The sequence below is a fragment of the Scyliorhinus canicula genome, chromosome 3, assembly GCF_902713615.1.
Source record: "Scyliorhinus canicula chromosome 3, sScyCan1.1, whole genome shotgun sequence".
Classification (NCBI taxonomy): Eukaryota; Metazoa; Chordata; class Chondrichthyes; order Carcharhiniformes; family Scyliorhinidae; genus Scyliorhinus; species Scyliorhinus canicula.
In genome coordinates, this window is record NC_052148.1 from 247,982,919 (window position 1) to 248,559,634 (window position 576,716).

Here is a 576,716-nt window from a genome sequence, read left to right on the forward strand (position 1 = left end):
ACACTGCCACCTAGCTTAGCATCGTCTGCACATTTGGAGATATTGCATGCAATTACTTCGGATAATCATTAATGTATATTGTGAGCAGCTGGGGTCCCCATGGTACACCACTAGTCACTGCCGATGCACCTAAACTTCACGGGCGGGACTGTCATGGGCGGGTCGCGTTTTATGGCATGGCACGCACCCACCTGCAGCGAGATTCTCCGTTCCCACAACCGACCAATGGTGTTTCCCATTGTGGCCACCTCATGCGGTTGGGCGTGGGTGCGCTGCCAGTGGACCAGAGGATCCCACTGAAGGAGAATTCTGTTGCACATCTTTGGACTGTGGGAGGAAACCGGGGCACCTGGAGGAAAGCACGAGGCAGCAGGATAGCAGTGGTTAGCACAGTTGCTTCACAGCTCCAGGGTCCCAGGTTCGATTCCTGGCTTGGGTCACTGTCTGTGTGGAGTCTGCACATTCTCCCCGTGTCTGCGTGGGTTTCCTCCGGGTGCTCCGGTGTCCTCCCACAGTCCAAAGATGTGCAGGTTAGGTGGATTGGCCATGCTAAATTGCCTTTAGGTTACGTGGGGTTACTGGTTTACGGGGATAGGGTGGAGGTGTGGGCTTAAGTGGGATGCTCTTTCCAAGAGTCGGTGCAGACTCGATGGGCCGAATGGCCTCCTTCTGCACTGTGGATTCTATGAATTCTATGAAACCCACGCAAACATGGGAAGAAACAGCAAATTCCACACAGACGGTCACCCAAGGCTGGAATTGAACCCGGGTCCCTGACTCTGTGAGGTAGCAGTGCTAACCACTCTGCCACCGTGCTGCCCATCTGCCATGGTGCCACCCTACACCCTTCATACTGAAGGTCTTCTACAGTATTTCTCATATATACTTCTCATATTTTGTCAGATTATCCATTGACAACACAGATTAATCCTCAGCAGCTACAGTTGGCAATGAAGACTATAGAAATGGGGCATTGAATTTGGGGAATGCTGCTACTTGTGGGAAGAAAGAAGGGAAATGTCCAAATTCTAAATGATCTGACTGATGCACCAGCATTGAATCAAATATCAGCTTTCAGTCTTAGTTTGTCTTCTACCAGGAGGAGCTTTAAATTTCCTTTTCATCTGAAGTGGCTGAAAGTGTTCTGGCCATTTTACTAACCCCAGTCAACCTCAAAACATAACAAATAATTATATAGAATTACATAGCCTTGAAAGCACATTCTGCCCAAATGGTCCATGCTGGAGTCTATACGCCACACGAGCCTCCTCCCACTCTAATTATCTTTGCCTCCCCCCTCCCCCACCCGTATCCCCCCTTTGTCCTTCTCCTATATGCATCAAGCCTCTCTTTCAATGCATCACTGCTTTTGTGTTTCAAACACTCCATTTATCCATTTAAAAGGATGACATAAGATTGCATTTCTGGAGATGAAAATTATTTTTAGTTGAGGCTCACATGAAAAAAAAAGAACTAAGATTGCACTTAACTGGGAGAAACAAGAGGATAACATTTATGAGGTACGTGCAGAAGCAGCATTACATACAAAAAGCACGTAACATTTAAACTGGCTCCAGATTAACTCATTGCAGTAAATTTACTGTTTTACAGCATTTCTCCCAATAGAAAGGGCAAATGATGAATTGTTTCAAGCCAAAAAGATTGCTGCCTCATAATAAAACAAAACGGCCTGACCTTACAAATGCCCAACGATCTGATCTCATTGAGCAGAAAGACTGGCTAGCTTTCATTGGGTGATTGAATTTGCTTTCCAATATGCCCACTTAGTGCAAATAACCCCATTAGCATGCCTGCATTTTAAATTCTCTCAGAGTCCGCTGTAGTCAGATTGGCCCTGCTTTAGATTTTTATTGCAGCCTTGTACTTGGACAGAACTGCTTAATGTTTTATGGAATCACATTAACTATACCGCCCTTTCTTTATTTACACATCAAATCTATTCCCCAAACGCTATCGCGTTTTATTACAAAGGTCAGAAGTAGAGCGCAAAGCAATCAATTAGTGCCCGCTAAGTGAATGTAGGTCTCAGGCACATGCAAAAGCAATGGATGACATATTGCACTCACCCTTTGACTGAGAAGGAAGAGTGTGAGCAGGCCTTGTGAAAAGCTCACGATTTGCACACACCCCCACCAGGCCATTGGGCAAACACAAAGGACTCCTATCTGAAGCAGGTGGCAGCTCATTTTACGGAAATGGGAGAGGGAAGGGCAAGAAGATCTTTTGTGGTCCATGAGTCATCTTAACACTGAGTTCCCATGGAAACCAAGCCAAGGAGGAGGTTTCTGGCAGACAGAAGGGTCACTGAAATATAGGTCCAAATAACTCAAAGCCAAGTGTTCCTGGCTTGTAAATATCTTTCTTGTTTCTTCCTGGAACTGTCATTATTTGTTTATTTTATTGCCCTGATCTGCGTGCGATGGCATTGACGGGTTTTCCAGCCAGGGTTTCTCTGAGATGATGCACTGGCTGAAAACTGTAAAGTGTGAAAACAGTGACAGGCACTTCCCAGGGAGCCCTCCATGCTCTCCCACTAAAACCAGCATCCTTGCACCTGCAGCCATAGTTAGTATTGTTCATACCAGCTCATATTGTGGTGAGACCTCTTCTTGAAGAAAGCTGCAACAACAGATGTTTGGCGGCATTTCTCGGCTGCCTGACCAGCCATTCTGCTGGAAGGCTCTTCAGAAGCACTCACACCACAGCTTGTCATGCACTGCATAAGACATAAAGCATAATAAGACATGAAGTAAGAAATACACATTGTCCACTTGACAACACCTGTCAAGGTGACAACTAGTTTCGTGGGCCTTGGCAATTCGATCTGACTCTAAACCATGGAGAACATGGTCTAAATCAGCAGATGAGATTTTGGACACGTGTAGTGGCAGTAACCATCCACTGTGGCCTGGAACTTGGCTACCTCATCTTGCAAATCACAGGGCAAGTGCTTACCCAAACCAAGGTGCTCTGGAATATCATTTCATGTAGCATTAGCCCAACTTCTGTGGTCATAAAACAAAGTGGTCAGGTGCCTGTTTGCTTCACCATTTCTCTGTGCCTCGGTGAAGTTTGTCATAATATCCACTCATGTATATAATGAGGTGCAGACAGGCAGTGATTGACACATAGGATGACCAGTAAGCACACAACACAGTGCAGCCAATCACCAGACAGGACACTACCACTATACAGCCAGAGGGCACTAGATTTCCCGCTCTCTCTGGACCCAGCCACTGAGACAGTCAGAGTCCATGAGCTAGCCAGTGCAAACACCATGCGGTAGCTAGTAAGTCTGGTCAGGCTACTACTAGGTCTCCAGTCAGTTCAGTATAGTGTCGAGCCACAGCTGAACATGTTTATCAGTTCTATCATTGAATAAAACAGTGTTGGATCTTCTCCAGTGTTAGACGTCTATTTCTAGCTTCCCTGCATCGAGTGCAGTCCACATCAAACCAACCTGCCTAACACATAATGGTACCAGAGTGCTCCTGATCTTGACGAACTTACCTCGAGTCAATGAGCATTGACCAGCAAGCAGCCATCCGGTTAAATGGAAAACATCCAGCCTCCTCCGCAACTCCGCATCTCCGCCAACCTCGGCGCCAATTGGAAGATCTTCAAGCAAAAAGTTCCTCCAATACATCGAGGCCTCCGACCTCGAAGCAGCATCCGATGCCAGGAAGATCGCGCTATTTCTCTCCACCGTGGGGGACCACGCCATCCACATCTACAACTCCCTTACATTCGCTGAAGGCAAAGACAAAACGAAATTCAAAACAGTCCTGCTGATGTTCGACAGCCACTGCGACATGAGAGCTTTGAACGGTAAATTTTCCAGCAGAGGATTCAGGGTAAGGATGAACCTTTTCAGTCCTTCTTCACCCATCTCCGCCTCCTAGCACAGTCATGTAACTATGACTCGACGGCTGATTCCATGATCCAGGATCAGATTGTTTTCGGGGTCCACTCCAACTCCCTTCGACAGCAGCTCCTGAAAGTCAAACAGTTGACCCTCCCTATCGCTATCGAGACGTGCGTTGTCCACGAGCATGCTAAGAATCGTTACTCCTACATTAGGGCGGCAGAGACTGCAAAGCTGGCCTCCCACGAGGCGGAACGGGTGCAGGCCATCACACAGATGCAGGGCCTGAGCATCGAGGAGAGTGGTCGTTTTGCATGCTTTTCCCGGGTCCCTCCGCATGCGCGCCAGACCGAGTGGACGACGAGACCCTCAACCCGACTGCACAGGTGCATACGTCAACCGACCGCACTGCGCATGCATGATGGCGCGCGGAACGCGCTGATGTCGGCATCATAACATGTCCGAATTGTGGCCCCGCCCACTTAAAGTGGCACTGTCCGGCAAAAGGACACCGGTGTCTACAGTGTGGCAAGCTTGTTCTCTATGCAGCCCTTTGCAGATCTGCTCCACTGCTCAGCAGCCAGCGGTCCCAGCTGCGGCGCAGAAGTGTCCGCTCAATAAAACAAGGCATGTCAGATTCCGATCTCGACAGCCCAACAGACCCTGATGCTGACTGCCTCAAGTCCCCATACCGGGTGGGCATCATAACTACACACGCCCTGCCTTCCACCACAACGGCGAAACGCCTCTTGATCCTCAATGTGGATTCCGACGACAAGTGGTGTGCTGTCCTCATAGTTAACAAGGCTCGCATCCGATTTAAACTGGACACCGGCGCATCGGCGAACCTCATCTCAAAATCCGACCTCGACACCATCTGCGCCAGATCAAGCATTCTTCTTCCGGCCTGACAGCTCCTTGACTACAATGGCAATGCCATAGCTGCCAGTGGCTCGTGTCACCTAGGGGTATCCAATAAGGCGATCAAGGCAACACTGTGGTTTGAAATCGTCGGACCTGACAGAGCATCCCTGCTCGGTGCTCGCGCCTGCAAGCTCCTGAACCTGGTTCAGCGAGTCCACACCATGTCATCATCACCGGCGATGGCCTCGCTTGATGGAAACTTGCAAGCCGACATAGATGACATTATCACCAGTACCACAGCATATTCGATGGAATGGTCACACTCCCATACTGATATAAAATCCTGCTCAAGCCGAATGCCACCCCTGTAATTCATGCAGCACGCCGGGTGCTGGCACCCCTCAAGGATCGTCTGAAGAAGCAATTACAGGACCTCCAAGACCAGGGCATCATATCAAAGGTCACAGAGCCAACAGACTGGGTCAGCTCCATGGTCTGCGTAAAGAAGCCATGAGGGGAGCTTCGCATTTGCATTGACCCTAAGGATCTAAACCGCAACACCATGCGGGAGCATTACCCGATACCAAAACGTGAAGAGTTGACCAGTGAGATGGCTCATGCCAAATTCTTTACTAAGCTGGATGCCTCCAAGGCTTTTTGGCAAATACAGCTGGACACGTCCAGTCTCAAGCTGTGCACGTTCAACACCCCGTTCGGTCGTTACTGCTACAACCGGATGCCTTTTGGTATCATATCCGCCTTCGAAGTATTTCCCCGCATCATGGAGCAGATGATGGAGTTCATCGAGTGGGTGCGAGTATACATTGACGATGTAATTATCTGGTCCACAATGCCCCAGGAACACATCAGGAAGGTATTCCAGAGAATACATGAACATTGCCTCTAGCTCAAAAGGGCCAAGTGCTCATTTGGTCAATTGGATATTAAGTTCCAGGTGACCACATCTCACAGCAGGGCGTGCGGCCAGATGCCGACAAGATCTCGGCGATCAACGGCATGAAGACTTCGGAGAACAAGAAGGCGGTCCTCCGCTTCCTCGGGATGGTCAACTTCTTTGGGAAATTTATTCCCAATATGGCATCCCACACTACGGCCCTCCGCCATCTCGTCAAGAAGTCGACGGAATTCCAGTGGCTGCCCACGCATGAAGAGGAATGGCGTGAGCTGAAAGCAAAGCTCACCACAGCCCCGGTTCCAGCGTTCTTCAACCCAACCAAGGAAACCAAGATATCAACTGATGCAAGCCAGGACGGCATTGGGGCGGTGCTCCTTCAGGTAGATGACTCTCGTCCTGGGCTCCAGTGGCGTATGCCTCCAGGGCCATGCCGCCCACTGAGCAACGGTACACTCAGATTGAGAAGGAGTGTCCAGGCCTCCTGACAGGGATAGTCAAGTTTCACGACTACTTTTATGGCCTGCCAAAATTCATGGTAGAAACGGACCACAGGCCTCTAGTCCACATAATCCAGAAGGATTTAAATGACATGACATGATATGACACCTCGGACACAGCAAATTCTTCTTAAGCTACGCTGCTATGCCTTCGAACTTGTCTACATGCCAGGCAAAGAGCTGATCATTGCAGATGCCCTATCCAGGTCCATTACCACAGTGTGAACAAAGTGACTTCATCTGCCACATAGAAGCGCAAGTGCAGTTGTGTGCCACCAACCTTCCGACATTTGACGAATGGGTGGACCGAATTCGTGAGGAGACGGCCAAGGATCCTCTGCTGCAGCGTATGATGCAGCACCTTACCAATGGCTGGCAGAAGGGACAATGTCCCCAGTTCTACAACGTAAAAGACGACCTGACGGTGGTGGAGGGAATCCTTCTGAAACTCGACAGGATCGTTATTCCTCAGAGCATGCAGGCCATGGTGCTGGGCCAACTCCATGAGGGTCACCTTGGGGTCGAGAAATGCTGACGCAGAGATCGGAAGGCGGTCTATTGGCCGGGCATCAGCCAGGACATTGCCGACACAGTCTTCAACTGCCCCACCTGTCAGAAGTTTCAACAAGCACAACCCAAGGAAACGCTACAACATCACGAGATCGTGACCTCTCCGTGGTCCAAAGTAGGTGTAGACCATTTCCACGCCAAGGGGCGTGACTACGTACTCCTGGTTGACTACTTCTCCAGTTACCCAGAAATGGTGAAACTGTCCGACCTCACGTCGAAGGCGGTAATCAAAGCCTGCAAAAAAACGTTCGCCAGGCATGGAATACCGCTCACGGTAATGAGCGACAACGGTCCTTGCTTTTACAGCCAGGAATGGTCTGATTTTGCACAGTCCTACAACTTCTGTCACGTTACCTCTAGTCCCCACTACCCGCAGTCAAACGGGAAAGCTGAGAAAGGGGTCCATATTGTAATGTGGTTGCTGTGCAAAGTTGCAGACTCGGGGTCCGACTTCAACCTGGCAATGCTGGCATACAGGGCAACCCCACTGTCCACTGGGTTGTCTCCAGCGCAGATGCTCACGAATCGCACTCTGAGGACCACAGTTCCAGCCATCCATGTTCCAGACCTTGACCACCTCACGGTCTTACAGAAAATGCAGCAGTCACGGGCCCAACAGAAGGCCACATATGATGCTCATGCCACGGATCTACCCGAGCTGGCCCCAACTGATCATGTTCGTGTCCTGTTGCCTGAGGGCGGCTGGTCAGCCACAGCTGTGGTGATCAAACAACCTGACCGAAGTGCCCCACCGCCTACGATGCTTCCTCCGGACGTACCCTGCCACGAGGCCACCGATCTACCAGCAATCCTGCCGGCCCCCGCGACCACCGCGATGGCAGCGATCCCGTCTATCCACGTGCAGGTGGCTCCTGATCCACCTCTGCGTCGATCGACAAGAATTCATCGCCCACCACAAAGACTGAATCTGTAGACTGAACTTTTGTACATTTTGTGACTTCATCGATTTAACCTCTGTAAATATTGTTTCAGTTGCCATGTATCTGCACTATCGACACCTTCCTATGTATATACGTTCATTGAGACATTTTGTATATAGTCAGGCATATGTATATATATATATACGTAGGCACACCTTAGTATTTATTTATCTAAAAAAAAGGGGGAGATGTCATAATATCGGCTCATGTATCTAATGAGATGCAGACAGGCAGTGATTGACACACAGGATGACCAGTAAGCATACAACACAGTGCAGCCAATCACCAGACAGGACACTACCACTATAAAGCCAGAGGGCACTAGGTTTCCCGCTCTCTCAGGACCCAGCCACTGAGACAGTCAGAGTCCACGAGGTAGCAAGTGCAAACACCATGCCATGCTGTAGCTAGTAAGTCTGGTCAGGCTACTACAAGGTCTCCAGTCAGATCAGTATAGTGTCGACCCACAGCTGAATATGTTTATCAGTTCTCTCATTGATTAAAACAGTGTTGGATCTTCCCCAGTGTTAGACATCTGTTTCTAGCTTCCCTGCATCGAGTGCAGTCCACATCGAACCAACCTGCCTAACACATCAACGTTTGCAGTTTATCTTGGGCTGCCGCATCTTAATGATATCACTTATCTGAAAGCTGTGGGGAAGCTTCCTCAATATTTGTTCTCCTTCTTGTGACACTCTTGTTTAATTGTTCCAATTCCTTTAATTTTGACTGACACATAACTGTTCTGTTCTAATAAAGGGTCGATCTGAGGTTGTAACCATTATTGTGACTAATTATGCAAAGGCATTCAGACGAGAGAATTGAGTGCTGATTGTATTGTTCCCAGACTGGATTGGGCAGGATCCAGCTTAAATGCGAGAATATCATTAAAGTTAAGAATGAAATTACAAAGAACTTGAAATCATTGGGTGAGTTTTAATGCTGAGGAAGAAACCAAATTACAAGGCTTGGGTGAGAAACATGCTGAAAAGGGGAGAAAGAAAGCTTTATGCATGGGGATAAAGCTCTGCAGCACAGGCGAAACCCTGATGCCTGTGTTTCCCAAACGAACCTCCTCTCTCCTGGTCACACAGCCTGCTTCCATCGGCATCAGGGCCCAGAACTCTCATCTCTACTTGCTGGGACTGTCTGGAGTGAGGTTTAAACACAAACCTTCCAACTTAGTGGTGCTGAGCCCAGGGCTGAATCCTCTGAATAGAACTGTAATGAACTGATAGCCTTGGAGTGAAGAATCATAATTATGAATATACTATTGATATGATGCTAATGAAAATGAATTGGTAAACCAGATGTCTGCAGGAGCTTTCCTGAGCCCAGACATGCAGTGTTTAGGGTTATCAGGTCAGCTCAAGCTAATCATACACAACCAGGAAACAATTAAGCCAGCAATGTAAAGCTATTCCAATACTTCCACAAGCCATTTCATTTACTTCCATAAATTTAAGTAACATGCCAACTAATTGTTCCACTATTTTTTCACAAAATGACTAGAATAATTTGATACAAAATTTTCTCATAATTACTTTAAAATGATAGATTCCTCTTTGAAATTTTATTGCTGTTACAGTAATTTGCTTAATACTGCTTTCTCTCCCTACTTCCATTAACCTTATCTTCTGAAATGATAAGTAATTTAAATGACAAATCAACCATGTTGTATCCTAAAAGTAGCAAGAAATGCATTTTTCCAAATGAAATTTGCATGATTACCAATTACCACTTCCATAATTAAAATATTAAAAACAGATAACCATGGTAACATGACAGTTTTGCACCATGTAAACTCTTGAACCTTGGTAGTGAAATACAATAGAGTGCTGCGCTATTGATATAGCTTAATAATGATATAAAAGTGAAGTACTAACCCTTTCATGATACCATAATAATAATGACAACAGGGCAGTACTGTAGTAATCATTGAATAGGTAATAGAGACCACATCACTTTGAGTGCTTATTGTGAACAATCAGTTTTATCAGTCAAATGTTGTTAACCATTTTTAGTCAAATACAAAGACACAACTTAAAACATACTAAACATGATGGCTACTTTGTGCAGTGACTTTTTTATGGTAGCATTCAATCATAAGAAACTGACAGACAGTTAGAACTATGAAGACAGAGCATCGTCTCACGTTATATGTATTAGCTGATTCAAGCTGTCTAAAATCACCTGTGCCGCCCAATGTTAACGCCCACAGGACCTAGTGACTCGGGGAAACTTTATCCAGCTGATACCTTTAATGTAACATCAGTTTACCTTCTATTGCAATGCCTTCGCTCTTTTAGATGGATTTACCATCCATTTGGTATGGTGGGAAAATCTTGCTAGAATGAATGTGCTTGCTGCATGTGGCGGGGACAATGCAAAAATTGCCTAGGCAACATTCATGTGAAGACAGAGACGATTTTAGTATTTTAGCGGAGTGGAAACTGAGCAAGTGGACAACTCAAATCATCAAGTACCTGTGCTAGTGATGTCAGGAGATAATGATTATTTTAATTTGCTCAATTGAGCAGGGACAATTATATTGTCCCAAAGCTGGCAGGATACTGATTTACATATATTCATGTCAGCTCTTAAAGGCGCTATTGGGGTTTGACTCCAAACCTAACATGGTGGCCTGAAGAGGAAGTTGGTGAGTTTCCTGCCTGGCTAACTCAATGAGGAAGGGAGTCTAGAGCAGAAAAAAAACAAGAAAGGTACCTTTTAAAACATTATTTTGTAAGTTTCCTTGTGAGCTGAAGAGGCGAAAGGAGAAATCTAAGCCTCCCCTTCCAAAGACACACAATTCCCTTCCAGATCGCAGGAACTGGATCAATTGGAGCTGTTGTTAAGTTCAGTTGGAGGGACTAGCAAGGAGACCATTTGAAAAATCAATCCTCTACTTGATGAGGCATGGAGAAGTATTTTGAGCAGCGGAGGTTAGTGAAGAAAATCGTGAAGTTGGAAAATTCTGGAGGTGGAAGGGAATGGCTTTGGTGATGGAGTAAGTTATTATAGATTTTGCCAGTCAACTTAGGGTCTTACAAGGAGCCAAGGTGGTAGAGATGTCAATCTGAGAAATAAGCTGTGGAGAAAGAGGGAGTTAGTGCCTAAGGCCTAAAGTGTCTGGCACAAATTGAACATGTTGTTATTACTGATCTGCCGAAATATCTGGCTCATCCAAGATTTCAGACTGAACAGACAGCTAGGGAAGCACGGTATGTAATAATCATGGAATCAAGACAGGGATTGAGAGGGAGACCAGGTGGTATTGCACAAATGGAAACTAATTTATTGGGCGAGATTTTCTGGCCCTTCCCAACAGCGGGGCTTTCCGTCCCGCTGAAGGTGACACCCCCACAGCGGGATGGGTGAGCCATGCAAAACGGCATCGATATCGGGGTAACCGGAAGACCCCACTGGCGGCCAATGGCGAACCACCTCTGCCGCCAGAAGAAATGCTGCGAGGGGTTGGAAAATCCCACCCATTGCTTGCTGATTATTCACCAAGTGACAGTGTGTGGCTGAGAAATAGGATGGAGGCAAGGATCAAGCCTTGCAACACAGAAGACTTGGCGATGTGGCCACCTGGAAGAGGAGTAATTTAAGCTTTGTAAAATAGGTATTGGTGTAGATAGAAAAGGAACCAGGAGAAGCTAGTCGCATGGAGATGAACCACGAGGGAAAAGAGTCGAGGTGAAAAGATGATTGCCCCCATTGAAGCTGTTGGAAAAGGTTAGGAGAAATTAAGTGCAATACTTTGATGGAGGTGATCTGAATGCTGTAGTCAAGATGGAAACCACAATGGATGGTCTAAAATGGCATAGAGGTAGATCATTGCCATAGACTATTTGAGTGGTGGGGTGGATGCAATGGGCCGAGAGTTCTTTTCCTGCTCTTATTCTCCTATTTTCCTATGAGTAGCTTAAGAGAATAGATGGCGAGGATGGTGGGGAGGGGGTTGTTTGTGTGGTTGTACCTCAGGGCGGGCCTTTACAAAGGAACATTACAAAATCAGTCTGAATAGGGAATATTACCAATTTGATAAGATAGCTAGGAAACAAGGCATTAAGAAAGATGATACCGAGTGTTGGCTGTTGAACAGTGTGCGGCTGGAATGGGAGTTGGATCACTGAAGCTGGCGATGGGTATCAGAATAAAAATTGATGGAATTCAAGGGTGGAGCCTGGTGTGTACGGGGTGGAAATATATAATTGTGGTACGGGTTAACTGCTACAACTTGATAATTATGCTGGATTCCAGATAATTTGGAATTTATCAGTAAAACAAGAATATACAGAAGAACCTGAAATGGACAATATTACACGACCACCACCTTCTCAAGGCCTTTATGATAGCCACTGCATTGCATAATAATTCAACAAGCTTAGGAATATTTCTGGTGCCAGCTTTTAAGTACTGTTGCCCTATGGTGATTTTTTTCAAGCAGGCGGTTTCTCGGGAGGAGGGCTAATTTTCCACCTGACAACATTTAAGATTCTTCAAACAGTTATCTGTTAATTCAACTTAATTGCCACTCATGCAGATGTATGATGCTCTCCAATTATCACTCAGCTCTAATAACCATAGTTTAGTGCCTTAATAAGTTGAAAAGGAAGCTCTTGACATATACAAGACACCAGGTGGATGGTAAATGTTGATGCAGTACACATGCACCTGCATTTGTGGAACTGCTGGGCCTCTCACGGCACATAATAAAGAGACGGTTCTGCTCTTAGTAAATTTGGTCCTAAAAGTACAATCCGGTTGCAGGTAGTTAGTGATGTTTGACAAGACAGAATGAGGGACTTCTAAATAATAGTCAAATATGAGAAGCTAGTCTAGTTAGCTGCCTTTTTTGAAAGGTTTTATTCATCATGTTTAATTCCGCTTCAAATTTGTGTGCGGAGCTGATCTTCAATGAGTCTATCATTAGATTACGCCAATAAAAATTAAAGAAAACGAAATTAAAGGTCTGTAATTTGTGGTTGAGGTAATGTTCTTTTAATTTTCTATATTCTGGAATGTGGCCCTGGAGAAACACGGCCTTCTAAACGTGTTTCATCTGTCTATGACGTGCTGTGAATCGATTATTAGCAAGAACCATTCAAAGTCGCTTTTGTGCTAAATACCCTTGAGTACATTTTATCGGTACACCAGAGTATAATCAGTATGCCACAGTCTATCATCTGGAATCAATAGCGAGCTGAAACACTGGCGTGGCCACGTAAAATGGTGTCCGGCAAGAGATGCTGGGAAAAGTGGCCTACATCGAGGACAAGCAGGCTGCAGCTCAGAATGAACATTAAAAGCTGCAGCCCAGACTTTGCAAATAACTCAGGAAAAAGGCCATCTCCAGGCCATCCCAGGACAATAGGATTTTCAGGTAAATTGCATCTAAGTAACAGACTCAACGGCGTTTACTTTTCTTATTTGGAAAGGCATACATGCCTTGGACATTAACGGGCATGGCCGGGAAGAGCACGCCCCACCATCAAGGTGGCGGGCGGACCTTGATTGGACTTTATCGATCAGGGTGATCGAGCTCTGATCGATTGATTGGCAGCCCACCTGAGACCGCCCAAAAGGACGGCAAATCCCCAGGGATAAAAGGTGCTCCCGCAACCAACAACGGTGACCACTCACTGGCCACCAGCGGAAAGAAGACCAGAGCCAGGAACAGACCAGACCAACAACCAACCATCGAGGACTACAAGACTGTGGATCACAGATAAAGGCCAATATCTGTCCCGTACTTGTCAGTCACTTGAAGTTAAGTTAAGGTCTTGTGCGAACTTGCTTTGCAGTTTAACTTATGTTGAATGTATATGTGATTGATTAACTCTTAACAATTGTGTGCTAATAAATAAATATTGCATTTTCCACACAGAGAATTGTAGTCATTTATCCACCACGTACGGGTTAAGGCACACTGTGGTTTAGGTACAACGCTGGAAATGTTTGATACTAAAGTATTTTCTTCAGCCTGTAAAAGTGGTCGCAATTCTCCGATCCCGCACCGACTCGCCATGCCGCTCCGACGCTGGGCCGCTAATTCCCCGGCGACCGGAAAATTGGCGCCCAATCGAGTGTCCGCCGAGTTCGGCCGAGTCCTGCCGGTGTCGTTCGTGTGTGGTCCTACCTGGCGGAACCTAGGCGTTCTGGCTGCAGGGGCCGTCCTGGGGGGGGGGGGGGGGGGGGGGGGGGGGCGGGGGGGGGGGGGGGGATCCGACTCCCGGGGGGGGGGGGGCAACGGTGGCCAGGCCCACGTTTGCCGGCTACCGATCGGCAGGCTGGCTCATTCCGGGGGGGCCTATATTCCTCCCTGCCAGTCCCCTGTAGGGCTCCGCCATGTTCTGTGGGGGCCAGCATGGAGACGGCCATGGCTCGTGTGGTAGTATGACTAGGAAGATCATATTACCTTAGAACCAAGCTGCCATTGGTACAGCAGACTCGCTGCCCATTGGCCCAGGCAAGTCATGTGCCTCTCTGCCAATTGGCTGTGGCTAGTCATGTGACTCCCCGCCGATTGGCTGAGAGGTTGGTAGCTCCGCCTACAAGGAGGGGTATGAACTTGTACCGGCTGGCAGTCGGCCTTTCTCTGTACGACCACTGGCGGGCACACATCTAGCGTATTAAAGCCTGTTGTTTGGAACCTCTCTACGATTCAAATCCAATTGATGGTGCATCAATTTAGTACGCTAGACTTTTGAAAATGGAACCACGGATCAAGCCAGAATGCCTCCAAATCAGCCGCATGCTGCAAACGCGTCAGCAACCTTTAAACATTGGCTGGCGTGTTTCAACAGTTACCTCACTACTGCAGAAAACCACCCGACAAAGGAACAGAAGCTCCACATCCTCCACTCGTGCGTGGGCACCGCCGTTTATTCTATGATAGAGGACGAACTGGACTATGATGTCGCTATGGATCTACTAAAAGGACACTTCATCAGGCCAGTGAATAAGGCGCGGCACCTCCTGGCTACAAGGCAACAATTCCCCAGTAAGTCCCTCGACGAATTCTATCGGGCCCTCATTGTCCTGGGGAGAAATTGCGTCTGCCCGCAAGTCACTGCGGAGCCCTTCGAACGTCTTAGCATGGACTTCAAAGGTCCCCTCCCCTCCAACAACCGCAACACATATTTCTTTTTTAAAAATAAATTTAGAGTACCCAATTATTTTTTACCAATTAAGGGGCAATTCAGCGTGGCCAATCCACCTAACATGCACATCTTTGGGTTGTGGGGGTGAAACCCACGCAGGCACAGGGAGAACGTGCAGCAACACATATTTCTTAAAAGTGATTGACGAGTACTCCCGCTTCCCGTTCGCTATCCCCTGCCCCGACATGACCACGACAACCATCATCAAAGCCCTCCACTCCATTTTCTCCCTGTTCAGTTACCCCGCGTACATCCACAGCGACCGGGGGTCCTCCTTTATGAGCGACGAGCTGCGTCAATTCCTGCTCAGCAGGGGCATCGCCTCTAACAGGATAATCAGTTATAACCCCCGGGGTAACGGTCAGGTCGAGAGGAAGAACGGTACGGTTTGGAAGACCGTCTTACTGGCCCTGCGGTCCAGGTGTCTCCCGGTCTCCCACTGGCAAGAGGTCCTCCCAGACGCCCTCCACTCTATCCGGCCTCTCCCCTGTACTGCCACGAATCAAACACCTCACAAACGTCTTCTTGTTTTCCCCAGGAAGTCTTCCTCTGGGACCCCACTCCCGACCTGGCTGGCCACCCCCGGGCCCATCCTGCTCGGGAAGCATGTGCGGGTGCACAAGTCCGACCCATTGGTTGAAAGAGTCCAGTTACTCCACACGAACCCGCAGCACGCGTACGTGGAGTATCCCGACGGACGACAGGACACGGTCTCCCTTCGGGACCTGGCACCCGCCGGATTGTGGCCACACCCCCCAGCACCAACACCCTCCCCCCCCAGTCCCGACCACCCCCAGTACCCCCAGCGCCCCGCAATCCAGCGCACAGGAACCCCCTCTCCCGGCCCATCTACCACTAGCTCCGACCAGGAGTACGAACACAGGACCACTACCGCCGCTCCCGGAGTCACGGACGACCTCTGCTCCAACGTCACCGGCGCCACTGCGCAGGTCTGGCAGGACACCGAAGGCACCCATCCGGCTGATCGAGTCAATTTGATGGACCTTATGGACTTTCATGTTCTGCATATGTTCCTTGCCTGTTTTTAAAATTATTATTGTTGTTTTTTTTCTGTACACTGTATACAGTACATTGGTTTTCTTACTCGTTCGTCGCGGGCTAGTGGGCAGCCATAGTTACCATGGTACTACTTGAAAAGGTCTCTAGTCATACTACCAGTCTTATGGGACACACACCCCCCCCATCACTCCTTCCCACCCACCCCCCCGCTTCTTTCTCAACAAGGGGTGAATGTGGTAGTATGACTAGGGAGATCATATTACCTTAGAACCAAGCTGCCATTGGTACAGCAGACTCGCTGCCCATTGGCCCAGGCAAGTCATGTGCCTCTCTGCCAATTGGCTGTGGCTAGTCATGTGACTCCCCACCGATTGGCTGTGTGGTTGATAGCTCCGCCTACAAGGTGGGGTATAAGAACTTGTACCGGCTGGCAGTCGGCCTTTCTCTGTACGACCACTGCCGATAACACATCTAGCGTATTAAAGCCTGTTGTTTGGAACCTCTCTCCGACTCGAGTCCAATTAATGGTGCATCAGCGCGCATGCGCGGACCCACGTGGCAGTGCTGGGGCCCATATCGGAAGCTGGAGCTGCGGGAGGCGCTCCAATGCCATGCTGGCCCCCTGTGGGTTGGGGGATCGCTAGTCCTAGTGGCCAGATGATGCCATCGTAAAACGCTCCAGCGTTTCCGACGGCATCAACACTCTGCCGCTGAAACGGAGAATCCCGCCCAGCAAGTATGAATTGAATATTGTTTTCTTAATTTAGAATTTGTTTCATATTGGAGGAGAAGAAGCTGCATGAGGGATGTCAACCCATCAACAGTAATTTAAATCTGATTACTTTGAAGGTTTTTCTGAAATCAAGCCTTATTTTCACATGTAAAAAAATTTCCAAAATGCATAGGGGAAACAAAGACTCAGTTAGCTAAAAGAGAAGAATGGACAAAGGAAGTAACTGCAGCTCAGTGAATTTAATGTCAACAGGGGGAAAATTGCTATAATTATTGTCGAGGATGGAAAAGTATAAACCAATGAAGTAAAGGAAGAAAGTGCCTTTATATAGCACGATTCATAACCAAAAGTGCTTTGCAGCTAATGAAGTACCCTTGACGTACATTCACTGTGGTGTAAGGAAACACTGCATTCAATTTTTACACAAGATGCTCCAACCAGCAAAAGTCTACAAATGAATAAATAATCTGTTTTTGTCCTATTATTTGGTCTGGATCCCAGAGAGAATATCCTTTCTCTTTTTTAAAAAATGAATTCATTACATCCATCTGAAATCAAGGAAACAGGCCTGAGTTTATCCTATCTGAATGGTGGCACCTTCAACAAACAGTAAAGGAACCTGTATTCCAATTAGGGAAGATAAGTGTAGGTTATGATTCATAGGTCTGTTCTTTGACAGATTCACCGTGATGATTTGGGCAGCACGGTCGCATAGTGGTTAGCACAATTGCTTCACCGCTCCAGGATCCCACGTTCGATTCCCGGCTTGGGTCACTGTCTGTGCGGAGTCTGCATGTTCTTCCCGTGTGTGCGTGGGTTTCCTCCGGGTGCTCCGGTTTCATCCCACATTCCAAAGACGTGCAGGTTAGGTGGATTGGCCATGCTAAATTGCCCTTAGTGTCCAAAATTCTCCTTAGTGTTGGGTGGGGTTACTGGGTTATGGGGATAGGGTGGAAGTGTGGACTTGGGTAGGGTGCTCTTTCCAAGAGCCGGTGCAGACTCGATGGGCTGAATGGCCTCCTTCTGCACTGTAAATTCTATGAAATCTGTGATAGACATAAAGAAAGCCCTGCACAAGAGATTGGTGAATGAAATTATTATATTGTGTATTGAATTTGAGGCAATCCTATGGCAGGAATAGGAAATTGGCTGGGAAGCAGGAGACAATAAAGAAGTTGGGATAACAAAGCTCAGATTGGAAGGCAGGTGCAAATTAATGTTCCACCAGGATCAGTCCAAGTCTTCCAGCTTTCCATTCTATGGATCGATAATTGGATTTGGGACTGTCGAATCATAGAGCCACGTATGCAGATGAAACTAGATGGTTAAACTGGATTGTTCAAAGGGTTTAAAATTAGAAAAGACCATTATTAAGCAAATTTTCCAAACAACAGCAGATGTGGGTTGACATCTGGGGATATAAGTGGCAGATGGGAAATAATTTAAATAGGAAAGCATTTGAGCAGATAAGCAAAGGTATTTGAAGATCCAGATGTATTGATCACTAAAAGGTGCAAAATGTAAATAAAAAGCCTGATGTTACTTAATTAAAAGGGGTTCCAAATTTAATGGCAAACTGTAAATTTCGCTAAACGGCAGTTTATCAGTCCCACTTGTTAATACAGTAAAACAGCAGTTTATCAATCCCACTTGTTAATATAGTAGTTAAACAGCAGTTTATCAATCCCACTTGTTAATATAGTTAAACAGCAGTTTATCAGTCCCACTTGTTAATATAGTTAAACAGCAGTTTATCAATCCCACTTGTTAATATAGTTAAACAGCAGTTTGTCAGTCCCACTTGTTAATATAGTAGTTAAACAGCAGTTTATCAATCCCACTTGTTAATATAGTAGTTAAAAAGCAGTTTGTCAGTCCCACTTGTTAATATAGTTAAACAACAGTTAATCAGTCCCACTTGTTAATATAGTTAAACAGCAGTTTGTCAGTCCCGCTTTGAATAATGTCGCAAGTGAGCTGCAATGGCAAGATTGCGACAGGCACCATCCATTTAGCCATTTTGCAGTCGTATCATAAATAAGTTGCAAAGTATTTTCCTCTTTTTTTAATTGGAATATGCAACAGCAAACTGATGGCAATTTGGAAGTGGGTCTGCAATCTCAACCAACAATTTGATGAAAAGTAAACAGTGTGGCAATACAAAGTCTTAAAGTCGGCGTTAAGACCAATGGGTAGCACTCAGCACAAGTCCCACAAGGCCAATTTCTACTCAGTGACATCAGCCAAACCGCTTTCCATTAGTCCACATTGTTAGAAGTGACAAGTGTATGGAGATTCCACTATTGTCTATCTTGAGATGGACCTAAGTTTAACTCAGCAAAGTTTCAATGCAAAAACCTGTCAACTCTGAACCACACCAGCACCAAACCACCAAAACCATCATTTTAAATCCTAAGTGGTAATGGAACGGAGACAGGTGAGGATTCAGGAAATGTTGGTTGCATTGTTTTCATTGGGGGAGGGGGTGACATTATGACCATAATGACCATTCCGACTGTTTCTGGCGAGAGATGATGTTGGTGCAGTTCAAAAGAATGGGGAAAATATGATGTGCCGTAAGTCATGGCTCAAGGAGTTGGAGGCAATATATTAGTATGGATAGTGGATTGGTTAATGGATAGAGAGCAGAGAGTGGGTATAAATGGGTCCTTTTAAAGTTGGCAGGCAGTAATAGTGGAGTGCAGCAAGGATCAGGACTGAGGCCTCAGCTATTTACAGTTAATGACTGAGATGAAGAGACAGAGAGTAACCGGGATTTGCTGATGATATTAAGCTAGTTGGAAAGGTAAACCATTGGGAGGACACAGCGAGACTGCAAAGAGATAGTGACCAGGTAAAGTGAGTGGGCAACTCGATGGCAGAGGAAGAATACCACAGGGAAGTGTGAAATTACTTCTTCGCTTTCATCATTTGAATAGAAAAGCAGAATATTTTTAAAGGCTGGGAAACTTTGCACAAGGAATTGACTCAGTCGATGAAAATTATTAAAAATCCTATGAGGAACTTATACACATTAGTTTCATACACACAGACGCAAAGGCCTTGAGAACAAGGAGCCTTATTTAAGCTGATAACATTGCAGCTATGTTACAGAAATAAATGTTTTTTTATCATTTTCAAAAATTCTCACTCAGACAAAGAGGTCCAACAGTAAAACAGACAAATAATAGTAATCTTTATTAATGTCACCGTAGGCTTACATTAACACTGCAATGAAGTTACTGTGACCGTTGCGACCGGTGGCCGTTTGGGTATACTGAGGGAGAATTCAGAATATATCCAATTCATCTAACAAACACGTCTTTCAGAACTTGTGGGAGGAAACCGTCCACATGTTCCAAAAGACGTGCTTGTTTGGTGAATTGGACATTCTGAATTCTCCCTCAGTGTACCCAAACAGGCGCCAGAGTGTGGCGACTCGGGGATTTACACAATAACTTTATTACAATGTGAATGGAATGTACTAATAACGATTATTATTATGCCAAAGACAGCAGAAATTATGCTTCACACTTTTGATTGTAAGTGGAAAACTAGTCTGTTACATGTTTGAATATCCTACTCTTATTTTCTAAATGGATTTGAAGTGTGCATTTACTATTTATAAATTAATTAGTTTATCTTGCAATTACATTCTGTAATCTTCAAAACATTGAATTCCAAGACTTACGTATTAGAAGTTATAAATTTACTCTATTAACCTTAGACTCTTCCTCATAGGATTCAAAGGTTCTTAGATAGGTAAACACTGCAGTGAGTTAATTTCTGCCACAATGTACCTGCAAATTGTAGGTTTTTTCGGAGATATCTTTGTTTCATCGAAATACTCCTGGGAGAGAGGATACTTTAGCTTAAGCCCAAGTCCATGGCCAGCATAACTGATTTAAGCTCTTATGCTGACTTAATTTGTAAAAAATAATTAATTAATTAAGACTGGCAGTGCCTCGGCACCCTGACACTGCCACCTGTACACCCTAGCCCTGCCAGGCTGGCAGTGCCAAGATGCCAGGTGCCAGGGGAGTGTCAGGGTACCACCCTGCCCTGCCCTCGATCACCCAGGGGCCCCTAAAGGCCTGCAAGACCCCCCCCCCCCCGAGGTCAAATCAGGCCTGTTCCATGTTTGTGAAAACCAATGCTCAACGGTGCCTGATCGAGGTCTCACAGGCACGGCCGTTGACCCCCGGGTGCCTGCTGAAATCAACGTCTCGGTATTTAAATGAGCCGAATGGCTCATTCAAATCTGCTGATCTGGATCACGCCCAGTGAGTTTTGTGTGCAGTTTTGGTCTCCACATTTTAAGGAAGGATATGCTTGCGTTGGAGGTGGTAAAGTGAAGATTCGCTAAACTGGTCCCTGGGATAAGGGGGTTACTTTAGAATGCGATGCTGAGTACGTTGCCCTTTTATTCTCTGAGGTTCAGAAGAATGAGAGGCAATCTCGGATGAATACCCGGCAGCATTTTATAAGGAATTACCAGCTATTTGTTTTACCAGTTTGAAGGCTGGATGTTAAGAATTAGGATATGGATACAATTGCTTTATATTTTCTGGAGGTTAGGACGTTAAGTGATGATTTAATTTAGGTGTTTGCTCTCATGATGGCAAATTGCGGAATATTTGAAGGATAATCCTGTGGGGACTGAAAAGATGCACTGTTGGTTTCCAGCTGCCTCAGTTTGTACAATTCTAGAAGATTGTGGGCGCGACCTAACGAAAAACAAGAGTCCTGTTCTGGGCAGGATTGCGGGGGTCGTGCCTGACGCTAGTAGTGGTGGGAACGACCCCGCTATCGAATGACACTCTTTTGTTTTGCACCTTAGCGGATAATGCCCCGTCGAGGCTGCACTCAGTCACATTTCCTGCATTAAGGAGCTCCGGTCGTGCAGGAAGGGATTCTCTATCTCTTGACCGCCTGACATGACCCTTGGACCCTCCCAATATCCCAAATCACCTGTTGGGGGATCACCGAGACTTCTGCACCCCACCTCAGATGGGCGGGGTGCCCCCAAGCCCGGACCCCGATGCGGGCAAAATGCCCCCTTGACACAGCCAGCCTGCACCCATGCAGCGCCCATCAGCCTGAGTGCCACCTGGGCACCCTGGCAACACTAGGGTGGCAGCCAGCTGGCACGGCCAGATGCCAGGTTGGCAGTGTCACAGTGCCAGGGTCATGGCAGAATGCCAGGGTGACACCCTGCCCAGAGGACAACCACCCAGGGGTCTACAATCGTCTGGGAGACACCCACCCCCAAGTGCCATTCCACCTGGACCCCATTTCTGGGTCCAGTGCTAAATGGCGCCCGGCTGGGTCCTCCTCAGCAAGGCTGCTAGATCCTGAGTGCTGGTTACATTCAGTGTCGGCATGTACCCAAATATTTTTATATAACTAAGCGACAATCCACCTATCCTGTACAAGGCATTGGCATAGGTAAGTGAGCAGTTGAGCTCACTTAACGAGGCAAGTCTGGATCCCGCCTATTGTGGACATCTCACGAGATCTCATTAGATCTCCCATGGCATAACGACCATTGGGAATCCCATAAGAGGCCTCTTGCGGAATCTTCCGGCCGTGTACCTCCCCGAATCTGGCGGGGTGCAGCTGGTAGGTCGTGCCTTGTGAGTTCAAGTCCCTCTTCAGGACTTAAGTAGCACATAAATGGTACAATGTTGAAGGTGCTCCCTTTCAGATGTATTGTTAAAGCAAGGCCCTGGCTATCCTGTCAAGTGGATGTAAAAGATCTCATAGTGCAACTTTGAACAGGAGGAGGAGTGTTCTCCTCAGTATTTTAGCCAGTAGTTATTATTGACATAATACAGAAGGAGATAATCTGATCATTCTCACATTGCTGTTTGTGGAACCTTTCTGTGTGCTAATTGGTTGCACGATTTCCTATATCAAAACACTATTACAATTTGGAAAGCATTTCATTGATTGTAGAGTGCTTTGGGATGTCCAGTGGTAATTTAATGCACGATATAATTGCAAGTTTTCTTGACTTAACTTTTTTTACAACCGGAAAAAAAATCTATATCTGATTTTGGGCACGTTTAGTGGGTTTTTTCTTGCTAGCTGCAGTACCGAGAAACATCCCGCTATCCGTAGGCACTTTGTCATTTTTGTTTTGGCCTCTGGAAGTTTCTCTCCGCGAAGACTGCACTTAAGAGTCATTTCCTGCTTGTGAGCCCAGCTGGAAAGGCTCCTCACAGATTGGCGCACCATTTTGTCTGGCTGCTCCAATCATTCCCCCCCCTCCTTTTTCAGCCAGCCGACCCCCATTTTCAACCCCCGCCACCAATCTCGTGGGAGGTCCACGGGAACATCCCCTCACCCCAACTCCACCTGGTAAGGCTCCCCAAGGCCTGATCCCTGACAGTGCCAACCTGCCACCCTTGCCGTGGCCACAGGGTCTCCCAGGCGCGGCCATTAGGCCCCGGGTGAATTTCCCAAACATGTATTTTAAATTAACCTAATGCCTCTTTTAAATATGCTGATCTGGGTCACCCTGTGCTCAGGGTGCAGTACTCAGAAGTACCAATGTCAGGACTCTGTGGGGATTGCCTGGGAAGTTTCAACTTCCAATAGACAATCCTTCTGTGACCATAATCCTCCAAAATGTCTCCAACTCTGAGTTAGAGACAGAAACGTTGGAGAGTTCTGACTCATTTACCGGAATAGTTACCCAGGAAATGTTGGACTATCTAACTCCCAGATAACTATACAACTGATCCCCTCCCGACATCCACCACTAACTCCCTCACTGAAACCCTCCAGCACCCTGATGCTCCAATACGCTGACCCTCTGGCTCCTCCTCAACCTGAACTTCCTACTACCCTAGCCAACATGTCACCTTATCGCCCTGCCACCTACTAACTTTTCACTCTACCCACCCTGTCACATTTATTTTTTATTTGCTGATTCTAGTGGATCAGTAGACTTTTCCTGTCTGAAAATAGGTTTCATTCAGTCAGCATTATGCACGTAACAGATTGTCACTTGTGGACTTCCTCTTGTGACCATGGAGTGATTGGTCACATTGGCTGTTCCTGTTCAAAGTCACAGAAAAGGGCTCTTTTTACTCAGATCCAGGTGGAATTTTTATGAGAAGGCATAGGTGAATGTTAGAGGAGTAGTTTACCTCTGGAGTGATATGTCTTCTGATCACCGGACCTGGCAGAAAACAGTGACAGGTTTGGCTGGAAAGCTGAAACAGTCTTGTGCGTCACAGACAGTCTCTTCCAGCATGCAGGCGGGGGAGGGGCAAGCTGTAAGGCCCCAGTTACAGAAACTGATGACTTTTATCAAGGAGGAATTCCATAAACAGAGGAAAGAAATGCAAGATGATCATGCAAAGGCCATTGCAGAAGCTGTGGCACCCCGGAGTACTTTGGAGTGGTTGGAGAGGTGTTTGGAGGTGCAGGGGTCTCGAGAAGACAGAACCTGCGAATAGTAGGTCTGCCTGAAGGAGTGGAAGGAGTGAGTGCTACGAGGTTTGTCTCGAGGATGCTGGCGAGACTGGTGACAGAAGGGGTGCTAGATAAGGCACCTGAATTTGAACGAGCGCATAGGTCACTGAGGCAAAAGCCTAGAGCTGGGGAGCCACCGCAGGCGGTGATTGTGAGACTCCATAAATTTGTGGAGAAAGAGAAAATTCTATGGTGGGCCAGGGAGAAGCGTAGCTGCGACTGGGAGGGAAATAACGTCCGGATTTATCAGGACATCGGAGCCGAGTTGGCAAAATGGCGGGCAGGTTTCAACAAGGCCAAGGCAGTGCTGTAGCAGCAGCAGATCAGGTTTGAGGTCCCCTACCCGGCGAAATTATGGATGACATTCGGAGGCCGAGATCCCAGAAGCAGCCGAAGAATTCATTAAGTGGGGGGGGGGACAAAGAAGAGGAAGGGGAAAAGCGGGGGGGAGGGGGGTGTTCTGGGACGTGGCAGGGGGTGAGAGATGACATGGTCAAGGGTGAAGAAAGGCGCCACCTGAGATGGGCTAGGTAGAGAGTACAATTAAAGGGGCAGGAGTTAAGTGGGAAGATGACGGACGGTAGAGGGGATTGGAGGCGCAAGCCTCCAGAAAGGTTGGTAACGTGGAACATCCAGGGGCTGAATGGGCCGGTTAAAAGGTCGAGGGTGTTTGCGCACCTCAGCAGCTTGAAAGCGGGGGTTGGCTTTTTGCAGGAGACACACCTCCATGTGAAGGACCAGGTTAGGTTAAGGAAGGGATGGGCCGGGCAGGTTTTTCACTCGGGGTTTGATTTGAAATCGAGGGGTGTGGCGAGTTTAATGAACAAAAAAATGGGATTTGTGAGTGCGAAGGAGGTGAGGGTTCCAGGTGGGAGATCCAGGTGGGAGATATGTGATTGTGAGTGGGGTATTGGAAGGGGCACTGGTGGTGTTGGTAAAGGTGTATGCCCCAAATTGGGATGATGTGGGTTTTGATGAAGGGTTGCTGGCAGCAATCCCAGATTTGGCCATGCACCAGTTGATCATGGGAGGAGATTTTAACTGTGACCTGGAGCCGTGGGTGGATAGATCGAGCCCCAGGTCGATGGGTAGGGTACGAATAGCAGGGGAACTGGGGGGGGGGGGGGGGGGGGGGGTTAGGGGGAGGATGGGTATGGTGGATCCATGGTGCTTTCAGAACCCAGGGGGAAGGGAGTATTCCTTCTTTTCACACTTCTATAAGGTGTACTCGAGGATTGATTACTTTGTAGTGAGTTGGGAGATTTTGGTTGGAGTGGAGGGGGCAGAGAATGCGGGGATAGTTATCTCTGGCCATGCACCCCACTGGCTGGATATTCGGTTCAGTCCGTGACGAGAGCAGAGGCTGGGGTGGAGATTTGACTAGGTTGTTGGCGGATGGAGATTTTTGTGATGAGGTGCAGTTGGCGATTAGGGATTATGTGGAGTTCAATCAGAATGTGGATGTGTCGGCGGACATTTTTTGGGAAGCACTGGAGGCAGTGGTCAGGGGAGAAATTATCTCATTTACGGTTTTTGCGAATAAGGAAAGGAGGGCGGAACATGACCGTCTAGTGAGCAAGATAGTGGAGGTGGACAGGGAATATTCGAGGGTGCCCACCATAGAGATATTGGAGAGGAGGAAAAAGTTGCAGGGGCAATTGGACAGGCTGACAATGGGGAAGGCGTTAGGGCAACTGCGTTGGGCAAGCTGGGTGAAATATGAGTATGGGTAGAAGGCGAACTGCATGCTGGCGCACCAGCTGCGGAGGCAGGCTGCGTCCAGGGAAATATTGAAGATCCAGACTGGGGCTGGGGATGTGGTGTCAGAGCTAGGGAAGATAAATGAGTCATTTGGAGAGTGTTAGCAGGGACTTTATGAGGCACACCCAGGAGGAGAGGAGGGGGGACATGGGTGATTTCTGGACGAGCTGGAATTTCCCCAGGTGGAGGAAGCAAAGAGACAGGCATTGGAGAAGCCCCTGGGGCTGAGGGAGGTGCTGGATAGTAACAGGGGTATGAAGTCGGGGAAGGCCCCTGGGCCGGATGGGTACCCGGCAGCATTTTATAAGGAATTTGCGGCGGACCTGGCACCACACCTGTTGGAGGTGTTTAATGAAACACTGGAGAAGGAGGAGTTGCCGGAGACTATGAAGCAGGCAGTAATCACACTAATCCCAAAAAAAGGGAAGGATCCGGAGGAATGTGGGTCATATAGACCCATATCACTATTGAACACGGATGTGAAAGTATTGGCTAAGTTGTTGGTGGGGAGGATGGAGGATTGTGTCCCGGGGGTGGTTGCAGAAGATCAAACAGGCCTCGTGAAGGGCAGGCAGCTCGCGAGTAATATAAGACGGCTGTTGAATGTGGTGATGAATCCATCAAGAACTCTGGTACCGGAGGTGGTGGTGTCCATGGACGCGGAGAAAGCATTTGATCGGGTGGAGTGGCGGTACTTGTTCGAAGTTTTGGGAAAGTTTGAGTTTGGGCTGAGATTTGTGGCATGGGTGCGGTTGCTGTATGTGGCGCCAAGAACGAGGGTGAGGACGAATGATATGAGCTCACGAAGCTTTGACATACACAGGGGTACGAGGCAGGGGTGCCCGCTGTCGCCGCTGCTGTTTGCGCTGGCCATCGAGCCATTGGCAATGGCTCTCAGGGGGTCGGCAGAGTGGCAAGGGATAAGGAGGGGACGGGGGAGCATCAGATATCGCTCTGTGCCGATGACCTCTTGCTGTATGTTTCCGATCCGTTGGATAATATGGGAAGGATTATGGGCCTGCTGGAGAGGTTTGGAGGGTTCTTGGGATACAAGGTGAATGTAGGGAAAAGCGAGGTATTCCTGGTGAATGAGCTGGCACAGCTGGCTAATTTAGGGGGGATGCCATTTACGGTAGCGAGGGATAGGTTTAGGTACTTGGGGCTTCAGGTAGCGAGGAAATGGGGCTCCATAAGTGGAACTTAACAAAGCTGGTGGAGAAGGCCTGGGAGGATCTTAAGAGGTGGGATACACTGCACTTAACGTTGGTGGGGAGTGTCCAAGTGGTGAAAATGAATATTCTGCCAAGGTTCTTGTTTATCTTTCAGGCTCTCCCGATCTTTATACCAAAGACCTTTTTACGGAAAGTGGACACAATCATCTCTGACTTTGTATGGGCGGCGAAGGTACTGAGGGTGGGGAGGACCCTGCTACAGAGTGAGAGGCAGCAGGGGAGGTTGGCGTTGCCAAACTTGCTTCATTATTATTGGGCGGCGAATGTGGACAAGGTGCGGCAGTGGCGGGAAGGAGAAGGGGTAGAGTGGGTTAGGATGGAGGAGGAATCTTGTAAGGAGTCTAATTTGAGGGCTATGGTGACAGCAGCATTGCCAACGGCTCCGAGTAGGTATTCAGGGAGCCCTGTGGTGCAGTCCACGATGAAGATATGGAATCAGCTGAGGAGGCATTTGAGGGTGGAAGGGATGTCGGTGCTAACGCCGCTTTGCGAGAATCATGGGTTTGAGCCGGGGGAGGGTGGATAGTGTATACAGGAGGTAGAGGGAAGTGGGGCTGGTCAAGGTGAGGGATTTGTATTTGGAGGAAGGGTGCGTCAGTCTGGAAGAGCTAAGGGAGAGGGTAGAGCTGCCGAGGGGTAGTGAGTTCAGATATCTACAGCTTAGGCACTTTGCACGAAAAGTCTGGAAGAGGTTTCCTAGATTGCCAGGATACACCCTGCTGGTGCAACTGCTGCTTCCAGATGTGGAAGGGGAGGGAAGAATTGGGGATATATATAAGTGGCTGGGGAAGCAGGGAGGCGAGCGGGTGGTGAAGATCAAGGAGAAATGGGAAGCGGAATTGGGAATGGAGATCAATTGGGGAGTATGGAGTGAGGCACTGCAAAGGGTAACCGGGACCTCCTCTTGTGCAAGGATGAGCCTGGTACAGTTTAATGTGGTGCACAGGGTGCAAATGACTTGGGTGAGAATGAGTGGGTTCTTCCAGGGGGTAGCAGATGAGTGTGAGAGGTGTGGGCGGGGGCCAGCGAATCATGCGTACATGTTTTGGGGTTGTGAAAAATTGGGAAGATTCTGGGCGGGAGTGTTCACGGTCTTAGCCAGGAAAGTGGAGGAGGGAGTGGACCCGGACCCTTTGGTGGCAATATTTGGGGCTTCAGAGAAGCTGGAGCTCATGGAGAGGAGGAAGGCCGATGTCTTGGCCCTCGTCTCTGATGCACAGCGACGAATTTTGCTGGAGTGGCAGTCGGCATCACCACCGGGGGTAGCAGCATGGTTGGGTGACCTGTATGATTTCCTGCGGTTAGAGAAGATAAAGTATGAGTTAAGGGGCTCAGCTGGGGAGTTTGAGAAAAGGTGGGGGATGTTTGTGATCATGTTTGAGGAGCTGTTCGTCGTTCGTCGCAGGGGGGTGGGAGGGGGGTGAAAAAGGAGAAAAATCTGTGCAAACTGTATAGTTGATTGTTGGGAAGAATGTTTCCCGGTGTGTTTATTTGCTGTAACCTGCTTTGATACAAGTTTGAATAAAATGCGTTTGAAAAATAAAATTTGTCACTTGTGACTGTTGGCTCATTTATCAATATGATATTGAAAACAATGCACAACATCTTGTGAGGATGATGCCTTCAAATATGATAGCCTACTGATGTATGCTATATGGATGATGTTTATAAATATAGATAGATTGCCCAAAATATCACACGCGATGGTGATTCCAATAAATACATCTCCTTTCATAGGGTGTCTCAATTCTTATGAAAATGCATTTTTCTGCAATGTGTCACATGAAAGGTGTGTTCAGGCGTATGCGAGAGATGTGTCAATAATATTATGGGATCTAATGAGCACTTCCAGATAAAATAGATGCAGCACTACCATTGTAAGGATCCTCCTGTTAATCCCTGTTTGCCCCTCTTTTATTCCCATTATTTTCTTTTGTTTTGGCTTTTATAATCTTTGCACCTGGACAATTACTGGGCCCTACCTCTTTTAGGTGGAGTTTACCTTTAATTTAAAGAAAAAAGGAATCTAGCAAGATGTGCTGGCACAGGTGATGACTCACCTTGATGGACTTGGATGTTGGCCATGGGCTGTTTACTTTGTTGGGCTTATCGCTGATAGTCTGTGCTGCTTGGTGCTGACCATTCTGGAATGTTCTGCCAGGGACAGGAAGGCTTAATCTGTTTTTTTAGTTTTGATTTGATCAAGAAGCTAGAGGACCACATCCCTGATCTCTCTCTCTCTCTTACCTGATGGACTCTGTACAAAGGATCAAAGTAAAGATGTTTCTTTCTCTCTACAGACAGATTAAATTGTAAGGAAGTTCAGTTCAGCCACAGCTGCAGATAGGACCAGGTTTTTAAAGAACCCTCTTTAAAACCTCTTGAGAGGAATTCAGTTTTACCTCAGTAAAGCTCGGGGACATTCTAGGGGATATGGAAGCAAATAAGAATTGCACAGATGTGAGGTAGATCTTCTGAGTGAAGGCCCATGTTAATAAGTGAAAGTGACTCCCAGTGGGATCCCACAGTCTGGGAATTTAGACTGAATGTTTCAGACCGAAGATCCTCGTTAGCCATTCAACCGGTGGTTCTCAATCACTCTGCGTAAAAAGCAATTTCATTACCCAAAGCAAGGGCACTCCTCTTCCATCTCACATCGATACTCTTTTATTTTTCCCTTCCCTTTCCCTCTGCATGTGTATGTCTAGTCTGTGTTTAGGTAGAGGGTGGGATGGTAAAAGCGAGGGGGAGTAGTAGATTAACTGACCATTATTCTAGGATAATTATTACATGCCTTATCGCTTTTATTGTACAGAGTTGTTGTGTTTCACTAACAAATATGGTGCCTGTAAGTCATTGGAGCAGTCATAGGTCAAAGGTCTCATATCTTTACACAAATTATTGGTCAATTCACTTGTGTTTGGACTCCAGGGCCTGAGGGGCTAGAATTGACCGTGCCATAGCACAGGGTGTTATAACAACACCAACACAACCAGAAAAATGTATTGGGCTTCTTGCCTGGAATTTTCTGATGTTGCTGATATCAGTTGAAGCAGAAAATAGGGCAGTAAAATCCTACTTGGTGACCCTGGGTAAAGGAGGGTAAAAAACAGAAACATTGTCCTCCCATTGGGTTTGAGTAGGGTGATCATGGCTCGGCACAACATCGAGGGCCGAAGGGCCTGTTCTGTGCTGTACTGTTCTATGTTCTATGTTCTATTGCGACCTGCTGATATGTAGATGTGTGTACTCTTGGCAAGGATGGGATTACTCTGAATTGCGACCTTCCTTTGGTAACGTAGCTGCCAACACTCACTGATTAGGTACAAGCATAATGTGCACTTACAATAATGCATTTGAGAGAGATCAGCACTGGTGAGCTGATAACATAACATTTATTGAGGGAACGGAGGAGTAAAAGGGAGGAAAATGAAAGAAATATTGTCCTTGTTTGCTTTTGTAACAGAAGTACACAGCCGAGCACCACTGTGCGACTGACGTTGCCTCAATCTATGTTCCTCCTCTGCACCTCATCAGTGAACCTAGACTGTGTTACAGCTATGATTCTCTGCGGAAACACTGCATGACTTTGTAAACGAGCACCCATTTTTCCATCTCGTATTTTTCCAAATGTTCATACTTCCTATGCCTCCCCCTTCTCATCCATTCACTATGAGTTTGAGCTGCAGAATCAACTCTCAGGGGGTATTGCGATGGGCATTGATGTTGGTCTCTGTAATGGAACAAATTACTGAGTATTTGCAAAGATACATTATGCTTACAGTTCATGTATTAAATTCAATGGCATTAGCTTTAAACCCACTGACGATTACAGATAAATACAGTTGCAGTTTTCACTTGAGTGCGTTTAAGGAATAAACTGTTCCTTTTTGTGTCAAATGGCAATGTTAAAGTGTGGCTCCACTATGAGAAAATCAAGATAACTTTGTCCACATTATTTAGATGTGTTAAACATCATTAAAGGATCAAATTAAACAGAAACTTAAGGTACTTTGAGGTGCACAAATACAGGATATCTGGGAATGCAACACAATGGTACAGAATGGAACTAGTAAGTCTGAATCATTGGTATGTGTGCAAGATTTGTGTTGTGTATCTGTTCCCAGCTGGAACAAAGTTACTTTAAGAGTTTGATCATGTGATGCATTGATGACATCATCGGCAGTTTGGGCAGGCTAACAGTCAGTCTGGTCTGACAGCCTGTAGAGAAGGTATCTTTCCAATAAAGCTCTTGTTTGTTTGTACCTTGGATGCTGCCGGCCTATACTTTAAAATTACCACAAAGAAACTAGCAACAGGGTGGGCGATCCATACTGCAAACACCAGAAAAAGAACTCCAGAAATCCGGTGGAGTAAGAAAAATCATCGATCAACGCTGCAACCATCCAAGAAGGGATTAAAAAGATAAAAGCATCGCCCTACAAAGCTGGCAACAGAGGGGTGCCAAAAAATAACAGCAACCATCGAAGGAACCTAAATTTAGACAAAGATTTTGGTGACAACAGCAACAAAAGAAGCTTGCTATGTGCTCTGCCCGGAAAGTTCTGGAGCAGTGCTCCCTGTACTGTGAGTAGCAAGTAAAGTGACAAAATACACTGCAACAGTTGATTTGGAGCGAGGGGAGTTTTGCAACACCTCTTGCAAAACCCGGAAAGGCACACTCTGAGCTCACAGTTACCTGGTTTGAAAGCAAAAAACAGAATTGGGGTAGTGCTCTGGACTTTGTCGCACAAAAGCTCACAGAAGCTTTCCAATAGTAAAATGCTGGGAGTTTTTGGCAACATGGGTCCGTTTGGTGAAAACACTGAGTCCTGGAGCTCATACACTGAAAGGTTCTAATACTTTGCCCAGGCGAACAAAATAGTGGCGGACATATTAGTTCCGAATTTGCTAAGCATAGTGAGGGGGATAACTTTCAACCTCCTGCAAAGTCTGGTGCAACCAGAAAAAACGGGCTTGAAAACTAATGGTGAGATTGGAGAGGTGTTGCAGGGCCATTTTTCACATAAACCCGTGGTGATAGCTGAGGTTCAGGGTCCACAAGCGTAACCAGCAAGAAGGTGAATCAATTACCTTCGGAGCTACTTTGAAGAAACTAGCTGAATACTGTGAATTTGGAGATGTCTTGAATGACACCATGAGAGACAAACTTGTGTTTGGGTTAAGAAGTGAAGCTATCTAGAAAAGGCTGGCAACAGAGAGGAACTTCAACCTAAAGAAGGCTTTAGAAGTTGCGATCTCCATGGAACCTGCAGCTACAGAAGTGCAACAATTAAACTTGAGCAATAAAATCCATAAAACATTGGCCAAACACAGGTTTGAAATTGCTATCGATGTGCAAAGACTGGGCACACAGCAACTGATTGTTGGAGTAAGGATGCAAAGGAATTGTGATTAAAAGGGGGCACATTGAATGTGACGTCAGTGACAGAAAAATGCTTCAACCAAGAATTCTAAAAAAGGAAGAAACAAATATATAAAGTGAAAAATCAAATAAAGGGAAGAGTATCCATGTGTTGCAAAAAGAGTGTGGAAAGGGTACAGATCACAGTCAGGTGATGAACTGGCATTGAACATACTGGCCATTGCTGACGCAACTTCTTTATTGGACAGACAACAGCCAAAACGAGGTGGACGCCGGTGCAGCAGTTTTGTTGGTTCTGGAAACAGTTTACCAAGAGAAACAACACATTGTTTTGAAACCTTCAAAGATAATACTCAAAACCTATACTGGATGAGTGGGTACGATGGGAGGTTGTATCGAGGTAAATGTGCAGCTTGAAAGGACAGGCAGCAGACTTATCCCTGTACTTTATTGAAGGTAACTATCCATCCCTAATGGGGAGAACCTAGCTGGAGAGAATCAAGCTAAACTGGGATGAGATCAATCTCATGTCGGAGTTGGAGGCAGGCTCCACCAAAAGCTTAAATGAATAGAAACTAGCAGCCGCTGAACAAGCTCTAAAAGCAGCTGTGGTCAAGGCTCAAGCTAGCAGTACAGGAACCAAGACGGCAAAGGTTCAGCATACTGTCACAAACATTGTTCAGGCTCGAGAAACAGAGGATGAAGAGCTTACGGAAGATACATATGAATGCTTTGATGAAAAATTAAGGTGAAAATTGCACTGAAACATTCAGCGAGGATGTACGGAATTCGGTGATATGCTCCCTTTGTTAATTCCAAACCACAGAGCAAGAAGTAATTGAGGCGCATCTCGAAATGCTTGACCATAAGTAAACTTTTGCATTCATTGGAACAAACATTCAGTTTGGGGAAAGAGCTGCTGACTCCCTTGATGCACCAAGGGTCAACAACAATAAAACGATTGCTGATCTCAAATAGTGGCAAAAACAGGAGCAAAAGGAGCCAGGACAAATTCAGGAAAGATGTTTGGATGGGCGTTGCTCCAGATGACCAAATGAAAAGAGTTGGAGCTGCTCAGAGTGCAGTCTACAACACCAACATTCCTTTCCTATTTCACTCTGTACAACACCTGCGGCGAAATTCTCCCCTACCCGGCGGGGCGGGGGGTCCTGGCGTAGCGGAGTGGCGCCAACCACTTCGGCGTCGGGCCTCCCCAAAGGTGCGGAAATCTCCGCACGTTTAGGGGCTAGGCGCACGCCGGAGTGGCTCCCACAACTGGCACCAACGGCCTTTGGGGCTATGCCGCCCGGCGTCGGGGCTGGCCGAAAGGCCTTCGCTGGTCTGCGCATGCGCCGGAGCGTCAGCGGCCGCTGATGTCACCACCGGCGCATGCGCAGTGGAGGGGGTCTCTTCCGCCTCCGCCATGGTGGAGGCCGTGGCAGCGGCGGAAGAAAAAGAGTGCCCCCCACGGCACTGACCCGCCCGCCGATCGGTGGGCCCCGATTGCGGGCCAGGCCACCGTGGGGGCACCCCCCAGGGTCCGATCGCCCCGCACCCTCCCTAGGACCCTGGGGGGCCCACTCACGCCGCCAATTCCGCCGGCACAGAGGTGGTTTAAACCACGTCGGCGGAATTGGCCTGTCAGCAGTGGGACTTCGGGCCATCGCGGGCCGGAGAATTCCGGCCACGGCGGGGGCGGGAATTACGCCGGCCTCGCGCGATTCCCCGATCCTGCGGGTGGTCGGAGAATTCCGCCCCTGAAGTCCAATAAACATTGGTGACACGGTAGCGCAGTGGTTAGCACGGTTGCTTCACAGATCCAGGATCACAGGTTCAAATCCCGGCTTGGGGCACTGTCTGTGCGGAGTCTGCACATTCACCCCTTGTCTGTGTGGGTTTCCTCCAGGTGCTCCGATTTTCTCCCACAGTCTAAAGATGTGCAGGTTAGATGGATTAGCCCTGCTAAATTGTCTTTAGTGTCCAAAAAGGTTTGGTGGGGTTGCAGGGATAGGGTGAAGGTGTGGGCTTGAGTGGGGTGCTCATTCCAAGGGCCAGTGCAGATTCGATGGGCCGAATGGCCTGCTTCTGCACTGTAAATTCTATGATTCTATAATAGGAACAGCAAGAAGAATGAATGTAACCTGACTTTGCTTAACAAACAAACCCTATCCATTTGGAAATCCACAGGAACAACAACTTCAACAGGAGATGTTAGAAGTTGCATTGCAGAAACACGACCTAAAAAGTGAGAGTGAATGCAGCGAGAATGAAACCTCGAGGGAAGAAATGCAGGGTCTGATGGAGTCAGGCCACAATCTAGAGATGGCGCTACAGAGGCTCTGCCGTGAGATACAGGTCTCGGAGGCCCTGACATGTACCCTGGAGGGGCAGCAGTTGGCAACAAAAAAAACAGACCCTGAAAGTTGCCACTCAGGTTAATAGGGCTGTTAAGAAGGCATATGGTGTGCTAGCCTTTATCAGCAGGGGGATTGAGTTTCGGAGCCACAAGGTCATGCTGCAGCTGTATATAACTCTGGTGCGGCCGCACCTGGAGTACTGCGTGCAGTTCTGGTCACCACATTATAGGAAGGATGTGGAAGCTTTGGAAAAGGTTCAGAGGAGATTTACTAGGATGTTGCCTGGTATGGAGGGAAGGTCTTACGAGGAAAGGCTCAGGGACTTGAAGTTGTTTTCGTTAGAGAGGAGAAGGCTGAGAGGTGACTTAATAGAGACATATAAGATAGTCAGAGGGTTAGATAGGGTGGACAGTGAGAGTCTTTTTCCTCGGATGGTGATGACCAACACGAGGGGACATAGCTTTAAATTGAGGAGTGGTAGATATAGGACAGATGTCAGAGGCAGTTTCTTTACTCAGAGAGTAGTAGGGATGTGGAACGCCCTGCCTGCAACAGTAGTAGACTCGCCAACTTTAAGGGCATTTAAGTGGTCACTGGATAGACATATGGATGAAAACGGAATAGTGTAGGTCAGATAGGCTTCAGATGGTTTCACAGGTCGGCGCAACATCGAGGGCCGAAGGGCCCGTACCGCGCTGTAATGTTCTATGTTCTATGTTAACTGCTTGGGGCATTAACTAAGAAGACTGGGAACTGAGTTTGGGCGAAGTTGGTGAACTCCAACACCCGCTGAATGCCAGCTCAACCTTACTCCAGCTAAGATCTATCCTAGGTGTGCCACGCTCAGCAGTGCAAATGGAAGTACAAATGGAATGAACTGCAAAGGAAATACAACAGGGTGGTAGAGGAGAAGGAGAAGCGGCTAGCCTCTGAAGTGAAATCTCTAAATAAGCACCCTGATTAGGTTGTGCGACGAGAGAACAGAGCTTAACGCAATGTTTTTATTAAGGTCAAGATGTTGGACAAGGAACTGTACCACCAGTGAGAAGTGGAGATTTGCCAACATATTAGCACAAACAGGGCAGGTCTCCTGCACCATTCAAACTCAAGACAATGTTGTGTGGAGAAGAGACGCTGACCGACCTTTTAGCAGCTAGAACAAGGTTACCAAGGGTCTGCAACAAATTGCGTCAAGTGAATACCTGTACATGCCTGAGAACTGGACAATACCTGAGAACCTGACAGTACCTGAAATAACTGTGGACAGTTGAGGACATATCAACACCGAGTGAACCTCCAAATCCTACATCGACTTCATTTGAGACGACTGCAGATGATGACCAAACTCAACCAAAAACGCTCGAGGTTACAGTCAACATGAAAAAGCAGACCCTGAGGTTCACCGAAAATGACACAGGAATCAACATCCTCTGAAACGTGTAACTTATTGACTGTTGTGTTTGTTAATTGTTCATATTGTACATTTTGATTGTTTTTGTCTTTGTCGACAGGAATAGTGCCGGAAGACTGGAGGATAGCAAATGTTGTCCCCTTGTTCAAGAAGGGGAGTAGAGACAACCCTGGTAATTATAGACCTGTGAGCCTTACTTCGGTTGTGGGTAAATGTTGGAAAAGGTTATAAGAGATAGGGTTTATAATCATCTTGAAAAGAACAAGTTGATTAGCGATACTCAACACGGTTTTGTGAAGGGTAGGTCATGTCTCACAAACCTTATTGAGTTTTTTGAGAAGGTGACCAAACAGGTGGATCAGGGTAAAGCTGTTGATGTGGTGTATATGGATTTCAGTAAGGCGTTTGATAAGGTTCCCCACGGTAGGCTATTGCAGAAAATAAGGAAGTATGGAATTGAAGGTGATTTAGCGGTTTGGATCAGTAATTGGCTAGCTGAAAGAAGACAGAGGGTGGTGGTTGATGGCAAATGTTCATCCTGGAGTTCAGTTACTAGTGGTGTACCGCAAGGATCTGTTTTGGGGCCACTGCTGTTTGTCATTTTTATAAATGACCTGGAAGAGGGTGTAGAAGGATGGGTTAGTAAATTTGCAGATGACACGAAGGTCGGTGGAGTTGTGGATAGTGCTGAAGGATGTTATAGGATACAGAGGGACATAGATAAGCTGCAGAGCTGGGCTGAGAGGTGGGAGATGGAGTTTAATGCGGAAAAGTGTGAGGTGGTTCACTTTGGAAGGAGTAACAGGAATGCAGAGTACTGGGCTAATGGCAAGATTCTTGGTAGTGTAGATGAACAGAGAGATCTCGGCATCCAGGTACATAAATCCCTGAAAGTTGCCACCCAGGTTAATAGGGCTGTTAAGAAGGCATATGGTGTGCTAGCCTTTATAAGCAGGGGGATTGAGTTTCGGAACCACAAGGTCATGCTGCAGCTGTACATAACTCTGGTGCGGCCACACCTGGAGTACTGCGTGCAGTTCTGGTCACCACATTATAGGAAGGATGTGGAAGCTTTGGAAAGGGTTCAGAGGAGATTTACTAGGATGTTGCCTGGTATGGAGGGAAGGTCTTACGAGGAAAGGCTCAGGAAATTGAGGTTGTTTTCGTTAGAGAGGAGAAGGCTGAGAGGTGACTTAATAGAGACATATAAGATAGTCAGAGGGTTAGATCGGGTGGACAGTGAGAGTCTTTTTCCTCGGATGGTGATGACCAACACGAGGGGACATAGCTTTAAATTGAGGGGTGAGAGATATAGGACAGATGTCAGAGGCAGTTTCTTTACTCAGAGAGTAGTAGGGGTGTGGAACGCCCTGCCTGCAATAGTAGTAGACTCGCCAACTTTAAGGGTATTTAAGTGGTCACTGGATAGACATATGGATGAATATGGAATAGTGTAGGTCAGATAGGCTTCAGATGGTTTCACAGGTCGGCGCAACATCGAGGGCCAAAGGGCCCGTACTGCGCTGTAGTGTTCTATGTTCTATGTTCTATGTTATGTTGTATTTCATTACAGGAACCTCTCATGCAAAGGGGGAGGAAAGTGTTGTGTATTCATGTTTGTCCTCAGTTGGAGCAAGGTCACTTTAAGTGTTTGATCACATGATGTATTGATGGTGTCATCAGTAGTTTGGGCAGGCTAACAGTCAGTCTAGTCTGCAAAGGAGACACCTTTCCAATAAAGCTCTTGTTTGTTTGTACCTTCATGGTCTGCAAGCCTATCTTTTTAAAAAGACCACAATTTGGAAAATATTTTATTTGAAAATTAGTGAGGTCTCAGGCTTAGGAATTTGGCTGGAGGCTCTGCAGGTGAGTGTGAACTGGTAAGAGAGGCATCATGAGTCAACAGCAGCCTTTGTGTAACAATGTGGAGATAAATTAATTTGTCACTATGTCTTGCGGTAACAATTACAATGCTACAGTGATTACATGTCATGTTACACATTTTCATTTTGTAAATGAGCAATTTAAGTGCCTTCTATATATTATTTATTGTGTTCTTCTAATAACGTGATTAGTATTTTCACTTCCCTGCAGCATTAATGGGTGAAAAATGGAAAATATTTTGCACACATGAAACAACGCTTAATGGCAGCAAATGGCAATGTTATGCTCCAGGGTTCACTTGAAGATTATTTAGGAGCTACCTTCAATGCTTCAGATGTAAAACTTCCATGTATGATTTGAACATATTAGGAAGCCTAGAAATTCCACATTTTTTCTAGAAAGTGTGGAAGGATGCCTGGGCCAGGTGCATATTCGCACTGTTTCATTTGGTAAGTCCTTGTCCTCATTCCAACTCATTCAGAATTGCCGGCTTGACCGGCATGTGCTGACTATAACGCTGAGAAGCCGGGTTCGAATCCTGGCCCTGGGTCACTGTCCGTATGGAGTTTGTACATTCTCCCCATGCCTGCATGGGTTTCACCCCCACAGCCCAAAGTTGTGTAGGTTAAGTGGATTGGCCACGCTAAATTGTCCCTTAATTGGAAAAAAAAATAATTGGGGACTTTAATTTAAAAAAAAAGATTTGCTGGCCTGAGGAGGCAGGAGAGGAAACAGCAGCTTGCTGGGACCAGGAAAGTCCACAAGCTACAGAGAAGAAAAATATTTTACAATCTTCCTCAGGAAGCAGGGAGGTTATACAATAAATGGCACATCATATATTGCCATTTGGCTGTGCTATCCATTTTGAGTCACAAGGTTCTGCGTTCAAAGCCCACTCCAGGGTGCGAGTACAAACGTCTACGCCAGGGGTGGGCAAACTTTTCCGTGCAAGGGCCACATTCAGAAATTCACAATTTTAAAGGGCCGCATAGTATATTAAGTAAAATAATTACTTCACCCGGTTATGATTCTGGGCGCCTCATGTAGAACATAGAACAGTACAGCACAGAACAGGCCCTTCGGCCCTCGACGTTGTGCCGAGCAATGATCACCCTACTCAAGTCAACGTATCCACCCTATACCAGTAAGTAACCCAACAGCCCCCCCCCCCCCATTAACCTTAAAAAAATAATTAAAAATTAAAAAAAAAAAATTTAAATTTTTTTTTTTAATGACTTGGTGGGCCGCATAAAAACCTTTGGCGGGCCGCATGCGGCCCGCGGGCTGCAGTTTGCCCACCCCTGGTCTATGCCATCACTTCAGTGCAGTAATGAGAAGAGTGTTGCATTGTGAGAGGTGATGCCTTTTGAGTCAGATGTAACACTGAGGCCCCATCTGCCTGCTCAGGTGTATGTGAAAGACCTCCTGGTACTACTTTGAAGAAGAGCAGGGATGTCATGGCCAATCTTTATCCCTCAATCAAAATAACAAAACAAAACAGATTTTTTGGTCATTATCATATTTTTGCTTGTGAGTGTTTGCTGTACATAAATTGGCTACACACCTCCTGCATGACAACAGTGACTATTCTTCAGAATTACTTCACTCAGAGCTCTAGTGGTCCTGAAAAGCACAATCTAAGAACAAGTCTTTTACTAGATTTCCGGAAAGACTGAACACTTTTTTTTGAGAAATGAGAGGACTGTGATGTGGCTAGGTGTGGTCTTCAAAATGATAAAAAGGTGGTAGACATAGGGAAGCTGCTTCCACTGGTAGGAGATTCAAAATGCAGGGGACATAAATACAAGTTTAATGAGCAATAGATTCAATGTGAATACAGAAGAAACATCATGACACAGAGAATGATAAGAGGAACTCGCTACCATACGGAGTGAATGAGGCAATATCATTGAAGCTGCAACTGGTGAGGGGCTGGTGAGGGATGAACTGGTTTGTAACCCTGGAATAGTTGGGATCTACCGAATAATATATTCCTCAACTTCGAATTTGACACAGTGCTGGATGGACCCATGATTCATTCTTGCCTCTGGAGTGCAACCTGCCAAAGAGTTTGCGAGATGCAGAATCCCAATTTATTCTGAATTCCATAAAACTGGTGGCCCTCCTAATATTGTTTTTGAACACAATTACACCATTGCCTCTCCACAATTTTGAAAGAATTTCCACACTGGTATGTCCACTCTGTGCTGTTTTCCAGTGATACTGCAGGGTACTAAACAATCGGTTAGAGAAGAGGAAATCAGCAAGTTCCCTCACTTGATCAACATAGAGTGGCCCCTACTACTGGAAGCAAATAAAGATACCAAACTCTTTATCCGGCAACCCGATATCCAGAAGAACTCAAAAACTGGGTTCCGCCTTGGGAACTACAACCCCCATCAGGCATTGCTGTCCACCATATCGACAGCATCTGCTCTTTGTACTGTACCATTTAAAATGTGATTAGAAATAGTCCTTATTTTTGGTGACTATACAGTAAGCCAAGTAAGATTTTTAGTATTTTGTTCAAATGCGAATGAAGGTTTGAAAATCCCCATATCCTGCACATGTCCAATCCCGAGCTTCCCAGGTACGGATTCCAATAACTGGATGTGGATGCTGAATGGAGGTAGGAGTGGCTGTAGCCACCATTTGCATTGTTCACTCTCAAACATCCTGCATAAACAATGAATATTTGGGTGCCTATTAGTCAAAGGTTAATGGAGATAATTGAATTAATTCATAAGAAAAATGTAAAAGGATGCTTAATGTGGAAAATCCGGCTGACGTGTATCAAAAATAAAATAAGAAATTATGTAAGGTGGCACGTGGTAAGCAGTCTGCACTCCAATAAATTGTGTTATCAACAGCTCTCTAAGATTATACATGGGCTATCTAATCTTCATGACTCACATTTGAGTTAGAAATCTTGGAATCTATTGTGCAGAAGGAGGTCTTTCAGTCCATCGAGTCTGCACCGTTCCTTGGAAAGAGCACGCTATTTAAGCCTATGTCTCCACCCTATCCCTGTAAACCTTTTGGACACTAAGGGCCAATTTAGTATGGCCAATCCACATAACCTGCATATCTTTGGACTGTGAGGGGAAACCAGAGCACCCGGAGGAAACCCACACAGACACAGGGAGAAAGTGCAAACTCCACACTGTCACCCGAGGCCGGATTTCAACCCGGGTCCCCGGCACTGTGATGCAGCAGTGCTAACCACTGCGCCGCCGTGCCGCCTCCCATTCGAGTAGTCAATAGGTTTATGTTCAGTGGAAAGACCATAAAAAGAACAATGGAGGTATGCAGCCTCCGTAAGGAGACTTACCTGCCTCGTGAGAACAGGGAGCTTGCTTGCTCTTTGCCCTGTCTCTGTTAATACCACAGGAGGATGGGTCAGGTAGCTGGAGTCCAGGATTGAAATTATTCTCATTTTACCTTCCGACCTGAACGCAAATTATTTTTTTTTGTGTGGGGTGAGAGGATGGGTGTGGGGTGAGAGGATAGGTGGGATATGTAATCACACTCCAAGACCCTGGCGAGCCTGTTTGCTCAAGTACAATAGTCTCGCAATCAAAATCTAGATTTAATATATGCGAATGAAGATTTCAGAAGATGAAATGAAGGAGCGGAGGGCGCAGAGCATCATTGTCAGATTCAGTCCCCAATTGCTTCTATTTCTGCCAGAACAGATAATGACTCACACTTTTATCCTGACAAATCTGCTGTCTCTCCTGAACAGTGGTTAAACCTGGTATTAAGTCCCATTTCCTCAGCTCTGTGATCAGATCCCCTGCTGATTGCTCAACTAAATTGTTCATCTCACCGTTTGGAGGGATTATGTGGTTCAGGGGCAATGACCAGCTGCCTTTTCAGTCCCTGCAGACTCGAAAATGTTAACTGTGTGCAAGGAAGAATTAGAAGAGAAGAGAAGGATAGGAGTATTTCAGTAGTGTGACCTGTCAGGCACTAATAAAATCACTAGAACAGTGCTCAAAACACTGTCATGAAATGAAGGAAATTGGGCAGGAGGAGGACGAGAAGTTAATATCAGCAATTTCACAGCAGACAGAGGCTGGAAAGCAGTTGAGTAAAAAAAAAACAAAGTCATGCCAAGTGCCGTAAACAAATTAGGGAAAAGGGAGGGAAATAATGGGCGGGATTGTCCGACACCCCGCCTGGTCGGAGAATCGCCGGAGGGCCGGCGTAAATCCCGCCCCTGCCTGCTGCTGAATACTCCAGCGGCGGAGGTTTGGCGGGGGTGGGACTCGCGGCGCACTGGTCGGTAGCCGCTGGCAGCGGCCCTCCCTGGCGATTCTCTGGCCCGTGATGGGCCGAGTGGCCGCCCGTTTTCGGTGAGTCCCGCCGGCGGATATTACACCAGGTATTTGCCGGCAGGACCTGGCTGCGCGAGTGGCCTCCGGGGTCCTCAGAAGGGGGGGGCTCCGGGGGATCTGGCCCAGGGGACCTGGACCATGATCGGGGCCCACCTATCCGCAGGCGCGCCTGTGCCGTGGGGACACTCTATTGTTCCGCGTTGGCTGCTGTGGTCCTCCACGATGGCCAACGTGGAGATGAATCCCCCCTGCTCATGCGCTGGGATGATGCCAGCACACGCTGGTGCTTCCATGCATGCGCCAACTCGCTTGTCCGGCGGAGGCCCTTCGGCGCCGGTTGGCGTGGCGCAAAGCCCCTTCCCCGCCGGCCGGCGCAGCGCAAACCACTCCGGGGCCGGTCTAGCCCCTGAAGGTGAGGCGGATTCCACACCTTTGGGGCGGCTCGACGCCAGAGTGGTTCACACCACTTCCCGGCGCCGGGAGCCCCCACTTCACCGGGTAGAGGAGAATCCCCCCCAATATGTCTACACGTGTGTTAGCTGGACCCATACCACTCCACGATTTGGTGTAGTTTTAACGGGACTTCCCATTTCCAGAAAGGGGACTAGTAATGGGCTAGGAACCTGATCATTGCAGTAATGGACTTTGCTATGGCTCTGACATTAACATCCCACCTCCAGCACTCTATATCCTGTAATGTTTTTGTCGGATGGCCTGATTTATATTACAAGAACACTTGTAGCTAAAGATCTAAATTATTTATTAACATTAACTGTGGGTCAAATATATACAAAACAACAGATGAATTACAGTATGAACATACACAGACAACCTCTCTCCCAGCTCCCTCGTCAGTCTGAGGTCACCTAACTCTAACATTCACTTATATACTAATGACACTCTTCGTGGTCAGTCAGTTAATGACAACACAACCATGACATCACTACATAGCCAACCACAGAACAGGCATGTGAGGATGACCCGCACCTATCAATGAAAAACTTTCAGTTTAAAGGGTCACCAACAGGAATAAAAACCCTCACATCCTGTGTTGCATCTGGACAATTCTGGATGGAAGGCAATGGAAGTGAGACATGGGCAATCTGTCAATGCCCCTCCCACCAGTTTTCTTACACTTCCCTGGACGTGATGCTGAGGCTGAAGACCTGTAGATAGCGCTATTTCATGCTGATGAAAGAAAGAGGCCAGCTTTGGAAATCAAACAGGTATTTATCATCCCTAAGACATGGATACAATGCTGAAAGAAGTTCAATTACTTAACAGCGGCATGAAAGTATGACACCACTTTCAGGTGGCTAGCCCCACACTGACTTTCCCAGCATTTTCCAGCACAGTGCTGCTCAGAACAACATACCTTACAGCTCCACTCATTCTTGTCCTCGAGGCACCTTCTCATAATCTATCGGAACAGCCAACACTCATAGTCACCCTTATCTTGGCACTATCTCACACCCCAATCCCTCACACTCACCCTGCACAACTGTTCTCATTCTAGCCTCTCCACACATTTCATTCCTCACAGTCCTATCTTTCAGCTTTCTGTCCTTGTACAAGGGGTCAGTGCATAACTCCAGTGAACGTCAGAGAACTGAGGGGTGATTCTCCAGCCAAAGCCACCTTGGCCACTGCAGAGAGACTTTGGAAATCAGCGGGCTGACTGAGTCCAATGGCACAGGTGATGGAAACTTGGGAATCTTTCCCTTTCCTTACATTTCTGTGGTGGCTCGAGACAATGCACTGGAAACTTCCAGTAAAACTAAAATGGGGTTTATTAACAGTAGGTGAAGGTACTTAAATGCAGGCACAGAGGTCTTTCCCCTCCAGCTCCAGGGTCCACACTGCCCGCACCTTGCTCCCAGGTTCCCATGCTTTCTCTCTATTGACTAGGGTTTATGCGCTCCTGCATAATTGCTCCCAAGCTGGTCACGTGGACTGCAAAGACAGCCCCCGTAAAGAGGCCACGCTACTACAGTTTAATTGAGTGTCAGAGTCTCGCCATGAATTTTGGGGATTATCTGTTTTCCAAAAGAATGCTGCTCAAATCAGTAGTTTCTCAATACCATGGCTAGAACTTTTAGGATGGTGTATGTCCCTTCCTGCCACCCGAATAGTCAACAGGGAACACGACAACATTGTCTGTCCTGCGGTGATTTCATGCTCTAACAAGCATTCATTGGCAGGAAATGGGACCTCAGCCCCTTACTCGGGAGGAAGTATCACTTTTGAGAGCTGCCAGTCAATCTGATTGGTGAATAGCTCTCTTCTGTGTGCAACACCAATAGCTTCAGTGGCAGGGCCAGGATTACAAGCAAGCCACCGAGCCAAAGTCCTGAAATTCCAGGAACTGGTAAATTTTGGAAGTCTCAGAGTGGGGAGAGTAAGGGAGGTCTGGTGAGGTGGACAGACTGCGATTGGGATGTTTTTGGAGAAGCTGAAGGAGAGGGATGAGGGGGTGGGGGGGACGGTGTTGGACTTACAGAACCTATAAGAGCACAATGTTCAAAGGGAGCTGCTGATGAAGGTACACCCCCTCTCTCCGTACCCCCCACCCTCCAAACCCTCCCACCCCAAACAGGCTGGGGGCTGAACTCGACTCATTGTAAGGCTTCCCCTCCAACCCTCCTCCCCCCCCCCCCCCCCCCCCCCCCGCCCTGAAACCTCTCCTGCTAGGTTTTGATGGGCAATGGCCCTTAAGTGGGCAATAATTGGTAATTTCAAGACCTCAGTTGGGGCAAGGGTGTGTAGGTCTCTTGTGTCCCAGAGTCAAATTGTGGTGAGGCCATAGCAGGAGGGAAGCCGTGGGGACATTTTATGCTTAAACAATCTCTGGTGGGGGAATAGGAAATCCCGCCCCTGACTCTTTATTTATAGCTAGTACGTACAATATTTGCACCTCTACATGTGGTTTGAGCCCCTCTTTCCCAATCAGATCTGACATCCGATCATGCATGTGTCTGATGTTAATCCTTTACTCTACATCCACAACTCCGCCACCCCTCTCCCAGCCAACGTTTTTATTTCTGTCATGGTTACGTCCTCCTACATCTCCCCGCAAAACTTAGACATCACAGGGTTAGTCTTTGAAGTGCCTTGACCAATTCCCCCAATCTCGCCCTGATTTCCCTTGAGGTGACGGATATTCTTCATTCTCCCTACTGTCAACCCAAGCGTTCTTCTCTTGAGTGGCTGAAGATGGAAGTAAGTTTTTGTTCATCATCATTAGTATCTGATTAGAAAGCCCAGGTTTCTATTGTCTTTCTCTCCAAGGATATTAAGTCACTGCAGTTTCTCCTTATGGCACCCTTGTCTGTCTCAATCCTGTCTGATTTAGGTTGTGGAGTTTTTTACAATGATTTTGCCTACCTTCTGTTGGTCTCCCTCCAGGCTTCAGCACTAGTAACTGATGGGCTCTATGTCTGTGACTGAAGTTCCAAGCTTGATTACATACCTGTTTTCCCCACAGTCTTTTACCCCCTCGCTGTCGTTTGTGGTGTTCTTCAGTTTGAGTTGTTGTTCTTAGTTGTTTATGGCATAGGTAAGACAGTTGGACAACATTTTCTCTGTGGAGTGAGTGATGCCTGGCCACCAGACAAAGGTCCATTGACTTTCACTGTCACTGAAAAACATTAGCCAGTCTTGTAGTAGACTCTCTAAGAGAGTGAGAGAGAGTTTGGAATGATGTCTGGCAGCTAGGTGTGTACTCTGTAACTTGTTCCAATGTAATATTAATAAACAAATGTTCAGCAGATACCAGCGTATGTCAGCAGTCTATCTAAGAACCAGGCCTCATGCCTAGAGTCCAAAACAGAAAGACCAATCTCAGAACATCATCAACCACCTGCCTTGCTATCATCAGCAATAGATTCTACTACATAAAGCATTGTACTGATCTGGTCCAGTAGATCATTTTTAAATTATCCTGAAGTAGTTTGTGCACCTTATGAACCTTTTTCTCCAGGTATCCCAGTTCTGAGCCTGCTGCAAGTCTTTTGCATTTTGAACTGGCACCGGGAGTACTGGTGTGGATTCCATACCTCTGCTGAGCTTTGGAACACTTCCTGCTACTCTGCTGCTGTTTGCTGCTTCAGGTATGGGATCATTGATGTGTGGTCTCCGGGTCTGTGTTTCAATTTGCCTCTGCTGCTTGCACGATGTTCTGACGTCTTGGTGAGTCTTTCTTTTTCTTTTCCCCTTCCTTTGAGGATCTCTTTTCTTGCCAGCTCTGTATCTTATTTTTAAGGTCTGCTGGGACTTTTATTCGCCGCCACCATGTTTTGTTTTGTGGTCAGGGTCCAGACAAAGCTTTTGGGATTGTCTATTTGCCCAAAGTGTGCTGCTTGAGTCTACTGTTTCTCAGAGCCATTGCTCTTTATTTACAGCAAGTGTTTATATATTTGGACCTCTGCTCGAGTTTAGAGCTTCTCCTTCTTCCAGACTTCTCTTAATGCTCAGTCATGTGATCTGACAGCATTATTACACCAGTACCATGTATGCTCCTGATGTTAACTCTTTACTCTGCATCTAACAAGAAAATTACATATCACGCTGCCATTCAGCACATAAATATCATTCACATTAAATTGCTATCACTCCTCATGATTTACACAATGTATACTTTGAAACCTTTCCCAATGTCAGTCTTAAAATGATATCCTTAATTTCCTACAGGTCCCTCAATTGTGACAGAGGAATTGGAGTGTAAGGAAGTTGAGAAGTCCTCAGAGGAAGATGGCATTCCGAAGAAGGAAGGGCACAACTCCAACACAGGAACACACACCTTGCTGAAACTCCAATAAGGACAGCTAGGTCATTGCATGGTGAGGTGTGCACTACATGCAATCAGGAACAGCTGCTGGCGACAGGGATGTCATTAGGGAGCGTTCATCAGAGGGAACTGGGAGCAGTTACTGAGTCTTCGGGTTTATTCATGAAAAAAAGACTTATGGGGTAGAAATGGCAAATGTCTAAGGTTCTGTCAGTATTTCCGAGCGTTTAGGGTAGCACGGTGGCGCAGTGGTAACACTGCAGTCTCACAGCGCCAAGGTCCCAGGTTCGATTCCGGCTCTGGGTCTCTGTCGGTGTGGAGTTTGCACATTCTCCCTGTGTTTGCATGGGTTTCACCCCCACAACGCAAAGATATGCAAGGTAGGTGGATTGAACATGCTAAATTGCCCCTTAATTGGAACAAATGAATTGGGTACTCTAAGTTTATTTTTTTTAAAGTATTTCCGAGCATTCGTGAAGAGAAACAGGAGGCGTCCACTCCTGGCATGAGTCCCATGAAATCTGTGGCATTTTCGCTGTCCATCTCTATGTTAAGGATGGCCACCAACAGGGAGAATCTGATGCATACCTACCCCAACCAACATCTGTTGAATGTTGAGTTCATGGAGTTATAATTTTACAGTTGATATATATGAAAGCCCAGTTAAGCACAAGGCATTAATGAAGTCCAGCTTAAAGCTGTGTCCCAACACAGAATTTTGAGCTTGTTTTGCACTATTCAATTTGCTCATTCATCATGACATTGGTATCAGCAACAATTCAGCAGTTTAACCCCCCCCCCCCCCCAAGTTATGTGATGATGTATTGCGAGTCCTTCATTATAGATGAAACTGCTGTAGTAGACATGGACACATTTAAAAGTACACAGAGTGTGTTTTCTGACTTTTCAAATCTAAACCTGAATCCAAGTTCATATTTACTCTAGTATTATAAGTGAGTGGCAAAGGATCATTCCGGCACCCAGCAAACTAGATATGACAAATATATATACATCTTGATTAATAGAAAATCGACCAACATGTTGTAGATTTTTAACATGCCACTTGGGTATGAAACTAATTGTGGATCAGCCGCCTGTTACAAATGCTGCCTGATTTTCTATCCTCGGATTACCAAAGAGTAAAATGCTCTGGAGACATTGGTCTCAGTACCACAAGAATCAAATGCTTAGACGTTTGGACTGTCACAAGAGCATCACATAAAATATCGTACGTGGGATAGGATGAATCCTTTTCTATTCCTGTGGGAAGAAAGCCTCATATCAACATGATGATGACGTCTTGGGGGAGTTGAGAGAGAGGTAGGGGAGTGTTAACTCGGTTCAGTGCATTGGTTTGGCTGCAGCTTGCAAGCAAAATCCTGGAAAAATGGAAGCACATCAAGAAGCGAGCAATATTCATGGGATGTGGGTGGCACTGGCTAAACCAGCATTTACTACCCATACCTAATTGTCCTTGGGAAGGTGGGTGTGAGCCACCTCCTTAAACTGCTATGGTCCATGTGAGTCAAGTACACCTGCAATGCTTTGGGGAGGGAGTTCCAGGATTTTGACCCAGTACCAGTGAAGTAACAGCGATATATTCCCAAGTCAGGATGGTGTGTGGCTAATGGGGAGGGGGGAGGTGCGGGGGGGGGGGGGGGGGGGGGGGAGTTTGCTGCAGCTGATGTTGTTCTCAAACATGTTCTGCCCTTTTCCTGCCAGGTAGTAGAGTTTACAGGTTTGGAAGGTTCTATTGAAGGAGTCTCAGTGAGTTGCTGCAGTGCATCTTGTAGATGGTGCACACTGCTGTGCGTCAGTGGTAGAGGGAGTGAATTGTCAAGGTAGTTGGATGGAGTGTCAATCAAGCGGGCTGCTTTGTCAGGCTGCGGGCAGGCAACGTCTTCAGGAGAGACAGGTTATCAATTTTAATTAGAGCGCTATTGATGTTGTTTTTGCATTTTAAGTTTGATCCATGGATTTCCTGGAACTCACCAGTAAAATCACACTGAGAAAACAGGCAAATGAAGAGGTTTGAGATGTGACAGGGACATATGTCAATCTGTACTTAGTGTTCACAATTGTTTTCCCCCCTGCTTGTGTGAAAGGCCTTATCCACTACACTTGCAATAACAGGATACTTTAAACACATTTGGTTTGCCATCTACACTATGGAAATCTGTCTGCAATTAGAAAATCTGTTATATCAGCATGAGTGCCACTTATACTTTGTTACTTTGGAATTCAGGTCAGGCCCATGGTGACCACTGGGTCACCAGCTTCATCAGGACCAGAGTTGTTGTACACCTGTAAGGGACAGCAGTATGTTGAAACAGCAGTATGTCATCAGGTTAAAGGAATTACATCATGTGATTCAGCTTCAGTTTCACTTTAGCCTGGAGCAGAGCACCACACTCACAACCCAGCACCTGATGTCTCCAAGCTTTCTGTCCATATATGTTTGTTCACATGTGCCGATAATTAATAAAATGACCCCACAACATGTCTGCGCAATCCCTAATGAGCAATTAGTGCCTCTTTATTATTATAACACACACAACAACCAGCAGCAGCAGAGTTGTGCTTGCAACACCCTGCATCTCAGATCCGCAGCTCCACAGGAGGAAAGGGTTCAACAATGGCAGCAGTGGTGGGTGCCATCGACAAGATGCACTGCAGAAACTCACCAAAGTTCCTTGGGCAGCACCTTCCAAACACACTGCCCCTACCATCCAGAAGGACAAGGCCAGCTGACACATGGGGACATCACCAACTGGAAGTTCCCCTCCAAACCACACACCGCTTTGACTTGGAAATATAGTGCCGTTTCTTCACTGTCTCTGGGTCAAATTCTGGGTATTCCCTCCTTAACAGCACTGTAGGTGTACCTAAATCACGTGGACTGCAATGGTTCAAGAGGCAGCCACATCCCGGGCTGGATTTGCCATTCTGGAAACTAAGTCCCAACGCCTGCGTGAAAACGGTGGTGTTTTACGCCAGGAAAACTGGCGCAAAACGACAACCGATTCCCTGCTTGGGGTGGGGGGATGGGGGCGAGCAGTAAGGCACCATAGATCTCCCAACTCTAACTGCTGATACGACCCAGAGCATTGCTGGGTCTATGGCCACACATGTGCACAGCGGCCGCCTGCAGTGACCGCGCCATGCTTCATGGCGGAAGCTACCTGGCCCACTAAAATAATACCCCACTTCGGCCGGCTCACAGCCCCGGACTGCTCCTCTGCCCACAGTGCTCCTAGCCCCGAATAATGCCCCCCCCCCCCCCCCGCCGCCCGCAGATCGACCCTCTCCTGACTGTGTGCGCCGTGGACTGAGTCCGCAGCCGCAACGCTGAGTTCCCGATGGATGAAACCACACGTACCCCACGCCGAACGCCATTTTGGCGCCGGGGATCGTTGAATCCAGCCCCCATATATGATTTTTTTTTTTAAATAGGTGGATCCAGCACACCAAGGCCACAAAAAAAGAGGATACACTTCCTCAACATTTCAGAACAACGGTGTCTGAGGAAGGTCACCTTGTTAAACCAAATGTTGGCAGCGACTTGCAACCTGCTGGAAAATCCTGATTGGCATGTTTACCAATGACTGTCAAAGTCACTATCACCTTTGTTCTTTTGTCTCCGGATACCTTCAATGCATTGACAGGGGCATATGCATAGCAAAGGAGGAACAAGATTTCATTCAGACAATTTTGAAAAAAAAGAGACAAAGAAACTATTACAAAGGCTTGCTGCATTGTATCACACATTTGAGATGGACCACTCCAACCTCTCAACAATCATGCACAGTGTGCCAGATGTACATCACATATTCGCTGATATTGCCCCAGAAATATCCTGTTCATTGACTGCAAAAAATGCTTTGGGCATGGTCTGCATAAATACTTTGGTGCTGCATCCTCAGGGGAAGTGTACAAGGAGTTGTCATCATTGTGGGAAACCGCAACCAACTTCTGCTGCTTTTCTGATATCTCTGTAGGAAATAAAATACATAAGACCATAAGACATAGGAGCGGAAGTAAGGCCATTCGGCCCATCGAGTCCACTCCACCATTCAATCATGGTTGATTTCAACTCCATTTACCCGCTCTCTCCCCATAGCCCTTAATTCCTCGAGAAATCAAGAATTTATCAATTTCTGTCTTATAGACACTCAACGTCCCGGCCTCCACCGCCCTCTGTGGCAATGAATTCCACAGACCTACCACTCTCTGGCTGAAGAAATTTCTCCTCATCTCTGTTCTAAAGTGACTCCCTTTTATTCTAAGGCTGTGCCCCCGCGTCCTAGTCTCCCCTGCTAATGGAAACAACTTCCCTACGTCCATCCTATCCAAGCCATTCATTATCTTATAAGTTTCTATTAGATCTCCCCTCAACCTCCTAAACTCCAATGAATATAATCCCACGATCCTCAGACGTTCATCGTATGTTAGGCCTACCATTCCTGGGATCATCCGTGTGAATCTCCGCTGGACCCGCTCCAGTGCCAGTATGTCCTTCCTGAGGTGTGGGGCCCAAAATTGCTCACAGTATTCTAAATGGGGCCTAACTAGTGCTTTATAAAGCTTCAGAAGTACATCCCTGCTTTTATATTCCAAGCCTTTTGAGATACATGAACGAATACTCTGAAGGTAAAAGGGCTTGAAATTCTTATTGTCTACATGGTCACATTTCTGTGACTGTTTTACTGTCTGTCATGTGGATGGCTGATATTTAATTCTGTCAGCATAAAATTGAGAGGATCCCAATTCCCCATCCCTAATGGCCAGGCATATGGAAACTTCTGATCGTCAGCGCCTTCCCCCCCCCCCCCCCCCCCCACAATTGTCAACTGTGCAAACACTGGAGTGCCACTCTATGTCTCCCTGGCATTCTCTGCTCTCCTCTTCTACATGGAGGGAAAGAAGAGACCACTAAGTGACATTAATGGCATGTGTTCACCCAGTGGATGGACAGCATTTGTTGCGGTTGATTGGCAGGGATAAGAACAACATTGCATAAGAATGAAAGTGAATGTTAATGTTGGATGGAGAGATTATATAAATGTATGGACTGATTTGTACGGGTTCACCAGAAAAGTAACCTGGGCCGGGGTTCTCCCCTACCCAGCGGAACGGGTGGTCCCGGCGTTTTGGAGTGGCGTGAACCACTCCGGCGTCGGGCCGCCCCAAAGCTGCGGAAGTCTCCACGCCTTTAGGGGCCAAGCCCTCATATTGAGGCCCCCCCCACCCCCCCCAGGACCCCGGCGCCCACCCCCGGCGCCAATCCCGCCAGTTAGGAAGGTGTTTTGATTCCCATCGGCGGGAGAGGCTTGTCAGCGGCGGGACTTCGGCCTATCGCGGGCCGGAGAATCGTTGCGGGGGGCCCGTCGACCGGCGTGGCACGATTCCCGGCCCCGCCGAATATCGGGTAGCGGAGAATACGGGACATGGCGGGGGCGGGATTGAAGCCGGCCCTGGGTGATTCTCCGACCCTGCGGTGGGGGGGGGGGAGGGGGGGGGGGGGGGGGGTCGGAGAATCCCGCCCCTGGTGTGAGGAGTGATGCGCTCAAATAATCTTGACAATGAAGAATGAAGGATCTGGGTGATATCCACATCAGTGTGTAGGGAAATGGGGCACTGTGACTCACCTGTCCTCCCTCCTTAGGTAATTCAACTACTTTCTGCATTGAACCCAACAGTGTGGTGCAATCCTCCTGCTGCTGACCTCTTCAGCACCCTCCAACCACACCTCATTGTGTTACCTGCAATATTCTTCGCCCTGTCAATAGTAAAGTATGAAGTCTTACAACACCAGGTTAATGTCCAACAGATTTGTTTGTATCGTGGAAATCATAATAAAGACAAATTCCTCAATTGAAGGAAATTTATTTACACAAATATATTTGCGTAGATAGAGTGTTCCAGCTGCAAAAGCTAGTGTACTGCACTCTGAGATTCGATTGAAGACAGCATGTTTTATAGTCTGAAATCACAGTTTGAAGTAAACAGCCATGTTTATATTAAATAGACCTTGGAAAGTACGTAAGCTGAAATACGTAGGATGTATGTTCTTGCCCTTGGCTAAAAACAACTCGAGTACACATTTTGTTATTTTCGAAGGCCAATGTGTTTTCATAATAAGGCCAAAACCAGAATATTTCAGCAGTATTTCATTGATGTTAATTTCTCTTCCGCAGTTTGGAATCACTAGCTTTCGGAGTGCAGCTCCTTCATCAGGTGAGTGAAGATGTGGTGTGGCCCCCAAACAAAAGAACCTATCTGGTAGTTTTGGGGATGACCAATGACCCGCTGTGGACTGCACGGCCCAAATTCAAAATGAGCTATACAAAGGCCATCTGCATTTATTAACCCAGGCTGGCCAGAAGGAGATGTATTGTCTGCGAAGACAAAAGCCCTGCAACCTTCCTTTCAGTTCATAATAGCTAAGATATTTAACACTCTTTAGAATCCAGGTGGTGGATAAATGGCATTTATGAAAGAGGTGGGAGTCATGTGACATGGACCTCTGGCTTGTGGAACAAGTAATATTGCCTTGTTGAACATAGTTCAGTCTACCTTTTACCACCTAACTAGCAGCCTCATAGATAAGGAGCTCTGCCCAGGCAGAGTACCTGGCCCCAATCTATACTGTTTCTGTTGGAAATTCTGTATCATCACCAGCAAGACTGATTCACCTCCACATGCCTATCTCATCGTGTGAAGTTAAGACCACTAGAACAGTGAATTATCCAGCATCAATTTTCAACCCACCAACTCCAATGGAGGTTTTTCATTAGGTTTTTACTTTGAATTCTGCAACTCACACAAACAAATATGTATTTTCTCTGTGGTATATACTATACTATTTTATACTATAAAACCAACTTTTCTATCTCCCACTCTTTCCTGTCTGCAAGTGGATGCAACTTTACAAACCTCCTTTCGCATTTGATTCTGTGAAAATAAACTAACCCTTTGAGTTTATCCTATCTCAAGTTTGCGATGGGATTATTAATTGAAAATGGGATCGCACTTAAACCGAGGGGTTAGGAAATTGGCTACTGCTTTTAAAGGAGGGAAATAATTCAAAACATGTTTATGAATGAGAAATTAAATTAACCGCTTCCTCTCCATCACAGCCACTGATGCGAACAGGTCTGGATTCCCAAAAATGAAGGCCGTGATTCTCCATTCTGAAATCACCCCACTACCGCTGCCAACGAGAATGGAAACTTTGGTGCTCAGTCAAAACTCCATTCACTGCAGCAGGAACGGAGAATCCCGCCGGCATGAATAAATGGAGAATCCCACCCAATATCTCAATTGAGTGGCTGCGTTTAAAAGTCACCGACAAACTCACTTCACAATACCTCCAGGTTTCCCACACATTATTGAGTCTCTCTGCAAGTAACCTGTTTGCACATTAAAAATTGACGCAATGCTCTGCCCCGTCCAAAGCGGTGTACTCACAGAGCATGCCGCGCCATGTATCGACAGTCTCAGAACATTTCCTAAGGCCCACTCCCCAATGCACTGCCCCCGACCAGCTGAGTTCCCGATGGCACAGGACACGTGTGGTCTCATCAATTGGGAACTCGGCATGGTAGCTGCGGACTCAGTCCAGCGCCACCACAGTCGGGGGAGGACCAATCCGCGGGCAGGGGGGACTTCTTCAGGAGCTGGGTCACTGTGGGGGGGGGGGGGGTGGTTCAGGATGCGCGAGTCGGCCGAAAGGATTTTGCATGCCGGCTCTGCGAGTGGCTGCCGTCATGTAGCACAGCGTGGCCGCTGTAGGCCGTCACTGTGCGCATGCGCGGCCACGGACCCGGCAATTCTCTGGGCCGTATCTGGGCCGTTTCGGCAGCTAGAGCCAGGTGCTCGACGCTGCCTTCTTGCTAGTCCCTAGCAAAATGGGGAACCGCTGTGTGGACTTAGCCCCAGAATCGGAGAATCAAGCCCCACATTTTTCAAAAGGTCAAATGTTTTAACTTAATTTGGACAATTTAGATAAATGCTTGAAATAGGTGCAGATTATGTTGGTGCTTTCAGTCAGGGATATATCCTAAGGGTGTGCACATGTGCTAGGGAAGTTTTACATATAGCCACTCGGGTTTTTCCAGATATTTCTGATGTGTTGGGTGCTCTGTATCCGTGAAACACATACAGGCCACCAACACTTAAAATAGTACAACACTATTTATTAAACTACTGTGGGTTACACGATGTTAGATTAACTAAAGACTTGTGCCTCTCCTAACCAGTCCCGAACCACTCAGTCAGTGGTGAGAATCTGTGCTGTAAACTATAAGCTCTTGTGCTTCTGAAAGGCTGTATCCCGAATGAGCGGGAAAAGTGATGCCCTCTGTCTTTATAGTGAGTGGTTGCGGTGATTTGGCTGCGGTGTTTGTGCATGTTGATTGGGTCCTAGTGTATGTCCATCAGTGTGTGTGTCTGCACCATGATATACTGGTGTATATTATGACATCCACCCCTCTCTCACCCCCCCCCTTTTGTAAATAATTTGTATGTATTTGTCAATAAATAATGTGAGTGCGGGACAACGTTCCTAACTGTATGCATGGTGCAAGACGTATTTACAGGACTATGTACAGGAAAATTAAGCTATATACAAGGGAAGGTGCCTGGTGCAGAGAAACTAGTATGCAACAAAATGAACGAGAACAATACTATATACAAACCATGAAAAAATGATTAAACAAGGCAGGGAAACAACTTAGAGAGTCCCTAAATTTGCAAAGTCATAAATTCAGTCTCTGAGGTGGGCGACGAATTCTGGTTGACCGCCTCAAGGGTGGGTCGAGAGCCGCCAGGTCAGGAGCAGGGTGGGCTGCAGCACAGTCAGGGGGAGGCAGAGTGATCCGGAAGCTCTGCACAGTCCATTGCAGGGTCAGCAGGGGAGCGATCCGGAGGATCCCGTGACGATCGTGGAACAAGCGAAGGGCATGCCGATTGCGGGCAGACTGGATCCATCTGGTAGCCGAACCAAGAAGGAGCGGGGGGCCACCTGCCTAAGGACAACAGCAGTTGCAGACCAGCCACCAGCCGGGAGATGGACGCGAACATTGTCGTTCGGCGCGATAGCAGGGAGATCAGCAGCACGTGAATCATGTGTCGCCTTTTGCTGCTACCGAGATTTCTGCATTTGCGAAGAACTGGAACATGGTCGAGATTTGGTACATGGATAGACGACACCATCGTCCTCAGGGTGCGATTCATTAACAACTGTGCGGGGCGACAGACCAGTGGAGAGCGGGGGGTGGAGCGATAGGCCGCAAAGCAAGATAGAAGTCAGATCCGGCATCGGCAGCCTTGCAGAGTAGCCTCTTGACTATGTTCTGCTTTGCCCATTGGACTGAGGGTACAGGGGACTGGATGTCACATGGGCAAAATTGTACCACCGGGCGAAGCTGGCCCATTCCTGGCTGGTGAAGCAGGGGCCATTGTCCGACATCACCGTGAGCGGGATGGCGTGCAGAGCAAATGTCTCTTTGCACGCCCTAATGACTGCGGACGAAGTGAGGTAGTGCAATCGGATTACTCTCGGTAGTTTGAAAAGTAGTCAACAATCAGGACATAGTCCCTACCCAATGCGTGGAACAGGTCGATGCCCACCTTGGTCCAAGAGGACGTGACCAACTCATGGGGCAGCAGAGTCTCCGTGGTTGGGCCTGCTGAAAGCGCTGGCAGGTGGGGCAGTTGAGTACTGCGATAGCAATGTCGTCATTGATACCGGGCCAGTACACAGCTTCAGGGCCTGTCAGCGACACTTTTCAATGCCCAGATGGCCCTCGTGTAACCAGTTCCAGGACAAGCTGGCGCTGCTATGCTGGATCACAATGCAGTTCTAGTTTCAGGGAGAACCCCATCACGACTGCCTTACCGTCTCGTACGTTATAAAACTGCGGGCATTGGCCCTTGAGCCACCCGTCCGTCATGTGGCGCATGACACGCTGTAGCAGGGGAGTCAGCTGCCGTTTCGCGGCGGAATTTGGATCAGGCGTTCATCCGATGCAGGTAAATGGGAGGCTGCAAAATCAACCCTGGCGTCGACCTGCCTAAACGAACCCCTCAGTGTCACATGGATTGGTGACTGACCTGGAGAGGGCGTCCGCAACTTTGGGGGTCCTTGCCTGGGTGTGTACACCAGTTGGAAATCATACCGCCGGAGCTTGAGCTAGGACTGCGCTGGAGGCGAGGCGTCATATTGTTCGAGTCCTTCTGTATTATATTGACGAGCGCGCGATGGTCAGTCTCGACAGTGAATTGGGGAAGCCCATAAACATAGTCGTGAAACTTCACAACACCGGTCAGAAGGCCCAGGCACTCCTTTTCTATCTGTGCATAGCGCTGCTCCGTGGGGGTCATTGCCCGTGACGCCATACGCAACGGGGGGCCCATGACGATGGCATCATCATGCTGCAAAAGCACGGCTCCAATGCCAGACTGACTGGCGTCCGCCTAAATTTTTGTCTCCTTTGCCGGATCAAGAAGGCCAGAACTGGGGCCGTGGTTAGTTTGGCCTTTAGTTCCCTCCATTCGAGCTCATGACCAGGGAGCCACTGGAAGTCCGTCGTCTTCCTGACCAGGTTCTTGAGAGTCGTAGTATGAGAGACGAGGTTAGGGGTGAACTTCCCTAAAACGTTTACCATCCCCCAAGAACCGAAGGACCGCTTTCTTGTCGTCTGGCGTTTTCACAGCAGTGATTGCAGCAACTTTGTCCTCATCCAGCCGCACACCCAATGGGATATGTGGTCCCTAGGAATGACCAAAAGAGCATTTAGCTCTATGAGGCGGAGGCCATGTTCGTGTATGCGTTTGAAAACGCGCTTAAGGCGATTGATGTGGACCAGATTATTATGTCATCGACGTAGACGCGAAAACCTTCGATTCCCTCCATCATTTGTTCTATGATTCTGTGAAACACCTCGGATCCGAGATGATCCCAAATGGCATTCTGTTGTAGCAATATCTTTCAAAGGGTGTATTGAGTATGCATAGCTTTCTGCTAGATTCATCTAGCTAGATTTGCCAGAGCCTTTTGAGGCATCGAGCTTTGTGCAGAGCTTGGCGTGAGCCATTTCACATTTGAGTTCTTCACGCTTGGGAATTGGGAAGTGCTCCCTCATGATATTGCGATTTAAGATCCTTGGGATCTATACAAATTCTTAATTCGCCGGACGGCTTCTTTACACATACCATGGAACTAATCCAGTCGGTTGGTTCCGTGACCCTAGAGATCACTCCTTGGTCCTGGAGGTCGTGGAGCTGTTGTTTGAGGCGGCCCTTAAGGGGCGCTGGGACCCCTGCGAGGTGCGGTGTACCACAGGCGTGGAGTTCGGCTTGAGTAGAATCTTGTATGTATACGGGAGCGTTGCCCATGCCCAATAGTACAACACTATTTTATTAAACTATAAACTGCTGAACATACTATTACTGTGGGTTACACAATGTTAGATTAACTAAAGACCTGTGCCTGTCCTAACCAGTCGAATCACTCAGCACGTGGTGAGAATCTGTGCTGTAAACTATAAGCTCTTGTGCTTCTGAAAGGCTGTATTCCGAATGAGCGGGAAAAATTATGCCCTCTGTCTTTATCGTGAGTGTTTCCTAACTGGTGATTGGCTGCGGTGTTTGTGCATGTTGATTGGTCCTAGTGTATGTCCATCAGTGTGTGTGTCTGCACCATGATATACTGGTGTATATTATGACAATTCCACCGACGGGATCCTCTCTGATGGCGAGCGCCTGTCACTGGATCCCTGGCGATGGAGGATGTGAACAATGGAAATTCCGTTGACAGCAGAGGAACTGGAAATTCCTGCCACCAGCCAATGTTCTGTCATCTCCGCCACTGCATCACATACCACGGATGAAGGGGGGGGGGAGGGGGCAGAAAATCTGCCCACACCTGCATCTCCCTCCCAATGATCAAGGGCATATTTCCACTTCCTTAACTTTCTCTGTTACGATAAACTCTCTGAAATAATATTGATGAATTGGTTCTATCCTGATAAACATCCAATTTATTCATTCTCGAGGCTTCAGATTCATGCTTAGATCAGGAATTCTAGAAACTAACAATAAAAATACTCAATTTGCAAATTTTGAATAGCAATCTTGTAAATCATTTCAATTCAATGATCCAATTAAAACAGTAGAACAATTGAAAACACTTAATAGGTTTTGCAGAAAAGAGATTTGACTGCATAAATGTACTGCAGTGTGAATTGATAATGGCTCTGACTGTGCATTGTCCAGAGAGAACGATAGAATTGAGAAATTAAGTTGTGCAAAGGCCACTATTTACTTTGCACTTTTGTGACAAAATCACGACGGTTTAAAATTGAATCGATGTTTTCCGAATTAATTTAATAGAATTGTCCTATTAGGTCTCAGACACTTAGGGACTGGGTTAGTTTCATCAAGACAATGACTGGAATTTCTCCGATATCGGCAAAGATGATGCTCAGGTGGAAAGAACTGCTTTTGAAGCCGCTGAGAGTAATGGCGGCTCCTCCACCATACAGTGCGGGCACTTTGAAAAAACTGAATTCAGAGACTAAGTGCTGATGCGGGGCAGAATCAACGAACTTCCACGACAAGATTGGCACAGTCCTCGACCAATTCATCAACTGTTGATGGGTTATCACCAGCACCACATGGACCACGAGCGATTCCAATGAAAAAGGCGCTTTGTCCGATTCGCCGGGGTTGGGATTCACACTCGAGATGCTGAAAATCTGCAAGGCCGTATATTAGCATCCAGTCCCCACACACAATCTTCAGCAACAAGATGACAGAACGGAAGCAGCACTCCATTTTGCAGCAGATGCATGAGCTCGGAGGCATGCTGGATGCTGTGGAGGAGAGGAGGGCTACCCTGCACCCTGGCGTGGGAAGGAGGTGCCAGCCGCCACCATACGCCGGGCCTGGGCGCAGATGACAGACGTCGTGAAGTGCTGTGGGCCCCACGCCAGGACTAGATAGCAGTGCAGCAAAAAGCTGCACAACCTCCTCAGTGCGACCACAGTGAGTAGGCAGCACTGTGCTCCTGGAACCAACCCCCGTCCCACACACCCATAACCCTCCCCACCCCACTGAGGTGACCAGGCCCCAACCGATGGCAGTGTCCATGCTCCCCACCCTGCACCACGCCACCGGCTGCCATGGTTGCATGCCCTGGTCACGGAGCGCACAGCTGCCCACCCATTGTGCTGGCATGCATCCTCTGCCTAATACTTTGCCCCTTTCTGTATCCCAACCCCACCAGGAGAAGGCGGCACATTAACCACCGCCTCCACACCTCCCCGCACCATTCCTCTACCACTCCAATGCCACCCCCAGACCATCTCTACATCTGCACTTCACCACTCCACACACCACCACCCACCCACCCAATGCGTGACACACTCATGCGTCATGTCTTGTGTCTTGGAAGAACACCTGGCGACTGAGGCAGGCCCCCACCCCCAACCCCAATCGCCAGCAGCACTTCCCAGAGATGGCGGACGAGGAAATGGGCATTGAAGGGACGCCCCCAAACCACAGCCCAAGACACCCCAGAGCACCAACTCTAGGGATGACGTTGACTTCCCATCACTGCTGTCCCCAACACCCTCCAGCGTCCCAGAGACACTCACCTCAGTTAGGCACGTTTAGTGAAGAGGCTCTGGGGCATACTGATGCGCACACACAGGTTGCTGTAGTTACAGCAGGTGGAGGTTCGGAACCCCCAAGAGGGCAGACAGTTGGAGGATGGCCTGACCCCAGGGACTAGCTGCCATCAAGATAGGTTTTCGGGCTTCTGGAAAGGGCGGTTCCCATCGATAGTAGAGATGCAGTCACAGAGGCCAGAGACTACATGGTGGTTGGCAGCAACCATCCAACGTCTCTGCAGGTGCAATTGGAGGAGTCCAACCACCAGCAGGGGCAGGCCGAGCAAGAGCGGTGCTGGCCATGTTGCCACCCAGGCCAACACTGCATGGGTGGCATCAAACCGTGGAGGTCTTGGGGCACAAACGTTTCAGCCATGGGCCAGCATATCCAAGGCCTGGGCACTCTCTGTGGCATTGGCCCGAGACACAGGACAGGGCCTGCCCTGCTCCAGGCAGTATGTACCAGAGCCATCTAGACACTGTGGCGGCGCTCCAGAGCTTGGCCCAGTCACAGCGGGTCATAGCTGAGGGTTGTCATCGGGCATTGCCCGTGGGCTGACCAACATGAGGACAGACACAGAGGAGGTGGCAGAGTCACTGCGTGATGTGGCAACCCAGTCACAGAAGGAGGTTTTCAAGTCCAAGAAGGCGTGATACAGTCACTGGGTGTTATGGTACAGTCCCAGAGGGAGGTGGCAGTCCCTGTGCTCAATGAGCATTAAGACCCTGATTGAGACGGGAGCAGGCCGACAGGACGGCTAGCATCAGGTGGTGGGGGGAGCTTCGCAGTTTAACCCCGGTTGCACACCCATCCCAAGGAATACCCCAGGGTTCATTGGGCACCCCGGGGGAGGAGGAGGTGGGGGGGGGGCCCGAGTTGGTGATACCCACAAGAGTGGTGTTGGAATACTACAGTGCCTCAGACCCACCCTCTCTTGTCCCTAGCACATCTGATGGGCAGCGGGCAGAACAGGGCGAAAGCACGCCACCTGGGACACCTGAACGACTGCCAGACTCATCCAGGCCCGGTCTTTCCAGAGGACAACCCCATAGGGGATGCAGGGGAAAGGGCGGGAACCACAGCAGGCCGCCTCCACTCCTGATGTACTGCCTTTGGATCCACATTGATGTAGCATTGGCGCCCATAAGGCCAGAAAGATACACACCTGTTAAGTCAGCATGGATGCAGCACACAGTGCAGTGTTAGGGCTGGGGAATTAACCAGTACATAAATGTTCACCATTTCACACTAAACTTTGAACTTGACCTTGAAACTTGTGGCGGTATCTTAACGATACCTGGCGACTCCAACGCTAAGTAACGAAACAGAGCCACATCGAGTGTTAAGCACACTCACCCAGAACATGCAACACCCCCCCGCAGAACCCCGGAGCCCGCCCGCGCTGCCAATCCCGCCGGTAAGAGAGGTGGTTTGAACCACGCCGGCGGGAGAGGCCTGTCAACAGCGGGACTTTGGCCCATCGCGGGCCGGAGAATCGCCGCTGGGGTACATCCATTCGGCGCAGGGGACCCGCCGACCGGCACGGCGCAATTCCCGCCCCCGCCGAATCTCGGGGCGCGGAGAATTCGGGACATGCCATGGTTGGAGAATTCCGCCCCCGTTTACAACGTTGCAATCGGCCTCGGTGCTCTGTCAGAAAGATTTGAGGGATGCTTTGGGCTAGGCATGGCTAGGCTGAGCTGGAGAGTGTACTTGGGGGCTGAGGAGGGGGGGATGATTGATGGATGTTAGGGGCGGGCTCGATCAGGGATCCCAGTGCATCCATTGCTCACTACCCCGGTATTCCACCCCATCCCCATCTCTCTCCACCCCGTTCCCACCTCCACCACCCCAAGGTATTGGTGGGACCATGTGGTGGAACGGCCAGTTCACATGCAGGGTTGATCCAGGTGGATAGTGGAAATGCTAACATTAAATGAAAATCGCTTATTGTCACGAGTAGGCTTCAAATGAAATTACTGTGAAAAGCCCCTAGTTGCCACATTCCGGCGCCTGTTCGGGGAGGCTGTTACGGGAATCGAACTGTGCTGCTGGCCTGCTTGGTCTGCTTTCAAAGCCAGCGATTTAGCCCTGTGCTAATCCATGGGCAGGAGTCAGACATTGTCAAATGATGCAGAGCACCAGGGCTCATAGCACAGCGGGTTGTCATCATCCTCCAGTGGCAGGACCGGCAGCCCACAGTCGCACCTCTGGGTACATGCCCCACCTCCTCTCTCTCCCTCAGCAGCCACAGTGCCCGTTTCGGGATTTTTAAAACCATAAGTGAAACTCGCCATCACTAATTCCTCCCCGACAGAGGCAGAGCATCACGGAGGCCACGGAGAATACCGGGTCAGGCACTAATGATATGCCAACGGCGTTTACTGTACGTGAGGAGTAGAACGCATTTTCGCCACTGTCGAGGCACCAGAGCATGTCGTTCTGTCGGGTGCCCGGCACCAGTCACGATTTTCACGTCACGCGTGATTCTCCATCCAATCCCGTTTCTCAACTCCGGTGTCACTGGACAGAGTTCCTGGCCCAGACTGTTCGGATTGGGAGAGGGGGAATTAAAGCTGTACATCAAATGGGAGCACCTGTTATGATTTGAACCAGACGAATGTCACCTGGCAATTTTATTACTTAAAAATGGATGGCCATTTTAAAAAATTACACTACTTTACCTTGCCTTTAATTCAAGAGAGGGAATTTCCAGGCGTTCCTGCCAGCGGGATGTTCCAGTCATGCCGATGGCAACCCCAGCCGCCGTTCCTCGGCGCTGGAGGGTATGAGCAATGGGAAAGCCCATTGTCAGCGGTAGGACCAGAAGATCCCACCGCTGGTCAATGTTGGGTTTCCTCTGCCTCCACAAACTTGCTGCAAACTGGCGGGGGGGGGGCAGGGGAGGGGGAAGGGGATGGTGGAGGGGGGGGGGACCCACTTCAAACACAATTTCAAACCCAACATCAACAAATCAATCTGTCTGGCAGCATCTCCAGAGAAAGTAAAAGCTCTTCTTCAAAGTTATATTGGACTAGACATGTGGGGCGCGATTCTCCGCTCCCCACGCCGGGTGGGAGAATCGCGGGAGGGTCAACACATGGAGGCCATTTCACGACAGCGGCAGACACACCTGGTCGCTGCCGTCGTGAAACGGGAGTGAGAAGCCCGTTTGGGGCTTGTAGGTGGCCTAGAAAGGAAAGAGCACCACGACTGTGCTTGGGAGGGGACAGGCCCGCGATCGGTGCCCACCGATCATCGGGCCGGCGTCCAAATAGGACGCACTATTTCCCCTCCGCTGCCCCGTAAGATCAAGCCGCCACGTCTTGCGGGGCGGCTGAGGGGAAAGACGGCCACCGCGCATGCGCGGGTTCGTGCCATCAGCGTCATGACGTCAGCCGCTCATTGGTTGGTTGAGCCGGCCAACCTGCGCATGCGTGGCTGACGTCATTAGGCATGTCGGCCGCGTCATTCTTGGAGCGATGCCCCCTCGGCAGAGAGTTACAGAGCGCCGCTCCTAGCTCCGCTGGGAGGGGAGAATAGGGGGCGAGGAGCGGCCTCCGAGGCCGTCGTGAAACTCGGCCGAGTTCATGATGGCCCTCCCGATTTTTCTCGGGAGCGGAGAATTCCGCCCATTCTGTTTCACTCTCAACGGATCATGCCTGAACTGCTGATTTTTTTCCCACACTTTCTGTTTTTATTTCAGATCTCCAGCATCTGAAGTGCTTTGCCTTTACTGTACATAAAAAATCAATCCTCATCAAAGTCATTTTTACCAATGTGGTGAGGTTTGCGGCACGGGGAGGGAAGGAGAGCAGGTGGTGCTACCCATATGGTGGTGAATGCAACTTTACCTCTTTGGCAAAATGATGAATATATTTGCAATGATTTTATTGTAAAGTACAAAGTGAGCCGCCATACGCTGTTTCCCCATTTCCCGAGTTTAACTGGACTCTGGTGGAGCCTCCAATCATCAGCGACATTAATAAAAAGTCAAAAGCCCTCAAACTGACAGATTTGAACCATCTATGGCTAAAAATCATCTATGAATTTAAAGAACACCTTTCACGGCCTCAGAACTCCAATTTTATCATGGCAAGCTCTTACAAATAACCATGTGATGATGATCCGATGATCCAGTTGAGGATGTCAAGGGATAATTATTGCTCAAGGCCTTCTTGCTCTTCTTTGAAATCGGTCCATGGAATCTTTCATTCCACCAAAGTGAACAAGACAAGGTTCTGCTTCAACACCTCATCTGAAAAAAGGCACCTTTGACATTGCAGCACTCCTCAGTCCTGTCAGCCCTCCATATTGTGCTTATATTTTGAACCTTGTGACTCAGAGGGAAGGGGATGCAATCACTCAGTCACATCCAATGAAATAAATGCACAATGGCACAAAGTTGAAGTGAATGTCAAATAATAATAGCAAATGTGATTGATCGAGTTAATCTATAACTGTAAGGGAGACATTTTTTTGGAGAAAAGGTGCCTACTACTTGTTTCATTGCGGGGTATATAGGTATGTGTGAGCATACTATCATTTAGAATTGTATTTGCCAATTAGTGAAAAAGAGGATAAAAAATTGGAATCCCTATTGCATTGTTTCAGTAGCTCCTGCCGGAGGTTGAATTTTTTTGTGGTATATGTGCACAATGGCACAACCTTGACGGCGAAATTACTTTGTGTCACAAAGTCAGCAAGTTGCACTAGATTAGAGTAAGTTTCCATCACAGGCAGATGTCTTCAAGGAGCTGCACGATTGTAATCTGCTTGCTCCAATTTCTAGCATGTGAGATTTTCAAGGTCTGACTCTAACTCTAAGGTGCCCGGGATCAGTTCAAATTAAATTGAACCACAGCAGAGTCCCTCACCGCTGGACCAGAATTAACATTCAGTCTGATTTGTGCAATTACACACAGATGGAAAAAAAGAATAGAATACAGTGACTCAGCTAGTTCCTAGATTAGCCTTCGGGTTAATCAGAAGACAATTTTTGTTTGAAATGTCAGCACTCTTGAGTCACACAGTAAATAATTATTTCTGATGGCAAATAAATCTGTCGTTTAATCACAGTTAAATCGGGGTACCGGCAGATTTCTATACACCAATCAGAAATTATTCAAGGATTGCATGGAAAAGGCCAAGTACTGGTGCCGACCCTTGACATTACCAAATCAGTTATAATAGGAGAAGCCAGGAGTCAGGCTCCAGTGGGCACATAGTGAGATTAGCCCAGGCTTTAATTTTTGACATAATAAAAATTGACATTCGCTTCTTTCAGACACAGTGAAATTGGCCATTGGATGCTTATAACACTTAGTAGAGCACACAGTTGTGTCTTTAGAGTATACACACAATTATTTGTTCTGATCCTATCTTAAATATTAATTATCATTGCAGACCTATCACGAGCCATATCTGGCATTGTGTCGCATGTTAGAATTTATGTTATTCCATTTCCTTAACCAAAGTTCATTTGATCAAATTGCAATAGTCAAATTTTGAGCTGTGACTCTGTTTTTGAATGTATGTTGAGGTTTCACCTTTAATCTTGCATCGTTTTGTTTTTGCAAACATTTCTGACGGTATTTATGTGCAGCCATCACTGTGTTCAACCTGTTACACTGGGGAGGAACATACACAAGGCAAAGATGTCATAGCCTATTTTTCTCCTCCTTCCTCTCCAACAAAAGGAGGCTGGGCAGCTTATAGACTTATTAGCACAGTACAGCACAGAACAGGCCCTTCGGCCCTCGATGTTGTGCCGAGCAATGATCACCCTACTCAAACCCACGTATCCACCCTGTACCCGTAACCCAACAACCCTCCCCCCCCTTAACCTTACTTTTAGGACACTACGGGCATGTTGGGCATGGCGGACCCATGCGTGTCTGCGCCCCTACCCCAGGCTTGTGTTGATGATACGAGAACACATGGTCCATGGGTTGGCATGGCGGACCCATGCATGTCTGTGCCCAGACCCCACCGCACCGCATGCACCCCCAACCCCAATTCCCCCCAGTCCCCCATGGTGGCCAACCCCCAACTGGGGCTGCACGCTCCGGTTGCCCCTTTCACGAATTCCTCCCCCCCTCATACTAGCCCCCTCCCCCACACGAGCACAGGGGCAGCACTGCCAGTGCCCCCAGGCTCAATGCCTGTGTGCAAAGATGGCTGCTCATCTCCTCAGCTCCCCGCAGCAGCCCTTTCGCCAGGTTCAAGATTTTCAAAAGGAGCACTAATCAGCACTAATCAGCGCCAGAGTGACCACTTGCTGGGGAGGCTGCTGAATCACAGGAGGCCATTGGATATAGGTTGGCTCCTTTTAATTGCATGGAAATAGGGTTTATGTAGTGATAACTGGTTTCTTGCCATGATATGGCGGGATCCCGATTTGCCTACGGGAGTAGGCCGGTTGCATCGGTTTGGTGCCAGGCGCAGATCTCATTTTCTGCCTCATTCACTATTCACCGGCCTCATTTCGCTCGGGCAAGAGCGAAACAAGGCCAAAAAATTGCGACCTTGATGTCTGTCTTCAAAGTAGAAGACACAACTTCCATATTAGGAATAAGCGATAATCTTAAAAATAATGTGGAAATTGGGGAAGTTAATATCTGCAGCAATGAAGTATTGGATGCACTTAAGGGACTAAAATATGATAAATACCCAGGACCTTATGGCCTACACCCTCGGGTTCTACAAGAGAGAGATGCAGAAATAGTGGATCTGTAATTTATGATTTCCCAAAATTCCTGAGGTTCAGGAATTATTCCTTTATTTGGAAATTGGCGAATGTTACGTTGCTTTCCAATGACGACGGTATAGAAAGCAGCTAACTACAAGCCAACTAGCCTCACATCCATTGATGGAAATCATTGAGGAAGTCTTACCAATACAATTAGAAAAGTACAGTATGATGATGATGTAACTAGTAGGGTGGATGTAGAATTTGTAAAAGGTATTCAGTCAGATGCTGCACAAAATGTTAATTGGCAAGGAAAGGGCCCATGGAGCTGTGGGTAATATGTTAGCATGGATAGAGGACTGGTTGTAGATAGAAAACAGAGAGTAGGCATGAACAGGGCTGCTTCAAATTGGGAGGCAGTGAATAATGGATCATTACTGGGCCTTAGCTATTTATAATCTATGTTAGTGAATTGGATGACGAGACCGACAGCAATGTATCCACGTTTGCTGATGGTACCAAGCTAGGTGAAAAGTTAACCTGTGGAGAGAACACAGAGAGGCTGCAAAGAGATTTAAACAGGATAGGTGAATGGGCAACAAGATGGCATCTGGAGTATAATGTAGGGAAATGTGAAGTTATTCACTTTTTTTAAAAATTGGAATATTTTTTTAAAAGATGAGAAATAATTGTTGATGTTCAAAGACCTTAGGTGGGACTCGCCCGAATCAGTTTATACGGCGGCGTATAAAACAGCGCGAATCTCTCCGGCGTCGGGCCGACCGGAAGTTGCAGAATTCTCTGCACTTCCGGGGCTAGGTCGGCGGCGGTGGGGTTGTTGCCGCGCCAGCCGGCGCCGAAGGGACTGCGCATGTTTGCGCATGCGCAGAACCTCTGCCATGGTTCAGCGCATGCGCAGACCGGCCGACGTATTCTGCCGCATGCACAGAGGGGTGTCATCTCCATGCCGGCCATTCCAGAGCCCTACAGGGGCCGGAGTGGAAGGAAGAAGTTCCCCCATGGCACAGGCCTGCCCGCAGATCGGTGGGCCTCGATCGCGGGCCAGGCTACCGTGGGGGCACCCCCGGGGGCGGATCCCCGCGGACCTCCCCGAGGACCGCACCAGCCAACTTACCTACCAGGTGGGACCATGTCCAATCCACGCCGACAGGACTGTCCACAAACCGCCGGCTGCTCAGCCCATTGGGGCCCGGAGAATTGCCGGGGTAGCGGCTGCCAACGGCCCCCAACCCGAAAACCGGCGCCGGAGAATACGGCAGCCAGCCTCGGAGCGGCGGGGCGGGATTCGCGCTGCCCCTGGGGGATTCTGCGACCTGGCGGGGGGTCGGAGAATCCAGCCCCTTGTGTGGGTTTCGTCCAGGTGCTCCGATTTCCTCCCACAGTCCAAATATGTGCAGTTTAGGTGGATTGGCTATGCTAAATTGTCCCTCAGTGTTTAAAAAAGGTGAGGTGGGGTTACGGGGATATGGTGGGGGTGTGGGGTTAGGGTGGACGTGTGGGCTTAGGTCAGGTGCTCTTTCCAAGGGCCCGCGCAGACACGATGGTCCAAATGGCCTCCTTCTGCACTCTAAATTCTATGTGATGGTAGGAGGAACACAAAGAGTTAGCATGCAGGTGCAGCAAACAATTAGTAAGGCATATTGCATGTTAGCCATTATTGCAAAGGGGATTGGACTACAAGCTTTCAAAAGTCTTCCCAAAATTGTACAGGGTTTTGGTAAGACCACACCTGGAATACTGTGTGAAGTTTTGGCCTCCTTACTTAAGAAATTATATGAGCGGTACATTGGCACAGTGACTAGCACTGCTGCCTCACAACGCCATGGACATGGGTTTGCTTCTAACCTTGGGTGACTTTGTCGCGTTTGTACATTCCCCCCATATCTGTGTGGTGTTCCTCTGGGTGCTCTGGTTTCCTCCCACAACCCAAAGATGTGCAGATTAGGTGGACTGGCCATGCTAACTTACCCTTTTGTCCAAAGGGACAGATTATGTGAGGTTACGGGGAAAGGACTGATGAGTGGGCCTAAGTAGGTTGCTCTTTCAAAGGGTCGATGCAGACTTGATGGCCGAATGGCCCTTCTGCACTGTAGGGATTCTATGGATATTTGAGGCGGTACAGTGAAGGTTTACTAAACGGGTCCTTGGGATGAGGGGGTTGTCCTATGATGAGAGGCTGAGTAAATTGGGCTTATATCCTCTGGCATCTGGAGGAATGAGAGGTGATCTCACTGAAACTTATGACATTCTGAAGGGGCTTGACAGAGTGGACGCTGAGATTTATTTTCCATTCGTCGGGGAATCTTAAACATGGGGGCACGTTCTCGGGATAGGGCGTTCACTTAGGACTGAGAGGCGGAGAAATAATTCATTCAAAGGGTTGTGAATCTTTGAAATTCTCTTCTCCACAGAGTTGTGGATGCTCCATCATTGAATACATTTAAGGCTGAGGTAGACAGATTATGTTCTCTCAGGAAATTAAGGGGTATGTGGAGCAAGCAGGAAAATGAAGTTGGAGCCCAGGATAAGCCAAGATCATGTCAACAAGTGGAGCAGTTTCAATGGGCCTTGTGGTCTATTCCTGTTGCTATTTCTTATTTTCCTACAGGCCTCACCCATTCCACATAAAATTGTAGCAGGTTGGAGCAATCGGGGGGGGGGGGGGGGGGGGGGGAAAGGAACATGACACCCCAGGAAATTTTACAGGCTTCCCCCTCTGCAAAACCACAAGTGGAAGCCTATGCAATTTTGCCTCATGTCCCTGCTCTTGAATTGTGAGTAAAGAATGAATTAAAAATAGTCTCAGCTGCCTAAACTCACCTGTTCATGAATCTCATCATCTCTTCAGTTGTAGGGGCGGCATGGTGGCGCAGTGGTTAGCATTGTTGCCTCACGGCACCGAAGACCCAGTTTCGAACCCGGGCCTGGGTCACTGTCCGTGTGGAGTTTGCGAGTTTGCACATTCTCCCCGTATCTGCGTGGGTCTCACTTCCACAATCCAAAAAGATGTGCAGGGTAGGTGAATTGGCCACGCTTAATTGCCCCTTAATTGGGAAAAAAAAAGAATTGGGTACTCTAAATTTAAAAAAAATCTCTTCAGTTGCAAACAGCCATTAATCATAGGTGTTAGGCCACATCCTCCTCCACATGTTGCATGCCTCATAAATGTTTAAACTGTGTGGGTTGCACTGTCAGAGTTTCAATCTGCACTTGAATAATGAGCTCACCAGTAAATTGTTTCGTAGACTTTCTTCATTCCGTTGGAATGAAAGCCAAATTATGGTGTAATTCCATTATTACATCACCAAATTCATGGATTACCACTATCAGACCAGAACGTTCCCGAAGGTGATACTTCAACAAAATATTATTGGCCCGTAACTTCCTGACTCCCCAATGTTGGATTTGTGCTCGGGAATCCCTTTTGGAAGTTTCCAGGTTAGTGTTTACGTGGCAATTGTCTGGAAGCAATTTCCCCTGGACAATTGCGCTGTGCTGGGAAACATCCAACAAAGTGATTTAAATCGGTAATTTTGGATGGTCCTACCAGTTTTACACCAGTAGTTACTCTGAAAGAGTTAAAAGAAATAAAACCACTTCTAACTTCGGCGTAACGATTCTGAACACCCAGACTGAGCCCCGCATGGGACAGCCCCACACCCCAGAACCCCCACCCCTGACTAATCAACCCCCAGGGCATTCCCAAGTTCCCACACGACACCTGCACGTGAATCCCTCCCACCCTTAAACCCCAGTGGCATGGGATTCACCTGCCTCCCCTCCCCCACTCATGAGTAGACACCCCCCCACCCCCACCACCGGGTGGCCCTCTCATGAGTGGACTTGACCCACCCCACCCTAAGCGAACCTGACCTCCCCTGTGCCCCCCTCCTGAACCTCTCCCACAGATCCCCAACCACCTCACAAACCCCCCGACCCTTCCCCTCACCCCGGATCCCAGCCAAATTCCATTCACTTATCTCAACATTTACCTTCTCCCTGGCATGTCAGTTGCACTGGGCCCATTAAACCTGGTTTAGCACAGTGGGCTAAATAGTTGGCTTGTAAAGCAGACCAAGGCCAGCAGCGCGGGTTCAATTTCCGAACCAGCCTCCCCGAACAGGCACCGGAATGTGGTGACTAGGGGCTTTTCACAGTTACTTCATTTGAAGCCAACTTGTGACAACAAGCGATTTTCATTTTGTTGCTGAAAACAGCGGATCTGGTGGCCTGAAGTGCATATATTTTAATGCAAGAAGTATTACGGGTAAGGCAGATGAACTTAGAGCTTGGATTAGTATTTGGAACTATGATGTTGTTGCCATTAAAGAGACCTGGTTGCGGGAAGGACAGGATTGGCAACTAAACGTTCCAGGATTTAGATGTTTCAGGTGGGATAGAGGGGGATGTAAAGGGATAGCGGAGTTGTGCTACTGGTTAGGGAGAATGTCATAGCTGTACTACGGGAGGACACCTCAGAGGGCAGCGAGGCTATATGGGTAGAGATCAGGAATAAGAAGGGTGCAGTCACAATGTTGGGGGTTTACTACTGGCCTCCCAACAGCCAGCGGGAGATAGAGGAGCAGATAGGTAGACAGATTTTGGAAACGAGTAAAAACAACAGGGTTGTTTTGATGGGAGATTTCAACTTCCCCAATATTGACTGGGACTCACTTAGTGCCAGGGGCCTGAACGGGCAGAGTTTGTAAGGAGCATCCAGGAGGACTTCTTAAAACAATATGTAGACAGTCCAACTAGGGAAGGGGCTGTACTGGACCTGGTATTGGGGAATGAGCCCAGTCAGGTGGTAGAAGTTTCAGTAGGGGAGCATTTTGGGAACAGTGACCACAATTCTGTAAGTTTTAAAGTGCTGGTGGACAAGGATAAGAGTGGTCCTAGGGTGAATGTGCTAAATTGGGGGAAGGCTAATTATAACAATATTAGGCGGGAACTGAAGAACCTAGATTGGGGGAGGATGTTTGAGGGTAAATCAACATCTGACATGTGGGAGGCTTTCACATGTCAGTTGAAAGGAATTCAGGACCGGCATGTTCCTGTGCGGAAGAAGGATAAATACGGCAAATTTCGGGAACCTTGGATAACGAGAGATATTGTAGGCCTCTTCAAAAAGAAAAAGGAGGCATTTGTCAGGGCTAGAAGGCTGGGAACAGACGAAGCCTGTATGGAATATAAGGAAAGTAGGAAGGAACTTAAGCATGGCTAGAAGAGGTCACAAAAAGTCATTGGCAAATAGGTTAAATGAAAATCCCAAGGCTTTTTACACCTACTTAAAATGCAAGAGGGTAGCCAGGGAAAGGGTTGGCCCACTGAAGGATAGGCAAGGGAATCTATGTGTGGAGCCAGAGGAAATGGGCGAGATACTAAATGAATACTTTGCACCAGTATTCACCAAAGAGAAGGTATTGGTGGATGTTGAGTCTGGAGAAGGGTGTGTAGATAGACTGGGTCACATTGAGATCCAAAAAGACGAGGTGTTGGGTGTCTTGAAAATATTATGGTAGATAAGTCCCCAGGGCCGGATGGGATCTACCCCAGAATACTGAAGGAGGCTAGAGAGGAAATTGCTGAGGCCTTGACAGAAATCTTTGGATCCTCACTGTCTTCAGGTGATGTCTCGGAGGACTTTGGGCAGCACGGTAGCATGGTGGTTAGCATAAATGCTTCACAGCTCCAGGGTCCCAGGTTCGATTCCCGGCTGGGTCACTGTCTGTGCGGAGTCTGCACGTCCTCCCCGTGTGTGCGTGGGTTTCCTCCGGGTGCTCCGGTTTTCCTCCCACAGTCCAAAGATGTGCGGGTTAGGTGGATTGGCCATGATAAATTGCCCGTAGTGTCCTAAAAAGTAAGGTTGGGGGGGGGGGGTTGTTGGGTTACGGGTATAGGGTGGATACGTGGGTTTGAGTAGGGTGATCATTGCTCGGCACAACATCGAGGGCCGAAGGGCCTGTTCTGTGCTGTACTGTTCTATGTTCTATGTTCTATGACTGGCGAATAGACAATGTTGTTCCTTTGTTTAAGAAGTGTAGCAAGGATAATCCAGGGAACTACAGGCCGGTGAGCCTTACGTCAGTGGTAGGGAAATTACCGGAGAGAATTCTTCAAGACAGGATCTATTCCCATTTGGAAGCAAATGGAAGTATTAGTGAGAGGCAGCATGGTTTTGTGATTGGGAGGTCGTGTCTCACTAACTTGACAGAGTTTTTCGAAAAGGTCACAAATATGATTGATGCAGGTAGGGCAGTGGATGTTGTCTATATGGACTTCAGTAAGGCCTTTCCAAAGTCCCTCATGATAGACTGGTACAAAAGGTGTATTCACACAGGATCAGGGGTAAGCTGGCAAGATGGATACAGAACTGGATCGGTCATAGAAGGCAGAGAGTAGCAATGGAAGGGTGCTTTTCTAATTGGAGGGCTGTGACTAGTGGTGTTCTGCAGGGATCAGTGCTGGGACCTTTGCTGTTCGTAGTATATATAAATGATTTGGAGGAAAATGTAACTGGTCTGATTAGTAAGTTTGCAGACAACACAAAGGTAGGTGGAATTGTGGATAGTGATGAGGACTGTCAGAGGATACAGCAGGATTTAGATCGTTTGGAGACTTAGGCGGAGAGATGGCAGATGGACTTTAATCCGGACAAATGTGAGGTAATGCATTTTGAAGGTCTAATGCAGGTAGGGAATATACAGTGAATGGTAGAACCCTCAAGATTATTGAAAGTCAGAGAGATCTCGGTGCACAGGTCCGCAGGTCACTGAAAGGGGCAACACAGGTGGAGAATGTCGTCAAGAAGGCATCCGGCATGCTTGCCTTCATTGGCCGGGGCATTGAGTATAAGAATTGGCAGGTCACATTGCAGATGTATGGCACCTTTGGCCACACTTGGAGTATCGTGTTCAATTCTGGTCGCCACACTACCAGAAGGATGCGGAGGCTTTAGAGAGGGTGCAGAAGAGATTTACCAGGATGTTGCCTGGTATGGAGGGCATTAGCTATGAGGAGCGGTTGAAAAACTCGGTTCTCACTGGAACAACGGAGGTTGAGGGGCGACCTGATAGAGGTCTACAAAATTATGAGGGGCATAAACAGAATGGATAATCAGAGCTTTTTTCCCAGGGTAGAGGGGTCAATTACTGGGGTGCATAGGTTTAAGGTGCGAGGGGCAAGGTTTAGACAAGATGTATGAGGCAAGTTTTTTACACAGAGGGTAGTGGGTGCCTGGAACTCGCGGCCGGAGGAGGTGGTGGAAGCAGGGACAATAGTGACATTTAAGGGGCATCTTGACAAATACATGAATAGGATGGGAATAGAGGGATATGGACCCAGGAAGTGTCGAAGATTTTAGTTTAGACGGGCAGCATGGTCGGCACGGGCTTGGAGGGCCGAAGGGCCTGTTCCTGTGCTGTACTTTTCTTTGTTCTTTTTACCTGCTTTATGGCAGCCAGTGCAGTAAAAAGGGTGTGTGGCCAGCCTGAGCTCACTGGAAATGCACTGCGCTGGGGCCAATGGGGACTCTTTTGCTGACGGCCCTAATTAGCTCCAGCCGGCAGAGGTTTGAACAGACCTTTCTATAACAGGGCAGTGGACTTTAAACTCTTGTAATTCCAGCGGTCCATCAGGTTATGCCGCTGGGTGCAAGTTATGACGGATAATAGTGTCATTGGATATGTCGTTTATTTCTTAACATCCTATCTTTGTGCCACACAATGAGCAGTGGTCCACAACGCCTAATGATAATAAAAACTTATTGTGCCATTCCTTTGGTTTCAAGCCAGTGGACTGAATATTGATGTAACCCTCCTCATAACCCAGTCCAAGCTGTAATTCGCTTTACTGAGAATCCCAAAGGCACTGTTCAAGATAGTGCTTACTGTATAATGGATCAAAAGATTTTGTTGTTCATCTCTCCTGCACTGTGTTTTCCACAGCAAAGAATTCAGACACTTAAAATATGATAGACTAATTTCACATTTAATTCCTGCCTCTGCGTTATTGCAGAATATGTCAGCAATGTCAATTTATAAAGATGTTGATTTTTTTTTTCCCAACAACTTCAGCAGTAATAGAGACATTGGGGTATTACGTGTGTGAATCTGTTATGCAGCAGTTCAGCAGCTATAATGTGGCTATAATGGCTGTTCCTCGGTCAATGTGAAATGTAGAAAACTGTGTAAGTATGAACCTGGGAGTCCGAGTTATGCAGAGCACACTGTTTTCTTCCCAAACAGCTTCTTATTATGAAAAGATGCACCATAATAATGTTAATGTCACTCTTTATTTCCCCTGCCCTGCTTTGCTTTCTTTCTTTTATCCCTTTCTTGTCCATCTCTCTCTGCTGACACATTTGGAAATTGAAATTATCACCTCACCAGTTCCTCATGGTTGATATGAGTTGCCAGGTGAGTGCTCCTACCAGCAGAGCATAATATATTTCTTAGTACTGCACGTTGAATTTCTTGAGGCACAGTGGGGCTGATTTCCTCTCTGGTGGGGGCTGGTCAGTTCCCAGGCACCATGTAAAAGGAAATGGGAGTGAATAGCTGTGATATTAAAGGGCCAGAACCACCTGTTCTATTCTCTGCACTTAAGACATGTTCAGGCAAACAACAACAACGGTAATCGGGACAAATCAAAGTCCCTGGTGCTCTCACACTATTTCCCACATACCCAGGACAAAAACGCTCCCCACTTTGAAGAACATGCCAGCATTCCCATGGCTTTGAGCCACAAGGGACAAAACGAGGGGGGTAGCTAACAGCAGAAGTTCTGAGATGAATCCTATTTTATTTCAGGAACAAGAACAGTGCTCAAGGCCAAGTATCATAGCCAGAAGACTCCAACCGCAGTGACTATTTGTTATGCTACAGGCTTCTTTATTCTCCTGATTCCAGGCACACAATTTTATCTGGCCCAGAGATACTGCGGGAGGTAAAATAATCTGAAAATACAGGCAGGTTCAAACAATTGCTGGTGGGGGGTACTTTCTGTGTTGCCTTTAGGGGGAGGGAAGAGAAAGTTCAGACATTTATAATGACAATATAACCATGGTCTTGCTGATTAAAACTGTAAACTGGTACTCATATTAAAACCAGGGCAGGTTAATGAAAAACTGACCAGGTAGGGATCCTGACTGCTAACACCTTCAGCGTTTGCTGACAATTGAAAATAAGCAATAAAAAATGTCATATTTCTCCACCAATTGTTCAATGTCAAGATACTTAAACAGGAGAGGTACTCAACTCATAGCTTACCCATCTGTACAAGAATACCTTTGCCACCCAGACGATGCCAGGTACCATATTCAGGTGGACCTGTAAATGGATGAGCACTCCGCACAAAGGATATGGGCTTAAGGGTGTTTAAATATGCAAATTGGTATTCTACACTAATTGTTACTCTTCATTTAAAAATTTGGATACAAATGGGCAAAACTCGAATAGCGCTTGCACCACTTCATTGTGCCGGGTGCTAAACACCCTCTCCAGTGGTCGGGATCATACAAGGATTGTGCTTGAAAGAACCCCAGGAGATTTTGAATGGGCCAAGGAGGAGCAGCAATGTAAATTTTACTTGGGGCTCACGGACAAAACATAAATCGAGGAGATGACAATCCAGTCCTTGACCCTGTTCCACACTTCAATTAGCCCATTATAAAAATAGGTGAGACAGTAAGTTGCAATGAGGAAATAAGAACCTTCCAAATGGATATAGATAGGTTAGGCGAGTGGGCCAAAATGTGGCAGATAGAGTTTAACGTGGATCAGTGAGAGGACGTGCATTTTGGTCGTAAAAATGGGACGGTGACTTATTATCTAAATGGAGAGACTTTGGGGTGGTCCATCGCAGAGGGATCTGGGGATCCTCATTCATGAGTCATGGAAAACTAGCATGCAGGTACAGCAAATAATAAAGAAAGCAAGTGGAATGCTGGCATTTATCACCAAAAGAATAAAAGTATAAAGGCAAGGAAGTGTTGCTACAACTGTACAAGGCATTGGAGAGACCATATCTGGAGTATTGTGCACAATTTTGGCCCCCTTATTTGAGGAAAGGTGTAGTGGTATTGGCGGCAGTTCAGAGGAGGTTCACTGGATTGATTCCTGAGATGAGGCATTTGTCATATGAACAGTTCAGGCTCTCTAGAGTTTAGAAGAATGAGGGGAGATCAAATTGAGGGATACAAGATGATAAAAGGGATGGATAAAGTAGATGTGGAGGGGATGCTTTCTCTTGTGGGGCATTCTAGAATGAGAAGTCATGGTCTTAGGATAAGAGGTAGCAAATTTATAAAGGAGTTGAGGAGAAACCACTTCTCCCAAAGGGTTGTGAATCTGTGGAATTTGCTACCCCAGAGTGCGGAGGATACTGGAACAGTGAGTAAATTTAAAGAGGAGTTAGACAGAGTTTTACTAGGTAATGGGTTGGAGGGTTATGGAGAATGGGGAGAACGATGGAGTTAAGGCCATGATGAGATCAGCCATGATTCGATGGACTAAATGGCTAAATTTCTGCTCTTATATCTTATGAACTAATGGATTGGCAGTCAGCGTCAGAATACAATATTAATTTAATTTCAAAAGTACTTAACTGGTTGTAAAGCACTCTTGGATCTCCTGAGGTCGTGAAAGGTGCTAAATAAATGCAAATCTTTCAAATCTTTTACTTTGCTAATGTTTCAATTTGACCCATCTTCCTGAGGTTAAATGTAAAGCTAAACTGAAACCCAATCCACAAGGAACATTGAATTTCCAACGTCACGTATTGGTTTACCTCCAGTTCATGATCTTAGTTTCGACTGTACTTTGTTTGCTTTAATCCTTACTTACGCGCTGAACGCTTCCTTAATTACTTGTTTGTGGTTGCAGCTTGTGCTATGAGCTTGTGCTTGTGTTAATCCTTCTTTACATACTTAGTACTTTAACTACCTATTTCTGGTTCTAGCTTATGATCAACCAGACATTAATCCTTCTTTACACAGAAGCAGGAGAACTACTTAATGCCTGCGAATCCAATTTGTTATGTTCAATATTCATTGCAACCCCCTAATGCTATAAATGTGATTTTCTTTTGGTATAAAAAATACAACATTGCAAAAAATAAGTTAAGCTGTGAAATAAAGATTTTTTTTTGCTTTAATTGCTTTAAATTAGTTTCATATTTGGCATCAGAAACCAATTATTTCACTAAGGGATTTTGATGACGATCAAGCAACTTATATTGCCACCTATTCATTTATTTGCACACTTCAATTTAACAAGCTGGATTCTCTGATCACCGATGCTGAAGTTGCATTCGACAATCAACAAGAGAGTGCGTTTTTACGCTGGAATCGGGACGGCGCCGTTTTTCTGATGCTGCACCCCCTGAAAAATGCTGTACTCGAGGAGTACGTCGCATGCCATTGGGACAGTCTCAGGACGTCACCTGAGGCCCTCCCCCGATGCTCCTCCCCTGATGGGCCGAGCGTGGGACACGTGTCTTCACAGCTTTCGGGGACCTTGCGTGGCGGCTGCGGACTGTGTCCAGTGCCGCCAAAGTCGTGGGGGGGGGGGGGGGGAGCTGTTCCGCTGGCAGGGAAGCCTGATGGACTGGTGAGGGGTGGTCAGGGGTGGCGAGGGACATTACAGGGGGCAGTTTTTGGAGGGCTGCCGCAGGCTGCCACCGTGCGTATGTGTGGTCACGGAACCAGCCATTCTGAGGCCGTATCCACAGGTAAAGCCATGTGGCCCGGCTGCTGGACACCACCGGGCGAACGATCGGTGTAGGGACGGCGCTGACGTTTTGGTCGTAAGACCAGATGGATCCTGCGGACATAGCCATTGAATCAGAGAATGAAGCCCAATGTCTCTCCCTTGTCTATTCTCATCCCTCTGCATTACACCATTTCTCATCAGTCAGACATTCTGCTATTCAAATGTCTGACTATATTTCACCTTTACAGTTACATGCTGGCTCAGTTTAGTTAATCCACCTATACCAAGCCCTCTGCCATCACTCCTCAATTTTCACCATTTGCTGTACCAAGATTTCTCACATCCATTCAGCGATTTGTCCTGGAATGCCTGTCCTGATTCGGAAAGGTGTGAGAATCTGAGACAGTGCAACCGACTGCATCACCTGGATGCCTATTGTAGTAAGTTTTTCGTTTAAAGTAGAGAGTAGAATGTCCAGGAAAATAACACCATTTCAGATAATGCATGACTAATACTGACTAATATTGACCTACAATTTTGTAATTCAATTTGACACAGAAGAACAAGATTTCTACATTTTGTAAATGTCAGCAAAATGCCAATTGTTGAGATTGGGTGAGGAGGAGTTGAATGCCTCCTAGCTTCCTTCAAATGCAAAAGGCTTTTTATTTGTTTTGAAAAACATATATATCTGCCACTTTACTGAGTACGAAACTGTTTATTCTGTTATAGTCCCAGTTGGTGTTACAGCTGGACAGATAGAGAGCTGGATAACCCGCCCCGTATTTCTGCCCCAACCCACCGGCAAGATTCTCCTTTACTTTGGCCGATCAATGGGATTTCCCAATGTGGGGCAACCCCATGCCATAGGGAAACCCCCGGGCCCCAGTAAAATGGAGAGTCCCACCCATGGTCTCAGAATTGAACCCTAGTTCAGAAGACCGTCACATTTTTCTTCTTAAAGGAAGTGTGGAGGAAATGTGTCACAAGAATACCGATTAGCATTTAACAATGAGAAAAAAAACATTTATTATGCATGAATGTTTAATTATAACACAATGCACCCCCAATTCCTTCTTTTTTCACAAACATGCACAGATTTCAAGGCTAGCACCTCACTCTGAAACCAAATCCCCCAGATGATTGTCACATCCATATTTCCACACTCAAAAAGACACACTTTAAAATATTCTTTCAAACTATACTTTCCATCAGCTGTTGTCATCAAGAATCCCCCTCCAGGTTTTCCAATTCTTCCAGGGTTCTTTTGTTTTGAAAGCTTTTGCACAAATCCAGGGATCCAGCCACCAATTGCTCCAAAATTATTTCAACTAATATTTCACAGGCTGTAGTAAGATATCACAAACCTTACAATCACGTCAGGTGTCTTTCTGGCTTCTCACTAGATAACTCATTCTCAGCTCCGGCTGTTGTTTCAATCAAAAGCATTAATTGTGCTCATTCTAGTTCCAGTTTCCTCAGTTCCTTTAATTTCAGATTTCCTGGGAACTTCTCTTCATTTCTCAAGTTTCCTTAACTAGCTGTGATTTGTTTTTCTGCCACTTGCCTGCTGTGCCCCTCACTCCATGCTATCAATTTTCTCCTGGCAAAGCTGTAAGAGATGCTCCCTCTGGAGCTTTTTCTATTCTGGCATCCAGACAAAACTAAACTCGAGAAGGTATATTCCTTAAAAGTGCCCCTGATTACTAAGCAACATCTCAATCCTCCTTCCAGCTTGTTTACTGTACAGACTTGAACTGAAACCAAAACCCCCATGCATGCAAACACCTTTAAACATAAATCTAACTGGTGATTTACCTTTTTTTGCACAAAACCACTGAATTAAACCCATTTAAATCAATACCAGAATTCAAATATTTAACAATACAAATATAGTTCATTTAAACTGCCTCTGCTTTACTAATAACACTCATAAAATAATTAATCTATCAGATTTTCTTGTGTTTAACAAAGAAAAGTGCTTATCTTACTTATACTCAAACCAATTTAAGAACACATACACAAATAGATCACAATGTTGAAGGTTAGCTTGACCAAACTACAATCCAGGAGAACAATAGTTTGTTAACACTACTCGATATCAGTGACCTTGCAGCTTTCCTGGTGGACCCTGTGCCTCCATTTCAAGATGTAAGTAGTTAATTATAACTGTTCTCCTGGAGATGGTAATGCTAGGTTCAATTATTTCAAGAAACCACTGTCTCAATCAGGGACGACCCTGGATGGTCAGGGTCAGAAACCAGGGCTCAAAGCTTGCAAAGAGGGTTGGAGAGAGAAGGAAGAAGGAGACACCCTACTCAAGTCTTGACTTGTCAGTGTCTCAGCTGCTTGTTCTCTCACTGCAGAAAATGCTGAAGCATAAAACAGACAAAGGGTGGACCTGTCACATGAACATCACTCAAACGCGGTTGTCACCAGTGTATTCTCCCTTGCATCTTCAGTCATGTCCGGGAATCCCCTTCTCACATTGAGGGTTCTATTGTGTATGTGATTGGGTTTAAGGCATTCCTTTTCTCGTTTAATGAATTCATGTCTGGGGGCCTCCTCTGAGCTAGGGTCTTATTGTCCGAATGATGAGACTTAATGGTCCATATCCACGAGTTGAATACCTTAGGTTATACCCTTGATGCCATGCAAATGGGGGACAGGATATGTGGTTCATTTATATTCCGGGTGATTTCCCTTGGTGGATGTTTGCAGACATGCGGCGTGATTTAACGGAGCAAACACAGCGACCTATTTTGGGCGCATTTGGAGGGTGTTTCTCGGCACCTGCAGCAAGGATAACAGCACTGCAATTTCACAGCATTTTGCCATTTTTTTCAGCCTTGGCGAGGAACGCTCTCCAGAGGCTGCACAAACCTACAGTGCAGGAAGAGAATTCAAGGATTAAGAACAAAGAACAAAGAACAAAGAAAATTACAGCTCAGGAACAGGCCCTTCGGCCCTCCCAACCTGCACCGATCCAGATCCTTTATCTAAACCTGTCTCCTATTTTCCAAGGTCTACTTCCCTCTGTTCCCGCCCGTTCATATATCTGTCTAGATGCATCTTAAATGATGCTATCGTGCCCACCTCTACCACCTCCGCTGGTAAAGCGTTCCAGGCACCCACCATCCTCTGCGTAAACACTTTCCACGCACATCTCCCTTAAACTTTCCCCCTCTCACCTTGAAATCGTGACCCCTTGTAACTGACACCCCCACTCTTGGAAAAAGCTTGTTGCTATCCACCCTGTCCATACCTCTCATAATTTTGTAGACCTCAATCAGGTCCCCCCTCAACCTCCGTCTTTCCAACAAAAACAATCCTAAGCTACTCAACCTTTCTTCATAGCTAGCACCCTCCATACCAGGCAACATCCTGGTGAACCTCCTCTGCACCCTCTCCAAAGCATCCACATCCTTCTGGTAATGTGGCGACCAGAACTGCACGCAGTATTCCAAATGTGGCCGAACCAAAGTCCTATACAACTGTAACATGACCTGCCGACTCTTGTACTCAATACCCTGTCAGATGAAGGCAAGCATGCTGTATGCCTTCTTGACCACTCTATCAACCTGCGTTGCCACCTTCAGGGTACAATGGACCTGAACTCCCAGATCTCTCTGTACATCAATTTAAACCCAGGACCCTTCCATTGACCATAAAGTCCGCTCTTGAATTTGATCTTCCAAAATGCATCACCTCGCATTTGCCTGGATTGAACTCCATCTGCCATTTCTCCGCCCAACTCTCCAATCTATTTATATTTTGCTGTATTCTCTGACAGTCCTCCTCGCTAACTGCAACTCCACTTGGGGCGCCACTTTTAAAAACCGCCCAATCTTTCAACCTCCCTCAGGGACTCCAACATGGCCACCTAATTGACACCTGACTGAGCCTAATGAGAGCATCCTCGAGCCCCCCTCTCTCCCGACTTCTTAAGAGCAAGATACCCTGGGCCTGACCCCAAGCATGGGCAACCTGGCACCTGGGCACCTTGCCACTGCCAGCCTAGCACCCTGGCCACCCCAGGGTGGCACTGCTAGTGTCAGGCTGACACTGTAAAGGGTTCCGGTGTCAGCGGGAGTGCAAGGGGACCACCTTCCCCAGAACCCGACCACCTGGGGCATCTTCGATGGCCTGGGTGCCCACCCCCCCACCCCCCCATCTCCTGGGTGCCGTTATGCTTGGTCCATGTTTCTGTGGAGCAGTGCTAAACTGCGCCATGGCGCGGTCTCACAGGCGAGATTGGTTAGTTCCCAGGCCCTGGCAGAATACGATTCAGGTATATTTAAATCAGCTTAATGGGTCATTTAAATATGTATTCCTGGATTTTGTCCTTCATGCATTGCGAGTCTTATCAGAAGCGTCTCGCATGATTCAATTACCTTATCGCGTCGTCAAGTTGGGCGCGCCGAGGCCATTAAATCGCACCCATGCTACCTTCAACCCAATAGATTGGAATGTGGAATAATAGCGGGAATAGACCATTAAGGTCCACTCAGCTTGCTCTGCCATTCAATAAATTCACGGTTGATCTGATGGTTGCCATAACTCCATTTTGTTCCATATCCCCCACAACCCTTGACATTCCTGTCGATCAAAAATCTGTAAAATATATTCACGGATTGAATATATCCAATGAGCCAGCTTCCTTTAGTCTCTGCGTTAAAAATTAATTTCAAGATTCCAGCCAGTAGGTTATCATATTTTCAAGATGCCCGTGTCATTTCTAATTTTTCATACAGATTATGGAGTAGGAAGAAAATAGGTGATTGAGGGGTTACAGGGAGAAGGCAGGAGAATGGGGATGAGAACCATATTAGCCATGATTGAATGGTGTGGAGCAGATTTGATGGGTCGAATGGCCTAATTCTTCTCCTATGTCTTATGGAACAAACATATTTTAGGAATTTTATCAGAAATTACTGCTTGGCTCCTCGGAAAGGGCATGAGACTGTTTTCGGATGGCATGTTAACATTTTAAGTGCATCGGTGATAATATTTTTCAAATTGATCCCTTTTCACCCAGTTCATTTTATTCCCACATTTGAAACGGGAGAGAGAACAGGACGAGTGAACAATAAACAAGTTAGCTTTATGTCAATGGTAGGAAAGTAATCGAATCTATGCTCAAAGGCGCACTGGAAAACAATCAAGTAACTGAAAGAATTTAACAAAGAACAGTGAGTACAGATTTCAAAAGGGAAGTTCATGCTTGACCAACCTTATTCAATTCTTCGAGAGAAGTAAGAGAAAGAATAGACAGGGTTTATTCAGTGGATATATATATCTATGGATTTTCAAAGGGACTTTGTAAAGTAGACGTGTGGCTAAAATAAAGGCATGTAGAATCAGAGATAGGTAACTACAAGCTGGCCACAAAGGAAAAATAAAAGAGTCTGAAAGAAGGGCAAATATACCCAGGCTGGCAAAAGTTAGGAATGATGTTCAAAAGGAATCTGTGCTGGCGATGACAGCTATTCAAAAATTACATTACTGATTTGCAGTTGCAATCATAATTACATGCCGGGGTTCTTTGTTCCTGCAAATCCAAATCAGGCAGAGATGGAGCGTCTCCTGAAAAACGGGTTTAGCTGTGATGGTCCAATCCCCCGAGGCGGTAGCCTCAGCGGATGCACGCCCTGCGCCAACGGGAGAATGCAAAATCATCAAAGTGGTTTCACATCCTCTTTCTCATAGCAGAAAGCATTTCGTTACTTTTGATGCGGTGAGGAGCTGTCAATCAAAGCCAGAGTGTTTATAAACATTGTGGTTAGCATCAAAGCAGGGTACTTGAGATGCATTCAAGCTTGAAGGTAAAGATAGATGAGCAATCCATCAAGCGCCTGTCTCTGGAGTACTAAAACTGTCAATCACTGGTTAAAGCAATGTATTGCTGTGTGAAAATGAATGGTAGTTTTGCATTTCATAGGCTGTCAGGGGATTTGAAGCCCTTTGAACCTACGCACTCCACCACCCACCCTCCACCCCATCACCCCACCTCCCTACAGCCAGGCACCACCCTGCCGGCAGGGCACCACACGGCCCACTCAAGGGGGACGCCCAAAGTACCTCCTACAGGAAGGAGCTGGACAGGGGACATAGACTGTTCCACCAGTATGGGGAGAGCCTGCCAGCAGTACACCTGTTGGCAGAGACGGATGCCGGGCCAGAGTTTCATGCAGTGTCGGGCACCAACTGCGCCAGGGGTGCCGTGCGGAGGGCAGAGTCCCAGGAGGAATGGCTTGGAGTGGGTGTGGGGGATGGGTGAGGAGGGATGGCAGGAGAGGGTCATTCAGGGGCAGGAACTGTTGTGCAGGCAGGGGCCAGCGGGTAGCCTGGTGGAACTTGTTGGGCATACGGCTGCACACCATATTAACATATCTGCCTTCCACACCCTACAGGCAGTGGGCTACGGAATCCAACCATGAATGGCGGCCTTCATCCTGGCCGCCGTAGCCTTGAGGGACACATTGAGGCTGTATGAGCAGGAGCTGCTCGAGGAGGATCCTAAAGCAATGGAACCTGCCAAAGAGGAATGGAGCCAGGCGGTGATGATGGAGCACCAGTCCTAGCAGGTTGAGGAGGTGGAGGTGGGAAGGAGGTGCTGTGTGAGGCCTCATGTATGAGGTGCTGTATGAGGCAGCGCCTGTCATTCTAGGACCTACCAGACCAGACATGCCAATTCCGGCTGATTACGGAACAGTGCGACATATTTGCCATATAATGGTGCACCTGAAACTGCTGGGTGAGGACATCCGCTTCTGGTGTCCTTCAAGATGATGGTCGCCCCAACCTTTTACGTGTGGCAGGATGAGAAAATGTGAGAGCCGATGCTTTGTCACGAAAGTGATGAAGAGAACCAGGTTCGATGGCGGAAAACAAAGAACTAAAATGGACTGTATTATTGTCAATGTTTACCTGTTTTGATGTTTTAAAATGTACGTATGTTTCTTGCCAAGTGTTAGGACTGGGCAAGTTAAAAGGTGAAAAATGAAACCATCGTTAAAGTTGATGGTTTATTTTATTTTCTTGGGGGGAGGTGTCATGGGAGTGACCCTTTAAGGAAGGTTTTTGTCTTATCACATGGCTTCAGTGATATAATTGTGTGGGTGGAGCTGGGCTGTGGCTCTGTGAGGTGTTTTTGCTTTTGCTTTCAGATTTGGCTGCTGTGGACTCAGACAGAGAACAGAAGGGTCTTGACCTGTCTCTCTCTATTTGCAATTTTAAGTATCTGTTTCAGCAAAAATGAACTTGGTGGTGGCTTTTAAAATATAGTTTGCTTTCCGTAAGGGTTTAAACCCGTTGGTGAGACGGTTTCAGAATCTCAGGAAAAGCCAGTCTTATTCAAGCGAGAATGAAGAGTGCTGGGCCATGCCTTTGAAATGGGGTTTATGTTTATAGGATTTTGTTTTTGAATTGGAACAGTTAAGGGGGAATTCATTAAGTGTTATACATAGATTTTTGGAGCTGTGTGGGGGGTTTTATGTTCGTAATTGATAAAAATTATTGCTGTGTGTTTATTTAAATGTTAACTAAGTTCTTAGAATAAAGCTTATTTTCATTAAAGTGTTCAGGAAGACTACTGAATCCCACTTCAAGTGAAGGCTCTTGTGTTCATCCTAGCCAAATTCAACAAAAAGTTAGAGGTCAGGCGAACTCCATAATATAAGTTGGAGATTTTAAAACCCGCCCATAACACATGTCACTCAGTAACTGTGCCACCACAATCTGGGACTGGCTCATGTCCATTGGCGCCTAGCAATGCGGACAATGCCTTCAGCTATAGACCCTTGTGGCTGGGTCAAGCTCTAGAGCTCCACTACAGTGTCCAGGTGATCCTGGTACATAGCTGCCTGCGACATGGCAATCCTGTTCTGTGCCTCAGCCAGCGCCTGCACAGAGTGCCCCAGGCCTTGGACATTCTGATCAATGGCTGGTACCTTCAACCCAAGGTCCACCACCGCCGACACTACCCGTGCGGGGTTGGCCTAGTTGGCATGCATTGCCAGCACTGTCTCCTACCCCTGCAAGTGGCTAGACTCCTCCAACAGCACCTGCAGGCGCTCACTAGTAGCTGACACCCCTTCATGTAGTCCCTAGCTCTGAGATAACATCTCCATTATCGATGGGACTGTCCTTTCCAGAAGTCCGAGACCAATCCGGATGGCAGGTAGTGTCTGGGATCGGGTTGCCCTCCGACCATCCTCCCCCTCGGGGTTACTACCTCCACCTACTGTACTGCAGCATGTGCATGGTGCACACCAGATAGTGTCCCAGGAGCCTCTTCGTTAAAGTGCCTAACCGAGGTGAGTGTTTCTGGGATGGTGGAGGCTGTTTGAGACAGCTGTGCTGGGAAGTCAGTGTGGTCCCCAGACTGCTGTTCCGGGATGTTTTGGGCTGGTATTTGGGGCACTCTTCAGAGTCTGTGTGCTCATCATTGCTGGTATCCATTTGTTGTTGAGGTCGGGGGCAGGGGACACCAGAAGGGCCCATCTTTTCGCCAGGTGATCCTGCAAGACACAAGACATAACACACAATTGGATCGAGGGTTGGGGTTGTGGTGTTTGGGATGGTGAAGGGGATGGAGTTGGGGCGGGTGGGGGTGGTGCAGGAGTGGTGAGGGGTGGTGTGGAGGTGGGGTAGGGGTGATGCGGAGATTGGGTGTGGGTGGTGAGGAGGGTGGTGGTGATGAAGGTGCATGCGGCGGTCAGGGGATGGTGAGAGGGTTATGGGTGCTGGTGGTGCCATTCATGCCATGTAACGCAGCGGGGTCAAACTTGGTTGTCCAATGTCGACCTCCGCCTCGGCTACTGCCCTCTCTCCTGTCCCACCGACCAGGTCCAGTGGCTGCTATTCCATTGCAGTGAGGGGCCGCAAAAGGGGTGACACAATGGTACAGTAGTTAGGACTGCTGCCTCACAGCGCTAGTGACCCGGGTTCAATTCCGACCTTGGGTCACTATCTGTGTGGAGTTTGCACTCTCTCCCGTGTCTGCTTGGGTTTCCTCTGGGTGCTCTGGTTTCCTCCCACAGTCTAAAGATATGCAGGTTAGGTGATTGGCCATGTTGAATTGCCCCTTAGTGTCCAAAGGTTGGATGTGGATACAGGCCTAGAACAGGGATTGGGACTTTCGAATGGTTGGTGCTGGCCCGATGGGCCGAGTGGCCTCCTTCTGCACTGTAGGAATTCTATGACATCCGGCGGACCTCTCCCATTTTCTCTTGCTCCCTGCGATTATGTGCCGTCTTCTCCTGGCGGGAGATAGAAAGCGCACAGTGTTAGACAGTCGGATGCGTGCGGCACAGGGCGGGGGGGGGGGGGGGGGGTGCGCAGCTGGTAGCCTTTATGGCCAGGGAACCTGTTCATGGCGACCGGTATGGGTGCTGGCATGTGGGGAAAGGTGAGAGGCATACTCACTGCCGGCGGGTTCGGTCCGGTCACCCTACGGGTGGTTGTGGGGGGGGGGGGGGGCTGGGGGAAATTACTGGTGCATGAAGCAGGAGTTGGTCACAGTGCTGCCGACTCACCCTGGTCACACTGAGGAAGTTGTGCAGCTTCTTCCTGCACTGCTGTCTGATCCTAGTGGTGGGGCCCACGGCGCTTGTGAACTCTGTCACCTCTGCCCCGGCCTGGTGTACATGGTGGGTGGCAGCCTTCATCACACCCCGGGGTACAGGGTTGCCCGCTTCTCCTCCACAGAATCCAGTGAGGTCTGTAGCTCCATGTTTGCAACCGGGGTGCCGCTCTCTGTGCTGCACTCCTTTTGGCTGGAATGAATGTGTGTGGGGAGTGGGGCGCTAATATGTGGCTGCAGCTTGTCAGCCACCCAAGTGTCAGTCCCGACCCCGGAAAATCAGACACTTTTTCATTAAAATCGCTCGTGTTCCACGTGGCACCGTGTTATCCAATCGATGGCTGATGAATTGCTCCAGGGCTGGCGGAAAATTTAGTTGTTGTGTCAACCGAATCAGTCCTGCCCGGGCGTCAACACTTAGGGTTGGATTCTCCGATTTTGAGGCTATGTCCAGAGAACCTGTGGCGTTTTACGTGGGAAAAATCGGTGCCGCCCCAGCACCGATCCTCCGACCACTGAGGGGCTAGCACCCCGCCACGTAAACCACCAGCCTCCAGGAAATAAATGGCCTTAAAATTTCCGGGTGCATGGCTGTGCTTGCGCACGCCGATGACCTGCGGCTATCGTGCTGTACAACATGATGCCGCTGTGCACGGACCCGACCTGTCAGATACCGCACCCTTAGACACCCACTAGCCAACCCCTGGCCACCCCCAACAAGCCCCCCAGCCCTCGCTGAAGCCCGCGTGGCCAGCAGCACGGCTCCCGCCTGACTGGCAGCGCAGGATACAGTCTGCAGCCGCCATGCCGCATTCCTGACCCCTGAGACTATACATCAACCGCGCGGTCGGGAACTTGGCCGATCGGGTGTGGAGCATCGGGGGAGGGATTTAAGGTGACTTCCTGAGACTTTCCCAACGGTGTGCGGTGAGCGCCACGATGACATCATTTTGGAGGGGGTGAAGCATGCGCAACTTGCATAGAACAGGCATCCCCGATTCGGTCATAAAAATGGATTCTCTGCCCGATCGGCGATTACAAAATCGGAGTCGGGAAATGGAGAATCCTGCCCCATGTTTCCGAAACGAAGAATCCCGCCATGTATGTTTTCAAGAAGCAGTTAGATACAGCACTTGGGGAGAAAGCGGGTTTAAGCTATTGAATTCGATGATCAGCCAAGATCATAATGAATGGTGGAGCAGGCTCGATGGGCTGAATGGCCTCCTCATGGTCCTCTTTTCTGTTTCTATGTGGACACGCATCACCAAACATAGTGCGAGAGGATTTTAAAAGAAAGCAAACTAAACCAATGGGCTTAATTTCCAGAGACATTGGGCGGGATTTTCAGAGCCCGGACCAGGTCGGAGAATCGCCGGGGGCTCGGGAAATTTCCCGGCATGCCACTCATACGCCAGGACGCGATTTTCCAGCGACCGGAGAATCGCCGCCAATCACGCCCACGCCGCTGAAATAGACCCCCGCGGCGATTCACCGCGTGTTCTGCCGAGTCCCATCGGCATGGTTCCAACCTGGTACAACCGGTGGGAGCTCGGACCTGTGGCCGTGGTGGACCTCCTGGTGGGGGGGAGGGTGGGGCGATCTGACTCTGTGGGAGGGTCTCCACGGGGTCCAGACTCACGATCGGCGGACGGCTGTGATTTGGAGGGGGTCTACCTCCTTCCGCGCGGCCCGCTGTAAGGTTCCCGACATGTTGCTCCGCGCCGGTGAGGAGACGGCAACCACAAGCATGTGTCGGCATGGAGATGGCCTTCGCGCGCATGCACAGACCGGGCCGGGCGGGCAGGGCCGCCTTTTGGCGCCGAAGCAGTTCGCAGCACTCCGGTGCCATGTTCGGAGACCGATGAATTGCTGGGCCAGGAGGCCCGTTGACGTCGGCGTACACCACTCTGGGGTTTACACCGACGTCAACACGGGATTTTGGAGAATTCCGGCCATTCAATTGAACAGCAGGTAAGTTAAACTTGTATTGAACCTTCACTAGACCATACTTGGAGCATTGCGCATATTTCTGGGTTCCAGAGGATGCAGAAGCATTGGCAAAACTCCAAATCAAAAGATTCAAAAGGAGGATACCAGGACTAAGAGGATGTAATTGTCAGGAAAGACTGAACAAGCTGGGACTTTATTCTCTGGAGAGGTAAAGTCTGTGGGGTGATGTGACAGACGACGTTAAGATGAATAAAGGTATTTGTGAAGATGCACATTCAGCGACTTCTTTAGTGAACATGAAAGGTATGAATAGGAATTGTATAGCTGTCTCATGGCTGTAACTAGCTTCCAAAGTACCTTTGCCTCGAAGCCTCTCTCACCATGGGATGATTCCCCCCCTCTGAGTCCCAATTGGTCATGGGACCCTTACTCTGCTGTGTTGCCCTTAAAGGGACAATAGCTACAATTTTATAGCAGAGACTTCAAGAAAATGTTTCAACTTGTGGATGTCCAGAAATGGAGGTCATAAATATAATATAATTACTAGTGAATCCAGTGGAGAACTCAGGGGAAATGTCTTTCCTCAAAGACTTGTACATGCTCTGACATGGAATGCTCGAATCAATTGGCAGAGATGGACTCTGGAGAAGCTCGGTGAACACACATGGGAAAATGGAGTCGATGGACACGCTGATGGAGTTAGATAATGAGGGGGTGGGAGGATGCATGAGTGCAGCATAAATGCTGGCAGCACCAGTTGGGCCGAATTGCCTGATTTTGTGGTGCATGCTTAGTGCAACTCAGCGTAGCCCTCAGGGTGGAATTTTCCAGCCCTTCCCACTGGCAGGATCTTCCGGTCCCGCCAAAGTCAACAGAAATTTGAAATTAGCCAGTATCAAAAGATAAGATGCAAGAAAAGCCCTTCACTAAATCGGGGAAATTATGTATAAAAAGAGGAGCAGTTTCACAGAGCTGTTTCACTCCCTCTCCAGGTGGCGCGCAGTCAAAGTTCTGGGCTGGGGTTCTCCGATCCGGCGCCGGGTCGGAGAATCGCCGGTGGGGGGGGGGGGGGGGGGGGGGAGGTGGTTCACGAATCCCGCCACGCCGCTCTGAAGCCTGCCGAGTACCCATCGAGTTCCGCCAAGTCCCGCCCGCGTCGTTTAGGTATGGTCCTACCAGGCGAGACCTCGGCTTTCTGGCTGCGGGAGCCGTCCTGGTGAGGGGGCGGGGGAAGCTGACTCCAGGGGGGCCTCCACGGTGGCCAGGCCCACGATCAGGGGCAACTGGTCTGTGGGCAGGTTCATTCCATGGGGGCCTATATTCCTCCATGCCGGGACCCTGTAGGGCTCCGCCATGTTGCCCGTGGGTCGGCACGGAGACATCCATGGCGTGCATGCGCGGACCCGCGCCGGCCGTGGTGCGTGTGCGCGGACCCGCACTGGCCGTGGCACGCCGGCTTTCAGCGCCGGAGCAGCGGACAGCATCCGCCTCCGCTCTAGCCCCCTAGGAAGGGGTGAATGCCTGGGCCAGGAGTCCCGTTGATGCCGGCGTCACTCGCGCCGGTTTTGACGGCATCAACACTTGGCCAGGATTTCGGAAAATCCTGACCCTGTTCTTCAGCCTGCTTCGTCAAACAATGACCATCGTGGTTTTTGTAAGTATGTTTCTATTAAACTTCTTAGAAATGTATTAGAAATTGATATGAGATACTTTAGGATTTTCCATGTTTAGATATATCCTTCTCTTAGAGAAGTTAGTTTGTTCGCGGATAACAAAGAACTATTAACTGATTTATATTTTTAACAGATAGCAAGACTGTTAATCAATTTATATTTTATCTCTGCAATTCTATATGTATCAATAGACAGTATTTTATCATAAAAATACTATTATAAATTGAACTGTGCAGTCTTACTCTTTAAAATTAAACCCTAAAATTACCCTTTATAAATAAAGCCCAGAATCTTCTTTTTTTTTAAATTGACCTCTCAGCCTGCTTGGCCAACTTCAATGATTTGTTCACATACACCCTCAGCTCCATTTGTTTCTGTACCCCATTTGTAATTATACATTTTAGTTTTCAATGCCTCTTCCGCTTTGTTCTGCCAAACTGAAACACTTCGGGCGCGATTCTCCCAGAGGGGGAGAAATCGTAAGACTGGCGTCAAATCCGGGCGGGTTTGACGCCAGCCCCCCCCCTCCCCGACCGGGAACCGATTCTGGTCCCCGGTCGGGGCTAGCATGCCGCCGCCGTAAACTCCGGCATCGCGGGCTTAACGAATTTCGTTAAGCCCGCTTGCCAGAGTTTGCGCCAGCTGACGCGTCATATGACGTCAGCCGCGCATGCGCGGATTGGAAGACTCCAACCCGCGCATGCGCAGATGACGTCATCGCGCATTTGCGTGAAACCCGCGCATGCGCGGGCCGGGATGCCCCTCAGCCGCCCCGCGAAGTGATACAGCGGGGCGGCGGAGGGACAAAGAGTGCGCGGGCATCGGACCCGCTGCCATGGTACTGCCGTGCAAATCGGTGCCATGGTTTTAAAAATCGGCACTTTACGGCCGTTTTTATGAACGGCCAGACCAGGTGTGTTTGCCGTTCGTAAAAACAGCCGTAAAGGGCTGGGAACTCGGCCCATCGGACAGCTGAGAATCGCTGCTGGCCGTAAAAAAACGGCGGCAGAGATTCGTATCGGGAGTCGGGCGTGGGGGGGGGGAGAATAGCGGGAGGGCGTCGGACGAGCGTGGCCGTAAAATTTTACGAGCCACGCTATTCTCCGCACCGTCGTGAATGCGGAGAATTGCGCCCTTCATATTTCTCTGCATTCAATTTTGTCACTTCTCTGCTGATGTCTTCTTGACATTTAACACCATTCTCCTCATACTTCAAAATACTTCTAGGTTTTGTGTACTTTGTAAATTTTGAAATTGTGCAATTTACACCAAAGTCGAGGTCATTAACATATGTGAGGAAGAGCATGGGTCATGACATTGACCCCTGGGGACCCCAAACATAAACTTTCCTCCTGTTTGAAAAGCATGCATTCACCACAATTCTTTCTCTCTTTTCACTCAAACAATTTCCTATCTATGGAAATACTAGGCAGAATTCATCAGATTCAAGTTAAAATCCGCCGAACGGCACGCTTAGCGGGCTGTTTCTCAGCGCCTGAGGCCTCGGTGAGGAACTCCCAATCGAGGCTACTCTTTAAGTTATTTCCTGCATTCGAGAGTTCAGTTTGCCAGTGCAGGAAGTCTACTCGCGGATGGGAGCAGCCCCAATCTTTCAACACCCCCTCTGCACCTGAACCGTAGCTTTAGGACTCCCCTACTTCGCCCAACTTAGCTCTTCTGAGGTATTTGAGCCACCCATCACCCCACCTCTTATGGGCAAAGTCCCCCAGGTCCGATCCCTGGCATGGGAAACCTGGCACCTGGGCACTTTAGCATTCCCAGCCTCGAACCCTGGTAGTGCCCTGCCAGCCTGGCATTGCCACCCAGGCACCCTGACAGTTCCAGGATGGTACTGATAGGGTGCCAGACTGGCAGTGGCAAGGTGCCCCTGTTCCAGGGGGTATGCCAGCATGCCACCCGGCCCTGCACCCGAGCACCCAGAGGCCTCAATTCCCCGTGAATCTCCCGACATGGCAGCATGACTGGTTCACAACTTTGTGAAACTGTACCAAATGGCGCCAGGTTGAGACCTTGCTGGGGACGCCGGTGAATCCCAGGCCCCAGGTGAATTGGGTGAGTGCATATTTAAATGAGCCTAATGAACCATTTAAATATGCACCCCGAATCTCGCTGGGTGAGAACCAGATCGTGACGTGCTATGAGATTCTGCTGAGCTCTTCCCCCCCCCCCCCCCCCCCCCCCCCCCCCCCCCCCCCCCCCCCGCCCCAGGTGACCCATCACTCTACCAGTTCAAAACGAAGTACTGGTCCCCGGGTGAGATGCACTTAGGACAGTCCTTCATTACCTGCATTGTCCTCCTTGACTGTCTGATGGTTATCCGTTCCCCCTCTCCCTGAAAAACTCAAGGCTATGTGGAAAGGATGTTTCCTCTTGTGGGAGAATCATTGGCCAGGGTTTAACAATAGGGGGCAGCTCATTAAGGACAGAGATGAGGAGAATTCACTTATCTCAGAGGGTTGTGAGTCTTTACATGCTCTCCCTCAAATAACAATGAAAGCAGAGTATTTAAATATTTTTTAGGCGGAGGTAGATGGACTTTTGGTCAGCAAGAAAGTGAAAGATTATCAGCTGTAGGCAAGAATGTGAAGTTGCGGTTATAATCATATCAGCCATGATCTCATTGATGATGAAGCAGATTGAAGGATCGAGTGGCCTTCTTCTACTCCTAATTTGTATGTTTGCATGTTCATTTGCAGGGTGGCCACAGCTATGAAGCTCTCAAGCTCACAAATGCAGCACAATGATGCCAGCTGCAGATCAAGCCACAAAATCTTGCGCTAAAGCTGCTGCAGTTGACAATATTTCCTGCACATGTGGTCATCCAGGACATGAGAAGCATCCTAAAGTTCCACGTCGAGCAGGATGCACCACCCCATGGGTCCAAGCTACACTGCCATGGATGTATTTATTAGAAAATAAACTTTCTTGGGAAAAAAAGACTCACCAATCAGCTGGCTCTCAATTTATTTCAATTTATTTTGCAGGAGATTAAATTAAACATTTTACTTAATTCTTATTTTTAAAAAACCTTAACTGAAAAATTCTGAATTCTTTAGTGTTGCTATCCCTTGTTATTTCATTATATCTCTATCCTCTAGCGCTGGCTAATTGATTGAGCACTGATTGTAATTATATATGATAAAGCGTAAAATTGGCTTCAGGTTTTAGTATCTGCACTAATTAATTATTCAATCAATTAATCCTGATTTTATATTTGATTAATTTGGATGAAATCTAAAACTTAAAAGAAACTCACCACACATGACTCCTCGTCCTGTGACATGACTCCTCGTCCTGTGACATGACTCCTCGTCCTGTGGCATGACTTTATTTCTGGGACAGTCTGACCTTACACAGCTCTGGCTTGCAGTCCTGTTCTTTTTAAACATCCTGCTCCTGCTCATTTTCAAGCACTGGTTAATTTAAATTTCCAAGATCCTATCATCTGGCGGTGATTATGCAGGACCATCAATGGAGATCCTCACAATGGAAAGGATCCTATCTCGGTGTATTACTGCATTGATTCTGAGGTACACAGTGGAGTGAATTTGTATCTGGATTTCGCTTAGGCCATTATTATGTCCTGGGTGGCAGAAAGCATAGGCGCTGCGTCTGCCAGGTGCACTCTCCCTTTCCTAGTGCATGCACACTGAGAGACCTTGGGCGGGATTCTCCCGTACCCGGCGGGGCGGAGGATCCCGGCAGGATGGAGTGGCGTGAACCACTCCGGCGTTGGCCCGCCCCAAAGGTGTGGATTCCTCAACACCTTCAGGGGCTAGGCCGGCGCCAGAGTGGTTTGCGCCTCGCCGACTGGCGTAGAAGGCCTTTGGCGCCGCGCCAGCCGGTGACGAAGGGGCTCCACCGGCTGGCGAGAGTCCCCACATGCGCGGGAGTGTCAGCAGCTGCTGACGACATCCCCGCGCATGCGCGGGGGTGGGGTTTCACCCAAGCGTCGGCCACCGTGGAGGCTGACACGGCCGACGCGTAGGAAAAGAGTGCCCCACGGCACAGGCCTGCCTGCGGATCCGTGGGCCCCGATCGCGGGCCAGGACACCGTGGGGGCACCCCCCGGGGCCAGATCACCCCACCGGATCCCCCAGGACCCCGTCCACATCGCCAGGTCCCGCCGGTAAGAGACCTAGTCTAATCTACGCCGGCGGCACTGGCAAAGAACCAGCCAGACTTTGGCCCATCGCGGGCCGGAGAATCGCCGGGGGGGGGGGGGCGCTGCTAGCAGCCGCCGACCGGCGCGGCACGATTCCCGCCCCCGCCGAATCCCCAGTGCCGGAGAATTCGGCGGACGGCGGGGGCAGGATTCACGCCACCCCCGGCAATACTTCGACCCAGCGGGGGGGAGTCAGAGACTCCCACCCCTTGACTAAAATCCCCCTTCCCACCAGCAAACTGTCCAATAATCTGTCAACACTTATAAATGTAAGAGACTTCCAGTGACGGCGGGCGGGAGGCAGCCGCACATTGGAGGAGTCCCGTTCGGGAACGGCATTTTCGAGGTTTAACGCCCGGTCCCGGGGCAACAGAGGCAGCAAAAGTAGGGAGAAGGCACAGTGAAGGGAAATGTCAAAAATAAGTTAAAAAATGGCAATGAAAAAAGCAGCTGAAAGTCCGTCGGGGAGTGGAAAGGTCACCACGGGGATGGCAAGGAAAGTGGAGGCTGGGGCACCAGGAGAGGCCGCATTGCCCACGGCTGAAGAAAATGAAAATAAATGAAAATCACTTATTGTCACGCGTAGGCTTCAATGACGTTACTGTGAAATGACGAAGGTGATGGCCGCGGAACTCGAAAGGCAGTTCACAAAACACATGGAGGCAATGAGGAAGGAGATGGGGCGGTATTGAAAGTGCTGGTGGAGGAGGCGATTGCCCCGGTGAGGGCGGCGGTATTGAGCGTAGTGGCAGAGGTACGGGATCAAGGTGAGGCGCTGAAGGAAGTGGAAGAGACATTATTGCAGTACAGCAACCAACTCACCTCGATGGGGAAGGAGATGCGGAAGGTGATAGAGATCAACAAGGGTCTGCGAGCCAAAATGGGCGACGTGGAAAACAGATCCAGGCGACAAAATTTGAGGATTGTGGGTCTGCCCGAAGGAGTGGAAGGCCCGAGACTGACTGAATATTTTGCCACGATGTTGGCGAAGCGATTGGGGAAAGGGGGATGACCCCTTCCGATATGAACTGGATCGGGCTCATTGGTCGTGGGGGCCTGTACCAAAGGAGAGTGAGCCTCCAAGAATAGTGACTCTGTATTTTCGTAGGTACAGTGTGAAGGAGAAGGTTTTCTGCTGGGCAAAGCAGAAGTGGGTGGTGCAGTGGGCTGGAGCTGGTATACGCATATATCAGTACTTTACGGTGGAGCTGGCGAGGAGGCAGGCTGCCTTCAGCTGGGTGAAGAAGGCACTGTACATCAGCAAGGTGCAGTGCAGCATAGTATCTGCAGCTAAGTTGAGGGTGACCTACAAATCCGAGGACTTTTATTTTGGGACAGCAGAAGCAATGGAGGAGTTTGCGAAGGCAGAAGGACTGTGGCTGAATTGAGCAATGTCACGTACTGATGTAGCCTCATGTAACTGTATTTTTTCACTGCGGGCTGGTGTATGTGCTAAATGAGCCAATGTTGTATATATTTGGACAAGGGAAGAGATGGGACTTTCACTTGCAATGATGGCTCTTTGGGGCTTGGGTGCGTATGTGGGGTTTGTGTGCTAAAGGAGATTTCTTGGTTTTCCTGGGACCGGGCAAGGGAGAAAGAGACCCAGGCGGGGGTCTCCACGCTGGCCGGTTTAAGCCGGCCAGTGAACGGGAGTGAGATGGGGGGAGGGGTTGCGGCCATCGGAGGCTGGCAGAACAGGTTCCGATGAGTCTAGCCAGGATGGAAAGTTGGGGAGGGAAGGAACAAAGTTGGGGGGAGGAGTTTTGTAAGATAAAGTGGAGGAGAGGAGTTGGGGGGTGGGTTTACAATTCATGGGTGTAATTTACAGTACTCTTCCGGGGGTTGGATGGCGTTGAATGTTGGGTGGGGGGGCGTGGTCAATGGTGACCATCGGCGGTTCCTGATTCCTTTTTCGTTGTTTTTTTTCCTTCGTTTTTCCCACCATGGGAGGGTTTGTTTTATTTGATGCTTACGTTGTCAGGTGGGCCGTTGTTTGGGGGTGGTGGGAGAATGGGATCGTTGTTGTTGATAAGGGATTGACTTTGTATTTGGTACCGTTTACTGCTTGTTGGTGGGGTGTAAATTCTGAAGAAAATGTGAAAATGGAGAATAAAAATATTTTACAAACACTTATATATGTAAAATGGTTACATAGGTGAGGTACTATACGATAGAAGACACCAATAGAACTCTTTCTCAGCACAACTCAGTGCATTCAGGAAAGAGCTGGAGAAATATGCACATGGATAGTATCTCAGAGCATTCACGGTGATTGATATTACAGTTTGAGGTTAGCACTTGGGCACAACTGAAATACGGATGAAAAACCTGAACTGACAATTGTAACTGATTAATTTTCAGCTGCGTTTTATGACTGTGACAAAGTAGACAAGTCAGATTGAGCATGCTCGCTTGATCTTTGCGGAAACACAAGAGTTAAGTGATTCGAAATAGTAATGGTCAATTTACCTTTGCCAACCAGCATTTAAATGGAATGTCTTAAGGCAGGATATATGCAGTAAAATGACCAAAAATTCTGTAATTATAAGGGGTCAGAAAGCATGTCACTGGTACCAATGCCTACGATTATCAAGACGCTCACAGGAAGAACCTGATTCAGAACATTTCAAAGCTTTTATAGGGGGCATTGTTGTGGTGAGGGGGAGGGAAAATATTGCAACAGTTTCAGATACATTTGTTTGATGCTTATCAACATATGGAGTGTTTGGGGGTCTTGAAACAATCAAAAAAGGCATTTTGAAAATGTCCTTAGGGAATCTGCCCATGAGGGGTGACATAATCACTGATAAAGCTGACCATGCAGGGAGTAACCAATCTCTGTTCACCAGAGGTTTGAATACATGAGGTTTGAGAGATATACAAAATGCATACCTTTCCTTTGCTCCACACTGTGCTGTCAGGTAAAGGTCAACCTGTGGGTAACATACATTTACATTTTCTTCCCCTGGGCATCATATCAGTTCTCCAGGTGTGACCAGGGACTAAGAAGGAACTAGCTGGGCTGGGTAAGGGTATCATTCAGGGGGCGTGTAAATGTTTCAGTCTCCTGGGTGAGTGCAGTACAGAAGGCATAGATGAAGGAGAACATTAGTGTTTCTGTGAGATAAAGTAAAGGCAGCGTGATGGTCTGCACTGCTGCCTCACAGTGCCAGGGGCCCGGGTTCAATTCCACCTTTGGGTGACTCTCTGTGTGGAGTTTGCATGTTCTCCCCGTGTCTGCATGGAATTCCTCTTGGTGCTCTGGTTTCCTCCCACAGTCCAAGGATGTGCAGGTTTGGTGGATTGGCCATAATAAATTATTCCTTAGTGTCCAAAGATGTGCAGGTTAGATGGGCTTACAGGGTTACAGGGATAGGATGGGGTAATGGGCCTAGGTAGGATGCTCTTTCAGAGGGCCAGGACAGACTCGATGGGCTGAATGGCCTCTTTCTGCATTGTAGGAATTGTATGGTTCTATAGAAGAGCAGGTTTGAGGACTGTGCAGAAGATTGTTTTGTGATATCTGGACGCATAAACCTTTGATCTCAGAGTTGAAAGTAGGACAGTAAGCTGGATGAAAGAGACTAGCTGTTCTATAGTTTAAAAGATGAAATATAAATTGCGGAATTCAGATTCTGTGGAGCATTAGAATACAACTGAATAGAAAGAAATCAGTTTGTTTGTTTTGTATTCCCGTTGATAGGTCCTGCATGATGTTATTCACCTGTTCATCAGCTGTGAGTTCTGATTAAATTTGACCTTGCCAAATGGCGGAGGCTCTCCAGCCACTGGGCGAGATCCCCGTCACCCGGATTAAATTCCGTCCCATGTGATATATTTCAAAGTTATCAACTTTCATATCTACTTGGCCCCACCAAACAAATACACATCTAACTTGCGTTCCTCATTTTTACCCGGAAGGCAGTGGTGGTACCTATTGTAGGCTCAAGGACGTTTTTCTTTAAAATCCTCGTGCTTATGAGCAGCTTCGAATTCGTATGGCATCTGTTTGCTTGTTTGCTAGAAGCGAGAAACAGACATCAATTTTTTTTGCTCTCAGCAAGGAAGCAGACGGCAGTTGACATCAAGGAAGCATCGCTGTTTAATGAGCGGCATATTTTGCTCATTTTGAACAGTGTGGCACAGCATCAAATCACTCGCGAAGTTTTGGAATGAACTTTGATTTAGACAGTTGTAGGATATCTGAAAAATCTCGCTCGGATAAATCCATCACTATTGACGCTCCTTAAAGCAAAGTTCATTGTCCAATCAGATTTAATCTGGCTTCTCCCATATTTAAATTGCTCAATTACCTCATCTGGGGAAAAATAAAATCATTAGTAGTGTGAATGAATAAAGTCTCTCAATTTAATTTTTATTTATGTAGAAGACATCAACCATTTATATTGCAGTGTTGTTGAAGCCTGGTGGTGATACATGTGTCAGGGAAGAGAACTTCTCCGGGCTTCTTCTGATGTCTTGTTGTAACTTTAGTGGGAGAATGGCACAGCCATCCATTTTTCGCCATTTTTTAGTGTTTCTCCAGGGTCCTGTCAATCTCCTGCAGGACAATCTGAAAATTCCAGCTGAACGATAGTGGCAACAACAACTAGCATAATGAAATAATCCAAAGTTGCTTGACAAGAGCGTGATCAAATAAAGGTTGATACCGAACCACTGTAAGGAGATATTAGGGCGGATCACCGAAAGCCATGGTCAGAGAAATTAGTTTTAAGAAGCATCTTAAAGAGGGATAGAGAGGCAGAGAGGTTTATGGAAGGAATTTCAGAGTTTAGGAGCTCATCAGCTGAAGACATTCTCAAGGGGCCAGAGTAGGAGGAGTGTGGATACATTGACATCTCAGAGGATTGTTGGGCCGGAGAAGATGACGGAAGTTTCATTATAATCATTATAATCTTTATTGGTGTCACAAGTAAGCTTACATTAACATGAAGTTACTGTGAAAATTCCCTTGTCTCGACACCACAGTGCCTGTTCGGGTACACTGAGGGAGAATTCAGAATGTCCAGTTCACTGAACAAGCATGTCTTTTGTGACTTGTGGGAGGAAACAGGAGCACCTGGAGGAAACCCACGCAGACACAGGGAGAACGTGCAGACTCCGCACAGATAGTGACCCAAGTCGGGACTCGAATCCGGATCCCTGGTGCTGTGAAGCAAAAGTGCTAACCACTGTGTCACCCCCAGAGATCGGGAAGGGTGAAGTCATGAGCACAAGGCTAAGAATTTTAAGATGGAGGCACATTACAGAGGCTTGGCATTAGAACCGCATCTTTTGAAATCATTTGGCACAACATTTTGGGCACAGCATACAGTACTATCAGAAGAGTGTTTTGATGAATGTAGGAAATGGTTATATTTTCAATGTTGTTGCAGTACTGTCATTAAAAATATTGGTTTCAAATACATACAGGCAGTATGTCTGCTAAAGCTGTGATTAAGGCATCATAAAGGTGAGATAATCATTGGTTTTAACCATTTACTTGTTTACAACGATGAACAATGGAATACTGTTTATGATTTTGGAGGTTTCCTGGAGTGTAGATAATAATTGAGGGATGATGTTTAGTGTTAGTTAAGTAGGTCGTAGGACATTTTAGTGGATTACAGATTAGGTAATTAATAGGAGGCGCAAGGTTTATTGTGGTTTTGGCAATTTGGCTCTTGGATTTGAGTCTGACAAGACAGAAGGATTTTCAGGTTGTTTCTGAAAGGGTCTCTCTACAAAGGCCTACACAGAGAACAGCAAATAACCACAATTTCTGACTTTATTTATGAGTAGATTTTGAACTGTATTGGGTTGCTTTGTTGGAAGACATATAGTGGCAGGTGTAGATAGTGAGTTAAAGACTTTCCCTTTTATCTAAGAAGTGTTTAATTGTTAATTGTAATGCTGTTTCTTTGATGTTGGTGTGGCTAGTTCTATGTTTAAATTGAAGCTTGTTTTAACAGTAAAGGCACCTATTGGTCAAAGTCATCATTCCTGGGGTGAAGTATCCTTTCCTCACAGTTTTATACATTGCGAATTGTTTGGGGTTCGTTTGGTATCCGAACAAAAATTGGAGTCTGGCCCCGCATCCTAACTGGGTCTTAACTTCAGAAAGCGCTGTATTAGGCATTTCAACCTTGAATTTCCACAAAGACTTGTCCTAATCTCCTGTCACTAATCTGACATGGGATCAGCAAAGCTCTTGGAGATCCAATGTACGCAACCATTTTCAGTTATTTGCACCATTTCTCTGGAGGGTTCTGACATTCTCCTGCTGGAGTTGACAGCGGGAGATTGCATTGGAGGAAAAATAGAAACAGCTCCATCAAAATTTCAAAGCAAAACACTGCACTAAGCTAACCCACTCAAAGAGAGCAATTAAGCTCAGTATTGAACTATTTTTCATGCTGCAGGTAGCTCTGGCGCTGCATAATGGAGTACGTGTGTACACATTTTTGATATGAAGCGTTGATGCAGGTTTAAATGCATGCATAGTAAAGTCCGTCATAAAAGTGTAGAGCACAGGTTATGATGTCCCAAGGCTTGAACTTCTGGATATGGTAAGCAGCAGGATGGGCTACCCCACCAGTACTATTTAAACAAATCATCCAGCTCCTTCTAAGCTGGAACTGAAGATAGTGTTAACATCTTGCATTTTATCATTTGCTATTTCATAACAGACATCACTGAAGCTCCCTATTGAAAGGGAGCGAAGTGCATTGTATTTTTTGTAGAGAAAAGCACGATGTGTGTGGAACGGTAACAAAGTGGTGAGCACTGTTGCTTCACAGCGCAAGGGACCTGGGTTCAATTCCCGGCTTGGGTCACTCTCTGTGTGGAATCTGCACGTTCTCCCTGTGTCTGGGTGGGTTTCCTCAGGGTGCTCCGGTGTCCTCCTGCAAGTCCCGAAAGACGAGCTTGTTAGGTGAATTGCACATTCGAAGTTCTCCCTCAGTGTACCCGAATAGGCGCCGGGGTATGCTGACTCAGGAGTTTTCACAGTAACTTCATTGCAGTGTAAATATAAGCGTACTTGTGACACTAATAAAGATTATTATCAGTGGAACAAGCAGGCGGCACATGGCGCAGTGGTTAGCACTGAGTCTACGGTGCTGAGGACCCGGGTTCGAATTCTACCCCGGGTCACTATCCGTGTGGAGTTTGCACATTCTTCCCGTGTCATCCCCACAACCCAAAGATGTGCAGGGTAGGTGGATTGGCCATGCTAAATTGTTCCTTAATTGAAAAAAAAAAGAATTGCATACTCTAAATTATTTAAAAAAATAAGTGGAACAAGCAGAATTGCAGCTTGGATTGCAGGCTTCTGCATGGAGCAAAGTGTGCTTGTCTGCTCGCACAGTGCTCTCTTGGAGCTGCATGTTAACTCTGCCATGTTATCCCTCAACATCAACAAGCTGAGCACCTTGCAGGACAATGTACGGGGTGCCCACTGCCACGCGGAGAGAGCATCTGGTCAACTAGGGCAGGCTTTCTGCAGTCTCATAGAGGAGGCCTCATAATTGGGAATGAATGGTCGCTCCCTCAGCAACACACCCCCTACCCTCACCAACCGACATCCTTCCCTCACAGGGCTCTGCCTCCAAGCTACCAAGAGCCCCCAACTCCACTCATCTTACTGCGAGAGTGGCACACTACCGCTGCATCTCTCAGCTGGTTGCAGTCCCAGCAGTGGCCATTGCTTCCGACGGCACTTCTGGGATGAGAGAACTGCCAGCCATCCGACCGGTCGGCAGCTCTAGGGAGCAGGTTTCCATCCCTCCAAAAGATGGGAGCCTCGCCTGCAGCTTACCGGCTGCAAGGCAGACAGAAAATACATCACCAGCAGAGAATAAACTTTCTACTTCCCCTATGAGGGTCCCTCAAATCAGTGGCACTGGTCAGTTCTCCTTGCCGCTTGAGCAGCAGCCTTGGTGGCACTGCCAGACCTACAGGGCTGTCAGCCCTCTGATTAGGCCGGCACGGTGGAGTTCCAACCCACTAGCCTTCATTTGACCACAGATCAAGTGATGGTCAATCAAGAGGCTGCTGGGGGAAGGCTTAGATTTTTTTGGACTTGAATTTACTGTCACGTGTACCGAGGTACAGTGAAAAATATTGTTCTGTGTACAGTCTGGGCAGATCTTTCCATACATGAAAAACATAGGACATATGATAAATACACCATGTAAACACATAGATATGGACATTTCTAATGAGCGTACGGAGTGTAGTGCTACACAGTAGAGACGATATGTGGAGAGATCAGTTCAGTCTATAAGAGGGTCATTCAGGAGTCTGGTAACAACGGGGAAGAAGCTGTTTTTTGAATCTATTGCTTTTTCTCAAACTTTTGCGTCTTCTGCTGCCCGCGGGAGGTGCATACCGAGTCAATGGATGGGAGGCGGGTTCGCATGATGGACTGGGCTGTGTTCATGACTCAGTAGTTTCCTACGGTCTTGGGCCGAGCAAAGACGATAGGTTGGAGATTGCCACTGATATTGCCCAAGGGATTAATGTTGGTCTGGGAACCATGAGAATATCATGGTGTATTTTACTTCCACTTCAGAGGTAAATTGGGCTGGATGAACTGTAATGTGCCACTGCTTGGTAGATGTACCGCCTTTCTGAAAACAATCCAGGCCCTCTGTGTCAAACTGAAAGACTTTGATAGAAAATTGGGCCATTTGTCACATTAAATAAAGTTCCTACTCAAGTGACAGCATTTAATAAAGTATGCCATTTCGCAACAGGCACATTGTGCTGAGGAATATGTTAATAACACTTGCCTATTTTGCACCTTGCTATTTTGAGCATTTCTGCTTGAAATGGCTGTTAGCTGTGCGGCATTGTTTCAATGTCACCAGCTAAAAAGTGCTCAAAATCCACAGGTAACGTAAACCAATCTCCATTGTTAATTAAGATGCAATGAAAAATACCCTAGCTTGATGTCATGCTCATCATTTATTCAAATGTTTCATACTTGGAAGGATCACTGAGGGATCAATATGTTCCTGATGCATCTTAATGCTTTGAAGTTTAAGCACAGCTTCTCATTTCGGGGGCCTGCCAAAACACACGCTGAGACAAATTCGAACATCGAACAGTCACTTGGTAATCGTTAATAGAATCTGAATTCGTGTTTGCGGGAACACAGCAGGTTGTCCGACACCTTCTCTCGGCAGAACATGGTTCGACTTTGGTTTCACTAAACTTTCAGATGTATAGAGGTGTATTCCTCCTTCATTGTTCATGACAGCAGACGACTGTCGACTTCACTAGCAATGCCTGTGAGGTAAATGAGGTGGTACTGCTGCCTCCGAGATCAACCTGAAGAGATTGTTTTTTTTTCAGTTGCTCATCTCGGAAGCCAGGAGCAATATAAATGCTGTCACTCGAGCTGTTGGCTATTATCTTCCCCAGCTGCCCAGCAGGTTGAGAGACCCAACCCAAATGTCCGGATCAACAAAGAGATTCCTCACTCGCTGACCTGTGCCCACCTCCTTCCCCAGCTACTGAGAAAGAGACCGCCAGCCTGAAAATAAAGTTGTGGCTTTGAAGCAACAGCAAACGCATACTCCGCACTGATGGAGTTATTTGTTTGTTGCCATGGTACTGTAGACGTCTGACCTGTATTTATTAAAGAATGGATTCCGCCGTGCTGACAGCATTGGGATTTAGCACAAAAAGTGCTCCTTCAAACATGACCAGAATATAACTACAGGGGCGCAAGGCACATTTGGACATCAAAAACCTCTTTCGGATAGCGACTTGATAAAAACATTTTTTTTTTGCAGAAATCTTACTGCCACTGCGAGGCCTTGTCACTGACAGTAATACTGTGCTGTTTTACCACATGGAATGGGCAATATACTGTGAACACCCCAGATTTAAGGAGGAAGAAAGTCGTCCTCTTGTATATGTTTCCAAAATTCCTACGTCTTCCAGCCAGAGCTGCAGACCTGAAAGGCTGAAATAGATTGGAACCTGGTCAGGCTAAAGCTTCCGATTTATTTACAGCTGACATGTCATTGATTTGCTAGGTGGCTGCCTCCGGCCTTCAGGCAAATTCATGGTTCCCATTTGTTTTTTTTATTTAAAAGCACGCCGGAAAACCGTGAAACTGCCAGAAGGTAAGCATCATGTCGCACAGTAGCTGTCAAGAAAGTGTTCTCAAAAACGTTCAGTGAAATCTCTGCAAACGTAGCATCAATTGCATGCTTTGTGTGTTTGAGGTGGGAGGGGGAGGGGTTGGGGAATTTGGAGGGATGAGGGTTGTTTGGGAAAAGTTGGAGGGGGTGTTGAGGAGGTTGTGGGAGATTGGTCCGGGTGATTAGGTGGGGCACAGTATCATAGTGGTTAGCACTGTTGCTTCACAGCAGCAGGGTCCCAGGTTCGATTCCCGGCTTGGGTCACTGTCTGTGCGGAGTCTCCACATTCTCCCCATGTCTGCGTGGGTTTCCTCCGGTTGCCCCGGTTTCCTCCCACAGTCCAAAAATGTGCAGGTTAGGTGGACTGCCCATGCTAAATTGCCCTTAGTGTTAGGTGGGGTTACTGGGCTGCAGGGATAGGGTGGGGTGAGGGCTTAAGTGGAGTGTTCTTTCCATCCTCGATTCGATGGGCCAAATGGCCTCCTTCTTTGATTCTATGATTTAGGTTAGCGATTGGGTGGTGGGGATTGTGCGGGTTGGGAGGAAGTTGGTTGGAGGTGGAGTGTAAGTTGGGGTGTGGGTGGGAGCTTTGAGGGGTTGGGGTGGTTGTACGGAGTTAGGAGAGGTTGGAGGCTTGAGGGGAGGCTGGCGGAGGTCAGAGGAGATTGGAAGGGTGGGCATGCTTGAGGAGGTTGGGGGGAGTTTAAGGATAGGGGGAAGTTTGGAAATTGGGAACGTTGGGGGTTGGGAGTGGTTGAAGGGGGATGGGGATTTAGCACCACAAAATTAAATACTGTACCTTTCTCAAAATTCACCTTTGAATTTAAGCCAGTATTTAAATAAGTCGAAATTTCTGATGCTCTAATTCTGATAACATGCCGTGTTGATGACTTAAGAATCTTGTGCCTTATCAAATTAAATGGAAGTAACAAAAAATCGGAGTGATGAAAAATAGGGTGGTGACTCACTATCACCTCTTGTGTTATTCCAGTAAAGTCTGTGAATTAAATTTCTATTTGTCACTGAGACATTGTTTAAAGGAAGCTTTTAAAATCTCTAATCCACCCTAGGTTCACCCCACCCTGCAACACCATTTAAAATCTAGCAAAAGGTGGCCACACTATGGGACTAAAATTTCTCTGGGGCTGAGGATTTCTGATCATCGATTGTAATTTTGGCAAAAATAGCTATTGAAATCTCAGAAAAACACCACAAAAGACTTTTACCATTAAGGGTCTTTATAGAAAGCCAATTCTATGACTTTATCAAAACATTTGGCTGGATTCTCCATTCCTCAGACGAAGCGTCTACGACAGCAAAACTAGAGCCACACCTGGACTGATTCAGCTACTATTCAGGGGCTGACACTGGAGCCACGTATAACACTATCCATTCTAATGAGAAACGGTGCGGGATTTGCCGGGTCCATTATTGACACTTGGGAGGCTGTCAAGTTGCACCTGCATATACAAACTTCACTCCCCACACACATTCATCCCAGCCAACAAGATGACAGTGGTTGCACTGGAATGCACACATCCCGCTGATAGGTTGACTGACGTCAGAGGGCAACCGGGGGGTGTCCTGGGTGGAGACAATATGAACCGTGGGCCTAAGTTCACAGGGTAGTCAGTGACCTGCGCAGCTGCATGGCTGCCTTGCCAGGCCGCAGCGATGGAGTTCAGTGCTCATCCACCCCAACTCCATATCACATCTCCTGGCCAACCCCCCGCTGCTCCCCCCGGCCCTGGCAGAAGCCCCCCGATCAGCGGCACGACTGTAAGGAAACTATGGAATTGTTGGACATTTTCCGTGCCCCCTCTCTCCCATCTCAGCAGTGATAGCGCCTGGTTCACGATTTTTAAAAGCATAAATGAACCTCGCCATCAGGAATTCGGACTAGTGGAGGCGGAGAATCACGGAGGGTCTGGAGAATACTGGGTCAGGCCTGCTTCTGATATGCCAATGGCGTTTACTGTACATTTGTTCTGGAATGCAGTGACGCCACTGTCAAGGCACCGGAGAATTGCGATTTGGCGTGAAAACGGCGCACACCATGATTTTGGCATCAAAAACGATTTTCCACCCAATCGCGTTTCCCTATTCCGGCATCAGTAACATCGAATCTCACCCATTATTTCTCCCAGGATTTTGCTGTCGCACTATTTTTTAATGTTGGAGTTTCTTATTTAATAAATATATTCTTCCACTGAATTTTCTTGTTTCTTTCATACATAAAACAATAGTTAGAGTTTCAAAAATGCTTCTTTTTCATTTATAATGTACAAATGTAATGCAACACTAAATGGGATCTGTGGATTGGTTGTAAATTTATGTGCACAACACAATTGCACAACGAGGGGCTAGTGCCATGGAAATCAGAATGGTTAGGTTGTATTAATTACAAAGTTGAACTGTTTTGTAAATGAAGTTATTTCCTTGCAGCCACTTTCCTGGCATCAGTTAATTGCTTGTGATTGATCATCCTTAGAGACTGAGCTTTGGGCCTCCAATTTCACCATCACCAGAATCACTCTTCCTAATGCACGCAGGTGTAATGAAAGAAAGACAAAACCTACATTTATACAACACCTTTCACAATATCCCAAATCGCTTTACACCCAGTTAATTGCTTCTGAGTTGCAGTCACTGGTTTAACGTAGCCAATATTATCAATTGCCAGAGCAGGCTCGAAGGGCTGAATAGCCTTCTCCTGGTCCGAATACATATGTTTGTATATGATTCTGGATGGATGAGGCAAGCAGGACTAGATGATCTTTGTCATCCATTGTTATCTTGTGAACAGAGGGTGGAATCATGGCTGGAGCTCTGCCTCTTTTGTTGCTGTGAGCAGGCTTTAAGGGGTATAATTGCGAGGACAGGAGTCTATAATGGGCTCATAGTGAATCAGTGACCTGTTCCCAACATGGTTCTGAAGTGTCTTTTCCATTGACTTCAATCTTGTTCTTTTATCTACTTATTATCCCAGTGTATCTTGGTGCTTATGAGTTTTTTGAGATGTTGTGATAATGTGTTGCACAGTAGATATTGAAAATATGCCACCATAGTCAGCACCCGAGAAGAGACGGTTGGGTTCTTGACCAGGAAGCACCAAGACTGGTTCGATAAGAATGATCAGGAGATCTAGGATGTCCTTTACTACAAGCACAAGGCGTTCCTGAACTGGCAGCTCCACCAAATCTGGAGTGAGTGGAACACAAGCCTACAGGCAACTGAAGGCCTAGGTGCAACAAAGAACTTGGACATAAACAACGGATTGTGGGTGAAAAGAGCGCAGTAGAATCAGTAACTAGTTGACAACCATGATGTGTGCGGCTTATTTAGCACAATCAAAACCATCTACGGTCCGAATACTCAGAGGCCCACCCCACTGAGAGCCAAAAAGCAGAGATGCACTCATCAAAGACAGAGAAACAGTCACATGCCGCTGGAGAGAGCACTTCGAGGACCTCCTCAACCAAGATACAGCCTTCGACACAAGTGTCCTTGACACCATCAAGCAACATGCTACCCACCAACACCTCAGCGCAATCCCAGCTCGCCATGAGGTCCAAAAAGCCATCCGACAACTGAAGAACAACCTGTGGCACAGATGGAATCCCCGCAGAAGTGTTAAAATGCAGAAGAGAGGCACTCTTGACAAGAATCCACAACTTCATCACTCTTGTCTGGAAGGAAGAGAGCATGCCAGATGATGTCCGAGATGCCTTAGTGGTGACCAACTTCAAGAAAGACAATAGGTCCGACTGCCAAAATTACAGAGGGATTTCCCCACTTTTCTCCACGGGAAAGGTCATCATGAGAATACTACCCAACTGTCTCCTTCTACAGGCTGAAGAGCTCCTCCCTGAGTTTCAGTGCAGCTTCTGCCCATCGAGAGGCACAATGGACATAATCTTCAGTGCGTGACAAATCCAGGAAACGTGCATGGAGCAGCATCAACCTCTTTACAGGACCTTCTTCGATCTTGCAAAGGCCTTCGACTCTGTCAACACTGAGGGATTGTGGAGCATCTTCTATGATTTTTGCTGCCTGCAGAAATCTGTTACCATTCTTCACCTGCTCCACAATGACATGCAAGTCATGATTCTCACCAACAGATCCAATATGTGTGCAAACTGGGATCAAAAAGGCCTTCATCATCGCACCAATGCTTTTCTCCATCTTCCTTGCTACAACACTCCATCCCATCACTCTGAAGTTCTCCGTTGGAGTGGAGCTAACCTACTGGACAAGCGGGAAACTGTTCAACTTCCAACCCCTCCTGGCCAGAACCAAGACCTGTCATTGAATGCAGTACACAGATGATGCCTGTGTGTGTGCACACTCAAGAGGCCGAGCTGCAGACCATCATAGACGCATTCGCCAAGGCATATGAGAGAATGGGTCTCAGACTAAACATCCGGAAAACAAAGATTCTCTACCAGTCTGCTCTTGCCATACAAATCTGCCTCCTGACAATCAAGATCCATGGTGAATCCTTGGACAATGTGGATCATTTCCCATACCTTGGGAGCCTCTTCTTGGTGTGAGTAGACATTGGCGACAAAATTCAACATTGACTCCAATGCACCAGTGCATTCTTCGGATCCTGAGGAACAAGAGTGTTCAAAGACTGAGATCGCAAACCCAGCACCAAACTCATGGTCTACAGAGCAGCCATGGTCACTGCCCTCCTGTACGCATCAGAAACATGACAACAAACAGCAGACACCTCAAATGCTTGGAGAGATATCACCAACAGTGCCTCTGCAAAATTCTGCAAATCCACTGGCATGATGGTATACCAACATGAGTGTCCTCTCCCAGGCCAATACCCCTGATATCGAGACACTGGTCCCACTTGACCAGCTGCAATGGGTGGGGCACATTGCCAGCATGCCCGACACAAGACTCCCAAAACAAGTGCTGTACTCCAAGCTTCACAATGGCAAGCAATCACTAGGAAGGCACTACAAGGGCACTCTGAAAGCCTCTCTAAATAAATGCAACATCCACACTGACATGAGGGCATCCCTTGCCTTAGAGCACGCAAACTGGAGAAGAAGCATCCACAAAGGTGGCAATCATCTTGAGTGTCACCAGGTGGAGCATGTGGAGGCCAAGTGTAAACAGCGAAGGAGAGGAGAGCGCAGAATTTAGGGCGTCCCACCCACCTCATCAAATACCACCTGCCAAACCTGTGGGAGAGTTTGCGGATCCAGGACCGGACTATTCAGCACCGGAGAACCCACCTCCCCGGAGTGGACGCAAGTCATCCTCGATGCTGAGGGACTGCCCAAAAAGAAGTAGTGGATACTGGAAATATATTGTCGAAGCAAGCAACAATCAGCAGAATAACCAGAATTGCTGATCAAGAAAACGCATGCAGTTGTAAAACCTTCAGTCTTTGTCCTCTGGCCTCTTAAAGGTCACATCACCTTTCAGAGGCCAGAGGACTCAAATGCTTCCCACTGGCAATGAAAACCTATGTTGTTCAATCATTCCACTTTGTTGCTCATGGTCTACAAAGTTGGATCTTTCTACCCTGCGAGATTACTGACAAAATGGAATCCAATTATATCCCTTGTATGAAATTATAATATTGAGTAATACCATATGCCAGGCAGGAAAAAGTCTTCTTCTACTTCGACAGAATGGAAAAGATCTTGTGCAGCTGATCTGCATTGCAGGTATTGAATCTTTCCCCAAATATGAATTTACTGTCACTGTGTCCATACCGGTGCCATGTGCAGAACATGGTAATGAGAGCTGAGACAGTCACCAAAATCAGTGCTATTGTCCGTAAAGTGTTAGAACTAACTAACGGGATATTTTCCTGTCAAATTAATAATATTACGCAATTCTGTTAAAGTAAAAATCTGTGCCTTCTGCTTTGTTTAATAGTCGTGGTGGAGTCACCAATAGGCTGCACTCCAACAAACTGCATTATATAGTCGTTACTCTTAATACTAATGACCCATGCTTCATGAATATCAGATAATACTTTAAAGCAGGGCCACACGATTCTCTGTTCTCACTGGCAATGCGCCCCCGCCCATGGGTTTCCCAGTGGCTTGGGGTGGCTTCAAACAGTGGCGGGAGCAGAGAATCCCACGGCTAGTGATCAGTGTGCTGCCTCTCGCCGCTGGGACACACGTGGCTAAGAGACTGGAGAATCCAGCCCCAGATGTCAACAATGCAGGTCATCACTTGACTTTGATTTGTTTTGATTTGATTTGATTTCCTGTCACATGTACCGAAGTACAGTGAAAAGTATTTTTCTGCGGCCGAGGGACCGTATACAGTATGTACATAGTAGACAAAAGAATAGTCAACAGAGAACATTGACAAACGGTACATCGACAAACAGTAATTGGTTACAGTGCGGAACAAGGGGGCAAATAAAGCAAATACATGAGCAAGAGCAACATAGGGCGTCGTGAATAGTATTCTTACAGGGAACAGATAAGTCCGAGGGGGAGTCGTTGAGGAGTCTTGTAGCTGTGGGGAAGAAGGTGTTCCTATGTCTGGATGTGCGAGTCTTCAGACTTCCGTACCTTCTGCCTGATGGAAGGGTCTGGAAGAAGGCAATGCCTGCTATTTCTATACTCACGGGTGCAAAGTATTGGGAAGAATCCAGAGGAAGGAAACGTGCACTTTTAAAGTGCCTTTCACAATCTCTAGAAGGTAAAAAGTGCAACAAAGTGCATTTGAAATGTACTAATTATTGTAATTCAGAAAACACAGCAGCCAATTAATGTGTAACAAACTCCCAAAACAGAAACTTTACAGTGATCAGATAATCTGTTTTGATGATATGGATTGAGAGATAGCTATTGGCCAGGAAACCAGGGATAATTCTCCTGCTATTCTTCATTGGATCTTTTACATCCAACTGAGGCTAGAGCAGACTGAGCCACAGTTTGCCATCTGATCCGAGAGTTAGGCAGCACTGCCATACCACTGCACTAGACTGTCAGGACACCAGAGGTTTTTTTTAAGTTCAAGTCTCGAGAATTGGACTTGAACCCACAACCTTCGGAGTTAAAGGCAAGAGTGCTGCCAACTAGGCCATGACCTTTGATGAGCTCCTCTTTACTTTCAACCTCAGCTCCTGAAACTCTGCAAGACTGCAACCTATTTTCTTCCTATTTCATTGGTTATTTCATAGGCCATGAGTTCTGGATGTCATCCCCACCCCCAATTGTTCTGCATCCTCCCAATGATGTCCCTCACCTTGCCTCCAGGGAGACAACATATCACACAGGAGCCACGTTGCAGAAAGGGATATTTATTCTTCAATTATCAAATCTACTATGACCACTGCATTTTAAGAATTTATCAAGCAGTAATTTATCTCATGGTCGTGTTGATTTGGTCGAAGATGCATTAGCTCAAACTCCTTTATCTGTATTCATTTGCAAGGTGAACTGCAGCAACTCACCAAGGGTCCCTTTGCAGCACCTTCCAAACCCATGACCTCGACCACTGAGAAGGAAGAGGGCAGCAGGTTCAGGGAACACCACAACCTGTACGTTTCCCACTAAGCCACACACCACCCTGACTTGGAATGATATCTACATCCCTTTATTACCACTGCGGTCAAAAGCCTGGAATTTCCTCCTGAGCAGCATGTTAGTGTACCTACACCACATGAGCTAGCAGTTCAAAATAGTGGCTCTCCGCCACCTTCTCAAGAGTAATTAAGAAAGGGTGAGAAATGCTGGCCTCACCAGTGACGCCCACATGCTGTAAACCATTTTCTTTTTAGAAGCAGTGCTAAAAGCAGGTTTGCAATTTCCATGGACCCAGACGGTTCCTGCTGTGTCCGATTCTTCCCCTACAGCTGGATTACAATCCGCTCCCTGTCTTTCGGAGCTTTCTGTAGCTGCAATGTGGCGACCTCCCGAAATGTGGGTTCCAGGAAATGCTCGGCACAACCTATGGCCTGCAGTGACTCCAACCACCCCTGAACAACCCTGGTTTTGAGTTCACGAAATTGGAGACACTTCGCTCACATGTGGCTATCCAAGGCATATGAAACTTCCCAGACTCCCCACATGACACAGGAGCTGCAGGCAATGGGTCTCACCCGTCCCATCGCTTTGCTTGCAATTATTTTTCTTTTATATGTTATGATAATAATAATCCTTATTAGTGTCACAAGTAGGCTTACATTAACACTGCAATGAAGTAACTGTGAAAATCCCCAGTCGCCATACAATGGCACCTGTTCAGGTACACTGAGGGAATTCAGAATGTCCAAGCCACCTGAAAAGCCCGCCTTTCGGGACTTGTGGGAGGAAACCGTAGCACCAGGAGGAAACCCACGCAGACACAGGGAGAACGTGCATACTCCGCACAGACAGTGACCCAAGACGGGAATCGGAACCGGGACCTGGCGCTGTGAAGCAACAGTGCGAACCACTGTGTTACCATGCCGCCCATATATATTCATATGTATGTAATATATATGTGTGTGTATTTGTTTAGTTTTTCCTATCTCCTGTTGTTCAATTAATTATGCGTACCAGATTTTTATTTAACACAATTTTAATCCCTTTATTTTTAATATTGTCTATTTGTCTGCTCAATCCCAATGAATAACGCTGATGATTTCCGTATTTCATTTGCCCCTCGGGTTGAGTCACTTAACACCACCTTGCCCCTAATTGCCACTCTCATCCTGATCCCGTCTGCTTCGTGAACCACTCCATTCAGCCGATTCGCTAAATTCTGTTGTTAACAGATATCCAATCAGTCAAGTGCTAGCCATAAAAATGAACATCTAATCAGACTCCACTTGTAGCTGTGATAAAAAGCAGAAAATGCTGGAGATAACCAGCAGGTCAGGAAGCACCTCGAGAGACAGAAACAGAGTAAGCATTTCACTCTCACCAAATTCCTGTTGCCACTCGTTTTGCAACAGATTCGTCCAGCTCTGTGCTCACATCTAATTGACTGTGCCAAACCTTTTGAGAAAATCCCACTTTACAAATTTGAAAATCAAAAGCTTACAGATGTGAGGAGAAGTGGCTTCAAGCAATTTTTAAAACACCAATAACTTTACAATGTTCAGAAGCCCTGAAAGCCAACAATGGGAACTTAGTTAAGTGTACCAAGCCAAACGTCCTTCAAGTCGAGTAGATTTTTGCACAATGACACCTACCTTGGAGCTTGGAGGATTGAATCAAAGTATCTGAATAGGCTGTAGAAATCAGTTCATTTCAAAAGTGTTGATCGTACATGATGAAAATAAATTGGCACGAAGAAGCAATTAAGCGTGATTCCCTGGAAGTGCAGGAATTGCATGCTATGTGCAAGACACAAAATTACAAAGAATTGCACAGAATCCTGCATCACAGAAATACCCCATTCTTCACCATAGACCCAGGCTCTGCTTTATATGAACCTCTTCACATCTTACATTGTCCCATCCAAATAACTTACTTATCTATTTCTCTCTTTCATTTACTTATTTAACTCCCTTTTAAATTAATCTATGCTGATGGACTCCATGACTTATGATGGTATTGAGTTTCACAGGTGGTATTTTTCCATTTCTACACAGAGTGCTGGTGGAGGTGAGAACACAGGCACGCAGCTCGCCTGCTGCACAATCAGCTTTTTTCACCACATTGCACAGCACTCTGTGTAAAATAAATGGAAGTGTCGCCCACATCGTGCACCGACGGGGCGGGCGGGAAAAGGCAGCAACGCCAGGAATCCTGAGATCGGGCTGCCGTTTTCAAAGGGTACCCGATCTCCGATAAAGAAAAACAGGAATCCCAAGTTCCCCACACACACATAGAAACCCCCCAACTCCCTTGTGCACACGAGCAATTCCTTTCAACGATTAAGGGAACCCTCCCCCCACAAAAATGCTCCCCGGGGGGCCCCCCGACAGTGCTCTTGGCACTGTCGCCTGGTGCTGCCGGGGGAAATGCCAGGGTCCCAGGGGCCATCAAAGATGCCAGGAGCAGTGCCAGGATGTCAGGTGCAGAGCCAGGGGACAAGGCCGTGGCGCTAGGGGGAGTGTTAGGGTGGCAGGGGCAGTGGCAGAGCATCAGGGGATATACTAGGGATGCTGCCAGGATGCCAGGGGACATGCCCATCACTCCCTGGCGGCTATACTTTCTGTGTGACCCATCGGATTCCCTTCACTTGTCCCTGTTGTGATATGCATCACTGTATATACACATGGGTTTAAGGTAAATACGATACAACTAAGTAACCACTAGAGGGAGCACCAGAGATGTGTATAGACAGACAGGAAGTAGTCTCTCTCCCTTCACAGGAATGGCAGCTGGTGAGCAGGACACAGTCAGGCAGCTCAGATGTAACATAGTATAAGCGCTGGAGAGACAACAAACTCATAGAAATAAAGCATCTACTTCAACTGTAAGACTATGAGCTTTATTCAGACGCAAGGAATAATACATGGTACCAGGTGACTTCAGAACACTTACTGGAAAAGTTACACAAGATGCAGACAAAGCACGATCAAAACAGAAGAAAACACGGACGTGGGGAAACTTCGCTGAGTCGATACAACTCGTTGGAACTTCACCGCAGCTGAAAAAAAACGTTAATTTAAGTCATAGATAGAAAATCTTTAAACAAGTGTTCGATCTGTATATCATAGCTAATGAGTTGAGCGCGGCCTGGGAAGAAATGAAAATAGCACTTCTCTGAGCAGGACATGAAGCTAGAGAAATCTTTAACTGCTTTAATTATTTGAAAGGTGAAGGCAACACCAAATTAGAAGTAATAGTTTAAAAATTTGAAGATTACTGTAACACCAGTAACAATACTGCTTTAAGACATTCAATGCTCAGAGACCAAATTGCACAGGGAAGAGTGTTGCAAAAATTAAACAATCATCAGAACAGAAAGGGTTAATGCTGGAAATCGTGATTGACAACTGCAGATCGCAAGAAAAAAATAACTTCAAGTTTTTAACAAGATAAAACGATGAAAAAGTTCATTTTAAACTCCCCGGGGACCAAAAGATGCAAATCTGGGTCTGCGCATGCGCACAAAATGGCAGCCACACATGGTCAATTGAAAAAGGACGTTTTCGATTCAGATTGTTCTTCGCATGCGCAATTGAAAAAAAGTTTTGGGTGCAAATCGTTCTGTGCATGCGCATACGCAGTTGAACAAAAAGAGTGCACAGCTTGAAGAGGGATCTGCACATGTGCAGTTTACGAAAAAGCACACAGTAAAGGAAAAGTGATTTGCATAAGTGATTTGCAATCCATTCCTATGCTTTATGTCAAGAGCGTCATGACGTCAGAGGCCCCGGACCACGCCCACTTAAAGGGGAAATGTCCGAAAATTGAAAAAAAGAGTTTTAAAGCTACAAAACACAATCTTTTCACCTCTAAAAAATGCCTGAACTTCTACCAGTAGTTGAAAATAACCTCCGTAGCACTCTGGAACAAGCAGTTTGCACCACCCGAAGTTAAGAGCACAATGACAAATCCGAAACCAAAGAAGATGATTTTTTCATTGAACATGAAGAGCACGATGACAAATCCGAAACAAAAGAAGATGATTTGTTTATCGAAGGGTACTACTCAGACATGGCTGACTTATTCGGATATGATGATCATAAAAGCATCAGCGCCACGGTTGAAAAGCTCAATGCGACTCTACTCCTGGTAGATGAATCCAATACCATGATGCAATGACAGATCATCGATGCATTGGATGACAGCAACCTGTTAAATAGCCAAGAAGAAAACGATGCCACACAGCGAGTACTGAATGACCCCATTGAGAGAGCACAGATTGACTCCACAGCAAGACCACTGCACAACTCCACACAGAGAGCGATGAAAGACTCCACAGCGAGACCGCTGCATGACTCCACACAGAGGGCAATGAATGGCTCCACAGCGAGACCACTGCACGACTCTACACAGAGAGCGATGAAAGACTCCACAGAGAGCCCATTGACCAACTCCACATTGGAAGCAACTCAAGACTCCATAGCGAAGTCCATGCATGGACAAGACCATGAAGGTCTATCAACCTTATCTGAGCAACCAGCAGCAGACTATGAAAGTCTACCAAGCTCACGTGAACAACAAAAAGACTATGACAGTCTACCCAGCTTATTTGAGCCACCAGAAGAAGACTATGAAAGTCTACCCAACTTATTTGAGCCACCAGAAGAAGACAATGAAAGTCTACCCAGCTCAGTTAACCACCAAGAAGACACTGAATGTCTAACCACTGTATGTGAGACAAGTGACGAAGAAATCACAATTCCCATACAAGATGTGCAAGATCACAACGAGACTCATAGATCTCAGCTTGTATGTACAGAAGTACTCAACAATCAAAGTGAAACTACTCTTGAGTCCAGTGAGATCACGTCAATTAAAACCTCATCTTCTCTAACCTATCCACAAGAAAATGAAATCTTGAAGATTTTGACACCAGAAGAGGAGCATCAAGAACTCAATGATGATTCAAGTGAACCTGAAATGACTTCAAAAGAGGAGCACCAAGAAATCAATGATGATTCAAGTAAACCAGAAATGACTCCAGAAGAGGAGCACCAAGGAATCAAAGAGGAATCACATCAACGTCAAAGGAGTGATGTCACCAAGATAAATGCAACATCAGGTCATTCTCACAATCCTCAAGAAGAAATGTTCAATGAAACATCAGATACCACAAAGGACACTGACACAAATAACTTTGAAAATGACTTGAATTATCCACACGGAACGGTCATTGAGCGCAACAAGAACAACAAAAACCACAAGAAGCACAACAGAAACAAGAACAACAGCAACAACAAAAACGACAAGAAGCACAACAAGAACAACAACAAAAACTACAACGGAAACAACAAAGAAAAGAGAAAGACAACAATCAAACACCAACTTGTACGACATGGTACAACTCCGCACATGAAGGACAATGTAACAGCGCAGCTCAAAACAATGGCAAGCGTTCAAACATGCCATGGCATGACAACAAATCTCACAAATTCACATTTGCTCCACTACAAACAGGCAAACCAGTTTTCAAGGCAGATGGCACACAGAATCAATACCGCAAACACAGGATAAAGTCCAGGTCAGACAACAAAGATGCCATGCAGAATCAATACTGCAAGCACAGGAAAAAGTCCAGGTCAGACAACAAAGATGATATCCAGAGTCAATACCGCAAGCACAGGAAAAGTCCAGGCCCAGGCAACAAAGAGGACAGACAGAATTGCTACCACAAGCATAGAAAAAAAAGTCTAAATCAGACAACAAAGTGATTCGACCATTCGAACACCTCATGATGACTTCTTGGTGACTGAAACACAAGAACACTGAGTATGTTCACAAAGAAATGACAGCATCAACATCACCACTTCAACAACAGAAGAAGAAAGCAACTCAACCGAACAAATTCGTAAAGTTTGGACTCATAAATTTATTTTATTAAGGTTTGTCTCATAAATATTAATTGGCTTTGTATAATCATCAATATCATCAAAACTTGTAGATATCATCATTTATCTACCTGTTTTTGTAGAATTTTCTTTAACAAAGTACAGAAAATATGTAACAAGATAAAAGGGGGGATGTAGTGATATGCATCACTGTATATACACAAGGAGTTAAGGCAGGGGTGCGCAAACTACGGCCCAAGGGCCGCATGCGGCCCGCCAAAGGTCTTTATGCGGCCCACCAAGATCAAGTCATTAAAAAAAACACAATTTTTTTTTTAATTTTAAGGTTAATGGGGGGGGGGGGGCTGCTGGGTTACTGGTATAGGGTGGATACGTTGACTTGAGTAGGGTGATCATTGCTCAGCACAACATGTGTTTCATGTGAAGTTTCTACTTTAAAATATTAATTAATAAAAATTAATTGCTTTTTTTTCTTTAAACGGAGTTACTTTGTTTTTCAAATAAATGTGTTTCATGTAAAGTTTCTACTTTAAAATATTAATTAATAAAAATTAATTGCTTTTTTTTTCTTTAAAAAACCTTTTATTTTGGCTATTTTAAATATTAATTATTTTACTTAATATACTATGCGGCCCTTTAAAATTGTGAATTTCTGAATGTGGCCCTTGCACAGAAAAGTTTGCCCATCCCTGGGTTAAGGTAAATATACTACAACTAAGTAACCACTAGAGGGAGCACCAGAAATGTGTATATATACAAAGGCAAACAGGAAGTAGTCTCTCTCTCTTCACAGGAACAGCAGCTGGTGAGCAGGACACAGACAGGAAGCTCAGATGTAACATAGTCTAAGTGCTGGAGAGAGAACAAACTCATAGAAATAAAGCATCTACTTCAACTGTAAGACTGTAAGAGTTTTATTCAGACACAAGGAATAATACAGTCCCCATTTGTAAAAATCTATTGTAAACCTCACCAGGGTGATATCAGGTCGGCGAGTGGGGAAGATCCCAATATGGGAGAAGCCCTTTAATGTATAATAATTTATTTAAATGAGGTTCTTGACATTTCTCAATTAAAACTTTGTCATGTTACTGATTGGGGGGAGGAGTCTCCTAGTTTTGAACTTTCTCACAAGTGTCTCTATGTCCATATTAAAACCATAATTTTAAAGACCGTTATCTCTCTCTTCACAATGTGGATTAATTATTTCCTGACAATAGTACCCTCCCAGTTCTGGAATTATCTTTGGATATCTTAGAATCTCTGGAATCCTCACAGTGAAAGACCATTTGGCTCATTGAGTTTGGACCGGTTCTCCGAAAGATCGTTCTACCGAGGCCAACATCCCCCCCCCCCCCCCCCATATCCACAACCCTACGCATTGATCATGACACTAAGGAGCAATTTAGCATGTCCAATCCACCTAACCTGCCATCTTTGGACTGTGGGAGGAAACCAGAGATAACTGATGTGCCACCGTGTTGACCCACTTGCTGACACTTTCTCGAATGCTTACATATCCTTTTTTTTTAATTTAGAGTATCCATTTTCCAATTAAGCGGCCATTTAGTGTGGCCAATCCACCTTCCCTGCACATCCTTGGGTTGTGGGTCGAAACCCACGCAAACAAGGGGAGAATGTGCAAACTCCACATGGACAGTGACCCAGAGCCGGGATTGAACCTCGGACCTCTGCGCTGTGAAGCAGCAATGCTAACCACTGTGCCACCGTGCTGCCCTACTATTCCTTTTCTAATATGGTCGCAGAACAGTGCGCATTGGAGGAAGTGAAGTCTAATTCCATTTGAGTGTGATTTAACAAAGGTTCTATATAAGTTCAACTCAATTTCTCTGTTGTGAATTATGTTTCTCTTGTAATAAACCCAGTGCTTTTTTTATACTTTTGATGGATTTAATTGTTATGCTGCATTTTTACTTTTAATGATTTGTTCACCTGCACTTTGATTGAATTTCAGATTTCTTTGCATTTTCACTCCAATTGACTTTGATTTTCCGCAGAATATGTGACTTCCTCATACTTTCCACCATTGATTGGCAACTTAAGAGCCTCAATAGCCCAAGAGGCTTCTGGCTCTCCATTGCCTCCACTGCCTTCCTGCCCAGCTCGGATCTGCTAAAAATGGGAGGCAAATCAGGGCTGGGCAGGAAGGCAGAAGGCAGGCCACACATTGCATTTTATGAGCGTAAAATCCAGCTCATGCTTTTATATTGAATTTACAATCCATCATATTGACACCAATGCACAGAAAGAGACCACATGGATTGCATTATCTCCCATCTCATTTTCTAAATTATAATTTCTTCTTAAAATAAGCTGTTCTGGTAAAGCACTTCAAGCTTGGCTTGGTTCTTCCTGCAGTTCACCAAGACTAAAGGTTATGCGATTTCACTGTTCAGCTGAACATAGGACCAAGAAGTGACAGCACATTAATGTACTTAGCTGAAGTGCCCATCAGAGCATCCTCGGTAAAGATTTATTACTACAGTCCTGATATTAACTAATTCTCCATAACTCGTAAATACAATAAGGCCAATTTTAACTTCCCTCTCTGGAATGTTAGTCATGAGCCTGGCAGATTTTGTCTGCTGGCACTTATTTGCATTTCACTGGTAAGCTGCTTGAACCTGAGGCAGCTGATGGATGGTGGGGAAAGATGGCGACGGCAGAAGTGCGCTTGCCCCTGAGGTCTCCACGAATGAAAGTTTTCTTTCATTTTGTTTCGCGACCCTCACTAACATTCAACTCCATGGGCGTTCTCGGCTGAGGAACTAGTTAAAATTCCACCGGCGTATGGGAATTGTGACAGGACCCTGTTCGGCATTTATTAATGAAGTTTCCGCAGGATGCTTGTGAGCTGTTGGAAGCTGAGGTGCTAATATCAGTGGCAAAGTGGAGGAGAATGGAGCAACCACTCTGTTCCAATCAGAAAGTGTGAAAATTGTCCAGATTTAATATTTCCATATTTTCTCAGACTTTATTTGGGCAAACCATGGAAAATATATGGATATTTAAAACATTCCTTCACTGAGTATAATTCTACCATTTCCCTTCAGGTCCTTTCGCAAAATAGAACTCGTGTTTTGAAGAATTAGTCAAATTGGTCCTTTGGAACATTGGTTTGATTGAAATCATTGACATCACTTAAACATTTAAAAGGTTCCTGCAGTTTTTATCCAACATTAGGCAAGGAGCCAACAGCAAATTTAGTTGCACAATATTAATGTTGTCACTGGGATGTCAGTTAGTGAAACATAGTGCTCTGCTTTACTGTTCCACCTACTCCAACCAGGTATTGCGCGCTGCATAATGAGAAGTGTACATCACTCCTATTGACTTAAACTACTCCAAAACTGATGTTCCCAAACTGAAACTTGCCGTCACAGAACAGCAGAACATGAGTGGATGAGAAGGATCTGCAGGCAGTTACCAGGCAGAATTAGTATTCATTTAATTCCCCCCCACCCCCTCCCAAAGCAAATTGAAATCAAACTTCCTTCTCACCTTCAGAGTGTTTTCAGAAGACTTGTAAGAACAGTAACTAACAGTTAGTAGGTCATTACATCATGAGGGAGATCACTGCAATATTGCACTCACATTAATTGTAAAGAAAAGGCAAAGTAAAATTCTTGGTGGAAAAATTGCTGAGGACTATCATAAAATGGCCGATGAGAGGAGAACAAGAATTCCTCCAGTGACCGTGACACTAGTGTTTATAGAGAATAGCTAAACTTACTGATCAAACACTCCAAATGTGCAGTATCAGTTGTGGCTCAGTTGGTAGTGAACTCACCTCTGGGTTGTCAAGTTTGGAAATTCAAGTCCTACTCCAGACACCTGGGGTGGGATTCTCCAAGCCTCCGCGCCGTAATCGCGATTGGCGCTGGGGCGGAGTATGGTCGTCGACACCAAAATCCGGTGCGACTCTGTTCCCACGATTCTCCAGGAGAATCGCCGCGAATCGCACGCGGTAGGGGGCCATTGACAGAGGCCCCTGCGGCGATTCTCCAACGACAACTGGCAGAGCTCCCTACGGTGTGGGTCTCTCATGGTCCCGCCCGTCAGGAACTCGGCATGGCGTCTCTGGACTCAGCCCGCAGCTGCCCTGGTGGGGGGCGGGGGCATCCTTCACCGGGAACGGGGTCTCAAGGCTGCCAGGCTATCGATGGGGGGCCACCGATCTGCGGGCATGTGCAATCTCGGGGGAGGGGGATGGGCTTATCTTTTTGGTGCCGGTTCGCGGTGTGGGTCCACCATGTCGCACGAGGCAGCTGAATCAGGCTGCAGCCGTGCACATGCGCTGATCCCCGACCGGAAGTGCAGGGCCCCGCAACAGCAGCCAGAGCTGCGAGTAACACTCCGGGGCCCTGCTGGGCCCCCTTCAGGTAGGAGAATTCACCGGCGTTTTCACAATGGAGTGGGGACATAGCCCCATTATTGGAGAATACCGCCCCCGATCACAAATCCGGGCAGAATTCTCATGCCGCTGGGATTCTCTGTTCTCGCCAATAATGCACCCCCTCCTGTGGGTTTCCCGGTGGCGTGGAGTGTCCTCAATGGGAAATCCCATTGACAAGCGGCGGGAGTAGAGAATCCCACCACCAGTGACTGGCACTTTACCATACATCGGGCGGGATTCTCCGACCCCACGCAGGGTCGGAGAATCGGCCGGCAGCGGCGTTATTCCCGCTCCCGCAGGGTTTTCAAATCTCTGACCGGCCAAAAACCGGCGCTGTGCAAATCCCGCCGGCAGCCTCTGAAAACAGCTGGCGCCGGCGGGATTTCATTTTTTTTTTAGATTCCACAAATCTCCGGCCCGTATGGGCCGAAGTCCCGCCGACGTGGCCACGGGTCACGTCGGCGAAAATCACAGTTGCTTTAAAACGGCGTCAACCATTCATGATGGTTGACGCGTTCAGTGTCGGGGGTTGGGTAGCGGCATCGGGGGGAGGGGTGGGTTGCGGCATCGGGGGGGATGGGTTGCGGCATCGGGGGGGTGGGTTGCGGCATCGGGGGGGTTGCGGCATCCGGAGGGGGTTGCGGCATCGGGGGGGGGCATCGGGGGGGGGGGGGTTGCAGCATCGGGGGGTTGCGGCATCGGGGGGCAATCGGGGGGGTTGCGGCAGCGGGGGGGGCATTGGGGGGGGTTGCGGCATCGGGGGGTGGGTTGCGGCATCGGGGGGGGGGTTGCAGCATCGGGGGGTGGGTTGCGGCATCGGGGGGGTTTGGGGGCAGCGGCGTGCAGAGAGGGGGGCGACGGATGCCCTGGGCCAACGCACCGTCGCCCCCCCCCTCTGTACGCCGCTGCCCCCTACCCCAACCAACCCCCCCTCACCACCCCTACCTCCCTCCAACGCCCCTACCCCCCTCCCCACCACCCCTACCCCCCTCCCCACCACCCCTACCCCCCTCCAACGCCGCCCCCCCCATCTCTCGCAACGCCGCAACCCCCCACCCTCAACGCCGCAACCCCCCCTCATCGCCGCAACCCCCCCCTCTCAACGCCGGGTCCTCCCCCTCAATGCCGGTACCCACACCCCGTCCCCCTCCCTCTGAAGGCCGGTACCCACACACCCCCCCCTCTCTCCTCCTCCCCCCCTTCCTTCCTCCTCCCCCCTTCTTCCTCCTCCTCCCCTTCCTTCCTCCGTCCCCCCTCCTTCCTCATCCCCCCCTTCCTTCCTCTGTTAGTAGGGGGGGGGGTGCGGCGTTAGTGGGGGGTGGGGGGTGGGGGGGTGCGGCGTTGGAGGGGGGTAGGGGTGGTGAAGGGGGTAGGGGTGGTGAGGGGAGGGGGTTGGGGTAGGGGCAGCTGCGTGCAGAGGGGGGGCGACGGTGCGTTGGCCCCGGGCATCCGTCGCCCCCCCTCTCTGCACGCCGCTGCCCCCAACCCCCCCCGATGCCGCAACCCCCCCCGATGCCGCAACCCCCCCGATGCCGCAACCCCCCCCGATGCCGCAAACCCCCCCGATGCCGCAACCCCCCCCGATGCCGCAACCCCCCCCCGATGCCGCAACCCCCCCCGATGCCGCAACCCCCCCTCCGATGCCGCAACCCCCCCCGATGCCGCAACCCCCCCCGAATGCCGGACCCCCCCCCCCATGCCGCAACCCCCCCCCCCCCACAAAAGCCGGAACCCCCCCCAAATGCCGGGTCTGTCTCTCTCCTCCCCCCCCCCAAATGCCGGGTCTGTCTCTCTCCTCCTCCCCCCCCCCCCCAAACGCCGGGTCAGTCTCTCTCCTCCTCCTCCAAAAAACGCCGGGTCTCACCACTTCCGCAGCTGGTGAAACTGACGCGTATCACGTCAGTCAGCTGCTGGCCCCTCCGGGAACGGAGAATAGCGGCCTCAAAGAAGGCCCCGACGCCGGAGTCATGTACACCAATTTTTCTCGCCGGAAATCGGCGTTACGACGGTCTGCAGAGAATTTTGCCCCTCACGTGGCCACGAGACCGGAGAATTCCGTCCCTCGTGTGATTTTGGCTGAATGTGGCATGGTTAGAATTGTTATCTTTCGAGTTAGATGAGACTGGCTGCCTAAGGTAGATGTGGAAGATCCCAAAGCACTATTTTGTAGAAAAACAATGCAGTTATCCTTTGCGCACTGACCAATCTTCACTCCTCAATCAGCATGACTAATCTGGTCATTGCCAGGTTGCTGTTTGCCGAGCTCAAGTTATCCGCTGCATTTTCTACAGTGCAACGGTGACTATGGTACAAAAAAAAGCTTCATTGGCTCTCAATCTCTTTGCAGCATCCTGAGTTTGTGAAAGGTGCCTGAAAAATGTGAGCTTTTTTTTATTAAGTGTGAAAGTAATGTAATAGGGGTTTAAAAACCAATTGTAATGGAAATTTAGAACATAATTTCAGATGTAATTTGGTTTGACTTTCAACACTGCATACAAATATTCTTACTTCTTGCAGAAAAATATAGGCACATTATAATCCGAGGTATTGAGGCGTCAATAAATATCAAATACTTTGACTCCATAGACACAAGTACTATGAGTAATCCAAAAGTCTAATAAAGACTTATCCCAAGGGGCTAAAACAAAAGGGGAGGAATTATTCTTCTGTAGTGTAAAGCCTTGTCAAATTCCATCTAGAATACAGTACTCTGTTTTGAATATTGTACCTCAGGAAGGCAATATCGTCATTGGATTAAGTTCAGCACAGATTTTCTAAAATTCTTCTGGAATTTAAGAGTGCAGATTCAAAAGTGCTAGGACAGCCTTGACAGGTTGAATGACCCTCTTCTGTGTTCGAGACATAGAGAGTCATAGAGCCGTACAGTTCTCCGGCCCATCGAATCTGTACTGACATTAACTACCTCTATTTCGCGCTAGTCCACTTTCCAGCACCAGTCCCATAAGATCATAAGATATCAGAGCATAATTCGGCCACTCAGCCCAGTGTGTCAGCTCCGCGATTCAATCATGGCTGATAGTTTTCTCATCGCCATTCTCCTGCCTTCTCCCCATAACCCAATCCCCTTATTAATCAAGAACCTATCTACCTATGTCTTAAAGACACTCAGTGATTTGGCCTCCACAGCTTCTGCAGCAAAGAGTTCCACAGATTCACACCCTCTGGCTGAAGAAATCCATCCTCATCTCTGTTCCAAAGGATTGTCCCTTTAGTCTGAGATTGTGTCCTCTGCTTCTCGGTTTTCTTACAAGTGGAAACATCCTCTCCACGTCCACTCTATCCAGGCCTCGCAGTATCCTGTAAGTTTCAATAAGATCGCCCCTCCTCCTTCTAAACTCAACAAGTACAGATCCAGAGTCCTCAACTATTCCTCTTACGACAAGCTCGTCATTCCAGGAATCATTCTTGTGAACCTCCTCTGGACCCTTTCCAAGGCGAATACATTCTTCCTTAGATACCGGGCCCAAAACTGCTCACAATACTCCAAATGGGGTCTGACCAGAGCCTTATATAGCCTCAGAAGTACATCCCTGCTCTTCTATTCTAGCCCTCTCGACATGAATACATGAATATACATGAATGTATTTGCCTTTCTAACTGTCGACTGAACTGACTGCCTTCCTAACTGTCGACTTAACCTTAAGAGAATCGTGAATAAGGACTCCCAAGTCCCTTTGTGTTTCTAATTTTCTAAGCATTTCCCCATTTAGAAAATAGTCACTGCCTCCATTTATCCTTCCAAAGTACATAACCTCAGACTTTTCCACATTGTATTCCATCTGCCAGTTCTTTGCCCACTTTCCTAGCTTGTCCAAGATCTTCTGCAGCCCACCTGCTTTCTCAATGCTACCTGTCCCTCTACAGATTTTTCTATCATCTGCAAACTTACGAATAGTGACTTCAGTTCCTTCTTCCAGATCATTAATGTATATTGTGAAAAGGTGTGGTCCCAGCATCGACCCCTGAGGCACACCACTAGTCACCGGCTGCCATCCTGAAAAGGACCTCTTTACCCTCTCTCTCTGCCTTCTGCCAGCCAGCCAAACCTCTAACCATGCCAGGATCTTACTCTTAACATCATGGGCTCTTAACTTATTTCACAGTCTCCTTTGCGGCATCTTGTCAAAGGCCTTCTGGAAATCTATCTAAATCACGTTCACTGGTCCCATATTCTTGAATGTGATGGTGTTTCAAGTGCTCATTCGAGTACTTTTCAAAGGTTGTGAGGTTTCTAGTCTCCACTACCTTCCCTGGCAGTGCAATCCAGATGCTCGCCACCCTCTGAGGAGAAAAAAAGGACTCGCATTTTTATCGCGCTTTTCACCGCCTCAGGAGATCCCACAGCACTTTAGAGCCAATTAAATACATTTAATGTGTAGTCGCTGTTGTAATATAAGAAACATGGTCCACAAAGAGCAAAGTCCCTCTTTGCTGATGTTGAGGGAGAAATATTTACAATGGGATATGACATGATCCAAAGATGTGCAGGTTAGGTGGATTGGCCATGATAAATTGCCCCTAGTGTCCAAAATTGTCCTTAGTGTTGGGTGGGGTTACTGGGTTATGGGGATAGGGTGGAGGTGTTAACCTTGGGTAGGGTGCTCTTTCCAGGAGCCGGTGCAGCCTCGATGGGCCGAATGGCCTCCTCTGCACTGTAAATTCTATGATTATTCACCTAAAAGAGGCGAGAGGAACCTCCAACTCATCTGAAAGACAGCACCTCACACAGTGCAGCACTCCTTCAATGGTGGACTGGAATGTCAGAGAAGATATTGTGTTCAGTTCTCTGGTGTGGGGTTTACACCCACAATTCAGTTGCAAGTGCTCACAACTGATCCATGGCCGACTCCTAATCTGAACACGTGTGCAATGCTCAACAGGTATCTTGTGTTGTGTATGGGTGGAAAAAATACATTCAAGAATCCATAGATACCATTTGACTTTGCAATTAAACAAATAAGTGAAACAAATTTTAATCGTGATTAAGTGTGCATAGTTATCATTTTGCACATGGTGATTTTAATAGCCAGACTGAGAGGCAACATCACTTAACTGCATTAGCATTGACCGCAGATTTTTAAAAAACTCCTGGGCGCATTTCAAGAAGAAGAGATAAAGGAGGAAACTGAGGTTCCTTCAAGGACACTTTGATTAAAAAGTCCAATCTTCATGACGCTAATGATATGACTGTGATAACAGATAAACTGTAAAATGATTTTATGGTTCTCTCACTGCACATTCTAATCCTATTCCCATCCTGGGAGCCAATTAGAAGAGACAAAGGATTAAAGGGTTTGTTTCAAGGCTGAGAAATCATGTGGAACGTTGAGCAGAGGCAATTTCTTTGAGGTCTGTTGGAAGGGATTTTGTTCATAATTCTGTTACCCTCTGCATTTTGTAGCAATGTGCTGGGACATTTCCCATTAATATTTCACAACAAAAAGTTGAATCAATGCTCGCAGCATCTCTTCAGGAAATGGTTCATCATCCAATCAATAAACTGACATGTGCTTGCCAATGTATAAATGCATATTGGATCTCTGCCGAACTTTGTGTGGCACTTGCACACACTTCTGGTGCAGGCAACACTTGAGTTTATTTTGTGTCAGTTTCTTGTGGGCACTGGGATTGTGCATGTTATGTTTGCAGAGTAGGAAGATTGTGACATGCTTGTAACACCCACGCCTGCGGTGCCATTTTCTGTCTCAAGGCTTCAGATAGCATCATCCCTTAAATTCACACTAGCTGAAGAAGTATTCACCAGTGCCATTTAAAGGGACCATCAACCACGTTTACATATATTGTTGATTTATTTCACCGGCAATTATGGAGTTATGAGAAGTGCTTGCAGGTCTTAAAGTTAGCAAATTCTACAGGGAGTGTGCTGCACATTGTGAAGGCTCGAGATCTTGGGTCAAGGGTTCTGTTCAGAACACTTCCTCCCCGGAAATGGTTACAGTAGTTTCCATCCCCCTCAGCATACGGTATGATGAGGGAGAACGAGAGGTGTTGGTTGAGAGGGGATATGTTGCTTGCGGAGTGGGAAGGAGAATGGGACGAAGGGTTCTCAGCGAGATGCCATATCAGCCCAGGGCCTTCACAGAACAATTCTCCTCGCTCATGTGACATCTCAGAGTTTGCCATCCACCATCTTATCAAGGAGGTCATTGATCTTCAGAATGCGGAGAGAGGGGGCAACATTGCATTCCCTCAGTCCAGAGTGCAGCAGATGGAGTGAGCATGTGATTCCACCAGAATAGTGGGCTAGCTGGGCTAGGGTTCCATTGACTGCACAAACGATGCTTTTGCCGGCACTATTCATCAATTCAGAAATGTACCACACTGGCAAAGCGTTCCAATCCGCTAAAATTCCAGCTGGTTTGCAACCAGAATCAATGGATCATGCCAGTCAAAGCCTTGCATCCTGGCAGCAGCCATTATTCTGTGTTAGTCTGCTACGCCATCTGCATATGAACTACCATAAGAAACCAGAGGATGGCTACTGGGTGACATGGGCACTCAGTGCACTGAAAATTTTGGGGTGTTATTTATGCCGTCAGAAGGCGGGATGGGGCCTGAGAGAGCCATCTTTAAAGGGTGCCCCGATCTGGACTGAAAATATACTTTCCCGCACCACCCATGGACATCGAGAACCATCTCTACAAGAATCAAGTGACCACGCACCCCCCTTCCCCCACAAAACCAGGGCAGAATCAAAAGCACTCCCCCCCACTTCCCCACCCCACCATCATGGCAGTATCGGGGGCACTCCCCTCACTCACAGGCATCAGCCACTCCCTGCAACAAATGTAAGGGGATTCCCTGCCTGTCCCATGAGACTCCCCAGGTTGGTGCTGCCAGGGTGGCACTACCAGGGGCCAATGTCATCCTGTGCCAGGGAGCAGTGCCAACCAGTGCCAGGACCATTGCTGGGGCATCAGTGACACAAAGCATTTTTTTTATATGTCTCTGCTACTTCCTATTCCCCATTATAATTTCCTCTTTCTGTCTCGGGCAGACCCACATTTGCTTTCACTATTCGCTTCCCTTTGACTTTGCTGGTCCAGTCAAGGGGCACATGTTCTTGGTCATTGTGGACGCACCCTTAAAGTGGACTGAGGCGGTTATAATGAAGTCAACCACTGCAAAACAAATCATTGAGAAACTCGATGAGATATTTGCAAGATTCGAAGAACCAGAGGAGATTGTAGGTGACAATGGGCTACAGTTTACAGACCAAGAATCCAAAGTCTACTTAAAGTTGTGTGAAGCAGGGTAGCAGGGCAGCAGGGTAGCATGGTGGTTAGCATAAATGCTTCACAGCTCCAGGGTCCCAGGTTCGATTCCTGGCTGGGTCACTGTCTGTGTGGAGTCTGCACGTCCTCCCCCTGTGTGCGTGGGTTTCCTCCGGGTGCTCCGGTTTCCTCCCACAGTCCAAAGATGTGCGGGTTAGGTGGATTGGCCATGCTAAATTGCCCGTAGTGTCCTAATAAATGTAAGGTTGGGGGGGGGGGGTTGTTGGGTTACGGGTATAGGGTGGATATGTGGGTTTGAGTAGGGTGATCATGGTTCGGCACAACATTGAGGGCCGAAGGGCCTGTTCTGTGCTGTACTGTTCTATGTTTTATAAGTTCAACAAATTAAGTCAGCAGCTTACCACCCTTTTATTGAATGGTTTTAGCCCAAAAGATCTGTCCAGTCCTTGAAGGCTTCAAAAGGCTATTTCAGTGCCATGTGAACATGTTTCTAGCAACATACCAAAATGCAATACATGCAACTGCACAACCGTCACCAGCTTTGCTGTTGACGAGAAGGAAGCTGAGGGCTACCTTTGATTTACTCTTGCCAGAGGAGACGTCTGATATAATAATGCAAAACCAACAGATACAGATCTTGAGATGAGACAGTAACTTAAGGAAGTGGTTGTTTCAACCAGGTGAACCAATGTTAACGTGCAGTACACCACTCATGAGAAGTGTGTCCATGTGCCGTTATTGGCTCAGACTGGTCCCATATCCTACACGTTCCAAATGACAGATGGAATTGTGTGGTGAAGCCATGTGGATCCATTATTGTCAACACATGTTTGTGTGCCAGTACCAGGACCACCTCAAGAGGTAATGGGCTGCGTTCCATCTGACTCTTTAAGTGCGCGATCATCTACAGAGGAAGAAAATGCACCAGAAGTACCTAGTACTACTCGTCTTCCCTCGGGAAAAAAAGTCTGCAACACCTTCCAGGATGGAGACATCTACTAGAGAATTTGAACAACATCTAAGTTCAAGATCAAGGCCTTGGAAGTGTGCAGGCCACCAATGAGAGGTAGATGCCCACCTGTGTCTTTGCAATGTAAATATATGGTGCCTTCATTAGTAAATGACTTTGTTAATCTGCTAGTTAGGGCAGCACGGTAGCATAGTGGTTAGCACAATTGCTTCACAGCTCCACGGTCCCAGGTTCGATTCCCGCCTTGGGTCACAGTCTGTGCGGAGTCTGCATGTCCTCCCCGTGTGTGCGTGGGTTTCCTCTGGATGCTCTGGTTTCCTCCCACAGTCCAAAGATGTGCAGGTTAGGTGGATTGGCCGTGATAAATTGTCCTTAGAGTCCGAAATTGCCCTTGGTGTTGGGTGGGGTTAATGGGTTATGGGGATAGGGTGGAGGTGTGGGCATGGGTAGGGTGCTCTTTCCAAGAGCCAGTGTAGACCCGATGGCCGAATGGCCTCCTTCTGCACTGTAAATTCTATGATTCTATGATTATTGGTCATGTTGGACCTGCAAAATAAATGGGGAGATGTTACATATGTGGGTTATTGTAGATTTGTGCAAACTCTCTGTAAAAATGGAGTCACATGACTTACGTGATGCCATTGGCTACTTTGCAGGTTTTTGGGGAGTCTCGTGTCAAACTTTGTACAGTTAAGACCTATTCAATCAACCTCTAGCAATCTTGCATTAAACCCACTTTTTTTTATTTTATTCTGTTAGTCTAAAGATACAAGATATAGCTGCTTCATTAATGGCCAGCACCACATCTTGCATTGTGGTAAGGTAGTTCAGCCAGACCAGGGCACGCTCCCTAGATGTTGCTGCCTGTGGCTGATTGCCATTTTTTCCCTGAGAAACAGAAACAGTGTCGGTGATTGTGGTCCAATATAGTTCACTGATGTGCTGTCATGCTTGAACAGCTGGTAATGTTTTCAAACTGTGAGGTATGGGCGTGAGGTTTGCAGCACTGCTAAGTATGTGATGCTGAATTGAAAGCATATGAATATGGGATCATAAAAGATAGGACCAAGAGTGGGCTGAGGGTCGAGTGGGTCTTCTGCTCCGTCATTCAATAAGATCAGGACTGATCTAATTGTGACCTTAACTCTGCACTCCTGCCTGTCCCTATAACTCTCAGTTACCTTTCTTTGCACTGACCAGCCCAAGCCTGAATGTTGTCCAGATCTTTCTGCCCATGGGGATAGATTTTGTCCTCACTTTATTCTTGTAATAGTTACCACCGCAGACCTGCCAAAATGTATCCTTTTTAGAATTAATATAGGGTTGATGTGTCTTAGTGGTTTGATCGAAAATAATTCAATGCATTTAGATATAATAGAAAGTAGTAATTATATAGTACATGAACGCATTGTCAAAATAATTCAAAGTGCTTCATACAAGGAGCTACCTTCAATTCGCAGTGACTGACATGCAGGAGGGAAGGTACTCTGTTTTCTTCTTTACCTCTCTCAGTCAGTTTTCTTCTCATATAAAGGGAAACATCTTTGAAAAACAGATCCCTAACACAAGCAAGATTATGTATGGAAAATTACATTTCTCTGTAATCAACAGTGCAGATTTTGGGACAATTTTTATGTGCAGTTTTGTTGCCGCCTTAAGAGGTTTTTGTGGCTTGATTCATAATAGGTCAACAGATTACATGCAAAAAATTGTAAAGGGATCATGCAATAAATAATGTATTCGCTTATCATTTCTGATATTCGCATTCTTCACATTCACAGCAATTCATTTATGCAAGCAGTGAAATCATCTATTTCAGCACACTGATTGCACATCAATTATCTGCATAACATTTATTAAAATGATTACCTGACTAATAAATTCAGAAATATCACTTGATTTATAAAGCATAGAACAGTAGATAATGCTTTTTGAGGTTACTAAATCATAGTGGGGAAAGTATTGAGAGTGCACACTCAATTTGAGATTGGAAAATGGCAAGTGGAGTACTTTCAGCACTAAATTGAGTGTGCATCCCCGTTTCACTTCGACCAATAAATGATACCCTGTTAGCCAGACACTTGATGGGTTCGGTGGGACATTACATTTTTAACATCGGATTCTATTCACAGAACAGAAAAGGTTGGAAGTCAACGGTTAGTGTGTTTACAGAAAACTATTTTCATAAGTAGGCAAACAGTTATAAGATGATGTCCATGTGGTGACCCTTTATAAAGCTTGGGTTGGGCCTTAACTGGTATATTGTTTCCAATTCTGGACGCTGCACTTCAAGAAAGATTTGAAGGCTTTAGAGAGGGCACTGAAAAGGGTTTCTAGAATGGTTCCAGGGAAGAAGGTGTTCAGTTAAATGAATAGGTTAAAGAAGCAGGGGTTGTCTGCCTTGGAGAAAAGAAGGGTTTAGAGGAGATTAGGTTGAAGTATTCAACAACGTGAGGTATTTGGACAGGGTAGTCGAGAGAAATTGTCCTCTTTAATGGAAGGTAGAGAATCCGAGGTCACCAATTTTTAGATGGCTGGGCAATAGAAACAATGGCAACATAAGGAAAATCTTTTCTCTACCAGCAAATGGTTAGGATCTGGAATGCACTGTCTGAAAGTATGGTGAAGTGGGAGAATACATGAAGAGGAAACACTTGCAGAGCTATGAGAAAAGAGCAGGGTAGGATTAGCTAAGTTGCACTTGCAGGGAGCTGTTATGCACACAGCAGGCCAAACAGGGGCTGGTTTAGCTCACCAGGCTAAATCGCTGGCTTTTAAAGCAGACCAAGCAGGCCAGCAGCACGGTTCGATTCCCTACCAGCCTCCCCGGACAGGCGCCGGAATGTGGCGACTAGGGGCTTTTCACAGTAACTTCATTGAAGCCTACTTGTGACAATAAGCGATTTTCATTTCATTTTTCATTTTCAAACAGCCTCTGTCCATGCTGCAATTATTCTATAATTCCACGAAGACCACCCATTTTTACCTTGTTTACGTTGACTGACTTTGCCTTGTCTCCGCTCTTCTTCTGCTGAAGCCCTTATTCATGTATTTGTTATCTCTAAACCTGAAGGATAAGGGCTTTAGTTCAGACGGACAACATGGTCGGTACAGGCTTGGAGGGCCAAAGGGCCTGTTCCTATGCTGTAAATTTATTTGTTCTTTGTTCTTACTATTCCAAAGCACCCCTGACTGGTTTCCACATTCCACCCTTTGTAAACATAATAATAATTAACATACTATTTTCTACTGTCACAAGTAGGCATACATTAACACTGCAATGAAGTTACTGTGAAAAGCCCCCAGTTGCCACACTCTGGCACCTGTTCGGGTACACAGAGGAGAATTCAGAATGTCCAATTCCCCTAACAGCACATCTTTTGGGACTTGTGGGAGGAAACCGCAGCACCCGGAGGAAATCCACGCAGACACAGGGAGAACGTGCAGACTCCACACAGACAGTGACCCAAGCCGGGAATCGAACCTGGGACCCTGGATCTGTGAAGCAACAGTGCTACCCACTGTGCTACTGTGCCACCAACTATCTTGAGGTTATCCAAAACTCTGCCGCCCGTGTGTTACCTCGCACTAGACCACCGATCATCCTGTGCTCACTGGCCGTTGGTCCCCAGTCATTCAAATATTTTTCACATTCCATAGAATTCCTACAGTGCAGAAGGAGGCCATTCGGCCCATTGAATCTGCACTGGTGCCCTGAAAGAGCCCCTTCCTAGGCCGACTCCCTCATCCAATTCCTGTAACCCCATAACCTCACCTAACCTACACATCCCTGGACACTAAGGGGCAATTTAGCTTGGCCACTCCACCTAATCTGCACTTCTTTGAACTGTAGGAGGAAACCGGAGCATCCGGAGGATGCCCGTGCAGAGAAGGGGGAAAGTGCAAACTCCATGTAGACAGTCACCCAAGGCCGGAACTAAACCAAGGTCCTCGGCGCTGTCAGGCAGCAGTGCTAACCACATTCAATGGATGTGAGCGTCTCTGGCAGCATTTATTACCCATTGGTAATTGTTGTTTAGAAGGTGGTTGAAAGACTGCACTGCAACCATCCATGTGGTATAGGTACACCCACAGTGCTGGTAGGGAGGGAATTACAGGAATTTGATGCAATGACAGTGAATGAATGTTGCATACCAAATCAGGATGATTTGTGTCATAACGGGGAAAGTCTGCTCTTACTTTACTTTTAGATCAGGCTTGTCCAATTTTTTTTGAATGGCGGGGGGAAGGTGGGTGTTGGGGGGGGGGGGAGGTGGGTGTTGGGGGGGGGGGGAGGTGGTTGTGAGGGGGGCATATTTCAAAATCTTTCTCACTCAAGTGGCCAGTGAAAAAAATTTCACTCGTGAGCCTATCAGCAGGAAATGCAGGAGAGAAATGGCCTGTGATGGGATGCTCCATTCAGATTCAAATCTAACTGTTTGACCGTCATTTTGAAAACTGGCTCGAGGGGCTGCAGAGTGAGTTTTGTGGGTCGAAACCAGCCCGCGGGGCATACGACAAGCCTGTTCTAAATCATAAAGGTCTTTATGACTTTTCATTATGTTGGAGCCTCAATACAAATGTAAATTGCTGTTGTGATTCTAAGGTATATCAAGATATATACAATGTTCAATGCAATCTCTGCACCATGGGTAAACCGTAGACTGTCCGGGCATTTAAACATTTGCTGATGTGCAGTGAATATCATGGATATGTCCATCCATATGTGGGCACATGAATATGTGGAGACATAAGGTTCTCTGACTTCATTTGACAGGATATGTGTTTCAATGTGTCTTGGACATCTGTGCTTGAATTTATTTGTCATTCACTGCATAAATTCTTTGGGAAAGGTACAGGGGGAATGATATTTATAGTTTCTGATGACAACCAATTTGATACATGGAAATAACATGAAGACGAATGTAAGATAGTGCAGGAGAACATGGGAAGGGCAGTGGAGAAGGGCAGCCAAGTGGCAGAGAACATTCAGTACAGAGAAAAATGATTGTGTACATTTTGCAAAAAAAGACTCATGAAGGAAAGTATACTCTATTGAGTAAGATTCTTTAAAGTGTGGAGTAACTAAGCTATCTAGGGGTGCTGAATATTGCTGAAAGGAGACATGTTGCACTCACCAAGACAAATGCAGGAATACCAAATTGCAAACGATTGCGAAGCAAAGGGTGCTGAATCATTGGCAAGTCAATTCTGATTGGCCAGGGCATTGCCATGGAGAAAGCAAGGGGGAACCTTTGGTTCCCAAAGCTCCCAAGTAATTAGAAGAAGGTGCAAGGCTTGAACATGTTCCTTTTTTTGCATAACAAGCAACATAGAACTATTTGTTTAACCTGTTGGCCAAATTTTGAGCTATTTTGCTTTTTCACAATAATCTAAGGTAGGCTGAGCACTTATTATATCCGCAATGAAGCCAGCCAATTAATGCTGCTATTATACAGTGGCTACACAAGTGGTATTTTTCACTAACAAAATGCTGTTGTCGGTCCATAAATATGTTCTTCCTACCACTCAGTGTTGGGTATCAATTTCAGTTGACTGCACAATGCAGAACTTGACTGGTCGATTTGACAGGTATGTTCCTTCGGTTGTTTGTAATATGTAGAATATAGGCTGTACTCAACCAGTCCACACTTGCAAAACCCAAAACAAAATGTCAACTATTAGATGTGATTCCTTGATTGGGCAGCCCTTGCTGAACAATTCTGTGTGTGCTAAACCTACAATAGCAACCGAGTTAAGATAATCAGTCAAACTGGTAACAAGGCTAATTTACGCTAGTTAGAAGTGGCATTAATTTTGTACACAGGGATCGGTATTTGCAAACAAAAGGAATGTGTTCAAGCCTTCTGTCTTTTTTCAATTCTGAGAGAGCCAATCAGAGTCAACTTACAAACCAATCAACACACTTTTCTCCTGTCGTGTAAATTGTTATGATTGTTTAAAATTTGGTATTCTGTTGTTTGTCTTGATGAGTGCAAAAAAATCATCATCAGCAACATGTCTCTCTTTTCACCAGCATCCAGAGGTGTGAATATGTAGATGCTTAAAACCAAAGAGGCAGGCAGAAATCGCCATAAAATTGGGGAATGACATTGCAGATAATATATGTAGATCCATTTGCTGGGACTTTCCTTGGAATTTCCCTTGCTTTCCCTCAAAGATGTTGGTTATGTCACAGCTGGAATACTCCAGGAAAAGGCGGGAAAAATAGGAGGAAAATGGGTACCTCCAGTTGAAGAGCTGGGACCAATACAGAGGTGGTCAGTCAAATGACTTCCTGTTTTAATATAAGTCCATGATTCACTGAAATGTGTAGGCCATGAGAAAAGACAGTGCCGGAAGGTAATTTTATTTGTTAGAAGTGGAGATCATGAAATCTCTTTGTTTCATTGCGTTTGCTTGTAGAATGTGCTACCAGGCCTAATCTTTTGTATATTGTCCAACTGCCATGGGTGAAGCTCTTGTTTTCGGTGGGAAAGCACTATTTGGAAAGAATGCAGGAGGATGAGGGCGGACTTGTCTCTGACCGTTCAGCGGTGCACTGATAAGGGTTTCAATGGACATATAAAAATAAGGATCCGTAAGTTTATCTGCAGGTTCAAGATCACTACTCTCACAAACTATATGAACATAAATTCTTCAAAATATGATACTTTAAAATCTGTAACTAAAAGTCCATTCATCTGTTTCACAAAAATACAAAATGCTGACCTCCTCTATCAGTAAGTGCACTGTCTGATGTTACATGTAAAAATGATCAATTTTCTTCATTTTCAAAATGCACTCTGAAGGGTGTTATGAATGGATGACACACTTTGTGAGTAAGGTAATAGTTATGGACAGCTTCTTAGCTCTTCCCAGAGAGATTATATTACTTCCTCTGGACAAAAAAAATGTTCTTACCCATTTTAACAGGCAGGGGTTATGACACACAATCTGCTCAAGTTCCCATTACCCATTGAGACAGGCAGATGCACACATTTTGCTGTCATCTTTTCCTTCTGATTTCAGTGTGCAGCCCAATGTGACCAATACTGCTGCCTAGTTCCAGGACTGTAAGAGCATGCGGGGCCAGCACACATTCCAGACCACCCCCAGCTTGTAAAGGCAGTGCTTTTGCTCTCAAAGACACAATGTCCATTGGAAGGAGACTTGCTGACTGTCAGTGCTGCAGCTGGAGAGAAGAAAGGGCATCACAGTTCACAGATGCAGCGCTGGAAGCCTAAGTCATGGAAGTGAACAGAAGGAGAAACACAATAATGTTTTCTGGGGCATCAGTAGGCCTTCAAGGCAAACCCGCAGAAAGTAATGGAAGTAGATAACCAGAGAGTTCCATTCCTGGAGTCCAGCCATCAAGACCCGACAGCAGTGACGAAGTGACCAACTTGTACAAGTGACCAAGATCACTGAATGCACCTTTATGGAACATCTTGTATCAACCTCTCCTACTGCTCATTACACCAGATTGCCATCACTCGCCCACCAACAGTCTTTAGAACACAGGATGCAAGCCTAATATTCAGATCATCCTCGCATACCTTGGCACTGGCAAGGTGCCACGTTGGTATTTCTCGTGTGGTGGTGATCGGGCCTAGGTACCCTGCGTGGGTGTTGGGGGTGGCACCTAGGGACCCTCCCATAGTGCATTGCGGCTTGGGGGGGGGGATCAGGGTCGCTTTGGGGTTCCAGAGATCGGGACATCATATTTAAATGGCATCCTGATCTCTCGCTAACTGAAGAGTTCTGGTGAGCGGAGCTCCTCTGTGAAAAAAACGTCTTTGTGCGGCCTCAGCTGTGCATTCCCCGCTGAGGCCCCCTATCTAACCCAGGGACCGTTTTCTAGCATTGTGTTTCTCAGTGCTGCAAGCGCTGGGAAACACGCAGCTAAATGTACTCGCTATGGGACTTTGGTCCCATTTAGTTAAATCACGCTCAGACTGTCAACACAGTCTACAGAACTGAAGAGAAGCCTATTGGTTGATACGCCTCCATGAAATTTTGAACGAGCAATTAAATATTTCCAAGCAGTACATCAAGCTCAAAAATGTCTGAAATCAAAGAGTTCATAACCACAACGTGCTTCCTTTGCTCATCCCCTCTCCACCCCCCCACAAATAACAATCAAGGACTAGATTGATCTTCCACAAACTCCCATGCCCTCCAAATATTAATTTGAGGAAAACCTATTGTAATGTTTAATTAATCTGGCCACTGGCTGCACTCATTGAGCACTTCCTGTGACAAGTTCCTGGTGGAAGATTGCGAAAGGAAACCTTACCAAGTGCCAAGTACGAAGAATTTCAACATCATGTTTTCAGCAACATTCAAGTTCGGTGCTACCAAGTGAAGCTTGTAAAGTGTTGCATTTCGGTTGGAAGAATTAGAAGCAATGGGGACTAAATGGAACAATTTAAAATGAGGTGCAGTGATAGAGAGATTTCGGGGCATGTGCATGCAAATCTTTGAAGGTGGCAAGAGATATTAGATAGATAGAACAGTACAGCACAGAACAGGCCCTTCGGCCCTCAATGTTGTGCCGAGCAATGATCACCCTACTCAAACCCACCCTATACCCGTAACCCAACAACCCCCCCCCCCCCCCCCCCCCCCCCTAACCTTACTTTTTAGGACACTACGGGCAATTTAGCATGGCCAATCCACCTAACCCGCACATATTGGATTGGATTGGATTGGATTTGTTTATTGTCACGTGTACCGAGGTACAGTGAAAAGTATTTTTCTGCAAGCAGCTCAACAGATCATTCAGTACATGGGAAGAAAAGGGAATTAAACAAAATTCAAGACAATATAAGAAAATACATAATAGGGCAACACAAGATATACAATGTAACTACTTAAACACTGGCATCGGATGAAGCATACAGGGTGTAGTGGTTGTTAGACGAAGGAATGTGCAATCCTTGGCTTTTTTGATAGAGGATTTGTATAAAAAAACAAGGAAGTTATGCTAAACATTTGTAACTGGTTCAGGTTCAGCTAAAGTATCGTGGGCTGGATTCTCCGTTCCTGAGACTAAGTGCTGACGCCGGGGCATGAATTGTGGACTTTCACGACAGCAAAACTGCTGCCGAACCTGGACCAATTCAGTGACTGCAGAGGGGCTAGCACCGGTGCCACGTGGAACGTGATCGATTCTAATGAGAAACGGTGCAGGATTCGTCATGTCCGTGATGGACACTGGGAGGCTGACAACTGCAGCCTCATGTACACAGTACCATCCCCACACTCTCATCCCAGCCAACAAGATGGCACTAGTTGTGCTGGAGCGTGCCCTTACAGCTGGTGGGCCAGCTGGGGCCAGAGGGCTCCTAGGAGGTTGGCCTGTGGGGACACCTATACGACCAGTGGCCCTAAATTCACAGTGGGCTGTCAGCGGCGTGCGCAGCTAAATGGCTGCCTTTCCGGTTGCGCAATGGTGCCCGTCCACCACACTCAGATGCCCGTCCACCCCAACACCATAGCCCACCTCCCAGCCATGCCCTGGTACTCCCCATGGCCCTGGCAGAAGTGCTCCAGCCAGCGACACAACTATCAGCAGACTATGGCAATTTTGGACACTTTCCGTACACCCTCTTTCTCCCTCAGCAGCCATGACAATGGTTTCACGATTTTTAAAAGCACAAGTGAACCGTGTCATCGGGAACTCGGCCCATTGGAGATGGAGAATCGCAGAGGCACTGGAGAATACCGGGTCACGCCCGCAAATGATATGCAAATGGATTTTACTGTATGTGAATTCCAGAATGCATTGACGCCGCTGTCGAGTTGATTAAGAATTTGAATTTGGCATCAAAACGCCGCCCACCACGATTATGGCGTCGGAACCTTTTCTCCGCCTAATCACGTTTCCCGATTTTGGCATCAGCCAAAAGAGAGTCCCATCCCATATTCATTCAGCATCGGAGTTTAAACGGGTTTCTAAGGTACCCGCTTCACAAAGATATCAGGGATGAGGGTTACATATCTTGTATCCTTCTCCATACAGCAGTGATGGTTAAAGGGGAGATTTGACAGAGGTGTTTAAAAATTCAGTAACGCTGTCGATTGAGTAATTAAAGACAAATTGTTTCCAGTAGCAAAATTGGTGGTTTCCAAAGGGCACAGATTTAAGGTGATGAGAAAGTGGACCAGAGGCGATGTGGAGAAACATCTTCATTTTTTGCACAGAGAGCTGCTGTGGTTTGGTGAGCATTGCCGAAAAGGATGGGAGCCGATCCCATGGTTACATACAAAGAATTGGACAAATCTGGCACCTGAATAGGGAAAGAAAATGTTACAGGGCCATGAGGAAAGAACCAAGGGGTGGGAGCTGACACAGGCACAAAGATCGCCTTCTATGTTGTATCATTCTCTGATTCTAGAGCACAGAAAAGGAAAAGACCATTTGGTTCACCAAGCCTACCTCCGAAATTGATTGTTGTACATTATATCTGGCTCTATTTTACATCTCTTTTAGCACTTTTATTCTGAGTCAGAAGGCAGTCAATCTTAATCCTGAATTTAATACTCTGCCATATCTTGGTACAGTCAGGACTGAGGAATGCGCATTGTTGGATGTGATGTCATTCAATGAGATAATGATTTGAGATCCCATCTGTCTCTTTAGGTGGATGCAAAGGATCCCATGACACTATTCGAGAAGGAGAAGGAAGTTCCAGGTCTCTTATTCAAAACATGCCAGCCAAAGTAAACAGAATGTAATTCATATCTGCTGTTTGTCTGCTTTTTTAATTCATTTACGGGATGTGGGCATCACTCACTCAGACAGCAATAATGCTCATCCCGAATTTCCCTTGAGAAGATGGTGGTGAGTTCACTTCATGAATCGCTGCAGTTGGCAGCATGGTGGCGCAATGGTTAGCACTGCTGCCTCACGGCACCGAGGTCCCAGGTTCGATCCCGGCTCTGGGTCACTGTCCGTGTGGAGTTTTCACATTCTCCCCGTGTTTGCATGGGTTTCGCCCCCACGGCTGAAAGATGTGAAGGGTAGATGGGTGGATTGGCCACGCTAAATTGCCCCTTAATTGGAAAAAAATATATTGGGTACTCTAAATTTATTATTTTAAAAATGAATCGCTGCAGTCCCTGTGGTGTAGGTACACCAACAGTGCTGTTAGGGCGGGTGATCCAAGCAACAGTGAAGGAACGGCGATATGTTTCCAAGTCAGGACAGTGACTGATTTGGAGGTGATCTAAGTGGCGATATTCCTAAGGGCGGGATTCTCCAGCCGCGTCCACCCAGCAAACAGAGAATCCCGCCCGAGGTCAATGGACTTCTCTATTGTCCGCGGCTTGCCCGTGGCGTTCTTGCGGCAGACGGGGCAGAAGAATCCAGCCCTATGTGTGTTGCCCTTGTCACTCTAGGTAGTGGTCATGGGTTTGGAAGATGCTGCCTCAGAAGCCCCGATGAGGTCCTGAAGTGTATCTCTTGGATGGCACATACTGCTGCCACTGTTGGTCGATAATGGAGGGAGTGAATGTTTGTGGAAGGGGCGGCAATCAGTAGGTTACTCTGCTCTGGATGATGTTTAGCTTCATGAGTGTTGTTGGAGTTGCACTCATCCAGGCAAGTGGAGAGTATTCCATTACACTCCTGACTTGTGCCTTGTCGATGGTGGATAGGCTTTGTGGAGTCAGGAGGGAGTTACCACAGGATACTGAGTCTGTGACCTTCCCCTGTAGCTACAGGATTTATATGGCTAGCCCAGTTCAGTTTCTGGTCAATGGTAACTCTCAGCATGTTGATACTGGGGATTTAGCAATGGCAATGCTATTGAATTTCAAGTGGCGATAGTTAGATTATCTCTTGGTGAAGATAGTTATTGCCTAGCACTTGTGTGGCATGAATGTTACTTGCCACTCGTCAACCCAAACCTGGATCTTGTCCAGGTCTTTCTGCATTTTGACAGGGACTGTAATAATTCTAGGCCTTCAAATATATGAACCAAATGGAGTTTCATAAAGTAATTTACATCCCATCACGAAGCAGACCTGATAACTCTCAAAAGTCAAAGCCATAAATGAATTATCGGTAGTGCTGAGTGAGTTATAAATCATGTGTCATGGCCATCATTGGTATTCTGTCTATAGCACACTGAAATTATAATTAAAATAATATTTCAACATAAATATTTCATTTTAAATTAGACTTCAATATTAACTTTCATTGATGTAGAAGAATAGTGTAATTTTGATGCCAATGTTGCAAGAAATAGAAAAAATTAAAATTGGAGATTTTGAAGGAACCCAAAATTAAAGGATTGCAGATATATTGCAGAATTGTAGGTCCGGAGAGATTACAGAGATATGGATATATGGGACCATTGAGGGGTTTGAAAACAAGGATGATAGATTTAAGCGCAAGGAGGATGAACCAGGAGTTCACAAGGTATCATATTTGACCCAAGAGGGTGTCCAATCACATATTTGCACGATCCGCTCATTTCAACCTCTGTATTATCCTCTGAATCCCGCTCTGCATCAACTCATTTGCTGCTAAAATGCTCATCCATGTCTTTGTCACCTCGAGGCGTAACTATTCCAACATATTCGGGGCCTCACGGTAGCATGGTGGTTAGCATCAATGCTTCACAGCTCCAGGGTCCCAGGTTCGATTCCCGGCTGGGTCACTGTCTGTGTGGAGTCTGCACGTCCTCCCTGTGTGTGCGTGGGTTTCCTCCGGGTGCTCCGGTTTCCTCCCACAGTCCAAAGATGTGCGGGTTAGGTGGATTGGCCATGCTAAATTGCCCGTAGTGTAAGGTTAATGGGGGGATTGTTGGGTTACGGGTATACGGGTTACGTGGGTTTAAGTAGGGTGATCATTGCTCGGCACAACATCGAGGGCCGAAGGGCCTGTTCTGTGCTGTACTGTTCTATGTTCTATATTCCTGGCTAGCTTCTCGAATGTATGTTTGAGGTGGCACAATGTTCTTGCTGTACTGCAGTCAGGTGCCAAGCAATAAGGCATTAACCCACCAGCCACATGCAGGTCTGTAAGAAATACCTCACTGAAGCTCCCAGCATGTTGAGTCTAAAACTGTGATTATTTCGAATCTCTGGGCCGACAAGCACAACTAGCAGCTACAGTGAAAGCTATAGATTTGTCAAGAGGTGTTCCATCTCTTGTGATGGGTTCTGCTGCAACACACATCCCACATGGAAAATGATGGTATCTATGCTCTGCGCAAAGTTTTGTGTCAAATTGAAGCTGGGTTGCTCTGAGTTCTGCAATTTTATACACAGGTTCTCCCAGTTTGTCAAACTTTTTCTGATGTATGCCCATGAACCTTCTTCAGTTGCCTGGTTCATCAAAGTCTAAAGCTAAATCCTCTAGAGTGGAACTAGTATGTGACGTTGCCCTCCAGTGAGTTGGCAGATCTGTTGTTTTATCCCTCTGCCCCAGCTCTAGCTCCGGCAGACTTGTGCCAGGTGAGTCACCGCATGCAAATCCCTTCTCTGACCTAACCTCTATGCGTTCTGTCAGTATCTCAGCTGGTTGCGGTGTGAGGTAGGTCAAGTTACACTGCATCTTCAGGACAACTCTGTTCACCTTCCTCCACTGGTTGATTTGATTCCATGTTCTGAGGAGCTAAAACGAAATAAAGACAAGTGTTAAGTTGCAGTGTAAGGGAGAGTAAAGAGGAAGAATTATGCATTGGAAGCATCTGCAGCTTGTCTTGGCATGGCGCGAGAGAAATGTCAGAAAAGACAAGGTGAATTAGGTATGAAGAAACCCTGCTCAGCACATCCTTCAGTGTTGCCATGCCCCTTCTCTTGGCTGCTCGTTCAGTCTCTTCAATGAGGGAAAGCATATATTGAGCAGTTCCTTCCCTGGCAGTAGCCTCTTACCCGAGGTTTTGTGCAACCGTCTCCAACGAGAAAGAGGGACATGTATTAGTGTGAGTCTTTTAGAATTGAATAGCTGCCAGTATACATATTTGAGTTGTGAGTTACAGCTGTGTAATAGTGAGTGTGAGGTGAATAATAATAAATGTGATGTACCGATTGTAGCAGATTTTAGGATACTTAGGGAAAGGGATTGGTGTGTTGTAATTAATGTGGGCATGAGCAGTGGATCTGTGTTCAGAAGACAGTGAATGGTGCTCATACCTTGACAACTCTAAGAAGTACTGGCTGCCACCAAGTAACATGGTTCTCACGATAACTGACCTTCCCAGTAGGCATGCATGCAATGAGCTGTATGAGTGGCAGATGCAATTCTTGTGTCAGTGGGGTGGGAGGGAGCACTGGATAGTTACACCCAAAATTGGTGCCCAACTATGATTTTGTATCCATAAGTCAGATATGACACACACACCAATTTCTATCCCAAAGTTCTTGTTTGTTTACTTCCATCCTTGAAAAATAGTTGGAGCCAGCATAAGATAAAAGTGCAAGTAATCGCTCCAAACGAGCATTGTGGCTTAGTGCCATTCTCCTGCCTTTTCCCCGTAATCATGTATCGATTATTTCCAATTATTTTGTCGCTGCTTTCTCCATCTCCATCTCAGTTGATGACAATCCCATCCTTCTCTCGTTTGGAAATGGAGCAACCTGGTTCAGACATCCATTCATATGCTTCAATATTGCTTCCTCAAAGAGGAAGTACTTTTAACCGTTAAAGAAGTAAATATACATTCTCGTTCAAATGTAAGATAGCACGTAATGGCCGAGCAGTAGTGAACACATATCATTCAATTGGATAGAAATTATTTAAAGTAAAGTTATTAATAATAATAATAATAATGTTTATTAGTGTCACAAGTAGGCTTACATTAGTACTGCAATGAAGTTCTTGTGAAAATCCCCAAGGCACCACACTCCGACGCCTGTTCAGGTATACTGAGGGAGAAATTAGAATGTCAAATTAACCTAGTAAGCACGTCTTTCGGGACTTGTGAGAGGAAACTGGGGCATCTGGAGGAAACCCATGTAGACATGGGGAGAATGTGCTGTCTCCGCACAGACAGTGACCCAAGCTGGGAATTGACACTGTGAAGCCATTGGTGCTACTGTGCCACCCCCAGATGACCATTGGAGAGGGACATTTGACTGGTGGTGATTTAACCTGAGGGTCACCACACCTCAGGCGAGGGGAGGGTTGAAAAGGTGGACCTTCGTGAATAACCTCAGCCGGTATGGGAATTGAACCCATGCTGTTGGTCTTGTTCTGCATCACAAACCAGCTGTCCAGCCAACTGAGGCAAACTGGCCTCCAACATTTCAACCAAAAGCCAGAATCACAAGTGTGAAAACTGAACATCAAGCACAATACTGCTCCCTACTATTTCTATCAATTCCATCCTTTAAAACTTATTGTTAACTGTGCCTGACATGTTTTGTCCTACAGTTTGTGGACTGAAGCAGTGCAGATTCCAATTTTTTATATTGCAACCTTCAAATAACATCCTTCAAGTGATCACCATATTGTCCTCTTTTTGCAATCCCGTAGTTTTAAAATCAAAGAACCATTGAGCAATCTCCCAATGACTCCTCTCCAGGAATTCATAATTGTCAAGAACCCTTACCTCTCTCACTCTAAGGCACCTCTTGTGATTGTCAGAATTTTAAAATTTAACTTCCGTTGTATTCGTTCAAGCTTGGTGGCACCTTGCGTTATTACACATCGTCTTGACTTCATGATTTTAAAAAATGCTCTGATCCTTCTTATGTTGCATGCTTTTTTGTTTGTTTTCCTGCACACCTTTAAGTTATATTGATGTAGAATTTGGCAGTTTGGTTCAGATTATCACAGGATACAAATAGGGACTGATTAATTTACAATTCTCATTGTTGTGCCCAAATCTCCCTCCCATACCCCCCCCCCCCCCCCCCCCCCCCCATCCCCCATCTCCACATAGCTTCATCCCACCCCACCTCCTCCTGTCCTACAATCCCTTCAAGACCTTTTAATTCCTTCAAGACTGGGCTCTTCTGCATCTCAGATTTCCTTCCCACCACTATCAGTGACCACGCCTTCAGCTGCCTTGGCCTGAAGCACTGGAATTCCCTCCTCAATCCTTCCTGCCTCTCTTCCCATTTAGGACGTTCCTTAAAACCTACTTCTTTCACCAAGCTTCTGATCACCTGTCCGGATATGTCTTCATTTTGCTCAACATCACATTCTGTCTGATTTTGCTCCTGTGAAAGTCCCTGGGTTATTTTGCTCCACTTAAAGAAGCTATATAAATGTATGTGGTTTTCAATGAAAATAATTCTGTTCGGTCCAAATGCAAACATTTGCAATTTTGAAGCTGTATTTACAAACCGCATCAGATCCTAATGATCTTGTTTTGCAGATAATTAGGATGTGACGTGATATACATGTGCTTATTGCAGATTAATCAACAGCCCCTGCCTCATAATTTATTTGCGGATATTTCCTTTTTAGGGAATCCTTTTGGATTTTCCCCAAATTAAAACATGAGTTTTTTCAAAGACTTTCTGCTATCCCCCAATCTTAATTAAACTGCATCAAATTATTTTTCTGAATAGACATTCCATTTAAAATCCCAAATTTACCTCATGTCGATAAATATGTAAGACAATTTGAAATTTGCTGCTCAAACTAAAAGCCAATAAAATGGTGTTAAATCAGCACGTTTGCATAAATAAAGTAACAAGAGTTAAAACCTCCCAATTCAATGCTGTTCAGAAATTAATCTCACTCAGATTGGGACTGTGCCAAATTAAGCGCTACGTTATATATTTAAAATATGTGATCAGCAAGGAAATGCATTGAAGGTAAAAACCTTTGGTTCTGATAAGAAGTTAAATAATATTTGGAATGAAATATTTGAAAGCGTGAAACAAACTAGTGCTGATAGATATGACTCCAGCCTGTGGAGTTTTCCGCCTGATTCCCTTTGATTTCAATTTTGCAAGAGTTCCTTGATGGCACATTCAATCAAATGCTGCCTTGATGTGAAGGGTACTCGCTTTCAACTCACCTGTGGCATTCAGTTCTTGGCAAAATGTTAGGATTAAGGTTGTACTGAGGTCGGGAGCCGAGTGGTCCCAGCGGAGCCAAGTTGAGATTCACTGATGATTGAGAGAAGATTGATGAGGTGACAATTGACTGGATTGGAAGAGTCCTGCTTTTTATAGACTGGCCATACCGGAGGCGTTTTCTACTTTGGCCAGTGGTGTAGCTGTACTTTAGTGGCTTGGCTCAAGGCATGGGTAGTTCTCAAGCACAGGGTCTACTGCACCACAGCCCAAATGTTTTCAGGCCCACACTAGCCTTTTCCACCTCTGGTATGCTCAGCTTCAACTTGATACCACTTGAGTGAAACTTATTGGCTGAAGGCTGGCATCTGTGGTAGTCAGCACCTCTGGAGGAGGCTGCAGTGGATCATTGATGTCGCACTTCTAGTTGAATATGGTTGAAAATGCTTCAACCTTTTTTTTCACACTCACTTGATTCAAACTAAACATTCCTTGACCAGAGATATCAATGGACTGTTTTGTGATTTTACAAGCTGGGTCTTGTGAGATATATTTTCAGAAAGATATACATGATGTATCATTGTATGACATTTTGAAGGGGTATTACTATGTCATTTGCTTTGGAATGGATAATTACGCAACTTATCATACTGTGCCTTGTCTGTGTATATCTGCGCACATAACAGCATGTTTCAATGTCAAAGCAGCAAACAGAATGGGCGCGATTCTCCCCAAAGGCGGCGGGTCGTGAAGGCTGCCACGAAAACGGCCGCGTTTGACGGCAGCCTCCGTGCCCCCGACCGGGAACCGATTCTTCCCCCCGGTCGGGGCTAGCATCGCGTGGCCGTGATCTTCGGCATCGCGAGCTTAACGAATTTCGCTAAGCCCGCGCACCAAAGTTAGCGACGGCTGACGCGTATGATGACGTCAGCCGCGCATGCGCGGATTGGACGACTCCAACCCGCACATGCGCAGATGACGTCATCACGCATATGCGGACGGATCCATCGGGGCAGCGGAGTAAGAAAGAGTGCGCGGGGTAAGTACCCGCTGCCCGCGATCGGTCGTAAAGGCCTTGGAAATCGGCCCATCGGCCAGGGGAGAATCGCTCCTCGCCGTAAAAAAACGGAGAGCAGCGATTCGTGTCGGGGGGCGGGCATGGGGGGGGGGGAGTAGCGGGAGGGCGTCGGACCAGCGTCGCCGTAAAAATTTGCGCCGCCCGCTATTCTCCCCCCCGTCGTGAGTGCGGTGAATCGCGCCCACTGATTTTCTTTTCACAATAACTGGAAAGTATAAGCAATTGTGTTTGAAGAGTCATTGTTAACCCTACCCAATTGTTAGCTGTTGCCAATGGTATTCTGCTGGAAGAGCCAGATTTTGAAATCATATCTGTAACACAAAAGACGTTCAGATGAGCTGAAGTTGAAAATGAAGCCGTAACGATTGATGGGATTTGATACAAACCTGAGGAAAGGCTCAGCATTCAAAGACTGCACCACTGACAGTTACAGGGGACCTTGGGGAGGGGTGACACAGATGTTACAGTATGAATGCCAGCTGCAACCATCTATTTTTCATTAAAAGTATATTTTAAGCAAATTAAATCATTCTTATCTCAGATTGTCTTTTCAGCTTGGCACCTAAGGGAGAGGAAGAAGATTCGGTGGTAGGAATTGCTGTAGTTACCCCTGGGCGTTAAGCAGGCACAAAGCAGATCAGCTCAGCAGTGGGGGAGCGTAAGATGCACAGATGTTGGTCATACGACTCTTGAATTTGTGGGGGCCATTTCTATCAGCGTCATGAACAGACACCTAAATAAAATAGTAGGTCCTTTGAAAATTTAAATTAGTGGCCACACAGCCATAAAAAATAAGTTGTAACAGAGTGGAACAGGCACTGGCCTACCCATTAACGATTCCTCAGTGGTTTGTTTTAAATTTACAAAAATACATATTTCAGCAGACGCAGGAGCAACAGGAATGCTTGACCTGCCTCCAGAGCCCTATTGATTATCCTCTGTGGCCTGATTCAACCCCTCTCCCAGAACCTATATGAGGAACTCTGTCAGAGGCTTCAAATTGCCAGAGGACCTTGAGCCTTTCTACTCAAGTGCACGCTTCTAGTGTAGTGCAGAGTGTGGAGACTGAAACCTACCCCTTCTCTTTTTTCAGACTAATACATGGAAGAAATTGTGTTTTATTCTGTGTACAGCCATAACTAGAGACCGACAGCAGTGAAATCATACAGAAGAACGGAGGAATTTCCGTGTGAGGTCATTTTATTGCAAGGGCGAAAGAAAGACTTACATTCATATTGCGCCTTTCAATGTTCCAAAGCCTTTTGCAGCCAGTGAAGTTCTTTAATGTTGGAAAACTGACAGTTAATTAATGTACGGCTAGCTCCCACAAACAACAACGTGGCGATGGTGGCCAGCTTTCTCCAGTCGTTTGGATCGAGGGATAAATATTGGCCAAAATATTGGGGATCACTGTTCTTCTCTGAAAAGGAATTAGTGCCATGGGATCTTTTATATTCACCTGAGAGAACAGGTGGTGCCTTGGCTTAACATCTCATTTGAAAGATGACATCACTGCCGGTATACTGTTCCCTCAGTACTACACTGGAGTGTTGGCCTAGATTTTTATGCTCATGTTTCGAGAATGGAATTTGAATCAACAACTTCCTGCCCTATAGACAAGGATGCAAGTGCCAACAGTGATACCAATAAGAGCAATAGAGCCAGAAACGTTTAAGTATCAGACTACGGTGTCAACATTTATTTCTACGGAGATGAGGAAGCGCAGGGGAAACAAGGGAGGCATACAGTTCTCTTGTCAAGTTTCATAGCAGGGTTTCATTATCCCTTATGACTCCATTTTAATGTCTTTGATCAGCAACCTCTTAACATTTAATGTGCCAGTTTACGTGAGAAAGGAAAGATTATACAATAAAACTTATAAAAGCAACTGGGCTAATAAAAAGTCCATTATTCGGTTGCTTCATCAGGACTCACTATTCATGTGAGTGGATAAACCAAATGGAAGGTTACAGCATCAATCTCCCATTTCTGCTGTAAATAAATCTTAATCTGGGTAGTTACAGGGATGGATAGAACTGTACTCAATATCCAGGACTGGATTATTGAACAGAATTCTGGTGCCTAATTGTTATCTAGACCTCTTTTCTCAAGATAAGGAGGTATAGGTTCAAGCCTCATACCAGAGGTTTGAGTGTATGTCTTAGTCTGGCACTTGAATCTCCTACTGAAGGAGTTCCACTCTGTTTGAAGTTTCACTTATATAACAGAGATGCTAAATAGATGTCCTGTCTGCATTTCAGGTGGTTAGCACTGTTACCTCACAGCGCCTGAGATCTGGAACTCTGGCAGAGTTCCTCATACAGGTTCTGGGACAGGGGTTGAATCAGGCCACAGAGGGTAATCAATAGGGCTCTGGAGGCAGGTCAAGCATTCCTGTTGCTCCTGCATCCGCTGAAAGATTTATTTTTGTAAATTTAATTCCGGGGTTGGATGACTGTATGGAGTTTGCACATTCTCCTTGTGACTGCATGGGTTTCCTCCAGGTGCTCTGGTTTCCTCCCACAGTCTAAAGATGCGTAGGTTAGGTGGAAGGGCCAGCTTTCTCCATTACTCTAAATTACTCCTTCGTGTCCAAAGATGTGAAGGTTCGGTGGGGATATGGGGATAAAGCGGGACAGTGTATCTAGGTAAGGTGCTCTTTTAGAGGGGCGGAGCAGGCTCCATGGGCTGAATGACCTCCTTCTGCACTGTAGGGATTCCATGTAAAAGAGCCCATGATACGACTAACGCCAATGAGAATTTCTCCCATGGTCGCCAAAATTTAATCCTCAACCAACACCATCGAACAGGTTACCTGATCATTAATCTAACATCTTTGTGTAAGATGACTAGAATCATAAAATGCTTACCACATAAACAGTTGTGTTTGGCCCATCAAGTCAGTTCCAGTCTCTCTGTCCTACACCCTTTTAAAAATTATAACCATTTGATAATATCACCAACCAAAGTGTATCATTTCTCTGTATTGGATATCATCTGCCAATGTGTGACCACAACAAGTGGACTGCCACAGAATTAATGCTGGGGAGGGAAGGGGAGGGGGCACAACTATAATATTGATAACTTGGATGAAGGGACCGACTGTATTGTAGCCAGGTTTTCTGATGATTGGAAGGAAAGCAGGTTGTGAGGAGAATACATAGAGTCTGCAAAGGAATAACTGAGGTTGGTTAACTGAGTGGGAAAGGAATTGATCGATGAAGTATAACATGGAAAGATGCAAGTCTGTCCATTTCAGTTGATTGGTGTGATTTAACCTGAGGATGGACCTCAGGAAAGGAGCAAGGTTGGGAATTAAACATGCGCTGTTGGCGTGGCTCTGCATCACAATCCAGTCATCCAGCCAACTGAGCTAACCAATCCCCAGACACCAGGAAGATTAGAATGGCAGAATATAATTTAAATGAGAGATACTGCAGAATATTGCAATACAGAGGGATCTGGGAGTTCTCATACACTAATCATAAAATGTTAGCATGCAGATTCCGCAAGTAATTAAGTAAACAAATGAAATATCGAGCTTAATTGCAAGGGGGATGGAATGTAAAAGTAGAGAAATCTTGTTACAACTGGACAGGGCATTGATGAGACCACACATGGAATACTAGGTACAATTTGGTCTCCTGACTTAAGGAGGGATATACTTGCACCGAAAGCAGTTCAGCAAAGGTTCACTAAACTGATTCCTATGATGAAGGGGTTGCCTTATGAGGAAAGGGTGAGCAGGTTGTGCATTTACTCATTGGAGTTTAGGAGAATGAGAGGTGATCTCATTGAAACATATACAATTCTGAGGGGACTTAATAGGATAGATGCTGAGGGGATGTTTGCTCTAGCAGAGGGTCATTAGTCTTCAGAATTCTCTTACACTTCGAGCACTGGAGGCTGGATAATTGAGAGATTAGACAGATTTTTGATTGACTAGGGAGTCAAAGGATATGGGGGAGAGCAGGAAAGTGGCGGTAAGCTGGCCCCAGTCAGATCAGCCATGGCCATATTGAAATGCAGAGCCAACATCTGATCCTATTTCATTTGACCTTATGATCTTCCTGTCCATTCCATTACTGCGTGGGGTTGACAATTTTGGCACCAGCCTGTCTACGTCCTCTTGAAGTCTAACATTATCCTGCGCACAGTTGACAACACTTCCAAATTTTGTATCATTTGCTAATTTTAAAACTGTGCCTTGTACACCAAAAGGAGTGACCCAATGCAGATCCGTGGATAATCTTTCCGTATCTTCCTCTGGTCCAAGAAACAATCATTCACTATCATCCTCTGTTTCCTGTCACTCACCCAACCTTGAATAAATGCTATTCCTTTTATTCCATGGGCTTCAGCTTTACTCTCAAGCCTACTATCAAGTGCCTTTTGAAAATACATATCAACCACCCTCATTAACCATCTCTGTTACCACAACATAAAACTCAGTCAATTTGGTTAAATCAAATATGCTTTTAAGAAATCCATGCAGCTTTCCTTAATTAATCTACATGAGTTAAAGTGAATGTTAGTTTTTTTTTCAAATGATCAATTCTAAAGATTTTCCCACCACTGGGATTAAATTAACTAGCCTGTGGTTGTTGGGCTTATCCTCACATCCTTTTTTAACAAGGATGAAAACATTGAAAATTCTCCAATCTTCTGGCATCAGTATTTAAGGAGGGTTGGAAGATTATGGCCAGTATCTCTTCAATTTCCGCCCTCAACATTCACAGATGCATCCCATCTGGTCTTTATCAAATTTAAGTACCATCTGCCTTTCCAGTATTTCAGCAGTCTCTTCATTCACCCTGTCTTCTTCCTTGGTAAAGACAGCTGCAGTACATTTAACACCTCAGCCAATCTCTGTCTCCATGTGTGGATTTCCTTTCTGGTGCCTAATCAGCCCTGTTCCTCTTCTTAAATTCCTTTTACTCTTTAAATAAAATATCTATAGAAGACTTCATGCTTCTCTTTCATGTTAGCTGTTATTATTTTCTTGTAATCTCCTTCCCATTCTAATTTCCTTTATCACTGATGATTTTCAATCATACTATCAGCCTGACACATATGTCATACACAACCTTTTCCTGTTTCATTTTACACTGTAACCTACATTGAAAATGGAAAAAGGAAGAGGCCATTCGGCCCTTTGAGCTTGTTCCACTATTCATCATGATCATGGCTGATCCCGCCTTTCTCCCGTATCCCTTGATCCCTTTAGCACCAAGAACTATCTCTAATTCCTTCTTGAAATTACACAACATTTTAGCCTCAACTACTTTTTGTGGTGGCAAATTCAACAGATTCACCACTGTCTGGGTGAAGCTATTTCTTCTCACCTCAGCCCTCAAAGGTTTGCTGCTTATCCTCAAACTATGATCCCTAGTTCTGGACTACGTCACCACCAGGAACATTATTCCCTATTTAATTCATAATTCAGGGTTTTTTGACTTTGTTCATCCTTCCTTGCTTCATTGTGAGAACTTACCTTGACCTTACCTGAACCATCTTCTCTTTAAAGGCAGCTCATTGTTTTGTTTGTTTTGCCTGCCGATCCTTCACTCCAATTTATCTATGACTTCCAACATGTGTAAGTAAGCCGCACTGCGTGCCCAACTGGTTTTCAATTTAACTTATAGCACAATCAGGGCTGTTAAGAAAGTATTGTCCATCGCGGAATCACATCTAATGTTGTACACTATTGGCGGGATTTTTCACACAACTCACCGCGGATTGGTCAGCTGAGGGCGGGATCTTCTGGTCCTGCCATTGTTAGTGAGGTTTCCCATTGAATGCATCCTTTACCTTTGGGAAATCCATGGCAGGATGCACCATCAGAGGGACAGGAAGATCCCACCAGACTGAACGTCTGGAAAGTTCTGGCATCCATTTTGAGCTTTGCAAACACGGGTTGGTTGGGTATGGTCAGTTCTTTTCCTGTTGCGAATGGCCATAGGTATAGGTTTTGATATGATCCACCAGCTGTTACTTACACACTGACATTGAAATTGATATACCACATTACTCATTAATATGATAGGCAGGATGTCTTTTTAGCTGGATGGCAGCTGGAGAACACCACTCATATTGCTACTGCATAGGAGCATATTAATTTCATAGAAGCCATAGGTGATCACACACAGAGTCCTACTCTTTGTAAACAGAAGGACCATGTCCATGCATTACAATTTTCCCATCTAAACAAAAGGTTGGGAGATGACCGTTCCCTTGACCAATCAGAGTCGACTAGCTTGAGTTGAATTTGGAACAAAGGCTTGGCAGCTAACAGTTGACTGTTCTCAGCTCTGGTCTCCATGGCAATGCCTCTACTAATTAAAGTCCATTTGCTGACCAATCATCACACTTCTTATGCAGTCCCCTTTATTATTGTCCCCTTTGTTATTGGCTTGTCTTGTGTAGCTTTTCTGATGAGTGCAAGTGGAAAAGCTTCGGCAGCATGTCTTTTTTTTAAAGAAATCCTCAAATTCTGAACTACCAAACAATTATTTGAATGAATTTTGAGATGGATCTTGAAGGGAAGAGGGCTCTTGAGGAAAGAAAGACATAAAGAAAATAATCCTTTACAGTTAATGATTGTTTTCATCACTCTGCGTTTGTTGCCTTGTAGCCACTATACTTATATAGTCATTATGATACAACAGCACAGGCACCTTCAATTTATTTCCCCATTAACAACCAACGCCTATTTACAATAATTCCTCAAGATGGTTTTCTACAAATTCAACTTCCCTTCCTTTTTGAACTGTTTCCCCTGCTTGTCACATATAAAACTGCAATCTATTCAGCTGTAAAGAGAATATCAGGACAGCTACAAGGTTGATAATGCAACTGTGGCAATTGGATGACTACTCCATGGGTACTATGAGTGCCAGCATTGAGCTAATTTGACTTTACACTAAAATGTGACGTCCGCGTATTTAGGTGTGAGCACAATGCTCTGAACATGAGCTACAAGAAGTGCACAATGCATGAGATAGCCATCTCCAGCAGCTCTTAAAGCAATGTTTATCATCCAAAGAAAACAACAGAAAAGGTTAGAGGCAAGACACAGATGCAGATGGAGCCCAGCTTTAAGAAGCTTGAAAAGCAGCTGTACGGATTTAAATATTAACAAGTAAATATCAAAGAAACACATAAATAGCTGCAAACAAACACATCAGCTATCAGCAGCCAGTCAGACTATTAACTTTACAAGAGTCAATATATGCAAAGAGACCGCTGGCGTAGGATTAATTTCATTCGGCAATGATGGCAAATCAGGAACCAGGAGAACTGCTTTTTGTTGAAGAGTTGAATTTTCTACAACCACTTACGAGGGGAGGCAGGTCCTCAGTTTAATGGATCATCTGACAGGGTGGCATTCTCTTAGTATTACCTTAAATAATATGCTCAAGTCAGTGGGGATTTGAGCCATGATCTCATAAAATTATGTGTGTCGAAGGGCCGTTGCAGCATTTAAGTTGAAATATTAGAATAAAACTGCAAAGATATTTTGAGACCACTGCCTCCTACCCACTCATATCTCAATGCCAGAAATATGTCTGATGCACAAAATGGACAGAGATTTGTCACTTGGGATCACCATGCAGTCAACAATGCTCACACCATGAACATCCAGTCCTTCGTCAGTACAGTCCCAACAGATTCTCCTCATTTGTCTTCATCTGCTGCATCTTCCATAAGTTTGCAAAAGGGCAAGCGCACAGCACTGGAAGAGGAATGAGTGCAAGAGGATGGCAATAAACAGAAAGGTAAGGATGTGGATGAAGAGATTGGGCCACCACACCTGTCAGTATCCAAAGCTTTGAAGCAGCACATTATCCAATATAAGCTTACTATCCCTCCTTTCCTCAATGCAACAAGAGTGCTTTCTTCCCATCTAAGAACCAGATACACACCACACACATATTCTCAAGGCATACTCCTGCTTTCGTGTTTCAATCACATGCCAATTAATATAAGGGTCAACAGCTCGGTTAAGAGCAGGTCAAAATTGCCAAGATTATTTATCATTCTCAATTTCATTGTTCCAAAACATGAAGAATAAAGCAGCTGGTGAAAGACAATGTGAAGCAATTCCACAATCAATACATCAGATCTAAGGTCCACAGTCCTGCCACATGAATGATAGTGAATAATTAAACAATTCACTGGAGGAGGAGGCTCCATAAATATCCCCATCCTCAATGATGGTGGAGCCCAGTGATGTGTTGCGTACCCTGGATCTGTGGAGACTGCGTTTACCCTAGCAGCAACCCATACAGGCTACCAACACTTGAAATAGTACAACACTATTTTATTAAGCTAGGAACTGTTGAACATACTTTCACTGTGGGTCGACACTATGTTAGATTAAACTGAAGACCTATGCCTATCCTGACCAGTCTAGACTATCAGCACCCGGTGAAGATCTGTGCTACAAGCTGTGAGCTCTGTCCTTCTCAGAAGCTGCATCCCGAATGAGCGGGAAAGCTAGTGTCCTCTGGCTTTATAGTGAGCGTGCTCTAACTGGTGATTGGCTGCTGTGTTGTGTGTGTTGATTGGTCTTGCAGTGTGTCAGTCAGTGTGTGTCTGCACCATTACATACTAATGTGTATATTATGACACCCAGCACATCAGTGCAAAAGATTAGTCTAAAGCATTCGCAACAATCTCCAATCAGAAGTGCCTAGTGGATGATCCACCTTGATCTCCTTCTGAGGTCTCCAACATCACAGATGCAAGTCTTTGCCTAATTCAATTCACTCCACGTGATATCAAGAAATGGCTGAAGGCACTGGACACTGCAAAGGCTATGGGTCCTGAAAATACCCCTTCAATAATACTGAACACTTATGCTCCAGAAAAAGCCATGCCCCGAGTTAAGCTGTTCCAGTACAGCTGCAACATTGGAAGTTTGCCCAAGTGTGTCCTGTACACAAAAAACAAGACAAGTCCAATAACACCCCCGCAGTCTACCCTCTATCATCAGTAAAGTGATAGAAGATGTCATGGACAGTGCAATCAAGTGGTACTTACTCAGAAATAACCTACTAACTGACATTCAGTTTGGATTCCGCCAGGACCACTCATCTCCTGACCTCATTAAAGTCATGGTCCAAACAGAGATAAAAGAGCTGAACTCAAGATATATGGTCAGAGTATATATGCCCTTGACATCAAGGCAGCATTTGACTGAGAATGGCATGAAGGAGCCCTAGCTAAACAGGAGTCGATGGGAATCAGGGGAGAAACTCTGCACTCCCAAACTAGGGCAGCATGGTGGCACAGTGGTTAGCACTGCTGCCTCACAGCGCCAGGGATCCAGGATCGATTCCAACCTTGGGTGACTGTGGAGTTGCACTTTTTCCCTTGTCTGTGTGGATTTCTTCTGGGTGCTCCGATTTCCTTCCAAAGTTTAAAGATGTACAGGGTAGGTGCATTGGCCATGCTAATTGCCCCTTCTTGATCAAAGATGAGCAGGTTAGGTGGGGATACGGGGATTGGGTGAGGGAGTGGGCCTGGTAGCATGGCCTCTCAGAGGGTCGGTGCAGACTCGTTGAGCTAAATGGCCTCCTTCTGCACTGTAGGAATTCTATGGTTGAAATCAAGCCTGGCACAAAAGAAGATGGTTGTGGTGGTTGAACGTCAATCGTCCCAGTTCCAGGACATCACAGCAGGAGTTCCTCAGTGTAGTGTCCTTGACCCAGCCATCTTCAGCTGCTTCATCAATGACGTCCCTTCTATCATAAAGTCAGAAGTGAGGGCAGCACGGTGGCCTAGTGGTTAGCACAACCGCCTCACGGCGCTGAGGTCCCAGGTTCGATCCCGGCTCTGGGTCACTGTCTGTGTGGAGTTTGCACATTCTCCCCGTGTCTGCGTGGGTTTCGCCCCCACAACCCAAAAATGTGCAGAGTAGGTGGATTGGCCATGCTAAAATTGCCCCTTAATTGGAAAAAATAATTGGGTAATCTAAATTTATAAAAAAAAAAAATAAAAATAAAGTCAGAAGTGGGGATGTTTGCAGATGGATGTTTGCAGATGATTGCACAATGATCAGCACCATTTGCGACTCCTCAGATAATGAAGCCGTCCATGTTCAAATGCAACAAAACCTGGACAATATCCAGGCTTGGGATGATAAGTGGCAAGTAACATTCACACCATACAAATGCCAGGCAATGACCATCTCCTACAAGAGAGGATCTAACCATCACCGCTTGACGTTCAATGGCATTACCGTCACTGAATACCCCTCTTTCAACATCCTGGAGCTTACCATTCTCTAGAAAGTGAACTAAACTAGCCATAAAAATACTATGGCTACAAATGCAGGTCATAGGATAGGAATGCTGAGGCGTAACTCACTTCCTGATTCCCCAAAGTCAGTCCACCACCTACAAAGCACATGATAGGGTGCGATGGAATACTCTCCAGTTGTCTGGATGAGTGAAGCTCCAACAGCACTCAAGATGCTCTGCGGCATTCAGGAAATCAGGCCGCTTGATTGGCAACCCTTTCACAACATTTCACAAACTAGGGATGGGAAATGTATGCTGGTCCAGCCATAGAAGCCCACATCCCTTGAAAGAATTTGAAAAAATTCACTCCCTCCAACACTGACAAACAATAGCAGCCGTGTGTAGCATCTGTGAAATCCACCGCAGGAACTCACCAAGGCTCCTCACCTTCCAAACCCACGACTGCTACCATCTATAAGGGCAGCACACACATTGGAACACCACCACCTGGAGGTTCACTCACCATCCTAACTTGGAATATATCACTGTTCCTTCATTGTCACTGAGTTGAAATCCTGGAACTCCCTCCCCAACAGCACTGTGGGTGTACCTACACCACATGGACTGCAGCGGTTCAAAAAGGCAACTCACTACCATGTTCTCAAGGAAAATTAGGGGTGAGCAATAAATGATGGCCTAGCTAGTGACACCCACATCCCATAAATTAATTTTTTTTAAAAGAACTCAAAATCACCAATATGTAAAGCCCAATGCCTAACCTCTGTGATCTTTTGCCTATCCCGGTGTAATTATGAAGCGGATGTCCAGTGGTTACATCTTGGGAGGTGGAAAGTTGTTGAACCTGTAGTTAAAATGGCCGTGGTGGATGATGTGGAGGAGCTGCCATCATTGACACTATAGACTGCTCCATCTCCATAGTAACAAGGACAGTTTTGGTCCAGCTGCCCATGTAAAACCAATAAGGGCACTGGTTGAGAGTGTGGCAAAGGAGCAGGCATGCTGTTTATGCTGAGGGAAGACAGCATTTGCCTCTCCTATGGAACCACTACCTGTTTCATGAGCCACAGCATCAGCATTTCAGCTGCCCTCTGCGATAGCAAAATTCTGGAGTGACATAATACTGTTGAGGCCTCTCCCTGTGCTCTTCTTCAGGCTTTGAAAGCCATTGAAAATGCTTGAACTAAGTTTGAAGCAGTGCGAACCCTAGAGAAGCTGTTAGAATGTCCATCACTGCTGTAGTCATAGAGCTGACCATTTGCTCCACTGTTGACTGCATTGTTGTGATGCCCTGCGCACAGATCATCACACGGTGAAGATAGGCTCTTCAATTCTCTTTGACATTGTCTCCAGGCTTGCTCAGGCAGCCTAGTGCACTTAGAAGGACTGGATGAATGCACAAGTTTTCTTTTACAGACTGGTTTCTCAAAGACCTTCAACTGTGCTTCTGTAGTAGTCTTAGGCTGTAAACCTTTGCTCCTGCAAGCTACTTTCTGAACCATCCTTGTCTGTGCTTTGCAGAATGCACACTCTTCTGACTTACTCACTGTACTTCGTAAAGTAGTCTCAGAGCTGGTACTTGCATCTCTAAGGTCAGATGGTGCTCCATCACCATGTGCATGGCTCTTTCCATGTTGAACTATAAACCTGAAGTATAACAGAGCAAACGTTTTCATAGTTAGTGGCAAGGACAAACAGGACTAGAGGAATGGAGGTACAAGGGGGCTTCACTTTGTCAAGCAAAGTAAATAGTGTGAAATTGTAGAGAGAAGAGAAAAGGGAAAATGTGCAGAAACAGTGCAGAGCTTGTTAGGACCAGGGAGAACACATGTCAGGACTTGTCCTTTCTTTCCCACTTCTTGATTGCTCATAGCAGGATATTTTGTAATTTATAAGGTGAAGGTATTAATGCAATATCTGTGCTTAACCATTTATGTGCTGATTGCAAAAAAAAAGTCCGGCAGGCTTTTGTGAAGGTTAACACAAAGGCATTAATATTTATTCTCCTAAACGCATACCCAGGTGAAAATATAGAGCTACTTAAAAAGGTACACCCCAACTTTCACATGCACACACATTAAGATTCAATGTTTAAAGATTGAAAAAAAAAGTTAATTGTTTACTTCCACTTGTATCTGTGGCTGAGCCTCCTTTTCCAAAAGTTGATGTGATAGTACCTGAGGTTCTTTTCAATGGAAATTCGCTATGTCTGTCGTGGCCTCCAAAGAAATTGGTCTTGAGCTTGAGAGAAGGGAGAGAGAGATGGTGTTCCTGCTCCATTGGCAGATTTTTTTCTGCTGACTGTCCTTTTAGGCAGCTTGGGTGTTGTACTAAAATACATCTCAAAATGTTTATTCTGGTCACATGACCAATATCCCTATAATGATTTCAGATGTTAATTGATTAGCTCATGTCTGGACAGACGGTAGCTATTGTTGTACAGCCCAGGTGATTAGTTTCTTTATTATTTCTGAATGGACCATTCTCCCCTGTGATGAGATAGGAAGAAAACTTTCTATCTACCCATTGTCCTGGTAGACTTTCTGTTTCTGCCTGACAGGATAGCTTTATGGAAATATAAATGATAAGATCCAGCAGTTTCTGTTCATTTCTTGAAGCCATTCTTGACATCAGCCTGTGTGAAATTCCTTGCAAGGTTGTCTTGCCATGTCTTAATTGTAACCCATATTTGCTTTTTCCAGAAACTGACAAACTTGAAAGACCTGTGGCAGCTATCTTAAGGCAGTGTCTGTGCTTGTTTTTTAAAAAGTCCTTCATAAGCAGTACAATATATATTTGACCGGCTGATGAAATTAAACGTTAATATCACACATGCACATGTAACAGACTTCATTGTGACAGACTTCTCCTCCTAGCCTCATCAGTCACAGTAGATCTAACACATCGCCTGATCATGATGTTGCGCACTTCCTACTCAAGTTGCAAGAGGAAATGCCAGTATGGCCTCCTGTGATTGTTTGCTAATGTGCATTGTGTGTTAACTGCTCTTGCAAGAAAGGAGCAATGTCATAATAACCTAGTGAGATGTCTTGAAGCTATGCATGTCATGATTGAAAAATGGGAAATTAGGTCAAAGATAGCTGAGGTGTACAAACATTAACCCGTGCAGTAGTAGAAGAGGGTGGGATGATGGAATTGTGCTCTGATTTGAGGAAAGTGCAGGAATTCCTGTCAGTGATGTGGCTACAGATGGTTTATGGCTTAGAGAGAGAAACAATGATGAGAGTTGGGAATCATGGCTTAATAGTCCTGGTCAGGTCATTAAACCTTTTCTGCCATTGCAACCAGGTCCTCACATTGACCATCTCGACAACCTCTTTCTGACTGCTACTGGATACTTTGTGGGAGTGTTTTAATGTGATGAAAATCTCTCTCCTCCAACTGCCCCCCCAAAAGGACCTCCAGTGCAACATTAGAGAATCTAGGGGCCTTGGCAACATCACCTCTTGCTGCCATTGTTCCAAAACAAATTAAAGTAAATTCAGGCAACCTGCTTCCAAAGGCCTCCTTCCCTTTAAAAGGTTCAAGTTGTATTTAAATTCTGTAAGGTAGATTTAATTTCCTGCCCCTCTATATTCAAAAAGAAACATAGGCAAATTACCAGTCAGCAATGTGCATAATACTGCAACGTGCTTGCGATATAACCAAATGAAACAAAAGCATCAAAATCAACTGAGATCCACCTGTTCAGTTCCAATCACTCAATGCATTCATCCATTGAAAACTGACTTTATAGAATTCCATTCCCAATGTTCAGGATGAGGCCCAAGCAAAGCCCAATATATAGAAACAGAAATTACATTTCTTGTTTTATATTTAATTGCCCTGCTATTGCATTCTTACACTCTATTTGAGGCAGCAGGGTAGCATGGTGGTTAGCATAAATGCTTCACAGCTCCAGGGTACCAGGTTCGATTCCCGGCTGGGTCACTGTCTGTGTGGAGTCTGCACGTCCTCCCCCTGTGTGCGTGGGTTTCCTCCGGGTGCTCCGGTTTCCTCCCACAGTCCAAAGATGTGCGGGTTAGGTGGATTGGCCATGCTAAATTGCCCGTAGTGTCCTAATAAAAGTAAGGTTAAGGGGGGGGGGGTTGTTGGGTTACGGGTATAGGGTGGATGCGTGGGTTTGAGTAGGGTGATCATGGCTCGGCACAACATTGAGGGCCGAAGGGCCTGTTCTGTGCTGTACTGTTCTATGTTCTATGTTCTATTTGCATCTGCAAGAGCTGAGCGTCACTAGTTACAGAGTTTCAACAACTCACACAATATAGCTTTCAGACTTTCCTTCCACTCAGAAACCTTGACCACATAACCTTTTGTAGTATGCATTTGTTTGGAATTGTGCAAACCAAGTTATGTTACATTCATGGATCTTGAAATACATCTGTCAGACACAACTGCGTTCCTCACCATATCCATATGTGTCTGCAGTCTATTTTTTTCCACCATGCTGATCAATTTCCTTGTATCGCCAAAGAACTTGAATATATTCTTCTTGATACCTTCACCCAGCTTTTACGCAAAGAGTGGTGTCGCCAACGCCAGGTCATGTAAAGAGAGACATGGTGCTGACGATTCTTGTCATGCAAAATTCAAGAATGCCATCATTCTGCCACTGATGTCTCTGATCCCTGTACCCCTCCCCTGCCACCTGTGGCCTACACTATTCCTCCGAGGCCTCCGAACTCCATTCCCCTGAGACATCCAACCACCCCTCCCTGTCTCCACTCGAAGCCCACCCTCCTCAAGGTCAGGCCCCCAATCACCCCCATCTTGGTTGAGGCTCCGTCTTACTTTGTTCTGCGGTCACTCCCCAGTTCTCCGGGCCCTGATGCAAGCCAAGTCCAACAATCAGGCTGACCTTTTGGTGAGGAACCAGTTGAGTTGTCGAGCTAAAACTACATAGCGTGCGAGGGAATTCCTGAATTCCAGATTTCCCACGTGTTACTGCCACCCTCGCTGCCCCTCCCACCCCCCAAAACTCTCCCTCCCACAGGCTCAAAAGTTAAAAATCCCTCCCTATATCATTCCCGTTATCACAAACTAACAGATTATCTGGCTGACCATGAGCAAAGCAAGTGGATATCTGTATCTTTGTCACTTGATCTTCAAAACAAGAAGAAGCTGCAATTCTAGACTGCTGGCATCGTCGCTGATTCTGCCACTCTTAAATGATTAAATACTGCCTGATAAATTATGGCTTAATTCCAGCCTGAACAGAACTGTTGTCTCTTGTGAGGCAACCCCTGTGTGAACGCAACAAAGACACATCAAAGATACTGTTGCTTAAACAGGATTTGGATTCCATTCAATACACTCAGATTTCCGTCCAGCTAGCGGGCTCTGTCAGTAAATCACAGCTTTTGAGATTGTCAATTTCTGCCACAACATTAAGAAGTGCAGAAGCTCATGGACATTAATAAATGTCGTAACAGCCCAAGGCTACTGCCACCGTGCAGTACTTCTTGATTTCGTACAGCTGAAGCAAAAGCAGCTTGGTTTTCAAACGCTGATTTGTTTATGCAGAAACACACCTCAGAAAAATATGTCCTGCTTAGCAAACTTGAAAATGCATTTTTTTAATGCAATTCATTAGTGCTCCACCACCGTTAAAATCTTGCACAGATGAATGGGTGCGATATCAAAGTCTTGTTGCTTACTGGAAAGATAAAAGCCAATCGGAAGAAAACAAATGTATGTACGCTTGTCACATCCATACTAATAAAGTATGATTTGAATATGCTGCTTCCAACTCACATCAGCTCCAATGAGAAATAGCAGTCAAGCGTGTAATAAATGCAGTCTTTTAATTGGCAGCCTCCACCTTATTTTCAGGCCCGGCGTTTTGTCAAAGTGGCTCAGTATCTGTGAAGGCTTTTCACCGGAGAAACCGCTGGTTGGAAACATATTTCACTAAAAGGCACATTTAAAAATGGAGATTGCAATTTCCTTTTTTTCTCCTCTGTAATTCTTCTTACGATTGATTGATTTTCAGTGTGATTTAGGTTGAGACCTTTTTCTGCAACTCAAGGGTTTAATATGCAGCAACAACCATCATGGAAGGATTGTAAAATATAAACAGAAGTTTTCCAAGACCCAGGGTCCAAGAGAACTGGGATAAGATGCCGGGGAAGGGAGAAGAGAGGTTCTTGGGATGCTGGGTCAGGACCGAGGATTTGGATTATGCTGGAAGTAGCCCAGGGATCTGAGGAATTTGGGATCTGAGGAAGGAGGTCTGAGATTATGGGGGCATTTGGGGCAGGCCTGATATCAGACGGATTCAGTGATGCAGTTTCTGGGCTTTGTGAGCTGAGGTGAGGCCCAAAATAGAGGAGTAAGAGAGGGAAATTCTGAAGAGAGCCATCTGGCTTTCAACAAGATTGAACAGGAATTTTTGAAGCATTGTGGAGGTGGTGGCAGTAACAGGATTCTGTAAGTATTGAAGAGGAGTAAAGCCCAGAAACCTTATGATGATGGTCCAGGAGATGACCCAGATGCCATTACCTCCTTAGACAATCAGATACTATTCTCCCACTGTATTCATGACCATTAGCCAATTGGTCTGGAACCAATTGCGGCACCTATTGTGTCCTCAGGTAACCAATCCCCCAACCTCCTTCCCCATCAATAAAGGTTCCTGACTGTATTGATCACTTCGAGGCATGTTAGCAGATTGTCTGATTGTTCTTTCAAGTGTAGAATTGTACTGAGAATTAATTGAGAATCAACAACTGATAAAATGAGATCACAAACTGCATTTACCAGAAAAAGGAAGATAAAAATTTGAGCGTTAAACTTACCTCACTGGAACCAGTGTTCCTGGAAGGCAACAGCCACAAACGAAGTGGGTAGATTTCCCAGCCCACTGATGTTGATGTTCTGTTTGCTGCCAATTTTCCAGGGCCTTTCGTTGACTGTTTGTCTAACAGGTTGATGTGGTGCATCTGATTTTTTAGGTGAAGAGAGTTTGCATGCTTTCCGCTTTAGTTTGCAAGTTTGCTTCTCGTTTTCAGCTTATAGGGTTGGTTATCAGCAATACAAAAAAAGTGAAGCAAATTTATTCCTGTCTACACATGCCCTCTCCATTAGCAAGTCCTCAGTTATGCCGCCTCATGATAACACAAAGAAACTGGTCCCTCACGGAACCAGACTAAAGCTGCAGATGAATCTGGAGGAGGTTTGGCCTGCAGATATGCAGGCCAACTCACATGAGGACACACACTGGAATGATGAATCAAACTGCCAGCTGTGGGAAAATTGCTGCACTGCCGTTAGGATTCCTCGGAAGAGGGAAGGGCTAAGAGAGTCAACCCTGAATAAATGTCTGGAGTGGAGGCCAAAGGCAGACGGATGTCTAAATATGTCATTTTTCTGGCATCTCCTGCAACCATTTGGCATCTCCTGCAACCTGCTTCACGTCCCATTGACTTAACTGGGGAGGTCAAGAGGGGGATTCTGACGTTAGGGCAGCCCAGGACTTGAGCCCTGGAGAGAGCAATCCCACTCCAATTTCCACTGCAGAGCTTTAATACAACATGGGAAACAGCAGTTACGATTGATGACCCCAACTCAATTTGCATAGAGAACTATGTTACATGTTGCCTTTGTTGGTGGGAAGAGACTATTGTGACCCACTGCATAGCCATTGCCCACTTGAATCCCCCAGCTTGTCAGGTGAACAAACCATGCCACATGGTGTTCTGGAGACAACCAAGATCAGGGGATTGGCACCAGCTAGTTCTAACCATCACTGAACATGACTCTGAACAGCATTCTCGTCACAGCATCTACCACAGTGCTGGTGTGCAACTGGGTTAGGATGCAGCCCTTGAATATTTTTCATTTAGCTGTGCCCACTCTCTGACATTCCCACAGTGGAGAAGCAAACTGAAACATACTTTGAGACACCCCAACAATACCACAGTCTTAATATATTGGTAGCAAGAGGGAAAAATGCTGACTGATTCAAGGCTAACATTACGATGATGGAACCTGTCATTGAAGCCAAGCCATCTCCTCTGATTGATTATAAGATAGATCCGAGTGAGTAGACTCTGAATGTACTAAAAGCCTCTCAAAGTAAAGTCTAAGAGGTTGCTAAATGGTGCGCAGTGACTGCTGGTGACAATTTGATCAGAATATCCAGATGTCCTTCAACACACGGAATGTTAGGGGCATGCATGAAGGAATGATAGAGGCAGCAGGTCCATCGACAAAGAAAATGGTTTGATTGAAATCAAAGGCGGGGGTGGGAGTGGGGGGTCATTACCAACTATAGTAAAACATTGGCGAGATGGGTGGGACACAAACTTGAATTGCACTCTAGGGAGACCACTGTTACCAAGGAAGCTCGAGACACGACAGTGAGCCTACCTGTCATGGGACAGCTGGACAGTAAATCCACAGTGGAGGACCAAAGCGATTGACTCACTTATACATGAGCTTATCTAGCATGGGAAACCAGCACTCCTGCAGTACCTGTACAAACTTCTCCAACTATGCCGGAGAGAAGGGGTAATGTTAATATTATGCATGAGGGCATGGTTTAAGTCAGTTGACTAGACAACTGGTTTGTGATGGAGAGCGAGGTCAGCAGTGCAGGTTCAATTCCCGTATCCGCTGAAGTTATTCATGAAGGCCCCACCTTCTCAACTTGCGCCCCCCCCCCCCCCCCCCCCCCGCCACCCTCCTGAGGTGTGGTGAACTTCAGGCTAAATCACTGATGGAACCATTTGAAAGCAGACCAAGCAGGCCAGCAGCACGGTTCAATTCCAATAACAGCCTCCCCGAACAGGCGCCAGAGTGTGGCGACTAGGGACTTTTCACAGTAACTTCATTGAGGCCTACTAGTGACAATAAGCGATTTTCATTTCATTTCATTTCAATTCACCAGACACGTGTTTCCGATATGAATATAGGCTTTAATCGACTTACTACAGAGCCAGCCTGTTACCCGTTGATGAACTCTCAGTGAACTGCAGGCTGACTCTGAACAAGGGTTTTTATACAGCAGCACTAGGGGAGGAGTCATGGGCGGAGCCAAGGGTGGAGCCCTGTCCAAGCTCCTGAGCATTCCCAGAGCTACTCCCCCTAGTGGTCGGATAATGCTACTGCGCTTACAAAGATATAGTGTGCATTATCATGTTACATTCACTACAATCACCACCAGTCAGCTCTCCCCCTCAAAGGAGAAAGCAGCCGATGGTCATCTGGGACTATGGCAACGTTACCTGCATGGTGGAAATATTGTGATCCTGTACAAAAACAAGGGTGAGCACAGTAAGAAGTCTTACAACACCAGGTTAAATTCCAACAGGTTTGTTTCAAATCACCAGCTTTCGGAGCACTGCTCCTTCCTCAGGTGAATGAAGAGATATGTTCCAGAAACATATATAGGCAAAGTCAAAGATGCAAGACAATGCTTTGAATGCGAGCATTTGGAGGTAATTAAGTCTTTATAGATCCAGTGTTAGGGGTAACCTCAGGTTTAAGAGGTGTGCATTGTCTCAAGCCAGGACAGTTGGTAGGATTTCGCAAGCCCAGGCCAGATGGTGGGGGATGAATGTAATGCAACATGAATCCAAAGTCCCGGTTGAGGCCATACTCATGTGTGCGGAACCTGGCTATAAGTTTCTGCTCGGCGATTTTGCATTGTTGCGCGTCCTGAAGGCCAACATGGAGGAATGCTTACCTGAAGATCAGAGGCTGAATGCCCTTGACTGCTGAAGTGTTTCCCAACTGGAAGGGAACATTCCTGCCTGACGATTGTCGCGCGATGTCCATTCATCCGCTGTTGCAGCGTCTGCATGGTCTTGCCAATGTGCCACGCTTTGGGACAACCTTTCCTGCAGTGTATGAGGTAGACAACGTTGGCCAAGTTCATGCACTTCATGCACGACTTCATACATATGTTTGAACAAGACCTCCTCACCGCGCAGGACCTTCAACCGATGTTAGGCACCAGATGCATCAATTACATTTTACTCCTTTGGACCCACCGAGAAGAATCACTGAAATGACTACACAATGACATCAATAAGTTCCATCCCACCATCAGACTCACCATGGACTACACTCCAAAATCGGTTGCATTCTTGGACACACTAATCTCCATCAAGAACGGTCACATCAGCACTTCGCTTTTCCGCAAGCCCACGAATAAGGTTTTGCACTGAGTGCTGAATTTGGGTGCATTTGAGTGCTATAGTGAGAGCTTGGTGACTGAGGGATATTAAGGGTTTATTTTTTATTTTTATCTAAAGTCTAGTCTTTCTTTTATTTTGTTAATTAACTTAAACATTGCTGTTTTGTTGAGAAGAAGCTGAATTTTCAATCAGCTTTAAAAAAAGGTTCTACTTGTAGCTACTTGCAGCTGGAGCTTGTTAATTAGTTAATTGGATTAGGCCAGTTTTCAGAGGCTAGCGTTACAGTATAAATCTGAGCTAGTTACAGTGCAGACTTTATTTGCACTGAGTGCTGAATTTGGGTGCATTTGAGCGCTATAGTGAGTTTGGTGACTGAGGGAGTGCTGACTTTGGGTGCATTTGAGTGCTATAGTGAGAGTTTGGTGACTGAGAGAGTGCTGAATGTGGGTGCCTTTGAGTGCTATAGTGAGAGTTTGGTGACTGAGGGAGTTAGGTGAGGAGGGAGTAAAGTGCTCCTGTCATTTCATTACCTACATTTCCTCAAAGAGCGAGAAGGGAGCCCGGAGTTTACAGAGACTGCAGCTGACTGGGAGCAGAGTCGGAGGGCAGAGTTCCAGTTGCTCCACAGTGCAGCTATATTCTGTAAGGTAAGAGGGGATGGAGGCTTGGGCAGTTGCATGCTCCTCCTGTACGATGTGAGTGGTGAGGGACACAACTGGTGTCCCTGCTGACTATACCTGCGGGAAGTGCACCCAACTCCAGCTCCTCAGAGACCGTGTTCAGGAACTGGAGCTGGAGTTGGATGAACTTCAGATCATCCAGAGGCAGAGGGGGTAATAGAGAAGAGTTACAGGCAGGTAGCCACACCCATGGTACAGGACAAGAGTAGCTGGGTTACAGTCAGGGGAAAGAAAACAAACAGACAGACAGTGCAAGGAATCCTCGTGGCCGTTGCCCTTCAAAACAAGTATACCAATTTGGATACTGTTGGGGGGGATGCCCTACCAGGGGAAAGCCCTAGTGGCCAGGTCTCTGCCACTGAGTCTGGCTCTGGGGCTCAGAAGGGAAGGGGGGAGAATAGAAAAGCAATAGCAATAGGAGACTCAATGGTTAGGGGAATAGATAGGAGATTCTGTGGTTGCGAGTGAGACTCCCGGAAGGTATGTTGTCTCCTGGGTGCCAGGGCCAGGGATATCTCGGTTTGTGTCTTCACGATCCTTAAGGGGGAGGTAAGCAGCCAGAAGTCGTGGTGCACATTGGCACCAACGATGTAGGTAGGAAAAGAGGTGTGGATGTAATAAACGAGTTTAGGGAGTTAGGCTGGAAGTTAAAAGCCAGGACAGTCAGAGTTTTCATTTCTGGTTTGTTGCTGGATCCACATGATAGCGAGACTAGGAATAGGGAGAGAGTGTAGTTGAACACGTGGCTGCAGCAATGGTGCAGGAGGGAGGGCTTCAGGTATTTGGATAATTGGCACACATTCTGGGCAAGGTGGGACCTGTACAAGCAGGACGGGTTGCATCCAAACCAGAAGGGCACCAATATCCTGGGTGGGAGGTTTTCTAGTACTCTTCGGGAGGGTTTGAACTAATTTGGCAGGGGAATAGCAACCGGACTTGTAGTCCAGCAACTAAGGTAGCCAATGTTCAGGACGTTAAAGTGTGTAGTGAGGCAGTGGGGAAGGTAACACTGACAAAGGAGAGTACTTGCAGGCACGGAGATGGGTTGAAGTGTGTATACTTAAGCGCAAGAAGCATCAGGAATAAGGTGGGTGAACCTAAGGCATGGATTGGTACTTGGGACTACGATGTAGTGGCCATCACAGAAATTTGGATAGAAGAGGGGCAGAAATGGTTGTTGGAGGTTCCTGGTTATAGATGTTTCAACAAGATTAGGGAGGGTGGTAAAAGAGGTGGGGGGGGGGTGGCATTGTTAATTAGAGATAGTATAACAGCTTCATAAAAGCAGTTCGAGGAGGATCTGCCTACTGAGGTAGTATGGGTTGAAGTCAGAAATAGGAAAGGAGCAGTCACCTTGTTGGGAGTTTTCTATAAGTCCCCCAATAGCAGCAGAGATGTGGAAGAACAGATTGGGAAACAGATTTTGGAAAGGTGCAGAAGTCACAGGGTAGTAGTCAGGGGTGACTTCAACTTCCCAAATATTGAGTGGAAACTCTTTAGATCAAATAGTTTGGATGGGGTAGTGTTTGTGCAGTGTGTCAAGGAAGCTTTTCTAACACAGTATGCAGATTGTCCAACCAGAGGGGAGGCCATATAGGATTTGGTACTTGGTAATGAACCTGAGCAAGTGATAGATTTGTTAGTGGGGGAACATTTTGGAGATAGTGACCACAATTCTATGACTTGCACTTTAGTAATGGAGAAGGATAGGTGCGTGCAACAAGGCAAGGTTTACAATTGGGGAAAGTTTAAATACGATACTGTCAGACAAGAACTGAAGTGCATAAATTGGGAACATAGGCTGTGAGGGAAGAACACAATTGAAATGTGGAACTTGTTCAAGGAACAGATACTACCTGTCCTTGATATGTATGCCCCTGTCAGGCAGGGAAGAGATGGTTGAGTGAGGGAACCATGGGTGACAAGAGAGGTTGAATGTCTTGTTAAGAGGAAGAATAAGGGTAAAGTAGTAGCATGGATCGAGGATTGGTTAATTAATAGAAAGCAAAGAGTGGGGATTAATGGGTGTTTCTCTGGTTGGCAATCAGTAGCTGGTGGTGTCCCTCAGGGATCAGTGTTGGGCCCACAATTGTTCACATTTACATAGATGATTTGGAGTTGGGGACCAAGGGCAATGTGTCCAAGTTTGCAGACGACACTAAGATGAGTGGTAAAGCAAAAAGTGCAGAGGATACTGGAGTCTACAGAGGGATTTGGATAGGTTAAGTGAATGGGCTAGGTTCTGGCAGATATACAATGTGACAAATGTGAGGTTATCCATTTTGGTAGGAATAACAGAAAAAGGGATTATTATTTAAATGGCAAAATATTAAAACATGCAGCTGTGCAGAGAAACCTGGGTGTGCGGGTGCATGAGTCGCAAAACGTTGGTTTACAGGTGCGACAGGTGATTAAGAAGGCAATGGAATGTTGGCCTTCATTACTAGAGGGATGGAGTTTAAGACTAGGGAGGTTGTGCTGTAATTGTATAAGGAGCATTGTGTTCAGTTTTGGTCTCCTTACCTGAGAAAGGATGTACTGGCGCTGGAGGGTGCAGAGGAGATTCACTCGGTTAATCCCAGAGTTGAAGGGGTTGGATTATGAGGAGAGGTTGAGTAGACTGGGACTGTACTCATTGGAATTTAAAAGGATGAGGGGGGATCTTATAGAAACATATAAAATTATGAAGGAAATTGATAGAATAGATGTGGGCAGGTTGTTTCCACTGGCGGGTGAAAGCAGAACTAGGGGACATAGCCTCAAAATAAGGGGAAGTAGATTTAGGACTGAGCTGAGCAGGAACTTCTTCACCCAAAGGGTTGTGAATCTATAGAATTCCTTGCCCAGTGAAGCTGTTGAAGCTGGAAGCTGCAAGGTGGAGGAATCTTTCTCGCGCCCAGAACACGTGACGTCAGCATGCGCTCCACGTGACCTGCTCTCTGCCGCTACTCCAGGCAGGAGGACTCCAGCAATTGAAAAAAAAAATCTGCTCCTGGGTCATTGCGCTGACTTCAGGAGGAGGCATTCTCCCCAAATGGGCTCTGGGCCTGCGCACTGCTGAGGGCACACGCACGCTTGGAATGGCAAGCATTCTGAAAGCCAGTTTTGGTAGACATTTTTAAAAGTGGTCACACCGTTGAACACTACTTCCCGCAATCTTTAACCCTGTGGTGCATGGCCTCATGATTGGGAATGCCGTGTGGATGACCCCACGACGCTCCTGACACCCGCCCATGACCCACCTGCCGGTCGTAACCCTAGGTTTAAACATTACTGAACTCACAAAGGCAGCACCTTCCAATTCTGCGACCACTATCATCTAGAAAGACAAGCGCAGTAGATACTTGGGAACCCCACCACCTGGAAATTCCCCTCCAGGTCACTCACCATCCTGACATGGAAATATACCACTGTTCTTCATTGTCCCTGGGTCAAAGTCCTGGTACCTCTATCCGGAACAGCACTGTGGGTGCACCTACACAACTTGGTCTGAAATAACTCAAGAAGACAGCTTCCCAGAACCTTCTCAATGGCAATTGACGATGGGCAATAAATGCTGTCCTACCTAGTGGCATTGACAACTCTTGAATGAATTAAAAGAAAATATAGGACTTCTGGCAAAGACTGGTTGGATCACTCTCTGTGCATATTCTTCCAAAAGGCTTTACTGGTGACACAGTCAATAACGCACTGGAAATGTAAGTTTTTATTTAATTTTCTGGGCCCTTGAGGAGTTAGTAGTTAGACTGTTGCTCCGTGTGCAAGTGTTTAATTTCTACCTCACTTCAGGGGTTATAGTGTGCCACCCACTATAATATCAGCCGAAATCCAATGAGCTGCGTTGCTTGCTGCTTCTATTCAAATGGAGCCTGTGCAGCAAAATGACAGAGCATTAAAGCAGAACCTGATTATTTCTAAATTAAAATGGCTCCATTATTGTGCCTTTTATTCCTGACAATAACATGGAGTGCCTGATTGCTAAGCAGGTTAGATGCCGAAAAGAGCTGAAGTCTGCAAGCACTAACCCTGTGGTAATGGAGAGAATTAATAATGCTCCTACAGATTCCATCAAAACTAATGGGCAGTTCACTGCACATCACTAAAAGTCTGCATTTAAATAGAATGGCCTAACACAAAGAGGCATTACCCAATTACCTATGCTTTTGCAGTAGAAGCAGTGATTGAGGACCTGGGAATGATAGCCACACAATAGAATGCTGTAAACAGCTTCAAGATAAAGTGATGCCATTATGATCAAAAACATACTGTACAATGCTCCAAAGAGAGCTCTTATCATCCACGGTGAAAAAGTCCCTAGTCTCATCTTCCAAAGGGATGGGTTTTATTAAACGGCAAACCATCACTCTATAGATCGCCATGAAATGCAGAATGCACAAATTGACAGAATTGCCGCATGGTGATCAGATACAATTCACAAAGAGCAAAGGATCGACCAATACCATTTCATTGTATACATAGGCACAGGGGCAAAACTGCACTGACACATTATCCCTTGTTGTTGAATGGAAAATATTTAACTGAATAAAATACAAAGACCGGCATGTACCAACATTGCAAGGTCGCCACGTTTGTTGTACACCAACGCACATATTGGTATTCCATGCCAACTGATATACTCTCCTGCATTTTCTTTTACTTAGAATTATCTCTGCTGGATTTATTTCAGCTCTCTAGCTTTTGCCGAGAGTATTTTACAAAAGTGTAATCAAAAGCAAAAAGGGAAACAGGGTCTGTATGTCGATGTGTTTTTATTGTTTTAAACTCAAATGTTGAGAGTGATTTCCAGCAGCTTATCTGATGGGGCCTCAGACCAAGAAACTCTACAGATAGAATGATCTTCCATTCAACTATGGTCAAAGATTCATACCTTTCATCAGCAATTCATTGGAATATTTACTCCACACGTTTGGCACACCATCATTATTACTTTTATTTACTTCAGCTAAATATTAAGGCCTCAAAATGCCTATGAGTTTCTTCAGATCTCCCACTATAACTTCAGGGGAGACAGATGAAATAACCGACTAATAGGGGGGAGATCAACGTACTGGTGTTGCTTCACGAACTTTCTTGATTGCCTTCTAAGATGAAGAATTTTCATCTATTTTTATAAGGAAAGCAATGGTAAGAACAGAGCTGGAGCCAAGTACTTCCTCAGCGAGAATTATCATTATCGAGACTAATGAGGCTGGCAAGTCAAGAGCAAAGTAGCATACCAGCCTCCACAACAGCGAACCCAACTGATGGGGTGCAAGCCTGGTAAGCAATCTACACCCTCAAACAAAATAAAAAATAAAATCTACCAGGTTCGGTCCCCTTGCTCAGGAACGAGGAAATACAGGATCGAGCAACTACCTACTGGGTGGCAGCCACCACATGGTGGACTGCAGCCATACCAGGCTACCATTGCAGATCCCCCCCCCCCCACCTCTAGTCTAAAATTTTCATCCCCACCCCAGTTCTGGAATTACCTTTCTGCCAGCTGGACTGGGTGTCACCCAATATAATGTCAGCCTAAATCCAGTGAGCTTTGTCGCTTGCTGCTTCTATTCAAATGAGGCATGTGCCTCAAAATGTGCCTCATTAAAACAGAACCTGATTATTTTGAAAATTTAAATGGCTCAATTATTGTATCCTTTATCCCTGACAATAACACGGAGTGCCTGATTGCCAAGCACGTCACTGCTCACTAGATACTGTAAAGAGCTGAAGCAAGAGTCTGTGTGCAGTGACCCTGCAGTAATGGACGGAATTAATATTGCTCCGACAGATTCCATCAAAACTAATGGGCATTTCATTGAACATCATCAAAAGATGGTGTTTAAAAATAAACTGGCTCAACACAAAGAGGCATTGATCAGTTATCTATGCCTTGACAGTTACATCACAATGATACGTGCCAAATATTGCTTGTACCCAGTAACCAAGTACAAATGAGGTACCCGGATTCTGCAACTTAGCCAGGACCAGGGCGGAAATTTGTCTTGGGTGGGGAATGCTTCAGCTTCATGTATATGTTTTGCTCAGTATTCAGTTCATTTGGAGTCAATGAAATTCCATAGCATATGAGATCCCATGAATTCCTGAGCCACAATCTATAATTCGATCATTATGTACAAAAAAACATTATAGACTTGACTTATTTCAAAATACCATGGAATGGTAAATGGAAATGCCCATGTTTTTTGATGTATAGTAATCTGCTAGATCTGCTCCCAAATTGTCCCTATTTCTACTCTCTGGTTATGTTTTAAGCTGGTCCAACTAGTTCCCGACATTCGCTGATTAAACCTCATATGATTTCCATGTATTTAACACTCTTCTGTCAAAATGGTTTTGCTATGTCAACCAAAGCAAAATGGACCGTGGATTTCTGTGGCATCCTCCAGATCTTCTACCGTATCTTTGTCAGGAATTCAGGAAAGCTCCTGAAGAAACTGCGTTGATGGACTTTCTTTTTAGCTTGTTGTTCCAGTTTTGCAGTTGGTCCACTGCCCATGCCGAAGAACCGCCTTGTAAATTACAGCTAGGTGTGTTTAAAATTTCTATGATTGTGCCTCAAAACATTGTTAGATTTTTACTGGAGTTTCTTCCCGTGTCTTGCTTTTTTCATATTTCCACTAAGTTGGTCAGTGAACATCCTTTCTTTTTGAAGCCTTTGCTGCCACAGTAGTTTTTTGACCGGATGTTCCCTTCTATGGGGGAAAATGGAGAAAGGGACAAAGATGTAAAGCAGGTTAGAATGCTCATGAGGTGACTGGGGGCTATTTGCTGATTCCACCACTAAAGAATGTACAGGTAGGGCAGCATGGTGGCACAGGGTTAGTCCTGTTGCCTCACGGCGCCGAGGTCCCAGGTTCATTACTGTTCATGTGGAGTTTGCACATCCCCCCCCCCCCCCCCCATGTCTGCGTGGGTTTTGCCCCCTCAATGCAAAGATGTGCAGGGTAGGTGGATTGGCCACGCTAAATTGCCCCTTAATTGGAAAAAATGAATTGGGTACTCTAAATTTACAAAAACAAATGTATAGATTGAGACACGGTTGTGGTGAGCTTGACATACATGGTCAGAGACTGAAGTATGGATTTTGAATGTTTATTCAAGCGATTGCAGGGAGAACGTGGCTGGGATTCTCCGTTTAGGAGGTTATGTTCTCCCACTGGAGCTGAATCGCACTTGATTTGTGCTCATGCTGGGACCGTAAATCAGGAAGTGATTCCTAATCCTTAGCCATGCAAATTTCTGCACAGTGAGGACTGTGGGAAATTCCCTTCATGCTTGAGTGGCTTTAAAGTAGTCAGCTGTGAAACGGACAGAAATCTTTGTAAACATCAAACTGTGAATGACAGCTCCTGGACCACATCAAAGAGAGCTAAGTGCTTTCTGTTAGTTTCACAGCTCACTACTTCAAAGCCTCTCACGCATGAAGGGAGATGAATTATTCAATGTAGACAGCTGGGTGTGTGTGGAAGCTGTCAATCACAGCCTGATAAAATCAACATCACAGAGAAAAGAATGAAAGGCTTGCAGATCAAAGATCTGAGGTGGTTTGAACCCAGCTGACTGGTTTTCTCTTTCCAGGAATTGACAGGTCCTGCTTCCTTTGCCTGAGCTCACAGATATATTACACATTTGTATTTTAAAGCAGTGATTTTCTTTTCACTCACAGACCAGCTCTCTCTTCTGGGAGCTTCCAGACTGGGATCTCTCTTCTCAGTGGGGCTTCCAGACAGGGGTTTCTCTTATGGTGGGCTTCAAGGCAGGAGTCTCTCTTATGGGAGGTATCTGATGGGAGTCTCTTTAATTAGGAGGTCTATTTAATTAGGAGGTCTCTTTAATTAGGGGGTCTCTGGTGGGGGGCTATTTCATTAGGGAGTCTCTAATGGGGGTTTCTTTAGTTGGAGAGAGTTAATCCTTGGCCCACTGTGAGGTTCATTGTATCGATTACATGCTTGACAGGACCTGCGCCAAACCTCACCCTCAGGACTCCCGACCCATTTTCATCCTTTCCTTGACGTAGGGAACATACCTTGATCATGATGCGAGCGGGGGACCGCAGCATTGGATCCTGTTTTCTGTGACACTGGATTCTCCGCTGTCTGCCACCTGTGGCAGAGTTCCCAGTGCCCTGGACAATCAAGCCCCCTGTCTTAGTCAATCCAATCTGCCCTCTGAGTTGTACAATGGGCGGAATTTTCCGATTGTGCCCACCCCAAGACTAAAAATTCCTGTCCTCAATGACCCTTTAAACGGTCCCTCAACGCAATGATTCCTGCGGCTGGTGGGACCAGAAAATATACCCCATTGTCTTTTATATATATTTGGTCCCTGTTCATTTGTGACTAAGGATTTGATTTATTGTCATGTGGCTGGAGGTACAGTAAAAAGCACTGTTCTGCCTACAGTCCAGACAGATCATTCCATATACAAAAAAACATAGGACATATATGCACAATGTAAATACATTGGCACAGGGATTGTGTGAATCATATGGAATAAAGTACTTTTCAGTCGAGAAGTTGGGTGAAGAGATTAGTTCAGTCCATAAGAGGGTCATTTAGGAGTCTGGTAACAGTGGGGAAGAAGCTGTTTTAACCCTGTTAGTGTGTGTGCTCTCAGACTGTTGTATCTCCTGTCTGATGGAGGGTGTTGGCAGAAATAATAAACTGGGTGGGAGGGGTCTTTGATTATGCTGCCCGCTTTCCCAAGGCAGCGGGAGGTGTAGACAGAGTCAATGGGTGGGAGGCGGGTTTGTGTGATGGACGACGCTGTGTTCACGACTCTGTAGTTTCTTATGGTCATGGGCCGAGCAGTTGCCACACCAGGCTGTGATGCAGCCAGATATAATGTTTTCTGTGGTGCATCTGTAAAAGTTAGTAAGAGTCAATGTGCACATGGCAAGCATGTATTCTCGGTCACAAAGACTCAGAATAGGCGCAAAGCTTTTCAGATCATCTACCCGGTTCCTGTATATCTCATCATTCCGCTGACTGACACCTAGTTATCTCTAATCAGTGACTCGTTACCTGCAATTGCTAAATTTGTACCTGCTTCAAGCTGGACTGAATTAATTTTTGCTGTGCCCTTTGTCTGAGCTAATTTATGCCAAGTATCCCAACAGTCTTTGCTTTACAGCCTCAGGGGCTGGTTTAGCTCACAAGGCTAAATCGCTGGCTTTTAAAGCAGACCAAGCGGGTCAGCAGCACGGTTCGATTCCCGTACCAGCCTCCCCGGACAGGCGCCGGAATGTGGCGACTAGGGGCTTTTCACAGTAACTTCATTGAAGCCTACTCGTGACAATAAGCGATTTTCATTTCATTTCATTTCATTTCTTGATACTTGGCTAAAACTGAAACAGGCATCATGCTCTGCTACTGAAATCCTAAGTTATCTTTGCTCATAAACGTGATGCGCCAAAGACATTTACCACCAGGGATATTGCAGATACCCATGAATCAAATGTGTATGTGAAGCAAGTGACAGATGAATTGTGTGGTTGAGCATTCTTCCTCATAGACAACTGACAGCGGCATAAAGGGCTGTCTAGTTTTAGAGAGTGACAGGATTTCCAAAGATGTCGCAAGTTATCCATTGCACCTTTTTAACCCAACTATTTCATTAAACAATCCCTGTGGGAATCAAAGTATGTTTTGAAGCCAAACTTAACCGTAACCACCGGCATCTTATGGTGGAAGTAAAGGGGCATCTTGGTTTCTTGACACCTGTCACAATGTCCCCTTTCTAAAGTAACATTATTTGGGCTGGCAAAGAAAATCTCAGTGCAGCCTTTCCACTAAGGCCCTCCTCTGCAGTCAAAGGTCATGTCACCTCTTCTGTTTCCCGGCACAGCAGTTCAACAAAGGTCATGCCAATAACAGGCTGAGGCAGTACTTCAGATGCCTCATAGAACATAGAACAGTACAGCACAGAACAGGTCCTTCGGCCCTCGATGTTGTGCCGAGCAATGATCACCCTACTCAAACCCACGTATCCACCCTATACCCGTAACCCAACAACTCCCCCCCTTAACCTTACTATTAGGACACTACGGGCAATTTAGCATGGCCAATCCACCTAACCCGCACATCTTTAGACTGTGGGAGGAAACCGGAGCACCCGGAGGAAACCCACGCACACACGGGGAGGACGTGCAGACTCCACACAGACAGTGACCCAGCCGGGAATCGAACCTGGGACCCTGGAGCTGTGAAGCATTTATGCTAACCACCATGCTACCGTGCTGCCCCTCGATTGAATTGGGATCGCCGTTCAGTACAGAATGGCAAAAATGTTTAGTATTGCTGCTCTGCACTGCACAGTTTGCAGCTTGCAAAGACCCACCTCCACTCAAACCCAAAGAGCTAGAGGCAGTTGGCATGGTGTTCGAGGTTTTTAAAATGGTTTTCCTCCATCTGTCTCCAATCCACCTGTCCTCAGGGGTCTGAACCTCCCAACGCTGTTTCTATTCGGGGGCAGTGAGTGAAGTATGCTCTGTGATCCTAATCTGCTGCTTTGTCTAATTGTCACATCAGTAGCAAGGTTTGTGTGATGTGACTGGCTATTGTGTGCCAACAAGAATTTCTTGGGACTGAGATGTCTCTCGCCTCACAGAAGCTGACTGCTGAAATCGAACTGAGACTTACTGCATGAACAGCCGATGCCTGTGTGCTTTCCGCTATCCGAACACTTTGTCGGCTTTGGGAGATTTATTTCAGCATTCTGGGACATTCTAACATCATCCCTGCCTCTCTGGCCGTACCCCTGTTACTGGCCGCTGCCTCACCACGGCACAACAACAAACATACTGGACCCAACAAGGTCGGAGAGTCCCTGCTGATTTCGCAAACTAATTTCCAAGTCTATCAAGGCCACAATGTATTCCACTCTGCACTCCGGGTGCAGTGGTCTTGGCGTCCATGGAAGAACCCTTGATTTTCCCACAGGCTTCTGTTATGGGACATCAGTGCAGATGTCACTAGAGTTGCTATATGCTACATGGCGGATTGTAGTTTTGCAAAGCCGTTCATCATGGTACATCCATGTGAATTGTGGAATACTCCTTGGCATTACAGCGTGATGCTCTGAAAGCTTCCTTCTGCTAAGAGCAGTAAGATCTAGATCCACAAATCACCAGGCAAAGTATGACTCAGCATGGACCACTGCTCAGCAGGTTCCTCCTCCTCAGCTGCTATCACCAGCTGTTCCTGCTTATCATTGCATTCAACGCACCCCTCTGCAGCTCACTCTCAACATGGAGACATCTTATACAGTGTTTGCGAGGGAAAGAATTATACTGTGGCTGGCGGCACTATTTTGTGCCTTGCTATTAAACTCAAAAATGTAGAGAAGGAGATGAGAAAGGAATGGCACTGTGATGGGAAGCTCCCAGGAGTGGAATTATAGATGGCTTGCATATATAGGTTGCTAACAGTGAATGAGAGAATAGGAAGAGCTGGAGGAGCAAAAGAAGCTATTTCTGACACCTAAACTGATTGCTCTCCTCCACAACTTCCATACCTCCAGACTTTATGCGTCAGCCATTCCAATGATTTGGAGGCCTCCCTCCTCAAATAGGGTAGGAGGGCTGAAGTCAGAGCTTCCACCTTTAAATGATCTTCACTGCTGTTATAGAGTTTTTAAAAAAAAGATTTACAATTGTTAAGATGACATGGAGTAATAGGCAAATGTCAACATAGTCAGTATGAGGATCGGTTTCTGCAATATTCAGTTGCATTAGACAAACAAAAATACTTTAGGGTTAAATGTAGACAACAAACAACTTGAGCTGCAAAGGACATCTTAATGCCTCATGAGCATTAACTGCAAAGCTGGTATATAACTTAAACATGTGTGGGCAGCAGTAATTGTAAGTACCATGCATACTTAAATTAATTAAATTAAGTTAAGTTAATGTAGGATGATTATGGATTGTTGTACCTCAGCTAACCTGGGACGGTCAATGAAACCTTTACCTGAACTTCCAAGAGCAAGGAGGTATTGTTGAACTGGTGCTCGCGCCAGAGGTGACCCATGCCCACACCGTCTCCGGGAGCCTCCAGTCAGCCCCGTACATGAGGGAACTCCACCTCTGATCTCTAAATCTAAAAGAATCTTGATGGCCTGTATTCGTCAACCAGGCTTTTCTACAGCCTTCTGTTCTCATTGATAGTTTTAGCTGTGGGCTTGCAACTATTCAGCACAATGAAAGCCTGTTCTTTTGAGCTCCAGTGGGACTTTAATTCCTGCAGCAATGTGTGGCAAGGTCCCAAAAGAAGCGTGTTCCATGGCTGGAGGTCTTCTCATTGTTATAATTAGGCGGATCTGAGAAATTAATTGAGAATTAGCAGTGTGTATGTCAGGCAACCATATCTTCAATACTACTCAATTTGCAATTGCTTTAATATTTTTGCCAATGGGCACGTTTGTTTAGGTACATGGGGACATCAGGAACTGGAATAGGCCATTAAATCCATCCTGATCCATCATTCCATTAGGTCATGGCTAATTTCCAACTAAATTCCATTTGCCTACCGTGATTCCACATACCTTGACATCGTTGTCCAACTAAAATCATTCTTTTTCGATCTGAAATGCTTGAGTTGTCCTCGCATCCAATTCCTGATGTCAGATTAGCTGCAAAAGAACAAATGCAGAGCAGCAATGTCCTGCTCTCCCTCTTGAAACTAACACTACAATAAAAGCCTCCAGGTCTTCGAGTACATGTTGTAAATATAGTTGCATGTTCTAAGCCTCTAATACTAGGTGTTATGTATCCAGGAGCTGGAGGCTTCTATCCTGGCATAGTTTAACAAATTGCAGCTGGAGAACTGATGTAAGAAATAGCATCAAAAACTCACAACATTTTAAAATTTGTGCTCATCAAGGTGACCGGGTGGAGGTTGGTGCAGTGGATTGGGAAATGTTTCATTTCAGACACCTTGGAGGGGTGAAATTCAACTTCCACAGCAACTTCTCGCAATACGCCCTCTCTACCTCTCAATGATTGCAATGTAAAGGCGGGTGAGGTGTAAAATAGGTTGCTGATCTCATTCCACCCATCCTGTAGCTCAGTTGAAGTCTCATTTCATTTCCTCCTGCTTCCCACCCCTATCAGCATCAAGCACTCCCTGAGCAGACAGCACCATTAGCTGCAAAGTAAATTTACTTCTACTCTACCTCAGCAATGTAACTCAGTTCCAATGTTAATCAACACACCTAACTGTACAACCATGCTTTCTTTCCATTTCCCAATCCAAGACATCCTGCAACTTTGCTCAGTGAAATTGTTAATTTTGCAACAAGTAATGCAATTTTATAGTGTGGACTCACTTCTTCCTGATGCACTGCTGCAGAGTCAGTGCACGGTTAGCAGGAATCCAAATAATACATCTATAGAGGATGTCTGCTGGTCCTCCTACAATCTCATCACGGACAATGTTCTGGAAGAACAATATCCTGGATAACACATCAAATACATTTTGCCAGTTTAACCCATGGTAACTCCTGTCACCAAAACAATCTCCACCAAATTTGCCTTCCCCACAGCAGTCAGTTTTGCACCAAAGGCTGGCTTCTTGTGTGGAGGATGTCAGTGGCTTCCCACAGGACACCAACCAGTCACCAAAATGTGAGCTAACAAACTTCATGAAATAGAAAAGGATACCACTAGCATTATCCAAATGTTACCACCACCTGGTCAGCTCTCAGCAGCGGCTAAGGTACTGGACCCAAACCATAACATCGCTAAGTTTTATGGTGGTGCGAAAAGATCGATTCGTCCCAGGGGTGATAACATAAGAAATAGGGCTTGGCTATTTTATAAACAAACTTTAGTAAAACAAAAGAGAAACATATTTAAACTTTTGGACTTCAACACTAACAATAACAGATTACATGCAGTTTCTTAACACAAACACACAAGTTCCCATTAAACAGCATTTCAAATGAACATATGGCTTTCTTTCCACTTACACAGGGAGGAAATGGTTATACTTGAACTTATGGAGCAATGTTCTGGTATGATTGAATTCCTTCTATAATAATAATTGCAATCTTTATTGCCAGAAATAGGCTTACATTAACACTGCAATTAAGTTATTGTGAACAGACCCTAGTCGCCATATTCCAGTGACTGTTCGGGTACACAGAGGGAGAATTCGGAATATCCAATTCACCTAACAGCCTGTCTTTCAGAACTTGTGCGAGGAAACCGGAGCACCCGGAGGAAACCCATGCAGACACAAGGAGAACATGCAGACTCCAAACAGATAGGAATCGAACATGGGACCTTGGAACTGTGAAGCAACAGTGCTACCCACTGTGCTATTGTGCTTCTGAATCCATTTCGAAAGCCTCTCTCTGGGACTACTTTCCATGACCCCTTTAAGTGGTTTTTCACATCTTCTCTCTACGTGATAAAACAGGATTCTTTCTATATCATTCTGAGCTCCGCCCAGACCCTCAAACAAACGTTCTCCCCTGGGGTGTCCAGACTGAACACACTGTTGTTATTTTGGCTGTTTGATTTCCCACTTCCATTTATACAAAGGTTCAGAGCCATTCTACTGATATGCAGCTAACTTGCCTTTTGCAGACAAAAGTGGCCATCAGACTCTGTAATGGGCCCGTCAAACAAGAATGTCCTGAAGGACAATAGGCCTTGAGTGAATCACCCTGGCTGAAATGGGGCATCCAGTGTATTCCCATTAACCAGTTTAAGTCTGAATGAGACTCTGCAACTCAGGCCAGGTGTGGGCATATCCTTCTGACTCCATGTCAGCAGTTTTTCCCTCAGTCCATTAACCTGAAATTACCTACTACATCTTTGATCCCATTTCTGGACACAGTTTCCTAATATCTCCCTTGCTTAACACAGGCTAAGCTTACAGTAAGTTTGCTGAATTAAATCAAAGGAGATAAAGATAGTATTGAACACAAAAAGGATAAAGTAAGATAGAGAGTTAGAGACAAAGGGTGGAATTTTACTATAATATGTCAGAGTGTCAGGCTCTGACTGAAAACCAGCATGCATCTCTCCAGATACGCAGCAAGGCTTTTGGACTGGGTCTTACTGACACTCAGGGAGGGTGGTTTACGCCATCACTGTGATCAGATAGTGCAGGCAAGGCTGGCTCCACAAAGATCGGGGTACCATTTTAAAGGGTGCCCTCATCTGCACTAAAAATAAGCTCCGCACAGGTCCCCCACCACGGGAAGGGAGGACATCCCCCCAGAAACACAGGGGCTCTCCCTTCCCTTGGTTAATTCACACCTTTATATACCTGTTCTAAACCTCACCGACTTGATGCCACGTCGGCGAGTTATGAATATTAAGTGAGGGGGAGGGGGGGGGGGGTTCGTTAATTATATTAACATTTATTTAACTGTATTACAATGTGATTCTCGTCCTTTATGGGCTTCCGGTTGAGGGGCAGGGAAAATCGGGATCTCGCCAGCCAAAATCACGTTTCCCAACTCTGATGAGATTTTGCACCCAGGCCCCATTCTGGCTGACGGTGAATGGGCGAGCAAAATCGCCCCGGGCGACAAAATGTGATGGATGGAAACGAAGAAGAGAAATGAGGAGCGAGACAGAAATAGAAGTGAAGGAAAGCGAGAATCACTGAGTCAACTGGTGTACAACAAAGAAAACCACTATACTTCAGTTGCAATACTTCTTCCTTTATGAAAATATGACACTTTGGGGTCAAATATGAAATTTGGCATAAAAACAGAAAATGTTGGAAACACTCAACCGCACTGGCAACATTCCGTGGGAAGCAAAACATGGAATTATCATTGTAAATTGAGATGGTGGTTCTGATTAAAATCATTGACCTGATACATTGACTCAGCTTTCCTCTCTCCATGGGTGCCACCTGCCCTGTTGTGCATTCCCAGCATGTTGTGATTATTTCTCTCGATGGAAGTCAAAGCTCCCTTCGACTATCAGATTCACTCATTTAAATTATCACACGGACTGAACATTATCAGGCTAATTAGAGAACAAAAGTCAATTCTTCATTCCCTATTAAGTCTGAATTAACATTAATGTTTTTATTTTGACACAAGGCACCTTCAGTCTAACACTCTGAGATGCTGCTCTCTGATGTCTGCCACATGTTTCATTCATGAAGAAACCGTTCAAAGCGCCTTAAAGTGACATGTCACCCCATCACAACCCGACTGCAAATTCCAGACATTAACGTCTATGATATCATTTTCTCACTTTAATCTATGAATTCTGATATGTTCCACTGAAGGCTAGCAAAGGTTGAGGCAACGAGCATGATCATTCATGTTCACATTTGTGTTATTTACATGCTTCGATCTGTCACAAGCTAAAATGAAATTAATTCAGAAACAGCTCCTGCCATTTAAACTAACTCGATGATATTTTGATTTTCTCCTCGAGACGAAGAGCCTATGGTCCTTTTTATTTAAGACAGTACATGCTGTGGAAATGAAGCCAACATCGAAAAATTAGCAACTTGATGGATAATAACTTGTACAGCCCTTTTAATGCAGTGAAATACTCTCAGATACTTCACAGGAACAGTACCAAACATAAGTTGACTCAAGGAAGCTGAAGGCATGGCTTGTCACTAATGGTGGAGCAAAGATTTGAAACAAGGGTGAGAATTGTCAAGGCCAAGTGCTCCAGTACCAGGAATCAGTAGTGATCAGTGAGCGCAAGGTTGATGGATGAGCAGGATGGTGCAAGTTACAGACAGCATTACAAGCCGAGTGCCTTGTCATTATTGACCCCTTTATGTGGTTGCCATGTGTTTGCACCATTGGGTCTGGGTTCGACTTTTAAGGTATGGGAATGGAAGAGGCTAGAATGCTGTAGGGGCCTGTTTATGGAGGGGCGGTTCACCAAATGGGAGGGGTTTTCAGCAAAATTCCAACTATCAGGGGCACAACTGTTCCGATACTTTCTTATGCGATTTTGTGCAGAGTTTCCTGCTTTCCCGTTAGCACTGCAAGCCTCCCTTTTGGAGGAAGTTTTACGATTGGTGAGGATTGTGGGCCGGGGGGGTGGGGGGTGGGGGGGTGGGGGGGGGGGGGGGAGAGGGGGAGGGGAGAGAATATCTATCAGCGGATCATTTCATTGGAATCTGCAAAACTTGATCAGGTGAAGGCGAAATGGGAGGAGGGGCTGAGACCCTTCCTCGATGAAGATGTGCGGAATGAGGCCCTTTTTTTAGTAAGTTCTACCTCCTCTTGTGCACAGCTCAGCCTCTTCTTACACAAGGTGGTACTCAGTGCTCATCTGATCAAAACTAGGCTTTTTGCTGAAATGGTGGACAGCTGTGAGCCGTGCTCTCATGGGCCCGCCAATTGTACCCACATGTTCTGGTCATGTCCAAAGATGGAGATTCTTTAGTACCATGTCAGTGATTCTTAACATCGATCTGGATCCTTGTCCATCGGTGGCCATTTTCAGGGTATCGGACTCACTGTGGCTGTGGGCAGGGGTAGAGGCAGATGCTCTCACCTTTGTTACGCTGAGATGGAGAGCTTTCACTCTGCCCTGTGCCTGAGCCAGGTTGGGTGATTTTATGGGCTTTTTATACCTGGAAAAGGTCAACAACACCATCATGGGTTTGGTGGAGGGATTCTACCTGAGGTGGCAGCCATTTATCTCATATCTCAAAGACATCACCAGTGGGTCTTTCGGTCCCGGGTCTCCATGCTGACATCATCAGCCAAGATGTCAACAGTTATCCCTTTTGTCCCACAAGCCATCTCAGCAGCTTGGGGTGGTCATCGAAGACTGCAGGATCTGCGATTGTCCTGGGATGAAGCTGTCATGCAGGTTCCCAGGGGATCTTGGACAGACATATAAAATGTTAATTTGGTCATCGCACAGGAGCTGAACATTAAGGGAGTGGAATCTTTTCCAATTGATGATGAGGACTCCATGATGATACAGTACTCTCAAAACCCTTGATTTCCATCGATGATTCCCTTGGCCTGCGTGAGTCCATTAAAAGGGCTGTAAAATCTGCAGCCCTCACATCCTGATAGGCCTTGCTGTTGCTCGTTCTGGGTGACACACTCAATTTGGCTCTGTTTCGTAACTTAGCTCTGGAGTCGCCAGGTATCGTTAAGATACCGCCACAAGTTTCAAGGTTAAGTTCAAAGCAATAAAACCATACACCAATTAGTAAGTTCAAACAACTGAGTTTATTATAATACAATTATAATATTACCCATGCACACGCTAAGAATATTAAACTATTCCTACCGCTAAATAAACCAATACGTATCTCAAAGGGAACTGCCGGATCAGGGGACAAGGCCTCTTGCTCTGCTCTGGTCTGCAGACTTCAGGTTGGTATGGGTTAAAAAGGGGTCAGGAGTGTCTATCTCTGGTAGCGATCGTTGTGAGACTTACTTGCTGGCAGCTGCTGTCCCAAACCTCTCCTCTCTCTCGTTCAAGGTCTTCTTGGCAAAAGCTGGTCGAGGTGCTGGTCCAGGGAGGAGGGCTGGTCAAGGAAAGGAGGGCTGGTTCCGAAGAACAAACTAAGTGTGGGACCTGTCTTTTATAGGTCCCAGGGATCCGCGCCCCTTTGGGCGGATCCTTTTCCTGCTGGGAATCGATTGGGTCTCTTCCCAATCGATATGTTTGAATCCCCCCAATACTGAGGCTGTTCCTTGGCTACTGGGCGGGCCTTTCAGGTGCTTTGTTTTCGGACCCCGCTGGTGCCAGGGTGTCTGGTTTCCCATACACTGTTGCAGTTAGAACATAGAACATAGAACGATACAGCACAGTACAGGCCCTTCGGCCCTCGATGTTGCACCGACATGGAAAAAAACTAAAGGCCATCTAACCTACACTATGCCCTTATCATCCATATGCTTATCCAATAAATTTTTAAATGCCCTCAATGTTGGCGAGTTCACTACTGTTGCAGGTAGGGCATTCCACGGCCTCACCACTCTTTGCGTAAAAAACCCACCTCTGACCTCTGTCCTATATCTATTACCCCTCAATTTAAGGCTATGTCCCCTCGTGCTAGCCACCTCCATCCGCGGGAGAAGGCTCTCGCTGTCCACCCTATCTAACCCTCTGATCATTTTGTATGCCTCTATTAAGTCACCTCTTAACCTTCTTCTCTCTAACGAAAACAACCTCAAGTCCATCAGCCTTTCCTCATAAGATTTTCCCTCCATACCAGGCAACATCCTGGTAAATCTCCTCTGCACCCGTTCCAAGGCTTCCACGTCCTTCCTATAATGAGGCGACCAGAACTGTACGCAATATTACTTCCCCATTTGTGTCCATTGTCCCTGGGATTGTTCCATTACTATGTTAACTATCCCGGAGATTGCCTCATTAGTATGTGGAATGTTCATTTCGGTGCTGTCTGCTCTCTTAGCAGACAGAATCCACATTTGCTTGGTGCAGCCTGCTGGTGCTGCAAACATTGTCCATTTTAACCTACAAGCTTTGCGTTCCTCTATTTTGTATTTAGGGAATGGCCAACCTCAGTGGCTGCATTGCAGAGTTCAAAGTTGACATAATTTGAGGTCTGGGCATGCAGAACATCCGTAACCTCAGGGGTGTATTTGTGGGCTAGTGACAGAGATAGCCCACATAGGTCACCGGTTGAACCGATGGCATGTAGGTTGAGGGCTGCCGTGACCGTGAAGACCACAGTACGCGGGTGGCTTCCTCCTCAACATGGTGTCAGGCTTGCTAGAATGTGGCAGAGGTGCGGTACTGTCTCCTTGCTGACGTGCAGTCTCCTGCAGCACCTGGTTTCCGGCAGCTCCATGAATGACACCCGGGTCCTGTAAACCCTTGATCTCCTTCTCCTATTCCTTCAAGCCCCTCTTTGGCCTGATGGCTGGTCAGCCCTTGAACCTGTCTAGCGACCCCCCTGGTCTCCTGGCATTGTGTCTTTCTGTTTTGGGAATCTTGTAATTGCTGGAGTCCAGCAAATTCTCCAGTTCAGTTATGAGTATAATGACCAATTCAACAGGCTCCACATGACACAAATCGAACATCTTGGACAGATAAGAGAAAGAGAAACACAGTCAAGCTGGTGTTCCATCCCGTTACCCTCAAATCCTCTCAATATCTCTTGTCCTCCTGGTCCTAGAAGATATCAAACCTCCGGCAGGCAGTTTCTATGGCCGCCATTCCATCATGTTCAGGGCCAATTGATCCTTGTGGGCTTTGGATCCCCCGGGACATACAGGTGGTTGCAGCTGCCAGGTTCAACACATTCCCTCCCGATGTCCTGCACCCAACCTTCATCCTTTGTCACAACTCCTCTCCTCAACCTTGAGACTGTGGGCAACTGAAATTGATGAGGGTTAAATGATAATGGCCAATAGTTGGATGAGCAAGACTCAGAGGAATGTTAAAGGGGGGCAGCAGAGAAAGATGACACTAATAGGCGCAGTTCATACTCAGGTTTTGTCATCTCATGAAGTAATTGCTGTCATGCCTTAATGCTGAAGATTCCTGGGCAGCCATTACATTATCTCTGAGTGAATGTGCAGCGCACCCCCCTCCACCCCAAACCTCTGCCCCAACCCGACCCTCTCCCCGCCTGATCCATCAGATTTCTCACTGGCGCAAGTCCTGTTTTTGGCCTCTCATGAGAGATACCAGCTATCATGGGATTTGTGCCCAGGGTGAATGGGCCCAGAAAGTTTCGCCATACACTTGCCATTTTGGGGGGAAATGTAACCTCCATGCCAAGGCACTGAGGCGGCATTCACACCATGGTAACTTAAAACTAGAGCTCTTTTCCATTTTCCTGCCATCTTCTCCCATTCACTTTGAGTCAGGAGATTGTGGATTAAAGTACCAGTCCAAAGGCTTGACCACAAAATCGAGGCTGACATTTCAGGCGTGAGGTAGAACTACGCTATTGTGCCATTTAGATGAGAAGTTAAACTGAGGTCCACTGAGGTATGCAAAAGGCCCCGTGACACCATTTGAAGAAGTGCAGAGGAAGTTTTCCCTGTGTCCTGCTCAGTATTTGTCCTTCAAGCAGCATTGCTAAAATAAATTATCTGATCATTATTACATTCCTTTTCATGGGAATGTGCCTTGTGTAAATTTGCAGCTGCTTTTCTTGTGTTAGAACAATGGCGACACTTCAAAAGTACATCATTGGCTGTAAAATGCTTTGGGACAACCTAATGTCATAAATGTTGCTGTAGAAATCCGAGTTTCTTTGTTATTTCTGTTCACTACGAGTCTCTTTTCCACTTACCTTTCTCCATTCGTAACAAGCCCAGGTTTAACCATGAAAAGTTCAACATCGAACCATTTAAAACCATTAGGGGTTAAACTGGGCTGCATAGCACCTGTCTCGTAAATTCTACCCTGCCTTAAAATGGTGAAAACAGTTTCCTAGAAATGCACATGCATTTCCGATGTGGAGTCGGCAGGATGCTATCTTGCTAAGTGCTTTTGCGCACACTTCATGACCATGCACGTCATGCAGAGCAGTTAGATCTTGATTAGTGTAGTGCTGATTTGACACAATTTTCCATTTGCAGACTTTATGGGCACCCAGTTTGACCTCGTAGAGCTAACATTAATCAAAAAGACCATAGCACCTTTGCTATTTGAAACAATTGCGAACTACAAACAGATTAGTTGTCAGGTTTGTTTTAATAATAAGATAAATCTTTATTATTGTCACAGTAGATTATCAACACTGCAATGACGTTGCTATGAAAATTCCCGAGTCGCCATACTCCGGCGCCTGTTCGGGTACACTGAGGGAGAACCCAGAATGTCCAATTCACCTAACAAGCACATCTTTCAGGACTTTTGGGAAGAAACAGGAGCACCAGGAGGAAACCCACGCAGACACGGGGAGAACATGCAGACTCCGCACAGGCAGTGACCCAAGCCGGGAATCGAACCTGGGGCCCTGGTGCTGTGAAGCAACAGTGCTAACCACTGTGCTAACCTGCCGCCAATTTTCATCCACTTATGAGATGCGTCTGTTATTCTTAATGCCAGCATTTATTGCCCATCCCTCATTACCCTTGAGAAGGTGCTCGTGAGACATTCTCTGGAACTGCTACAGTCCATTCTGTGTAGGTGCACCCTCAAGTGCTGTGAGCGTGTGAGTTCCAGGAATTTGATGCACTGACAGGGAAGGTGCAGTGATTATAGTTCCAAGTCAGGATGGTGCGCGTGTCTTGGAGGGGCACTTGCACGTGGCGGTGTTTACGTTAATGTGCTGCCTTTGTTCTTTTAGAGTTCATGGATATGGAAGGTGCTGGCAGAGGAGTTTTGGCAAGCTGCAATGTTATACATTGCTACCTCTGTGCACTGATCTTGGAGAGTATGAATGTTTAAGGTGGTGGATGGGGTCATGAACATTTGTCTTCTGGTAAAAAATTTAATACACCACATTCACACATTTAATTCAACAAACCAAAGAGCAGCTGATGCAATCATACACAGCAGTTTTGACAACTTAGTGAAGAAATATGCATTTGACACACTGATGAGTTAGTCAGGGATCAAATAGTCTGTGGGGTCCACAATGATCTTGTCTGTAAGCAGCTGCTGTGAATGAAATAATTAACACCACTAACAGCCATTAGCATCTGTATGTTAAACAAACAATCAGAAAAATGCTTCAGAGAATTTAGGCAAGAAATAGAAATATAAGTTTTTACAGTACAGGGCATGTCCTGCCCCAACTGCAGACATGTTGCAATAAATGTGGCAAGTGGAATCATATCGCAAAGTGCTGCAGATCGAAACCAAGAAGCCTTCCTTTGGCACCAGCCACATAGCAACTGATCAATCCTCTAAAGGGAGGAGCATCAGCAAGGTGAATAAACTGGAGCTCCGCCAAAGTAGCCAAACCACTGAGCTTCCAACAGCAGTCTATTGTGAGAGTATCGACACCGTCACAGAAAAGGGTGAGAGATCTTCACCACCATCAACTTGATTTGCAGCAATGCAAGATTGAAGGTAAAGATTGACACTGGAGCAAAGTCGAATGCTATGGGAACTAAATCCATATGCAGCACTGGACTCCAGTAACTAGACGGACCTCATGGCGTATGGTGGACAAATCATCCCGAAGCTGTGGCCACTCTATATGCACAGGGCAGCTTCAAATTTCAGATACTTGACCAGAATGTAAGGCTACTATTAGGTCTTCCGGACGGCATCATGCTGGGGCTCATTCAACTTGGTGCAGAGGTGCATGCTTAACAACGCCAGGCCCCAGAAATGATGGACCTCTTCAACTGTGACATCATTGATAAGCTACCAGTTGTATATCACATGAGACTAGGACACAGTACCACCAACAGTCTGTGCTCCAAGAAGAGTATCAAAAGACATGCGGCAGAAAGGAGTCAATGAGCTGCATTACACGACAGCACTAGGTCCTATGGACAAGGCCACAGAATGTGTTTCAACGATGGCAGCCACAGTAACGAATGACAGTACAGACAGGATATACACTTGAACAAAGTGCTTCTCAGACCTCATCACCCTGTGGAGACAGTGGAACAGGTAATTGTAAACATGCCAAATGTTCAGGTTTTCAGCATCCCTGGATGGGTTCTTGCAGATCCCATCTTCGACAAAGAATCTTCAAAACATACCATTTTCAATTCTCTAGTTGGCATATTTCCTTTTATTCATATGACTTATGGGATCTCCACTGTCAGTAAGGTCTTCCAGCGGTGCATGGAAGAACTCTTTGCAGGCCAACCCTGTGAAATCATCGTCAGTAACATCCTGGTTTGAGGTCTTACAATGCAAGAACATGATGCACATCTTTGCATCACCGTCAACAGAACAAGGGCCATACAGCTGAAGGCTAACTCAGTGAAACTCATATTCAAGGTCAACCAGATTCCTTACGTGCGTCACGTATACACAGCCAGTGGTGTAAAGCCATTTCCAGACAAGCAAGCTTTACAGCACATCCTTGGTGTGAAAAATGATCTTTCTACGTTCATTCCATATTACAGTGAGGTCACTGGACCTCTTCACCAACTCATCCACCAGGACATTGAATATTGCTGGCAAGAGCACCACCGAGCTGTCATCAAAAGATTCAAACAGGCACTCTCAGACCCCCCGGTGCTACAGTACTTTGACGTTCAAGCACCTGTACTCATAACAGCCGATGCCTCCCAGCACAGACTTGGCACAGTTTGTATCCAAAATGAAAGACCCTTGCTTCGAGGGGCCTCACTGACACTGAGACTCTTCATGCACAGATTGAAAAGGAAGTTCTCGCTCTAACCTTCACCTCAGCAATTTCATGACTCCATAAATGATCATCCATAACTGTGAAAACTGATCATCAGCCACTCATACCTATTTTAAATAAAGCCTCTCCAGCCAATCTGTTTCATACGATTTCTCCTGTATGTTCTCAAAGTTACAAAGATTTGCTCTTCCATTTTCCGTATCTCAATCTTCATGTTCTTCAGATTGGACCAAAGTTCAAGAAACGTATCATTTTGGTTCTTCATTCCGCTTTTTAAAACACCAGTTGTGATTCATCAACAATTCTTTCACCTTGCCCGGGCATTTTGCACAATGCGTACCGGAAACTTCTGACGCTTGAGGTTCATCAAGTTTTAATTGAAGATCTGCCTTTACCAAATGCACTTTTGCAGGTTCATCATTTCAGCATTTCACGCCCTCTTTCAAATGCTGGACTTCCTGTGCGCAACACTTCAGTGTTCTTGTTTGCCCTATGCAAACTCATTGTTTGTACGTGAAAGTTGGTTCTCTACACTGACCAGTTTTCTTTAGCAAAGCATAATTCCTCTGCACTATCCTTTAAGCTCCCATTCTGTAAATGCGCTTCCGCCAATTATTTCTGAGAGTCTTCACGCTCTTTTGTGAGAAGTTCAACTTGTTCTTGCCATTCTCAGTTCTTAATTTTCATGTATATCTTTGGGAATGTAGGGCGGGATTCTCCAACCCTCTGCGCTGGAATTGCACCAGACACGGGGGTGGAGAATAGCCGTTCACGCTGGAAATCTGGTGGAACAGGCTCCCGCGGCGATTCTCCGTGGTCAACCGGCCAAACTCCCGCCGGTGTGGTTTACATGTGGTACCACCCAGCGGGAGATGGGACCTGCAGCTGCGATGGCGGTCCTGGTCGGGGGGGGGGGGGGGGGGGGGGGGGGGGGCGGGGAGTATCTGACTCCGGAGGGGCCTCAGCGGTGGCCAGGACTGCGGGCCACCGATTGGCAGACCGTCACGATCTGGGAGGGACCCACCTTCCTCTGCGTGGGTCCGCTGTGTGGCTCTGCCAGGTCGGCCGCGCCCGCGCCAAGGTGGGCCGCTGCGTGCATGCGCAGACCTGCTTGAGGCCGCCGCGTGCATGCATGACTGCGCGGTCTTGCTAGCAGGGCCCTGTCAGCAGCCAGAGCTGCGTGTCGCACGCCAGGGCTCTGCTAACGCCTGGAAAACGGAGAATCACCATGGACCTTTGAGGAAAAGTCCGGAGTGATTCTTGCCCGTTTTCCGGCGGGCTGGGGACTTAGTCCCCAAAAGGGAGAATCCCGCCCGTAATGTTTTCCCTCATTTTCTTCCAAATGTCCAATCATTTTCTTCAGCTCTGTAGTCTCTTTCCTGTACCACTTGGTTTACTACTGGCATATAAGACATTCCTGACTCTTCCTGGTTCATCACTTCTTTCAGGATGACATTAATAAAAATAATAATAATAATTAAAGTGTTTGGCCTCCCTGGCGCCCTCTTATGGTTTGCATGAGTGATGTATTTTAGTTTTACTGGGGGTTTTCTATCTCTCTTTTTCAGTTCTGTGTGCTCAACCACTTGAAGATTAAAATATTCTTCAAAGGTTTTTATATTCCAGGAGGAAACCAAGTATAGGAAAGAGACTACAGAGACTGCATAAATTCATTATGCTTCAGTTCATAATGTTCCAGAGGAAAAAAACTTTGACCTGAGGGAGCCTTATTGACTGTGAAGGTCCTTTCACAGGTTTTCCTTTTCTTTGCAAAGCTCAGTTACTTTGTTGTGAGTGCTGTTGTAATTTAACAGTCTCATCAACTTCGATCTGCTGTTCCTCCATAAAGGTACTCTTTATCCCTTCATGCTGCTTTTTTAGAAGATTAAAATATTCTTCAAAGGTTTTTACTATTTCAGGATATCTGGTTGTGGATTCATCAATGCACGCCGGGTGGTATCATATGTGAACCACGCCGCTGGAACTCGGCGAGACCTCGGCCGGTCAACCGCGGAGAATCACCGCGGGAGCCTCTTTCAATGGCTCTCGACCGGTGCCGTGTCGACTGCGTCGCGGTGTCGGAGCGGCGTGGCGGGAATTTTTGCCGTCAACAGCAATTCTCCAATCCGGCGCGGGGTCGGAGAATCCTGGCCGGGATCTTTTTAGCATGTTTCAAACTGCTGTTTTGAGTCTGAGATTTTAAGGTATCTTGGGACTTACTGCAGTCTGGAACTTTAAAAGATTTAGCTCACCTTTACTAGGTTTTCTGACTCGGTGCTCTGGGATTTGACGCTGAATTTCCAAAGGATATGCGATTGAGTCTTCAGCTGCAGTAAGGAATTTAAATTATTGATTTCAGCATCCAAGCCTTTCTTTGAAACTTTTTCTTGGCAATATTTCCTCCACATCTCTACTTTTCAGGTCAGAACAATTAGCAGAATTTTGTTCTCTGTCTTGCAGCATTTTAGTTTTGCTCTGCATTCTCTGCAAGGTTTATTATTTTTCCACAAGCTGCCACCATGTTGTAAGTTTGTTTGATGTCTCACTGAGAGATCTGGATGCTTGTATGGTTAAACTTTTTTTAATATAAATTTAGAGTACGCAATTAATTTTTTCCAATTAAGTGGCAATTTAGCATGACCAAGCCACCTACCCTTCACATCTTTGGCTTGTGGGGACAACACCCACGCAAACATGGGGAGAATGTGCAAACTAACTCCACACGGATAGTGATCCAGAGCCGGGATCGAACCTCGGCGTCGTGAGGCAGCAGTGCTAACCACTGCGCCACCATGCTGCCCCCATGGTTAAACATAAACTGTTTATTCATAGAAACCTTACAGTGCAGAAGGAGGCCATTTGGCCCTTAATGTCTGCACCAATCCTCTGAAAGAGCACCCTACATAGGCCCAAACCCCACCCTATTCACGTAACCCACCTCGGGGCAATTTATCATGGCCAATCCACCTAACCTGCACATCTTTGGACTGTGGGAGGAAATTGAACACCTGGAGAAAAACCATGTCGACATGGAAAGGAAGTGCAAACTGCACACAGACACTCACTCGAGATTCGAATCGAACCCGGGTCCCTGGCACTGTGGGGCAGCAGTGCTAACCACTATGCCACCGCACCACCCTTATTAAAGGTAAAGTCACCATAGCCCCAGATGACCGTAGGCTGCTTTCTCCTTTGATGGAGAGAGCTGACTGGTGGTGATTTAACCCGATTTAACCCTCCGGCAAGGAGCAAGGCTGAGAAGGCTGAGCCTTCATGAATAACCTCAACCTGTACGGAAATTAAACCTGCAGTGCTGGCCTCGCTCTACATCACACACCATCTGTCCAGCCATAACGATATACATATCTAATATACTGCCATGGGCGCTGGCTCCATGCTGACTCCTTACCGACCCTACTACAGTATACCATCATGTGAGTCTCTACATCACTATGTGGGTGGTATTATTTTCTGGTCCCACATTAACCCTTGCTCTTCTGAAACACCCTACAGCTATCAGAATCTTCCAAGCGGTTAATGGGTCTCTGGCTGAGGTCAAAACCAAGCATATGCCTGGTGTTCGTTTGCTGGCAGCAAGTCGGGGTGGTGGGAGGGAGGGGAGGGGGGGGGGGGGCATGAGTCGCCTCTACAGTCTCATACACGCCCTGCCCCTTCCTTCCATTGCAGCGGCAGGGATGAGCGGGCTACAACAGTGTGTGGTGACCATCCTCTGAGGGGGTTTCCCCTCACACGGTGGTGATCTAGCAGCAGTGGCCACAGCCCAATGTTACGGTCTTCGGAAGATGCCTTAAGATGGACGTGCCCTCACGGTCCCGCTCCTACAGCACCCACCTCTGCTGGCTGGACGGGGGAGCCCACCCACCACCTTTACTGGAACAGCAGACACGGAGTTCAGGAGGTCACAGCAAGTGCCGGGGCCACAATCTGCAAGTGATTCTGACCCGTGATTGATTTTAAAGAACTTCCGCCCTCCTCTCTTGGGAAATAATGAGATCAGCATAAATGTACTGGTTGAACCTAAGGACAGCTTTACTTCCATAAGGTTGGCATCCAGCCACTTGATAGTTTTCTCTGACACAGGCATGCCTCCTGTTATGTTTCTTCACACGGCAGATTTGGATAATAGTTAGGCTGGTATATTTCGCAACATAATAATCCTGCTGCTGCTTTTTTTTCACCCGCTTCGTGACACACTTGACAGAAAGCGGTGTTTTGATTATGTGACCCTTATGTAAGGAACGCGTGAGGCTGTGATACCTTGTGTGAGCCCTTGTTTCCTCCAGCCACACATGTCCGGTGAACGGACAGTTGGAGGGATGTGGAAGTCTGGTTCTGTGCTGAGTAACCAGTGATGGATACAAATGACTTCAGACCGAAAGCAGTGCATCCTGGGGTCAGAAAAGATGTATCCGTGAGGGTCAAGGTGCACACGTGGAAATTCAGAAAACAGAGAGCAGAACGAAGGCAGGGCCAAATTTAACTAAGTGCATATCGGCAATGCTGCAAAATGAACTATCAGGCTGCTACTTTCCAGCTCTCGTTGCAGCATCCAAGACAAAGAAAGGTTGTTTACGCCCTTTAGCTTTTGTGTGTGTGTGTGTATTTTCTTTTTTGCTTGACAGACTGCCAAAAGGATCAGCGTGCATCTCATGAGGAATTAATTCAAGATAAGCCATTTCTACAGAAAACTCAGGCAGTGTTGGCACTCACATAGCATGAAAAGCTAATAAACACAGGACCAAGCAACAGGTTTGTCAACAGTTGTTAATACAGCTCCCCCCCTGTCATGACATGCAAACATGCAGCGAATGAACACATAGAATTGGACACGACCAATGAGCAGTCAGGACACTCAGGGGTGGTATCTCACTATAAAAGGGATGAGGCACTCACACCCCGCCTCTTTCCACAGACCAACATCTACAGAGTGAGACAGGGTGTAATCTCAGCATCACACCCCAGCACGTGGCTTAGAGCAGGCTGGTTCAGTTAGACTGAGTTACTACATTTAGATTAGCAGAGAGTCAAACTGATTGAGAACTGTGCTAATAGGTTCAATAAAACACACTGCACTCACTTCAAAGTCTGGAGCATCTTTTACTCAAAACTGCATCAAGTGGCAGCTTGTTATTCCAAATTACATAACATAACATGATGTTCAATGCAGTTAGTTCGACTCAGCAAGATCCGTGACGACCAGCGAATGTATACCGGCACAATGGAAAAAATTCAGGCTCCTCACCAGCTCAGGACCTCCGGCAATCTCACTGCCAACTGGCGGACATTCAAGCAGAAATTTCAGCTGAACTTCAAAGCATCAGACCTCAATGGTGCGTCTGATGCACGGAAGATAGCTCTTTTCCTCACCACAGCGGGTGATCACGCCTTGGAAATATTCAACTCCTTTCACTTCGCCGAAGACCAGGACAAGACAAAGTTTCAGACCATCCTGGACAAGTTTGACAGCCACTGTGAGGTGGACACCAACAAAATCTTTGAGCGCTACATATTCAAGCAGTGATTACAAGGTAAAGACGAATCCTTCACCTCATATTTAACTAACCTGAGACTGCTAGCGCAATCCTGCAACTTTAGTGATATCACTGACTCCATGATCAGAGATCAAATCATTTATGGAGTTCACTCTGATCCTCTGAGAGAGCAGTTACTGAAGATTAAGCATATGACCCTGCCAGTCGCGACTGAAACATGCACAGTGCATAAGCACGCTAAAAATTGCAATTTCCAGTTCAAAACGGCAGAAAATGAGAGACTAGCCTCCCACGAGGCGGAGAGTGTGCAGGCCATCTCCCGGATGCAGCGCCTCAACATTGACGAAAGCGGCCATTTCGCGCGCACTTCCCGGGGCCCAACGCATGCGCGATGCGAACGGGATAACAAAGCGGCCGAACCCTGCACTGCGCAGGTGCAGACGTCTGAGAACTGCACTGCGCATGTGCAACAACGCACGGAGCGTCAGGACGCCGACGTCAAGACGTGTTAGAACTGTGGCACCGCCCATTTAAAGAAACACTGCCCTGCAAGAGGCAGACGCTGTTTAAAATGGGGAAGCCGGGCCACTATGCAGCCCTGTGCAGATCTGCACCACCAGTCAGGAGCCAGCGCTCCCAATTCCGACGACGGCGCATCCGGAGTGTGCAACAACGCCAACAGGATTCTGATCCCGGCAGTGAAATGGATCCAGATAATGAATGCCTGGACAACGCTTACCATGTGGGCATTATTACAACGTGTGAATATGCCACACCAGGCACATCGCAAGTCCAATCCATCCTGTGGATTCCGAGGACGAATGGCGAGCAGTGATGAAGGTCAACCACTGTCCCATCCAGTTCAAGCTGGACACAGGTGCCTCTGCCAACCTCCTCTCACAGGCAGACTTCAGAAGCATTAAGAAGCCCCCCATGGTCCTTCTAGCTGCCTGCAAGCTCCTGGATTACAATGGGAATGCCATCACGGCACTGGGATCCTGCCGACAGTATCCAACCGACACACGCAAGCATGGTTACACTTTGAAATTGTTAAGCTGGACAGGGCATCAGCCCTAGTAGGTGCGCATGCCTGCAAGCAGCTGAACCTCATTCAAAGGGTTTACACCACGACATCCTCCCGTGTGGATCTTCAGGCCGGCATCGATTACATCCCCACCCAGTATCCAGATGTGTTCAACGGGATGGGCACGCTGCCGTATCGATACAAGATTCTGTTACGACCTGATGCCAAGCCAGTGGTCTACGCACCACGAAGGGTCCCTGCTCCACTGAGAGAGCGCCTGAAGGCACAGCTCAAGGATCTTCAGCAAAAAGGCATCAGATCCAAGGTCACCAAGCTGACTGACTGGGTCAGCTCGATGGTGTGCGTAAAGAAACCTTCGGGGGACCTGCGCATCTGTATTGATCCCAAGGACCTCAATAAGAATATCATGCGAGAACACTACCCCATCCCAAAGCAGGAGGAACTCACAAGTGAGATGGCACAGGCGCGCTTCTTCACCAAATTGGATGCATCACAGGGATTTTGGCAAATCCAACTGGAAGAGTGCAGCAGAAGGCTCTGCACCTTCAACACGCATTTTGGCAGATACTGCTACAATCGCATGCCATGTGGCATCATCTCGGCATCGGAGATATTCCATCGCATCATGGAGCAGATGATGGAAGGCATTGAAAGGGTTCGTGTGTATGTGGATGACATCATCATATGGTCCACGACCCCTGAGGAACATGTGTCCCATCTCCAGAAGGTATTCCGCCATGTACATGCCAACGGCCTAAAGTTAAACAGGTCCAAATGTTGTTTTCGCACATCGGCGCTCAAGTTCCTAGGCTACCAGATCTCACAGTATGGTGTGTGCCCGGACACAAACAAAATCAAGGCCATCGAGGCGATGAAGGTCCCTGAGGACAAAAAGGTGTGCTGCGCTTCTTGGGTATGATCAATTTTCTGGACAAGTTCATTCCAAACATGGCCACACACACCATGGCCCGACGCGACCTGATGAAAAAGTTAACTGTCTTTGAGTGGAAGGCGGCACACCAGACAGAGTGGCTGGAGCTGAAGCTCACCACTGCACCGATTGAGAAGGAGTGTTTGGGTCTTCTCACCGGCATCCTCAAATTTCATGATTATGTCTACGTCGTGCCGACATTTACTGTTGAGACGGATCATAGGCCTCTGGTCCACATCATCCACAAGGACCTGAACGACATGACACCTCAGCTGCAGAGAATCCTGCTTAAACTTAGGAGGTATGACTTCAACTTGGTGTACGCACCTGCAAGGAGCTCATCATCACTGATACATTGTCCCGCTCCGTCACCTCGCCCACTGAGCCACTGGAGATCATCCAGCACATCGAATCGCAGGTGCAACTGTGTGCTAGCACTCTCCCGGCGACAGATGAGAAGGTATTTCTCATCCGTGATGAGACAGCCAAAGACCCCCTCTTGTAGCGCATCATCCACAACCTCACCAATGGCCGGCAGAAAGGGCAGTGCCCACAATTTTACAATGTGAAGGATGACCTGACGGCGATTTATGGTATCCTGCTCAAGCTGGACAGGACTGTCATTCTGCTCAGTCTCCAGAGCTTGGTGCTGCGCCAGATTCATGAGGGACACCTGGGCGTCGGGAAGCGCAGACGCAGAGCCTGGCAAGCTGTCTACTGGCCCTGCATCAGCCATGGTCCTGAACTTTGCTACCTGTCAGCAGTTCCAGCCAGCGCAGAGCAAGGAGACGCTCCAACAGCATGACATAGTGACCTCTCCGTGGTCCAAAGTTGGCATCGACCTCTTTCATGCAAATGGTCATGACTACGTATTGATCATTGACTATTTCTCGAATTACCCTGAGGTGCTGAAGCTCCCGGACCTCACCTCTCGCACCGTCATCAAAGCCTGTAAGGAGACATAAGAACATAAGAACTAGGAGCAGGAGTAGGCCATCTGGCCCCTCGAGCCTGCTCCGCCATTCAATTAGATCATGGCTGATCTTTTGTGGACTCAGCTCCACTTTCCGGCCTGAACACCATAACCCTTAATCCCTTTATTCTTCAAAAAAACTATCTATCTTTACCTTAAAAACATTTAATGAAGGAACCTCAACTGCTTCATTGGGCAAGGAATTCCATAGATTCACAACCGTTTAGGTGAAGAAGTTCCTCCTAAACTCAGTCCTAAATTTACTTCCCCTTATTTTGAGGCTATGCCCCTTGTTCTGCTTTCACCCGCCAGTGGAAACAACCTGCCGCATCTATCCTATCTATTCCCTTCATAATTTTAAATGTTTCTATAAGATCCCCCCTCATCCTTTAAATTCCAACTAGTACAGTCCCAGTCTACTCAACCTCTCCTCGTAATCCAACCCCTTCAGCTCTGGGATTAACCTAGTGAATCTCCTCTGCACACCCTCCAGTGCCAGTATGTCCTTTCTCAAGTAAGGAGACCAAAACTGAACACAATACTCCAGGTGTGGCCTCACTAACACCTTACACAATTGCAACATAACCTCCCTAGTCTTAAACTCCACCCCTCTAGCAATGAAGGACAAAATTCCATTTGCCTTCTTAATCACCTGTTGCACCTGTAAACCAACTTTCTGTGACTCATGCACTAGCACACCCAGGTCTCTCTGCAGAGCAGCATGCTTTAATATTTTATCGTTTAAATAATAATCCTGTTTGCTGTTATTCCTACCAAAATGGATAACCTCACATTTGTCAACATTGTATTCCATCTGCCAGACCCTAGCCCATTCACTTAACCTATCCAAATCCCTCTGCAGACTTCCAGTATCCTCTGCACTTCTCGCTTTACCACTCATCTTAGTGTCATCTGCAAACTTGGACACATTGCCCTTGGCCCCCAACTCCAAATCATCTATGTAAATTGTGAACAATTGTGGGCCCAACACGGATCCCTGAGGGACACCACTAGCTACTGATTGCCAACCAGAGAAACACCCATTAATCCCCACTATTTGCTTTCTATTAATTAACCAATCCTCTATCCATGCTACTGCTTTACCCTTAATGCCATGCATCTTTATCTTATGCAGCAACCTTTTGTGTGGCACCTTGTCAAAGGCTTTCTGGAAATCCAGATATACCACATCCATTGACTCCCCATTATCTACTGCACTGCTAATGTCCTCAAAAAGTTCCACTAAATTAGTTAGGCATGACCTGCCCTTTATGAACCCATGCTGCGTCTGCCCAATGGGATAATTTCTATCCAGATGCCTCGCTATTTCTTCCTTGATGATAGATTCCAGCATCTTCCCTACTACTGAAGTTAAGCTCACTGGCCTATAATTTCCTGCTCTCTGCCTACCTCCTTTTTAAAACAGTGGTGTCACGTTTGCTAATTTCCAATCCACCGGGACCATCCCAGAGTCTAGTGAATTTTGGTAAATCATCACTGGTGCATCTGCAATTTCCCTAGCCATCTCTTTTAGCACTCTGGGATGCATTGCATCAGGGCCAGGAGACTTGTCTACCTTTAGCCCCATTAGCTTGCCCATCACTACCTCCTTAGTGATAACAATCCTCTCAAGGTCCTCACCTGTCATAGCCTCATTTCTATCAGTCACTGGTATGTTATTTGTGTCTTCCACTGTGAAGACCGACCCAAAAAACCTGTTCAGTTCCTCAGCCATTTCCTCATCTCCCATTATTAAAACTCCTTTTTCATCCTCTAAAGGACGTTCTCAAGGCATGGCATTCCAATCACCAATCACCGTCATGAGTGACAATGGCCCATGCTTTAGCAGTCGAGAATTGTCCACGTTTGCCAGGTCATACAATTTGCAGCATGTCACCTCCAGTCCGCACTCTCCGCAGTCCAATGGAAAAGTCAAGAAAGGGGTGCACATTGTGAAACAGCTCATCTGCAAGGCCGTGGACTCTGCTTCCGACATACACCTTGCACTGCTCGCGTACAGGGCGACTTCATTGTTCACTGGGATGTTACCGGCTCAACTCCTGATGAACAGGGACCTGTGGACAATGCTTCCAGTAATACACCTGCCCAACCTGGATCACCTCCCGGTACTACAGAAGATGCAGCAGCTCAGAGACCGTCAAAAGCAGGGTTATGATGCCCATGCCACCGATTTGGCCGTGCTATCCCCAGCAGACACTGACAAGATCAAGATACCAGATGGTGGGTGGTCTACCCCAGTTGTCGTTGTTCGACAGGCCGCACCCCGCTCTTATGTTGTACATATGGCTGATTGCTCCATCGTGGAAAGGAATCGATGGGCACTGTGCAAAGTTGCCTGCCCGCAACCACTTTCTCTTCCATTTCAATATGTTGAATTGCCACCTCCTGATACCCTCCACCAGTCAGGCTTCCAACCCGCCTGTCAAGGCGCCGTCGTCCCCTCCGCCACCTCTCCGGCGGTCGACCAGGATCAGATGCAAGCCTCAGAGGCTGGACTTGTGAACATTTGTTTTGTTTGCGCTGTTCTGTTGTCCTCCGTCAGTCACGTTAGACAGACTCATTCACATGTAACTACATTCACATACGCCAATAAAACATAAAACAAAGGGGAGATGTCATGATATGCAAACATACAGCTAATGAACACATAGAATAGGACACAACCAATGAGCAGTCAGGACACTCAGAGGTGGTATCTCACTATGAAAGGGATAAGGCAATCGCACCCGCCTCTTTCCACAGGCCAAAATCTACAGTGAGACAGGGTGCATCCTCAGCATCACAGCCCAGCACGTGGCTTAGAGCAAAGCTGGTTCAGTTAGACTGAGTTACGGCATTTAGATGAGCAGAGAGTCAAACTCATTGAGAACTGTGCTAATAGTTCAATAAAACACATTGAACTCACTTCAAAGTCTGGAGCACCTTTTACTCAAAACTGCATCAAGTGGCAGCTTGTGTTATTCCAAATTACATAAACACAACACCACCTACCCATGGCTTTTTGTTTGCTTGGCAATTTAAAAGGATCTGCACTGTGCAATTGCATCCCTGCCACGGAATGCACAACGGAGTTTGAAACAACGACGAGATGATCTATGTCGCTAATCTGTCTCTCAAATCCGAAGTTCCACAATTGTACTGCACAAACCCTCATGTCTTTAGTCTCAAGTGATTCATGCAAAATGTTCTGAAATCAAATTTCCGACATGCCCACTAAACTCAAGTTAATGATGTGACCCAGTCAAGCGCAGAGTGACTTTTGTGAAATTCCGAGCGTGCAAGCGTTGCATCTTCAAGGCACACTTGCATCATTTCACTTTATACATTTGGAAAAGTAACCACTGTGTCTAATGTCTTCGTTGTATAAAATGTGCCTCAGCTGGGGAAAATACACCACCCAAAATGCAGCTGGAAAGTGGAAATGGTCGATGTATGAGAACAACTTGGCTGCATGTAACAATGTAGCACTTGATGTTACCCCTTCGTTAAAAATAACACATAAACCTTCAGCACTCAATGCATTGATGATGAGAAATAAATAGCGTCATTGAGTGTTATAATTTCTTATCTGGTTCAGTTACGCTGGTTAAATAAACAGAAGTTTGATGCCAGATTGCTTGCTGCACAAGGGTGCATCACAAACTAGCTGATCCAATCCCTCAAGAAGATAGAACAAGAACATCAGCGAGGATTATCTTGCAAGAAGGAATGATAAGTGTTGTAGGCTCTGTTTAGTGTGCATGTGGAGTTGATGCAGTCCCACAGAGTTTTGTCACTTGGAACATATTGAGTCTCATAATCAGATTCAACTGTTAATGGGAAATGTTTCACAGTGGCTAAGAAGCACAGACAACTGCGTTCAAAAGGTAAAATTTAATCTGGCTGTTGTACTTAATGCTAAATGCCAGCATGCCAGGGAAATCTACTAACAGCATCTGAAACCAAATAGCAATATTCCCTCATAAGGCTTTAATCTTATTATTATACTTAAATGTTAAAGTCCAAAACACTCGAGGAACCTCCAATGGAATAAAACGCATTGTGAGATCACTCCTGGCATTTTCAGTAGGCTTAAGTTCAAAACATGTTGGTTTGGGACTCTGTTGCCCTTCTCGATGTGACAGCATCGGAATATACGAGCAGGCCACTTAGCCCCTTAAGCATGTTCCACCAGTCAGATCTATATCTTATCTCTTATCTATTGACCCTGCTTCTGTAACCCTGGATACTCTTGCCGAACAAAAAAGATGACTTTGTATTTCGAAAATTATTTTGTCAGGGGCACTTGTAGTCTCGTGGTTTAAAGCATCAGAATTTTACAGTTGGGATTTGGCCTTGAAGTTGGTCAAAAATGATGGGTTATCGCTTTTTTTTTCTTTTATGACGAGTGGGAGTATTTCACATTAAGTGCATTTGAGTAGTTCTGACACGATTACTGTGCAACAGATTAAGAAAAAAAGCTTGATCATGATACACTTTAGACAGGGATGGGTAATAAATGGGCACAGTGGGCTAAACAGCTGGCTTGTAATGCAGAAGAATGCCAGCAGCGCGGGTTCAATTCCCGTACCGGCCTCCCCGAGCAGGCGCTGGAATGTGGCGACTAGGGGCTTTTCACAGTAACTTCATTGAAGCCTACTTGTGACAATAAGTGATTATTTTTATTATTAAATGCTGGCCGAGCCGGTAACAACACATGAAATCGTGTTGGACACATATTGTACCTAGCGGCCACGGTGCCTGTTTCCTGAATTTTAAAACCACAAGTGAAACTCGGCATTGGTGGTTCCTCCTGGCGGAGAAGGAGCATCGCAGGAGCCCTAGAGTCAGGTCTGTTAAATATATGCCAACGGTGTTTACTGTACGTGTTGAAAGGAACGCATTGACACCGCTGTTGAGGGACTGGAGCATCGCATTCTGATGGGCGCCGGCTATGATATTCATCTCACACACAATTCTCTGCCCAATTGCCTTTCACGATTCCGGCGTCGCTGAACGGAGAATCCCGCCTATACTATCCCACTTCCAATGGATTAGAGGAACATGCCGCAGCCCCTGCCCAGTCTAGACTGGTGGTGGACAACCAGGCAACACATGAGAAGAGGACACTCCATGAACATCTCCATTCTCACCTCCAACGGTGCACAATCCATGATGAGAGCAAGGGAAATGCAGAAAACTTTTCTCGCCACTACAGCCAGAAGGTGTCAAATCTTGGATCTGGATGAGGTATAATTTAATATGTCAGAGCATAATTTGCCTTTAATTTACAAAGGCCCGTGCCTGCATCTGTATTTAACTTGTGATTTGCTTTGTTCATTTTGGATAATTCAGCAACACTGAGGAGAAAGAAAAAGAGTAAAAATGCCATGTTTTGTGGAAAAAAAAACCCCAGCAAGATCACAAAGAATATGATGACAGAATTTGGCCTAAGGTGACATAACTCTGAAAAGATGATTTTTCTGTAGCATACTCCAGGGTTTTCAAAATTCATTTGAAGTACGAAGAAAGGAAACACAAATGTTCCTTAAAAAAATAAACCAAGGCGAGTTTAAAAGTAAGAGAAAGAAGAGATCTGCAAGATGGATTTGTGTGTCAGTGTGCAGCAGCCAGTCAACCAAGGTTAGCAAAATTGATAGGCAGGGAGAAGGGATTAAGAAGTAAATGAATTGCGTTCCACATAAAAATACCGACTTTCTTTCACCAGAAGACATTTTTCTTTCCAAGGTTCTTTCCTTGTTCCTCCACTTCCCGAAGGCTGATGCCGGTGTTCTCCCCAGATAGCAGCACCTCTCACAAGTGACTTTTTTGTGTGGCGTAATTCCCCACAAATCCACCAGAAAAGCCCCCGAAATATTAATTTTGCCCTTTTAATTTATTGATTTAATTCGTTGATTAGCGGTATCATTTTATTTGTCCATGTATTAATTCATGAGTTTATTTTATTTTATTGATGTGTATGGTGGCTGTTGAGCATTTGAAGCAGTTTATCACAGAATTCCTACAGTGCAGAAAGAGGCCATTCAGCTCATCGAGTCTGCACCAGCCCTCTGAAAGAGTACTTCACCCAAACCCACTCTCCTGCCTTATCCCATCAACTCCTAATCTAACCTACGCATCTTTTTGGACACTAAGGGCAATTTAGCATGGCCAATTCCCCTAACCTGTACATCTTTGGACTGTGGGAGGAAACCGGAGCATCCAGAGGAATCCCACACAGACACGAGGAAAAAGTACAAACACCACACAGTCACCCAAGGCTGAATTGAACCCGGGTCTCTGGCACTGTCAGGAGGCAGAGCTAGCCACTGTGCCACCGTGCCACTCCACCAGACAATTCAGCTCATGATTCATGTTCCATTGGCTTTTCTCCATATGTTGGGTAGGATTCTCCGCTGTGCCAGCTGCGTATTTCTCGACCGCACACCCTTCGCTTAAGGTGAGATTCTATCTTCCCACCGATTGTCAATGGGACTTCCCATTGCAACACCCTACGCCACCACAAACCCCACTGGTGGGGCTGCGAAGCAGGCGGGAAAATTGAATTGCAATAACCAGAGAATTCCAACCGTTACGTAAAGTATATCGGTACATTTAGCAGTGTGGGGATTTAGCACCGTCTGTCAACCCTAACTTGCAAACAGTCCAAAGATGTACAGGTTAGGTGGATTGGCCATGCTAAATTGCCCTTAGTGTCCAAAAGGGTTAGGTGGGGTTTCTGGGTTATGGCGATAGGGTGGAGGTGTGGGCTTAAGTAGGGTGTGCTTTCCAAGGGCCGGTGCAGACTCGATAGGCCGAATGCCCTCCTTCTCCACTGTAAATTCTATGATTCTATGATTCTAGTCATGATCCCCTACTGTTGAATAAACTAGTTAAGAACCTTCCATGAAACAATAATACAGTCCCAATTGCGCCCTGAGTTTGTGCCACCGCTCATTGAGTACACTCAGGCTGGAATGGGTTTCCCATGTCTGGGTTTGCACTGATATCAGTTACAGGGAAGCATGTTTGAACTAGATGTTCATTTTGGTGAGGAATGTGATATGAAGAGCAAACATTTCGCACTACATTTGCTTGGACCTTCAACATGAGATTGAATCTTACAAACATAGAGAATGCGAACGACCCAGAATTCGCTGGGGAAATAAACGTTCAAGCTGAGAGATGAGGACAAATGGTGCACACTGAGAGATAACCCACTTCAGCAAATACTGGGCCAAATTAATTGTGAGCCTAATTTGGTGCAACTTTATTGTACAGTTTACGAACGTGAAAATAAATATTGCAGCAAGTTATTTGCTTCCTTCTGAGTGATTGGAACATCGCTGATCATTTTGACTAGCGCCCAGAGCTTGGCTTTAAGATGGAGGCCTACTTTATCCAAAATGTAATTGCAGCTCTAACAGCGAACATACAAAAAAAACTACACAGTATTTCACATGAATGTGATCACATTTTTAAAGAGTCCTATTGCCTCTGGTTTAAAATTGGCTTTATCAGCAATGTTCTGAATTAATAAAAAACAAAATGGACAATTACCAAAAGCCCTAATGGCTGTTGGAGCGCTTCATGCTGGCCTGGTTTCTGAGGTCAGTAATGAGCTTTTAGTGAGCACTTGAGTGTCAAATTACTCTCTAATTAATTAAGGAGCCATTTCAATCTGGAGTCTTCTGCAGGGGATATGGTGCCTGTGCGAGCAGAGCAAGCAATCACTTCAAACAAAGAATTTGAAGATCCTTACTGGCACACAGTGGGTGGGATTCTCCAATGCCCCAGACGTATGTTTCACGCCGGCAAGCCATTTGCTGGCAACGGGATTCTCTATTCCCGTCGCTTATCAATGGGATTTTCCATCGAAGCCACCCCAAGCTGTCGGGAAACCCACAGGCAGGGGTGCACAACCAGTGGGAAGAGAACTGCAATGGCCTCAGAGAGAGAAATTGGACTCTTTAACAGTAATTAATTTAGGTACTATGCTGCCTCCTGGTTTTAAAAAAAAAGGCATCCAAGATGCACACACATGTGCCAAATGCCCACTTGGTAAAGCGGTGGGGCAGCATGGTGGTGCAGTGGTTAGCATTGCTGCCTCATGGTGCCGAGATCCCAGATTCATTCCCGGCTCTGGGTCACTTCCGTGTGAAGTTTGCACATTCTCCCCATGTTTGCGCGGGTTTCGACCTCACAACCTAAAGATGTGCAGGGTAGGTGAATTGGCCATGCGAAATTGCCCCTTAATTGGAGAAAATGAATTAGGTACATTAAATTTATTTTAAAAAACTTGGTAAAGCAGGTTTTGGGTACACATCTGATGAGTGACAGCAGCATGCGGAGCAGCTAGATTGTGGCATTAATTTTCGTGCCAACCTTATTTGAAACCAGCACAGCCATCTTCAAACTTCACAATCCAGCTAGCGTCCTGTCTGAACCTTGCATGGCTGAAAACAATACTGAAATGACATGTAGGATGCCCCCCACCAACTCTACTTGAAAGGATCATGAACTACTGACGGATTAGATGCTGGATTTGTTCTTCTGGCTGCTGGTGAAATTTGATGTAGCCTTGGAACTTTCCTCGACTTTGCCAAAAGTTTCAATAGTCAACAGGGAGTGACTTATTGATAGGTGCTGACGTACTTTATTTTGAAGAGTCCAGAAGAAGAGCCATATGCACTCAAAATTGTTAACTCCTCTCTTCAGAGATGCTGCCATGTTTTTTCAGCATTTTCTATTCTTATTTCAGATTTCCAACATCCACTGCATTTTGCTTTTACTTTTTTGTACAATTAAAAGCTTGCGATGACATTGCATTTTTGGAGGCTAGCCATGTGCAAAAATCAATTCAATGGTTTGTACGTTATGTCCCCTCCACCCCCCCTACCACCAATGAATTGGGTACACTAAATTTATTTTTAAAAAATTGGTAAAGAGGGGGTGTCGGGGATGGTATAAAATAGGGGATGGGGGTGTAGGGGATGGTATAAAATAAGATGGGCTGGCCGGTGTGCCATGCTCCTCACCGTCTGGGAAATGGCCAATCAATGGCCGCTTAATGGTCTCTTTCAGCTGCTGCTGGCATTTTACCAGCAATCAGCAATAGTTAAGTACCATGCCGAGTAAACCCTGGCAACGTCCCTGCGGATCCAGGGCAGGTGAACCCTCGTTATTGGGCACATCAAGGCCCAGTTGCAAGTGCAGCCCTCTCTGCAAGATCCTCTACCCTCCGGATTGACCATCCCGACCTGCACACTCTTCCCCTTTGCCAGGCTGATTGACCCTGGTGAGTCTCGACAGGCTGCGCTCGGAGTCTCCACGATGGCTTCTGTCACAGAAACCACTGGATATCCTGCCTTAGAGGACCAGCAGCCACAACCACAGGTAAATCACGGCCTTATCAGGTAAAATATGGTTCCAAATTAATCATTTTAGCTTCATTTTAGTTAAATACTTTTGTAGTATTTTTGTCAACAGGGAATAATTTTAGATTCTAATTTTAAAACATTCCTCATATGTCCATTATCTATGTACGATTTTGTGTTGAAATTTTCAACAAAGGTCCTTTGGGTAGGAATTTATGCCTTCTGGAATCTTTATGCCTGAGATTACTGCCCAGGTTAATAACGTATGAATGCATCAACATTTAAGAATAGATTGGATGGTTCAACTGCTCGGGTATGGAAATAGGAGCAGGTTTTAGTAAACTGCTTCTAAAAAGGATGAACTCCAACACTAATTAATAGAGGTGAAAGGCTTGTTTTTGCTCTGTAAATTGTATGTAATTCCACCAAATCTAAAGCATTTTCCTGAAATTCTTCCCTGTCATTTTGGTGAAGGTGTTTATCAACATTAAATCAATGGCTTTTAATTTTATTCAGCTGTGCATTTAGATGTTTTAATGAATTGTTGCTGAAAAGGATTAATAACATGATTGAAGCATCAGTATTCTACTAATTAATTACAAAATCATCATTCCTTATTTTGAATAGATCATCTCATGGATGATGAAACACATCACAGATTTTTGTTATGACAAAATCAATAACGGCTTTTTCCATTGGACTAATTTTGTTTACAATGTTCAAAGAATAATACCTTCTCAGATCTGGGAATAGTGGGACAGGATTCTGCTGATCTAGGAATGCAGGATTCCAAGGTAGTGGCCATTGAGAGTTTCGTGAATTGGGAGAAAGCTTCTCTGATAAGCATCTCCATAGAACAATATGGTCCAGTACTGTTGGTAATGGAGAGCTGTTGGTTTATTTGGGCTTTTCAAATAGTCACACTCTTTTCTTCCCTCGTAGAATGGTGCAGAGTGTTGGAAGGATTAGCAGGCTAAATAACAACCTGTCATGAACAACCAGTCAATGGCCATCAAGTCCAGGAGTGCGTATTGAACCGAGGTCTTTCCCCACCCAGGGGCAGAAGTGCTACCAACTGAACCACAAGACTAACCGGGAGTCATGATGGTCAACACATTAAAGGAAGGCTGGGTTCTGAATATTTTGAGAGAGGAGTGTGTTATATCGTGACTGAGTATATTTTCCCATGGTCAACACAGTCCATTTACCATCTTTAAGATCAAAGCTGTTAAAGTGCTTTGATGATAATTTACTGCACCAGGTTAAAGTCCAGATTTTCAGGAAACCCGGATTGACAGTACAAGGTGGATGTGTGTTGAGGGGGTTGAGAGTAATAATTTCTCCAAATTTGTGACAAAGAGGACTGAAATCAGTACATGAAAGACACCCAGGTATCGTGCGAATGAAGGGACCTGCTCAAAGCTACTTTTGGTGGCCCGGAATTGATGTCAGATGGAGGAAAAAGCAGGACTGTACCAGTCATGTACACAGGTAAGAAACGCACCGCCAATGTCCCCATTGCATCCATGGGAGTGGCCTAAAATTCCTTAACAACATCTACATATTGACTTTGCTGCCGCAAACAAGAGGCACATGTTCAAATCATAGTAATGGCACACTTCAAGTAGCCTGAGGTGGTCCCAGTGAAGTCAACAGCTGCAGAACAAACTGTCAAAAAACTCAATGGGATTTCTGCCAGAATTGGGCGTTCAGAACAAATTGTGAGTGACAGTCCGCAGTTTACGGCCCAGGAGTTTGAGGGCTATTCAAAGATGAGTGGTATTCAACACATTAAAAATCAGCACCTTACCACCCATCCACAAATGTTTTTTCCAAAAGGTTTGTCCAGTCCTTGAAGGATGAACTGAAAGTCTCCAAGTACCAATGTTCATCACCTCGCCACTTTAAAAGTTTCTTGGTGATGTATCACAACACCACACATGCGACTACACAGAGTTCCCCAGCTTTACCACTAATAAAGAGGAAGCTGAGAGTTACATTTGATTTACTCTTACCACAGGAGACAGCTGAGATTTGCAGTCGCAGATCATGAAAAGAGAGGTAATTCGAGAAGGCGCTTGTTTAAAGAAGGAGGGCAAGTGTTGGCGCACAGCTATACCTGCAACTGTATTGGTTCAAACTCCGATACAGTACAGACTGAAGATGCGTTAGTGTAGAGACGACATGCAGATCAGTCATTATCTACACGTATCGATGTGTCAGTACCATGTATTCCAGAGTAAGTATGTCGCCATAGTCCCAGATAACCGTAGGCTGCTTTCCCTTTGAAGTGGAGAGCTGACTGGTGGTAGTTTAACCTGAGGGTCACCATATCTCAGGCAAGGAGACAGGTTGAGAAGGCAGGGCCTTCATGAATAATCTCAGCCAGTGCGGGAATTGAACCCATGCTGTAGGCCTTGCTCTGCATTACAAAATAGCTGTCCAGCCAACTGAACTTAACTGGCCCCCATGTATGCCAGAACTACCTCGAGAAAACACCATCTATACAACCAGATTGCGTGATTGTGGCTTCTGGTCAATCAGCTGAAGCAGAGATTGCTGAATGCCGAAGAATCCTCTGCTGCTACTAGTCATCCCTCAGCAAAAGAGGCTGCAACGCCTTCCTGGGTAAAGACATCCATAGAAGAAAGTGAGAATCTCCAAAGTAAACTACAACCAAATACCTGAAGCGCAAAGGCAACTACTGTGGAATAGACACCCACCAGATCGTCACTTTCCCATTGACTGTATTACCGCCATATAATTATTTAATGTCTGTCCTTGTAAATATGTTTTAATGGTTATGTAACCATCTAATATACCTCGGCTGATTATTGCGTTCAGCCCACATGCTTCACCATTTCCTTTCTTTTACTCTGCAAGTACCATATATAACTGATGGAATATGTAGTAATGATTGCATTTCAAAATCAAAACACCTATTTCCTCCAGAGACAACTCGCTGCTTTGCTCCAATTAAAGCCCACTTCACCAGTGGAGGTCCATAGGTAAATATCGAGAACCAGAGATAAATACCACTGCTTCTCCTGTGGCTGCACACTGGGAGCAGTGTAACAAACTTAGCTGACAGTTTCGTCCACAGCCTGCTTCAAACCAGTTAAGCACTGCTGGCTAAACGTCTTCAAATGTCGGAAAATTATTCAAAACCATCATTTGTATTCGGCTGCTGCCAGGGCCCTGACAAATTAGGTAGAGGCCTTAATCTCTGTGCAGATTGGACATGAACGTTTATTAAATTTCTCCCCCACAGTGTTGACATAAGATCAACTGGCCTAAATCTTCCAGTCCCGCCTACTACAGGAATCAATGGTAAATATGACAGAGTTCCCCAACTCTTGACCTTGGACCTTGGATGAAAATTTCTGAATCTGGGGGTGCGGCACTGGACAACCTACCCACTGTTTAATGTTATGAAATTATCTGTTGTGATTCAAACGATGAATTGATTTCTCTGCTGATCTCCACACGCTTAAGGCCTCAGGTTCACATACAGAGGCATAAGTAATATGACAAAAACATCACCAGAAACATTGGGTTCAAATTTACCGAACACATTTCATTTGAGCAATAATGTGTGAATCACAGTCAAACCACGTGGATTGAACTGGTCCAATTATTCATTGATCCAGATACCAATAGTCCCGCCACACCTAAAGCCGATCAACTTCTGGCTGCCTCTCCGAATGCTCCATCCTACTCGCTATGCGGCCATCATGGACGGGACTGGAAAATCTTGGCCATGAGTACTCGGAGCAGAAAATTGTGTCTCAGGGAAATTTAAAGAGATGTGGAAAATATAAATTTGGTGACCAAATGCATGGACAAGACGTTTTTCAACCTTTGAAAGTCTGAAAACATGCCTCGTCTTCTCAGTGACTGCAGCTTGGTCTTTTATACTTGGCCCATTGTGTATTTCCAAGGGGTTTTGGGTGGCTCTGCCTGTGGCAGGCATTGTTTCAATATCCAACACTTTGCATTTTAATTTATCTTCTTCAGTCAGTGATGAGTATCAATACATCTCAGGGTTTATTTGTTTTTCACTTTGGAAGATGACCTTACATTTTTAAGTAGTCTCATTTAAATTGCAAAATTCCCAATGAGTTGAAAGGTTGAATATCATATTTTCAAAGTTAAAGGGGTGTAACCCCGTGACAACGGTCCTTAATCAAGAGGAAGGCCCTCTGCCGGCCATTTAATTACCTGATAGGTGCTTAATACTGGCGGGCCCTGCCAAAGGAGGTGACACAGGGCTTTCATCTGCTCCTCGGCCAGTGGGCATGAATCCTCCATTAGATACCGTTTCTAGAGTGGATAGGCTTTCTCCTGCTTATCTCACCCCCATTAAACCAAAAGGTGAACGGGTTAGACATCAGTTGAAGTCAAAACTTTAACAACCTACGCAATCTCAACCCACCAGTTTCCGTCTCTTAAAATGCAGATCACTGTCAATTGTACTGTGTTATTAAACTCAATCAACACACACGGGGCATTTTAGTTAGCCCTGTTACGTTAAATAACCTTAGTTGAAATTGGAAGTTCTTTGCCTAATTAAAAATCAAGAATGTGGTTGACCGGATTTTCAAAAATATTATTTGGAGCATTTTCACTGGTTGACCTCTGCTCCTTGTCTTTCTTCACTGCCTGAACTTTGACCTTTGTGTTTGATAGTCTTTGAACTTAACAATTGGTATTTTGTGAAAGCCGGCTGCTTCTTCGTCATTGGTGCACTTCTGAAGACTTCAGTTGTAAATGTCAATCATCTTGCAACTTGCAAATTTGAGTCAATTGGGTATCAGTGTGATGTTTTCTTTGCATAACCAATGTGACAATTGAGGTGTGACATATGCGCCCACGAGATGCAAGACTTACAATGAGAAATAACACCTTCTGTGGTGTACATTATGGTGATTCAGATCTGTTGAAGCCTAACATCTAAATGTGCTGAAAATGCAGCACAAAGTACTTACTGAATGCAGGATGTCTCCAGCATGTTACAGATATCAAAATAGCTGCTAATATTGTAGCATGTTTCAGTAATGAAGTTGGTGCTGACATCACAGCAGCATTCCTCACAAAATAATTAAACCTTTGTTGATTCACAGTGTGCGAGGTTAGGTGACAGGCCAGGCAGTAAAGTGTTCCCAGTGGATGTCGGATGCTAGCAAGGTTAAAATTTAAACTGCTCATCCTTGGCTATTGGAACATTATAATATTTGTAATACGCAAGTGGAAATACGGAAAAAGGATAGGAAGTAATAGAGAAAAAAATCAAGTATTTTGATTTTGGTCATTACAGTAGTGGAGGTCCACCTAGGTACTACATGTTTGTCCTGTATTGCAGGTCTTACGTCAGATATAGTGGGGTAAATTTTCTTGCAGTTTGCACCCAGGAAGCATGGGCGAAATTCTCCGACCCCCACGACGGGTCGGAGAATAGCGGGAGGGCCTTCCTGACATTTTTTCCCGCCCTAGCGCTATTCTCCCCCCCCCCCCCCCCGCCCAACTCCCGACACGAATCGCTGCCGCCGTTTTTTTACGGCCGGCAGCGATTCACAGCTGTTCGATGGGCCGAAGTCCCAGCCCTTTACGCTGTTTTTACGAACGGCAAACAGACCTGGTCTGGCCGTTCGTAAAAACGGCGGGAACAACTCGCTTTTTATAACCATGGCACCGATTGGCACGGCAGTACCACGGCCGTGCCAAGGGTGCCATGGGCCCGCGATCGGTGGTCACCGATCGTGGGCAGCGGGCCCGCTGCCCGCGCACTATTTGTCCTTCCGCCGCCCCGCAGTATCCATTCGCGGGGCGGCTGAGGGGCATCCCGGCCCGCGCATGCGCGGGTTTCGCGCAAATACGCGATGACGTCATCCGCGCATGCGCGGGTTGGAGTCTTCCAATCCGCGCATGCGCGGCTGACGTCATATGACGCGTCAGCCGGCGCTAACTCCGGCAAGCGGGCTTAACGAAATTCGTTAAGCCCGTGATGCCGGAGCATGCGGCGTCGGGCTGCTAGCCCCGACCGGGGACCAGAATCGGTTCCCGGTCGGGAAGGGGCGCGCCTTACGATTTCTCCCGTTTTGGGAGAATCGCGCCCCATGTTTCCCAAGGACAGAGCATTGGAAATAGAACATAGAACATTACAGCACAGTACATGCCCTTCGGCCCTCGATGTTGCGCCGACCTGTAAAACCACTCTAAAGCCCATCTACACTATTCCCTTATCGTCCATATGCCTATCCAATGACCATTTGAATGCGTTTAGTGTTGGCGAGTCCACTACTGTTGCAGGCAGGGCATTCCATGCCCTTACTACTCTCTGAGTAAAGAATCTACCTCTGAAATAGTGTGGATATCTGTTACTCTCCTTGCATGAGTTTGGGGAGTGTCTTTCCATGCCCATCTCAAACACAGGAAAAGCATTTCATTGAAACAAATATGACTGTTCCTGACATTATTTCACCCAACATTTGATCCTTAGTCAGCTATAGTTAAGGTAGTGCAATATTACAAAGGGAGCTTCAAGAAAGCACCGTGCCTTCAAGTTGGATTTGATTTGAATTGATTTATTGTCACTGAGCTGCAGTGAAAAGTATTGTTCTGCGTACAATCCAGACAGATCGTTCCATACATGAAAAAAGCCATGGGACAAACGGTAAGTGTACAATGTAAAAACATATACACAGACATCGAGTGAAGCATACAGAGTGTGGCACCACTCAGTAGAGATGTGTGGAGAGATCAGTTGGGTCCATAAGAGGGTCGTTCAGGAGTCTGGTAACAGCAGGAATGAAGCTGTTTTTGAATCCCTTAGTGCGTGTTCTCAAACTTTTGTACCTCCTGTCCGATGGTAGGGGTTGGCAGAGAGAATAACCCAGGTGGGAGGAGTCTTTGATTATGCTGCCCGCTTTCCCAAGGCAGCGGGAGATGCAGACAGAGTCAATGGATGGGAGGTGGGTTCGCTTGATAGACTGGGTTGTGTTCACGGCTCTCTGTAGTTTCTTACAGTCTTGAGTCGAGCAGTTAACATACCAAGCTGAGACAGAGAAACTTCGACTAGCCGGGGGGAACGAGCTACGGTACCTGCAGCTCAAAAACTTCTTACGAAAGGAGACAAGGACGTACCTACAACCGCCACGACAGACACTACTGGAAGACCTACTGGACGCAGGTATCCTAGAGAAAGGGAACTGTAGCGACATGTATGACCGACTGGTAGAAAGGGACAACACCGTACTGGATGCAACAAGAATGAAATGGAAGGATGACCTGGGGGTTGAGATAGGGTGGGGACTCTGGAGCGAAGCACTGCATAGGGTCAACTCCACCTCCACGTGCACAAGGCTCAGCCTGACGCAACTAAAAGTGGTACATAGAGCCCACTTAACAAGAAACCGTATGAGTAGATTCTTCCCGGAGGTGGAGGACAGATGTGAACGGTGCCAAAGAGGCCCGGCCAACCACGTCCACATGTTCTGGTCTTGCCCCAGACTTGTGGAGTACTGGACAGCCTTCTTCGAGGCTATGTCCAAAGTGGTGGGGGTGAGGGTGGAGCCATGCCCGATAGTGGCGGTCTTCGGGGTTTCAGACCAGCCAGATCTATTCCTGGGGAGGAGGGCGGACGCCCTTGCCTTTGCCTCCCTGATCGCCCACCGTAGAATCCTGTTTGGCTGGCGGTCAGCAGCACCGCCCAGAGCTGCAGACTGGCTGTCCGACCTCTCGGAATCTCTCCAAATGGAGAAAATCAAATTCGCCATCTGAGGGTCAGACGACGGCTTCCACAGAGCGTGGGAGCCATTCATGCAATTGTTCCGGGACCTGTTTGTGGCCAACAAACAAGAGGAAGAATAGTCGGGTGGCCAAGAATCAGGGGAAAATGGACGGGAATCGGGGGAAGGTACCCGGGGGGGGGGGGGGGGGGGGGGGGGGCTACGGGTTCGTTATGGGGGTTTGTTCGCATGGTTTTACGCTTTTTTTTTCTTGTTAATTTATTGTTTTTGTATTGATGGGGAGGGGTTACTGTTTTTCTCTGTTGTGATAAAAATTTGTTGTTGAAAACTTGAATAGACATTATTCAAAAAAAAAATCTCAGCAGCAACCGGGGAGAAGGGGGGGGGGGTGTGGGAGGGGGGTGTTTGGGGTCTGTAAAGGGGGTTTGTTTTTGCGACTGTTTGTTTGCTACTTTCTTCTTTTTTGTATTGTTATTAATTTATTGCTTTGTATTGGTGGTGGGGGGGGGGGTCCTTCTTTCTGTTTATTTCTATACCTTGTTTATTGTATTGTTGGGAGAAAATTTGTTGTTGAAAAATTTGAATAAAAATTATTTTAAAAAATAACACCAAGCTGAAAGGAATGCTTTCTATGGTGCACCTGTCAATGTGGAAATGCTGAATTTCCTTAATTTCCTGAGGAGCTGCTGTGCTTTCTTGGTCGTAGTGTCAATGTAGGTGGACCAGGACAGACTGTTGGTGATGTGCACACCTAGGAATTTGAAGCTGTCAACCCATTGCCACCTCAGTTGCATTGATGCAGGCAGGGATGTGTATGATACTTTGCTTTCTGAAGTCAATGACAAGCTCCTTAGTTTTGTTGACATTGAGGAAGAGATTGTTCTTGTTACACCATGTCATGATGTTTTCTATCTCCCTCCTGTAATCTGACTTATCATTGTTTGAGATCTGACCCACTACGATCATGTCATCAGTAAACATACAGAAAGATCTACAGACAGAAAGATCGAACAACTGTTTTAGGTTTAGGCCCTGAGATGGCTGACACACGTCCAATGCCCTTACAGCCATTTTGATTGTTTACACCTGAAAAATGGGCGCAGCTCCAAAAAGTTCTAGGCTTCTGTCTTTCCAGTATGGCAATGAACTGAGCCTGCCTTCCTGTTCTTGAGCATGCAAAAGTTAGTCAATATTCAAAAAATGGAGAGAGTTTTTCCATCATTCTGTTCAATGGTCACACCCCTGTCAGCATCTCCAAAAGTGAATATGCTGTATTCCGCTTGTGGATTTTAAGTGCGTGCTTGCACAGTCCCCTTTATTAAGATGGCATCTGGTGCACTTAGCATCAGCACCATGTGCCAGCCTCTCAGCGTCCATTTTCATGCATGGGGAGGCCGTGTACCATCTGAGAAATGGGCTCTACACAGCCCATTTTCTCCCCATTTTCCCTGAGCACAGGTTTTCTCTTTTACAATATGGTAGGTAACCAGGTGGATTACTTGCTACAATTTCAGGACAATCGTGGCTCTTTGCATTTCGAGTACATATTCAAATAGTATTGTTTCATTTTGACAAAACTAATTGTGCAGCCGGCTAAAGGAGAGGAACCTATATTCTGGAGGGGAAAATTAAGATTTTATATTATTATGAAGTGTGCATCAGATGCATCTTCTAAGCTGTGTAAAGGTAGGCTACTGCACTTTTGAATTGCTAATTAATGATTGATGTGATATCTACACAGAAATTGAACGAAATTGACATAATCTTTGAATATTTATTCTTGGTAGCTTAATGCCCTTTACCGTTCATGAAATTAAAACTTGCCAGTCTTGAATAATAGAGGAAAGTCCATAATGTATTTGTAAATGAAGTCTAATTAATACAGGAGAGACATTTCTTCATTCTTATCTTGTTGATCTTGGTTATTGCACGATGCCTGATTCTTTTATCATTACTCAACTCACAGGTTCCTGAAGCTAGCTGCAGTTAAGAACTGCAAGCATTTCTGTCAACAAACTTTGCACTCATACATCTCTTCTCACAGCATACAGGAAATAATACATTGCAATGTGCCTGTGAAAATGAGGGGAGGAAAGATGTATGGAATACTATATCTGTACTCTTCAGGTTTTTGGAATTACTGGATGTGACCATAAGCAGTGTTTCTGTTTAAGCTAGTTTATCAACATTATCAGCTCTGTACTGAAGTTAATGTCTGATTTCTAATTTTAGCTTTGTTCGCTTCTGCTCAGCAGATCTTATTGTCCTGTTGTCCTTCTAAACACTACCTAGATAAAAGTGTGGTAAGTTTAAAGAAGAGACAGAGTAGATTTATAACATTAATTGAATGTAAGGCAACAAAGGGTAGCAAGGGCTCAGGGATCCTGATATGTTACTCACCCATGCCCACTTATAGGTGCACTGGATAGCACTGCTGCCTCACAGTGCCAGGGATCCGGTTTTGATTCCGACTTTGGGTGACTGTCTGAGTGGAGTTTGCATGTTCTCCCTGTGTCTCCGTGGGTTTCCTCTGGGTGCTCTAGTTTCCAAAGAGGTGCAGGTTAGGTGAATTGGCGCACGCAAAATGTGCCCCTTAGTGTCCAAAATGTTAGGTGGGCTGCGGGTTATGGGGATAAGGCGGTGCAGACTGGATGGGCCAAATGGCCTCTTTCTGCACTGCAGGAATTCTATGATTTTTATAAAGTACATTCTAGCCTCAGAAGGAGCTCAGACTGGTTATAGAAGAGTTTATACGCAGAAAGATGGGTGTAAATGGCGCAACTGACCAGATTGCAGGCTCTAACGTTCACTGGTGTAGTGCGGGAGGTGGATAGAAGGAGAGGAATCCTCTCCCATCAGGAAGCCTCCAGGCAGGCATCACAAAGGCAGTGGGAACAGATCGCCACCCCTGTCAATTTCGGCAGTCTAGTCCTGAGAACCTAGCTGCAGTGGGGCAAAATGTTCAATGATCTTATAGGGGTTGTCAAGATCAGCAAGTGAATGCATCTTCAAACTCCATATCTTCCAAATGAATCACAGCCTCACATACTGCTCACTTGACTACATTCTATTCACTTACCCATGAACAGTCTCAATTCAACATGATTCGGTGTTCAAGGCCAATAGCCTCACAATTATAACTCACACCTTACACACACTTCCAGTATTCAGCTACGACAGGCATATCACCCAAGCTCACAACACCACACTCACTTATTCACATCCCTTTCTCTTGCAGGACAAGGTGGTCCAGAATTTCAGGCAGCAGAGCCTAACCAGATGGGGCCAGTATGACTGCATGTCCCCCACCTCCATGGAGAAGATAGTGCTGGCCATTATGGCAACAGCCGTGAAAGGGACCATGGCTAGTGGTGGAGCTGGAGAGATAGAGGAGGATGACCATGGCTATGGATACCAGTGGTCAAGGAGTCTTTCAGGCTCTCAAGACAGCCCAGCAATCTGTGTTTGAGCAGATTACAAGGATTGCTGAGGCACAACCCTAGGGCGATGACAGTGGCTCTGAGGAACACAAATTGTGCATCCTCTCTCAGGATAATAACATTTGTGCTCTCGTCACTGCAACGCTGTCAATGCTCTGAGTCAACCAAACAGGACAGGCTGTTGTCGTCAAGTCAGGGTGGCGCAGTTTCAAGATTGGTCTTCGAGGTCCAGAACTGCTCAAGGTCTTCCAACAAGAAAGACCTGTGTCCTCCAATGAAAGCCAACAGCCTTCCATCAGCCATGCTGCAGCCACTGTGGTAGCTCCATATAGGAGCAAAAGATCAGACAGGGGCACATGCAAGGCAGACATTAAAGAAATGCTCAAAGCTGATTAGCTGACTTTTCTAAAAACTGATATTGGGCAATGTCCTGAGGCCTTCAATACATGGCGCAGCACGCCGCTTTGGAGGGAGCGGAGTATCGCGAAGGCGGCGCCACCCCTGATTTGGTCGGGTACGTTGATTCTCCAGCCGATCGGCGAACACAATTTTGGCATCGGCGATCGGAGAATCCAGCCCCCGGTTTGCAATGGCTGCTCTGTAGTGGTTTTAATTGCAGCATTGTGAACAAGACATTGTGATGATCTGTAATAGAGAGCTGGTAAAGCCGACTGCTGCATAACTCTAGGCTGTGGTCAGAGGAACCAAAGTTGAATGAAGCAATCACAAACAGTCTGTCCGGAAAGGGGATCATAAGGATTGCCTCCCTTCATCCTGGTCCTCTTGTTTCTCCATCGTTTCCTCTTCTTCATGCTCCTCCTCTACCTTCAAAATGTTTTCCTCCTCCTGCTCCAGAATTTCCCTCTGTATCCCTGGTGGCAAGTGTTATGCTCTCATGATGGCACTAGATGCTGGAGGATACAGCAGCGAGTCCGCCCCAAATCAAGACACCCATTCTGGCGAGTACAGGAGGGCTGAGGCGGAACCAGTGCAACAGCACTCTGATGGTCTGTTCGATGATGTTTTGTGTGGCAGCCTGGCTGGGTTGAGGAGCTGAGCCATGAACAGGTATTAATCAAATAGCCCTTGTCATCTACCAGCTGCCCTCCAGTTCAGCAATGGTGGTGCAATGCTGAGGGAACAACAGACTGGCACACCATCAAAGTGTTATTGACTGCTGCCAGGGTAGAGGGCACCAATTTGTGCGATGTGCTGAGCATAGTCACAGAACAACTTCATATTCAGAGTGTGGACTGCTTAAGGATTACTGTGCATCTCAATCTTGAGGTGAAACAGTCACAAAGCTACATGTGTACAGTTGATGGCATCCTGCACCACGGGAACGTCAACTATCCTGTTTAAGACTTTTGCAAGTTTCTCTTGTGCCTCGCTTGTCAGAGAGAACACAATAAACTTCCCTCTCAAGGCAAAAATACCATCCGCCACCTTTGTTGTCAACCCTGTTTGGTGAACTGGCAGATTTTACAGATGTCTCCAGCCTATATAGATCCTGATGTAGTGAAATTCAGGACCACAGACCCCTTCACAGCCACTGGCACTGTCATTGAACTGCACTGAGAGTGTGGATCTGGTTGCAAGAGGTGACAGCATTCTGTGATCACCTCTTTCGTACAGTGCAGACACTGAACACACTGCTGCTGGCTTAGGTTGAAGTCATACAAGTGCTTTCAGACGACCATAGGCGACAAGGCCTCCCACTCTCTCCCGTCCTCTTCCTCCTCTCTTTGGGAGTAAATTATCTTCTTTGTTACTGCCCCAGTTCCATCTCCTTGTCCTGCTGCAGCCCGAAGGGAATGGAAACAGTGACTTGGAGCCAGTGGTCGGAGTCCTTGAAGTCAAGGCCTGCTCAGAGTGCAGTACCATTCTCCAGAACCCATGAACTTTCACTAACTCTTCAAAACATAAAATGTTTCGACAAACTCAAACAGCACCAGCAGACTTTGGTGGTGTGGGGGTGGGTGGGGTCCTGCTGCTACTGAATGTACATGATGTGGAGATGGCTGATGTGCCGTCGATTATAAAAAAGATGAGTTGTGCAACAAAACTGTGGCTTTAATAAGCTAAACGAGAACCTGCTGGCAACTGATCCCGAACTGGGGCTGGGCCAGAGATTGGCCACGTTTATACAGAGCCTGAAGGGAGGAGCCACAGGCGGAGCTAGCAAAGACAACAAACAATATATACAATACAGTAACTGGTTTACCACAATATATATAATACAGTAACAGTGGTTTACCACACTGGCGTTGGACTGGGGTGAGCACAGTTAGAACAAAGAAAAGTACAGCACAGGAACAGGCCCTTCGGCCCTCCAAGCCTGCGCTGACCATGCTGCCCGTCTAAACTAAAATCTTCTACACTTCCGGGATCCATATCCCTCAATTCCCACTCTATTCATGTATTTATCAAGATGCCCCTTAAACTTCACTATCGTCCCTGTTTCCACCACCTCCTCCGGCAGCGAGTTCCTGGCACCCACTACCCTCTGTATAAAAAACTTGCCTCATATATCTCCTCTAAACTTTGCCCCTTGCACCTTAAACCTATGCCCTCTAGCAATTGACCACTCTACCCTGGGAAAAAGTCTCTGACTATCCACTCTGTCTATGCCCCTCATAATTTTGTAGACCTCTATCAGGTCGCCCCTCAACCTCCTTCATTCCAGTGAGAACAAATCGAGTTTATTCAACCTCTCCTCATAGCTAATGCCCTCCATACCAGGCAACATCCTGGTAAATCTCTTCTGCACCCTCTCTCAGATTCACCTGAAGAAGGAGCAGTGCTCCGAAAGCTAGTGATTTGAAACAAATCTGTTGGACTTTAACCTGGTGTTGTAAGACTTCTTACTGTACTGAATGTATGTTCAGCTAAGGGTACTAGTTGGATCAGCAAAGTCAAAAATGGCAGCACTAGCTTAAAACTAGCATTGGAGGCCGAATGGCTGCATGACCTGCCCCCGCTACATACTTCTGGTGCTATTCCTCACATCCACGCCAACAGTCTTGCAAAGCTGGCTTTTGCACGGGCCATACTGGGATTGCTCACATACAAAAACACCAGCCGAAGCACTAAAACCATGGGTGCTCCAGAGTCAAAGCTGTCAGTGAAAATTTACAGCATGGAATTGTGGCACTTTCCTAAATTGCATTCACACAACGTGGTGAAAATGGCCAGAAACAGGAGACTTCAGTGTTAATGGCAGGATGCGAGGATTCACAGATTCAATACTGAATCAGCAGGCACATCTTTGTCAGTGCTGCTGATACTGGCTGATATGGTAATGTTTATTTACAGTGGACCGATTGAGGACTCAGTGCATTTAAATTAGTATTGATGCTGGGAGTGATTTAATTTCCATTGAGTCATCCCAGTTACCGAGGTTGAATTGAAACAGCATTTCTGACGTGTGTGCTTTTTTCAGAGACACCAGCAAAGGATTGTGAGAACGAGCAAAGGCCATTTAATCCAACTAAATTGGCTTACCATTTTGGTTCATGTTCAAAACTCATGCTGAGCATTCATCTCCTTTCTACCGTGATGCTAAATCCAGATCCCTCTACCAATTATACATTCTTGTCCTATGATTTGATACAGAAGTACATGTCATTCCAAATTTTTATAATGAACTCTTATGGGATTGTTACAGCAACTTACATTGTTTCAAAAATCATTAACAAGGTGGATTTTTAAAACTTCATTTCAGGTCATTGACCTTTTATCAGATCTGGGAGATGTCACACATGAATAGCTTATAAGGAGGGGAAAAGTGTGTGAGGGGGCAAAGGGGGTCCTGCTGGTGAAGAAAACAGAATGTTCTGAGATTGTGTCAAAGGCACGATATGAATAAGTGACAGAAGTGAGAATGGCGTAAGCTATAATAAGAGAAAGTAGACAAATAGACCGTATCGGACACCCAAAGGTTCGGCTGTGACACCTCCCAGATTTGACGAACGGTCATATTAGTCCGAGCTTCTCTCACCACTGCGAGTGTCAGATCTAATGAGTGCTTCCAAGCAACGACTATTTATATTTCACATTTCCAACATCTGATGTATTTGTTTTTAGAATTTATTTTGTTGCATCGTTTTGGATATAAATATTCAGCACCCAGGCTATGGACACCACAATCCAGTGAGAGGTAGCCTCTGATAGACCAGTATTGCCAGCTTGCTGGCTGTGCTTGCCTTCAGGCTATTACTGGATCACTTAGAGCATGTGTAACTCTTCGTCAGTGTTACCCCCATCTCTAATTTGACCCAGGTTTACCAGAGAATCATAGAATCCCTACAGTGCAGAAGGAGGCTATTCGGCCCATTGGGTCTGCACTGACCCTCCAAAAGAGCACCCTGCATAGGCCCATGCCCCCACCCTATCACTATAACCTCAACGAACCTTTTGAACAGCACGGGTCAATTTCCCCCCACTACCAGTACCCAATCTCCCCCCCCCCCCCCCCCCCCCACCACACATAAATGGAAATGCCCCCATCCCATGGGACTCCCATAAGGGCCTGCACTGCCAGGCTAGACATTCCAACCTGTGCCAGGGGATAGAGCCAGTGGAGTGGGCAGTGCCCAGGCATGCCCCTCACACCCTTTGCGCCCCGGAGGGATCCCCTCGACTGATTCCCGGTTTTAAAAAGTCATTGTAGATTTCGATGGTGTGACGTTACATCAGTGATGTATGAATATTTAGTGAGGGGGTATCATGTGGTAGCACCCATGTCACTCTCCGCGCCCCATGCCACCAATGAGGGGAGATAATGATTGTCAGCAGCTGTGACACCATCCTGACTCTCTCTCTCTCTCTTTCATCCCTCACAGGATTACGAACGATATCGATACAGAGCCTGTGAACCTGGCTATCTTACTAATCACAGCTCCAGAGAAGCACACACTTCAGCAGAAACATTCTGTGGCTCCAAGCGAAGACTCTGCAGAACAAAACCAGGGAGCTGCAAGGCTGGATCATGGGCTGGAAGCTACAGCAGCTGTGCCTGAGAACAAAGGTGTCAAAGGGATTCAAGTGTACTTCATGGAGCTGTCCAGCACCATGTGCCGATGAAGACGCCGCCTAGAAAAGAAGACAGTGCGGCACCTGTGCCTTGCGGACTTGGCACCTCGTGGTGGCGGAGGGAACCCACTCCTTGTCGTCTTTAAATCCATAGCAACCGTGAAGTTTTCATCATGGGGTCCTTCCAGGGCTCCACCTGGGACCTCTGCAGTATCTCACAGGCATCTGCCATACATACATCCGTGAGGTGATGTATGCACGGTACACAAGGGCTGTCGACTGCAACCAATTTGACCTGGAGCAGACCCAGCAGGATGAGAGGGCTAGGGATTTTGGGCAGATAGCTGGTCTGCTACAGGTGCAGGAACAAATAGACTGCACCCACGTTGCTCTCCATGCCCCATTGCACCAGGAAGTCCATTTCATTGACCAGGACATGTTCCATTCCCTCAATGTCCAGATGGTGTGTCACTACCAGATGTGCCTCATGCACTTCTGTGCCCATTTTCCAGGGAACGTGCATGACAGTTTCATTCTTAGCCAGTCCCAGATCCCTGGAATCTTGGAAGTACATCCCAGGCAACAAGGATGGCTTCTTGGGGACAGACTGCTGCGGAGAGCAGGTACACTGAGGCGCACGGTGCAACCCGATCTGTCATCAGGTGGTGCTTCAGCCTGTTAAAGATACTTTAACAGGTCAGGTGGGGCCCTTCAATAAAGCCCCCAGTGGGTGTCCTGCATTGTTGTGGTCTGTTGTTCCCTCCACAACCTGGCTCTTCAACACGGTAAGGAGCTTCCTGAAAACAACCTTGTGGAGTGGCATGTATCCTCGGATGAGAAGGATGTTGCTGAAGGGGCCGAGGAAGAGTCCGCTGAGGACCCTGAGGATGGAGACCAGGCGGGGACAAGGGTGCGTAATGACAGGAGGGCTAGTGCCGCCTTCACCGCCTCCCACTTCATGGATAAGACTAAATCACTGGGCTACGTTGTGACTGACCCGCCAGAACTTTAGGAATTCTAGTTAACAGAACTCACCTGACAGTAGCAGTAAACTGTTGGGTGGAATTACTGGGTAATTGGGATAGGGGGGAGGTATGGGCTTGGGGAGCGCGCTCTTTCCAAGGGCCGGTGCAGACTCGATGGGCCAAATGGCCTCCTTCAGCATTGTAAATTCTATGATTCTATGATACTTGGTGGCATCAGAAGAGTTGATTTTAATTTCTGAAAAGTTGCGTCGGTATAAGGGAGCTAGCTTACTGGTTGGTTGCAGGTAAGCTGTTTTCTCTTGTTTAAAGCTACATTACGATATGGTGGGAGTTCGAGCTTTCTAAAAAGAAACTTAAACACATTTGTACTGGCCGTTTATTTAAGGTAGGAGTCTTTATAGGATGTCAGTCCTGTGTGTTGCACTGACTGCAACACGTGGGAATTCATAGATGTTCCTTTGCAGTCTGGATGACCACCGGTTTAAAGCGGGATCGGTTTGACCAACGGAGCTCCTGGTTTCAGAACTTGAGCATCAGCTGGAGGTATTGAGGTGCATCCGCAAAATTGAGAGATGTGTGGATAGCACATTTTTAGACGTTGTCACCCTGCAACTAAAAGAGGTGCAGTCAAAGAGTGATTGGTGACCACCATTGAGTAGAAGGTTTAGGAAAACTCAGGCTACACGCGACCCGTGTGGTCAGGAACTCGGCCCATCGGGGGAGGGCCTCAAAGCGATGCACTGACGCCATCGCAACTGTACGCGGCAAGCGTCTCGATGACGCCGCTTTGGAGGGGGCGGAGCATCCAAAAACGGGGCTGACCCCGATTCAGTCGCAAATGGGGATTCTCCGTCCGATTGCCGAGTACGGTTTTGGCGTCGGGCAACGGAGAATCCCGCCCACTGTGTCTTTCCTTTGCCATCCTATCTGATTTGTAGTTCAAATCAACATTGGTAAAGTATTCTTAATACATCCAATGAAAATTATACCTTCAGCGTCAGAAATTTACTTGCAGATTCTGCCACCAGCAAAGTAGAATTTTGGGAAAAATTTTCTGCAGGAAAATAATGCCTCCAGTATTTCTGCCAACATTTTAACGTAGAAATATTTTGAAATTCACTGTAAACACACCTGCTGCTTCGAAGTTGTATATTTATTTTGATGATTGACTCTCATAAGTAACTTGGCAATATTTTGGACAGCCTGAGGTCATTTAGCAATTTCAAATGAAATAAGGCTTTTATATTCTTCTTCCGTTGTGGACCATGAGGTTATACATGAGCGAATTGGTAATTTCTTTTGGAAAATATATCGATTATTGGAGCCACGCCCTTAACTCTAGGTGAATCAGGAGTCGCAGTGTCTAGGAATAGATTTGTTGGAGGAGAAGGAGATGATCTTGTGTCTGATAGACATGAAGGAGGGGGAGGATGCTGAGCAATTGGGGCAGCAAATAGGAGAAGAGGATCAATGCAGGGCAGAGCAGGCAGAGGACAATCTTTGGTACACGATAAAGCAAATGGAAATGAAAGAGAATCCTTCGTATCGGACAATGGATTCAGTAAAGGAAGATTTACAGTGCAAAGCAAGTTGAGGAAGGGATGAGCAGCATGGTGGTACAGTGTTTAGTACTACTGCCTCACAGCGCTAGGGAGCCTGGTTCAATTCCAGCCTTGGGTGACTGTGTGGAGTTTGCACTTTCTCCCCGTGTCTGCGTGGGTTACCTCCGGGTGCTCCGGTTTCCTCCCACAGGTCCAAGGACATGCTGGTTAGGTGGATTGGCCATGCTAAATTGTCCCTTAGTATTCAAAAAGGTTGGTGGGGGTTCCAGGGATAGGGTGTAGGTCTGGTCAGGTGCTCCTCCAGAGGGTCAATACAGACTCGATGGACCGAATGGCCTCCTTCTGCTGAAGGGATTCTATGAGGCAGAGAGGAAAGCACTTCAGATTTGGTAAATGTGGGATGGAATTTTAAGCCTGTGTTAGTTGTCAGCGTAAAGGGTGTCGCGGGTGCAAAACCTCATGAGTCAGGAAATGAGATCTCATGGCAAGAACCCATCTCCCGATTTTCCATGCAACTGTGACATAACGAGGTTCCCGCTGAGAAAGGTCCGGAACTTTAGGTGGGAGTCTCCGGTCGGCGACAGAGAAATCTTGATTAGCGATCGGCCAGAGAATCCCCATTTACGACCAAATCGGGGGCGGCGCCGCGTTCAGGATGCTCCGTCCCCTCCGAAGCGAGTACGCAGCATGCTGTGTTGATGGCCTCAGGATGTTGCCTGAGGCCCACCCCCTGATGCTCCGTCCCTGACCGGCCGAGTTCCCGACGGCGTCGCTTGCGTGCGGTCTCATACGTCAGGAACTCAGCGTGGCGGCTGCGGACTCAGTCCAACGCCGCCACCGTTAGGGGAGGGCCGATCCGTGGGCAGGCGGAACTTTGACAGGGGCTGGGGGCACTGTTGGGAGGTCGTCCGAGCCTCGCGAGCCGGACCAAAGGGGGGCACGATTTTGCAGGCCGGGTCCGCGTGCGGCCGATGTCATGTTGCACGGCGCGGTCTCTGTAGGCTGCCAACATGCGCACGCATGGCCACGGACCCAGCAATTCTCCAGGCCATATCAGCAACTAGAGCCGGGTGCTCTATGCTGCCTTATTGCTAGCCCCCAGCCAAATGGATTGTCGGTGGCCGTTGTACGCCATTTTTTCTGTCACTGACACTGTTCCCACGCCGGCATGTGGAGCCAGGGCTGGATTCTCCGCCCCGCTATGCCACTTTTCAGCCTCGACCCCCCGGTGGGAATCTCTGTTATGCCGGCCGTTCAATGGGGTTTCCCATTGTGAGGCAGCCCCACGCTGTCGGGAACCCCCCGGGTGTTGGCAAAACAGAGAATCAAGCCGGCGGAGAATCTTGGAGTCCAGGCTCTCATGAGTGCAATCATGGGTGGCGGGCTGCTCAAAATAGGAGGCTTAGTTGATCCGCAGCCCATGAGCGCTGGGCGAATAAAGGTGAAATCTAACCATGAAGCAGAGTTCAAAATGGAAATGAATCAGGTGAACCTCACTTACTAGAGGAGGAAAGCCACCACCCTCATCCGATCCCGACACTTCCTTGATGAGTCAATTATGGTCATTTCATCAGGATTGTAATGCATGATTCTGCCACTTATTGGCACCCACTAGTTAACCCTTTGGGACTTGAGTACCCAAGCATCAAACACTGCGGCTTACACTGACCTCTCCATGAGAGGCTGTTTCCCCCCATTGAAAGGGGCAAAGGTAGCAGAGCCCATCAGTCAGCCCTTGCTGCAGCATTTCAACACCCCCAAGATGTCGGCACCCAGGTCAAGTCAAAGCACTCATGTGCCCTCTGTGCTCATCCTTTGGGGAAGGGGCGAGTGTTCAGCGGACCACGATGGCTAACCAAGGTAGATGTCTACCTGTCAGGTGGAGTTGGAAGAGGCTAGTGTGTGTCATAATAAACACAAGTATATCATGGTGCAGACACACACACTGATGGACACACAGTAGGACCAATCAACACGCACAACACCGCAGCCAATCATCAGTTAGAGCACACTCACTGTAAAGACAGAGGGCATTAGTTTTCCCACTCATTCGGGACGCAGCCTCTCAGAAAGACAAAACTTACAGCTTACAGCACAGATCCTTACCATGTGCTGAGTGATTAGATTGGTTAGAATAGGCTCAGGTCTTTAGTTTAATCTAACATCGTGTTAACCCACAGTAAAAGTATGTTCAACAGTTTCTAGCTTAATAAAATAGTGTTGTACTATTTTAAGTGTTGGTAGCCTGTATGTGTTCCACGGATCCAGAGCACCCAACACATTAATGTGAAGCTGGCAATTCTGCTTTTTATAGCTCTGGAGGAGCTCAGGCTCCAGCAACAGTGACACCCAGGGAACACCCAGCACCAGAAGACCAGGGAGCTGCAGAGTAGGGTGATGGGCTGAAGGCCAAACCAGCTGAACAGGAGGCTCGAAGGTGAAGAAGGGGACCGAAGGTACACAGAAACTGTGTGTCCAACATGGAAATGTCAGGCAACATGTGCTGCAGGAGTCTCCGTCTCGCCAGCGAGACGGTGTGGTATCTGTGCCATATTCTTTCCACTTGGCGCCACATGGAGTTGGAGAACACCTGCTCTCTGGCCGTGAATGTTATGAAGGCCCTCAAATGTTATGCGATGGGTTAATTCCAGGGCTTGATGGATGACCTGTGTGGCATTTTGCCGTCATCCACTCGCAAGTGCATCCATGAGGTCACAGATGCCCGCCATGCGAGGGCATTTGAATTTATCCATTTTGGCTTGGACCACGTCCAGCAGACCAAGATACCATAGCTCGTGTGTCAACATAGAATTTACAGTGCAGAAGGAGGCCATTCGGCCCATCGAGTCTGCATTGGCTCTTGGAAAGTGCACCCTACTTACTTCCCACACCTCCACCCTATCCCCGTATTCCAGTAATCCCACCTAACCTTTTTTGGACAATAAGGGCAATTTAGCATGGCCAATCCACCTAACATGCACATCTTTAGACTGTGGGAGGAAACCGGAGCACCCGGAGGAAACCCAAGCAGACAAGGGGAGAACGTGCAGACTCCACACAGACAGTGACCCAAGCCGGGAATCGAACCTGGGACCCTGGAGCTGTGAAGCAACCATGCTACGAACTGTGCTGCCGTGCTGCCCATGGCCCAGGTGCAGGGGGCGATTGGCTGGACCAATGTTGTTCTACATGCCTCATGACATCAGGGTGTCCCATTCATCAACAGGAAAAGGTTTTACTCCCTCAATGTCAAGTTGGTGCGTGACCACCAGATGAGGTTCATGCATGTGTGAGGCCTACGACCAAAGCAGAGGCCCTCTACTGTGGTTCACACTATTGCTTCACATCTCCAGGCTCCCAGCCTGACAGGAATAGTCAAGTTTCATGACCACGTATACGGCCTGCCAAAGTTCACGGTGGAAACAGGCCACAGGCCTTTAGTCCACATTATCTAAAAGGATTTAAATGACACCTCGGCTGCAGTGAATTCTTCTTCGTCTCCGCCGATATGACTTCGGACTCGTCTACACACCGGGTAAGGAGCTGATTGTCGCGGATGCTCTATCCCGATCCGTCACCATGCCGTGTGAACAGGGCGACTTCATTCGCCACATTGAAGCACAGGTGCAGCTGTGTGCCAGCAACCTCCCAGCCACTGATGAAAGAGTTATACAAATAAATGAAGGAACTGCCAAAGATCCGCTACTGCAGCGCGTAATGAAGCACCTCGCCCATGGCTGGCAAAAGGGGCAGTTCCCCCAGTTCTTCAACGTTAAAGACAAGCTGACGGCTGTTGACAGGATCCTTCTAAACTAGATAGAATCATCATTCCCCAAAAGCATGCAAAACATGGTGCTCAGACAGATCCATGAGGGTCACCTGGGGGTTGAGAAATGTCGACGCCCAGCTCAGCAGGCAGTTTACTGACCTGGCATCAGCCAGGACATTGCCAACACACTCCTCAACTGCACAACATGCCAGAAGTTTCAACCAGCTCAGCCCAAGGAAACGCTGCAACAGCACGAGGTCGTGACCTCTCCGTGGTCCAAGGTGGGGATAGACCACTTTCGCGCCAATGGCCGTGATTATGTGCTCCTGGTCGACTACTTCTCCAGCTACCCGGAAGTGGTGAAACTGACGGACCTCATTGTCATAACATACATCCAGGTATATGATGGTGTGCAGGCAGGCAGTGATTGACACACAGGATGACCAGTGAACGCACAGGACACAGCAGCCAATCACCAGACAGGACACGACCACTATAAAGCCAGAGGGCACTAGTTTTCCCGCTCTGTCGGGATCCAGCCTCTGAGACAGTCAGAGCCTGTGAGCAGCAACTAGAACATACACCATGTGGTAGTAAGATAGTCTGGTCAGGTTAGCCTCAGGTCTCCAGTCAAATCAGCATAGTGTCAACCCACAGTTAAAGCATGTATTATAGTTAAGTGTTCAATAAAATCGAGTTGCATTTCTTCAAGTGTTGGAAGCCTGTCTCTCTCGCCACTGCAGTAAACGCAGTCCTCGTAGACCCAGCCTACCCAACACATCACTCATGTCCAAGTCCGTCATCAAAACCTGCAAAGAGATGTTTGCCAGGCACGGGATACCACTCACGGTAATGAGTTTCTACAGCCAAGAGTGGTCCGACTTTGCACGATCCTACCACTTTAGTCCCATCGCATCCAGTCTCCATTACTCACAATCAAACGGGAAGGCCGAGAAAGGAGTCTATATTGTCAAGCGGTTGCTGTGCAAGGCTGCAGACTCAGCCTCGGATTTCAACCTGGCGCTATTGCCATACAGGGCAACCCCTCTGTCGACTGGTTTGTCTCCGGCGCAGCTGCTCATGAACCGCAACCTGAGGACGACTGTTCCAGCCATGCATGTTCTAGACCTTGACCACCTCACGGTGCTGCAGAAGGGGCAGCGATCCAGGGACCAGCAAAAGATCACGTATGATGCTCATGCCACGGATCTGCCTGCGCTGGCTCCAGACGATGTTATTCGCGTTCAGCTGCCTGAGTGAGGTTGGTCAGCCCCAGCTGTTGTCATCAGGCAGGCTGCTCCCAGGTCTTTCGTTGTCGAAATGTCTGATGGCTCCATTTTACAGCGCAACAGGAAGGCGCTGCATAACGTTCCCTGCCCATCATCCAACCGCATTTCTCCACATGTCATCATGCCTCCTCCGGACGTCTTGCACCATGAGGCCACCGATCTGGCAGAGATACCACAGGTCCACAAGGCCACCAAGATGGCAGCCATCCCACCTGTCCAGGTGCCGGCGTTCCCTCCCCTCCACTTCTGCTGCGATCGATGAGAATTCGTCGCCTACCACAAAGATTGACTCTATAGACTTAAATCTTGTAAATTTTGTTCAGTCTGCTCTGTATCTGCACGATAGACACCTTTCCATGTACATATGTTCATTCATTCCCCACTTGTACATAGTTATGCATACATATACAGCAACATTCCAAAATTTATTTAAAAGGGGGAGGTGTCATAATATCCACTCATGTATATCATGAGATGCAGACAGGCAGTGAGTGACACACAGGATAACCAATGAACACACACGACACAGAACAACCAATCACCAGACAGGACACCAACACTATAAAGCCCACAGGGCATTAAGGCTCTCTCTCTCACACAGGACACGGCGAGGGAGATAGTCGCAGTGCACAGGCCAATGAACATCATCACCATGTGATAGAGAGCTAGTCTGGTCAAGCCAGTGGGAGGTTATCAGTAAGGTTAATAGAGTGCCTACCCACAGCAGATTATGTACAGCAATCAACAGGTTCAATAAAACAGTGTTGGACCATCTCCTGTGTCAGAAGCCTGTTTCTCGTTTTACTGCATCCAGTTGCAGTCGATGTTAGACCAACACAGATAACGCATCAATCCTCACTTGGAAGGTGCGGGGTAGTGTCCATGTGCGATATTGTCCATGGGTGGGGGGTGTGGAGGAGCCACAAGCTCACTCAGAGATCGGCACATCCTTTCAAAAAGGCGGCCCGATCTGTGAGTTCAGCTCTCCTGTGCTTAACAAAATTCTAAGTGTGGCCTAAACCAGTGAGAAACTCCCCAGGGCCCCAAAATGTCATTGAATAGCCGTAGGGATCACGTCGGCAGAGCCGGCGGGAAACTCCCTGAAAAGCCACCACATATTAACTTTGAAATTTTTGGGGAGAATCGGGCCCTGGGAAAATTCCGCCCCATAATAATCTTCAAATGCAGAGTGAGTACAGTTTTGATTTGATCCAATTCTTCAGCTAACTTTGCCATCTGAGAAAGAGTAAATTATATCATACGTCAATGTCACGAACTATTTTCGAGTACAAACCATAATAGCTGAATTAAATCTAGCAATCCCAACATTTCCAGAGAAGTCATTTGCGCATAAACCTTCCATCTATAATGCAGCATATTCTCTCTCAAGTAATAAAAAGGAAGAAGGTATTCATCATGCACAATGCAGTTAAAGACTTCCTTGAGGCTTTCAATTACGCTCACAATAAAGCTATTTCACTTTTTCATCTTTTAATTTTAGACTCTATGTCAGCCAGAACAATTGACCTGCTTAGAATAATCAGTCTGACTGTGATGCAAGCTCCAAGAGTCTCAGCTAACAAGTGCTGCCACCCTTTGCATTTCTGATTTATTATGTTTTTATCAAATGAGGTAGAAACAATTTAATTTGCATAGGACACAGCTGTTAACAAAGCAATAGAGACTATGCTATACTTGTTTGGCATTTCCCATAATTCTTTTTAATAGCTTAAAAATGCTTCAGGAATCTCAATAGTCAGGAATTACAATACACATAAATAGGGTAATAAATACTTAAATTTAAAAAGCCTATCCATTTAGCCTTTCACTTAAATTCTGAAATGGGATGGATGATGAAATATTTATCTACTATAACATTGATAATACACCCCCATCAGATTTTGCAGGTATAAATTATCTCGAAGATAACAAGATTCATTATCATAGCAATCTGTTGGTCTCGAATGTTGAGAAAATCTTTCTATATTCGTTTTGAAAAGGGCCTCTTTTCATTATCAAATATGTTGTTTGTGTGATTATCTGAAGTCAGCTGGCAACCATTCTGCCATAGAATTGGTTTCACAGCCACTAGCTCATAAATGGTAGCACCCAGACAACCAGCCTCTGTTGCAGTCGTAGTGGAACTGTACAAGACTCCACATTGATAGAGCTTTTCAAATACTGCAAGATCCTGATTTTAAGTTTTACTAAGTAGGAAAAGAAGACTTTGATGCTGAGTAAAATGCCTGAAGATAAACGCAATGCATACTTTTTTCATAAACATGCATTGGGAAGGGAATTTCCGCAAAGCCGGTGTTCAAAGCCATTTGTTCAAAGACGAGTAATATTGTCATCATTGCGGAAGGCTGTAGGGACATAATGCTAGGTATAGATTTGGGATTATAGGCGATACTGAAGGCAGCTTGAAAAGAACATTGGATTGGCAAGGTATGAAGCAAAAGCTTCTTGTAATCAGTGTTTCCACTGTATGCACATTGAATCCCAAGTCGCACGTTCAGTTGTCTGTTGCCCTTAGCTCACTGTAATGCTATTAACGTCTGCCAATATCAGTAAATAGATTAAAATGTGTGCCTTGCATTAAAAAAAGCAGAAGAATCCTTTGCATCTCCAACATGGTGATGTTGTATTCGTTGATGTGTCCATAGGCAGCTATTGATGTTGGAACGCCTGACAAATTAGCTGCTTATTTACGCTTGAATATCTGATGGCCATATTGGAATGAACATTTTGGATGAAACTGTACTGCAGCATTTTTATTGGGCTGGAAATCTTCATCATGTTTGAATAAAGTTCTTCACCTCTTGTGTGAATCTGAAATCAAAATTCTAACAACAACATCTGGCACTGTTTTTCACTGCTCTGTTAAAATGCCAGCAGCCATTTACTTTAAACTGATACATTTTATGATTTGCTGTGATCCGAATTTTCCATATTATTAATTTTAATAATTCTAAACTGGACATAAATAAATACCCTTTTACGACATATCTTCCACAACTTGCTCGGTAACATGCCGATTACTGTGTTTTACAGGATAATGAATTTTATTTCCATTCTCATCAGCATTGATCTGAATAGTAAGGACACGACTAATATATGTCCTTTAAATAATGCAACTTCCCAACGGTGGAAACATCATCGATTGAAAAGTCATTAGAAGATACTAAGCTGCAGTTATATTCTTGACTGATATTTACAATACTACCGGATACAGGAAAAATAAGTCACTAAAACAGATGGCAAAGGAAAACTATCATATCCTGGACCCAACAGGTTGTTGCAAAACACCTTTTAATTAAAGTCATGTATGCTTCCATCTATTTTCCATGAAAATGAAAATTGCACTTAAAAATCACAGATTTACACAAGGAGAATATGGATGGTCTGAAATCATCCTGTTGTAACGATACTGAGCTGCTTCATAGCTGAGCACTTGGGAAATATTCCACTGCAGTCATTTTTAGAGTTAAATAATTTTAGAAAATTGCAAAGGTTTATTGTGGTGAAAATGTTATTACGTAAACAGAGAGTTAGATAAAGCTGATTGTTTGCGGATTTTTAAATCCAGAACAGCTTGCGTTACTTTTAGTCTTTGATGCGCAGCTAATTTTAGAAGATTTTAAGGTATAATGAATCCATTACCTTGCAATTATGTCACCGAGGAAGAAATGCTGCAGCAATATTATGGCAATAATGAATGTGAAGTTGCGTGCTTATCACACATTTCATCTTGCAAGGATTCATTTTAGTAGCTGTAATGGCTGCTGATTAGGAGATGCAGACATTTTTGAAGCTTCAGCGGCAATCTGGTTCATTCACAGGAATAAATCAACTGGCTGGAATTCTCCGCTTGTTGGAATTCACTTTTCCCACCGGCAGCATTCTTCCCCCCCCCCCGCCCCACCCCACCCCGCCCATCGCCCACGGGTTTCCCGGCAACATGGGGGAGTTTCAATGGGAAATCACATTGACAAGCGGAGGGAAGATAGAATCCTGCTGCCCACGGCCCACGCGCCACCCAGATAAAGGCAGCTGGGGCACCGGAGAATCCAGTCCCACTCAATTCAACACCTGAACACAGTGAAATATAGCAGTGGAGAAGCAAAAGCAACTATAAGGCCGATGTGCTGTGCAATACGATTTCTTAGCTAGGCATTGACTTAGGGCTGGCAGGTTTTGTGATAATAAGGGGCAGGATTTACTGACCACCCCACCCTGTGTTTTTCAGCTGGTGGAGTCGGTCCCGCCATTGTCAACGGGATTTCCGGTGTGGGGCCGGAATTTACCACCGTGTGACCAGCCAGCAAATCTCATCCAAGGTATCTGATTTTGAACCTTAAGTGTGAAAAGTAAAATAAGGAGCAAACGTTTTTCACTTGTATGTACTCGAAACATCAACACAGAAACACACGGTAGCACAGTGGTTAGCACTGTTGCTTCATAGCGCCAGGGTCCCAGGTTCGATTCCGGCTTGGGTCACTGTCTGTGTGGAGTCTGCACGTTCTCCCTGTGTCTGCGTGGGTTTCCTCCAGGTACTCCGGTTTCCTCCCACAAGTCCCAAAAGATGTACTGTTAGGTGAGTTGGACATTCTGAATTCTCCGTCCGTGTACCCGAACAGGCGCCGGATTGTGGCGACTAAGGGCTTTTCACAGTAACTTCATTGCAGTGTTAATGTAAGCCGACTTGTGACATTAAAGATCGTTATTATTATTATTCATTTTAAATTCTTTTGCCAATCACCAAAGTTTGATCAATTTGCTCACACTCCTTTATTTTCGTCAATGATTTTTTTTCACCAATCAAGATATCACAGGCAATCTGGGTACGAATTGTTTATTTGAAACTGTGAGGTGGCATTTAGCTTCTGTTGGGCAAGAAGCATTTAAACATAGTTTACAGACCGAGGGCACTTGGAAAACCACAATTATAACAATAACATCTGTCAGTTGTTTCACTGCTCTGTTAATGTGCCTGTGGTAGGTTACTTTAAACTGGATATTTCATGGCTTGCTGTGATCAATTGCACACCTTATAGAAAACTACAATTTCAGGGTCATAGAAGAGGGACATGGGCACACATCAGAGTGTCTACCATGCACGGGGCTTATTGTGACATTAAATGTAGCCAATTGGCAAAGTGGCCACAGATAGGTAAAACGCGGCCCATTGAGTTCATAGAATCATAGAATTTACAGTGCAGAAGGAGACCTTTCGGCCCATTGAGTTTGCATCGGCTCTTGGAAAGAGCATCCTACTTAAGCCCACACCTCTGCCCTATCCCCGTAACGTTTTCAGTAACAAATTTAAAATGCTGTGTTCGTTCTTACAGGTATGTCTGCTGATATCAGAACTGTTCACACAGAAACTGGTAATTTTGTGTAACTTCATCTATCTCAACTAATCTGAAACTTTCTTTGTCCCTATTTTTAGTCTAAGGCACAACAATCTGACAGGGTCTCCCCAATAGTCCTTGCTTGCCGCTCATACTCAGTAAATCGCATATCAACTGCAGTTCATAACAAATAGATATCAAGATCATTGGAGATTGTCTACCATGCTAAAATATTTAAACTAAAAGGATACGCACGGCCAGGCATGCACACACATCATCCTGAATTTGCACCATCTGTTAACTTTTGAAATTTTGCAAAATCTTTGCTTCGAGTAGTAAATGAATTGAATACAGTTGTGATAAAATGAATTATATATGGTTCACGAAAAGTACATACTTGATGAGCCATGCTTTCTTATGTTAAGCCAGCTCACCCTGAACATATTGCCTCAGTATAAGCAGGCACATTAGCAAGGAATAATGGATGAGCAACGACGACAACAGATGAAAAATCAACCCTGTGCTTCCTGCCAGTATTGTCAGACCGAAAGAAATGCCTTCCATTGATATAGCACCTTTCAAAGCTGTGTGACGTCCCAAAGTATTTCAGCACAAACAAGGCACTTCTTAATACAGCAGCTAATTGAAAACAAACAGTTATGAGATGGGCCGGCACGGTAGCACTGTTGCTTCACAGCTCCAGTGTCCCAGGTTCGATTCCCGGCTTGGGTCACTGTCTGTGCACGTTCTCCCCATGTCTGTGTGGGTTTTCTCCGGGTGCTCCAGTTTCCTCCCGCAGTCCAAAGATGTGCAGGTTAGGTGGATTGGCCATGCTAAATTGCCCTTAGTGTCCAAAAAGGATGAGGTGGGGTTATTGGGTTACAGGGATTGGATGGAGGTGTAGGCTTAAGTAGGATGCTCTTTCCAAGGGCTGGTGCAGATCTGATGGGCCAAATGGCCTCCTTCTACACTGCAAATTCTATGATTCTATGACCCAGGTTCAATACCGGCCTTGGGTGACTGTCTGTGTGGAGGTTGCACTTTCTCCCCATGTCTGTGTCGGTTTCCTCTGGGTCCTCCTGTTTCCACCCATAATCCAAAGATGTGCAGGTCAGGTGGATTGGCTATGCTAAATTGTCCCTTAGTCCAAAAATATGCAGATTAGTTGGGGTTACGGAGATAGGGTGAGTGAATGGGCCTAGGTAGACTGCTCTTTCAAAGGTTCAGTATAGACTTGATGGACCAAATGGCTTCCTTCTGCACTGCAGGAGTTCTATGGTTCTATAAGTGACCCAATAATCTGTTGCTAGTGAAGTTGGCTCATGGATATTGACCATGGCACCAGGGGTATTCCCTGCCTTTCTTCAAATAATACCTTGAGGTCTACTACGCCCTCATGAAGGGTAAACTGGGCCTTTATTGAACATGTAAGAGATTCTGTGGGTGCAATAGTCACCTTTCTACCACTGGACCAGAAGCTCAGGTTTCAAGGCCTATGTCAGGGCCCACAGACAATAAAAAATAGGTTCCCGACATGGTTCAGCCTAGCCTTCCACCACTGTTCCCCAAAGAGAAAAACAAGTTTGCATTAAAATAAACTGAATGTGTAATTTGAAAGACAGCATCCTCCACTCTGACACTGAAGTGCCAGCCTAGATTAGCTGCTGCAGTCTCTTGAGTAGGCTTTGGGCCTTCAAACTTTTGAATTAAACACAACAGTGTTACTGTTATGCCAAGATTAATAACAGAACCAATTGCATATAGTCGCTATCCTTAGCAACCATTTTAACAAATGGGAAGTTCTCTCTGGCTGTTATATCTGTTAAAACACCAAAGGTGTTATTTTATCCATTTAACAATAGCAGAACTGTTGACATCCAATTGATCCCTTTTAATTAGAAAACCAATGCACCTTTTAGTCAGAAGCATCAGCACAATAGCAATCCGTCAATAAAATGTTTTAAAGCTTCTCCCACTGAGGCTCATGGTGGCACAGAATACAAGCCTGAAACAAACTGTGACCACGAGAGTGCTTAAAATCAAAGTGTGGCATTTCCCCATACTAAGACTGCTGGGCATGATAATCCACACACAAAAAAAGTGTTTTTCTGGAAAATAGTACACTTTTTTGTCAGAAAAAATACAAATCACCTTCTGCGCAGTATTATTCATCATCCTTTCTTCTCAATCTTGAAAACATTTCCTTCTGAATTGTGGAAAAGATCAGGAGGTTAATAAGTTTTTATCAGCTTATGTGAATGAAGTAAAGTTCACTGCGCAGCTTTGCTTCATACCAGTAGGTGTTTAAGTTACCTTGTGTAATTTTCTTGATCCCATGAGCTCGCCTATTTTAAAACCTGTTAAATCTCATGATTCTGTTGAAAAGCCACCTTCTTTTTGAAGAAATGCACTTTCCACAAATAGCTTTCTGTTAAAAAAAAATGGAAACGAAAAATCCATTTGTCACTAGCTTTAGCGTATCAGAATGTAATTACATTCCCAAAAAAACTGTGTAAAATTCTTGTTTCTCAAAGATGTTGTGCTATCATTCTTTTAAACCGAGCTCGATAGCTGCGACCCTTTCGACGAGACGGTTTATCATTAGGATAATCTTAAAACTTCAAATGGCTTGTTGCAAAACATGAATATCAGACCACAAATCACTTCAGGGTAAATGAACTCATCTGCATATTAATGTGGCACAATTCTATAATCTTGGAAGTTCCTTTTGATGTGTTAATGTTATGGGAACTGCAACTGCCATAACATTTGTTCTTTATTAGCAAAATTTGTGAAAGATCTAGTTCCACACATCTTAGGAAACAAATGATCACTAGCTTGACTGCATCAAACTGTGGCACACAGTGTCTGCTCGCTTTGGAATTCTGGAAGAAGCAACACGGAACATTTTCTGCCAGCTCTTCACAGAGTCCATGAATCCCTGCAGTGCAGAAGGAAACCATTCAGCCCATCGAGTCTGTACCGACCCTCCAAAAGAGCACTCTAACGAGTCAACTCCCCAGTCGAACCTACCCTATCCCGCAACCTAACCTGTACATCTCCGGACACTAAGGGGCAATTTAGCATGGCCAATCCACCTAATCTGCACATCTTTGGACTGTGGGAGGAAACCGGAGCACGCGGAGGAAACCCACGCAGTCACAGGGGAACCCCACACAGACAGTCACCCAAGGCTGGAATTGAACCCATGTCCCTGGCGCTGAGAGGCAGCAGTGAAGTGAAATGAAAATCGCTTATTGTCACGAGTAGGCTTCAATGAAGTTACTGTGAAAAGCCCCTAGTTGGCACATTCCGGCGCCTGTCCGGGGAGGCTGGTACGGGAATCAAACCGTGCTGCTGGCCTGCTTGGTCTGCTTTAAAAGCCAGCGATTTAGCCCACAGAGCGTGCGAACCACTGTGCCACCGTGCCGCCCCAAATTCCTTACTGCTGCAGCGTTGTTTTCTCCAGAGCAGAATAAAGTAGCATTTGTTTGAAAGTGGAACACAATCTTCTCTTTCCGAAAGGTAGAGGACACAAGGGTCTTAAAATGTTAATTTTCTTTGTTGGTAAGAATGTGATGAGACCAATATTATTATAACTGCTCTCAGTAATTTAGATGAGATCTCGTAGGGGTAAAGAGACAAAATACTTAAAATATGTATAATCACCTAATGTCTAATGAAATTACACAGAATGTACAGCGTGGCACCATGCCATGGGGCACAGCAGATTCATTCCAGTGTTTATGTCCAACTCAAACTTCCTTCCAACTTCTTCACCTCACCCAACCTTTTCCTTTTTACCTCCTGCACTTCTCCAGCTTCTCTTTAAATATATCTGTTATTCACCTCATTGTTAGATGGGAGTTTCTGGCCGCTCACCCTGATGGGATCTTACAGTCCGGTGGATGGCACACCCACCCGCCACCCAGTCAAAACCCTGTTGACAACAGTGGGGCCAGAAAATCCTGCTGCTGGCCACTGGCGAGCTGTCCTCCACTGGCCTCCACTGCAGAAGTCTCCACGGAGGGGGTGGGAAACCTCGTCCATTATTTGTGGTAATGGGTTCCTCATTCTAATTACCCTGTGGATGAAAATGGATACAAACAATACCCTGAGAGAGACTTCCCACCTCAATATAGTATTTATAAATGTTTCCTTTAACGCTGGAGAGAAATAGATAGCATCGGAGGAAATTCAGGATGCCAATGTCAAAGAACAGAGAGATCACAGAGGGGTGAGGTCTTTAACTATCGCTTTCTAACACTGTTGAAATACCAGATCCCCGGCGTGGAAGGTAGGAAAGTCAGTTGTGAAGAGGATAGAGGGAGGCTACAAGGAGAGAGATACATAACTGAAGTGATGGAGCAATTATCTGGAAAATGGAGTATAGTTTGGGAAAATGTAAAATTGTCAATTTTGGCAGGAAGAATAAAAAAGAAGCATGTGACCTAAATGGTGAGAGAGTGCAGAGCTCTGAGATTCAGAGGGATCTGGGTGCCCTAGTGCGTGAATCACAAAACGCTAGTATGAATGTGCAGTGAGCAATTAGGAATGCCACGAGAATATTATTCTTTATCGTGACAGGAATTAAAAATGTTATGTTTCAGTTGTACAAGACATGGAAGAGACCACACCTGGAATACTTATGATGGTATTGGCCTCCTTATTTAAGGAAAGATATCAATGTATTAGAAGTAGTTCAGTGAAGGTTAATAAACGAATGCCAGGGATGGGCAGGTTGCCTTATATTAAAAAACTGGACATGCTCGGCTTATATCCATTGGAGTTTAGAAGAGTAAGAGGCAACTTAATTAAAACCTATAAGATCATTAGGGGTCTGGACAGGGTGGCATATGGAAAGGATGTTTCCTCTTGTGGGAGAATCTAAAACTAAGAGGTCACTGTTTAAGAATAAAGGATAGCCCATTTAAGACAGAAACAAAAAGGTTTTTTCTCTCGGGGGTAGTGAGACTTTGAAACTTCCTTCCTCAAAAGGAAGTGGAATTAGAGCCTTTGAATGTTTTCATGGCAGAGGTAGACAGATACTTGATAAACAAGATGGTGAAAGATTCATGTGGGTGGGCAGAATGTTACAATCAGATCTGCCATGATCTTATTGAATGGTGGAGCAGGCTCGAAGTTCCGAGTGAATTACTTCTGCTCCGAATCGGTATGTTCGTATGATGTACAACATATATACCCGAAGGAATTGCAATTACATTAGTGTCAGGAATATTCAAGAGAAAAAGCTTGATTTCGGGCTATAAACTCACAGTAATACTGCAAATATTGAATCCAGTGTTTAACTATTTCAACATACAAAGAAAACAAGGTGGTTATGATTCTCACTGGATGTTATAGAGGCTAAATTTTGGTGCCATTTCTGTGCACCTACTGTACTGCAGTGAAGTTGGGAACTCATCTTTGCAAGGAAAGACAAATAACGTCCACGATTAAGAGTCATCAATGCCCCCCCCCCCCCCCCCCCCCCCCCCCCCCCACTAAGTTTCTTCGTGCTTCTGGCTGAACTCTGTGCTCTGTCACATATGTTCGGACAAGACACAGCGGTGAAGCCCATCCCAGATTCTAGGAGTTTTATCCTCGAACCTTCTGGGGAAACTTAGACACAGTTCAATGAGAGGCAGAAGCTGTCAGGATGAGCTGTTCAAGGCAGAGGTGATAAGTTCCTGAAACAGCTGGATATCTTTGAATTCAAACTCATGCAAGTGGGAAGCAATTGTTCAAGTAGTTTGTTTTGTCATTCTGCCGACCGAGCTCTGCATTTCCTTCTGACAGTTTTGCACAAGGTCAGAACTACGGCAGATCTTCGGGCTGTCAAGACATTAGCCATGAGCTACAGGAGACCAGTGGAATGTAAAATATACAGACTGCATAGAGAGCAGGACTTCAGCCAGAAAAGGCCAGAATTTTCTGGCTGTTGGGATTGACTTATATGGGTGGCTTGGAAGTTCTTAGAGTTCACGCTCCAGATAATGATCAGCACAAGCAGAGTGAATAAGGATGAAGCACTGTCAGCCTGGAGAGGAAGAGGAGGGAAGTAACCATGTAAAGATCCCAGTGAGAGTTGAAGAGATAAAAGTTGAACATTAGTTGCATGTGACAATATTAAAAAAAGTTGAAAGAGGGAAATTATTAACTTTGTTACAATGGACCAAATGCTTGTCTGAGAGGTCACATGAAGTTCACAAAGACATTAGGAAGAATGGATTCTGTAGGCAAGCCATAGATCGGTTCTGATGTAACCACAACCAAAAGTTCCAAATGGTTTCTAACTTTCCGAGAGTCAGGATAGGAAATATGATGGAAAAAATTTTAGAGAGGGAAGAAATTCAGTCAGATTCAGAGAATTCAACAGTGCAGAAGGAGACCATTCAGCCCATCAAGTCACCATTGACCCTCTGAAAGAGCATCCTAACTAGGCCCTCTCCACACAACGGTATATCCCCACCTAACCTATAGACATGAAGGGGCAATTTAGCATGGCCATTCCACCACACCTGCACATCTTTGAAACTGGAGCACACGGAGGAAACCCACGCAGACATGATGAGAAAGTGCAAACTCCACACAGGCAGTCACCTGAGACTGGAATTGAACCCGGGTCCCTGGTGCTGTGAAGCAGCAGTGCTAACCACTGTGCTACCGTGCCGCCCCTTATCTACACCAATGACATAAGGATAAATAGAACTGAGATTTTAATATTGGAGTATTAGGAATTCGGGGAAAAATTGAAATGAAATGAAATATCACTTACTGTCACGAGTAGGCTTCAATGAAGCTAATATGAAAAGCCCCTAGTCGCCACATTCCGGTGCCTGTCCAGGGAGGCTGGTATGGGAACCGAACCGTGCTGCTGGCTTGCTTGGTCTGCTTTAAAAGCCAGCGATTTAGCCCAGCGAGCTAAACCTGCCCCAATATATAACCAGACCCAAACCAGCCCCTAAATAGCAATAGGATAGTAAACTGGGGATTACTTCCATTGCTAGTTAGTTAAGGAATAGTCAGGCTAGAGAGGTAACTATGTCTCTGAGAATATGCTGTAGAAGGGAATACCTTTGGGTCATACAACAAATGGGCGTCAAATGATATTGGTCACGTACTTGGATTGTGATGGAATACTCTGGTTGCTGAACTATTTCCAGCCCCATACAATGTTGTCCTAAAGAATGAATTTTGGACTAAAGACTTTCTCATTCATCCAGAATGAGTATGGAGGCAGAGGTCTGGGTTTTCTGGTCTGGAGTCTAAGTGCTCCCACCAGCGGAGAATCGGGTTTGGTCTCAGCTCATGCTGGGATCCGTGCCCAGGTGTGAGTCTCTCTCCTTCCCCATGCAAATGTATGCATGGTACAGAGCTTGTGGATTCTGTTGGGATCCCATTATGTGCGGGTGGCCCGATGCCGATGTCCGGTGGTGGACCCCCTCCCCCTCACAATGCAAATCGCCCCCCCTCCCCCTTCCTACTGACAGGTAAGGGCATCCTCTCCCCACCATGGGAATAATGAGTCACCCTCCCCACAGCACACGCACATGAGGATGACCTGACCCCCTCCCCACCAAATCCCCCCACTGACACCCCAGCCTTCCCATCAGTCACCCCCATTAAACCACTCCCTCAGTCCCCTCCATCAGTTACCGCCATCAGATCCCCCATCAGAAACACCATCATAAATCCCCATCAGAACCCCCAGTGGAGGCCCCCAACCAAAGACCCCCATCACAGGCCCCCATATGTCACCCCTGCCTGAAAGTTGAAGAGCAGTCCAGTCAGTACAGTGAAAGATCACTGCATTCACACTTACCCTTCACTAACATATAACATCTATGGAACATCTGTTGTCTCAGCCAAAAGTGTTTGAAGTGGCAGCTGCTACAAGTATCAGAGGTCTCCTCCAAAGCCAATTATACTTGAAAGAGCTTCATATCCCTTGACAGCCTTTGAAATGCAAAACTCCCATTGAATTTCACACAGCAATACATTTCATTGGCCAGAGATTGACAGTTTGATTCATGCAGACTGGTGCTCGGTCGATTGTTCATTTATCTTACCAATCATGCTTGAATGCATCCCAAGTACCCTGGGCACAATTCTCCGCTGCCCACGATGGGTCGGAAAATAGCGGGAGGGCGTCCTCGACATTTTTCACGCCCTCCCGCTATTCTCCCCCCCTCTCCCCCACAGCCGCCCCACGACGCGAATCGCTGCTCACCGTTTTTTACGGCGAACAGCGATTCTCCCCAGGCCGATGGCCCGAGTGCCCAGGCCTTTACGGCCGTTTTTACGCCAGCAAACACACCTGCTTGCTGCCGTCGTTAAAACAGCCGCAACATGCCCGTTCTGGGCATCCAGGGCCCCGATTGGCATGGCCGTGGTACGGCCGTGCCAAAGGGGGCATGGGCCCGCGATCGGTGCCCACCGATCGCGGGCAGTGCGTCCGTAACAGACACACTCTTTCTCCCTCCGCCGCCCCGCAGGATCAGTCCGCGGGGTGGCCGAGGGAGATGACGGCCCTGCACATGTGCGGGTTGGAGCCGTCCAACCCGCGCACGCGCGGCTGACGTCATCGTGCGCGTCAGCCGGCGTGACGCTTGGCGCGCGGACTTAGCGATGGTAGCTAATGCCGCGATGCCGTGCTTCACGGGGCCCCGCTGCTAGCCCCGCCCGGGGGTAGAATCGGGTCCCGGGAGGGGGCGCGGAGGCTGCCGTGAAACACGGCCAGTTTCACGGCAGCCTTTACGATTCGCCGCAATTGCAGAGAATCGCGCCCCTTGCTTTTATGCAACCATAATGTTTATAAACACTCTTGCTATGATTGACTGCTCCTTACCACATCAAAAGAAGCTAAGTGCTTCCTGCAGCCAATAAAAGGAAGTGAAACTGTGATTGCCACTCCATGGGAGTTTTAGCCATCTGAGTAGTAACCTAACCAGAGAAATGTAGGGTCCATATTTGGCACATTGTCTCATCTTTTCCCAAAACTGATCCCATTTAAGCAAACAAAATAAGGGATAAAACTTGAAAAGGTGGAGAGGAACAGAGAGAATTGGGAGAGCGTCTTAATTCTTTTAAAAATGGAGGACATAGAACATACAGTGCAGAAGGAGGCCATTTGGCCCATCGAGCCTTACCGACCCACTGAAGCCCTCACTTCAACCCTATCCCCTTAACCCAATAACCCCATCTAACCTTTTCTATTTGGACACTAAGGGCAATTTAGCACAGCCAATCCACCTAATCTGCACGTCTTTGGACTGTGGGAGGAAACCAGGGCACCCGAAGGAAACCCATGCAGACACGGGGAGAACGTGCAGACTCCACACAGACAGTGACCCAGCAGGGAATCAAACTTGGGACCCTGGCGCTGTGAAGCTATAGTGCAAACCACTAGGCTACCCTGCTTCCCATATTGTATTAACAAAGCGCAATGAATCATTTGTGTTAGAATTAGTGGAATAAGCAGACATAATGCTGAACCTATACAAATTATCCATCGAGTTACAGTAGATTCACCCAAAATTTATTATCACTTTTTCGACTTATCCATGAATTTTGAAAGTTGTTGGGAGATGGATAAGGCTTGCAGTCGCCACAGAGCATCTGGGATCTGTCAGGATAGGGAAAGCACTTTCAAAAATGCTGTCTATCTCGTTAAGCAATCAAATTGTCAAATTTTGAAGTGGCAGCAAAGCCTCTGTATCAAGAAATGTAAATTAGAATGGTGAACTCAATATCAAATAAGATAGAAAAAAATAAAATTAAAAGCAAGATTGGCTTAATAAAGGGAGAACATAGAGGTGGAAAGAAGAAAAGAAAAATTAATTTTCAATTATTCTCAAAGAACAATTAAAAGCTGAAGGTATGAGAATCCATACTTGGAATAGTTTATTCTCAGTGCCAGACAGAGTTGTCACGAGTAATGAAGAATTATAATGAGCTGGATTTTACGGTTTCCAGTAGGGTGAGGGAGATAGAACGGAAAGTCAGTGGAACATAGAACATACAGTGCAGAGGAGGCCATTTGGCCCATCGAGTCTGCACCGACCCACTTCCACCCGATCCCCGTAATCCAATTACCCTTCCTAACCTTCATGGACACTAAGGGCAATTTAGCATGGCCAATCTACCAAACCTGCACGTCTTCCAACTGTGGGAGGAAATCGGAGTACCCGGAGGAAACCCACGCAGACATGGGGAGAACGTGCAGATTCCACACAGACAGTGACCCAGCGGGGAATCAAACCTGAAACCCTGGCACTGCGAAGCCATAGTGCTATCCACTTGTGCTACTGTGCTGCCCACAAAGGGCAGTAGTCCCCTCACTCCCACCCCACCACCTCTACTTGGCAGATCATGCATAAGGAAGGGAACCAATTGGTGGTGCAAGGATTGTGACAGCAAGTGGCAGAGTGATTCCTAGAGTGTGGTGGATGCTGGGTCAGTGAGTACATTTAAGGAGGAGTTAGACAGATTTTTAATTGGTCATGGGTTAAAGGGCTATGGAGAACAGGCAGGATGGTGGATTTGAGGCCATGATGATATCAGCCATGATCGCATTGAACGGTGAAGCAGGCTCGTGAGGCTAAATTGCCCACTCCTCGTTCTTATGTTCTCAGAAATAACTATTCTGCCTGATTTCACCATCCAGCTTTTGGTCTGTAGCCCTGTAGGTAACAGCACCTCAAGCATAAATCTGGTGCTCTTGATAAGGGGATTTCTGGACTAAAATGAAGATCAGAGGTTATGGGGAGAAGGCAGGAGAATGGGGATGAGGAGCATATCCGCCAGATTGAATGGGGGAGCAGACTTGATGGAGCAAATGGCCTAATTCTGCTCCTATATCTTATGGTCTTATGGCAGCAGGTGACACTGTGAACAGGTCACAATACAAATGTAAACCTCTATTTTCTTTACTTTGGCAGGTTTAAAAATGCTAATAAATTAAGTCCAAAAACACAGACACCGTCACCTTCACCAGCAGAATCTACTGCCAAATGCATCAGCGGTCCTGAGGGGCTTTTCTTCTGCCCTGCCATAGAGCACTTAAATGCTGTAAATGAAGCAGGCACTGAAAACCTGCATGCAATAGGCTCTTGAACAAGTTGACCATGTATTTAAAAATGGAAGGTGGGCTTCCGATTTCAGCTCCCACTTATCTTCTGTAATGTCTGAGAATGGTATGTTAAGGTCATATATTCAACCCAATGTCATCACGCTGTATTTCGCTTGCAAGCGAGGGTTCTGGCCCAATATGTGGCCGTAAAATGCATTCCGTGTCGTTAAAAGGGTATTTTTACGAAAATGGACAAGTCCTATCTCAGCAAGTTTGGTTCATATCATGGAATCATAGGAATTTCATCAGGCGGAATCTTACCAAAAAATGGCAGCGTCTGTTTCGGTGAGAAAAACAGTTGTAAATCCGACCTGTGACGTCAGCAGGGTTTCTCATGGAACTTTGAGCCTCTTCATCAAAATAAAGTGAGTGGGCGTGGTCTGTGCCGTCACTTTGAAGGGGTGGGGCCCCTTAGAATCAGGAACCAGCTCCAAACAGATCAGGGCGGCATCTTTTAAGGACGCTTCGACCAGCGTTGTAGTCTAATGACCCCCAGCCCGCAACACAGAGGTCGCTGGGGACTTTCCCCCTCACCGTGATATTCATCGCTGGCCGACAACCCCCCTGATTTTCATCACTGACATCACTCCCCACCCCCACTCAATGTCCGCTCTCCCCCCCCCCCCCAGCCACACATATACTCACCCACCTACCCCCCCATTAAAATGAGGTTCCCTCGAGCAGCACAAATTGCACTAATCAACTGGTGAGGGCGTGTTAAAATTGCAAATCGCAATCACAACAGAGAGAATCACGTTTTTTGATTCTCTTCGGATTTTGAGCCCATGCTGACTTTCACTTGGATGGAGAGAGAGGGCACATAACCGCCCCCATCCTGTCCAGAGCATTTGAGCGATTCTAATAGTGAAGCCACACATCTCGGACTGCAGTTTCTACATTTTTTTCATTCATCTGTGCATTTGCTATTCACTGGACAATTTGTGCATTAATAACAGTTAACTTTACCATTATTGTGAGATGGAAATCTGACTAGTAGTTGAGTTTTGAAGATTAATTTTCAGAAATGTCAAGGTCATATCGGAGGAATAGAAGAGATTCAATGAGATGATATTGAGGATGAAATGCTTTCGTTATGATGGGAGATGAGTTCAAATTTTTCATTAAAACAAAGAAAGCGAAGGGCAGATCAAATAAAGGTATCCAAAAGTATGAAAGGTTTTTATGAAGTAAATAAAGAAAAGTACTGTTGGCTGGTGAGCTGATAACTAGAGAGCATAAATTTAAGTGTGCTACCAAATAAATAATGGGAGTGGTAAGGGGGATTTTATTCGCTATACAAAGAATTGTGAGGACAAGGAATACCCCCGCAATGATCATGGTTCTCGCAGAATCCAGAACGATTTTTGAAATGGATTGAATGAAGAAATGTAAAACGCGACGAGGGAAGGACAGGAGGATGGGATTAGGTGGATCGCTCTTGCAGGAGGCTAACAGAAGATCGATGGGTTGAATGGTACCATTCTGTGATGCAAACATTTACAGACTTGAAATACCAGAATGCGATGACAGTACCGGTCTCACTGTGATTTGCGGGGTCAAATAATTGTAAACAATAGCAAGTGCGCAGGCGGTGAAAATTCAGACTGCAGCACTACAGATCGAGAGTAAGGGAGGTTCAAACATTTGGGGAGAGGGGGCGGTGTGGAAAAAATTTCTTCCTGCTCCATGGATGGATGGAATATTAAAACCATAATAAAGAAGAACAGGAGCAGGCCATTCGACCCTTTGAGCCTGCTCTGCCATTTCAGATCATGATGATCTAACATTCACTATGTCCACTTTCCTCCCTCATCCTCATAACCCTGAACTCCCCTATTGATTACAAATCGATCGATCTCAGTCCTGAAAGGATTCGGCCTTCACAGCTTGCTGGGTTAAGGAATTCCCAAAATTCGTCACTCTTCGAGAAAAGAAATTCTTCCACAAATCCATCTGAAATGAGCCCCCCCCTCCCCCCTCCCAAGCCCCCCCCCCCCCCCCCCCCACCCCTCCCCATGTTGGGATTGGAAAATGTGTGGTGGAGGCAGCGACTTACTGCAACCCTGGAGGGAGCAAGAAAATTTTATTTCAAGAACAGGTCCAAGAGAAGGGTATCAAATTTCACAAAGATCAGAGAGCCAGTGACCATTCCGGGGAGGAGAAGATTTTTGCTGGAGATGCCATTCCCTTAAACTCCAGTCCACACCCCCAGACTATCTTTGAGGGCAGGAAGAAGTTTGACAGTCTCATTAGAGCTCCCTGTCAGTTGCTCCCTGGCACTTTGTTGCCATCTCTGTGGGAGGTTGTCATTCAATGTCTTGGTGCAAAACGAACCAATGATCTGAATGCGTGGCTCGAGAGATGGTGCAAGAGGGAGGGATTCAAATTCCTGGGGCAATGGGACCGGAATAAAGTAAATGAGTTGGTGGCACAAATCATCGTAAATGACTATGATTTAGTGGCCATTACTGAAACATGGTTAAAGGATGGTCACGACTGGGAGTTAAATATCCGAGGGTATCAAACTATTCGGAAGGACAGAGTGGATGGTAAGGGAGGTGGTGTTGCTCTGTTATTTAAGGATGACATCCGGGCAATAGTAAGGGATGACATCGGTGCTATCGAGGATAAGGTTGAATCCATTTGGGTGGAAATCAGGAATAGTAAGGTGAAAAAGTCACTGATAGGAGTAGTCTATCGGCCACCAAATAGTAACGAGATGGTGGGGCAGGCAATAAACAAAGAAATAACTGATGCATGTAGAAATGGTACAGCAGTTATCATGGGGGATTTTAATCTACATGTCGATTGGTTTAACCAGGTCGGTCAAGGCAACCGTGAGCAGGAGTTTATAGAATGTATCCGCGATAGTTTCCTAGAACAGTATGTAATGGAACCTACGAGGGAACAAGCGGTCCTAGATCTTGTCCTGTGTAATGAGACAGGATTGATTCATGATCTCATAGTTAGGGATCCTCTCGGAAGGAGCGATCACAATATGGTGGAATTTAAAATACAGATGGAGGGTGAGAAAGTAAAATCAAATACTAGTGTTTTGTGTTTAAACAAAGGAGATTACAAGGGGATGAGAGAAGAACTAGCTAAGGTAGACTGGGAGCTAAGACTTTATGGTGGAACAGTGGAGGAACAGTGGAGAACCTTCCAAGCGATTTTTCACAGTGCTCAGCAAAGGTTTATACCAACAAAAAGGAAGGACGGAAGAAAGAGGGAAAATCGACCGTGGATATCTAAGGAAATAAGGGAGAGTATCAAATTGAAGGAAAAAGCATATCAAGTGGCAAAGATTGCTGGGAGATTAGAGGACTGGGAAATCTTTAGGGGGCAACAGAAAGCTACTAAAAAAGCTATAAAGAAGAGTAAGATAGAGTATGAGAGTAAACTTGCTCAGAATATAAAAACAGACAGTAAAAGTTTTTACATATATAAGACAAAAAAGAGTGGCTAAGGTAAATATTGGTCCTTTAGAGGATGAGAAGGGAGTTTTAATAATGGGAAATGAGGAAATGGCTGAGGAACTGAACAGGTTTTTTGGGTCTGTCTTCACAGTGGAAGACACAAATAACATGCCAGCGACTGATAGAAATGAGGCTATGACAGGTGAGGACCTTGAGAGGATTGTTATCACTAAGGAGGGAGTGATGGGCAAGCTAATGGGGCTAAAGGTAGACAAGTCTCCTGGCCCTGATGGAATGCATCCCAGAGTGCTGAAAGAGATGGCTAGGGAAATTGCAGATGCACTAGTGATAATTTACCGAAATTCACTAGACTCTGGGGTGGTCCCGGTGGATTGGAAATTAGCAAACGTGACGCCACTGTTTAAAAAAGGAGGTAGGCAGAAAGCAGGAAATTATAGGCCAGTGAGTTTAACTTCGGTAATAGGGAAGATGCTGGAATCTATCATCAAGGAAGAAATTGCGAGGCATCTGGATAGAAATTGTCCCATTGGGCAGACGCAGCATGGGTTCGTAAAAGGCAGGTCATGCCTAACTAATTTAGTGGAATTTTTTGAGGACATTACCAGTGCAGTAGATAACGGGGAGCCGATGGATGTGGTATATCTGGATTTCCAGAAAGCCTTTGACAAGGTGCCACACAAAAGGTTGCTGCATAAGATAAAGATGCATGGCATTAAGGGTAAAGTAGTAGCATGGATAGAGGATTGGTTAATTAATAGAAAGCAAAGAGTTGGGATAAATGGGTGTTTCTCTGGTTGGCAATCAGTAGCTAGTGGTGTCCCTCAGGGATCCGTGTTGGGCCCACAATTGTTCACAATTTACATAGATGATTTGGAGTTGGGGACCAAGGGCAATGTGTCAAAGTTTGCAGATGACACTAAGATGAGTGGTAAAGCGAAAAGTGCAGAGGATACTGGAAGTCTGCAGAGGGATTTGGATAGGTTAAGTGAATGGGCTCGGGTCTGGCAGATGGAATACAATGTTGACAAATGTGAGGTTATCCATTTTGGTAGGAATAACAGCAAACGGGATTATTATTTAAACGATAAAATATTAAAGCATGCCGCTGTTCAGAGAGACTTGGGTGTGCTAGTGCATGAGTCACAGAAGGTTGGTTTACAAGTGCAACAGGTGATTAAGAAGACAAATGGAATTTTGTCCTTCATTGCTAGAGGGATGGAGTTTAAGACTAGGGCGGTTATCTTGCAATTGTATAAGGTGTTAGTGCGGCCACACCTGGAGTATTGTGTTCAGTTTTGGTCTCCTTACTTGAGAAAGGACGTACTGGCGCTGGAGGGTGTGCAGAGGAGATTCACTAGGTTAATCCCAGAGCTGAAGGGGTTGGATTATGAGGAGAGGTTGAGTAGACTGGGACTGTACTCGTTGGAATTTAGAAGGATGAGGGGGGATCTTATAGAAACATTTAAAATTATGAAGGGAATAGATAGGATAGATGCGGGCAGGTTGTTTCCACTGGCGGGTGACAGCAGAACTAGGGGACATAGCCTCAAAATAAGGGGAAGTAGATTTAGGACTGAGTTTAGGAGGAACTTCTTCACCCAAAGGGTTGTGAATCTATGGAATTCCTTGCCCGGTGAAGCAGTTGAGGCTCCTTCATTACATGTTTTTAAGGTAAAGATAGATAGTTTTTTGAAGAATAAAGGGATTAAGGGTTATGGTGTTCGGGCCGGAAAGTGGAGCTGAGTCCACAAAAGATCAGCCATGATCTAATTGAATGGCGGAGCAGGCTCGAGGGGCCAGATGGCCTACTCCTGCTCCTAGTTCTTATGTTCTTATGTTCTTATGTTCATTGTCTGCTTTGCCCACAAACGTAAAATTTCCTGATATTACAAGAGGGACTGACTCAAATATAGTTGATTGCTTGTGAAGATGCTTTTGGGTAGCCATGAGAAAATTCTCTTCTGCTAATGACAGTTGATGCCGGATCGTTTGTTAATTTTCAAACCGAGATGGATAGATTTTTGTGAAGGTATTAAGAGAAAATGGCATGAACAGATATCTGGGGCAGGACCTCCCATCCCGTCCTGACACCTGAAAATCCCACCTGAGGTTAACGGACCTATCAAGGGTTGATCGAATTGCCCGCCCCACACATGCCGATTCTTGTAGTGGATGAGACTGGAAAATATATGGTATTTGGTCGGGGATCATTCATAATCTTGTTGAACCATGAAATGGGCTCAAGGAGTCGAAAGGTCTACTGTTATTTCTATGTTCCTGTGCCTCCACCTATTTCAGGATTTATGCTTCTAATAAGGACAGGTATGGAATCCATAGAGTCCCTACAGTGCAGAAGAAGGCCAATTGGCCTACTGAGTCTGCACCAACCCTCTGTAAGAGCAGTCTACCTAGATCTACTCCCCCAACCTAACTGTGCAACCCCACCTAACCTGTACATCTTTGGACACTAAGGGAATTTACCATGCCCAATCCACCTAACCTGCACATTTTTGGACTGTGGGAGGAAACATGAGCACCCGGAGGAAACCCACACAGACACGGGGAGAACGAGCAAACTCCACACAGTCACCCAAGGCCAGATTGAACCTGACGCTCTGAGGCAACAGTGCTAACCACTGTGTGCCACAATGTCGCCCATGAGCAGTGAACTAAAATCTCAGAAAATTGTTGACTCTAGGGGTGGGGGACTACCCAGCTAGGTGTCTACTAACATCTTTCTGCATTACAGGTCATAAAAACATAATTAATTTTATTCACACTGGAGAATGTGCATCAATGTTCATCAGCGACCATGTTTGTGGACAAATAAACCAGAACTAGTTGTTGCTTGGTGTTCTGATCTTCTGAGGTGAGGCAGATGTGTTCAATATCTGACAGGCACCCTATCGATTACAGTTACAGATGGAGCAATTCGTGAGGGGTCAATTTAAGAAAAGTACTCAAAGAGAGTTTTTTTGTACAGTTGAAGAGCTCACACCTTGACCTCTTCAAGAAAATGTAAGATTTAATCATCTTAATCATAAGGTGTCTGGCTGAAAGCTTCTTTGCAGAAAGTGGTTATTTTCTGGGGAAAATTATATGTCTGCCTAGCCTTAAGACCTTGGGAAGAGAGAACCTTTTTATTTATTCTTTTATTTATTTATTCATTTACGGGATGTGGGTGTCGCTGGTTAGGCCAGCATTTATTGCCCATCCCTAGTTGCCCTTCAGAAGGTGGTGGTTAGTTGCCTTCTTGAACCACAGCAGTCCTTCAGGTGTAGGCAAAGCCACTCTGCTGTTGGGGAGGGAGTTCCAGGATGTTGGCCCAGTGACAGTGAAGGAACGTCAATATATTTCCAAGTCAGGTTGGTGAGTGACTTGGAGGGGAACTCCAGGTGATGGGGTTCCCAGGTATCTGTGCTCTTGTCCTTCTAGATGGCAGTAGTCATGGGTTTGGGAGGTATCGAAGGAATCTTGGTGAGTTACTGCCGTGCATCTTCTAGATGGTACACATAGCTGCCACTGTTCGTCGGTGGTGGAGGGTTTAAATGTTTATGGAAGGCGGAGCAATCAAGCTGGCTGCTTTGTCATGGATGGTGTCGAGCTTCTTGAGTGTTGTTGGAGTTGCACTCATCCAGGCAAGTGGAGAGTATTCTATTACACTCCTGACTTGTGCCTTGTAGATGGTAGACAGGCTTTGGGTGGTCAGGATATGAGTTAATCACCGTAGGATTCTTCGCCTTATACCTCCTAGTAGCCACAGTATTAATGTGACTAGTCCAGCTCAGTTACTGATCAATGGTAACCCCTTGGATGTTGATTATTGGGGATTCAGCAATGGTAATGTCATTGAATGCCAAGGGGCAATGGCTAGATTCTCTCTTGTAGGGGATGGACATTGCCTGGCACTTGTGTGGCGCAAATGTTACTTACCACTTGTCAACCGAAGCCTGGAAATTGTCTCGGTCTTGCTGCATTTGGACATGGACTGCTTCATTATCTGAGGAGTGGCGAATGGTGCTGCACATTGCGTAGTCATCCACAAACATCCCCACTTTTGACCTTATGATGGTAGGGAGATCATTGATGAAGCAGCTGAAGAAGGTTTGGCCAATAACACTACCCTGAGGAACTCCTGGAGTGATGTCCTGGACCTCCAACCACCACAATCATCTCCCTTTGTGCCAGGTATGACTCCAACCAACTGAGAGCTTTCACCCTGATTCCCATTGACTCCAGTTTAGCTAAGGCTCCTTGGTGCCATACACAGTCAAATGCTGCCTTGATGTCAGGGGCAGTCACTCTCACTCACATCTGGCATTCAGCTCTTTTGTCCATGTTTGAACCAAGTCTGCAGAACCAAGGTTGCCCCCGCGGCGATTCTCCGCGGTCGACCGGGTGAATTCCCACCGAGACCCGCTGGTACCACCTGGCGGGAGCTCAGACCCGCAGCCACGGTGGCTGTCCTGGTGGTGGGGGTGGGGCTAGGGATCAGATTCTGGTGGGGGCCTCCACAGCATCCAGGCCTGCAATCGGGGGCTACCGATCGGCAGGTGTCCGCGATCTGGAGGGGGCCTACCTCCGTCCACACAGGCCCACTGTAGGGCTGCGCCATATTGCGTGGCGCCAGCATGAAGACGGCCGTCACGCACATGCGCCGATGCGGAGACGGCCATCTCGCGCAAGCGTCGAGCCGCGCCGGCAGTGAAGGGCTGCCTTTCGCCGCCAGAGCAGTGTGCAGCACTCCGGCGCCATGCTGGCCCCCTGAGAGCTGCTGAATCGCTGGGCCAGGAGGCCCTCTGACACCGGCATGCACCACTCCGTCAACACTTGGCCGGGTTTTCGGAGAATCTTGGCCGTGGTGCCTGGCTCATTGAAAGTATGCAAATGGGTTTAATTAATCCTCCAGCTTGTGAACCTTGATGCCGCCGCCAGTGGGAGACTGTAACATAGGAACGGGGCATCATGCTGTTTTTTGCCTGACGCTGGATTCTCCTCCGTATCGGGAACTCCACTACCGTTGCAAGCGGTGGAGAATTTGGCCCCATATCATGTCATCGGGGGCGTTATTAAGGGCGGCATAGTGGCACAAAGGTTATCACTCTTGCCTCATAATGCCAAGATCCCAGTTTTGATTCCCAGTTTGGGTCACTGTCTGTGCGGAGTCTGCATGTTCTTCGCGTGTCTGAGTGGGTTTCCTCCGGGTGCTCCAGTTTCCTCCCACATGTCGCGAAAGACGTGCTTGTTCGGTGAATTTGACATTCTGAATTCTCCCTCAGCGTACCCGAACAAGTGCAGGAGAGTGGCACCTCGGAGAGTTTCACAGTAACTTCATTGCAGTGTTAATGTAAGCCTACTTGTGACGATAATAAAGGTTATTATTCCTGTGTCTATTTTCTTAAATTCTTTGAACCATTTGAAGTGATGTGACTAATCTGCAGTCAAAGCACAAGGAATTTGACTTGACTAATGTCGGATCAAGTTGATTTGAACAGCGACAATATTGGATTTTATTTCACTTGAAATTTGAAGGATAATGCTGGCACTTGACTATATTATGCCATGGTAACACACAATAAAACATAATTCCAATTATGTGTAAATCCAGCCAGTTTTACGAATAGCAATTTGTAATTTATTCTGTAATTTTAGCAAAAGTATCAAATCACTTGCATGCACATGTTACCTTGTGTAAGTAATAATGCCAAAAGTAACAGTTTATGGTGGATTTTTATGAAAAATTTAAGAGTCTGCATCATGTCCTTCTTGACCATGGTGGGACCACACTGTCCTATTTCCTTCCTTCAACCTCATCTTCCCAAATGTACCAAAGTTCGTCAACAGAGAAAAATCAGACAGGAGCATTCAAGACTATAAGTCTCGGGTGGGGCTGAACCTCTTGAGAAACCTCACCATATGTAAATTAACAAAGTTTTAGGAGGGCTGGTTTAGAGTATGATGCAGATTTCATTTGCCTTGGTTACTGTCCAATGGCTGAGGCTGGTGCACAATATTTCAGAGGACGATGCATTAGAAGCCATATTGTTGGGTGAGAGGTCCTCAATACCGGAGAGCTATAGGGATATAATCAGCGGACATTTCCATTTGTATTACTTAAAGTACTCCTCAGTTCTTTTTAAGTTTTTGTACTTTGATATAGTTTCCGTACATTAAAAGAAAAACTTTTGACCAATTTATAATTTATTTCCACTATTCTTAAAATAAAGATTTTCGAAGCAACTTTACTTATTTTTTGGAAGTTTTGAGATTGCTGACTTTGGTCTTGAAGCAGTGGAGATTCCTCTTAGCTTCCATGTTTCTTTGATTTGGGGAAGAAGAGGAGGAGGAAGCTCAGGAGAACAGCCAGAGAAAAGGCATCCACTGCACACCAGTGGGCCCATTCACTGAGTGCAGATGGTGCAGGTGGGAGATTTCACTGTGAGCCAATTGGGAATGCTTCAGAAGCTATGCTTCCTCACAAGGCAATTACTGAGTTGTGCCATCCAACTGTGATGTTCTGTGTTGTGGCCGTGGTAAAAATGCACACAGAACATCTAGTTATTGACTAGTATGATCGTTTATCAGCAAGTGAACATGTGGAAAGATAACTAAAGAAACAATAATACAAAAGGTAATGATTAGTGAATTCTCCTGGAGCTACTTTTGATGCGACTGTCCTCTGATACGACTTACTACCAACTGCCGATCTCTGGAGTCACATAGTGGATCCCTGTCACCACCTGTTGGTCGGAGGTTATATATCTAACTATGTACATTACTATGCATATGCATAGCACCTTTCCAAAGACCAGATAGTTGCAGGCATATACCTTGAAATGGCTAGGTCCAGTATATCTGCAAACAAGTCCAATTTTCAGTTCAGTAATAAAAAAACATCAAGTTCCGGGAAAACTCGGAAGGCCTAGCAGCATCTGTGGGGAGACAAACAGAGTTAGGTCTTAAGCTCTGAAGTAGAGCCATACGAACTCAAAATTTTGGGTGCAATTTTCTGGCCGTTCCCGGTGATGGAAGGTGTGAACAATGGGAAACCCATTGACAGAAGATCCCACTGCCGTCCAATGATGGACCACCTCTACCATCGCAAAACATGCCGAGGTGGGTGACAGAAAATCTTGCCCATGAATGCGGTTTCTCCCTCCGCAGATGCTGCCAGGCCTATTGAGATTTTACAGCACTATGTTTCTATTTCATATTTCCAGCATCCGCAGTATTATGCTTTTATATAAGATCAGCTCAGTAGCTGTCTGTCATATAGGGTGGATTCTCCGACCTCCCAGCCATGCATTTCCCGGTGGCGGGAGGCGGCGAACCTTTCGCTGACAGCGGGATTGTCTGCTCCCACCACTGTCAATGGGAGTTTGATTTGATTTGATTTATTGTCACATGTGCTGAAGTACAGTGAAAAGTAGTTTTCTGCGGCCAAGGGAACAGTATGTACATGGTAGACAAAGAGAATAATCAACAGAGAACATTGACAAATGGTACATTGACAAACAGTGATTGGTTACAGTGCGGAACAAGGGGCCAAACAAAGGAAATACATGAGCAAGAGCAGCGTAGGGCATCGTGAATCATTTTCTTACAGGGAACAGATCAGTCCGACGGAGAGTCATTGAAGAGTCTAGTAGCTGTGGAGAAGAAGCTGTTCCTCTGTCTGGATGTGCGGGTCTTCAGACTTCTGTTCCTTCTGCCTAATGGAAGGGTCTGGAAGAAGGCAATGCCTGGGTGGGAAGGGTCTCTGATAATGCTGTCCGCCTTCCTGAGGCAGCAGGAGGTGGATACAGAATTAATGTGGGGGTGGCAAGCTAGTGTGATACAATGGGCTGAGTTCACCACACTCTGCAGTTTCTTACGATCTTTGACTGAACAATTGCCATACCAGTCTGTGATGCAGCCGGATAGGATGCTCTCTGTGGCACATCTGTAGAAGTTTGTGAGAGTCAATGCAGACATGCCAAATTTCTTTACCTTCCATAAGAAGTAGAGACATTGTTGGGCTTTCTTGACTGTTGCATCAACATGAGTGGACCAGGACAGATTATTGGTGATGGTGACCCCCAGGAACGTAAAACTATCGACCATCTTCACTTTAGAGCCAGTGATGCAGACGGGAGTGTGTGTCATGATATGCTCCCTGAAGTCGATGATCAGTTCCTTGGTCTTTCCAACATTTAGAGAAAGGTTGTTTTCGGTACACCATGCAACCAAGTGATTTATCTCCCTTCTGTAGTCTGATTCGTTGTTGTTAGAGATATGGCCCACCACAGTTGTACAGGTATCTTCAGCAAACCTGTAGATTGAGTTGGAGTTAAGTCTTGTCACACAGTCATGTGTGTATAGGGAGTACAGTAGAGGACTAAGAACACATCCTTGTGGGGCCCCGGTGTTGAGGACTATTGTGGAGGAGATGCTGTTGCCTATCCTGACAGATTGGGGTCTGTTGGTGAGGAAGTCAAGGATCCAGCTGCACAGGGAGGGGTCAAGTCCAAGATTGCAGAATTCCCATTAAAGCCACCCCACCCTGCCAGGAAACCTGTGGGCAGCACATCCCACCACCGGTGTAAAGTTCTCCTTACAACTTCCAACATTGTCAGTCTGAAGAACTTAGGGGACTGCAGTAGTAAATCCATGACTGAACAATGTGCCTGGAAATAATCTGGCCATTGCTTTAAGAGCTAGACGCACAATGCAACAGGGCTTACCAAGTTGCACTCGGTTATGAGAATCTACCAACACTGAAACATTACAAATTTCTGTATTTGGTTCTTGAATTTCGAATGGGACAGGTGAGAATTTTTAAAATATTCATGGCGTGTGGGTACTGCTGATGACCTTGGCCATTCCTCATTGCCCTTGAACTGACTGGCTTACTAGTGCCATTTCAGTTAAGAGTAAACAACAGGACTGCAGATTTGGGGTCACATGTATATTAGTGAACTAGGTGAATTGTTACAACAATCAATGACCAGGGGCTGGATTCTCCCACCCCGCCCGTTGCCGGAACGCCATGGCCGAGCCACGCAGAATGGAAAAGTCCATTGACCTCGTGCGGGATTCTCCAGTTGCCGGGCAAACGTTGACGGAGAATCCCGCCTCAGTTTTCAATTGCAGGTTCGATGGATTGAATTTAAATCCCACCTACCGCTGTGGTGACATTTTAACCCCAGAACATGAGCCTCAGTCTCTGGGTTAGCAGTCCAGTGACATATGCCACCGTGTCCCCTAAATCATAGAATCCCTACAGTGCAGAAGGAGGCCATTCGGCCTATCGCGTCTGCACCAACCCGCCAAAAGAACACCCTACCAAGGACTACTTCTGTGCCCCATACCCGTAACCCCACCTAACCTGCACATCTTTGGACTGTGGAAGGAAACCGGAGCACCCAGAGGAAACCCACGCAGACACGGGGAGAAAGTGCGAACTCCACATAGACAGTCACCCAAGGCCAGAATTGAACCCTGGTCCTTGGCACCGTGAGGCAGCAGTGCTAACCACTATGCCAGTGTTCTTCAAACATTTTTTCTGGGGACCCATTTTTACCAACCGGCCAACCTTCGGGACCCAACGCGGCCGACCTGAGCGACCCACCATTTTCTCTTACCTTGTTTGCTACTGATAAAAATGGAGGAAATGGCTCTGGGTCCCTTTGGCCCTCGTACACGCTCCTCCAATGGAACCTGTTGGATGAAGATGAAGCCTTCCTGTGTCGGAAAGTATGGAGTCTCCATCTGTCCAAAGTGCTGCATTTTTTTCCTGTAAACTTTTATCAAATAAACCCCACCGAACTTGTAAAAAAAATAAAAAATAAAATGAATAAAATAAATGAAATAAATAAAAATTAAATGAATAAAATAAATGCATAAAATGAATAAAATCTCCCCGAACTTGTAAAAAAATGAATAAAATAAATGAAAAAAATAAAAATTAAATGAATAAAATAAATGAATAAAATGAATAAAACCCCCCGCCGAACTTGAAACAAAAAGCTGCAAACGTTTAAAAAAATAACGGCAGCACTGCGCATGCGCGCCTGATCATTGGAGCGCATGCGCAATGTGGCCAAACTTTTTTTACATGTTCGCGGCCATTTTAAAGGCCGCTCGCAGCTGGCGTTATTAAAAGTCGGCTGCTGCGCGGCGATTTGCGCGATTGGGAGCGCCGCGAATGACGGCTCCGTGACCCTCCCGACACCCGCCCGCGACCTACCTGCGGGTCGCGCCCACGAGTTTGAAGAATACTGCACTATGCCACCGTGTCGTTCAGTGTTGTGGGGAGTGAGATTTAATTAAATCTGTCCTTTGAATAGAAAGTCTTTTGGATTTTGGTGCTGTTCCTTCTTTTAAATTTAATCTATGCTTCTTTCAAATTTGATGTAAAAGGGTGGTGGCAGCAATGTGCGATCACAGCATCCATTTTATGACAGCTGGTAAGCAGTCCCAGGGAGAAAGAATAAATGGTGTAATACTGCTTTGGTTAGCCATAAATCCTGCTCAGCAAAGGACTGATTTGCCTGCTGGCTGGTTAGACACTTAGTTCTGCTTGATGCTTTGCCTCTGACTGCTTGACCTAATCAATTTCCAAAATGTTACAGCGAGTTGCAGTCTCATGCAGTTGCATGACTTCAGGAAGCTGCTGAATTATTACGTGGGACTGAGCCCTGCTCAAGAGCACAAAGTGTTCCTTCTGTTCCTATGGCAATACACTGAGATGTAAATCTTCAAAGAAAGACTCGTCCAAGCCACCCTGAATCAAAATCCTTGCTTTTCTCAGGGGGAAATGTTATGTGAAATGTTAAAAACCCAAAGTAGGAAACCACAATTAATACACCAAACAAATAACCCATTTAATATACTCAAGTACTGGCCAGGTTTTGAATTGACTAGAGTTTTTGGCAGTGATTTCTTTCAACAGACTGAATGCTATAAAACAAATGAACGTGCTCATCAAAGAAGTACATTTGCATAACTATAAATACAGTGTCTGCTATTGGCAATGCTCCCCTGACTGACTGGCGGTCAGTCTCTATTGCCTCCCCTCCACTCCACAATAAATACCAGGCAGAATAAAATTAGAACTTGTATTTATACAGCACCCAACAAAAGCTCAGAATATCCCCAAAGGTAAACTTTAAAAGTTTGTGCTCACTTGTAATTTCACAAACAAGATAGCCAATCTGTCCAGGGAAGTACCCCACAACTAGCAATGGGATAAGTGATCAATGGTACATTTCAGTAAGAATAAATAGTCATTTAATTCAATTATATTTTTTCCAATAAACAGATATGCACATCTCTCGACAGTATGTTCCTATATTCTTCTGCAGATTGTCAGTGACTTATTTGATTTCCTAGGTAAATGTGCAGAACGTGCAGTCCATCACACCTAAATAGCAAGGTGGCTTTACTTTGGTGACAGGATGACTTCCACATTCTCCTTTCAGCATCGAGATTTATTTAAATACTCCATTTATTCTCCAAAATTCAGGGGTACCTTAAGTCCGTCACTGATTTATGAAATGACAATATTGCTTTGGTAGTGATTCATCAAATCTTTCTCTCATAATGTCCCATCTAACCACGTAAGAATCTCTTTCTTGACCATTTGTCAGTAACTCAACCTGCCCCAGCCATTCCGAAATGGAATATCATCATCAAGATATATTTTAAAGTAAAATAATTATAAAGGCGTCTCATTGATATTCATTTATTTTTATATTGTTATGTCTTCTTTTCTTGGTTTTAAACAGGAAATGACGACAACATAAGTAATGATACAGGTATCAAGTCTGACATTGTAAAGAAGCTGAATTCGCATCAGCTGACATCGTAATCATTAACCCAGGGGTCTTGCAGTTCTCCTCCCAACTCAATTTCTGGCACTTTAAAGATCCTCCCTCACCTACATGGCAACCGGAAGGAGTGAATGTCATTCACTTATCTGGATGGATACAGCTCCAACAATACACAAAAGGCTTGACATTATCTAATACAAAGCAATCTGCTTGATTGGCAGCCCATCCACTACCTCCATCACTGGCACACGGTGACTGCAGTGTGTAATGTCTCCATGATTCTACAATCTGCATTCTCTGACAGCATGCAGAAGAACAAAAGCAGCAGGTGCATGGGAACGCCATCACTTCCAAGATTCCCTCCAACAGCGTGGGCATTTAGCACTGTTCTGACACTGCAGTCTTCCTTGCTGGAGCTTTGTGATTGACAAGGCTTTTGATCACATCTGTTCCTATTCACACACTTCAACTGTTCCAATTTCTACCCTTCACTCACCATCACACCATCCATCTCTGACTCTACTTTTCCCTTGCCTTCTTCGACATCTCTCTCCCAATTTCTGGGAGAGGCTCTCAACCAATCTTCTCGATCCCCTATCTTGACTAAATTTCCTCACGTCCCAACTTCTGGAAGGACTTGTCACGACACCCTGGGCCAGTGCGCAGTCAATTCCAGCCCCATTTGACTCAAAATCACGCCACAGGTAAAATTAGATTTTGTTTAAGATACCCAAGGTCCTTAGTTGAGCCCGAAAGACTAGTCACCAGGTTTGTAGTTTTAAAATACAAGTAACCTTTTATTATGTACAGTATTAGAATTAAACTGACAGAAAATGTAACTGACTATCTGGTAGCCCTTTTCCAACCCACCCTTCCTAACCACCCCCACTCTCTACACAGACACATGCACTGATAAACAATACAGAGGAGAAAGGGGGTTGAGAGGGAAAGAAAATGTTAATAAAATAAAAGGAAAAGGATTTTTGATGCACTGGGATGACTTCTAGTTCAGGTTTTCTGAAGTTCAGGCTTTCATTTTGGTACTTCTTGCTTCTAGGCTTGAGATGGTTTACTCTGACAAGGTTGTCTACTTTCACTGCAGACGAAGGATCATTTCAGGTGTACAGCAAATATGTTCCAGGCACTCACTTGTCTCACAGCAATAGAGCAGTTCTTTCACTTCAGCAAGGAAGAGGGAGAGAAAGAGACTTTCCTTTCACTTCCAAGGTCTGATCACTTCTGCGAAGTTATCTCAGAAAGCATCATTTAGGAACATATTTTTGCCCGTTGTCAGAAAGAACACTGTTCCTGGCTAACTCACTGGTTGCCAGTGAACAAATCAAATCAACTTTCTCCAAAACTGATGCCGAAGAATCTGGCCTCTCCACTCCAAACATAAAACCTGGGAACACAATTATTCTGACAAGCAGGCTGCTTCAGCTTGAGTTTTCTGCGTAAAGGTGCATCACGATTATCAGTCTCTGGACTAAAAATAATAAAATTAAAGAAATGGGAACAAAGGGATTAAGCAGGAAGGACTCTTACAGACTCTATTCCAATCTTCCACTTCCTCCCCTCTTTTGCATCTTTTCTGATGGTTTTACCTTCCATTATCAAAGCAGCATTTGTCTGCATGTGGCTTTAAGCTTTAAGTCAATATACATTAGGAGAAAAACTCTCCACTGGTTGGAGTCATACCAAGCACAAAGGAAGCTAGTTGTTGTTGTTGGAGGACTTCACAATGTACTGAAGAAGAGTCATATTCGTGAGCTCAGCTTGTCTCTCAACCGATGCTGCCAAACCTGCTGTATATTTCCAACTCCTTGTTTTTATTTCTAATTTCCAGCATCCACAGTATTTTGCTTTTATTTTAGGTGCACCACTTCCCCTTTTACCACCGAAGTTTTCATCTTCCAAGGGCTCAAACATTCTTTCCAGGTGAAACAGAAAATTACTCATACTTCTTTCAATTCAGTACACCAGTGTTTTTCAATCCTCTTTTCCCAGGACCCACTTTTGGCAACCGGCCAACGTTCGGGACCCACATTGATTGACCTTCGCGACATACATTGATCAACCTTCAAGACTCACGCCAACCGACCTTCGCGACACACGCTGAACGACCCTCATGACTCAGCCGACCAACCTTCGCAATGCCATGCCATGTTCCATTACCTTTCAATGCAAAAGGGGAGCCTGCTTTGTCCTCATGATCTCACTTGAGTCTGGTTCAAAGGAGCAGAGGGAAATGCAAAAATCAGGTGCAGACTTCAGCCAGTTTCTTTGTGCATCCTTCACCTTTATAACAATGGAAAATCGAACCTCACACATGCAAGTTCTTGTGAAGGGCAATAGCAATGAACTGCATGTTTTACTCAACATTGGATACCCCTGGTAGATGCTACTCCAGAATGTGGACAGCCTTGTGTGCTTTTGCCATGTTTTTAATGTGGTATTACAGGTAAACTGCAGCAATGTGGCCTTTTAATTTGGAGTCAGCTCTAAGTTAATAACTGACTCTGGGGTTTCAACCTGCAAAGAAATTTTTCACACAGCACTTCTCTTTCAAATTCTGAAACTTCTCTCATTTTCCAGTACTTTCCTGCATATAACACACATGGGCTTTGCCTCCTTATTTGAATTGTCACAATTGACAAAACCATACTTCAAGAAATCATCTTTTTACTTCTTTGTTCCGAGTTAAGTTCTATCTTCAGGCCCGTTCACCAGAAGCCCTGGAGCTCTAACACTATCACTATTTTGTTCTGCTCTGGTATCTCCTGCACAGCTCTCTCCAGCAAATCCTCTTGTGAGAACATCTCCAATCGGTAAACTGCCCATTTGAGTCTCCTTTGAAAGAAAACATTGATCTTCACAGTCCACTTGCCTAACTTCACGATCATGCACTGACCGTTGTGCCACTGGCTGGCTGACCTCCGTCAGGGCCGGGGAGAGGAATAGTGGGGGACAGCCAGGAGGTGGACCATGGAATTGGGCTGGACGGGTATGGAACACCTTTTCCGCAGCCTGCAAGGCAGCCATGTGGTTGCACACGACATTGACTGCTCACTGTGACCTTAGGGCCATGGGTTATATAGTGTCCCCCCCAGGCTACCCCCCTGGGACCAATCTGGCCCTAACCGACCCATCAACAGGATGGGTGTGCTCCAGCGCAACCAGTGCCATCTTGTTGGCTGGAATGAGTGTGTGTGGGGAGTGGAGTGCTAATATTTGGCTTCAGTTTGTCAGCCTCTTGAGCGCCAATCCCAATTCCTGCAAATCTGACACTTTTTCATTGGTATCGATCATGTTTCACATTGCTCCGATGCTAGATCATTAATGGTTGACGAATTGGTCCAGGACTGGCACCAATTTTGTTATCGTGGAAGTCTACCAATTCAGTCCCATCATCAGCACTAAGTCTCTGCCATATGAATATCCTAATTATGTAGAGATGACTTTGGACGATTGCCAGAATTGGTCATATGACTGAAACTGTCTTAAAAAATTAATTTTATCTGAAGAATAAGAGAGACCAGGGCAGCCTGCAGAATAATACTGATGGCACCACAGCTGCAGAAAAAGACTGTGTCGTCTTCAACTTTTAAGAACCATCAGTCATGAGTCAGCCAGAGAACTAATTTCTGAAACTAGCTGTAAGTCACCAAGCATCCAAGTTGTTCCACTTTCACAGTTTATCTGAGAACCAACATCCTAAATATTCAACTACAGGGTACCTCAGAACCTGCTATGTGCCCTTCTCATTTCAACTTCAAACCATCGAATCCATTCAAGAAACAACAGGCTTGTCACGAGGGAGATTGAAATTTCTATTCCATTGTTGTGCGTGTGCGTACTTCTGTGTGTGCGCGTACGTGAGACCAAATGTGTGACGTTGCATTAATTTGGAGTAAGTGCATCGGAGTAAGTAACATTCTTTATTTTAAACTCATGAAAGCATGCTGCTGAATGGTTGAATTAGAATGCACTCTTCAGGGGTAAGAAAATATATTCTTCTTTCCATCCAAAACACACTGGTTATGGGCAATAAGAGAGAAAATACATTCATGCGGCAATGTAGATAAAATGGATGATCAAGCATTGCTTCAGACTGAAATTTTCATGCTACTGGAGGTCATGGTCCAAAATACCATAGCACCAAAATTTTAAAGGTTTATTCACAAAAGGGTGACTCATTAGATTTTACAAAGACTTGCTATTCCTGAATGTATTCAGGTAAATGTACCAATGTATTTAAAATGCTGTGCTCTGAGATACTTTATATCCTGTTGTGTTTGACATAATTGAGTATCATTTTTTAAAAAACAATCATGTTATCATGGCTCTAATTCACCTGTGCCAATATCAACTACCACCCAATGCTGTAATTTGAGCTGAAGCTCCTGTTTATAATTGCTGGGTGCAGAATTATATTCATAGCTCACACTCAATTTGTGTCTATCTAATCAAGATGTTTTCAGATCTTAAAAAGTCTACTTATCCTGATCGCTGAGCCAATTTGAATAGAAAGTTTTGTCTTTTCCTGCAACTTCACAATGCTTATTCATGCTGAGCATCCAGATTTCAAAGTGAAAGACAACTCAGCATGTCACCTGGTCTCCTGAGTGCTGAACCCAGTTTGAACTCCATGCTCTAAAAAAATTACTTTCAATATATCAGCCTAATCTTGTAGAACTGAGCATTTATGGTTCACAGGCATCAGAATTCTATTCCAGCGGCCTGTAAACCCTCAGTAGCTTCTCTGTTTTGTCATACACAGTTAAAATTCAATAAAGTCTAACATTTATCCGAAACATTACTTGAACTGTTAAATATGGCTGAGATCAGTGCTTCTATTACAGTGCTGTGTAATTGTAACTTTCTGGTGCAAAATGATACACCTTTGTACATATAAACCCAACTCCCTTAGCTCCCCATCCTAAGCAACACCCTGCCCCCTCACATCATTAGGGAGATTGCAACAAGAAAGCTCCGAGAGAAGGTTTACATCGACTCAAGTCTGCCGTTAGACAAGGGCCTTAGCAATCCACCCACTGCTCTTAGCCAGACAGGTTAAAATCCAACAGATTTGTTTGGAGGTGCGTTTGATCAGGTGCGCTCCGAAAGCTAGCGACTCCAAACAAACCTGCTGGACTTTAACCTGGCGTTGTAAGACTTCTTATTGTGCCCACCCCAGTCCAAAGGCGGCATCTCCACATCTTAACCATACATGATATGGAGATGGCTTGAGACAGACAATTCACACCTCTTTAACCAGGGATTACCCCTGTCTATGGATCTGTAAAGACTTAATTACCTGCAAATGCTTGCATTCAAAGTGTCGTCTTGTATATTTGACTTTGTCGCTATATATGTTTCTGGAACCCACCTCTTTATTCACCTGAGGAAGGAGCAGTGCTCCGAAAGCTAGTGATTTGAAAAAAACCTGTTGGACTTTAACCTGGTGTTGTAAAACGTCTTACTGTCTTAGCCATACAGGCTGACATCAGTCTGTATGGCTAAGAGCACCGTGCGAAGGAAAAACAGCAGAGGCCCTATGACAGCAGGAATGGAACCGACCCGCCACCATTAAAAACCCCTTTCTCATCACAGATCCCACAGCTGTCCACCCGGCTTCAACCTGCCACGCCAACATTGGGCAGTCCCCAACCATTTCCACATTGGCCAAGGCCTTTGTGCAGCAAATCAGCACAAATGGGGTCTTTCAGGGAACCTGGACTGCAGCTGTGGCTCATGACTCACATCACTGAAGACTGTCCCCTGATAAACTTCAGCAGAGGATTGAGAGAGCTCCGCTTCAGCATGGTGGAAGCAATTGCCTCACTTGGTGATTACTGCACACACTGATAACAGTAAATGTACAGAATAGGGTAACTCAGTGAATCATGGGAGAGTGCTACATTTAGCCATGATGCAAGCCACAACAAAATCGGGCAAAGCATAAAACAGGGTGCTAATTCGCCATTGCCTGATTTGCGTGAATGCCCTGACCTAATTTCACAACCTCACTGTATACAAATGCACTGATGGGCAGATTTGTTCGAAAAGTCTGACCATGTGGAGGATTGACTTACATCAAGTCATTCAACAACTGCTGTCAGACTTTCTTCAGCATTATCAGCAGCATATTACCTCTGCACACACCTGAAATCAATTATTGGTCTAATTTGACAACATATTACCCTCTTCAGATTTACTCAGCTGCCAGGGAAGTTTTAAAGCTTGTCAAGCAACGTACGTTTAATTCCAGGATAGGCTAATCTGTAACTGAACCATCTCATATTGAAATACTTCCAAAGTTTGTACATGACCAGACAGTAACTCAGTTCATTGAAGAGGAACCACTGAATAAAGATAAATGGGAGAAACATATCGTCTTGAATTGGGTTTTCATAAATCTTCAGCCATATATTCTGCTCATTTTTAACTTTTTAACAACCGACATTTCTTTGCTGGTCCTGGCATGGAGGTCAACTTTCAACAGCTTTCTTTTTTAAATACTTGCAAAGAGAATTATGAACTTGGGATTGATTAATTTACACAACCCTCTTTGCTTTTCAAGAACATGTGTGGATATTTCACAAGTAGGCTTACATTAACACTGCAATTAAGTTACTGTGAAAATCCTCTAGTCACCACACTCCTGCGCCTGTTCGGTATACTGAGGGAGATTTCAGAATGTCTTTTGGGACTTGTGGGAGGAAACCGGAGCACCCAGAAGAAAGCCACGCAGACATGGGGAGAATACGCAGACTCTGCACAGACAGTGACCCAAGCTGGACATCAAACCCGGGTTCCTGGTGCTGTGAAGCAACAATGGTAACCACTGTGCTACCATGCCGTTGCAGTGTTAATATAAGCCTTCTTGCGACACTAATCAAGATTATTATTATTATTATTATTTAGTTACAATTGGGGAAATTTTACTGATGGGACAATTGTTAGGTGCATTTCAATCAATCTTTCATGATCATTCGAGCCATGCGCTCAAGATTCGTGTCACACGGGGGAACTCTGCTTACTTGGTGCATTCTATCTGTGAAACAAATATTTGCAGGTGTTCTACTGACTTTATTTTCACGGAAAATGTGGCATGACATTTGTTTCTCATGTTACTGATTTTTGTCACTTTGCTCCTATGAAAGCGTTCTTATTTTTGAGAAACATGCCGCTGAGATAATTCTCCGGCCATTTACTGGCGGTGGGGATTCTCTGGTCTCGCCAACAGCGCACCCCCGCCCATGGGTTTCCTGGTGGTATGGGGTGGCTTAAATGGGAATTTCTATTCACAGCGGTGGGAGCAGCAAGGTCCCTGATGAGCCATCAATTGCACGAGAGACGAGTTGCTATACAAAAGTTAGGCTTTAATAAGCTAGAAATTAGCCCAGCGGTTGTCTACAATAAAATGGACGACCACCGGGCGTTCTGACTATTTATACCTCAGTATGGAGGCGTGGTTAACTCAGCCTCTTGACCAATCGGAGAGCTGTCACATGACTGGTCTCACCCAATCGGTCGAGAGGCAGATGACCGACCAGGGCCAATGGTAAGCAGGTGTTCTGCACCAATGGCAGACAGCAATGCAAATCATATCACCACATTCACCCCTTGCGGAGAAAGAAGCCGGGGGGGGGGGGGGGGGGGTATCAACGAGAGCCGGGGGTGGGGGGGGGGAGAGAACTGGTGATATGAGTAGCAGCCGGGAGAACAAAAATTTTCTCTCCTTTTCTTTTATTACATTTTTGGCTTCCCACTGGCCCAGACAATTAGCAATATTACACAAAGTCCCAACAAAGTCCATGGAACTGTTGAAATTTAGATCGATTCGATCAGTCTTTCCGTGGCCCGTGACGTTCTGGCAGACCGCCGCAGTGGAGGAGGTGACGCCAGGTCGGCCGATGGTGGTGGTTCCGTTGACGCCCTGGAGTCCGGGAGCGATGGTCCTTGAATAGTCTCTGTCACCCGAGCTGGCCGTGGAGACGCCATGGATGGGGAAGGGGTGACCTGAGTGGGGCGCTGGGGGGAAAAAAACAGGGGGGGGTCTGTGGTGAAGGGAGGGAAGGCCGCACGCCGGCGGGTGCCAGGTCCCTGAGGGAGACCGTGTCCTTCCGACCGTCGGGGTACTCCATGTACACATACTGCGGGTTAGCGTGGAGTAACTGAACTTGTTCCACCAACGGGTCGGACATGTGCACCCGCACATGCTTCCGGAGGAAGATGGGTCCGGGGGCGGCCATCCACGTCGGGAGAGGGATCCGGAGGACGACTTCCTGGGGAAGACAAGAAGATGTTCATGAGGCGTCTGATTTGTTGCGGTACAGAGGAGTGAGCGGATAGAATGTAGGGCATCGGGGATAACCTCTTGCCATCGGGAAATAGGGAGATCTCTGGACCGGAGGGCCAGTAGTATGGTCTTCCAGATGGTACCATTCTCCCGCTCGACCTGTCCGTTACCCCGGGGGTTATAGCTGGTCGTCCTGCTAGAGGCAATGCCCCTGTTGAGCAGGAATTGACGCAGCTAGTCGCTCATAAAGGAGGACCCCCGATCGCTGTGTATGTACGCGGGGTAGCCGAACAGGGAGAAGAGGAGAGGAGGGCCTTAATGACGGTCGATGTGGTCATGTCGGGGCAGGGAATGGCGAAGGGGAAGCGGGAAAATTCGTCAATTACTGCCAGGAAGTAAATGTTGCGGTTGTTAGAGGGAAGGGGCCCCTTGAAGTCAATGCTGAGATGTTCGAAGGGGCGGGATGCTTTGATCAGGTGTGCGCGCTCGGGGCGGTAGAAGTGCGGTTTGCACTCGGCGCAGATGTGGCAGTCACGGGTTACTGTCCTGACTTCCGCGATGGAGAAAGGCAGGTTGCGGGCCTTAATGAAATGGTAGAGACGGGTCACCCCTGGATGGCAGAGGTCCGCGTGGAGGGAGCGGAGGCGGTCTATCTGCGCGCTGGCGCAGGTACCGCGGGACAGGGCATCAGGAGGCTCATTGAGCTTCGCAGGACGATACAAGATCTCATAGTTGTACGTGGACAACTCGATCCGCCACCGTAAGATCTTGTCATTCTTAATTTTGCCCCTTTGTGCATTATCAAACATGAAGGCTACTGACCGTTGGTCTGTGAGGAGGGTAAACCTCCTGCCGGCCAAATAGTGCCTCCAATGTTGCACCGCTTCGATTATTGCCTGGGCTTCCTTTTCCACAGAGGGGTGGCGGAGTTCGGAAGCCTGGAGGGTTCTGGAGAAGAAGGCCACGGGTCTGCCCGCTTGGTTCAGGGTGGCCGCCAGAGCTACTTCTGATGCGTCGCTCTCAACCTGGAAGGAGAGGGACTCGTCGATGACGCGCATCGTGGCCTTTGTGATGTCCGCTTTGATGCGGCTAAAGGCCTGGCAGGCCTCTGTCGATGGCGGGAAAGTCGTGTTTTGAATGAGGGGACGGGCCTTGTCAGTGTAGTTGGGAACCCATTGGGCGTAGTAAGCGAAGAAACCCGTTTGAGGGATTTGAGGGTATTGGGGAGAGGGAGTTCCATCAGGGGGTGCATGCGTTCGGGGTCGGGGCCTATCACTCCTTTACGCACTACGTAGCCGAGGATGGCTAGACGGTCGGTGCTAAACACGCACTTATCCTTATTGTATGTGAGGTTAAGGGTTTTGCGGTTTGGAGGAATTTCTGGAGGTTTGTGTCATGGTCCTGCTGATCGTGGCCGCAGGTGGTGACATTATCAAGATACGGGAAGGTAGCCCGTAATCCGTACTTGTCGACCATTCGGTCCATCTCCCGTTGGAAGACCGAGACCCCATTTGTGACACCAAATGGAACCCTAAGGGAGTGGTAGAGGTGCCCATCTGCCTCGAACGCGGTGTATTTGCAGTCGCTCGCGCAGAGGGGGAGCTGGTGGTAAGCGGACTTAAGTTCCACAGTGGAGAAGACCTTATATTTCGCGATATCGTTTACCATGGCGGAAATACGGGGGAGAGGATACGCGTCCAGTTGCGTAAACCGGTTGATGGTCTGGCTATAGTCGATGACCATCCGGTTTTGCTCCCCAGTCCGGACCACCAGCACTTGGGCTCGCCAGGGACTGTTGCTGCCCTCGATGACCCCTTCCGTCAGCAACCTCAGGACCTCGGACCTGATGAAGGACCGGTCCTGGGCGCTGTACCGTCTGCTCCGTGTTACGATGGGTTTGCAATCGGGGGTGAGATTAGCAAACAAGGAGGGGGGGTCCACTTTGAGGGACGCGAGGCTGCAGTCAGTGAGGGGGGGTATAGGGCTGCCGAATTGGAAGGTCAAGCTCTGCAGGTTGCACTGGAAGTACAGTCCTAGGAGTGCCGGTGCGCAAAGGTCAGGGAGGACAAGGAGTTTATAATTTTTAAAAACCTTCCCTTGGACCGTGAGGTCCGCGATGCAGCAGCCGGTGATGCGGACGGAGTGCGAACCTGAGGCTAACCCGATTTTGTGTTTTACAGGATGGACAGGGAGCGCATAGCATCTTACCGGAGTCCAGCAGGCAGCCCGTCTCGTGGCCGTTGAGGTAGATCAGCGTTGTCGTCTTGGCGAGCGTGCGTGGACGTGACTAGTCGAGCTGAATGGCCGCGAGCCATGGAGAAAATCCGTATTCGTCGTCGTCGTCCGAGTAGATGCTGGAAGTCCCAGAAGGTGGTGCCCAGGACCGGCACGTGGAGTTGGGATCCCAAGATGGCGGTGCCCAGGACCCGCACGTGGAGTCGGGGCCCCAAGATGGCGGCGCCCAGGACCCGCACGTTGGGTCGGCGCCCCAAGATGGCGGCGCCCGTGGGGCCCTCGTGGTTGCTGGGGGCAGGGTTAACGGTGCCGACGGGCTGATCGGAGCGGCCGGGAGTGGGGGCAGAGAGGCGCGCAGGCCGGGCGCAGGGGCCTGGGGGGAGAGAGTTGCGCGGCGCCCAGGAGGGCCCGGAGGAGAGAGAGAGGCGCGCAGGCCGGGCGCAGGGGCCCGGGGGGGAGAGAGTTGTGCGGTGCCCAGGAGGGGACCGGGAGGGCCCGGAGGGGAGAGAGAGGCGCGCAGGCCGGTCGCAGGGGCCAGGGGGCGTGGGTGGGGGAGAGTGTTGCGCGGCGTCCAGGAGGGGCCAGCAAGGGCCCGGAGGTGGGGATCCCTGGTTGCTGCGCGGAACTGCAGCCACCATTTTGGCCTGGCAGACAGTGGAGAAGTGGCCCTTCTTCGTCTTACAGAGGGCGGAGTGGGCTGGACAGCGCGGGCGAGGGTGTTTCGCGATCCCGCAAAAGTAGCAGCGGGGCCCCGTGGACTTGTCGGGGCGTCCCGCGGCGCAGGCCTGAGGGAGGTCGGGAGCGGCGGATGGCGGAGGGGAAGCGTGCCAGGAGGCCCAGGATGGTGCGGCACGGCTGGGGACATAGGCGCGGGCGTTTAGATCGGCGACCTCCAGGGAGGTGGAGAGAGTCCGTGCCTCAGTTAGGCTGAGGTCGTCTTTCTCCAGCATCCGCTGGCGGATAGCGGGGGACTGCATCCCAGCCACGTAAGCGTCTCTGATCAGCAGTTCCATGTGCTCCGTAGCTGAAACTGCGAGGCAGGAGCAGTTCCTCCCCAGGATGGCGAGGGCCTGGTAAAATTGGTCTAATGACTCACCGGGGAGCTGTTGGCTGGTGGCCAGCAAATGTCGGGCGAATACTCTGTATTCTGGTTTAAGGAATTGTCCATTCAGCTTTAGCATGGCGGCATCGTAATCTTTCTCCTCCTTGATTATTGCGTGGGCTGCTATACCCACGCTGGAGTGGAGGATGTGAAGCTTCTGTGCCATGGTGGGGCGGCTGGTTGCAGACTCCAGGTATCCTTCGAGACATGCCTGCCAATGTTGAAAAAGTTCTGCAGAGTTCGGAGTTTGCGGGCTGATGCGGAGGCATTCGGGCTTGATCTGGAACTCCATCTTCAAAAATCTAGCTTATTAAATTGATGAGCTATCAATTGCACGAGAGATGAGTTGCTATACAAAAGTTAGGCTTTAATAAGCTAGAACTTAGCCCTGCGGTTGTCTACAATATAATGGACGACCGCCGGGCGTTCCGACTGTTTATACCTCGGTATGGAGGCGTGGTTAACTCAGCCTCGCGACCAATCGGAGAGCTGTCACATGACTGGTCTCAACCAATCGGACGAGAGGCACATGACCGACCAGGGCCAATGGTAAGCTGGTGTTCTGCACCAATGGCAGACAGCTATGCAAATCATATCACCGCAGCCCCCCACCAGCAAACAGCGCACCGCCTCCTGCCGCTGAGAAACACAAGGTTGGGAGGACGGAGAATCCCGTCCATCATCTGGGTGCCATAAGTGAGCTAATTTATAAATATGGCAAGGAACTTTGAGTTGGCTGTTCTTTCCGGCAAAGCAATAGATGTCTGCAGTTCCCTTGGGGATCCCTTCCGAGCGATCGGCAAAACCTCCGGAAAAATGGCATAAACATACGAATGGCCTATAACACGGCTTCTCCTGAATTTTGGCCCAGATTACAGCAGTGTGTTCAATCTAGAAGATGTGCTTGAACAACACATGAAGACTTCTTTGAAAGCATTGGCTAAACCGGTGACTGCTACTCTGTCGAAGGTTAAGGGCCAGGTACATGGGAACACTGCCACATTATTCCCTCCAAGTCATGCACCATCTAAACTTAGAAATACCATTCCTTCATTGTCACTGCATCTAAATCCTGAAACTCTCTCGAACAGCACTGTAGGTTCAAGAAAGTAGCTCACTGCCATCCCCCTCAAGGATAACGAGGGTTCGACAAGAAATGCCCACATCCCATGAACAAATTAGAAGAAAAAGAATAAATACTCCAACCTAAATAGTAACTTATACATCTCTAATATCAATAGACAGGGCAGACAATGTGTAGTCATGTTATTACTGGGCTAGCATTGCGAGCCGGGTTAGCTAACTTGGCTGGTTTTGGGATGCAATGTAAGGTCAGCAGCGTAGGTTCAATTCCCATAATAGCTGAGGTTTTGAAGGTCCTGGGTGCGATTCTCCCATGCCGTGCCGAAGAGTGGAGAATCGGTGCCGTTTGCACCGGTGTTTTGGCGCAGCACCGGTCGCAAGCTGCTGTCTGCGGCCGGGCCGCCGATTCTCCGGCCTTGATGGGCCGGGCAGCCGCGTGGAAATGGCAGAGCCCTGCCGGCGCCGTTCACACCTGATCGCTGCTGGCAGGAACTCTTCGCGAAGGGTCGGGGGGGGGTGGTTGCGGACTGTGGGGTGGGGAAAATTGCTCCTTCACCGGGGGCAGGGGCCTCCGATGGGGTCTGGCCCGCGATCGGGGCCCACCAATCGGCGGGCCAGCCTCTCCAGCCCCAGCCCAATTTTATTACGCGGCCGGCCCCTGAACCCCCATGCCATGTTGCGTCGGGGCCGGCACGCTGAAGAAGTCCCACATGCATGCGCATGTTGGCGCGGCGCAACTGTGCATGAGTGGGTTGGAAGGCTGGAGCGGGGGCCAAAATCGGTAGTCCCCCACGCCCGTTAAGCATTGTCGTGTAACGCAACGGCATTCACGACAGCGCAAACACTCTGTCTCCATTTCGGAGAATTGCGTCCCCTGTCTTCTCAAATTTACCCCTCGCCTGAGGTGTGGTGATCCTTCGGTTAAATGACCACCAGTCAGTGCTCCCCCTCTAAATGACAGCAGTCTCTGGTCATCTGGTACAATGAAGACTTTAACTTTACCTAATCCAGAGCCCCAGGGTAATGTATTGGGGACCTCAGTTGAAATGCCACCACAACCAATGGTGAAATTTGAATTCGATAAAAGTTAAAAGTCTAATGATGAACATGAAACTATTGTCAATAGTTATAAAAAAATCCTCAAGAGTTGTCTTTAAGAATCTTTTCTATTCCTGTCCTTTGTAACTTCTTCTATTGCCAATTTTCATTCTGATATATCTCTTTGGAAATTTACTTATTTTTGTCCTTTCATTACAAAAGTCAAATCATCTTACTTTCACAGGACTGCTTGATTTCCAATGTATCAGCATTGATTTTTTAAAATTCATTTACGGGATGTGGACTTTGCTCGATAGGGCAGCATTTATTCCCCATCCCTAGATGCCTTCAGAAGGTGGTGGTGAGCTGCCATCTTGAAACCGCTGGAGTGTCAGAGGCGTAGGTACACCAGAGTTCAGTGAGGGAGGAAATTTCAAGATTTTGATCCAGTTGTTGTGCAACAATGCTTTATATCAAAAAATAAGTTGTGAATTTACTGGCCAAAATTCCCTAAATTGTTTTTAAAGACTAAAGACTTGGGGTCACCATCAAAGATGGATGCACATTTGCATGACTATACTTCCTACATTCCAAAAAGATTGATGCAACGACAACCTGTCTGCAAAGTTGCACCAAGAACAATTGCCTTGAAAGACAGGAATGGGAACAATTTCATATCTCACTTGGGGAGCGTTCACAGAATTATTTGGGTACTCAACTGGCTGGAGACAAACCATTAGACAAATTCAATTGGCTGACAGATAAATTCCCAGCCATGGTATGATCAAACTAATCGATGAACCACGACCATACTTTTGTGTCACTGGGCAGTTGGAGAGAGAGACAGTCATGTGACGTACCAACCCTTTGTGTGTTTAAACACCCAATTTATCTGCATAACTGGTCAAACAACTGAGCAGATGAAGGAAAAAGACCGTGAGTGATTTCCTTTCCCCTCTCTCTCCATCCGACTTGCAAGTTGAACCCTATTTGCTGATTTTGGCTATTTGGCTGCCGTAGAGATTTAAAAAATAACCCAATCCAGTGCAGTTGTCTCCAGAAGAACAAATAAATTGTCCATCTACAGCTTGAAGCCGCCTTGATGCCAAAAGCAGCAGAAGCACCGAGTGAAAGCACCAGGAGCACAGAGTTCATCCTGAAGCCAGCCAAGTCGCGAACCCCCAAGAGCTGTTAACTCTAATTTCACTGGACTCTAAATGAGTTAATCTATCCTCACCACTCTGCAACCCATAAAGTGTGTGCATGAAGTTCAAGTGTGTGCACGGACCAGAGGCGTTTTATTGTTTCACTAAGACTGGATTAAGTACAGCAAAAATTATCCTTTCTCCTTACTTAAAATTCCATTAAAAAATGTCTGTGCGTGTCTTTTATAGTCACAGCATATAAACAGTTAAACAACTAATTGGCAAGTCTATCCATTTTTTAAAACAAAACCATGCAATCAAATGAGGAGTGGGAAAAGAGGGGAACCCTTCCAACCCCTCCTCAACTTATCTTGACAATATTTTCTTAGTTAGAGAAGCTGCTGATGATTAATTATCAATTGACTTGAATGTTCCTGCCTAATTCATAATTGCCCATAAACATTCTGGCATTGTTTTCCATTGGTTAACTTGTTGTCTGTGTTATAGAACAGTACAGCACAGAACAGGCCCTTCGGCCCTCGATGTTGTGCCGAGCAATGATCACCCTACTCAAACCCACGTATCCACCCTATACCCGTAACCCAACCCCCCCCCCCCCCCCCCCCCCCCCCACCTTACTTTTTAGGACACTACGGGCAATTTAGCATGGCCAATCCACCTAACCCGCACATCTTTGGACTGTGGGAGGAAACCGGAGCACCCGGAGGAAAACCCACGCACACATGGGGAGGACGTGCAGACTCTGCACAGATTTCCTGTAACAAATATTTTCTTGACCACTATGATTAAAAAGCTGTAGTTCTCACACACTTCTCCAAATCTTTTGACAGGGACTGACACAAAACCAATCATTTGTAATTCCACCCCCCCCCCAACCTCCCTCCTCCATCAAAACTATGTTCATAGCTGTGTAGTTTCCATGGAAAGCAATGAATGGCTTTGGCTTTGATTATTTTTCTATTATTTGCAAGTTCTCTCGTCCGTCACCTTTATTGCCCTGACATCAGTCATCTCCTCTGTTCAGCTTCACACCTTGCCTGACTTTATGCCTAATAATTCCACACTACACTCATCAATGCCCTTTGTATTGTATACAAACTTCAGGGCTCTGTCTACTTCTTCTCCATGGCGCTTTTCGGTCGAGTGAAAATCATGCTTTTTTTCAATTGGTCAAACACATACTAGCAAAATGCAGGCATTAAAAACTAGATTATACCGCTGTAAACTGAACCTGTGAGTTGTGAAATCAGAATGATTGCATTAACAAGGAAGATCCATAGGAAGCAAGTAATTAAACAGAGCTCAGCTATGAACGCTAATCTGTTTTTAATAAAGACTCATGTTCATTAGAAATTAGTATCTTATGATCTACATGCTCTGGTATTCATTACTTTCTTAATTGCATCACATATTTTGAGCTGAATGATGCTTTCAACAAGGCAATACCTATTCAAATTATTAGCTTTAAATTCATATGCTGTGCTGTGGTACAATTCTTTGTTGATGTGCAATGCAATTGTGTCTGCAGTACGTTCTGTGCACCATTACGGCAATTGTTATTTGATAATTAATACCACTATTAACTACCATTGATTTTCATTTATTTCATATTAAACTGATCATAGATGAACTTTGCATCTACAGAAAAGTCAGGCAGGAATTTTCAGACCGTTCACTCCACTGGGATCTCCCAGTCCCGCCTACAGTGCACCTCCGCAGCCTGTCTCCCGGCGGCAATGGCAAACCCTGTTGACAAAGGCGGGGCTGGAAGATCCCACTGCCGCCCAATGGCGGGCCCCCTCCGCCAGTCCAAAACACACGGTGGATTTTGCGGAAAACCCCGCCCATTATATAGAACATAAGGTGCCAACAATTCAGAGGTTGAAACATTGCACATTAAAAATGATTTTAACCAAAGTAGTCAGCCCCATCTTAAATGTTGTCGGCCCATATTATGTGGTCATCAGTGAATGAATGGCCATTCATTAAGCTTACAACTGATTTGCCATGGGATTTTCAGCATCAATTTATGGTTCCTTGATACCAATATCAATAGTGTCCTCTGCGTTTTGGGAGGTAGCACAAAATAGGTGGTATCGGACTGGGTTTCCTGTTCGACACAGTTCCTGATATCTATCACAAATGAAAGTTATTATTGTTGTTTTGAATAGATGGCCAATCTATTATGAGCCAATTCATAGTTTCAGCTGTCATGGATTTCAACACCATTAAATCCAAAGCAGGTAGTATAGATTAGAATGTTTAATTCATTTTAAATTATGCCCAGAAAGTGAAATAAAGAGAGAGAAAGAAGAAAAATGGGGTTAAGAGTGAAATAAAAGAGACAGAATGAAAAGGAAATAAAAAATAGTGGTTAAAAAAATCTCCGGCAATAATTGAAACCTGAACGAATGAGATACTGTGCATGTAAAATTATTTTTTCAGAATAGAGATGTTGTTTGTCAGTGAGTAAGACTTATTGCCGCATTAAAAATTTAATTATTCCTAAATGCAGAAGCCCTACATTTTTTGTCATGTTTCGTGGGTACCTAGTGAGAAGACTTTACACACTTCTGGGGCGGGATTCTCCCCTACCCGGCGTGATGGGGGGTCCCGGCGTAGGGGAGTGGCACCAACCACTCCGGGGTCGGGCCTCCCCAAAGGTGGGGAATTCTCCGCACCTTTGGGGGCTAGCCCCATGCCGGAGCGGTTGGCACCAGACGACTGGCGCAAAAAACCGGCGCCAGCGACCTTTCAGGCCCGCCGCCCGGCACCACCACCGGCGCATGCGCGATGTGGGTTTCTCTTCCGCTTCCACCATGGAGGAGTCCGTGGCGGCGGCGGAGGAGAAAGAGTGCATCCAGGTCACTGGCCTGGAGTCTGAGCGGGGTGCCCCGATCGCGGACCTGGTCACCGTGGGGGCACCCCCCCGGGGTCCGATCGCCCCGCGCCCCCCCCAGGACGCCGGGGGCCCGGTCGCAGCGCGGATCCCGCCGCCACCAGAGGTGGTTCAAATCTCGGCGGCGTGAGAGGCCTCCTAGCGGCGGGACTTCAGTCCATCTGGGCTGGAGAATCGCTGCAGGGGCCTCGCCGATCGGAGTGGCGTGATTCCCGCCCATGCCAATTCCCGGGGACGGGATTTTCGGCGGCCCCAGGCGATTCTCCGACCCTACTGGGTCGGAGAATTTCGCCCCAGATATGTCAATAGCAAGTTTCTAGCAAAGTCTAGCAAAGCTTGTGGAGGAGCAGCGGCAGGCGGCACAGTGATTAGCACTGCTGCCTCACACTGCGAGGGATCGGGTTTCAATTCCAATCTTAGCTGACTGTGTGGGGTTTGCATATTCTCCCATGTCTACTTGGGTTTCCTCCATTTTTTCCCACAGGCCAAAGTTGTACAGGTTTGTTGGGTTGGCCATGCAAAAATGTCCCCTTAGTGTCCAAAGGTTAGGTGTGGTTGCGGAGGTGTGGTCTAGGTCACGTGCTCTTTCAGAAGGTCTGCACAGACTCGATGGGCCAAATGGCCTCCTTCTGCACTGATTCGATGATTTGAACAGCATCTTCCAGGTTTCTGCATTGAAGTGCATGAGTGCAGATGCTGCTATCTATAATAACACTGAGCACTAACAGCCACACTGTTATTCCTACTTCCAAATCTGGACTTGTATATTTTGGCAGTCTAAATTCATGGTGAGAGTTTGTGTGGAATACAATGTACTAAAGAAAGTTAATGGCCCAGTGCTTTCACTTGGTTATGTCATTTTGTTTCGTGCAATCCGCCCAAAGTCTGCCGAATCAGTTAATAAATTGTATAATTTCCAGCACAACTTAGATCAAACACAAATCAAGTTTCCATTGTTGTAGGAGCTGGTGCCTCCCACAGAACTGAGGGGGGGGGGGGCCTTCGGCAGGGGCTCAGGGAGGGGGGGGGGGGGGGGGGGGGAAGGTGGGGGGTGGTCCAGGGGTGGCGAAGGGGGTTACAGGGAGCACTATCTGGCAGGCCGGGTCCGCATGTGGCCTGCGTCCTGTTGTACGGCGCAACCGCTGCAGGTCGCCGCCATGCACAGGCGCGGCCATGGACCCGGCAATTCTCCATCCGTATCTACAGGTGTAGCCGGGAGCTTTAGGTGGGGCGGCTGCTAGCCCCCGACCAGGCGGAGCATCGGTGCGGGGGCGGCACAGACTTTCTGGTCGTAAGACTAGACACATGCTCTGGACACAGCTTCAAAGTCAGAGAATCCAGCCTTAAGTGTTGATGCCGGAGTAGGATTCGTGGACTTTCACAACAGCAAAACTGGCACTGAACATGAACCGATTGAACAACTGCGGAGGGGCTAGCACTGGTGCCGCGCGGAACACAATTGATTCCAATGAAAAACGGTGCGGGATTCGCCAGGTCTGTGATTGACACTCGGGAGGTTGACAAGCTGCAGCCGCATATACACATTACAATCCCCACACACTCATCCCAGCCAACAAGGTGGCACTGATTTCACTGGAGCGTGCCCGTCCCACTAATGGGTTGACTGGGGCCAGAGGGTACCTAGGGGAGTGCCCTGGGGAGGGGGGAACCTATATGACCCATGGCCCTAAGTTCACAGTGCGCTGTTAGCGGTGTGCATGGCTGCCTTTCCGGCTGCGGGCAATGGTGTTCTGTACCCGTCCACCCTGACTCCACAGCCCACCTCCTGGCTACCCCCTGATACTACCGCCAGCCCGAGCACAAGCACCCTGGCCAACAGCACAACTGTCAGCAAAGTATGGTGAGATTAGACACTTTCCATACCCCACTCTATTCCTCTCAGCAGCCATGATGCCGGATTCATGATTTTTAAAAGCACAAGTCAACTGCCACTCAGGAACTCGGCCCAACGGAGGCAGAGAATCGCGGAGGCCCCGGAGAATACCGGGCCAGTCCCGATAATGCTAGGCAAATGGTGTTTTCTGTACATGCATTCCGGACCACATTGACTCTGCTGTTGAGGTGACGGAGAATTGCGATTTGGCGTCAAATCAGTGCCTGCCACGATTTTGGCATCAAAACATCTCCGCCTAACCGCGTTTCCCAATTTCGGCGGCAGCCAATGGACGATCCCCATATCTTTAACCCTGTTTCAGTTTTGTAAAAGCTCTTATTCGTTTTTACTTTGTTATCTAAATGTCACGGCAGCATAAGAAAGGACATATTATTTTCCTTGAAATGAATCACTCATTTTTATTTTCTTCGGGAATAATTATTAAGCTGCACACTTTGCTGTTTGCGACCATCGCTTGTCAATCAGACAGGTAGGATATCTGCTCTTTCATGAATGTGATTGTTTGCCCCGGCAGAAACTGACCAATCGGCAAGTGGCTGTTGTCACCTTCACACTACTCGAACAGTTAATGAGCTGATTAGTCCCCAAGCTTACGGACAAGTCGTAAATGCTACGGTGCAGAGACAACGTACAAGCAGTCACTGCAGACAATGTTCTGAAAGGTTGATTTTCTAATTATGATTTCACCATCTGTCTGAAGCATCAAAATTGTGATTCATATTTGTGATGAGATGAAGACATATCCACTATATTCTAGTCCAGGCAAACTGAAAGAGAGAAAGAAACTCACGACGAATGGAAAGATACACGGCAAAAATGGCCATTCTAGAAAAAACTACAAATGTTATTTGTTGCATTCTTCTGCAAATCTGAAGTTCAGAGAAACTATTCTGACTGCCTGATGTTGCAAGTAAGCCAGCGGATGAAGCAACCTACTTGTGAATGAGGCCTGTAAGCATTAAGGATTGAGTGACTGAATACAAGCAAAGATGTGCAATGGTTTGCAGCAGAACGAAAACATCATGTGTAGAGAAGAGCCCAGGAACAACTAATCTCACAACCTTGGTAGGCGTAAAGAGATTATGGGCAAAGATTCGCTACATCTTGTAACTGCAAGAGATTGCGATGAAACCCAGGTAACAAGCTCATTGTTCTGCATAGGGATGAATATAGGAAAACAGGAGGTAATTGCACTGCTTTTACCATTCAATTTGATCATCACTGATCTATATCTTAACATAATTGACTCTCCTTGTTTCTATATCACTTAATACCCTCGTTTAACAAACATCTAATAATTTCTGTTTTTTGCATTTTCACATGAGGGGCGAAATTCTCCGACCCTGCCCGGGGCCACCGAAACTCCCGCCCCCACCATGGCAGAAATTCTCCGCCGCCTGGGAATTGGCAGGGGCGGGAAACGCATCGCACTCGAGCGGCGAGCCCCCTGCGGCGATTCTCCGGCCCGCGATGGGCCGAAGTCCCGCCGCTGGGAGGCCTCTCCCGCCGCTGAGGTTTGAACCACCTCTGGGATCGGTGGCGCGAGCGGGCCCCCGGGGTCCTGGGGGGGGGGGGGCTGATCGGACCCCCGGGGGCTGCACCACGGTGGCCAAGCCCGCGATCGGGGCCCACCGATCGGCGGGCGGGCCTGTGCCGTGGGGGCACTCTTTCCCTTCTGCCGCCGCCACGACCTCCACCATGGCGGAAGAGAATCCCCCAGTGCGCATGCGGGCGGCAGGCGTCAAAGGCCGCTGGTGCCTAGACCCTCAATGTGAGGGCTTAGCCCCCAAAGGTGCGGAGAATTCTTCACCTTTGGGGAGGCCCGACGCCGAGTGGTTGGCGCCACTCCGCTACGCCGGGAACCCCCGCCCTGCCGGGTAGGGCAGAATCCCGCCCCTGGCATTCTCAATAGCCTGAAAGCCCAAAGATCCATTAGAATGCTGAAACATCTACGCCCCAGAGAAAATATTGGGCGTGATCTTCCGGCCTTGTTACACTCGCGCTCAAGTGTAACGCGGCGGGTGAATAGCGGGAGAGGCCAAAAACAGGACCCGCACCAGGCAGCAAACAGTTTGTGATGCAACTGGGCCGCTCCTGTAGGTAAATTCAGAATCTCGCTGTAGCGTGGCGAGAAACCAATTATCACCACTTCAGCCGCATTTCCATACAATTAATGAGAGCGACCCATCGTCCAATGGCCTCCTGTCATTCACCGGCCTCCCCATCAAATACAAAGAGGCCGTGGGTTGTTGGGCTTGCCATCCCAGTGCTCAGCGGGGTTGGGGGACCCTCCGCAGGCATGGGCCACCATGGGGGGTGGGGGGGAGGCACTGAGGGGGCAACCGGGAGGAGTGGTCTGCGGGCAATTGCTTGCGGCACCACCTTGCCAACCCCTGGATTACAGCCCCATTCCGGTGCTACCCCTGTCACTGCCAGTCTGTCCCACCGATCACCCATAATCCCCACTGATTGCTGAGACCTCTGGCTGCGTGGCTAAAGGTTATCATGAATAGGGAATTGGCAATTGTGGTTCAGTGAGCACTTGACACATACCAAGTGGGTTCCCATGGGTAGGCGGGTCATGTAGCATGTGGGAGTCATTGCCAAGCATTCCGATCGCACCTTGATGGCTGGACACTGCGAGGGAGTCATCACCACATGCAGCAGCCAACATCCGAACACCCAGGGTATGGGACACAGCTCCCGGGACATGGGTAAGGCCAGATAGTGGATAGGTGTCACGGGGAGAGGGGGTTGTTTGGAGAGACAGGTAAAGGGTCAAGGGGTCAGTCCACATTGCAGAAGAAAGTGACAGAGGCATCATAATGTTTGTGCAAAATGTTGTTTAATGTGCTGCAGAATGACCCATTTCCGATAGTGCCGCCCTCCCCCCCCCCCAATGCCCTTGGCCCCAACCCCACCCCCTACCTAACCCCTCCTCCTTAGCCCGGTGCCCTCAGTGATGCTTAACGTGCCTGGCCCTCCTAACTCTACCACAATGTCTTGGTGATTCCTCAGGATGCACATCTGAGGTGGGGGCAGCCAGTTGCTTACCTCGTCCCTTGGCCTTTGATGCCCCTGATGGGCGTCCTCTGGGTCTGGTGGGCCCTAGCTCACTTGTCGACGGCACGTGCACAGCCGTGTTGCCCTGTCCCGTGTGCTGACACTGAGATGTGGCCTCATCAGGGAGGTGGAACTCGGCGGATCTGTTGGCCACCGTCACTGCTCCATGGGACTTACCCGGGTTGGCACTCAGCGCCATCTCCTCCCAGTCAGTGCCCGTAGAGCCCTGGGGTACACCTTGGGATGGAGGGGCAGCTGGTTCGAGCCGACTGCCCCTGCGTTGTCTGGCTCTGCCAGCCCTGGTGGTTCCATATAGTCCGCACCATCGATCGATGACCTCCGCGATGCCCCTCAGTGACTGGGACACATGCCCAGAGACTGGGCCATGCTCTACAGTGCCTCAGCCATGTCATCTGCAACTGGGACAAGCTCTGCAGCGCCTCGGCCATTCCCGTCTGAGAATGGGACATGTCCTGCTGCACCTCATCAAGGTCGGCCCAGTACTGGGTGACATCCCCCAGCAAATTGGTCATTCTGCCGAGACCCTCAGCCATGGCTGTCACCGACTGAATGATGCTTTGGACATCTTCACTCATGGTGACGATGTCGTGCACCAGGCTGTCCACTGCGGTCATCACCCGAGCAATGTTGGCCTCGGTACCACTCATTGCCGGCACCATCTCCTGCACCCATAGCCTTTGCGACTCCTCCAATTGGCTATGGATCTGCTGGAGTGATGCTGACATCTCCCCCTGAATGTCAACGTTGGTCCTTATCATTCCTATCAGCTCCGGGTAACTCTGTTCCAGAGGCTCAGCATCAGACTGGGATCCAGCTAGGTCCAGACCTCCAACTGCTGTCTCGCTTGGGGGTTGCTGGCTCTGCCAGCTGTACATCAGCAGCAGTGTGGTGCTCACCAGATTGAGGCCCAGATGCCTGACCACTGTTTCCCATTGAGGTGTGTGCATCTGCGCTGGTGGAGGGTGGGGATGACAGCTGTGCCGTGACTATTACAGTTGCATCCTCGGAGCTCTCCTCCGAGGTGTTCTCCTTGGAGTCAGGAGAGGGGACCGCCCAGGATGGGCCGGCGCTGTTGGCTGGAGGACCTGCGGAGAATGGACATGTGACCAGTCGGAGGGACGGGTCAGTCAGTAAGGCAGTCACTACTCATGTTTGACAGGGGCCTGGTGATCCTTCACTTTTGCGGCTTCCACAAGCCTCCATGCGAGTGACTGCCCTGTCCTCGGCCACATCAGTCACCACCAGGGCCCACTCCTTGAAGCAGGTGCAGATTCCCAACTCTGGCACCCCACTGCCAGTCTGCGTCCTGTCCCGCCGATTATAGGGGAGCTTTTCCTGAGGAGACACAGAGAGGGCATCGTTAGCCGCACGTGTGATTCACAGTTGTGTGGGAGCGGGTGTGAAGGGAGTGTTGGGGTGGAGGGAGAGTTGAAGGGTTGGGTGGAGGGGGTGTTCAAGGGGGAGGAGGAATGGAGGGAGGCTTGGGGGTCACCTGGGGGGATGCGCTCTTGGGGGTTGGGGGGGTGGGCCTTTGATGTCTACTCACTTGCCCTGCGTGGTATAGGTCGTTGACCTTCTTCCGACACTGGAGGCTAGTCCTCCTGGTCACACTGCCCGAGCTCACTGCTGCCGCCACCTCGTCCCAGCAGCACTGGCTGTCTTGTGGCTCACCCTCCGGGACACTCAGGGGAACAGGACATCCCTCCTGACCTCCACCGCGTTCAGGAACCTTACCAGGTTAGCATCCCTGAATCCTGGGGCAGATCTCCTCAGTGCCATTGTTGCGAGCTGGCTGGGGTTGACTGAGCAAGGGCAGCCTAAGTGCTGCTCGACCTTGTTAGCGAGGGGCTGGTGAGCGCGGTCCCGGCGAATCATCTGGTGAGCCGGCATTCGGGGCGGGAAGCCTCGTTAAGTGGACCAATTAATGTTGAGTAGCGTTGCCAGCCTTACTGGTCTGAGCACCGGGAAACCTGTGGCAATTCCCGCTCCCTCCAGCACTTGGAAATGTTTCCGGAAGATCGCGCCCTTAGTCTTCAGAATGGAGAATCAGCCCATGATGTTTAGGTCATTCAAAATACTGTTGTCAGCCCAATCAACGAATGAAGTATTTTAAAATATAAAACATGATTTTATAAGATTCAAAGAGCAGATTCTAGCAATGTTCCTGCAACATATATAGAACTAATAGGCCTGTATCATCATGTAACTTTCTCTTTAATAATGGAGAAATTGGAAATTCTTTCAATCCAAGTGGACAGTACATGAATATAGATATATTTGGAACAATATTGTTATAATCCGCATAAGACCTATGGGGTTGGAGCAATCAGTCTCCCCATGAGACACACTGAATGTGAGTTCCCCACTACGGGGTGGGGAGCCCGAGGACATTCGTGCTTCTGATCTGCATAACGTCAGCCAGGTATGGAACCGACAGGGCAGACCCGGCTGGGATCTGATGTATCTTGTAAGTATAATTGCTTCACAACAAACCAAGTTTCCTTTTGACCAACTCTGTTCGGGCTGGTTTGTGGGCTACTAAAATTATTTAAAAGAAAGTTACCAGCAACATCCACAGGCATTTATTTTAACGTGCTGGGGTGGAAGTAGCCAAGCCCTGGAAACTTGTGTATCTGCAGTCTCACTATTTTCAGAATTTCTATACTGTTACATTAAATCTAATCAGTTCATCCCCTTGATTTATTTGTGGTTTTCATCACAATTCTTCCGATAGACTCATAACAATATGTTCAATTGAATGACAGCTTGGGAAGGATACAAGTGGCAATGCCAATCCTTTTCATTTGGCAGCTGAAGTTTTGGTCCTGCGGGTGGACTTGTCTCCTTGGAATTTAAACTCTAAAGCCATTTTTTACACCATCCTCAATTTAAAACAGACATTCACCACCATGTAAGCAGTTATCCCTTCCCATTGCCAATATTTCCAATAGGACTTGTTGGCCGTTGCACACAACTGGTTGGAATGCAGAAAAAGATAAGTTAACTATTTTTTTCTGCATTAGCCATTGCCGAGGGATTGTCCTGGATTCTGTCTTACAGCTTGGTTCTTCCAATTTGAACTGGAGAATATTTTAAGCTACAATCACTGGTAACATTGGATGCTAGCACATCTGCAAGAGGTTTTACACATGGCCCAAATCTTTGTTGCGTTGGTAAAGAAAGCCAGCCAAAACAACCTGGTAATTCGCTATCACCTGATTTCTAATCAGTGATAAGCAATCAAATCTCTCCCACGGCTTTGCGGCTGAATTTTCCCAGGGCTGAGAAGCAGGGTTCGGGTGTTTGCAGGGCACCGATCTTTCTAAAATGGCATCGGGTCAGGATCGTATTATTATCTCTTCCACTCCCCGGTTCCACCCAGGTGGGTTTGAAAGGAACCTTAACAAAGCTGCTGGGTGAGGCATTTCTATGTTCAAATAAGTAATTCAGTTCAGCCCTAACCAAGGATTCTGGCTTTAATAACCAGCAAATCTATTTCTCAGGCTCTGTGAAGCTCACCAGGATCACTGAGGCATGTGCACTGCAGGGAATGAAGTTCATTGAGAGTGACATTGCAAAGCCTTTGATCCCTGAACCTGAAGAGCTGCAGCCATGGCCAGGTGAAGTTGCTGCTCACAGCGCTCCTTCTCTGAGGGGGCTTTCAGTGTTTGACAGTGAATTACCACCTTCTTGGAACTCACTTCACCTATCTTTAACTTGACTCAGCTTCAACTGCATTTGCCTTGAACGGCTGACCTTCAACATGGCAAGAGAACATCTTGTGCAGCTCCACCTTGAATCTCTGACAAAGAGCAAGAGGAACAACAATGCAACCACCACAAACAGCAGAATCTCCAGTTCCAGCATCAGCTATCCATGCCTCAGGTCCATGGGCATTGGAATGGAGATGGTGGAAGAACACGAGGCCTCGAACGCAGGGTCTACATACAGTGGATGGGCTCTCTTAACATGTGTGAGCACCAGTGCCTCAGGATGCTCAGGTTTTCATGGTCCATCATCGCTGGCATATGGCATCTCCAGGAACAAGACTTCACTCCCAATGGATCAGTTGAGCACACATTGCCATTCACCATCAAGGTGACTGTTTTTGAAGGGTCACCCACTGAGTCTCGTCCTCTCCCCATTGTTGCGTGCTGCCTTCTCTGTAAGGAGAGAATGCAGAGAACTATGAGTGTTAGTATTGGCCTGTATGGATAGCAGGAACCATATCATTTCTGGAGAGTGACTGTAAGGTCTGGGTGCCAAAGAGCAATAGAATGCGTCAGTGTGAATGTTGGCTAATACGATGGGGGTGTAAATTGACTGAAGAAAGAACAATGAGTGGAGCTGTAAAGTGTGTTGTTCTGAGGACAGCAGAGCAGAATAATGTTGCGAAAACCTGAGGGTGGCGTTGGAAAACAATAATTGCATTTATAAAGTGCTTTTCATGACCATTGGACATCTCAATGTTCTTTACAGCTAATAAAGAGCAAAGAAAAGTACAGCACAGGAAGAGGCCATGCTGCCCGTCTAACCTAAAACCTTTTACACTTTCGGGGCCCGTATCCCTCTATTCCCATCCTATTCATATATTTGTCAAGACGCCCCTTAAACATCACAATCGTCCCTGCTTCCACCACCTCTGTTAGCGAGTTCCAGGCACCCACACCCTCGGTATAAAAAACCTGCCGTGCATGTCCCCTCTAACCTTTGTCCCTCACACCTTAAACCACTTTTGAACTTCCTCTCAATGATGTAGGAAACATAGTCAATTTACACACAGCAACCCCCCCCCCCAACCCACCCCCCATGAACAGCAATGTGATAATGAACAGATAATCTTTTTTTGTGATGTTAATAGAGGAGTAAATAGTGGCTAGGTTACTGAGGATAAATCCCCTGATCTTCTTCTTCAACAGAACCATGGAATCTTTTAGATTTACCCAAGCAGGCCTTGATTTAACATCACATCCGAAAGGCACCTCCCCAAGTGCAGCCTTGATTTTTGCAATCAACTCCTGCAATGGATCTTAAACCCAAACATTGTGACTCAGGGGTGCGAGTATTACCGACAGAGTCACAGCCTTGACTATATTGCTGACCTGTCATGCCCTCCTGAGGTCTTGGACCTCTTGATGCACTGATCCCAATGTAAAGGAACTGCACCTCTGCCGCTGACTTCCTCAGTCACTTCCATCAAGCTGCTAAGATGGTGAAATTGTCTTCTTCCTCCCATTGCTGGGAAGGAAAACATTGGAAACTGTAGCCGCTCAAATCTTCAGCAGAACTCCCAGTTAAGAATGGGAGACCCAAGCGAAACGTTCAGGGCTTTATTTAATAAGAAATCCTTGCTTGGACAGATCTGATGCTTTATTTCACCTGCCCTTCCCCCTGATGGCTCAGGAAACTGAACAGGGATGCTGATGCTTTGCTTAAAAGCCGTGGCAAAGCATGCTGGAGATTTCAATGGCTTCATTGTCTTGCTTTTTGGCCAGAGATGGTCAATTTTAATTTCTGTCCCTAGGCACAAACACCACTGCAGTGGGTGGTCTGAAGGAGAGTTGCACTGTTGGAGGTGCGGTTTTTCAGATGAAAAGTTAGACTTATGCCCGACCTACTCTGACAGATGGATATAAGTGCTTCCCCCTCAACTCCACAAATTTTGTCCATTTACCTTCGACACTTACCTGCTTTACAGCAGCTAGTGTGCACTACCTGCATCACATCCGACCTGAGTCATGAAGGTCGGACAAGACAGACATTGAAGAAATTAAGCATAGATAAGTGGTTACAAAATGGCAACCCGATACTGGGGCGAGATTCTCAGTTCCTCAGCTGCGCATTCCTCGGCGACAGGCCGTTCGCTGGCACTGGGATTCCATAGGCCCGCTGCTTGTCAATGGGATTTCCCATTGAACACACCCTGTGCCACCAGGAAACCCACGCACAGAGGGAGCACTATCCATGGGAAAAAATTATCCCAACAACCGGAGAATTCCGGCTCTGATTGCCACTCCAAGGAAGCTATGGCCCAATATTATTTCAAAGAAGAGTAGCTGCTCTGGCCAATATTTATCCCTGAAACAACATCACACAAAGAAACAGATAACCTGAAGTTTATCATACTGTACTTGTTGAGATCCCGGACCAAATCCCAACATTTCTTAGAATGCCAGATAAGAACCCCAAAGATTATTTTTAATTTGTAAAACTGTGAGGAAAGGATGCTTCATTCCAGGAGCAATAACTCTGACCAATAGATGTTTCATAGAATTTACAGTGCAGAAGGAGGCCATTCGGCCCATCGAGTCTGCACCAGCTCTTGGAAAGAGCACCTTACCCAAGCCCACACCTCCACCCTATGAAATGAAATGAAAATCGCTCCCTCACCCAGTAACCTCACCCGGACACTAAGGGCAATTTTGGACACTACGGGCAATTTTGCATGGCTAATCCACCTAACCTGCACATTATTGGACTGTGGGAGGAAACCGGAGCACCCGGAGGAAACCCACGCACACACCGGGAGGATGTGCAGTCTCCGCGCAGACAGTGACCCAAGCCTGAAATCGAGCCTGGGACCCTGGAGCTGTGAAGCAATTGTGCTAACCACTATGCTACCGTGATGCCCATTATGTTAGTGTCTATTATGTTAAAACAAACTTTAATTTAAACACAGAATTAACCACATTAAGCTCAAATCGATAGGTTTACAATTATCAGTTAAACAGTTCTTTTTTCTTTTTTTTTATAAATAATTTTTATTGAAATTTTTACAAAATATAAACATCTTAACTCTATTAACGTACAACCGCGGTAACACCCCATAAACAATGCCCCCCAGCTTCAAGAGCAACTTCAAACAAAAGGAAGAAACAAAAACAAAGAAAAAGAGAAAAGAAAAAAGGCCGGGGTCCTGGCCTTTGCGTCCCTAGTAGCCCGGCGGAGGATCTTGCTCCAATGGAAGGATGCGAGGCCCCCAAGCGTGGAGGCCTGGATCTCGGATATGGCGGGGTTCATTAAACTGGAGAGGGTGAAATTTGCCCTGAGGGGATCAGTACAAGGGTTTTTCAGGCGGTGGCAGCCCTTTCTGGACTTCCTGGCGGAACGGTAGGGAAACAGGCCGACAGCAGCAGCAACCCGGGGGGGGGGTTAAGGATTGGGGGGAGGGAGAACTGTGCACAAGTTAAACAGTTCTTAAACACAAGGAAAAACTTAAACATTACTTTATACCTTCACTAGAAATATTCCCAACCAAGAAACCCCAATACAGTTCATGAATAAAGTTAAGCAGATTACTTGCTGATCTGTGTAGAGACCTTTTGGAGAGAGAACATTTCAAGAGCAACCCGAAAATCCTTCTGTCTTGTCAGAAGCTTCTGCTTAACCTGACACCATTTGGTAAAGCTGCTGTACAATGTAAAACTTCCAGCCAATTGCAAAACTACGACAGACCTGGCTTCTCCCATTAATAACAGAATCTGAATCCTGCAATGATATTCCATCACCTAATTACCTGGGGCTACATGCAGCCCCTCATAAAGTATCTACTCTCCAGAGAATATCCAGCAATCATGACAATGTTCCATCAAACATTTTGCTGTAAACAAGTAAATGGTTAAAATTAATGGTTTTAAAAAGTATCGGGTTGCCATGGTTTTACAACCTCTTAATTACAGATTTCGCAGAAGTATAGTCCAGATATCATACCTAGGTTTTTTAATGATATTGCAGCAACAAATATGTACCTTAACTTAGGCTTTTAATAACACTTACTCAACAGATATAAAATACAATAAATTAACCAATTTCTTATATTTTTTTAAATAAACATTTCATTGAGGTATTTCTTTGGCATTGTAACAGCAACAAAATCAACAATATACATAACAAGGAAAATATTAACATAGTGCAATCCCTCTCCCACAGGTCCTTCCTACCATTGCCTACCCCACTAATCTACGCTAACATAATCCCCTCCCCCCCGCTTCTTCTGACGATTAATTCTCTGAGAGGAAGTCGACAAATGGTTGCCACCTCTGGGCAAACCCTAACAAAACCCTCTCATGGCGAACTTAATTTTCTCCAGGCCGAGGAAGCCAGCCATGTCCCAAAGTCAGGTCTCCGATTTTGGGAGCTTTGAGTCCCTCCGTGCTAGTAATATGCGCCTCCGGGCTACCAGAGAAGCAAAGGCCAGAACATCTGCCTCTTCCTCCCCCTGGATTCCCGGATCCTGCGACATCCCCAAAATCGCCACCTCTGACTCATTGCCACCCTCATATTCAATACCGTGGACATGGCATCGGCAAACCGCTGCCAAAATCCCCTCAGTTTTGGACATGCACAGAACATATGGACATGGTCCGCTTACCTCCCCCCCCCGCCCCTCCCGCCGCATACTTCGCACACCAAAGAATCTGTTCATCTGGGCCACTGTCATGTGAGCCCAGAGAACGACCTTAAATATGATCAGGCTGAGCCTGGCACATGTTGCGCTCGTGTTGACCCTACCCAATGCGTCCGCCCGAAGGCCCTCCTCTATCTCTCCCCCCAGCTCCTCCCACTTTTGCTTCAGCTCCTCGGTCGGTGTCTCCTCCGAACCCCTAAGCTCTTTGTATATGTCCGAGACGCTCCCCTCTCCTATCCATCCTCTAGAAACCACCCTATCCGGAATCCCCCTTAGCGGCAGGAGTGGGAAGGTTGGTACCTGCCTCCGCAGAAAGTCCCACACCTGTAAATATCGAAATTCATTTCTTCCCGCCAATTCAAAATTCTCCTCCAGCGCCCTCATACTCGGGAAGATTCCTTCTATAAACAAGTCCCCCATCCCTTCAATCCCCGTTCTCCGCCACATTCGGAACACCCGTCCATCCTCCCCGGGGCAAACCGGTGATTATCACGGATTGGGTACCCTCTGCTCCCACGTGTCTCCTCCACTGCCCCCAGACTCTCTGGGCCGCCACCACCACTGGACTGGTGGAGTACCATGCCGGCGGGAATGGCAGAGGTGCTGTTATCAATGCCCCCACACATGTGCCCTTACAAGAAGCCGCCTCCATGCGCACCCACGCCGGCTCCCCCCCCCCCCCCCCCCAACCAGCCACCTCCTCACCCTGGCTATGTTAGCCGTCCAGTAGTAATTGCTGAAATTTGGCAGAGCCAGCCCTCCATTACCCCGACTCCGCTTGAGCATTGCCCTCTTCACTCGCAGGGACTTTCCCCCCACCCCACACAAAGCCCACAATAATTTTATTGATCCGCTTAAAAAAGGACCGTGGGAGGCATTGGAAAACGAATAGGAATCTCGGGAGGACCGTCATTTTTATCGATAGAACTCTGCCAAACAGAGACAATGGGAGCGGATCCCATCTCCGGAAATCCTCCTTCATCTGATCCACCAACCGGGCCAAGTTCAATTTATGTAGCCTGTCCCAATCCATCGCCACTTGGATACCTGAAACTGTCCCCTACCACTCTGAACGGCAGTTCCCCCAGTCGCCTCTCCTGGCCTGTCGCCTGGACCACAAACATCTCGCTCTTCCCCATATAGAGCTTATATCCCAAAAACCGGCCGAATTCCCCTCAAATTGCCATAATTTCTTCCATCTCCTCCATTGGGTCCAAGACATACAACAGTAGGTCATCCGCATTCAGTGAGACCCTGTGCTCCACCCCCCCCCCCCCCCCCCCCCCCCCCCCCCCCGCCCCCGGACCTTCCACTCCCTTGAGGTCCTCAGAGCAATTGCCAGCGGCTCTATCGCCAGCGCAAACAGCAGTGGGGAGAGGGGGCATCCCTGTTTCGTCCCCCGGTGCAGTCTGAAATAGTCGGAAGTTGTGCTGTTTGTCTGTGCACTTGCAACCGGAGCCCGGTACAGCAACCTAACCCAGTCAATAAAGCCCCTCCCAAACCCGAACCACTCCAGCACCTCCCATAAGTAAGCCCACTCAACCCGGTCAAAGGCTTTCTCCGCATCCATCGCGACCACTACCTCGACCTCCCTACCTTCCGGGGGCATCATGATCACGTTTAGCAGCCTTCTTACATTGGCCACCAGCTGCTTGCCCTTAACAAACCCCTTCTGATCCTCCACTATAATGTCCGGTAGACAGGCCTCAATCCTGGAGGACAAGATTTTGACCAGAAGTTTGGCATCTACGTTCAACAAGGAAATCGGCCTGTAAGACCCACATAGCTCCGGGTCCTTGTCCCATTTCAGAATGGCCTGTGACATCGGCTGGGGCAGAACCCCTCTTTCCTCCGCTTCATTAAAGACCTTCATCAGCACCAGTCCCAATATTCTGGAGAACGTTTTATGAAACTCGGCTAGGTACCCATCCGGTCCAGGGGCCTTACCCGACTACATGGCCTTCAGGCCCCCCATTATCTCCTCCAGCCCAATCGGGGCCCCCAGCCCTTCTACCAGCTCCCCATCTAGCTTCGGGAAAGTCAGTCCATCCAAGAAGTTCCTCATCCCCTCCGGCACCGCAGGGGGTTCCCATCTATACAACCTGCTATAAAAGTCCCGAAAAGCCTTGCTCACCCCCGCCGAGTCCCCAACTAAGTTCCCATCCCCGTCAATAACTTTCCCTATTTCCCTAGCTGCCTCCCTCTTTCTGAGCTGCTGTGCAAACAAACTGCTGGCCTTCTCACCATGCTCGTAAATTGTCCCCTTCCACTTTCTGAGCTGTTCCACTGCCCTCCCGGTGGTTAACAAACCAAATTCCACCCGCAGCCTCCGGCGTTACCTTAAAAACCCTGCCTCTGGAGCCTCCGCATACCTCCTACCCACTCGTAGAATCTCTTTTACCAGTCGGTCCGTTTCTGCCCAATCCGTCCTGTCCCTGTGAGCCCGGATCGAGATCAGCTCTCCTCTCACCACTGCCTTCTGCGCTTCCCAGACCACCGCTGCTGAAACCACCCCCCGTATCATTTACCTGCAGGTAATTCAGCATGCACTTCCTCAGCCTCTCGCACACCGCTTCGTCCGCCAGTAGCCCGACATCCAACCTCCATTGCGGGCTCTGCTTGTTATCCATACTAGCCTGCAGGTCCACCCAGTGCGGAGCATGGTCCGAAATCGTAATCGCCGAGTACCCCGTGTCCACCACCCCCGCCAGTAGGGCCCTACCCAAGACAATGAAATCGATCCGGGAATGCACCTTATGTACGTGGGAGTAAAAAGAAAATTCCTTTGCCCTCGGCTGCCTAAATCTCCATGGATCTACCCCCCACCCCATCTGCTCCATGAACCCTTTCAGCTCATTTGCCATTGTTGGCACCTTGCCCGTTCTCGACCATGACTGGTCCAGGCCTGGATGGTCCAGACCGTATTAAAATCCACCCCCCCCCCCCCCATAATCAACTTGTGCGACTCCAGGTCCGGAATCTTCCCTAGCACCCTCTTTATAAAATCCCCGTCATCCCAATTTGGTGCATATACTTTCACCAGCACTACCTTCATCCCCTGCAGCTTGCTGCTAACCATGATATATCGACCTCCCACATCCGAGACTATTCTTCCCACCTCAAAGCTACCCACTTGTTAATCAGAATCGCAACCCCTCTCGTCTTTGTATCCAGCCCGAGTGGAAAACCTGACTAATCAAGCCTTTCCTCAACCTGACCTGATCCACTACTTTAAGGTGCGCCTCCTGCAGCATTACCACATCGGCCTTTAGTCCCCTCAGGTGCGCAAACACGCATGCCCTCTTTACCAGCCCATTTAGCCCCCGAACATTCCAGGTGTTCAGCCTAGTCAGTGCCCCCCCACCCCCCCCCACCCCTCCCCCTGATCAGCCATCCCCTTTCTTGGGCCTGCCTCCAGCCCATACGCCGCGCCTCCTCTGGTCCGCCCCACGGCGGCCCCCACCCCTGATCTCCTCCGTGTCCCTCCACCAAAGTCCTTCCCTCATCAGCAGAACCCATCCCCCCCTCCCCTCAGCAACACTATTCTAAAACCAAACCCATCTAGTAAACTATGCGTATACACACCCCTCACTGTGCTACCGTGAGTTAGCTCACCCAACTAGCTTAGTGGCCCCCGCCCCTGGCACCAAGAAGTTTCCTACCTATTGTTCCCTCCTTCCCCTGCCCCTGCTCATACAAACAAATTTCCTCATCTAACAATCCCCAAACAAACACCCAACAGAGAGAAAACATAAAAACAAAAGCACCACCCTCCGAAACTCAAACAGACATGTCTCCATCCCACAAAAGTGCACATCAATAAAAACAAAAAGGACATTGCCAACATCCACTGACAAAAAGCACCCAGAAACAAAAGTCGATTCCCCCTCCCCCCACCCCCCACCCTTTTCCCTAAATAGAGCTCCAAAAACAGACACAAAACAATAAGAGAAGGCATAACCAATTTAAAAGCAGGAAAACAAAACCCAACAAAAACCAAGGGAGAGAAAAGAAAAAACACCGAAAAACAGAAAAAAGGGGCCCAATATAGGCCAACAAGTCTCAAAGTCCGAGAGTTCTCAGACTCCCACTCATCCTTTTCTTTTAGCAAAGTCCAATGCCTCATCGGGCGACTCAAAATAGTGATGCTGGTCCTCATGCGTGACCCAAAGACACGTTGGATGTAGCAGACCGAACTTCACCTACTTCTTAAAGAAAATCGTCTTGACTTGGTTAAAGCCTACCCTCTTCCTCGCCACCTCCACGCACAGGTCCTGATACACCCGTAGGATGCTGTTGTCCCACTTACAACGCGTTCGTTTGGCTCACTGAAGAATGCATTCCTTGTCCAGGAACCTATGGAATCTCACCACCATTTCCCTCGGAGGGTTCCCCGCTCGCGGCTTCCTAGCAAGCGCTCGGTACGCCCTGTTCACCTCCAACGGTCGGGGGAATATCCCCCCCCCCCATATCCACCACATATGCCCCAGCGTCTGCTCCCTCAGCCCCCTCCAGGAGCCCGACAATTCTTAAGTTCTGCCGACGGGACCGGTTCTCAAGGTCCACCACCTTCTCCTGGAGCCTTTTCTGCTGTTCCCGAAGCATCCCCACCTCCAGCTCCACTGCTGTTTGATGCTCCTCCTGTTCAGCCAGCGCCTTCTCAACCTTCCGAATCTCCCAATCCTAGATGTCCAATCTGCTCTCTAGCCGATCAATTGATTCTTTAATCAGGTCCAAACATTCCCACTTCTGCCTGGCAAAAGCATCCTGAACGGCCTGCATCACTGGGTCCTTGGCCATACTGTCTCCTGCTGCAGCTTCAACACAGTCCGTGACTGACTTCTTGTTTCTGCCCTTCCGTGCACTTCTGGTCCTTTTCTCCATACACCGATGTGTGGAAACGGTGCCCAATTGCCTCAGCCTTCGAATTTGCCTTTTAAAACCGAAAAAAGGTCCGGGGAAAGGTCCAAATGTCCGACCAGAGCACCAAAACTGCGACGTATTCCTTCAGAGCCGTCACTGAAGTGACCAATTTCTTATATTAGTCACATACTGGCCCTGCTATGCACTAGTTGGTTGCAGCATTACAAAAGTGACTACACTTTATAAGTACTTAATTGACCTGAATGCACTTTGGAACATCCTGAGCTTGTGATAGACACTATGTAAGTACATGTCTTTCACTTTAACCTGTACTCAGTTCCATTGGAAAAATAGCAATAAGTCAATTTCTTAAGTGCTTGAGAGAAAAGAAAATGTGTCCAAAACCACCCCAGTGTATTGGTTTGCTTTCAGTACTAATTGTTGAGATGGGGACCGGTTTAGCTCACTTGGCTAGACACCTGGTTCGTGATGCCAGAGAACGGTCAGCAGGATGGATCCAACATCCGCACAGGCTGAGGTTCTTCATGAAGGCCCCACCTTCTCAACCTTGCTGCTCACCTGAGGTGTGGTGATCATCAGGTTAAATTGCCAAAAGTCAGCTCTCTCCCTCAAAGAGGAAAGCAGCCGATGGTCATCTGGCCCGGGATTCTCTGGTATCCTACGAGGCAGACCGTACCGGCTACGAGGAGTGGCGTGAAACACTCCGGCACCGGGCCGTCCGGAAGATGCGGAATCCTCCGCACCGTCAGAGGCTAGGCCGGCGCCGACAGGGTTGGTGCCGTGCCAACCGCCACCAAAGGGCCTGCGTCGGCCGGCGTGAGTTGGTGCATGCACAGGAGGGCCAGTGTGTTTGGCGTGATCCCAGCGCATGCGCAGGGGGTTTATTCTCCACGCCGGACATGGCGGACGTTTACAGTGGCCGGCACGGAAAGAAAGATTGCCCCCACAGGCACAGGCCCGCCCGCAGATCAGTGGGTTCCGATCGCAGGCCAGGCCACCGTGGGGGCCCCCTCCCGGGGCCAGATCACCCGGCGACACCCCCCCCCCCCCCCCCCCCCCCCAGCGGACTGTGTTACTTCATCAGAGCCGGTTCTGATGTCAGGACATTGTCCTGAAACATTTGCTGTTTTTCACTCTGCTGATGTTGTCATGCTTTCAAAGTTGTATGTCCTGAGGCTATGATAGATGATATGTAAACACAAAATAAAGCTTACCTTCTCCCCCCCCCCCCCCCCCCCCCCCCCCCCCACCCACCCACCCTCACACACTCTGTCACATTCAGTTACCTCGGTCTCAAAACCTGCCGACCATTTCAATGGTATTGGTTTGTTTCTCCCCCAACAAATTCAAGGCAGGAAATCTAGGGGTAAGCCAGCAAGGGAGATCATTCCCCAGAACATTTAGTGACCCACAATTGCATCACACAAATAAGTTTACAGGCTATTATATTCCTTTTCAATTGTGATGGCTTTCCTCCAAACCAGCTCCAGAGCCTCTTTGCTGATGAAACCTTGGAACCGATTGTGATTGGCAAAATTCACATGAGATCAATGCTGAATTTCAAAAGCCACTCTATGGAATGAAAATCTGTATTTTGGCAGTACGTTAGATCCAGATACAAATAAAATATAGATCCTTAAAGCCTTTTGGCTCGATTCTTTCTGCTGCTTGAAATGCTAATTCAGTGTAGAGAAATAACTTCTTTTTGTGCCTCTCCTGTGTCAAAAGTGCTTTACAGCCAACACATATACTTTGCTGTGTAGTGGTTGCGAACATTTAGTCTAATGCAGCAACCAATTTGTGCACACAGTCCCCCAGACAGCAGTTAGGTATTTGACCAATTCATCTAATTTGGTCAGGGTGGTTTTCTCAACAATTGTAATGTAAAGACAGGCGGAATTCTCTGACCCCCCCGCCGGGCCGGAGAATCGCCGGGGGGGGGGGGGGGGGCGATGTGAATCCCGCCCCGGCGCTGGCTGCAGAATTCTCCGGCGTCGGTTTTTTGGCGGGCGCAGATGACAGGCTGTGGAACGAAATGGGAGTTACCGGATCGCTGCATTCAATGGAGCTGCATATCAGCTGTTTGCTGAACTATGTTTAAAAATCACACGGACATGGATAGTACACTGAACAGGTGAACAACAGAACACACTGGAAAATCTCAGGAGGTCTGTTGGCTGTGAGGAAAGAACAGAGCTAATTGGCCGGCATCCCGGGCCTCCCAGCTGCGTGTTTCTCGGTGGCAGGTGTTGGCGCACCGTTCGCTGACGAAGGGATTCTCTGTTCCTGCCGCTGTCACTAGGAATTCACATTGAAGCCCCCTCCCCCCTCCCACTCCCCCCCACGCCGCCGAGAAACTAGTGGGTGGGGGTGTGCTTCGGTGGTCCAGAGAATCCCACCGCCAGTGGACGGCTGGAGAATTCGGGCCAGAGTTAATGTTTTGAGTGCATTATGACTGTTCTTCTGAACTGGAGCAGACTAGAAATTATACAATGGGTTTTCAAAAAGGCGGGAGGGGCAGCTGGAGCAAAATGAAACGTCACTGCTAGGTGAGAGGTCAGGAGATGTCATGGAATACAATACAAAGGGAGTGGTATTAGTAGCATTTAATACTTAAGTTTTTGCACAGAGTAGATGTTAGTAGCAGAATAAAGATCAGCACTATCTGAAAGCAAAAACATGTGAACAAGATACAGGCTGGCACTTGGGGGTTGGGGGGGGGGGGGGGGGGTCTTTGGTGGTCGTTGGCGGAGATGTCAAAATGGAGGTCAGAGTTCATGGTCTGAAGTTGTTGAGCTCAACGTTGAGTACAGAAGACTGGAAATTGCCCCATCAAAAGATGAACCTCATCTCATTTCACCTATTTACCTTGCTGACTCTTACATACATGAATCCCAACAGTTTATGGATAGCCTGTTGTTACGATACCCTGGGCAAGTGCGCGCTCAATTCCAGCCCCACTCGCCCCAGGGTCACAGCACAAGTGAAATGACCGATAATTCTTATAAAAATGCCCTCAGCTGCCGAATAATTAGGTATGTAAATTGAAACACAATTGCTGTTTAATTATAACAAGAATAATGATGAGATATGCAGTAGTTACAACGGGATAACATGCAAGCTAACTTATGACCACCCTTTACTGTGCCACTCTCTACCCACACACACACACAAACACAGAATGGGGGTGGGGGGGGGGTTGAAAATAATAAGGGTGATGGTCAAAAGAAAAGAATCTTTGCTTCAATGGTGGTTCTGTAGCCGATTTTCCTCACAGCACGCTGGTTGATCAAAGTCCTTGGTTTGCAGTGGGTCTTCTTTGCAGAGTCATTCATTCAGTACTGTACGTACAGGCAGCAGGTCTTCTGGAGAGTCTTGTTAGTTCTTATCAAACTGGGCCTTCAACTTGAGGCTCACACTTAGGCCCATTGCTTCCTTGAGACACTTAATCTCGCATCAAACCCTGCTTCCCTTGACTTCAAGCTTTTGCAGTCTTGAGAGAATAACACTGAGTCTTGCTGTGGGGAGAGAGTCAGCCCTCACAGTGTTCTTATGAATCGATGGTAGCCATGATGTGGAGATGCCGGCATTGGACTGGGGTGAGCACAGTAAGAAGTCCTACAACACCAGGTTAAAGTCCAACATGTTCATTTCAAACACTAGCTTTCGGAGCACTTCTCCTTTCTCATTCACCTAAGGAAGGAGCAGTGCTCCGAAAGCTGGTGTTTGAAACAAACATGTTGGACTTTAACTTGGTGTTGTAAGACTTCTTACTGTGTTCTTATGAAGGGAGTTTAGTGAGATCTGTGAGGAGAGAATTAATTAGAACCCTCCATCCAAACTGCAGAATCAGAAGCAAAACAAAACTGGAATCTCCTGACTCTGAGAACATTCCAGTGGGATCAGATCCAATTACTACCTGTTACTGGGCAGAGCACAACCTTTTGGGCCCAATAATTGGCCACCAGCCAAATCAATCGAGTCATCATTGACACTGGTCAATGGGCAATCACCAGTCTAAGTCAACACAGCTTTCTGGATGCTGCTTGTTTGAATTAAAGGGACAGGCTGCTTACAGACTGCTTTGCCGAGTCACAAGTCCTTTAAACATCCATGGATCAAAAATGTAACGGCAAAAATAAAAGAAATGGAAAATAAGGGAATAAACAGGGAATTACCAAGAACAAACCAGAAGGATCTTTACACTGTTCTAAGACTAGGCAAGGAAAGTATTGTTTTCTTTATTTTAAATGTGTTTTTTTTTTTAAAAAAGGCTTATGATATTGCTTTATCCAAATTTTTACTGAGATTCGGAGGCTGTTTCTTGCAATGCAAGACTTTCAAATCCAAATGTGTTACTTATAACTGTCTTGCTCCGAGTTGTGATTACACTAGAAACAACCCAGATGACCAGAAATTCATTTGTGGCTTTGAGAGGTGTTCTTAAATATACAGAAGGTAGAGCAGTTTTTGAGGGAGACGGGAAGTATGTGACTATTCCAGCAGTGTGCTGCACACAGTTGTTCTTATCAGAGGATCTGTATTTACTAGCGCTTTTCGGGAAATGGGCATCATTCATTCTTTTATTGGCCCTATCTTTCTAAGCTGGAATGGGTGATATATGCTAATGAGTCAATTTCCTGTCTAACAGTGCATCAACTAACTGAAGCCTTGGACATGTGTTTTATCACTTTGACTGTGTAATGTCGAGCATAGATTCACAGGGCATATGTTTCCTGGGTGTCAGGGTTGCCAAGAGTACAGAATGATGGTTCCCTGTAAAAGCCGCCAAGTCTTGTTGCAACATTTTGGCCAAGAGGTTGCACTGGTGTCCTGGAAGAAAGTTAAGTGCCAAACATGACAGCCCTGCTCGCTCCTCTGCCTTTGTGTCCTTATACAAATTGCTTGGAGGGACTGACAGGGCAGATGTTAAACCACTGTTTCCCCTAACTGGAAATTCTAGATCTAGTGGGTCATGTTCTTGGGGTCAGTCATTTAGCACTGAAATGGACCAAGATTTCTTCACTGAGATGGTTATTGGTTGTGAATCATTCAAACTATCTACCCAAGAAGGCTGAGGATGGCTCAATCATCAACCCATATGTTTTTGGTCTCTACAGGAATCAGTTATCATGGGAATAAGGTGGGTAAGCAGAGTTGAAAGATGAGCTACAACTGCATTGAGTGGTAGAACAGACATGATGGGCTGTACAGCCGACCCCTACTCTTTTTCCTTAAGCTCTTAACTGGCCTTCCTCACTCACACTCCCAGATATTCCATTTAATAATCCCACCTTGAGTTCATTTTCCCTTAATTTTGGCCTGCCACATACTGCCCACCCCGACCCAGCCTGTGTACTGGTTGCCGAACATTACAAATTGATTTTGAATGTTTGTCATGGTTGAAACAATCATTTAATGATGCACTTTTACAGATTCCATTAGTGAACATAAAAAGGTAATTATTAATAAGAATTGCACAGCAGCCGCATGAGTGTATCTTGCTCTCAACATGTCTCTGCTTGGGCCCAACTCAACATGGGGGTGATTCCACACTCTGAGTCCCTATTGATCAGCCAGGCTACGTTACCCTTACTCTGCTGTGTTGCCCTCAAAGGAACAATTACCATAAATATTTATTCTTGTATGCAAGTTCTCACTATAAATGTGTGCGTTCCTTTAAATTTGTGACACCAGACACATTTTACACTTTACCGTAAGAGGAAAATACAGCGGATGTGGGAGATCTGAAATAAATGCTTGAAAAACTCACTCGGTCTGGCAGCAGCCACGGAGAGAGAAACTGAATTAATGTTTTGAGTCCAGTGCGACTCTTCTTCAGAATATCTTACGCATCCCTGGGTAAGCTGGCTGCCCTTGAAAGGCCAGAGCTGCGTTGGAAGGTCAAGTTGAAGGAAGCCAACAATTAGGAAATGGGTAGGAGTTATTTCAGTGCTCAATGAGTTAACCTGGGTCAAACAGCCAGCCATGTTCTCAGTGGGTATCCCTTGTTGCCCACAAGCCAACCCGTCATCCTGGGAAGCTCCTCGAAGACATCAGTAACCGCCGAGTGCTCCAGGATGTCACTGTAATGCACAGTCCCAGGGTAGTGGGCACAATGTGCATGATTCTGAGGTGGTGGCATCTGAACATTCAGGGAATGGAACCCCCTTCCTCTTAATATAGGGCACTCCTTGATGCCCGGTGTTCGCATGGCGACATGCGTTCCATCAATCCCCCACTGCGATATCCCGGCAATGGCAGGAAATCCTGCAGCCCAGGCATCTTGGTGGGCCTCGTCCAGGTTGAAGGTGATGTAGTCGGATGCCCGGGCATACGGAGCATCCAACACCTCCCGGATGCACCTGTGGCGGAAGATTGGAACATACCACACAGGTCTCCGCTCAAGCCCTGGAATGACCCGGTGGCATAGAAATTGAGCGCTGCATTGACCTTCACGGCCACCGAGAGCGGGTGTCCTCCTTTATGAGCTGCCATATTTGCGAGGATGTGCTACACTGTCTCTCTGCTGAGACGGAGTCTTCTTCGACACATGATGAGCCGGATGATTGTTTCATTGAGCAGGAATTGGAGAAGGGTAGAGACTGACCATCCATTCGGGCTACCTAACCCTCCCATGACCCTCAAATCCACTAAGCCAGGGGCAGCACGGCGCAGTGGGTTAGCACTGCGGTCTCACGGCGCCGAGGTCCCAGGTTCGATCCGGGCTCTGGGTCACTGCCCGTGTGGAGTTTACACATTCTCCCCGTGTTTGCGTGGGTTTCCCAAAGATGTGCAGGGCAGGTGGATTGGCCACGCTAAATTGCCCCTTAATTGGAAAAATAGAATTGGGTACTCTAAATATAAAAAAGAAAAATCCATTAAGCCTCACCCACCCTTAACATGATTGTTCTGCCTTCTCTGAGTGCCATCTAGCGAGCCAGTTGTGCTGGTAAACCTTGCTCTGCACACACGCCCCTGGCCATAACAGGAGCCCCCACACCTCTGCTGGGAACATTTGGGAGGCTGTGCTCAGGTACCCTCTGCTCATCCAGACACTTAAACTTTGGCTGTGAGAGGAACCTCAGTGGTGAAGCCCTGCTCTTTACTGCTTTATTGTTGGCAGCTGATTCTATGGTGCTAATGCTCCTCTTCAGGCAAAAATGTTTGCTGCACATGCAGTAAACTAATCATCCTCTGAGACATTGTACCTATGCCTTCAGGGAGACACTTGAGATTTGAGTAGCATGAAGTGCTCTTACAACTACCAAGGCAAATTCCTTATTTGAAATAGCCTTCAGCTGAAAAGTTGGAGGCTGCTCACAATCAAAGGGGGTGAAATTGACTTTCAGGCGAGAGGCTTCAACAGGGCTGTCTCCTGGAAGATATTGGATCTTGGTAGGACAAACTGCAGCTTGTATACAATATTTAAAGATGGCTTGAAGATCTAACACTTGCAAAGACCCTCCCCTCCACCCTCCCGCCCAACCCAGTGGTGACCCCTGACCTGTAACGCTGCAGCCCCCCAAACAAACCCAAACCCCTGAGGGCACCGCCTGTGCCCCCGAACACTGGGGCAACAGCTCCGGTGCCCTTGAGTTGCATGCAGGAAAATGGAAATGACTATGTACCCCCTCACTTCCCCTCAGTAGCCATTGTGCCATCTTAAAGAAGGAGTACTAAATGAAGCCCACGTGACATCCCACTGGCGAGTTGGGTAATTCCAGGAGGCCACTATATTCAACTTTAATTTCATTAGTGAGATTGAAATGCATGCAAGTTAGGGTTAATGATGTTCTCGTCATTTTTGAGCGACATCCGGAACTCGCCATCTGGAGCGAGCCGGATGAAGTGCAAAATGGTTCTCCCCGACTGCAAATTTTGATTTTACCCTCTACTGCTATTCACCCGGTGAGTTCCGATCCACGCCAGGCGCAGCGTGGTCCCTGAGTCACGCCCATAAACCTGAAACCGGTGGTTAGAGAAAAACTAGGCACAAGAAATTATATGCATTTCTTCCTCTCACATTAATGTATGTTAACTTGATGGGCGCACATTTAACAAAATAAATACATTTAAACAAAATAAGTAAGGAGAGAATTCCCTCAGCAAAGTTTCCAAATATTATGCATCTTCCAGAAAGTTCTCAGTTATATCTCATTGATTCAACAAAGGACGACATTCCTTCATCCAAGGCTGCCTGCAGAATTCTCAAAACACAGAGTTAATTTTAAGAGGTCAAAATGAATCTTTCCTTAATCTCTCTCAGAGTGAACAGAATGCATTCTTCGTTCCTTCTTCTCTGATCTGGTGAGCAAGCAACATCTCTGTTTTTTTGTTCTCTCGTTCATTGAATTTCACTCACGTGCACACAGCTACCGGCCAACATTTCCAAGCTCAGATTAAGAGTGATTTTGTTCTTGTGCCTTAATTTCCCTTTGGAGTTAGTCTGACTTTGCGTTTTCAGTTCTTTTGCTTATGCAGAGTTTTGTTGTCCTTGGGATGCTCAAGGCTCCACCATTTCCACCCTCCCCCATCCTCGTGTTGATGATTTAAAAAAAAAATAGATGTGCTTCAGTGGAGGCAAGGGATTAAGGATTTTGGTAAGAAGGTGGGTGGGGTTTTATAACTTCTGAGAGAAAGGTTCATTCATAGAAATGTGTTTCAGTTCACCAGACAAATGCTGATTGACCAACTGAGTGCTCCGAGTGGTTTCTGTTTTTGACGCACTGGAGCTCGATCTAATTTCAGTGGTTTTCGATGATCATCATCAAGTAACCTATCTGTGACACATCAGTGAACAATGCCACAGAAAATCCTTGTGTACATCAACAACTTTTTCTGAACGTAGGACTGGAACTTTCAGCTGCATCGCATGCCAGAATTTCAATGTGTAAGTTAGGGTTGACACTCAATGGTTTGAGGGAGAGCAGGACGGAAGAATGAACCATCCTTTGGATGAAAGGTCCAGCTTCCTGTGACTGTGAAAGACCCCAAGAGACCTCGACGTTCTCTGACATTTCTCCAACTAGTTGCCTTTCTGGGCTGAATAACAGTCACTGCAATGTAATTCATTGCCAGTAAACTTCTTGAAATCTTGCTCAGATATAACCAATGAAATTAATAATAGTATTTCTATTTTAAAGTTAGAATTCAGTAAATAATCACAATGTCCACCATTCCCCTTCATAGAACATAGAACATAGAACATAGAACAGTACAGCACAGAACAGGCCCTTCGGGCCTCGATGTTGTGCCGAGCCATGATCACCCTACTCAAACCCACGTATCCATCCTATACCCCCAACAACCCCCCCCCCCCCCTTAACCTTACTTTTTTAGGACACTACGGGCAATTTAGCATGGCCAATCCACCTAACCCGCACATCTTTTGGACTGTGGGAGGAAACCGGAGCACCCGGAGGAAACCCACGCACACACGGGGAGGACGTGCAGACTCCGCACAGACAGTGACCCAGCCGGGAATCGAACCTGGGACCCTGGAGCTGTGAAGCATTTATGCTAATCACCATGCTACCGTGCTGCCCACGTGCTACCGTTCAGCATAAGCGATTTTACAAAGCTACACAGTTGCACAATATGCTACTCCTTATTCATGCAAAACAGGTCAGTTTTCACCCAAAATCTCACGGGTATGACTATCAGCACCAAGGCACACTTATACAAACCCTTTCTCCCTCAGGTTGCAGTAGTCTTGGTAGTTGAGTTGGCCAGGAGACCAGAGTTCCTTTCCAATCAACCAATGAATAACACCCTGTTCATATCGTCCACCTCGGATGCTCAAGTTATGACTTGGGCCTTGTTTAATTATTCAAGTGCGTTGCTGGCCCTCGTTCAGCTATTGTACCCAGAATTGTCTCGTCAAGTTGTAGCGGGCTTTGAATTAGAGGGGTAGCAAGGAAAAAGATCCAGATCAGAAAGGGCCCCCAATTAATTCCTGTCACTGAGGGTGAGTTTAACAGAGGTAGGCTGGCAGTGAACATTGTTAAGGCCCCAATCAGAGTTAAACCTTCAACCTCACTGCCATTTTACTGGTGACAGAGTGGCAGCTAAAAGGAGGACTGGAGGCCAACAGAGCAGAAGGCTCCATGGCCTAAGATAGGGCTGTTGGCAAGAAGAGCCTCACCAGTCACCAAAAGAATCCACTCAGAATGACTCCCCCTCCTCACCTCCCCCTTCTGAAGGGTCGATCAGTTTTGTCCTTTGGAATTTATCGACTTCACTTTGTACCTCTGAGATCACTTGAATAGATTGGCGAGCACAGAGGCAGCAAGTGTCAACAGCCGAGTTGCCATCAAATGCAGGCTCAGGGCCCCCAATTGGTCCCAATGTCAAGGTCCTGACCTGTATCTCACATGTGCCTTGAACAAAGCTGACAATTACTCATTTTGAGTTTGTTTTAGACCTTTGCCACAGCTAGACAGTTCTTCTGGGCAGCACACAGTCAGAAAATTCAATGGTATACCGCACACCAGCCAGAAAAATTGCTGATACAATGCCAACTAATGGGATGACATTTATTTATTTTTTGATATTTGGCAGGGTGTCTGCAAAGGGTTTGAGTGCATATTGGCTCATGTGCTTGGTAATTTATTTGGCAGGCTTTCTCTGGAGAAAAAAAAAAGTCAAGCAGCGTGCCTTAATGACTATCGTTCAGTGGCTGACATCCATCATCATGAAGTGCTTTGAAAGGTTAGTCATGGCACGAATCAACTCCAGCCTCCCGGATTGCCTTGATCCACTGCAGTTCGCCTACCGCTGCAACAGGTCCACTGCAGACGTCATCTCCATGGTCCTTCACTCTACCCTGGAATACCTAGATAACAAAAACACCTATGTCAGACTCCTATTTATTGACTACAGCTCAGCAGTCAACACCATCATTCCTACGAAACGCATCTCCAAACTCCTTGGCCTTGGCCTCGGCTCCTCCCTCTGTGACTGGATCCTGAACTTTCTAACCCACAGGCCACAATCAGTAACGATAGGCAACAACACCGCCTCCACAATCATCCTCAACACTGGTGCCCCACAAGGCTGTGTCCTCAGCCCCCTACTATACTCCTTATACAGCTATGACTGTGGCCAAATTCCCCTCCAATTCGATTTTCAAATTTCAGATGACGCCACCGTAGTGGGTCAGATTGCAAACAATGACAAGACAGAGTACAGAAATGAGGCAGAGAATCTGGTGAACTGGTGCAACGACAATAAGCTCTCCCTCAATGTCAACAAATCAAAGGAGATTGTCATCGACTTCAGGAAGCGTAGTGGAGAACATGCCCCTGTCTACATCAATTAGAACAAAGTAGAAATAGTCGAGAGCTTCAAGTTTTTACGTGTACAGATCGCCAACAGCCTGTCCTGGTCCCCCCATGCTGACACTATAGTTTTTTTTAAATGTTTTTTTATTGAGTTTTCATATTTTATATATGACAAATTACAAGTTATTAGAGAGAGAAAAAAAAAGGAAAACACAAAAATTTAACATGAATATTTACAGGTAAGCGTCTTCATAACAATAATTGTGGCCGCCCCCTTTAGCCAGCATACATATTTTACATTCCCCAATATGGCCGAGGCACATGTTTATAGACATTTATTTATAGTTTGGTTTTGGGCCTTGGCTTGCCATCGAACCCCCATACCGAGCCCGTAGCCCCCCCCCCCCCCCCCTCCCCCCGGCTACCTTCCCCCGATTCCCGTCCATTTTCCCCTGGTTCTTGGCCACCCGACTATTCTTTCTCCTGTACGTTGGCCACAAACAGGTCCCGGAACAGTTGCATGAATGGCTCCCACGTTCTGTGGAAGCCGTCGTCCGACCCTCGGATGGCGAATTTGATTTTCTCCATTTGGAGAGATTCCGAGAGGTCGGACAGCCAGTCTGCAGCTCTGGGTGGTGCTGCTGACCGCCAGCCAAACAGGATTCTACGGCGGGCAATCAGGGAGGCAAAGGCAAGGGCGTCCGCCCTCCTCCCCAGGAATAGATCTGGCTGGTCTGAAACCCCGAAGACCGCCACTATCGGGCATGGCTCCACCCTCACCCACACCACTTTGGACATAGCCTCGAAGAAGGCTGTCCAGTACTCCACAAGTCTGGGGCAAGACCAGAACATGTGGGCGTGGTTGGCCGGGCCTCTCTGGCACCGCTCACATTTGTCCTCCACCTCCGGGAAGAACCTACTCATACGGTTTCTCGTTAAGTGGGCTCTATGTACCACTTTTAGTTGCGTCAGGCTGAGCCTTGCGCACGTGGAGGTGGAGTTGACCCTATGCAGTGCTTCGCTCCAGAGTCCCCACCCTATCTCCATCCCCAGGTCGTCCTCCCATTTCCTTCTTGTTGCGTCCAGTACGGTGTCGTCCCTATCTACCAGTCGGTCATACATGTCACTACAGTTCCCTTTCTGTAGGATACTTGCGTCCAGTAGGTCTTCCAGTAGTGTCTGTCGTGGCGGTTGTGGGTATGTCCTTGTCTCCTTTCGTAGGAAGTTTTTGAGCTGCAGGTACCGTAGCTCGTTACCCCCCAGCTAGCTGAAATTTCTCTGTCAGTTCGTCCAGTGTTGCGATCCTGTCGTCCGTGTATAGGTCCTTGACTGTCAGTGTCCCCCCGTCCTGCCTCCACCTTTTGAAGGTGGCGTCAGTCAGTGCTGGTGTGAACCTATGGTTGTTGCAGATGGGAGCCTTGTCCGACATTTTGTACAGGCCAAATTGCTGCCGCAGTTGGTTCCAGGATTGGAGGGTGGCCGTCACCACTGGGCTGGTGGAGTGTTTTTTGGGTGGGGATGGGAGTGCTGCCGTGGCGAGGGCCCGGAGGGAGGTTCCCATGCAGGAGGCCTCCTCCGCACGCACCCACTCGGCTTCTGGCTCCTGGATCCATCCCCTTACTCGCTCGGCTGTTGCCGCCCAGTGGTAGAATTGTAGATTCGGGAGGGCTAGCCCCCCCCTGGATTTTGTTTTTTGTATGACCTTCTTTGGGATCCTAGCATTTTTACCCCCCCATACGAACGCCATGATATGTTTGTCCAGCGCTTTGAAAAAGGCCTTGGGGATGTAGATCGGAATGGATCTAAACAGGAAAAGGAACCTGGGCAGTACGTTCATTTTGATCGTCTGGACTCTCCCCGCGAGGGAGAGCGGGAGTGTGTTCCATCTTTGCGGGTCCTTTTTTACTTCCTCCGTCAGGCTGGTGAGGTTCCATTTGTGGATCCCTTTCCAGTCATGGGCTATTTGGATCCCCAGGTAGCGGAATTTATTTCGGGCTTGTTTGAACGGCAGGCCCTTTAGTGCTGCCCCCCCCCCCCCCTTGCAGGTGTACTGGGAAGATCTCACTTTTGCTCATGTTGAGTTTGTAGCCCGAGAAGGCTCCAAACTCTTTCAGGAGCGCTATGATTCCGTCCATGCTGCTTTGTGGGTCCGAGATATAGAGGAGCAGATCATCCGCATAGAGTGAGACTCTGTGCTCTCTACCTCCCCTTCGGATCCCCCTCCAATTTTTTGCTGCCCTGAGCGCGATTGCTAGCGGTTCGATTGCTAGTGCGAACAGCAGCGGGGACAGTGGGCATCCTTGTCTGGTGCCCCTGTGCAGCTGGAAGTATTGGGAGTTGGTATTGTTGGTCCGTACACTCGCCATGGGGGCGTTGTATAGGAGCTTTACCCAAGCGGTGATCCCTGTTCCAAGCCCGAACCGCTCCAGTACCTCTATGAGGTATTTCCATTCGACTCTGTCGAAGGCCTTTTCTGCGTCCAGGGAGACGATCACCTCTTGTGTTCTCTCCCCGGAGGGGGTCATTATCACGTTCAGCAGGCGCCTGATGTTCGCGGTAAGCTGTCTACCTTTGACGAAGCCCGTCTGGTCCTCTGTGACCACCTCAGGTACACAGTCTTCTAGCCTTTTGGCTAGGATTTTGGCCAGTATTTTGGCGTCTGCATTCAGCAGAGATATGGGTCTGTATGACCCACATTCCGTTGGGTCTTTGTCTTTCTTAGGTATCAGCGAGATTGAGGCCTGTGCTAACGTGGGTGGCAGTGTGCCCCTAGCTAGCGAGTCTGTGAACATCTCCCGCAGGTGCGGGGCCAGCGCTGTCGCGAATTTTTTGTAGAAGTCCGCCGGGAATCCGTCCGGTCCCGGCGCCTTCCCCGTCTGCATGGCTGACACTATAGTTAAGAAAGCCCACCAACGACTCTACTTTCTCAGAAGAATAAGGAAATTTGGCATGTCAGCTACGACCCTCACCAACTTCTACAGATGCACCATAGAAAACATTCTTTCTGGTTGTATCATAGCTTGGTATGGAGCCTGCTCTGCCCAAGACCACAGGAAACTACAAAAGGTCGTGAATGTAGCCCAGTCCATCACGCAAACCAAACTTTCATCCATTGACTGTATCTATAATTCCCGCTGCCTCAGAAAGGCAGCCAACATAATTAAGGACCCCACGCACTCCGGACATACTCTCTTCACCTTCTTCTGTCAGGAAAAAGATACACAAGTTTGAGATCACATACCAACCGACTCAAGAACAGCTTCTTCCCTACTGCCATCAGACTTTTGAATGGACCTACCTCGTATTAAGTTGATCTTTTCTCTACACCTTGCTATAACTGTAACATTATATTCTGCAGTCTCTCCTTCCTTCCTCATGTACGGTATGCATTGTTTGTACAGCATGCAAGAAACAATACTTTTCACTGTATAATAATACATGTGATAATAATAAATCAAATCAAATCAAAAAATTAACAGTCGAGTGCATGTTGGCCGGAAGTCGATTGCAGACTGGTGATAAGTCGTCTTGCATCTTGAGGCACTGACCTCTAAGACCCATTTATCAATCTGTGTCTCATAGTGGGTTAGCATTACTGCACTGCAACCATTAAAGAAGCGTCATTATAGGTCATGGTTAATAAATACCACGGTCAACAAATGCCAATTTAATTACCATTATCGTGTCTGTATATTTCTCGGAAGTGGGTGGAAAAGGCACATCTGAGATACAAGCTATATTGTGCTATGGTAGGTTCAAACTCAGAACTGTCACCGAAAATGAGATAATTCAGTTGAGGAGATTAGAGCCTGCTTATCCATTATGTAGAGTGCATTGTGACTGTGGATGTGCTTAATATCAACACTCCGAACAATCCCAGTGTTTTCAGAAACCAATTACGAGACTGTATAAAAATACAATTTTGATAACAAAGACAAGCTGAGAAAAATGCATCACTTTGTTTTGGAGCACTTTGCATTATTTGGATTCTATAAAATAACAATTGCATTTCCCATTAGCTTTCATGTGCAAGAGTGGCAGATTTCTAATATTTGCGGATGGTAATTTTGTGCCCGGCTTGGGAAATTACCTTTTCAGTTCTCTGAATGAAATGAAACTTTCACCTTTTTCAATTGTATAAAGGGCTATAAAAATACTTTTACCTCAACTCCAGCTTTTGCCCCAACCCCTTACTCTTTGATTCTCATCATTCCCAAAAACAATGGCTGGATTCTCTGATCCCCGACGCCGAAGTCGCGCTCTGCGACGGGGCGGAGAATCTGTTTTGACGCCAAAATTGCAGGAGGTGACGGTTTTCGGATGTCATTGCCTGAGGCCCACCCCACGGTGCTTCATCCCCGACCGGCGAGTTCCCGACGGCGTGGGGCTCTCATATTCTCACCCGTCGTGAACTCAATGTTGCGGCTGCGGACTCAATCCAGCGCCGCCACAGTTGGGAGAGGGCCGATCTGTGAGCAGAGGGTGCTACAATCGAGGCTGGGGGCGCTGTGGGAGGGGACGGTCTGGGGCATGTGCTGAGTCCGCCATGAAGCATGCCTCAGCCGTTGCAGGCTGCCACCGTGTGCATGCGCGGCCACAGACCCGGCAATGCTCCGTGCCGTATGGGCAGCTACAGCTGGGAGCTCTATGCTGCCCCCCTGCTAGACCCCCACCCCGGAGCAGGGAATCGGTAGCCGTTTTGTGGCAGTTTTCCTGGTGTAAAACATCACAGTTTTCACGCTGCCATGGGGACTTTGTCTCCCAAATGGAGCATTCAGCTCAAGATAAATTACAGTGCTTTTTATACAACATTTTGCACACATTTCTACACAAATTTTTGCATAATCTCAACCATTAAAGTTAAGCAATGGTTATGATAACCATGTAATGAGCTTTATTGCATGCATGATCACATTGCTCAGTACAATAATGGGGCTATCATATGTTCTTTCGTCTTTCCATGGAAAAATGTTTGCATTCAAGAATCTACGCAGAAAGTTCAAATCGATTGGCAAAACTATCAGATGAGGACCGCACCAGCATGGCAAAGTTTCCATGCAGAACTTCTGGAAAACTGATACAGAAATGTGTGTGTTTAAAATGGGTGCAAAGCATGTTGTAATATGCCTTTAAGGAATTGCAACATGCCATCACTTTAAGGGAAGTGTGTCATGTGATCTAGCCTCAGTTTTACTTCGGCCTGGATCAAAACACAGACACACAGTTCTGAAGATGTGTTGTATTTCCTCAAGCTTTTGACCATGTATATCTGCTCACATGTGCCGAGAATTAATAAATGCATCCAGTAATAATATAATCCACAACGTGTCTGCACAATCCCTTATGAGTAATTAGTGCTTAAATATTATTAACACACATGACATGGTGTGCAGCAGTGGTTCCTTCTAAATGACATCAAAGCAGTCCATGTCTAAATGCAGCAAGACCTGGACAGTATTCCGGCTTGGGCCGGAAAGTGACAAGTAGCACCCGGGTCACATAAGTGTTAAGCAATGACCATTCCTACAAGAGAGAATCTAATCATCGCCCCTTGACATTCAATGGCATTAACATCTCTGAGTCCCCCATTATCAACATCCTGGTGTTACCATTGACCAGAAACAGTGGCAGCTGTGTGTTCCATCTACAAGATGCACTGCTGGCACTCACCAAGGATCCTTAGGCAGCACCTTCAAAACCCACAGCTGATTTATTTAGATTTCCAGAAGGCCTTTGACAAGGTGCTGCATGGGAGACTGTTGAATAAGTTAAGAGCCCATGGTGTTAAGGATAAGATCCTGGCATGGATAAAGAATTGGCCGACTGGCAGAAGGCAGAGAGTGGATTTGAAGGGATCTTTTTCAGGATGGCAGCCAGTGACTAGTGGTGTGCCTCAGGGGTCTGGGGCCACAGCTTTTCGCAATATACATTAATGATCTGAAGAAGGAACTGAAGGCACTGTTGCTAACTTTGCAGGTGATTCAAAGATATGTAGAGGGACAGGTAGTATTGAGGATGCAGGAGGCTGCAGAAGGACTTGGACAGGCTAGGAGTTTGGGCAAAGAAGTGGCAGATGGAATACAATGTGGTAAAGTGTGAGGTTATGCACTTTGAAAGGAGGAATGCAGCCAAAACTATTTTCTAAATGGGGAAATGCTTTGGCAATCAGAATCACAAAGGGACTTGGGAGTTCTTGTTCAAGATTCACTTACGGTGAAGTTGCAGGTTCAGTTGGCAGTTAGGAAGTCAAATGCAATGTGAGCATTCATGTTTAGAGGGCTAGAATACAAGACCAGGGATGTACTTCTGAGGCTGTATAAGGCTCTGGCCAGATCCCATTTGGAGTACTGTGAGCAGATTTGGGCACCATATCTAAGGAAGGATGTGCTGGCCTCGGAAAGGGTCCAGAGGAGGTTCACAAGAATGATCCCTGGAATGAAGAGCTTGTCGTATGAGGAATGGTTGAGGCTCTGGGCTGTACTCATTGGATTTTATGAGGATAGGGGTGATCTTATTGAAACATTCATGATACTGTGAGGTCTGGATAGAGTGGATGTGGAGAGGATGTTTCCACTTGTAGGAAAAGTTCGAACCAGAGGGCGCCATCTCAGACTAAAGGGACGATCCTTTAGAACAGATGAGGAAGAACTTCTTCAGCCAGAGGGTGGTGACTCTGTGGAACTCTTTTCCCCAGAAGGCTGTGGAAGCCAAATCACTGAGTGTCTTTAAGACAGAGATAGATAGTTCTTGATTAATAAGCGGAACAGGGGTTATCGGGAGAAGGCAGGAGAATGGGGATGATAAAAATATCAGCCAAATTGAATGGCAGAACAGTCAATGGGCTGAGTGGCCTAATTCTGCCCCTATGTTGTATGGTCTTATGGTCTTCTATCTAGATCAAGGGCAGTAGATACATGGAAACTACCACCTGGAAGTTCCCCTCCAAGCCATTCACCATCCTGACCTGGAAATATATTGTGGTTCATTCATTGCCACTGGGTCAAAGTCCTGGAACACCCTCCCTTACAGCACTGTGTGTGTATGTACACTACAGAAGTTCAAGGAGGCAGCTCACCACAACCTTCTTGAGGCACCATCAATTACGACGCGAGAGCGAGGTCGGTAATCAAAAGGCTTTAATCTACAGAGAACTGAACAGCATCCGAGAGAAGTGTGCTCACCACATGGAGCTTTATCCTATATACTGTTTCCTGGGGGTGTAGCCAGAGGTGGAGTCCCCCAGGGTTCCAAGCATCTTAAAGGGGCAAGGTATTAAAGGTCAGGTACTGTTTACAGCAGTTATTAATACTGTTCATCACATTCACCCGTTTTAAAAAACACACAGTCCGTCGGGAGTGAAGTGGGGTTATAAATTCAGCCTTTGTGGTGGGCTGATCGTCCGTGCTGACTTTCTCTGCTCCGGTGGTGGCGCCGTGGATGCGGTCGGTTCCGATGGTGGTATATCCGGGAGCACGGTTGACTGAGCCTTTGCCCGCCTTGGAAGGGGGGGGTATCAGGGGTGATTAGGGTGATCAGTGCCGGCGCCGGCTTGGGGGCAGGGGGCGCTATGGGGGGGTGCTGTCGGAGTTGGCGTTCGGTGCGGGGCAGGGAGCGTCGGTAGAAGGGGAGGGATCGGTGGGGAAAACGTCAGGGTCGGTGGGAGAGTCGGTAGGGTCGGTGGGAGAGCCAGCGGGTGCCAGGTCTCTCAGGGAGACGGTATCCTGCCTGCCGTCGGGGTGCTCGACGTAGGCGTAGTGAGGTTTTGCATGCAGCAGGTGGACCCTCTCAACTATTGGATCCGTTTTATGACTCCTCACGTGTCTCCGGAGTAGGACTGGACCCGGAGTCATCAGCCAGGGTGGAGGCGAGACCCCAGAGATGGACTTCTTGGGGAAGACAAACAAACGATTGTGAGGGGTCTCGTTCGTGGCCATACAGAGGAGCGACCGAATGGAGTGCAGGGCATCGGGTAGGACATCCTGCCACCGGGCAATTGGGAGACTCCTTGACTGTAGGGCTAGGAGGACAGCCTTCCAAACTGTCGCGTTCTCCCTCTCCACTTGCCCGTTTCCCCGCGGGTTATAGCTCGTCGTTCTGCTCGAGGCGATGCCTTTGCTGAGCAGATATCGACACAGCTCATCGCTCATGAACGATGTACCCCGGCCGCTGTGGATATAAGCGGGGAAACCAAACAGTGTGAAGATGCTGCGCAGTGCCTTGATCACGGAGGCCGAGGTTATATCGGGGCAGGGGATAGCTAAAGGGAAGCGGGAGAACTCATCGATGATGACGAGGAAATAGATGTTGCGGTTGGTGGATGGGAGGGGCCCTTTGAAGTCCACACTTAGTCGCTCAAAGGGCCCAGGGACCTTTATCAGGCGGGCCTTGTCTGGTCAATAGAATTGCGGTTTGCATTCCGCACAGATCTGGCATGCCTTAGTCATGGCCTTGACCTCCCCTGTGTAGGGTAGGTTGCGGGACTTAATGAAGTGGGCAAGCCGGGTGACCCCCGGGTGGCAGAGGTCATCGTGGATCGATCTCAGGCGGTCCAATTGCGCGTTGGCGCACATGCCGCGGGACAGGGCATCTGGGGACTCGTTGAGCTTCCCCGGGCGATATTTAATATCGTACGTATAGGTGGAGAGCTCTATTCTCCACCTCAGAATCTTGTTGTTCTTTATTTTGCCCCGTTGTGCGTTATCGAACATAAAGGCGACCGACCATTGGTTGGTGACGAGGGTGAACCTCCTACCGGCTAGGTAGTGCCTCCAGTGTCGCACGGCCTCCACTATGGCTTGTGCCTCCTTCTCGACTACAGAGTGTCGAATTTCCGAGGCGTTGAGGGTTCGGGAGAAGAACGCTACTGGTCTGCCTGCCTGGTTGAGGGTAGCATCCAGGGTGACGTCTGATGTGTCGCTTTCTACTTGGAAGGAGATGGCTTCGTCCACCGCGTGCATGGCGGCCTTGATGATGTCAGCCTTGATACGGCTGAAAGCCGACTGGGCCTCTGCCGTCAGGGGAAAAAACTTGGTCTTAATGAGTGGTCGGGCTTTGTCCGCATATCTGGGGACCCACTGGGCGTAATAGGAGAAAAGCCCCAAGCACCGTTTGAGTGCCTTGAGGCTACGGGGAAGGGGAAGTTCCTTAAGGGGACGCATGCGGTCGGGGTCTGGGCCTAGGACCCCGTTTTACACGACGTAGCCGAGGATGGCTAGCCGGGTTGTGTGAAACACGCATTTCTCTTTGTTGTACGTGAGGTTGAGGGCCCGGGCAGTCTGGAGGAACCTCCTCAGGTTTGCGTCGTGGTCCTGCTGGTCATGGCCGCAGATGGTGACGTTGTCCAAGTAAAGGGAAGGTCGCCCGTAAGCCGTACTGGTCCATCATATGATCCATTTCCCTCTGGAAAACGGAGACTCCGTTTGTAACACCAAAGGGAACCCTGAGGAAGTGAAACAGCCAACCGGCTGCTTTGAAAGCCGTGTAGGGGCGGTCCTGTGGGCGGATAGGGAGTTAATGATAGGCTGATTTAAGGTCGACTGTGGAGAATACCCGATACTGGGCAATTTGGGTCACCATTTCTGCTATGCGGGGAAGTGGATATGCATCGAGTTGCATAAAGCGGTTTATGGTCTGGCTATAATCCACGACCATTCGCTGCTTTTCCCCGGAGCGGACTACCAATACTTGAGCCCTCCAAGGGCTGTTGCTGGCCTCTATGACCCCCTCTTTTAGTAGCCGCTGAACCTCTGACTTGATGAAGGTCATGTCTTGGGTACTGTACCGGCGACTCCTGGTGGCGACGGGCTTACAGTCGGGAGTGAGGTTCGCGAAGAGGGAGGGTGGCACAACTTTGAGTGTCGCCAGGCTGCAGACCGTGAGTGGGGGCAGGGGCCCGCCGAACTTCAGTGTCAGGCTCTGGTGGCTGCACTGAAAGTCCAGACTGAGCAGCAGGGGGGCGCAGAGGCGGTGCAGGATGAAGAGTTTAAATCGGGTGTATTCAGCGCCTTGAATTGCGAGGTCAGCAACACAATACCCCGTGACTTGTATCGAGTGAGACCCCGAAGCGAGGGCGATAGTTTGGGAGTCGGGGTGGGTGCGCAGGGAGCAGCGCCTTACCGTGTCTGGATGGATAAAGCTCCCAGTGCTCCCGGAGTCGAATAGGCAGGGAATGTCGTGGCCGTTGACTTGAACCCGCATCATCGAGTTCCGCAGGTGCTTTGGCTGCGATTGATCGAGTGTGATCGCTCCTAGTTGCGGGCCGTCAGGGTCGAACTCACAAAATGGCCGCTCGGAGTCACAAGTTGGCCGCCGCCGCCGGTTGAACATGTCGGGTTTCGAAGATGGCCGCCGCCAAGATGGCCGCTCCCATGACTCGCACGAGGTCGATGACGCATCGGACGTGGGCGTTCCCGGCCGCAGCGCGGCTGCGTTGCGGAGTCTGTGAGACCAGGAGCTTGATTTCTGGGCCTGGTGAGGGTTTCGTTTGTGGCCTTTGGGCCCAGCCAGGCAGACTTTAGCGAAGTGCCCTTTCTTCCCGCAGTCGTTGCAGGTCGCGGATCGGGCCGGGCAACGCTGACATGGGTGCTGGCCTTGCCCACAGAAATAGCATGGGGAACCCCCGGAGTGAGCGGATCGCTGGGCGGCACAGGCCTGTAGCGTGGCCGAGTCTCGAGGGGATCGAGAGGGGTTCGCAAGGTCCGCGGAGTACGTACGGAGGTTACGGTGGGCCGTTTCGAGAGAAGAGGCGAGCATTACCGTTCCCTGGAGATCCTTTGCCCCGTCTTCTAGGAGCCGCTGCTGGATGTATGAGGACCTGATATCGGACACAAGGGCGTCGCGAATATGCAAGTTCCTGTGATCTTCTGCCGTCACTGCTTTGTGGTTGTAGTTCCTCGCAAGCGCAATGAGTCTTTCCACGAACTCGTCCAGCGTTTCCCCGGAACGCTAACTGCAGGTTGAGGGCAAATATCTGGCGTGTACCTCGTTAGTAGATTTTATGAAGCGTTTCTTCAGTATTTCGACCGCCGCATCATAGGTCGTAGTGTTCCCGATCACGGCGGAGAGTCGCTGGCCCACCCGGCCATGTAGTAAACGCAGCTTGCGAGTGCTGTCGACATCAGACGGTGAGGAGTCCAGATAGTCCTCGAAACACCGGAGCCAATATTAAAAAATTTCCGGGGCTTCCGGCAACCTGGCGTCCAGGTTGAGTTTCTCCGGTATTAGAGCGCTGTCCATCTTGATGTGTCTGTAGATTGAATTGAGGCACCCTCAATTACGACGCGAGAGCGAGGTCGGTAATCAAAAGGCTTTAATCTACAGAGAACTGAACAGCATCCGAGAGAAGTGTGCTCACCACATGGAGCCTTATCCTATATACCGTTTCCTGGGGGCGTAGCCAGAGGCGGAGTCCACCAGGGTTCCAAGCATCTTAAAGGGGCAAGGTATTAAAGGTCAGGTACCGTTTACAGCAGTTATTAATACTGGTCATCACATTTCTCAAGGGCAATTATGGATGTCCAATAAAAGCTGGCCAAGCCTTGGATGCCCACATCCCACAAATTAATAAATGAAAACATAGTTCTCAGCCTGGGAGCAAGATGCAGTACAGGTACGGCATGGTGAACAATCTTAGATCATGCCAAATCGCAAAACACGACCCTTGATGTTTAGATAAAACCGCAATGGAGTTGAAACTCAGAAAGTGTTGAGAACGCAGCACGCTGGCTGTGCAGGAAGGTCTTGAAAACGTAGTGCTAATATAATGCTCAGGGGAAAAGCTCGTAAGAATATAAACTCCTTGTGGTGAGTAGGACAAGACATTGAGAGGACCAGCATTAGGTTAGTTCAGATTGGAAAGGGTTTGAGCCCAATCGATAGGGAACAAGGGAGAGTCAAAAGAAACATAAAAATTAGACCTCGGAAAGGAATTCTAATGGGCGAGGCTTTGGAAAGTGATGTGAAAACATCTACAGCGACACTCCTGCCAGGAACCATAGGAGAAGGAAGGTCAAAGGCATATTGTCAAAATACCCACAAGATTCCCCAGTTTGAACTGGGATGCAGCTCACCTATCACCTGAATTCGACATGTTTGAAAAATGTACGGAATTATGGGGCGCGATTCAGCAGATTTAAAACTAAGTCCGCTGTCGGTCACGTGTTTCTCGGGGGTTGCAGAGCGGAGAAGCACTCTCTATTCAACGGCACTTTGCAGGCATTTTGTGGCCTTGGAGAGTTTCTCTCCACTTAAGCCACACTTTGAGTGATTTCCTTTGGCGAGCTAGGAACGGCTGTTCGCAGATTGGGACGCCTTTCTGACCACCCCGTTTTATCAACTTCTCCTCCCCCCTTACCCACCCAACGCTGGCAAGACCCCTCTGGTCCATCCCTTATCCCCCCCTTCAAATTGGTAAAACCGCTGGTAATGCCAACAAGGCACCTGGGCACCATGGCACTGCCAGGCTGGCAGTGCAAAGGTAGCCATTGCTAGGGGGATTGCCAGGGTGCCACCTTGTCCCCAACCACTCTGGGTCCCAATTGCTTGCAAGACCCCTCCAGGTCGCCTTGCAGCCAACGGACTCACCTGACGCTGAACCGTACCTGGGCTGTCTGCGCCCTGCGTTGGGACATGACTGGGACCAGGACACTCATGAATTTCTGATGGACGAGGACCTCGAGCTTGCGGCACTGCTGTCTCCCACACCATCCACCATCCCAGAGACACTCACCTCGGTTGGGCAATTAAGTGATGAGGCTCCTGGGTCACGGTCTGGTGTGCACCACACAGCTGAGCCGGTACAGCAGGTGGAGGTCGGAGCAGCCGAGGGGCTGGATGGTCGGAGGGCAGCCCAGGCCCATCATCCAGCTGGCTCCCAGACGTTTCCCAGGTTCCTGGATTTACTCGACCCACCTGGACAGCCGATGCATTTTGAAACCCAGGGACACAATGACAGGATGAGGGCCGTCTTCCAGCAGCTGCAGACGCAGTTAGAGGAGTCAAACCGTGTCCAGGAGCAGGGAGTGGTGCCGCTCATGGCAGCCACCCAGACCGACACCGCACAGGTGGCGTCCGCGGTCGAGGCAATGGGTGAAACCGTATCGGCCATGGGTCAGGTTCTGCAAGGCGTTGGGCTTCATGTGCACGCGTCATCCATGGCCCAGGAGAGGGCTGCCCTCTCACAAGCAGCAATGCGCCAGAGCCAAAACAACATTGCCGGCGCGCTACGGGCCATGGCCAAGTCTCACCAGGCCATGGCCCAGTCCCAGCAGTCAGTCGCGGAGAGCATCGGCCGCCTGACGCATGTGCTGGATGGCATCGCGCACTCACAGGTTGAGGTCGCACAGTCCCTGGAGGGAATGTCTCACTCCCTGGATTCCATCTCAGCGAACCTTCGGACCCTGGTCGATACGGTTGCAGGCCTCCAGGACTGGCAGCGGCAGGTGTTGGTGGGGCGACGGGGCACCTCCCCGCTCGCACCTCTGTCCCACAGTGAGGCCCGGGTGCCACCGTGCTCCCCGAGGGAGGAGGAGGTTTCGGGGCCCGTCCCATTAACTCCATCACGGGACGTCCCTGAACGCTCGGCCTCCCCCGTCCCATCCCTGGTGCATCGGGTGGGCAGCGGGCAGAGCAGGGTGGCACCACGTCATCCGAAACGTCCGCAGAGCAGCCTGGCCCATCAAGGCCGGGTCGCCCCAGGAAACGAGTGCCGACGGGGAGACATGTCGCGGGGCGCGATTCTCAGCAGTCCGCCTCCACTCCTGCTGTACCAGCTGGGGATTCACTTAGACGTAGTGATAGGGCAATGAAGAGGGACACAGAGTAAGTTGGCACGGGTGAAGGGCATAGTTTAGTTGTTGGGGCTAGGGCATCTGTACATAATATTTACCATTAAACTCACTGTTGCACCTAACTTGTAAGACTGTGTGATTTTTCCGTTGCCACGGGGATCGTGATGGTGACCGAGTGTCGCTGGAGTTGACGAGTGGTGAACTTCGGTGCCGGGTGTGCAGTCCCTTCCCCCACCCCTTCCATCTCCCACTGTCGGACACCATAGTCCCCGGCACTCCGACGCCAGCTACCCCACGCGGGCACGTGATGGAGTGTCCCTGATGAACCCAGCGACCACCGAGATGGATGGTTCAGTGATCACCATGAATCAGACTTTGTTTAACGATTCTGAGCTCACAGCTCATCGCAGATCGGGCTGTCATCATTCAAAATGGCACTGATCACACCCGCTGACACAGCCATCAATGTCGTGCCATACCGTTGTGCCGCAGTGGTGAGGGTGATCTCGAAGTGGAGCAGTGTACGCGGAGCAGGGGTGCGGGGGGGGGGGGTGGTGGTGGGAGTTGTGTGCTGTCCGTCTGCACGTCTGGCGACGCAAGTGGTAGTAGTAGTGTTCAGCGATGCCGTCGCATGCGATGCGTGAATCTTGCACACACCAACGCATCACCTGCCCGCTGTCCTCGCCGGTGCCGTTGTGCAGCCTCTTGGACATTACCAGCACCCGAGTCATGTCTGTGTGCTGCACCCAACGCGCCACCAACCTCCTCCACCTGCTCCTCATCTTCCTCCTCAGCGTTGGCACACTGCCAGAGGCTTCTCCCTTCGACTCCTCCACCAGGGCATATCTCCTCTGCATTGCGATGTTGTGCAGCGCACAGCAGACCACGACAATGCGAGCGACCCTCTCAGGCTGGTACTGCAGGGCCCCTCCGGAGCGGTCCAGCCACCTGAATCTCATTTTCAGCGGACCGAAGCAGCGCTCCACCACACCCCTGGTTGCTGCATGGGCTTCATTGTATAGGGTGTCCGCGTTGTCTGAGGCTCCCGTATGGGCGTCATCAGCCAAGACCTCAGTGGATAACCCCTGTCGCCCAGCAACCAGCCCCTCAGCCGGGGGGGCCATCCCTCAAACATAGCAAGGATGAACGACTGCGCAAGAATGTATGCATCATGCACACTCCCTGGGAACCTTGCGCACACGTGCATGATCCTCATGTGGGGGTCACATACCACCTGGATGTTCATGGAGTATGTCCCCTTCCTGTTAGTGAACACTCCCCTGGTGCCTGCAGGTGGGCGCATGGGGACGTGAACACAATCAATGACTCCCTGGACCATCTGTATCCCGGCCACATTGGCAAATCCACGAGTTCGTGCTTCTTGATTTGCTCGGTCCTCGGGAAAGGTTATGTAGTGGTCCGCGATGGCGAACACGGAGTCGGTCACGTCCCGGATGCACCTGTGGACTGATGCCTGCGATATCCCGGATAGGTCCCCGCTCGGAGACTGGAAGGATCCGGTTGCATTAAAGTTAAGCGCCATCGTCACCTTGACGGCAACCGGTATTGCGTGTCCTCCTCCCGTTCAACATGGGGCGAGGTGCGCCACGAGGTGGCAGATAAATGCGACCGTCTCCCTGCTGAACCAGAGTCTCCTCCTGCATGTGATGTCCGGCAGTGCCTCGAAAGAGATCCGGTCACGGAACACCCTGGGCCTCGATTGATCTGGCGCCCTGGCTCCACCATCAGTGTCCCCCCCCCCCCCCCCCCCCGGCCTCCCCCCCCCCCCCCCCCCCCCCCCCGCCACCCCCCCATGCTGCTCGACATCAATGCCCACATCCTGTACCATCCTCAGTATTTGGGGGTCAATGTTCCCCTCGACATCCCCCTGGACATACCGGCCATGAGTGCCTGTGGCCTGTACGGCGACGATGGACCACTCCGCGGCCATTCCCTCTGCTGCTGCAGCTGCCCCTGCATCCACTGTGGGATGTGGCTGTGGACGCTGCTGGATGTCCAACTGCAGTGCTGCGGCCCCAACCACTGCGCTGAACATAGCCGTTCTGTTTGAATACATTATGGTCACCTACAGAAGAGTGGTGGGGGGCAGAGAAACGTCATGTTAGACGGAGGTTATTCGACACCTCGGCAGCCGCCTGCCACGGGATACCTGTGTGTCCCGGTGGCCTGGTCGCACTGCTGACAATCAGCCAGCCTAACCCCTGGTCACTTTCTGCATCCAACGGTCAGTTAACAACGTCCTCCTCACCGGTGCATCAGCGGGCTGTGCCCATCAGCCACAGGGCAAGCAGCGGCCGTGTCCTCGTCACCGTCCTGCCATGGCAGGGCGGCTGAGATGTTGCATCCAGGGGTGGATGACCCACTCCGCACACTCCCTCTCCCCCCTCCCTCCCACTACTCACTCCCTCTCCCCCCCACTACTCCCTCTACCCCCTCCCACTAATCCCTCTCCCCCCCACTCATCCCTCCCCCAACCCCACTACTCACTCCCTCTCCCCCCTCCCACTACTCCGTCTCCCCCTCCCACTACTCCATCTCCCCCTCCCACTACTCACTCCCTCACCCCCCTCCCACTACTCCCTCTCCCCCCCCACTACTCCCTCTCCCCCCCCACTACTCCCTCTCCCCCCCACTACTCCCTCTCCCCCCCAAACTACTCCCTCTCCCCCCCCCCCCCTCCCACTACTCGCTCCTTCTCCCCCTCCCCCCCACGGCCGCTGCATTCTCGGGGAGCCTTCCTCAGTCTGCGGAGACTCCGGGACGATCCGCTCACCTCCTCACTGCTCGTCAGCCAGCACGACTGGCTGACGATTATAAAAAGCAGGTGTGGACAGCAACGGCGTGACCCCAGTTCACGCTGTCGGGACTTCGGCCCATCCGGGCCGGAGAATAGCGGGGTTTCCGGAAAATTGCCATTTTGGGTTCCTCGGGCGATTCTCCGGGTTTTGCCGCGCGGAACACGACGGAAGCGATTTCACTGTTTGGGAGAATCGCGGGAGCGCGTCGGACCGTCGTCAGGTGAAAAACTAGCGCGGCCCGCTATTCTCCCAACCGGCGTGACATTGGAGAATCGTGTCCGAGGTCTCCCAGGTGCGGCCATTGAATCACCGGTGATTCAGTGATCTGGTGATTTAAATAAGCTGTTTGGCTCATTTCAATATGCAGATCTGGATCTCGCCCAGGATGGATGAAGTCGGGTGACTGGGGATCAGCTGGTGCCAGGTACGGAGCTCAATTTGGGGCTCCTGCCTGATTCACCCTTTGCGCCCGGATCCCTGTCAGGTGTAATGGGTCATTTAATTGTGCCCATGGCTTCTTGATTCCAGTGTGTCCCAACCAGATAAGCAAGTCTTAAAAACGTAGCTAGCGATTAGGAATGAAGGTCTACATAGGCTGAATATGTCAGGATTAACAGCAGAAGGGTGAAAGGATTCCATACAGACTGCATTGTATGACCTGTTCAGAATCACATTAAACTTCACTATTCAGCGACTAGAATTCATGTGATTTTGACAACAGCCTCTATAGACCACCTTGTCAGAAGGTGCAGAGAAAAGAGTATATGCTGTGATTTTGCAGATGCAGAACTAATAGACAGGATTGTTGAGTTAGCAATCACATCCACTCCCATGGAAACATTTCAGAAAGACCTGTTAGATAGACCCGTAACATACAGAAATGAAAGTCACTCTCAAGGATGGATGCAAGTACGAAGTGTCTTTGCAGTTCAACAAACCTACAAATCCTAAATATAACGCCAATCAGGGGCGGCACTGTGGCATAGTGGTTAGCACTGCTGTCCCACAGCGCTGAGGACCCGGGTTAGATCCTGGCTCCGGGTCACTGTCTGTATGGAGTTTGCACATTCTCCCCGGGCGGAATTCTCCGCTCCCGAGAAAAATCGGGAGGGCCGTCGTGAACTCGGCCGAGTTTCACGACGGCCTCGGAGGCCGCTCCTCGCCCCCTATTCTCCCCTCCCGGTGGAGCTAGAAGCGGCGCTCCGTAGCTCTCGGCGCCGAGAGTGACGCGGCGGCGGCGCCTATCTGACGTCAGCCGCGCATGGGCAGGTTGGCCGGCTCCAACCCGCGCATGCGCGGCTGACGTCATGACGGCTGACAGCTCGAACCCGCGCATGCGCGGTGGCCGTCTTTCCCCTCAGCCGCCCCGCAAGATGTGGCGGCTTGATCTTACGGGGCGGCGGAGGGAAAATCGTGCGTCCAATTGAGACGCCGGCGCGACAATCGGTGGGCACGCACTCATTCCCCACCAGACCCCCCACAAGTCCCAAAACGGGCATCTCACGGCAATTTCACGACGGCAGCGACCAAGTGTGGTTGCTGCCGTCGTGAAACGGTCGCGAACGGCAGGCCGCTCGGCCCATCCGGGTCGGAAAATCGCCGGTTGCCTTGAAAAACGGCGAGCGGCGATTCTTCCGAGCAGGGGGGTGGGAGAATCGTGGGGGGCGCCAAGGGGTCGTGAAATTAGTCGGGGGGCCCTCCCGCGATTCTCCCACCTGGCGTGGGGAGCGGAGAATCGTGTCCCCGTGTCAGTGTGGGTCTCACCCCCACAATCCAAAGTTGTACAGGGTAGGTGTATAATACCAATTGTTAATGCACTTAACGTAACAACCAAACATAGTAAGACATGAGGAGTGTGGCTTTCTGTATATACAAAGGAAATGTCCAGCTTTTAGTCAAGTCTTCAAGTAATGGACCATTTACAGTGGCAGTGCACTAGAGCTAAAAGCTGATGCAGCTACAGAGAGCTGTGCGCTGATCCAAACAATTCAAACAATAAGAATGACCATCTGGCATCCTGTCAGAAACATCTGCATGAGGTGATTGACAAACCAGAAAATGACGATGATGTGCATAATAAGACAAAGAGTGATGAACGCATGTTTCACGCCATCAATCTCGTGGAAAATATAGATGTCATCTCACTGTCTGAAGTGTTTGCAAGATTTGAATAATCTGCACTAAGAAAATTGGTAATGGCACGTTATTGGTCAAGATTGACACGAGGCAGGTGCAAACATATTTCACTGCAAATTGTAAAAGACATGCATTCACAAACATGGAAGATCATTCTGAAGCCTGCCCCTTTACAAATTTCAGCGTACAATGTTTCACCAATTCCAGGTGCAGGATTTGTAGTCCTGGAGATCATATACAATCAATCCTCTTGGGCGCCTCAGATGTTCTACTTCATGGAAACTAAAGGCCCAGGAATCATAGGAATACCAGTATGCCGTGACCAAGCACTAGTGACAATTCATGGATTTAATCAGACATCACATGGCAGATCAATCTCAGAAACTACTCTTATAATCTCAGTTCATGACCGAACGGACAAAGTACCAGAATGTTTCAACAATCCTGGTGGTCTCAAGCAAGTGCAACATTACAGTTGCAGAAGAATGCAAGTCCTGGGGGATACCTGCGGCTGTGCGTGCTGGATCTGCTCGAGGAAGAGGAGGAAGTTGCAGCCAGCAGAGCGTGCAGCAGCAGAGCATGACCCCCCCCTCCCACCCCACCCCGAGCAGGAGGCAGCTGCCCAGGATGGAGAGCCGGACACCCAACAGGCCGAGGAGGAGGAGGTGCAAAGGATGCACCACATGAGGCCTCATGTGTACTGGCAGCAGCTGTCATTCGAGGACCTGTGGGGCCGGGCATGTCATCAAAGTCTCCAACTGATAGAAAGACATGCGACACATCTGCCAGATTATGGCACACTTTGCACCACGGGAGTATGGGGAGGACACCCGCTCCCGGTGGCCGTCAAGGTGCCTGTCGCCCTAAACTTCTACATCATGGACCCCTTCCAGGTGCCAAGTGGGGACCTGTCCGGGATCTCACAGACCTCGGTGTATAGATGGACCCACACTATCACGGAGACCCTATTTGCCCAGTCGGTTCAATACATCCATTTCAATGTGGACCGAGCCCACTAGGATGCCCGGCAGCAAGGTTCGCTGCCATTGTCGTGATGCCCCGGGTCTGGGGGGGTGATCGGCGGGATGCATGTCCCTCTACGAGCAGCTGCAGATGACAGCTGCTCTACACCAAGTGAAAGGGGTTTCACTCGATGAACGTGCAGCTGATGAATGAAAAAATGAAATTGCTTATTGTCACGAGTAGGCTTCAATGAAGTTACTGTGAAAAGCCCCTAGTCGCCACATTCCGGCGCCTGTCCGGGGAGGCTGGTACGGGATATGTGACCATCAGCTGCGCATCATGCACGTCTGCGACCGATATCTGGGCAGTGTGCTCAACACCTTCATCCTGGCACACTCAACAATTCCTGACATATTCGAGATGCTTCCCCAGCCGGGGGGGTTGGCACCTGGGTGACAGGGGTTATCCACTGCCGCCGTGGCTGATTACACCTATCCAGAGGCCACAAATCAACACGGAGACTTGCTACAATGACACCCATGCAGCAATCAGGAGCGTGATCGAGCGGTGCTTAGGCCTCCTGAAGATGTGGTGCAGGTTCCTGGACCGCTCTGGAGGGGCCCTCGAGTATGATGTTGAGAGAGTCGCGCACATCATGGCGGCCTGTGTGTCCTCCACAACATCGCACAGTAGAGGGCAACATGCTGGAGGAAGTGGATGAAGGGCAGGCCTCGTCCGATGAGGAGGATGTGGGGAATGGGGAGGGTGGGCACGACATGGGGTCCAGGCAGGCATGGGAAGCCACACGACCGCGCCGTCAGGGCGAATGCACACAGGGCGCTCTGATCACCTCTAGGTTTACTGACCGGGGGCAGGAGGGGGGGAACTGGTCAGGAGCACGGACACTGCATCACCCCCACCGCCGGCCACCTCCCCACCTGCAACCCCCTCTGTGATACATACCTACCGCACTACAGAATGTAGGCCCTGGGTTGGCAGTAACACCAGGCCTGGTCCATGGGATGGAGGATGATGACAAGCCACTCTGTGATGAGCCCTGGTTCTCCACATCTTTTGACAATGTCTGACTCCTGACCACAGTAGCACATTCCACTGTCGACCTGAGTAACACCTGCAAGCGAGCTAGACATTCCACCACATGGTGCTATCGAACCCCTGGGGTGACGGTGGTGGGGACGGTCGGGGGCGGGGGGGAAATAGTGGTGGAGAGTGGGGAGCCCAGGCCACCCACAATGTCTGCCCGATACCCCCCCCCACCCCCACATTCCCTCTGTGGCCAGCACAGACCAGCCCACCCCACACCCCATCTGACAAAGCACTGAGGCAGGTTGTAACAGTGTGAAGATGTGTTTAATGTGGCAAAATGTGACACCGAGCCACAAAAGTAGTATTGGGCTGAACTTTTGCGGCACGTCTCTGGGCTTGTTTTCTGCGTGGGTGTATGGGTGTGGGCAGTGGAGGTCGGGGGCGATCGGAGGGGGTGAGTATGTAAAATATGAGGAGTGTCAGGCCCACTGCATTCCAGCCCACCCCCAAATCCGGTCCCCAAAATACGGTGGGAGTGCTCGCACCAATATCGGCAGCTTGCCCGACGTATTGTGAAAAATTAATTAACAGAAATTCATCTGTATTTCATCCCATAAAACAGTTGGCAACGCAGGGTGGACAGGAATGGGCAGCCCACTTTTGAAAATATTTTTGGAGAAGTTGGAAGGAAGAGCCTGGGAACAGTATTCAGGGCATTGAATTCAGAAGAGAGAGAGTATGATGAATTGAGATGGAGGTTGAAATCATCCCAGATGAGAAGTGATTTGTTACAGAGGCTCAAGGAAACATTCAGTGGGTGAGAGCTCATTGAGAAAGTTGGCGTGGTATTTGAGTGGACTGTACAGAATGATCTTATTAAATTAACGTTGAGAGCAGCGAAGCAACATGAGATGCTCAAAGAGGTGAAAGTGCGACAGAAAAGAGGCAGATCAAGCTGCGATTGCTTATTAGATTCACACCATCGCCATGACAACCTGGGTGAGAACAAGTGATAAAAAGGTATAGCTAGGTGTGGGAGGTTTAAGTCAGCAGGGATTTGTCATCACACCTCCGTCAGGTTCTGTCAAGGCCATATGGTATCAATACAATGTTCCACAATATTACAAGAGCTTCATTCATGAGTGAACAGACATTCCGGGTGGGATTTTCTAGCCCGTCCCACCATCGGGATCATCCAGTCCCATCGAAGGCCCCCCCCCCCCCCCAGAGTGGGTTTTCCGACGGTGGGCGGGTGAGCCATACAAAATGTCATAGACCTTGGTGGGACCAGAAAATCCCACCGGCAGCCAATGGCCGGCAGTCTCCTCTTCCCAAAAACATGCTGCGGGCGGGCTGGAAATTCCCAGCTTTTAAATTGGGATGCTGAGCGCGGTGGTGAGAGCTGATCCACTGGTAGAGTCCACAGTGTCAGGACTGGGAAGGGTGAGATGGCTAGGGAGGGGGTTTGGCTGATAAGCCCTCTGCTGGCACACCGGGGAGGTCAATAAAAGAGTGGGATAGGGGCAGCTGGTGTTGCTCCTCATGAAGGGGCAACAATGAGTGTCTTGGCAGATTCTTCAGAAGGTTAAAAGAGAAGCACAGGGGGAAGTTTTAAACTTACCCAAGAGGAAGTCAAGCCTGGGAGAATGGAAGGTGAGCTGGAATATCAAGGAGCATTGATGAGTTGGGGTAGGGATTTGGAAAGGCAGAGTACCAAACAGGGAAGAAATAAAAGACATAACGACAGGAGAGAAGGGTCAAGGCGGTGTAGAGAGAAAAAAGAAGAGGTAGGAAAATAATCAAATGAAAATCAAGTGTTGGTCTTGGGTATGGAGCAGCAGCCAAAATGTCATGATATTGACCATGATGCATATATCCTCGTAATAAATGGGACGGAGTCCAAAGTTAAAGTAATCTCCAAGTGGTTTCAAGTTGTTGTAGGTAGGTGCAGCCAGCCTGGAGAATTAACAACCTGTTGTCCATGTTTCGAGTGAAATGTTGGGGCTGAGTGAAGTCCAGGACCTATATAATTCGAGAACATATACTAAGTCAACACAAAAACCTTGAATATGATACGAGCAGGATGGTGGCACAGTGGTTAGCATTGCTGCCTCACTTCACCGGGGACCTGGGATCAATTCTGGCCTTGGGTAATTGTCTGTGTGAGTTGCATGTTCCCCCGTGTTTGGGTGGGTTTTCTCCGGTTTCCTCCCACAGTCCAAAGATGTGCAGGTTAGGCAGATTGGCTATTCTAAATTACCCTTCGTGTCCAGGGACGTGCAGGTTAGGTTACTGAGGTAGGGTGGGGTAGGCTGGGGAGTTAGCCTAGGTAGCGTGTTCATTCGGAGGGACGGTGCAGACCCAATGGGCCGGATGGCCTTCTTCTGCACTACAGAGATTCAGTGACACACTGAATGAGATCAAGGAGATGTACATAAGACCATAAGTCCACAAGACATAGGAGCCGAAATAGGCAACTTGGCCCATCGAGTCTGCTCCGCCATTCAATCATGGCTGATATTTTTCTCATCCCCATTCTCCTGCCTTCTCCCCATCATCTGGCAAAGATAGGGACAGGACCAGGTTGGCACAACAAAATTGACATTGCCAAGGGGCGGGGTGCCAGTGGGTAGGGGGAATTGCTGGTGAAGATGGATTGGGTGGGTCATGTGGAAGATTGATGCCAATGATGGTTGGAGGAGCTCTCGATGTCTGTGGTGGGTAAGAGGGCCTGACTCTTACATTTGAGATTGGTGCTCCCTTAAAAAAGGGTGCCCCAGTCTCTGTGCAATTGATCTTGCCGACATCTTTAGGCCCTACGACTCAAGTATGATGGCGCAAAACAAGCCCCCCTGATATTTTTGTCAGAAGATCGGTACAGAAAGCCCAGCTATTTCTCAGGAGAGAACCATATTGGACAGATTCTCTGTCCCACCGCATCAGTTTTCTGGAGTGGCACGCCCCCGCCAACAATGGGATTCTCCGTCCCGGCAGCCGGCCATTGAAACATATAGAAACATGGGGATCACTGCTGTCTGGTAAACCCTAGTGCTGGGTTTGACATCCTGGTCCTCAAATACTCCTTTGAAGGCTGAGCTATCACAGGAAGATGATGATGAATTTTGTCATCCATGTCTGCCTGCGTGAAAGGAGGCTCCCATGACACAGTAAATGGTCCAAATTCTCCTCAATATCACCATTGATCTTCATTGATGGGTGGAGGTGGGTGGAGAGGTGTTGGAAGAGGAGCTTTGATTTCTGGGTGTTAAGTGAAAGGCCCGTACCCCCATATGCTTTGGGGAATTAGGCACAATGACCTGGAGCTTAGTCTCTGAGTGAATCCACAAACAAGCATCATCTGCATATTGAAGCTCTACGACTGAAGATAATGTGGTTTTGGTATTGGATTTAAAAGGGCATGGGTTTAACAGTTTCACATCTATGGGTAACTTACTGGCAATGAGGTGCCGTATCAGAATGATGAAATTGAGGAAAAGAGTTGATGCAATGATACAACCTTGTTTGGTCCCATTTTTCACTGAGATAGATGTTATGGTTGCTCTGCAGAGGAGGACCTCAGAACGCGTGTCATTGTGGAGTAGATGGGGGATGGTGAAACAGCACGGCAGCATGGTGGTTAACACAATTGCTTCACAGCTCCAGGGTCCCAGGTTCGATTCCCGGCTTGGTCACTGTCTGTGTGGAGTCTGCACGTTCTCCCCGTGTCTGCGTGGGTTTCCTCCGGGTGCTCCGGTTTCCTCCCACAGCCCAAGGTGTGCAGGTTAGGTGGATTGGCCATGCTAAATTGCCCCTTAGTGTCCCAAAATTGCACTTAGTGTTGGGTGGGGTTACTGGGTTATGGGAATAGGATGGATGTGTGGGCTTGGATAGGGTGCTCTTTCAAAAAGAACCGGTGCAGACTCCATGGGCCGAATGGCCTCCTTCTGCATTGTAAAATTCTATTCTATTTCTAAGATCAGCTGAATTTGAGGAAGATACTCAACTTCATTGAGAAGTTACGTCATTTGTAATGGGGGATGTTGAAACGTACCATGGATTGTTCCATGAAATATGCCCTTTTCAAATTGTTTGACATCTATTGTTCATTTTCTGTGTTTATATAAAAGCTCCAGTAATGTAGAATAATTGTCGACACATTATAACAACGCTGAGCAAGAATTTTTCCAGTCGCTTTGTATAAGCAACATTATAAGTGAATTTGCGAAGATGTCCTTTGGTATTTTTGTCAATATTGTATCTTTGAAAAGATAATGGTCCTTTCAAAATTCTAAGAACTGTGACACTTAACTGATATAAATTCTGAATATTCCCTTTGTACAGTTATGGTGCACACAATGCTTGATTGAAATAGTACAACAAAGATCTACCAAAGGCCTTTTCACTGATCTGGGATTAGTTGCCATCAAAAGTAGCACTCTTGCAGAAGAGTCATAATGGATTCAAAAGGTTAACTCTGTTTCTCACTCCACAGATATGGCCAGACCTGCTGCGTTCTTCCCCACATATTCTGTTTTTATTACTCTTGAAATCATGTTGAACTTCTTGAACCAGAAGTAGAAAAAGGAACACAAACAGCATGGCAACAGATTACTAACTAGGGAAACAAGAAAGAAGGCTTGCTATCGACATCCGTGACATGAGAAGAACGTGAAGGTGAAGCATCAAGGGTGGATTTTCTGACCCTGCCCGCTGTCAGGAGCATCCGGTCTTGCCGAATGTCATTGCACTTTTGGCTGGGCCGTCAAGTCTCCCAAGGCAGGTCCTGTTGCAATGGGGCCAGAAAATCCAAGCACATGTCTTAGTATGGATGCTCTGTGGTTACATTATGTCAAATGAAATAAAGAATCAAATGCAATTCTTGATAACTTAGAAATCCCTCTATATTTCTATGTAAATACTTTATATTGTCTATACAATTCCTGTTTGGCTGAATGTTTCCAAATTCTCGACGTAGGGCAGGATTCTCTGATTGCCGACGCCGAAATCGTTTTCGCCGATTGGCCGGTGAATCCGTTTTTACACTGAAATGGAGGGGGGAGGCGCCGTATTTTGGATGCTCCGCCCGCTCAGAAACAGCATCATCGCTGAGTATGCTGCACGCCATTGGGACGGCCTCAGGACGTCACCTGAGGCCTTGCCCCGATGTTCCGCCCCCAATGGACCGACGCCCCGACAATGTGGGGCACATGTGCTCACAGTTTCCGGGGACGTCACATGGTGGCTGCGGACTGTGTCCCGCATTGTCACAGTCGGGAGGAGCCATTCTGCTGGCCGGGGAGGGGGGGGCTATGGCGGGGGCAGAGGGACTGGTGGGGGGGGTGGTTTGTGTGGCGAGGGGGTTACAGAGGGAAACTTTCTCACATGCCGGGTCCACACGCGGCCAGCGCCATGTTGTACAGCGCGACCGCTGCATGTCTCTGCAGTGCGAATGTGCGGCCATGGACCTGGCAGTTCTCCGTCCGTATCTGCAGGTAAAGCCAGGGCGTTGTGCAGCTTCTAGCTCCCCCACCGGGCGGAGCATCGGTGCGGGGGCAGCACGACCTTTTGGTCGTAAGACTAGACACATGCTCCGGACATAGCCACAAAATCGGATAATTCAGCCTGTAGTGTTTCAATATGTATGCATTGTATTGTCCAAACCAAATTATCAAGTTACTAATTACTAATTATACAAACAAAGGAGCCATGACTTAGAATGCAGGAATTGTAGTTCTTCTCCTTCTTGTCTTATTGATGATGAGCTGAGACTGAATCCTTAGACTGCGCATTTGGAGGACTGTTCTGTACTTTGCTGTATGAATCCTATTGCTCTGATGTTGATTTTCCTACTCACACCTCATCAAATATATATTACCCCCCCCCCCCCCCCCACCCCCTTAATTGTCACTGGCCCAGTCAGCGGCACCCACATCCCATGAATGAATTTTAAGAAAAGGAGTATCCTGCCTCACACAATTGTGGGGCATCATCAGCCCAGTAATAGACAATAATATTCAGTTCACATTAATCTTGAGAAACGAAACACACAAAATGTGGCAGTTTTCTTTTGCGAACTGTAATGAACTCCAATTGGCTTTATTGGTTGGCCAATTGGAGTATGAGCTCCCTCAATGATAGCTCATTGAGGGGGCCCATATAATCACCTGTGTAGGCTTTGTGAGCCAGTCTTAAGTTGACTGGACTGCTGGCAGCACTGTTTGTAGCTGCTCCTGTAATATCATTATTGTAAATAAATATTGGTGTGGTGACGGAACTCCTGCCTTCCGTGGATTATTACAGTGGTGACGAGGTAAACTACGAATTTTGCGGAGACCAGCTGCCGCACTCAGAGGGTAAGCCTTGCCATTTTAAAAATGCCGTTTTCTGGGAGGTTAGAGGCATTCGACCCGGCTATTGAGGACTGGTCCCAGTATGTGGAGAGAATGTGTTACTTCTTCCGGGCAAATGATATACTGACGGACGAAAGGAGACGGCTTGCGGATCCTCCGCTTTCGCCATTATACGTAGTCTGACTTATCCCGATGCGCCGGACACGAAAACTTTCCAAGAAGTAACGGAATTGGTGAAAGAGCACTACGACCCAAAACCACCCCTCATTTTGTGTAGTTCCAGGCACTACTCATGTACCTGTGGAATATGAGAAACAATTGCTCAGATTACCGTTGACTATAGTAGAGGGCTCCGGACCGAGCTTAATTGGACAGAACTGGCTGAAAGACCTAAAATTATATTGGATGAAAATTTTCCAGAGTGGAAGCGGGCAGTTGAGTGGAGTACTCCAAAAATACCCGGAGGTCTTCCAGGAAGGTTTGGGGGAAATCATAGGCGCCAAAGCAATTTTGCACGTGGACCCAGAAGCCCTTCTGAAATTTTGTAAGGCCAGGCCGGTACCTTTTGCATTAAGGAAGAAAGTAGATGACGAAATAGAAAGCTTACGGCGCAACGGCATTATCAGACCAGTACAGTTCTCGGAATGGGCAGCGCCGGTGGTACCAATTTTGAAGCCAGATGGCTCGATACGTCTCTGTGGAGATTTCAAACAGACAGTAAACAAATATGCACTGCTGGACAAATACCCTAATCCCGAAAATAGATGACCTATATGCCAAATTGGCAGGTGGGCTTTTGTTCACGAAACTAGACATGAGCCACGCCTACCTGCAGTTAAAACTGGACAAGGGCTCCCAGAAGTTCGCTACGATCAACACCCTGAAGAGCCTTTTTCGTTATACAAGGCTACCTTTTGGAGTGTCATCAGTCTGCGCTATTTTCCAGCGTACGATGGAAAATATTCTGCAGGGACTATCGCAGGTGCCGATTTATTTGGACGATGTTTTAATCATGGGTAGGACAAACAGGGAACACTTAAGGAACCTGGAGGAAATGTTCAGGCGTTTCGCAAAGGCAGGCGTACGGCTAAAAAGGGAAAAATGTGTTTTTCTGGCCCCAAAAGTGGCATACCTGGGATATAAAGTAGACGAGTCAGGCTTACATCCATTAGAAAACAGAGAAAGGGCAATAAAAGAAGCCCCAGCTCCCACCACGGTCCAGGAGTTACGATCATTTCTAGGGTTGGTAACCTATTATGGAAAATTTATTGAAAATAGGACGTCCATCCTAGAACCCCTCCACCAGCTACTAAAAAAGGGGCAAGAATGGAAATGGTCCACCCGCCAAAACCGAGCATTTAGGGACATTAAGGAACAGCTGTCATCCGAAAATGTCCTACAGCATTATGACCCAATGAAGGAGTTGGTGGTCACTTGTGATGCATCCCCCTATGGGGTAGGAGCCGTCTTAGCCCAAAGAGGAAGGAATGGGGAAGAACGGCCAATAGCCTATGCTTCGAGGACCTTGGCGATGGCTGAGAGGAAGTATGCCCAAATCGAGAAGGAAAGACTGGCAGTGATATTCGCAGTAATAAAATTTCACCAGTATCTGTACGGGTGGAAATTCACCATAGTGACGGACCATAAGCCGTTATTAGGGTTACTAAAAGAAGACAAGTCAATACCCCCGATTGCATCAGCTAGAATCCAACGCTGGGCGTTGCTACTGGCGGCATATAGATACGTTCTGGAGCACAGACCGGGAACGCGAGTAGCACATGCAGATGCTTTGAGCAGACTTCCCCTCCCGGACACTCCGCCGCAAATACCAAAAGTAGAGGAGACAGTAATGACTCTAAATTTTTTGGACACCCTACCAGTAGACGCACAGCATATTCGGTTGTGGACGCAAAAATACCCAGTTTTAGCCAACATGAAGCATTTACTGCTAACAGGGGAACTGGACCAGTGGAGCCCCAGATGCACCCATACTGGAGCAGAAGGGACCAAATAACCGTAGAAGACGGTATCCTATTATGGGGAGCCCGGGTAATCGTCCCAGCTCAGGGCCGTCAGGCCATCTTAACCGAGTTACATTAAGGACACCCAGGGGTGTCTAAAATGAAGATACTAGCTCGAAGCTACGTTTGGTGGCCAGGTTTGGACACAGACATAGCAGCCTTGGTACGTCGGTGCCAGGAGTGCCAACAGGGGCAAAGAGTGCGACCAGTGGTGCCATTGCACCCGTGGGAATGGCCAGGCAAACCGTGGACCCGCCTGCATATTGACCATGCCGGCCCTTTCATGGGCTCAATGTTTTTGGTGATAGTGGACGCCCACTCCAAATGGTTGGACGTCCACTGGGTAAACACGGCAAGCACAGCATCGACAATTGAAAAGCTCAGGGCCTCGTTTGCAACACATGGACCTCCAGAGGTATTGGTGTCGGACAACGGAACGGCATTCACAAGTGGGGAATTTGGAAAATTCCTGAAGGAAAACCGAGTCCGTCACATCAAAACGGCCCCTTACCATCCAGCGACCAACAGCCTGGCAGAGAGAGCGGTCCAGACACTTAAAGCGGGACTCAAGAAGCAGCCGGCAGCGTCAATGGACACAAAGATCTCCCGCTGGCTGTTTGATTACAGGACCACACCGCATTCCACAACGGGCATACCGCCAGCTGAACTCTTAATCGGAAGGCGGCTGTGAACGAGGCTGAGTCTCCTTTTCCCAAATTTAATGTGGAAAGTGGAGAAACAACAGGAGGCCCAACACAGGGGGCATGATAATAGTCGGCAGCAGAGACATTTCCAGGTGGGGGCACCGGTTTGGGTAAAGAATTATGGGAATGGACCAACGTGGGTCAAAGGCACGGTAGAGTCCCGAACAGGGCCAATATCCTATGAGGTTTCAATAGGAGGTTAGGTGCTGAAGAAACACATAGACCAAATAAGGGACAGCGGAACCACACCTGGAGGCAGGCCAAGCAGGACCGCCTCAAGCTGGGATAGCCCAGACGGAAAGGATACCCACACCCCATCCCCGAGCAATTTCTCCAGAGCCCCGTCATCCAGTCATCAGAGTCGGAGATGGACACACTCGACGAGGCCGCCGCAACACCTCTCCCCGAGGAGGAGGAAGAACAACTTACAAGGAGGTCGTCAAGGAAAAGACGGGCAGCTATAAGGTACACTCCGCCCACTTCGGAGAACGACCCGGCGGACGACACAGAGGTGAGAGACCCAGACATGAGGAGCAGGAAGAAGCTCAGAGGAATGCCAACTGGCAGGAATTCGTCGGACCTTGGGGGGGGAGGGGTGTAATGAACTCCAATTGGCTTTATTGGTTGGCCAATTGGAGTATGAGCTCCCTCAATGATAGCTCATTGAGGGGGCCCATATAATCACCTGTGTAGGCTTTGTGAGCCAGTCTTAAGTTGACTGGACTGCTAGCAGCACTGTTTGTAGCTGCTCCTGTAATATCGTTATTGTAAATAAATATTGGTGTGGTGACGGAACTCCTGCCTTCTGTGGATTACTACACGAACGAATAGCAATGCAGCTGAATAAAGAAAACATTTCACGTCGGATTTCCCGCTCTTTGCTGCCGGTGCGTTCTTTCGGTCCTGCTGAAGACCACTCTCCCACGGCAGTTTCCCCAATGGCAGTACGGGCGAGCCACACAATACACTGTCGATATCGGTGGAACAGGAAGTAACAGTGGCACTCTGGTTAGCATTGCTGCCTCACAGCTCAGGGATCCGGGTCCCACTCCGACCTTGGGTGACAGTCTGCGTGGAATTTTCATGTTCTCCCCATGTCTGCGTGGGTCTCCTCCGGGTGCTCCATTTTCCTTCCACAGTCCAAAGATGTGCTGGCCAGGTGGGGTTATGGGGATAGAGCAGGGAAGTGGGCCTAGATATGGTGCTCTTTCAGAGGGTTGCTGCAATATTTGTATTGATATCTTGATTCTTATTGAACTTATTGTTAAAGAGCACCACACAGTATAAAGCAAACCATCTAAAAATTGAAGCGCATTCCTGTTCTTTATTGCTGCTCCATGCCAAGAGGTCTAAAATGTAAATTGCACCGATGCATTATGCTGATCGACGTGCAAGGAACAATGCAGATAGCGCTTGAGATAAATGAGTGATCACAGAATAAAAACCTGGAAATGTAGTGTTATAAATGCTTGATATTAAAACGTTAGCCATTATTGCTCTTTGTATCTCTTTGTTTCTGAAGGCATTAAAGATTGTCAACGTTCTTGTCTTTTAACCAAGGCACTTTATTCTTAAAATGCAATAAATGTAGCCTAATATTTTGTTACTCAATGACAGTTTTTAAATCCGTTCTCCATATTCGCTGATGCTGAACCTATCTAACGCATAAAGCTTTGCTTTTCTGTTTATTTTACACACAGGAGGTTCTTTGTTGAGAATTCCACCAAACACGAAAAGATAATTCAAGCAAGCAGTATTTCAAGAAATTTCCTCAGGAAATATTTTCTACAATTAGGGGGGAGGAGTAAACCTTCAGTGTCTCCTCTGCAAAGTAACACCGAGTCAGCTGGGAATAATGGGCTGAATGTTCTGAGGAGCAGCAATATCTAATTGCCACTCCACTCCGATTGGCTTACCCAATACTGGGGTCGCCACATTTCTCACCTGGACTTCTGAATTGGGCCTCTCCAGAAACGCAGAGTGTCCCTGCTCTTGGTGTCCTCCCGCATCGAGCAGGGTCATCGGGGGAAGCCAAGCCAAGGACCCGTTTCACGGCACGCGCTATCGTATTTTGGTGAGTCTTCAGTCACTAACACAGTGAAAAGCTTTGGAATATTTAAATAGTGAATGAGTAGGGTGGGTAGGCTGGCAGGGTGGAAGGGTGGCAGATGGCAGGCCATTGGTTTGCATGGTGGTAGATGGAAGGATGGGTAAGGCGGCAAGGTGGATAGGGGTGGTATCTGGCGGGGTGAGTATGGTGGTAGAGTGACAGGGTGAGGAGGGCAAAAGATTGGCATGTGGCAGGGTGATAAGCGGCAGGTGGTATGGTGCCAAGGTGATGAGGATGGGTCAGGTTGCATTGTGAGGGGAGGCAGGGGGTTGGCAGAGGGGGGAGTTGGAGGGTGGAGGGGGAGGGGTGGGCAGTGGTAATTCAGGAATGCCAATTGTATAGTTAGATATGTTTATTTTCTGTCTCAGTGTTGTATCGTTAGATATGTTTATTTTCTGTCTCAGAGTGTCTAACTCGGAGCTGAAATTTTTTTTCGAGGTTTCCTGACGCAGGGGAATTCCTCATCAGAATTGAAACTTCCCGGGAAATTCCTACAAAGTCCTTGCATTGTGACTTCCAAGTAGTGCCAGTCAATAAAGCCCAACCTACGGAAGCTAAATAAATTTGGCATGTGTGCATTGACTCTCACAAATTTCTACAGCTGTGCGATAGAGAGCACCCTATCTGGCTGCATTACAGCTTGGTATGGCAACTGCTCGGCCCAAGATCGCAAGAAACCGCAGTGTGTGGTGAACTGATTCTGTACACACCTCCCGCTGCCTCAGAAAGGCAGACAGCATTGTTAGAGACCCCTCATACCCAGGCTTTTCCCTCTTCCAGACCCTTCTATCAGGCAGGAGATACAGAAGTCTGAAGACCCGCACATCCAGACATAGGAATAGCTTCTTCCCCACAGCGACAAGACTCCTCAACGACTCTTCCTTGGACTGATCTGTTCCCTGTAAGAACACTATTCACAACGCACTATGCTGCTCTTGTTTGGCCTTGCTCCGCACTGTAACCAATCACTATTTGTTGATGCACCACTGTCGATGTACTCTGTCGATTATTCTTTTGTCTTCTATGTATGTACTGTGTACGTTCCCTTGGCCGCAGAAAAATACTTTTCACTGTACTTCGGTACATGTGACAATAAATATCAATCAATCAATCAATCAAGAGCATCTTCTGTGGTAGCTCCGGGATACGACCATCCGAGACCGGAAGATCTTGGCCATTTTCACAATTTTTAATTTCAAATAAAGGGGCCTCCCTATTAATCCAGAGATGAGGAGGACTTTGTTTTCTCTCTCAGAGGGTTGTTAATCTTTGCAATCCAATCCCAAAAGAGCAGTGAAAGGTGGACCAGTGAGCATATTCAAGCTGAGTTACAGAGACTATTGAACTATGCAGGTGTTGAAGTGTTTGAGTGGGGAGCAGATAGAAAAATAGAGTTAAAGCCACAATCGAATGAGCAATGAACGTATTGAATGGTGGGGCAGGCTTGAGCAACTACATGGTCTACAGCTGTTCCAATCTCTCATGTTCTTGCGCTAAAACATATCTTGGGGCATTCATAACATGGTTAATCAGTGAACTGAACTACCTAAATAAGTACTGTAGTACAGTGATTGTGGCACTGATCAGCAATCCAGAGGTTACAGCTCAAAATGCCACTGAAGTCAATACATTTGGTACATTATTATTGACCATCGAAGATACTATACTGTTGGAAAAATCCAACTGGCCCATTAGTGTCCTCAGAAAGTGGTGCCAGCTCCATGCAATTTGGCTGTATGACTTCAGTTTCTCAAAACTACCCAATTATTAAAAAAGAACTACTACAAATCAGAACGAAAAGGCAAATGCTAACTGAATCTGTCGGCACCAAACATTTTTTGAGATCAGGATAAGATTCAAGAAGCCTGATTAAAAGTGATAACAGAAATTTGTGATCAAGTATATCACAGAGGATACATTCCAAGTGACTTGAGACATTCATTATTCATTAAGATACCCACCAAACCTAAAGCAATCAGTTTCGAACTATCAGCTTAATGAGTCCTCTCATTAAAGAGATCTTGAGAATGGTAATGGAAAGAAATAACAATGCATTTGAAGCTGAAATTACTGAAACCCAGTTTGGACTTCGGCCTGGAGACAATATTTTACCTTAGAATTTTTGATAAATATATAGAAGCAAACAAAAATATTTACAAAGACTTTATTGTCTATGAAAAAGCATTTGATTGTGTTCATCAGAAAAGTTTATCGGCATTTTTTTGAAATTTAGCATTGACAGTAAAGATGTGAGATTTATTCAGAATGGGGGGGGGGGGGGAGGTGGGACCTTTGCAAGTCGGATGGGTTGCTCATCAACAGGAACAGGTCTTGTGGGAAATTTTGCTAGTTCTCTTTGGGGTTGGGGGGGGGGGGGGAGATCAGTTGAAGCTAATTTGGCGGGGGGGGTAGGATATGGTGTGTAGAGGGAAAACCAAGTCAGTTTGCAAGGCAGTGTGATTATAGATAAGTTAAGGCACAGTTAAGTAGTATGGCAAGGCTGTATGGTATTTATTTTAATGCAAAGAGTCTTGCAAGTAGGCAGATGAGTTGAGGGTATTGATTAATATATGGGAATATGATATTGTTGCTATCACAGAGCCATGGTTGAGGGAGGGGCAAGACTGGCAGCTCAATATTCTGGAGTATAGAATTTAATATTAATCAAGGAGCCAATTATTGCAGTAAGGAGGGATGATATCTTAGAAGGTTCTCAAATGAAGCCATATGGGTAGAACTTAGAAACAAAAAGGGAGAATTCAAATTGCTGGGAGTATACTATTGGCTCCCAAATAGTCAGGGAGAGTTAGAGGGACAGATATGTAGGCAAATCTCAGAGAAATGTAAAAATAATAGGGTAATAATAGTCAGGGATTTCAACTTTCCCAATATCAACTGGGATATTCAAAGTGTGAAAGTCTTAGAGGGGGTGAAATCATTAAAATGCATTGAGGAGAGATTTTTTATGCCAGTACATAGAAAGTCCTATAAGCCAGGGTGCGGTACTGGGCCTAGTTTAAGGGAACAAAGTTGGACAAGGGGTAGAAGTTTCAGTGGAGAAGTATTTTGGTGACAGTGACCATAACTCAGTAGGATTTAAGTTAGCTATGGAAAGGGACAAGCTGGACTGGAAGTAAATGTTCTGAATTGTGAGAAGGCCAATTTTGATGGGAGCAGCTACTTCTAGGAAAATCAACATCAGAGCAATAGGATTCATTCAAAAAGTAAATTGAGAGAGTACAAGGTCAACATGTTCCCATAAAAGTGAAGTGAGGGAGGAACAAATCCAGAGAACCCTGGATGTCAAGAAATATCGTGGGCGCGATTCTCCACTCCCCACGCCGGGTGGGAGAATCGCGGGAGGGTCGGGCGACTCATTTCACGCCCCCCTGGCGCCCCCCGTGATTCTCCCACCCCTCGCACGGAAGAATCGCCGCTCGTCGTTTTTCACGGCGACCGGCGATTCTTCGGCCCGGATGGGCCGAGCGGCCTGCCATTCGCGACCGGTTCATGACAGAGCAACCACACCTGGTCGCTGCCGTCGTGAACATGGGCGCCAAAGGCCCGTTTGAAGCTTGTGGGGGGCGGAGAGGGGAGTGAGCGGAGGGGACTAACCCGCGATCGGTGCCCACCGATCGTCGGGCCGGCGTCTCAAAGCAACGCACTCTTTGCCCTCTGCCGCCCCATAAGGTCAAGCCACCACGTCTTGCGGGGCAGCGGAGGGGAAGATGGCCACCGCGCATGAACGGGTTTGAGCCGTCAGCTGTCGTGACGTCAGCCGCGCATGCGCGGGTTGGAGCCGGCTAAGCTGCGCATGCGCAGCTGACGTCACATAGGCGCCGCCGTCGCGTCATTCTTGGCGCGCCGCCTTAACGCAAGCGTCAAGGCCCGGCGGCCGAGAATAACGGAGCGCCGCTCCTAGCCCCCCGGGTGGAGGTAAATAAGGTGAGAGGAGCGGCCTCCGAGGCCGTTGTGAAACTTGGCCGGGTTCACGACGGCCTTCCCGATTTTTCCCGGGAGCGGAGAATTCCGCCCCTAGGGTTGTAGAAGCATAAAAGGGGAGGATTATGGCAGATACCAAGGCCTGAAACCAGTGGCAACCCTAATGGAGCACAGAAAGTGCAGGGATTTACTAAAAAATTAATTAAGAGAGCGAAGAGTGGGTGTGAAGAAACACTGGCGGGTAAAGTAAAGGAAAATCCAAAGGAGTTATATAAGTATATCAAGGGCAAGAAGATGACTAAGGAAAGAGTAGGTCAATTGACAGCCAATGTGGAAATCTGTGTGTCGAGCTGGAAGACATAGGTGAGGTTTGAACTGAATACTTTGCATCTGTGTTCACTATAGAGAAGTACGATGTAGGCATAGAAGTCAAGGAGGGGGACTGTGATGTACTTGAATAAATAAACATTGAGAGGGAGGAGGTATTAACAGTTTTAGCAGTCTTAAAAGTGGATAAATACCCAGCCCCAAATGAGATGTACCCCAGGCTGCTGTGCGTGACAAAGGTGGAGATTGCAGAGGCTAGGGCCATAATTTTCAAATCTTCCCTGGCTGCAGGAGAGGTGCCAGAGGACTGGAGGACAGATAATGTAGTACCCTGATTCAAGAAGGGTGTTAGGAATAAAACAAGAAATTACAGGCCAGTGAGTCTAACTTCAGTGGTAGGGAAACTATTTTAAAAATTCTGAGGGACAGAATTAATCTCCACACGGGGAGACAAGGATTAATCAAGGATAGTTAGCATAAGACTATAAGACAAAGGAGCAGAATTAGGCCACTCGGCCCATCGAGTCTTCCATTCAATCATGGCTGATATTTTTATAATCCCCATTCTCCTGCCTTCTCCCCATAACCCCTGATCCCCTTATTAATCAAGAACCTATCTATCTCTGTCCTAAAGACACTCAGTGATTTGGCCTCCATAGCCTTCTGCGGCAAAGTGTTCCACAGAGTCACCACCCTCTGGCTGAAGAAATATCTCCTTATGTCTGTTTTAAAGGATTGTCACTTTAGTCTGAGATGGTGTCCTTTGGTTCTAGTTTTTCCTGTAAGTGAAAACATCCTCTCGACATCAACTCTATCCAGGACTCCCAGTATCCTGTAAGTTTTGATCAGATCCCCCCTCATCCTTCTAAGCTCCAACAAGTACAGACCCAGAGTCCTCAACCATTCCTCATATGACAACATGTTCATTCCAGTAATCATTCTTGTGAACCTCCTCTGGACCCTTTTCAAGGTGAGCACATCCTTCCTTAGATACAGGGCCCAAAACTGCTCACAGTACTCCAAATGGGTTCTGACCAGAGCCTTATACAGCCTCAGAAGTACATCCCTAATCTTGTATTCTAGCCCTCTTGACATTAATGTGAATGTTGCATTTGCCTTCTTAATTGCAGACTGAACCTGCACGTTAACCTTAGGAGAATCATGAACAAGGACTCCCAAGTCCCTTTGTGCTTCTGATTTCCTCAGCATTTCCCCATTTAGAAAATAGTCTATGTCTAAATTTCACCTTCCAAAGTGCATAATCTCACACTTTTCCACATTGTATTTCATTGGCTACTTCATTGTCCACTCTCCTAGCGTGTCCAAATCCTTCTGCCCTTGCTTCCTCGATACTACCTGTCCCTTAAAAGTAGATAAATACCCAGCCCCAAATGAGATGTACTTCTCTGAGATGTAGCATGGCTTTCTCAAAGGGAGATCATGTTTTACAAATTTGATTTGATTTTGTGAGGAGGTGACTCAGTGTGTAGATGTGGGGACTGCAGTTGATATATCCATGTGGGCCTCAGTAAGGCTTTTGATAAGGTATTGCATGGGAGACTGGTAAAATGGGTAAGAGCTCACGGGATCCAGGACAATTTGGCAAATTGGATCCAAAATCGGCTTAGTGGCAGGAGACAGAGGGCGATATCAAAGGTTGTTGTGATTGGAGGCCTGTGCCCATTGATGTTCTGCAGGGATTGGTGCTGGGTCCCTTGCTGTTTGGAGCAAACATTTATGATCTGGACGTAAATGTAGGAGGTATGATCAGTAAGTTCACAGGTGACACAAAAATTGATGGTGTGGTAAATAGTGAGGAGGAAAGCCTTAGATTACAGGACGATACAGACAGGCTGGTTAGATGGGAAGAGCTGTGGCAAATAGAATTTCACCCTGAAAAGTTTACGGTGATGCAAGGTCAGGGAATATACAATGAATGGGAGGACCATAGAATGTACAGAGGATCAGAGAGGCCTCCATGTCCATAGATCCCTGAATACAACAGAGCAGGTAGACAAGGTGGTTAAGAATGCAAATGGGATACTTACCTTTATTCGTCGAGGCATAGAACATAAGAGCAGGAGATTTGGGTGGAGCTGTATAAAATGCTAGTTAGGCCCCAGCTGGAGTACTGTGTGCAGTTCTGGTCACCTCACAATAGGAAGGATATGATTGCACTAGAGAGGGTGCAGAGGAGATTCACTAAGATGTTGCCTGGGTTGGAGCATTTCAGCTGTCAAGAGAGACTGGACAGACTGGGGTGATTTGAAAATGAAAATGAAATGAAATGAAAATCGCTTATTGTCACAAGTTGGCTTCAAATGAAGTGACTGTGAAAATTTCATAGAATTTACAGTTCAGAAGGAGGCCATTCGGCCCATCGAGTCTGCACCGGCTCTTGGAAAGAGCACCCTACCCAAGGTCAACACCTCCACCCTATCCCCATAACCCAGTAACCCCACCCAACACTAAGGGCAATTTTGGGCACTAGGGGCAATTTATCATGGCCAATCCACCTAACCCGCACATCTTTGGACTGTGGGAGGAAACCGGAGCACCCGGAGAAAACCCGCGCACACGCGGGGAGGATGTGCAGACAGCACAGACAGTGACCCAAGCCGGAATCGAACCTGGGACCCTGGAGCTGTGAAGCAATTGCGCTATCCACAATGCTGCCGTGCTGCCCCTAGTCACCACATTCCAGCGCCTGTTTGGGGAGGCTGGTATAGGAATTGAACCGTGCTGCTGGCCTGCCTTGGTCTGCTTTAAAAGCCAGCTATTTATCCCTGTTCTAAACCAGCCCCCAGGTTTCCCTTGAAGCTGACGAGACTGGTGGGGGGGGTGGGATTTGCTTGAGGTGGATAAAATTATGAAAGGCATAGATAAGGTAGATAGGAAGGAACCTATCCCTTTGCAGGGGTACAATAACCAGAGGGCATAGGTTTAAGCTAAGGGGCAGGGGTTTAGAGGGGATGTGAGGAAAAACGTTTTAACCCAGTCAGTGGTTAGAATCTGGATCTCACTTGCCTACAAGGGTGGTGGAGGCAGGAACCCTCATACCATTTAATAACTATTTAGATGAGCACTTTAAATTCCATAGCATGAAAGGTTACTGGGGCAAGTGCTGGAAAATGGGATTAGAACAGGCAGGTGCTTGATGGCCGGCATAGATATGATGGGCTGAACGGTCTCTTTCCATGCATTTAATGCTCTGACCAGCGCAGAAAAGTGAATTTTATGCAATTCAAATTGCACCACTTGCCGTGCTGAGATTTGAACCTGGATCAAATACTTCCCATTGATTACTAGTCCAATCACAGTACCACTATGCCATCGTCTCTCCAGTATAGAAGTACTCAACTGCTTTTAAGCGCATTTTATTCAAACTTGTATCAAAGTAGGTTACAGCAAATAAACACCCCAGGAAACATTCTTCCCAACAATCAACTATACAGTTTGTACAGATTTTCCTCCTTTTTCAACCCCCCCCCCTCCCCATCACCACCACCCCCCCCCCCCCCCCCCCCCCTCCCTCCGCCCCGCGACGAACAGCTCCTCAAACACGGTCACAAACATCTCCCACCTTTTCTCAAACTCCCCTGCAGAGTCCCTTAACTCATACTTTATCTGCTTTTGATGTAGTCATGAGCTATGAATCGATATTTATGAACATTGCAGTTTTCTATTAACTTACAGCTGCTTCATTTTAGACATCTGTCTGAAGCAGCAGATGTAAAATGTGAAAAAAGTGCGTTTTTTTCATTGTTTCTGCCTGCATTGCTCCTTAGCTTCCATGCAAGGTTGACTGATGGGGGAGGGAGGGTTTCCCTGCTGTAGGGGATTCTCTGCTATGGGGGGGGGTCTCTCCAATGGGGGTCTTCTCTGATCTGGGGGGTTCTCTGATATGGGGTGGGGTGGTTTTCTGATATGGGGTGTTCCTTGTTATGGGGGTCTCTGTTAAGAGTGGGTGTTCTCTTCTCTGGGGGGGGGTTCACTGTTATGGGGGATTCTCTGGTGAGGGAGCCTCTGATGGAGGTCTCTGGCGAGAGGTTCTGATGATGGTATCTGGTGGGGAGTTGTGAGGGGGAATCAGGTCACCTTCACGAGTGCTGAGTGTGTGTGTGTGTGGGGGGGGGGTGACCCAGTAATTCCCATAGTGGGGGTTGGAGGATGCCCCTTCTGTTGGGAGAGGGGAGGAAATGAAACAATTTGCATTGTAGAGAGGAAGGGGGACTGTCGCCGTACCTCAAAATTGAGCCACCCGCTCAAAATGTTGGCCTGAAAGTGTGATTCGCAAAGGAATCCATTGCGATCCCTGCCATGCATAAATTAGCATGGCAAAGTCACTGAATTGCTTCTATGCACCCAGCACCACCACAAAACGGAAGTGATTCAGCTCCGGCGGGAGAACATAATCTCCTGAACGAAGAATCCAGCCCAGCAACTTTGTCAACCTGAAGATCCACCAAAGCATTTTACAACCAATTAAATATTTTCCAATGTGCTGCCATGCAAACTCGGACGTACATCACTGTGATAATGGCCAAACTATTTATTTTAGTGATGTGAGTTGCAGCATAAGTATCGGCCCGGACTTGCCTGCTCTTCTTCAAATTAGTGCCATGGAATATTTTACCTTCAACTTGGGAGCTTCGTTCTTTGCTAAATATATTTGTTATTTGTGTGCACCCCAGAGGAAGTATTTAACCTATTATATTGGTAGATTGCACTTGTGAAATGCAGACTGCCAGCTGTGAGTAAGCAACACCATTTCCTCGAAATGCTTGCTTCAAATAAAACACCAGCGGCGGGATTCTCCATTCCTGAGATGCCGGGGCAGGATTCTTGGACTTCCATGACAGCAAAACTGGCACCGCACCTAGACCGATTTCACTACTGTCGAGGGACAGTACCGGAGCCACGTGGAACACAATCGATCCCAATGAAAAGTGGTGCCAGATTCGCCGGGTTCACATTTGACACTCAGGAGGCTGACGAGTTGCAGCCACATATACACAGTTCACTCCCCACACACTCCGTCCCAGCCAACAAGATGGTAGCAAGACCCGTGGCCCAATCTTTCGCAGATGCAGAGCTGGAGGAGAGGCAGGTCATCCTATATTCTGGCCCGGGTAGGAGGCTGCCAGCCGCCACCGTTCACTAGGCCTGGGCGTAGGTGGCAGAGGCGGTGGGCGCTGTGAGAAACACTGTCTGGACCGGCCTACAGTGCAGGAAAAAACTGCAAAACCTACTCAGGGCGGCCAGGGTGAGTAGGCAACACTGTGCCCCGGGGAACAAACTCCCGTCCCACACACCCATAACCCAACCCTCCCCAACCCGAAGAGCGACCGAAACCCCCACCCTGCACCACATGGCAGCACCCATATCGTCCACCATGGCTGTGGGCCAATGTATTGGCCTAAAAGGCTGTACTCTGCCTGGTAGCAGGTGGTGATCGGGTCCTACCAAAGTGAGATGATTTGAAGAAACACAAGGAATGCAGAGTTGGGTCTTGGACACTCAGGAAGAAGATGCTGTGAGTGCCTGTTCTCCCTTTTTTCTGTCTCTTGCTCCAGAAATGCTGTGACTTGCTGTATTTCTGAACCTTTCAAGAACCTGGTTGAATGAACGTTCAGTGAAAACCATGTCAGACTGAAAGCAGAGACCTCGACGTGAAAGCCTACTTTGAAATAAGGTGTGCTTGAAGACAACCATCTGAAACAAAGACACTTTTCCTCATTTACTTATGTTTTACTTACCCCTTACCCCTATTTACCCCTCTGTGTTTGTCTGTCTTGTGCGTGTATGTTGAGGGTGGCAGGCATGTTAAAACACAGGGGATTAGGAATGAGTTAATTGTTAAATAGTTGTATTTGCTGCAGATTTCATTTGAGTTATTATTATAAATAAACAGTAATTGTGCTTAAACTTACAAACCTGGTGACTGTAATTATTATACAGCCAAGAATCAAAGACATTGGGCTGCATTCTCCATTTGAGAGACTAAAGGCGCGATTCTCCGCTCCCCATGCCAGGTGGGAGAATCGCGGGAGGGCTGGGCGAATCACGACACGCCGCCCTGGCACCCCCCGCGATTCTCCCACCACCCGCCTGCTCGGAGAATCGCCACTCGCCGTTTTTCACGGCGACCGGCAATTCTCCGGCTCGGATGGGCCGAGCGGCCTGACGTTCCCGACCTGTTCACACCGGCGGCAACCACACCTGCTCGCTGCCGTCGTGAACATGGCGCCAAAGGCCCGTTTGTGGCTTGTGGGGGGCGGAGAGGGGAGTGAGCACCACGGCCATGCTCGGGAGGGGACTGGCCTGCGATCAGTGCCCACCGATCATCAGGCCGGCGTCTCCAAGGGACGCACTCTTTCCCCTCCGCCGCCCCAAAAGATCAAGCCGCCACGTCTTGCAGGGCAGCGGAGGGGAAGAAGGCAACGGCACATGCGCGGGTTGGAGCCGGCCAACCTGCGCATGCGCGGCTGACGTCATTAGGCGCGCCGGGATTTACGGCATGCCGCTCCTAGCCCCCTGGGGGGGGGGGGGGGTGAATAGGGTGCGAGGAGCGGCCTCCGACGCCGTTGGAAACCCGGCCGAGTTCACAACGGCCTTCCCAATGCCACGCAGGAGCGGAGAATCGCGCCCTAAGTCCCTACGCCGGTGTGAAAACGGTGGTGTTTTACGCCAGGAAAACTGGTGCAAAATGGCCACCGATTCACTGTTTTTCTGGGGGCTAGCAGGGAGGCAGCATAGAGCTCCCAGCTCTAGCTGCCGATACAGCTCTGTGCATTTCTGGATCAGTGCATTTTCCAGCCTAATTTAAGCATAAGGCTGCACTTACTGCTGGCTGATTATGGAGGACTGTCGCTGGGGGTCAAAAGTGATTTTACTCCATCCTTTTGGGCAAAGAGGTTGCTGGGACAGGGGAAAAATGGAGGACAAATTTTCAAAGATTGTTATCTGATAGAAAGAAACTTGATTTCTGCATATGTTTATAGAGTCCCAATTTGTTCAAATGTCACGCCTCTATTGCCCAAGCCTCGTCAGATTTGTGCAGTTGACCGACTAGCATGCATTTTCCATCACATTTGAGTCCAGACAGATATGTAAACTATATGAAAATGATTGTGGCTTAAAGAATTGTGCAATTATGAGTGTGAGTTACATGTATGACTGCAATACACACCGCCATCTTTCACATCCATCCTTCAAATCCTTCACCTGAGACAAATTTCCACAAAATGTCCACGTACTGAACTCTCAAATGTGGGAATCCAGCAACTCCCTAGGTCAAGGGAATCTCTGAACATTGCCTTCAGATTTTCAATCACGCAGCGAGAAAGCAAATAATTCTTTTGGTGTGTAATTGCAATTTTATGAGGGATTTTGGGAAAAATGTAATTTCCCCTATAGGAGACCGGTTCTCTATTCTGTGTTTCTTTGAATGGATTTTTATTGTATGCCTAATTAAGTTATCTTAAAAATTAAAAGCCTTCCCTGATTGCAGGTCCTCAAACATGCATGTGCATATATGCATGATGACTAAATAAGAACTACAACTCTAATTTCTACATTTAAAGAAGAAATATGTGTTTTGGGGCTTGATTTGTGCCTTAAGCCTGAGGTATTCATCGTGAATCAATTTAATTTTCGGTGTATTCTAACGAAAATGGAAGATACTCGAGCTTGATCTCTGAAAATTCAATGCGCTTTGGGGCACACTTTTGGGAATAACATCCAGCTTCCTCTCCATAAGGAGGAAGTTCCAGCCTACAATCCTTTTTAGCAGCATTTCTGTGGCCTACTGTATTATATAGTGTCTGCTGGCCATTTGTGAAGAGATGGCATCCTGCTAACCATTTAGGGGCTGGTTGATCACAGTGGGCTAAACAGCTGGCTTGTAATGCAGAACAAGACCAGCAGCGCAGGTTCAATTCCCGTACCAGCCTCCCCGAACAGGCACCGGAATGTGGCAACTCGGGGCTTTTCACAGCAACTTCATTGAAGCCGACTTGTGACAATAAGCGATTATTATTATTCATGAATTAAGTGATTAATTCTTGAAATGGTCGAACAGAGATGCGCCATATGCCATATATAACCATTCAGCATCCAAGTGAAGATGTGAGCCTGAAGATTAAAATGCCTCTGCTAGTTATTGAATGTTAGAGGTGACAGTTTGCACAAAACTAAATTAAAAGATGTCTGAACGTATTGACGCATTACACTGTCCTGTATTCCTGTTCAGAATACTTGAAATATATTTTTTCCCTCTTTTACACCCAGAAAGCAAGAAATAATCTATACATTAATCCTCCTTCATACTGAGAGGGAATTTTCCCTCTGGGTAACTTTCAATAGATATATCTAAGTCATTGCCTTGTGAAGAAACTGCCATGAGTTGAAGAACAAATCTTAAATCCAGCGCTGCCAGAAATCATGTCTGTCCATTCTTGTTACTCCACAATAGCGTTCATTTGTTTTCCCATTGATTTCAAATTCCAACCAGACTCCTGGTTGAGGAACACAAATTTCAGCTGAAATGAGAGGAACAAATAAAAGGAGATTTTCAATAGCAAATCTACACAAAGGCCCATCAGTGGCCAGAAAAAGGCAAAAAAGACAGGTTGACATGTTAGGGGGGATGTTAACTGGATCAGGAAAGGTACCTGGACATTCTGTTCCATGAAGCGTTCACACCCCTTAGGATAGGGGCATTTGCTTTGGTCCATGATCCAGGGCAGAAGGATGTGACTGTGAGCAAGGTAGGTGGAGAAGGTAGAAGTGGAGGAGCCTCATGCTTTGCAATTTTCCAACAGGTTTGAGGTTCTTGCTGCCTCTAGGGGCCAAAGTGTGGGCTTCAGGTTGGATGAGGAACTTACCACGGCACCGTGGTACAGGAAGCCATTCAAGTGAGGCAGGTTAATAGGAATGTAGTGATATTGGAGATATTATAGCTAGAGGTATAGACACCGTTCTCTGCAACTGTATTGCCTTCCAGTCCAGGGTTCAAGACTCTGGCCTGGAGACCAACTTGCAGTGGGAGGGGGAGAATCCAGTTGCCATGGCCTGTGTAGGTAGGACTAGAAAGGGGGAGAATTAATAATCTTGTTGTAAAGGAGCATTTGGGAAATAGTGACCATAATATGAGAGAATTTTACAATAAGTTTGAAAGTAATGCAGCTCAATCTTGGGTATTTAGTCTAAACACAGGAAACTACAGAGGTATGAGGGACAAATTGGCTGTGGTAGATTAGGAAATTACATTAAAAATATCACAGTAGGCAGGCAATGGCTAAATAATTTAAAGAGTTAATACATGGTCTGTAACAAATTTACATTCCAGTTGAGGCACAAAACCCAGCTGGCTAACAAGTTAAGGATTATATTAGATCAAAGGAAGAAGCCTGTAAAGTTGCCAAAAAAAGGTAGTACGCCTGAGACATTTTAGGAGCATTTTAGAATTCAGCAAAGGAGAATCAAGAGACTGATAAAGAAAGTGAAAATAAAGCAGCAAGAAACAGGGTAAAAGCGGCCATAAGTATGTAAAAACAAAAAGATTAGCAAAGACAATTGTGGGCAGAGACAGGATAATTTAAAATGTGGAATAAGAAAATGGCATAAAAACTAAACAAATACTTTGGGCGGGATTCCATCCCTTCCCGCTGCCTGGATCTTCCAGTTCCACCAAAGTCAATGGCGATTTGAATGGATCATTGCTTTTGCCAGCCCAAGAAACCCTACCATGGCCAGGCCGGAAAGTCTCGGCATTAATGCCTGTCTTCATGGAGGAAGAAATAAAATAACTCACTGCAATACTCAAGAATCAAAGGACTTGCGAGATTGCGGATCTAAAAGAAATCAGTTAAAGTAAAACTGCAACACTGGAGAAATGAATGGGACTGCAAGTTAATAAATACCCTGGTAATAAAAAGGTGCCTGTAGAGATAATGGACGCGTTGATGGTTGTTTTCCAAAATTCTATAGATTCTTGAATGGTTCCTGCAGATTGGAAGGTAGCAAATGTATTCTCACTATTTCAGAAAACAGTGAGAGAGAAAACATGGAATTATCAACTTGTCAGCCTGACGTCAGCAGTAAGGAAAATGCTCGAGTCTATTCTAAAGGATGTGATAATTGGACACTTAGAAAATAATGCTGCAGCATCAATATGATTTGATGAAAGTAAAATCATGTTTGACAACCCTGTTATAGTGTTTTGAGGAGATAACTGGATAAGGGAGAACCAGTAGATGTGATATATTTGAAGTTTCAAAAAGGTTTTGATAAGGTTCCACACAAGAGGTTATGAGCAGAATAAGAGCACATGAGATTGGAGCAGTTCTTGATCCCAGCTAGTCTCAATCTATATCAATGATTTGGGTGTGAGAACCAAATGTAACATTTCCAAGTTTGCTGATAACACAAAACTAGACGAGGGTGTCAGTTGTGAGGGAGATGCTAAGAGGCTTCAAGGGTATTCAGATAGGCTAAGTGAGTGGGCCAAAGTTGAAAAATGTGAAGTTATCCACTACACAATAGGAAAAACAGAAATGCAGAATATTTCTTAAATGGTGAGAGTTTGAAAAGCATTGATGTTCAAAAGGACCTGAGCGTCCTTGTTCACGAGTTATTAAAAGCTCACATGCAGGTGCAACAAGTGATTGGAAAGGCAGAAAGTATGTTGACCTTTACTGCAAGCAGATGCAAGTGCAGGAGGAAAGACGTGTTGCTGCAGTCATTTGGAGCTTTTGTGAGACTGAGTATTCTGTGCAATTTTGGTCTCCTTCCCTAAGGAAGCATATTCCTGCCAAAGAGAGACTGAAATGAAGGTGGAGTGGCCGTGTCCCATGAGGGGAAGTTGAGGAGACCGGACCTGTATCAACTAGAGTTTAGAAGAATGAGGGAGGACCTCATTGCAATATACTTAGCGGTTCGATAGGGTAGGCGTACATATATTTTACCTAGAATCACATAATCTCAAAATAAGAGGCATTAGAGAACCAAGATAAGAAGGTATTTCTTCAGAGGGTGGGAAACCTATGAATTCTCTGCCCCAGAGGGCTGTGAAGCCTCAGCCATTGAATTGAGTTCAAGAATTAGATTAATAGATTGCTAAAAATCAGGGACATAGGGATTGCTTGGGAAAATGGCGTTGATGTAAAAGATCAGCCACAATCTTGTCGAATGATGGAGCAGGCTCGAAGGTTGAATGATCTGCACCTATTTCATAGATTTCATAGAATTTACAGTGCAGAAGGAGGCCATTCGGCCCATCGAATCTGCACCGGCTCTTGGAAAGAGCACCCTACCCAAGCCCATACCTCCACCCTATCCCCATAACCAAGTAACCCCACCTAACACTAAGGGCAATTTGGACCCTAAGGGCAATTTATCACGGCCAATCCACCTAACCTGCACATCTTTGGACTGTGGGAGGAAACCGGAGCACCCGGAGGAAACCCACGCACACACGGGGAGAACGTGCAGACTCCACACAGACAGTGACCCAAGCCGGGATTCGAACCTGAGACCTTGGAGCTGTGAAGCATTTGTGCTATCCACAATGCTACCGTGCTGCTTTCCTGTGGTCTTATGTAACATTTTGGTCAATGATCCTCCACCAGAACCTAGTGTTAACCAAGTGTTACTCTTTTTAGACACTGACCAATCTGTTATGTATTTCCAACAGATTCTGTTTACAGTCCACATTTCACAGAAATAGGAGGCGGCCAGTTAGCCCCTCAAACTGGCTCTGCCATTCACTGAAATGGTGGTTGGTCAGCAACTCAACTCCATATACCCTCTTTTTACCCCTTTAATACTCATATAATCAGAGAATCCCTACAGTGCAGAAGGAGGCCATTCGCCCATCGAGTCTGCAAAGACCCTCTGAAACAGCATCACACCTAGGTCCAATTTGCCACTATCCCCATAACCCACCTAACCTTCAGACTCAAAGGGACAATTTAGCATGGCGAATCCACCTAAGCTGCCCATCTTTGGGCTATGGGAGGAAACCAGAGCACCCGGAGGTAACCCATGCAGACAAGGGGAGAATGTGCAAACTCCACACACACGGTGACACAATGCCGGAATTGAACCCGGGTCCTTGACGTGTCAGGAAGGAGTGCTAACCACTGTACCACCATGCCACCCAAAAAGTATCTATCTGGGCTAAAAAGTATCTCTCACTGTCCATTTTAAAATCAGCAAATTGATCTTGCACCAATTGTAATTATAGAAGGGAGTTCTGCCATTCTTTGCAGGAAGAAATGTTTCCAAATTCCTGAAAGGTCTAGCTCCAGTTTTGTTTGGGACCTGTCACTTCATCGTAGATTGATGAGTTAATTTCTCTGAAACCTATCATAGTTTCCCTGATCTTTGTTTTTAAATTACTTTTCCACTCGTTCAATCACTGCCTCATTTTTAAAAATCATTTCTGGCGTCTCTGTGCTGTCTCCCCACTCGTTTATTGCCATTGTTTAATGTGTTGTTTCCTGCAGTCAGTAGCACATCTAAAATTAAGTCTATTTTCTCCAGATTCCTTGACTTCATTCCCAACCTCTTAGCTTCTGTCATCTTCATTGTTTACACCTTCCAACAAACTGAATAAATAATGGAAAGCAACCATAAAGTGACTCATATCAGAACTGACAAATAATAAAGGGAAAAAACTACAGCAGACATTTTATAGTTCCTTAAGCGATATTAACAATCCCTCTTTTTGACGTGAGAAGTCCAAATTTAACAATGCAAAGTAAATGATGGTTGGAATTTTCATAAAATGTTTAAAATTAGTTTGAGACTTTGAGTATGTTCAAATTTTGAAGTATAATTGGCGATAGGGAAATATTTGCTCACATACTCGAAGCACAATGACGGAATTTTGCCTTTTTCATGTGACAGCGATACAAGTTGCTAGGATTATCCTCTGTGGTCAAGGACAAAATGTTTGGGGTTTGGCTGTCGTGAACATTATAAGTAAATCTCAGGCCTTTGCTTATCAAGAAGAAAGAGAAGATGCTGGAAATAGAAAGTAGACCCATCACTGTCCGCAAAGAGAAAGGTTGGGTTAACTTTAGAGGCTAATGATCTGGCATGTAATTGCAAATTTGAAATAAAGCATGGCTTAGTTTGCTTCCAATATGCTCACCCCCAGTAACCAGTGGGGGTCAAATCTAAGGAAAGCATCTCAGGGATTCCTGCTTAAGGCTTTTGGAGTGCCGGGTCAGTCCTATTGTTTCAACAATACACAGTAAATACTTGAAATGTTAAAATATAATTAGCATTTACACTTTTCAAACTCCCCCTCCCCCCACTCTCCCGGGAAAAAATCACCTTCAGTTCAAGGGGAGGGGCAGATCATTCTATGGGATTCTGTGCATTGTATTATATGGATTCATCCAAAGAGGGATGGGTTCTGTTTCCACGGCATTATAAAATGGATTCTACATTAGACACTCCCTCCACTCCACCAGTTTAGTCCTCAGGCACTGAAACTGAAAACTGGTTTGTTTTTTTCTCTCAATGTTGGAATTGAGCTATTTCCCTTCTGATTAAAACATCTATTGAAAATTTACAACTTCAAGCAAGCTCTGCTGTACTTTTAACCAGCTTAAAGCACAATCTATTAAATGACTCGGACAAGATGGGTATACATAGGGCACTGCCGTTTCCTTTGAAAATTTAAACTCTTAAAAAGTTCCTGTTTCCGAGAAGTTGGCAAGCTCCTCGCCTGATGAATGTTTTACTTCCACAGCTCATTGACCTGTTGTTGTAATTGCAGCCAATAATTGCAACTACTTGTCTTTGAGGCATGGTTTGATAGGCTTCTTTTTAAAAGAAAGGTAAGCCGTAATAAAACAGCAACAGAAAATTGAATGCCCATTATTTGCACTTTAATTTTGCAAACAGTCCCAAAGAGCAACAGCTCTTCATAAAAACAATCAAGATGAGCTATTTTGCAATAAAACAGTCACATTTCTGCCAGTTTGTGGCGATGTCTCCACTGGGATGTATCTGTAAACACACTGCAAAATATATATCAACAACAACAGCTTATATTTACATCATGCCTTTAAAATAATGAAATGCTCCAAGGCACTTCATGAGGGCATTATAAAACAAAGTATGACACCAAGCACATAAGATGTCGTGAGGAACCTAATGGAGCCTGCCACGGCGGGCTTGATGGTAAGCATGACTGGAGAATCGGAATCTGATTCCCGGTAGTGGGAAGGGCTCAATGCATTATCTGAAGCCCGCCTGATGGCAGCAGGATGTCAATTAGTCTCATTAATAAGTCACTTGAGAACAAATATTCATGAGCTAGTTCAATTTAATCCTCAGGCATTCAACTTGACTCACTGCCGGGGGAGGTGGTGGAAGCAGAGTCAACAGCGGCATTTAAGAGGCATCTTCATGAATGCATGAATAGGGATGGTAATAGAGGGATACAGACCCCAGAAGTGCAGAAGATTTTAGTTCAGACAGGCATCATGATCGGCGCAGGCTTGGAGGGCCAAAAGGCCTGTTACTGTACTGCACTGTTCTTTGTTTGCATGGGACTCCCTCCTGAAATCTCTCCAGGCAAGCCTATTTCATTTGCCTGTGGCCTCGTAGTGGAGGGTTGACAGCTCTCAGGGGGCGGGATTTACACCCGACTGAAGACTTGATTGAGTGGGAACCCGACGCTTAATTTGTTTCAGGCCTCCTGTGGTGGTAAAGGGTTCCCTTCGGTTCTCCAACCGACATGTGGGAGCCCCGTTGCCTCAACTTAATTCCACACATTTTGGTCAGATGATCAAAAACTTGGTCAAAGACGTAGACTTTTAAGAGTATGTTGAAGGAGGAAAGTGAGTTGGAGAGGTGGAAGGAGAGAATTCCATAACTTGGCACCTAGGCGGATGAAGCAAAGGCCGCAGATGGTGGAGCAGTGACATTTTGGGATCCACAGAGGCCAGAATTAAAGAAGCAAAGATTTCAATGTTGCTGACCTGAATAAAATTGCAGAGATAAGGAGGGGCAAGAATATGATAAGATAGGACAAGAACATGTGATGTTTACATAAAGGATCGTCTAAAAGTGGCAGCATTAGACAAAAATTTGCTTAAGAAAGGGTGGGATATTCAACTAGCAGTGCTAATGGTCTTTGGAATTGCAATTTGAATCGTTTCTTCTGGCAATTTCCTAAATTAGGATCATGACTTCTATTTTAAAATGCTTAATTCACTGTAAAGCACTTTGAGATGTTCTGGGGCCCTGAAAAGTACTGCAAAAAATTCACCGAGTTGAACATATTTTGTGACCTTTTTCACCAACAATAAAAGCGAAACATGAAAATGAAAATCGCTTATTGTCACAAGTAGGCTTCAATGAAGTTACTGTGAAAAGCCCTAGTCGCCACATTCCGGCGCCTGTTCCCATATTCCCAAATATGAACAGCTTGAAAACACTGGGGCTGTAGGATAGGATTTAGAGCATCCAGAATTTCAATCCAGTAGATCATAGCTTGCACACATGCCACGAGGAGTTGGTATACATCCTTATTCCATACTACTTATGAGAGGCTACTACAATGGGGCTGCTCCAGTCTCAGAGGTTTGGGACTTGCTTAGTGTTTAGCCATTGCTCCTTAGCTACTATTACTAACTTTAGCATGCAAACCAAGGCAAGGTCTTGGGTGTACCAATCCTGAGAACTGGGTGAGTCATCCCAACCGACTTGCTCCTAAAACCACTCTTCTGACTGAAGGATTTCTTAAGGGCTTGCCCCAAACACCCTGTCCATGTATCACCATGGAAGCATCACATTGAAAAGAGATAATGGGTGGAATTTTCCATATTCATCAGAGTGGCAGGTTCTGACTGAAACCCCTTGTTTAGCTCTTCAGCTGCATAACTAGGTTTTCAATCTAGATTTTGAGCTGGATAAAAATTTGGGGGTATGGTTTACGCCATCACTGTGGCAGGAAGGGGCCTGCCAGAGCCAGCGAGGCTGGCCCCATTGATAAAAGGTGCCCCCATCAGCACAGAAAATAAAACCCAACCGTAGTAACTTCCCCCCACGGATACAGGATACCCTCCGTAAGCATCGGGCTTCCTACACCTTCCCCACCACCATAAGTATCGCGGGCTCCAACACCAGCATATGCAATCTTGAATGACTGTCGAGTTTGCAGATTCTCCTCCTGTCTGTGTGGGTTTCCTCTGGGTGCTCTTGTTTCCTCCCACAGTCCAAAGATGTGCAGGTTAGGTGGATTGGCCATGCTAAACTGTCCATTAGTGTCCAAAAGTTAGGTGGGGTTTGGGGTTACAGGAATGGGACGTTGGCATGGGTAGGGTGTTCTTTCAGTGGGTTAGTGTAGACTTGATGGGTCGAATTACCTCTTTCTGCATTGTCGTGATTCTGTAATTTTATGATTCAAAAAGTGATTGGATAGATTGAGGTTGTTTTCCTTAGAGCAAATGAGACTGATTGAGATGTAAAACATTATGAGGGGCATAGATAAAGTAGACAGGAAAAAATATTATCATCGGTGGAAGAATCAATGACCAAAGAGCTGAGATTTAAGGTAAGGGGCAGGAGGTTCAGAGAGGATATGAGGAAAAACATTTTCACTGCCTGAAAGAGTGGTGGAGGCAGAGACCCTCATGACATTTAAGAAATATTTAGACGTGCATTTGCGATGCCAAGGCACACAAGGCTATGGGCCAAGTGCTGGAAAATGGAATTTGAATACTTAGGCAGTTGTTTTTGACTGGTGCAGACACGATGCACCAAAAGGCCCTTTCTGTTCTGTCAACTTTTATGTCTCTATGAGGATGACCCCATGGAAAAGCTCCCTCAGTTTGTCTAGTCTGAGCATGCACAATGGGACTGACTTCCCAGGATGCATCAGAACAATCCAGATATCTATCCAAAATAAGTCATTTTGCTTTATCTCCTGATAGAGGAAATATTTCTAAAGCTTTAATGAAAAAGGGCACGTATACTTATGCATGTATGTGAGCGAGTGATTGAGAGAGTGACCAATCTGATTATGTAGCTGTTTGTGTCCCATATACTTTAGAAAGCAACAGAGATAGAGGGACAGACATCACGCAGACAGCGGTGACAGGGGGTGGGGAGTGGTGAAGCGGAGAAAGAGGTCCAGATATGTGACAATGCCACTCCCATTTTTCAGGCCTAAAATGGAGCCTCAGCATTCAGTATGGTGGACTGAGCAGGTACGGCCATTGTGTACTGGAAATGCTAAACAAGGGGCCTGCCACCTGTCCATTGTAAAGCTAGCCTGAACTAATTTCTGTGCCAGCGCCTTTCTTCGTGTAATGAAAGGAATGAAACGGTGGTAGTGATGGTCGTAATTGTGTGGTCGGAAAGGGAATGGGTAGTGGAATTTGAAGGGAGCCGGGGATCCAATGGGGACAAGAAGTGATTATACGATTGTAGGAGTGGAAGGGTACGAAACCCCACAGAAGGCTACATTTCCTCCTGAATCCTGCCCTAGATGCAAATTTGGTGCCTCTATTGCATGGCACATGATTGCTTACAGCCCTCCCACCAGAAAAGAAAACTTGGAAAAGACCAGAGTGGGTAAAAGGAAGCAAAGAATCAGAAGGAAAAGGGAGAAATGGATCTAAAGGAGGAGAGACTGAGTGACAGCAATATCAAGATCAAAAATACAGACAAGAGTGACCATATTTGACAACTTTATATAGAAAGCAGCACATCATCCAAGACAGCTTATTGTGTATGCTGCCTAGAATTGATAAACCACCCTTCCAGTGTCCTTATACTGCCACTTCCACATTATTGCAGAACGGTTCTTGAATCATATTTGCACCAAGTATAGCATATCTAAGGCTGAAGTTGTCAGTCTCAGCTTATCTCACTTTTGTCTGGTGGTCTGAGATAATCATGAGGAGGCAGTCCCACATAATTAAGTTTCACAAGGGCTGGAGTACGACTGATACTGGCAGTCAGTCATCTTTTAAAAGCGTATTTTAAATTTAATTACCTTTAAAAAACAGATAACATTTGAGCTTTTAATATTGGTTATGGTCGACTGTCCTCTGCCAAAACCCCAAAGGTTTTTTGAACATTTCTCATCAGCTTTAAAAAACGGCTTTAAAATCTGTGAATATATAAGTGCCAATTGGTTAAAATAAAAACAATTTAAAGACAAAACCACTTTGAGTATAGATTCCTTTATATAAGTCACTTCTGCTACTTTCCTCTCATTTTAAAGTCAAGGTCCATTGAACATGCAGTTTGATTCCCTTTATGTGAAAGTAAAGCTCTTCCAAGAAAAGAAAAATTGTTCCTAATTGATGCGCAATACCTACAATATCTAGAATTTATTTGTCAGCTTTGGCAAAGAGTCATCTCCCTTCTCTCTCCACAGATGCTGTCAGACCTGTTGAGATTGTCCAGTATTTTCTGTTTTTGTTTCAAATTCCAGCATCTGCAGTAATTTGCTTTTGTCTACAATTCATTTGATTGATTGAATAATAGGTGGCATTCATTTTTATCTTTGCGCAAATCAATTTTGTTTAAATACGTCCTTACTTCAAAGTACTTTGATGTATAAACCTCTCGAATCTAAACTATTTAATTACGGCACTGGATTCTGACTCAAAATCGCAAAATATTCCTTTCTAATACTCCATATTAAATGTGGTACAATACGAGGAACAGGAGATACAATGTACGAATCCCTCTCACTTGTTACCATTTCCTAACCATGCTCTGGTGCTCAAGGGCTTACTGACAGCTGAATGCACTGTGGTAAGGAAGAAAGTCATTATTGCTGACAGCTTCTTTTTAAGTGATGAGGTGTAGATGGAGATGATAAAATACAAATGACAGTTTCGATCCTAACTATCCGTCTGTCCAGAAAGCAAAGCAGTACACCACACGCAATTGTGTAATTTCCAGTTTCATCCATTAATTGATGTCAGTGGCCAATAGTTTTCAGTGCTTGGACAATAGATCACCGAGTGGCATCAATAAGCACAGATTGTACTCAGCACAAAATGGGCGAAGCCATATTCCCTTTAAGAAATGCATTTTGGTGTAAACGGCTACAAATGATAACATAATAAATCTGTCATGTGTGTCAGGGAATCATGGCCGACAGGTGATTTCCAGAACCTCATAACCAATGCATAATGTTGCTTATAGATTATGCAGTGAAACCATCAAGAAAACTATTAATCATATTCCAAGGACATCAATATCTGGTTTCTTTATGCCACAGAAGTAACACTTCTCTAGGTCTGCCTTCAAGTTGTTTATTTTTGTGTGTTTTTACTGCTGCAAAATGTCACTTTAGACAGGGAGTATTTTTAGCTGTGGCTGTGGTAGAAAGGCACATGGACACTCACACACACTACCAGGTCAGTACTGCAGCGCAAAAAACAATGAGGTTTGATCTGCTAACATTGTAGCAATGTTCAGTATACAAAGAGTTAATGTCATGTTACAACTAACCACTAGATGGAGCTAGGTGCAGTACTATATAAAGCACTGACTCTCAGGCTTCTGGGAGAGGTAAGGCTGCAGTAGAGTCATGGGAGAGATCTGGGGATGATAGAGTACAGTTGGAGTTAGAGTGTACAGACTAGTATTGGTAGAGTGTAGATTACTATAATTATTGTTTACTATAGGAGTAAGTGGTCGAGCTTAATTTAAGTAGTGTAAATAAATGTTAGCTTCATTAATGAACTTAGCTTCTGTGGTCTTTAGGAACACTATGACATCCATCCGAGAACGAGAATCACAAGGAACACCTTAGGGGCAAAAAAAAAGATGCTTTTTAATACAAAAGTATTAAAACAAGGTCCCATTTGAGTTCTCAACTTTTCATACAGTAACTTTAAAAACAGAAACAGTGCGTACAACATGCTAACTGAGCTCCAGAAGTGTCATAATTAAGCACAGTAAGTGCCAAATGCAATCCACAGTGGACAAAACCAATCAGTGGGATGGGACAACTTGCAACAGACCTTTACAATTTGTAACATGTTCAAAATGGTTACACCATCAAAATCTCTTTCATTTATGTTCAAAAAGGATAAAAAAAGGTGAAGTGATTCCAACTGTGGCAATCGCTGGGAGGGCTGTAAATAATTTGAAGAAAGTTCCAAATAAAAGTCTTGAATTGAAACACAATTCTTTCAAGTACAGTTTTCTGACAATGCTTTGTATTATTGTGTAGTTATATGACAATGAGGGAAATATCTAAATTATTTAATATTTCTCCTTGGCCTTCTGCATTAGCAACACATGTTATCTGTTGTGGAGTTAATGAAAATGTGAAGGGAACACAATTATTTATTACCTGGAGATGTTATTTGTTTGACTGAAACTAACCAAAACTACTTACTTCCCTGATCATCGAGGATAAACCTCTCTTAAAGTTATTTCAGCGATGTGTCATACATCCACACAAGAGCCCCCTTTTCAATACGAAAATTTCATTCTCACCATGGGCAGTGTTATGTAGTATAGCATTTGCTACTCTTTATGGGTTTCACAGCAATCACACTTCAGATCAGCACACTGCATTTCTTTAATTTTCTTTTAAAATTAATGCAGACGTATATTGGATTCGTTTCTGAGACTTCAGTATTTGACATCGCTTGCCTGCAGTTGAGAGCTGGCGAGAGCAATAGTCACAAGGCCCACATCAAACACTGCCCAGCAGCAAAGGCTTCGCAACAAGGAAATATTACAACTGTACCCAAAAGTCATGCCCTGGAAAGACTAACTTGTTAACCGAGGGATACATATTCATTAACAAGAGGCCAAGGGTCACTTTGTCAATTACTGAAAAAGTTGAATTTTGATCCATGATAATCACCCTTCGCCAGAGTCAGACATTTAACTGCTCCACAACATAACTCACTGCAACTCAATCATTTAAAAAAAAAATCTAAAGTCATAGATTTCATTATTTTTCCATTTGAATTGAAAAGGCTGTTTATTTTAATTTGATCTTCTGAAGGTCTTAAAAAAACTTGCTTCATAGAACTGTAGGACAGCAGCCCCAAGTGGAAAATGATGAAAATTTTAGAATCAGTGAATGAAACCAAAATGTAGTTGGCAACTGCATAGAAGCTCAGCCTGCTTTAATACTGGTAAACCTCAGCACAGATGGTGCTCTGTCTGATAGAAGAGGAGGTAAAGCATAAATCTAGTATTGAGAAGCCCCATGACTGGTTTAATAATTTTGAATTCTCAAACTGCAGTCTACTTAATTATAATCAGTAATGACACACTAACAATGTGTTCAATGAACAATTTTATTGCCCGTATTCCATTACTCAGTTAAATGTTCTTTTAAGGCATGAGCCAAGGAGCTGAGACATGTACTTCAAGTCTGCTTCAGACGCAAAGAACACAATGGGGGAATTTGTGCAGGTTGTTAGAGAAGTGTTACAAAGCTCGTTACAAAGCATTGGGCTGGTTTGCCAATATGTTCCTGTCTCCAGGTGTTTTCCTCAGCGCAGGATGAATGTATAGTCAGCAATGCACCTTCAGTGGCAGGAAACCATTTGAAGTAATTATTGAGGCAGTTAGTGGGTCTTTTCTGAACGTTTTAGAATTTTGTTGGCAGTGCACTGGATCCCCTCATCTACCTACAAGAGGAGAGAACAACACTGAAGGTTGGTGCACTGTGAGATTCATATGCAGTGGTCACACCAAAGGGCAGAGTCGGCAATCCTCAGTTCATCTGCAAATGGTTGCAAGTGTTTGCTTGGCACCTGCAGATGGATCCATCGGATAATGTTGGGTGTGAGGAATTGACTGCCGAACCATCAGCAAGATGGCACCTCCTTCTTGAGCGGCCCTCTCCTTCTCCATTCACCTCGGCCGCACACAGCATTCACAGTGGGTCTTCCACGAGCGTGCTTGTGCTGCCACCACAATGGAGAATCCCGCCGGCAGAGAATCCAGCCCCTCATGTTTCCTCAGGCCACCTGCTGTCCCAATTACTCGCGAAGGTGCTTCTTAAGTTGCCTCCTCAGGGGAGACGCACCTTATGTCCCACCATGTCCAAATCCATGACTTGAATGGGAAAATTTGGTGCCATGTTCCTCAAACGAAAACATTGACTTTGATTTTAACTATAGCCTCCCAATGTAAATGTGGGCTTGAAAATGGTAATGGGGACACCTTCTGCTCTAATTATGCTGCCAAAACGTTTTGAGATGGATGGCCAGAATACCTGACCGCTTCAAGTGGGAAGTCAAGTCGCTTTTAACATGGAAATTTGGATCTTGTGATGAACATTGAACTCTACATGCAATTTTGATGTACAAATGTGCAGAAAGTGTACTCCAAAGGCTCCACCCATTTGTATCAGCACTCCAGAACCAAACAACCGAACTAGAGCTCATTAAAGGAACTACTGAACGTTGCTTAGAAAGTCTACACCAGTTTCTATTTTGTGCCGAGGAGGAAGAAAAATGTCCTCCAGGACCCAGAAAAATATTCCGACCTGCAAGGCCATGGATGTCCCCTGAAGCCCCATGGATCATTTTCCAGCCATCCAGGATAAGAGACAGATGATTTCTTCAGCTCTGTAACTGGCAAGATTCACTACAGCATGCCAAATTGACACCAATGAAGCTCAAGCCTCAAAATGATTTGGGTATCATGGACAGATGAATTAGAGAACCCATCCACTGTCCCTTTAAACTCCCTCCAATCTTTATAAAAGCCGTGAATGTTCTTCAACTATAGGCCCTGTATGTCAATTTAATGGGCAGCTTAACCTTTCACCGAACCAGGGGCGGCATTCTCCCCTACCCGGCGTAACGGAGGGTGCCGGAGTAGGGGAGTGGCGCCAACCACTCAGGGGTCGCGCCTCCCCAAAGGTGGGGAATTCTCCCCACCTTTGGGGGCCAGCCCCGCGCCGGAGCGGTTTGCACCAGAAGACTGGCGCAAACACCCGGCGCCCCGGCAGCGGGGCTGGCCGAAAGGCGTTCGCCGGTCGGCGCATGTGCCGGCAGTGACGTCAGTGGCAGCTGGCCGCTGACGTCACTGCCGGCGCATGCGCGATGTGGTGTTCCCGTCCGCTTCCGCCATGGAGGATGCCGTGGCGGTCGCGGAGGAACATAGTGCACCCAGGGCACTGGCCCGGCCCCTGATCGGGGGGCCCCGATCGCGGGCCAGGCCACCGTGGGGCACCCCCCAGGGTTCGATCACCCCCCGCCCCCCCCAGGACCCCGGGGGCCTGCTCGCGCCGCTGAACCCGCCGTTCCAGAGGTGGTTTAAACCTCGGCGGCGGGGAGGCCTCCCAGCGGCGGGTCCTCGGCCCATCCGGGCCAGAGAATCGCCGCAGGGGCCTCTCCGATCGGCGGGGCGAGATTCCTGCCCCCGCCACTTCCCGGGTGGCGGAGAATCTCTGCCACGGCGGGGGCGGGATTTTAGGCGCCCCCAGGCGATTCTCCGACCCTGCTGGGGGTCAGAGAATTTCGCCCCTGGTCAGTCACCTGCCTTGCAATTAAAGAGCTATCTGGAGGAGGAAGCTTTTGACAACATTCCAGCAATAGTACTGAAGATTTGTGCTCCAGAATTAGCTGCGCCAAGCTGTACAAATACAACTACAATTTGGCATCTACCTGCCAATATGGAAACTTGTCCAGACATCAATCTGGGCAATTACTGCTCCAGTCCAGTCCAGTCTCGATTATCAGCAAATAAATGGAAGGTGCCATCAGCAGAGCTATTGAGCGGCAATCATAGCAGGAACTAATTTGACCAGGGCCACTCGGCCTCATTACAGCCTTTGTCCAAACCTGGACAGGAAAAACTGAACTCAAGAGGGGAGGTGCGAGTTGTTGTGTACTGGATTCATAGAATAGATATGCTAATGAGTGATGTCGATGAAAATATGTCAGTGGCCTCAGCAGTCATGTGTTAGACTGTCAAGGGACCATGTCACTGTGGTATAGGGAGCTATTCGAGTGGGGGGAGGGGGGAGAAAAGAGAAATATAGTTGTAGTTGGGGATAGTATAGTTAGGGGAAGAGACACTGTTCTCTGGAGCCAGAATCGAGAGTCCCGACGGCTATGTTGCCTGCACGGTGTCAAGGCGCGGCATTCTCCGAACCCCCGGGGGGTCACAGAATCGCCTGGGGCCGGCGTAAATCCTGCCCCCGCCGTGGCCGGAATTCTCCGCCTCCCGGGAATCGGACGGGGCGGGAATCTTGCCACGCCGGTCGGAGGGCCCCCCGTGGCGATTCACCGACCCGCGATGGGCCGAAGTTCCGCCGCTGTCAGGCTTCTCCCGCCGGTGGGAATCAGAGCAACTCTTGTGCCGGCAGGATTGGCGGCGTAAGTGGGCCCCGGGGTCCTGGAGGGGGCGCGGGGCGATCTGACCCCGGGGTGTGCCCCCACAGTGGCCTGGCCCGCGATCGGGGCCCACAGATCGGCGGGCGGGCCTGTGCCGTGGGGGCACTCTTTTTCTTCCGCTGCCATCACGGTCTCCACCGTGCATGCGCCGGGATGATGTCAGCGGCCGCTGACGCTCTGGCGCATGCGCTGACTCACGCCGGCCAGCGAAGGCCTTTCGGCCCCGGCCGGCTGGGCGCCAACCACTCCGGCGCGGGCCTAGCCCCTAAAGTTGCGGAGAATTCCGCAACTTTGGGGAGGCCCGACGCTGGAGTGGTTCTCGCCACTCTGGTACGCCGGGACCCCCCGCCCCACCGGGTAGGGGAGAATCCCAGCCCAGGTTTGGGACATGTGTTCCAAGCTTGAGAGGAACATGCAGTGGGAGGGGGACAATCCCATCATCATGGTCCATGTAGGTACCAACAACATAGGTAGAACAAGGAAAGAGGTTCTGCATGGAGGGTTTGAGGAGCTGGGCACTAAATCAAACAACAGAATAATGACACCGACACAATTGGCTGGGGGACATTTTCTGTGCTGTGGACCTCTATGACTATATAGCTCTCTAGATTATGGCCCGAGCTACGTGCAAATTGACATACGTACATGAATCAGAGAGAAGAATATCTTGAGAGTGGGAGAAGCGGGTTTTGATTTTGGGGGGGTGGCTTTGGTACTGGGTAAAGTGGGGGCTGTACCATTGGGACTATCCAATTGGGTCTACATCTGAACCATGCTGGGGCCAATGCACTTGAAAACCGCACAATGAGGGAAGTGGAGAGGGCTTTAAACTAAAGAGAGGCTATTCTACTGAGGGGATATGTAGCCTTACTTAGCGAACGGATATAAGAACATAAGAACATAAGAACATAAGAACATAAGAACTAGGAGCAGGAGTAGGCCATCTGGCCCCTCGAGCCTGCTCCGCCATTCAATTAGATCATGGCTGATCTTTTGTGGACTCAGCTCCACTTTCCGGCCCGAACACCATAACCCTTAATCCCTTTATTCTTCAAAAAACTATCTATCTTTACCTTAAAAACATGTAATGAAGGAGCCTCAACTGCTTCACTGGGCAAGGAATTCCATAGATTCACAACCCTTTGGGTGAAGAAGTTCCTCCTAAACTCAGTTCTAAATCTACTTCCCCTTATTTTGAGGCTATGCCCCCTAGTTCTGCTGTCACCCGCCAGTGGAAACAACCTGCCCGCATCTATCCTATCTATTCCCTTCATAATTTTAAATGTTTCTATAAGATCCCCCCTCATCCTTCTAAATTCCAACGAGTACAGTCCCAGTCTACTCAACCTCTCCTCATAATCCAACCCCTTCAACTCTGGGATTAACCTAGTGAATCTCCTCTGCACACCCTCCAGCGCCAGTACGTCCTTTCTCAAGTAAGGAGACCAAAACTGAACACAATACTCCAGGTGTGGCCGCACTAACACCTTATACAATTGCAACATAACCGCCCTAGTCTTAAACTCCATCCCTCTAGCAATGAAGGACAAAATTCCATTTGCCTTCTTAATCACCTGTTGCACTTGTAAACCAACCTTCTGTGACGCATGCACTAGCACACCCAAGTCTCTCTGAACAGCGGCATGCTTTAATATTTTATCGTTTAAATAATAATCCCGTTTGCTGTTATTCCTACCAAAATGGATAACCTCACATTTGTCAACATTGTATTCCATCTGCCAGACCCGAGCCCATTCACTTAACCTATCCAAATCCCTCTGCAGACTTCCAGTATCCTCTGCATTTTTCGCTTTACCACTCATCCTAGTGTCATCTGCAAACTTGGACACATTGCCCTTGGTCCCCAACTCCAAATCATCAATGTAAATTGTGAACAATTGTGGGCCCAACACGGATCCCTGAGGGACACCACTAGTCACTGACTGCCAACCAGAGAAACACCCATTTATCCCAACTCTTTGCTTTCTATTAATTAACCAATCCTCTATCCATGCTACTACTTTACCCTTAATGCCATGCATCTTTATCTTATGCAGCAACCTTTTGTGTGGCACCTTGTCAAAGGCTTTCTGGAAATCCAGATATACCACATCCATCGGCTCCCCGTTATCTACTGCACTGGTAATGTCCTCAAAAAATTCCACTAAATTAGTTAGGCATGACCTGCCTTTTACGAACCCATGCTGCGTCTGCCCAATGGGACAATTTCTATCCAGATGCCTCGCAATTTCTTCCTTGATGATAGATTCCAGCATCTTCCCTATTACCGAAGTTAAACTCACTGGCCTATAATTTCCTGCTTTCTGCCTACCTCCTTTTTTAAACAGTGGCGTCACGTTTGCTAATTTCCAATCCACCGGGACCACCCCAGAGTCTAGTGAATTTCGGTAAATTATCACTAGTGCATCTGCAATTTCCCTAGCCATCTCTTTCAGCACTCTGGGATGCATTCCATCAGGGCCAGGAGACTTGCCTACCTTTAGCCCCATTAGCTTTCCCATCACTCCCTCCTTAGTGATAACAATCCTCTCAAGGTCCTCACCTGTCATAGCCTCATTTCTATCAGTCGCTGGCATGTTATTTGTGTCTTCCACTGTGAAGACCGACCCAAAAAACCTGCTCAGTTCCTCAGCCATTTCCTCATTTCCCATTATTAAAACTCCCTTCTCATCCTCTAACGGACCGATATTTACCTTAGCCACTCTTTTTTGTCTTATATATTTGTAAAAACTTTTACTGTCTGTTTTTATATTCTGAGCAAGTTTACTCTCATACTCTATCTTACTCTTCTTTATAGCTTTTTTAGTAGCTTTCTGTTGCCCCCTAAAGATTTCCCAGTCCTCTAATCTCCCAGCAATCTTTGCCACTTTATATGCTTTTTCCTTCAATTTGATACTCTCCCTTATTTCCTTAGATATCCACGGTCGATTTTCCCTCTTTCTTCCGTCCTTCCTTTTTGTTGGTATAAACCTTTGCTGAGCACTGTGAAAAATCGCTTGGAAGGTTCTCCACTGTTCCTCAACTGTTCCACCATAAAGTCTTAGCTCCCAGTCTACCTTAGCTAGTTCTTCTCTCATCCCCTTGTAATCTCCTTTGTTTAAACACAAAACACTAGTATTTGATTTTACTTTCTCACCCTCCATCTGTATTTTAAATTCCACCATATTGTGATCGCTCCTTCCGAGAGGATCCCTAACTATGAGATCATGAATCAATCCTGTCTCATTACACAGGACAAGATCTAGGAACGCTTGTTCCCTCGTAGGTTCCATTACATACTGTTCTAGGAAACTATCGCGGATACATTCTATAAACTCCTCCTCACGGTTGCCTTGACCGACCTGGTTAAACCAATCGACATGTAGATTAAAATCCCCCATGATAACTGCTGTACCATTTCTACATGCATCAGTTATTTCTTTGTTTATTGCCTGCCCCACCATCTCGTTACTATTTGGTGGCCGATAGACTACTCCTATCAGTGACTTTTTCGCCTTACTATTCCTGATTTCCACCCAAATGGATTCAACCTTATCCTCCATAGCACCGATGTCATCCCTTACTATTGCCCGGATGTCATCCTTAAATAACAGAGCAACACCACCTCCCTTACCATCCACTCTGTCCTTCCGAATAGTTTGATACCCTCGGATATTTAACTCCCAGTCGTGACCATCCTTTAACCATGTTTCAGTAATGGCCACTAAATCATAGTCATTTACGATGATTTGTGCCACCAACTCATTTACTTTATTCCGAATACTACGAGCATTCAGGTAAAGTACACTTATGTTGGTTTTTTTACCTCTGTTTTGAATCTTAACATCTCCAGTTTTATTCCTTTTGTTATTACTGGGCCTATTCACTGTGCTCCCCTCAGTCACTGTACCTTGTACTGTCGCCCTTATGGATTTCTGACTATGTCTTCTCTGCCTTGCACTTTTCCCCTTACTTCCTTTTGTTTCTGTCCCTGTTTTACTACCTTCCAACTTCCAGCATTGGTTCCCATCCCCCTGCCACATTAGTTTAAACCCTCCCCAACAGCTCTAGAAAACAACCCCCTAGGACATCAGTTCCAGTCCTGCCCAAGTGCAGACCGTCCGGTTTGTACTGGTCCCACCTCCCCCAGAACCGGTCCCAATGCCCCAGGAATTTGAATCCCTCCCTCTTGCACCATCTCTCAAGCCACGCATTCATCCTATCTATCCTGAAATTCCTACTCTGACTAGCTCGTGGCACTGGTAGCAATCCTGAGATTACTACCTTTGAGGTCCTACTTTTTAGTTTAACTCCTAACTCCCTGAATTCCGCTTGTAGGACCTCATCCCGTTTTTTACCTATATCGTTGGTGCCTATGTGCACCACGACAGCTGGCTGTTCACCCTCCCCCCCCCAGAATGTCCTGCAGCCGCTCCGAGACATCCTTGACCCTTGCACCAGGGAGGCAACATACCATCCTGGAGTCTCGATTGCGTCCACAGAACCGCCTGTCTATTCCCCTTACGATCGAGTCCCCTATCACTATAGCCCTGCCATTTTTCTTCCTGCCCTGCTGTGCAGCAGAGCCAGCCACGGTGCCATGAACCTGGCTGCTGCTGCCTTCCCCTGGTGAGCCATCTTCCTCAACAGTATCCAAAGCGGTATATCTGTTTTGCAGGGAGATGACCGCAGGGGACACCTGCACTGCCTTCCTACTCTTGCTCTTTCTTTTGGTCACCCATTTTCTATCTCCCTCAGTAACCTTCACCTGCGGTGTGACCAACTCGCTAAACGTGCAATCCACGACCTCCTCAGCATCGCGGATGCTCCAAAGTGAATCCATCCGCAGCTCCAGAGCCGTCAAGCGGTCTAACAAGAGCTGCAACTGAACACACTTCTTGCACGTGAAGGAGCCAGGGACAGTGGACGTGTCCCTGAGCTCCCACATCGCACACGAGGAGCATGACACGGGTCTGGGATCTCCTGCCATGTCTTAAACCCTTGGTAAACTTAAACAACTAGAATTTCAAAATAAAAATAAATAAATTAGACAATGAAAAGAAAAAGAGAGACTACTTACCAGTCACTTACCAGGGTTAAAAAGCACCTCCTCACACTCTGCACCGAATTACCTCACTGCACCAAATTACCAAGTTTCAATCCCCACTCTGTACGAGTCTCACTCCGGATGTGTCTCCTGGAAAAGTGCTCGCTTACTGTGTGCGCTCTCTGTCTGTCTTTTATACAGACCTCAGCTAACCGATGACTCAAAAAAAAACCTTAACTTCAAAGAGAATAATACAATGTGCCCCTAAACAGGCCTCAGCAGGCCTCAGGTGATTGACAGATAACTGCCTCTCAGCAATTAGGGTGGGGACAGCTTCAACCAATCAGACACTAAGCTCCACACTGCACTTTTAACTGAAAAACAGCAGAATTAGATTTTCCACTTACCTTTGCTGATTTACCTCACTGCACCAAATTACCAAATGGCAACATTCCAAGGCAGCTACTTAGGTAATGAAACTCAGTGGGCAGCACGGTAGCACAGTGATTATCACAGTTGCTTCACAGCTCCAGGGTCACAAGTTTGATTCCCGGCTTGGGTAACTGGCTGTGAGGAGTCTGCACGTTCTCCCCGTGTCTGCATGCATTTCCTCCGGGCGCTTCGGTTTCCTCCCACAGTCCAAAGATGTGCAGGTTAGGTGAACTGGTCATGGTAAATTGCCCTGTGGGGTCCAAATGTTAGGTGGTAAGGTGCTCTTTCAGGAGCTGGTGCAGACTCGATGGGTCAAATGGCCTACTTCTGAACTTGAATTCTATGATTTAATGGTATATAGTAATGATTTGGGCGAGGCAAGTGACTGCACTATTGCCAAGTTTATGGAAGACACAAAAATAGACGGAAAAGCAAGTGTTGAGGATGCCACAAAGAGCCTACCGAGGGATATAGGCAGGTTAAGATAAGTGGGAAAAACTTGGTGGATGGAGTATGATAGGGGCTGGTTTAGCACAGTGGGCTAAACAGCTGGTTGTAATGCAGAACAGCGCCAGCAGCGCGGGTTCAATTCCCGTACCGGCTTCCCCTAACAGGCGCCAGAATGTGGCGACTTGGGGCTTTTCACAGTAACTTCATTGAAGCCTACTTGCGACAATAAGCGACTATTATATTATTATAATGTAGGAAAATGTGAAGTGCACTTTGGTCGGAAGAATAAAGGAGCTGAATATTATTTAAATGGGGAACGACTGCAGAAAAATGCAGCACAGAGGGATTTCGGGATCCTCATGCATAAATTACAAAAAGCTAACATGCAGGATCAGCAGGCAATTGGGAAGGCAAATGAAATATTGGCCTTTATTGTAAAGGGAATTTGATCTAAAAATAGGAAAGTCCTGCCAAAACATTTTCAGGCACAAGTTATACCACCTGGGATATTGTGAACAGTTTTGGTTCCCTTATCTGAGGAAAGATGCACTGGCATTGGAGGCAGTGCAGAGAACGTCCATGAAGTTGATCCCGGGTATGGAGGGATTTTTTTTTACGAGGAGAAGTTGAATAGATTGCGCCTGTATTCATTGGAGTTTAGAAGAATGAGTGGTGACCTTATTGAGACATATAGGACTCTCAGAGGGCTTGACAGGTTAGATGCTAAGAGGTTATTTCCCTTTGTTGGCGAGTCGAGGACCAGAGGGCATAATCTCAGAGAAAGTCCATTTAAGACAGAGATAAGGAGGAATTTCTTCTCTCAAAAGGAGTGTAGTGAAACTGTGAAGTTCTTTACCACAGAGCGTGTAGAGGCTGGGTCATTAAGAATGTTCAAGGCTGAGATAGACAGATTTTTAATCAGTAAGGGAATCAAGGGCTATGGGGACAAGGTAGGAAATTGGAGTTGAGAATTATATCAGATCAGCCATGATCCAATTGAATGGCTGACCAGACTCAATGGGCCAACTGGCTTACTTCTGCTCTTACATCTTATGGTCTTATGGTCAAAGGATGAAACACACTTATATTCAGGGGAGACATTCCTCCTGTGTAGCAGTCCTGCCTGTCGTGGGAACCATCGCAGGCGGATGGACAATCTGATGGACTATTTAAAGGTCCATTGGCATCGGGTGGAAATTTCCCATCTTGAATGGATGCAACTGGAAAATCCCGCCAATGGTGTTAATAAATCAGTTTTGCCATAATCTCCAGAGTTTCAGAATCTTGTACAAGAAATTTTCTACACAAAATAAATCTTCTTATCATTTTAGAGATTAATCCCATTGTAGAAAATTATGTTGTCTTATCTTCTTATCATAATAAATTCTTCCCATTGCCCTTGGTGGAGCAGCCTCGCACAGAGATCCGTGTAGCACTGTTACCACTGCCTATAAAAAGAGAATACTCTTTCCAAAATATCATCGGGAAATCATCGCTTCTTCATGTCCTGAAATGCCCATAGAAACATTGTAATTCACGTCATTCGGTTCAATAGAATTTCAAATCTTCACTACCTTTGTGCAGCAGGAAATGCTTTTAAAATCAATTTACCGGATGTGTGCATTGCCTGGCCATTTCAAAGGGCAGTTCAGAGTCAACCAGGCCACACAAAGTAAAAGTGGCAGGCTTCCTTCCCTGAAGAAGATTCGTGAACCAGATGGATTTTTATGACAATCTACGATGATTACCCTTGGTTACTAGTTCTATGACATTACCACTGTGCCACCGCCGCTCTATGATATGGCTGTGAGAGTCTTCATTGGAGTTAAAGCTCTTTTGTCTTCTCAGGTCTTTCCGTACTGTGCTATGAGGGAACAGAACATTCCCGAGCAAGTCCTGATTTCTCCTCTTCTGCGCCAAGGAAGTCCATGAGTTGATGTATTTGAGTGATGCATCAGTCTTGCATTGAAAGAGGGTCATTCTCCTTACAGATCAGCAGTCCTGAAGTCCACACTCTGATTACCAGCAATACTGCAAAGTTGTTGTTCCATTTAGCTCATGATGATGCCTTCCAGGAGAAAGAGAAATGCCAGCATGTCTCCAAGACATCTTCCCAAAGGGCTGAGAATACTGTGAGACACTGAATCCCTCAGAACTGTAACGTGGGGTAGGGAAAGAATTTGAGTAGGAGTTGGTTAGAAACTGTAGCAGGAAAAGGGAGTTATAGAAAGTTCAAATATATGTTCTTTTGGTTGTTAAGAACTTGACAGAATAATGGGGGGAGGTGGAGTGAAATGGATTAATAGAAAAGGTATGTTGACGACTGATGCAGACGATGATATACTCGTGACATCAGCAGTCATGTGCTAGACTCCTGAGAGAGAGGATTAAACATGCTATGTTCAGGGGACACATATATACTCTTCAGTCTGTCTTATATATAGTGATGAGAAACCAGTTTAATAAGTCATAGCAAGACTACAGTCTGTCTAGGGAAGATTAGCCAGAAGCCAGGATGTATAACACGAGTACATAGGCCATAGTGTCAATCCAAGCCAAGAGTGACTGCCCTTGACATCAAGTCAACATTTAACTGAGTGGAGTATTATGGAACCTATTATGGACAGTGGGACCAAAACACTACACTGGTTGCAGTCATACCTGCACAAAGGGTAGATGTGGTTGTTAGAGGTCATTATCTCAGTTCCAGGTCATCACTGCAGGAGTTCCTCTGGGTCGTGTCCTCGGCCCAATTTCTTCATCTGTGATCTTCTCTCCATCATAAAGTCAGAAGTAGGAATGTTTCCTGATGGTTTCACAATGTTCAACACTATTTGTAACTCCTTAGATACTGAAGTAGTCTGTTTCCATAAGCAGAAAGTCCTGGACAACATTCAGGTTTGGGCTGATAAGTGGCAACTTACGTTCACGCCACACATGTGCTATGAAATGACCATCTCCAACAAAGTAAATCCAACCCTCTCCCCCTGACATTCAATGGCCTTAGCATCACTAAATCCCCTCTCACCATCTCAGGGGGTGACCAGTGACTGGAAACCATATATGCCAGAGCAGGTCAGAGCCTCAGAATCCTGCAGAGCGAAACTCACCTCCTGACTCCCCATAGTGTGTCTACCATCTACAAGACACAATCCAGGAGTGTGATGGAATACCCGCCACTTGCCTAGATGAGCCGCTCCAACAACACTCAAGAAACTCAACACTGTCTAAAGCAGCTTATTTGATTGGCACCCCATCCAACCACCTTTAGCGGCCACTCCCTCCGGCACTGGCACACAATGGTAGCAATGTGTACAATCTACAAGATTCACTGCAAAAAGCTCATGAAGGTTCCTTCAAAAGCACTTTCCAAACCTGTGACTTGTGTCACTTAAAAGGACAAAGGCAGTAGATGCATGGGAACACCACCACCTGCAAGTTTCCCTTCAAGCCGCATACCATGCCAACCTAACTTGGAACTAAATTGCAGTACCTTCACTGAAACTGGACCAAAATCCTAGAACGCTCTTCAAAACAGCCCTGCGGGTGTACATTCACCAGATGTACTGCAGCAGTTCAAGAAGGCAGCTCATTACAATCTTCTCAAGGTCAATTATGGATTGCCACTAAATGCTGGCCCAGTCATCGATGCCCACATGCTAGGAAAGAATAAAAACAATTGATGGTCTGTTACATAACGAGCATTAAAACTAATCTCGCGGGCAATGCAGATGTGTTCTGAAAAATTATTCAGAAATAATGTGATTAAAGATTATTAAAGGACATATAGTATTAAATGTTACAGATAAAATATTACTTCAAAGTAAATCAGCAACATGGAACAAGGGACATAGATTTAAAGTAGTGCAATATGAATTTAAAGTACGTATTACAAGTGATAAATATTTAGAATCATATAACTGGTAGGGTTTAGAGATAAATAATAGGAACTTTACATGCAACTGAATTAAATAATGGGATAGTTAAATACATGAAAAACAGCTTCCAGTAACTGAATTGTCTTTTATATCCTTTGATCTTTATGTTCGAATATATCATTTGGTGGAAATGATCAGCTTTTACTCAGAATGCCCTACATTGTTATATAAAGTGAACATATCATGAGCCCTTCGTGACTTTTTTCTGGACAACTTTACTGTGACTGGTCAGGTTGGATTTCCAGCAGTGTTTGGAGAACACACAAACCCTGATGTTGCCAGACACAGAATAATGAAGAATTATGCGACTACTCTTACCAATTTGGCTGCAGATGCTCTCTCAGTTAAGTTGGCTCCAACGTATGTCAAAAAGAGAAAATGATGGAAGTGCACAGTGGGTTGAACATCACATGCAAGATGGAAGATAGAAGGAGATTTTGGGTGTTACCCTTCAGTAGATGGTGTGGATGTTTTGAGATTTTTGTTTCGCAATGGTTGACTGTTTCATCCTGGGCACTCTATCAGCAAATGATAATTATTAATAACAAATAATCTGCAGTTACGATCTTTTAAAAAATGTATCTTGCAGTCTTTAGTCACAGATAATTCAATTTTCGTTACATATCAGCTCATGGTCTACTTATGTTTGCATCTGTCCTGAACTTCCTCTGATTTTTCTCCCAGAGGGCTGTGCAACTTTTAAACTTCCTGTCTCAGAAGGTGGTGGAGGTGGGGTCATTGAATATTTTTAAGATGGAGGTAGATAGATGTTTGTTATGCAAGGGGATCAAAGGTTATCGGGAATGTTGAATTTGAAACACAAACAGATCAGCTATGATATTACTCAATGGCAGAGCAGGTTAGAGGGGCTGAATGGTCTACTTCTGTTCCTATTTTTTATGTTCAGATGTTGATTAATGAGGATTTGATAAACCAAACTGCACAATTGTTGCAGGGGTGTTGCTGATATTTTCAGACTTCCGATTTATTATTGTATAGTTTTGCATGTAAACCGTAAATCAGTTATTTTGATTACGCTTAAATACCTGTTGGACAATGCAGTTAATCTCAGCCCTTCCTTCTTTAAAAAAACACAGTAAAGATACTTGGATGGATTGGTCAAAGTTGCTTGTGGGGGCAGCACGGTGGTGCAGTGGTTAGCATTGCTGCCTACGGCGCTGAGGACCCGGGTTCGAATCCCGGCCCTGGGTCACTGTCCGTGTGGTGTTTGCACATACTCCCCGTGTCTGCGTGGGTTTCACCCCCACAACCCAAACGATGTGCAGGATGGGTAGATTGGCCACTCTAAATTGCCCCTTAATTGGAAAAAATAATTGGGTACTCTAAATTTATTTTTAAAAAAGAGTTGCTTGTGGAAACTACACATAACAGGTTGTGGAAGAGGCCAGCTCCACATATATTGCCATCCTCAATTGATGGGGAGTCCAGTGCAACAGTCCAAAAATACAAGGCTGCTGTATTTCCAACCATCTTTAGCTAGAAGTGCTGGATGGATGTTCCATCTTCGCTTCCTCCTGAGGTCTCTGGCATCAGAGGTGCCAATCTTCAGTCAATTCGATTCACTCCACATGATATCAGGAAACAACTGAAGGCACTGGATAGTGCAAAGGTAATGGATCCTGAAAAATATTCCGGCCATGGTGCTGAAGACTTGTGCTCCAGAACTAGTCGTGCCCGAGTGTTCCAATACCGCAATACTAGTATTTGTCCAGCATCAAAATTGTCCAGGTATGTCCTTGTCATGAGGTTATACCCTTTTATTTTGTAAGTACACATGTAACAATCCAGTCTACAAAAAGGAGAACAAATCTAGCCTGGCCAATTACTGCCCCATCAGTCAACTCTTGATCATCAGCAAAGTACTGTCATGAACAGTATTTGTCAAGCGGCACTTACTCAGCAATAACCTGTTCATTCATAATCAGTTTGGATTCCGCCAGGGTCAATCAGCTCCTGACCTCATTACAGCCTTGATCCAAACACGGAGAAGAAAATAGCCAAATTCAAGAGGTGAGCTGAGAATGAGGAGGCCCTTGACATCAAAGCAGCATTTGAGTGAATGTGGCTTCAAGGACCCTCAGCAAAACTGGAGTCAATGGGAACCAGGGGGATAAATCTCCACTTGTTGGAGTCTTACCTCGTATAAAGGAAGTTGGTTGTGGTTGTTGAAGGTCAATCATCTCAGTCCCTGGAAATCACTGCACGAGTTGCATAGGTTAGAGACCGAGGGCCAAACATTTACAACTGCTTCATCAACAACCTCCATCATCAGGTCAAAAGTGGGGCTGTGCTCTGAGGGTTGCACAATTTTCAGCATGACTCCACAGACACTGAAACAGTCCATATCCATATGCAGCAAGACTAAGACAATATTTAGTCTTGGGCTGATAAGTGGCAAGTAGCATTCGCACAAGTGCCAGGCAATGACCATTCCAAGAGAGCATCTAAGCATTTCCCCATAACACTCAATGGCATTACCATCTCTGAATCCCCCACCATCAATATCCTGGAAGTTACCATTGACCGGAAACTGAACTGGAGCAAACATAAAACTACCGTGGCTTAAAGAAAAACAGGTTTGAAGGTGGGAATACTGAAGAGAATAAGTTACCTGCTGACGCTCCAGAGCCTGTCTACTACCTCACAAAGTGCAAAACAGGAATGTGATGAAATGTATTCCAGTTGCCTGCATGAGTTCAGCTCCAACAATACTCAAGAAACTCAGCACATTCCAGGACAAAGCATCCTACTTGATTGGCACGTCATCCTTCACCATCAAAGTTGACTCCCTCCATCATGCACAAACAGTGGCAGCAGTCTGTACCATCGACAAGATGTACTGCAGCAATTCACTAAAGCTCCATTGACAGCACCTTTCAAGCCTGGCTGTGACCTCGATCACTGAAAAGGACAAGGGCAGCAAATGCAAGGGGACAGCAGGGGAGCATGGTGGTTAGCATAAATGCTTCACAGCTCCAGGGTCCCAGGTTCGATTCCCGGCTGGGTCACTGTCTGTGTGGAGTCTGCACGTCCTCCCCCTGTGTGCGTGGGTTTCCTCCGGCTGCTCCGGTTTCCTCCCACAGTCCAAAGATGTGCGGGTTAGGTGGATTGGCCATGCTAAATTGCCCGTAGTGTCCTAATAAAAGTAAGGTTAAGGGGGGGGGTTGTTGGGTTACGGGTATAGGGTGGATACGTGGGTTTGAGTAGGGTGATCATGGCTCGGCACAACATTGAGGGCCGAAGGGCCTGTTCTGTGCTGTACTGTTCTATGTTCTATGACACCACCACCTGCACATTCCCCTCCGAACTACTCACCATCCTGGAGGGGGATTCAGGGTGGTTGGTTCCCCAGCATATCTTTGGTGTACGCTCCAGTTACACCGCCTTAGACTCCGGAATTTACGGCCCAATTTACAGTAACTTTATCAGTGAGGGATTTAACAGATTTTAGTCAACTATAATCACATGAGGAGAATTCTCATGGTCTCCTGAGTTGAGGAAAACTTGATTAATAAACGGAATTACCAAGACAACATAGATAGAGGACAATTAAACGGGGTTGAGGAAAATTGGGCTCACTTCGGCTAAGACAGAGAACTGCATTCACATATTTCCTTGAAACAGCTCAAATCGGATCATAGGCTGGTACACCAAAGTGCCGGAGCTGTTGTTATGATGCTACTTTTGTTTTCTTAATTAACTACTCTTCAATGCAGCATTCCAAACAAAATCTCTCATTTTCATTCGATTTTACAATCCTCTAGAGATGTGCTCAACTCGCCCCACAGGAAATTTCAGCTGCTTTCAAATGATCGCTTTAAAAATAAGATTGTTTGATCATCTGCTCAGTGACTGCCCTGCCTCATCCTGCACCCACCTTGGCTTCTATCAGGGTTCATGACTCTGGCTCCGCCGTTGCTTCTGCTCATTCTATACTGGAGACCGGCCGCATAATCACAGAATGCTCAACCGTTTCATGCTCCCTCTATGCTTAATACAGCTCTAGTATTTATGTCGCCATCAGTCAACTCACAAATAGCCAACGAGGAAAGGGAGAGAAAGGCATATATGCTTTGCAATCACTGCTCTTAAGTGTCCTTGAGTGACTTCAGTGAAGCACTAATTGTGTAGCTTATTCAAACAACGCTTGGACTAACTCGATCTTAACGCTGTCACTTCAATGTCGAGTGGAATGGAGTTGGAAGAAGTTAGGTACATTTTATGAAGGACAAATTCATGTTGCTCTTGCGTGATTTACATGACCAGTGTTGCACAAAGGTCATGATTACCTTTTCTCCCCAAATATCATCGGTCAGTTTTGTTATGATAACATCTTGGAATATATTTTAAGAGCTAGTGACATGAAAAGGGAGATGCTTCTGGGTCTGTGCCTGTGCACACTTGATCACTGAAAAAAGGTGAATATTAGAAAATTGGATAGATCAGCACACACTTATAAAGGAACTCGCCCGATTTTCAGATATTTGCTGCAACTAGATGGTGCAGGAAAATTTCCTCTCTCGCTTCAGTAAATGAGTACAGTGAGTCTGATCGCCTGATGCATTCATAAAATCCAGCGTAATAATGTCAGATCATGAACCCAATGTCAACATGTTGGTTTCCATTACTATAGTAGATCAGCAGATGCCAAAATCGTCAGGTTGCCCGCCCTTTAGTTTTAAAAGGGGCAAGTGAATTTGTTTCACAAGCCAAGCGCCCAAATATTACTCTACCCACAACATAATATGGCTAACATGGGCAGACAGGCATGAACGGGAAGGAAGGGGAAGTCCTCCTTTAGCATGTGCCCCGTGCACATCAGGGAGTAACCCTCCCCTCAGGATCACACCCTCTCTTAGTGCCTCCTCATCTGGCCTCCCAAACCCACGCCTCCCTTTCCCCCTCGCCGAGTGTCCCCGACTCCGACCCACGGTTGTAAAGTCAGGTATGTGGGCCTTACCTTCCAATGATTGAATCAAATTGCATGTTCCTTCGGTTGTTCATAATAGGCAGTACTCGATGAGGCCACTCTTCCAAAATCCATAACGCAATGTCTACTTTTAAATGCGAAGCCATGATTGGGCAGCATTTGCTGAGCAATCCTGAGTGTGCTGATAGCTACACTAACAACCAATTTAAGATAATCAATCATGCTTGTAATGTTTATGTTTCCAAGAAGTGACATACATTCATATACAGGGAGCCATTCTATCCAAACAGAAGGAATATGTCTCAGCCTGATGCCTTTTTATTTTTTATTACCCAGGAGCTTGGGGAGTCTATAGTTCCCTCTTGCTTTCCCCATAGCAATGTTTCAACAAATCAGAGTTGACATTGGACTTAGGGACCAATAAACACCCTTTCCTCCAGTCGTAAATATCGTTGTGATTCTTCGAACTTTCAATGTTTCCTTTGTTCAACTTTTAATTCTAGTTCTCCGCTGCAGTGAGTGCTGGAGTGTTTTGACACTCGTACTGATTTAAAGGGCTGTGCTCCTGAAGAAGGCTCTGTGCCTGCTAGGAGCAATTCCACACAAATGAGTGTCAGTAATGAGTGTAAGTATCAGCCAATCAACCCAGATTTAAGTGCTGACAGATCCCAGTGAGGCCATCATTGTGGGCTTCAACAGAGCTATTTGTACCAAATCACAAGTTCCTGATTCCAGCATAATACACCTCCCCAGCACTTGTGGTTCCCTTGCTGCCCTTAACATCTCAGCATTTGCCACCGTTGAGACCAGAAGCCCTGGACCCATAAATATTCCAGTTCAAGATCTAGTATACACCCACTGAGCTCAGGATAAAGCCAATTGTGAAATAATTTGCTCCATTCTCTGTTCGTGTGGCACTCCTGTCACATTTTTCTCTTCGCTCTGAGTGGAACAATAAATCAGATTGAAATAAGGGAGTTTTAGCAAGGCGCTTAAGCCATCAAAACACGATGACAACATTACCTGCTGACATAACACCTTAAATAGTCCATTGTGCTGTGCTTCTTCAACACAGTGAAATGCTAACCAATCCAAGCCTGTACTTTAATGTTTTGTTTCCAAGAAACATTATTACTTATTTTCTTACTTACATCATTCAGCACTTACACAACAGGATGAAACTAGACAAATAGACTATTTCCCATCATTAGCATTCCCTGTGTTCCTGTCAAAGAACTATTTGCTCCAGATGACCAGATTTCTAGTATAGATGTCGAGGAATGTCTACCTTTTCCAGACATGCAATAAGAGATGCGATTGAATTGTTGCCTTTTATCGTAGGGGTGTTCAGATGAAGGGGGACTCTTAATAACGCACCGATTTATATTTCATATTTGTATTGAGCTTTCATGAAAAATGTGTTTAGCACAGGGCTAAATCGCTGGCTTTGAAAGCAGACCAAGCAGGCCAGTAGCATGGTTCGATTCCCGTAACAGCCTCCCCGAATAGGCGCCGGAATGTGGCGACTAGGGGCTTTTCACAGTAACTTCATTTGAAGCCTACTCGTGACAATAAGTGATTTTCATTTTCATCCACTTTATTTACCAACGCACAGCATAATCACATAAAAACAATTTTGATGAATCGTGTTATCATGACCAAATGACATAGGTTGTCTGGTTCACCTCCTTTCCTCAATGGGATGATGGTGAAATGGTAAAGTCATTAAACTGGTAATGTAGAGGCCAAGGCTAATGCTCTGGGGACATGTGTTCAAATCTCACCATGGGAGCTGGTGGAATTTGACCTCTGTTAATAAAATCTGGAATTTCAAGCTAGTCTCAATAATAGTGACCACGGAACTATCATTGATAGTTGTAATAACCCATCTGGTTCATCCATGTCCTGAAGGGAAGGAAATCTGTTGTCTTGGCCTATCTATGACTCCAGACCCACAGCAATTGGTTGACTCTTAATTGTCCCTCTGAAAAGGCCCAGCAAGTCAACCAGTTTAAGGGCACTTAGAGGCAGTCAACAAATGCCAGTGACACGCACATCCCATGAAGAATAAAGAAGATTACTGCAGACATCGAAAGAGAGCTTTGATGATGAAAAGTAAATTCTCCCCCCAATTTCTTCTTCACACAGCAGTAACAAACTGAAAACAAGTCAGGGGCAAAATAACTTTTGGGAATGTTATTTCAATGATGTTGAAGTAAAATCTGATTGAAGGAGTGCCAAGTGACAAATTTACGTCTGGTTATACACATGGCTAACAACTCACGGAAACAAACTGCACGGCCTGAAAAGGAGAAAGGGAGCTGCCGAGAGGTGGGTTAAATTCTGGAACTTTCAGCAGTTTACACTGAAAATAAGGTTGAATGCTTTGAACTCACTGCAGGTCAGACTGTCCTCAAAGTGGGAAACTTGAACGATACACTCATTTCTATCTTTGTCTGTTGTTGGTGCTTCTAAAGATTGCTTTTAGCATTTTATTTACACCATGGCTTGGACCATTAAGCTCAACTGAAGAAAAGAGATGAGATTCATCATTTTCTACTAAATCAATGTTCACCTAACGCCACACAATTTATAACATCAGATCAGCTTCTCATAACAGGGAAACAATAGAGAATTTATGATCTAGGAGCCGGAGTAGGCAATTCAGCCCCTCAAGCCCGCTCCGCCATTCAATACGATCGTGGCTGATCTCCCCTCGGCCTGAATTCCACTTTCCTGCCCATTCTCCACAACCCTTCAACCCATTACTAATGAAAAATCTGTCTATCTCTTCCTTAAATTTACTCAATGTCCCAGCATCCCCTGCACTCTGGGGTAGTGAATTGTACTGATTCATGACCCTTTGAGAGAAGTAATTTCTTCTCATCTCAGTTTTAAATCTGCTGCCCCTTATCCCAAAACTATAACCTCTCATTCTAGATGTGGGCAGCACAGTGGCACAGCGGGTAGCACTGTCGCTTCACAGATCCAGGGTCCCAGGTTCAATTCCCGGTTTGGGTCACTGTCTGTGTGGAGTCTGCACATTCTCCTCTGTCTGCGTGGGTTTGCTCCAGGTGCTCCGATTTCTTCCCACAAGTCCCGAAAGACATGCTGTTAGCTGAATTGGACAGTCTTAATTCTCCCTCTGTGTACCCGAACAGGAGCCGGAATGTGGCGACGAGGGGCTTTTCGCAGTAACTTTATTTTTTTTTTTAAATTTAGAGTACCCAATTATTATTTGTATGGGGAGAATGTGCAAACTCCACACGGACATTGACCCAGGGCCGGGATTCAAACCTGGGTCCTCAGCGCCATAGGTAGCAATGCTAACCACTGCGCCACCATGCTGCCCATCACAGTAACTTTGAAGTAACTTACATTAATACTGTTGTAATGTATTAATGTAAGCTACCTTTGACAATAATGATTATTATAGATTGCCCCAGAGGAGGAAGCATCCACTGTACATTTACTTTGTCAATACCTTTTATCATTTTATATCCTCAATTAGTAACAAGTGCAAGAGGACAATGTGGAGTTGCCCCATATCGTTCTTCTTTTATTAATAAAGAATGTTATTGTATTAATTAGATTAGCACCCAGCTATTATTTTCCCTTTCTTTAAAATAAATTTAGAGTACCCAATTCATTTTTTCCAATTAAGGGGCAATTTAGCATGGCCAATCCACCTACCCTGCACATCTTTGGGTTGTGGGGCCGAAACCCACGCGAATGGGGGAGAATGGGCAAACTCCACACGAACAGTGACCCAGAGCCGGGATCGAACCTGGGACCTCAGCGCCTTGAGGCAACAGGGCTAACCACTGTGCCACCATGCTGCCTTTTCTTTTCCCTTTTGACCTGCTTATTTAACACTTGTTAGAAAATATTCATTGGGGGCAATAAAAACAAATAAGGTTCAAAAAACATCTAATCAGGCCATAAATCTCCCAAATTGTTTTGCAATGATGTTCCCCTGCCCTTCAATTGAGACATTAAACTGAGAACCCTTCCGCCAGTTCTGGTAGAAGTTAAAGATTCTACAGCAATACTCTTCATCAAAATTGGTGCATTATTTGATCATCCGACCACAATTGCCAAATAGCATAATTGTTACTCATCCCCGTGCTATTTTTGGATACTGCTGGTGGCCTGGCCAGCGATCGGGGCCCATCAATCTGCAGGTGGGCCTCTTCCGTGGGGACACGTCTTCCTTCTGTGCCAACCTCTGTTGGGCTCCGCCATGGCTGGCGCAGAGAAGAGAACACCCCGCGCAAGCGCCAAAATACGCCGGCCGGTCTGCGCATGCACGGAACCACGCTGGTGGTTCTGCACATGTGCGAGATCACGCCGGCCCTTTGGCGAATGCACAAACTCGGGCTGTTCCTTCGACGCAGGCTGGAGCAGGGCCAACCCCTCCGGCGTCCATCTAGCCCCCGAGACAGGTGAGAATTCCTCACCTTGGGGGCCCATTGACGCCAGAGTCTTTGGCGCCGGTACGCAGGGCTGATTCACAGGAAACCATCTCATCACAATTTCTACTTTGAAGAAATGAAAAAAAATTAAAATGAAATGAAAATCGCTTATTGTCCCAAGTAGGCTCCAATGAAGTTACTGTGAAAAGCCTCTAGTCGCCACATTCCAGCGCCTGTTTGGGGAGGCTGGTACAGGAATTGAACCGTGCTGCTGGCCTGCCTTGGTCTGCTTTAAAAGTCAGTGATTTAGCCCAGTGCACTAAACCAGCCCCTGTAGAACATCCGTAGCTCGCTGATGTAGAAGTTAGTACTCATCATTTCTTTAAGTTAGTCCTGCAGTATAACATTGTAAAGCATTGAATATTTGGTGAAATATTTGGTCTTGTTTTCTGTGTGATGTTTAAATCAATAGTCAAATCACAGAGAATATTGGGCGGAATTCTCCCGGAGTGTTTCACGACGGCGTCGGAGGCCGCTCCTCGCCCCTAACCCCCCGCCCCGTGGGGCTAGGAGCGCCGTTTCATGAAAGTCGGCTGCCGGGCCTTGATGCTGGTGTCAAGGAGGCGCGCCGATAATGACGCGGCCGGCGGCGCCTTAGTGACGTCAGCCGCGCATGCGCAGGTTGGCCGGCTCCAACCCGCGCATGCGCAGTTGCCGTCTTCTCCTCTGCCGCCCCCCAAGATCAAGCCGCCAAGCACTCTTTCCCCTTCCGCCGCCCCGCAAGATCAAGCCGCCACATCTTGCGGGGCAGCGGAGGGGAAAGAGTGCGTCTCTTAGAGACGCCGGCCCGACGATCGGTGGGCACCGATCGCGGGCCAGTCCCCTCCCGAGCAAGGCCGTGGTGCTCGATCCCCTCTCCACCCCCACAGGCCCCAAACTTACCTTTCGAGCTATGTTCACGCCAGCAGCGACCAGGTGTGGTTGCCGCCGGCGTGAACAGGTCGTGAACGGCAGGCCGCTCGGTCCATCCGGGCCGGAGAATCGTGGGTCGCCGAGAAAAACGATTCTCCGAGCGGCGTGTCGCAAAACGCGACACGCCATTTTGGGGGGGTGGGAGAATCTCGCGGGGTGCCAGAGCGGCCCTCCCGCGATTCTCCCACCCGGCCTCGGGAGCGGAGAATCGCGCCCATTGAGTTCCTCAGATTGTGTAAAGGGGTACAATCCTAATCGTAAGTTCCCCTTTAAGCATCAAGTATTCTCTGAAAGTATTCTCTGAAAATAACTCAGCCTGGTGCAGTAGGGTCCCTCCTTCAGACGACCATTCCTTATAATGTATACGCGAGGCAGCCTGTTCACTTGTGGTGTTTTAAATCAAAACAAAAACTATATTTGAACTGTCCTGTTTATATCAGGTTAAAGATGACTTTAATAGGAGCTGGTTAGTTTTCAGTGTTACCAGAAAATGCATGGAGTGGGATTCTCTGATCCTGAGGTTAATTGTTGACGCCATCATAAACGCCGGTGCGTTTATAGAATTATAGAATTTACAGTGCAGAAGGAGGCCATTCGGCCCATCGAGTCAGCACTGGCTCTTGGAAAGAGCACCCTACCCAAGGTCAACACCTCCACCCTATCCCCATAACCCAGCAACCCCACCTAACACTAAGGGCAATTTTGGACACTAAGGGCAATTTATCATGGCCAATCCACCTAACCTGCACATCTTTGGACTGTGGGAGGAAACCGAAGCACCAGGAGGAAACCCACGCACACACGGGGAGGATGTGCAGACTCTGCACAGACAGTGACCCAAGCCGGAATCGAACCTGGGACCCTGGAGCTGTGAAGCAATTATGCTATCCACAATGCAACCGTGCACAATCTCGACGGGTTCAACAGGGCCTCAGTAGCAGCGATTCTGACCCCTACAGGGGGCCACCATGGCACTGGAATGACCCACGCCGCTCTAGCTGCCGATCCCAGCGTCAGATGGGTGCAGCGGGTCTGCGAATGCGCAGTGGGACCGGCGCGATTGCGCGCATGTGTGGTGGTCCCCGATTGTGGGCCAGGCCACAGTGGAGGCCCTAACCTGGGTCGGACCTCCCTCCACCACACCAGGCCACCCCCAGATGGATGCATGCCGAGGTCCCGCCGGGAAAGACCACACGTGGACGGCGCCGATGGGACTCAGATTTTTTGTACGGCCGCTCGGCCCATCCTGGTTGGAGAATCACGGGGGGCCGCTTACAGCGGCCTCTGACTTGCGCCGCGCCCACCGCGCTGATTCTCCGCTCTCCAGAGAATCGGCAGACCGGCGTCAGGGCGGCGTCGCGCGATTCCCGCCCGACCCGGCGATTCTCCAGCCCGGCCTGGGCTGAGAGAATCCTGCCCATGATTTTGGATTTTTTTTTCAATGATAAGTGCAGCTAACTCCACGCAAGGACAGCAAAGAAAATACTATTGATTCCCAGATGAACGGTTCATTCCGAATTCAGGCAGGAATGACCTCTGCCAAACTCTCCCTCTCAGTTTGTGATCGAATTATTACTTGCAGCAGCAAGAAGAATATCGAAGGATCTGACATGTCAGCTACAAAGCTTAAATTCTCAGCGTATGCAGATTGCATCCTCCCATAAATCACAAAATCAGTATTTGCTGATCCCTTCGTTATTGAATGTTGACTGTAAACCAGTATTTGGAGCTCTATCAGGTTACACAACCAACAATGCCATGATGTGATAGAAGTGAAGCCATGTCTCTCTGATTGATATCCCCAGTTAACTCGCAATTTATCTTTCCATTTGATTGGGCTGATAAGGGCTTTGCCAACGTGAAGATATCCATCACATCTATCACAGGTGGCCTATATAATGGCATTTTTTTCTCCCTTACAGTGCATGAAGCAATGCTGCTTCATTTGTGCCAGTCAAGTTATATTTGCCCAGAGAGATGCTGCTGGATTTCAATTTTCACAGCTGACAAAGCAAAACTGAGCATGGATGCATGTACTCCGGCAGGGTACATAGGTGAGTTGTTCTGAAGAAGCAGATGGGAGCACTCCTGCTGTGGGAACAACCCTGCCAGCCAGAGTGATGCAGCATTGCTTAACATATGCTCCGTTTCTGATGGTACAAGTGGCCATTATTCAATTGTTCCAGGTGCAGAAAGAAAAAGCAAGTGAGGAGAGACAGTGATTTCCACTGAACCATACTACATAGGCCCAACATGAGGCAGAATTATCCTTGCACCGGAAACCATTTTCAAACACCCTGAACATCTTAAAAGAAATACTGAGTCGTCCTGCAAGTTGACAGATTTCCTTCCAGCCCTTCCAACATGAAGTCCTTCCAGTTACTATGAGGTGCCATCAGTTAGGAGGGGTGGAGTGAGTGGTCGCTTATTTGGTAGCTCCCACTCATGTTGGACCTTTGGGACCTTTTTCCCCGATTTACCGTGGATTTGATCGACAAAACAGGAGATTGGTGAAGTCGAGGAGAAGGATTCCCCACCAGTGAATGGATTTGCGGACCAGAAGTGGTCTGAAAAGGAGAGATCGTTGGTCGAAGAAGGGAGTTGTAAAAAAAAAGGGAAAATATGTAATTTGAAACATGGAATTCTGGCAAAAGCTAATCTGTGGCTACATGAGAGAATGTAGGGAAAAATCCCACGAAGGATTAACAGCAGCTGCAAAAGAAGGTTTTGAAAAGCAGATAGCCTTTCTCAAACAGACAGTAAGAAAACAACTTGTGACTATTCAAGCTGTAAAACTGATGGATGTATTTTAAGTCACAGCAGATTGAACTTTTGTTATATTGAAAAAGAGCAATATTTCACACTTTCTTTGAAGTTAGCTATTTTAGTAAGCAGCTAGAAAAGAATGGCTAGGAATTTCAGTTGAATTGGGTGACAAATATTTAGGTGTGAAATTCTGCTGACACCAAGAGTATATGGGAAGCTGGAGACAACGTTTCCACAGGAACACACGTCAGATCCAAATCGAAGTCAGAGTTCTGAGCTGGGGGCACTATTTGATAATAAAGCAACTTTCGAAATGACAGAAACCAGATGTAACACCCCTCTGGGATCAAAGCACTTTTGAACATCACAAAGGAAATAATGTAATCAGAGATCGATGAGCTGAAGTCATGCTCAGTATGAATACATAGATATGTTACAAACAATTCAGATTAAGGTTTCTTGTACAATCAAGAGTAAATAAAGTTACTTTTCGATAATGTCATATAAACTTAATAACTGCTAGAAGGGTTATATAAACCCTAAAAAAGGGGACAGCCAGCAGAGTCAGCTCTCATAGCGTGGTCATGGGAAGAATATAATATAGCAACTGAGCAGAACAGCGAATCCATCTGAGGAAGACCAAAAGCTAAAGAAGAGAGATTGTCAAGGTAGACCTGAGGGCTTTTCAACCAACCAGGGGAATCCAGAAGCAAGCTCTTTTTACTTTTCTGTAAAGACAGTGATTGCTTCTTTTAAAAGAAAGTATATAATAATAAAATAACAAAGTTTTAACCTGAAACAGTGGTTGTTACAAAGCATACTTTACTTACTTAGCAACACGGGACCCAGGATCGATGCTACTAAGTGGTAAGTAGATAAAATTGTTCTATGAAGATATGGGTTATACCGGGGGATAACCCAAAAATATAGTTTGACCTGAATAGCACCCAGCTAAGTCTGCATAGGAGTCAGGGAGTGAGAATCCCTGTTCACCATTTAGAATATCTTATTGACCCTTTTTGGTAGAGGGGGAATTCGAAGAATAGTGGTGAGCTTTTTACTTCAGAGTGGAGTCTACAACTATTACTATACATTTAGCAGTGGGTAGCTTGTGTTCAATTCACATAGGTATTCCACTCACTGCCTGGCTCACTCTGCTCACCATACTGCGACGGCCAACGAAATGCAATTTTAAGTTTAAAATTAAAATCATTAGGGCATTTTGTTGTGAAACCGGGAGGAGCAGGAATGTTCCCCATGAAGTCACAGCAATCGGCCCATCATCCATTGCCATCCCAACTCCTGGGACATGTCTTCAGGCTGGCGAGTCAAGTGAGCCCAATCTTCACCTGCGATAAAGGGGCAAATTGCCTCTGGGGTTCAACAGGCCGGCACCCCACCCAAATTAAACAAGAGTTCTCAGGACAATCTGGAGCTGCTTCAGGCTTCCAGCCTCCTGGTTAGAGCACGTGCGGTAGAGTACGGCCTTCGTTATGGGACCAAAGAACGGGCCAGAATAGCATTCCCTGTCCCCTTCTGTTTTGCAGTTCTGCTTTTCATTCTGTTGCAGAGGAGATAGACGAATAAACAAAATGCACACATCATGCATGCTTTTTTAAAACTTTAGGCCTGGAGGAAATTAGGCTACGTAGGCTACCCTATGAGTCTGGCCCTGAACAGCATTCATATCCAATGAGAATATTGGATAAGTCTATTTTTTCTTTATCTTTCAATGTTTTTCCATCTTGATTGATAAACCACCGTAAGGTATTTTTACCTGCTTAGAATTTGTCGATATGAAATAAAGATTTCTTCAAATGGGAGCCAGCTCGCAGGCTGTGACTCATTCTTACCTTATCTTGCAGCTTGAAAATGTCAGCACGCAGCAGCGGATTCTCACTATCAGCTGCATCCGTTCGTTTGGGAAAAAAAAAAGCTTCTTTCTCTTCAGATCTGCCTAAAGTTCTTGCCGTGCCGTCTGCTTTTGAATATTGAAGATAAAGGTGTAAAGTTGGTGAGTTGCATTAGATCAGCATGTCATAATTATATCAAGAGTATATAATTACTGGCCTCGGTGGATCTCCTCAAAACCCCTAAATAGAGAGTACAACCCTCATATACGTTCATAGAATTAGAATAAAGTCATTCGGCACAGGCGATTCGGTCCAACCAGATCTGTGTTGGCCCATGCTCCACATGAGCTAATAATGAGCAGTAAGGAAATCAATGTTTGGGACGCCTTGGCTTTGTTATTGTTTTCGAGGTTCCATAGATGAAAATGGCATTGAGAAAAACTACATTTTCAATTTAAATTTAAATGTAAATAGGATAAACCAGGAGTTGGCTCCACTTCTTGTTTTGAGAGTTTTATTTGCAATTACCAGCTGACCTGATGCTGACCTTTCTTCTGAGAGTAATGCTTTAAATCAATAAGCTAAGTGCGGGGGCTTACCAATTGGGCAAATTAACACCTTGCAGCTCAATAAAATTCTACAATGGTAACATTTGAACCCCACAACATGAGCCTGAGCCTGTTGGCTACCAGTCCAATGACATAAGCAACCGTCTCTGCCTAAATCATAGAATCTCTACAGTGCAGAAGGAAGCCATTCGGCCCATCGAGTCTGCACCGAGAGCAGCACGGTAGCACAGCGGTTAGTACAGTTGCTTCACAGCTCCAGGGTCCCAGGTTTGATTCCCGGCTTGAGTCACTGCCTGTGCGGAGTCTGCGCGTTCTCCCCGTGTCTGTGTGGGTTTCCTCCGGGTGCTCCTGTTTCCTCCCACGGTCCAAAGATGTGCAGGTTAGGTGGATTGGCCATTCTAAATTGCCCTTAGTGTCCAAAAATGTTAGGTGGGGTTACTGGGTTACAGGGATAGGTTGGAAGTGTGGGCTTAAATGGGGTGCTCTTTCCAAGGGCCAGTGCAGACTCGATGGGCCGAATGGCCTCCTTCTGCACTGTAAATTCTATGATTCGATACAAGGGCAGGGTAGTTCTCTGTGGTGCCCTGTGCAATATTTATCTGTCAGCCAACAGCGCAAAAACACATTTGCTAACCATGATGACATCTATATTTGTGAAACCTTGCTGTGAGAAAATTGGCTGCGACATGGGAAGTTCTTGGGAAGAAACTGAAAGATTTTGTAAGAAGTCGAACTGTGGCCACATGCTGTTAAAGCATGGATTCCTTTATCTGCCTGTCCCTCTGCCAGTATGTGAGCATGGCAGCCTTAAGTGGATGAACTGCACGTCGCATTTTCTCCGCGCCTTCCCCTTTTTATAAATGAGAGGCATAGCGTCTTTCCATATTTCTTTCCAAATGTGTACACAATAAACTTAAGCATAACATAAACATTCAACTTCATTACATTTTCAATTAACTTGCAGTCAGTCGTATACAACGAGATGAAAGATTTGTTCACCAACTGAAAACAGTGCATTTTGTAACCTAATAATTTGAATATGGTGGATGTTTTCTCTCATGAGTAGTATATCATGTGGCATTGGGTGTGTAGTCTCATTTAACTCATCTATATTGGATCAGTTTCAATCTTACACATGGTAGCTATTTTCATAGAAGCAGGTATAACTATTTCTATGAATGGAAATCTGCTGTAGTCATTAGTGACCTCAAACAGTTTTGCACTACTGTGGAGGTTTGTAAAATCAATGTCAACTTCAATGCGTAGTCTTTGAGGTTGTTCAGATGTCTTTAGGAAATCATGAAGATGTAGCATTGTTGTTGCTTGACATGACAAACACTGGTTGACTTTGTAGTCTAACATGCGGTCAATTCCTGGGAACTATACCATTCCCAAAGGAGTTGTTTGGTTTTGACAATTCCCTGATGACCTTCATGCTACATGTGCAACATTGACCACATTTACCTTCAATAAGTACAGAGTTACAGTGCCGTTGCTGTGTAACACAAGATCAGATATGGTTTTAACAATGTCACCTCTTCCTCGTTTTCTAATCCGATAGGCATTAAACATGGTCACAATGCTTCATCTTATTTTGTTACCATTTTAATGTCAGCTAAATTTAGTGACCAGGATCTTCTGCCTCCATCGCGCCCCTTCTACTCTTGTAGGGTGAGTATACAATGTTACATTTGAGTAGCTGGTTGAATTTATAGATTGATGAACGAGTTTACCAGCAGTCTGTCATGAATTATCACTTAAAATCAGTTCCATACAAGTAGAGATAAAAGTGTGAGACGCCCCATGTGATTGAGTGTTTCTCTCTCTGTTTGCAAATATAATTGGTCTACAGTTGTTACAATCTGTTTGCCATCAATGACAGACACATTTCCTGCCTTGTGTTTCCACGCTTGAACTGCACCTAATCCAACCACGCTTAAATCCATGACTAGCAGGGTGTTTTTCTCAAGATGAAAATGGACATTTCTGCAACTTCGTTTGATACGGTGTGCAGCCTGTTTGTGTGATTTAGTCCCAAATTGTTCAGTATTTGTTAGGTTGCTGTATGTTTTACTTATGTCAGATCAAAGCAGAGATTACTCTAGTTCAAAATTCAAACAATTTAGTTTCAGAAATATCTCTGAATCTGCAGGAGTTTCAACATACACATGGGGCGGGATTCTCCGACCCCCACTGCGGGTCGGAGAATCGCCGGGGGGGAAATCCCGCCAGGCCGCCACGCGATATTCTCCGGCCCCCCAAAAATCCCGTCGACGAGAATCGCGCCGCGCACCTCGAAGAATGTCAAGGACCGGCGCGACGCAACGGGCCACCCCAATTCTCCCGGCCGGATGGGCCGAAGTCCCGCCGACATGACCACGGGTCACGCCTGCGTAAATCAAACCACCTATTTAACAACGTCAACTAGTTATGCTGGATGGCACCGGCCAGCGCGGAGGTAGGGGTCAGCGTGCGGCGGCCACCGGAGAAGTGACGGCACAGCCGCAGGTGGTGGGAGGAGGGGGGATCGCAGGAGCCGTTGGAGTGTGTGTGCCAGGGCAGGGGGAGGGGGTGGTGGGGTGAGGGGCTGGGGTGGGAGGGGCTGGGGGGAGGAGGGGTTGGGGGAGGAGGGGCTGGTGGGGAGGGGGAGAGAGGGGGGGTTTGGGGAGCGCGGGTGATGGTTGGGTGTGTGCCGGTGAGGAGTGGGGCTGCCGGGGAGGGCGAGTGATGGAGAGGGTGCGTGCCGGGGAGGAGGGGGGGTGCCGAGGAGGGAGAGTGATGGAGAGGGTGCGTGCCGGGGAGAAGGGGGGGGGGTGCCGAGGAGGGCGAGTGATGGAGGGGGTGCGTGCCGAGGAGGAGGGGGGGGGGGGGTGGTTTTGGGGGGGGTGCATGCTGGGGAGGGGAGGGAGGGGTGGGTGTATGCCTGGCCATGTGCCATCTGGCAACAGTCACACCCGGTGCAGACTCGATGGGCCGAATGGCCTCCTTCTGCACTGTAAATTCTATGAAATATTGCGGACCGCTGCATCCAGTTCCCTGTGGACCCGGCCAGCCAGGATGGCCGGGCAGCAGGGTTTGCTGCCGTGGCCAGGATGCCCATGGTCCAGGGGGCGATTGATGGGATGCACATCGCCGTGCGGCCACCTGCGGATAATAGAGCCGTGTTCACGAATAGGAAGGGGACCTATTCCATGAACGTGCAGGTGGTCTATGGCCACCGGATGAGGATCATGCAAGTCTGCGTCCAGTACCCAGGCAGTGTGCATGACTCATTCGTATTGGTGCAATCTTTCATCCCCACCATTTTCGAGGGACCCCCCCCCCCTCCCCCCGCCGGCTGAGGGGCTGGTTGCTGGGCAACAGGGGTTACCCGATGCAGTCGTGGCTGATGACACCGATACGGAGGCCACAGACTTACGCTACAATGATGCCCATGCAGCGACCAGGGGTGTGATAGAGAGTTGCTTTGGGCTGATGAAGATGTGCTTCAGGTGTCTGGACCGCTCTGGAGGGGCACTCCAGTACCCGTCAGATAGGGTCGGCCGCATCGTTATGGTCTACTGCATCCTGCACAACATAGCCCGGCAGAGGGGCGATGTGCTGCAGGCAAAGGAGTAGGAAGGGAAGGAACAGCAAGAGGAGGTGCAGGCCTCCCCGATGAGGAAGATGGGGGCAATGGTCAGGACAGACGGGGTGGACATGGATGGGAGGCTGCCCACCGTTACCGGTTCACGGACTAGAGGGGCGTGGGAATGGCGAGTATGGGCACAGACTGCACACCACGGCACCAGCCGGCCACCCTCACCCCCCCACCCACCCAACACCAACCACCCTCACCCCACCCACCCAACACCAGCCACCCTCACCCCACCCACCCAACACCAGCCACCCTCACCCCACCCACCCAACATCAACCACCCGCACCCCACCCGCATGCACACCACCCCTCCATTGCACATCCACCTGCGGCACAACGGGCCGGGCTCACACGGTCGCCAGTGGAAGTGTGTCTATTGCAGGCCATGGGGGATGATAACAACCCGCTCTGCGATGAGCTCTGGGCTCTACATCGTTGGACAATATCTGACCCATGGCCACAATACCATCCTCCACAGGGCCTATGACTATGTCTAGGTGTTTCCCCAGACGGTGCAGGAGAACTGCAGGTGGACTCCTGTGATTCCTGCCCTGTGACTAGGGACCGCTTTGGCGGCTGTTTCCTGGGGCGGCCCAGCCTAGATGGGCCAGGCTGCGACTCAGGCGGCTGGGATGGCGAGCTGCCAGCCTGTCCTGCATGTTGCCCACCAGATGCACCTGGGACGGAAAGGGGGCGTGAGTCAGAGGTGTTGCGGTGTTCCGGGACCTCCCCTACAGGGGGACCCGGAATGGGCCCCAGCACCTCCTCCTCCCTCGGGGTGCCCGATGGCCCCTGGGCCTCTACATGGGTTAGGGATGCGAACGGACCGAGCACCCGACGCCCGCCCCCCCCCCCCCCCCACCAACACCTGCCGCTGCCAGCCCTGGAGGCCCACCCTGGTATCAACAAGGGTCTGCAAGTTTGCATCATGAAGCTCAGGGCATTGGCCATCCCCGTCTGTGTCTGGGTGATGCCAGCCAGCATCTGGGCAATGACGTCGATGCCTTCAGCGATGGCCTGCTGAGACTGGGCCATTGCCTGCTGAGACTGGGCCATGGCCTGCAGAGACTGGGCCATTGCCTGCTGAGACTGTGCCATTGCCTGCTGAGACTGGGCCATGGCCTGCAGAGACTGGGCCATTGCCTGCTGAGACTGGGCCATTGCCTGCTGAGACTGGGCCATGGCCTGCAGAGACTGGGCCATTGCCTGCTGAGACTGGGCCATTGCCTGCTGAGACTGGGCCATGGCGTTGAGTGCCTCTGCAATCTGCTGCTGGCTCATGACTCCCTGTGAGAGGGCAGCCATGTCCTGGGCCACACACACCGCCTGCACGGAAAGCCCCACATCTTGCATACTGCGACCCATGTCTGACACCGTCGCACTCATTGCCTCCACCGCGGATGCCACCCGTGCAGTGTCAGCCTGGGTGGCACGCATGACCGGCACTACTACCTGCTCCTGCACGCGGGTGGACTCTTCCACCTTTGTCTGTAGCTGCCGCAAGCCGGCCGTCACCCCCTTCGGCCGTCCCTTGGTCCGTGCCTGTATCGGGTCTGTGGGTGAGTGTGGTCACTCCAGGAACCTGGGACCCGTCTGGGCGGCAGACGGTTGCCTGCGCCTGATGGCTCTCCGACCGCCCGGCCCCTCGGCTGCTCCTGCCTCCACCTGCTGTACCGGGACGGCTGTGTTGTGCACATCAGTTAGTGTCCCAGATGCCTCATCGCTAAAGTGCCCAACCGAGGTGAGTGTCTCTGCGATGGTGTAGGGGTTAGGAGACAGCAGTGGCGTATTGGCGTCTCCTTATCCGACCCGAAATCCAGGGTCCCCTGGAGTGGTGATTCCTGACCATCCGTCCCCTGTGTGTGGGTGACGTGTGCGTCAGTGTCCTGGGCGTCGGTGTCCTGTGTGTAAGGGGCCTGTGTGTTAGGGTCCTGTGTGTTAAGGTCCTGTGCGTCAGTGTCCTGGGCGTTGGTGTAATTTGTATTAGGGTCCTGTGTCTTGGGGTCCTGTGTGTTAGGGTCCTGTGTGTCGGCATCCTGTGTGTTAGGGTCCTGTGTATTAGGGTCCTGTGTGTCGGCGCCCTGTGTGTTAGGGTCCTGTGTGTTAGGGTCCTGTGTGTTAGGGTCCTGTGTGTTAGGGTCCTGTGTGTCGGTGTCCTGTTTGTTAGGGTCCTGTGTATCGGTGTCCTGTGCGCCAGGGTCCTGTGTGTTAGGGTCCTGTGTGTTAGGGTCCTGTGTGTTAGGGTCCTGTGTGTCGGCATCCTGTGTGTTAGGGTCCTGTGTATTAGGGTCCTGTGTGTCGGCGTCCTGTGTGTTAGGGTCCTGAGCGTCAGGGTCCTGTGCATCAGAGTCCTGTGCATCAGAGTCCTGTGCATCAGAGTCCTGTGCATCAGTGTCCTGTGCATCAGTGTCCTGTGTGTCAATGTCCATATGGGGGGATATGGGGAAAGGGGATATGGGGGAAGGGGGGATATGGGGAAAGGGGATATGGGGGAAGGGGGGATATGGGGGAAGGGGGAATATGGGGGAAGGGGGATGTGGGGGAAGGGGGTATATTGGCAGTTATTGGGAAGGGGATATGGGGGAAGGGGGATATGGGGGAAGGGGGGATATGGGGGAAGGGGGATATGGGGAAAGGGGATATGGGGGAAGGGGGGATATGGGGGAAGGGAGATATGGGAGAAGGGGATATGGGGAAGGGGATATGGGGGAAGGGGGGATATGGGGGAAGGGGGATGTGGGGGAAGGGGGTATATTGGCAGTTATGGGGAAGGGGATATGGGGGGGTATGGGGGAAGGGGGATATGGGGAAGGGGATATGGGGGAAAGGGGATATGGGGAAGGGGGATATGGGGGAAGGGAGATATGGGAGAAGGAGATATGGGGAAGGGGGATATGGGGAAGGGGGGATATGGGGAAGGGGGGTGTGGGGGAAGGGGGTATATTGGCAGTTATGGGGAAGGGGATATGGGGGAAGGGGGGTTATGGGGGAAGGGGATATGGGGGAAGGGGGATATGGGGGAAGGGGGGATATGGGGGAAGGGGGTTATGGGGAAGGGGGATATGGGGGAAGGGGGATATGGGGAAGAGGGATATGGGGGCAGGTAGTGGGGGTCTGACTTGGCGCAGCACGGCGGGCGGCCATTTTACTGGCTCCGAGGGGAGGGGCGGGCGTCTTTTGTGCAGTGACGCCGTGCGGCGTCACTGACAGCGTGCACGTCCATAATGGGTGACGCCATCGTGAATGGCGTCACGCCGCTACTAGCCCATTCCCGGCCGGAGAATTCGCAATGTTTCGGGGGGCCCGATGCTGGACTGATTCACGCCGTTTTTGGCGCCGGGTTCGGGCCATCGGGCCGATTCACGGAGAATCCCGCCCATGAACTTGGCAAAGGTGAACTCAGATGAAAAAAGTCCAATGTCAATAATGAATAACTTAAGATACATTTACTCATCTGCCAGCTCAATTTGATGGTAGCCTGGGTTGAGATCAAGTTTAGCGAAGTGCTCAGCACCAGTCACTTTCTCTGTATGATATCATCGATGGTTGGTGTCAAGTTTCTTTCTCATTGGTTTGGTGGCCGCATATAAACACAGATTCTAATCAATCTCACTGATCAATTTCTTGATGATTTGTATGATTGAGACCCAAGGGATCTCGTTCCCAACTTGCCCAACTGCATCAAGGTCAAGTAAGTGCCCGGATACTTTCTGGAAAATTTGAAGATTATGTTAACTCTATCTCCACCCGCAGGCTTAAGAAGTCAAGCAGGTATACAGGGATAATTGAGCAGACCAACATTATCAGACACACATAAAACAAACGATTGAACACGGCACTCTGTTTTCACAGGGCAGTGTGGGGTGGGGGGAGGGGGCACAAAACACAGCAAGGCCAGGAATAAAAAGACTACTGCAAGTGGTATGCTATTTCAGACTCTTGATTCCTACATATTTCATAGACATATAGAACATAGAACAGTACAGCACAGAACAGGCCCTTCGGCCCTCGATGTTGTGCCGAGCAATGATCACCCTACTCAAACCCACGTATCCACCCTATACCCGTAACCCAACAACTCCCCCCCCTTAACCTTACTATTAGGACACTACGGGCAATTTAGCATGGTCAATCCACCTAACCCGCATAGGGCAGGATTCTCCAGAATCCCCGCGATGGCCCGGTGCCGGCGTAAAAATTGGCTCGAACCACTCCGGCGTCGGGCCAACCGGAAGTTGCGGAATTCTCCGCATGTCCGGGGGCTAGGCTGGAGGTGGAGGGGTTGGCACCATGCCAACCGGCGCCGAAGGGACGGTGTGGTTTAGCGCATGCATAGACGCATAGACTGGCCGACGTATTCTAGCGCATGCGCAGGGGGGATACTTATCCGCACCGGCCATAGCTGTGGCCGGCGCAGAAGGAAGGAGTGCCCCCATGGCACAGGCCCGCCTGCAGATCGGTGAGCCCCGATCGTGGACCAGGCCACCATGGGGGCCCTCCCCTCCTCCCCCCACCGTGGCCGGATCCCCCCGCGCCCTCCGGAGGACCGCACCGGCCGGTCTACGCACAAAAACTGGCGCTGGAGAATATGGCAGCTGGCATCGGAGCGGGGTTCACGCCGCCACCCCCCCCCCGGGATTCTCCAACCTGGCCGGGGGGGGGGGGTCAGAGAATCCCACCCATAGAGTTTGTAATAACTTCGAGGTAGCACTCCTTCACTCTAAACACGTGATTAAAAATTCAAATCTGCTTTCATTAAATAAGCACTTGCTTTCATCAAGGTGAGATTACATTCTTTGAGAATTTATAGGCATGCACATTTAAAAATAAATCTTTATTGTCACAAGTAGGATTACGTTAACACTGCAATGAAGTTACTGTGAAAAGCCTCCTGTTGCCACATTCCGGCACATGTTCGGGTACACAGAGGGAGAATTCAGAATGTCCAAATTACCTATCAGCACTTCTTTCAGGACTTGGGGGAGGAAACCGGAGCATCAGGAAGAATCTCACGCAGATATGGAGAGAACGTGCCGACTCCACATAGCCAGTTACCCAGGCCAGGAATCGAACCTTGGACCTTTGGCTGTGAAGCAACAGTGCTATGCACTGTGCTACCGTGCTGCCGATAGGCATGTTTCAAATTCACTTTCGTTGGGACCATCGATGAGAATGTCAGTACTCAAGTCAGTACTTCAGTCCTTGAAGTGCTGACTGAATCATATGCAGAAATAACTCAGCAGCTGAACTGACTCCAAATTTGGACTCGTATCAAAAAGTCCAATGTCAATAAAGGATACATTGACTCCTCTACCAGCTCGATTTGATGGTCGCCTGGGTTGAGATCAAGTTTAGCGAAGTGCTGAGCACCATTCACTTTCTCTGTATGATATCATCGATGGTTGGTGTCAAGTATCTTTCTCATTGTGTGGATTATAAATCTAATCAATCTCACTTATCAATTTCTTGATGATTGTACAACTGAGACCCAAGGGATCTCATTCTCAACTTGTTCAACTGCATCAAGGTCAAGTAAGTGCTGAAGTTCCTTCTTTGTCTGCTTTCTAATATAAAATGTAGGCAAATAAAATGGCATTTGTCAGCTTTGATGTATGATTGGAGGCATTGACTAGAGTCTACATGCAGCTTTGCATGTATCACCTTTCAGCTTTCCAGTGTCAGTGAAACAGTCAGCATGCAATTCAAGAAAGTTGTTGATGTGTGTAGGTGTCATCTCTGTCACTGCAATCATGTGCAGATTTGATGCTATGTGGAAAAGGATAAATGTGTTGCATTCTCCAGATCTTTCAGAGGAATAAGCCTTGGCTTCAGGGATTCTTGTAGCATGTGATTACTTCTCACAAAGGGTGATGAATTTATGGAACTTGGTGCCCCATAGTGGGGTGGTATCGGCGTCATTAAATGGTTTCAAAAGGAGATAGATATATTTCTGGTTTTAAAAAATGGGTTAAAGAGATGTGGGAAACAGGTAGGGAGATGGATTTGAAACCAGGAAGAGATCAGCCATGATCTGAGCGAATGGTGGAGCAGGCTCGAAGGGCTGAATTGTCTACTTCTGCTCCTAATTCCTGAGTTCCTATGTCCTATGTTCCTATGATTATAGGTTTCCCTTTTCTTTGTGAAGCTTGCTTGCTTCACCTCAAGTTTTCCTATAACTCAACAAAGCCTCCTGAAATCTATTCTTCTGGGTTTCCATTCTGTTGTAATTTCTTTATGTTGCTGAGTGGTAACACATTTCTTTTGCAGTTGATCTTGGAGGAAAATCAATTGTTACTTCAACTTATTCAATGCATCATTTGTTGTTCCTGACACATCCAATGCAACTTTTTCTGAAGTATTATTCATGTGCCTTTTAACTCCTCATTTATTTCTAAGACTACATATTGATTCTTCGAGGAGTCTTTCAGAGTCACAACTTCTTTGTATGCCTTTTTTGTTTGCTGTTTTGCCTGGCTGTGCATTTGGTTGAGTTTTCTCAACTTTGTGATCTGCCAACTAAGAAATTAAGGGTTGTTATTTCCTCCTGACACCTTTGTGCCATCTCTGAAATTTGGTTGTTCAGATCTCCAATGGTTTGATTCATTGAATACTTCAATTCATCATATGTTTGCAAAGATATATACTCAGCTTGAATCTTGTGCTTCAAATCTTCCAGTTCAGCCCTGATGCAAACGTTTTCTTGTAGGACAGCATTATTTCAAAACGTTTGATCGAAAAGCCTTTTGGCTGCTTCTCAGCAATTCCTTCTTTCTGCACTAAACTCGGAGGCTCAAACATTTCTTCGAACTCACATGGTCGGCAACCATCTTGTGGTTTACTTGGACATTGTTTTCCTTGCACTGGAGTCTTTTGTTGAACTCTCTTTGGAATATTCTGCTGGACTTTCTCGAGTGCCTTTTGTTTGCCCTCTCTCTCAGATCTTTTGTTGTCCTCAAGCTTTATTGGGAGTTGCGCCCTTTCAGGGGTCTCCGCTAGTTTTCTGTCTATGGCGGTTTTCTTCTTTTTTTGTAGTTAAACTTTTAAATATTGGTACTGCTTTAAGACTGTGAGGGTGACTGTTTTTTTCTCACTTCAGGTTGTCTCTGCAGCTGTTGGGCCTGTCACAGTGAGCTTCCCACACCTTTTCGGATACTGGTGGGCTCCCTGGTGATCTTGGCAGCTTGTTTTGTTAAAAGATTTCTAATGTATTCTTCTCTTTGAATTTTGAGCTTCAATGGGTGTCTGCAGCCTGCTATTTTCCACCTGTAAATTGTCCATGCTTTTTGAGACCCCCCTCTCTCCCCTCCCCGATTGCGGTACTCCTTTTCAAAATTGTAAAACTCATTTTTTGAGAAAATGTTGCAGCACTTCTTTTTTGAGGAATTCTTTCTTTTTAAACACTGCAGATCTCTATGAGCTCTGGAAGTTTTGGCAGGAGTGTTTTTTCTTAAACTGGCGAGCTCCCGCCTCTGCAGCAGGACTTTAAAAAAAAAACTCTGCAGGCTTTTTTTCTGTTTTTCTTACTGTGCACTGCAGGTTTGTCTGTGTAGCTCTGCTGGTCTTTTGCTGTAGTTTTTTTTTTCAATTAAACCTTTTTCTACTTGCAGCTGTCTTCCAATTTCTGCAGTTTGCTGTGCCTCTGGGTCCGCCAACTATTCTACAGTGTGAATCCAGCTTCTTTTTGTATTTTTGCTCACTGTGGAATAATAATAATAATCTTTATTGTCACAAGTAGGCTGATATTAACACTGCAATGAAGTTACTGAGAAAAGCCCCTAGTTGCCACATTCCAGCGCCTGTTCGGATACACAGAGGGAGAATTCAGAATGTCCTATTCACCCAACAGCACGTCTTTTGGGACTTGTGGGAGGACCCGGAGCACCCGGAGGAAACCCACGCAGACACAGGGAGAACGTGCAGACTCCACACAGATAGTGACCCAAGCCGGGAATCGAACTTGGGACCCTGGCGCTGTGAAGCAACAGTGCTACCCACTGTGCTACCGTGCTGCCCTTGTGGACAGATCATGTTGTTTCAGTCTGCACCACTCAGAATCACGCACATTTTTGTCGTGTTTCTCATCCATCTTGTGATCTGAGCACTTTTCTTGCTCTGCGCCCCTCTGGGGTCATTTAATTTTGTGGTTGTGTTCACCTGTCTTTGTGATCTGAGCAGGTACCTTTATTCTGCGTCCTGTGAGGGTCTCACAATGGACTTCCATTCACTCTGGTGGATTCCTTAGCTTCCATCTCTGTAGTGAAACTTCTTCAACTTTGTCTTTAATTTCTCTTCTTCAGTGCATGTCTCCCTAGTTCAGCTTCAGGTGCTTTTAGCTTTTCTTATCTCGGAATTCTATTCCAGGTTCATTGTTTAAAATACCGCCGTTAATATTGCTGCTGATCACCACTGCTGCCATCATGTTGTCATATGGGCTCTTTAGATGTTTCAATGATGAGATCTTGAGACTTGTATCTTTAAACATGAACTGCTTATTGTTAGTCTTTCACAATTTACAGATTCCAGATTACTGTCATGCATGGTGCTGCTTCTATGCAGGTAAGCTGCTTCCAGGCCCTGGGGATTTATCAGCCTTCAATACCATCAATTTTCCCAACACCATTTCTCAACTGATATTGATCACCTTCAGTTCTTCCCTCTCACTAAACCCTGCATTCCCCAACATTTCTGGTATCTTATTGGTGTCCTCATTTGTGAAGACAGAACCAATGTATTTAATTGCTCAGCCATTGCTTTGTCTCCTATAATTCATTCCCCTATTTCTGACAGTAAAGGAGCTACATTTGCCTTCACCAATCTTTTCCTCTTCACGTACCTATAGAAACTTGTTAAGTCAGTTTTTATGTCCCCTGCAAGCTTACTTTTGTACTCTATTTTCCCCTTCTTAATTAATCCATTGGTCCTTCTTTACTGAATTCTAAACAGCTCCCAATCCTCAGAACTGTTGTTTTTCTTGGCCAATTTATAAGTTACTTCCTTGGATCGAATACTATCCCTAATTTCCCTTATAAGCCATGGATTGATCACCTTTCTCGTTTTACTTTTGTGCCAGACAGGAATAAACAATTGTTGCTGTTCATCCATGCACTCTTTGAATGTTTGCCATTGCCTATCCATTGTCATTCCTTTAAGTGACATTCACCAATTGATCATAGCCAACTCACGCCTCATTTTATCATAATTTCTTTTGTTAAGATTCAGGACCTTAGCCTCAGAATCAAACACTTCATTCTCCATTTGATGAAAAATTCTATCATTTTATGATCGCTCATTCCCAAGGGGTCATGCACAACTAGATTGCCAATGATTCTGTTCTCATTACACAGTACCCAATCTAGGATGGTCTGTTCTCTAGTTGGATACTGTGTAATGAGAACAGAATTATTGGCAATCTGTATTGATCCAGAAAACTATCTCGCATACACTCTAGGAATTCCTCCTCTGGTATTGTGGCTAATTTGATTTTCCCAATCTATACAGATTAAAATCACCCATAATTACAATTGTTCCTTTATTGCATGCATCACTAATTTCCTGCTTAATGCCATTTCCAACAAGATCACTGCAGTTTGGGGTCTATATGAAAATCGCTTATTGTCACAAGTAAGCTTCAAATGAAGTTACTGTGAAAAGCCCCTAGTCGTCACATTCCAGCGCCTGTTCGGGGAGGCTGTTACGGGAATCGAACCGTGCTGCTGACCTGCTTGGTCTGCTTTCAAAGCCAACGATTTAGCCCTGTGCTAAACAGCCCCGCACTAACGTTTTTAGCTCCTTGCTGTTTCTCAGCTCTACCCATACTGATTCCGCATTGTTGGAGCTGACATCCTCCCTCACTATTGTGTTAATTTCCTCCTTAACCAGCAATATAACCTCAAGGCCTTTTCCTTTTGTCTGTCTTTCCTAAATACTGAGTGTCCCTGGACATTCAGTTACCATCCCTGGTCACACTGCAGCCATGTCTCCATAATCCAGACTATATCATATCCATTCATGTCTATTTGTGCGAGTAGTATATTCATTTTATTGCGAATCCTCCGCTCATTAAGGCACAAGGCCTTGAAGCTTGCCTTTTTAAAAATAAATTTAGAGTCCCCAATTCATTTTTTCCAATTAAGGGGCAATTTAGTATGGCCAATCTACCTACCATGCACATCTTTGGATTGTGGGAACGAAACCCACGCAAACACAGGGAGAATGTGCAAACTCCACACGGACAGTGACCTAGAGCCGGGATCGAACCTGGGACCTCCGTGCCGTGAGGCAGCAGTGCTAACCACTGCACCACCGTGCTGCCCTGAAGCTTGCCTTTTTGACATTACTAGTCCCGCTCCCAATATTTTTCACTGTGGCCCTGTGTGAATCTAGCTTTTGGTTTATCTGCCTATCACTTTTCTTATTCCCCTTTCTGTCTTTTGCTTTTATCCCTAGTTCCTCCTCCTCTGACTCATTGCATATGTTCCTATCCCCCTGCCATATTAGTTTAAACCCTCCCTAACCACTCTGGCAAATACTTCCCGGAGGTCATCAGTCCCGCTCCTGCCCAGGTGCAACCCATCCTGTTTGTACTGGTCCCACCTCTCCCAGAACCGGTCCCAATGCCCCAGGAATCTGAAACCCTCCCCCCTCATACCATCTGTTCAGCCACGTATTCATCCGATATATCCTGCTATTTGGAGAAAGGTGACTAGTGGTGTTCCACAGGGATCCATGCTCGGATCACTGTTGAAAGTGATATACATAAATGATCTGGACGAAGGTATAGGTGGTCTAATTAGCAAGTTTGCAGATGATACTAATATTGGTGGAGGTGCAGATAGCGAGGGGGACTCTCAGAGATACAGCAAAACATAGATAGATTGGAGAGTTGGGCAGAGAAATAGCAGATGGAGTTCAATCCAGCAAATGCGAGGCGATGCATTTTGGAAGATCCAATTCAAGAGCGGACTATACGGTCAATGGAAGAGTCCTGGGGAAATTTGATGTACAGAGAGATCTGGGAGTTCAGGTCCATTGTGCCCTGAAGGTGGCAACACAGGTTGATAGAGTGGCTAAGAAGGCATACAGCTTGCTTTCTTTCATCGGACGGGGTATTGAGTACAAGAGTCGGCAAGTCATGTTACAGTTGTATAGGACTTTGGTGAGGCCACATTTGGAATACTGCGTGCAGTTTTGGTTGCCACATTACCAGATGGATGTGGATGCTTTAGAGAGGGTGCAGAGGAGGTTCACCAGGATGTTGCCTGGTATGGAGCGTGCTAGCTATGAAGAAAGGTTGAGTAGATTAGGATTGTTTTCGTTGGAAAGACAGTAGTTGAGGGGGGACCTGATTGAGGTCTACAAAATTCTGAGAGTTATGGACAGGGTGGATAGCAACAAGCTTTTTCCAAGAGTGGGGGTGTCAATTACAAGGGGTCACGATTTCAAGGTAAGAGGGGGAAAGTTTAAGGGAGATGTGGGTGGAAAGTTTTTTATGCAGAGGGTGGTGGGTGCCTGGAATGCTTTGCCAGCGGAGGTGGTAGAGGCGGGCATGATAGCATCATTTAAGATGCATCTAGACAGACATATGAACGGGCGGGGAAGAGAGGGAAGTAGATCCTTGGAAAATAGGCGACAGGTTTAGATAAAGGATCTGGATCAGCGCAGTCTAGGAGGGCCGAAGGGCCTGTTCCTGTGCTGTAAGTTTCTTTGTTCTTTTGTATTTCTACTCTGACTAACACGTGGCACTGGTGGTAATTCTGAGATCACTACCTGAGAGATCCGACTTCTCAACTTTCTTCCTAACTCCCTATATTCTGCTTTTAGGAGCTCATCCCTCTTTTTTACCTATATAGTTAGTACCGTTGTGTACCATGACCACTGGCTGTTCACCCTCCCCCTCCAGAATAACCGCTCTGAGACATCCCTGATCCGAGCACCAGGGAGGCAACATACCATCCTGGAGTCTCATTTGTAGCCACAGAAAGCCTCTCTTCCCCTTACAATTGAATCCCCTATAACTATTGCATTCTCACACTTTTTATTCCTTCCTTCTGCAGCAGAACCAACTGTTGTGCAACACATTTGGCTGCTAGTGAACCAAATGGGTTTTTATGACAATAGACAATGGTAATCATTAATTCCATATATTTTTGAATTCAAATGACGCCATTTGCCATGGTGGGATTTGAACCCGATCCCTTGAACATTACCCTGGGTTGGTAGATTACTAGTCCAGCGACAATATCATTATGCTACCACCTTCCCATTGTCCTGTCAGATTCCCTCTGCTGGTACACATATATATGATATCCTTCAGTGGATAAAATGTACAATGCAATTTTCAATTCACTGCACTGCATTCCCTGCATTACTACACTTCTGAAAACTTCATTTTGGTACTTCCTGTGGTCATAAATTATACTCTATGAATGCTAATCTTCATGTATTTTTTTATTGCACATATATCATAGCTAACATCGAGCACATAACAATGCCATCAATGCTGCCCATACAGATTCACATCACACTTACACTTAAATCTTTTCATGGTTGATTTTACCTTTCGGGCAGGTAACTTGCAGCATATGGTATTAGGGCACTATTTCTTCAGGTGAAGAGAGCAGAGCCATTTTTATGCCTTGGCAACAGTTAAATGGCATTCTGGAGCTGCAGACACCAACAGGGGCCAAATGCTACATGCTGTGTTCAGCCTGACCCATGGCCATTACACAAAGTAAAATGCGGGATATGGTACTCAAGCAGTGGGGGTCAGGTGAAGGAGGAGAGACAAGAGCAGCAACAGCTCAGATTAATTTTGTTGGCCCATACAGCCCTACAATACCCACAAAAATATAATCACATCTACTGTCTCAGGGCCTCTTCAGTTCTGTCGTCAGTTAAGCTGCTCAGAGAGCGTGAAGTCCTCACACATTTTAGGCAAAGCCATCAGAGAATATCCAGAGGGCAGGATGTTCGCTCCTCCACCCTCCCCTCCCAAGCAGTGTGTTTTCCAGTGGTGGAGACAGCTCGCCATTGGCTTCCAGAAGGATCTTCCAGAACGCTGATCCTTAAAGGAGTGCCTCGGAAAGTTTCCCCATGTGTTTCAAACGTCGTCTTTGAAACTGCAGCCGTAAGTGAACTGGAGGCTGTTCTTGAATTCCTTAGCAACACCTTGTTTGCTCTCAATCACCTGCTAAGATTTAGATTGCCCACATGTATCTGAGAGAGGATGATAGATCAAATGCTGTTCACCAGAATGCTGTGCAATCTCATTAATGGGTGTTAGCAGACAATGTAAGTGGTATTCAACCACTTAACGATCCTCGGAATGGCCCTGATGGCCTCTGCTGTAATACAAGCTAAGCTAATACCCAGCTCAAGCCCTCACCTTTGCCACTTCAGAAGTTCTTTAGCAGCTGAAGTTGAAAATCGTTTACCTTCAAGCTGCTCACGAAGTAACCATTTGAAACACAGGCACGCAGATCTTTACCCCGTACCAATAATGCATAAAAAATCGGGAAGTGAGATTTGTGACATTTTGTTCCTTTTCATTAAAATGGAACTCGCATAATGTTCCAACATATAGCAACTAAAACCAAACACATCGCAGTTAATAACCTTGGCTAAGTTCTGAGTCCAGGGAACCCTACAGCAGCCAATCACAGAGTGAAATTAGATGTGAGATGAAGCTGTCTGGAGGACTATCTGACCAGGCAGTTCTGCGTCTTTATTGAAAATAAAAGAAAGATAATTAAGTAAGGATTAAACACATAACAAAAATCCCCTCTGTTCACTTTTGTTCTGTGCCATCTTAAAGTGTAAATTTGGAGAGTTTGTATTCCGACATTCTTGATCTAGCTGTCCACTCTTCTGATGCAAACCTATCAGGTTGCGATTGACAAAAACTATGCAGAAATATCCCCAAGCACACAGCTTTGGCAGCACATTTTGCCATTGCACTCATAGCATAACAGGGCGTCAGCAACAAAGAGACTTTAAGTGTGACATTTATGATCAGTAAGAGTGACACCGCTTGCCAACCCATTTAAACATATGGAGCCATGTTTATTTTTATATCTGACATAATCAAAACAGGTCACTGTCTTAAATAGAAATGAGTGATAGTCACTCCTAATGAGTGGCACTTGGCAGGTTTGTTGAAAACAATTCTGGATATGATGTAAATGTTCAGTCCATAAGTCAGTGTAAAGCTCCTATCAATAAAGTTAATACAATGTCAGGTTGCCTCTCAAGGGCATTTGATTAGAAGTAAAAAAAGTTATTCTGATACCAAACACACCACCAATCAGGCCACATTTGGAATAGTGTGCAGCTTAGGGTAACATGAACGGTGGGAGAGATGGTGACAAGAGTGATCCAAGGACTTAAGACTAGTTTATGAACAGTGATTCATAAAGCTGAACTTGAGTGGAAAAGAGAAGATTGGGAAGTAATATGTTTGAGGGCTTTAAATGCTGAGAGGTGTCCTTCGATTATAGCACAGGCGTAGTGGACAGCGATTTATAATTTATAAGCTTCGAACAAGAGAGTGTCAAGAAATACATGGAGTCAACATCCAGCAAAAGCAATTGTAGTTGAGTTGATTAATTCCTTCAAAGGGCAGCTGAATTCATATTTGGTGGGGAATTGATATCAAGACTGCCAAGACAGTGGAGTTTGCACATTCTCTCCATGTCTGCGTGGGTTTCACCCCTACAACCCAAAGGTGCGCAGGTTCGGTGGATTGGCCACGCTAAATTGCCCCTTAATTGAAAAAAAAATAATTGGGTACTCTAAATTTATTTTTAAAAAACAAAAAAAAAGACTGCCAAGACAGAGGGCAGCACGGTGACCCAATGGTTGGCGCTGCTGCTTAGGGCGCTGAGGACCCGGGTTCGATCCCGGCCCCGGGTCAGTCTGTGTGGAGTTTGCATTTTCGCCCCGTGTCTGCGTGACAAAGATGTGCAGAGTAGGTGGATTGGCTACGCTAAATTGCCCCTTAATTGGAAAAAAAAATTGGGTACTCTAAATTTATTGGAAAAAAAAAGATTGCCAAGACAGGTATGGGCGAAGTTAATCAAATACTCCAGGAACACAACAGCTTCTGTTGTGTTGGTATGTGATGGAGGGGCAGGCAGGATGTTATCTGTGGAACCAGAGTGTAGATATGGGAATAGGGCAGAGAGTTTGGGAATTGTACTTGACGTCTTTTGCGATTATGGGGTATTAGTCCTGACATTACACCTGGAGACATTACATCTCGGTACCCCGATAAGACAGTAATATGCTTTGCATATAACTTGTGCAAACAGTGTCAGCTTCCACATGCATGCTGACAGCTTCCACATGCATGCTGACAATATTGAGCTAGACACCTCTCCACCACCTATAACTGTCAAAGTCCTGCTAGACTCCCTGCTCATCATCATGTGGATGTGCCTGAACTTTGGCTAATGGAAAAATGGGAGGCTTCCTGCTTAATGACTGCCAGAAACCCCATTTAGAATCATAGTTGGGCAACGAGGTTTAAATAATGTCAGGCTGTGTACCCTTGTTTTGGATCCCTTTAATAGTTGAAGGTTGAGGGGTGATCTGAACGACGTGTTTAAAATTATCAAAAGATTCAGTGAGATGCATTTGAGGAAATTATTTCCTCTGCTGGGGTACATCAAGAACGACTTAACATATTTTAAAATCAAACTTAGGGACTGCTGTACTGACAAAGCTATCTTTCAAAGGAGGCACCAAACCATCTGTCTGCTCTGGAAGATGTAAAGATCTCTTTGTACTATTTTAATAATAATAATAATCGCTTATTATCACAAGTAAGATTCAGTGAAGTTACTGTGAAAAGCCCCTATTTAAAGAAGGCCAAGGGAGCAAGGGAGTTATCCCCTGTGTCCTGGCCAATAGTTATCCCTCAATCAACATGAAGTAAACAGATTATTTCATCATTATCACATTATTGGGCAGCACGGTGGCACAGTGGGTTAGCCCTGCTGCCTCACGGCACCGAGGTCCCAGGTTCGATCGCGGCTCTGGGTCACTGTCCGTGTGGAGTTTGCACATTCTCCCTGTGTTTGCGTGGGTTTCACCCCCACAACCCAAAAGATGTGCAGGCTAAGTGGATTGGCCATGCTAAATTGCCCCTTAATTGGAAAAAATGAATTGGGTACTCTAAATTTATTTTTAAATGATCATATTATTGTTTTTTACCTGTGCGAAAATTGGCTGCTGCATTTCGTACATTCTAACAGTGACCTACACTCCAAAAGGACTTCATTGCCTGTAAAGCACTGTGAGACATCTGGCGGTCATGAAAGCACTATACAAGGGCAGCATGGTGGTGCACTGTGTTAGTACTGCGGCCTCACGGTGCCGAGGTCCCAGGTTCGATCCCGACTCTGGGTCACTGTCCGTGTGGAGTTTGCACATAGTCCTCGTGTTTGCGTGGGTTTTGCCCCCACAACACAAAAGATGTGCAGGGTAGGTGGATTGGCCATGCTAAATTGCCCCTTAATTGGAAAATAAAAATGAATTGGGTACTCTAAACTTTAAAAAAAATGAAAACACTATATAAATGCAAGTCTTCCTTTTCCTCTTTAGGGCGAGCCCATTGAGGAGGGGAATCAGGAAGTTCATCTTCACACATGGGCGAGTGGAAATTAGAACTCCCTTCCCAAATAGTGGTGGATGCCGTAAGAATTGGAGCTTTCCAGACTGAGATATTTTTGTTAAAATAATCATGAGATACACAAGGATCTGGTAGCTGGCCTACATGTCTGGACGAGGCACTAAAATGCAAGTGACCTTTTGGGATATTTCATTGAGAAGGCAACAAAATGCAGCAAAACTTTTTGGTGGCTTCCATTATCCAAATAGTTCCAGAACAGAGTTCACAATGGACTGACAGACTTCTTGGCTTCTGTGGTGATTGTATATCAGTGTAGATGCAATACAACTGAGCAAGCACTAGAGGGAGCACGGGAGAGCTATCAATACAGAGGAACAGGAAGTGAGGACACTTCACAGAAAGGGGAACTGGCAGCAAGACACAGGCAGGCAGCATTGAGGTAGCTGTAAGTTAAGCACTGAAGAAACAAACTCACAATAAAGCATCTACTCCACCTTTGAGACTACGAGCTTTATTAAGACACAAGGAACAACACAGATTCCAAATGGACTTCCAATGAATGGGTATTGGAAGAACCCCTTTCATAGGAATCCAAATATGTGCAGATTAGGTGGATTGGCCATCCTAAATTGTCCCTTGGTGTCCAAAAGGTTAGGTGCGGTTACGTGGATGGGGTGGAGGTGTGGACTTAAGTAGGGTTCTCTTTCCAAGAGCCGGTGCAGACTCGATGGGCTGAATGGCCTCCTTCTGCACCGTGAATTCTATGATTCTATGATTCTATCACAGGGATATGTAAATAGGTTAAACTTGAACACAATTGTATGTCCATGCCAAGGTCAATGAAAAACGAATACTATCGTTACCTGACAAAAAGCAGGTATTAAAATACCTTTAATAAGACACATTTTTGGGGGCAGCAGGCAGAAAGAAAGAAGAAAATCTCCAAGCCAGTAACAGGAACAGGACACTGCCTAAAATCCATCCGGAGGTGGAGAATTCAGACTGACCTTTGCATACTTATTTGAGAAACCAAACAAGTATTCACTGCAGGGGTTCAACTATACCTTGACTGGTGTGAAGCCAGGGAAGCTTGTCACTGCAAGCAGTAAACTATTGTGCACCCATCTTCATAAACCTCCAACCTTTAATTTTTCAGTTGACTAATAAGGTAATCACAGGTCTGCAACATTTCAAGGTCTCCTTTCAAAGTAATCAAGTGTGACCTTTCTTTTTAAACTCTTGGAACAAGACCAAAGTGCACGCTACATTTTAAAAACAGCGTTTCTTGTGACTGTGCAAGTGGATAATGTTGTGAATGCATTTCTGATGTTGAACAATAAAAGTTTATCCTTCAATTCGGCGATTCTCCGACCCGGATGGGCCAAGCGGCCTGCCGTTCGCGACCGTTTCACGATGGCGGCAACCACACCTGGTCGCTGCCGTCGTGAACATGTGCGCCAAAGGCCCGTTTGTGGCTTGTGGGGGGCGGACAGGGGAGTGAGCACCACGGCCGTGCTCGGGAGGGGATTTGCCCGCGATCAGTGCCCACCGATCGTCGGGTCAGCGTCTCAACGGGACGCACTCTTTCCCCTCGGCCGCCCCGCAAGATCAAGCCACCACGTCTTGCGGGGCAGCGGAAGGGAAGACGGCCACCACTCATGCGCGGGTTTGAGCCGTCAGCAAGCGTCAAGGCCAGGCTGCCGAGAATAACGGAGCGCCGCTCCTAGCCCCCAGGGTGGGGGTGAATACGGTGAGAGGAGCGGCCTCCGAAGCCGTCGTGAAACTCGGCCGAGTTCACGACGGCCTTCCCGACTTTTCCCGGGAGCGGAGAATTCCGCCCAGGCGCTCAGGAGATTCAAACACTTTTCTTTTAAATCGCATCTGTCTTTGGTCAGTCTCTGTGAGCTGTGATAACATGAGGAACTACAGTAGGCCATTCAGCCCCTCAAACCTGCTCCACCATTCAATTCGATAATTGCTGATCTGTACCTCAACCCCATCTACCTGTTCTTCCTACAGAAGAAAGAAAAGGTCACCTGGCCTCTCATGTCCATTCAAATTTATACTAAAGTACCCATTTTCCATATATCCATGAGTCTATATTGCATGAATGTCACAATGTTCCTCTGACCTGGATACCTGACTTCACAATCTTCTCTGGATTTTGCTTAAGCTAAACTGGCAGCCTTACCACCCTTTTCAAATCGGAACAGAGCTCAATAATTCATTACAAAGGATATTTTTTACAGCTTCCATATCATCCATTTCCATCTCAAACTCATCATGACCTGACTGCAATCCTCACCTATACTTCCAGCTTACATTTTTCCAATGATTTCCTCATAAACCTAGACAAAATTCTACTAATCCAGAACACTGTGTACCACAATTTATTAAGGTTGTGGCCTATCACCCCTTCCCTCATTAATCTGAGGCCCTCCCCCGATGCTCTCCCCCCCCCCCCCCCCCCAGATTGGCCGAGTTCCCAACGGCTCAGAACAATTATGGTATTTTTTTTCCGTGGGTCTCTCGTCGCGGCTGCAGACTGTGTCTAGTGCCGCCACAGTTGCCGGGGAAGAGCCGTGTCGCTGGCCAGGGGGGCTTCGGCGAGTGCTGGGGGGATTGGTGAGAGGTGGTCCGGAGGTGGCGAGGGGGGTCATTATTTGGCAGGCTGGGTCTGCCTGCGGCCGGCACCATGTTTCACGGCACGGCCGCCGTAGTACACATGCGCGACCACGTACCCGGCCATTCTCTGGCCGTATCCGCAGGTAATGCCGGGAGCTTTATGCTGCGCAGCTGCTGGCCCCCCCACCGGACGGAGGATCAGTGCAGCTGTGCACCATTTTTTCTGGCGTAAATCGCCACTGTTCCCATGCCAGCGTCAACACTTAGTCTGGAAATCGGAGAATCCAGCCCAAAGAGTCCTTTAATACACACTTAAAATTGTCAATCAAAATATGAACACAGCCTTCAGCTGGGATGAGTTTCTCTCCCATTTTAAACTTGGCCAATAATTCATTCGAAGCCTCAGCTATCAAAACAAACCTTGGGAAATGTTGAAAATGCAGTCGATTGAAACTAAAAGACCAGATGACTTTTAAAAATTTGAATTTCAAAACAGTTTGCCTAGTTGACCAATGGGATATAGAAGGTGCTTCGACGTTTTTTCAATCTTCAACAGCAGGGCTACTTTTTCAAAGCAAAATATTTTTGAATGTTTAAATCTCAGGTAAAAACTTAACAGGATTGTTTCCTGGCACATTTTTCTACTGTTCTGAATGCAATACAGCACTCCTTCCATTGGAAAAAATACTGTAATGCATGTTAACACTTATACAATGATGATCAATGTAATGAACAACTTATACTTTCAAGACAGAGTCTGAAGGTCAATTACTGCATTAAAAACACATCTATATTAAAATATCGCAACTAATAGTGACAGTTTAAGGTGAAAATACATCTTACACTTAGAACATAGAACATAGAACAGTACAGCACAGAACAGGCCCTTCGGCCCTCGATGTTGTGCCGAGCAATGATCACCCTACTCAAACCCACGTATCCACCCTAAACCCGTAACCCAACAACCCCCCTAACCTTACTTTTAAGGACACTACGGGCAATTTAGCATGGCCAATCCACCTAACCCGCACATCTTTGGACTGTGGGAGGAAACCGGAGCACCCGGAGGAAACCCACGCACACACGGGGAGGACGTGCAGACTCCGCACAGACAGTGACCCAGCCGGGAATCGAACCTGGGACCCTGGAGCTGTGAAGCATTTATGCTAACCACCATGCTACCGTGCTGCCCCTACCTGTCAGAATGTTCTAGACTCCTCAACTATGCCACCTCCCCTGTGGTCATACATTCACAAACCTGAAAGGTTTTTTATGGCATCCAAAATTCATATTATCACATGAAAATAGTCTGCAAAAAGAAATTCAAATTTCCCACTGTCCTCACAATGGTGACCATGCTGCTCCAAATATGGTCTACTGTACATTGGAGAGACTAAACGCTGACTGGGTGACCGCTTTGCAGAACTCTTTCGGACCATCCAGAAATAGGACCCAGGACTTCCTGTCACTTGTCATTTCAACTCACTGTCCTACTCTCATGTCCACATTTCCATCCTTGGCCTGCTGCAATATTCCAGTGAAGCCCAGCACAAACTGAAGGATCAGCACCTCATCTTCCAACTGGGCACATTACAGCCTTCGGACTTAACATTGAGTTCAACAACTTCAGACTGTGAACTCTCTTCCCCACCTTCACCCCCTTTTTATTGTAATCAACTCATTTTCATTTCTTCCATCGATCCTTTTCCCCTCACCATTCTCCCCCTCCCCTCACCCCACCCCACTTGGGCTAGCTGTTCCCTGTTCCTAGTTGTCCTTTGACACATTGCTTACCTTTGTTCTGCTACTGACACATCCTGATCTCTTAACGTGCCACTATCAGCACCCTTCTTAGCCTTGATTACCCCCATCTGCATTTCCTTACTCTTTCTGTCCATTACACCTTTGTCAATCACCACCTATCACTGGCCCTCTATCCAGCCCTACAGCTCCAAGCAGTGCTCCTCCCCCTCCCCACCCCAGCCTACAACAGTATAAATCTGATCCTATTTCCAGTTCTCTCCAGCTTTGACAGAGAGACATTCAGGTTCGAAATGTTAGCTCCCTTCTTTCTCCACAGATGCTGTCAGACCTGCTGAGATTGTCCAGTATTTTCTGTTTTTGGATAAAATAGCAGGGGTTTGGTAAGGGACGGCAAATTGGCATTTACACTCAGAAATTGTAACATTTTTCCTTTCCTGACCCAATCCCTGCCTCCATTAAGAGACCAAAATCCAGCCGACTACCTATATGCTCCAGGTATGGCCTTCGATGGCCACAGGCCTATTCTTTGGTATTCCTTCTTCACATTATCCTGCAATTTAGAGTCTTTCTTCATTTTCAATTTATTTTAAACACAACTTCTGTTCATTCTTGCTTAGTGGCTGAATTTTCTCTTCACTTTTTAAGCATTTTAAGATGTTTCACTATGTTAAATCCTCAATGTAAATTTAATCTGGTGTGACTTGAGCCAAGATAATAAATGTTTCCAGCAATAAACTTGTTTATTTATTGAACTCATCAAGGTAGGATATGTACTACGAGGTTTATGTATGCTTTAAAAACACATAGCCCATAAATTAGTAAAATATAAATATGTTGTGGAGTCAGTTCGAAATCTTCTCTCCACTCAGAGCTAATTTGTATTTGACATCCCCCCTCGCACAATAATTGTGATGAATATCCATGTATCTAGACAGTCATACATAAATATTTCACAATGTGAAAAAATGAAGAAAACATAGTCATAGAGTGAATTTAACTGAATTGCAACAGAGTTCAGTGTCGAGGGCGTTTAGATGGGTGTTACACGACACTTGCAGCACCGAGAAAGACCACGCGATCGAATGGGATTCTATTGCAATCCGGGGCATCAGTGAGGAATGGCCCGCTGAGATCACATTTAGTTCCATTTCCTGCTCCTCTCGCCAGAAACTCCTCAGTGCAGGAGGAGATCGGGACACAAATGGCGCATCAATCTCTTGATACTCCCCGACGCAACCCCCGGATCCTCCAAAGCCCCAACTCACCTATAAGGGGTCCTCGGGCACGCCCACAACACACCTCATATGGGTAGGGTACCCCTCGGCCCAATTTCCGCCATGGGCACAATGCCAGCCTGACACCTAGGCACTGGCAGTGCCCCAACCAGCCTGACAGTTCCACCTGGGAGCCTTGGCAGCGCCACTTGGTGCACCTAGGTTCACATTAAATGGCAGTCCCAAGGCATCTGGGGGGTACCAATGGTGCCTGGATGGCGCCTTCAGTGCTAGGGTGCCACCCTTCCCAGAGGCCACCACTCGGGGGCCCCCCGATCTCCTGGGAGAACCCTCCCCTCATACCCCACCAAGTGCCATTCTGCCTAGTCCATGTTTGTGGAGACCAGTACTGAACCGTGCTCGACTAAGGTCTCCGAGGCGAAGGGGTTAAACCCCAATACCTCGAGTAGATCAGGCGAGCTGCATATTAGAGTGAGACTAGCTACTCACTCTATTATGCATATTTGCCAAATACTGATTTCGCCCACAATGGAGAGGATCCAGATCACGCCATCTAGCAAGATACCATTAGACCCGTGAGGCATGGAAAGCTGGGTAGATCCTGGAAGAGGTGTCTCTCGGCATCTACCGGTCGTGTTGCACCCCCGTTCACCTGAATGGAGGGCACGAGGAGACCGGTAGAGTTTTACAGCTCAGAAAAGGCACTTCAGCCCATCATGTCTGTGCTGGCCAACAAGCACCTATCTACTAAAGGCTGTTTTACTTCATGGCTTGGAATTCACACCTTTGAAGCATATTTATGGTGCCAAACAGATGGAATGCAAACTTAAATTATTGTAATTTTTGATGTGCTGGGGCCAGGGAGGTAGGTCCCGGCAGTTAGTGGGGTGAACCCTCCAGTGGCAGGGGGTCTGTTTAGGAATATGAAGCATCCCAGTGCCAGTAAAATCCCGGCATCGTGGTAAAATGACGGTGATTGGAAATCAAAGGCAGTCACTTCTGATGCCTCCCGTTGCCATTTTATCAGCTCTCCCACCTCTCAGCCCATCTCCAATGGGCTAATAAACCCTCGGCTGTTAACTCTTTCTCGACAAATGCTGCCTGACTTGCTCAGTGTTGTCAACATTTTCTGTTTTCATTTAAGTTACCAGTACCTTAAGAATTATTTAATTTGCATCTTATCAGAGATTACCAGTTAAGATAAGGAAAGAATGCAGTCGTTTGTTAATTATAAGGACTCCATCAGTTGTTCCTCCTGCTCTTTCTGCACTCTCCCATAGAGGTTTACTTTAGTCAGAAGAACTGTCAGTAAAATTATGTTTTTTTTAATAGCATATTTGGAGTCCACGCACGCAATGAGGAGCTTAAGGCTTTGCTTGTCAAACTGCTCTGAAGTAAGCTTATGCAAAAAGCTTCTGACTTCCCTCCATAGGACAAAAAGAATGGATCTTATCACCCAGAAAATATTATCACGCTACAGTATGAGAGAGCTACCAGCCTCTCTCAGTCGCATAATTTAGAGTCAACCTTTTCACTGATGCAAATGCATAACATTGTGTTTTTCACTCATATTTCAAGCTTGAATTCTTTTATTTTTGCCTCCAACACGAACAATAAAATCTGTCGTGTTCTTCAATCGAGAGGTGAGAAACCAGGTTCAAGAGCATTAGCTACAAGATTTGAACGTATTTTGTGTGTAGGTCAGGTATTGGCATTCTACCCTTGTACTTTCTTCGAAGTGAAGAACTGAATCAAGGCAGAGAACATTATCTGCTTTGTTCTGTGCAGATGGATTAAAACATCTCATTGTGCCAGCCAAAGAGAATCATTCTATCACAAAACCAATTGAGTCACCTACTATAATCTTCAGGAATAGTCCCAATTTCCTGTCGTTCTGTGGTTCCAAAGAAAAGCAATGAGAGCCGGAGACTACAGATAACGAGGTAGATCTTTATTGACAGCAGTTTCAAAAGACTGAGCTCCAGGTTCTAGGTACTAAGTACGCCTTTGAGCTGAAATTGACACTTTAGTTGAAAATAAGTTTTCCAGTTCTATGTATAGTTTTTAATTTGTTGTGATTTAAATTTGGTTTTAGACACTGGGCTGTCAGTAAAATCGCAACCTTTGGAAATCTAGGCTATCATTTCACAGTAACTTCACTGCAGTGATAATGTCAGTCTATTTGTGACAATAATAAAGCTTACTATTATTATTATTATTATTAACTAAATATTTGTCTGTCCCTTTTTCTTGGGTGCAGGGGTCACGCTTTTCAAGCTGACCTTGCCGGTTCCATTCAAGGTGGCAACAGGAACATTTGGAGCCCCCATCTCATTCCTGTGATTCCCACTTAAATCAAATGCGTTCCTCTCTGCTGTGTTCCCGTCACACTGCTGGTTGCCTCTGCGCTCAGCAAGGAGCAGAACAGCATTGTGCTGAGAGCACATGGTACAACATGCTCTTCTTAAAGGCAGTCTGTCTCTCTGAAAGGGAAGTTGCACTGCATAACACTGCTGAAATCTAAGGAGAGGGTGGAGCACCAAGGCAGAGAGAGGGTTTCAGGATGACAGGTGCAATGCTGGAAACATTAAAATTGAAACTGAGCAGGAGGGAAAATGCCATGGTTCTGCAGGAGATCAAGAGGGCCTCAAAGAGAAATCTCAGTAGACAGTGGTAACAGGTTGCCAGGAAGGTCAACCCCAGGAGTCTGGACCAAGGACCTAGCAGTAGTGCCACAGAAACCTAACAGCTTCACATGGACAGTCAAAGTCAGTGAATTCATCTTTAGGGGAGGTGGTGGCAGAGTGATGTTGTCACTGGACTAGTAACCATAGAGACCCAAGGTCATGCTCTAATGACCTGGGTTTGAATCCCACCATGCAAAGTCTAATGATGACCATTTAACCATTGTTGCAAAACCCCATGTGATTCACTAATGCCTGGAAGGAAAGAAATCTGCCATCCTTACCTGGTCTGGCCTAAATGCCATTTCAGATCGCCAGACCCACAGCAAAGTGGTTGACTCTGAACTTCCCTCTGATATGGCCTGGCAAGCCACATGGTTCAAGGGCTATTGGGGAAGGGAAACAAATGCTGGCTCAGCCAGTGATGCCCGCAGCCCATGAATTAATTTTTTAAAAACCTTCAAACTACCAATTGTTATGCTGCTGAATACACCACATCCCCATCACACACCCAGACGCAGCCCCTGGTGCTGCCCAAGGCTCCAGCACAACATTCAGATACTCCACTTGATCATAACATCTCTACCAATATTGTGAGCCTCAAATCCACCTCTCATGGCATCCATACCTTATCAGCTATTCACCAACATAACCTGAAAACAACTTACTTTTACTTATTGAACACAACATTACAGAATCATTGACATTTTGCTCTCTCTCTTGCACAAAATGATAATACAGCATAGGCAGAGCAGAGACACTGAGACCCTACATCTGCTGTACTCTATGGAGGATATGACTCTCAATATCATGGGGCCAGAGCCCATGGTATATGGCATAGCTGAACATTGAGGATACGGGTTGGTTTATTCCTGCCTGATGTGCCTTCTCACGCCCTACTTTCTGGCACATGGAGAAAGCTGATGGTGCTGCGGCCATGGACCTCGTCTTTCTCAGGCCAAGTCGCTGTATTCAAGAAAGAGATGGATATTGTTCTTTTGAATTGAATGACATCAAGAGGTATGGGGAGAAAGTTGGAATATGGCATTGAGATCAAGGATCAGCCATAATTTTACTGAATGGCAGAGCAGGCTTGAAGGCTTGCTCCTAGTTTCAATGTTTTTATGTTTCTCATCCCATATCCCTTCCCTTACTCCAACCTTCCCTTCTGATTTCTGACTTTCAGAATTTCTGTGTTTCCAGCCTGAGCAGCTGAACAGTGAGAGAGAGAACAGCACAGCATGGATGGCGAGGCCCCATTACTTGACCTGACACTTACAGTTGTCAGCTAAGATACTGGCACCACACACATATGGGAGGCAGGAGCTTGGAGAGAGTTTTGAGGCATCCAAGCACGAGTGATCTTCAGCCAGGACATGGTGCAATGAATGCTAAGTTTACCTGCTCATCAGAGGGCAAGGCTCTGGAAATATTCTGCTGCAGAGGGCACAGCTGAGAACCTTGGCATACAGGAGGGTGTTGATGGGCATGCAGGCCAAGGCATTGGCACTGTTAGGCAGCAGGGAGAAGCTGGGCTCCACTTTGGCAAAGGGCATCATGCAGAGCTTGCCCTCTCTGCAGCCTCAGCTCTATCCCCTGATCGTGTTGCAGCCCTTAGAGGCACCCTGCTGCTCTCTTAGCTGTTGCAACCCTTGTGTGGAGTGGTCACCTACTACTCTGCCGTCCCTCTGAGTTTGCAGCAATGCAGTCTGGCAAATTCAGGAATGTGCCACAACAACTTAAAAACAAAACACACTCCAGAGTACAACGAAGCAATAGCAGAAGCTTTTCATGTTCTCACCTGCAATTTGGGTGCCTGGACAATGAAGGAAGTCAATTGCAAAGCTTATCTTGGCCTTTGTTGTGAAAGGATTTAAGTACAGTGAGTACAGTAAGGATTTGGGCAGCACGGTTGCACAAGTGGATAGCACTGTGGCTTCACAGCGCCAGGGTCTCAGGTTCAATTCCCCGTTGGGTCACTGTCTGTGCGGAGTCTGCACGTTCTCCCCGTGTCTGCGTGGGTTTCCTCCGGGTGCTCCAGTTTCCTCCCACAGTCCAAAGACGTGGAGGTTAGATGGATTGGTCATGATAAATTGCCCTTAGTGACCAAAAAAAGGTTAGTTGGGGTTATTGGGTTACGGGGATAAGGTGGAATTGAGGGCTTAAGTGGGTCAGTGCAGAATCGATGGGCCAAATGTCCTTCTTCTGCACTGTATGTTCTATGTTCTATGTACAGGAGTAAAGTCATCTTGCTGCAGTTGTGTAGAGCCCTGATGAGACCGCACCTGGTGTATTGTGTGCAGTTTTGGTCTCCTCACCTACTTGCCAGAGCGGCAATGGAAGTTCACCATACTGTTTCCCCAGGGTAGATGTAGCAAGACTGATACCCTAGGCTGGGGAGGTTCAGAGTCGGGGGCACAGCCTCTGAATAAAAGTTTGGCGATTTCTGATTGACATGAGGAGGAACATTTTACAGAGTGGTCAATCTTTGAAATTCTCTACCCAGAAGGTTGCGGAGAGTCAAGCACACAAATCAGGGGCGGAATTCTCCGATCCCCCGCAGGGTCGGGGAATCGCCCGGGGCCGGCGTAAATCCCGCCCCCGCCATGGCCGGAATCCTCCGCCACCCGGGAATCGGTGGGAGCTGGAATCGCGCCCTGCCGATCGGTGTGCCCCCCACGCCGATTGGCGGGCCCCCCGCGGCGATTCTCCGGCCCGCGATGGGCCGAAGTCCCGCTGCTGTCAGGCCTCTCCCGCCGACGTGGTTTAAACCACCTCTGTGCCGGCGGGATTGGCGGCGCGAGCGGGCCCCCGGGGTCCTGGGAGGGGCGCAGGGTGATCGGACCCCTGGGGGTGCCCCCATGGTGGCCTGGCCCACGATCGGGGCCCACCGATCGGCAGGCGGGCCAGTGCTGTGGGTCACTATTTTTCTTCTGCCGCCGTCGCGGCCCCCACCATGGCGGAGGCGGAAGAGACCGCCTCCACCGCTCATGCGGTGGTGACGTGGTGACATGGTGACGTCGACACTCCGGCGCATGAGCGGACTCACGCCAACCGGCGAAGGCCTTTCGGCCAGTCCCAACGCCGATCGGCGTAGCGCCAAAGGCCGTTGGCGCCAGTCGGCAGAGCGGAAGCCACTTTGGCGCGGGCCTAGCACCTTTGGGGAGGACCGACGCCGGAGTGATTGGCGCCACTCCACTACGCCGGGACCCCCGCCCCGCCGGGTAGGGGAGAATTTCGCCGCAGAGATCTATAGATTTGCAGTTATTCAAGATATCAAGGGATATGGGGATAGTGCAAAAATATGGTATTGCGGGACATGATCAACCATGATTTAGTTGAATGGTGGAACAGGCTTGAGGGGTCAAATGGCCTATTTTATATCTTGTAGCTTAAAGTTTGTTGTTTGCAGAGTGATATATATACAAATGTGTTGCCCTCACTACTATGTGGACCAAATTTGGCACAGAAGGCATATCAGTCGGTTGGGCTGTGTGATGTCAGGATCATGCTCCTTCAGAGCATGGATGCCAGCAAGAAGGTGGGCCATTGAGGCCACATCAGAGATGGCTGTTGGGGCAGTGTGCCTCAGGAAAATGCCACCATGGCTCCATAGGACTGTCTCCACCGGAGCTACAGAGATGGAATTTGTGCTCTATGTGTATCAACATGGAGCCCGCTTTCCTTCCAACAGGAAAAAATACAGAGATGAGAAATGATTTGTATCTGTTCAAGATTTTTAGCAGTTCTACTGTTCTCCCTTCACTTTCTTCCACCCAAAGTTTGTCAATCTTAATATTCGCAGGACAAACCTTGGGTGGCACAGTGGCCAGCACTGCTTCCTCACAGCGCCGCTTCCTCACAGCGCCAGAGACCCGGGTTCGGTTCTGACCTTGGGTGACTGTGTGGAGTTTGCACTTTCTCCCCGTGTCTGTGTGGGTTTCTCCGGTTTCCGCCCACAGTCCAAAGATGTGCAGGTGAGGTGGATTGTCCATGCTAAATTTACCCTGAGTGTCTAAAGATTAGATGGGGCTCTGGGGATAGGACGGCAGGAGAGGGTGAAATAGAGTGATCTTTCACAGGGTCGATGCAGACTAGATGGGCCGAATAGCCTCCTTTTGCCCTGTAGGGATTATATGAAGCTGAGGTTTAAATTGGCACAGATCTCAAACTTCTATTTTTGTAGAAACCATCATGCCACAGGATACTTTAATATCAAATTATTTAAAAAGGCCACTTTAAAATGGTAATGGCAACCAGAAGCAGTTCTTTTTGGAAAAGGAACATTCTACGTGCATTTAATTTCACTGTTAATGGTTAGGCGATTGCAGTGGTTTCATTTGAACACGATACATCCAATATTTCAGAGATCAAATGATAATTTACACAATTAAGCATGAGACAAGGAGCAAAGAGAAGCCAAAAATATAATAACTTTGTTACTTCTTGGAGGCAAATGGTCTGACATTCTTTGACAAACCAAAAGTACTTTCAAGGGGAAGTGTCTTTGGGTCTGTGCCCAGAGCATCTGAGAGCAATGAATATCAGAGGACCAGGCAACGCATTCATACTTGGAAAAGAATCTGCCCAATTTTCCTCCATTTAAAATAATCACTACTCCTGCAGTGTAAAAGGAGGCCATTTGGCCCATCAAGTCTGCACTGAATCTCCGAAAAAGCACTTTACCTAGGCCCAAAAGCCTGCCCTATCCCTGTCCGTAACCCCACCTAATCTTTGGACACTAAGGGCCAATCCACTTAACCTGCACATCTTTGGACTGTGGGAGGAAACCGGAGCACCCGGAGGAAACCAACGTAGACACGGGAGAACATGCAAATTCCACACGGTCACCTGAGTTCAGAATCCCTGGCGCTGTGAGGCAGCAGTGCTAACCACTGTGCCACCCCTAAATGGAGGAATATAATAGCTAGTTCCTTATAGACATATTATTTGGTTAATCTGATCATAATTTCTCCTCATCTTCCCCCTGGGCAGTGGATCTTTAAATTGTCAATGTTTGCTTTAGGCTGGTGGATCTCACCACAGGCAGTTTAAGTCTGAAAAGTACTTTTATTTTGGAGCTTATTAAGCTGATGTCATTCACTGGGAGCAATTTTCAATGGAAGGGGAATTCTTTCAGGATGCTCAACGTATGGCCAATACTGACCCACCAGTTTACTTCACGCAATCAAACAGGAAACAAGCTGCCATGCATCTGATGCAATCTATAGTTTAAACGTTAGGTTTAAAATGGCTGAGAACAGAAGGCCAAATTCCAGTACACAAGAGGAAACGATGTTTAAATGCAGACAGAATTGGAGATTTCCTGAGTGGGACTCTCCGCCGGCGGGATTCTCCGTTTTGCCGGCGCCCGGGGGTTTTCCCCAAGGCATGAGGCTGCCCCCACAATGGGAAACCCCATTGACCGGCCAGCGTAACGGAGAATCCCGGTGGTGGATCGGGGCAGAAATGTGGCGCAGCGGGCCGAAGAATCCAGCCGCCTGTCTTTCTCCCAGAAAAATCTCTAACGAAAACACAGGGGGCTGGATTCTCCGCCGTCGGGATGCTCCGTTTTGCCAGCAGCCGGGGGATTTCCCGACGGTGTGGGGCTGCCCCACAATGGGAAACCCCATTGACCAGTCAGCGAAACGGAGCATCCCGTCGGTGTGCTGAACCAGAAATCTGGGGCGGCGGGATGGAGAATCCAGCCCAGGATATCAACAAATCTCAGGCAGAATTCTCTGGTCCCCCTGGTAGTACACACACCAGAGTACCTGGAGGAAACCCACGCAGACACAGGGAGAACGTGCGCACTTGGCGCAGACAGTGACCCAAGCCGGGAATCGAACCTGGGAGCCTGGCGCTGCGAAGCAACGGTGCTAACCACTGTGCTTTTCCTGCCCTACAGTTGTAGCACTATATTCCATATGCATCATCCAATGTCTATATGTATGTATTTACATTGTGATATCGTTTGTTCTGTGTTTTCTTGTGTGGAGCGATCTACCTGGACTGTACACAGAATAATACTTTCATTGTACCTTGGTATATGTGACAACAAAATAAAGTCTAATCTAACCGGCACACAACAGGGAGGCATAGTGGCACAGTGGTTAGCACTGCTGCTTCTACGTTTTAAGCGGTTCATAGCAGACACAACCCTAGCCCACACTCATCCATGGAGTATCTCAACAACATGGAATCCTCCTTCAGACACCTATTCATTGACTACAACTCTGCCTTCAACACCATAATCCCTGCCAAGCTCATATCAAAGCTCCAAAACCTAGGATTTAGTTCCTTCCTCTGCAACTGGATCCTTAACATAGGGGCTAAACAGCTGGTTTGTAATGCAGAACAAGGCCAGCAGCGTGGGTTCAATTCCCCGAACAGGCGCCGGAATGTGGCGACTAGGGGCTTTTCACAGTAACTTCATTGAAGCCTACTGGTGACAATAAGCGATTATTATTATTCCTGACTTCTTGACCCACAGACTACAATCAATAAGGATAAACAACATCTCCTCCACGATATTCCTCAACATTGGGGCCCTCAAGGCTGTATACCTATCCCCTTATTATACTCCTAAACACACATGGCTGTGTGGCAAAATTTGGCTCCAACTCCATCTACAAGTTTGCTGATGACCGTAGTGGGTCGGCTCTCAAACAAATATGAGCCAGGGTACAGGAAGGAGAGAGGGAACCTAGTGGAGTGGTTTAACAACAACAATCTCTCCCTCAATGCTAGCAAAACTAAAGAGATGGTCATTGACTTCAGGAAGCGAAGTGTCGTACACATCCCTGTGTGCATCAACAGGGCCAAGTGGAGATGGTTGAAAGCTTTAAATTACTAGATGTGCACATCACCAACAATCTGTCCTGGTCCACCCACATCGACACTATAGTCAAGAAAGAACATTAGCACCTATACTTCTTCAGGAAACTAAGGAAATTCAGCATGTCCACATTGCCACATTGACTCTTACCAACCTTTACAGATGCACCATAAAAAGCATCCAATCCTGCTGCATCACAGCCTGGTATGGCAACTGCTCGGCTCAAGACCATAAGAAAGTAGAGAGTCATGAACACAGCCCAGTCCATCACACAAAACCGCCTCCCATCCATAGACTCTGGACGGGATTCTCCGACCCTCCGCGCTGGAAACGCACCCGGCGTGGGGGTGGAGAAAAGCTGCTAACGCCAGAAATCCGGCATGACGGCATTTCCGCAATTCTCCGCGTAGCCGGCAGGCACACGCCACGGGCGACACAGGTCGGGGGCAATTCTCCGCACTCGATGGGTCGAGTGCCCGCCGAGTTCCGCTGAGTCCCGCCGGCATGGTTCATATGTGGGCCCACCCAGCGGGACCTTGGCGTTCTGGCTGTGGGGGCCGTCCTGGTGGTGGTGGTGGGGGGGGGGGGGATCCGACTCCGGGGGGGGGGGTCCTCCACGGTGGCCAGGCCCACGATTGGGGGCTACTGATCGGCGGGCGGCCTCATTCCTCGAGGAACCTATGTTCCTCCGTGCCAGGCCCCTGTAGGGCTCCGCCATGGTGCGCAGGGATCAGCGTGAAGACGGCCGTCACACGCATGCGCGGACCTGCGGCCGGCCACTGTGCACATGCTTGGCCGCGCGGGCGTGCTTACAGGGCCCTGCTGGCAGCCGGAGCTGCAGGACACATGCCGGGGCCCTGCTAGCCTCCTTGAAAACGGAGTATCACCCCAGAACTTCGAGGAAAAAGTCCACAGTGATTCTCGTCTTTTTTTGTGGCGGGCGTGGGGCTTAGTCCCCAGAAGGGAGACTCCCACTCACTCCCTGTGCCTTGGGAAAGTAGGAAGCATAATCAAACACCCCTCCCACCTGGGTTATTCACTCTTTCAACTTCTTCCGTTAGGCAGGAAATACAAAAGACTGAACAAGCTAACTCACAAATTCAAAAACAACTTCTTCCCTGCGGTTGCCAGACTCCTATAGGACCCTCTTATGGACTGAACTGATCTCTTCACACGCCGTCTCTACTGAGTAGTACTACACTCCATATGCTTCACCCAATGCCTGTACCTATGTATGTACGGTGTATTTATGTATGCCCAATGTTTTTTTCATGTATGGAATGATCTGTCTGGCCTGGACGCAGAACAGTACTGTATCTCAATACATGTGACAATAAACAAATCCAATCCAATCCAGTGACTTTCTAGTTTCATATTAACAACCGAGGCCCTTCCAGGCCAAGTAATTTGGTCAATTCGACAAGCAGTGGTAAATCCTGCACAATTTTACATATATCCTGCGCACAGCACACTTAGCTGCTCAGGTAATACAGTTTCATAGAAGAGAACCTGCAGGCAAAGAAAATGTTGATTTTGATGAGGATTTGAATTCTAAAAATAAAATCACTTCTTGTTAGTTCCACATGGAGCCAGACAGTTTAATTCGACGCAACATGGGACTAGAATTCAAATGGATCTTTACCAAACTTTGTCAGCATATTATTGAATTGAGAGCAAAAAGCCTCACACTGAAGGCACAGTTTGATTTTCCCTATTCTGGCAGAAACCGGGCAAAGTGGCAGTTAAAATGACGTATCCCCTCGGATCACATTGGCTTCCCGTTGTCTCGGAGGTGAACCCGCTCTTCTGAGCAGTTGAGCAGGGCACCTGCCCCAAGTTGGCAGGACCTCCTGTCACTGGGACCCAAACTCCAAGTTTAGTCGCAGGCCTGAGTATGGCAGCAGTGATGGCTTCCCCATCGGGTCAGAACCTGCTGGGAGGGCCATAGTGGGCCAGTGGATGCCTCTTTGAGCCAATTAATTTACTTTTAGGTGTTTGTGTGGACCACAGGGGGCCGGATTGCTTCATACGGAAGCCTGGCAACTCTCCCAGGCTAACACTACACTATCGAGCCACCTCATCCCTTATTTCAAAGCCGGGGCCAATCCCACTGATTCGCAGCTGTGGCCTCCCACTGTTGCTGCGATCCTACTCCTGCCCGCTGGTCAGCTGGTTGATCTGGTGGGCTTGAGCAAGTCACCAGATAAAGAAACAAAAATGAGGCCGAACTGAGGTTGCCAACTCAGATTAAAAACCTGACTGGCGGGCGGCACGGTGGCACAGTGGGTAGCACTGCTGCCTACGGCGCTGAGGACCCAGGTTCGATCCCGGCCTTGGGTCACTGTCCATGTGGAGTTGGCACATTCTCCTCGTTTCTACGTGGGTTTCACCCCCGCAACCCAAAGATGTGCAGGTTAGGTGGATTGGCCACACTAAATTCCCCCTTAATGGGAAAAAAATTATGGGGTACTCTAAATTAAAAAAAAAAGAAAATCTCGCTGGATGTTTCATCGTGTGCTATTTAATCACATGGTGTCTTCTAATGTTCTCCTCTACAATCCCCTGTTTGCTTCTCTCTCTAACCTTTAACTCACATTCCCCCAACTCCTGGTTGTTCCTGACACACCAAATGGCTACATTTCCCCGTGGTGGCAGAGTGAAATGGTATGGTCGAGGGGGTGGGGTGAAGGGGAAGCAGGGGGTTGCTGTGGTAAGGGGCAAGGGGCTGTCACTGTCAAGTAATTCATATGCAATTTCAGAAGCCACTTTGGAAATCTCGGAAGGGCGTCAAACACAGGTACCAATCATCAAAATCAACCACGCATCCCTGCCTCCTGCCTCCTTGGGTTAGCTGACAACTTGAAGGCCTCACTTAAAACTGCCCTCCAAATTCTTTCCAATGGCAGGGTTTTCCAAAAGCAGCACTTAACTCAAGATACCCAGACCAGATTCAATTCTTGGCCTCATCCAAGGTGGCAATGAGACTGTGACAGTCGGGTGATCGTAGTCTGTAAAGCGAGGCAGGGGAATTCAGGCAGGATTCCTTTTCTTGATCTCTGCCGGGAAGTGCACGCCAGACGAGCATTTAATTGGGCTTGTCTGTAAAACTCATCAATGTCCAATAACCTGCCACTGTCCAGACTCGTAAATAATGAATAAGATAGTGGGAAATGTCCAGTACACAAGGGAATGTAATCCAGGAAGAGCTCATGTCTCCAGGGGAAAGAAGCAGGTTTACAAATGTTAAGAAAACATCGCCTTATATCCATGAACATTTTGAAATTTAAAAACCCTTCCATGTAAACAAAATTAAGTCATAATTGTCAGCTTATCTGGAACAAGGAAATTAAAACCATGAGGAAAGACAACAAACTTCACTTTAGGATGAGCCAAATAATCGAGCAGTTGGCAAAACTCTAAATACTAGATCAATGTCACCTTGGATATTGTCTCTTAATTAAGCATTGCATGCACATGAACAGAAGTACAGATACCCACAGACAATTATGACATGTAACTTGGCAATCTGGAATTCGAGAGATTTGAAAACAATGTCATAAACCATGGCCGCGATTCTCTGCTGGCTGACGCAGTAATTGCAAAAAGCGGTTGGGCCGATCATCGGTTCTGACGCCAAAATCGTGGCGTGCGCTGATTTGAAACCAAATTGCAATTCTTCGTCAACTCGACAGCGGTGTCAATGCGGACTGCAATGCATGTACAGCAAATATTATTTGCATGCCATTAACGGGCCTGACCCGGTATTCTCCGGGACCTCCGTGATGCTCCGCTTCTGATGGGCTGAGTTCCCGACGGGGCAATTCACTTGTAGAATATAAGAGCAGGAGGAGGCCTTGTGCTTTTAAAATTCGTAAACCCGGTGCCGTGGCCGCTAAGGGAGAGAGGGGCATGGCGGGGTGCGGAAAGTGTCCAACATCGCCATGGTTTGCTAACAGTTGTGCCACTGGCCAGGAGGCTTCCACCAGGGCGAGGGGCATAGCAGTGGGTGGCCAACGTGTGAACTATGGGGTCAGGGTGGACGGGCACAGAACACCATTGCCGCAGCCGGCAAGGCAGCCATACAGCAGCGTATGCCATTAACAGCCCACTGTGAACTTAGGGCCACGAGTGGTATAGGTGTCCCCCCAGCCACCCCCCGAGGTGCCCTCTGGCCCCAGCAGACCCATCAGCTGTATGGGTGCGCTCCAGCGCAACCAGTGCTATCTTGTTGGCTACGACGAATGTGTGTGGGAATTGTAATGTGTATATGTGGCTGCAGCCTGTCAGCCTCCCAAGTGTCAATCACGGACCCGTTGAATTCCGCACTTTTTTTCATTGGAATCAATTGTGTTCCAAGTGGCACCGGTACTAGCCCCTCCACAGTCACTGAATGGGTCCAAGTTTGGTGCCAGTTTTGCCATCATGAAAGTTCATTAATTCTGCTCCAGCGTCAACACTTAGGGCGGGATTCTTCGTTGGCTGATGTCAAAATCGAAAATGAAATTGGGCGCAGAATAGGTTCCAACGCCAAAATTGCGGTGGGCGCTGATTATATGTCAAATCGCAATTCGCCTTGACCCCCCCACAGCGGTGTCAATGCGTTCCGTAACGCCCATACAGTAAGCAGCGTTGGCATATCATTGGCGGGCCTGACCCAGCATTCTTCAGGGCCGCCGCGATTCTCTGCTTCCGGTAGACCGAGTGGCGCGGTTCATTTGTGCTTTTGAAAATCATGAAAGCCCACATTCTGCCCTGGCGTCAACACTTGGTCTCAGGAATGGAGAATCTAGCCCTTAGTTTCAAAAACAGAGAATCCCTCCTATTAATTTTTTAAAAAAACCTTAAAATCAAAATTCTAAAGGTTTATAACTTGAATTTGATCATCACAACATGACTGTAGCTTAAAAAAAAAGATTACTACCATCAAATGTGACTAGTGATACAGTGATACATTCTGGTATGATTTGCATCAATGGGCCAAATTTTATTTTCAAAATAGGAGTCAGACTAATGGCACTCACCACTACTTACAGGTAACTCCTTGCGCAGCAATTTCAGCTGAGGAGCAGATGGACAGTGACATGCGAATATCCAGCAGCAGTCCGACTTGTGACCTTCCATCATGAGCTTTTTAAAACTCACCCTTAGCCTCCTTTGTGTCAGGATCTAGGGGCTGGTTTAGCACACTGGGCTAAATAGCTGGCTTTTAAAATAGACCAAGGCAGGCCAGCAGCACGGTTCAATCCCTGTACCAGCATCCCCGACCAGATAAGACCATAAGACCATAAGACATAGGAGTGGAAGTAAGGCCATTCGGCCCATCGAGTCCACTCCGCCATTCAATCATGGCTGATGGGCATTTCAACTCCACCTACCAGCATTCTCCCCGTAGCCCTTAATTCCTCGCGCCATCAAGAATTTATCTATCTCTGCCTTGAAGCCATTTAGCGCCCCGGCCTCCACTGCACTCCGCGGCAATGAATTCCACAGGCCCACCACTCTCTGGCTGAAGAAATGTCTCCGCATTTCTGTTCTGAATTTACCCCCTCTAATTCTAAGGCTGTGCCCACGGGTCCTCGTTTCCTCGCCTAACGGAAACAGTTTCTTTGCGTCCACCCTTTCTAAGCCATGTATTATCTTGTAAGTTTCTATTAGATCTCCCCTTAACCTTCTAAACTCCAATGAATACAATCCCAGGATCCTCAGCCGTTCATCATATGTTAGACCCGCCATTCCAGGGATCATCCGTGTGAATCTCCGCTGGACACGCTCCAGTGCCAGTATGTCCTTCCTGAGATGTGGGGCCCAAAACTGGACACAGTACTCCAAATGGGGCCTAACCAGAGCCTTATAAAGGCTCAGTAGCACATCGCTGCTTTTATATTCCAACCCTCTTGAGATAAATGACAACATTGCATTCGCTTTCTTAATCACAGATTCAACCTGCATGTTTACCTTTAGGGAATCCTCGACTAGCACTCCCAGATCCCTTTGTACTTTGGCATTATGAATTTTCTCAACGTTTAGAAAGTAGTCTATGCTTGGATTCTTTTTTCCAAAGTGCAAGACCTCACATTTTCTCACGTTGAATTGCATCAGCCATTTCCTGCACCACTCTCCCAAACTGTCTAGATCCTTCTGCAGCCTCCCCACTTCCTCAGCACTACCTGCCTGACCACCTAACTTTGTATCATCGGCAAACTTCGCTAGAATGCCCCCAGTCCCTTCATCCAGATCATTAATATATATGGTGAACAGCTGCGGCCCCAACACCGAACCCTGTGGGACACCGCTGGTCACCGGCTGCCATTCCGAAAAAGAACCTTTTATCCCAACTCTCTGCCTTCTGTCAGACAGCCAATCCTCAACCCATGCAGTAGCTCACCTCGAACACCATGGGCCCTCACCTTACTCAGCAGCCTCCTGTGTGGCACCTTATCAAAGGCATTTTGGAAATCCAGATAGACCACATCCACTGGGTTTCCCTGGTCTAACCTACTTGTCACCTCCTCAAAGAATTCTAACAGGTTCGTCAGGCACGACCTCCCCTTACTAAATCCATGTTGACTTGTTCTAATCCGACACTGCTCTTCCAAGAATTTAGAAATCTTATCCTTAACGATCGATTCTAGAATTTTACCAACAACCGAGGTTAGGCTAATTGGCCTATAATTTTCCATCTTTTGTCTTGATCCTTTCTTGAACAAGGGTGTTACAACAGCGATCTTCCAATCGTCCGGGACTTTCCCTGACTCCAGTGATTTTTGAAAGATCTCAACCAACGCTTCCGCTATTTCTTCAGCCACCTCTCTCAGAACTCTAGGGTGTAGCCCATCGGGGCCAGGAGATTTGTCAATTTTAAGACCTTTTAGCTTTTTTAGCACCATCTCTTTTGTAATGGCAACCATACTCAACTCAGCCCCCTGACCCTCTATAATTTTTGGGATATTACTCATGTCTTCCACTGTGAAGACAGACGCAAAGTACTTATTAAGTTCTCCAGCCATTTCCTCGTCTCCCATCACTAGCCTTCCGGAATCAGTTTGAATTGGCCCAATGTCTACTTTGGCCTGTCGTTTGTTTCTTATGTATTGAAAGAAACTTTTACTATCATTTCTTATATTACTGGCTAGCCTGCCTTCATATTTGATCCTCTCCTTCCTTATTTGTCTCTTTGTTAACCTCTGTTTGTTTTTGTAGCCTTCCCAATCTTCTGATTTCCCAGTGCTTTTGGCCACTTTATAGGATCTCTCTTTTCTTTGATACATTTCCTGACCTCCTTTGTCAGCCATGGCTGTCTAATCCCTCCCCGGATAATCTTTATTTTCTTGGGGATGAACCTCTGTACAGTGTCCTCAATTATGCATACAAACTCCTGCCATTTTTGCTCTACTGTCTTCCCCACTAGGGTCTGCTTCCAGTCGATTTTCGCCAGTTCCTCTCTCATGCCCTCGTAATTACCTTTATTTAACTGTAACACCATTACATCCGATTTTGCCTTCTCTCTTTCAAACTGCAGACTGAACTCAACCATATTATGATCGCTGCTTCCGAAGTGTTCCCTTACTTTAAGATCTTTTATAAAGTCTGGTTCATTACATAGCACTAGGTCCAGAATAGCCTGCTCCCTTGTGGGCTCCATGACAAGCTGTTCCAAAAAGCCATCTTTTAAGCATTCCATGAATTCCTTTTCTTTGGATCCACTGGCTACGTTATTTACCCAATCCACCTGCATATTGAAGTCCCCCATGATCACCGTGACCTTGCCTTTCTGACATGCCTTTTCTATTTCCCGGTACATGTTGCGCCCCTGGTCCTGACCACTGTTAGGAGGTCTGTACATAACTCCCATTATGGTTTTATTGCCTTTGTGGTTCCTCAATTCTACCCACACAGACTCCACATCATCCGACCCTATGTCGTTTAGTGCCATAGATTTAATTTTGTTCTTAACTAACAAGGCAACCCCACCCCCTCGGCCCACCTCCCTGTCTTTTCGATAGGTTGTTTATCCTTGGATGTTTAACTGCCAGTCCTGAACCCCCTGCAGCCATGTCTCTGTGATGCCTACCACATCATAATCATTCAGGATGATCTGTGCCATTAGTTCGTCTACTTTGTTACAAATGCTACGAGCATTCAGGTAAAGTGCCTTAATGCTAACTTTCTTATCATTACAGATATTGGAAGTCCTAAGATGTCCAAAGTTATCCTTCCTTTTTGTTGAATTCCTAGTCCGCCTCAAGCTTAAATCCACCTGCCTACATGTTATCCTCCTGCGTATCTTGCCATTTAACTCCATGCTCCCTGTCGCTTTCACTTTCCCTTCCCCCCAACTCAGAAGTTTAAAGTCCTACTGACCATGCCGGATGCCGGAATGTGGAGACTAGGGGTTTTCACAGTAACTTCACTGAAGCCTACTTATGACAATAAGCCATTTTAATTTCAACTTGCTGTACCTGTCTATTCATTTCCCATTAACCTTACCACAGAAAGCTAAGTCTTGACATTGCAATCATTAGCACCTTTTGAACTCCCTTATTTCAAAAATAAGGTGGTCAATTTTAATAGCTGCTAATTGATCCCTCTGGCACTGAAAATTAATATTAAAAAAGTGCACCTTTGTGAGGGATGTATTAAATGTCAAATTTAAACGGCCTAGTTTTGAAACCTCTCGAAGAGCAGAGAGGGCTGGAGCAGCTTGATGCCCAGATTCACAAATCCTTAAAGATGCCAGAGCAAGTTGGTAAAGATTTAAGAGAATATAAGTTACTTGCACTTATGTAAAGAGGCGTAGAACATAAAAGCAAAGAGATCAAGCTAGAACTTTATAAATGACTGGTTAGACCTCAGCTGAAGTACTGTGGACCATTCTCGGTCTGATAGTTCAGGGAAAATGTAAAGGTATGAGAAAGAGTACTGAGGAGGTTTTTGAGAATGCTACCAGAGATGAGGGACTGCAGTTAAAAGGAGAGGTGTGGAAAGTTAGGAGTGTTCTACTTAGAATAGAGAAGGTTAAGAGATGGCCTAATAGGCAGCACGGTGGCCTAGTGGTTAGCACAACCGCCTCACGGCGCTGCGGTCCCAGGTTCGATCCCGGCTCTGGGTCACTGTCCGGGTGGAGTTTGCACATTGTCTGCGTGGGTTTCGCCCCCACAACCCAAAAATGTGCAGAGTAGGTGGATTGGCCATGCTAAATTGCCCCTTAATTGGAAAAATTTATTGGGTAATCTAAATTTATAAAAAAAAAGAGATGGCCTAATAGAGAAATTCAAGATGGTAAAGTGCAATATACTAAATATGGAATACTAAATATACTAAATATGGAAGGATGTATTACCTTCGGTGAGTAGGTCTATAAATTGTATCATGGTTCTGTCTCCCAAAACCAGGGAGCCCATTCTGATTCTGGCCTTGAGTGACTGTCTGTGTGGAGTTTGCACATTCTCCTCGTGTCTGCGTGGGTTTCATCCAGGTGCTCTGGTTTCTTCCCACAGGCCAAAGATGTGCGGATTAGGTGGATTGGCCTTGCTAAATTACCCCTTAGTGTCCAAGGATGTGCGGGTTAGGTGGGGTTACAGGGCTAGGGCGAGGGTCCAAAGGTTAAGTGGGGTTACAGGGATAGGGCGAGGGTCCAAAGGTTAGGTGGGGTTACAGGGATAGGGCAAGGGTCCAACGGTTAGGTGGGGTTACAGGGATAGGGCGAGGGTCCAAAGGTTAGGTGGGGTTACAGGGATAGGGCGAGGGTCCAAAGGTTAGGTGGGGTTACAGCGATAGGGCGAGGGTGTGGGCTGAGGCAGGATTCTCTTTTGGAAGGTCGGTGCAGAGTCGATGGGCCAAATTGCCTCGTTTTACATTGTATGGATTCTATGGATTCAAAAATCATTGGTAAAAGATCTAGCCAGGAGTTGAGAAGAAATCATTTTCACTCAGATATCTGTCAGGAACTTAACCCCTGTACCCGCAATGGGCAGAGAAAGCTAATTCCAGAAATCAATTTAAAATCAAGTTGGACAGTGCTCGTGCCAGAAAGTGAGGGTGGGGCACTAAACATGACTGGTCTTTCAAAGAGTCAGAACAGGAATAATCGGCTGAATAACGTTTTCTGCGCTGTCAGTTGCTATGGGCCCGATCTAACTGAATTGCAATCCAGCCACGTGTCAAGTGCCTTTACCGAGGTGTTTCCAGGCTCTCACAGTGCTGAGAAAGACCACACTGTAGCGATATCATGGTTGTGTTGTAATTCACTGACTGACCACTAGGTGTCTCACTAGTATATAAGTGAATGTTAGAGTCAGATGATCCCTCAGACTGGCTGGAGGAAGTTGAAGAGCGACGTTGCTTGTGCAAGATCATACTGTTATTCATCTGTTGTTTAGTATATAGCTGACCCAGAGTTAACGTTAATAAATCATTTATAGCTTTAGCTACAAGTGTTCTTATAATATTCTTGTAATATAAATCAGACCATCCGACAAGAACATTACACACGCTATCAAACAATGCTCTGTTGCAACTCGGGGCCTCAGCGGTGCGTTCACCGCTGAGGGCGCACTTCTCCCATTTCCTGCACTGAAGAGTTCTAACTTCTCAGTGCAGGAGGAGATCGGAATGTGCCCCGATCTCCTGACGCCCCTCCCCCCCACCCCAACACCCCAAATCACCTATAAGGGGACACTCCCCACCCATCCCCGTATCCCACCTCACACGGACAGGGCACCCAGGGTGGGCAGGAGGCTCCCGTCCATGGTTGTCAACCGGGCCTGGGTGGAGGTGGCACACAGTGCCGCGAGAAGTTTAACATCCACCTTAGGACAGCTCGGTTGAGCCACCACCTCTGTTCCCCTGGCTTTACTGCTGCGCTTCACTCCTAACATTACACACTCACTCCCACAGAGGCCAATCAAAACACACCTGCCTACATTTCCCTCACATTCCACCCTGCACCAAACCCCAACACCTGTTTTGTATTCTTTGGACAGGTGCCTTGCACACACGTCACCAGCTTCGGACCCCCCCCCCCCCCCCCCCCCGCTCATGTCACTCACCTCCATGCATGTCACTAGATTCAGAACACCCCCCCCCCCCCATGTGACTCACCTCCATGCATCTCACCAGGTCCTATATGGATCCCCAAGGAAAAATTGGTCCATAACAGAAGGGAACATGAGAAGATCAGAAGGGATGCCCTGGACCAAAAGGACTCTCAACCCTGTCGAACAGAGGGCAATGGAAAGATCTGGGGAGGTGCAGGAGAGAGCTATCTCTGAGGCGGAGGTCAGCATGTAACAACCAAGTGAGCCTCTAAAGCAAAATGATTTCCCTATAGCAAGTCACCCCTCTCCCCAGACTACTCCTTCCCAAGATCTCACCACGTGTCATGGGCGGGATTCTCCCAACGTGATACTAAGTGCCGTCGCCGGAATGAAAACCGGAGTGTTTCACTCCGGCGTCGGAGGCCACTCCTCGCCCCCTATTCTCCCACCCCCGGGGGGCTAGGAGCGGCGCCGCAACATTTATGTGCGCCGGGCCTTGGCGCCGCGTAAAAGCGGCACCGTGTAAATGACGTCACCCGCACATGTGCAGGTTGGCCGGCGCCAACCCGCACATGCGCGGTTGCCATCCTCCCCGCAGGCGCCCTGCAAGAAATGTCGGAGTGATCTTGCGGGGCAGCGGAGGAAAGGAGTGCATCTCTCAGAGAGGCCGGCCCGCCAATCGGTAGACACCGATCGCGGGCCAGACCCCTTTTGAGCACCCCTCCCAGTGCTCGAACACCCCCCCCCCCTCCTCACAGGCCGCCCCCGCAGCGTTTGCACGTTGTTCACGCTGGCAGCGACCAGGTATTGGGAAGGCCGCTCGGCCCATTCGGGCCGGAGAATGCCGCTCGCCCGTTACAAACGTGGCGATTCTCCAAACGGCCAACCGTAAATCTTGGCGCGCCGGTTTGGGGGGGGTGGGAGAATCGCGTGTGAGTGCCGTGGCGGCGTGGCGGGACTTGCCCGGCGCCCCCACGATTTTCCCACCCAGCGTGTGGGGGGGGGGGGGGAGAATTGCGCCCCTTATCTTTTGTCTTGCCGGATCACCATCAGACCATGCCAGCCCATCTGGGGTACCTCGACCCAAGCCACAACCCCAGCGACAACCCGGAGGACCAGTCCAGGGATGACGCCGACTTCTTGGCACTGCTGTCACCTGCACTGTCCACCATCTCAGAGACTATCACCTCAATGGGGCATTTTAATGAGGAGGCTCCTTGGTCACCATTTAGTGTGCACGTCACTCATGCTGCAGCACATCAGGGAGAGATAGGAAAACCCAAGGGAACGGATAGTCAGAGGGCTCCCCGATCCCAGAAAACAGCTGTAGTCCAGACAGGTATCGCGCTTCTGTAAAGTAAGATCCATCACTGGTGGAGATACAGATGCAGAGCCAGGACCTACAGGAGGAGGTGTCAACAACTTTCCAGTGACTGAAGGCGCAGTTGGACGAGTCCAACCACCTTCAGGTGCAGGAGATTATGCCGACAATGCGTCGTATCAGGCCAACACTGAATAGGTGACGTCCCTGGTGGAAGCCTCGAATCAAAAAGTCACAGCAATGGGTCAAGACATCCAAGGCTTGGGGCACACTGTGCGATCAATGGCTGAGGCACAGGATAGGGGAGCCCAGTCACAGGCAGCCATGTACCGGGCCCAGATGGACATTGCGGCGGCACTCCAGAGCTTGGCCCAGTCACAAAGGGGTTATGGCTGAGAGCGTCAAGAACATTGGCCCGACACTGACTGACCTGGACCAATCACAGAGGGCTATGACCACGGCAGTGAGCGATGTGGCTCACTCGCTGAGTGACGTGGCCCAGTCTCTGTGCTCCATGTTTGAGGACACCGAGACCCTGGTTGTGATGAGAGCAGACCTCTATGTCTGGCAGTGCCAGGTGATGGTGGAGCTTCCAGAGCTCACTCTGACCTCACCTCCCACATAGTGGGCCGGGGACCATCCAACAGCACAAGGGAAGAAGAAGTGATGGTGCCCATGCCAGTACCCCCCCATAGGGGATGTGCTGGACCACCCCTGAGTTTCTGACTCCCTCCCACCTGATGCTGGCACATCTGATGGTAGTGGGCAGAATAAGGTAGCACCAGAATAATGATGGGGGTTCTCACAGAAACCTATAAACAGAACTGGACAGGAAGGATGTTTCCGATGGTGAGTGTGTCCAGAAATAGGGGTCACAAACCGAGGATATGAAGGAGACCATTTAGGACAGAGTTTCCTCTTTTTCGATTGCCTCTCCCTTTCTCCATGGACTCACTGTAGGCCCTTGGCTGGCATCCGGACGAGCCAATGTTGCAATCCCCACTGTCATGATTGGCACGCTGCCTCGGAGGTCATGGCTGCCACTTGCAGCTCACCTGTACAACAGCAATGAGACCGCCAGACCCATTGCATGTCTGCAAGGTGCTCGTACAGCAAGCGGATTGTGCACTCGGTTTCAGGAAATATTTCATGAGTACTCGGCGACCAAAACAACGATCTAATGAGTCAAAAGTCTGGAAAATATTGAATTTCAATGAAATCTGAAGATCTCATGAACTCTTTAGGTTTCACAGATTTCAGCTTGAAAACCTGCAATCTACATAAAGTTACATCCTACAATATCCATCATTGATGTGCTGACTTCCTTGACATGAAATAGTGTGTGGAAAATTACTTTCCAAAACCTCTGTGCACTTACTTGATGAAAGGTGTTCGCCCCATGTCATTATTAATCATGCGATGGTAGGAAAGATATTGCAAGGCTGGTTTCATTAGTTATTGTCACCGACAGCTCTTCTGTATACAGATGATAATGTGCAACAAGATATGCTAATTGACTATTTTAAATGTAAAAAATAATGTTTGGATTTATATCGGGTCTTTACATTGAATAAATATGAAACAGTGCACTTCATGAATGCCATTTAAACCACGATTGTTGTGATATGGTGGAAAGCTTTTAATCGCATCACATTAAAAAGGGTGCAAAAAAAAAGCTTAGTGTGTTAAATATAATCCATACAAAATTGGAAATAATTACATATGGCCTTGGATGACGGTGTGGAGTTTGCACTTTCACCCCGTGTCTGCGTGGGTTTCCTCCGGGCGCTCCAGTTTCCTCCCACAGTCCAAAGATGTGCAGGTTAGGTGGATTGGCTAAGCTAAACTGCCCCTTAGTGTCCAAAGGTTAGGTGGGGTTACTGGGTTACGGGGATAGGGTGGAGGTGTGGGTTTAAGTAGGGTGCTCGTTCAAGGGCAGGTGCAGACTTGATGGGCCAAATGGCCTCCTTCTGCACTGTAAATTCTATGATTCTATGATATGACCCCGGGTTTTGATTCAAATAAAAGAACAAAAATGAATCTTTTCCAACTTGCTGGCAGTTGAGATTTCTTTTGCCGTTGTTATGCTGGGTTTTCCATTCCAGTTTTCGTCGGGAGGTTTGGCGATGGGGAGTGTGAATTCTCACGAGATGTCCAAGTCGCGTTTCACGCCGGTGTAAAAGCAAGACACCATTGTCCCGTCCTCTGCCGGTGATGTAAGACGTTTCCCAATGTTCAACATCAGGAATATCATTTACATACATTCGCAATTCATTATCAGGCCAAGTTAACGTTTGTGAACTGGGGTGATCTTTCGGACTTGCGTCCCGATCTTCAGAAAGTGGAGTTGCTGGCTTGGATGCCTCAAACAGAACAACTTCCCTCCCCCTCTCCACCTTTGCCAGCATGACATTGTGGGACCCACACCTTGCTCTGTTTTTTTAAATGTCCTGAATGATATGCCAGAGCAAGCCACCAGCACCTTAGGGCTTTCCCGCCTTAGGGCTTTAAGCAATTTTTAATGCCTCAGATTAAATCTCAACAACTTTAAGCTTATTTTCCTTCTGTTGGAAGTTTATTTGTGATACTAATCAAGTAATTTGAACATTTTAAAAGGTCATTGTATAAAATGTTAAATTAAGCTAATTGGGGTTTAAATTGTGATGTATTATTAGACTCCTCTTACCTAATTGTTGCTATTTTTGCACTGCAGTTGCAAACCCTCTCTGATTATTAGGTAACTTGGACTAACAACAGTCTTTAGTGATGATTCTTCATTGAGCTCATTAGTTTCTGCTTTCTAATCAACAATCCTCTTCTGCCCCACGCTATGCGGCTTTTTTCTTCATTACCTTGAAATAACCTTGTGTTAATCAAGACAACTTCTAATAAGGTTCAGATTATGCTACTCGAAAAGCCACACTCAACCCAAGCTGATATAGGTGCAGTCACGACACCCTGGGCAAATGCACGGTCAATTCCTGCCCCACTTGACCCGGAGTCGAAAGACAAGTGAAATTAAATGTTATTTTAAAGTACCCGAGGTCCTTGGCTGAACCCAATAAACTGCAGTCATCAGGTTTGTAACTTTAACACAAGTAACCTTTTCATTTTAAAAAAATAAATTTAGAGTACCCAATTCATTTTTTCCAATTAAGGGGCAATTTAGCGTGATCAATCCACCGACCCTGCACATCTTTGGGTTGTGGGGCAAAACCCACGCAAACAAGGGGAGAATGTGCAAACTCCACATGGACAGCGACCCAGAGCTGGGATTGAACCTGGGACCTCGGCGCCGTGAGGCAGCAGTGCTAATCACTGCACCACCGTGCTGCCCTACAAGTAACCTTTTATTACATACAGTATTGCAATTAAACTGACAGAAAAATGTAACTGACTATCCAAAATCCTTTTCCAATGTTCCCCCTCGCACCCCCCCTCCCTCTCTCTCTATTTATACAGGGAGTCTGCTAATGATTTCTCCGCCCCCCTCATTGGGGAAGCTCATACTCCCACAGCATTGTGGCATTGTCATTAGTCCCCAGCTAATGGTAAGCAGGCAGCTTATAACAATAATTCAGCCATTCAGCCCTTTCAGCCTATTCAGCTATTCAATTAAAACATGGCTGACCTGTACTTTACTTCCATTAACAACCTCCGCACCCCCCACCCACACCACATCTCCCATCAGCTTCCATATTCCCCCGCTGCGGATCCCACCCACCCCACCCCACCGCCAACTATTTGGTTGGCAACCCTTAATACTTTGGGCTAACAATAAGTTATTAATTTCAGTCTTGAAATTTTGAATAGACCTAGGGCGCGATTCTCCGACCCCCACGTCGGGTGGGAGAATCGCGGGAGTGTCGGGTGATTCATGCCACGCCGCCCTGGCACCTGCACGTGATTCTCCCACCCCCCTGCAAAATGGCGTGTCGCGTTTTGCGACAGGCCGCTCGGAGAGTCGCCGCTCAGGTCGAGTGGCAATTCTCCGGCCCGGATGGGCCGAGCGGCCTGCCTAATACGACCGGTGAACAGCGCGCGACCGCTGCGTGTGGGGCCTGTGGGGGGGCGGAGGGAGGATCGAGCACCAGGGGGGTGCTCAGGAGGGGTCTGGCCCGCGATCAGTGCCCAATGATCGTTGGGCCGCCGTCTCTGAAAGACGCACTCTTTTCCCTCCTCCACCCCGCAAGATCAATCCTCCATGTCCTGCGGGGCAGCGAAGGGGAAGACGGCAACCGCGCATGCACGGGTTGGCGCCGGCCAACCTGCGCATCCGTGGGAGACATCATTTAGGCACCGCCGGCCGCGTCATTCAGGCGGCGCCGCTTTGACGCAAGCGTCAAGGTCTGGCGCGTGAGAATGACGTGCCACCGCTCCTAGCCCCCTGGGGGTGGGAGAATGGGGGCGAGGAGCGGCCTCCGACGCCGGAGTGAAACACTCCGGTTTTCACTCCGGCGTCTGCACTTTGTCTCCCTTTGGGAAAATCGCGCCCCTAATGTTAGAGCATTTGGGTGAGAAGCGAGTTCTAGATTTTCTGCACCTTTTGTGTGAAGAAATGCTTTCTGGCATTTTCACTCAGTGGCTTAGCGCTTATTTTGAATTTGTACTGGATTCTCACCACCCTATCAAATCCTGGAATGGTCTTATACAACTTGATCAGTTAACCCCCTTAAATTTCTGTATTCAAAGGAACACAAGCCTAATTTAAGTAACCTGACCTCATCATTTAACTCTTTTAGCCTCAGTATAATTCTGGTGACTCTCCTTCCAACGGCCTTTCCTGAAGAATGATCCCCAGAACTGAATAGAACATAGAACATAGAACACTACAGCGCAGTACAGGCCCTTCGGCCCTCGATGTTGCGCCGACCTGTGAAACCACCTGAAGCCTATCTGACCTACACTATTCCATTTTCATCCATATGTCTATCCAGTGACCACTTAAATGCCCTTAAAGTTGGTGAGTCTACTACTGTTGCAGGCAGGGCGTTCCACACCCCTACTACTCTCTGAGTAAAGAAACTGCCTCTGACATCTGTCCTATATCTATCACCCCTCAATTTAAAGCTATGTCCCCTCATGTTGGTCATCACCATCCGAGGAAAAAGACTCTCACTGTCCACCCTATCTAACCCTCTGACTATCTTATATGTCTCTATTAAGTCACCTCTCAGCCTTCTCTCTAACGAAAACAACCTCAAGTCCCTGAGCCTTTCCTCGTAAGACCTTCCCTCCATACCAGGCAACATCCTAGTAAATCTCCTCTGAACCCTTTCCAAAGCTTCCACATCCTTCCTATAATGTGGTGACCAGAACTGCACGCAGTACTCCAGGTGCGGCCGCACCAGAGTTATGTACAGCTGCAGCATGACCTTGTGGCTCCGAAACTCAATCCCCCTGCTGATAAAGGCTAGCACACCATATGCCTTCTTAACAGCCCTATTAACCTGGGTGGCAACTTTCAGGGATTTATGTATCTGGATGCCGAGATCTCTCTGTTCATCTACACTACCAAGAATCTTGCCATTAGCCCAGTACTCTGCATTCCTGTTACTCCTTCCAAAGTGAACCACCTCACACTTTTCCGCATTAATCTCCATCTGCCACCTCTCAGCCCAGCTCTGCAGCTTATCGATGTCCCTCTGTATCCTATAACATCCTTCAGCACTATCCACAACTCCACCGACCTTCGTGTCATCTGCAAATTTACTAACCCATCCTTCTACACCCTCTTCCAGGTCATTTATAAAAATGACAAACAGCAGTGGCCCCAAAACAGATCCTTGCGGTACACCACTAGTAACTGAACTCCAGGATGAACATTTGCCATCAACCACCACCCTCTGTCTTCTTTCAGCTAGCCAATTACTGATCCAAACCGCTAAATCACCTTCAATCCCATACTTCCTTATTTTCTGCAATAGCCTACCGTGGGGAACCTTATCAAACGCCTTACTGAAATCCATATACACCACATCAACTGCTTTACCCTGATCCACCTGTTTGGTCACCTTCTCAAAAAACTCAATAAGGTTTGTGAGGCATGACCTACCCTTCACAAAACCGTGTTGACTATCGCTAATCAACTTGTTCTTTTCAAGATGATTAAAAACCCTATCTCTTATAATCTTTTCCAACATTTTACCCACAACCGAAGTAAGGCTCACAGGTCTATAATTACCAGGGTTGTCTCTACTCCCCTTCTTGAACAAGGGGACAACATTTGCTATCCTCCAGTCTTCCGGCACTATTCCTGTCGACAAAGACGACATAAAGATCAAGGACAAAGGCTCTGCAATCTCCTCCCTGGCTTCCCAGAGAATCCTAGGATAAATCCCATCTGGCCCAGGGGACTTATCTATTTTGACATTTTCCAAAATTGCTAACACCTCCTCCTTTTGAACCTCAATTCCATCTAGCCTGGTCGACTGAACCTGAGTGTTCTCCTCGACAACATTGTCTTTCTCCAGTGTAAACACTGACGAAAAATATCCATTTAACGTTTCCCCATCTCCTCTGATTCCACACACAACTTTCCACTACTATCCTTGATTGGCCCTAATCTTACCCTAGTCATTCTTTTGTTCCTGATATACCTATAGAAAGCCTTAGGATTTTCCTTGATCCTATCCGCCAATGACTTTTCGTGTCCTCTCCTCGCTCTTCTTAACTCTCCCTTTAGGTCCTTCCTGGCTAACTTGTAACTCTCAAGTGCCCTAACTGAGCCTTCATGTCTCATCCTAACATAAGCCTTCTTCTTCTGTATATGCAGAGCATATATAGAAACATACATAGAAAATAGAAGCAAGAGGAGGCCATTCGGTCTTTTGAGCCTGCTCAGTCATTTATGTTGATCATGGCGGATCATCAAGTTCATTAACCTGCTTTCTCCCCCCACCTTGCACATAGCTATATTTAATTCCTTCTTGAAATTAAATAAATAATCTTTATTGTCACAAGCAGGCTTGCATTAACATTGCAATGAAGTTACTGTGAAAAGCGCCCAGTCGCCACATTCCGGCGCCTGTTCGGGTACAGGTACACAGAGAGAGAATTCAGAATTCTCAACTGGTATGGGAATTGAACCTGCATTGCTGGCCTTGTTTTGCATCACAAACCAGCTGTCTAGCCCACTGAGCTAATTACACAATGTTTTGGCCTCAACTACTTTCTGTGATAGTGAATTCCACAGATTTACCACCCTCTGGATGAAGACATTTTTCCTAACCTCAATCCTAAAAGGTTTACCCCTCAATTTCAAGCTATCACTTCTAATTCTTGACTCCCCCACCATCGGGAATATTCTTTCTGAGTCTACCCTGTTAAATCCTGTTAGAATTTTGTAAGTTTCTATGAGATCCCCTCTCACTCTTCTGTACTCTAATAAATATAATCCTAACTGACTTAGTACCTCCTCACAGTCCCACCATCCCAGGAATCAGCCTGGTAAATATTTGCTGCACTCCCTCCATAGCAAGAGCATCCTACCTCAGATAAGGACACTGAAACTGCACACAATACTCCAGGTGTGACCTCACCAATGCACTATACAATTGCAGGCAGTAAAACATCCCTATTCGCATACACAAATCCTCTTGTTATGAAGGCTAACATACCATGGGCCTCCTTTACTGCTTTCTGTACCTGCGTGCTTACTTTCAGCAACTGATGCATGAGGACACCAAGGTCTCACTGAGTATCCACCTCTCTCAATTTACACCTATACAAATAATAAAACGTCTTACTATTTTTGATACCGAAGCAGATAATCTCACATTTATCCACATTATACTGCATCTGCAATGCATATGCCCACTCACTCAGCCTGTTCAAATTCCACTGAAGCATCTCTGCATCCTCCTCACAGCTCACCCTCCCACCAAACATTGTGTCATCTGCAAATCTGGAGATAGTACATTTAGTTCCCTTGTCCAAATCATTAATATATAATGTACAGAGTTGGAGTAGCACAGATCCCTGCGGTACCCCACTCATCACTGCCTGCCAATCAGAAAAAGACCCATTTATTCCAACTTTTTGCTTCCTGTTTGCCAACCAGCTTTCTAACCATCTCAAGACACTACCCATAATCCCATGCACTTTAACTTTACAAAGTAATCTGCTATGTGAGACCTTGTCGAAAGTCTTCTGAAAATCTTCATAAACCACATCCACTGGTTCTCCTTGGCCAACTCTACTAGTTACACCTTCAAATCCCAGCACAAGGGACCTGGATTCAATTCCCGGCTTGAATCACTGTCTGTGCAAAGTCGCACGTTCTCCCCATGTCTGCATGCGTTTCTTCCGGGTGCCCGGTTTCCTCCCACAAAGTATCGAAAGATGTGCTTGTGAGGTGAATTGGACATTCTGTATTCTCCCTCAGTGTACTTGAACAGGTGCCAAAGTGTGGCGACTAGGGGCTTTCACACTAACTTCATTACAGTGTTAAAGGAAGTCTACTTGTGACACTAATAAAGACTATTATTATTATTAAGAATTTGAGTAGGTTTGTCAAGCATGATTTTCCTTTCGTAAATCCATTCTGACTTTGTCTGATAAGACCACTGCTTTTCAAATGCTGTGCTATGTAATTCTTGCTAATAGACTCCCCGAGTTCACTACTACCGACATTAGGCTTACTGGTCTAGAGTTCCCTATTTTCTCTCTATCTCCCTTTTTGAATAGTGGCGTTACGTTCACTACCCTCCATACAGTAGGAACCATTCTAGAGTCCAAAGAAATTTGGAAAAGGACCACTAATTAATCTACTATTTCTAGGGCCACTTCCTTAAGTACTCTGGGATGAAGATTATCAGGCCCTGTAGATTTGTCCACCTTCAATCCCATTAATATCTCCCAAACCATTTCTTTACTAATTCTAATTTCCTTCAGCTCCTTACTAAAACTTGTGTTTCTCTGAACTTCCGGTACAATATTAATGTCTTTCTTTGTGAAGACAGAAGCAGAATGTGAATTTAGTTCCTCCGCTATTTCTTTTTTCCCTGTTATGCATTCCCCCATTTCTGACTGCAAGGGGTCTACATTCACTTTTATAAAGCTTTTTCTCTTTACATACCTATAGAAACTTTTACAGTCAGTTTTTATCCTCCCTGCTAGCATACTTTCAAATTGTATTTACCCCTATTTTTAAAACGTTTTTTCGAATTAAGGGGAAATTTAGCAAGGCCAGACCACCTACTCTGCACATTTTTGGACCCATTTATTCCATTTTGAGACCCATGCAGAACAGGGAGAATGTGCAATCTCCATACGGACAGGGACTCAGGGCTGGCGTTGAACCCGGGTCTTCAGTGCCACGAGGCAACAGTGCCAACCACTGTGTCACTGCTACACCCTTATTTTCCCCTTCATAATCAATCTCTTGGTCCACATTTACTGCATTTTAAACTGCTCCCAATCTATTGGTCTATTGGTTTTACTTGTTAGTTTGTATGCCTCTTCTTTGAATATAATACTATCTCTAATTTCCCTTATAAGCCATGGTTTGGCCACGGTTCCATTTCTGCTCTTGCGCCAAATACGAATAAACAACTTTTGGAGTTCACCTATTTGTTCCTTGAATGCCTGTCATTGCCTGTCCACTGTCCTTCCTTTCAGTATTGTTTCCCAGTCCATCATAGCCAGCTCATGCCTCATATCAGCATAGTTACCTTTATTGAGTTTCAGGACCATAGTCTCAGAATCAGCTAACTCACTATCACCTTGATAAAAGAATTCTATCATATCATGGTCACTCGTCCCCAAGGGTTCTCTCACAATGAGATTGCCAACTAATACTTTCTCATTGCACAACACCCAGTCCAAGATGGCCCTTATGATAATAATAATCTTTATTGCCACACGTAGGCTTACGTTAACACTGTAATGAAGTTACTGCGAATAGCCCCTCGTCGCCACATTCTGGTGCCTGTTCAGGTATACAGAGGGAGAATTCAAGATGTCCAAATTACCTAATATAACATCTTTCAGGACTTGTGGAAAGAACTGGAGCACCCGGAGGAAACCCACCCAGACACGGGGAGAACGTGCAGACTCCGCACAGACAATTCGGGAATTGAACCTGGGACCCTGGCGCTGTGACGCCAACCACTATGCTACCGTGATGCCCACCCTTGCTGTTTCCTCAACATTTTAGTCCAGAAATCCCTCCTGTATACACTCCAGAAATTTCTCCTCTATTGTACTGTGACTAATTTGTCTCACCCAATCTATATGGACATTAAAGTCACCCATAATCACAGATGTTCCTATATCACATGCATCTCTGATTTCCTGTCGAATGCTATTCCCAACATTACCACTGCAGTTTGGTGGTCTGTATACCACCCATATGAATGTTTTATGCCCCTTAATGTTTCTAAACTCGACCCAGATGGATTCAAAATCATTTGTACTAATATCTTTCCTCAATATCTTCTTTAACCAACAATGCAACTGCACCACTTTTTCCTTTCTGTCTGTCCTTCCTAAAAACTGAATAGCCCTCAATGTTTAGTTCCCATCTTTGGTCACCTTGGAGCCATGTAATCACAACTATATCATGCCCCTTCACATCTATCTGCGCAACATGGGCATGGGCTCTGATCAGAGCTCTTTGCGGCTGTAAAATAAAATCCACCCCGTCCGATTGAGGTTCTCTTGAGATAGAGACCAATCAGCCCTGTCATTTTTTTGTGTCCATACACTAGTTTTGAAACATTTCTTAACTCAGGACCTTAACCTCTCTGCTCATCCACAGTTCCTATCCAACTTGCAATCTGATTCCATCTTCCCATTGGAGAAGTACGCTGCTTACAGACAGTTGGACAGATCCTCAGCCAAGAATCGGATCTTGGTGCAGTATGATAGCTGTGAACCTGTACCCCAGCAGCATCTATGAAACAGAATGGAATGTCACCATAAGACCATAAGGCATAGAAGCAGAATTAGGCCACGGCCCACCGAGTCTACTCCGCCATTCAATCATGGCTGATATTTTTCTTATCTCCTGCCTTCTCCCCATAACCCTGATCCCCTTATTAATCAAGAATTATCTATCTCTGCCTTAAAGACACTCAGTGATTTGGCCTCCACAGCCTTCTGCGGCAAAGAGTTCCACAGATTCACCACCCTCTGGCTGAAGAAATTCCTCCTCACCTCTGTTTTAAAGGATTGTCCCTTTAGCATGAGATTGTGTCCTCTGGTTCTAGTTTGTCCTACAAGTGGAAACATCCTCTTCATTTCCACTCTATCCAGGCCTCGCAGCATCCTGTAAATTTCAATAAGATCACCCCTCATCCTTCTAAACTCCAATGAGAACAGACCAGAGTCCTCAACCGTTCCTCATTCGACAAAATGTTAATTCCAGGAATCATTCTTATGAACCTCCTCTGACCTTACCTGACCTCCGAAGCTGTCTGTGCCCTCACAGGCTGGAAAGAGAAAAGACCATTTGCCCATCACGCCCATTCCTTCCAAAGCCAAACTCGCTGTCTCATGGTCCTGTGTGATGAGATTGCCAGCTATGTTCTTTTTGTTATTTGTCCCTCAATTAATGCCAGCTCCTTTTATATAAATATCTATTTCGACTTTTCACCTGATGCCATTCGCAACTTCTATTTATAATCAGGTCCTCTATCAGTATCCTTCAACTATCTGCAGTTGTTTTGCTCACTTTATTTTTCCCCAATGGCAGCTGAAAGCTGAATTCTGCACCACGGAACAATTCTGCAGGTATTCAGTTTTAACCCATTTGTTTTGAGTGTGATTGTTGAACCTTTTGTGCTGTTTTGACAAGCTCATCCTATATTTTTCCACTGCCATGGCAACGGTTGGCTGAGTGACGGATGTTATCAAGTAGAACCACAGCAACAAAACATTTCTATTGTTACTCGTGTCTTATAGCTTTGGCAGTTAAGGGAGGAGGAAAGTAGCTAATTCCTCTGTGTTTGGTACTGTACAGCAGCATTTTGTGTGGTTTAGATATATATATATATTTTTTTAATTTTTCAGGATGATTTAGTGTGGCCAGTCCACCTACCCTGCACATCTTTGGGTTGTGGGGCTGAGAACCACACAGACATGGGACAAATATGCAAACTCAACACGGACAGTGACCGGAGCCGGGATCGAACCTGGTCTTCGGTGTCATGAAGCAGCAGTGCTAACCACTGTGCCACTGTGCCGCCCTGCATTCGGTATGTTTTAACAATAACATCCTCAATCCATGGGCGGGATTCTCCGCTACCTGGCGGGGCGGGGAGACCCGGCGTAGCGGAGTGGCGTTAACCACTCCGCCGTCGGGCCTCCCCAAAGGTGCAGAATTCTCCGCACCTTTGAGGGCTAGGCCTGCGCCGGAGCGGTTAGCACCAGGCCGACTGGCGCCAAAACCGGCACCAACGGCCTTTGACGCCCGCCACCCGGGATTCTCCGCTACCTGGCGGGGCGGGGAGACCCGGCGTAGCGGAGTGGCGTTAACCACTCCGCCGTCGGGCCTCCCCAAAGGTGCAGAATTCTCCGCACCTTTGAGGGCTAGGCCTGCGCCGGAGCGGTTAGCACCAGGCCGACTGGCGCCAAAACCGGCACCAACGGCCTTTGACGCCCGCCACCCGGCGCCGGGGCTGGCCAAAAAGCTGCCGCTGACGTCACCACCGGCGCATGCGCGCTGGAGGATTCACTACCGCTTCCGCCATGCTGTAGGCCGTGGTGACGGCGGAAGAGAAAGAGTGCCCCCACGGCATTGGCCCGCCCGCCGATCGGTGGGCCCCAATCGCGGGCCTGGCCACCGTGGGGGCACCCCCCGGGGTCCGATCGCCCCGCGCCCCCCCCCCCCCCCCCCAGGACCCCGGGGGCCCACTCACGCCGCCGATCTCGCCGCCACCAGAGGTGGTTCAAACCTCGGCGGCGGGAGAGGCCTCCCAGCGGCGAGACTTCGGCCCATCGCGGGCCGGAGAATAACGGCAGCACAGAAACCCGTAGCCTCCCGCCGGCCCCCGCCATTCTCCGAGGCGGGCGGCGGGATTGGCAGCACGCCGACTTTTTGCGGGTGGGAGAATTCTGGACATGGTGGGGGCGGGTTTTCCAGCGGCCCCGGACGATTCTCCGACCCTGCTGGGGGTCGGAGAATTTTGCCCCATGAATTAAATCAATGCTAAAGTTAATTTAAAAATCAGTGTCATCTATTTGCCTCTTAGGAACTAGAAATAGTTTTAAGTAAGTCGCATTAGTATTTGTTGGCATGAAGAACAAGATTAAGGGGGCAAATTTGAGCCCCCACTAGACACGCAATGGATTGGCGACATGATAGCAAAATCTGGAGAGAATCTGAAAGCGTGAATCACGCTTACGAGATTGCGTTTTACAATTTTTAACCCCCCTTGCTGGTGGAGTAACTCAAAACATGCCGCGGGAACCTGGGAACCTCTTTTTAACACATTAGCAAGCCATCGCACGCACTCACCCCGGGCCTTCTCCCCTCAATGAATATTCAGCGGGCGCCAAGATGACGTCACACCAGCTCCACTTACAACAGGCCTATCAGAGGTGCGTGTTCAGGCAGCCAATACCCTCCAAGGACCAGAGAGGACATAAGGAGAAACAGATTAGTTCAACTTAGAGCCGGGGTGGTGTTACATATTGCGAACTAGCGGGGCTGTGTTGCTTGCAGGCCTTCCATGTCGGCAGGAGCCTTGCTTTAAAAGGGTTTGAAGGCTGGCATGCTCGGGCAGTGCTTCCCATGTCTTCTTTGCTGGCCTTGTGTCCAAATCGCTGTTGAGGGAGTGCCGTTCCACAGTGGAAGCTGGAAAGAGGGTGAGAGCAGGCGAAGACAGAGGGTCAGCACTGGGGGCAAATTTGATGTTCTTGGGTGGGGTCATGTGGCAATGTGGCCCCTTCAAGTGGGGAAAGCTCCACTGACCACATGACCGGCCCACGTCAATCGCACGGGAGCACGTGAACCCCGGCCAATGGGAAGTTTGCACTGGGCCTGACAGCAGGTCCCCAGGCAGTGTGGACCAGGAAGCAGGAGAGTGAAGACCTGTTGTAAAGTCTTCTTGTGCCTGTTACCTAACTATCTTTTCCTTGCATCAATAAACTCCTTTTTATTTACTGGAAACTTCCAGGGTATGTCTTGAGCAACCACAGATTCCATGAGAGGCCCGGTTGCAAGGGGAGAATGGGGGGGACTCAGGAATGGGGTGCATCTCCTATCTCATGATGCATGAAGACTCATTCATTCTGGGGAAGCCGACTGCAGCGTGAGTGAAACCCCAAACTCAGGCGGCACTCTGATGAAAAAGGAGTTAAGCTGAATGGAAGTTCAAATGCACTTGTCAGGGAAGTTTGACTGTCAGGAATTAGTGTTGGGGTGGATGGTTGTGGATGATGGAAAGCTTGTCAACTCTACATCCTTGTGACCTAGGAGTCTGGATGCCTTCCAGAGATATGCTCGACATGCTAATTGAAGCTTCACTTGATTCAGCTGTGCCTCGTCTGCCACAAGAGGCAGTCATTTTCCTGCTGAGCCACCACCTCAACCTAGCTTGACTAGTCACTTGTGCCAATGAAATCTGCAGAGCTAAACATCTGTGCTACTGATTGGAGCCAAGTTCTGAACCCTTGGAAAGCATTGGCACCAAGCATTGAATTCCAATGCTCCTACAAGCATTAAGATAACACAGATGACACTGATGTGTACCCCTATGCAAGGTATGATGGTGATTTTATCATCACTCACCGCATTCCAGGTCATGACATGAGGTGCCTTTGAGGTCCCCCATGAGGATGCAGACACTGGTCCCATGCATCCACTGAACTGTCCTTTCACTTAATGTCAGGGTTGGGGTGGGGCAGGTGAATGGTCGGGGGTAAGATGCCACTGTTACACTCTAGTGTCCATGCACTTCATCCAGGCAGAGCTGAGAGGGACAACTGTGGGGAAGTGATGGTAATGCGAAAGGGGAAGCTGTGAGACTTAGTGGAGAGGCACTCACTAAGGGGGAAGCGCATGGGTGAATGTTCCAGCGGCGTGGAGGGATGAGGGTCCTGGGGGACCATCATTGCCAGGTCCTGCAAGAGTTGCACCAGATGGAATGGGAGGACATCATTGCCAGTGGCCTTTAAAGTTACTGTTGCTCAGAACATCTATTCAAGCGGCTTGTTTCAGAGCAGCACCAGTGACTTGTGTGGCATTTCCCAGTCAGCCACACACAAATGCATAACGGAGGTAACTCATGACCTTTTTGCGAGTGCTTACTTGTCCAGAACCAGGTGAGCCAGATGGCAGGAGTATGGGCTTCGCCTGCTTAGCCTTTAGTACAGCCCCCAGAACATATTCCACATAATTGAAATGAATGAAATAAAAATCAATTATTGTCACAAGTAGGCTTCAAATGAGTAGGTGGTAGACAGGCTTTGGGAAGACAGGAGGTGAGTTACTCACCTATCCTCTGACCTCCTCTTGTAGCCACAGTACTAATATAGCTACTCCTGTTCAGTTTCTTGTCAATGCTAACCTTCAGCAAGTTGATATTGCGATATGCAGTCACGGTAATGCCATTGAATGTCAAGGGGTGATGGTTTCATAGAATCATAGAATTTACAGTGCAGAAGTAGGCCATTCGGCCCATCGAGTCTGCACCGGACCTTGGAAAGAGCACCATGTCTCCACCCTATCCCCGTAACCCAGTTACCCTACCTAACCTTTTTGGACACTAAGGACAATTTATCATGGCCAATTCACCTAACCTGCACATCTTTGGACTGTGGGAGGAAACAGGAGCACCCGGAGGAAACCCACGCAGACACTGGGAGAACGTGCAGATTCCGCATAGGCAGGATTGGTAGGAGTTGGCACGAAGTCGGCATAAGGAAAAAGTGGCTGTGAGAATAATTGGGGGTCACGGGTTGGCAAGAGTAGTATAAGAGGTCACAAAGGTAGGTCGAGGCATATGGTTTATCATGAAGCTTATGGGACATTAGGGTGGGTGTGATGCATGGGATGGCATGTGGTGGCATGTATGGGGCATGAGGAATGTGTGGGGGTGAGGGTTGAGAGTAAAGGGCTGATTTTTCTCTTTTTCTCACGGGGAGAACATGCAGACTCCGCACAGAGAGTGACCTAGGCCGAGAATCGAACCTGGGACCCTGCAGCTGTGAAGCAACAATGCTAACCACTGTGTGACCATGCTGCCATCTCTTATTGGAGATGGTCATTGCCTGGCACTAATGTTGTGTGAATGTCACCTGCCACATGAGCCCAAGCTGGATATTGTCCAAGTCTCGCTGCATTTGCACGTGGACTGCTTTAGTGTCTGAGGTGTTGCGAATGTGGCTGAACATTGTGCAAACATCAGCAAACATCGCCACATCTTTTTAAAAAATAAACTTAGAGCACCCAATTCATTTTTCCAATTTTTTTTTAGTTATGGGGGCGAAACCCATGCAAACACGGGGAGAATGTGCAAACTCCACACAGACAGTGACCCAAAGCCAGGATTGAACCTGGGACCTCAGCGCCGTGAGACTGCAGTGCTACCCACTACACCACTGTGCTGCCCTAAACATCCCCACGTCTGACCTTGTGTTGATAAAGCAGCTAAAGTTGGGCCTCGGACACTATCCCGAGGAACACCTGCAATGATCTCCCATTACTGAGATGACTTATCTCCAACAACCCCAACTATCTTCCCGTATGCGAGGTATGATTTCAACCAGTGGAGAATTCTCCTCCTGTTTCCCATTGACTCCAGCTTTGCTCCTTAATACGACACTCGGTCAAGGGCTATCTTGCTGAAAAAGGTAGTCATTCTCACCTCATCTCTGGAGTTCAGCTCTTTTGGCCACGTTTGAAACAATGGGACCAGGAGCTGAGTGACCCTGGTGAAATGAAAACTGAGCATCTGTAAGCAGGTTTTTGCTTAGCAAGTGCCACTTGATAGCAATGTTGATGACCCCTTCCATCACTTTATTGATTATTTAGAATAGATTGATGGGCAGTAATTGGCTGGGTTGGATTTGCCGTGTTACTTGTGTACAGGACATACCTGGGGAATTTTCCACATTGCTGGGGTAAATGCCAGCGTTGTAGCCGTACTGGAACAGTTTGGCTAGTGGTGTGGCAAGTCCTGGAATTCTGGTCTTCAGTACTATTGCCGGAATATTGTCAGGGTCCACAGCCTTTACAGTATCCAATGCCTTCAGCCGTTTCTTGATATCATGTGGGGTGAATCTGAAGACTGATATCTGGGACCACTGGAGGAGGCCAAGATGAATCAGCTATTCAGCACTTATGGCTGAAGATTATTGTGAATGCTTCAGCCTTGGTTTTTGCACTGATGTCCTGGGTCCCCCATCATTGAGGATGGGAGTATTTGTGGATTCTCCTCCTCCAGTGAGTTGTTTAATTGTCCAGCACCATTCACAGCTGGATGTGACAGGACTGTAGAGCTTGTATCTGATCTGTTGGTTGTGGGATCGTTTAGCTCTGTCTATCACTTGCCGCTTATATAGTTTGGCATCAAGTTGTCCTGTGTTGTAGCTTCACCATGTTGACACTTCATTTTTCAGTGTGGCTGGTGCTGCTCCTGACATGCCCTCCTGCACTCTTGATTGAACCAGGGTTGATCCCCTGGCTTGATGGTAATGGTAGAGTGGTGAATATGCCAGGCCCTGAGGTTACAGATTGTGGCTGAGTACAATTCTGCTGCTGCTGATGGCCCACAGCTCCTCATGGATGCCTAGTCTTGAGTTTCTAGATCTGATCTGAATATATCCCATTAAGCACCATGGTAGCGCCACACAGCACAATGGAGTGTATCCTCAATGTGGAGACAGGATTTGATCTCTACAAGGACTGTGTGGTGGTCACTCCTACTGATACTGTCAGGGAGACGGGTTGGTGAGGCTGAGGTCCAGTATGTTTTTCCCTTTTGTTGGTTCCCTCGCCACCTGTCACAAATTCAGTCAAGCAGCTGTGTCCTTTAGGACTTGGCCAGCTTGGGCAGTCATGGTGCTACCAGGCCACTCTTGGTGATGGACGTTGAAGTCCCCCACATTCTGCACACTTGCCACCCTCAGTGCTTCCTTCAAGTGGTGATCAACATGGAGGAGCACTGATTCATCAGCTAAGGGTGGGCGGTACGTGGTCACCTGCAGGAGGTTTCCTTGCTCATGTTTGTCATTAGACTTCATAGCGTTGGTACAACTGAGTGGCTAGCTAGGCCATTACAGAGGGCATTTAAGAGTCAACCACACCACATTGCTGTGGATCTGGAGTCACAGGCCGGCGAGACCAGTAAGGATGGAAGGTGGTGGTGTCTGAGAAGTCTCCCTCGGAGCTGTTCGTGGGCGTGCTCTCCAAGGGCCGTGAGGATGGTCCACGCTGCTCAACTGATTGCCCTGCAGAGGAATGGAGATGGCATGAGTGTATCACGGGGGATAAATGAGGGGACAAAGCTTACTCACGTGAGGCTTGAAGAATGACACTGTCCTCAGGGTTCTCACTTCTGTCTGCAGACCTTACTCTGCCCTCTGCGCCCCTTGCTCCTCTCCGGCCAATTCAAGATCTCTTTCCTCAAAGGGTGTGAGGCTTCTGAGCTCATGCATGATTCTGGGCTGGCACGATAGCACAACGGTTATCACTGCTGCTTCACAGCTCCAGGGACCCGAGTTTAATTGTGGCCTCGGGTAACTGTCTGTGTGGACTTGCACATACTCCCCGTATCTGCGTGGGTTTCCTTCGGGTGCTCCGTTTTCCCCCCACAGTCCAAAGGCATGTAAGTTAGACGAATAGGCTATGCTATAGTGTCCAAAGATGGGCAGGTTCAGTGGATTGGCCATGATCAGTGTGCAGAGCTACGGAGATAGAGTGGTGAAGTGGGCCTAGGTAGAATGTTCCTTCAGAGGGTTGGCGCAGACCCAATGGGCCAAATGGCCTCCTTCTGCACTGTGGGGATTTTATGGGTGGCTAAGCCAGCTCACATCTATTATGTTCGAGATTGTCTTGCAATGAGACAGATGGTGAGAGTGTAGGTGGGTGCCCTGTTGGTTCAGATGGTGATGTGGTCTGGCATACGTGGGACTTGAGTGGAAGCGGGGATGTGAGGAGCAAAGTAGATACTGGGGAGGCCATGGAGGTTGGTGGGGAAGAGCGTCTCGTGACAGGTGTGTGGTGTTCTTTGTGTTGCTTATTTCAGGATAGTTGGCGCCGTGTTGACAAAGACCACAGAATAGCTTTAATTTAAACAAAGCTATGAATTTATTTACACTACTAAACTGGGATTTGACACATATTCCTTAAGAATACACAACGGATCAATAACATCTAAATTTCCTCAGCTACTGCTAATCTCACTACTGGTATAAATTATAATCTAACCTTACACTATCTCCTCTTATGACTTCCACTAGCTATCTCCTGCTTGCACCCTTCCCCTGAGGTCTAGTATCACTGCCTCATATAATTGTATCTGCAGCTCCCTCTAGTGGTTACTCTCAATACTACATTAACCCTTGTCATGCTGATAGGTCTGATAATACCACAAGATGTTGGCATCTTCGAGGTGGCTGCGTAAGAGATCACCTTGGTGGTGCGAGGGGTGTGTAAAGGGGTGCAGTGAGAGACTACAGTTGGCAGACCTACCCCGGTCACGGGAAGAAGATCATTCATCTTTTTTGCGGCCCTCTTGCCCTGTCCTCTGCAGTGAGCTGGCGCTGACTCCCAGGGGGTCACCTTGCTTGAAGGATGTCTGAGAAGCCGTGGATAGAGGACATCCAGTCTCTGCTACTCACCATCCAGGGCAGGGCAGCCTCTGAGAAACGCAGTGCTGGCTTTCTGGCAGCCAGCCCCTCGAGTGGATCTGGTACAAGTGCTGGGGAGGCATTTATATGAAGCTCCCCAATGATTGCAAAAATTAAATTGCCCTCGGGTGAGTAAATTAGTGGGAGGCCACCGCGAACGCCATGTGATTCAAGTGGTTAAAGAATCTTGTGCAAGACGCTCAATATTCCGTGAGATTTCCCATTGATGGCACTGGTGGGATTCTCATCAGGTTTCTCACCAGAACCAGCACTTTGCCAAATTCTGTAAGATTCTGCCCATTAGCTATAGCTTAATTCATATTCTTTATTTGTGAGTTAAAGAAGTGAAACTTAGGTTTAGTTTCCTTTTCGAATGGAGGCAGCCAGTCACAAGCTTTTTTATGAGGTTTTACAACTCTTGAGGGAAGTTGAAACAAACGCAAGATAGAAAAAAAAGAGACAACGAAAACAGAAAAGCTGTTTCAGTTCAGATGCCCAATCAGGGAACCTAATCTTTCTATCGTCCTTGTCGACAGGAATAGTGCCTGAAGACTGGAGGATAGCAAATGTTGTCCCCTTGTTCAAGAAGGGGAGTAGAGACAACCCTGGTAATTATAGACCTGTGAGCCTTACTTCGGTTGTGGGTAAAATGTTGGAAAAGGTTATAAGAGATAGGGGGCCCGATTCTCCGCCCCCCATGACGGGTCAGAGAATAGCGGGAGGGCCTTCCCGACATTTTTCCCGCCCTCCCGCTATTCTCCCCCCCCCCCCCCCCCCCCCCCCGCCCAACTCCCGACACGAATCGCTGCCGCCGTTTTTTTACGGCCGGCAGCGATTCACAGCTGTTCGATGGGCCGAAGTCCCAGCCCTTTACGCTGTTTTTACGAACGGCAAACACACCTGGTCTGGCCGTTCGTAAAAACGGCGGGAACAACTCGCTTTTTATAACCATGGCACCGATTGGCACGGCAGTACCGCGGCCGTGCCAAGGGTGCCATGGGCCCGCGATCGGTGGGGACCGATCGCGGGCAGCGGGCCCGATGCCCGCGCACTATTTGTCCTTCCGCCGCCCCGCAGTATCCATTCGCGGGGCGGCTGAGGGGCATCCCGGCCCGCGCATGCGCGGGTTTCGCGCAAATACGCGATGACGTCATCCGCGCATGCGCGGGTTGGAGTCTTCCAATCCGTGCATGCGCGGCTGACGTTATATGACGCGCCAGCCGGCGCTAACTCCGGCAAGCGGGCTTAACGAAATTCGTTAAGCCCGTGATGCCGGAGCTTGCGGCGTCGGGCTGCTAGCCCCGACCGGGGACCAGAATCGGTTCCCGGTCGGGAAGGGACGCGCTGGTGTCAAACCCGCCCGGGTTTGACGCCAGCCTTACGATTTCTCCCGTTTTGGGAGAATTGCGCCCAGGGTTTATAATCATCTTGAAAAGAACAAGTTGATTAGCGATAGTCAACACGGTTTTGTGAAGGGTAGGTCATGCCTCACAAACCTTATTGAGTTTGTTCAGAAGGTGACCAAACAAGTGGATGAGGGTAAAGCGGTTAATGTGGTGTATATGGATTTCAGTAAGGCGTTTGATAAAGTTCCCCACGGTAGGCTATTGCAGAAAATACGGAAGTATGGGATTGAAGGTGATTTAGCGTTTGGATCAGTAATTGGCTAGCTGAAAAAAGACAGAGGGTGGTGGTTGATGGCAAATATTCATCCTGGAGTTCAGTTACTAGTGGTGTACCGCAAGGATCTGTTTTGGGGCCACTGCTGTTTGTCATTTTTATAAATGACCTGGAAGAGGGTGTAGAAGGATGGGTTAGTAAATTTGCAGATGACACGAAGGTCGGTGGAGTTGTGGATAGTGCTGAAGGATGTTATAGGTTACAGAGGGACATAGATAAGCTGCAGAGCTGGGCTGAGAGGTGGCAGATGGAGTTTAATGCGGAAAAGTGTGAGGTGGTTCACTTTGGAAGGAGTAACAGGAATGCAGAGTACTGGGCTAATGGCAAGAGTCTTGGTAGTGTAGATGAACAGAGAGATCTCGGCATCCAGGTACATTAATCCCTGAAAGTTGCCACCCAGGTTAATAGGGCTGTTAAGAAGGTATATGGTGTGCTAGCCTTTATCAGTAGGGGGATTGAGTTTCGGAGCCACGAGGTCATGCTGCAGCTGTACAAAACTCTTGTAATTGAAAATACAGAAAAATGTGTCATTTGAAACATGGAAGTCTGGCAATATCTGGTCTGAGAGGATACAGGGAAAGATCCCACAACAGGTTAATAGCAGCTGCAAAGAGCAGGATTATAAAATGCAGATTCTTTCTCACAAGCAGGTTTAGCAAACACACAGGTTTCATGTAATAAGCTAAAACAATGGCTCACACCTTCATGGAATGTAACTATCTCAGGAAGCATCTGGAAAAGCATGGAGGAGAGATTCAATTGAATTAAGTGACGAATGTTTAAAGCAGGCAGGTCTTTCAAGTCATAACCAAGTTAAATTTTAGCATACAGCTAAAAGCAAAGTTTCACACCTTAATTGAAGTAAACTCTCTTAGTAAACAGCTGGAAAGGATGGATGATGTTCAGTCGAATTTGGTGTCAATTCTAAGTGTAAAATTCTACGAACATCAAGTCAATTAAAAGAAAATTGGAGACGACCTGTCTACGAGAGACATAATTTAAAGTCAAAATCAAAGGCAAAGTTATGAGCTGGGGGCAATTAGAAAATTAAACGATTCGAAATCACAGAAATAAAAGTTAACTATTGAAACCAAAGCATTTTTTAATCAGATCTGAGAGGAGACATTATGCCCAAAATGAATAATTAGTTGTATTAAAATGTTTACAACAAAGATACTTTTTAACTATCAAAGTGAAACAAGCTTGTTTACAATAAAGTCGTTAAAACTTAATAACTCTTCGAAAGAGAATATAAACCCGAAGAAAGGGGACAGCCAGCAGAGCCAGAGCCAAACTTCACAGCTCAGTACATGGGAAGGATAGGACACAGCAACCGAGTTCACCAGCGAATACATCTCAAGAAGACCAGATTTTAAAGAAGATTGATTGTCAAGGTGGGCCTGAAGGTCCCTTCAACCAACAGGAAGGATCCAGAAGCAAGATCCTTTTACCTTTCTGTAAAGAAAGTGTTTGCAGCTTTAAAAAATATATATATATAATAATAAAATAACTTACTTAACCTGAAAAAGTGGTTTTTCCCTAAAGTCTACTTTACTTACTTAGCAATGGAGGGCCCAGGACATCGATGCTACTAAGGGGTAAGAAGGTAAAATTCTTCGGTGAAGGTATGGGTTATACCGGGGGATAACTTGAAAATATAGTTTGACCTGAATAGCACCCACCGAAGCCTGCATCGAAGTCAGGGAGTGAGAATCCCTGTTCACCATTTAGAATATCGACCCTTTTTTGGTATAGGGGCAATTCTAAGAATAGTGGTGAGTTTTAACTTCACTCTGGTGCGGCCGCACCTGGAGTACTGCGTGCAGTTCTGGTCACCACATTATAGGAAGGATGTGAAAGCTTTGGAAAGGGTTCAGAGGAGATTTACTAGGATGTTGCCTGGTATGGAGGGAAGGTCTTACGAGGAAAGGCTCAGGGACTTGAGGTTGTTTTCGTTGGAGAGGAGAATGCTGAGAGGTGACTTAATAGAGACATATAAGATAGTCAGAGGGTTAGATAGGGTGGACAGTGAGAGTCTTTTCCTCAGATGGTTATGACCAACACGAGGGGACATAGCTTTAAATTGAGGGGTGGTAGATATAAGACAGATGTCAGAGGCAGTTTCTTTACTCAGATAGTAGTAGGGGTGTGGAACGCCCTGCCTGCAACAGTAGTAGACTCGCCAAATTTAAGGGCATTTAAGTGGTCACTGGATAGACATATGGATGAAAATGGAATAGTGCAGGTCTCTTTACAAGCATCAAATCATTGGGTGATTGAATATCTTCAAGGCTGAGTTAGATTTTTTTGATTGACAAAGGAGTCACGGGTTATGATGGGATAGGCACAATAGTGGAGTTAATGGCACACTAAGATCAACCATGATCTCACTGAATGTGGAGCAGTCTCAAGAGGCCAAATGGCCTTCTCCTGCTCCTATTTCTTATTTTCTTATGTTCTTATTATTAATTACTGCTGTGCTTTTCACATTGCACAAATATAATGCCTTTATTAGGTGAGGTCATGGGGCAGTGTGGGTAGCATCCCTGTCTCTGAGATGGGAGCTCCAGGTTCAAATCCCACTCCAGGTCATGATGACCAAGCAAAGTGTTCTTATGCTGTTGTCAAACAAGTATCCATTTGTAAATTTTTCCAGGATATGTCAAAGGCAGGTGATAAGAGTGGCAGCGATTCCTGGTCAGCCATGTGATGGAAAGAATTTGGAGCCTCTATCATCACTATGAGAGCTCAAGGTTACAACATGCAGGTTGGCACACTTGGACGGGTGGCTGTTGTAGATCAGATTGGTGCCAACAGCATGGTGTTCAATCTGTTCCGGCTGGGGTGGACTTGGGGCCTGCCCCCTTGCCCTCTTCATTGTAGGAGGCCTTGGGTGTGGGTCAGGTTCTGAGTGTTGATCCTTTTGTGCTATATTGACAAGCTCATCTTACATTTCCCCACTGCCTTGGTAACTGTTGGCTGAGTTAACTGTTGGCTGAGTGACTGAAGTTATCAAGTGGAACTACAGCAACAAAACATTTCTATTGTTACTCGAGCCTTATAGCTTTGGCAGTTATGGGGGGGGGGGGGGGGCGTGGGGGGGGGGGGTGGCTAATCTCTCCGTGTTTGACACTGTACAGAAGCAGTTTGTATACTTTAGTTATATTGTTCCAAATACTTCCTGAATTCATAAATTAAATCAGTGATAATGTTAACAGAACAATCAGTGTTGTCCACTCGCCTCATTAATGGACCTGCCTTTGGGCAGAGAACTGAAGAAGAATAAATATCTTTCATAAACAGCATTGTTAATCTAATTAGCGTATCATGTCACACCTGCTGAACTTTTAGACTTGGCACTGAAAAGTGGAAGCTGAGGACAAAGGGGAATAGATAAGCTCCGTTCAGGGACAATAGCAAGTGGGATACGTGCTGTTCCCACAATTGATAAATGATCCACGTGCTAGTGGGCTCAGTCCTCAGGTGGATGTTGCCCAGGCAGAGTTAGGGGAGATGCTGAAAGGAACACCCGAGAGATTGTTGCTACAACAATCAAATGGATCTGGTTCTAATGAACAGATGGGCTCAGCAATGCAGATGGATTTTAATGCATGTAATTGTAAGGTCATTTATGCTGGGAGTGGAAGCATGAAAACTGTGAACACCACAAAGAAATGTTCATTAGCGTTTCAAATTTATTTTTACAACGTAATTTATTTTACTATCTTTTCCATCTGTTTCATTTTAAAGTGATATCTTCCATTAGCGGTCCAGTGAATGATATCTGTTATCCGTCTTTACATGTTGATGTTATTCCAACTTTTTGTGCATGAGGACAGGGCAACTTCTTTGAAAACCCTGTGTGGAATTTTCCCAGTTGGGGGGGGGGGGGGGGGGGGGGGGGGGGTCCATCTCCTTTCTTCAGTAGAGGATCAGTGATGTTGGGCACCTTTTCAATATGGCACCCGGTAATGACGGTGGACTACACAGGCCTGCGCTACCACGGAATATGATGCAAAACACCCGGTTGCATAATTAATGAGGCTGGGGCCAGAATATATGGCATGGTTTCCCGCCTGCCTCCACAGCAGGAAACACTCCACCTACCCGTTCCCACCATGGGACAGAGTCCCAGGTGAGAGAATTCCGCCCCATGTGATTTTTGGCTCACATTCATTTCCTTGCTTCTGTATGCCCAAGAATTGACCAACTTATTTGTGAAGTTTTGTTTAGTCACATTTTACATTTTAGCTGTTCATTGTTTGACCCCTTTAACTTTTTCATTATATATCCTGTATAGAATAATAATGTGAAAAAGGCCATAAGGCGCACATCATGTAGAGAAACTGAGACCTTGGTTTTTAACAGTAGGGCACATGAGTGAAGCTTCAGTAGTTTGTTAGATTACTGAAAACTGTAAGTTAAAATCAGCCTGACTTATTTCTTAAATAACATATGCTGTTCACCTTTGGCAAATGGTTTTATCTAGTGCGGAATCTGGTTACGTGCAAACAGTGAACTGTGGATAAATTCAATCAAATAACCCCAAACTAATAGCGCAAACTGTATGTCCACTGAGAAATTCAGAATGTAGACTCATTGGACAGAATTTTATGTCCAACTGGGAACGGGCTTGCAGACAGGGCTGGGTGACATAAGCTAAGATGGCGTCCCACTCACCATTGGCCAATTGAGACCCGTAAGTGGTCAATTAATGGCCATTTAATGGCCTGCTCCCGCCACTACTGGCATTTTACAGTGATGGGGCTTGCCCAAACCAAATACATGGAGGGCTGGCAGTGGGATCGGGGGTGCGGGTGGTCCCTCCTACTTCGGTGCTCTCCGTCCAATGGGCCACCCCCAGTATAAATGGCTTCCCTTGCTTGTCTCCTTAACCCCCTTCCCACCGCCCACCACAGCCTCTCAAACCAGGCTGGCCCCCACAAAGCTGCACCGACTTACCGTGTTTCCCAGCCTCCTCTTTGTCAGAGACTGACTGCAGTTTCAGCAGTGGCCACAGTGGCCAGTGTCGCCGTTGGGGCTAGAATGCTGCTGGCCTCCTGATTGGCGGAACCACTTAGACACAAGACCTTCTCTCTGAAAAGGACAGAAGCCAGAACCTCAGGCAATTAGCTGTCTGAGAACCATAAACAATGTTCATGACTGCCAAGGTGGGCGGAGCGAACTTACCCCCAACATTTAAGCTGTTGGGTGGGGCCACCACCTCTGCAAAAAGTTCCAACAATTGTAAGTTTGTCATAAATTCATTAATGATTCACAATCTAGAAAGTTTATTCTATTATCCGTGATTACTCTTTCACCTCATTAATCCCAGCTGAAAGGAACATGATTATGATGTAAAGGACTCCTCCAATCTCCCCAACATCCTCTCCTTTTCGCACAGCATCTTTCCATGCAAGCGCAGGAAATGGAGCACCTGCCATCTCTCTGCTCTCTTCACTGTCCAAGGCCCCGAACATTTACTCAAGGGGAAACAGCAATTTAACATGAACCTTTTTCAATTTGGGGCTGGTTTTGCTCACTGCAGGGGCTGGTTTAGCTCACTCGGCTAAATCGCTGGCTTTTAAAGCAGACCAAGCAGGCCAGCAGCACGGTTCCATTCCCGTACCAGCCTCCCCGGACAGGCGCCGGAATATGGTGACTAGGGGCTTTTCACAGTAACTTCATTGAAGCCTACTCGTGACAATAAGCAATTTTATTTCATTCATTTTCATATTGTATTCATTATACAGAAGACAAACTCTTCTCCTTTGAGGAAACATACACAGATTGGATGACCACTTTGCAGAACACCTCCATTCATCTGCAAGCATGACTCTAGGTTTACGGTCATCTGCCATTTTAATTCTCCACCCTGCTCCCACAATGACTTTTCTATTGTCAGCTTCCTGCAGTTTCCAATGAAGCTCAACATAAGGTTGAGGAACAGCACCACATCCTTCAATTAGGCACTTCACAGCTTTCTAGACTGCATATTAAGTTCACAACACTTCAGTCCACAACATTTTTCCCATTTTATTTCTTTGAAGGTTTTGATAACTTCTTTTCTTCTTTTTTTTTGCTTTCAGATGGTAGCTGGCCATTATTCTGTCATTCACACCTCCTCCAGACCTATCTTTTGTTTCTGCACTTGTCTCATTGTCTTCAGCATTGCTATCAAATCTTTAATCAGTGAATATCTCCTGCCTTCCAGCCTGTCATAGAACTTCCCTTTTGTTCTTTTCCCCACTACCCTGCCCCCTTTTCACTTCAAACCAATTATATTTCCAAGTTTTGCCAGTTCTGCCGAAGAGACACCGATCTGAAATGTTATTGTTGTTTCTTTCCACACAAATGCCACCTGAGCTGCTCAGTATTTCCAGCGTTTTCTGAAAGTTATTGTGGTTGTTGCAGATCAATTATCTCATCTCCAGGAGATTACAGCAGGGATTCCTCAGGGTAGTGTCCTTGGCGCATCCAATGCTTGCTTCTTCATCAATGACCTTCCCTCCATCATAAGGTCAGGAGTTGGGATATTCAATGCTCAGTGCTCAGTTCCATTTGCAACTCCTCAGAGGTTCAGAGCAACATTCAGTTTTGGGCTGACTAGTGGCAAGTAACATTCATGTTACACAAGTGCCAGGCGATGAGCACCTCTGACAAGAGGTAATCTCACCACCTACCTTTTGCATTCAACAGCATTCAACAGCATTTCCATGATTGAATCCCCCCACCAACAATGTCCGAGGGACATCCGTGTTATAATATGCCTTTAAGGTGTAGCAGCATAACTTCACAAGAAGGAAAATGTGTCACGTGATCCAGTCTTAGTTTCACCTTTGCATTGAGCAGAGCACAGACACACAAATTTAATCTTTAAGCTTTATATCTATGTACAACTGATCTCATGTGCCTAGTCTTAATAAATAACCCCACAATGTATCTACCCAATCCCTTTTCAGTCATTGTTGCCTCGTGTCTTGTATAGTAAATGCGCCCAAAATATTATATCATTATAACAACACAAAGACCACTAACCAGAAAATTAATTGCATTAGCCATATACATACTGTGGTTACAAGAACAGGTCAGAGACTGGGGGCTCAATTCTCTACCGGCAGGATTTTACGTTCCGCCGGCAGCATACCCCCACCTTCTGGTTTCCCGGTGGCATGGGGTGGCCACAATGGGAAATCCCATTGGCCGGCGGCGGGAATGGAGAATCCCATTGCGGGTGACAGTGCGTTACCGAGGAACACGCGGCTGTGGATGCGGCGAGTTCACCCCTGGGTATTCTGTCATGATTAATGCACCTTGTACCTCCCCAAAGCTTTTCCACCACCTGCAAGTCACAAGTCAGGAGTGTGATAAAATATTTTCCCTTTGCCTCGATGAATGCAGCTCCAATAGCGTTGAGGGAAACTCAACATTCACTCACCCCACCAGCAGGGCCCCATATCTGCAGCGTATACCATCTGCAAGATACAGCAACTCAAAAAGACTTTCTTGTCAGCACCTTCCAAATCTACAACCACTTCCTTGGCCAATGACAAAAGGAACATGAGAACGCCATCATTGCTAGTCCCCCTCCGAGTCACACACCATTCCCGCTCGGAAACATATTGTGCCCTTCCTTCAATCCCTCTGAGTCAGGATCCTGGAACTGTCCACCTGAACACAACTGTCGGTGTACTTTCGCCATGTGGACTGCTCACCCACATCTTTTCAGGAGCACTCAGAAATGGGAAACAATTGTTTGCCTTTCCACTGATACCCACAGCCCGTGAATGAATAAAAAGCAAGTTAACCCCAGTGTCCTGACTTATGCAGGGGTGGAACATATTCTCTCTATATTTTTTAATTATTTCTCTTTCTAATATAAGTATGATAGTCAGGGATTTGTTATTTCTTCTTAAGTAGCTGGCAGCTAAGCATGCCTCATTTTAATTAAACAGTTCATCTAATTCCTACTCCTGATAATTTAAAGTCATTTTTTGCACACAAAATAATCAAATTATCCAGTAATTCAAATTAAGCAACTTAATTAAAATAGCACGTACCATTTCTGTGCTCAAAAGAAAATTAATTTGAGTAATTCAAATTAAGGAACTTTACATTAAAATCAGTAGAATTACTGCATTGTTTCAGTTGAGGTGATCCAAGTTGCTTTAAATAGTAGCAACCACCTTTCAGGAGTGATCTTCATCTCATTTTAGAGTAATTATTGATTTAAAGGGCAGGGTTTTACTACACCTCTCCCCCAGTGGAGGGAATGTGGGTGGGGGGTCTTGGGGGGAGGGGTGGGGTTTGTCATGGCCAATAAAGAAATGACCTACTCATAACTTCAAACATGGACTGCATTCAGCATAGGACTTTCTGGAACTTTTGAAAAAAACGTTATTAAGAAGCTGCTAAGATGACTGCCAAAGGTAAGGGGAACTTTCCAATTTTTGCATGGATTCAGAATGACTAAGTCTCTGGGAAGTTCCTAATTAAATGACTATGGATAGAGTGCCCCTTTGAATGGACATATGAAGCTGAAACCATCTGTAGAATTCATACCGCCTCTTGTTTGTGGACTCCTACGCTCATTGTCTCTGAGCCCAAAACTTAACAAAGAGAGTGGTAGAAGAACCACTTCAAGAGTCAACTGGAGTCAGGCCTTCCAAGCCCGGAAAGCCTTTGGAGGCAGCGACAAGGGTTGCTGTATTGAGGCCTCCCTAGATGTTCTAGAACTTCATTCCAGTTACAGTAAAAACAAGAGAAAAATCAACCCTTTACCCTTAATTCTCACCCCCACTCATTCCCCATGCCCCAAACATGCCAACACATGCCATTCCATGAATCACACCCACCCTAATGGCCCATACGCTCCATGATAAACCATGTCCCTCAACCTATCTTTATGGCCTCTCATACTACTCATGCCAACCCATGACCCCCAATTATCCTCACAGCAATTTTTTCCTTATGCCAACTTCGTGCCAACTCCTACCAATCCTGTCTGTGCAGAGTCTGCACGTTCTCCCCGTGTCTGCATGGGTTTCTTCCGGGTGCTCCGGTTTCCTCCCACGGTCCAAAGATGTGCAGGTTAGGTGGATTGGCCATGCTAAATTGCCCGTAGTGTCCAAAATGGTTTGGTGGGGATGCTGGATTATGGGGATGGGTGGAGGTGTGGGCTTAAGTAAGGTGTGTTTTTCAAGGGCCAGTGCAGACTCGATGGGCCAAATGGCCTCCTTCTGCACTGTAAGTTCTATGAAACCCATACCCCCATCCCCTATCCTTTGCGCTTACACCCTCCATGCCAACTCACCTAGAATCCACCGTGCAGACCTCAGGAACCATGGAAAGATTACATAAATTTTTTGCAGACGTCACTATACCATTTAAGTACTTAAAATGTTTCATGTGCTTAATCACGTATAAAAACAAACACACTTCAAGTACATTATCCCTTGTGAAAACATGCATTTATAATCATGGTCCACATCAGAGACAGTTAATTTCTTTGTAATTACTTGAAGGTGTCAATAAAACTGTGAACTTGCAGTCCACCCACTGTAAAACTGATAGGTTATGGAAGCAGTCAAGTAGCAATAATCATTACGTGAACAAATAGTGAAAGAACAGGCATCTATTTTACTCCAGCTGGATATTATTTTCTTCAAAACATTAAAAGGCTTGGGCATTTTAATGACTTTAAAGCTTGACAGTTCCATAGAGCTTATCCACGTTTTACATGCATTGATGTCTCCTCTTCAAAATCCTAAAGGGGCAGCTGAACTCCCCCGAAGAGTACCTGGCCTCCCCACAAGAGCACCTTACCTCTCTCACAGGGACACCTGACCTGTCTAAAAGAGGTATCTTACTTCTCCAAATAACTCCGGCTGCTCTCAACCCTTTCCTCGTTATAAAAATGCACTTGTCCTCTCTTACTGTATTCCCGTTGAATGTGGGTGCATGTGCGTGTGTGTGTGGGTGAGTGAGTGAGGTGGTATTGGATTTTCGGGGTGAATACGTGAATAAATTAACCTCTTTACTTAAACACATCAAAGCTTGCATGCATAATATTTAAATTGGCTGTAGACTCAAGGGTTCGAAAGCACACACACACATCTTCCTTTTCGAAAAACAGGAGTTTCAGTTCCCTCTTATTCCTGTCCATAGCAGGTTTCTCCACATCTGTTTGGACAAAAGGGTGAAGTTATACAAGATCTGAATCATTATTCTGCCCAAATGTGTTTCTTTTCACCGGTTATGGCATTGATTGAGAATCATTGACAATCACCTGTTTTGCACCTCATTGCCAGTTGGTGCACTCGAGGTCTTCACGTATACTTGATGGTACTGAAAATTAGAGACCCATTAAGTTGCTCTCACTTAGTTAACGGTGGTTATCTGTAATTGATGGGTTTCCCAGAACAAATTGAAATTCCCCAGTCGGTTAGGACAGAATATTTGTAATCAATAGGCACTTCCATCAAGGATCGTCCTGTTGCACTATTTCATTAGATGTTCTACCCGTGCTGCATTTCCTTTTTGAACTGGGGGTCACTGGATCTTGCAGAATCTGCAGGGGGATCCAAATGTTTCAGTTCCCCCATACCTCTGCTCACTTGGAGCATCCATCTTCTTTAAGAATTGTGTGTGACGTATTCTTTATTCTTCAGCTGCTGTCTCAATACTGAAAAAAAAAATCTGAAATCATATAACCCGTGTGCTCTTTTCACTGATAGAAAATTCTGAAGGAGCAAAGACGGTTGCTGGAACAAGGCGGATTCAGAGTGCCTGTGTATTTAGGCTTGGCACCAGGTTTGAGGCCAGAAGAAGATGTGTCTTATATTTAAATGACATTAGATCAAAAGAGCCAATGCAGATGTGATGGGCTCAATGGCCTACCTTTGAGCTGCCCTATTCAATGATTCTATATGATGCCACAAGAAATCTCGACTGAGAATTTCCCTCAGGGGTTCTCTTAATCTGCTGCCACAGTTTGCTGACAGATTGATGTGTAAATAGGGTTTGCGATGGTGATCCACCAAAGCTACAACAGGTGGTCATGGACACCAGTGAGAAAATTGCTGACAAACTGCTTATTCAGTGCTCAGTCCTTCCTTTTTGAAGATCAGAACTCTTTTTGTTCAGGGCCTGCAATTTGTTTTTGGAAATGTGAAGTGATTTATGAGTCTGCTTGCTACTTTGATGCTGCTATGCCAGTAGTTGCTGCAGTCATGACTGTTTTGTGCTTCATTTTTAACATCACTCTTAGGCTTTGTGCGGATTATAGTGAACAATGTGTTAACATTCCCTACAATGCACGCGAGCATTCAGATATGCAGTTTTGAGGCTGAGCACAGCCACAGGAACTGATTAGTCTGAGTTAGCCTCATAATTAATGCTGATATATCAGTGAATTCAAGGGTGTTAATTCCAGCCGGCCATCTTACAAACCATTTTGAACTATTAACATGAGATTTTATTTTCTGTCATTGCCTAGATAACCCACAAGCAAAGGTGACTGCGTGGTTTGTATCGAACTACAAAAACCTGCATTGAGGTGACGTCACACAAAAAATGCGATCAGTACAACTAAATCTTTATCGACAAGAAAACCTTTTAGACTTAACGGTTTTTCTTTTTCATGGATTGCCGCACTGACCTGTGTTATCAACACCATCCATTTACACAAATATATCCAAATGATGCCGAGAGGTTCTTTCCCCTTGTGGGAGAGTCTAGGACCAGAGGTCATCATCTCAGAGGAAGAGGTCTCCCATTTAAGACAGAGATGAGGAGGAATTTCTTCTCTCAGAGAGTCGTGAATCTGTGGAATTTATTACCACAGAGAGCTGTGGAGGCTGGGTCGTTAAGTATGTTCAAGGCTGAGACAGACAGATTTTTTAATCAGTGAGGGAATCAAGGGTTATGGAGATAGGGCGGGAAAGTGGAGTTGAGGATTATATCAGATCAGATTGTTGAATAGCCGGGCAGATGGCCTACTTCTGCTCCTACATGTTATGGTCTTGTTATTGTCATTGACACCGCGCAGCATCACAGCACAAAAGACGGACCCCCGGAGAGCCGTCAAGATGGCCGCCTGCTGCGCAGCTCCGGGGTTCCAGGAGCGCGACATCGAGGCGCTCCTGGACGCAGTGGAGCAGAGGAGGGAGGCCCTGTAACCCGGACACGGCCACAGGGTCGCCCCATGCCTCAGCCGGCGCCTGTAGAGGCCGTCAGCGCTGTGGCAGTAACACCAAGGACAGGCACCCAGTACCACAAGAAGGTCAATGACCTTGTCAAGGCAGCCAGGGTGAGTATCCCCCCCCTCCGATGTTTGGCACAGCCCCAGGAACAACTGACATGGCTTCACCCACCCATGCAGCCTGCAGTGGCAGGAGTTGCTGCGCACCTCTGCCAATATACGCACAACCACTGGCCTGCATGTCTATCCCTGCCTAACACTGTTGCGCTTTATCCCTGCCACCCATCCGCTCGCCCCCCCACAGGAGAAGAGACCACTCACCGTTCATGAGGAGAGGGCCCCGGAACACGCAGGCAGACCCGAGGACCGGGAGGTTGTGGATGCAGAAGTCAGGGGCGCACCACCAGGTAGACCCCCCACAGCCCATCCCCCTTCCCCTATATCCCCCCTCCCCCATATCCCCCATTTCCCCCCCTCCCCCATATCCCCCATCCACCATATCCCCCGACCTATATCCCCCCTCCCCATATTACCCTCCCTCATATCCCTCTCCCCATATCCCCGACATCCCCCCTCCCCCATATCCACCATATTCCCCCTCCCCATATCCCCCCTATCCCCCTCCCCCATATCCCCCTATACCCGCTCCACCATACCCCCCATATCTCCCCTCCCCTATATCCCACATATCCCCCGATCCCCGCCTGCGTGCATGCTGTATTGTGTATTGCAGGGCCAAACGTTGAGGCACCCGTCCCCATGGATGCCGACCACCCCCAGGACAATCCAGGGCGGCCACGCGACAGGGAGTGGCCCCGCCCCGCCGGCATACGACACCCCCTGGATGGCCACGAGACAGGGAGAGACCCGGAGCACCAGGGAGACGACGCCCCCGTCTCGTGCGACACCCAGCGACGAGGGGGGGCAGCCACAAGCACCCGTTGCAGCCGAGCCAGAACACCCCGACCCAGAACACCACTACCCAGGACACCCCTACCCAGGACACCTCTACCCAGGACATCTCTACCCAGGACAGCGCTACCCAGAACACCCCGACCCAGAACACCACTACCCAGGACACCCTTACCCAGGACACCTCTACCCAGGACAGCGCTACCCAGAACACCCCGACCCAGAACACCACTACCCAGGACACCCCTACCCAGGACACCCCTACCCAGGACAGCCCTACCCAGGACACTGCTACCCAGGACACCACTACCCAGGACACCCCTACCCAGGACACCCCTACCCAGGACACCCACACCCAGGACACCACTACCCAGGACACCACTACCCAGGACACCTCTACCCAGGACAGCCCTACCCAGGACACCACTGCCCAGGACAGCCCTACCCAGGACACCCCTACCCAGGACAGCCCTACCCAGGACACCTCTACCCAGGACAGCCCTACCCAGGACAGCCCTACCCAGGACACCCCTACCCAGGACACCACGACCCAGGACACCTCTACCCAGGACAGCCCTACCCAGGACAGCCCTACCCAGGACAGCCCTACCCAGGACACCTCTACCCAGGACACCCCTACCCAGGACACCCCTACCCAGGACACCCCTACCCAGGACACCCCTACCCAGGACACCTCTACCCAGGATACCCTTACCCAGGACACCACTAACCAGGACACCTCTACCCAGGACAGCCCTACCCAGGACACCTCTACCCAGGACACCCTTACCCAGGACACCACTACCCAGGACACCCCTACCCAGGACACCTCTACCCAGGACAGCTCTACCCAGGACAGCGCTACCCAGGACAGCCCCACCCAGGACACCCCCACCCAGGACACCCCTACCCAGGACACCCCTACCCATGGCACCCCTCCCCGGGACACTGACACACACGACACTGACACACAGGAGACGGGTGGACAGGAACCACCACCCCAGGGGACCATGGACTCTGGGTTGGACGAGGAGCACGACACAACGCCACTGCTATTTCCAACACCCTCCACCATCGCAGACACTCATCTCGGTTAGGCACTTTAGCGATAAGGCTTCTGATACGCTCACTGGTGCGCACAGCACAACCGTACCGGTACAGCAGGAGGAGGTAGGAGCAGCCGAGGGGCTGGGAGGTCGGAGGGCATCCCGGCGTAGGCAACCATCTGCCGCCCAGATGGGTCCGGGTTCCTGGAGGTACCACACCCACCCATGGACCCGATGCAGTCCCAGAACCAGGGATGATTGAAGGGGGTGACAGCCGGCTTGCGGCAGCTGCAGACGAAGGTGGAGAAGTCCACCTGCGTCCAGAAGCTAGGAGTGGTGCCGGTCATGCGTGCCACCCTGGCCGAAACCGCAATGGTGACGTCCGCAGTGGAGGCAATGGGTGTGACGGTGTCAGACAAGGGGAGCAGTATGCAAGGCCTGGGGCTTTCCGTGCAGGTGGTGACTGTGGCCCAGGACATGGCTGACCTCTCACAGGGAGCCATGAGCCAGAGCCAGCGGCTGATGGCAGAGGTGCTCAACGCTGTGGCCTAGTCTCAGCAGGCAATGGCCCAGTCTCAGCAGGCCATTGCTGAGGGCATCGGCACCATTGCCCAGGTGCTGGCCAGCGTCGCCCAGTCACATACAGGGTGGGCAACTCCCTGAGCTCCATGGCTGCAAACTTGCAGACCCTTGTTGATACCAGGGCGGGCCTCCTGACTGGCAGCGGTCGGTCCATTCCCAGGAAACGGCTGCCAAAGGGATCCCGCATCACAGGGCAGGAATCACAGGAGGGTGAGGATGGGCGGCTGGTGCCGTGGTGTGTAGTCTGTGCCCATACTCGGTGATTCCCACGCCCCCCTAGTCAGTGAACCGGGCGGTTATCAGCCTGTCACGTGCCCGCTGGCCCAGCCAGTAATGATGGGCAGCCTCCCGCCCATGTCCAGCCTGTCTGTCCTGACCATTGCCCCCATCCTCCTCATCAGGGGAGGACTGCACTTCGTCCTGCTGCTCTCCACTCTCCCCCTTCTCTGCCTGTGGGACATCACCCCTCTGCTGGGCTATGTTGTGCAGGACGCAGCACACCACAACAATGCGGCCGACCCTATGTGACGGGTACTGGAGGGCCCCTCCAGAGCGGTCCAGGCACCTGAAACGCATTTTAGCAGCCCAAAGCAGCCCTCTATCACACCCTAGGTTGCTGCTTGGACATCGTTGTAGCCGTTCTCCGCGTCAGTCTGTGGCCGCCGTACAGGGGACATCAGCCACGACTGCAACGGGTAACCCCTGTCGCCCAGCAACTAGCCCCTCAGCCGGGGGGTCATCACTCGAACATGCCGGGGATGTAAGACTGTGCCAATACGAATGAGTCATGTACATTGCCCGGGTACCGAGCGCAGACGTGCAGGATCATCATGCGGTGGTCGCAGACCACATGAATGTTCATGGAATAGGTCCCCTTCCTATTGGTGAACACGGGCCTGTTATCTGCATCGGTCATCGATCGCGTCCTGGACCATGGGCAACCCGGCATCCTGGCTGGCCCGGTCCAGAGGGAACTGGATGTAGCGGTCTGCAATGGCACATAGGGCGTCTGTCACTCCCCGGATGCACCGGTGCACAGATGTCTGCAAGATGCCGGACAGGTCCCCACTCTGCGCCTGGAATGACCCCGTGGCATAAAGGTTCAGGGCCACCATAACCTTGACGGACATGGGGAAAGGGTGTCCTCCCCCTCCGCCACACGGTGCCAGGTGTGCCATCAGACACGGTTTCCCGGCTTATCTGGAGTCTCCTCCTGCATGCCCAGTCCATGAGGTCCTGGTACAATGAGGGGGGCCGGTACATACGGGGCCTCCTCGGGCGTCTCTGTCGCCGTGGCACAACCACCTCCTCCTTCTCCTCCTCATGCTCCTCCTCCTCCTCCTCGTGCTCCACCTCTTCCTCATCCTGTTGGGCGGGAGGCCCTCCAACCTGGGCAGCTGCCACCTGCCCCTCTGCAGCACGTTCCTCTGCGGCAGCCTCCGCCGCCTCACTGGCACGCTCCTCCTCCTGCTCCCCCAGGGCAACATGTAGAAGTGCGGCTCCCTCCACGGCGGCCAACATCGCTGGCTGATCACCAAACATAACAGCCTGCAGGGGATGGGGGGAAACGATGACATGTCAGCATTGCCCGTAACCCCCACCCCCACCCCTTCCCGCAGCCAGGTGCCATGGGCTGCATGGTCACGTTTGTTGGGAGCTGGCCACCTGGCCAGGCGGACGACTTTCCCAACACCCCCCCTCCTCCCCGGCACTCGCCCATCCCCCTCCCCCCTCCCCGGCACTCCCCCTCCCCGGCACTCACCCTCTCCCCCCCGGCACTCGCCCTCTCCCCCCCGGCACTTGCCCTCTCCCCTTCTCCCCAGCATTCATCCCCTCTCCCCCGCACTCACCCTCCCCGGCATTCACCCTCCCCCCTCTCTCTTCACCCCCCCTGCACACCCCCCCTCTCCACACACACACCCCTCCACACACACACACCCCTCCAAACACACCCCCCTCCAAACACACCCCCCTCCACACATCCCCTCCACACACCCCCTCCACACCCCCCCTCCATACACACACCCCTCCATACCCACCCCCCTCCATACACACCCACCTCCACACACACACACACCCACACACACACCCCCCCTCCACACACATACACCCCCTCCACCCACATCCCCCTCCACACACAAAAAGCCCCCCTCCACACACACCCCTTCCATGCACACACCCCTCACCCTCCACACCGACTGCGGCCACGTCATCACTTCTCCTGCAGCCACCCCACGCTGTGACCTACCTCCACGCTGTCCAGCGTCAACCATCAGCACTGGTTGACGCCGTTATATAGGTGGTTTAATTGACGCCGACGTGATCCGTAGTCACGTCGGCGGAACTTCGGCCCATCCGGCAGGAAGAATTCGGACAGCGCCGGGTCCCATAGCATCGCGCCGGTCCCCGCCATTCTCCAACAACACTCAAGAAGTGTGACACCATCCAGGACAAAGCAGCCCACTTGATTGCTCCTCCTTCCATAAATATTCATGCCCTCCATCACCGACGTACAGTGGCAGCCATGTGTACCATCTGCAAGATCCACTGCAGTAACTCACCAAGATTCTGTAGACAACACATTCCAAACCCATGACCACTACCATCGAGAAGGAAAAGAGCAGCAGATACCTGGGAACCCCACCACCTGGAGGTTCCCTTCAAGTCACTCACTGCCCTGACTTGGAAATATATTGCCCTTTCTTCACTATCGCTGGGGCAAAATCCTAGAACTCCCTTCCTAACAGCACTGTGGGCGTACCCATACCTCAAGGACTGCAGCGGTTCAAGAAGGCAACTTACCATCCCCTTCTGAAGGGGATCTAGGGATGGGCAATAAATGCTGGCCTAACCAGTGACACCCACATCCCGTAAATGAATTTTAAATAAAGTATGCCATTGACGTACATTAGGTTGAGCTTTTCCAGCACATCGGATTTAGGCTAGGAGGTGGAAGTGCTTTCAAAATGGCAGGCAAAGGAATGAGGGTCATCTAGTTCTGGATCAGCAGAAATTTCCTTCAATTAAATATCGGAAGACTGAAGCTATCGGGGGAAGGGGGGGGGGGGGGGGGGGGAGATTTTCCATGCGCCCCCGTGGCGTGTTTCTCAGCCGGTGGCGGGATCTTCTGGTCCCGCCGCTGTTAAGTATTTTGCAGTGAATCCATCCCACGCCGCCGGGGAACCTGTGGTGGGGGTGCGCCGTCTGCGGGACGGGATGAACACACTGGTGAGAATGGTCGGAAAATCGCCCCACTGACTTTGGTCCTCGGTACAAACTCCATTCTCCAACTCCTGATTCCATCCCTGCCCCGGACAACTATCTGAAGCTGAACCAGACTTTTTTTTCAGACGTGTCATTTAACCTGAGATGAGTTTTCAATCACATACCCACACCATCATTCAGACTGGCTATTTCCACAACAAAGAACAAAGAAAGCATTACTTCGCCCCTGCCTCAGCTTATCTGCGACTGAAACACATATCCATGACTTTGCTTCGTTCAGACTTGGCTGTTCTAACACAGTCCTGGCTGACCTACCATATTCTACCCTCCTTAGACTTGAGGTCATCCAAACCTCTGTTGCTCATACTGTAACTTGCACCAAATGGTGTTCGATTGGCACTCCTGTGCTCTGGTTTCCGGTTAAGCAATGCCTTGGTTTTAAAATGATAATTTTATATCTCTCTCTGGCCCTTCTACTCTCCATCTGTGAAATCTCCTTCCGCATTGCACCTTTGAGATGTCTGTGCTCAACTAATTCTGGCCCCATGAGCATCTCCAATTTTAATTACTCCACCAATGGTAGCCTAAACTGCCTCAGCTCTAAGCTCTTGAATTCCCGGCCTAAACCTCAACGCCTCTCTACCTTGCATTCCTCTGTAAAGGCACTCCTTAAGACTTATCTCTTTTTCCATGCTTTGGTCATCCGCCCTCATGTCTCCCTTTCTGGGTTGGTGTCATATTTTGGTTCAAAATGCCTTCGGGCATTTTATTACCTGAAAGCCGGCATTTTAATACAGGTCTGTGTTTAAGAGAGACAGACTGCCTTTAAGAGCTAGAACTAGCTGGAACACATGCTCACCTTTCTCATTGGTAGGCACCTGTTGTGTGTACAGCCAGCCAGCAGCATGAAGTATGTTTTTTCAAATGAGGAGGCCACATTAAGTTTGCATGCGTCCTGCCTCCACAGTATATCACAAATTCTCACCCGAAAACAGGTGCGATTGAATTTTTAGACATTTCTGTCCTACACCGAGGGTTTCTAGCACAGAAACAGGCCATTTGGACAACTGATCTCTACTCCATATGAGCCTCCTTCACTCCTATAACCCTATCCAGCAGAACCTCCTCTTGTTTTTGACTTCCAATGCTCATTTAGCTTCTTCTTAAACCTATCTATACTATTTGCCTGAACTGCCCTTGTGGTCGTAAGTTCTATCTTCTTACCACACTTCAGGTGAAGAAGTTTTCCCTGGTGACGATAGTGAATCGCCTACATGTTGAGATATTTTCACCCGTTTGCAAGTTTTCATCTTCAAGATGTATTCCATGGGAGGAGTATAATGCTCACCACCCCAGAGGAACTGTCAGTCCAACTTTCGAAAAGACTGCCCTGCAGCAGTAGCACATTGCAGGTGGCCTTAACAAGCTCAGAGGGGCAGACCTCCGCCCCTGAGTGGAAGGAAATTCCACCCTCCATAGCCGTTGGCCAATCTGAAAGACCAATAGCTCTTGCAGTCACAACAGGACCAGAATGCAGTGGTTTGCCCCTCTGGCACTGCAGCAGTCCCATAATGAAGTATTATGGACATTGGAGACGGGTAAGTCTTGGGCTTTTTGTTTTGAGAGAAATTGGGTACCCTGTGTGTGGGTGAGGATGATGGGGAGTGAAGGGGCGGCACGGATGTAGGGGGGCTCCTGATGTGCACAGAGCATCCCTCAAAAGTTGTAACCCTGCCTTCCTTCGCACATTTGCACCAAATTGGATAAAAGATCAGACTTACCATTCTCGCCCACCTTCCACTGCTCAGTCTATTGTGGTCGTGGTGGCAATTTGAGGGCATCAAGTGGGCAATAATTGACCACTCAAGGGCTTCAATAGATCTAAAGTCGGACAGGCTAGTGAGGACCTTAATTATGACCTGTATTATGAGGATCAGATCAGGAGTGGGCGGGAGGCGGTGGGCTAGCCACCCCTTCCTGCCCCCTCCCCCCACTTCAAAATCAAGCCCTGTGGTGGCCTCCAGTCCATCATCTTAAATAGCTTTATCAAGTCACCTGTCATTATTTTCTCAAAAAAAACCTAACCTGTTCAAATTTCTGAAGATGTATAACCTATCAATTATGGCATCACCTTTGTGAGTTTCTTTGTACCTCTATCATTATCTCCTCACTGTGTCTATAATATGGAAATCAGAACTTTGCACAATGTGGTCTAACAGAGGTACTATACATGTTTCAGGTGGCATCCCTGCACTTTAATTTCCCAATGGCAGAATTCTCACATGCCCCTGCTGGCAGGAGCAATGGCAGGTACAGGAGGAATTCGGGGGAGGCCCAAAAATCAGTTTCACAGGATCTTCCAATGGTTTCCGCCATGACAGATTGGGAATCCCGCTGGTGGCTGGCATACACTGTTCTGCATCCCACATTGGATGTAAATGAACCTTCCTCCCACACCCGATTCTCCACGATGCAAGAGGGAAAACATATCGGTCCAGGACATGTCTGGACCAACGTGGCATGCAAAATCTGGGGCTTACCTGAAGAAGGCCTGGATCTGCATTTGGAATTTGGGATGGAGGCCACCAGCGACCCTGCACCCCGGAAAAACAAAGCAGTGAGGATTGGGGGAAGCATCAATCAGGTGGATCTTCCAGCTTCAGTATCTTCGAGGAGATCCATCGTCTTTCTTCAGGAGGTCCAACCAGGCGCCTTTTCAGAGTGGCTTCAGAGTATGACAGCTGCCTCCTCTGCCCCTCTACTGAAGGCGATGCAAAACCACCAAATATAAATTAATAACGCATGGTTTCCCATCAGCCTCCGCAGTGGGAAACACTCCTTATCTCCAACCCTGCCATGGGACTTAGTCTCGGATGGGAGAATTCCATCCTATCTCTTTCATAAATAAACCCCAGTACTTGGTTCACATTTTCAGAGCCTCATTCACGTGCATCAGTCTATTTAACACATACAACCTTATTCAGTTTTCTTGCTCCCATACTCATGATTTTAGATGAATCAGCACCTCTAACCCATTCACTGAATTACCCATAAAATCTAAATGTTTCCAAATTTGGTCCTCATTTAATGTGTTGTCACTTATTTGGACAAACGTGGGCCAATTTGCTCATGAAGTTTCCATCCAAATCATTGACCCATCCGAAGCAGTATTAAAATAGCAAGGATACCATAACAAACCCTAGGATATCGGTCTTGAAATCTCTTTCCACTTTGAAAGGTAGCAATTTACAGCTGCTGTGTATTTCCTGTGGTTTTGCAACAGAAAAAAAAAACATTTTTTTTTCCATGCCTGCTTGAAATGGTTCTTGGGAATGTTCAGGGCTGTTATTGTTCCTTGATGATAGCTTCTGTGCTGTCAGCCAGATGCACACTTTTCATCAACAAAATAAACTGGGTCTGACCGGTTGATCCCTGAAAGCTAGTCGAAGCAGACAGTAACATTTCTTGAATGAATGTTTTCCACTGAACTAGGTTTACCACCTTAATGGAAAATTTCTTCCAGGAATTCTGAAGTATCTGATAGGCGGTTCATATAAAACAAGATTTTGGTGATTGTGCAGTTGATCAGCTTTTTACTATTTTTAAGTACAGAATCGTATTGGGAAAACAGATGCCTGAGGCAGCAGCCCATCTGCTCCAGGCTTGTGTAAGTCAGGGAAACCCAATGCATCAGAGATCCGTATTACCAGCCAGCATCACTGCTCGGGAGAGGTGGGAAACAAGTGAGTATCGGGCTGGGGTAAATACAGGCTGCTAGTTTGGTCGTCAGCGGTGGGGCAAAAGAAGTTGACTGCTGGTGGAGGGAAGAGGAACAGGCTGCTGGTGTGTGTGGGCGAAAGATTGGGCGGGATGCTCCATTTTTACAAAGGAGAATCCCTTTTTACAAATCAATCAGGGGGGGCAACTGTTTTTGGATGCCCCGCCCCTCCAAAATGGCATCATCGGGAGTACGCCGCATGCCCTGGGGACGGCCTCAGGACGTGACCTGAAGGCCCTCCCCCGATGCGCCGCCCACGATGGGCCAAGTTACCGACTGCGTAGTTCACTTGTGCTCTCAGCTTTCGTTAACCTCGCGTGGCAGCTACGGACTGTGTCCAAGGCCGCCACAGCCAGGGGTGGGGGGGGGGGGGGGGGGGGGGGGGGGGGGGGGGGGGGTGACTACCATGCTGCTGGCCGGGTGAGCTTCGGCAAGCGCTTGGCGGACCCCTGGTGAGGGGGGTGACCAAAGGGTGGCCAGTGGACAGCATATAGCAGGTCGGGTCTGTGCCTATAAGTGTTTCCATTTTCATTGGGGCACCCTTTAAGCTGGTCCCCAATATTTTAAAAGCTGAAATTGCGAGTGGGACGGGCTCAGTCAGAGGCCCACCCAGCCAGCGTGACATTGTGGGACCTTCCCTTTGGATTTTTTTTGGCAGAGTGTCTAAAAATATGGCGGCAAAATTCAGCGGGCTACCTTCCGTTTTGTTACCAGAGATGACACTTTGCCAAAAAGATGGCAATGTTTTTCCCAGCGTGCGTGTGAGAGATTCTGCTGGGTGCTCAGAGCATGAAGGTGATCTTCCCTGCTCAGAGCTGGTGGACTGGGGTGGGTTTCTGGTGGGTGCATTGGAAATGGGGGGGTGGTGGTGGCTGGCAGTTGTTGTCGGGTGCTCAAGGCTTAGAGCTACCCAGATCTCTGTCTGTCTCAATTTTCTTCTTCAAGGGGAAGCAAAGTCGAGAAAATTCCGCCCAATACTTTGGTGAGAGTTCTGACTTTCTCTTTTCTTTCAAATGCGTTTAAGAACCACCCTCACCTCACGTTGTGTCTGAATATGTGATCTGAACCTGCAGGCTTGTTGGGGGGAGTTCTATTTTTATTACCATCAATTTTGTATTTTTATATTGTTTGAAACACACTGGTAACCATCATTTTTTTCTCTATTATCAATGCTTGCCCCAATACTGAAATATTTTTGCTTCAGATTTCTACTTTGCTCATTTAATAAGTAAGATAAAAGTATTGATGTAAATTGTAATTGTGTGATCGTCGTGGATGTCAAAATTTGTTTGGATAAGATCTTTGTGCCGTGTTAGCAATATAAAGGCATGTTTTCTGCTTCAGGGTGTTTCTTGGAGTGCCATGTTAGATTTTTGTTTTGTAATTTGAAGCAAATAACATTTCATTTCCTTTGTTACAGATGTCAGAAGCTATCAAAATCTTGAAGGATCTTTTAGGGTATCACAATAGGTCCTGCTATTTCTTGACGCTATCATCTGAGGTGGTTTGCAGTGAATGAATTGTCATAAGAGAGGCAACTAAAATAAAACAGTTGAACCCAGGCAAACTAAACTGTAATAACATTCTCCCCTTGACAAGTGGTTGCTGTCCTATTGCCGTCGTGTTCCACAATCGTGCCCTGACCAATCCATTTCTCGATCGCTTCACCCAATTGATTATGCACTCCCCCACATATTCTCAGTTTTTGTCATTGTGAATAAGAATGCCTGTTGTCAGGTTCCCTGGTAAAGGTGGGCTTGGGGGAGGTCTTTTGGCAAGAGACCGAGGATCAATTTAGACTGTGCCCTTTGCAGTTTAAATTGAAGTGAAACTATAATTGTTTGCATTCGCATTTAGTGTTTATCCCAGTGTGTCGAACCTCTAGCCTATTTTTATGTCGCCATAATAGCTCAGGGGAATAGGTCAAAATAATGAGGGCATTCAAATTACATTTGGATGCTACAATTGAAGAACAAGGGCACCAAGGAATGGACAGCAGAGAAACAATGGTTTCCCCAATGCTGGATCCCTTACCTAATAATTATTTTGGCAAGTCAGATGTTAAAATGCAATCCGGTATGGGTTTGGAAAAATGATGGACGCACAACCTGGCCGATTCTAATATGAAAAATTGCAACATTACATGTAGACTAGCCACTGAATGATAATCCCTTCAGCCATTTACAACTTTATTCCTGCTATTTTCCTGTGTTAGAGGAAGATAAAACCAAATACAATCACTGGCAGCAATCATCCTTGATTGTCATTGGTAAGTCTGAAACAACATATCCATTGGAAAATACCGTTTTATTTCTGTTTTGATCCCATGTTTCAAAATATAGGTAATCTGCTTCTTTTCAAATCCCTAAAAATTGTGCGCCATTGTCTATTCAACAAAACGGACAAACATGCTCCCAAGTCATCTGCCCTAAATAGGCAGATTCTACGCATTCAATGAGAATGCTTCTGGGTGGCCATTTTATTCCCCTCCCTATTTGCCTGGCTGACATTGCACATGCACCCTATGGACACTGATGGGCGTAAAGGTGTTCAGCTAATGAATGGCATATAATATCCTCCCATCAACGTCCTATGCTACAGGGCAACCTTTTAATTTCAGATCATTGAACTTCCTATTTACAAACAAAACTCGTCCTATTCTTGCAGAAAAAAATAGAGTGTTGGAGAAAGGTAACTGTACCATAAAAAGCTGATTGATAATTTTGGTCTGTTTCCCACATACATTTTTTAATTTCATTTTATTTTAATACTGAATCTCTGTACCTCTGCTGGATACTTCATTTTAATGAAAAAGAGCTATTCCTCTCAACCTCATCAAGCCCTTTTTTTTACAATAATTTAATATTTATAATGTACATATATTATTCAAAAAATTTGCATGTACAGCTGAGAGTCATACTTGCATCCTCTCGCTGATTGTCATTTTGATAAGAGATGTAATTTAATTCCTCAAGGAGATTATGGTGGAGAGTTTTAGCGTCACCACCTGGGCAGTTATCTGGCAGAACCTACCAGCTGCCTGTGAAATAAGGGAATGAAAATCAGTCAGCTTCTACAATAGCTGGGCAATCCATTGCACTGGACTAGTGCCCAGGCAGCAAAGGTGAAAATCCATCCTAATGTGTTTCTCTTTTCTCTGGCTGGCTCAGATGCTATGAATAAAGTCTTCCGTATGCAACAGATGTTTTCCATTCAGGTAACTTTACTGCTCCTTTGGCCCCAGAAAAGAGGGTGAGAGTAAGACATTTGGCACTCTTGTTGTACGGTCTATTGGGGGAGGGGGGGATGCATGCAGGGTGATTGCTTTGTGGTGCTATAATGCGATATGCGTCGTACCTTCCTTGCATTTAATTTTTAAGAGGGGTTTCTTGGCTTTCCTTTTCAACCTCTGGTCCCCGGTTTTCCCATTGCCATTCCCATCTCCTATCCCCTGGTCTCCTTTCTCCTCTTCATGGTCTCCTGTTCTAACCCTCCAAATGCACCCTGTGCCAAAGAAATGTTCAAAGGTGGGTGTGACGGAATGTCTTTTGGATGCAGGTCCAAGGCCCTGTTGGCTGCACAGTTGTGTATTAAAGGTTCCAGGTCACCAATTGAAGAACAGTGAGTTCTCCCAGTGTACTAGCCAACACTTATCCCTCATCTAAAACAGGTTCTCTGATATTTTATCCAATTGCCATTTCCGAGACCTTGCTGTTTTGCAAATTGGCTGATGCACTGGTCTCCATTTCAAGAGTAACTACACCGCAACAGCATTTAATTGGGTGTGAAACACTTCAAATATTCTGAGGGTGTCAAAGATGCTATATAAATGTAATCTCTTTCTTTTTCTTCATTTTCTTCTCTTCTATACGTCTACTTAGATTCTACTAATCTAGCAGGGGTGGGGCATTATTCGTAATCCAAAATTCATCATGTAGTGCCACCTCTAGTGGCGCCATTGAGGTTTTGCGGTATTTTTGTAACATTGTACGTGGTACCAGTTGTTTCCTCAGTGGCTAGCACGGTGTTGTAAGAGGAAGAGGCACACAAGAGTGTCCTCTCAATGTACGCCGAAAGGCTTTGAATTGATACTATTTTGACTTTGAACAGCCTAATTGGCTGATACGACACCAGGATAGCTAGGGTAACACACATTAACCCAAGTAATAACAGAGCTTTAAAAGGTTACATTTCTAAAACAGGTAGCATGAATTTCTTGTCCTTTGGGTTTAGAGGTGATCTAATCAATTTGTTAAAATGTAAAAGTTTTGACAGGGTAATTACAGAAAAACTACTTTCCCTGATGGCAATAAAATCCAAAGCAATGGTATAGAATCTTACAATTAGAGATGGATGATTTTAGAGTGAACTTAGCTACGTTTTCACATAAAGGTGTACTGGTGAACCATCTTTTCCAAAAGACTGTCGAAGTTGAGTCAATTTAAATCCTGAAATCAATTAACTTTTGTTAGTTAAGAGTATCAAAAGGTATGAAGCAAGAGTTGAGGCACAAATCGGCCACAATCTACTTAATTGGTGGAGCAGGCTTGAGGAGCAGAATGGTCTACTGCTGATTTTAAGTTACTGGGGTAACTGTGAAAATGCATAATTGGGATGGAAAAGTTAGGATGACTTTGGGTAAAAATCCCGACTTTTGGTGAGGAATTGAACAAACGAATGTGATACAAAATGGGTAATTGCTAGGACGAGAATGCTGAGTGAAAGGGGCCTCCCAAGGGCTAAAGAATATGAAGTGAGCCCAGGGCTGAGGAATGTGAAATGAGCCAATCAGGATATATGGCCAGGTCAAGAAGTGTATAGGGATAGCCTATGGGAATTTTGCATTCATTACTGTTGCCTTATTTGGTCGTATGTATGTGAAATTTGATACAACTTGAATGTATCTGGACAGAAATGTTTTGTCTCGTTGTTCACTCTGGCTGTTGAAGATTCGGGAGACTGGTTGTGTCCTGCTCTCCCAATAGAGTGAGTCACCCCAGCTAGCTGGTTAAAATAAACAATAATTGATACCTGCAAATCCGTCTCAAATTATATTGAGACCAGACTGACAGCAAAAGAATCAGGATTGTCATTGGTGACCGTGCCACTTCAATAGATATAGCTCTGAGGGCTACAGGGATCAAGGGGCATGCTGGGAGAAAGACAGGATCAGGGCATGTTGATCAACCATGATCATAATTAATTGGGAAGCAGGCTCAAAGGCCGAATGGCTTCCTGCTACTTCTATTTTCTGCGTAATCCGTATGCACTGAGAAGGCCATCAATCTAAAGGCTGGATAAACAAATCATTTGACACTATCCTATTGAAGTCTCATGAAGATAAGCAACATTTGTCAGGTACCCGAGGTAGTTGGGCCGACAAAAGCTTCAATCATGCAGAAAACTGCTTTCAAATTTTCATAAGACAAGGCTGACACCGTTTATTTGACAAATCGCTTGAAGAGAAAAACCCTTACTTGGCTGTTCAGGCTGCCTGTTTCCACTGTCAATGCTTTTGTCCTTCAAACTGCAGTGGAATGAAAATGAAGTGAGTGACTGCTAATTGTGCCAGGAAATAGCTAATTTATGCATTGTGCTAAGAACAAACTACCACCATCCACCAACAAGATATTAAACTGGAGTTAGGGCAATGCTGCCCCCTCCATAAAAACGCATTACAAAAGAGATCCATCCATTCTCAGATGCAGGCATCTAATTCCCTGGGGCATTATACTAATGCAGTACAAGCCTATTTAAGTTTATTAAAAAGTGCTGCCTATAACCTTAGTTTCTAAATTGATACGTTAGCTGTCTTGTCCAAAGCATTTATAATATTTGTTATATTAATCCTCTTGATGCTGGGAAATGCTGGATTCAGTTAAGTGCTGTCAGTGCCATAAACAACCTTTTAAAATTAATCAATACTGGTAACAATTTTACATATCGGGAGGTTTCTTTTTTTTGCAAATAAAAGCCACCAGGGAAAGAAAGGAATGTTTTTTTTTTATTAATTAGACCATTTGGGTTCTCAGTTAAAACGTCCGCAGCTCAAAGCTAGTGAAGTGGCAGCACAATCCAATGTTCAAACCTGTACATGGAAAATTCTCTGTGCGATATACTGAACCCAGCAACATGGTAGCAGATACACCTTTGATTCTTGATGTGAGCAGGTCGCCCTTGCCGCTGTCACCTGATCATATCAGTGTTGTTCAAGGGTAGATTCAACTCCATCTAAGTGCACCCCAAGTTCACTGAATGCTCCTCATCATCCCTCAACCGTGCAATTTATAATGGAAAAAAAAAAGCAAAACTGAAGGATGATAGAGTTTGCGTTAAGTTTTAAAATGCAGCAAAGTACGTTGTCATTCTGTGGGGTGAAAAATGGCAAATGTGCAGTAAGACTGGGCAAGAGTTTTGGGAGTGCTCAATTGATCAAATTGAATCTGGTTAATAAAATCCAGTAAGTTGTTGCAGGTGAATTCCCCCTTGGCTCCAACACCATAACATTGAAGTTTGACGGAAACGCATTGTTTTCCAGAGTTACTTTTTTAAGCTCCTGCTCAACTTTTGGCTCATCTCTTCTGATAGAAGACAAGGTAGGAGCTTTGTTCAACCACCCACCCAGTTGCTTCCGAATGTTTTCCCCTGTAGGCAGTGGAACCACATCTACCAGATAACCCTAGTGCGCGGCTATCGCATTCTGCCTCTGCATGAAACAGACAGCCTTGCCATCGTAGATGGAAATCCTACCTAGGGACCTCCACCCCCCCCCCCCCCCCCCCCCCTCCACCCAAGCTCCCCGCCCCCACCATCCATGTCCTGGAGTTCAATATTGGCCATTAGGACTTGGAGCCAGTCACACCAAGAAAATCAGAGCAGTATGTGTGCCCTGAGTAGTTCATCTCTTAAACCCTCAAAGCCTCACCTCCATTTATAAAGCTGAATCAGTAATGTGTTGGAGCATCCAGATGGAAGAACACTCACGAAGCTTGACTCTCGGAGAGAGCAGTTTGTAAGATCCTTGTCATTGAAACTGGACTCAATATCCATCTCTTTCACCACCGACGTACTGTGGTCGCAGTATTTATTATGGAGAGGATGTATTTCAGCAACTCACCGAGCTGACTTTGATAGCAACATGCAACCCAGAGAACCTTATCACAAAGAAATATAAGACCAGCAAAATTATTGAAAACCATCCCCTCCATGATCCCTTCTAAGTCAAGTACCATGCTGAGTTCCACATGCATGTTTGCTCCTTCAGCTTGAACGGGACACTCAGCTACATCTGAGGAGCAGCATCACCACAAGCGCTGTTAAAGGAGAAGCCTTTATGGCGTACAGCCTGGACGCCATACCCCACCCCTCCCCCACTCACATCACCCACACTCCTGGCACACTGCTGAAAATTCCCAATTTTTCTAATTGTACCTTTTATCCTTCAAGTTTTCTCTCCTATTATCTTGAACCATCAGGGAAATAGGCTGCCTTTAAGCTTTTCAGCTAATTTTCAGTGTATTGACACATGTTGATAAAGTTTGCTGAGCATGTTGAGCAAGTGGTGCCAAATTAAAACATTTTGTTTCCATATCACATGATCTGGTACGGGCTTCCCCTGCACTTTCTAGGAAGCACTTGAGATCTAAGAGGCAGGCTCAAAAAAAAAAATTGGTTCAGAAAACACCTGCAAGCCTGAGTTAATGGATCCCTGCTATACAAATAAACAATCTGAGTCTCCCCTTTGAAATTGCCTCGACCTGTAAATCAGAAAGCTTTTAGCAGGCAATGGGATGTGAAATTGAATGTAAACAATGCAGATCAAAGCTTTCAGAATTCTAGGCATAAACACAAATTTTTCTACTTTATCCCTGACCAAAGCCCCTCACGCCCAGCACAAGCTCCACTGACTCCCACCTCCTATGAAGGACCCTCATCGGAACCCTGGCAGCAACTATTGGGAAGGTAATTACCACATTGCCACACCTCGGACTGCAAGGTGCTGGGTTGGCACTCCCAAGGAGAGTGGCCTAAATGGGAGTACTGGGGACTGAAGAGTGGAGTTGGGGGGAACTGAAGGGTTAGAAAGGGTTCTGAGGGGGGACTAAAGCGGAGTACTGAAGGAGTTGGGCTGAAGGGCAGACCTGGGGTGGCCTAAGGGGGTTCTGAGGAAGGGGGCTGCAGTGGGTAGTACTGAGGGGAGGGCCTGTGACAGCGATTAGGGGAACCAGGGGGGGCTGCAGCATCTATTTGTGATCAGAGCACCCTTTAAAAGCGGCGGTCCGATCTCAGCGGTGCAAGATCTGTCAGGGTGATTAGGCCCCTCCCCTCTCAGTTACAGTGCGGACCCCGGTGTGCCATGTAATGGCACGGAAAAGCCATAGCATGGCACATCGGAGTCATTCCTAATGCCAGCAGGAATCACTTTGGCTTTCCCGCTGGCAGGAGCACTTAGTCGCGGTTCTGGGGAATTACGTCTAAGGTCACGGGATCTTTGGCATCCACCTAAGGGAGCAGACAAGAGCAGAGATTGAATGTGTTATATAAAAGATGACACCATGACTGGAGTGATAGCCTAGGATGATGTTGAAGTGTCTGGAGTGGGACATAAACCTACAACATTCAGGCATAGAAGGACGAGTGCTACCAACTAAACGACAGGTGACACTGAAGGTGATGAAGGAAATTCATCACACTACCCTTGCATTTTGTATGTTTATATATATGTGTTAGTCAGTTGTTTTGTGGGTCAGCAGAGTCCTGACTAAAGTTTCAATATGTGCAAGCTGTTTCGCCGGACTAAACTGAGCCATGTTGGCCACTTAAGGTGGTGCAGCATCTTATAGTTTATTATTAATTTGGGCACTGTAATAAACCAGGATGAAAGAAAATTCCACAGCTTGTAGGAAATTCCAATTCGATGTTTGACTTTGAATTGACATGGAAGTGGAAGGAGGAAAATAATTTGGGAACACAAGTGAATTGAAAATTGGCTTAATTAAAAGTAATCCTCTCAGGTTTAGATTTAAGAATAGTGCTAGTGTAGAATCTCTAACAAGCAGTATTAAGTTGTCTGCTAGTTGAGTTAAGTTTTGCTTCATTTTTGCCCATAATCTCAGTGTCTGCTTTATATCTCAAATAAATTTGCTGTCAGAAGGTGTTGTGGGCTGCAGTTTAATTCTGGGTTACCATTTTTATTTGATCACTTTCTGGTTTGCAGCTCAGAAATGTAAAAATTGGTGTCACTGCTGAGAATGCAGACTTTGACGTTTGATCAGGCAAGAGAATGCAGGGTGAGGACCCTGCCCCCTTCCCTCCTCTTCCCTGATTAAGTCTGGGTCACAAAGGCTCATCAATGGCCTTCCTGTCCCACCAATGATTGAGGACCTTAAGCTGGAAGTTAATGTCCATTTATTAAGGACAATATCCCACTGCTTCTGGCATTCAACCAGTGGCAGGAAGAAGGAATCATCATGTGGGAAATCCAAAAATGAAACTCTCTTGGGGTTGCTTTCAAGCTCCTATGGGGATTCTTTGTTGTCACGCACTTAGTGCCTGATTTAGGCACCCAACACTGGGTAGGGCAGGGCCCACTTAGTGCCACCCGTCTGCCCTTTCTGCGAACTCCTCTTCACCTCCTCACGATCTCAAACCTGTTAACAACTCCCCCCTCTCCCCTCCCCTCCCCACTAATGCTGTCACTCACCTGCAGCCCTCAATGAACCTAAGCCTCAGGTGGGTGCATTACCGGCAGCAGCCACTGCTTCTCTGGAGCCGTTGCCAAGCAACGCAGAGCTGCCGGCCTTTGATTGACCACGGCCCTTGAGGGGCTGGATTTCCAACCCCAGGTTCCTCGGCTCCAGTAAAGGCTTGAAGCTGTCCAGTGAAGTGCTCGATTGCCAATCCATTTGGTGGGTCTTCCCAAAAGTAGGTGAGGAGGAGCTCTCACTGGCTCTTCAGCCAGTGCAAGAGATGCCAGTTGCCTGTATTAAATTCCACTCTTAATTCATTGTGCTTTTACTGTGTAACTGCCATTTTCCCTTGAACCCTTTCAAAGGAGGGCCCAACTGTTTTGCCATAGGGTGTCTCACTATATTTCCCTCACCTTCTCAGAGGGAAAATCTGAGGGTGTTCCGTTCAATGCACTTCTTGATCCTTCCATTAGAGTCAATACCCCCTAAGACTAGATGTGCCTAAAGCTTTTCAAAATAGGGCTTAGTTCACATCATAGACTTACAGAATACTTGGAGATTATGGGTGGAAAGTATAAATGTCGAAGGTTATAATGGTCATTGCCCTTAGTATAGCACTCTGATGGTCAACAGGGTTGGGACGTACCCAGAAGTGTTAGCCATGATATAAAAACTAAAATAACTGTGGGTAAACAAGGTGTAAAGATCCAGAAACAAATAGGAACCAGAGAAACTTAAATAAAAATCTACAGTGTTTGGTTGTGCTTTGTATTTCCAAATACGGTGCTTCACCTTAGTGGCAGTGTGCGAAATGTGAAACATTAACCCTAATTCAATGAACCTTAGTACACCAGCATCAGATCTACCTGAGGACTTAGTAACTATGAGAAGGAAACCATCTCAATCTTAAACAGCTCCTATTCAAATACAACAGCTCGCCATCTCACATGCTCCCACTGCTGTGTCGGACATTTTTGCAAACAGCAGCCAAATATTTTTCGATTATGTCAATCCGTTAAGCTGTTTCGACACTTCAGCAGTAAGAAACCTGGAGTTTGCAGTTATATTAACAGTGAGGCTGTCAACATTTGACATTATAACACTGTGAAAAGGACAGCAATTGCTGTCTTTACATTTGCACTTAAATGCGGAAATCGAGAGGTTGCTGTCAGTGATTCCCGTCCTCTGCCACAGGGCAGCCTATAGAATGACTTGCAGATGGAAACCATCTAGAAATCACTGAATTGAGGTGAACTTCCACTTTTATCCTATTGCACCTCCTATAGAAACCTTTGAACAAGTTCTGCCTTGCTAAGTGAGGCGAAACAGTATTTTTAACAGTGCACCAGCTAATAATTATTGAAGACCAAACCTTCTGGCCTCGAAAAAATATATTTTGTTTCTGTGGAATACCAAATTTCTCTCTTGCATGATAAAAATTTGCAAACAACTAAGGTTATTTTGTTTTAAATATTTTTATGATATTTCAACTTCTACCTTAATCCTGTGTGTATATTTGAATCGTTATTTTGTTTCTTGTAGAATTTTGTTTAAAAAAGTGAATGATTAAACTGGCCTAGTACTTCCTGGCTTGCTGTTTGTGAAAATTCATCAAAGTGATTGGCTGCTTAGCCTGCTTGATGGCTACACTGTTGCTGGATGCCGGAGAGCCCCTCCAGTTCAGGCCAAAATAAAATAATTAACATTGGGAAAGGTGAAATCCATGCCAGAGTACTCATTATATCTTTCTGGACAGTCTTCCTCAAGACCATTGATGAATACCCTCTCTTCGCTTTGACTACAAAATCCCAACCATTGTCTAACCACTGGGTACATGCACCTCCAATTGATGCAAGTTCATTCAACCTTGGAGTACTGTGTGCAGTTCTGGTCACCTCATTTTAGGAAGGATGTGGAAGCTTTGGAAAAGGTGCAAAGGAGATTTACCAGGATGTTGCCTGGAATTGAGAGTAGGTCATACGAGGAAAGGTTGAGGGTGCTAGGCCTTTTCTCATTAGAACGGAGAAGGATGAGGGGCGACTTGATAGAGGTTTATAAGATGATCAGGGGAATAGATAGAGTAGACAGTCAGAGACTTTTTCCCCGGGTGGAACACACCATTACAAGGGGACATAAATTTAAGATAAATGGTGGAAGATATAGAGGGGATGTCAGAGGTAGGTTCTTTACCCAGAGAGTAGTGGGGACATGGAATGCACTGCCTGTGGTAGTAGTTGAGTCGGAAAAGTTAGGGACCTTCAAGCGGCTATTGGATAGGTACTTGGATTAGGGTAGAATAATGGAGTGTAGGTTAACTTCTTAAGGGCAGCACGGTAGCATTGCGGATAGCACAATTGCTTCACAGCTCCAGGGTCCCAAGTTCGATTTCGACTTGGGTCACTGTCTGTGTGGAGTCTGCACATCCTCCCCGTGACTGCGTGGGTTTCCTCCGGGTACTCCGGTTACCTCCCACAGTCCAAAGATGTGCAGGTTAGGTGGATTGGCCATGAAAAATTGTCCAAAATTCTATGATTAACCTAGGACAAAAGTTCGGCGCAACATCGTGGGCCGAAGGGCCTGTTTTGTGCTGTATTTCTCTATCTCTATCTCTAACCTGGAAACTATGATGGGATTATCACTATCATGGTCGGGTGGATGATACTCAGATCATTACACCCTTTTAGCCATAATTGTGCCATTGAGACAAATCCTGGCCTGTACCTACAGGGTAGTCATTCATCTTGCCAAATGATAAAATTGAGACTGGGGAATTATTTTTGTCACATGCTATGACACACAGCCATTTGCAGTGCAAATGATCTCGGCTCTCAAATGTAGGTATGAGTGAGATATAAATCTTTCAATGGCAAAGAAACAAGTTAGGTTGCTGCGAAAGAGAACAACTGCTCAACATGGGCAGAGTTTCAGTTCTGATCAGAGTCATCATTTAGGTCAGCCAATCTCATTAATTTCCAAAAGTAACTGATGTATCTCATTCATTTTCTACTTAAAGCAGCTGAGTGATGATTAGATTTAAACTCATAACAAAGAAGGAACCAGCTACAATGGAATTTTCTAATTGCTTTTCACATTGGCAGCATAGCAGAGCAATCCTACACAGTTTACAAATGGGAATAGTGACAGTGGTGGGAGAGGGCCACAATGAATGTCCTCGATAATAATTTTATGTTCATTAGATTGCAATGCGCAATTGTTCTGCTAAGATAAGCCCCCTTGCAAAAAGCCTTTTCATCTGTTACTACCAATATCTATATTAAATTCGCATTTGATGGATTATACACTATATAAATCCTGTCATTTGTTGACACTGGAATGCTTTTGTTTGAAGCGATCCATTAATGCAACATATCTTGACATTGCCAGGGAGCCTATCATTAGCACTGAGTGCAACATATCTGATGGAGGAAAGCAACAAAATGGAAAGTTTAATTATAATTTTTATTAAATCATTTTTGTCTTAAGGCCTACATTACATGGATTGTTAGGTTTTTTTTTAGAACTATCAAGCTTAATATAAAAAAAAACTAGCTGATAAAATGCAGCAGGGAAGAAGATATTCACTCTGAGGTGCAGTGCCCAGAACTGAGAACAACATCCCACATGGGATGTGACCAAGTTTTTGGGTAACCAAACCATAATTTTGTCACTTTTGTATTCCTACCCCCAGGGAGATAAAGCTCAACATTCCATTAACCTTTGTGATTAGTTTGTGTACCTGTGCACACAAACAGTCAAATCCTTTTACTCACCAAATTGAAACTCGAACTACGGCATTCCATATTCTAACAGAAAATGCTGGATAAACTCAGAGTTTAAACTCTGGCAATATCTGTGGAGAGAAACAGAGTTAACGGGTGCAATCTGATGGAAATGAAAGAAAGTCCTGTGTCGAGCGCATTTAGCCAGGCATTTCCCAGCGCTTGCAGCACTGAAAAAGACCCGTTATCTAACGGGACTCTGTTTGATTTTGGGGCCCTCACCAAGGCCGCACTTAGTCTAATTTCCTCCACTGTGGAGCTCCGCTCGCCAATGCTGGAAAAGATCAAATGGCGCCCCGATCTGAGAACCCCAAATGCTCCAACTCACCTGGAAGGGAGTTATCAACCTTCCACACCCCACCTAATAAGGGCAGGGCAAACCCGGGCCAGATCCCTGCCAGAAAGTCACCCAGACACCTTGGCACAGCCAGCCTGGCACTCCCAGCCTGGTAGTGCGATCTGGGCACCCTGGCAGTACCAGTGTGATTTCCAAAGGTTGCTCTGCCAGGCTGCCTGGATGGCAGTGCCAGGGTGACTAGATGACATTGGGGGTGCCAGGGCCCCACCCGACCCAAAGCCCAGCCATCCAGGTGGCCCCAATCCCCTGGGAGAACCCCCACAAATGCCGTTTCACCTGCTCCCCGTGCTAAATTACGCTCGTCTGGGGTCTCGAAGGCATAGGGATTAGATCTCAATATCTTTTTTTTATAAATTTAGTGTACCCAATTAATTATTTTCCAATTAAGGGCAGTTTAGCGTGTTCAATCCACCTACCTTGCACATCTTTGGGTTGTGGGGGCGAAACCCACGCAAACAGGGGGAGAATGGGCAAACTCCACACAGACAGTAACCCAGAGCCAGGATCGAACCTGGGACCTTGGCGCCGTGAGGCAGCAGGACTTAACCCACTGCGCCACTGCGCTGCCCTAGATCTCAATGTCATGGTGTAAGTCCAGCAAGTGTGTATTTAAATGAGGTTAGCTGCTCAGGTTAATGTGCAAATTTGCCAAATAATGGGGGAATCCCATAGATCGCACCCAACATTTCAGATCCTTCTGTGGAAAGATCATTTAGACCCAAAACATTAACTCTGTTTCTCTCTCCACAGATACTGCCAGACCAGCTGAGCTTTTCCCAGCATCTTCTGTTTTTTTTTCAGATTTTCAGCATCCGCTGTGGTTTGTATTAATTCCATGTCCTCAGCTATTGCAGGAAAAATGGATTCTCGAATCTCACTGGCCATGACTCTCCCTGCTGCTATCTCCGGGGGAGTATGTTCTGGAATGTTGCTTGGTTCCAAAAAAATTCTAAATTTCTCTCTCAGATTTATTCTATTGCCAAGGCTGCTTTGTACCACATTTTAAAAATGATCTCTTTGGGTGTGTGCCTCGCTGGCGAGACCAGCATTCATTGTCCATCCCTCGTTGCCTTTGAGAAGTTGGTAGTGTGCTGCCTTCTTGAACTGCTGCATATCATGTGGTGTAGGTACACACATACCTCCGCAACATTTTCTCCCTCTGTCCCTATCTGTTATGTACCAGAGAATTCATCTCTGCTGGTTAAGCAGCACGTGATGTGTAGTGACATCAACAGGATGTTTGGGCAGGCTTTGAGTTCCCCATCTTAGATTGCATGGGCAACACCTCTCAATAAACCTCTCACTATGTTTTGAAAGAATCCAGAGTGTGGACACTTCCATACCTTTTCTCTTTGCTGCAACAAAGAAGTAGAATAGAAGAGAAAACTGGCGACGAGGATTGACACAGGAAGAATCGCTGGAAGAAGGAATTCGTTGACGAAACAGCGGAGACGGCATCGGGAGCGAAGGAAGATTCTCGGGCCAGGCTCACACACACACTCAACAGGCGAAGCACTCCCATCGATTCGACTGCAACGGGGAGTGAAAAAAACGACAGCCAGGGGATACTTTCTTGCCGTTAAAGTGCGAATGGTCTGGGCGGCAGGGACCGCGCACTTGGCGAAGCTGAGCAGGCTGCAGGGAACAGGGGTTTCAAAGTCTGCTGATTTTGCGGACCAATATGCGAGGGGAAAGTCGAACTACAGTCAGGCAAAACAGAAACATTTCCTAATTGCTTGTAATAAAGGGGGTCGTTTGTGCCATACTTCCCATACAAAATCAGAAGGGAGGAAGTTGGTTGAAGATAGACCCTAGGAGCCGGGATTCAAATTGGCAGGAAAACCATGCGCTATGGATGCATTTGATGGAGAGACTTGGAACTCAGAAGAGGAAAGATTTCAATTATATCTCATGGCAAATACGATACCAGAGTACCTAAAGATCATAACATTTCTCAGTTCAGTAGTGCTGCTATCAAATCTAGTTCACCCAGCAAAACCAGGAGAAAAGTTGTACATTGAATTCATGGAAACTCTCCTGGACTGTTATTGATTGCAGGATGGTTTTGTTTCCACTGTCATAGTCAGGATGAAAGTGAAGCATTTTTCAATTCATAGTGACTTTAAGAAGGTTAGCAAAGGTTGAGGGCTGGTTTAGCACAGTGGGCTAGACCGCTGGTTTGTAATGCAGAACAAGGCCAGCAGCGCGGGTTCAATTCCTGTAACGGCCTCCCCAACACGCGCTGGAATGTGGCGCCTGGGGCTTTTCACAGTAACTTCTTTGAAACCTACTTGTGATAATAAGCAATTATTATTATTAATAAAATATTGAAAATTTGGTGCAACACTCGATGATACTCTTCATCAGAGGCTCGTTTGTGGACTTCATAGTGCTGCTATTCAGAAGAAGCTGCTTACTGTAAGTGATTTAACGTTAAAAGCTGCTGTGGAAGTTGCCACATCTATGGAGCTAGCAACAAAAGAAATTCACCGAGAAGGGCTGGAGCGAAGATCCATGAAATGGACACCACAAGGAGAAAGGCTGCAACCAAATCATTGATATGCAAAGGACTCTCAGCAGGGAGAGGGGCGTGAATGTTGGAGTAAAATGAATACATGCTGGGACTGTGGCAATAAGGACCATATCATGAAGGCATGTTGGACTCAGGAAACGTTTCCTACACTAAGAATGTGCAAGAAAAGAACCCATATCTAAACAGACTAGTCGTGTCTATAAACTAGGAGATGAAGCTCGGATCACTCAAAAGACAACTTAATGGAGCTACTTCAGGAACTGAAGCTAGACGTCTTGTCAATGTGGGGAGATCAACAATGTTTTCAGGCATAGCCAAAACTGGAAGGTCATGAAATTAAAATGGAAGTGGAAATGGGTGCAGCAGCTTCATTAAAACCTGAGGCAATTCATCAACAAAAGTTGAAGCATCTGCCTTTATAATCATCAAATGTGACCCTAAGGACCTACACTGAAGAGGTTGTACCAGTAAAACGATGCATTATGGTGAAAGTAGGAGAAAATGGGCAGATGGCGAAGTTGTCTTTTCACAGTGTCCGGGGAAATTTTCCAGCTCTGTTTGGCGGAGTATGGTTGGCAAAGATAGGCTTAATCAGGAAACAGTCAATCAATTAGTGGATTCAAAGAGTATCTTGCAACAACATCTTATGAAGTACAAGAAGGTGTTCGAAGATTCATTCGGTTCTATGGCTGGAGTTGAGATATACCTAAAAATAAAGGCAGATAGCACAGTCTCAAAGCTAGAACCGTTCCATATACCATCAGGCAAAAAGTTGAAGAAGAACTAGAAAGACTAGTACGAACAATAGTCATTGAACCTGTTGCCACAAGTGATTGGGTAACACCAGTTGTTCCTGTATTGAAAGGTGATGGCTCATGTGAATTGGTGGAGATTTTAAGACAACTATTAACACAGTATTGTGCATAGATCATTATCCACTGCCACTGGTGAAGACTTGTTTGCTGGAAATTCTGGAGGGCAGAAATTCAGTAAAATTGATCTTTCACAGGAATATCTGCAGAGAATGTGATGGCTGAATCACAGCCATAACTCACCATTGTGACGCACAAATGTCTGTTTCGTTCCAGAAAACTTTATTTTGGAATAGCATTTGCACCTGCTCTTTTTCAAAGAACTATGGGCCAAATTCTAAGTGGGTTGAATGGAGTGCAGCGTTATTTTGATGACATACTCATCACCGGTTTGAGTGAACAGGAACACTTGGAGAATTTGGAAACTGCACTGAAGCATTTACAGAGCCACTCGGAGAGTACGCCGTTCTGGAGGGGGTGGAGCATCGCGAAAGCAGTGCCGCCCCGATTTGGCCAGGAATATTGATTCTCCGGCCGATCGCCGAACATGGGGCGGTATTCTCCGACCCCCTGCGGCAATTCTCCGGCCCGCTGATGCTCCGGCGCATGCGCGGACACACGCCGGCTGGCGAAGGCCTTTCGGCCAGCCGTGGCGCCGGTCAGCGGGGCACCAAAGGCCGTCCGCGTCGGTCGGCTGAGCAGGAGCCACTCCAGCGTGGGCCTAGCCCCTAAAGGTACGGAGAATTCCGCACCTTTGGGGTGGCCTGATGCCGGAGTGGTTCTCGCCACTCTGGTACGTCGGGACCCCTGCCCCGCCGGGTAGGGGAGAATCCTGGCCATGATTTCAACATCAGTAACCTGAGAATCCAGCCCACCATCTCATCCAGCCTCCTCACTAAAACCAGAATCCATGCCTTTTGACAGATCATCGACCCATGATGACAATATTTGGTGTGTAAAAAGGTATACATTCTTTAGCATCAAATTACAAAGATGGTCATTGGTATTGTTAGCACACACTTACGATATCCAATATCGCAAGTCAGAGCAGCATGCAAATGCTGATGGTTTGTTAGGATTGCCGTTACAAGTCAAACATTTTGTTAATATCCTGTATTTCACACTCGTGGATAATGTACCTGTGACTTCTTTGTAAGTTCAAAGCTACACAAGAACTAATCCAGTAATGAGTAAGGTGATGGATTTTGTCCAAAAAGGAATGCCATTAAATGTTCGTAAGAAAAATGTACCTCCTTACATCACACGAAGATTTGAGTTGACAGTGGAGAATGGAGTTCTATTAAGGGGATTCCACATGATTGTTCCTTTGTCCTTATGTAGCAGAGTCCTTTACCGACTGCTTAAGGGACATCTTGGTGTGGTGAGGTTGAAGGAACTGGTACAGTTATTTTTGGTGGCCAGGCTTAGATGCTCAAATTGAAGAGAAAGTGGAGCAATGTCAATCTTGTGAAAAACTAAGGATCACTCCACCAGTACAAACATTATCTCCATGGGAATGGCCGACACAACCATGGCAGAGAATGCTCATCGATTGTGGTGTCCACAAGGGTTGCATGTTCTTAATAATTCGGGATGCACACTCTAAATGGCAGGAGTCACGATAATGAAGTCAACGACAACTGAACAGATCATTGAGAAACTAAACAAAATCTTCGTAAGATATTCACAGATTGCAAGTGACAACAGTACTCAGTTTATTTCAATGGAGGTTGAGGACTATTTGAAGAAAATGGTATACACAATATCAAGTTATCTTCTTATCATCCTGCAACTAATGGATTGATGAAACATTTTGTGCAATCATTAACCCAATCTATCAAAGCGTTGAAGGACCAAGTGACATTGGCAAGAAGAGTAAACATATTCCTAATATCTTACAGGAATACTATACATGCTATAACACAGAGTTCACCAGCAATGTTGTTATGCAAGAGGAAACTACGAACAGTTTGATTTGTTAATTCCATCTTATGTTTCAGAGATTGTCAAATGACAATAACAAGCACAAATTGCCAGGAGGGAGTAAAACTCTAAAAAGTGTGTATTCAATTAGGGAGAGAGAGTGTTAGCTAGGAGCTGTACTATCAACGAGAAATGGGCACCTGCCTTGATTCGAGCAAAGGCGGGTCCAATATCACACACCATACAAATGGATGATGAAAGAGTTTGGCGACATCATGAGGGCTGGCATGCCGGCAGCATAGAGCACGCACCTCTAGCTGCCGATTTGGTCTGGCAGAGGTCGCTCACGGACCCGGCTGAGAAATAGTGCCCTCCCTTTGGCTGGCCCGCACACCAAGGACCACCCCTCCCACAGTGCCCCCAAACCCTATTAAAGTTCCCATCCTGCCCGCAGATTGGCTCTCCTCTGACTGTAGCAGCACTGGACTGAGTCCGCAGCCGCCACGCCAAGTTCCCAAAGGATGAGACCATACGCGATGGACGTCATCGGGAACTTGGCCAGTCAGGGGCGGAGCATTGTGGGGGCGGGCCTCGGGCAATGTCCTGAGGCCATCGATTACGTGGAGCGGCGTACTTGCCGTACTCGGAGAGTACGCCGTTCTGGAGGGGGTGGAGCATCGCGAAAGCAGTGCCGCCCCGATTTGGCCAGGAATATTGATTCTCCGGCCGATCGCCGAACATGGGGCGGTATTCTCCGACCCCCTGCGGCAATTCTCCGGCCCGCTGATGCTCCGGCGCATGCGCGGACACACGCCGGCTGGCGAAGGCCTTTCGGCCAGCCGTGGCGCCGGTCAGCGGGGCACCAAAGGCCGTCCGCGTCGGTCGGCTGAGCAGGAGCCACTCCAGCGTGGGCCTAGCCCCTAAAGGTACGGAGAATTCCGCACCTTTGGGGTGGCCTGATGCCGGAGTGGTTCTCGCCACTCTGGTACGTCGGGACCCCTGCCCCGCCGGGTAGGGGAGAATCCTGGCCATGATTTCAACATCAGTAACCTGAGAATCCAGCCCACCATCTCATCCAGCCTCCTCACTAAAACCAGAATCCATGCCTTCATCACCTCAAGATTCACCTTTTCTAATGTCTTGGTCCCCTTAATTCTCAATGCCCATGCTGATTTCCTTCGGCACATTGTACAACCCGGGCATCCACATCAAATTTTCTAGAGATTGGGCACTTAGTGGATCTGCCATCACATTAACTGCTCTTGGTGGCCTTATACTTTATACATGGCATGTGAGGCTCCATGGTATGTATTTTTTGGAAGGCAAAATATTCTGAAGACGTAATCACAAAATGAGTGGGGAGCTGTTTACCCAATCTCATTGTCACCAGTCTAATGTAGGTGAAAAGCCGATTCAATGCAGTTTCTGGGGATCCTTAGCAGTTCCACAATATTCAAACTCAGGTATGCCAACAGCTGTTGCTAGTCAGAGTACTTCAATTGCTCCAAAGGATGGACTTTACATGTGTTTCATTCAGTGGGTAAGATTCTTTATCATCAAGTACTCAATTAAAGTTGTCCTTAAAAGAAGAGCAACATGGAATTAATAGTCATTTCATGCGAGCACACTGTTCTTGATGTAAATGGGACTTGGCAGTGACAGCAGGTCAAGAAATCAGCCACCGAGAGGCATGAGGTTCGATCATTAACTTGGCACCATTTGTTTCGCTTATGACTGAACTGATCTCTCAATTATAAATTGACCAGTAATCTTCCTCTGGTCATGTAGAACGCTAGGATGAAGATTTGTCTTCTATGGTTGAATATAAGAGGATTAGAGAGCCTGAAAATGTTTTTCTCCTTATTTGAAAAGTGTAATATTTCTTTCTGTAGATTTTGTGCAGCGAATGAGGGTGAGAGAGTCGTGAATTACTGTTGTCATAGATTCTGGATGGAGCTTACATAGACACTGGACGAAGGAATTTAGTTATTTTACAATTTATGCCTCAGGTTTTCTGCCGATCATCCATCATGATAACATTTTGGACTGAATTCCTTCAATAAACCATTTTCAAATGTTTCAGTCTTTCTGCTTTCAGCAATGCCAGGGACAGAATGATGTGTTGTATTAACTCTCATCTTCTATTTGGTGGAGGTCCAAGTCTGCGTAATTGCGATGAATAAAAGTGCATTAACTCTCCAAGCTCTCAACCACATCAATACAGCAAAAAGCTATAGAAATGAATTGAAGTATTGACTAAAGTCAATCATCTGATCCTGGATTAGTTGAATACAAGGGGCCGTTTCAGTTTTTGCCTGGTTGACCCGGGCAGTATTTTCAATCTCATGAAAATAATATGAGCACAGAGCTTCCCTAAAGCTGATTAAGACCGCGAGTAGCTGAGCTCCACGGGCCAGTAAGGTTTGTAAGTTCAATCCTTGATCCATGTTGAGCTACTTGATCTCAGCTCAAGGGACAAGAAATGTCAACACTTCCACTCTGGATTGCCAACTACTGACCCCAGCTGGTAGTGAGCCTGCATGGTTGTTCAGTGAGAACACCACTGGGATCAGCTTTATTGCACCTCCCCCCAAGGACCTGCCACAACACACATTGTCTTGACTCACACATAAATAATGGCCACTCAGGCAATGTCTGAGTGACCACCCAGGGACCTACATTATCGCAAGGGGCCTAACAAAGGAAGGAGAGAAAATTTAAAACAAGGTCAGAATGAATGGATAGAGAAGGAAATCGATCAATAACAGAATTTCTACCATGTAGATATTATTAGGGTTTTAACTTGGGAGGGGGTCAGTGCCTGAGGACCTGAAGTATAGGGTGCGTTGGTTTGTCATGAAGGGCTGAAGGCCCACCCAGCCTCGTAAACACTTTTAGATCTGTTGTTGAGCTGATGTCAGACAAGAGGTGAGGTACGGCAATGTAGATCATGTTTGATAATGCCCAGGGGTTCATCTGCCCCTCTTGCCTCACAGCAATTCCACATAATGTAATTTTTAAAAAACCTCACCCATTTCTGACCATGCTTCACTGCCATGGTTCAGCTGTGTCGAAGTCGGTTCCAGGCAAGCTGCCCGGATGGTAAAGCTAAAGAACGACAAGAGTGCTAATCAAGTCATTCACTGGATGTCGATTTTTACTTTTAAATTCAGTCAAACTGCCTTCATCGGGAGCCTCACTGGCTGTGACTGGATGGAAAGGTGGACAAGGGCAAGACAAAGGGAGTGGAGAGATGGTCAACGTCAACGTCAAGGCAGTCTGATGCAAATATACTCATTTTGATTTGTTGTAACATCATCCGAAGCATAGATCTCAGTCACATTCTAATTGAAAACATAAAGTTGTTTTTGCGGCTTGGCTCCCTGTGTACTTCTTTCACCCACTGAGTGTGTGGCTCTGTGTGTCTCCAGTGGAGGGTTGGGATGACAGCTGTGACACCTCAACGATGACATCCTCGGAGTTCTCCTCTCAGGAGTTCTCTTCGATGGCAGGGGGTGATGGGCCACCCCGGATGGGCCGGCTCCATCGAATGGAGATGCTATGGGAGAATGGATATGTGGTCAGTGGGAAGGAAGAATCATTATTCCAGCATGAACAAAACGCAAGTGACAAGTCATCTGGGATGGGGTCAGAGGACACTCGGCTCTGCCACACAGGCCAATATCAACATCGGTGACTACTCTGTCCTTGCTCACCCCCGCGACTCCAGGACACGCCCCTCTAGGGGGCGAGGACTCTGATGTCTGGCACCCCGTCCCCCATCTGGGCCCTTTACCATCTGTTCTGGGCCAACTACTTCTTCAGGGATAGGGAGAGGGCATTATGAATCGAATGCTTTGTGCATCGTAGGGCGGGGAAAGGGTGCATGGCGGGGCAGATGTGGGCACCGCTGCTCGTAATGGGTGGCGTGTGCTTGTGATTGCCAGATTATGCTGCGGCACAGGTGCGGTGTTCTGCTGGGGGGGGGGGGGGGGGGGGGGGTGTAGTGCCAACCACAGGGTCATCGGGGGGGCAGTGGCTGGTAGTGGCAGGCAGGACGGGTGCCAGGGGGCCGATGCCAACTCACCCATCTGGGCTGGCGGAGGTCATTTAGCTTCTTGCGGCACTGGGTGCTGGACCTCCTGGTGACACACCCTGCACTGACGGCTGCTGCCACTGCCTCCCAGGCGTCATTGGCTGACCTGTGGCTGGCCATCCGACCCCCTGGGGGGAATAGAGCATACTGTGTGGACTTCACCGCATCCAACAGTCTGGCCAGGTCGGCATCTCCGAATCGTGGAGCGCGTCTGTGCGGTGGCATGGCTGCTCTGTAGCAGCGGTTTAAGTGCTGATCCCTGCTGGGAGATCCCTGGAGTAATCTAGGAAAATCAGCTGGCGGGGGGATGGGGGGGACAGCCATTTTTGACTTGAAGCCCGTGAGCATCATTATCAGCCCTAATTGGTGTTGGATACCGGTAGCGGTGTTGCCTTGTCGGCTTTCGGGAAGCACCCGGCAATTCTCCCTCGTTACCTCACTTTGAACCTTTTCCATTAGATCAAGCCCACCAGGAATAGGGAGAGAGTGCAGTTGAACATGTGGCTGCAGGAATGGTGTAGGAGGGAGGGCTTCAGGTATTTGGATAATTGGAGCGCATTCTGGGGAAGGTGGGACCTGTACAAGCAGGACGGGTTGCATCTGAACCAGAGGGGCACCAATATCCTGGGGGAGAGGTTTTCTAGTACTCTTCGGGAGGGTTTAAACTAATTTGGCAGGGGAATGGGAACCGGATCTGTAGTCCAGCAACTAAGGTAGACGATAGTCAGGACGCCAAAGCACGTAGTGATGCAGTGGGGAAGGTAACAATGACAAAGGAGAGTACTTGCAGGCAAGGAGATGGGTTGAAGTGTGTATACTTTAATGCAAGAAGCATTAGGAATAAGGTGGGTGAACTTAAGGCATGGATCGGTACTTGGGACTACGATGTGGTGGCCATCACGGAAACTTGGATAGAAGAGGGGCAGAAATGGTTGTTGGAGGTCCCTGGTTATAGATGTTTCAACAAGATTAGGGAGGATGGTAAAAGGGGTGGGGGGGGGGGTGGCATTGTTAATTAGAGATAGTATAACAGCTGCAGAAAGGCAGTTCGAGGGGGATCTGCCTACTGAGGTAATATGGGTTGAAGTTAGAAACAGGAAAGGAGCAGTCACCTTGTTGGGAGTTTTCTATAGGCCCCCCAATAGCAGCAGAGATGTGGAGGAACAGATTGGAAAACAGATTTTGGAAAGGTGCAGAAGTCACAGGGTAGTAGTCATGGGTGACTTCAACTTCCCAAACATTGAGTGGAAACTCTTTAGATCAAATAGTTTGGATGGGGTAGTGTTTGTGCAGTGTGTCCAGGAAGCTTTTCTAACACAGTATGTAGATTGTCCGACCAGAGGGGAGGCCATATTGGATTTAGTACTTGGTAATGAACCAGGGCAGGTGATAGATTTGTTAGTGGGGGAGCATTTTGGAGGTAGTGACCACAATTCTGTGACTTTCACTTTAGTTATGGAGAGGGATAGGTGTGTGCAACAGGGCAAGGTTTATAATTGGGGGAAGGGTAAATACAATGCTGTCAGACAAGAATTGAAGTGCAGAAGTTGGGAACATAGGCTGTCAGGGAAGGACACAAGTGAAATGTGGAACTTGTTCAAGGAACAGGTACTGCGTGTCTTTGATATGTATGTCCCTGTCAGGCAGGGAAGAGATGGTCGAGTGAGGGAACCATGGTTGACAAGAGAGGTTGAATGTCTTGTTAAGAGGAAGAAGGAGACTTATGTAAGGCTGAAGAAACAAGGTTCAGACAGGGCGCTGGAGGGATACAAGATAGCCAGGAAGGAACTGAAGAAAGGGATTAGGAGAGCAAAGAGAGTGCATGAAAAATCTTTGGCGGGTAGGATCAAGGAAAACCCCAAGGCCTTTTACACATATGTGAGAAATATGAGAATGACTAGAGCGAGGGTAGGTCCGATTAAGGACAGTAGCGGGAGATTGTGTATTGAGTCTGAAGAGATAGGAGAGGTCTTGAACAAGTATTTTTCTTCAGTATTTACAAACGAGAGGGGCCATATTGTTGGAGAGGACAGCGTGAAGCAGACTGATAAGCTTGAGGTGATACTTGTCAGGAAGGAAGATGTGTTGCGCGTTTTGAAAAACTTGAGGATAGACAAGCCCCCCGGGCCTGACGGGATATATCCAAGGATTCTATGGGAAGCAAGAAATGAAATTGCAGAGCCGTTGGCAATGATCTTTTCGTCCTCGCTGTCAACAAGGGTGGTACCAGAGGATTGGAGAGTGGTGAATGTCGTGCCCCTGTTCAAAAAAGGGAATAGGGATAACCCTGGGAATTACAGGCCAGTTAGTCTTACTTCGGTGGTAGGCAAAGTAATGGAAAGGGTACTGAGGGATAGGATTTCTGAGCATCTGGAAAGGCATTGCTTGATTAGGGATGGTCAGCACGGATTTGTGAGGGGTAGGTCTTGCCTTACAAGTCTTATTGACTTCTTTGAGGAGGTGACCAAGCATGTGGATGAAGGTAAAGCAGTGGATGTAGTGTACATGGATTTTAGTAAGGCATTTGATAAGGTTCCCCATGGTAGGCTTATGCAGAAAGTAAGGAGGCATGGGATAGTGGGAAATTTGGCCAGTTGGATAACAAACTGGCTAACCGATAGAAGACAGAGAGTGGTGGTGGATGGCAAATATTCAGCCTGGAGCCCAGTTATCAGTGGCGTACCGCAGGGATCAGTTCTGGGTCCTCTGCTGTTTGTGATTTTCATTAACGACTTGGATGAGGGAGTTGAAGGGTGGGTCAGTAAATTTGCAGATGATACGAAGATTGGTGGAGTTGTGGCTAGTGAGGAGGGCTGTTGTCGGCTTCAAAGAGACATAGATAGAATGCAGAGCTGGGCTGAGAAGTGGCAGATGGAGTTTAACCCTGACAAGTGTGAGGTTGTCCATTTTGGAAGGACAAATATGAATGCGGAATACAGGGTTAATGGTAGGGTTCTTGGCAATGTGGAGGAGCAGAGAGATCTTGGGGTCTATGTTCATAGATCTTTGAAAGTTGCCACTCAAGTGGATAGAGCTTTGAAGAAGGCCTATGGTGTTCTAGCGTTCATTAGCAGAGGGATTGAATTTAAGAGCCGTGAGGTGATGATGCAGCTGTACAAAACCTTGGTCAGGCCACATTTGGAGTACTGTGTGCAGTTCTGGTCACCTCATTTTAGGAAGGATGTGGAAGCTTTGGAAAAGGTGCAAAGGAGATTTACCAGGATGTTGCCTGGAATGGAGAGTAGGTCATACGAGGAAAGGTTGAGGGTGCTAGGCCTTTTCTCATTAGAACGGAGAAGGATGAGGGGCGACTTGATTGAGGTTTATAAGATGATTAGGGGAATATATAGAGTAGACAGTCAGAGACTTTTTCCCCGGGTGGAACACACCATTACAAGGGGACATAAATTTAAGATAAATGGTGGAAGATATAGAGGGGATGTCAGAGGTAGATTCTTTACCCAGAGAGTGGTGGGGGCATGGAATGCACTGCCTGTGGAAGTAGTTGAGTCGGAAAAGTTCGGGACCTTCAAGCGGCTATTGGATAGGTACATTAGGGTAGAATAATGGAGTGTAGGTTAACTTCTTCAGGGCAGCACGGTAGCATTGTGGATAGCACAATTGCTTCACAGCTCCAGGGTCCCAAGTTCGATTTCGACTTGGGTCGCTGTCTGTGCGGAGTCCGCACATCCTCCCCGTGACTGCGTTGGTTTCCTCCGGGTACTCCGGTATCCTCCCACAGTCCAAAGATGTGCAGGTTGGGTGGATTGGCCATGTAAAAATTGTCCAAAATTCTATGATTAACCTCGGACAAACGTTCGGCACAACATCGTGGGCCGAAGGGCCTGTTCTGTGCTGTATTTCTCTATCTATCTATCTCGAATTCCCCCACTATCAAATATTCCTGAGGGTGAGCTTCAATGAGAAAATGAACTGGACTAGCCATATAAATACTGTGGCTACAAGAGCAGGTCAGGAGCTCGGAGTTCTGTGAGGAGCAACTCACTCCCCCTGACTCCTCAAAGCATGTCCACCATCTACAAGACATAAGTCAGGAGTTTGATGGATCATAGAGTCATAGAATTTACAGCACAGAAGGAGGCCATTCGGCCCATTGAGTCTGCATGGCTCTTGGAAAGAACACCCGACTTAAACCCACACCTCCACCCTATCCCCGTAACCGAGCAACTCCACCTAACCTTTTTGGACACGAAGGGCAATTTAACCAATCCACCTAACCTGCACCATCTTTTGACTGCGCGTCAGAGCACCTGGAGGAAACCCACGCAAGCATGGGGAGAATGTGCAGACTCCACACAGACAGTGATCCAAGCCGGGAATCAAACCCAGGAATGATAGCACAGTGGTTAGTTCTGTTGCTTCACAGCACCAGGGACCCAGGTTCGATTCCCGGTTTCCTCCCACAACTCCCGAAAGACGTGCTTGTTAGGTGAATTGGACATTTTGAATTCTCTCTCAGTGTACCCGAACAGACATCGGAGTGTGTGGCGACTAGGGGATTTTCACAGTAACTTCATTGCAGTGTTAATGTAAGCCTACTTGTGACACTAATAAAAATTATTATTATTATTACTCTCCATTTGCCTGGATGAGTGTTGCTCCAACAACACGCAAGAAACTTGACACTATCCGGATCAAAATTGTCTATTTGATTGACAACCCATCCACCACCTGTTCCTGGCCATTCCCGGCAGCGGGATCTTCCAGTGACCAGCACATTCCCTGGCAGTGGAGCAGGCTAGCCATACAAAATCCCATAGATCTTGGCAGGATCGGAAGATGCCACTAGTGACCAACGATGAGTGGCTTCCGCTGTTGGAAACACACTGCGTCAGGGTGGAGGTTGTGAGGGGAGTGGAAAATCCCAGCCTCTGTCTCTCACACATGTCAACTCTCTCTCACACACACACTCTCTTTCTCCCTCTCTCTCTTTCGCAGATTATCTTCTTTCCTACGTGCCCACTCTCTCTCTCATCACTCCTCTTTTTCGCTCTCCCTCTCACCACTCCTCTTCTCTCTCCCTCTCTCGCGTACACCTGCTTTCTCAAGAAACCTATCTTCTAAACTCAGAGTGCTGCCGGAGAACCATGGTCATTTTCAGTCTGTCCATCTTCTTTCTTCAATAGTGGGTCAGGGATGTTGCCTGCCTTTTCAGGAAAACAAAAATCTGCCTTATCTTTTCGAGATGCAGGTGAGCCTGTAATGTATTTTGAAGGCTTGCAGTTGAAAATATGGGCTTGTTACATACTTACTGAACAGTACAGAGAATCCCGCCCCGCCACTCCAAAGCCAGCTGCTGAATTCTCTGGCACTGGTTTTTTGGCTCGGGCGTGGATCACATAGCTTCAGTCGGGGGCCATTGGCACTGGTCCCCCGGCGATTCTCCGGGTTCCGATGGGCCGAGAGGCCGCCCGGTTTCGGCCGGTACCGCTGGCATGAAATACACAAGGTCCATACCGGCGGGACCTGGTTCTGAGGGCGGCCTGCAGAGTGCTGGGGGGGGGGGGGGGGGGTGTGGGGGGATCCCGTCCCGGGGAGGGCCCCCACGGTGGCCTGGCCCGTGTTCGGGGCCCACCGATCTGCGGGCGGGACTATGCCGTGGGGGCAGTCGTTCCCTCTGCAGCGGCCTCTGCAAAACTCCGCTTTGGCCGGCGCGGAGAAGAAACCCCCTGCGGATATGCAGGGATCACGCCAGCGGTTCTGCGCCTGCGCCGGAACACAATGGCGCTCCTGCGCATGTGCCAACTTGCACCGGCTGGCAGAGGCCCTTTGGCGCTGGTTGGCGTGGCACAAACCACTCCAGCACCCGCCTAGCCCCCAGAAGTGCGGAGGATTCCACACCTTTTGGCGGCCCAACGCCGGAGTGGTTCTCACCACTCTTTGGCGCTGGTACGGCCCGTCCGCCGGTTGGGGGAGAATCCCGGCCTTTATGTTTCAAATACAATTATGAAAGACCACAAACTGTAACATCTTTGTAAATAAGTTGGAATGGTGCCTTTCATGACTTCCGCAGAACCATTTTTCTGACTTTGGATGTCTCGAATCGCTTCACACGTAACGGACTTGGATTTTACAGCCCCACCACAATATATCACGCCCTGGTGGATATTGCAACCTTTAGGTACTGTGGTGTTTGAGTTCCAAGCCTCATCAAATGCATCCATGGCCCCTGTTTTCCCGCCACTCCAGATATTGGCTTCTCGGATCTATACTTCAACCAACTTCCTCCCTTTCATTATTTTGTATGGATCAAATGATCCCTTTCTCCACAATGCAACTGAGAAATGTTATTTTTACCTGACTGGTTTGACTTTTCCCGAGTAGTGGTCTGTACAGGGTGCGAAGCCTTCTGAATCCCTGTTCCCGCAGCGTGGTTCACTTTGCCACAAGTGCGGTCCCTGCAGTCTAGACTCTACCCACTTCAATGACAAACAAGTTTTCAAATTGTTGCTCTGCTTACTCAGGGTTGTATTCCGTTATTTTTTTAAAAGTTAACATTGCCTGCCTTGGCTTTGCCGGATGTGTGAGTCCTTGTCCCCAGAGTCTTTACGCCGCTCTCAATACCGCCTGCACTTGTCTTGATAACAGATTTTCTCCTTCAACAATTTTGTTTTCTTGCCTCAATGCTCGTCGCCAGAGTGCCGCAAGGAGAAAAGGCACGGAGACGCCACACACTTGGATTTCTTACAAACACGATGAGAGGTTTATTCAGAGGATTTGCTCATACAATCTAAGATGGAGAACTGGAAACCCGCGCAAAACACACTGCTGACTTCATTACAAATTATATGGTGTTCTACTAGCAGAGATGTATTCTCTGACACATAACACCCTCCTTCTTTCGAAGTTCAGTTTTAGTTGAGGGAAAGAACCAGGAACATAGTTTTTGTTTTGCTAACAACTTTCTTCACAATATCTTCCCACTCTCATCTCTCCTCAGAGCACAGAACCCATGCTGGGTTGCGATTTGATGGATGCCAGATGCTGCCAGGAGTTTTCCCCAAGTGGCCATCTCTACCTGACAGTAAGCTGCTGGCAGGTTGTTTGACTGGGTGCTGCACATTTGAGCTTAATCCGATCCTCACTGATGCCCGCACGTACAATTCCATCAGGGAGTTAGCTGCAGGCCTTATAACTGAGTGTGATCCTGACTTTACACGCATTTACATGCATGCTTGTCAGCAAGCTCTTGCTAGATTGCAACTGGGAGCAAATAGGAGCATAAACTTTGATTTATTCTCCCTTTCCTAACCCACAAAGTGCAGCACAAATTGGGGTTCAATCTGTGAAACTTTAGATCCATGTGGTTCATTTACACACTGGATTAACATAAATATTATTGGGAAAGAGGAGTCATTTTTTTCAACTAAAATAATATTTGCTGCACAGCGTTGAATAATGGGCATGAAAATGCTCTGTTCAATGGTAGCGCTCTCCGCCTCTCTCACCTCTGAGTTAGAAGGTGATGAGCTCCAAGTCCTACTCTAGAAATGTCAGCACATAATCACAACTGACATTTCAGTGCAATATTAAGGAAGAGCTGCACTGTCAGAGATGCCGTCTTCTCAGATTGGTATAAAGCGCTGTATTCGGCATTCAGCGGGGAAACAATAGTGTTTGTTGTTGATCTCATAGAATCCCTACAGTGCAGAAGGGGGCCATTTGGCACATCGGCAGCAAACCAGGAAGTAAAAAACACTTTTTACAGATCATGAAATAAGCAATGGGAACACACACATGGGATTAAGGCAGATGCTAAAATACAGTAAACGACTGTTAAAACATTTCAAAAACACGTGCAATTTCTGAGCATAATGGTGAAATTTTATGCTCGACAAATGTTAAATTATTCTTTCGTTGCCAGTGAGGGTGTCTAAAAGTAATTAAGAAATGAGTATGTCATTAAAACACTTAATTCAACAAATATAACTTTATCAAGGGTTTTTACAGCGAGACTAAGGGTTGGATTTTTGTCTTGGCAGGACGTTTTGCAAGTTGAACCATATTGCATCTCACAAACTGCACTCCCGGCTGCTGTGCGGCTTTGCCCTGGACCTTTACCTCTTGCCACATGGGTTGGATTTGTATCGCATTTGCGAGTTGCGAACCCTTTTGAGAGGATTTTGGCTCCACACTGGGCTGGTGAGAAGGCGCACCACAATTCCCGGTGTCAGCAGAACTACCCCCCAATCACCCACCTCTGCCATCACTTGCCCCCTCCATGCATCCCTGTATAGTCTTCATAGCCACTCACACAATATCCATTAAGTACACTCCTCATGTTCTATGCAATACTGATGGAAATATTTCATATGCTTTGGGGAAAGAAAGAAACCGCTCAACATATAATTACCTCCATCAAACAAACTATCACAATACTGAGAAAACAGTGAATTCTACCAAATGAAAACACAAGTAATACTTGCAATCCTATCAGCTTGTGTTATTCTTTTTACAAAATCTTAAAGCTGCCATTGAATCTCAGATGAAGGGAACACTAATTTTGCTGAAACCTATGTTGCACTTGGAACTCAGACAAGCATTCACAATGGCCCAAACTGCCAAGAAAATAGAGTACTTACTGAGATGGAAAGAACAGAAGGTGCTTATTTCAATTTCTAAACAGAGTGCTTGAAAATCAATGAACGGAAGCAGGTCATTCGATTTTTGCAAATGTCCAGCCAGAGCTGTCCCTCCATTTAAGCCACACTACAAAGATAACAGCACAGGTTGAAAGGACATTTTGTAAAATTTTACACTGCATTAAGGTACTTTATCCATTGGAACAGTACACGGGAAGAATGTGAAAACGCCACATGGACAATGGCCCCGGGTTGGGATTGAACCCGGGTCCTCAGTGCCGTGAAGCAGCAATGCTAACCACTGCGCCATCATGATGCCCTTGGAACAGATTATCATTTTAAATATTTTCAGTGACGCTTGATACCATGGGCTACGGCATGGTGCAGAGAACCTCCTACTCCTTCAACCTCATTTCATAGATTTCATAGAATTTAGAGTGCAGAAGGTGGCCATTCGACACATTGAGTCAGCACTGGCCCTTGAAAAGTGCACCTTACTTAATCCTGCACCTCCACCCGTAACCCAGTATCCTCACTCAATCTGCTGGACACTAAAGGGTAATTTGGGCAGCACGATAGCATAGTGGTTAGCACAATTGCTTCACAGCTCCATGGTCCCAGGTTCGATTCCCGGCTTGGGTCACTCTCTGTGCGGAGTCTGCACATTCTCCCCGTGGGTTTCCTCCGGGTGCTCCAGTTTCCTCCCACATCCAAAGATGTGCAGGTTAGGTGAATTGGCCATGCTAACTTGCCCTTAGTGTCCAAAATTGCCCTTAGTGTTGGGTGGGGTTACTGGGTTATGGGAATAGGGTGGGTAGGGTAGGGTGCTCTTTCCAAGAGCCGGTGCAGACTTGATGGACCGGATGGCCTCCTTCTGCACTGTAAATTCTATGATTAGCATGGACAATCCACCTAACATGCACATCTTTGGACTATGGGAGGAAACCGGAACACCCGGAGGACACCCACACAGACACAGTGAGAAAGTGCAAACTCCACACAGCGAGTCAACAAAGGTCAGAAGTGAATCCGGGTCCCTGGCACTGTGAGCGAACCACGGTGTCACTGTACTGCCCTGACAGCCACTACTTTTCAGATGATGGTACTGCACATATCTGAGAAGGTGGCATATAGTTGGGATCTGCACCTGGTGAGTCATTGGATGCAAATGGACTGCAGTTACACCAGAAGGAAAGGTGGTTCATGTGTCAGCTCTCTTGAGGGAAATGTCACAGCTTAATTCTGCAAATGACGGCTCAAATGAGGATCTCAATGGTGAGGCACGCTTGAAAATGTTGATGGACATGCATATCAGGATGCTGTGTGCATTACTTTCCTGCAAAAGTCACTTGCATCATTTTGCGGAGCCATAGCAACTTCCAGGGTGGGCCTGTGCCAGTGCCCTCCTTAAGATGATGCTGAACATGTGCAGCATGCACAAAGCCCCAGGAGGGTGATTGGCTTCTGTTGCATCATCTCTGGCAGCAATATGGATCCAAATCTTGTGTTTGACCTTTTTTTGGATGTGCTCCAAATCTTGTGTTCTTGTGCAATCAAACTGAAGAGATGAGAAGCTGATGTGATTAAATTATAAACATAATCCAAAAACATGGGTGTGATGAACTCCTTTGGGTGCGACATCTAGTGAGATTATGCAGATTTGCAGAAGCATTCGAAAATAATGCATTATCCATTTCGGTACATGGGTCGACTAGGCAATTCTTCACGAAGCATCCAGAGGACATTTTCCCTCAGGGTTACTTGCAGGTCATCCAGGTTGCAGGATTATGCCATTGCAAGTTATTATGCTAATTCATGGACCACAGAAGGAGTTTGCATCAACCAGACATGCCATAGCGTGAGGAATGCAATGTTCTAATCTTTGTACAATTGGCTTACACAGTTGCCTACATAAAAACAATCAAATATATTGCAGAATTAATCTGATGAAAAATCATTGACCTGAAACGCTAACTCTGTTCCCCGCTCCACAGATGCTACCTGACTGGTTGAATGCTTCCAGAGTTCTCTGTACTAAATTCAGTGTTGCAGGAAATGTAGTATTTTGATGTTGTTCAGAATAAATCTACGTTTGTGAAGTTCTTTTGGAACATTCTGCAAATGTGAATGGCTTTATATAAAAGTGTTCTCTTTTTAAAAAATACTTTTCCTTTGGTAATTTACAGCTTGAATGTTCCTTTTCCTGCTTTGGGTCGGTTGAGGTATGATTGCTTTCCTCCTCGCCACACCCCCAATCCATGCCCAATAAGACGCCATCCTATTTTCTGGGTCAGAGTTCACAGTGCATGGAGCACAGCCTCCCTGTGGGATCCTTCAGCAAGTGGCAGCCAACCACTGTAAATAACTGCGCTGCTGAGGGGTGTGGTTGCAGAGGCAACTAAACTATGTACAAGGTCTAACAAGACGTAAAGAAAAATGATTTTAAATAGTAAAATTAGATAACACTCAGGCAAATGAAGACATGTACAATGAACTGAGGAAAGGGTGACACAAAGTAAAAAGAAAAAGTAAATTATGCTTCGGATACATAATCAACAAAACATCTGAATAGAGATTGAGGGGATGTGAAAACCAGACTCATAGGTTGGCAGTAAAGTAACAGGAATTCACAATAATTACATTGCCTCAGTATTTGCCAAAGAAGCTATCAAAATGAACATGACTTAGGCAAAGGAGCAAAGGGATTTAGGAGTGTAGGTACCACAAATCACTTAAAGTAGCGATACAGGCTCATAAGGCCATAAATAACAAACCAAGCATTGAAGTTCATTTCTTGAGGTAGATACTTGAAAAGGAAGGAAAGATTGAATAAAATCGTTGGGAGTACAGTGCATAGTTCATCCTCCATATTATAAAAAATGATATAGAGGCTTCAGTGAAAGTGTAAAAAAAGATTTACATAGACAATACTAGAGCTGAAAGGCTATACCTGTGAGGAAACAGTGAACAGATTCGCAGCAGACTCGATGAGCTGACAGGCAATTCTGTTCCTATGTCTTATGGTCTGACAGACTGGGAGTCTTTTCTCTGTAAAAGAGAAGGCTGAGGATGGGTTTGTGTACTGCACTGAGAAAGGATGAGGGCTCGCTGCCAGCAGCCATTGTTGAACTAACTTTATTTACATCTGCCCAGCAGAGAGTCAGCTCTTACAATATATTGCACGCCCACCCGACTTAAAAAAGTAACTGACAATGAAAGCTGAAATGATACATGTGCATAATTAGGCAAAATATAATGGGCTGGATTCTCCGCACCCTGACGCCGAAATCGCGTTCGGCAACGGGGCGGAGAATTCATTTTGCCACACGAAATTGGGAGCGGCGCCGGTTCTTCAATTCTTAGCCCCCTGAAAATCGGCCGAGTATCCACCACCTCAGGTCATTGCCTGAGGCCCACCCCACGATGCTGCATTGCCGACCGGTCGAATTCCTGACCTCTCATGGTCCCACCATCCGGGATCCTCACGTGACTGCTGTGTACTCAGGCCGGGACTGCCACATGCAGGGGAAGGCTGATCGGAAGGCGGGGAGGGGGGCTGCATTCTGGAATGGAGGCAATGTGGGCGGACGGTCCGGGGTGCGCAAGCCGTCGATGCGGGGCACTATTTTGCCGGTCCAGGGCCATGGGCTGAGCCCGCCATGGAGCTCGGCACGGCCTCTGCAGGCCGCCGCCGTGCGCATGCACGGCCTCTGACCTGGAAGTGCTGGGGGCCGTATCGGCAGCTCGAGTTGCGAGCTCTATGACAGCTGTCTGCTAGCCCCCTGCAAGACGGTGAATCTGTGGCCTTTTGCCGCCAGTTTTTCTGTCATAAAAGTCCACGGGCGCGATTCTCCCGAGTTACGAAAACTCGGGAAGCTGGAGTCAAAAACGGGCGCGTTTGACGCCAGCCTACGCCCCCCCCGACCGGGAACCGATTCATCTCCCCGGTCGGGGCTAGCATCGCGCGGCCGTGAACTCCGGCATCGCGGGCTTAACGAATTTCGTTAAGCCCGCTAGCCAGAGTTAGCGACGGCTGACGCGTCAGATGACGTCAGCTGCGCATGCGCGGATTGGATGACTCCAACCCGCGTATGCGTGGATGACATTATCACGCATATGCGCGGGCCGGTCTGCCCCTCAGCCGCCCCGTGAATGGATCCAGTGGGGCGGCGGAGAGAGAGAGTGCGCGGGTTAAGTACCCCCTGCCCGCGATCGGTGGGCACCGATCGCGGGCCCATGGCACTTTTGGCACGGCCATGGTACTGCCGTGCCAATCGGTGCCATGGTCCCCCAGATCGGGACTTTACGGCCGTTTTTACGAACGGTCAGACCAGGTGTGTTTTACGTTCATAAAAACGGCTGTAAAGGCCTTGGAAATCGGCCCATCGGCCAGGGGTGAATAGCTGCTCGCCGTAAAAAAACGGCGTGCAGCGATTCGTGTCGGGGGGCGGCCGTGGGGGGGGGGGGGGGGGGGGGAGAATAGCGGGAGGGCGTCGGACCAGCGTGTCCGTAAAAATTTACGCCGCCCGCTATTCTCCGAATTTTCGTGAGAGCGGAGAATTGCGCCCCACAATTTTCATAATGGCGTGGGAACTTAGTCCCAAAAACGAAGAGACCAGGCCAATATGACCAAACCAATATCAAGAATGCCTGAAATATAACAAGTTGTTTTGAAAATCTATTGTTACTGTAGTTCAAATATATGGCCAATATTTCCAAAATAATTTACATTCTAAAAAATGTTTTACCACTATGCCGTAACAAAAATATAATTTGTCCAGAAATAGTGAAAACACATATCTCCTCCTTTCCTATAAACTTCTAAATGACCGATCTTAGGTTTCTCTTTCTTTTTGTGGATATCTCCTTCCATTTCTTTTTCCTTAACTATGATCTGCTGACTTACAATATGTAAGATCATACTGCTGGGCCATCAAAGTCAATGGTCTGTTCTGAAACCACTTACTACAGGTGAGGACAAGCATGGTCCTGACGTGGTAGACCTCGCGGGGGGGCAAGGGGATCACTGCTGAAGGGAGTTGCCCCCAAAGTCCGTCCAGATACCCTCTAAATAAAGAGATCCTCACAGACGCCTCAGAAAAGAGACTCCTGTTTGGAAACCCCCCGGAACACAGACCCCTGTCCGGAAGCTAGACAACAGTCGAGACAGAGGAAGTGAAAAAAATTACTGTTGCAACACTCACCTGACCAATACTCCTGCTGTTGGCTCAAAAACAGGAAGCACTACCTGTCCATTCCTGGATATAGAAACCAATCAGCTGTGTTTAAACCCTTCAAATCCTTGAGCTGCAAGGCTTTCAGTCACTTCTCTTACTAAGCCTTGCCTGACAGCTTCTACAGCTGTCAGCTTTGCCTCATTCATCTTCCTGCACTGTAGAGCAACTCTGAAGTGCTCAAACTGCAATGTTTATGAACATCAATCTTTGATTGACAGGTCCTGGCTCACTTCAAACAGAATTAAGTGCTTTCCAATCACTTCCCTTCATGCTTGAGGGATTTTGAAGTTCAACTGGAAATTGACAGTACTTAACTCTGTGAGGGTTCACTTTACCTAACGGGTCTGGAGGGGCTTCTAAATTTATGGGGTCTCTGTCTGGGGGGGGGGGGGGTTCTCCTTACTTAAGGGGTCTCTGAGGTCTCCTTATTTTGGAGTCTCTGTGGGGATTTGGGGGCAGGTTGGGTCGCCCCCTTATTTGATGGAAGTTGAAGGGGGGCAACCAGAAATTCCAGGGATGGGGGGGGGGGGGGGCTGGACTGCGATGAAGGGGGTTGGGGAATGAATTGCGATGTGGGTGTGGAGGTGGGGGAGGTGGCCAGCTGCAGGACCTCACTATTGGGCCGGCTGCTCAAAATTGAGGTCTTATAGTGTGCCATCCTCACCATGCATAAATTTACAGGGGGCGAAGGGTTGGGAATCCTTTCCTGATCGGCGCTTTCAATGCAAATCAGGTGCAATTCCGGTCGGACAACATAGGGAGGGATTCTCCGTTTCTGAGACTAGGGTTGACGCCAACGCAGAATCCATAGATTTTATGACAGACAAACTGGAGCCGCAGTTGGACCGATTCCGCTACTGTGGAGGGACTAGCATCAGTCCCATTGTGGAACACAATCGATTCTAATGAAAAATGGTGCGGGATTCGACAGGCCCATGATCAACAATCGGGAGGCTGACAAGCTGCAGCCACATATACACATTACAATCCCTACGCACATCATCCAAGCAGTAAGTTGTGCTGCCTCTCTCATTCAGCAGCCGCCATGATTTTTAAAAGCACAAGTGAACCACGCCATCGGGAACTCGGCCCATTGGAAGCAGAGAATTGCGGAGGCCCCGGAGAATACTGGGTTGGGCCCACTAATGATCTGCAAATGGTGTGTATTGTTCGTGCATTCCAGAATGCATTGACATGTTGTCGAGGTGCTGGAGAATTGCGATTTGGCGTCAAATCGACGCCTGCCGCGATTTTGGTCTTGGAACCAATTCTCCGTCCAATTGCCTTTCCCGATTTCGGGGTCGGCTATAGTCCCGCCCATAGTCACCCAAATAGAGAATTTTGCCCATAGACACCCCAAATGCGACCCTTTCATACTGGGGCAAGCATTCCTTGCTTGTCAGACATTCCTTGCTCTTTTCAGTTTACTTCTAATTCAAATATGATTTTGACAAATCTACCTTACGGAACACCTTTCCATTGTCTAAACTAGAAAACAAGGCTGGAACAAGATCAAAGTTCATGGACTTTTGGCCTACTCACCGCATCTACTTCAGTGGGACCCACTGTGACGGGACTGGAAAATCCTGGCCCAAATCTTTACTGCTTAGGCAATGGGTAAGTATCATTCTACATCTCCTTATTGACCATTTGTTTATAATCTCCAGCAGACCCCACAATGTGGGAACTCCCATTCACTGCTCTTCACCTTCTTAATTACCCTGATTCTTTCCAGTCTATCCAGCTCTTTACTTATTGCTTCTAACTGGGCACAAGGCACAGGTCTAGTTTTGCAAGATGTTGACTGTACATTGCTCTTTATCTTGACTTCCACCTTGTGATGCCTGATTTTGTTATTTGGCTTAATCGCTCAAAGAGCACTTTGTGCTTTCAGCATTATCTCAATGACAGACATATTTTTCCTGACCCCTACTTTAAATAACTCCACACAGTTTAATGATATTTCCTTAAGCCATTCTCGTCATAGAATCATAGAATTTACAGTGCAGAAGGAGGCCATTCGGCCCATCGAGTCTGCACCAGCCCTTGGAAAGAGCACCCCACCTAAGGCCACACCTCCACCCAAAGCCCACACCTCCACCCTATCCCCGTAATCCCACCGAACCTGCATATCTTTGGACTGTGGGAGGAAACCGGAGAACACGGATGAAACCCACGGAGACACAGGAAGAACGTGCAGACTCCGCAGAGAAAGTGACCCAAGCCGGGAATCGAACTTGGGACCCTGGAGCTGTGAAGCAACTGTGCTAACCGCTATGCTACCGTGCTGCCCTTTGAATCCTCCTACTACTACCAACGACCAATAACAGGATGCATCATCATATCCCACTCTGACACTAACTTCACCTATTATTCTAATACTGTTATTGGAATAACTAGTCACTTTCACACCAGTTTTCTGAATGGGAATGTTACTTAGGGTCTCCTTATACTCTCCTGACGTAATAGACATGGCTTCTGCCTGAACAATGAGGATGGTAATTTGTGGATCTTTGACTTACATCTCTACCGTGGGTGCTGGAATTGCATCTTCAACTCTGTTAGTCTGATCTTCCATGGGCTCTTTTTGCTCTCTGACTGAGTGCAACTGTTGATCTTTCTGCTCGAAACTTCTGTTTCTACATCTGCCATATGCACATTGGAGAACTGCCAGGCTCTCCTTTCAACCTACCACAACCTCGATCTCGTGCATTGCTGTGGGTGTTTGATTGCGACCTGGAGCATTACTGGTTCCTCTACCCCTGCATGTCATCTGGCTATGACTGACTTTTCCACAGGCATAGCACTTCGAATAGGAGCGGGTCATTTAAATGTTTGATGCCCACCATGGGAACGGTAACATCCAAGGGCGCTATTCTCCCGATCGGAGACAATGTGAGATCTACCGGCCGGGTTACACACGAAAAACAGCATGGCGCGGTGTGGCATGGCCGTTAGATGCCAGGTGATCGCTATTCCAGGACCTACCGTCTCACCATGTCTCATGAGATCAACCGCAATCTCGCGAGACGTTGCACTGTGAATCCCGCCTGTTGTGGGCGGAATCATTTTTAGCAACCTGCATATTAGAGGCGGCTAGTCTCACTCTAATATGCACTCCCACGTTCCGACCCAAGCATGGCATCTACCCAGTGCTGGTCTCCACAAACGGGGACCAGACAGAATGGCACTTGTAGGGGTCTCCAGAGGATTGGAGGCCCCCAAATGCTTGTGCTCTGGACAGGGTGGCACCATGGCACTGCTGTTGCATCTGAGCACCTTGACACTTCCAGCCTGGCACCCTGGCAGTGCTACCTGGGTGTCAGCCTGAAACTACCAAGGTGCCCGAGAGGTGCTGGCATGGGCACTGCCAGGATGCCACGTGCGCATTGCCAAGGTGCCAAACTGGCATTTTCCCTGTGACAGGGATTGGGCCCAGGCGTACTGTGCAGGGGAGTCTGTGGACCCCATTATAGGTGAGTTGGGGGTCGTGTCGGGAGGGGTTGAGAGATTGGAATGCCATTTAAAAATGGTGTCCCGATCTCATCCTGCACTGAGGAGTTCTAGCGAATGGAGCTCTTTTGTGCCGGAAACGGGAGGACTAAGTGTAGATTCGGCCACACGCTCCCGGGTGAGGCCCCCAATCTACCTGAATGGCCGTTGGATAGCATGAGTTTCTCGGCGCTCCAAGCGCCAAGAAACACCCAGCTAATTGCGCGTGTGCGCTATGAGACTTTGTTCCCGGTCGAGTAGATCGTACCTTCAGTACTCCCACCACTGGTAAAACCAGAGTGTTTCCCATTGGCGTGAGGAGTAACCTCGAGGTGCCATTCAAACTTACCCTCAGTCGGGTTTTGAGTGCTATTCAATGGCACAGAGGCATTCTTGCTGGACCTTAGAGGGGCGGGACCTAATCTCTCTGATAGCTCCCGCTCCTCAGAGATCAGAGTGCTATTTTTAAAGAAACTGCAGGGATCGATTAACTTAGAGGAACAGCTATTATTTTAACCAAAGTTTTGTTTATTCAGAGGCTCTTGGAGTCCTCAGGATTTGGAAACTTTTGAGAACAAAGAGATTCTCCACGTCAGATCCTTCCTGCATGCCCGGAGGCTCTCCCCATCCACACATTCCCGTCATGGTGGCAGTGGTGGGGAGGAGACTGTTGTCCACCTCCTTGTAGAATGTGTCATTGCAAAGAAGTCTGGAGAGAGATGCAGGGTTTTTGTCATGGTTCATCCCGAGCAGTTCCATGGTGCAGAATTCTGTGGCTCTATGGGCTGTTTCCAGGAATGCACACTGAGACTAAGCATCAGCTGTTGCTGGAGGATCATCAACTCTGTGAAAGATACTCTTTAGTCTGTCCGAAACTTGCCGGTCTTCAGGTGCAAAGAATTGAGCCAAACTAAGTGCTGCAGACTAGCAAAATCCAAAACCCAGGCTACGTGCTGAGGGAGACATTAAAGCTCGGGGCAGCCACCACTGAGGTGCAATGTTGGACGTTTACTGTTTCAGTTGTTTCATCCATAGTGAACTGAGGGATGGGGAATTGTATAGAACCACCTCAGGCTGTTTGACTGATATTCAATGTATACAAAGGAATTTTAGTTGTCTCCATGGATCATGTTGCACTCTGAGATGCTTCAATACAGTTGTGATAAAGGGGCAATTTAGCGCGGCCAATCCACTCGCCTGCACATCTTTGGGTTGTGGGGGCGAAACCCACGCAAACATGGGGAGAATGTGCAAACTCAACACGGACGGCGACCCAGAGCCAGGATTGGACCTGGGACCTCGGCGCTGTGAGGCAGCAGTGCTAACCACTGCGCCACCGTGCTTGCCCTCGCCCTATAAGTGACATAGGTGGTGTCAAGAAAGTCTTAGAGAAAATAGGAATAAGTTCGGATTTGGTGATTGAAAAATGTTCTCTTTCTTTGATGCAGGAAAACTTTGTTTGATTGGCGCCTAATAGCTCACTGCTTAAATAGCCAAACACATTCTGATTTGGAAAAGGCCAACCCTCGTCGAACAGAAACTCAACATTTGTTGAGACTCATTGAGGTGGTTGACTAGAGGGGAACCAGTCCATTTTCTCTCCCCTGGTTGCAACATATTGCATTTACAATTTTTTTTCGATGCCACCCTGGTTGGATCAAGAGCAACCTCCTGGAAGGTGATTTGTTTTTAATGCAAACAAATAAGGAATAAGGAGTTCTAACAATTACTTCCTTAATATTAGGTTTTGCCTCCTGAATCTGGTTCATTAATATTGAACACTTTCAGGATACATCTCATTCTTTGTGATAACTCCTGTGTATTTTGTGGTTCAAAAAATGCTCTTTGGCCAGAGTTTGATGTTGCTCAGGTGGGCACGCCCGTTCAATCACGAAGCCTGCGAAATTGCACGTGAAGGTGTTGGGCATGCATCCCAACAGCCTCACGCACTCGAGCAATATTTCGGATCGCGGGCACATGTGAGAGTTTCAAGCGCATACACCAACAATCAAACAGGCAATCAAGCCCATCGAGGGGTCAATTGAACGCAATTGTACGTGGCCCGTCTGCCTCTTACTGATGGTGGGCAGGCAGATTGGCCAGAGGGCCTTTACATTTTACCTTCGATCTCGCTCCAGGGCGGAATGTAATGTCCGGGTTGAAATAAAATTTGAGGAAGTTGTCTAAAGACTGAGGTTTGTGTTTGAATGTGCTGCCTGGGCACTGTTTTTTCTTTGCGATTTTTCACAGGTCAGCAGCTACCTGAGACAGCTCCCCAGCAGTGTTTCCCCCTTGAGGTGCCACAATAGAAGCACCAGCCCATAGCCTCCCTTTTCTCGGTGCCTGTCCTCTTCTCGACAACCCCCCCCCCCACCGATGTGCTTCGCTTTGGCTACCCATGAATTGGCCAGCGAGCATGAAATCGCATTCTGGGGCCAATCACAGCCGGAAGCACATTTTTCACCCGCTTCCGGGCCCGCCAAGTGCGCGTGCCAAACTGGCGGAAAATTTAGGCCCTTGTTCACTTTGTGACTGCCGTCTAAAATTTGCATGATATGGAGTGAATTCTGGGTCATGCCGCATAGCTGCCTTGCTGACCACACCGCGACCCTGACTGCACTGCCCACCTTCTAGCCACATCCCGCCCCCCCCCCCCAATTCCCCCCAACCCTGGAAAACACCCTCGGCCAGCGGCACAACTGTCAGCACACTATAGCAATGTTGGACACTGTTTGTACCGCCTCCTGCACCCCCTCAGCAGCCACGCCGCCTGTTTCCCAATTTGAAATACCACAAGTGAACCTCATCGTCAGTAATTCCTCCTGGCAGGAGGCCTGGAGGATGCCGGGTTGGGCCCATTAATGACACGCCAATGGTCATTCTGATACAATTTGAATGCCCACCCATGCCGGCATACAGCTGGTACATTAGAGTGAGACAAGGGCAGCAGGTACATGGGATCATCGCCACCTGGAATTTGCCCTTCAAGTCACTCACCACACCGACTTGTAAATATATTGCCTCTCTTTCACAATTGCTGGGATAAAATCCTGTAATTCCCTCCCTATTAGCACAGTGGGTTTACCTACAGCACATAGATTGCAGCGGTTTCAGAAGACAGCCCACCACGACCTTCTCAAGGATAATTAGAGATAGACAAAAAATGCTAGCCTATCCAGCAAAGTCGACATCCTGTAAAAATTAATTAAAAAAATATATTGGAGCAGGCTCATTGGGCTGGATGGTTGACCTCTTCCCCCATTTCTTATGACCTTATGAAGCTCTGCACTGCTTTATCAAATGTCCTCTCTTGTGACAATAAAAACACGCAGCGACCTTAAGCCAACAGGATTCACGAGTGTGGTTCTCTCCCCATCGGTAACATTCCACTTTAAGCATTACTGACTGATTCCCTTTGTGTTTTGTTGATGGTTGAAATTGGTTCCCGCTTTGTGATTGCTTTAGTGGTTTTGGCTTACTGGCTGTCTGCAGGTTCCTGCCCTAACTGGTGAACGGCACCATTTTATGTGCTCTGAAGCTCTTTTGCACCATTTTCAGCACGTCTCCATTGCACGTTTAAAATTAATGTCAATTTCTGAAAGCAATCTGTGTTGAATAGCATCGTTATTCACACCACAGACAAACCTATCCCATAGCATGGCGTATAGGGTGGCTTCATGATCACAATAGTCTAACAATTGCTTCAGTTTAACAATGTACATAGTGATCAATCTGCCTGGGTCTCTCTTTCTCAAATTAAATTTGTATTTTTGGAGTTTGACTGATGGCTGATATTGCAATTGAGCTTTCACTAAATCCATGAGCCCACTAAATGATTGGGGTTGGGCACACCTGGGGCTGTAAGACTGCAAATAAGGTTATAGGTCTGACTTCCACAAACACTTTGCACTTCATCTCCTCCCCTGTTTTGTGCGCTTGGAAATAATACCCAAGGTGCTCGATGTATTGTGTCCAGTCCTCAGTGGAGGAGTCAAATGGATCAATTCGCCAAAGAGAGGCATTCTGGTCAGAACCTTTTTTCTCTCTCAGACTTCAATGAAAACAGGATATTTGGGCGGCACGGTGACAGAGTGGTTAGCACTGCTGCCTCATGGCGCTGAGGATCCGGGTTCGATCCCGGCCCCGGGTCACTGTCTGAGTGGAGTTCGCAAATTCTCCCCGTGTCTGTGTGGGTCTCACCCCCACAACCCAAAGATGTGCACGGTAGGTTAATTGGCCACTCTAAATTGCCCCTTAATTGGAGAAATTTTAAAAGACAGGATACTCACAGGTGCCAGGCCAGAGCCAGTGTCAGGATAATTTGTCCTTCTCACCAGGTGTAAAGATGCACTTTTACAGACTTAATAAATGAACACATATGGTATTTATTAGTAAGAATTGTATACAAATGCCTCATGGCTGTAGCCAGCTCCTAAAATGTCTCTTTGCTTGGGAGCGTCTGTCACCATGTGGTGATTCCAGACTTTGGTCACTCGGGCCATTTGACCCTTACTTTGCTGTGTTGCCTAAAGGACAATCAGCACACCTTGGGAAGAAAGATTGTTGATGAACTGTCTTGGAAAGAAATCATCTTGTGGTTTGTTTGGCTGATTACCTTATGTTTTGTCATTGCCAGAAGACACCAGGCACTTGTTCTTGTCAATTTGCACCGGTCCATTCCATATCCCATATAACATGGTCTGTCTATTTTGGTCCTTGCTTTGCTGTAGTGATTTCCATTCATAACCTTTGATTGAGTTTGTGACACCAATGTATTTCTCATGCGGATTTGTTGTAGAATCATGCGGCACGTCTTTGGAATGCTTCAGACTATATCTCTTGCCATATAAGGATCTCACACACAACTTGCGTACATTGAGACTGAACAAACAAATGTTTGTTTTGATATCGCTATTGCAATATACCATAGATTCCTCCTCAGAAAACCAAAAACCCTGTTCACTTTGGATGTCACAGTCTCTGCTGAATATGGAATCCCATTCCTATAAAAGGAATCATGGGTTGGATTCTCCGCTGTCCGATGCCAAAATCGCAATCGGCGATGGAGCGGAGAATCCATTTTGTCGCCAAAATCGGAAGTGGCGCCGGTTTCTGAATTCTCCACCCCCTGAAAAGAGGCGTATTCGAGGAGTACACTGCACTGATTATCCACCGGCTCAGGCCGTTGCCTGAGGCCCGCCCCGCGATGCTCCGTCACTGATTGGCCGAACTCCCGATGGCGTGGGTTACGTGTGCTCACACCATCCGGGAAGCTCGCGTGGCGGCTGCGGACTCAGTCCAGGGCTGCCACAGTCGGGGGAGGGCCGATAGACTGGCAGTGGGGGCTTAATTTTGGGCTGGGGGCAATGTGGGCGGGCGGTCCGGGGTGAAACGAGCGGCCGATGGGGGGCACTACTTTAGCGGTCCAGGTCCGCGGGCTGAGTCCGCCATGGAGCACGGCGTGGCCGCTGCAGGCCACCGCTATACGTATGTGCGGCCTCTGAACCAGAAGAGCTGGGGGCCATATCGGCAGCTAGAACTGCGAGCTGTACGCTGCCTCCCTGCTAGCCCCCAGCAAAATGGGGAATTTGTGGCCTATTGATGCCAGTTTTCCTGGCGTAAAAGACCACAGTTTTCACACCGGCGTGGGGACTTAGTTTCCAAAATGGAGAATCTAGCTCCATATTCCAGCAAATCAGTTGAAACAGTTGTTCAGAAGGCTCATGCAATCCTTGGATTTATAAATAGAGGCATAGGGTATAAAAACAAGGAAGTGAAACTACACCTCCACAAATCATTGGTCAGACCACATTTGGAGTATTGTGTTCAGTTCTGGGCACCTTATTTAAGGAAAGATGTTAGAACCCTGGAGACAGTGCAGAGGAGATTTACTAGAATGATACCGGGAATGACGAATTATAGATACAAAGAAAGATTGGAAAAATTGGGCTTGTTCTCCTTGGAGCAGGGACGATTAATAGGCCACCTTATTGAGGTGTTCAAAATTCTGTACAATTTTCACAGGGTAAAGAACATAGAACATAGAACAGTACAGCACAGAACAAGCCCTTCGGCCCTCGATGTTGCGCCGAGCATTGTCCGAAACCAAGATCAAGCTATCCCACTCCCTGTCATTCTGGTGTGCTCCATGTGCCTATCCAATAACCACTTGAAAGTTCCTAAAAAGTGTCCGACTCCACTATCACAGCAGGCAGTCCATTCCAGAAGGCTCGTCTGTTTCCATTAGTTGGTATGTAAGTGACTAGGGGTCACAGTTTCAAAATGGTCACAAGAGAGTTTGGAGTGGGATGAGGAGAAACTTCTTTACTCAGAGAGTTGTTGGGGTTTGGAATGCGCTGCCTGAGAGTGTGGTGGAGGTGGATTCCATAGGAGGTTTCAAAAGAGAGCTGCATATATATTTGAAAGTGATTAATTTAGAGGGATGGGTGGGGAATGGGAGAAAGGACTGGGGAATGGGAGCAGCTAGTTTGCTCTTTAGGGAGCTGGTGCAGACACGATAGGCACTTTCTGTGCTGTAAATAACAACAAACATCTATTTAAACGGCATTGGCTCCAGTTGTCCTGTTAGTTGGACATAAGCAACAGTGAAAAGGCTTCATTGACCTTTGTAGAGAACAAGGAGGAAGTTCTTTGCTGATTTCCATCCTGTGTGCTATTTTGAGATTCTTTAATCATTCACTGAGCCCTTCGATTGAACTGTAGCTCTGCAGTCATCTTATGGTTCCCATTATTTAATTAAATGCATCAAACTCCCCATTCCTTAATTGGCAACATATATTTATCTGCATATTTTCCCACATCTTAAACTATCCATCCAATAGCCTCCAAGTCGCATGAAACAACATCTTTGACATTCATGAAACTTAATGAAAAGTCGTGTCAATGCGATGCCTTTGGTTGCTAATGAATTCAATTACGAATATACTGTATGGTTGTGCATCTCGTAGATTGCAAGCTCAGAACGCATGCCTGTAAACTCATAATATTTACGTTTCACTCAAAACTGTGGCCCTTCAACACATCATCTTAATAACCATGACATTTCTGTCATCTCAAAACTCATAAGAGTTTCAGAAACCTTGCTGGTTAAAAGTAAGGAATTGTATTATTTCTTCTCTGTGTAGCAAGGGGCTGGTGTCGGAGGAGGAGAGGGTGTGGGTATCAGCATGGATGTTGATGGCCATGAATCTGCATCTTCCTTTGACTGGACGTCCATATTGGAGTCTGAGTTGGAATCCGAGAAAAAAGCTTTGGGCATCTCGACCTCCTGGTCATCGACGGTTGGACGGGTCACGGTTGCGGTTGGGGGATCCATCCACGGGATCTGGGGGTCAGTGGTGAGCGTTGGTAACTCTTGGAGGCGGCTGTGGATGTGATCCACATGGGGGCTAGATTCCCGGCCCACTGCCTGTACAGAGTAAGATACCGGCCCCGTTTGCCGTAGCACAATTCCCAGTATCCACGTGGCTCCGTCGCCGAAGTACAGTCGTAGATGGCGTCCGAGGAGTAAAACCTCAGAGCGGCCTCCAATGTCCAATGATGGCTTTGGACCGCTCGTGAGACTGCTGGACCATCTTCCCGGCATCTGGAATAACCAAGCTAAACTGTGTCCAGAGAGACCGATCCGTGAGTAGCTCAGCTGGTGCTACCCCCGTGGTTGCATGCGGTGTTGGTCCTGTAACTTAACAGAAAACGGACCAATCAGGTTTCCCAGTTGGCTCAGTTGGTCAGTATCTTAATCCTGCTCTTAAATATTTGGACGGCCGGTTCAGCCAGTCTGTTTGAGGTCGGGTGATATGGGACGGTCTGCATGTGGCGGATCCCATTCGTGGCCACAAATGTCTCAAACTCTGCACTAGCAAAAGCGGCTTTGTTGTCAGAGACCAGTATCTCCACAATGCCTGCTGAAGGTGTAGCGCAGGCTGTCCACAGTCGTCCTTGCAGTCGTTGCCTGCAACCTCTGGATGCCGAGCCACTTCGAGTATGATTCTCCAATGAACAGGAACATTGATCCCTAAAAGGACCAGCGAGGTCTGTGTGAAGGCGGAATCATGGTCATCCCGGCCATTCCGATGGGTATAATGGCACCCCTGGTGGAGCTTTCTGGGGCTCTTGGCATGGCCCGCATCATCGGGCCAGTTTCTCAATATCCATGTGGATGCCCGGTCACCAGACTAACTGCGGGCGAGCATCTTCATCTTTGACACCCCCGGGTGTCCATTATGGAGGTCCTGTAGTAGTGTTGTTCGCCCGCATTCCAGGACGACCTCCCTTGTCTCCCAAAGGAGAACGCCGTCCTCCATGCTGAGCTCTGGAATTGTGGAGGTGTAGACCTTCAAATTATGAGGTCACACCCAGTGCTAGGCCCCATACAGCACCATATGGCGGACCCGGGACAACTGTGGGTCCGTCTGATCCAACCCGTTATTCAGACTGCCGTCATCGGCAATGAGTCCATAAAGTGGACAGCCACCACCTGCTCCATAGCGGGGGTACGGCACTCATGTGGGGAGGGGGAGATGGTTTAAAGCATCCACATGCGGGACCTTGGCGCTGGGGCAGTGTTCCAAACTGTACTCATATGCACCCAGCGAAGGGCCGACATTAGATCCTGGCGGAAGCCATTGGGGAATTGCGCGGTCTTCTTTATATCGGCCCAATAACGGTTTATGGTCAGTGTAGACGGTGAAAGTGTGCCTGTAAATGTATTGATGGAACCTACCCTTCCTTTTCGATCTGTGCATAATTGCGCTCAACTTCAGCGAACGAACGGGACGTGAAAGCAATCATCGTTCTGATCCATCGGCCATGTGGTGGACGAGGACAGCACCCACCCCATAAGAGGACGCATCACATGTTAGTGGCAGCGGCTTAGCGGGGTCAAAGTGCGTTAATAGGTTTGAGGACCACAGCTGCCAGTTATTGCGTTGAATGCCCACTGTTGAGATGGCGACTCGTGGAACTGGAGGTGGAGGGGGACTGAGGAGGGTTGCCAGGTTCGGGCTGAATTTTCAGTAATAATTTAATAATTCAAGGAAAGAGCATAGTTCTGTCTGACTGCTGGGATGGGGGTCTGTTTTATCATTCCCACCTTGTCCTCAACAGGGTACCACCCATTCTGGTCCACTCAGTCCCCCAAATAAGTGACCTTGGGGGCATGAAAATGCATTTTCTCCCGCTGGATGCAGATGCCTGCCTGCTCAGAATGCCGGACGACCTCGGCCGGGCTCGTCAGATGTTCCTGGTCGGAGTCCCCGGTGATGAGGACATCGTCCAAATAGACGGACACCCTGGGTAACCCCCAGAGTATGTTCTCCATCACCGCTGGAAAGTAGCGCATGCGGACGATACCCTAAACAGCAACTGGGTATATTTGTATAAACCCCTGTGGGTGTTCACGGTGACGAACTGGCGGGAGTCCAGCTCCAATATTTAAAAAAATAAATTTAGAGAGCCCAATTCATTTTTTCCAATTAAGGGGCAATTTAGCGTGGCTAATTCACCTACCCTGCAGATCTTTGGGTTGTTGGGGTGAAACCCACGCAAACACAGGAGAATGTGCAAACTCCACACGTACAGTGACCCAGAGCCGGGATCGAACGTGGGGCCTCGGCGCTGTGAGGCGGTAGTGCTAACCACTGTGCCGCCCTGCTGCCCGAGGGGTCCAATACTAACTGTAGATATGCATGACTTATGTCCAGTTTTGTGAATGTTCGTCCTCCGCTCAGCTTGCATAGAGGTCCTCAATGCAGGGTACTAGGTATCGGTCCACAGTTCACTGCCATCTTATAGTCCCCGCAGGGATGCACAGACTGGTCTGATTTGAGTACTGGCATGACTGGCGGCCCAATCAGCAAACATAAGAACATAAGAACTAGGAGCAGGAGTAGGCCATCTGGCCCCTCGAGCCTGCTCCGCCATTCAATCAGATCATGGCTGACCTTTTGTGGACTCAGCTCCACTTTCCGGCCCGAACACCATAACCCTTAATCCCTTTATTCTTCAAAAAACTATCTATCTTTACCTTAAAAACATGTAATGAAGGAGCCTCAACTGCTTCACTGGGCAAGGAATTCCATAGATTCACAACCCTTTGGGTGAAGAAGTTCCTCCTAAACTCAGTCCTAAATCTACTTCCCCTTATTTTGAGGGTGTGTCCCCTAGTTCTGCTGTCACCCGCCAGTGGAAACAACCTGCCCGCATCTATCCTATCTATTCCCTTCATAATTTTAAATGTTTCTATAAGATCCCCCCTCATCCTTCTAAATTCCAACGAGTACAGTCCCAGTCTACTCAACCTCTCCTCATAATCCAACCCCTTCAGCTCTGGGATTAACCTAGTGAATCTCCTCTGCACACCCTCCAGCGCCAGTACGTCCTTTCTCAAGTAAGGAGACCAAAACTGAACACAATACTCCAGGTGTGGCCGCACTAACACCTTATACAATTGCAACATAACCTCCCTAGTCTTAAACTCCATCCCTCTAGCAATGAAGGACAAAATTCCATTTCCCTTCTTAATCACCTGTTGCACATGTAAACCAACCTTCTGTGACTCATGCACTAGCACACCCAAGTCTCTCTGAACAGCGGCATGCTTTAATATTTTATCGTTTAAATAATAATCCCGTTTGCTGTTATTCCTACCAAAATGGATAACCTCACATTTGTCAACATTGTATTCCATCTACCAGACCCGAGCCCATTCACTTAACCTATCCAAATCCCTCTGCAGACTTCCAATATCCTCTGCACTTTTCGCTTTACCACTCATCTTAGTGTCATCTGCAAACATGGACACATTGCCCTTGGTCCCCAACTCCAAATCATCTATGTAAATTGTGAACAATTGTGGGCCCAACACGGATCCCTGAGGGACACCACTAGCTACTGATTGCCAACCAGAGAAACACCCATTTATCCCAACTCTTTGCTTTCTGTTAATTAACCAATCCTCTATCCATGCTACTACTTTACCCTTAATGCCATGCATCTTTATCTTATGCAGCAACCTTTTGTGTGGCACCTTGTCAAAGGCTTTCTGGAAATCCAGATATACCACATCCATCGGCTCCCCGTTGTCTACTGCACTGGTAATGTCCTCAAAAAATTCCACTAAATTAGTTAGGCACGACCTGCCTTTTACGAACCCATGCTGCGTCTGCCCAATGGGACAATTTCTATCCAGATGCCTCGCAATTTCTTCCTTGATGATAGATTCCAACATCTTTCCTACTACCGAAGTTAAGCTCACTGGCCTATCATTTCCTGCTTTCTGCCTACCTCCTTTTTTAAACAGTGGCGTCACATTTAAAAACTGTAGGGGGCAGATGATCACTAAATGTTTGAGCCTACTTACAGCATCGACTTTTGGCCGCAATCCGTACGCGACAGGGCTGGTGTGGAAATAACGAGGCTCTGCCTACAGGCCTACCCTGATTCGGGCCATGGCCCCTTCGACTGTCCCCAGTTCGTCAACAAAGACCTCAGGGAATCTGGCTGCGATCCCCTCGGGACCGTACGGGCTCATGCTGCATACCCTCAGCCAGCCGAGTTTCAAATGGTGCAGCCATCCCAACCTAGTAAACTAGGTCCCCCACCACAGGCTATCACCAATGGTAGGTGAGCAAATTGTTACCCAAAAGTCACTGGTACCTGGGTGGTGCCCTCAATGGTCAACGTCTCTCCGGTGTAGGTGGCTTACCTGGCCTCGATCTCACTGAGAGTTACTGTGTGGAGGCCGGTGTGGATGCCCTGAAATGTGTGGCGACTGATCCCGGACACAGCTGTTCCAGTATCCAGCTCCATGTTGATGGGGTGCCCATTTACCAAAATGGACACTCAAATTGGGTCGACTCGGGGCACTGTAACGCAGTGTAATTGTTGGTCGGGCTCCTCCTCACGGTCGCCGACATTGTGTGCCCTGTAACAAGGGTGGCGGAACCATCTGGAGGGGTAGTGGGCAGGCTGGTTGTCATGTGGCCTACTGGGCCTTGGGCCTGGATGTCTGTCTGGGTACTCCTGCTCTGTGGATTCATCCCTGTGCTCCACAGTTGCTCTATGGCCGGCGCTGCTATCTTTTGGGCGGGCACCCCATTTTGAGTCTCCTAGTGCTCTGGCCTTGGCGACATCTTCCGGAGTGCCCCAGATTCAATATTGCCATCCGTTGAAGTTCATGGACTCACAGCTCCGTGCTCTCGTGGGGGGTGGCAATCTCAATTGCCTGCTGCAAAATCATCTGGTTTCGGCTAGTAACTTCCTCTGTGCGGCGGCCTCCCGGATCCTGCAGACAAATCGGCCACATAGGGATTCGCTCAGGGTTGACCAAACTTGCAAGTCCCAGCCATCTTCCTTATACATTGTTTGATTCATGGTGGCCATGTGGAAGAGAATCGGCGAACGATGAGAGGTGGTTTTGGATTTAAATGGCTTTCTACCAAGGCTACTCAAGCTACAATTGACCAAGAGTCAGGCATGTCCTGGTGTGTCTAGCTTTTGATAAGTGCATACGTTGGTCCACCAACCACCATTAGTAGGGTTATGGTCTCTCGCTCATCTCCAATTATGGCATTGGTCTAGAAAAAATATTGCGTACGTGTGGTGAATGTAACTTAGTAATTCACACTGTATTTACCAATACCATTGTAAGTGCAGTAGCGTTATCCGACCACTAGGGGGAGTTGCTCTGGGAATGCTCAGGAGTTTGTACAGGGCTCCATCTTGGCTCCGCCCACGACTCCTCCCCCTAGACTGCTGTATAAATAACCGTGTCCAGAGCCAGCCTGCAGTTCATCGAGAGTTCAACAGGTAACAGGCTGGCTCTGTAGTAAGTAGATTAAAACCACTGTTCATATCTTAAAGCACGTGTCTCGTGAATTGATGGTTCCATCAGTACGTCCTACATATTGAGCCAAACAGCACTATTCACATCGAAGGCCTCCAACTTTCCTATATAAGCCATCCCAGTCAGTTGAAGTAAGACCTCTTGTGGCCTGGACGAAGTGGTCTGCGTATGGAACCCGCAGTGCCAACAGCAACTCCACTTCAGCCTCATCGCCTGTGTAGAATTCAAGAGGCGAGAAACACTCAGAAGACGTATGGGAGGATACAATGAAAGAGATTTATTAAGATACACGACTAAGCTGCCTCACCCCGGAGGGTCACCCTCTCCGACCTGCACCCAGGACAGGGTTTTTGTACTTTGGAGCCTTCCCTGTTAAGGGGGAAGCTCCGCCCCCAATTACCGGGGGAGTTCATGCTTGTTTTGACAATGGGAATCAGGTGGTGAACACTCCCTTGCTTCCCAGGCGGACATAATAAAAACCCAATAAAGTTTGCTGGGCTGCCCTCTGAGGGCAACACAGAGCTATACAACTCCCATTTAATCCTGGTGCCACCACTAAATTGCAGTGGGATCCGGATGCTAATTGGTTCAATAAATTAGCCTAATTGATATCTGGCTGCGAGCAGGCAATTTGCCTGCACAGCCCCCTTCCCACTTCCAAGTTGGTTGGAGGTGGTTTCCCAATGCTAGGGGACTGATATTCACTCTTACGTGTAGTTATTTGGGCTTGGCCGCCATGTTCCTCACACAAATTAAATTCCGGCCAAAGTTTCAGACACTAATTTATTCAAACGTAGGAGCTGGGAGAGAAGAAAAGTCATCTGCAAGATAACTGACCCACTTAAGACTGGTGAACAACATTAATTTAGCCTGTGTCCCAAGCCATTGTATTTTTCAAAGCCCCAGTGCTTTTGCTTCTGCTAATTTGTTCAGTAAATTAAAATAAATATTCTTGAACAAAGAAGTCTTACTGAAATTACTTGTTTCCAATTGTGGCCTACTTTTTGGAACACTTTGAAGTTATTACTTAGCTTTATTGATGAGTTACCATTCTTCAGAGAATCTATAGTTTGAGGGGAAATTAAAGACTTGAAGGAATACTTTCTATAAACTTGCCTCAAGTGTTCCTGCCAACGTGGAACCCACGAGTGGGTCTTCTCCCAGGCCACACTGCTGATATCAATTCTGAGGCATGTTCATTGGTGACACATTTGTTCGCAGTATTGGGACATGATTTGAAACATGCCTAAGGGCTGCTCAAGAGCTCCCCAAGTGCAGGAAACCATATTACATGTTGGAAATGCACACTTTGTAACTTATTGCAGTGTTTCCGGGGATTGAGAATCACTGTAAAGGCTGTCAGGGTGGATTGTTAGTCACATCCACCATGGTTTCATGGGGCTGCTCAGAGAGGCTCTTTATTAATGTCAGCAAAGTGGAATACCGGTTTGTCTGCAATAAATGTGTTTATTTAACACTAAAGCAAGCTCAAGTAAATTATAGGTGGTTTTCCATTTTCACCTTTAAAAAGTAGTAACACTTTGTGTCAGACATACTCTGCATAAACTTTCTCTTCTAGCTTCCCTGAGCTTTCCTAATTGTTCAATCTCTATTTGAAAATATTTTAATTCAAACTTTAACATTTTAACAATCACACAACACAACATTTATAACTGATATAACCCCAAAGCAACCCCCGCCGCCCCCACCTCTGGTGGAACCCCTCACTTGTCCCCGTCAAGGCTAATTTCACCTTTTCCAAACACAGGAACTCCATTAAATCCCCCAGCCACATTGAGGCAGAGGGTGGGGAAGCTGACCTCCACCCCAATTGGACCCGCCTGTGATGTATCATCAATTGGACTCGAGACACGATTAAGATCCAAACTGTGGCTTTAATCAGCTAGTTGTTAGCCCGGTGGTCAACTACAGAAAATACAGGGGATCCTGAGGATGACTTCCTGGGGAAAACAAGAAGACGTTCATGAGGTGTTTGATTAGTTGTGGTACAGAGGAGAGACCGGATTGAATGCAGGGCGTCGGGGATGACCTCTTGCCAACGGGGAATAGGGAGATCTCTGGACCGTAGGGCCAGCAGGATGGTCTTCCAAATGGTGCCATTCTCCCGCTCGACCTGACCGTTACCCCGGGGGTTATAACTGATCGTCCTGCTAGAGGCTATGCCCCTGCTGAGCAGGAACTGACGCAGTTCGTCACTCATAAAGGAGGACCCCCGGTCGCTGTGGATGTACGCGGGATAACCGAACAGGGAGAAGGTGGATAGGAGGGCCTTTATGACGGTTGTTGTGGTCATGTCGAGACAGGGAATGGCGAAAGGGAAGCGGGAGTATTCGTCGATAACACTCAAGAAATATGTGTTACGGTTGTTGGAGGGGAGGGGACCCTTGAAGTCTATACTGAGAAGTTCAAAGGGCGGGATGCCTTGATCAGATGCGCACGTTCGGGGCGGTAGAAGTGCGGTTTTCACTCGGTGCAGACGTGGCAGTCCCTGGTGACGGTCCTGACTTCCTAAACGGAGTAGGACAGGTGGCGGGGCTTAATAAAATGGTAAAAACGGGTGACCCCTGGATGGCAGAGCTCCGTGTAGAGGGAGCGGAGGCGGTCGATTTGCGCGCTGGCGCAGGTACCGTGGGATAGGGCATCAGAAGGCTCGTTGAGCTTCCCAGGACGATACAAGATATCCGCCACCGCACGATCTTGTCGTTCTTGATCTTGCCCCTCTGTGCATTGTCCAACATGAAAGCTACTGACCGTTGGTCTGTGAGGAGGGTAAACCTCCTGCTGGCCAGATAGTGCCTCCAATATCGCACAGCTTCGACTATGGCCTGTGCCTCCTTTTCCACCGAGGAATGGCGGATTTTGGAAGCGTGGCGGGTTTGTGAAAAGAAGGCCACGGGTCTCCCACTTGGTTCAGGGTGGCCGCCAGAGCTACGTCAGACGCGTCGCTCTTGACCTGGAATGGGAGGGACTCATCGATAGCATGCATCATGGCCTTTGCGATATCCGCTTTGATGCGGCTAAAGGCCTGGCGTGCCTCCATCGACAGGGGAAAGGAGGTGGACTGGATGAGGGGGCGGGCTTTGTCGGCGTAGTTGGGGACCACTGGGCATAATATAAGAAGAAGCCCAGGCAGCATTTGAGGGATTTGAGGGTATTGGGGAGAGGGAGTTCCATCAGGGGGCGCATGCGTTCGGGATCGGGGCCTATCACTCCGTTACGCACTACGTAGCCAAGGATGGCTAGACGCTCGGTGCTAAACACGCACTTATCCTTCTTGTAAGTTAAATTAAGGAGTTTTGCGGTTTGGAGGAATTTTTGGAGGTTGATGTCGTGGTCCTGCTGGTCGTGGCCGCAGATGGTGACGTTATCGAGATACGGGAAGGTAGCCCGTAAACCGTAATTGTCGACCATTCGGTCCATCTCCCGTTAGAAGACCGAGACTCCATTTGTGACACCGAATGGAACCCTGAGGAAGTGGTAGAGGCGCCCATCTGCCTCAAACGCGGCGTACTTTCGGTTACTCGCGCGGATGGGGAGCTGGTGGTAGGTGGACTTAAGGTCCACCGTGGGTATTTCGCGATCCTGTTAACCGGAAATACGGGGGAGAGGATACGGGTCCAGCTGCGTAAACCTGTTGATGGTCTGACTGTAATCGATGACCATCCGGTTTTTCTCCCCAGTCCGAACTACCAGCACTTGTGCTCGACAGGGACTGTTGGTGGCCTCGATAACTCCTTCCTTAAGGAGCCTCTGGACCTCGGACCCGATGAAGGTCCGGTCCTGGGCACTGTATCGTCTGCTCCTAGTGGCAACAGGTTTACAATCTGGGGTGAGATTAGCAAACAAGTAAGGGGGGTCCACTTTGAGGGACGCGAGGCAGCAAACAGTAAGAGAGGGAATAGGGCCGCCGAATTGAAAGGTCAAACTCTGCAGGTTGCACTGGAAATCCAGGCCCAAGAGTGCCGGAACGCATAGACGTGGGAGGATGAGGAGTTTGAACTTTTTGAAAACCCTCCCCTGGACCGAGAGGTCCGCTATGCAGCACCCGGTGATTTGGACGGAGTGCGAACCCGAGGCCAATTCAATCTTATGCTTAACTGGATGGATGGGGAGTGCGCAGCATCTTACCATGTCGGGGTGGACGAAACTTTCCGTGCTCCCGGAGTTCAGCAGCGTTTTGTGACCGTTGAGCTGGATCGTTGTCGTAGTCTTGGCGAGCGTGCGTGGTCGCGACTGGTTGAGTTTGATGGAAGCAAGTCATGGTGAGAGTTCCAGATCGTCCTCAGTGGCAGAGTAATCACTTGCAGGGCCTTCCGTGTTGGCCCAAGATGGCGCCGCCCATGGTCCGCACATGGCGTCCGGGGCCCAAGATGGCGGCGCCCGTGGGAACCTCGTGGCGGCTGGGGGCAGTGTCAGCGGCGTCCAGGGAGGTTACAAGAGTCCGTGCCTCAGCTGGGCTGAGGGTGTTCTCTAGCAATCGTTGGCGGATAGAAGGGGACTGCATGCCAGCAACATAAGCGTCTCTAATTAAAAGTTCCATGTGCTCAGTCGCCGAAACTTGGAGACATGCGCACGTTCTCCCTAGAGCTGGGAGGGCCTGGTAAAACTCGTCGAGTGACTCACCAGGGAACTGTTGTCTAGTCGTCAGGAGATGCCGTGCGTATACTTCGTTGACCGGCCGGAGAAAGTGTCCTTTGGGAATCACCATGGCCGCATCATAATCGCTTTCGTCCTCAATCATTGAGTATACTACCGGTAGCATGGTAGCATAGTGGTTAGCATCAATGCTTCACAGCTCCAGGGTCCCAGGTTCGGTTCCCGGCTGGGTCACTGTCTGTGCGGAGTCTGCACGTCCTCCCCCTGTGTGCGTGGGTTTCCTCCGGGTGCTCCGGTTTCCTCCCACAGTCCAAAGATGTGCGGGTTAGGTGGATTGGCCATGCTAAATTGCCCGTAGTGTCCTAAAAAGTAAGGCTAAGGGGGAGTTGTTGGGTTACGGGTATAGGATACGTGAGTTTGAGTAGGGTGATCATTGCTCGGCACAACATCGAGGGCCGAAGGGCCTGTTCTGTGCTGTACTGTTCTAAATTCTAAATACTGCTGTGCCCACGTATTAGTGGAGGATGTGGAGTTTCTGCTCCTTGGTGGGCTTGCCGGCTGCAGTCATCAGGTAACTATTAAAACACGCCTGCCAGTGTTTAAAGATTGTAGACGCATTTGAAGCATGCGGGCTGGTGCGAAGGCAGTCAGGCTTGATGCGTAGCTCCATTCCAAAATTCTAGCTGATTAAATTGATGTACCATCAATTGGACTCGAGACACGATTAAGATCCAAACTGTGGCATTAATCAGCTAGTTGTTAGCCCGGTGGTCGACTACAGAGAAAGGCTGACCGCCGGGAACACTGGGTGCTTATACCCCGCCTCCGAGGCGGGGTCTACTTGCCTCTCGACCAATTGTGAGCAGTCACATGACTAGTCCCAGCCAATCGGACGAGAGGCACATGACCAGCCAGAGCCAATGGGAAACCCATGCTCTGCACCAATGACAGTGCTCACTGCCCACAGCCTCCACCTCTTTCCCTTCCGCCGGAGAGAGCAACACACACAACAGGCGCCGCACATTAGACGACAACTATCTTTCCTTCTTTCCTTCACAAACCTCGTGTGCTCCTCCCCAGTCACCTTCGGGAGGCAACCCTCCAACCTAACACCTTTGCTAAAATCTTGGCGCCTCGTTTAATAACAAAATCGGCCGATACGACTCCCATTCAGGGTCTTTTTTCAGCAGCAAAGTGACGGATGCCTGTCCCATCATCTCTGGCAGTACCCCTTTCACCACCATGTCCTCAAACGTCTTCACCAACAGCGGCCCCAACGTATCCAAGAGCCTCTTATAAAACTCCACCGGGGAACCATCCGGCCCCGGTGCCCTCCCTGTCTGCACCCCCTCTGACTCCTCCAACCCTGTCCCCTCCTTCCGTGCCATTATGGGGACACTCCAGCTGTCCCAGAAACTCCCTTATGTCTAACCCAACCTCCGGATCCTCTGGGGGGAAGTGATGGCGTAGTGGTATTGTCACTGGACGAGTAAATCAGAGCCCCAGAGTATTGCTCTGGAGACCCAGGTTCACATTTTGCAACTGCAGATGGTGAAATTGGAATTCAATAAAAATCTGGAATTAAAAGTCTAAAGATGACCTTGAAACTATTGTTGATTGTCGTTAAATCCATTTGGTTCACTAATGTCCTTTAGGGAAGGAAATCTGACATCCTTACCTGGACTAGCCGACATGTGACTCCAGACCCACAGCAATGTGATTGACTGTTAACCGCCCTCGAGGGCAATTAGGGATGGGCAATAAATGCCTGCAATGCCCACATCCCATGAACGATTAAAAATAAACTTGTACAACTTTCAGTAAAACTCCTCAAAAACCTTAATCACCTGCTCCGGTGCAACCACCATCTCCCCCATCCTATCCTCAACACAAACAATCTCTCTTGTGGCCACTTTCCAGTGGAGCTGGCCCACTAGCAAGCGACTTTCCTTTTCCCTATACTCATATACATTTGCCTGCCTCAACTGCTGAATTGCCTTTCCCAAGGACAACAAGTCAAGCCTCGCCTGCAGCTCCTTCCACCTCACCAGAAGCTCCGGCTTCAGATCCTCCGCATGCCTTCCATCCACCTCCAGAATTTCCTCTATCAACCGTTTTTGCTCATGTCTCCCTGTGCACCTGCACTTTGACCGAGATAACCTCACCCCTCTTTATCGCTTTGAATGCTTCCCACACCACCGACGGTGGCGCCTCCCCCATCCTGTTAAATCCAACATAATCCTCGATTACCCTGCCCATTTTGGTGCAAGGTTTTGGGTCCGCCAACAACCCCACATCCAGTCTCTGGGCCGACCTCTGTGCTGGCCCCTTCTCCAGGACTATGTCCACCCAGTTCAGAGCATGGTCCGCCATAACAATCGCCAAATACTCTGCCTGCCTCACCCCCGCCAACATCGCCTTACCCATCACAAAAAAAAATCTGTTCTCGAATACACGTTGTGCACCGGCGAGAAAAACGATGTAAGTACCTCCACGGGTCCGCCCCACCCATCTCCTTCATAAACGCAGCCAACACTCTCACTCCATCTGAGGGGGTCAAGGAAAGAGGCGTAGACCTATCCACCTTTGGATTCAACACTGTATTCAAGTCCCTCTTCCAGTAGTAACTGGTGCGTATCCAAATCCGGTATGGCCACCAACATCCTCTTCATGAATCCTACATCATCCCATTTCAGGGCTTATACACTAACCAGCACCACCCATCGTCACCATTACCTACCCCACAATCCATCACCAATTTCTCAATCTGAAACTTCACCCTCTTACCCACCAATCCCCCCAGGCCCTGCTCCTGAAGCCCGAGTGAATACTTGGCTTACCTAACCCTTCCGCAGCTTCACCTAATCCTTCACCCTCAAATGAGTCTCCTGCAGAAGCACCACATCGGCTTTCAAACTGTTTCGATGCGAGAAAACCCTCGCTCATTTCACCAGTCTCATGGTATCAGGCACTGCGCTACTCACTTCCTACTTCTGATTTTTTTACTTTCTTGTCACGTAACTTTGCTGACCTATGTCATTTGTTAGTTAACAATGTAAGAAGTCTTACAACACCAGGTTAAAGTCCAGCAGGTTTGTTTCAAACGATAGCTTTCGGAGCACTGCTCCTTCCTCAGGTCTTTTTAAAAAAAAAACCTGCCAAGGCAAACCGTGTAAACCATAGAATCCCTACAGTGTAGAAGGAGGCTACTCGGCCCATCGGGTCTGCACCAACCCTCCGAAAGAGCACCTGACCCAGACCAACTCCCACACCCAATTTCCCCGTAGGCCTGTAACCCCACCTAACCTGCACATCTTTACTGTGGGAGGAAACCGAGCATCCGGAGGAAACCGATGTAGACACGGGGAGAACGTGCAAACGCCACACAATCGCACAAGGCCAGTATCGAACCTGGGTCCACGGCATTGTGAGGCAGGTACTTAAATGCAACAATAATAAACTTTAATGAAACCCCCCAGTAAAATGCATGTTTGTAATAGTGGGCTGGATTAAATGCTCCCTTGTCAATATTGGGCTTTGAATGATGTGGAGATGCCGGCATTGGACTGGGGTGAGCACAGTAAGAAGTCTTACAACACCAGGTTAAAGTCCAACAGATTTGTTTCAAACACTAGCTTTCGGAGCACTGCTCCTTCCTTAGGTGAATGAAGAGGTATGTTCCAGAAACATACATATAGACAAAGTCAAAGATGCCAGACAATGCTTAGAATGTGAGCACTTGCAGGTAATTAAGTCTTTACAGATCCAAAGATAGGGGTAACCCCAGGTTAAAGAGGTGTGAATTGTCTCTAGCCAGGACAGTTGGTAGGATTTTGCAAGCTCAGGCCAGATGGTGGGGGATGAATGTAATGTGACATGAATCCAAGGTCCCGGTTGAGGCCGCACACATGTGTGCGGAACTTGGCTATAAGTATCTGCTCAGCGATTCTGCGTTGTCGCACGACCTGAAGGCCGTCTTGGAGAACGCTTAACCAGAGATCAGAGGCTGAAATGTTCACCGACTGGAAGGGAACATTCCTGCCTGGTGATTGTCGCGCTATGTCCGTTCATTTGTTGTCGCAGCGTCTGCATGGTCTTACCAATGTACCACGCTTCGGGACATCCTTTCCTGCAGCATATGAGGTTGACAACGTTGGCCGAGTCACACGAGTATGTACCGCGTACCTGGTGGGTGGTGTTCCCACGTGTAATGGTGGTATCCATGTCGATGATCTGGCATGTCTTGCAGAGAATGCCATGGCAGGGTTGTGTGGTGTTGTGGTCGCTGTTCTGAACGCTGGGTAGTTTGCTGCAAACAATGGTTTGAGGTTGCGCAGTTGTTTGAAGGCAAGTAGTGGGGGTGTGGGGATGACTTTGGCAAGGTCCTGAGGACCTGAGGAAGGAGAAATGCTCCGAAAGCTAGTGTTTGAAACAAACCTGTTGGACTTTAACCTGGTGTTGTAAGACTTCTTACTGTGCTCACCCCAGTCCAATGCCGGCATCTCCACATCTTAGTTAACAATGGCAGCACATGTGAATGTTTACAATCATGAGTTTGGGTCAATGCAGGCAGATTTGAACCAGAATTCTGGGCCTTCTCATTCTGATGGATGCCTGGCATGTCCCTCTAGTAGTCAACACAGTGAATGCCAGTCAGCCTTTCATCCACAGGGAGGATTACAGAATTTCTGAATTCATCTGACATCAACGCATTACCCTCCAGTCACCTCCAGATAGCAGAAGGCATGTGAACACTGGCTACTTTTTATCGTTCTTTAACACCTCACCCATTCCAATGGCCAATGAATTCAACATAAACTACGAGCTGAACCTGACACCTTCTTGCTCATTTCCAAATTGTAACATAGCATTCACCCCAATAATCCATCAGATGAGCCATTAAGAATTATCCTATCTCAATCTTAATCTAATTTAAATTGCAGGTTATTACAATCCAGGACCAGACCCTGACAGTTTCTAGGACACCGGACAGAAACACCAACATTTTATTTAATTTGTAGGACTGTGAAAAAAGGGTACTTTGTTCCAGGAGTGTCTTCATGCACAAATTGGGATTTGCTATATTAAAGCAAACTTTATTATGATCATAGTATTAATAACTTTAACATTGACAAATAGCTTTGAATTACCAGTTCATCAATGCTCATCAATACAATGACACAATAATCCTTAACTGCTCTTTTTATTTCCACTCAAACAACACCCATCGCAAGCTAAAATCCATTTTGAAATACAGTTCGCAGACTCAGGAATGTTTGCTGTAAAGAAATGTCTTGGATAAACCATTTTTAGAAAGAGAGATCATTCAGGGACCAACTGCAGATTCGTGCCTGTCTCAACTTACTGTTTAAGCTGCTTATTCCGTTCACAGGAAAATCATTAACTCACTGTCTTGAGATCAGATGCTTCTGGTCTTTCCCCAGTCAAATCTTCAACTGAACTGTTTTGAAAGAAATTGCTAGTCTATCCACAGACAGATCGTTAACTGAACTGTATTGAAAACAGCCGCTTGTCCTCTGTCCACATCCCAATCAAAAAACTCGAGTCAAACTCCTGAAACTGCTTCAACCCTGGTTCCTCCCATTAACTACATCATCTTACTAAGCTGAACATAATGTCTTAAATTTTCTACTCCCCAGGGAGCTCTCTTCATATAAACAAAAGTACATTTGCCCATACTTTTGCGATGCTTTAATTCCACCTCAGACTCCAGAAAGCCTAGCTGTCTTTCAAACCATGATTTTTAAAACATGACTGCAGCAGTCAAATGCTAACCCAGGTGTTTAACCTTTACTGCACCACCTACATACAATACTGAAATTCCGACATTCATCACAGGTTTTAATGTGTGGCACTAACAGTTTAATTCCTCATTGGATTATCACCATGAAATTCTTTCTTTTTCCGTTGGTTACAACAAAACAAAATGATTAATGATGCTGATACAGTTACTGGAGGTGTATTGAGAACTAATCCATGATTAATTGCTGGAAAATGTGGTCTTTAGTCATAATATGTGGAATGAACAATGGGCGGTTTCTGAGCAAGGAGTCATCATCTAGTTTTTGCAGGCTGATAGTGAATCAATACTCAGAGAAATGAGGCTCACCTCTTGTGACAAAAAGATCTCCACAAAGTCAACATGCAGCATAGGCAAGTAAGAGACCCAATGTGCTGCACTATTAACGTCACATCTGTCAGGGCCTGGCAATTGAAATAGTTGTAATTATGTGTAGCTTATCATTGAATTAAATTCATTTCTATATTAGCACATTTCTTTGCATTACTCTGAAAGGATCATGCTTGCAGCCTATAGCTCCAAAGATTAACGCTTTCAAAAGGAAGAAGCCCTGGTTTTCAATTAATTCATTGATAAATGTTTTTTGTATTGCAAGTGACATATTTTCATCCTCTATTGTAAAATAAGGTAAACATTGGCTCATTTGACAGCATTTGCTGTGTGTTTATTTTACGTATGTACATATTTAATATATATCTGAATATATTACCTTTCTTTTTCAAGACAAATACATAAGATCCCAGACTTTGTGGTAGTAACGCTGGGAAAATTATTATTGTTCACTGTCATTACTCTGCAAGATTAACAGCTACTTCTGGAGTCCACAGGCTGGATTCTCCGGTTCTGAGGCTATGTCCTCACGCTGGCGTGGGAACGGTGGCGTTTCCAATCGAACATTCGGCATAAAACGGCCAACGGTCCTCTGTTTGGCTTGGGGCTAGCATGTCAGCAGCGTAGAGCAACCGACTCTAGCTGCCAATATGGACCGGGGAATTGCCGGGTCTATGGACGCACATACGCGCGACGGCAGCCTGCAGCAGCCGCTGTGCAACATGGCGTCGGATGCGCGTGGACCCAGCCTGCAAAATAGTGCCTCCCTTTGGCCAGCTCGCAAGCCCTGCACCAATCCCCAACAGTGCCCCCCGCCCCTGACAAAGTCCCCCCTGCCCGCCGATTGGCCCTCCCCCGACTTTGGTGGCGGTGGACTGAGTCCGCAGTTGCCATGCCGAGTTCCCGACGAATGATAGCACACGCGATCACGCCGTCAGGAACTCGGCCGGTCGGGGGCAGAGCATTGCGGGGTGGGCTTCAAGCAAAGTCCTGAGGCTTTCGATACGGCGCGCGGCATACTCGGCAAGTACGCCGCTTTGGAGGGGGCAGAGCATCGTGAAAGTGGCATCTCCCCCGATTTGGTTGGAAACGGGTATTCTACGGCCGATCGCCGAACGTGATTTTGCCATCGGCGACCGGAGAATCCCGCCCCACGAAAGTGCAGTTACCCATGGAAATCTAGAAGTTGCTACCAGTAATTCACTATTTCCCATGGGATGCGCTGTTGAAGTACCCCCAGACTGCAATCAATTATTAATCAATGGTCTTACTCTCTTTCATTCTCAGCCTTGCTGTAAATGAGAAAATGAACGAATGAGAAATTACTCTTTTAAACTATCAGCCTTTTAAAAACACTTGAAAATATTTCATGTTGTGAATGAAGTGTAATTTTTTTATTAATCGCAAAATAAGTTCATGTTTGCTCTCTGGACCTGAAGGACTAATTTTATATTTGTGGAATGCCAAATTTCTCAATTATGATAAAAATAAAATTCACATTTAAAAAAATAATTATTTCGGGTTCAGGTGCTGTGAGCGCGGGACCGGAGGCGTTTTTGCGAGCTCCGGTTATGCTCATCTTTTAATCTATTTTTTGATCCTTGTGCACATTTCATTTTTGCCTTTTCTTTGTTTCCATAGTTTATACTGTGCTCCGAGAATTGTTGGTTGCGTTTCCGCATAATGGAGCCGAGTTGGAATATTTAAGTACTCGCTTGTTCATGGCTGCTGGAAGGAGTTGGGGTGGGGTCCTGCCTTTAGTAGCGCAGTTGTTTTTCAGCGGGCTCCCAACCTGATGGCATGGTGTGCATTGACCTATGGTGGCGGCCAACGAAGATTCAGTTTTGGCCGAAAATCACGGCTCTGAGTTACAGGTTGTTAAGGCTCAATTCCAAGAGTTACGGGCCTTTTCGTTGGGGGCAATTGCACACGAGAGTGTTCTTTCGATAGAGAGAGCACTGTCCCTGGTGGAAGCCCGCCTCCGTGTAGTTGGGTTCCTGATGCATCGCCTATTGTCTATCCCGATGGAGGTGAGAGAGAGAGAAGGGAAACAGGAGAGGACTCCTGATGAGTTAGGTTTCCGAGGTGGGGCATTGGAGAAATTCCCAGTTGAGTTCAAGAATTGGATGCCTTGTTTCAGGACTCTCATTCTGGAGGCTGGGCAAATTAAATTTGATGGAGCACATTTAATCCTGTCTCCTGGTTCTGGGGTTGGTGTGGCCTACCAGCCACAGGTCCTGTATTGCCTGTAGTGATATGCATCACAGTATATACACAAGGGGTTAATGTAAATACACTACAAGTAAGTAACCATTAGAGGGAACACCAGAGATGTCATGACATGCAGACATACAACCAATGGGTCATTAGAACAGGACACAACCATTGGGTCATCAGGACACCCAGAGGTGGCATTACCACAAGGGGGCACTCCACAACCCATATACAAGGACAGGGCGCACAGGCTCTGCCTCTTTCCACAGACAGACATCTAGAGAGTTAGACATGGTTGATCAGCAGCATCGCACCCCAGCACGTGGCTTAGAGCAAGCTGGTATAGTTAGACTGAGTTACTAGAGAGGTAGATTAACAGAGTGTCAAACCCATTTAAGAACTGTGCTAATAGTTCAATAAACACGTTGAACCCATTTCATAGTCCGGAGCATCCTTTCGTAGAGACTACAAAAAGGAAGCAGCTTGTGTTATCCGAAGCAGCAGAACACAAATTGTCCTGTTCCCAATGTCAGGTTGTGAGGGGTTGGAGGTGGCTGAACCGATCGAGTCATCCGCCCGGCCGGAGCCTAGGTTGTTGACTGCCTGGGTTCTGGTGAGACGGCTGGTTGGAAGTAATGGCGTCTCGTGCTTCATTCATCAAAATCCTTGAGAGATCCTGATGATCTTGTTGAATACTCCTTCACCCTGATCCTTGATTTTGGCCTTCTTCATGCGCCATTGAAGAAGAAATCTTTATCTTGAGGTCGGCCTTGTATTTCTGCAATTTGGTCGTTAATCCTGGGCTTTTCTCCCTGTTGTTCATGTTGTTGTCTGCTTGATGTTGTCATTTCCTTTCGTTTACAGGGAAGTGAATAATAAATAATGTGGTGTGGTGGTCTATACCGTTTTTTATCCTGATGTAACAAATTCATATCACGTGAAGCCGAATATTGAATATGGGATTTATGCAGAGACTTTATTTCTTCATCTTAAATGTATTTGTGTTTATATAGTTTGACAATGCGTGTGGTGGAGGAAGGGGGTGCTTTTAGTGACTCCCCCACTCCCGCCTCGCTGAAATGAAAATGAAATGAAAATCGCTTATTGTCACGAGTAGGCTTGAAATGAAGTTACTGTGAAAAGTCCCTAGTCGCCACATTCCGGCGCCTGTTCGGGAAGGGTGTTACGGGAATCGAACCGTGCTACTAGCCTGCTTGGTCTGCTTTCAAAGCCAGTGATTTAGCCCTGTGCTAAACAGGAAGATGAGCTGAGCCAGAGTGGGGTGAGGGGTGGAGAGTGGGAGTCGGTAGGGTTAGTTTGTTCTCGCTGTGCTTGAGGAAAGTAGAGCAAACTCAGTTTTGGGTTGTTTTACTTTTTCTCTTTGTTGTAACTCCAATCCAGAACATCCACATATTTATCTTTTTTAGGCCCAGACAGACTATTTGTTATCCCGATGAGGACTGGGCCAGATTTGTCTCTTTGTCTCTTACTTAGGGTTGAGTCAGTTTTGTTCTCCTGAGACAGGTCTCCCTCTCCCTTTCATTGCTGTTGGAACTTTTATGAGGCCCTCATTATCCCTTATGGGCTGATATATCTGTGATAGGGCTGGGTGACCCCGTCCAAACGGGTTTTCTTATCTTCTCGTAATCTCTCCCAACTGGGGTGGTGTGGTGTTGGTTGTGGTAGCTGGCCCCGAGGTGTTGGGGGGTGAGGACCGGCACACACACCCCCCCCCCCCCCCCCCCCGACCGCCTACGCTGTGGGTTTCTTGATGGTTAGGGGCAATTCGTATATCTGTTCTTCCCGGGTGGGGAGAGAAGTGCCTTGTCATGATTAGGATTGGGCTGGTGCAACCCTACTGGGTGTAAGAGTTGGGGGATTGTGGAAACTTCTGAGGTTAGAATTTCATGAGTATTTTGTGACAACATGGGTTAGGCCACGCCCCGCAATATGGTTGCTATTCTGCTCTTCCCAAGGGAATGAGGGCATCCTCTCTTTTAGCGCCTATATGGCGAGCCTTTGTGACTGGGCCTAAAATCTGGGTGAGCAATTACTTTAGGATGGCCCGAACATTGTACCCAAGGTAGGAGTGAGTTCCCCTGTGGTTCAGTTGGTTGGCTCTTGTCCATTTTTTATGCCTTGGGCGTTATCCTGGGCAGCTTTGTCATCCGAATAATTTGTTCTGATAATTCTTGTTCTTTCTCTTTGACTTTTTGTATCCTCTGAGAGAAAGTATGAATATGTGCGTTTAAAAGCAGCTCCCCTACATTAGCAGCAAGACGTTGAGGAGCGAGTCAGATGGCGAGACAGCCAGTGATGGCGAGAAGCTCATGGGGGCCTTTCATTTCACGAAGTGTCATTAAATACAGGCTGTAACCTTGGCAATGCAGCGGTCGAGAAACATTCGGATTGGATTTGTTTATTGACCTGTGTACTGAGGTATAGTGAAACGTATTGTTCTGCATACAGTTCAGACAGATCATTCCATACATGGAAAGAAAATACATAGAGCAAACATAAAATTCACAAGCAAATATATAGACACTGGCATCAGGTAAAGCATACAGGAGTGTCGTACTATTGAGTAGAGAAGATGTAAAGAGATCAGATAAGTCCATAAAAGGGTTGTTTCGGAGTCTGGTAACAGCGGGGAAGAAGCTGTTTTTGAACCTGTTAGTACGTGTTCTCAGACTTTTGTATCTCCTGCCTGACTGAAGAAGTTGGAAGAGTGAATAAGCCAGTTAGGAGGAGTCTTTGATTATACTGCCAGCTTTCCCAAGGCAATCGCGCCCAAAATGACAGAGAAATATTTTTGTTGAATCGCACTTCTAGCTTTCATATGTACAATTGTTAGATTTTATGAGGGAAGATGCAACATATGGTTAACTCTCCAAGGAAAGAGGGAAAATGATTTTACCTATATAATTTTTTTTTAAATTGAAGTTTTTGAACAAGGCTCTATTCACTTAACAGATGTTTGAGTGAGGACATCATGCCCACCAAAGAACAATTATAGCCCTAAATGGCCAATTAAGAGCAACTTGAGAGCTTCCTACTACTGCTTTCATTTGCCAGTGGCATTGGGATCCTCTGTGAATAGGAGTGGACTAGTCTGGAAGAGCTGACAGACTCTTGCGCGTTTGGAGGAAGGGCCCTCTTGAGTGGCAAGAGACATCCATGAAGAAAATCCAACCTTCCCTCACCAACCACAGCGCCTGCACCTCCTGACTGACCCTGGGAAACCAGATCCCATTTACCTGGATTCTGGAACCTGCTCCACATTGCTCATCCTGGCTGGATGCAGTCTCACCAGTGGCCACCGTTTCCAGTGGTGCTGCTCTCCAATTGGCCAGCAGCTCTTGGAGGTGAGGCCTCATCCTTTAAAGGGACAGAAGCGCTGATGTGAGGTAGTTGGGCACAGAATTGTATTAGGGCTCCTGGAAACAGCTGTAGCAAGGTTGCCCCCCAGCTCTTCTGCCCACCTTGGGGGCTACTGCCACTGGCATTAAACTCAGCACTATGTCGTTCCTATTCACTGTTACTTTCTCTTCATGATGCTGTGGTGCCAGTCTCTCCTGACCTCAGTGTCACAAAGGGAAAATAACAGAATGTGCAAGGCAGATCCTCTCATTGTTAGAAAGGATCCTGGGCTGCATTCTGTTCTTGCGTCTTAGTGCTGATGCCAATGGAGGATCCATGGATTTCCACGATGGAATAATCTGTGCCACACTAATTCTACTACCAGTGAGGGTCTAGCACCGGGAGCCACATGAAACACCCGCAGAACACGCAAAAAATGGTGGGAGAATCGGCGGCTGCATGCTGGACATGCGCAGGGCTGATAAGCTGCAGCAGTGTATATGCTTACACCCCCCACACATCATAAGACCATAAGACATAGGAGCAGAATTAGGCCACTCAGCCCATCAAGTCTACTCCACCATTCAATCATGGCTGATACTTTCTCATCCCCATTCTCCTGCCTTCTCTCCATATCTCCTGATCCCCTTATTAATCAAGAACCTACCTATCTCTGTCTTAAAGAGACGCAGTGAATTGATTTCCACAGCCTTCTGCAGCAAAGAGTTCCACAGATTCACCACCCTCTGGCTGCAGAAATTCCTCCTCATCTCTATTTTAAAGGATCGTCCCTTTAGTCTGGGATTGTGTCTTCTGGTTCTAGTTTTTCCTACAAGTGGAAACATCCTCTCCATGTCCACTCTATCCAGGCCTTGCAGTATCTTGTGAGTTTCAATAAGATCCCCTCTCATCCTTCTAAACTTCAACGAGTACAGACCCAGAGTCCTCAAACCTTCCTCATACGACAAGTTCTTCATTCCAGGGATCATTCTTGTGAACCTCCTCTGGACCCTTTCCAAGGCCAGCACATACTTCCTTAGATACGGAGCCCACAACTACTCACAATACTCCAAATGGGGTCTGACCAGAGCCTTATACAGCCTCAAAAGTACATCCCTGGTCTTGTATTCTAGCCCTCTTGACATGAATGCTAACATTGCATTTGCCTTCTTAACTGCCGACTGAACCTGCACATTAATCTTAAGAGAATTGTGAACAAGGACTCCCAAGTTCTTTGTGCTTCTGCTTACCGAAGCATTTCCCCATTTAGAAAATAGTCTATGCCTAAATTCCTCCTTCCAAAGTGCATAACTTCACACTTTTCCACATTGTATTTAATTTGCCACTTCATTGCCCACCCTCCTAGCTTGTCCAAGTCCTTCTGCAGTCGTCTTGCTTCCTTAATACTACCTGTCCCTCTACAGATCTTTGTATAATCTGCAAATTTAGCAACAGTGTCTTCAGTACCTTCTTCCAGATCATTAATGTATATTGTAAAATGTTGTGGTCCCCGTACAGACCCCTGAGGCACACCACTAGTCACCGTCTGCCATCCTGAAAAAGATTCCTTTATCCCCACTCTCTGCCTTCTGCCAGTCAGCTAATCCTCTATCCATGCCAGGATCTTACCCTGAACACCATGAGCTCTTAACTTATTTAACAGTCTCCTATGTGGCACCTTGTCAAAGGCCTTCTGGAAATCTAAATAAATCATGTCTACTGGTTCTCCTTTGTCGAACTTCCTTTTTACCTCCTCAAAGACCTCTAACAAATTTGTCAGACATGACCTCCCTTTGACAAAGCCATGCTGACTCAGTCCGATTTCACCATGCACTTCCAAGTACTTTGTGATCGCATCTTTAATAACAAACTCTAAAATCTTACTAATGACCGAAGTCAGGCTAACCAGCCTATAATTTCCCGTCTTCTGCCTCCGTCCCTTCTTAAACAGTGGTGTTACATTAGCCACTTTCCAGTCCTCTGGGACCCTTCCTGCCTCCAATGATTGCTGAAAGATCATCTCTAGTACCTCCACAATTTCTTCAGCTATCTCTTTCCAGATCCTTGGGTGTAGTCCATCCAGTCCAGGTGACCTATCCACCTTCAGACCTTTCAGTTTCCCCAGAACCTTCTCCTTAGTAATGGTCACTGCACTCACCTCTGCCCCCTGGTCCTCCTGGAGCTCTGGCATCCCACTGGTGTCTTCCACCATGAAGACTGATGCAAAGTAACTATTCAGTTCATCTGCCATTTTTTTATTTCCTATTATTACTTCTCCAGCCACATTTTCTAGTCGTCCAATGTTTATTTTTGCCACTCTCTGACCTTTTATATATTGAAAACATCCCTTCCTGTATTCCTTTATATTACTAGCTACCTTGCACTCATACTTCATCTTCTCCCTCCTTATTGCTTTTTTAGTTGTCCTCTGCTCACTTTTAAAGACTTCCCAATCCTCTGGTTTCCCACTAATCCTTGCCACTTTGTATGCTTTTTCTTTTGCCTTTATGCTGTCCTTGACTTCCCTCGCTAGCCATGGTGCCTTCTCCTCCCCTTAGCAGGTTTCCTCCTCCTTGGGATGAATTTCTGTTGTGCCTCCCTAATAACCCCCAAAAACTCCTGCCATTGCTGTTCCACTGTCTTCCCTGTTAGACTCCTTTTCCAATCAACTCTGGCCAGCTCCTCCCTCATGTCTTTGTAGTTAGCCTTATTTAATTGTAGTACCGTTACATCTGATTGCAGCTTCTCCCTCTCAACCTGCAGGGTAAATTCTATCATATTGTGGTAACTGATCCCTGAGGGTTCCTTCACCTTAAGTTCCTTAATCAAGTTTGCCTCATTACACATCACCAAATCCAGAATTGCCTGTTCCCTCGTAGGCTCTGTCACAAGCTGCTCCAAAAAAACATCTCTTAGACATTCCATAAATCCCATTTCTTGGGATCTAATACCAACCTGATTTTCCCAGTTCACCTGCATATTGAAGTCCCCCATGATTATTGTAATATTGTCTTTTTTTACATGCCTTTTCTATCTCCTGATTTATTTTCTGCCCCACGTCCTGACTACTGCTACAGGGCCTGCACGTAACTCCCATCAGGGTCTTTTTACCTTTGCGATTCCTCAACTCTACCCATAGTGATTCTATGCCTTCTGATCCTATATCGCTCCTTGCTATCGATTTAACTTCATTCCTTATTAACGATGGAACCCCGCCTCCTTTGTCCATCTGCCTGTCCTTTCGATAGGACATATATCCTTGGATATGTAGATCCCAGCCACGATCCCCTTGCAACCACATCTCTGTGATGCCCACAACATTGTACTGGCCAATTTCAATATGCCCAGCAAGCTCATTTACTTTGTTCCGTATACTGCGCGCATTTAGGTACAACACCCTCAATCCTGCATTGACCACCTCCCTTTTCACACTCTCCTCAGTCACTGTACCCTGTACTGTGGCCCTTATAGATTTTTGACTGTGCCTTCTCTGCCTTACACTTTTCCCCTTACTGCTTTTTGTTTCTGGCCCCGTTTTACTTCCTGTCGTCTTCCTGCATCGGTTCCCATCCTCCTGCCACATTAGTTTCAACCCTCCCCACACACATCAATTGAGGCCGTAGCAATGGCATTGGTTGTGCTGTGCCACACACCCGTCCATCCCGATCCCACAGTCCACCACCTGGCCACCCCCACTACTCCCCCCAGCTCTGGCAGAAGCCCCCTGGCCAGCAGCACAGCTGTCAGCAAAGAATGGTAGTGCTGGACACTGTCCGTACGCTCTCTCTGTCTCTCTCCGCAGACACTAGGCCAGGCTCACGACTGTTGTGACCGCACGTGGCCTTGGGAACTCGGCCCATCAGAGGTAAAGTATCACGGGTGGGCCCGATAATGATATGCAAACGCCTTTGCAACTGCACGTGGCGCGCATCTTGATGGCACCAAATTGGAGTGTGAGGAGCAAGCGACCCGGCGTCAAACGGATGCCTGCCACAATTTCGGCATTGGGAGCCATTCTCTGCCCAACTGTGCGGAGCCGGCACAATCTCCCCGTGCCTGCGTGGGTTTCCTCCGGGTGCTCCGGTTTCCTCAAACGAGTCCCAAAAGATGTGCTTGTTAGGTGAATTAGACATCCTGAATTCTCCCTCAGTGTACCCGAACAGGCGCCGGAATGTGGCCACTAGAGGCTTTTCACACTAACTTCATTGTAGTAATGTAAGCCTACTTGTGGCACTAATAGAGACTAATGTTATTATTATTACATTACAACAGTGATTACATATCAAAATTACTTCCTTGTCTGTAAAGCACTTTGGGCTATTGTACGGTCGTGGCAGATGCCACATAAATATCATGGCTTCATGAGCATTGAAGTTTCACTTTGCTATATTTGCCGTGTTTGTTTTCAACCACATAATTATTTTTGTGACGATAGCTAGTGCTTTCAAAGACCAGAGTGAAACATTAAAAGGTGAACTGGTGACGAGGCAGTAGAAATAGGATGCATTGCACTCCCAACCTGTGCAATTATCTTTACTTGCAACCCGCCCTTCACCTCAAATTGCATTTCTGCTGGCTTTTGTTTAGCTTTCAGCCTGAAACATAGAACATAGAACATAGAACAGTACAGCACAGAACAGGCCCTTCAGCCCTCGATGTTGTGCCGAGCAATGATCACCCTACTCAAACCCACGCATCCACCCTATACCCGTAACCCAACAACCCCCCCCCTTTAACCTTACTTTTTAGGACACTACGGGCAATTTAGCATGGCCAATCCACCTAACCCGCACATCTTTGGACTGTGGGAGGAAACCGGAGCACCCGGAGGAAACCCACGCACACACGGGGAGGACTTGCAGACTCCGCACAGACAGTGACCCAGCCGGGAATCGAACCTGGGACCCTGGAGCTGTGAAGCATTTATGCTAACCACCATGCTACCGTGCTGCCCAAACATCTCTCCCCGTCCTCATGTACCCATTCAGATCACTGATTCCAATAAAAGGTAGCTGACAATTTCAAACATTGACTGCACATGTAAGGCCGGAGTCCATTCCGCACTCGAGCCCGGGGCAAACAATAAACTAGCGCACTCTAATTAATGATTTCCATTTTCCTAGGTCCAATCTCATTAGCAGTTTTGGTCATGCGTGTAGGTATTTAAAAAAAAGCTTCAAGTTAACTGCAGATGATATTTCTCCATTTCAAATAATATGTTCCTAATACCTGAGATCAGCATCTCCAAGCTGACATTTAAACAAAATCCCTGAGATGCTGCTGTGCTGCTGTATTCTAAGTCACTGTGATGAAAAGACCAAAAACACAGACTACAGCGAATATCGAGCATCTGGCCGACATGTGACCATTGCTGGCATTTTGCTTGCTGAGATGGAAGTTTAACTTTATCTTTGCATTTTACACCCCCCCCCCCCCCACCAACTTTGTGTTTCCCTCCCTCCCCCAGGCCTGAATCATAACAAACAGTGAACTCTCCTCGAAAAGTGGAACCATTCAATATTCAGTCCAGCGATGAAAGAAGATAAAAAGAGACTGAGCACGGTTGCAGAAATGCTACCAGAGAAAGCTAGGGATGTGAGATAATAATGATCCTGATTGCTGTGACGGTATCGTCGGGAAGTAGTCTTGGCTGTATGCTAACGGCGTTAGTGCAGAAACACCTTCACCTGCAGATTCTTCACCCTTATGCTTGTTTGTAAGGCAGATGCAAAGGTCAGTGATTCTGCTGCCACTGCTGCAAACTATATTTGGGTTTTCTTTTTCCTTCCTCTCCCCTGAGCACTGAAGGTGACTTGCTGGGCAGCCAGTATAGGAATTAATGAAACTCATCACACATTTGACTGATGTAGGAGTTCTAGCCAAGGCGATGTTGCTATTCCAGACTGTAGCTAATATTACCTTCATTTAGTTAGCAGGGGATTCAATACCACTGTGTTTTTCAAATAAAATGCCTCACATCTTGGAGATATCTTATTTAACTTTCATCACCAAATGTCGAAGTGTGATTTGTGAGAGAAGTAGCGGTGAAATGCACCATGCAGGTATACATATGTTAATTTTATATTCCTTGTGTGTATTATCGAGGGAATAGTGATACCTTTTTGGAAGAAAATACATATTCTAAAGGACAATCTGAACTTAAAATCTGAACGTTGAGTTTCCTGAAACAAAAGGCAATGCCTCCAAACAGACAAGCATTGTGTCAGATGCTTTCTCGATACAATTCTTCAGTGGCAATCCTTTAACACTGCATTATGAGCACTCTGCAGCCAGATTACTGTTGCACAGTGAGACATAGCACAAAACAGGAAAGCAAAAGCACTGCCTGATAAAAGACAAGATGTGGGAGAGAGGATGAAAGAAGCGCTTCATGCATGCAAGACTCCAAAATTCACTTTAAACTAATCGCAATTACCCAGCAAAGTGCACGGATACCCTCAGGAAGATTTGGAGCTGTTCACAATTGTTGTGAAACCATGCCTTGTATCAAAATAAGATTTTTGAATTTACTGGTTGCAAACCCCCAACTGATTTTTAAAAAAAGAATAAGCATAACAGCCACACCAGGGTGACCTCACCGAATGTAGACCGATCTTAGGTGCAGCTAGGGGTCTGACAGGCAATTAGGGACCCCCCTGGGTGGTGGGGGCCAGAGCAGCGTTGTATCCTGGAACTCCCTCTGTCACCAGGGCACCTTGGCCCTGACAGTCTGGCACATTAGACCTGCCACCCAGAAACCCTAGCAGTACCACCCTGGCACTGCCAGGGTGCCTGGATGGCCCTTTTGGGCTGACAGGGGCCCTTCCATGGTGCCAGGCTGGCAGTGCCAAGGTGCGCAGTGATGGAGGGTGGACGCTTTCCATGTCACCGGATGGCTGATTCACTCGAAGTAGGTCCGTCAAATTTCAGTATCACTCCGTGGTACCATGATGTGTTAGGCAGGCTGGGTCGATGTGGACTGCACTTGATGCAGTGTAGCGAGAGACAGACCTCTAACACCAGATAAGATACAACACAATTTTATTTAACGTCTTAACTAACATACATGTTCAACTGTGGGTTGACACTATGCTGACTTGACTGGAGACCTAGTGCTAGCCTCACCAGACTTAGTAGCTACCGCATGCTGTTTGCACTGGCTAGCTCGTGGACTATGACTGTCTCAGTGGCTGGGTCCAGAGAGAACGGGAAACCTAGTGCCCTCTGGCTTTATAGTGGTAGTGTCCTGTCTGGTGATTGGCTGCTCTGTTCTGTTTGCTTACTGGTCACCCTGTGTGTCAATCACTTCTTGTCTGCACTCCATTATATACATAGATGTATATCATGACACGCAGGTGTCAGGTTACCTGTGCCAGGGTTCGGGCCCCATAAGAAGTGGGGTAAGAAGGCATCTCAAGGACCCTGAAAGAGGTAAGTTGGGTGAAGTGGGAGGCCCAGAGAATGCGATGGGGTCACTGAGGCTGGCGGGGGGGGGGGGGTCGAAAGATCGGGGCAGCCATTAAAATAGCGCCCTGATCCGCGAGTAGTCTTCCTGCACTGACGAGCTCAGCTCACCAGTGCAGTAAATGACTAAAGTGCGGCCTTGAGGGGAATTCCTTGGCGAGGCCCAAAAAACCCTCAAAGTTAGTGAACAGCGTGGTTTTTCTTGGCGCTACAGGTACAGAGAAACACCCTGCTAAACGCACCTGATACCAGACTCTGTAATTGTTTTATTAAATCGTGTCCAATGGCTTTTATTTGGGGACAGGAATACATTTCTGCTTCTCCAACACTGGATGTCACACAAGTAACTTAGAAACAGTGGAGGGGTTGCGGGAGGTGGTGGTGAGGTACAGCTGGGTATCATCAGCAGACACATGGAAACTGATATCACCAAGGGGCAGAATATAGATCAGAAATAGGAGGTGACTAAAGCTGACACATGGGGCCTCCAGAGATAACTGTGCAAGAGTTGGGGAAAGTCGCCGACTGATTGTGATTCTCAGGCTATCGTTAGACAAACACAAATGGAAGCAGTCAAGTGCAGTCTCCCCCTGCTGGAGGATGGTGGAGAGGGAGAGGAGGAGGCCGATGGAAGGTGGAAACAGGTTGAATTGTACACATTTCCTGTAACCCTGACTCAGCATTTATGGTCAATCCGGAGATGTCCATTGACAGGCAAAGGAAAGAATACTTTGCATTTATATATCTCACCACAGGATATTCCAAAGGGCTTGACAGCCATTGCGGTACTTGTGAAATCTAATCATTGTTCTCGTTGCATTACGAGCCTCGAACACAAACTTAGCAATCACGCATTAATGATGCTGGCAAACGTTTTGAGTACTTTATTGATGAACACAAGACTACATTGAGGGTTACAGAAGAGCTTTACAGATACATGCTGTCAGGATATCAACACTGCTCCAATTGCTGTGTCACATCTTGGAGGGGATTCCCCGACCCCCCCCCCCCCCCCACCACTCTATGGGCGACCTGCAGAGTACTCGGGGGGTGCGGGGGGTGCCCCCATGGTGGCCTGGCCCGCGATCGGGGCCCATCGATCCGCAGGCAGGCCCGTGCCATGGGGACACTCTTTCCCTCCGCGCTGGCTGCTGTCAACCTACGCCGTGGCCGGCGCGGAGAAGAAACCCCCTGTGCATGCGCTGGAATGAGGCCAGCACTTGTTGGTGCTCCCGCGAATGCGCTATCTTCCGCCGGCCAGCAAGGCCCTTCGGCGCCGGCTGGCGCGGTGCCAACCCCACCGGCGCCGGCCTAGCCCCTGAAGGTGCGGAGGATTACGCACCTTTCGGGCAGTCCCACGCCGGAGTGCTTCACGCCATTCCTCGGTGCCGGTACTGCCCACCCCGCCAGGTAGGGGAGAATCCCACCCATTGTCTTTCATAATTTCTTGTGATGGTGATGATTTGGAATAAAATACATATTCAGTGATATGCTGTTCAGAACACGGCACTGCATACATTAAAGCAATACTACAGCACTAAAGCAGGAAACACAGCAGTCCATTTGTGCATAAACAAGTTGCCAGAAACAGCAGTGTCATAATGGTTAGATAATCTTTTTAGTGAGGCTGATTGATGCATACATTTTGGCCAAAACACAGAGGATAACTTACTTGCCCTTCTTCAGAGGTGCCATGGGATCTTTTACATTCATCTTAGAGAGTAGGTGGGCTCCAGTTTAATGTCTCACCCAAAAGAAGGTGGGGGATTTCTCTACGCCATGATGCGCCGGGGTCAGCGCGGAAATAGGAGCCACTGCGTATGTGTGTGTTGGCGCTGGTGCCACTGCGCATGTACAGACCCGCGGCGCCCCGTTGATGCCGGGATCAGCAGCTGGAGTGGCGAGGGTTGCTCCACTCCCATGCTGGCCTCCTGTAGGGGCGACAGCGTTTACGACAGCGTCAAGACTTGGCTTCAGGATCAGAGAATCCTGCCCGGTATGTCCAACAGATCTGGGCTACTTTAGTCCTGCCCAAAATCAGGGCGGGATTCTCCGTCCCGCCGCACCCGTTTTCAGGTGCGCGCACCACCACTGACAGTGGGAGCCTCCATCCCACCAGCCAGCCAATGGGGTTTCCCATTGTGGGCACCCCCATGCCGTCGGGAAACCCGCGGGCGTGAGTGCGCTGCCGGTGAAGCGGAGGGTCCCGCGGAAGGAGAATCCAGCCCTCAGCCTTTTGATTTAGTCCTCAGAGGGGAAAATCCACTCAACTGTGTCTTGAGGTGTTTAGTACTCATTTAAACTATCATTAAATTACCCCCGCTGTTTGTTGCCTCCAGATGCATTTCAGGTGGGAACAAATGAGCGAATATATAGCAGGAACATTGGGTGGATCGTCCGTCCCGGGACACTCGGAATGCATTCCGCAATCGGACGGAGAATCAGGCATCGGGGCAAAATCAGGGGTTGGATTCTCCCTTCTGGAGACTAAGTCCCCACGCCGGCGTGAAAACGGTGGTGCATTACACCAGGAAAGCTGGCGCAAAATGGCCCGGGGGAGACGAGCAGCCAGGCAGCCTAGAGCTCCGTGCTCTAGCTGCCGATAAGGCCCGGAGCATTACAGGGTCCGTGGTTGCGCATACGGACGGCGGCAGCCTGCAGTGGCTGCACCATGCTTCACGGCGGACTCAGCCTGCGGACCTGCCCCGCAAAAATAGTACCCCCCCTTTGGCTGCTCGTGTGCCCCAGACTGCCCCCCCACAGTGCCCCCAGCCCCGTATAAAGCCCCCACTGCCCGCAGATTGGCCCTCCCCCAACTGTGGCGGCGCTGGACTGAGTCTGCAGCCGCCACGCTGAGTTCCCGACAGGTGAGACCCTGAGAGTCCCACGTCGTCGGGAACTCGGCCGGTCAGAGACGGAGCATCACTGGGCGGGTCTCAAGCAATGGCCTGAGGCCGTGGATACAGCGTGCGGTACGCCGCCTTTCAGGGGGCGGAGCATCGCAAAAGCAGTGCCGCTCCTGATTTTGGCATCATCGGGGATTCTCCGCCCCGTCGCCGAACGCGATTTCGCCGTCAGTTATTGGAGAATCCAGCCCCAGGATCGGCCCCGGGCATGAACCGGAACACCATGCCCCAACCACCCCCCCTACCCCTCCGCGAACGGCGTGAACGGGTTCCACACCACATGCCAGTGGGAACATGTAAACACATGCCACCCTATGCTCCACCTTCCCATAATTCTCCGGTCCCCACGGCTGGGAATCATGTGGGAACGGTTCACTTGTGGTCTCTTCCATCATGGCCCTGACATGGTGGGGCTCGGATAGTCAAGACCATCCAAACTCATCTGAGACCCAATGCTGCCCCCCCCTCCCCCCCCCCCCCCCCCCCCCCACCCCCCCCCCCCCCCCACCCCCCCAAACCACACACTGCACAGTAGCCCCGACGACCCTTGATTGCCTGGGTGCCTCCCCCAACTCCCAAGTACAGGGCTGATCTGACCCACCTTCCAAGGGACCCATGTAATAGGGAGACCCTCCCAAGGACCCTTGTGATAAGGAGACCCCTGACAGAGATGGGGCTGGTTTAGCACAGGGCTAAATCGCTGGCTTTGAAAGCAGACCAAGGCAGGCCAGCAGCACGGTTCAATTCCTGTACCAGCCTCCCCAATCAGGCGCCGGAATGTGGCGACTAAGGGCTTTTCACAATCACTTCATTTGAAGCCTACTTGTGACAATAAGTGATTTTCATTTAGTTTTATTTTTCATTTCATTTCATTGTGATAGGGAGATCACGGCAATTCAGCTGGCGGGATAGTCATTTGCGAAGTAAAGCCCATGCAGCATTATTAAGTTCCCCAACTAACATTAGATACCAGTGACGACCTCTCCGGGACTGCCTTCGGGAAATACCTGACAATTCCTGCTTGCTGCCACACTTGGAATGAATTTGGTTAGATCGTGCCCTGTGCCCTTGTCATGTGAGGAATGGTTGATGACTCTGGGTCTGTACTCGTTGGAGTTTAGAAGGATGAGGGAGAATCTTATTGAAAATTACAGGATACTGCGAGACCTGGATAGAGTGGACGGGGAGAGGTTGTTTCCACTTGTAGGAAAAACTAGAACCAGAGGGGACCATCTCAGACTCAAGGTACGATCCTTTTAAACAGAGATGAGGAGGAATTTCTTCAGCCAGAGGGTGGTGAATCTGTGGAACTCTTTGCTGCAGAAGGCTGTGGAGGCCAAATCACTGAGTGTGTTCAAGACAGAGATAGATAGGTTCTTGATTAATAAGTGGGATCAGGGGTTATGGGGAGAAGGCAGGAGAATGAGAAAATATCAGCCATAATTGAATGGCCAAGCAGACTCGATGGGCTGAGTGGCTTAATTCTGCTCCTGTGTCTTATGGTTTTATGGTCTTTTGGGTGTGCTTCCCACTGATTACCCGCCTCCCTGACCAGGCAGCGATTTTACAGAGAGCGGGCAAGGCCTCGGGCAGCCAATTCATTCTCGCCCTAACCAAAGCCTTTAAATGGTTAATTAATGGTCAATTAATGACCAATTAATGGCCACTTACGGAGAGCTTCTGACCTGCCCGCAACTTTTAGACTTTTAGATGGGTGGGGTTGAAGGATAGATTAGCACTGGCAGAAAAGGGGCATGCCTCCCTCATGGACCCCCTTTTAAAATCGAGTCTCACACCAAGGCTTCACCTCAGGTATCCTCTTCATCCCCAACTTAGGACTGTAACCTGCTCTCAAGCCCCCTTTCCCCAACTACCCCACAACATCCATTCCTGGCCTGCCGAGAGAAACCCCAGGCTTACCTTTCATCCTGGACTTCCTGGGCTGGATTCTCCAATTTGGAGACTATTTCTCCACACCGGCCTGGGAACGTTGGAGTTTTACACCAGGAAAACTGGCGCAAAACGGCAACCGATTCCCCGTTTTGCTGGGCGTAGCAGGACAGCAGCATAGAGCACACGGCTCTAACTGCCGATACGGCCTGGAGAATTACTGGGTCCATGATTGTGCATGCGCATGGTGGTGGCCTGCAGCGGCTGCGCCATGCTTCATGGCAGACGCCGCTCGCGGACCCGGCCCGGGGAATAGTCCTCCCTTCGGCCGGCTCGCGCGTCCCGGACCACCTCACCACAGTGCCTTCAGCCCCGTGTAATGTCCCCCCTCTCTTCAGATTAGCCCTCCCCGGTGGTGGCGCTTGACTGAGTCCGCAGCCGCCACGCTGAGTCCCCGACGCGTGAGGCCACACGTATCCCACATGTCGGGAACTAGGCCGGTCGCGGTTGGAGTGTCGGGGTGCGGGCCTCAG

The 576,716-nt window shown here is 47.1% G+C and overlaps 1 long non-coding RNA gene across 1 annotated transcript; it reads right to left on the reverse strand.

The window, feature by feature from the left end:
* Positions 1–372,676: 372,676 nt before the first annotated feature.
* LOC119963767 lies at positions 372,677–388,165 on the reverse strand. The gene is made up of 3 exons (XR_005460162.1): positions 387,992–388,165; positions 387,229–387,394; positions 372,677–373,234 (listed from the first exon to the last, which is right to left on the reverse strand). It is a non-coding gene; the product is annotated as an uncharacterized LOC119963767 (long non-coding RNA).
* Between the last annotated feature and the right edge of the window lie 188,551 nt (positions 388,166–576,716).